This window comes from Grampus griseus (genome assembly GCF_964374135.1).
Source record: "Grampus griseus genome assembly, chromosome: 7".
In the NCBI taxonomy this organism is placed as follows: Eukaryota; Metazoa; Chordata; class Mammalia; order Artiodactyla; family Delphinidae; genus Grampus; species Grampus griseus.
This window is the reverse complement of record NC_139001.1, coordinates 72,913,514-73,419,720: the sequence shown is the minus strand read 5'-3', so window position 1 is coordinate 73,419,720 and position 506,207 is coordinate 72,913,514. Positions and strand designations below refer to the sequence as shown.

At 40.2% G+C, this 506,207-nt stretch overlaps 2 protein-coding genes, 1 long non-coding RNA gene and 1 pseudogene across 11 annotated transcripts; 1 reads left to right on the top strand and 3 right to left on the bottom strand.

The window, feature by feature from the left end:
• Positions 1-47,939: 47,939 nt before the first annotated feature.
• On the bottom strand, positions 47,940-49,358 carry LOC309825324 (hsc70-interacting protein-like; annotated as a pseudogene). Its single transcript, XR_014298538.1, has 2 exons — positions 48,379-49,358; positions 47,940-48,149 (listed from the first exon to the last, which is right to left on the bottom strand). The product of XR_014298538.1 is annotated as a hsc70-interacting protein-like (transcript).
• Positions 49,359-161,377: 112,019 nt separating this feature from the next.
• Positions 161,378-288,170, bottom strand: ACVR1 (activin A receptor type 1). Of its 3 annotated transcripts, XM_082658548.1 has the most exons (12): positions 288,127-288,170; positions 236,549-236,719; positions 228,860-229,014; positions 217,814-217,887; positions 198,762-199,025; positions 196,363-196,574; positions 192,745-192,844; positions 188,747-188,893; positions 178,151-178,426; positions 173,299-173,496; positions 163,329-163,459; positions 161,378-162,587 (listed from the first exon to the last, which is right to left on the bottom strand). In XM_082658548.1, exons 4-12 carry the CDS (start codon positions 217,878-217,880, stop codon positions 162,453-162,455), a joined length of 1,530 nt encoding a protein of 509 aa, XP_082514674.1. In that variant the 5' UTR covers positions 217,881-217,887; positions 228,860-229,014; positions 236,549-236,719; positions 288,127-288,170; the 3' UTR covers positions 161,378-162,452. The 3 variants fall into 3 exon arrangements, with proteins under 3 accessions (XP_082514674.1, XP_082514673.1, XP_082514672.1); XM_082658547.1 differs by lacking the exon at positions 228,860-229,014; XM_082658546.1 differs by lacking the exons at positions 228,860-229,014; positions 236,549-236,719; positions 288,127-288,170 and adding an exon at positions 225,247-225,357.
• Positions 288,171-291,292: 3,122 nt separating this feature from the next.
• On the bottom strand, positions 291,293-392,277 carry LOC309824675. 2 transcript variants are annotated; one of them, XR_014296956.1, is made up of 5 exons: positions 392,140-392,277; positions 371,243-371,390; positions 369,388-369,443; positions 293,169-293,323; positions 291,293-291,531 (listed from the first exon to the last, which is right to left on the bottom strand). It is a non-coding gene; the product is annotated as an uncharacterized lncRNA (long non-coding RNA). The 2 variants fall into 2 exon arrangements; XR_014296957.1 differs by lacking the exon at positions 371,243-371,390 and having other exon boundaries at positions 392,140-392,262.
• Positions 392,278-453,630: 61,353 nt separating this feature from the next.
• Positions 453,631-497,751, top strand: UPP2 (uridine phosphorylase 2). Of its 5 annotated transcripts, XR_014297039.1 has the most exons (9): positions 453,631-453,942; positions 458,757-458,874; positions 471,235-471,393; positions 478,270-478,384; positions 481,559-481,768; positions 484,111-484,257; positions 485,120-485,265; positions 495,367-495,409; positions 496,249-496,339. XR_014297039.1 is itself a non-coding variant. In XM_082659039.1 (8 exons), the coding sequence occupies exons 1-8, from the start codon at positions 453,881-453,883 to the stop codon at positions 496,283-496,285; spliced, it is 891 nt and encodes a 296-aa protein (XP_082515165.1). In that variant the 5' UTR covers positions 453,631-453,880; the 3' UTR covers positions 496,286-497,751. The 5 variants fall into 5 exon arrangements, 3 of the variants coding, with proteins under 3 accessions (XP_082515165.1, XP_082515163.1, XP_082515164.1); XR_014297038.1 differs by lacking the exon at positions 495,367-495,409 and having other exon boundaries at positions 496,249-496,384; XM_082659039.1 differs by lacking the exon at positions 485,120-485,265 and having other exon boundaries at positions 496,249-497,751.
• The last annotated feature ends 8,456 nt before the right edge of the window (positions 497,752-506,207 follow it).

The following is a 506,207-nucleotide window of genomic DNA, read 5'->3' as shown; positions in this document are numbered from 1 at the left end:
TAGGGTGCTTATCTTGTGATAGGACCCCACATGTGTCCTGCTCTTAGAGGTTCATAATAAGTCATTATCAACCCACTCATTTCCTTTAAGGTGACTCCTACATTAGGATTATCAAACATACAGCAAACCATGACATTTTGGAAGATGAGGTACATTATTTTCTTGGTGTGCCCCTTCTCCTTATCTATTGTATAGAGATGTAAAATACACTGATACTTCTATTTATGAATTCTCTGGAAACCAGATTCTTAAGAAACTGCTGTGGTTGAGGGAAAAAGTCATCCAATACTTGGTCCATCACTGAAAAACAAGTTGGCTCACAGCTTATCTCTTCCCACTCTGGGCAAAAGGACTCCACCAGTTGAAAGTAAATTAGCCTCACTCCAAGAAAAGAGGCAAAGTAAGCCCAGCTGGTCTTTGCTATTTCTAGCCTCTCTTATTCCTCTTTTGCCCCCTCTGTCCTACACAAAGGGCTCCTAATCTCCCACCCATTCCTCCCATTCAAACAAGAAACGTTCTGAAATTGTATGGTTATTGGTTGATAAATTATATTTCAGAATGAACAAAATTCTATCAGGCTAGTATATAGCTGTGTATTTGTATATTGTGCCTTTAAGTGTTTTTTTTTTTTTTTGAAGAAAAATTTTTTCTTACATGACTTTCAGAAAACAGCAATTATTAGCGGGAAATCTGAGGGCTATGGAGAAACTTACGAGAAAGAAGAATCTGAAGATATTCCTCTAAAGAGTCCAGAACCTTGCTCAATAACTCAAGTCTAATACCTTCTGAGGTTTCAATGGAGAGAATATTGTCATGTAGGCAAGAGGTTGACGGATAAACAACTCAGTAATCAACTCTGCCACCACCACGTGGGCCCAGAGAGTGGGGACATGGGGACATAAATAGAAGAAAAATTCACGTGTAATACTACAGCTTGATGTGGAACACAACTGCTCTCTAAATTCCTAGTCCTGGAGTTGATGCAAGGCTGGAGGAGTGAAACAAACTCCACTTGAAGCTCAGATATAATAACAAGGGAAACCAAACCAGATAGGAACATACAACCAGGCAACATAGTTCATAAAGGATTATTTGTTCATGTTCTTTCCTGTGGTCTCCTAGAGAGGCGTTTCCCCCCTCAGCTCCAGACTCATTTCCCTGTGGCCTGTTCGGCAGAGGCCATCTTATTTAGGGGGAGGCTGACCCCAGAGAGCAACAGACATTCCCTCTTGCCTTTCTAAAGCCCACCTTCTAAATGTTCATTCTTTTCTGAGAATCCTCCTCTTCATCACATCATTGACTCCAGTAATATCCAACTCTTTAAAGTGAGACCACTTACTCTCCTTCCACCCACATAGGTGTGACCTTACCACTTCACAGGAGAACCATATCAGAATCCAAAGCACCAAAAGCACCAAAAGAGATACACATTCATGTGCACACACATGTGCACATTCAGGTGCACACACATGTGCACACACACAGAGTAGCAAGGACCCAATTCACTGCAGCACCATACGTATCTCTTTGTGGATCACTAACAGTCAAGTCTGCAATCAAAAGCACCAAATATGAATTTCATTTCGCTGAAGAGGGTGGCCTGTCCCATTACCCTGCTGCAGCTATCTATTAAGAGATCAAGCTCAGACTATACCAGAGAGGCAGAGAAGTGGACAACAGGCTGTCATCTGTTTCTTCAAGGTCCTGGAAGACCTTGAAGCCATGATGTCCTTAGGATAAACAAACTGGAGAACAGGATTTTGTCGTACTCTTTCATAAATCTCAAAGGTCAAAGTATCTGATAGCACATGGCATAGAAGCAGATGGAAAACTTGCTATGCTGTATCTTGATTTAATTTAGATGGCTCCTACAGAGCCCCAAAGTTTCACTTTAGTTTTAAGTTTTATGGGCAATTAATACATCTTCAGCGTGTATATCAAAGCACTACTGCTAAGAGCCTTTTCTTCGTTCATTCCATAGATGGAGTGACAGTTATGTGATGGAAATGGTTTCTTGACACTTGAGTCAAATACACCTAGATCCCAGCATCTCCTTTGTTAACAAGTGTTAATACACCAGAAGATACATTTGGTCCTGTTATTTCCCAAAAGTGGACTTATTTTGTTGAAACCTTTGAATTATTGCCATCTCTGTCATTTGATAACTGTGTAACTATGGTCAAGTTATCCTTTGGGTCTCTGTTCTTTTCTCATGAATTCTCACTGAGCAATTGTGAGAATTACACTAGAATTAGTATCGCTTGATGATCTAAAGCCGTTCTACACTGTAAGCACTCAGTCAATGTATATGTCCATCCTCTTCTTTCCTAGTTTTTACTAAAAATTGTGTTTAAAATTGACTTCTTCCCAAAGGAAATAGGAATAGTTAGTAGCATTAATGTTTAATAATTTCCACAAGGTAAAAATCATATAACTATTTAGAGTGGCATTTTGTACCTAACTCACAAGGTGGTTCACCAATTGTTACTTAATTCACCCAATACCTGCTTTGTGCAAGGCACTAATTTCAGACACTGGGTATATAGTGTAAAAAAAAAATGTCATCTACTTTTTTGAAATTTATGTCAAACAAAAGAAAAAGATATTAAAAACTAGTTACAGAATTAATTAAATTGTGATAAGTATCAGAAAGGGCAAATATAGGGTACTCTAAAAATTACAGTGGGTTGAATCTGTCAGAAGTAGCAAGGAAAGTTTCTGTTAGGATGTGTGTTGAGCAGAGTTTGAAAGTAGAATAGAAATTAGTTAGGGGTTGAGTGCTTGCGTGTGTGTGTGTGTGTGTGTGTGTGTGTGTGTGTGTGTATGAAAGACTCAAGGCAAGTAGGCACTTGGTTTTAGAGGAATCCGAATGCTAGAGATGAGTCTGAAGATGTATTCAGATCAGGTGGGCACCTTTTAGGCAACATTAAGGATTTGGATCCTAATTTTTAAAGTAATGGGGAGTCACTGGAAGTTTTCAATAAAGGGAATGGCATGATCAGATTGAAATGTTAAAATACCACTCCAGCTTCTAATGCAGAGAATGGGCTGTGCCTAGGCAAGAGTGAAATCTAGGTCACTAGCCAGGAGGATTGCTCAGTCATCTGGCTGAAAAAAGACTCTTGGCAGGAACAAATTTTGACAAAGGAAATAGAAAAAAGAGCAGTTTGTTGAAAGAGGAGGGGGAGACAGGAAAGGAGAGGAGTGATTCAAGTATCCCTCAGCGTTCTGATGCCTGCCCTGGGTGGGCCATTCACTCAGAGAGGGAACACTGAGAAGAGTCAGGTTGGATTTACATATATACACTACTATATATTAAATAGATAACCAACAAGAACCTGCTGTATAGCACAAGGACTATACTCAATATTTTGTAATAACCTATGAGGGAAAAGAATCAGAAAAAGTATATTTTATATATATATATGCATAACTGAATCACTTTGTTGTACATCTAAAACTAACACAACATTGTAAATCAACTATACTTAAAAAAAAGAGTCAGGTTGGATGTGTATGAACTCCACTTCAGATACTGAGTTCGAAATGATGAGACATGCGTTAGAGCTGAGGAACCAGTAGTGAGATATGTAAGTGTAGGGTTTATAAGACTGATCTTGGTGAGAAGCAAAAATTTGAGAGTTCTCTTGGTATGCAAGGCAGTGGAAAAGATTTTCTGTATACATTTTTTTCAGAACAGACACCCACTGTAGCTGTCTTAAAGTTTTTCCTGATTTTTTAGTTTCCCAGCAGAGTTCATAATTGGTTCAACCTGACCTAAAATGTTTTCAAGAATCATGCTCTATGGCACCAAGGTTTAGACTCTTAACCAATTACTTGTTTTAACTGATTAAGAAAATTCAAAGTTCTTTCTTGAGCCAAATGTTAATTCTATGCATAAATACCAGCATATTAGCTAACGCCTGAGCTGGTGTGTTGATCTTTTCACTGGGCTAGACTTCACATTCAGGTACTCAAGTATACACAACCGGAAGAGAACTTTGCCCCTTCAAATCTGGGTTTAAACCATGTGGCTTTATTAGATTCACAACACAAAATAGCTACAATACAGCTACTTCTCAGAAAATCCAGTCGTGAATGAAAGAAATCCATTTTTGCCTGAGAAAATATTTGTAGGGGAGGAGGGAAGCAAGATATGGTCCTCTGCTAAGTTAATCAGTAAGAAAAGTGTTTGTCATTGAAGGCATTTGTATTATTTTAATCTGCTATTTTGCCCTAACTGGGGATCATTTCCTTGAAAATGATCTTTGTCGGTTAAGGCATTAAAGAACAAACATTTGCAAGGTCTTAAAGCTCTGCCTCTTTTTAGGCGTGAAGTGATAAAAAAGGAAGAAGGAGGAAAACTTATATTTTTAATTTATATTCCTCAGTGTTCCATAAAGAATTTCAGACGCTTTACAAGAATTCATGGAATGGAGACACTGCTTTAGGAAAGATCCCTTGTGTTCTCCCTACTTGCTGCAAGTAATAAATCCTTCTCCCGCCAAAAACAAAAATTCATGGAATGAAATATATATATTTATTTACACACACACACAAAACAAGGGAAAATACAAATCAGAGTAGATGACTATAACTGAGGGTGAGATAAAATTCAAGTATGCAAGCCAAAGACCCCTCCAAAAGTACTAAAGTTGGATTGCAGATTCGAGTCTGAAATTTTGGCTTTTGCGTAAAGGGATACATCATTACTTTCTTTATTATGCATAAGGAAGGTATATTCTCTCTTCTAAAAGTAATTTGTTGGTTGAGGTTTCGTTTAGAAGACACTGGAGGTATTTTTAAACATTTTAAATATTTAAAATATTTGAGTATATTTAAAATATACTCAAAAATATTCCTAAAGCAAATGCAGTCGTAGATTTTATACATCTATTTCTGGCAGTATTCTTCAATTCAAGACTAGGGCATTATTCCAAAAACAACTCAATAACAGCAATTCTGTGAGATGACAGAAGTGGAGAGAAGACGGTCAATGTGGCTCAAATATGTGGCTCTATGATGGCCTAACTTACTCCACAGCTAAAATCTGACAGAGCTAGATGACTGACTCTTTACTGTTTTAGATGAGGTATCCTAAGGGAATCCGCTTAAAGCTATCGATCTCCAGAAAAACAAACATTGCACACACACACACACAATGTATAAATTCAGAAGGTTCACTAATCTTTTAGAACCCAGGTTGGAATATGGAATCTTAAGTGCCTATAAAAAAATTCTATAAAAAAATTAGAGGTATTATGAAGGAGTGTTTAAGATTATATGCACTGGCACCACACGGACCTCAGTTTGATTCCAGGCTCTGCCACTTGCTAGCCGTAGAGCTTTAAGCAAGCTATTTAAGTTCTCTAAGCCTCAGTTTTCTCATCTATAAAATGGGGTCCATAATATTACTTAATTCATAGGGTAAATGTGAGGATATAATGAGGTAATGCATATAAAGGGCTTAGCACAATGTCCTTACCACAGTAAGGACTTAATTAATGGTAACTATTAGTTATTATTAGCTTAATTAATAATTGAAGGTATTATTACTTGTTACATTGTTTATATTTCCCTAGACGACCAAGAACATTAGAGAAGTGGCGATCAAACAACAAAAAACTATGCTTATATGTAAATGTAAACAATTTCTCTAGGAAGGGTATATAAAATCTTTTGTCAGATTTTCAGTGAAGTCCATGGGTGGAAAACGTAAAGACCACGGAAAAAAAACAAACACGTGTTGGCTCTGTTCTCTGTGAAAGTACTGATTCACAGCCATGGTTCCGCACTCAACATTTTGAGAGGACACTCACCAGCTCAGGGCAAATATTTATCTCATATGTTGATTCTCTGTGAGACAATAGTGGCCTCATGGGTCACTAAATGTCACTAAGCTCTTTTAGTGATCTGATTCTATTTCGGGACACTCCATCATTGACCTTAACTCTCCTGACCCATCTCTTAGATTCTTGGATGTATCAAAGATACATTAACCTAAGAAGCGAGAGAAAACCTCCCAAGTAAGTTACTGAGCTATGCAAAATTACTTTAAAATCTCTCCCAAAATGCCAGCAGTCATCACTGCTTCCCTGTTTTTGGCTGTTTCCTCCTTTTCCATTTTCTCAGTTATTTCACCCAATGCCGCTACTGTTCTTTTTTTTTTTGCCTAACCCAGACCCCCCATTTTTATCCTTTTTAAAGCTAACGTTTCCAATAAGAATATTCTTTTTTGGTTGACCAAACAATCGGGGTACATCTCTAAATCTTAACTCTTCTCCACAGTGTTTATTGCATCATGCTCAAAGGTTTGTTGCTAGACATAAAACATGATTTATATTATCCTTTTCCCAATTCAGAACCATTCTGAACACTTGTGTCTCCTTTCACACAACCAAGAATTCACTATATTGACATGAAAATTTAAAAGCTTTAAGAATTGGAAACCTTCCAGAAGCCTTGCAAAATTAAGGTTAAAGATGAGACCTGTGCATCTGGGGAGCAATGAGCTTTGTTTTCTGAAGCTCTGCCGTGATAATATGTTTATACATTATGTGACTCAAATAAAAGCCATCTGTAGCTCTTGCCTTTGCTATTTTATCTTGGTTTTAGTATCACGATTTCTGTTTTCTGAATTTTTTATCTCAAGGAATTATTTAATATTAGGACAATATCCTCACTGCAAACAAATCAGGCCCCTTATTAGTATCTACGATAAAGAAAAGATGCATGTAGTGCTTACTATATGCTAGGGGCATGCTCTGAGCCTGTCATACATTATATCATATTATTTTTATCACACTCTTGTGAGGACAACTGCCCTTCACATTCTATAGGTGAGAGGGACTAAGACACAGTGTTTAAGTGACTTCCTTGCTCATTGAATGTAAAGTTTTGATTTTTTAACTCAAGTTTGTCTGACTCTAAAGCCCTTGTTTCTCTGACTAATCAAGAGGGATCCAATTAATTTCATCAGAAACAACAAAAGGACTTTATGAAATTACGTATTTTTGAGCCCCTGAAGCTTCTAATTCAGTAGATCTAGGTAGAACTTGGAAAACTGGTAAGGACTTGATCAATCGTATCTGTTTTTAGTTATTAGTTATGCTGTTTCGGTTTTTCTAATAAGACCAAGAACATTAGAGAAGGGAGTATTAATATTCAAAGCACTGTGTGAATATGCAAATGTGCATCTCTCTGGGAAGTGTTCCATAACCTTGATCAGATTCTCAATGAGGCCCTTGAACCAAGAAAGTTAAGAACCACTGGATAGAGGCAAACACAAGCGAGTTTGTTCCATTTTTTTAAATGAGGGTTTCTATTCACACCTGAGTACGTTTTATTCACCTTTTAAGAATACCAGCGTGCTCAGGGCGGCGTGTTTATTTCATACGGTGTTACTCTAAACTCTATAGTCACAAAATATCTCAAAGCTTTTTTATTGCTCAAATTAAAAATACGTTGGACCATTCCACCTTTCATACTAACACCTCTTCATCTATCCCACAAGTCCTTGGAATTTCTCAAGTCCATGTGATTCAGCTTCATAGCCAGGTTTGGGAACAACTATTATTTCCTGAGACTCTTGGTGTAACACTAATCCTATTTATTAACTAAAACCTCTTATTAACTAGCACCAGTTGGTGGCCTGAAATAATAAAAGTTTCCCTAAATACGTATCATAGTTGCATAGATACTAGAGCAGTTTTTAAATGGTATGTATCTTATTACCACGGCTAAATTCATGCTAGTTATTACTTCTGCACACCTTTATCCTCCAAGCTGTTTACGAACATGAATGCCTGATCGTTAGGAATGCCATCGTGGTGTGAGGAAACACTCATCATCCTAGCACTAGGATCTATTCTTCGAATTGATTTCTAGAGGTGATGCAGCACACACCTTTGGTTACTGCCCCATTGCTCATTATCCCCTTCCTTCTGATTTGTTGGTTGCAATGTGTCCAGCCCTGTGGACTAAATTATCATTGGCCTAAGTCACTCCTCTTTGTCCTGTGGTAGGAATATGACACAGTTCTTACTCATTAACAAAAGAATTGGAGGTGGGCAGTCTCAGCATTGGTTTGGTAGATCACATTGTCATAAAGAACCAACGTACCATGCCAGCCTCAACTCTGCACAGGTAACATATATCCCTTTTTTTAAAGGATTTAGGTTCCTACGATATACTGATCTAAATCTATAGTTAAGCATTATTGTTTTCAATAAAAACACAATGATTTCTGTCAACTTCAATATTGGGATTATCAAAAACCTTTTGATGCTATATATTAAAACAGATTAATTTTACAATAATATATATTAAAAACATATCCATTAAAACCATCTGTTAAAAACTGATTATTTGATTATATATATGATCAAACTAATCAGTTTCCAGTGAGCATGGCTAACATTAAATAATGTCTTGAAGCCTTGATAGAGGATATTGTAGGCAAGGCAAGAAAATGGATGCCAGACATTACATTGAATAGAACATTCTATACAAAGCTGAACTGATGAGCAATTGGTTGTCCCACTGCAATGGTAAAATATTTTTGGTTTCTTTAGATTAGTGAGAATCCTGTAGAATTGATTTAAAAACAAGAACTTGAACATTATGTAATGCTACAGACAATGTTTAAAAGAATAATTTATTGACACTATTCACTATGATTATGGCTCAAATGATTGTCATGATTTTATCAAGGACTCCCAAATGCTCACCATTTTACAAGCACGTTGTCATTGAGAGGACACAGCCAGACATGTTTCCCTCCAACTCACCTTGGATGATTTTTTTTAAACCACCGAAGCAAACTTGACTTGAAATGTATTCAGTGGCTTATCTAAATGTTTTGCAGAATGTATTACATGTGAGAAAAAGAATTTGTCTATTCATCTAGTCCAAATTTCTGTCATTGTTCTCATTTTGTTTTGTTTTTGCTTAAGAATGCTTTCCCTTTACCTTGCACGCACTTTTAAAGGCTCCAGCAAAAAGCCCTCATTGCTTAGCCCTCTTGCTAAGTATTAGGTGTTTGGGGGGCAAGGCCAGTGCTAAAACTGGTAAACATGTAGTCTGCCATAGTAGAGGATTAATTAAACTGTTAACGTAACTGGAATGAAAGTCAGAAAACTTGGGTTCTTCTTCTGGTTCTTTCACTAACTACTATGTATTTTAGGGGCAAACTACAACAAGTAACATGCAGTTAGTGCTTGAAACATGATAAGAATTTTACCAAGCGTAAGAAAAGGGGTTTTCTCATTGAAACAACATATTATCCCTCTTAAGGACTTAATATTATTGGCCTCATCCTCGCAACAAAAAAAGTGAAGCTCAGAATTTACAGTTAAGTTCCCATAGCTAGGAAGTGGTGAACCAGGATTTGAACCCTGACAGTATGATTCCAGAAATTAAGCTTAACCACATAGGCTTCTCTCCTCTCCTAACCTCATTTTCCTCTTGTGTATAATTACAAGAGAAATACATTAATAAGATAATTTCTAAGGCGCTTCTACGCTTCAACATTTTTTAACATCTATGTTTAAGCAAGATAAGATTCAGCAAGAAAGATAAGTCTCCAATATATATAATATAAGGCTATCCATAATAAAAATGGGTAAGTTCAATTTAATAAATATTAATTCAGCACTACAGATATATCAGATGTAGTTTAGTTATATAATTGATGATACATTGTGTGTTTATACATATATGAATAAAATATTCAAGATGGGAAAGCTTCAAGTTTGGGAAAGAAATGTCAAGTGTAAGCTGATGGTTTTAATAATATGAAACAAATACTATGATGGAGATATTCTTAGGACACTCATATGAGGAAGCACAAGGCACTTAACCCATCCTGAAATAAAGAGGGAGGGAGAAGAAGTCAGAAAAATCCTCCTCTGGAAGAAGATGTCCAAGCTGAGCCCTACCCAGGGAGTAGAGTCAGCCAGAAAGGGAGGGCGTAAGGGATGGAAAGTGCAGGAGCAAAGCCACAGAGCAGTGAAACAGAACGACACATATGGGAAGCAACAAATACTTTGTTACTGGAGATTCACATATGAGGCAGGATATAGTAGATGATGAGACCAGAGAAGAAGGTGAGGCCACATCATGGAGCTATTTAAATATTATTTTTAAAAGCACAGATCCTCACCAATTGGTCATGGTCAGCAAAGAAACTGCACATGTACCGCATTTCTCCCTGTCTATGCCCAAGGTAGACATCACTAACAGATCATCAATCTCCCCACTGAACCTGGTCACACTCAGACAGTTCTCCTCAAATCAGTGCCCTGGGCAACTACCATTAATAGATTGCGATTTGCATTCAAGATGGGTTTCATCTGCTATTCCAATTGTAGCTGATAGGCAGCTATTCAAAAGCTCTTGTTGGGCAAGCTGTATACAGTTAATAGAGGAACTTGTTAAAAATGTAATTACAAGTTTAGTACACTGAATGGGGCCTGATAGTCTGGACTTTTAATAACTTCCATAGAGAATCCTTTTGCACTGCCATGTTTGGGAACCCATGATGCAGAGCATTCAGGACAAAAAGAATGACATGAATCCAGAGTTGCAAAGTGGTGGCCCACAAGCTAAATTTGGTTTTCATATGTTTTACAGGGCTGGCTAAGTGATTTTTACACATTATATTTTGTATTTATAGTTTATATTTCGCAATATTTAATAACCACATAAACTCAGAATTTTTTTTTTTTTTTGGCTTCTCCTTAAAAACTAGAAAATCTGCAGCACTGGACTTCCATTCCAACATGATAACAACCAGCTGGAACTGAACGAAGCTGCCTCTTTGGATGGGGCATGCACTTACTATTTTGTCACAGTCCTCTTCATTCCCTGCTGCTACAGATGAATATCACTGCTGTTTACCATGGTGTTTTCACTCTTGCTTTGCTTATGCAGATAGTGTGTACAGACAAGAGGAAAGTGAAATATTTTTTGGACCTCTGTCTTTGTCAAAAGCAGGAAAACAAATGACAGACCAAAAAGGCCATTCTTAGAGGGAGAAAATTCATGAATATGAGGGCATCAAGCTTTTTCTCATGAAATTTCAAGAAAAATTATGTTCTTATGCAATGGCTTTGCCAAACAACTGTAAGTCAGTTTCACAATTTTAATGATACCAGGGAAATTTCATCCTGCCACCGTTTTTCTTATATGTTAAAGAGCAAAAGTTCAGTAGGATTGCAGCAGAGAAAGAAAGCCCATCCCAGAATGTGACACTACTTGCTGCAGTGCAGAATTTAGTATGATGGGGCTGGGTTCAGTTTGTCAGCAAAATCACCTCATTATAACCGGCACCAGCTCTAAAAAGGACTTCGGCCTTATCTTAAAACATGTGCTGCTGGCAAACCAGTCCTAAATTTAGTGGTTTGTGAGCAATCCTGCTATACACCCTGATTATTTGTGATCTCATAATTGGTTTTCCAACTGTATTCTGAAACTATAAATCATCTTAGGTGAGATTTTAGAAGAAACTATTCCATTAAACTTTGCAGCAAGCAGTACTGTATAAGGATAACCATGATGTGATTTTTGTTAAGTTTCAGATACACAAGTACTTGAATACATTCTAGTCATAAACCTTTAAACCACAGAGAGATATAGAGAGTAAAAAGTGAAAATCTCCCATACTCTCTCCCCTACCTCTCCACCTCCCTCTCCTCAGAGGATCCCACTTTCCTTAACAGAAGCACTCTAAACTAACCTTTACCTATGACTTTTCCAGACATTCTTCTACGTAGCTATATATACTATATATACTTTTGTCTGGAGGATTTCTTATCACTTCTGGAATCACACTATACATTTTGTTCTGCAACTTGCATTTTCATACAGCAGTATGTTTGGGAAACCGTTCCTTATTAGAATTTACCACATGATTTTTAACCATTGTATAGCATTCCATATCAACCATTCTTCTGTTGATGGATATTTAAATTGTTTCTATATTTTTTATGATGTGGCAATTAATTCTCTTAATCCTATATCTTAGTGCACACATGTATGTACAAAAGATGCCTAGAAGTGGCATTTGCCAATTCAAAGTGAATGTATAATTTTTTAGGTACTCCCAAACTATATTCTACCTGCAATATACCTATATGCTCTTGGCTATTACAAATATTTTAAATGTTTGTCTAGCTAAGGGCAAAAATATATCTCTGTTTGAATTTGCATTTGAACATTTTTCACATGTTTATTAATCATTTGTAATTTCTTGAATTTCTATTAGGTTGTTTTTTCCCATCTTAATTGGCATGAAATTTTTAGATATTAAGGCTGATATCATTTTATGCCCATATGTTGCAAAAAATTTTTGTCAGGTTGACAATTGTCTTTTGACTTTAATTTTGACATCTATTGCACAGAAATTCTGAACTTTTAAATACTAAAATCAGTTGATGCTTTCCTTTATAACTTCTGAATTTTGTGAATCCCAGGAAAGTTTTACCTCTTTCAGGGTTATAAATATACTATTCTTCTCTATTTTCTCTTTTTTTTTTGGTTGCCCTGGGTCTTCATTGTGACATGCGGGCTTCTGTCTAGTTTCAGCATGAGGGCTTCTCTAGTTGTGGTGCACGGGCTCAGTAGTTGTGGCGCGTGGGCTTCTCTCTAGTTGCAGTGTGCAGGCTTAGTTGCCCCGCTGCATGTGGGATCTTAGTTCCCTGACCAGGAGTCGAACCCATGTCCCCTGCATTGGAGGGTGATTCTTAACCACTGGACCAGCAGGGAAGTCCCTCTGCTCTATTTTCTATACCGGTTACTCACCAGGCCTACTGGCCTGGGTTTGAATCTCATAATTAGATGAATGTGGGTCTTCAGCCTTCTTGAAAAGCTTGGTAGGCAGGCCAGGTTCTTCAGGGCCCATGTGGCAATGTGCAGTCAACAATTTTCCATATAATCCAGCTCTAAAATCGTGTGGCTCTGGGAGTGTGGCATGTTTAGAGACACTACCTTAAACAATGACATTCCCACTATGTTTACCTTTGGCATCACTTGGGCTCTCTCTAGATCAGCAGAGGAAGCTATCACAATTGGGGTTCTATCCAGCAAACTGACTTTAATGATAATAACAATAATAACATTATTATTAATTATTAATAATCACATTAATATGTTGATGATGATAATCATTCCAAATATTGCCAGTTAGGTTTATCAGGATGACATGTATCATCTCATTTAATATTCCCAGTAATCTTATGATGTAAGTCTTATTACTGCTATGACATTCAGCAACTACTCACATTTTCTGAAGATGCCACAGCTAGTAAATAGCAGAACCAGATTTCAAATCAAAACCTGTCTGATTTCAGAAGCTATAATTATAGCCAAGAAATTATCCTGCCTCATATCAGATGTTTCATGAAATAACCCCTATGAGAATATCCAGAAAACAACTGAAGGACACTAACACAGTGGCTGAGGTCCTCAAATCTAGTTAAGTAGGGGTTTGTGTCATGTACGTTGGGCATTAAATCAGTATGAGTAAATTTGAAACTTGATATGGATTTCTGGATGGACATAAGATCTAAATGTGAAAAAATATTAATCTGTAGAAGTGCTAAAAAGATCAAGTGATTTTGTTAAACAACTTGGAACATGACATGAACTTTCTAATTATCAAACAAACTCAGGCAGTCACTGTGCAGTCTCTCGGGCCATAGGGGCAGGAACATGTCTCCACCCTGGCTGACCAAAGACGGACAACGGGAGTGGCTGGGAAGTCCAAGATCAAGGTGCTGGCAGATGGCAGATTTGGTGTCTGGCCGCGCCATGCAGCATGCGGGATCTTAGTTCCCCAACCAGGGATCGAATCCGTGCCCCCTGCACTGGGAGCACCCAGTCTTAACCACTGGACTGCCAGGGAAGTCCCTATTTTAGCTTATTAAAAAATATATCTTGGATGCTGCACCAGCTCGCCAGACGCACGAAATTCGAATTTCGGCATGCTGTGCTGCCAGCCGCAGGTGAAGGGCCGTATGCCTGTTAGGCTGGAAATACGCTACAGGATTTGTGGACTTCTACAAAGGCACTCTCATCCTTCGGTCTAACTTTGTGTTCTCCAGGGACTCCCAGACCACGCTGAAGGATGAGAGCCAGTTTACCAGGCACTGCAGGGTCCACAGCCAGGACCAAGGACAGAAAGGCTGGAGAAAAGAAAGATTCCCAAAGATATCCATCCTCTGTGTCCTCTGTTAGGTCTGAGATATGTTCCTTTCAGTCAACACCAGTGTGGATGTATCTTGTCACTATAGAAACCATCTGCTTTCAGATATTAGTTCCCTAATGGGGGATTGAACCTGGACCATGGTGGTGAAAGAGCTGAGTCTTGACCACCAGACTAACATGAAGTTCCCAAGCTGTGTGGCTGATAGGGACTTAGTGCTCTGGGCAGGTGTCACGCCAGTGCCTCTGAGGTGGGAGAGCCAAGTTTAGGACGTTGGTCCACCAGAGACCTCGTGACTCAACATAATATCAAACAGTAAAAGCTCTCCCAGAGATCTCCATCTCAACACTAAGACCCAGCTCCACTCAACGACCAACAAGCTACAGTGCTGGACACCCTATGCTAAACAACTAGCAAAACAGGAACACAGCCCCACCCATTAGCAGAGAGGCTGCCTGAAATCATAAAAAGGTCACAGACACCCCAAAACACACCACAGGATTCAGTCCTGGCCACCAGAAAAACAAGATCCAACGTCATCCACCAGAACACAGGCATTAGTCCCCTCCAACAGGAAGCTTACACAACCCACTGAACCAAACTTAGCCACTAGAGACAGACACCAAAACAATGGGAATTACGAACCTGCAGCCAGCGAAAAGGAGACCCCCAAACACAGTAAGTTAAGCAAAATGAGAAGACAGAGAAGCACACAGCAGATGAAGGAGCAAGGTAAAAACCCACCAGACCAAACAAATGAAGAGGAAATAGGCAGTCTACCTGAAAAAGAATTCAGAGTAATGATAGTAAAGATGATCCACAATCTTGGAAATAGAACAGACAAAATGCAAGAAATGATTAACAAGGGCCTAGAAGAACTAAAGAGCAAACAAACAATGATGAATAACACAATAAATGAAATTTAAAATTCTCTACAAGGAATCAATAGCAGAATAATTGAGAAAGAAGAATGGATAAGTGACTTGCAAGATAAAATAGTAGAAATAACTACTACAGAGCAGAATAAAGAAAAAAGAATGAAAAGAACTGAGGACAGTCTCAGAGACCTCTGGGACAACATTAAATGCCCAAACATTCGAATTATAGGGGTCCCAGAAGAGAAAGAGAAACGAAAAGGGAGTAAGAAAATATTTGAAGAGATTATACTTGAAAACTTCCCTAATATGGGAAAGGAAACAGTTAATCAAGTCCAGGAGGCGCAGAGAGTCCCATACAGGATAAATCCAAAGAGAAACATACCAAGACACATATTAATCAAACTACCAAAAATTAAATACAAAGAAAAAATATTAAAAGCAGCAACAGAAAAACAACAAATAACACACAAGGGAATCCCCATAAGGTTAACAGCTGATCTTTCAGCAGAAACTCTGCAGGCCAGAAGGAAGTGACAGGACATATTTAAAATGATGAAAGGGAAAAACCTACAATGAAGATTACTCTACCCAGCAAGGATCTCATTCAGATTCAATGGAGAAATTAAAACCTTTACAGAGAAGCAAAACCTAAAAGAATTCAGCACCACCAAACCAGCTTTACAACAAATGCTAAAGGAACTTCTCTAGGCAGCAAACACAAGAGATGGAAAAGACCTACAATAACAAACCCAAAACAATTAAGAAAATGGTAATAGGAACATATATATCAATAACTATCTTATATATAAATGGATTAAGTGCTCTAACCAAAAGACATAGACTGGCTGAATGGATACAAAAACAAGACACGTATATATGCTGTCTACAAGACACCCACTTCAGACCTAGGGACATATACAGACTGAAAGTGAGGGGATGGAAAAAGATATTCCATGCAAATGGAAATCAAAAAAAAGCTGGAGTAGCAATTCTCATATCAGACACAATAGACTTTAAAATAAAGACTGTTACAAGAGACACAGAAGGACACTACATAATGATCAAGACATCAATCCAAGAGGAAGATATAACAATTGTAAATATTTATGTACCTATAGGAGCACCTCAATACATAAAGCAAATGCTAACAGCAATAAGAGGGGAAATTGACAGTAACACAATCATAGAAGGGGACTTTAACACCCCACTTTCACCAATGGACAGATCATCCAAAATGAAAATAAATAAGGAAACACACACCTTAAATGATACATTAAACAAGATGGACTTAATTGATATTTATAGGACATTCCAACCAAAAACGACAGAATACAATTTCTTCTCAAGTGCTCATGGAACATTCTCCAGGATAGATCATATCTTGGGTCACAAATCAATCCTTAGCAAATTTAAGAAAATTGAAATCATATCAAGTATCTTTTCTGAACACAACGCTATGAGACTATATATCAATTACAGGAAAAAATCTGTACAAAACACAACCATATGGAGGCTAAACAATACACTACTAAAAAACTAAGAGATCACTGAAGAAATAGAAGAGGAAATCAAAAAATACCTAGAAACAAAGGACAATGAAAACACACGACCCAAAACCTATAGGATGCAGCAAAAGCAGTTCTAAGAGGGAAGTTTATAGCAATACAATCTTACCTCAAGACACAAGAAACATCTCAAATAAACAACCTAACCTTACACTTAAAGCAATTAGAGAATGAAGAACAATAAAAGCCAAAGTTAGCAGAAGGAAAGAAATCATAATGATCAGATGAGAAATAAATGGAAAAGAAATGAAGGAAACAATACCAAAGGTCAATAAAACTAAAAGTTGGTTCTTTGAGAAGACAAAAAAATTGACAAACCATTAGCCAGACTCATCAAGAAAAAAAGGGAGAAGACTCAAATCAACAGAATTAGAAATGAAAAAGGAAATGTAACAACTGACACTGCAGAAATACAAGGATCATGAGAGATTACTACGAGCAACTATATGCCAATAAAATGGACAACCTGGAAGAAATGGACAAATTCTTAGAAATGCACAACCTTCCGAGACTGAACCAGGAAGAAATAGAAAATATGAACAGACCAATCACAAGCACTGAAATTGAAACTGTGATTAAAAATCTTTCAACAAACAAAAGCCCAGGACCAGATGGCTTCACAGGCAAATTCTACCAAACATTTAGAGAAGAGCTAGCACCTATCCTTCTCAAACTCTTCCAAAATATAGCAGACGAAGTACCACTCCCAAACTCATTCTACGAGGCCACCACCACCCTGATACCAAAACCAGACAAAGATGTCACAAAGAAAGAAAACTACAGGCCAATATCACTTATGAACATAGACGTAAAAATCCTCAACAAAATACTAGCTAACAGAATCCAACAGCACATTAAAAGGATCATACACTATGATCAAGTGGGGTTTATCCCAGGAATGCAAGGATTTTTCAATATATGCAGATCAATCAATTTGATACACCATATTAATAAATTGAAGGAAAAAAACTATATGATTCTCTCAATAGATGTAGAAAAAGCTTTCAACAAAATTCAACACCCATTTATGATAAAAACTCTCCAGAAAGTAAGCATAGAGGGAACTTACCTCAACATAATAAAGGCCATATATGACAAACCCACAGCCAACATCGTTCTCAATGGTGAAAAACTGAAATCATTTTCACTAAGATCAGGAACAAGACAAGGTTGCCCACTCTCACCACTATTATTCAACAATTCAACATAGTTTTGGAATTTTTAACCACAGCCATCAAAGAAGAAAAAGAAATAAAAGGAATCCAAATTGGAAAAGAAGTAGTAAAGCTGTCACTGTTTGCAGATGACATGATACTATATATACAGAGTCCTAAAGATGTTACCAGGAAACTACTAGAGCTAATCAATGAATTTGGTAAAGTAGCAGGATACAAAATTAATGCACAGAAATCTCTTGCATTCCTATAACTAATGTTGAAAAATCTGAAAGAGAAATTAAGGAAACACTCCCATTTACCACTGCAACAAAAGGAATAAAATACCTAGGAATAAACCTAGGACACAAAAGACCTGTATGCAGAAAACTATAAGTCACTGATGAAAGAAATGAAAGATGAAACAAACAGATGGAGAGATATACCACATTCTTGGATTGGAAGAATCAACATTGTGAAAATGATTATACTACCCAAAGCAATCTACAGATTCAGTGCAATCCCTATCAAACTACCAATGGCATTTTTCACAGAACTAGAACAAAAAATTTCACAATTTGTATGGAAACACAAAATACCCCGAATAGCCAAAGCCATCTTGAGAAAGAAAAACGGAGCTGGAGGAATCAGGCTCCCTGACTTCAGACTATATTACAAAGCTATAGTAATCAAGACAGTATGGTACTGGCACAAAAACAGAAATATAGATCAATGGAACAGGATAGAAAGCCCAGAGATAAACCCACACACATATGGTCACCTTATTTTTGATAAAGGAAGCAAGAATATACAATGGAAAAAGACAGCCTCTTCAATAAGTGATGCTAGGAAAACTGGACAGCTACATGTAAAAGAATGAAATTAGAACATTCCCTAACACCATATACAAAAATAGACTCAAAACGGATTGAAGACCTAAATGTTAGGCCAGACACTATAAAACTCTTAGAGGAAAACAAAGGCAGAACACTCCATGACATAAATCACAGCAAGATCCTTTTTGACCCACCTCCCTAGAGAAATGGAAATAAAAACAAAAATAAACAAATGGGACCTAGTGAAACTTAAAAGCTTTGCACAGCAAAGGAAACCATAAACAAGACGAAAAGACAACCCTCAGAATGGGAGAAAATATTTGCAGATGAAGCAACTGACAAAGAATTAATCTCCAAACTTTACAAGCAGCTCATGCAGCTCAATATCAAAAAGACAAAACAACCCAATCCAAAAACGGGCAGAAGACCTAAATAGACATTTTGCCAAAGAAGATATACAAATTGCCAACAAACACGTGAAAGGATGCTCAACATCACTAACCATTAGAGAAATACAAATCAAAACTACAATGAGGTATCACCTCATACCAGTCAGAATGGCCATCACCAAAAAATTTACAACCAATAAATGCTGGAGAGGGTGTGGAGCAAAGGGAACCCTCTTGCACTGTTGGTAGGAATGTAAATTGATACAGTCACTATGGAGAACAGTATGGAAATTCCTTAGAAAACTAAAAATAGAACTACCATATGACCCAGCAATCCCACTACTGGGCATATACCCTGAGAAAAACATAGAAAGAGTCATGTACCAAAATGTTCATTGCAGCCCTATTTACAATAGCCAGGACATGGAAGCAACCTAAGTGTCCTCTGACAGATGAATGGATAAAGAAGATGTGGCACATATATACAAGGGAATATTACTCATCCATAAAAAGAAACAAATTGAGTTATTTGTAGTGAGGTGAATCGACCTAGAGTCTGTCATACAGAGTGATGTAAGTCAGAAAGAGAAAAACAAACGCTGTGTGCTAACACATATACATGGAATCTAAAAAAATGGTTTGGACGAAACTAGGGGCAGGACGGGAATAAAGACGCAGACATAGAGAATGGACTTGAGGACAGGGGGAGGGGAAAGGGTAAGCTGGGGCGAAGTGAGAGAGTGGCATGGACTTACATATACTACCAAATGTAAAATAGATAGCTAGTGGGAAGCAGCCGCATAGCGTAGGGAGATCAGCTCAGTGTTTTGTGACCACCTAGAGGGGTGGGATAGGGAGGGTGGGAGGGAGACGCAAGAGGGAGGAGATATGGGGATATATGTATATGTATAGCTTATTCACTTTGTTATAAAGCAGAAACTGGCACACCATTGTAAAGCAATTATTCTCCAAAAAAGATGTTAAAAAAAAAACCACTCAGAAACCACTAAAAATAGATGATAAATTCTACTACATAAAAATAAAAACTTTCTGCATTGCAATAATGACCAAAAGTCAAATGACAAATGATAATTTTGGGGAGGAGAGGGTGGGAACAATAGCCTTAAATGTAACGAGTTCACGTAACTCAATAAGAAAAATCTAAGAATCAGATTGGGGGAAATGGAAGATAAATATTAATAGAAAAGATAATACAAATGATTATTAAATATATGAATTATTGTTCACCCTCACTGATACTTTTTAAAAATAGTAAACAGGGAATTCCCTGGTAGTCCAGTGGTTAGGACTCTGCGCTCTCATTACCACCGGCCCAAGTTTGATCCCTGGTCAGGGAACTAAAATCCCACAAGCTGCATGGCTGGCAAAAAAAAAAAAAGTAGTAAACAAAATCATAATGAGGTTACATTTTCATCTACCATTTTGGCCGTGATGAGAGAGAAAGAGAAACTATGTTGGACAGAGTTGAAGGGAAAATACATTATGTAAAATGTTGGCAAAATATCTTTATATGTATACAATTTTCACCCAGGTGATTGTATATCTGTACCATCATACTTAAGTGCGGAATTGTTGGATCAAAGAATATGAGCAATTTTATTTTGAAAAAGTTAAAATTGCAAGCCTCCTTTGTAGAGAGATTATATCAACATACTTTTCAACCAACAATGTTTATTTTTTACTTAATATATGCAATATATGCAAACCTTAGGAAGAGTATGTAAAATAAATATTTACTTGTTTACCATATGTTAAGGCTTATATGCTGAAATTAACCTACAGTCAACATTTAGACCTCAATGAAAAGGAAAAGTACTTGATTAGGTTAAAAACAGCAACAACTGGGATTTCACATTAAGAAAACAGCCTCAATTCTAACTCTGAATTTTTTACTGTTTATTTATTCCTTTGAAGCTCTGTGTCAGGCCAATTTACAGATGGTCTGGTGAGCCATAGGAAAATAACCCCGCTTAGCTCATGAATCATAAACAGTTACTGCAAATAGTTATTAATGCAGCTTCTGAAGGCATCTGCTTTACCCCAAGGGAATATTTTACCCATAAGTTTCAGTCTTGCTCAAAAGCAAAATAGGTAGATTGATGTCCTGCTTATAAATGAAGCTGCCTCATAATGAAGTCCTTTGGGTACTTCATAATCCAAATTCCTTACCACAAAGAAGGTTTAAAATTAATTCAATTTCATACAGAAATATGTTCTGTAATTAATATAGTTTATAAGAAGAATCATGTTCTATAGTTTTCATAATTAAATACAATTGAGTACCCCAAAATACTAGAAGACCTTCACTTTCAGATTTTTTAGAATGCCAGCTATTAATTGGCAGAAAGCATGCTTTCCATTTTTCTTCGGTGTATTTGAATCTTTAGTTGTATTTAACAGATACTAACCAACAATGAGTTTTGCATTTTCAGAAGAAGTCACTTATCTTGCATATGCCTAAAGAACTACTCCTGGATAGTTATGAAATTCTCCTAGGACAGAAGAAGGCAAATCAAATCCCGTTCAAACCTACTCAAGTATTGTTCAACTTTATTCTAGGGATGTGGTTATTTAACTTCATTGTTTTAGATATGAGAAATGTATACTATGTGTTTTTACGATATAACTCAACGTGACTCATTTGTGAATGATATTACAGAGAAGGGGTATAAGAAAACTGGACTTTACAACCCTTCATAATTAAGGACACTGGTGATAAAAATCGCTTCCCTAAAAGGCTAAAGATGGTTAATATTCTATGCCTTCCATGAAATATCCAGGTTACCAGGACCTCACAGGTAGCAATGAGTATAAAAATATTCCAAGAATCCTATTTTAATCAATAGACTAAGTCTCCATTCCTACCAAACATTTTATTTATGGAAGAGCAAAGTGCTTTTGTTTCTATATTTTTCCCCTTATGAAGTGGACATTCTGGTGAAGATTGTAGTACCTCGAAGATAAGGGCAAAGTACAGCATTAGAAAGATCCCTGTACCGGAAATCAGGAAATGTGAGTACTAATCAAAGCTCTGCCAAGAATTGCCCAAAGGAAAGTCAGTTCACAGTGGTCCTTAGCTTCTCAGTTTGCAAAATAAGGGGCTAAATTAAAATTTCCCTAAGGTCTCACTAGGCCTAAAGCATTATAGAATAACGTTTAAAAGACTGTCCTCAATGATATATACTAGTTGTATAAATTTGGGCCAATTACTTTTTGTGCCTTGGAAATCAGGAGAGTAATAATATCTACTTCATTGGATTAGTGGGAGATATCAATGAGTTAATATGTGTCAAGAGCTTAACATCTTCTCAATAATAATAAGGGCAGTGATGAAGATGCTGATGGTGGTGGTGGTGGTGGTGGTGATGATGATTTTATGAACTGAACATTATGAAAGAAAAAGGTAAGGGAAAAATATTTGGATCATCGTAAACTGTATAAAATTCTAGAAAATACAAATGTGATTATACAGAGTGGTCAAAGAGAAATTCAGCTGAGGAACTTTGTAATGTAAGTCTCATCTATGTTTATCACTTTTAAGGCCACTTGTGTCTTAGACACTTAATCACTGGATAAATAAACCCCCAATTCTATTAATTGTTTTAAATACAAAATTACATTAAATTTAAATATCTGATTTCAAGAAGAAGCACTGAAAAAGAATCAAATATAAGTTTTTTCATTAGACATAGAGATTCTTTGAGAGTGATACCAAGTCTATTATTCCTTGCCTTGTTCTTATCTAGTGGTATCCCTCATACTGTGCTTCTCTTACCATCCTGACTCAGAGACAGATGTTTCTCAGTCATTTGGTCATAAAATGTTAACCTTTAAAGAGTGGGCAACTTATCAAAATGAGTTATAAAACCATGAGACTAGCCTGTAGAACATGTAAACACAAGTCAAGAGATCTGCGTTGTATTTCTGGCTCTTCCCATTTTTGTCTTACTCTGCTACCCTTGGTCAAGATTCTGCATTGCTCTGTGTTCAGCTACGTAATTCTTAAAAGTGACAAGAACACTACACACCCCTTTCCTACACTATTCAAAGAAAAACAAGAATTTATATTTGATATCTCACCTTCAGTTTCAAAGATCCACTTTTCCTTAGGTAACTAACATATTATAATTCTTCAAAATGACAAAATGAAGTCCTCCTGGTACTCTTTTTCACTTCTCCTTTTTCCCTCTCAAGAACAGAGTCATCATCAGATACTATTTATAAATCCACTCTCAGAAATATTTAGCCACATACTCAAAAAAAAAAAAAAGACTTCACAAGTCAACAAAGTAACTCATGTACCACCTGGAAATGGAAGTTCTTAAGCCAACATCCATAATCACATTGCCAAGATGGCTAGCAATTTTGTCCCTGAACGTAGTGTGGCCATTGGTTTCCTTTTGCCTCGTAGGGCCTCCTTTCTTATTAGAGTAGCTGTTCCCTGGAGAAGCCTAGTCTAGTGACTGACAACATGAAGCAACTTAGGCAAGACTCCAGGAAATGCTGTTTTGCCAAAAGATGGTGAAACTCTAGCTTGATGTTTTCCACTTCAAGTCCATGGGAAACTGTGTGGGGGTGTAAGACTAAAAGCCACTCTCATTGAGTTTGCAGAAACTCGGCAGTTAATGATTGACTGGGGCTATCAACACACAAGAGCCATGCACACCAACCAATGAAAAATGAGAGGGAATGGAGCAAAAGGGTAAAGGATGAAGTTACTCTCAGTAAAAGGTATGGTGGTTTTGAAAACAGACAAACTCAGTCATGTGCTTCATGGGAAAGCCAAATCAAATGTGTTTGTTTTAAACTCTTTTAAATACATTTTCTGCACTATCTCCCGGTTCCAGTGGATAAAATCAGCCTTCAGCAAAATTATTAATACGATTTTGGGGGTAATCTAATCTCTTCTTTTGTTCAGCCAATGCCCAAAGATAAACAAGTTTCTTTTTTAATGTACTATAAGCTGCAAACAGATATCCAATTGTGTTAAAATTCTGTGTGAGATAAGAATAAACTGGTTGAAAGTGAGGGCCTGGATTGTTTTCTTGCAAATAAAGCACATGAGCTTTAGTAAATAGACTTGGTGGCTTCTATTTTGGATACTCAAAGGTTTATTTTATGTATGGGATAAATGGTATTTTGCAAAATTTGAGATTCTTCAGTTAGCTGTCGTTGCTAATGAGCACATTTGTCATTGCCTTACAGTTGTGCAGCCATCTCCATGTCTATTATGTCTGTCATGAGGTGTAAACATTCAGGGCAAAGGCTCTGCCTAAGCCAGTTCACACAGGTCCTACTCAGCACGAGCCATATAGCAACTACACTCTTAAAGCCAAGCAAAAGCAATAAAAGAGATTCAAAACAACAAAAACAACAACTCAAATTTGTTGAAAAATGAAATCCATATCTTCCCATTCGGTATGGGTCCCCTCGAGGGCAAAAACAGTGACTCATTTACCTTTGTATCGCCGACACTGCGTACAGTGCCTAGCACATTGTATATTAGTCACCTTAGTCATTATTTATGGACAATGAATTAATAAAGGAGGACTTTTTACCCGCTTATAACCCAATGCAGCATGGTGCAGTGGTTAGGATACTCACCCTCTGAGACTCTGTTTCCTCATCAGTAAATGGAGTAAATATATTTCATCCCACAAGGTAACTGGAAGGAGTAACTGAAAAAACATGTGCTGACGTAGGACCTGGCCCAGAGCAGGTACCATTTGCTGAACTAGAACCTTAGAAACTTTTAAAATCAATTGATAAACAAGGAAAGACATGAATTCTACTTATTCAAAGAGTCTATTTGGATCAGAACAGCCTGTCTCAAGAAGAGGAGGTGGGCTTTCCCTTGACATGGGGAATATTTAGTCCTCATTCCCTAGATATGGAGACTGCATTTATAACAGCAAAGGATTTGATGAGAAAAACTTGCCATAGTTCAGAATCTTAAATCCATTTGTATGGTCTCTGGGCTCCAGGGTCACTGAGTCTTTCAAGGGTACTGGGAGCACAACTGACATTTAGGTCTGTAAACCCTCTTGGACCAGCATCCTCAACCCTGCCCAGCTGAAAGCCTGCTTCAATGAATCCATACAACCAGCAATATTGGAGTATCCAAATCTCTTCTGTTTCTCTTTTTTTCTTTTAGACACAATTTTTGTTTTAACTGACTCATTTGAATCTGCATCAGGGAAATGGTAAAGTCAGATAAAGAAAACAATATCAAAATCAATCAAATTTATTAATGACTAGCTATCGAAATGAGTGCAGTAAGGTCAGAAATAGATGACGTTAAAAGCATGGTTTCTAAACCAACCCTGTCCCATGCTACAGTGCTGAATTGAGAGTGATTAGGACTATTCTTCTCAGATTCCAAAATATACAAAGTGTACTTTTTCCAAATTAATCAGCTAATAAATTTAGAGTGTTCTTTTCTCTTCGACCAAAGGATCTGAATCCAAGGTTAGTGAAATAAAAATCTTGGGCAAAGCAACAGCCACAAAAACAGGCAAACCAAACAAACTTCTTGTGTGTTCCTCACTGTGACAAAATGTTACACTGATGAAGTTGATGAAGAGATTTATTAAATTTCCCAGGTTGACACTAGAACCGCCCAGTTACCACAACAAAAGAGCACTCTCTGTCCGTGACTCCAGATTTTATTTTGAATTGTCTGGGGAGGGAAAACACATCTTTTGCTCTAAAGAGGAACACCATGTGCTATTGGAGACATTCATTGCCTTGCCACTAAATAACTCACAGAATATTCTACAGCTTTCACTGGTATTCACATAAAAGCATTGTTTGATAGCAATCAACCTATTTCTCTTGTTGGAACAGGCACTGCCACGCTGTCTCACAGCTCAATATGATTCTTACAGGGTTCCAGGAATTATCCCCAGCGTGAGGTCTCAAGAGCAACAGAAAAATAGCCGTTTTTCACGTGACATTTTTTTTCATTTTAGAGCCACCAAAACACATTTTGGATAACAAATAACTTAAAAAAAAATTCACCTTGCCTCTCTCCCTCAAAGCTATTAGTACCAACTACAGACACGGGGGAAAAGAAATCAGAAACAGTGAGAGAGACGTAGAGAGAGTGGGTATTTTTGTCATTGCAATAAAATGGAGCACTGAGGCGTGTAATAAAACAGCAGCTGCTTCTCACCAGCACCACTAATCCCCCAGAGCCGCTCTTGGATTCAAAAAATGCTCAGGGTTGGCCTCCTTCAAAGTCAAAATACGTGGCTACTGAATAGTGTGACTTGAGAAGTGCTTGGAGTTTCTCTGGCTCCAAAATATTCACCTTATCAGTTTCCATAGTTTTAAGATTCCATTGTTGAGGTTTTATTCCTTGAGGTTCTGAAGTACGGCATGTTAGCGTAAGGATACTCCTGAAACCTGTAAACGTTAGGCCACCATCTAAACTTTCTGCATATCTTAGAGGCAATGTCTTCTCAAGAGTGAGTTCTTTGAGGGTTCTCCTCAGTCTCCAGAGGAACCTAGATAAGTGCTCACCAAATCTGATGTACACATAAATCACCTGGAAATCATGTTAAAATACAGTTTCTGATTCAATGGGTCAGGGGTTGGGCCCAAGATTTCTATATTCATAGTAAGTTTTTGGATGCAATTGTCTCTGATTCACAGACCACACTTGGAAGTAGCAAGCTCCCAGAATCTTCCCAAGGTGTCCCAGATTGGGGCACAAGGCCAGGGGTCAGCAAGGTTTTACTGTAAAGGGCCAAATTGTAAATATTTTAAGTTTTGTGGGCTACAGGGTCTTTGTTGGAACCATTCAAGTCTGCCATCATAGCAAGAAAGTATCCACAGACAGAATTTAAGTGAATAGGCATGACTGTGTTCCAATAAAACTTTATTTACAAAAACAGGCAGCAGGCCAGATTTGGCCTACTGGCCGTGGTTTCCAGACCCCTGCTCTACCCATGCTTAATCAAGGAAAAGAAAAATGTGTTCAGAATACAACCAAGAGAGCAAACAGTTAGCAAAACTCTGAATATCTTCATGGAAAATTTAGAATCCCTTTCAGAAGCTTAGCCTCGTGCCCTAGATGGACAGGACCTGAGAAGCAGATGTGCAAGAACACCAAGTCACCTACCACTTTACAATTGTACATAAAACATGCCTTGTGCTCATTTTGAGTTTTCCCTAGCAGAATAAGGGACCTAGGTGTGGAAAAGGAGCAAGGCAAGTTTATATCCTGTGAGCTCATGCCTCAACCACCAGTCTTTTGTTGACACAGGTGAAATCACACTTAAATTTTTTTTGGCAGCCAGAAAGAGAAAAAATATTCCTGAAGGGCACTGTGAAGTCCATTGTACCTCACTTCACAGTGACACAGATGGCCCTGCCCCTTGTTTTGCTGACTATTAAACCCCTTATACATCCCCAGTCCACACTTGAGAGCCTAGATGTGTTGATTCTCTCCTAGGCATTCTCATATATCCAAATTCACTCATTTACTCATCAAATATTTACAAGGCATCTATTTTGTAAATGGGATAGCTGTAACTCCTGAGGAAAACGTGAACAAAACAGACATGATCCCCACCATAGAGTTTATGGTATAGTGGTGGCTTCGGACATATATATACATAATTGAGCTTCAATGTGCTAAGGACCATGAGGGCAAGAATACTGGTGCTCCGAGTGATAGCAAGACAGACATGCAACTGAACTAAGCTGCAACCTAAAGAATGAACAGTGTTGAAAGAAGATGAAAAGGGGCCCAGGAGAAGAGAAGTATGGGCAATAGTCTGGAAGATAAAGAGTGTGTGTCAGGAGAATGGAAAGGCATTTAATGAGACAGACGGAGAATTTAAGGAGGAAATGGTGAGAGATAAGACTAGAGATATATGCAAAACCCAAATAATGAAAAGTCTTATAAATAGGATGAACTTACAATCTATCAACCAACCAGGACACATTTGTGAGTGAAAGACTGTTAATAATTATGCTGAAATAGCAAGCGAAAACTGAAGCTATTCCAGGAAAGTGGGTCATATGGTCAGCCTACTTATAAACCATATGAAGGAGATAGATGTGTATACAGAAGGCAATGAGAAGCTGTTAAATATTTAGGGCAAGTGGTGATATGACCAGATTTGTGTCTCACAACAATCGTTCTGGCTGCATTATAGCAAGGAGAGTGGAGCCTGGCACTGAAAGTGATTGGATTAATTTTAATGCACCCTTGTGTTAGGAGAACATTCTAAGATTCCAGAATCTCAGTCCTGACTAAGAGAGAGCTACCACTTTGTAAAGATCAGTCCTGACACTCAGATGCAGGAGTCTCCAACAGACTTGTATTTTAGTCCCATTTTTGCTAATTACTAACTATGGTATGGTTCATCAATTACATTCAGATGTGTGGGGTTTTTTCCCCATCACCAAGCAATTCCAAACACCAGCTGGGTGTCCTACAATTCAACTCAATTCTGACACTATCTACTGGAGATAGCATCAGATCCCACAGGTTAAGGGCTCAGTCCTACAAGACTGCCACCCCTCTTCAAATGTCAATCCTAAATCCAGGTTGTCACCTGTGCTTCTGACCCACTGGCTGTAGATTGGTGGTTCCAATGATCCCTACCTTGGGTTTGATTAATTTGCTACGAAGGCTCACAGAACTCAGAAAAACATTTTACTCACTAGATTACTGGCTTATTATAAAAGGATATACATCAGGACAGCCATATGGAAGACAAGGTACAAGGAAAAGGTGTAGAGATTCCATGCTCTCTCTGGGCCTGCATCTTCATGTCTTCCCCCACTCAGAAGCTCTCCAAACCTGTACTTTTGGGTTTTTATGGAAGCTTCACTACATACGCATGATTGATTAAATCACTGTACATTGGTGATAGAATTCAATCTCCAGCCCCTCTCTCCTTCCAGGTGACAGAACGTGTGTGGGCAGGTGGGAGGTGGACTGAAATTTTCAAACTTCTAACCACATGGTTAACTCCACTGGCAACCTGCCCCATCCTCAAGTGCTTTCCAAAAGTCACCACTTTCACATAACAAAAGTCACTTTTATTGCTCTCATCACAGGAAATTCAAAAGATTTTGGGAGCTCTGTATCAGGAGTGGGGATGAAGACCAAATATATATTTCTTATTGTAAATCACAATATAACACTGTGCGTGACCTCAAGAAAGTTGATTAACTTAATTGCGCCATTTGTTAAATGGGTATAATAGGACCTATCTTCTAGGATTGTGTGAACATTAGAAATTGTTCATATAAAGTGCTTAACACAAAGACACACTATACGATGGTAACAGTAGTTGTAGGAGTAGTAATACTTGTTGTAGTGGTACTTGTAGTGTACTGTAGTGGTTACTGCTAATGGTAGTAGTCGTAGCAGAAATAGAAATAGTTGTGAAGCATTAGAAAGGAGCACCAGAGTAACAGAGAACACTGGCATCTGTGGGAGCTCCATAAGGGAAAAGCAATACTGGAATGAGGGAACAAGGTAGCTGAACACAAACTCTACTTATTTGTCAGTGGTGTCAAAGATGTGGTTGATTGACAACTCCTTAAAGGTGGTATTTGGCTTTGTCGCATTTGTATATCTACCCTTTTCATGGTGCTTAGCTCAGAGCCTTGCATACGGTGAATGCTTGGTAAATGTGCCTGTTGAATTCAATTGAGCTATATTTGCCCTTGGAAAACCACACTTTAACTTCTACACCAGCACTTCTGGAAATGGAGCAAAGGTAGGGCAGCTAGAAAGAATATCATGGGCTTTCTGATGCAGACCTCTGTCCTACAGTTCAGGGAAGAATGGCAAGCCGGCAGGCATAGGCTGATGGTTCACAGATGTGTCTTATTTGGTTGTCAACGTGAAAAGAATGAACTCGTATTTAAAAATGGAAAGGCTTTACATAAAAATACAAATTTCCAACTTTGCTTGAAAAATTGGAAGATGTGGCATCACTGAACCATCACATGGTTACATACCTGGGAAAAAGTAGCAGCTGCCTCACTTTACGGGATCTTTACATCCCTCACCGCAGGGCTCTAGGCTCCGGGCCAGGCGTTTGCAAACTGAGGTGCCTTGAGGAAGCAGGCAGGTACAGAAATGAGAGAAGTGAGCCAAAATGGAGCCCTGGTGCCTAGTGGAATGAAGGGAGGGTGCCCCACCCAAACCCGGCAGCCTATACTCAGATCCAGTCAATTAATGTCATCTGAGAATAAGGGCCCAGAGTATCAATATTCTGTTTTCCAAGAGAAGTTTAAAATCCAAATTTTATATTGAAATCTTCACAGTTTTAATTTTAATTGTTTTTTATTTGCTACTACCACCAAGATCTGCACCTGCGGTGGCTCCGCCTGTGGCCCATGCCCCAGGCTTCAAGGCTCACTGCCGCAGCCCTCCTACTAGTGGCAGCCTAGCGTCCGTGGGTCTTCCGGCAGCAGCGGCGGCGGTGGGAGGGGCACGCAGCGAGGAGCACGCACGCACGAGGACGCCTACGCCCCGCGCGCCTTAAGTGCGTCGCAGCCCGCGACCCACTCCTGCACTCTCGGACTGCCAGCAATGGTGAATGTGGGTCCGACGCTCCAGCGCCATCCAATTTCAGGGCTACTTCATTCAGCAGGTGAGTTGTTACACACCTTTGGCGGATTCTGACTTCCGTGGCCACCGTCCTGCCACGTTTTTAAAATATGGTGATCACGTTTTTTGAAAAATGCTGTGCGGGTGAAATAAAACACATGTGAGAGTCAGTTCTAACTTATTGCTGACCGGATTGCAACCTCCGAGTGGTCCCGCTGTTAATTACTACCTAGTGGAATGGGCAGGAGACATTTTGATGCAGCCGTTTTAACAGTGTGGCGTTTTGTATGTTCACATCTACCTATTTTGTAGTCCTCCAAACGAAAAACTGCATTTCCAGCTTTTAAAAAATGATGAGGGGCTTCCCTGGTGGCGCAGTGGTTGAGAGTCCGCCTGCCGATGCCGGGGACACGGGTTCGTGCCCCGGTCCGGGAAGATCCCACATGCCGCGGAGCGGCTGGGCCCGTGAGCCATGGCCGCTGAGCCTGGGCATCCAGAGCCTGTGCTCCGCGGCGGGAGAGGCCACAGCGGTGAGAGGCCCGCGCAACGCAAAAAAAAAAAAAAAAAAAAAAGAGAAATGTACTCCACAGCCCATCCTATCCCGTCCCTCAGTCTTGCACCATCCTAGCCCCAGCCCATCCTGGACTGCTGTAACCCCATCATTTCTTCCATCCCGTCCTTGAGGCCCATCACAGGCAATGCACAAGCACTGGATGCAGTTGTGATAGATCTCTCCCTAAATACATTTTATTTTAAAAAATTGTCTTGGTTGGTATTTCTCAGATGGACTGTTTTTAATAGAAAATTTTCAAAAATTTGCATAAACTGTTAAATCTTATGTCAATTAAGTAACATAGCTCATTGTTTTTCTTTCTATTTTTCATCTTGATGAACAAACAAAAGAAAATATGTGAGTTTTACCTGTAGTGGAAAAATAGGTCATTGACTTATTTTATAACCTGTCTGCAATTTTTTTAATTGACGTATAGTTAATTTACAATATTATATTAAGTTCAGGTGTACAGCATACTGATTCAATATTTTTATAGATTATACTCCATTTAAAGTTATTACAAAATAATGGCTATATTTCCCTGTACTGTACAATATATCCTGTTGCTTATTTATTTTATATATAGTAGTTTGTGTCTCTTAATCCCATACCACTATCTTGCCCCTCCCCCTTCCCTCTTCACCCTGGTAACTACTAGTTTTTTCTCTATAGCTGTGAGTCTTCTGTTTTGTTATGTACATTTTTTGTTTTATTTTTTGATTCCATGTATGTAATAATATACAGTATTTGTCTTTCTCTAATTCCACTAAGCATAGTGATCCCTAGGTCCATCTACATTGTTGAAAAGGGCAGAATTTCATTCCTTTTATGGCTGAGTAATATTCCATTGTATATATATCCATCGGCATTTAAAGTAATTATTGATAGTGATGTACTTATTACCATTTTATTATTTGGTTTCTGGGGGGTTTTTTTGGTTCTTCTCTGTTATTCTTCTTTTTGTTTCCTACCTTGTGGTTTGATGATTTTCTTTAGTGGTATGCTTGTATTCCTTTCTGTCTAGTTTTTGTGTATCTATTGTAGGTTTTTCATTTGTGGTTACCAGTTTATATATATTGACCATAACTATATCTACTTGTTTTAAACAGGTAGTCCTTTAAATTCAGACATTCTAAAATTTCTACAATTTTTTCTGCCCTCTCCCACATTTGTGTTTTTAACATCATATTTTCTATGTTTATCCCTTTACTAATTATTATAGTCATAGCTGATTTTACAATTTTTTGTCTTTTAATCTTCGTACTAGCTTATTTAAAGGGTTGATTCTCAGCCTTTACTATATATTTGCCGTTACTAATGGGATTTTTCCTTTCCTATAAATTCTTCTTGTTATAGTCTTTTCTTTTCCACTTAGAAAAGACCCTTTAACATTTCCTTTAGGGTAGGTTTAATATTGATGAACACTTAATTTTTGCCTGTCTGAGAAGTTCTCTCTCCTTCAATTCTATTTTTTATTTTTTTATTGAAGTATAGTTGATATATTGTGTTAGTTTCAGGGGTACAGCAAAGTGATTCAGTTATATATTTTTTCAGATTATTTTCCATTATAGGTTATTGCAAGGTATTGAATATAATTCCCTGTCCTATACAGTAAATCCTTGTTGCTTATTTATTTTATGAATAGTCCTTTGTATCTGTTAATCCCATATTCCTAATTTATCCCTCCCCCCTTTCCCCTTTGGTAACCATAAGTTTGTTTTCTGTGTCTGAGAATCTGTTTCTGTTTTGTATATAGATTCATTTGTATTATATTTTAGATTCCACATATAAGTGATATCGTATAATAGTTGTCTTTCTCTGTCTGACTTACTTCACTTAGTAGGATAGTCTCTAGGTCCATCCATGTTGCTGCAAATGGCAATATTTCATTCTTTTTTATGGCTGAGTAATATTGCATTGTGTATCTATCACATCTTCTTAAATCAGTTGTCTGTTGATGGACACTTGGGTTGTTTCCAAGTGTAGCTGTTGTAAATAGTGGTGCTATGAACACTGAGGTGCATATATCTTTTCAAATTAGAGTTTTCATCTTTTCTGGATATATGCCAAGGAGTGGGATTGCTGGATCATGTGGTAGTTTTCTTTCAATTCTAAATGGTACTCTTGCTGGGTAGAGTATCCTAGGTTGCAGGATTTTCCCTTTCAGCACTTTGGATATATTCATGCCACTCTCTTCTGGCCTACAGTTTCTGCAGAGAAATAGCTGATAGCCTTATGGGAATTTCCTTGTATATGCCTCTTTGTTTTTCTCTTGCTGCCTTTAGACTTCTCTCTTTCCTTTGACTAAATTTTGCCATTTTAATTATGATATGTCTTGGTGTGAGTCTGTTTGGATTCATCTTGTTTGGGATCCTCTGTGTTTCCTGTACCTGGATATCTGTTTCCCTTTTTAGGTTTGGGAAGTTTTCAACCATAATTTTATCAAATATATTTTTGATTGCCTTCTCTCTCTCTTCTCTTTCTGGGACCCCCTTTAGTGTGAATATTGGTATAGTTGCTGTTGTCCCATATATCCCTTAAACTATTTTCATTTTTTAAATTTGTTTTTCTTTTGGCTGTTCTGATTGGTTGATTTCCATCATTCTTTCTTCCAGATCACTTATGAGTTCTTCTGTATCCCCTAGTCTGCTGTTAATTCCTTCCAGTGTGTTTTTCATTTCAGTTATTGTATTCTTCAGTTCTAACTGGTTCGTTTTTATATTTTCTAGTTCTTTGTCAAAATTCTCACTATATTAAGCTATTATTTTCCCTAATTAAGTTAGCATTCTTATTACAAATGTTCTGAATTTTTTATCTGGTAAATTGTTTATTTCTGTTTCATTATTTGTTCTTTCAGGGTTTTTTGCCCTTTTGCTTTTTCAGTTGAGACAAACTCCTCATTCTTCTCATTTTGCTTAACTTTCCCTGTCTCCATGAAATTAGGTGAAACAGTTACCATTGCAGTGTTGAAGTTGTGTCCTTATGTGAATGTGTCCCTATTCAGTCTGTGTGTGCCCAGTGACTTTGGTAGGAGAGTTGGATTTGACACAAGTCATATCTTTCCTCAGGGTGTGCTGGCATCTATCACCTTGGTAGGAGGTAGGGCTGGAGATGGAGGGACTAAGGCCAGAACCAGGTGTGAGGTGAGGCTTCCCCTCTGCTCAGTGGCCGTCACTGCCCTACTGAGGGTGGGATTGGGTCCCAGGTTGCTGGAGCAGAAGCCCTGAGGGTCAGTTCTGAACTGGCTCAGTTCCCTTTAAATGTGTGTTGTCCTCACTCCCAGCACCGACACCATCGCCCCAGAGCAAGAGGGGCCAGTGTGTGTGCTTAGCATGGGTTGGGGTGCAGACTGATGGTCCAGCTGGGGTCAGAGACCCACAGTGGTTCTAATGTGCTGCCTGTGTAAGCACCAGTAAAGGCCGCCCCTTCCTTGCTCAGACGTTGCTTTGGGTCCAAGCCTTCTTTGTCACTCACAGCTGAGCTCTCCTTTCAGCCTCTGCCACCCCTGCCCTGGTTTGGAGCTGCACTATAGGGCAGGCAAGGCCTGTGTGGGCTCTCAGGGTAAGCTGGAGTGCAAGCTGTGGTGGTCTGGCCACAGACGGAGATCGGGGCTGCTTCTGGCCTGCTGCCTGTGTAAGCACCAGTAAAGACTGCCTCTCCCTACTCAGACACTGCTTTGGGGTTGAACTGCCTCTGAGGCTCACAGCTGAGCCTTCACACCAGTGTGGAGCTGCATCGTGAAGCAAGTGAGGCTGGAGCACTTGCTCGGCTCAGGCTGGCGTGCACACCAGGGCAGTCCCAGGAAAGTGGCCAGCCTCCCGGGCAGTCTTCAATCCGTCCTCTCTGCCCTGCTTCGGGAGCAAGTAAGTGTGCTCCTCAGGAGTGGAGTCCAGGTTTCCCACAGCCTGCTGTTAGTCCCACCAGCCAAGGGGGCTTGTCTTCCCTGTGTCAGACCCCAGGACTGGGATGCCCAGTATGTGGCTTGAACCACTCACTCCTCAGGGAGGATCTCCACCTGTGTAATTTCCCTTTTCCTCGGAGTCTCCACCCAGGGTCACAGGTCCTGCCTGACCTGATCACTTCTCTTCCCTTCCTCCCAGATCGCATGTGGATCTTTCTCACAACCTTGGTTGTACAGGAATCTATCTGCCAATTTCCAGTCAGTTTTCAGTAAGAATTGTTCCATATGTAGATGTAATTTTTAGGTGCTTGTCGGGGGAGGTCAGGTCCACGTCTTCCTGCTCCAGCATCTTGATCTTCTCTCTGTATGCAATTTCTTATATTCTGCTGGGCTCTATTATGTTTCTGTCAGCCACACGTTTTTTCCTTTTGAGATTTTTGGGGAGAAGAGAGAAAGTGGTCATAGCAGAGGAGGATAAGGTAGTGTTAGGGATGAGGTGAGGGAATCTAGTATACAATGCTTTATAGCGTTTTTTTAAGCAAAAATATCAAAAGATTGCTTCATCTGGGAATAGACTTCTCAATTTGATATGATTTCCCTTACTCTCATACAGTGTGGGAATTCGAACAGTGATTTTTTGTGAAGTCTTCTGATATTTTTCAATGTTTGCAAATAACTTTTATTTTGATAAAATTTCTCTTTTACAATAATTTCTTTGAAACCTCATCACTGATTTCTTTCTACGGTTCTCTCATTCTTTCTTCTTCCTAAATGGAATTACTGTGGCATCGTCTCTTAATTTTTCTCTCAACCAATGTTGGCTTACTTCTGTCTGTTAGACTCATTTTTTTTTTTACTGGTTTTGTAAGCTAGTTCAAAGCCATGTAAATCCTCTATCCCCAAACTGGACAACTTAGAACTTTCTTTTTGTTGGAATGATGAGTTTGGTTACAGGAACTCCAGGAGTTCCCTAGGTGGTTCTTTATTCTAAAGAAAAAGCTTCTATCCTCTGTTTCTAAATTGTGGAAATAGCCGTTAGGTATAACACTTTGGTAGCAAGTATGAAAAATTATTGAAAGAGCTAAATTTAAAAGTTGTACTTATTATCACTATAAAAGAATGTCTCAGGCATCCAATACAGAAAGGCTACTGGGCCTCAGGAGAAGACAAGAATGAGATACTGAAGATCTTTCAGTCCTCTCTGTCTCTTATCTCACCATCTCTATGTATCTGCTTCCTTCTTACTTCTCTTTGTGGCCAGCTTCCTTTGCCTCTCCAGACCACAGAACAGACAACAGCCACCCCCAGCTCCTGGGTTTACAGATTCTCATTCAGTGTATCCACAGAAACTAGCTTGCTGTCATTATCATAAATCTGAATTCCAGAAGAGAGCATCTCATTGGTTCCTTCCTGGTCCCGTTTGCCATACCCAGGTGACTGAGTCACACTGAATAAGCATGGCTGCAGTTCAAGTAAAGGAAATTTCCCAAGACAGTGTGGGATGATTTAGCTTATGTGCTGGTTGTATACCCCAAAGTATGACTCACTCCAAAAAAACCTCACTTAACCAGTGAGGCTTATCAAACTGGCAGTGTAATATAGTCTATTTTCCTCAAACTTTAGTGTCTGAATACCGCTATCACATTTTTTTTTCCATTTCCAAGTACCAACTATCCCATTATTTACTAAATCTATTTCTTAGATCAAACTTAAGGTACTATATTTCTCTGTTCCTAGCAATTTTCTGAAGTCACAGGGTTGGTGTGTTTTATTTTTTCTAGTATTCGTAAGTTTACATCTATAACTACTAAATTAAGCTGTTAAAATAGCAAAAAAATTTCATGGACGGTCCACTAATGACTCTCTTGTCTGCACTACCTATTTAGCCTCCTATCTAGGTGCCTCAGATCCACCCTTGGTCATCTCCAACCCATTCTCTGTACTGCAGCCTGAGTGATCTTTGGGACCCACAGGTGTGATCAGGCTGTTCCCCCCTCCCCAACTTAAAATGCCTGGTGGCCTCTCCTTCTTCAGTGAATGGCAACTCCATTCAGCCTGTGGTTCAGGTCAAGCCCTTGGAGTTATCCTTGACTCATTTTCTTTGTCTAACACCCTTCATCCAATTTACTTGTATATCACGTAGTCTCCATCTTTGAAACACATCCAGAATCTGACCTCTCCTCGCCATTCCTACTACCACCCCCATCAAAGCCACCATCATGTTTAACCTGGATTATTAATCTAGATTCCCAACTGTTCTCTCTCTTTTTTACCCTTACACTCTTACAGTCTATGTCCACAGAGCTGCCAGGGTGATCCTTCTAAAACATAAGTCGTATCATATTATTATGTTCAAAATGCTCCAAGGACTTCCCATTCCATTTAGAGTCAAAGTCAAGCAGTTTACTTCAGTTCCAAGACCCTATAACCTGCTCCTCTAAGATCTCTTCTCAGATCCTCACTCTTCCCTTTCCTGTCTGTGTTCCAGGAACACTGGCTTCTCTGCTGTTTTAAATATTCTAAGTATGTTCTCACCTCAGGACCTTTGCCTGAGCCATTTCCTCTACTTGGAACACTCTTTCTTCTTAGAGCTAAATGGTTCTCTCCTTTACTTCTACCTTTTGCTAAAAATTTATCTTAACAAAAAAAGAAATCTTCCCTTGTCACCATTTGTAAAATAGCACTTCACACCACCATTATTTGTTCCCTGCTTCATTTATTCTCATGGCACCTGTTACCACCTGACACATTATATTTTAATTAATTTATTATCTTTGTCTCTCTCCCCATGTAACCCACATGATGGCAGGGACTTTATTATGTTCATTGTTCAAACTTCGGTGCTCAGGACAATACTTGTTTCTTGATGGATGCTCAAAAATATTGTTGAATGAATAAATCAGTGATATAAGAATGAATAAGTAAATGAATGAATAAATGAACATGCCCTTCCTAGCTTCATGGTCTACCTCCAAAGTCCCCCTCCAGTCTTCTCTCTTGCCATCCTTCCCACCCTTCTCTGTGCTTCAGCTTTTTGTTTTTCTAAACTTCTAAAGCATGCCATGTTTCCTTCTGCACCAGGGCCTTTTATTCATGCTATTGTGTCTATTAGGAATACCCTTTCCTTTCCTCCCTCTTTGCCTGCTTAAACCTCAAAGAAGAGTTTCTTGGGTCTGTGGACAGGCCAGATTCTATTATATGTTCTCATAGCATTGTGTGCCTCATTTTGGGTCACTTGTCACAGTTCTAATCCTACATTTATGTATGAGATTTTTGATTGCCTCCCCACAAGAGTGGGATAGGGTCTTTCCCATCTAGGGGCCAATAAATATTTGTTGAATAAATAAATGAATGTAGATTCATGTCCTAGTAATAGACCTGTAGCTAATTTTCTGCATAAATCTGGACAAGTCACTTTCTCTCTCTGGCCATCAATTTCCCTAACAGTAAAATGGGGAAGCTGGTCTATAGAAGACCCGGTCCAGTTTTCCCTTTTATCCCTTTAATTTTCTTTGGAGTTGAAGGTAGCCATGCTCTATACATTCCTTCTGTTTAGGTGAACGAAACCTAGTGAATTCAAAATACATCCTACACACTTATTGAAGCAAACACTTTTTTCTTTGTTCTTGAGCTCAAATCATTTTATAGGCAAAATTTACTCCCTAAGAGTTCTTTTTTTCCTTCTTTCTTCTTGTTCTCTGATCCTTTCTACTGGGAGGACACAGTTATCGTGAAGCCTGTCTAACAATGAGGAAGGTAAGATAAGTTATGGCAGAGCTCTGCTAGAATGCTCTACCAATTCTCACTCTTCCCACAAATCATGCTGCTTCTTGACAATGTGTTGACTCCTCTATAGGGCTTGTCTGTTACCTCATTTATCTCAACATAAGAATGTTGAGGACTCTGTTTGCTTTAAGAGGCTTATTGTGGGGTAAAAGAAGGGACTGTGCCCCTGTAGTTATGAAGCGAGCCCCAGATAAATGTTTTATGGAAGGACAGTTTTCCAATTAAAGCCTTTTAGCTCCTATACTCAAGCCTTCTTTAAGTTCCCTGTTTGATCTCTGAGAATTGCAGAATTAACAATTATTCAATCCAAGCCCCAAAGTCTGTGGATGAAGGAATTGAAACCCAAAAACCTGAGTGAGTTGTCTAAGGTCACAGAACTACTTAAATGCAGAACTAGGAATAAAATCTAAGTCTGATTTCTGGTCTAGTGTGTTCCTAGGAACCTAAGCGTTCCTAGGAAACTCTAGGGACCTAACATCAGTTACCTAAGTTGATGAGGTGGGCATGACTAAGTTAATGCAAATCAGCACTCCCACCACTGAATTCAGCACTGAATTTAAAGGCCTCACATCACAGTGTGGGGCGTTCAATTATCTCTATTTTTAAGTATTCAAGAGTCAGATTGTATTGCAGACCAATCTGGGCCTGGTGGAGGCAGAGTATCAGCACCCAAAACCCCTTCATTTCAAATTAAAAGTAAATTCACTCTGGTTTTCCTCAAGGTGGCTCTTTGCTTTAGTTAGAACTTTTCCCTCACTTTTGAAAGCCTTTCTGTAGGAGGCTCCTGTGTGCAAAGATGTTGGCTTCAAGGCCAAGTGGCTCAGAGCCAATTGCCTGAGGAGAAAGATGTATTTAATTAGAAGGTTCTTGTTTCAGATGGAAGAGCAACCTGAGGCTATCGATAAGAGGCTTTTCTTTGAGGAGCTGTGAGACTCCAGGTAGCACTTGATCAAGTATATCTAGAGTATGTTGCTGAAAAGGGCTGGGTGTCTTTTTGACGCTGGGAGAGCACAGTCTGAGGACAGACTATGGAACCCTGTCCTCGTATCTCTACTTTCTACTGTATAGCCTGAGACTAGACACTAAATCTCTCTCTGCCTCAGTTTTTAAATATCAAGTGGAGATTAAAAATGGTATGTACCTGGGAGGGTTGTTGTGAGATTTAAATGAGTTAAAACATGCTTTGGACCATGCCTAGCACATAAAACATATTCACTACTGTTTTTGTTATTATAGTCATTAATATAATTCCTTTTACCTTCCTTTCTTGTCTTGGAATCACTTCAGTGAAAGGTCGGTGTCCTCCCACAGACCTGCATGACAGCAAACGCCACATGGCAGACTCTGAGGGTCCATATACTCTTCAGTGTTCCCCCAGTGCTGGCAGAGGCTTTGTTGAGCCTGCACTATAGTTTGACTTCTCCCTCTGCCCAGTCCTACTTCTTCCTCTTGCCTCTCACAGAGGATGATCCCTGATAAATACTCTGTATGCAAACTCCATCTCGGCATCTGGAGAATCCACCCAATGAAAACTGACTTCCAGAGGATGTTAGTAACATACAGTAGACACAGTTTGGGAGCCAATGTGAAAATATGGAAAAACATTTGAACTATCAGGGTCTCAGTTTCCATATCAATGAAATGAGGGTAATTATCTTTAACATGCAAGGTGTTATGAGGATTTAGGGAAAGAGTAAAGGGCCAAGCCCATAGAAGTGAATGCTATAAGAGTTAATTTGAGACCGCCTCCATTTTACCCCTTTGTTTTCTTCAATTTACTTTTTCCTCTTCCTTTTCCTAACCCAGTCATATTTTTTCCTCTTATTTCACACATTGCTTTTCATCTTCCTTTTCTGTCTCTCCACTTGTCACACCCTTTCAATTTTAACTTAGTCCTTTAATCAATGTTGTTGAGGTCCATTTTACATACAATGAAATGCATACATTTTAACTGTGCTGGTGATGAGTTTTGAAAAGTGTATATACATGTGGATCCACCATCACAGTGAAGTTATAGAGCATTTCCATCATCAGAAAAGGTAGCCTTGTACCTTTTCCTAGTCAACCCTCACCTCACAATCCCAGCATAGGTAACCATTGATCTACTTTCTGTCACCATAGATTGGATTTGTCTTTTCTGGAGTTTCATATGAATGTAATCCTACAGTGTGTATTCTTTTCTGGTTTTTTTTTTCCTCTCAACATAATGTCTCTGAGACTATCCATGTTGTGTGTGCACCATAGTTTCATCCTTTTCATTGCTGTGCAGTAGTCTATTTATGAAGGTATTACAATTTGTTTCTCCATTTACCAGATGTTGGGCATTTGGTTGTTGGCCATTATGAATAAATCTACCGTAAACACTTATGTACAAGTCTTTGTGTGGATATATGTCATCATTTCTTCTGCAGTAGAATTGCTGAATCATGTTAAGTGTATCATATGTTAAGTGTACCTTTATAAGAAAATGCCAATATCATGTTGCATTCCACCTAAAAAAAGTATGCAAGTTTCAGTTGCCCCACATTCTCTCCAGCACTTGCCATTCTCAGTCTTTTTTAATTTACCTATCCTAGTAGGTGTGAAGTGAAAGTGTCTTGTTGTGATTTAATTTGCATTTCCCTGGTGACTAATAATGTTTCACCCTTTAATGGCTCTTGTATGTTTTTTGTGATGGTTTTGTTAAAGTATTTTGCCAGTTTTAATTGGTTTTTTCTTATTACTGAGTTTTATAATTTTGGCATGTATTTTCAATGTAAATTATTTCTTAGATATATGTATTGTGAATATTTTCTCCCAATTTTTGTCATCTTATCATTTTTCTTTAGATCATTTTTTCAAAGAGAAGTTTTAAATTTGATGAAGACCAATTTATTAATTTTTTTATCATGCTTTTTGTGGCCGAGTTATAAAATCTTTGTTTACTTCAAGATGGCAAAGACTTTCTCATATATATTCCCCTAGAAGTGGTATAGGTTTTACATTTTTTAGGTTTCACATTTAGGCCGATAGTCCATTTCAATTTACTTTATTTTACTGTGATATAAGGTACAAGTCTCATTTTTTTTTTGCATATAGATACCCAGATCTAGTACCATTTGTTGAAACTTTTTTCTCCATTGAATTACTTGTCACCTTTGTCCAAAATTGTATGACTGTATATATATATACACATATATATATATACACACACACACATATATATATAAATATAGTCTATTTCTGTAGTCTATTTCTGTTCCATAATCTATATGTCTATCTGTATGCCAGCAGCAAACTCTCTTATCATGGCTTTTTAATGTCTTAAAATAAGATGTGTGTATGACCTCAAACTGTTTTCCTTTTTACAGTATAGTCTTTTGGCTACTTTAGGTCCCTCACATTTCCACGTGAGTTTTAGAATCTGCTTGTCAGTGTCTACAAAAATGCCTGCTCTGATTTTCACTGGGATTTCATTGAATCTATTTTGGGAAAACTGGCAGCTTAAAAATACTGTCTTCCTATCAGTGCATAATGTATCTGTTCATTTAGTTAGATCTTATTAATTTCTTTTAGTGAGATAATTTAGTTTTTAGTTTAGATATCTTGCATATCTTTTGAAAAATTTACTCCTCAATGTTTTGTATGTTATTTTAAATGTTTAATTTTTTTTAGAATTTCACATCCTAATTGTTTATTGCTAGAATAAAGAAATATAGTTGATTTTGTATATTAATACTGTTTCCTGAGACCTTGCTAAACTCACTTATTACTTGTAGGAGATTTTTTTTATGTGGATTTCTTAGTATGTGTACATAGACAATGATATTATCTGTAAATAAAGACAGTTTTACTTTTTCTTTTCTTATATGTATGCTCTTGTTTATTTGTTTGTTTTATTGCACTGGCTAGGACCTCTCATACAACAATTGAAGAGAACTGGTAAGAGTGATATCCTGTCCTATTCCCCATCTTAGGGGAAAAACAGTTAATCTCTTACCATTAAGTTAGCTGTAGGTTGTTTGCAAATGCCTTTCATTTGGCTTAAAAGTTTCTATTCCTAGATTGCTGAATTTTTATTGGTATTAATATTTTTCAAATGCTTGTTTTTACATCTACTGATACGATTATGTGGTTTTTTTCTTTTATTCTGTTAATATGATTTATATCAATTGATGTTTAAAATGTTATGCATTTCTAAAATGAGTTTGCGCAATAATACCACTTGGTCATGGTATGTTACCCCATTGATATATTGCTGGATTCAATTTGATAATATTTTCTGTTTGGAGAGGTTTTAAATTGGAATTCAATTTTTTAAACTGATATAAGGCTATTTAAAGTTTTTTCTATTTCTTCTTGAGTTGGTTTTGGAAATTTGTGCCTTTCAAGGAATTTTTTCATTTCCTCTAATTTGTCAAATCTATTGGCATAAATTTGTTCATAATGTTCCCTTTTAAAGAATCTATAGTAAAATCCCCTTTCATTTCTGATGTTGGTAAGCTGTGTCTGCTCTCCTTTTACTTGTTCTGTTTACCCTCAAGTTTATCAATTTTATTGATTATTTCAAAGTACCAGCTTTTCATTTCATTGAGATTTTTTGTTGTTTGTTTTCTATTTCATTGATTTCCACTCTATTATTTCCTTCTTTCTGCTTACCTTGGGTTTCCTTTGCTGTACTTTTTCTAGTTTCTTAAAGGATAAGTTTAGATAATTGATTTCAGACATTTTTTCCTCCAAAATAATCGTTTAATGATTGATTATTTTCTCTAAGACAGTGCTGGCCAATAGACATTTCTGTGTTGGTGGTACTGTTCTCTGTACTATTTAATAAGATGGTCACTAGCCTCATGTGGTTATTTAGTGCTTGAAATGTGGCTAGTGTGACCAAGAAAATGAATTTTTATTTTATTGATTTTAAATAATTAAAATTAAAATGTAACTGGTTATATGTAGCCAGTGGCAACCATATTGGACAGCATACCTCTAAATACTACTGCATCCCACAAATATTGATATGTGTATCTTTATTCATTCAAAATATTTTCTAATTTCTCTTATGATTTCTCCTTAAACTTATAAATGGATTGTGTGATTTCCAAATATTTGGGAATTTTAATGATTTCTAATTTAATACCATTTTGTTCAGAGAACATACGTTGTATGATTTCAATCATTTTTAAATGTATTGAAATTCATTTTATTGCCCAGCATATGGTCTACAATGGTGAATCAACTATGTGCACATAAGAAGAATGTGTATTCTGTAGTTTTTGGTAAAGTGTTTTATTCATGTCAATTGGTTAATTTGCTTGATGGTGTTTTTGAAATATTTTATATCTGCATATTCTCAGTTACTGAGAGAGGAGTTTTTAGTTTCTAATTGTAATTGTGAGTTTTTTAATTTCTCCTTTCATTTCTTTCAGTTTTTGCTTCATATATTCTGAAGCTTTGTGTATGCACATTTAAGATTATTCTATATCCTTGAAATATTGATCCCTTTATCATTATGAAAGAAACCTCTTTACCCTTTGCAATGATCCTTGTCTTGAAGTCTACATTGTCTGGTTTTAATTTAGCCATTCCAGCTTTGTTTTGGTTACTATTTGCAATATATACCTTTTCCATGCTTTTTTTTTTAAACCCACTGATGTCTTTATATTTAAGATAATTTGTTGAGAACTGCCTATAGTTGAATATTGCTTTATTTTATCCAGCCCAACAATCTCTGACATTTAATCGTAGAGTTTAAACTATTTACATTTAGTGTATTTATTGATACATTTGAGGTTAAATCTAATATTTTGCAATTTGATTTTTTGTCCTCTCTGTTCTTTATTTCTCATTTTCTACCTTCTTTTCAATTAATTCCTTATTATTTGTCTTTCATCTTATTTCCCACTACTGATTAATTAGCTATACCCATGTGTTTTGTCTCTTAAAGTGTTTGCTCTAAGCTTTACAATACGCATTTTAAACTTAACACAGCCTGTCTTCAAACTAAATCACAAAACTTCACATATGACATAAGAACTTTAGAACTGTATAACTTATCTCCTTTCTTCTCTCTTTTGTGGCATAATTGTTAAACATTTTTCATTGTAAGCCTTCAAATGCATTGTTTTCATCATTACTTTAAACAGTTAGCTATCTTTAAAACTTTTTTAGTGAGAAAATAATATTTTTTCTATTTATCCATTTACCATTTTTGGTCCTCCTTATTTAAGTTGTCAGCTGATATAATTTTTTTCTTGTTCTTCTGGAATGCCTTCACACAGCTTTTTCTTATATGAAAGTGTTTCATTTTTGAAAGATACTTTCTGTGCGTATAGAAGTTTAGATTGACATTTTCCCCCAGAACTTAAATATTGTTATATTGTTTTCTCAATTTCATAGGTTTTGATAAAAAACTTGCTGTAATTTTTATCTTTGTTCCTCTTTACATAATCACTTTTTTTCTCTGGGTAATGGTTTCCCCTTTATCACTGTTCTTTTTTAAGCAATTTGATTATGATGTGCTGTGGTTTTCCTTATACTTGTCCTGCTTGGGGATCATCAAGCTTCTTGAGTCTTGGTTTATAGTCTTCTTCACATTTGGAAAAACGTTTGGCCATTACATATTCACATGTCTCTGCCCCCACCCCACCCCTTTATTTTTGTTTTTGTTTTTTTTGCGGTACGTGGGCCTCTCACCGTTGTGGCCTCTCCTGTTGCGGAGCACAGGCTCTGGACGCACAGGCTCAGCAGCCACGGCCCACGTGCCCAGCCGCTCCACGGCACGTGGGATCCTCCCGGACCGGGGCATGAACCCGCGTTCCCTGCATCGGCAGGCGGACTCTTAACCACTGTGCCACCAGGGAAGCCCCACCCCCTTGTTTTTTGTTTTCTCTCTTCCTGGGATTCCAATCACATGTATGTCATGTTAGACCCTTCTTCTTCTTCTTCTTGTCTTCCTCTCTATGCTTCATTTTGGAGAATTTATATTGCATTTTCTTTAAGTCCACTATATTTTCTTTTTTTTTCCAGTTTCTAATCTGCCATTAATTCTATCCAGCAAAGTTTTTATTTTAGATGTTATAGTGTGTGTTTTTTTTTAGCAGTAAAAACGTCCTTTACTTTTCCTTTTTGTAGCATTATTGGCACAAGAAAAGAACATGTCTGGTTTAGAAATGATGTTAAGTTTCTACAAAAATGAAGATGTACTTTGTATTTGTATTAACTTAAAAGTATAAAAAGCACAGGATACATTTTCAGACCAGTTTTACTTTTACCTACTTACGGTAATATGTGCAGTGTTAGAACGTACTTAGGTAATGTGTAAATCAAATGAAAAATCCAGAAGCAGCTGGTTCTGAATTACAGCACACACTGAAAATTTTGAGAAAGGAGAACACATATTAACAAAAAGAACACCAGCAAGCTCAAACTCAAGTTTATATGCTGAGTATTTTTAAAGGGTTTAAAAAGCATGCTCAATCAGCATACAGCTTTTTCTCACTTAACAGATGCATTTCTATCTGCTTGTGTACAGCAAAGGGTAAAAACTTGAATCAACTTACTTATGATTTCAGAAATGTATTCCATGGAATTTATTTCACTGCTCCTACCATTGATTCTTCAAATAAGCAAAGTACAGAGGGTCTCATCCCTTGAAATTGCTTTTAAACTAGCACTTTACATTGAAAGATAATAAGTAGAAACCTAGCAATTCCTGGTACAGTGCCTAGACTTAGCCTCGTTTAATAGAAGAATTGGATGTACAACAGAAAATTTATCATTTTCTTTATCCTTGGAGGAGAGGGAAGGAATGACGAGAGGTGGGGACATGGCTGCAGTATTTAAGAGCTGAATGGAACAATGCATCTTTCACAATGCTGACAACTCCACAATGAAGAACCACCATGAATCTCATCAATTTTTTTAGTTCATGCTGGATTAGGAATTTAGGTTCCCCTCTTTGTGTATCAATTAATTCAAACTTCTCCAAAAATTAATACTACAAGATAAACTCTAACTGCAATAGGTATTTCCTAAGTAGGAGACCAAACACCAAAGGGAATCCCTTCTTCCAACATCTATTGGTATGTTTTAAGATTTCACCAAAGAGGAAATCTAACACTTAAATATGAAGTCTCTTGGCCAAGTAAGAAACTACAGCTATTATGGGTATTACCCTACATAGCCACTATTTGTATTACATATTAAATTAAGCCCATCATTAAATATGCTTGCATAATTATGCTGTGAGTGATGATAGCAGTGATGATGCTAGTGAAAAAGCTCTTCTTTAGCCCAAGAAGAGTAAGAGGGAAAAAATGTGAAAACAAGTAGAAAGATAAAGAGTTGGGCATTTTCTGATCTGAAAAGAACATTTTAAACATAGAAATACAAAAAGAAAAGTATTCCCTTATTTCCCCTATGTGGAAATATGAAACATTTATTTTAGATATCGGACAAAAACAGAGCTAAATAATCCAATTTTACTGCAGCAGTATAAAAATCATCCCGTCACCACAGTGTAAGATTTAAATGCATCTGCACAAGGGTACACATTATATAAAATGTAGTTAAGATTACTGCAGCCCTGACAAGTATTTCCAGTCCCTAACCCAGATCCTACTGCAATACTGGTGGTTCCAGTAGTTTCATGGAAGTAAATCATTAATAACAATAAAGCAATTAAAAAGACAAATCAAAATACCTCAGTGACCATATATTCAACTCAAACTTTATTTAAATGTTACATTTGCCTCCGACTAATAAATCTTTATTTCACTCAAACTTGAACAGTAAATCTTCCATACTGAAGTATCTTCCTTGCCTAATTAATTCAAAGGAAGAAACCAAAATGATTAGTAAAGAAAAATGTAGGGATTAACACACCCTTTTAATTTGTTTTAAATATTTTTAAGGTTTAAAAATTGTTTAAAATTTTTAATTTCTAGTAAGAAAACATTATCTGAATGAATACCCTAATGGCAAACCACTGTAAAATGTTTCAGCTGCATCTGGGGCAGAGGGGTAGGGTTTATCTTCATAGCACCCCCGCTTTCTTCATGACAAAGTCAGAGGTACACTGGTTTGTATTGCGACATCCATTAGGTGATCTAAGTTGCGTTTCCTTCAGCAGGGGCTTTATTTGTCAGAAGGGCATTATGCTTGACCTCCAAATTTGGCCGACAATTTACTGATGAGATTCATAACCTTTGGGTTGCTCTGATGTTTTGACATACTTGCTGGGTTCTGAGCCACATCCTGGAAGGCCACCATAACTTCTGGATCCTGCATGGCTGTAAGAACCTCTGGATCGGGCTTCCCTGGTGGCGCATAGGTTGAGAGTCTGCCTGCTGATGCAGGGGACACGGGTTCGTGCCCCGGTCCGGGAAGATCCCACATGCCGTGGAAAGGCTGGGCCTATGAGCCATGGCCACTGGGCCTGCGCGTTCGGAGCCTGTGCTCCGCAACGGGAGAGGCCACAGCGGTGAGAGGCCCGCGTACCACAAAAACAAACAAACAAACAAAAAAGAACCTCTGGATCACTAAGAATTTCACTGAGCCCAGGCATTCCTGCCATTCCAGGCATGCCCCCTCCCATTCCAAGCATTGCTCCAGGAAAATTACCAGGCATTCCGCCAGGAAAGCCACCTGGAAAAGAGCCATACTGAGCCCCTGTCTGTCTGGCTGCTTCTTCCTTCTGGGCTCTCGCATGTTCTTCCTGAGCCTTCTTGACCCTTTCTGTTCTTTCTTTGATCTCTCTCTCTCTCCACGTTTTCGCTCATACTTTCTCCGAAATTCAGCAATTTTCTGGGCCCTTGGTTGAACTTCTTTCGGCATTGCACTAGCATCTTCATCATAATCCAGCTTACAGGCAAGGGCAAGATCATGGGCAGCTTCTTCCCAATGGCCCAAAAGTCTGTGTGCTTTCCTTTGCTACTCGTATGGCTGAGCAGAATCGGGATCTATTTCAGTAGCTCTGTCACAGTCTCGGATGGCACCATTTGGCGTCTGTAATTTGAGGAAGACACTTGCTCTCTTGGCATACAGAATGGCCAAACGAGGATTTAACTTGATGGCATCTGTGAACAAGTCAGTGGCTTTCTGTAGTTCACCATCATTTAGGGCATCAATGGCAGCCACTTTTTTATCATTTGCCTGATCAGTCATCTCCTCAGTTATCTCTACATTTTCATCTCCCATTTCTTGAGGGGCATCAGTGTCCGGTTCAATCACACCTTCATTGTCAATTTCTAGATCACTTTCCTCACTTGATGGTTCCTCTGTCTTTATGTTTTCCTCCGCCTTCTTACTATCTGTTTTTTCTTCCTTGGTATTTTTTTCCAATTTAGTTTTAGGAGTAGCAGGTGGTATTTTACCCCCCATGCTCACCACCCACTCCTTCAGGAAGCCCATTTCTTCGGTATGCAGAACGCTTGGGTCCTGCTTGCACATTTTCACGAAGGCTCGAAGCTCGCTCACTTTGCGGGGGTCCATGGTCCGGAGGCGGCGGGCGGCAGCGGAGGCTGTGGCCGGATCCCTGGCCCCGGCACTAGCTTAGTGTGACCACGTAAGGGAGGCGGGTACTGTGAGGCAGAACAGACTAGAACCTCCTATAGTTTTCATTTTTTGAAGTTCCTTTTTTTTTAAAAAAAATATCTTCTATTTCCCTCCTCTTTGTATTCATTTTTCTCTGAATTCTCAAGCATAATGATCATAGTTGTCTTAAAGGTTTCTGCCTACTAATTCCACATCTCTGTAATTTCTAGATTTGTTACTATAGACTGATTTTCCTCCTGGTTATTGGTTATATTTCCTCTTCTTTATACGTGTGTAGTGATTTTTTTTTTTTGGATTCTGAACATTGTAAATTTTATGTTATTTGAGTGCTGAATTTTGTTGTAGTCCTTCAAAACATGTTTATTGAGCTTTGTTCTGGTAATCATTTAGGTTATTGGTAGATAAATTTCTTTCAAGGATTATTTTTTAAAGACTTTATTAAGGCATGTCTAGAGTAGTCTTCACTTGATGGCTAGCTAAGACCACACCTGAGGGTTGAGTCTTCCGTGGTCTCTACTGAATGCTTTTTCTGTTCACTAAGGACTTTTTACCCTGACTATTGTGAACTCAAAATATTTCCAGTGATGTGTGAACTCTGGAGTTGTTCTGCTTGCAGCTCCCTGGCAGTTGTTCTCCCCTAAGAAGCTGTTCTTTGCACACCTGTAGAATTTCACCCTATGAATGTACAGACTGATATTTAGCCAAACGATAAAGGGGACCCTGTGAATATTTCCGAAGCCTTTTGTCTTTCTGTCTCCATTACTCTTGCCCGCATGCTCAGGCTCCCTCAGACTCCAGTGGTCTCCTCTACCCAGTGAGATTGCTAGAGTCTTTGGGGCTCCCTCTTTCTGCATTGAGTTTGGGAAATTACCTCCAGGCAGAACTCCTAGGACTCATAGGATTCACCTTTATTAGTTTCCCATACCTCAGCTGTCACAGTCCTGTGCTTCCTGTTGTTTAATATCTGAGTATTGTTTTATATATTTTGCTCAACTATCTAGTTGATTATGGCCTGACAGTAAGTCCAAACTTTGTTTCTTCCTAATGGCTAAAAACAGAAGTCCAAATTTTCATGTTTATCCAAGGTTATACACACACAGAGATTAAAGAGTCAATTTTCCAATGTTTTTATAGAGCAGAACAAAACAATAGCCGTCCCCTGTCCTTGACCCCAGTGCTCACTCCCAAAGGCAATCACTTCCAAATCTTTCTGTTGATTGTTTTCATATTTACTTCCATTTTGCTTATGTTGCTGTTTCTTGAGACTTTTTTTTATGTTGAATTTTTACTGGAGAATACAGAGATTGGCTCTTTATTACATTCTTCAGCTTTACTCCATACATAAAACTTTCCCATCTTCCCAAGATCATTATACCATAATTTTGGTTGGATAAATATTGTGTTTATACTACTTTGGCTTGTGAGTGTTTTTTATAGCTGGACCATATAACATATAACATACTATGATTATTTTTATTTATTGCACACATTTTTGGTTCCCTGGAGTTGATAACTTACTTGTTTTTTTATCTCCAAAACCTCCTTTAGTTGTATATTTACACTCTTATTATGTTTGAACACTTTAGGTATTCTAGCTCTATCTTATTGAAGAAGTTTCTAGACCCTAGAGCCTTGTGACCTGCTTTTACTTGGTCTTGTTGTCATCTGAGTCCTTTGTACATTTTTCCTGACATCTCCCTTTACCATCATCCTAGAGATTACATTTCCCTGTCTATTGGTTTAGATTCCCTCTTTCCTGTATCCCGTGTTCTCTTTCTTCTTGGTTTACTACCTCATTTTTGGTGGATCAAATCCTCTGGTAACTACTTGAGAAAAGATATGTGAGAAATTTTCTTGTTTTGTTTTGTTATATGTTCGCTTTTTGTGAAGATGTATGCCCTTATTTTACCTGCGTATTTGATCAGTAGTTTTGCAGGTTATATTTTTATAAATACTTTTTATTTGACTAAGAATATTTCTTCACTTCCTTGTTTGTTAAGAATTTTTTCATAAATAGGTATTGAATTTTATCAAATGCCTTTTCTGCTTCTGGTTATAGGAAATTTTTTTCCTCAGAACTTGGAAAGTTTTGCTTCATTTTCTTCTAGCTTTCTAGTGTTGTTGTGATATTTGATCTTCTGCATGTGATCTAACTCTTTTTCTCTCCAGAAGCTTTTAGGATTTTTTCAAATCCCTAATGTTCTAAAATTTCATGATGATATATCTTCATATGTTTTAGCACTGGTTTTCCAGGTAAGAAAAAGTTGAGGTTGTGTGAGCTTCAAACAGGGTTCTGGAACATCCCACTCTTTAGTGCAAATAGAAAAGCCTCAGCGAAGAAGTCAAGAGGCATGCAGTACTGGCTTGAGGTGAACCACATGTGAACCTTGTTGGAGCCTGGCATATCTGGTTGCCATAACAGTAATTGAAACAAGAGGCCAGGAGGATCTGATGTGTTACGTAAGAGGTATCTGATACAGTGTGGGTCTTTTTGCTTCCATCATGCTGAGCTTTTCATGAGCCCTTTTAGTCTAGAAAATGATGCTGAGTTTAGGAGAAATTTCTCAGATTACTTCTTGACGATTCCCTCTCCTCGTTTTCTCTGTTCTCCCTTTTCTGTAACACCTGTTCAGCAGATTTTGGATTATCCGGATTCTTCCTGAAGTCTCATGTTTTCTCCGTTATTTCCATACAGTGTCGTATTGCCTGACTTTTTGGAGAGATTTTCTCAGCCCCACCTTCTGAGTCTTTCTATTTCTCCATTTCTACTCGCATCTAAATTTCCAAAGAAATTTTATTGTTGTTGTTTCTGAATATATGTATGTATGTATGTATACATACACACACACACACACACACACACACATTCATGATCTTATTCAATGCTCGCAGCATTTGTCTTCAAATCCTCTGGATATCAATTATAGCTCGTGGTGTTTTCTAGGTTTTCTTCTTCATAAAAATAGTCTTTGTTTCCTCTATGTTTATCCTTTTCTTGTTAGTTTTGACCTCTGTATTTGTATTGGCATTGCTCTCCAGCTGTTTGCTAATTATATGTAAGAATGGTACTCTGAAAAGCTGATTGAAAGCTCTCTGCGCATGGGTGAAATATTTAATTAAAAGAGCTTTCAACATCATCTCAAAGACTTTTCTTCTTGGCTGGTCAGATTCCTTAGAGAAAACTCTTAATCTTTGACCTGAAGGGTATATGACAGGCTGCCAGTGCTCAGGAATCCAAATGGGACAAAAGGCTGAGAGCAGGACATTTAATATGCAGACTTTTACACATCTTTTTTTTTGGGTTAAGTACAAAGTAGAAGAGTACGTGCCATGTTAGTGATGGGGATGTTGTTGGCTTTAGACATAAAGGAGGTAGGAAGGCTTCATTCAAGAGGCAGGTGGATCTACCTTACCAGAATAGGAATTAATTAAGGTGGTTCTTGCTTTTGCTTCTTAGCTCATCTTTAGGTCTTTGGTGGTAGGAACTCTGGGGAGTTGTTTAGACGCAGTAAGTTGGAATATAGCGGCAGCTCCAATGAGCATATTTTAGGGTATAACTTGGGTTTCCCAAATTTCAAGATCATATTTCATACATAATATATATTTCAAATATGTGTATATATTAATCAGGTTTCTTGTGACAGAAACACATTGCAAACTACTTTAAGCCAAAAAAATTCTATTGACCAATGTAATTGATAGATGGATCAGGTATGATAAGATCTAGATGCTCAGGTAATGTCATCAGGAATTTCTTTATCTCTTGGTTCTGCTTTACTCTGTATATTGGTTTGATTTTTTGGTGGGTTTCTCCACATGGTGGACATTATGAGCATCAATTCAAGTTTTATGTGGCTGGTACAACTTTCCATATCAGATTAGAGAAACTTCCTTCTTAGCACCCATGTTTAGGAAGTGTCTGGGAGGAACTCTGCTGGCCTGCTTTGCGGGCCAGTCATGATGGACAGAGAATGATTGACTGCATGTTAATCACAAGGGAAGAAAGGCTTGAGTCTGGTGCCTTAGATCACTCAGTCAATCTGATACGCTTAATCACCTGGGATAAGAGAAGAGCAGTTTCTCAGTGAAAAGGAGCACTGGGAAGGGAGAGTCAAGAAGTGTTATTACAGTCCTGAAATTACTCATTTTAGCTTAATTCATGCCAGTCAGCAGTTAAACATGGCTATTCCTTGAGTTTCAGGTTGTACATAGAGTCACCACAGACTTTAGATATAGGTAAAAGAATGGAGAGTTGCAGTTGGGGATGTTACACATCACATCTTAAGATATGAGTTAGTCCATCTTTTAGGTATTTTCCATCATCAGAGACCCCACTCTTGAGAATACTTTATTTCCTTGGGGACCCAGCTCCTATCATGACCACCAACAAATCTGGAACTCATAATAATAATGTGCTAATGAAGAGGGTGATTCTTTCTAGGTACTTCTGTTAATGGTTCCTAAGGAGTCTTCACAATTTTTTTTTTTTTTTTTTTTTGCTATAGATTCAGAAGCATAGGGAATTGTACTTACTAACGTTCAATCTGTAAGACCTAGGTAGCCTGAGAGGAAGAACCAAATCTTCTGAATCCTGTGTCATGTTGGGAGGTAAATATAATACTCAGGGAGAGAGGAATGCAAGTGGCCCAAAGTCCAGGCAAAAGACCGAGGCCTTGAGACCTCTAAGAGTTGAAAGGGTAGGGAAAACTTCAAGGCCCCAGGACAATGAAAACCTTGATAACTGTTGTAGCTTTTCAGATTGAGGGTTTTTAGGTGGTTCAGGTACATGTGAAAGAATGAAAGTGAGAGAGAGAGAGAGGCGCAGTGGTTGTGAAAACATGGCTTGGAAGGTAGCCCAGTGGTATGGACAGTTAAATCTTGGGTATTTAAGTGGGTATTGAACACTGCCTAGGCGTCATCTGTTTATTTAGTAGTGACCGTCTTGAGCAATGTGTTGAAAAAGGATTCAGAAGCTTCAGGAAAGAGGGCTGTAATTAGTTCAAAAGATCAGCCAGTGGTTTGAGAATGGTAGCAGATGTACAAGCCCAGTAATTCTTTCAATGGCATTTGGTAGAATGGTCTAAGGAAATGTCCAGAACTCAAACCTAAACACAAATATTTAGACTGATGCATGGAACAGGAAATCAGAATTATAAAATGCTTTAATCTGTCAAGTACTATAGGAATTAAACTGAGAAACACATTGGTGGATTCCTCATGACTGTTGGTGGAGGTGGAGTTTGGGGGAATCCATGGATAAATACATTGAAAAAATTATGTCGATGACTTCAAAAATCACTTGTGAGTTTTTTGGGGAGGAATTTGTGCTTAGTAACCAAACAAATGCAAGGACTATTAGAGCAGACTGCTAATTAGCAATCAGCCATTGCCTAATCTTAGTGTACTTGTCAGTTTCCGTTGCCACTCAATCAATTTAAGGATGCTACTTTGTATACAAAATAACACAAAGTTTCCAAGCGCCTCTGAAAGTGTTTTCCTTCATTCAGAAATCAAATATTTATTGAGCATCCACTACATGCCAGATGTGCTAGGCTCTGGGATATGACTGGTTATGATACACTTCCTCTCTATATGGAGTTACAAATGTAATAAATGCCAACATAAGTCAGTAGCCACAGAGCTAAAAGAACAGAGAGGAAGGAGAGATTCATCCTGCCTAAAGATTTGGGGAATACTTCACAAAGGAGGTAACATTTGAGATAGGCTTTTAAGGGCTGACTAAACGCTGTTGGCTCCGTAATTCCCCAGATTCACCTGTGTGCTTTAGTTTTAAATTTTTTTCTAAAAATTTGAGATCCTTTATAGATAAGGTATAACAAGGAGCTAAACAAAGGAAGACTGGGATAAAAAAAAGAGAGAGAGAGAGAGAGAGAATTTCCCTATTGTAGTTGAGAGGAATGTTGAACATCAAAGGAAGAGCTATAAAGCTTTGAGTAAATGGAATGATCTAATTATATATTGAGTAGTGACAGATCCTCTTTTTTTTTATTATTGTAGTAAGAACACAATATGAGATCTACCCTCTTGACACATTTTTAAGTGTACAGTACAGTTTTGTTACCTATAAGCACAATGTTGTACAGCAGATCTCTAGAATTTACTCATTTGGCATATCTAAAACTTTATATCCTTTGTAAAGCAACTCTCCCTTTTCCCCTCCCACCACCCAGACCTTGGCAACCACCATTCTACTCTCTGTTTCTATGAGTTTAACTATTTTTAGGTACCTCATAAAAGGGGAATCATGTGATATTTGTTTTTCTGTGACTGATTTATTTCACTTAACATACTGTCCTCCAGGTTCACCCATGTTGTTGCATATGGCTTGACTGCCTTCTTTTTTTTAAGGCTGAATGATATTCTATTTTACAAATATACCACATTTCCTTTATCCATTCACCCATTAATGAACTTTTAAGATGTTTTCATAGCTTGGCTATTGTGACTAATGGGACAACAAACATGGAGTATATATATCTCTTAGAGATCCTGATTTCAATTCTTTAGAATATGTACTCAGAAATGAGATTGCTGGATCACATGATTGTTCTATTCTTAATATCTTGAGAAACCTCCATACTACTTTCCAAAGTGGCTGCACCATTTTGCCTTCCCACCAACAATGTACAAGGGTTTCAATTTTTCCACATCGTCACCAACACTTATCTTTTTTTTTTTATAATGGCCATCCTAATGGGTGTTAAGTGATATCTCATTATGGTTTTGATCTTCATTTCTCTGTTGATTAGTGGTGCTGAGAATCTTTTCATATCCCTGTTGGCCATTTATATGTCTTCTTTGGAGAAATGTCTATTTAAGTTTTTTGCCTATTTTTTGATTGGGATATTTGTTTTTTGTTTTTTTGTTTTGCTCTTGAGGTATAGGAGTTCCTTATAAATCTTGGATATTAACTCTTTATGAAATATATGGTTTGCAAATATTTTCTCCCATTCTATCAGTTGCCTTTTCACTCTGTTGATTATTTCCTTTAATTACAAAGGCTTTTTAATTTAATGTAGCCCCACCTGTCATTTTTATGTTTGTTGCTTGCGCTTTTGATGTCACGTCCTACATGCGCTTTAATTTAATTGCCAAATATTTATTGCATATTTACTAAGTACAATCCAGAGACCAAATGAAGACCTGGAGGTGGTAGAAGCAAACCCATGTTTCTCAATAAAAAGATAATCTTATAGTCCTTATGTAAATTTGGATTCCAAAGGAAATGACCATTTTTGTTGAGAGGCTATATAGCAAAGTGATAAAAAGTGCAATTCTGGAGCCAATATGCCTAGATTTAGTATATCTTAGACAATTTACTGTCTCAATTTTTTCATCTATAATATGGGATAATAATAGTATCTATATTCCAGGGTTATTGTGAGGATGAAATGAGTTAATGCATGCTAAATTCTATATTCCTGGGCACATAACTTAATAAATGTTGGCTAATATTATTCTTTTTTGAAGACCAATAACTAAACTGTATTAATATATTTATTCAGGCTCTGTTTATCAGGTGTGATAAATTGCAGACCCTTGTAACTTCAGGCATTCTGGTTAATGGGGTGTGAGGCCTGAGTGGGGGCATATGGTATCTCACAGATGATGAGGCTTGCTTAGTTATCAGTAAAGAAAATCTAACTTAAATGTTTTCTTAATGCACCAGATGCTTTCTTTGACCACCAATGGCAATCTTCTTTCATTTGTATTCTTTTTTTAAAAAAAAATATTGAGGTCTAGTTAACATATAGCAAAATGCACAGCTCTTAAGTATACAGCTTAACGATTGGTTTTTCTAACATATATGTATATATATATATATACCCATGTAACCATCATCCAGGTCAAGATACAGAATATTTCTATAACCCTAGAAGGTTCCAAGGCCATGCTTAACTCATGTTTTTATAAACACTGATTGTTGGGCCACCAAGGAGCTTGCTTTCTCTTGGTTTTCATCTCAAGACTCACACCATGCTGCTTTAGATGACATCCCCTGTCCCACCAAAACTTTCCATCTCATGGCCCATTCACTTAGGACATACCTGCCTCTTGGTTAATAAATTAATTAATTAAGTTTATTTCATAGAATGTTAAAAACTAACACTGAAGTTACTATTTTCCCTAGATAATATTTTAAATAAAACCTTCCATGCTTTAATTCCCAGAAGTGATTGATGGTAGGAATTTTAGCTATTACTGTGGTATTGTTTTGGTATTGTTTTTACACCAGAGGTCTGTAATACTCCTAAAATTATGTCAAGTTTGTGGTCCTCTACACTACTGGCATCAATCAGACTGACTCAGCTGGCACAGTGGGATCTGGGATCTAAAGGTGGGGGTCAGCAGATTTTCCTGTGAAGGGCCAGATTGCAGAGCTTTTTTTGGTTTTGTGTGCTATACAGTTCCTGTCAAGACTTCTCTGTCATAACTAATCAACTGCTGTTATAGGGCAAAAAGGAACCACAGGCAAGAGTATAGAGTTGGGAATGGCTGTGTTCCAATAAAACTTTATTCAACAAAACAGACAGTAGGCCATATTGGGCCTGAAGACTGTAGTTTGCCCACTCCTTGTCTGAGCATGGCTTCATACCAGGTCTGTGACTTAAACTTTGTTTTTTTCATCAGTAAATAAGGATACTGCTGCCATCTCAACTAACTTGTAAATATCAGAAGAAAGGATCAAATTAGATAATTTTCATAAAACTGCCTAGTACCAGAGTAATTGGTTAATAATAATACACAAACGTTGAGGCTTAACCAACTAATACTGGGCCTCCTGGAAAACTATCACCTTTGTTTCTTCTATCCTCCACCCCATTCCCTACATGTTAATCCCTGTTCACAATCCTTCCCCCAACGCACACAAATACCACATCCTTGGGACTCTATTTTTACCTGCTCCAGCTACACCCTAGGGCCCCCTTTTCCCATGCACACCCAACTGGCTTAATTTTTGCATGCTCTCTCTCAGCTGTTCCTCTTCAGATTAGACCACTAGTGGCAGAAAAAAATAACATGACTGGCCCAACTTTCTTTCCAAAAGGAGTAATTTGTAGATAAATGACTTGTTCCAAGATGCCTTGGAGCATCTCACAAGAAAAGTCTAAAAAAAAAAAGTCTAAAAATTCAAGTGAAGTTTGTGATTCTAAGTATGTTAAATTACTTCTAAGAAATTCACTTCTAGCCCAAATAACAACTCAGCTCTGGGAAACTAGGAGAAGTTTGGACTTAGAGGATGCCATGTGAAGCTACTTGCACACATAGAGTTGCATTTACAGTGCACACAGGCAGGTAGACTAGGGAGAAAGGCTAAGTCTAGACCCAATGTATCACCTGCCATTGCTAAAATGTACAAATTAAAAGAAATAGTGGGTTTGTGGCAGTGGTATGCTGGTAAACCAGCTCCCTTCGGGAAAGCAAGAAAGCAAGCCAGCACTGTTTGTAGCACTTATCAATTTCCATGGTGTAAATACTCCCACCAGGCATCCATCTACCAATCTATCAAGCTACCAGTGGATTCACAACCAGCTCACAAAATTGCTGACTATTTCACAATCAGTTGTTCCTGCCAGTGCTGGCACATCACTGGCTCCACGGCTTCAAATATCAGGCAGGTTAGGTAAGATAAAAGTGTTTACCTCTAATAGCCTTTAGAGGAATGAAATCTTCCCAGTTTTCTAACTCAGATGAGGTAAGTTCACAGGAAGAAACTTTTCTCCATTTTTTGATCCTTGGTCCTCAGAAACTGCATGGATATTAAGCTCTTCCTCCGAATGAAATAGTATAACTAGTTTACGATTTATTTCATCTACACACAAACACACACACCTTACTGTATTCCTCATGAGCTAATGACTGTTTTCTCTCCCAAGTTATGAACTCCACACTCTTTGTGCATGTTAGGAGGATTTTTGACAGAAATCTCAGTCCTTGCTTTTTTCAAAGTGTAGTCCTCAGAGAAGCAGCATCACATCACCTGAGAGCATAATGGAAAGCAAAATTTCAAGTTGCACTCCTGATATAATGAATCAGCTTTTAAACGAGATTTGAAAATGCATTAAAGTTTGGAAAGTGCTCTGTGCTATATTCAGTTTACACTTAGGAGCTAGACAAAAACCCTGATGAAATTTGCTGTTTACCAGACCACAACAATTAGGCTTGTTTCTTTGTAGTGATGATTTGAAAAATTCTATATAGATTTATTTTCATTTAAGATATAAAAATATTCAGAATAGGTCTGATTTAAAACATGAAAGGAAACTGTCCTTTGCAGAATCATGGCAGTGTACTCTTAGGTAACTACCAAAAATAAGGCAAATTGGAGAGATGGTCTTGTCTTGGTTCAACCTTCCCTGTCAGCCTTTTGTTCATCACTTAATTACATGCTGTGATAGAAAGTATAGTGCCCCTCCCCCAAGATGGCCGTGAACTAATCCCCAAAACCTGTGAGTATGTAACCTTGCATGGCAAAGGAACTTTACAGGTGGAATTAATAAAGGATTTTGAGACACAAGAGTATCCAGGTGTGCCCAGTGAGGTCACAAGGTTCTTAAAAGGGAAAGAGGAAGGCAGGAGAGTCAGAAGAGCTGTGACCACGGAAGCAGAGGTCAGAGTTGCCCAACCACAAACCAAGGAATGTAGTCTCTAGAAGTTGGACAATGGAAAAATAATAACAGTTCTCCCCTAGAAGCTCCAGAACGTCCATGAGCCTGCCAACATCTTGATTTCAGCCCAGTTAAATCCATTTCAGAGTTCCGACCTCCAGGACGGTAAGACAACAAATTATGTTAAATCCTAAATGTGTGGTAATTTTTTACAGCTGCAATAAAACCCCCAAACCCATGCCCGTCTCCCCAGTTAGACTGTGAGCATTTCAAGAGCATGATTATATTCTCTACATTTTGGTTAACTGCAGTACCTAACCAGTAGGTTCTTCATAATGGATTGGAGAAAATGAGTGAACGGGGTAGTAATGAGTCTCCTATAGTGCAGCTAAACCTAATCTCACTCTTTCACTACTTTCAGTGGTTTTCCACTACTCTTAGGATAAACAAAACCCTTACCATGACTGCAAGGCCTGCATGCCCACTGGGCTAGCCTGGTCCCGGTCCCAGCACTCATTCCCAGCTACGCTGGCTATTTTTCACGCTTAAATCCCTCCCCTCCCCCTCCAACTCCCCATGTATGTGATTAAACCCTATTTCTTCAGAACTCCCTCAAACATCACTTCCTCCAGGGAGCTCATCCTTTACTTTATATATTGAATTCCTTTTTTTTTTTTTTTTAGCACTTCCATTTGTAAATATAAAAAGGTATCTTTCCAACACGAGATTCTAAGCTCTATGAGAGCAGAGACCATTTCCATTGTATACTTCAGTGCCTGGCATAGAGCAGGGACCCAGTAATTATATGTTGAGTGAAATTTTTGAATAAAAATTAGTCACTGCATGTGTAAAAGAGAAAATGCTGTAGTGATGAGTCTCTCACTGTGTTAAGAAAAACAAATTCCGAAGTCTCTATACTACACAGCACTGTTGTTAGATTTCAGTCTCTGACCCCAATTTAGAATCTTCTACATTGAGCTGCCCACATTTAATGGTAGTTGATATTTGTCTGATAGAGATGTTAAATCACCACCACCACCACCCGCCTCCGTGCCCTTCCTCCCCTCCGTCTCCTGCTTGCCCCTCCTCCCCTGTACCTATACCTACACACCACTACCTGGAGTCTTTTCTTTCAGAGGCTTATCAAGGGTACCGAGCCTGATATATACCTTGAGACATTACCAGGAAGTTCTACCATGGGGGCATGAACTCTAAAGTCACTGTGTCAGGTGAGGCACTGAGAAAGTCATGTTCCCTCAAACTTCAGTCTATCAAGGAGCTCTAACTTCTCAGTCAAAATCAATTATGTTGGAGTGACCTTCAGTTCCCCTTAATATTAAGTGTTCTTCAAATTCAAATGTAGCGCTTTTCCTTGAGGAAGCTGGATATCAGGTCCTCCTGGGCTGTCAGGAGGAAGAAAGGGTATGCAAAGACTTACACAGGTTGTGAACATAAAGTAGTATTTCCATCATTTAATGCTGTAATCTAATAGATGCATGAGTATGGGCTCAAGGAGTTTAGACTATATAATAAAAACTGTGCTTGAGTATCCCAACCTACATTCCAAGCAGCCTTATGGCTTTGGTCAAGCAAAAGCAAATATTCATCTGCTACCCCATAAAGGTCTTGAACCCTCAAAAGAAGATAGACAAGACTCCTGCATTGACCACCTGCTGAGCAATAGCTTTAAGTAGTTACCTTCTCTTAAGGTGAAAGAGCTCATGTAAGTGATTTTTTTTTTATGTAGGGCTTCAGTCTACTAAAGATTCTGATCTCATTTACCAAATGCTTAATTGGGTGATAAAGTACACAGTCTGTTTAAAGTCTATCAGTGTTCTGCACACAGTAGGGAAATGGAGAGTGGTTTTAACCAATTTCTTATCATTATAAGTGCCCATTAGCACCCATTAATACAAGTTAATTTGTTTTTATACCATTCCCACCTGGTTGAAAATCTTACTCTTCCAGCCAGGATCTTTTGAATGGTGCTTTAGCTCTTAGCAGTGGTTAGATATAGAAAAGAGAATTCCATTCTTAGTGAACTAAGTGCATAAAGGAAAGATTGCACTAGTCTGAAGTTAAGAGAACAAATCTTAAACAATAAGGATAAAATTAAAATCAAGAAAATGAATTCTTCTAGTCTTAAACTTGAATTTCACCTTTAAAAGAATGGGCCCCCAGGTGTTTCTGAATATTTGGAACAAGAAATGCTCAATAAGTAACACCTACAAATGATATTTAGTTTTCTAAGACTGGGATCTTGAACTTGAAGCTTCAAAGAAGCTGATTGTGTGTGCCATTAGCCTTCCCGAACTAACCCAGCTGTAAGCAAAAGAGAGAAACTTTCTCAAAGTTGAGCAGTGAAGAAAAATAAATACATTTGCTTGTGCATTATAATAATGCTATTCATAGGTGTGTACTTAGCAAAATATTGAAGGGCAATTTGCCAGTAGCTATTAGAATTTAAAGTTTCTAAGATATCTAAAGAATGATTTGCACAACTATATAAAAATATACAAGCATGTTTGGCTTTGTAAAACACTAATAACCTAATTGTCTAATAAGAAATCTGTTAACTGCTCAACATCACTAATCATCAGGGAAATGCAAATCAAAACCACAATGAGGGCTTCCCTGGTGGCGCAGTGGTTGAGAGTCCGCCTGCCGATGCAGGGGACACAGGTTCGTGCCCTGGTCTGGGAAGATCCCACATGCCGCGGAGCGGCTGGGCCCGTGAGCCATGGCCGTTGAGCCTGCGCGTCCAGAGCCTGTGCTCCGCAGCGGGAGAGGCCACAACAGTGAGAGGCTGGCGTACCGCAAAAAAAAAAAAAAAAAAAAAAAAAAAAACACAATGAGATGTCACCTCACACCTGTCAGAATGGCTATCATCAAAAAGAAAACAACAAATAACAAATGTCGGTGAGGGTGTGGAGAAAAGGAAAATAGAAACCCTTGTACACTGCTGGTGGGAATGTAAATGGGTGCACAGCCACTGTGAAAAACAGTACAGAGTTTTCTCAAACTAAAAATAGAACTACCATGTGACCAGCAGTTCCACTCCTAGGTATATATCCACAAGTAACAAAAACACTAATTCAAAAAGATACATGCACCCCAGTGTTCACAGCAGCACTATTTACAATTCCCAAGATATGGAATCAAACTGTCCATCAACAGATGAATGGATAAAGAACATGTGGTTTATATACACACATTGTATGTAATATACGTACACACAATAGATTACTACTCAGCCATAAAAAAGAACAAAATTCTACCATTTGCAGCAACATGGATGGACTTGGAGGGCATTATGTCAAGTGAAATAAGTCAGACGTAGAAAGACAAATACTGTGTGATGTCACTTATGTGCGGAATCTGAAAGATACAACAAACTACTGAATATAACAAAAAAAAGCGGACACAGATATAGAGAACAAACTAGTGGTTACCAGTGGGGAGAGAGGGGAGGGGCAATATATGAGTCGGGGAGTAGGAGATACAAAATACTGGATGTAAGATAGGCTCAAGGATGTATTGTATTACACAACACAGGGAATATAGTCAATAATTTGGAAATGACTGTAAATGGAAAGTAATCTTTAAAAATTATATAAAAAATAGCTACTGTTAAAAATTTTGGCATCTATCCTTCCAGCAAATTATATATATAGCATCATATTACATACATATGCAAATTATATATATAACATTTGAAAAAAATTTTTGAATCTATTAAGTAAATTGCAGTACATCAAGAGCTGTTTGGAAAGAAAGTTATTAACACAAATAATATCCATGCTGTATTGTGCTCTGATAAAACAGGTTATATAACAGTATTATGTATGTGTTTATGCATTAAAGTCTAGAATGACTTTTCTAGATATACCCACTGGATATATCTAGAAAATGAAATTGGGGAGAGAAGCAATATTTTCACTTTCTATTTTTATATACTTCTATATCCCTTAGGTTTATTTTTAATTTTATTTTACTGCCAGTATAAGTATAAATACCTTTCACACTATTTGCATATGGGCATATGTTTTCAATTCTTTTGTGCAGATACCTGGGAGTAGAATTGGGGGGTATTACATTCCCATCAGTAATATTCAAATGTGATGCTATTTGATGCTATTGCTAGTGGTACATACTGTTTTTTCACTTCTATGTCCAACTGTGGGCTGCTAGTATGTAAAAATACAATTGATTATTGTAAATTGGTCTGGCTAAACTCATTTATTATAGTGGCTATTTGTATGTTCCTTAGAATTTTCTGTCTACATGATCGTGTTGTCTAGGAATAAATACAGTTTTACTACTTCCTTTCTAATCTCTGTGCCTTTTATTTTTTCTTGCCTTATTGCCTGGCTGGGACCATTTATACAATGTTAAATATAAGAGATAGAAAGGTATGTTCCTGTCTGGTTTCCAGTCGTAGGGGGAAAGCAACTTAGTATTTTGCCATTAAGTATGATATTAACTGTAGGCTCTTTATGGATGCTATTTATCAGGTTGAGGAAATTCCCTTCTATTCCCACCTCTGAGAGTTTTTATTATGCGTGGGTGTTAAGTTTGGTCGAATATGTTTTCCATACCTACTAAAATTATCATATGGTGTTTTATTACCCTTTTAATATAACGAAATGCATTGATTTTTGAATGATAAACCAAACTTGCATTCTTGAAATGCACCTTAATTTTTATATATTGCTGGATTCAGAACATATGTTGCTGGATTCAAGCTTTTTATCTCCCCCCCAAGTTTCATTAAAATATAATTGACATATAACACCATATTTAAGGTATACAAAATGATATGTACATATTATGAAATGGTTACCACAATTTAGTTAAAATCCGTCATCTCACATTTTTATATTTTTTTGGTGATGAGAACTTTTAAGATTTACTCTCCTAGCAACTTTCAAATATATGATACAGTACTGGTTACTAGTCATCATGCTGCACATTACATCCCCAGAACTTGTTTTTCTGATTATACTCCATTATAGATTATTACAAGATACTGAATATAAATCCTTGTGCTATACAGTAAATCCTTGTTGCTTATCTATTTGATGTATGGTAGTTTGTGTCTGTTAATACCATACTCCACCCCTCTCTCACCCCTTTGGTAACCACAGGGTTCTTTTTTATATCTGTGTGTCTGTTTCTGTTTATTTGTATAGATTCATTTGTATTTTTTAGATTCCACCTTTAAGTGATATCATATAATATTTGTCTTTCCTGTCTGAATTACTTCACTTCTTATGATATTCTCTAGTCCATCCATGTTGCTGCAAATGGCAATATTTCATTCCTTTTTATGGCTGGGGAATATTCTATTGTGTGTGTGGAATCTTCTTAAGGAAATTGTCTGTTGATGGGCACTTGGGTTGTTTCCATGTCTTGGCTATTGTAAATAGTGATGCTGTGAACATTGGGGTGCATCTTTTCGAATTAGAGTTTTAATTTTTTTCTGGATATGTACCCAGGAGTGGGATTGTTGGATCATATGGTAGCTCTAGTTTTTTAAGGGACCTCCATACTGTTTTCCATAGTGACTGCACCAATTTACATTCCCACCAACAGTGTAGGAGGGTTCCCTTTCCTCCATGCCCTCTCTAGCATTTATTATTTATAGACTTTTTGATAATCATTCTGACAGGTGTGAAGTGAGAATTCATTGTGGTTTTGATTGGCATTTCTCGAATAATTAGTGATGGTTCACATCTTTTCATATGCCTGTTGGCCATCTGTAGGTCTTCTATGGAAAAAATGTTTATTTAGGGCTTCTGCCCATCTTTTGATTGGGTTGTTTGTTTTTTCAATATTGAGCTATATGAGCTGTTTTCCTATTTTGGAGATTAATCCCTTGTCGCATCATTTGCAAATATTTTCTCCCATTTAATAATAAGTCGTCTTTTCATTTTGTTGATGGTTTCCTTCGCTGTGCAAAAGCTTTTAAGTTTGATTAGGGCACAATTTATTTATTTTTGCTTTTATTTCTTATACCTTGGGAGACTGATCTAAGAAAATATTGGTATGAATTATGTCAGAATGTTTTGCCTATGTTCTAGGAGTTTTAGGCTATCATATCTTATATGTCTTATATTTAGGTCTTTAAACCATGTTGAGTTTATTTTTGTATATGGTGTGAGCATATGAGGGAATATTCTACTTTTACTGATTTAAATGTAGCTGTCCAGCTTTCCCAGCACCACTTGTTGAAGAGACTGTCTTTTCTCCTTGTATTTTCTTGCCTCCCTTGTCATAGATTAATTGACTGTAGGTACGTGGGTTTATTTCTGGGCTCTCTATTCTGTTCCGTTGATCTATATAACTGTTTTGCGCCAATATTGCACTGTTTTGATTAATTTCCTTCATCAGTGTTCAATAGTTTTCAGAGAATAGGTCTTTCACCTACTTGGTTAAGGTTATTCCTAGGCATTTTATCTTTTTTAATGCAATTTAAACAGGATTTTTTTTTTTACTTTCATTATTTTTTACTTTTCATTATTAGTGTAAAGAAATGCAACAGATTTCTGTATATTAATCTTGTACCCTGCTACCTTGCTGATCATTTATTAGTTCTAATAGCTTTTATGTGGAGACTTTAGGGTTCTCTATATACAGTATCATGTCATTTTCAAACAGTGACAGTTTTACTTCTTCCTTTCCAATTGGGATTCCTTTATTTCTTGTCTGATTGCTGTGGCTAGGACTTCCAATAGTATGTTGAATAGAAATGGTGAGTGGACATCCTTGTTCCTGAATTTAGCAGGAAGGCTTTCAGCTTTTCACCATTGAGTATTATATTGGCTATAGATCTGTCATAAATGGTTTTTATTATGTTGAGATATGTTCCCCTATACCCATTTTTATCATGAATGGTTGTTGAATTTTGTCAAATGCCTTTTCTGCATTGAGATGATCATGTGGTTTTTGTCTTTCCTATTGTTAATGTGGTGTTATCACATTGATTTTTTATTGCATATATTGAGCCATACTGGTCACTGTGGAATGAATCCAACTTGGTCATGGTGTACGATCCTTTTTATGTACTGTTGGATTTGGTTTGCTAATATTTTGTTGAGGATTTTTACATCCATATTCATCAAAGATATTGGCCTGTAATTTTCTTTTTTTGTAGTGTCTTTGTCTGCTTTTGGTATCAGGGTGATGGTGGCCTCACACAATGAGTTTAGCACTGTTTCTCCTCTTCAATCACTTGGAATAATTTGAGAAGAATAGGTATAATTTCTTCTTTGTATGTTCGGTAAATTCCCCAGTGAAACCATCTAGTTCTGGACTTTTGTTCGCAGGGAGCTCTTTAATTACAGATTTTTTCACTTCTAGGGATCAGTCTGTGCAAATTGTCTGTTTCTTCTTGACCCAGTCTTGACAGGCTGTATGTTTCTAGAAGGTTGTCCATTTCTTCTAGGTTGTCCAATTTGTTGGCATATAACTGTTCATAATATTCTCACAATTTTTCTGTGGTATCTGTTTTAACTTCTCTTTTATTTCTCATTTTGTTTATTTGTGTCCTCTCTCCTTTCTTGGTGAGCCTGGCTAGAGATCTGTCAATTTTATTTATCTTTTCAGAAAACCGGCTCTTGGTTTTTATTGATCTTTTCTATTGGTTTTTATCTCTATTTTACTTATTTCCTCTCTGATCATTATTTCCTTACTTCTACTGACTTTTGGTTTTGGTTGTTATTCTTTTTCTGATTCTTTTAGATGGCAGGTTAGATTATTTGTAATTTTTCTTGCTTCTTGAGGAAGGCATGTATCACTATGAACCTCCTTCTTAGAATTGCTTTTGCTGCATCCCATAGATTTTGGAAATTTGTGTTTTCATTTTCATTCGTCTTTTTTTTTCTTTCTTTTTTTTTTTTTTTGGCGATACTTGGGCCTCTCACTGTTGTGGCCTCTCCTGTTGCGGAGCACAGGCTCTGGACGCACAGGCCCAGCATCCATGGCCCACGGGCCCAGCCACTCCGCGGCATGTGGGATCCTCCCAGACCGGGGCACAAACCCGTGTCCCCTGCATCGGCAGGCAGACTCTCAACCACTGTGCCACTAGGGAGGCCCTTGTCTTTATTTTCTGATTTCTTCTTTGGCTTCGTCATTTCTAGTAGCATGTTGTTTAGTCTCCATGTGTTCTTATTTTTCTTTGGTTAATTTCTAGTTTCAAACCATTGTGGTCAGAAAAGATGCTTGAAATAATTTTTATCCTCTTAAATTTCTTGAGGTTTGTTTTGTCACCTAGTACGTGATCTATTCTAATGAATGTTCCAATGCGCGCTTGAAAAGAATTTGTATTCTTTGGGGGTGGGGAGGAATGTACTGTCCTATAGATGTCAATTAAGTCCAACTAGTCTCATGTGTTATTGAAGATTTCTGTTGACTTATTGATTTTCTGTCTTGATAATCTGTCCATTGTTGTCAGTGGGATGTTAAAGTGTCCTATTATTATATCAATAGTATTGTTAATTTTTCCCTTTATGTCTGTTAGTATTTTATGTATTTAGATGTTCCTATCATGGGTGCATGTGTTAATAACTGTAATCCTTTTATCACTATATAATGCCCTTCTTTATCTGTCTTTATGGCCTTTGTTTTAAAGTCTATTTTGTCTGAGATAAGTAAGCTATCCCTGCTTTCCTTGTCATTTCCGTTTGCATGAAATATCATTTTCCATGCCCTCAATTTCAGGTTGTGTCTTTCACCCTGAAGGGAGTCACCTGTAGGCAGCATATTGCAGGCTTTTGGTTTTTGAATCCAGTATGCCACTCTGTTCTTTTTTTTTTTTTTTTTTTTTTGCGATACGTGGGCCTCTCACCACCGTGGCCTCTCCCGTTGCGGAGCACAGGCTCCAGACGCGCAGGCCCAGCGGCCATGGCCCACCAGCCCAGCCGCTCCGCAGCATGCAGGATCCTCCCAGACCGGGGCACGAACCCGTGTCCCCTGCACCGGCAGGTGGACCCCCAACCACTGCGCCACCAGGGAAGCCCGCCACTCTGTCTTTTGATCAGAGCATTTAGTCCATTGACATTTAAAGTAATTATTTATAGGTTTGTACTTATTGCCATTTTAATCCTTGTTTTCTAGTTGTTTTTGTAGTTCATTGTTCATTACTCTTTATGTTTTTCCCATTATGGTTTGATTTTCTTTTGTAGTATGCTTGGGTGCCTTTCTTTTTGATTTTTGTGAATCTATTGTATGTTTTTGATTTGTGGTTACCATGTAGGTCAAGTATGTTAACCCATAACTATACCTACTTGCTTTAAACTGATAGTCATACAAGTTCAAACACATTCTAAAAGATCTACATTCTTATATCCCCTTTCCCCACATTTTGTGATTTTGATATCTTATTTTGCAACTTCATGTTTACCTTTTTACTGTTTATTGTAGTTATAGTTATTTATACAATTTGTAAAATCTATGTACTGGCTTATTCACGTGATCTTCAATCCTCTCTTATATTTTCCTTTGCTGTTGTGTTTTTCTCTTTCCTATAGATTCTTGCCTCTTTTCCATTTAGAGAAGACCCTTCAATATTTCTTTTAGGGTAGGTGTAGTGTTGCTGAATTCTTTCAGTTTTTGCTTGTATGAGAAGTTCTTTCTCTCCTAAGTGATAATCTTGCTGGGTAGAGTATGCTAGGTTGCAGGTTTTCTTTTTCAGAACTGTGCATATATCATGCCACTCCCTTCTGACCTGCAAGGTTTCTGCAGAGAAATCAGCTGATAATCTTACGGAAGTTCCCTTGTAACTGACTCTGTTTATCTCCTGCTGCCATTAGAATCCTTTGTCTTAAAATTTTTCCATTACAATTATGATATGACTTGGTATTGGTCTGTTTGGGTCCATCATGTTTGGGACCCTCTGTGCTTCCTGTATCTGGATATCTGTTTCCTTCTTTAGGTTTGGGAAGTTTTCAGCCATAATTTCTTGAAATACATTTTTTGATCCCCCTCCTCCTCCCTTCAGAAACCCTGTTATGGGCAGGTTGGTGCTTTTTATGTTATCCCATAGATCTTGTATGTTGCTTTCATTATTTTAATTTGTTCTTCTGTCTGCTGTTCTGATTAGATGATTTCCACTATCCTGTCTTCCAGATCACTTATTCTTCTGTGTCATTTATTCTGTTATAATTGAATTATCTATTTTTGAGTTCATCTTTATGGTTTCTAGTTCCTTGTTACAGTGATCTGCATTTATATTGATAATCTTAATTCAGTTAGTGTTTTTAATACCTCCTTTTTGAACTCATGGTCTAGTAGACTGGTGAGCTATGTTTCATTATTTTTTCTTTTAGGAGATTTCTCTTGTTCTCTTAATTGGGAGTAGGTCCTCTGCCTTTTCATTTCACTTAAGTTTCTCTGTCTCTGTAAACTTTAGGAGAAACAGTTATCTATTGTGGTTTTGAAGGGGTGTTTTTTATGTGGGAGTATACCTGTGTAGACTGTGCATGTCCAATGTTTTTGGTGTGAGGGCTGGTTTTGGCATGAATGCCAGCCACTGCTTTCCTCAGGGTGTGCTGGCTGTTATCCCCTTGATAGGGAGTGTAGTTTGTGTTGTACTATCTAGAGCCTGTGCAGGATGTGAGGTGGGGCTTCCTCTCCTCTGTTGCTATCACTGTCCTGTCATGGGTGGGATCTGCTCCCCAATTATTGGATTAGAAGCCCTCATGGTCAGATTCAATCATGCTCCATTGCCCTTGAGTGTGTGCCCTGGCCCAAAGGAGGTGATTGCTGAAGCAAGTGAGGCCCATGTGTTCACAGAGGACCTGTGTGCCACCTGTGTATACATGTGTGGTTCTGCTCAGAAGCAGCCCAAGGTCATGTCCTTTTCTCTGTGTGTGACCCATATCTAGGGCAAGGCTGCTGTGAAGTAGGCTGTGACTGGGGGTTAGGGCGTTGTGGGTGGAGGTATTGTTATAGCTGTGCTGCCACCTGAGTCTTCTCCCAGGATCTGCCTGCACCAGATCTAGCACTAAGCTGCTGTGTGTAATGGGCAGGGCCAGGGTGCTCTTGCTGGGAGAGTAACTGCTGTATACTTTTTGTTGTTGTTGTTGAATGTCTTTTTTTATTGAAGTGTAGTTGCTGTACAATATTATATAAGTTACAGGTATATAACATAGTGATCCATAATTTTTAAAGGTTGTATGCCATTTAGTTATTATAAAATATTGGCTATATTCCCTGTGTTGTACAATATATACTTGTAGCTTATTTTATAACTAGTAGTTTGTACCTCTCACTTTCCTACCCCTATATTTCCCCTCCCCCTATATTTCCCCTCCCCCTTCCCTCTTCCCACTGGCAACCACTAGTTTGTTCTCTGTATCTGTGAGTCTGCTTCTTTTTTGTTATATTCACTAGTTTGTTGTATGTTTTAGATTCCACATATAAGTGATATCATATAGTATCCTGAATGGGAGAAAATATTTGTAAATGATTAGACAGATAAGGGATTAATAGCCAACATATATGAACAGCTCATAAAACTCAAAAAATCAAACAACCAATTAAAAATGGTCAGAAGAACTGAATAGACAATTCCCCAGAAAGAAAATGCAGATAGCCAACAGGCACATGAGAAGATACTCAACATCACTAATCATCAGGGAAATGCAAATTAAAACCACAATGAGATATTACCTCACACGTGTCAGAATGGCTATCATCAAAAAACACAAATAACAAATGTTGGTGAGGTTGTGGAAAAAGGAAAAAAATCCTTGTACACTGCTGCTGAGAATGTAAACTGGTGCACAGCCACGGTAGAAAACAGTATGGAGATTGCTCAAAAAACTAAAAATAGAAGTACTGTGTGACCCAGCAATTCCACCCCTGGGTACATATCAAAAAAACACAAAAACACTATTCAAAAAGATACATGCACCCCAATGTTTATAGCAGCATAATTTACAGTTGCCAAGATATGGAAGCAACCTAAGTGTCTATCAACAGATGAGTAGATAAAGAAGATGTGGTATGTGTATACATACACAATGGAATGCTGGTCAGCTTTAAAGTGAAATTTTGCCATTTGCAGCAGCATGGATGGACTTGGAAGCGTTAAGTGAAATAAGTCTGACAGAGAAAGACCGCTGTGTACTTCTGAGTGCACTGACAATGGCCCCACCCAGACCACACCCCAGTCCCTCCCGGCTATCTCTGAATAGATAGATGAGTCCTCCTCCAGGACCTGTCTGCTTGAGATTCGGTGCTTAGCTGCTGTGCACATTTTTGGTGCTGCCCATGCATGCGTTGACAGTGGTTGCTATGGCCCCATCCATCACGTGGTTTGTGCTGACAGTGGCCTCAATGGCTCCACCTGGTTCACGTCCCAGGTGCCCCAGTCTGTCTCTGTGTTGCTAAACCAAGTCTTTGCCCATATATTACATTTCGCTCTGGTGTGGAGTGAGCAGGGCCAGGGTGTTTGCCCCTCTGGATTGGGAAGTGTGGCAAGGTGGCAGTTGCCAGTGCAAGGTGCTCTCTGCCCTGATTGTCAGGAAGCCAGCATGCATACACTCTTTGTGAGTAGAGTCCTGGCTTTTCCTGCCCTTCTTTCTGTCTCAGTGGGTTTCCCAGTAGGCAAGGGGGCTTGGCTCCTCCACACAGGACCTCAGGACTGGGATGCCCAGATTGTGGCTCAGTCTGCTCACTCCCCAGGGAAAGGGTCCACCAGTGAGGACCTTCTCTTCCTACAGATCACTCCCTGGAGTATAGGTTCTGACCTGATGCCCTTTTTTTCTGTCCTACTTGCAGAACTTTCTTGCAGCTTTAGTTGTATAGGATCTCTTCGGCCAATTTCCAATTTTCCATGAGAATTGTTCCATATGTAGATGTATTTCTGATGCTTTTTTTGGGGGAGGTGGGCTCCATGTCCTCCTACTCTGCCATCTTGATTATTGCCTTGCATTCCCAGAGCTTATTAATCTTATAACTGGAAGTTTGTACCTTTTGACCACCTTCATCCAATTTCCCCACCTCTGGCAACCACAAATCTGATACCTGTTCGTATGACTTTGGTTTTTTTAAGACTCAATATATCAGATCATACTATATTTGTTTTTCTTTCTCTGACTTATTTCACTTATCATAATGCCCTTGAGAACCATTCATGTTGTTGAAAATGGCAGGATTCCCTTCTTTTATGGCTGAATAGTACTCCATTGTCTATACATGCTGCATTTTCTGTACCTTTTCATCTGTTGATAGCCATTTATGTTGTTGCTGTATCTTGGCTATTGTAAGTAATGCTGCAGTGAACATGGGGATGCAGATATCTCTCTGGGACGGTGATTTTGTTTCCTTCATATGTTTACCCAGAAGGGGAATTTCTGGATCATATGGTACCTCTATTTTTAATTTTTTTGGGAAATCTCTATACAGATTTTTATAGTGGCTGTACCAATTTACATTTCCACAAAGAGTGCACAAGTGTTCCCTTTTCACATCCTCACCAACACTTGTTGTTTCTTGTCTTTTTGATAATACCCATCCTAATAAGTGTGATGATTTCTCATTGTTTTGATTAGCATTTCTCTGATTAATGATGTTGAACACCTTTTCAAGTACCAGTTAGCCATTCATATATCTTTGGGAAAATGTCTATTCAGATCCTCTGCCCTTTCTTTTTTTACTCAGATTGTTTCTTTGCTATTAAGTTGTGAGTTCTTTATATATTTGGGATATTAACCCCTCTTCAGCTTTCAAAATATTTTCTCCCATTTCATAGATCTTATTTTCATTTTGTTGATGATTTCCTTTGCTGTGCAGAAGATTTTAGTTTGATGTAGTCCCACTCACTTTTGCTTTTGTTGCCTTTGTTTTGGGTGTCAAACCAGATCATTACCAAGACTGATGTCAAAGAGCTGACTCCTGTTTTATCTTCTAGGAGTTTTATGGTTTCATTTGTTACATTCAGGTGTTTAATCTATTTAATGATTTTGTGTGTATGGTGTAAGATAAGGGTCCAGCTTTATTTATTTTTTGCATGTAGCTGTCCAGTGTTCCAAGAATCATTTATTGAAAAGACGATCCTGTCCGCATTGTATATTCTTGGCTCCTTTGTACATTAATTGACCATATATATATATGTTTGGTTTTGAGCTCTCTGTTCCATTGCTGTGTCTGTTTTTGTACCAATACCATACTACTTTGATTATTATAGTTTGGTAATATACTTTGAGATCGGGAATTGTGATGCTTCCAGCTTTGGTATTCTTTCTGAATATTGATTTGTCTATTCGGGGTCTCTTGTGGTTCCATACAAATCTTAGAATTGTGTGTTCTGTTTCTGTGAGAAATACTATTGGAATTTTGATAGTGACTGATTAAATCTCTAGATGGTGTCAGGTAGTATGCACATTGGAAGAATTATTATTGTTAAAATCTATGAGCACAGAATAAATATTCCATTTATTTCTATCTTCAATTTTATTCATCAGTGTCTTATAGTTATCAGTGTACAGGTCTCGCACCTCCTTGGTTAAATTTATTCCTAGATATTTGCTTCCTTTTGATGCAACTGTAAATAGGATTATTTCAGCTTCTTGCAGCTTATTGTTAGCATATAGAAAATCAGCTGACATTTGTACATCTTTTCTTGAACCCTCCAACTTTAGTGAATTCATTGATTAGCTATAGCAGTTTCTTTGTTTTTGTTTTTGTTTTTGGAATCTTTAGGGTTTTCTAAATATATCTTCTGCAAATAAAGATTATCTTTTTTTCAGTTTGGATGCCAATGATAAACCAAACCTGCATTCTTGGAATGTACCCCACTTTTTATATATAGCTTGATTCAAAATATGTTTTTCAAACCCATTTCTGTTATCACAAGTATTTTTATCTCCACAAAACATTTTGGTTTATAGTTTATTTGTAATGTCTTTGGTTATGGTAACAGGATAATGTTGGCATCACAAAATAGATGGACAATCTTCCTTTATTTTGAAACAGTTTGTGTAGGCATGGTATTTCTTCCTTAAATACCTGATAAAATTTACCAGTGATAACATCTGTGCCCAGATTTTCTTCACAGCAAGCTTTTAAAATGTACTTTCAACTTATTTAATTGATATAAGGTTGTTTAGGTTTTATGTCTTCTTGAGGCAGTTTTCATAATTAGTTTTTCAAATAATTTGTTCATTTCACCCACCCTGATCATCAATTTTATTGGCATAACTTTGTCCATAATATTTTCTTATTATCTTTTGAATGTATGTAGGGTATCTTGTGATATTTCCTTTTATGGTTTTTATACTGATAATTTGTTCCTTTCCCCTTTTTTCTTGACAAGTTGTTTTATACAATTTATTGACCTTTTCAAAGAACTCAAGAAGAGTGAATGAACACAGAAGTTTAACAAAGAATTAGAAAATGTAGGGCTTCCCTGGTGGCGCAGTGGTTGGGGGTCCGCCTGCCGATGCAGGGGGCACGGGTTCGTGCCCCTGTCCGGGAGGGTCCTGCGTGCTGCGGAGCGGCTGGGGCCGTGGCCGCTGGGCCTGCGCGTCCGGAGCCTTTGCTCCGCGGCGGGAGAGGCCACAACGGTGAGAGGCCCGTGTACCGCAAAAAAAAAAAAAAAAAAAAAGAATTAGAAAATATAAACAACTAAATAGAGCTGAAAAATATAATAACTGAAATAATACACTACAAGGAATCAGTAGTAGAATAGATGATACAGAGGAGCAAATCAATGAACTGAAAGACAGAGTAGTGGAAATCACTGAACAGAAAAAAGAAATAATGAGGACAGTTTGAGAGCTCTGGGAAAACATATAGCATATTAACTTTCACATTACAGGGATACAGGAATGAGAAGGTTGAGAGGAAGGGACAGTAAACTTACTGGAAGAAATAATAGCTGAAAACTTCCCTAACCTAGGAAAGAAAACAGACATCCAGGTCCAGGAAGCACAGAAAGACCCAAACAAGATCAACCCAAAGAGGTCTACAACAAAATACATTGTAATTAAAATGGCAAAAATTAAAGATAAAGAGAGAATCTTGAAAGCAGCAAGGGAAAAGCAACTAGTTATATATAAGGGAATGCCCATAAGAGTGTAAGCTAACTTTTCAGCAGAAACTGCAGGCCAGAGGTTAGTGACATTATATATTCTGAGTTACTAAAGGAAAAATACTTATAACAAAGAACACTCTACCTGACAAGTCTTTCATTCAGATTTGAGGGAGAGATAAAGAGTTCTACAGACAGGCAAAAGCTAAAAGAGTTAAGCAGCATTAAACATGCTCTACAAGTAATGTTAAAAGAACTTCTAAGTGTAAAAGAACAGACCGCAAGTAGAAATATGAAAATTATGAAAGAATATCATTGGTAAAGGCAAATATACATAAAAGGCAGTAGATCAACCATGTATAATGCTAGTAGGAAGGTTAAAAAACAAAAGTATATCAACAACGAGTAGTTAATGGATACACAAAACAAAAAGATGTAAAATATAATGTCAAAACCAGTAAATGTGGAGGAAGGAGTAAAACACAAGGTTTCTAGAATGCATTAGAATTTAAGAGATTATCAGCTTAAAATAATCATATATATGTTGCTGTGTATGAACCTGGTAAGCTCAAACCAAAAATCCATAATAGATACAAAAAAAAGAGAAAGGAATCAAACATAACACTAAAGATTGTCATCAAATCATGACAGAAGAGAGCAAAGAAAGAAAGGGGGAAAAACTATTTAAAACAATGATAAAAAACAACCCCCTAAACATTTATCAAAATGGCAGTGTGTACTTACCTACCAATAACTATTCTAAATGTAATCATTTAGAATTAATTGTGTAATTTATCAGAATAAATGCTCCAATCAGAAGACAGTGGCTGACTGAATACAAAAACAAGACTCATACACTGCCTGCAACAAATAGATACACTTCAGATCTAAAGACACACACAAACTGAACTTGGGGAGATGGAAAAGGGTATTCCATGTAACTGGAAATGATAAGACACCTGGAGAAGTAATATTTTATTGGACAAAATTGACTCTAAAGCAAAGACTTAAAAAAAGACAAAGGACATTACATAATGATAAAGGGAATAATCCAAAGAGAAATAACAATTGTAAATGTACCCAACATAGGAGAACCTAAATACATAAAATAAACAAACATAAGAGGAGAAATTGATAGTAACATGATAATACTAGGGGACTTTGACACCCCACTTACATCAATGGACAGATCATCCAAACAAAAGATCAATAAGGAAACACTGGGTTTAAATGACATATTAGACTGCATGAATTTCTTAAAATTTTATATTAGAGTATATTTGATTTACAATGTTGTGTTAGTTTCAGGTGTACAGCAGAGTGATTTAGTTATGTAATACATATACATATATCTTTTTTTCAGATTCTTTTCCCACATAGGTTATTACAGAGTATTGAATAGAGTTCCTTGTGCTATACAGTAGGTTCTTATTGATTATCTGTTTTATATATAGTAGTGTGTATATGTTAATCCCAACCTTCTAATTTATCCCTCCCCAATCACCTTTCCCCTTTGGTAACCATAAGTTTGTTTTTTAAGTCTGTGAGTCTGTTTCTGTTTTGTAAATAAGTTCCTTTGTATCAGTTTTTTTAGAATCCACATATAAATGATATTTGTCTTTCTCTGTCTGGCTTACTTCACTTAGTATGATAATCTATAGATCTATTCATGTTGCTGCAAATGGCATGATTTCATTCTTTTTTATGGCTGAGTAATATTCCATTGAATATATATACCACTTCTTTTTTATCCATTCCCCTGTCGATGGACATTTAGGTTGCTTCCATATCTTGGCTATTGTAAATAGTGCTGCAGTGAACATTGTGGTGCATGTATCTTTTTGAAGTATGGTTTTCTCTGGATATATGCCCAGGAGGGGGATTGCTGGATCATATGGTAAAATAGTTCTATTTTTAGTTTTTTAGGGAACCGCCATACTGTTCTCCATAGTGGCTGTATCAATTTACATTCCCACCAACAGTGCAAGAGGGTTCCCTTTTCTCCACACCCTCTCCAGCATTTATTGTTTGTAGATTTTCTGATGATGCCCATTCTAACTGGTGTGAGGTGATACCTCATTGTAGTTTTGATTTGCATTTCTCTAATAATTAGTGATGTTGAGCAGCTTTTCAATTGCTTCTTGGCCATCTGTATGTCGTCTTTGGAGAAATGTCAATTTAAGTCTTGTGCCCATTTTTTGATTGGGTTATATTTTTTGATATTGAGCTGCATGAGCTGTTTGTATATTTTGGAGATTAATCCCTCATCGGTTGCCTCATTTCCCATTCTGTGTGTTGTCTTTTCATTTTGTTTATGGTTTCCTTTGGTGTGCAAAAGCTTTTAAGTTTAATCAGGTTCCATTTATTATTTTTTTTAATTTTCATAACTCTTTGAGTTGAATCCAAAAAGATATTGCTGCAATTTTTGTCACAGTTCTGCTTATGTTTTCCTCTTACGAGTTTTATAGTATCCAGTCTTACATTTAGGTCTGTAATCCATTTTGAGTTTATTTTTGTGTATGGTGTTAATGCTCTAATTTCATTCTTTTACATGTATCTGTCCAGTTTTCCCAAAACCACTTATTGAAGAGACTGTCTTTTCTTCATTGTATATTCTTGCCTCCTTTGTCATAGATTAATTGACCATAGGTGCATGGGTGTATTTCTGGGCTTTCTATCCTGTTCCATTGACCCATAATTCTGTCTTTGTACCATACTGTTTTGATTACTGTGGCTTTTAGTATAGTCTGAAGTCAGGGAGCCTGATTCCTCCAGCTTTGTTTTAATTTCTCAAGATTGCTTTGGGCATTTGGGGTCTTTTGTGTTTATATACAAATTTTAAGATTTTTTGTCTTAGATCTGAAAAGAATGCCATTGGTAATTTGATAGGGATTGCATTGACTCTGTAGATTACCTTGGGTAGTATAGTCATTTTGACAATATTGATTCTTCCAATCCAAGAACATGGTATACCTTTCCATCTGTTTGTCATCTTCAATTTCTTTCATCAGCTAGACCACATGAACTTGATATATATATAAAACAATCCATCCAAAAGCAGCAAAACACTCATTCTTTTCAAGTGTGCATAGAACATTCTCCAGGATAGATCACATGGTAGGCCACAAAAAGAATCTCATTACATTTTAAAAGATTGAAATCATATCAAGCATCATTTCTGACACCTTCCTTTCCATGAGACTGGAAACCAATAACAGGAAAAAAATGCAAAAAAATACAAACAAGGGGGTACTTAAAACTATGCTACTAAACAAGCAACAGACCACTAAGGACATTTTTAAAATACATCAGAAATAATGTAGAAAGAAAAGAAAGTGGAACACAACAATTCAAAATCTAAGGCACATAGCAAAAGCACTTCTAAGAGGGAAGTTTATAACCATCTAAGCCTACTGCAAGAAAAAAGAAAAATTCTCAAAAAACCTAACGTTATACCAAAAAGGAACTAGAAGAGAAACAAAAAAATCCCAAAGTTAGTAGAAGGAAAGAAATGATAAAAATCAGAGCAGAAACAAATGAAATAGAGAATTTAAAAAATAGACAAGATCAATTAAACTAAATATAAACAAAATAAATAAACCTATAACCAGACTTCTCAAGAAAAAGACCTAAATCAATAAAATCAGAAATTAAAAAGTAACCACACAAATACAGTAACCACATAAATACAAAGGATCTTAAGACATGACAACAAACAATTATATACCAATAAAATTGAAATCCTAGAAGAAATCCTCAAATTCCTAGAAATGTATTATCACCCAGGACTGGATCAGGAAGAAATACAAAATATGAACAGACCAATTACCAGTAATGAAATTGAATCAGTAATTTAAAAATTATCAAACAAAAATCCAAGACCAGATCCTTTCACAGGTGAATTCTACCAACATGTACAGAATAGGTAGTGCCTATTCTTCTCAAACTATTCCAAAAAAGTGAAGAGGAATGAATGAAAACTTCAAAACTTATTCAGCAAGGCATGATATCAAAACCAGACAAAGACAGCACAAAGAAAATTACCAAAATCACTGATTATAAATGCAAAAATCCATAACAAAGTAATAGCAAACCAAATTCAACAGTACAATAAAAGGATCTAATGCCATGATCAAGTAGGATTATCCTGGGGATGCGAGAATGGTTCAATTTCTGTAAATCAACATGATACACCCTACTAATAAACTGAAGAATAAAAATCATGATTATCTCAGCAGATGCATAGAAAGATTTTGACAAAATTCAACATCCATTTATGATAAACTGTCAACAAAAGAGATGTAGAGGAAATGTACCATGGAGGTCAACATGATAAAGGCCATATATGTCAAACCTACAGCCAACAGAATACTTGATGGTGAAAAGTTAAGCATTTTCTCTAAGATAAGGAAAGAGACAAGGATGCACAGCAGCGACACCCTTACTGTGCTCAAAAGCCACTGCAGGGCTTCCCTGGTGGCGCAGTGGTTGAGAGCCCGCCTGCCGATGAGGGGACACGGGTTCGTGCCCCGGTCCGGGAAGATCCCACATGCCGTGGAGCGGCTGGGCGCGTGAGCCATGGCCGCTGAGCCTGTGCATCTGGAGCCTGTGCTCCGCAGCGGGAGAGGCCGCAGCAGTGAGAGGCCCATGTACCGCAAAAACAAAACAAAACAAAAAGCAAAACAAAACAAACAAAAAAAAAGCCACTGCAAACATAGCAATAAAAACATGTCATTTTCAAAAAAAAACACACTTTTATTCAACATTATTTGAAGTCCTATCCACAGCAATCACACAAGTAAAAGAAATAAAAGGAATCCAAATTGGAAAAGAAGAAGTAAAACCATCTGTGTTTGCAGATAAGATGCTATACATAGAAGATCCTAAAGACATCACCAAAACCTATTAGAGCTAATAATTCATTAAGTTGCAGGATATAAAATCAATATAGAAATTTGTATTTCTATACATAAATAACAAGTGTCCAAAAGGGAAATTAAGAAAACAATCCCATTTACAATTGAGTCAAAAATGAAACAACTAGAAATAAATATCTGAAGAGTGAAAGACCTCAACTAAGAAAACCATAAGACACTGATGAAAGAAAAGGTGATAGAAATAGATGGAAAGATGGTATTCATGGATTGGAATAACTAATGTTGTTAAAATGACCATACTACACATGGCAATCTACAGATTCACTGCAATCCCCATCAAAATGCCAATGGCAAATACCAGTGTTTTAGTCCTGTTTTTTCACAGGACTAAAATAATTCTAAAATTCGTATGGAAACAAAAACCCGAATATCCAAAACATTCTTGAGGAAGAACAAAGTTGGCAGTATGATGCTCCCTAACTTCAACCTATACTACAAAGCTATAGTCATCAATTCAGTTTGGTGCAGACACAGAAAACAGACACATAAGTGAATGGAATAGGATAGAGAGCCCAGAAATTAACCACTCATAAGCTCATAAGTGGTCAGTCTTAAGCAAGGGATGAAAAAATATACAGTGGGAGAAAAGATAGCCTCTTCAAAAAGTGGTGTTGGGAAAACTGGACAGCTACATGCAAAAGAATCAAACTAGACTACTTTCTCCACCAGACACAAAAATAAACTCAAAATGAATTAAAGACTTAAATGTAAAAATTGAAACCTTAAAACTTCTATAAGAAAATACATGCAGTATGTCCTTTGACATCTGCCTTGGAAATATTTTTTCGATATGTCTCCTCAGTGAAGAGAAACAAAAGCAAAAATAAACAAATGGGTGTACATCAAACTAAATCTTTTTGCTTAGCAAAAGAAACTATCTAAAAAAACTAGAAGGCTGCCTACTGAATGGAAGAAGATATTTGCTAAAGATATATCTGATTGGGGGTCAATATTCAAAATATACGAAGAACTCATACAACTCAATGTCAAAAAACACACAACCAGATTAAAAAATGAGCAGAGGATCTGAATAGATGTTTGTCTGAAGAAGACATATAGATGGCCAACAGGCACATGGAAATATGCTCAACATCACTATCAGGGAAATGCAAATCAAAACCACAATGAGATATCACCTCACGCCTCTCAGAATGGCTTTATCAAAAATACAACAAATAAGTGTAGGCAAGGATGTGGAGAATAAGGAACACTTGAGCACTGCTGGTGGAAATGTAAATTGGTGTAGCCACTATGGAAAACACGACAGAAGTTCCTTAAAAAATTAAAACTAACATATAATCCAGCAATTCCATTTCTGGGTATTTTTCTGAGGTAAACAAAAACTAATTAGAAAAGGTATCTGCACCTCCATGTTCACTGCAGCATTATTTACAATAGCCATTGCATAGAGGCAACCTAACTGTCCATTGATAGAATACTGGACAAAAAAGATACGATATGTGTACACACACATTTATATACATACACAATGGAATATCACTCAGCCTTAAAAAATAATGAAATCTTGACATTGGCAACAACATGGTATTATCCTAAATGAAATAATTTTGACAGAGAAAGACAAATACCTTATGACTTCATGTGGAATCTAAAAAACAAATGCATAGAAAGAGATTGGGTTTCCAGTTGCCATATCTGGGGGTCAGGGCCAGGGGTAATTGGATGAAGGTAGTCAAAAGGTATGAACTTCCAATTGTAAAATAAATAAGTACTAGGGATGTAATATACACATGATAAATATAATTAACACTTTTCTATGTTATATATCTGAAAAGAAGAGAGTAAATCCTGAGAGTTCTCATCACAAGAAAAAGTGTTTTTATTTTATTTTGTGTCTGTATGAGATGATGGATGTTCACTAAACTTACTGTGGTAATCACACCATGATGTAAGTCAAGTCATTATGCATATATATGCAATGTACACATTACATACATATATATATGTATATAGTGCTGTATGTCAATCATCTCTCAATAAAACTAGAAGAATGTTTCTTGTAGTCAGTTTAGTTTGGTGTGTTATTTAATTGGGATATTTAGGTCATTTGTTTTAAAGTAGCTATTGATATGATTTGATTTAAATCTACTATATTACTACTTCCTATTTTTCTCCTCTATTTTGCATCTCCTTTTCGGACTGATATTTTTGTAGAGGGAATATTTTTTAAATTTCATGTTAGCTTTACAATTGACTTATAAGCTATACGTGTGTGTGTGTTCAGTGGTTACTCTAGAGTTTAGAGGCAAACGTTCAAACAATACTAATCTCTCCATGTATAGTAAGAACACCTGTAAAAGTTTACTTTTACTTCTCTCCTGGTGTTTGCATACATTTTATCTCTACATATTATAAGTTATGATGTACATTGGTTTAAATGGTCAATTGCTTTTATGTGTGTATTTCTACAAAACTTTATGGACCTGAAACTAACACAACATTGCTAACCAACTATACTCCAATATAAAATAAAAATTAAAAAAAAAAAATTCATGGTGGGATCTTCAAGATGGCAGAGGAGGAAGATGTGGAAATCACCTTCCTCCCCACAAACACATCAAAAATACATCTACATGTGGAACAACTCCTACAGAACACCTACTGAACACTGGCAGAACACCTCAGACTTCGCAAAAGGCAGAAAACACCCATGAACCTAGGTAGGGCAAAAGAAAAAACAGAGACAAAAGAGTAGGGACAAGACCTGCACCTCTCGGAGGGAGCTGTGAAGGAGGAAAAGTTTCTACACACTAGGAAGCCCCTTTGCTGGCAGAGACGGGGATTAGGCAGGGAGGAAGCTTCAGAGCCACAGAGGAGACCACAGCAACAGGGATTCATAAGGCAAAGCGGAGAGATTCCTGCACAGAGGATCAGTGCCAACCAGACTCACCAGCCTGAGAGGCTTGTGTGCCCAACCTCCAGGGCGGGTAGGGGTTGGGAGCTGAGGCTTGGGCTTTGGAGGTTAGATCCCAGAGAGAGGACTGGGGTTGGCTGCATGAGGACAACCTGAAGCGGGCTAGTGTGCCACAGTTAGCTGGGAGGGAGTCAGAGAAAAAGTCTGGAACTGCCTAAGAGGCAAGAGGCCATTGTTTTGGGGTGTGCGAGGAGAGGGGATTCCTTCCTGTCTGCCCACAGAAGGCAGAACACTGCCTAAATGAACTTCAGAGACGAGCACAAGCCATGGCTTTCAGCTCAGACCACAGAGACAGGCATGAAATGCTAACGCTCCTATTGCAGCCACCAAGAATCCTGTGTGCAAGCACAGGTCACTATCCACACCCCACTCACCTGGGAGCCTGTGCAGCCCGCCACTGCCAGGGTCCCATGATCCAGGGACAACTTCCCCAGGACAACACATGGTGCAACTCAGGCTATTGCAATGTCACATCAGCCCACTGCTGCAGGCTCGCCCCACATTCTAACCATGACTACTGTACCACTTCGTACCCCCGGCCTGAATGACCAAGAGCCCCCTAATCAGCCTCTGCTTTAACCCCCACCTGTCTGGGTGGGAAACAGATGCCTGAGGGCGACCTACACGAAGAAGTGGGGCCAAAACAAAAGCTGAACCCCAGGAGCTGTGTGAACAAAGAAGAAAAAGGGAAATTTTTCCCAGCAGCCTCAGGAGCAGTGGATTAAATCCCCACAATCAACTTAAGGTACCCTGCATCTGTAGAATACCTGAATACACAATGAGTTGTCCCAAAACTGAGGCAGTGGATTTGGGGATCAACTGTAGGCTTGGGGTTTGCTGTCTGTGACTGATTTATTTCTGATTTTTATGTTTACCTTAGTTTAGTTTTTAGCATGTGTTATCATTAGTGGATTTGTTTATTGGTTTGGTTGCTCTCTTCTTTTTTTATTATTTTTCTTATCTTTTATTTTAATAATTGTTTTTTTCCTTTTCTTCTGAGCTGTGTGGCTGACAGGGTCTCAGTGCTCTGGCCTAGTGGCAGGCCTGAGTCTCTGAGGTGGGAGGGGCAAATTCAGGACACTGGACCACCAGAGAACTCCCAGCCCCAGGTAATATCAGTCAGCAAGAGCTCTCCCAGAGATCCCCATCTCAATGCTAAGACCCAGCTCCATCCAAAGGCCAGCAAACTCCAGTGCTGGATGCCCCATGACAAACAATTAGCAAGACAGGAACACAAACCCACCCATTAGCAGAGAGGCTGCCTAAAATCATAATAAGTTCAGACACCCCAAAACACACCACTGGACATGGTTCTGCCCACCAGAAAGAAATACCCCATGCAGCAGAACATAGGCACCAGTCCCCTCCACCAGGAAGCCTACACAGCCACTAAACCAACCTTAGCCACTGGGAGCAGACACCAAAAACAATGGGAACTAAGAACCTGCAGCCTGCAAAAAAGGAGCCCCAAACACAGTAAGTTAAACAAAATGAGAAGACAGAAAAATATGCAGCTGATGAAAGAGCCAGGTAAAAACCCACCAGACCAAACAAAGGAAGAGGAAGTAGGCAGTCGACCTGAAAAAGATTCAGAGTAGTGATAGTTAAGATGATCCAAAATCTTGGAAATAGAATGGAGAAAAAACAAGAAATGTTTAACAAGAACCTAGAAAAATGAAAGAGTAAACAAACAATGATGAACAACACAAATGAAATTAAAAATTCTCTAGAAGAAATCAATAGCAGAATAACTGAGGCAGAAGAACGGATAAATGACCTGGAAGATAAAATAGTGGCAATAACTACTGCAGAGCAGAATAAAGAAAAAATAATGAAAAGAATTGAGGACACTCTCAGAGACCTCTGGGACAACATTAAATGCACCAATATTCGAATTATAGGGGTCTCAGAAGAAGAGAAAAAGAAAGTCTCTGAGAAAATATTTGAACAGATTATAGTTGAATACTTCCTTAACATGGGAAAGGAAATGGTCAATCAAGTCCAGGAAGCGCAGGGATTCCCACACAGGATAAATCTAAGGAGAAACACACCGAGACACATATTAATTAAACTATCAAAAATTAAATACAAAGAAAAAATATTAAAAGCAGCAGGGGAAAAACAACAAATAACATACAAGGGAACCCCCCTATAAGGTTAACAGCTGATCTTTCAGCAGAAACTCTGCAAGCCAGAAGGGAGTGGCAGGACATATTTAAAGTGATGAAAGGGAAAAACCTACAACCAAGATTACTCTACCCAGAAAGAATCTCATTCAGATTTGACGGAGAAATTAAAACCTTTACAGATAAGCAAAAGTTAAGGGAATTCAGCACCACCAAACCAGCTTCGACAAAAATGCTAAAGGAACTTCTCTAGGCAAAAAACACAAGAGAAGGAAAAGCCCTACGAAAACAAACCCAAACAATTAAGAAAATGGTAATAGGAACATCCATATCGATAATTACCTTAATTGTAAATGGATTAACTGCTCCAACCAAAAGACATAGACTAGCTGAACGGATACAAAAACAAGACCCATATATATGCTGTCTACAAGAGATGCACTTCAGACCTAGGGACACATACAGACTGAAAGTGAGGGGATGGAAAAAGATATTCCATGCAAATGGAAATCAAAAGAAAACTGGAGTAGCAATTCTCATATCAGACAAAATAGACTTTAAAATAAAGATTATTAGAAGAGACAAAGAAGGACACTACATAATGATCAAGGGATCAATCCAAGAGCAAGATATAACAATTGTAAATATTTATGCACCCACAAAGGAGCACCTCAATGCATAAGGCAAATGCTAACAGCCATAAAAGTGGAAATCGACAGTAACACAGTCATAGTAGAGGACTTTAACACCCCACTTTCACCAATGGACAGATCATCAAAATTGAAAGTAAATAAGGAAACAAAACCTTTAAATGATACACTAAACAAGATGGACTTAATTGATATATATAGGACATTCTGTCCAAAAACAGCAGAATACACCTTCTTTTCAAGTGCTCATGGAACATTCTCCAGGATACATCATATCCTGGGACACAAATCAAGCCTTGGTAAAATTAAGAAAATTGAAATCGTATCAAGCATCTTTTTCCAACAGTAACGCCTATGAGACTAGATATCAATTACAGTAAGAAATCTGTATAAAATAGAAACACGTGGAGGCTAATCAATACACTACTAAATAACCAAGAGATCACTGAATAAATCAAAGAGGAAATCAAAAAAATACCTAGAAACAAATGACAATGAAAACACAACCCAAACAAAACCTACGCGGCACAGCAAAAGCATTTCTAAGAGGGAAGTTTATAGCAATACAGTCCTACATCAAGAAACAAGAAACATCTCAAGTAAACATCCTAACCTTACACCTAAAGCAATTAGAGAAAGAAGAAGAAAAAAAAAAAAACCAAAATTACAGAAGGAAAGAAATCATAAAGATCAGATCAGAAATAAATGAACAAGAAATGAAGGAAACAATAGCAAAGATCAATAAAACTACAAGCTCGTTCTTTGTGAAGATAAACAAAATTGATAAACCATTAGCCAGACCATCAAGAAAAAAAGGGAGAAGACTCAAATCAATAGAATTAGAACTGAAAAAGGAGAAGTAACAGCTAGCACTGCAGAAATCCAAAGGATCATGAGAGATTACTATAAGCAAGTATATGCCAATAAAGTGGACAACCTGGAAGAAATGGACAAATTCTTAGAAATGCACAACCTTCCAAGACTGAACCAGGAAGAAATAGAAAATATGAACAGACCAATCACAAACACTGAAATTGAGACTGTGATTAAAAGTCTTCCAACAAACAGAAGCCCAGGACCAGATGGCTTCACAGACGAATTCTATCAAACATTTAGAGAAGAGCTAACACCTACTTTCTCAAACTCTTCCAAACTATAGCAGAGGGAAGAACACTCCCAAACTCATTTTACGAGACCACCGTCACCCTGATACCAAAACCAGACACAGATGTCACAAAGAAAGGAAACTACAGGCCAGTATTACTGATGAACATAGATGCAAAAATTCTCAACAAAATAATAGCAAACAGAATCCAACAGCACCTGAAAAGTATCATATAACATCATCACGTAGGGTTTATCCCAGAAATGCAAGCATTTTTCAATATATGCAAATCAGTCAATGAGATACACCATATTACCAAATTGAAGAATTGAAACCATATGATCATCTCAATAGATGCAGAAAAACTTTGGACAGAATTCAACACTCATTTAGGATAAAAACCCTCCAGAAAGTAGGCATAGACGGAACTTACCTCAACATAATAAAAGCCATATATGACAAACCCACAGCCAACATAGTTCTCAATGGTGAAAAACTGAAACCATTTTCACTAAGATCAAGAACAAGACAAGGTTGCCCACTCTCACCACTTTTATTCGATTTAGTTTTGGAAGTTTTAGCCATGCCAATCAGGGAAGAAAAAGAAATAAAAGGAATCCGAATTGGAAAAGAAAAAGTAAGGCTGTCACTGTTTGCAGATGACATGATACTATACATAGAGAATCCTACAGATGCTACCAGAAAACTACTAGAGCCAATTAATGAATTTGGTAAAGTAGCAGGATACAAAATTAATGCACAGAAATCTCTTGCATTCTTATACACTAATGAAAAACCTGAAAGGGAAATTAAGGAAACACTCCCATTTACCATTGCAACAAAAAGATAAAATACATAGGAATAAACGTACCTAAGGAGACAAAAGACCTGTAGACAAAATACTGTAAGACACTGATGAAAGAAATTAAAGACAATACAAGCAAATGGAGAGAGAAACCATGTTCTTGGATTGGAGGATTCAACATTGTGAAAATGACTATACTACCCAAAGCAATCTACAGATTCAGTGCAATCCCTATCAAACTACCAATGGCATTTTTCACAGAACTAGAACAGAAAATTTCACAATTTGTATTGAAATACAAAAGACCCCGAATAGCCAAAGCAATCTTGAGAAAGAAAAACACAGCTGGAGGAATCGGGCTCCCTGACTTCAGACAATACTACAAAGCTACAGTAATCAAGACACTATGATACTGGCACAAAAACAGAAATATAGATCAATGGAGCAGGATAGAAAGCCCAGAGATAACCCATGCGCATTTCATCACCTTATTTTTGATAAAGGAGGAAAGAATATACAATGGAGAAAAGACGGCTTCTTCAATAAGTGGAAAACTGGACAGCTACATATAAAAGAATGAAAGTAGAACACTCCCTAACACCGAACGCAAAAATAAAATGGGTTAAAGACCTAAATGTAAGGCCAGACACTATAAAACTCTTAGAGGAAAACATAGGCAGAACACTCTGTGACATAAATCTTAGCAAGAACATCTTTGACCCACCTCCTAGAGAAATGGAAATAAAAACAAAAATAAACAAATGGGACCTAATGAAACTTAAAAGCTTTTGCACAGCAAGGAAACCATAAACAGGATGAAAAGACAACACTCAGAATGAGAGAAAATGTTTACAAATGAAACAACTGACAAAGGATTAATCTCCAAAATTTACAAGTAGCTCAATATCAAAAAAACAAAAACTCAATGCGAAACTGGGCAGAAGACCTAAATAGACATTTCTCCAAATAAGATATACAGACTGCCAACAAACACATGAAAGAATGCTCAACATCATAATCATTAGAGAAATGCAAATCAAAACTACAATGAGGTATCACCTCACACCAGTCAGAATGGCCATCATCAAAAAATCTACAAACAGTAAATGCTGGAAAGGGTGTGGAGGAAAAGGAACCCTCTTGCACCATTGGTGAGAATGTAAATTGATACAGCCACTATGGAGAACAGTATGGCCGTTCCTTAAAAAACTAAAAAAGAACTACCATACGACCCAGCAATCCCACTACTGGGCATATACCCTGAGAAAACCATAATTCCAAAAGAGTCATGTACCACAATGTTCATTGCAGCTCTATTTACAATAGCCAGGACATGGAAGCAACCTAAGTGTCCATTGACCGATGAATGGATAAAGAAGATGTGGCACATATATACAATGGAATATTACTCAGCCATAAATAGAAATGAAATTGAGTTATTTGTAGAGAGGTGGATGGACCTAGAGTCTGTCATGCAGAGTGAAGTAAGTCAGAAAGAGAAAAACAAATACTGTATGCTAACATATATATATGGAATCTAGAAAAGAAAAAGGTTCTGATGAACCTAGGGGCAGGATGGGAATAAAGACAACATTATAAACACACCATTGTAAAGCAATTATACTCCAAAAAAGATGTTACAAAAAAAAAAAGACACACACACAGATTGGGAGCACCATTGTAAAGACGGAAGTGGAGACTGTATGGTATAAATGCCAGTTAAGGGATGTCCAGAATTGCCAGCAACCACCAGAAGGCAGGAGAGAAGCATAGAACAGACCCTTCCTCAAAGCTCCCCAGAAGAAACCAACCTTACCGACATCTTGATTTCAGACTTCTGGCTTCCAGGTTTGTGAGAGAATAAATTTCTATTGTTTTGAGCCATCCCAAAAAAATAAAAAATAAATAAATTTAGCTGAATAGTAACCTTAATTCAATATGTGCCCTTTATTCCCCTTTGCCAGGTGTCCTAACGTATTCACAGTTTTGGAGACTAGGATGAGGACGTAGTTAGGGGGCTATTAGTCAGCTTACCTCAAAGGACAAATAAACAATCTACAGTAACATCTTCCACTTTTGACAATGGATTTGGCTTAAAACCTAAATCAAAAACCTAAATCAAAAGTTGCATAACTTCTCATGCAACTTCAAAACCCTCTACCATTTACAGTCTTAAAAATGCCATTGACAGTAGACTTTAAAAAGTATTAATTTCCATTTATATTTTTGTGAACCAGAGTATAGATGTGAAAACAAAGAAAATTTTGATTTATAGATTTCTATATTTACTATATTATTTTTCTTATAGTCACACTATATTAACTACATAAATAGATGTAGAGATAATGTCACTATAGTACACCTCATATATAGCACTTGCAAATCTTATATAAAGCCCTGGGCTTATATCAAAGCACAGTTCCTTTTCCTAAGAATGGAATCTTTCTCTGTGTTTATTTCCTGTTTTTATTAATATGTAATTTACATACAGCATTGTGTAAGTTTAAGGTGTACAACATAATGATTTGACTTACATACATTGTGAAAGGATTACAACAATAATTTTAGTGAACATCCATCATCTTATATAGATACAAAAAAAGAAAAAGTTGTTTTTCCTGTGATGAGAACTCTTGGGATCTACTCTCTTACCAACTTTCTAATATACCTATAGCAGTGTTAACTATAATCACTAAGGTTGTACATTACTTAGAGTATCTTATAACTGGAAGTTTCTACCATTTGATCACCTTCATTCAGTTACCCCTCCCTCCACCCTCTGCCTCTTGTAACCATAAATCTGATCTCCTTTTCATGGATAGTGGTTGTGGTAGTGGTGGTGATGGTGCGGTTTTTTAGATTCCACACTGAAGTGAGATCATACTGTATTTGCCTTTCTCTGGCTAATTTCACTTAGCATAATGCTCTCAAGGTCCATTCATGTCACAAATGTCAACGTTTCATTTTATGGGTGAATAGTAATTCGGTTTGTGTCTGTGTATCATATTTATTCATTCATTGTTCAGTGGACACTTATACTGTTTCCACATTTTGGCTATTACAAATAATGCTGCAGTGAAAATGCAGGTACAGATATCTCTTCAATTTAGTGTTTTCATTTTCTTCAGATAAATGCACAGAAATAAAATTGCTGGATTCTATGGTAGTTCCTTTTTGAATTTTTTAAGGAAACTTCATACTCTTTTCCATAATTATTTTTCCAGTTGACATTCCTACCAACAGTATGCAAGGATCCCCTTTCTCCACATGCTCGCCAACACTTCTTTTTTTTTAAACATCTTTATTGGAGGATAATTGCTTTACAATGGTGTGTTTCTGCTTTATAACAAAGCGAATCAGTTATACATGTACATATGTCCTTCTATCTCTTCCCTCTTGCGTCTCCCTCCCTCCCACCCTCCCTATCCCACCCCTCTAGGTGGTCACAAAGTGCTGAGCTGATCTCCCTGTGCTATGCGGCTGCTTCCCACTAGCTATCGGTTTTACATTTGTTAGTATATATATGTCCATGCCACTCTTTCTTTGTCCCAGGTTACCCTTCCCCCTCCCCGTATCCTCAAGTCCATTCTCTAGTAGGTCTGAGTCTTTATTCCTGTCTTGCCCCTAGGTTCTTCATGACCTTTTTTTTTTAATATTCCATATATATGTGTTAGCATACAGTATTTGTTTTTCTCTTCCTGACTTGCTTCACTTTGTATGCCAGACTCTAGGTCCATCCACCTCACTACAAATAACTCAATTTCGTTTCTTATTATGGCTGAGTAATATTCCATTGTATATATGTGCCATATCTTCTTTATCCATTCATCTGTTGACACTTAGGTTGCTTCCATGTCCTGGCTATTGTAAATAGAGCTGCAATGAACATTGTGGTACATGACTCTTTTGGAATTATGGTTTTCTCAGGGTATATGCCCAGTAGTGGGATTGCTGAGTCGTATGGTAGATCTATTTTTTGTTTTTTAAGGAACCTCCACACTGTTCTCCATAGTGGCTGGATAAGTTTACATTCCCACCAACAGTGCAAGAGGGTTTCCTTTTCTCCACACCCTCTCCAGCATTTATTGTTTGTAGATTTTTTGATGATGGCCATTCTGACTGGTGTGAGGTGATATTTCATTGTAGTTTTGATTTGCATTTCTCTAATGATTAATGATGTTGAGCATTCTTTCATGTGTTTGTTGGCAGTCTGTATATCTTCTTTGGAGAAATGTCTATTTAGGTCTTCTGCCCATTTTTGGATTGGGTTGTTTGTTTTCCTGATATTGAGCTGCATGAGCTGCTTGTAAAGTTTGGAGATAAATCCTTTGTCAGTTGTTTCATTTGCAAATATTTTCTCCCATTCTGAGGGTTGTCTTTTGGTCTTGTTTATGGTTTCCTTTGCTGTGCAAAAGCTTTTAAGTTTCATTAGGTCCCATTTGTTTATTTTTGTTTTTATTTCCATTACTCTAGAAGGTGGATCAAAAAAGATCTTGCTGTGATTTATATCAAAGAGTGTTCTTCCTATGTTTTCCTCTAAGAGTTTTATAGTGTCTGGTCTTACATTTAGATCTCTAATCCATTTTGAGTTTATTTTTGAGTATGGTGTTAGGGAGTGTTCTAATTTCATTCTTTTATGTGTAGCTGTCCAGTTTTCCCAGCACCACTTATTGAAGAAGCCGTCTTTTCTGCATTGTATATTCTTGCCTCCTTTATCAAAAATAAGGTGATGATATGCGCATTGGTTATCTCTGGGCTTTCTATCCTGTTCCATTGATCTATATTTCTGTTTCTGTGCCAGTACCACAGTGTCCTGATTACTGTAGCTATGTAGTATAGTCTGAAGTCAGGGAGCCTGATTCCTCCAGCTCCATTTTTTTCCCTCAAGAATGCTTTGGCTATTTGGGGTCTTTTGTGTCTCCATACAAATTTTAAGATTTTTTTGTTCTAGTTCCATAAAAAATGGCATTGGTAATTTGATAGGGATTGCATTGAATGTGTAGATTGCTTTGGGTAATATAGTCATTTTCAGAATATTAATCCTTCCATTCCAAGAACATGGTATATCTGTCCATCTGTTGGTATCATCTTTAATTTTTTTCATCAGTGTCTTATATTTTTCTGCACACAGGTCTTTTTTCTCCCTTGGTAGCTTTATTCCTAGGTATTTTATTCTTTTTGTTGCAGTGGTAAATGGGAGTGTTTCCTTAATTTCTCTTTCAGATTTTTCATCATTAATATACAGGAATGCTGGAGATTTCTGTGCATTAATTTTGTATCCCGCAACTTTACCAAATTCATTGATTAGCTCTAGTAGTTTTCTGGTGGCATCTTTAGGATTCTCTATGTATAGTACCTTGTCATCTGCAAAGAGTGACAGTTTTACTTCTTCATTTCCAATTTGGATTCCTTTTATTTCCTTTTCTTCTCTGATTGCTGTGGCTAGGACTTCCAAAACTATGTTGAATAATGGTGGTGAGAGTGGACATCCTTGTCTTGTTCCTGATCTTAGAGGAGATGCTTTCAGTTTTTCACCATTGAGAATGATGTTTGCTGTGGGTTTGTCGTATATGGCCTTTATTATGTTGAGGTAGGTTCCCTCTGTGCCCACTTTCTGGAGAGTTTTTATCATAAATAGTGTTGAATTTTGTCAAAAGCTTTTTCTGCATCTATTGAGGTGATCAAATGGTTTTTATTCTTCGGTTTGTTAATATGGTGTATCACATTGATTGATTTGCGTATGTTGAAGAATCCTTGCATCCCTGGGATAAATCCCACTTGATCATGGTGTATGATCCTTTTAATGTGTTGTTGGATTCTGTTTGCTAGTATTTTGTTGACAATTTTTGCATCTATATTCATCAGTGGTATTGGTCTGTAATTTTCTTTTTTTGAGATATCTTTTTCTGGTTTTGGTATCAGGGTGATGGTGGCCTCGTAGAATGAGTTTGGGAGTGTTCCTTCCTCTGCAATTTTTTGGAAGTGTTTGAGGAGGATGGATGTTAGCTCTTTTCTAAATGTTTGATAGAATTCACCTGTGAAGCCATCTGGTCCTGGACTTTTGTTGGAAGATTTTTAATGGCAGTTTCAATTTCATTACTTGTGATTGGTCTGTTCATATTTTCTATTTCTTCCTGGTTCAGTCTTGGAAGGTTATACCTGCCTAAGAATTTGTCCATTTCTTCCAGGTTGTCCATTTTATTGGCATTGAGTTGCTTGTAGTAGTCTCTTAGGATGCTTTGTATTTCTGCAGTGTATGTTGTAATTTCTCCTTTTTCATTTCTAATTTTATTGATTTGAGTACTCTTTCTCTTTTTCTTGATTAGTCTTGCTAATGGTTTTTCAACTTTGTTTATCTTCTCAAAGAACCAGCTTTTAGTTTTGTTGATCCTTGCTATTGTTTTCTTTCTATTTCACTTATTTCTGCTCTGATCTTTATGATTTCTTTCCTTCTGCTAGGTTTCGGTTTTGTTTGTTTGTCTTTCTCTAGTTCCTTTAGGTGTATGGTTAGATGGTTTGTTTGAGATTTTTCTAGTTTCTTGAGCTAGGGTTGTATGGCTATAAACTTCACTCTTAGAACTGCTTTTGCTGCATCCCATAAGTTTTGGATCATTATATTTTCATTTTCATCTGTCTGTAAGTAGTTTTTGATTTCTTCAGTGATCTCTTGGTTATTTAGTAATGTATTGTTTAGCCTCCATATGTTTGTGTTTTTCACGTTTTTCTTCCCTGTAATTGATTTCTAATCTCATAGCATTGTGGTCAGAATAGATGCTTGATATGATTTCAATTTTCTTAAATTTACTGAGGCTTGATTTGTGACCCAAGATGTGATCTATCCTGGAGAATGTTCTGTGCACACTTGAGAAGAAAGTGTAATCTGCTGTTTTCCAGTGGAATGTCCTGTAAATATCAATTAAAGCTATCTGGTCTATTGTGTCATTTAAAGCTTGTGTTTCCTTATCAGTTTTCTGTTTGGATGATCTGTCCATTGGTGTAAGTGAGGTGTTAATGTCCCCCACTATTGTGTTACTATTTTCTCTTTTATAGCTGTTAGCAGTTGCCTTATGTATTGAGGTGCTCCTATGTTCGGTGCATATATAGTTATAATTGTTATATCTTCTTCTTGGATTGATCCCTTGATCGTTATGTAGTGTCCATCCTTGTCTCTTGTAACATTCTTTATTTTAAAGTGTATTTTTTCTGATATGAGTATTGCTAGTCCAGCTTTCTTTTAATTTCCATTTTCATGGAATATCTTTTTTCCATCCCCTCACTTTCAGTCTGTATGTGTCCCTAGGTCTGAAGTGCATCTCTTGTCGACAGCATATATATGAGTCTTGTTTTTGTATCCATTTAGCAAGCCTGTGTCTGTTGGTTGGAGCATTTAATCCATTCACGTTTAAGGTAATTGTTGATATGTATGTTCCTATTACCATTTTCTTAATTGTTTTGGGTTTGTTTTTGTAGGACCGTCTCTTCTCTTGTGTTTCCCACTGAGAGAAGTTACTTTAGGGTTTGTTGTAAAGCTGATTTGGTGGTGCTGAATTCTCTTAGCTTTTGCTTGTCTGTAAAACTTTTGATTTCTCCATCAAATCTGAATGAGATCCTTGCTGCGTAGAGTAGTCTTGGTTGTAGATTCTTTCCTTTCATCACTTTAAGTATATCATGCCACTCCGTTGTGCCTTCTAGAGTTTCTGGTGAGAAATCACCTGTTAACTTTATGGGAGTTCCCTTGTATGTTATTTGTCCTTTTTCCCTTGCTGCTTTCAATAATTTTTCTTTGCCTTTAATTTTTGCCAATTTGATTACTGTGTGCCTCAGCGTGTTTCTCCTTGGGTTTATTCTGTATGGGACACTGCACTTCCTCGACTTGGGTGGCTATTTTGTTTCCCATGTTAGGGAAGTTTTTGACTATAATCTCTTCAAATATTTTCTCAGGTCCTTTCTCTCGGTCTTCTCTTTCTGGGACCCCTATAAAGCTAATGTTGTTGTGTTCAATGTTCCCAGAGTTCTCTTAGGCTGTCTTCATTTCTTTTCATTCTTTTTTCCTTATTCTGTTCTGCAACAGTGAATTCCACCATTCTGTCTTCCAGGTAACTTATCCGTTCTTCTGCCTCAGTTATTCTGCTATTGATTCCTTCTAGTGTATTTTTCATTTCAGTTATTGTATTGTTCATCTCTGTTTGTTTGTTCTTTAACTCTTCTAGGTCTCTGTTAAACATTTCTTGCATCTTCTTGATCTTTGCCTCTATTCTCTTTCCAAGGTCCTGGATCATCTTCGCTATCATTTTTCTGAATTCTTCTTCTGGAAGGTTGCGTATCTCCACTTCATTTAGTTGTTTTTCTGGGGTTTTATCTTGTTCCTTCATCTGGTACACAGCCCTCTGCCTTTCGTCTTTTCTCTTTCTGTGAATGTGGTTTTTCTTCCACAGGTTGCAGGATTGTAGTTCTTCTTGCAAAAGATTTCTGTGCATTAATTTTGTATCCTGCTACTTTACCAAATTCATTGATTAGCTCTAGTAGTTTTCTGGTAAGAGTCTTTAGGATTCTCTATGTATAGTATCATGTCATCTGCAAACAGTGACAGCTTTACTTCTTCTTTTCCAATTTGGATTCCTTTTATTTCTTTTTCTTCTCTGATTGCTGTCGCTAAAACTTCCAAAACTATGTTGAATAATAGTGGTGAGAGTGGGTAGCCTTGTCTTGTTCCTGATCTTAGTGGAAATGGTTTCAGTTTTTCACCATTGAGAATGATGTTGGCTATGGGTTTGTCATATATGGCTTTTATTATGTTGAGGTAAGTTCCCTCTATGCCTACTTTCTGGAGGGTTTTTTTCGTAAATGGGTGTCGAATTTTGTTGAATGCTTTTTCTGCATCTATGGAGATGATCATATGGTTTGTTTCCTTCAATTTGTTAATATGGTGTATCACATTGATTGATTTGCATATATTGAAGAATCTTTGCATTCCTGGGATAAACCCCACTTGATCATGGTGTATGATTCTTTTAATGTGCTGTTGGCTTCTGTTTGCTAGTATTTTGTTGAGGATTTTTGCATCTATGTTCATCGATGATATTGGCCTGTAGTTTTCTTTCTTTGCGACATCTCTGTCTGGTTTTGGTATCAGGGTGATGGTGACCTTGTAGAATGAGTTTGGGAATGTTCTTCCCTCTGCTATAGTTTGGAAGAGAGAAGGATAGATGTTAGCTCTTCTCTAAATGTTTGATAGAATTCGCCTGTGAAGACATCTGGTTCTGGGCTTTTGTTTGTTGGAAGACTTTTAATTACAGTCTCAATTTCAGTGTTTGTGATTGGTCTGTTTATATTTTCTATTTCTTCCTGGTTCAGTCTCAGAACGTTGTGGTTTTCTAAGAATTTGTCCGTTTCTTGTAGCTTGTCCATTTTATTGGCATATAGTTGCCTGTAGTAATGTCTAATGATTGTTTGTATTTCTGCAGTGTCAGTTGTTACTTCTTTTTCATTTCTAATTCTATTGATTTGAGTCTTCTCCCTTTTCTTCTTGATGAGTCTGGCTAGTCGTTTATCAATTTTGTTTGTCTTCTCAAAGAAGCAGCTTTTAGTTTTATTGAGTTTTGCTATTGTTTCCTTCATTTCTTTTTCATTTATTACTGATGTGATCTTTATGATTTCTTTCCTTGTGCTAACTTTGGGTTTTTTTTTCTTCTTTCTGTAATTACTTTAGTTGTAACGTTAGGTTTTTTATTTGAGATGTTTCTTGTTTCTTGAGGTAGGATTGTATTGCTATAAACTTCCCTCTTAGAACTGCTTTTGCTGCTTCCCATAGTTTTTGTGTCATCATGTTTTCATTGTCATTTGTTTCCAGGTATTTTTTTATTTTCTCTTTGATTTCTTCAGTGATCTCTTGGTTATTTAGTAGTGTACTGTTTAGCCTCCATGTGTTTGTGTTTTTTATAGATTTTTTCATGTAATTGGTATCAGTCTCATAGTGTTATGTTCGGAAAAGATACTTGATACAATTTCAATTTTCTTGAATTTACTAAGGTTTGATTTGTGACCCAAGATATGATCTATCCTGGAGAATGTTCCATGAGCACTTGAGAAGAATGTGTATTCTGTTGTTTTTGGATGGAATGGCCTATAAATATCAATTAAGTCCATCTTGTTTAATGTATCATTTAAAGCTTGTGTTTCCTTATTTATTTTCATTTTGGATGATCTGTCCATTGGTGAAAGTTGGGTGTTAAAGTCCCCTACTATGATTGTGTTACTGTCGATTTCCCCTTTTATGGCTGTTAGCATTTGCCTTATGTAGTGAGGTGCTCTTATGTTGGGTGCATAAATATTTACAATTGTTATATCTTCTTCTTGGATTGATCCCTTGATCATTATGTAGTGTCCTTCTTCGTCTCTTGTAATAGTCTTTATTTTAAAGTCTATTTTGTCTGATATGAGAATTGCTACTCCAGCTTGTTTTGATTTCAATTTGCATGGAATATATTTTTCCATCCCCTCACTTTCAGTCTGTATGTGTCCCTAGGTCTGAATATGTATATCGTTGCTCCTAATGTCCACCGCCTCAATTTTGGGATGATTCATTGTCTATTCATGTATTCCACAGATGCTGGGTACATCAAGGTGATTGTGCAGATTTAATCCGCTGCTCCTGAGGCTCCTGGGAGAGATTTCCCTTTCTCTTCTTTGTTCACACAGCTCCTGGGGTTCAACTTTGGATTTGGCCCTGCCTCTGCATGTAGGTTGCCTGAGGGCGTCTGTTCTTTGCCCAGACAAAGGACTGGCTGATTAGGGGGCCCTGGCTCACTCAGACCAGGGGGAGGGAGGGGTATGGAATGCGGGGAGAGCCTGCGGCGCCTGAGGCTGGCATGGTGTTTCAACAGCCTGAGGCGTGCCATGTGTTCTCCCGGGCAAGTTGTCCCTGGATCGAGGGAGCCTGGCAGCGGCGGGCTGCACAGGCTCCCGGGAGTGGAGGCGTGGATAGTGACCTGCGCTTGCACACAGGCTTCTTGGTGGCTGCAGCAGCAGTCTTAGCGTTTCATGCCAATCTCTGATGTCTGCACTGATAGCCGCGGCTGGCACCCATCTCTGGAGCTCGTTTAAACGGCGCTCTGAATCTCCTCTCCTCATGTACCCCAAAACAATGGTCTCTTGCCTCTTTGGAAGCTCCAGACCTTTTTCCCGACTCCCTCCCAGCTAGCTGTGGCGCACTAGCCCCTTCAGGCTTTCACGCAGCCAATCCCAGTCCTCTACCTGGGGTCTGACCTCCGAAGCCCGAGCCTTAGCTCCCAGCCCCTGCCCACCCCAGCGGGTGAGCAGACAAGCCTCTCGGGCTGGTGAGTGCTGGTCGGCACCGATCCTCTGTGCGAGAGTCTCTCTGCTTTGCCCTCTGTACCCCTGTTGCTGTGCTCTCCTCCGTGGCTCCAAAGCTTCTCCTCCAGCCACCCCCCGTCTCCACCAGTGAAGGAGCTTCCTAGTGTGTGGAAACTTTTCCTCCTTCACAGCTCCCTCACAGTGGTGCCGGTTCTGTCCCTATTCTTTTGTCTCTGTTTTTTCTTTTGTCCTACCCAGGCACGTGCGGAGTTTCTTGCCTTTGGGGAAGTCTGAGGTCTTCTATCAGCATTCAGTAGGTGTTCTGTAGGAGCTGTTCCACATGTAGATGTATTTCTGATGTATTTGTTGGGAGGAAGGTGATCTCCACGTCTTAATCCTCTGCCCTCTTGAAGGTCTCTCCTAGTAATTGGCCTTCTCTCCAGTTTTCTATTTCTTCCTAATTAATCTTGGTTGGTTGTATGTTTATAAGAATTTTTCCATTTTTTTGTAGGTTGTCTAGTTTGTTTCCATATAGTTGTTCATAGTAGCTTCTTATCCTTTGTATTTTTGTGGTGGTGTAATATCCCCTAATTGACTTATAATTTGTTGGGTTTTGTCCTTTTCTTTATTCTTTCATTAGTATAGTTTGCCAATTTTATCTTTTCATAGAAGCAGCCCTTAGCTTTATTAATCTTTTCTATTTTCCTATTCTCTATTTCATTTATATCTGCTGTAATCTTTATTTCCTTTTTCCTGCTAACTTTGGGCTCAGTTTATTGTTCTTTTTCTGGGTCCTTGAGGCAAGGTTATTTGAGATTTTGTTTTGTTTCTTACTGTAGGAGTGTATTGCTTCGTGTGTAAGGACAAATTGGCAAAGAGATTCTCAGTCAAAAGTCAGAATGCATATTTCCTTCTCTGATTTTTCTCCTTTCCTCATTCTTATTTTGCAACTTCCTTGAACGTACTCCTCTACAGATGGCTCCATTTTCTTCCCACCCTAGCCAGTTGTACATTTCTGAAAAGATAGACATCACAGCTTTTATTTCTTGTTACCCACCATTGCTCAGTGAAAGTTGCTCACAACCATACGTGGTGCATAATAGGTGTTGAAGAAATATTCACAAAAATTAGCAAATGCTTCTCCATTTCCTGAAGATGGTACCATCTTTCAAGAAATTCTCAACACGTTCCATATGAATCTACGGTATTCTAAAATCATCTTTTTGTGAAAAAGTCATCCTCTCAAGCCCTGTTTCCCATGAGCAGGGCCCAAACACACACATTAATGAAGATTGTGGGTATGGTTGCAGGCAAAAGGAGTTTCTGGAAAACACTTCCATAAAGCAGGGGGTTCCCAAGTAAGCAACCCAGCAAAACATCCCCCCAAACTCCAAAACAGGTGAAGTTGCCACCCTGTCATTTTAACACCACAATAGCAAGGCATTACAACTCCTTAGCTATAGTCTATGAGCTATAGTCTATGAGCTATTATTGAGAGAAGAGATTTAATAAATGCCCTATTAGAGCTAGCAGTTAGATTTTCTTCCCTTTCCCCTTTATCCCAGATCTGTTCTCATTGGTCTTTCCCCAACTTTATTCTCTCTCCTTTTGAAATCTTTGCTTCTATATACTAGCCTCATGATTGATTCATTTGCCCTGGCTCTGTTAGTTCATATTATCATAAACACTATTTTTTGAGTGTTCGTATGTGTGTCTATGTCTCTACGTCTAAACAAATCATCTAAAAAACAACTATTAGCTCTTTAAAAATATGTAGAATGCATATAGAAAATTTGGACTTTAGATTTCCTTGGTTTGGCAATGTTTTTAAGTCTGGAAGATTTTATGTAACAATCCATAGTTCTGAATTATCTTGAAAATTTCGCAGCATGGAGTCATCATTTTTGTAGGGCAGTAATCAGCTGGAAATGAGTAACAGCTGCCTCCTTAAATTGGACACTTTTCAGTATGCCTCATTCCCCACTACTGCCTCTTACACTACCCTCAGTCTAGCTGATTTATTTAAGTGTAAGAGCCCTAGATTAGATAAAGCTGCCAAGTAAGGCAGGTACTACAAGAAGGTCCAGCAGCATTTAAGATACATCCATTCAGCATCTACTACAAAGGGAGGAAAAAATATTTATTAGATATCAAGTATGTGCCAAGTGATCCCTGCTACCGAATAGTTCACAGTCTAGAAGGAGAGACAGCCAAGGAAACAAATAAGCCAAAATACAATAAGATGCACACTAAGACCCAGGTAAGAAACAGGTTCTTGTTTGCAACCAGAATTCCTCTAGGCAGGCACTGGCAGAGTGATTCCAGAATCAGATATAAACTCAGGCATGGGACTCTGTATTCAGGACAGAGCTCCAAAAACTAGATAAGATTGTCATTGCAAGGCAGGAATGAGGATTATTACCTCATTCCTCCATATCTCAATTTTTTCATCTGTAAGTGGGGATAATAGCCTAACAGCCTCTCATTAAGTTGCTCTAAAAATTAAATGAGGTGATGTATTAGATAATGTTAAGCCTTTAGAGAATGTTTGCATGTATTAAATGGCTTATAAATGCTAGTTATTATAATTAAATAAAGGCTCTAAAGTAGGAACTTGATTATGATGGCAGTGGTGAGGTGAGAGAGTGTGGGTATAGGAGACCAACATTTAGTTACAGGGAACATGCGCAGAGCTCAGTGACTGTATCCAGACAAAAGAGACTATATAAACCTTGCAGCAATAAAGAGCTCCTGGCCCAGGACTCCTATTACCCTGAGAGTACCCTTTGCAATTTTGTATGGCTCTATTCTGTAAAAGCAGGATGGCACTTCCTTTTTGATGTTTTCTAGCACCTGGTACAAGCTTGGCTTTTAGTAAATCACTAGTAAATGGTTATTGAGGAAAGTAATGAACATGTGAGGAAACTTGAAACTAGATTAAGATCAGAATTTTGGGAATGGCAGAGCTGAGCATAGAGATGAGGTTAAAGGGCCCCAGCTGGGTGACCTAACAGTTCTATGGGCAAAGAATATGTAATACAATTCCTGAGTACTCAAAATTTGGGGGCACTTGTATCACCTGTGTGTACTGTCCAGCAATTAGCAAAGTCAACCCTGTCTTTCATACTGTCTAAGATGTTCCTCAGACTACCAATCTTTCCTTTTCAAATTAGGGTCTATTTAGGAAGAACCTGGTTATTTAAATATGAATAAATTTACTGTTTGGCAAAGAAGAAGCAAACCACTAAAATAAATAGAGCAGCAGCTTCTGTCTCTTCTCTGGCCTTCTTGTCCCATTTTTGACTGGCAGAGAGGAGAGGCAGGGCCATCATGTGGCCAAGAGAGACAGAGTAAGACCTTTTGGACAAACAAACCTTGCCTGCCTGGGAAATTGGCCCACTGCTCTTGAAAGGCCAATTTTTTCATGATAAGTGCTTTTACCCAACATTGTTGCAACCCTTGTCCAATGTACATTGCCCTATGGCATGAACTCCTGTCCCGTTTCTTGCTGCTGCCAACTTCCCCTCTGGAGTCAACAGCCTGTTTACCAGACATGGGATTAGGGACTGAGAAATTCCAAAAGCTGGAGACATGGTCCCTGAGCACAGTCCCTTAGCTCATTTCCCTTGAAAGCCTTGGGTACATAATAAGATTAGTTACTGCAGTGCCCAACTCTCTACAACCCTCTCATCTCCCAAACTCCCTATGCTATAAGAGAAGAGGAAATTTGGAAAGAATTGTTTTAACCAAGAAACTTTCCAAGAAGAAAAACTTTTCTGCTTCTTATATTCTCTTTATCTTGAGTAACTCCTGTCATCTTTAACTCTTTACCTGATTAAGGCCAAATTGTTTGCAAGTGAGACTGGCAGCTGCACAATTATGAGGATTCAATGGCACTTGAGATATTACCTAAGACTCCTTCCCTCTTTACTCAAACTCTGGGTTGTAAGGCATTGGTTCTCAAATTTAGCACCAATCAGAATTGTATGGAGGGCTTGTTAAAACCCAGGTTGCTGGCTCCACAAAATGCCTCCCCATCCAGAATTTCCAATTCTATATGTCTGAGATGCAACCTAATAATCTTCATTTTTGATAAGTTGCCAGGTGATACTGATTATCATTGATCTAGGGGCCACATGTTGAGAACCACTGCCCCAAGGTATGACTCAGTCTAAAAATTTAATCACTAAGCACCAGAGAAAATTCATGCTGTGTAAAAGAGTATAAAGATTCCAGATGAAATCTTCTGGAAGCAAAGACCTATGTTATATGAAGAGTATTCAGCTGGATACTGATCAGTGCATGTATGTGAGGAAACTACCCAAAGCTGGAGAAAGAACAACCTGAAAGGATGAGAGGCAGCTGCTCTTGGTCTTCATACAGGGCCAGAAATAATGCCTATTTCTAAGGTTGAAAACTGGTAATTCATGGGGCATTGGGTAAAGTACATAGAAGAGTCTTGCCTCAGTATTGGGGAATAATGATCCCCAGGCAGAGCATAGCTCCAGGCCCACCTAACAAATTTTAGCAAGAACCAAAAGGACTAAAGTGTTTCCAAGTAACAACTGCAACCTAGAACCAAGTTTAGAAATATTTTAAAGAATACAACAATATCTGGCATTCACTAAGGTAAAATTCAGTGTGTGACATCCAATAAAAAAATTACCAGAATTATAAAGAAGCAAGAAAATATGACCTATAATGAGAAGAAAAATCAGTGAATTGAAACTATCCCAGAATTGACACATATATTTGAATTAGCAGACAATGACATTGAAGCAGTTATTTTAACTGTATTCCATATGGACAAAACCTTGAGACATGGAAGATTTTTGTAAAAAAATATATATACATACTGGTTTTGAACTAAAATTCTGGAGGTAAAGAAATCTACATGTGAGATGAAAAATACGTTAAATGGGGATAATGGCAGATTGGACATTGCAGAAGAAAAGATTAGTGAACATGAAATAGAAACCCTCGAAAATGTAGAATGAAAAGAGAATTATAAAAAAAATACACAGAGCATCAAGGAACTGTGGGACATCAGGTGGCCTAATGTATGTGTAATTGAAATCTCCAAAGGAAAGGAGAAGAGCATAGAAAACTAAAAAATTGAAGAAGTAATAAAAAAAAATCTGAATTTGATGAAAATATTATATTCACAGATTCAAGAGCTCAGCAAATCCCAAGAAAAACAACAACAAAATACATCAAGGTGCATCATAATCAAATGCTTAAAAGCAGTGATAAAAACAGAATCTTAAAACCAACCAGAAGGGTAAAAAAAAAAAAAAATCATTCTAGACAGAACAAAGGTAAGGATAGCATCAGATTACTCACAGGAAAAATGCAAACAAGATAGTGGAGCAAGAAAAATGTCAACTTAGAATTCTATACTTGGTGAAAACATCTTTCAAAACTGAAGACAAAATACTTTTTCAGACATCGAAAAGCTGAGAGAATTTATCACCAGCAGACCCACAGTAAAAGAATTGTTAAAGAAAGGAAAAAATGTTAAAAGACAGAAGGAAAATAATATCAGATGAAAGTTTGGCTCTACATGATGGAAAGCAAAGCACTGGAAATGGTAACTGCATAGGTAAGTATATAATAGTTTTCAACTATTATTTTCAAATTATAAACTTACCAGCTAGGTTTCTTTGGGTAGCCAGGAATTACCTAGATCAGTTCTTTTTCCTCAATTTCTCACACCAACACAGAAGAAAATAAAGGAGAGGAAGAGGCTGGGGAAGACTCATATGGAACATGAAGCCAACTAGCCCATATATTTTTACTGAGATATAATTGATATAAAATATTAATTTCAGGTATACAACAAAATGATTCCATATCTGTATAACTGGGAAATGATCACCACAGTAAGTCTAGTCAGCATCTATCACTGTACATATTTACAATTTTTTTCTTGAGATGAAAATTTTTAAGATCTACTTGCTTAGCAACTTTCAATTATACGACACAGTATTATTAACTATAGTCACCATATTGTACCTACATCCCCAGGACTTGTTTGTCTTATAACTGGAAGTTTGTACCTTTTGACCACTTTCACTGATTTTGCCCACCCACTGCCTCTTGCGACGACCAGTCTCTCTGTACATATGAATCTGAGCTTTTTTTGTTTGTTTTTTAGATTCCACATGTGAGGTCATATGGTATTTGTCTTTCTCTGACTTATGTCACCTAGCATCAGTGCCCTCATCCATGTTGTCACAAATGGCAAGATTTCACTCTTTTTTATGGCTGAATAGAATTCCTGTGTGTTGGGTGCATGTGCCTATGTGTGTGTGTATAATCACATCTTCTATATATTACATTCATTGGTCAATGGATGCATTACATTATAAGTATATTAGTATAAGTAATGCTGCAATGAACGTGGAGTTGCAGAATGAACCTTTTTCAAATTAGTGTTTTCATTTTCTTCAGATAAATACCCAGAAGTGGATAAATACCCAGATAAGTACCAGAAGTGGAATAAATACCCCGAAGTGGACTTGCTGAATCCTATGGTAGTTCTATTTTTCATTTTTTGAGGAACCTCCATACTGTTCTCCATAGAGGCTGCACCAGTTTACATTCCCACCAACAGTCAACAAAGGCTCCCTTTTCTCCACATCCTCACCAACACTTATCTCTTGGCTTTTAATAATAGCCATTCTTAAAAGTGTAAGATGATTTCATTGTAGTTTTGATTTCATTTCCCTAATGATTAGTGATATTAAGCACCTGTGCCTGTTGGTCATCTGTATGACTTTTTTGGAAAAATGTCTATTCAGGTTCTCTGCCCATTTTTTACTCAGATTGCTTTTTTGCTATTGAGTTGTATGAGTTCTTTACACATTTTAGATTTCAACCTCTTATCAGATGTAGGATTTGCAAATATTTTCTCCCATTCATTTGGTTGCCTTTTCAGTTTGTTAATGGTTTCCTTTACTGTGCAGAAGCTGTTTAGGTTGATATAGTCCCACTTGTTTATTTTTCTTTTATTGCCTTTTGCTTTTGGAGTCAGATCCAAAAAATCATTACCAAGACCTATGTCAGGGAGCTTACTGCCTATGTTTTCTTCTAGAGTTTTACAGTTTCTGGTCTTACATTCACAACTTTAATCCATTTTGAGTTTATTTTTGTGTATAGTGTAAGATAGGGGTCTAGACCCATTCTCATGCATGTAGCTGTCCAGTTTTCCCAGCCACATTTGTTGATGAGACTGTACTTTTTGTATATTCTGTCCCCATTATATATTCTTGACTCCTTTGTCATAGATTAATTCCCCGTGAATGCATGGGTTTATTTCTGGGCTCTCTATTCTGTTGCATTGATCTGTGTACCTGTGTTTATGCCAATACCATAATGTTTTGATTACTAAAGCTTTGTGATATACTTTGAAATTGAGAAGCATGATGTCTTTGTTCTTTTCCAAGATTTCATTGGCTATTCAGGGTTTTTGTGGTTTCATACAAATTTTAGAATTGTATATTTATGTGAAAAATGCCATTGCAATTTTGATATGGATTGCATGGATTGAATTTGTAGATTGCTTTTGGTAGTGTGGACATTTTTAAAAATAAGTCTTTCAACATATGAACATGATACCTTTCCATTTATTTGTGTTTCCAATTATTTTCATCAATGAATTATAGTTTTCAGTATAGGTCATTCACTTTCTTGTTAGATTTATTCCTAGGTACTTAATTCTTTTTGATTGTAAATGGGATTGTTTTCTTAATTTTTCCTTCTGATAGTTTGTTAATGTATATAAATGCAAATGAATTCAGTATTTTGGTGGAGTTCTTAGAGTTTTCTATATATAATATGTTATCTGCAAATAGTGACAGTTTTGTTTCTTCCTCTCCAATTCAAATGCCTTTTTTAAAAATTGAAATATAGTTGATGTACAATATTATATGTTAGTGTACAGTAGTGATTCACAATTTTTAAAAGTTATACTCTATTTATAGTTATTATAAAATATTGGCTATATTCCCTGTACAATACATCCTTGTAGCTTATTTTATACATAATAGTTTATACCCCATTATCCCCTAACCTATATTGCCCCTCACTTCTTCCCTCTCTCCACAGATAACCACTAGTTTGTTCTCTATATCTTTTGGTCTGTTACTTTTTTGTTATATCCACTAGTTGGTTGTATTTTTTAGATTCCGCATATAAGTGATACCATACAGTATTTGTCTTTCTCTGATTTATTTCACTTAGCATAGTACCCTCCAAGTCCATCCTGTTGTTGCAAATGGCAATATTTCATTCTTTTCTATGGCTGAGTAGTATGCCATTGTATACATATACCACATTTTCTTTATCCATTCATCTGTTGACGGGAACTTAGGTTGCATCCATATATTGGCTATTGTAAATAATGCTGCTATGACATTGGGGCACATGTATTTTTTCAAATTAGTGTTTCTGTATTTTTGGACATATACCCAGGATTTGGATTGCTGGGTCATATGGTAGTTCTATTTTTAGCTTTTTGAGAAATCTCCATACAGTTTTCCACAGTGGCTGCACCAATTTACATTCCCACCAACAGTGTACAAGGGTAATAGTTTCTCCTCAGGCTTACCAACATTTGTTATTTGTGTTCTTTTTGATGATATCCATTCTGACAGGTGTGAGATGATCTGTCATTGTGGTTTTTATTTCATTTCTCTGATTAGCGATGAGCATCTTTTCATGTGCCTGTTGGCCATCTGCATGTTCTCTTTGGAAAAAATGTCTCTTCAGATCTTCTGCCCATTTTTTAATCAAGTTTGTTTTTTACTGTTGAGCTCTATGAGCTGTTTATATATCTTGGATATTAACTCCTTACCGGCCATATCACTTGAGAACATTTTCTCCCATTAAGTAGGTTATCTTTTCATTTGGTCAGTGATTTCCTTTGCTGTGCAAAAGTTTTTAAGTTTGATTAAGTCCCGTTTGTTTGTTTTCACTTTTATTTCCTTTGCTTTAGGAGACAGATCCAGAAAATATTGCTATGATTTATATCAAAGAGTGTTCTGTCTACATTTTCCTCTGGGAATTTTATGGTTTCTGGTCTTACATTTAGGTCTTTCTTTAATCAATGTTTAGTTTATTTCTGTAAATGGTGTTACAGAATGTTCTAATTTCATTTTTTTACATGTAGCTGTCCAGTTTTCCCAGCACCACTTATTGAAGAGACTGTCTTTTCTCCATTGTATATCTTGCCTCCTTTGTCATAGATTAATTGACCATAAGTGTGTGAGTTTATTTCTGGGCTCTCTATTCTGTTCCATTGATCTATGTGTCTGTTTTTGTCCCAGTACCACACTGTTTTGATTACTGTAGCTTTGTAGTGTAGTCTGAAGTCAGGGATCATGATTTCTCCAGCTCTGTTGTTTCTCAAGATTGTTTTTGCTATTTGGGGTCTCTTGTATTTCCATACAAACTTTAAAACTGTTTTTTTCTAGTTCTGTGAAAAGTGCCATTGGTGTGTTGATAGAGGTTGCACTAAACCTGTAGATTGTCTTGGGTAGCATGGTCATATTAACAATATTAATTTTTCCAATCAAAGAACACAGTATACTTTTCCATCTTTTTTTTTACCATCTTCAATTTCTTTCGTCTTAGTTTTTCCAAGTACAGGTCATTTACCTCCTTAGGTGGGCTTATTCCAAGGTATATTATTGTTTTTGATGCAATGGTAAGTGGGATTGTTTCCTTAATTTCCCTTTCTCATATTTCATTGTTAGATTATAGAACTGAAACAGATTTCTATATATTTTGTATCCTGCAACTTTAACAAATTCATTGAGTTTTAGTAGTCTTTTGGTAACATCTTTAGGATTTTCAATGTATAGTATCATGTCATCTGCAAACAGTGACAGTTTTACTTATTCCTTCCTTTTATTTTTTTTTTCTTCTATGATTGCTGTGGCTAGGACTTCCAGAACTACTTTGAATAAAAGTGGCAAGAGTGGGCATCCTTGTCTTGTTCCTGATCTGAGAGGACATGCTTTCAGCTTTTCACCATTGAGAATGATATTAGCTCTGGGTTTGTCATATATGGACTTCATCATGTTGAGGTATGTTCCCTCTATGCTGACTTTCTGGAGAGTTTTCATCATAAATGGATGTGGAATTTTGTCAAAAGTTTTTCTGCATACATTGAGATGATCGTATGGTTTTTGTTCTTCAATTTGTTAATGTGGTGTATCACACTGATCTGTGGATATTGAAAAATCCTTGCATCCCTGGGATAAACCCCACTTGATCCCTTTAATATACTGTTGGATTTGATTTGTTAATATTTTGTTGAGGATTTTTGAATATATGTTTATCAGTGATGTTGGACTATAATTTTCTTTTTTGCATGATATCTTTGTCTGGTTTTGATATTAAGTTGATGCTGGCCTCATAGAATGAGTAGGGAAGCGTTCCTTCCTCTGCAATTTTTTGTAATAGTTGGAGGACGATAGGTGTTAACTCTTCTCTAAATATTTGGTAAAATTCACCTGTGAAGCCATCTGGTCCTGGACTTTTGTTTGTTGGGAGTTTAATTACTGATTCAATTTCATTACTGGTAATTGGTCCATTCATATTTTCTGTTTCTTCCTGGTTCACTCTTGGGAGATTGTATATTTATAGATATTTGTCCATTTCTTCTAGGTTGTCCATTTTATCGGCATATAGTTGTTCATAATAGTCTCTTATGAGTTTTTGTGTTTCTGTGGTGTTGGTTGTAACTTCTCTTTTTTTCATTTCTGATTTTATTGATTTGGGCCCTCTCTTTTTTTTTCTCTTGATGAGTCTGGCTAAAGGTTTATTAATTTTATTTAATTTTTCCAAGAACCAGCTTTTAGTTTCATTCATTTTTTCTGGTTTGTTTTTAGTCTCTATTTCATTTATTTTGGCTCTGACATTTATGATTTCTTTCGTTCTACTATCTTTAGGATTTGATTGTTCTTTTCCTAGCTCCTTTAGACATAAGATTAGATTGTTTATTTGAGATATTCCTTGTTTCCTGAGGCAAGCTTGTATCATTATAAACTTCCCTCATAGAAGTATTTTTGCTGCAGCCCATAGATTTTGGATCATTGTGTTCTCATTTTCATTTACATCTTGGTTTTTTTAATATCTTCTTTGATTTCTTCAGTGGTTCATTGATTGTTTAGTAGCATATTGTTTAGCCTCCAGGTGTTTGTGTGTTTTTGCAATTTTTTCCAAGAGTTTATTTCTAGTCTCACAATTATTGTCAGAAAAGATGCTTGATATGATTTCAGTTTTCTTAAATTTACCAAGGCTTGTTTTGTAGCCTAGCATGTTATTTATCCTAGAGAATGTTCCATGTGCACTTGAAGAGAATGTGTATTCTTCTGCTTTCAGATGGCAATTAAGTCTATCTGGTCTAATGTGTTATTTAAGGCCAGTGTTTCCTTGTTGATTTTCTTTCTGGGTGATCTGTACATTGATGCAAGTGGGGTGTTAAATTCCCCTACTATTATTGTGTTACTATCAGTTTCTCCCTTTATGTCCATTAATGTTTGCTTTATGTATTGAGGTGCTCCAATGTTGGGTGCATATATATTTACAATTGAAATCTTTTTCTTGGATTGATCCCTTGATCATTATGTAATATCTTTTTAGCTCTTGTAACAGTATTTTAAAGTCTATTTTATCTAACATAGGTATTCATATCCTGGATTATTTGCGATTTCCTTTTGCATGGAATACTTTTTTCCATCCCCTCACTTTCAGTCTTTGTGTCTTTAGATCTGAAGTGAGTCTCTTATAGGCAGCGCGTATATGGGTCTTGTTTTTGTATGCATTCAGCCACTCTGTGTCTTTTGATTGGGATATTTAGTCCATTTAAATTTAAGATAATTACTGATAGTATGTTTTTATTGCCATTTTGTTCGTTGTTTGGGGGTTGTTTTGCAGGTCTGGTTTTCTGTTTTTTGCCTTCTTTTGTTCTCTTGTGATTTGATGACTATCTTTAGTGATATGTTTGGATTCCTTTTTCTTTTTTGTGTGTATATCTATTATAGATTTCTGGTTTGTGGTTACAATGAGGTTTTTGTATAGCAATCTATATACATATGTGATAATTCTAAGTTGCTAATATCTTAATTTCAAATGCATTTTAACAGCACTGTATTTGTACTCTTCTCCCCTCATGATTACTGTTTTTGATGTTATATCTTAACATCTAATTGTTTTACGTATCCCTTAACTGCTTATGTGGATATAGATGATTTTACTATTTGTCTTTTAACCTCCATAATAGCTTTGTGTGAGGATGATTTCCTACCTTTATGGTATGTTTACCTTTACTATTGGGTGTTTTCATTTTGTAATATTCGTGTTACCTGTTGTGGAGTTTTCTTTTTCGCTTAGAGAAGATCCTTTAACATTTCTTGTTAAGCTGGTTTAGTGGTGCTAAAGTGTTTAGCTTTTGCTTGTCTGTAAACCTTTTGATCTCTCCATCAGGTCTAATTAGGACCCTTACTGGATAAAGTATCCTTGGTTGTAGACTTTTTCCTTTTATTACTTTAAATACATCATGCCACTCTCATCTGGCCTGCAGATTTTCTGCTGAAAAGTCAGCTGATAACCTTATGGGAGTGCCTTTGTATGTCATTTGTTGTGTTTCCCTTGCTGCTTTTAATATTCTCTCTTTATCTTTAATTTTTGCCATGTTAATTAAAATCTGTCTTGGTGTGTTCTTCTTTGGGTTAATCTTGTATGGGACTATCTACACTTTCTGGGCTTGGATCACTGTTTCCTTTACTAGGTTAGGGGAGTTTTCAGCTATTATGTCTTCAAATATGTTCTCAGCCCCTTTCTTTCTCTCTCTTCTTCTGGGACCCCTATAATGCAAATATCAGTGTGCTTGATGTTGTCACAAAGGTCCCTTAAACTGTCCTCATTTCTTTTCATTCTTTTTTCTTTTCTCTGTTCAGCATCAGCGATTTCCACTACTCTGTCTTCTAGCTCACTGATCCATTCCTCCGTATCATTTAGTCTACTATTGATTCCTTCTAGTGTATTTTTCATTTCAGTTATTGTATGCTTCATTGCTGTTTGGTTGTTCTTTATATTTTTAACTCTTTGTTAAAAACTTCAAACTTTTCATTCTGTGCATCCAATCTTCTCCTGAGTAGAATATGTATGCTAAATTGCTGTACTATGTGTATGAGAGGTTGGGTTCTTTTTTTTTCCCCCAACAAATGATCTTACATAGTTTCGACATTTTTAGATATGAATATAGGACACAAATGTACTTGCCAGATATGAACTCGCTTGTTGAAAAAATGCCTAAAAAAACTCAGATTATACTAAAATATTTAACTATTATCTTTGAGTGGTGCTACTCCAGGTTATTTCTTCATATTTGCTCTATTTTCCATCTTTCTATAATGAAAAATGTATTATAGAATGTTGGAATGGCAATTTTCTGCTGGTTTGGGAAGTCAGGTCAGTCTGCTAATTACCAAGAGACTTAGTGGGTGACTAATAATTCTTTTAGTGAATTCATAATTTCATTTTTTCTAGATTATACATATCATTGTTTAAAAAGATTAATATAATAGTTCTACAAGGTTTATAGTAAAAAGTAGCAGTCCAGAGTACATCACCAAGATGGTGACATAAAACATTCCTGACTTTGCTCCCCTCCCCAGCCAAGAACAATAACTAACAGCTCTTCATGGACAAAACACCACTGAGAAAATCCTAGAACATGGGGTGAGGCTGACACGCCCCTGCAACACAGAGACTGAGACAGATTGCATTAGAAGGGTAAGAGGAGTGGCTTATCCTGACTGCATTACCCATCCCCCAGGCTGATGCAGGATCACACAGAGAGGTCTCTCCTGAGCCTACAGTTGCAGCAGGGGGAAAAGAAAGCCCAAGATGGTTATCCAGTGCCCCCAGTGTTGTGGGTTCCTTTTTGGGAGCCCCCACTCTGGTCTCACCCCATGGGAACTGCAGGAGAATCTGAGGGATCTGAACACTGGGAATCTGATTATGATGGAGAAAGGGAAGGAGCTTGCAACAACCAGCAACTGGACCTTGGCAGACTAAATTCCTACCTGCAGCACCCAAGTAGTAGTCCCAACCAGAGGCTTTTTGCTCCTCTTCAGAACCAAGTCATTGGCACAGTCTGACCAGGGTACTTGATGAGGTGCAAGTCTGTTAGATTTGGGTCCTCAAACAAAGACTTGCCAACCCTCAAGCCTGGTCTGCCCCCACTCAGGCAGGGAGGCTGAGTCATAGCCTGGCCCACTGCTGAATATATCTCCTGACACTGTATCAACGGAAAGGCGGCCAAGAGCACCTGGAAGCTGTGTAGCTCAGCAATGTTTGAGCAGAGAGTACAGCAGGCAGAGCCGATAGGCTGCAGAGCCAAGGCAGTGACCCTATTTGGGCAAGGAGCTTGGGGCATGGGTCAGCTTGAGTCAAGACCACAAAGAGCCTTACCAACCTTGGAGTTGGTTCTCTCACTCTGCCCAGGCAGGTAAATGATTCAGAGCCCTGTCCACTGTTGAAGGCATCCTGCAGTCTGCCCAACCAGGAAACCTAACCAGATCACACAGAAAGCTGCATAGCTCATCTAACAGCCTTGCTTATAGTGGTACTTGTACAGGGAGCAAAGCCTGTGGCTTTTCCCATCAGCAAAGAAAAACCAGTGGTCCTATGTGGCCAGGATTCAGTGCATAGTCTTGCCTGATTTAGGTCCCCCAAACAAGCTGTGTAGGCCCTGGGACACATCTTGATGCTCTGTCAAGGCAGGGAAGTTAATCCATAGCCCCAGTTACTGCTGAGGATAATCTAGGAAGTCTGATCAATGAACCCAGGCAATGATGGAGCCCACCCTAAAGCCTTTGCTTGGGCAGGGAACAAAGCCAGCAGTCCTATCCAACTGTTCTTAGTCAGTGGCAGTCCCCCAACCCCCGACCTCAGAGCCTAAGCTATGGGCGAGGCCACTGATAGTGAGCCCTAGGACATTACCAGCAGTAATGTCCAGAAACCCATGTTGAGCTGTAGTGAATAACTGTCTCTGCCAAAGTGAACCTGTAAAGTCTGGAAGCAGAAATTGCTTACTCAAATGCACAGATACCAACGTAAGGAATCAAGGATCATGGAAAATCAGGTAAACATGACACCAAAGAAATTAATAAAGCTCTAATAACTGACCCTAAAGAAATGGAGATTTATGAACTGTCAGACAAAAAGTTCAGAATAATCATTTTAAAGTAGTGAAGTACAAGAACACACAGACAACTAAACAAAATAAGGAACACAATGCGTTAGCAAAACAAGAAGTTCAAAGAATAGAAACCATCAAAACAAATCTTAGAGCTGAAATACGCAATGACTAAACTGAAGAACTCAATAGAGAGCTTCAAGAGCAGACTCAACCATGCAGAAGAAAGAACTAGTGACCTAGAACATAGGACATCTGAAATTATATTGTAATAGAAGAAAAAAGTATGAAAAAGAATGAAGAAGGCTACAGGACTTATAAGACACAATCAAAAAATGTCCACATTATGAAAGTTCTAGAAAGAGAAAAGAGAAAGGGCTAGAAAGCATATTTAAGATAATAATGGCTGAAAATTTCCCAAGCCTGAGGAGAGAAATAGACATCCAGATCCATAAAGCTGAAAGAATCCCAAATAGGTTAAACCTGAATAGAGCCCACCAAAACACATAATAATTACATTGTCAAAAGTCAAAGACCAAAAAATTTAAGAACAGCAAGAGAAAAAATAGGAATTATACAAGAACCCCCATAAGACTGTCATCAGACTTTCTCAACATAAAGTTTTCAGGCCAGCAGAGAATGTTATGATTTATTTAAAAATATTGAAAGAATGAAAAAAATCAACCACAATTTACCAGTATTAAAATTCAATCAGTAACTTAAAAACTCCCAACAAACAAAAGTCCAGGGCCAGAAGGCTTTACAGGTGAATTCTACTGAACATTTAGTGAAGAGTTTTGACACCTATCCTTCTCAACCTATTACAAAAAAATTGCAGAGGAAGGAATGCATTTGAACTCATTCTATGAGCCCAACATCACCCTCATAACAAAACCAAAGATATCACAATAAAATTACAGGCCAATATCACTGATGAACATAGATGCAAAAATCCTCAATAAGATATTAGCAAATCAAGTCCAATAATACATCAAAAGATTTATAAACCATGATCAAGTGGCCTTTATCCCAGGGATGCAAAGATTTTTTTGTTAATATTTGCAGATCAATCAACGTGACACACCACATTTACAAATTGAAGAATAAAAACTGTATGATCATCTCAATAGATGCAGGAAAAGCTTTTGACAAAATTCAACATGAATTTATGATAAAAAAAAAATTCTCCAGAAAATGGGCAAAGAGGGAATATACTGGGTGGGCCAAAAAGTGCCTTCAGTTTTTTAAGTAAAAATAAAAGATACATTTTTCATTTTCACCAAGAACTTTACTGAACAACATACCGCCCTTTTGTTCCACTAACTTCTGCCATTTTTCAGGCAACTTCGTAATTCCATCTTCCCAAAACTTTTATCTTTTTGAGCAAAGAATTGTTCCAGGTGCCTTTTACAGTCTTCCAGAGAATTGAAAATTTTTCCATTAAGAGAATTTTGTAAAGACTGAAATAAATGGAAATCCGAAGGTGCAATGTTTGATGGATACGGTGGATGAATCAGAACTTCCCAGCCAAGCTGTAACAGTTTTTACCTGGTCATCAAAGAAACATTCTGTCTTGCGTTATCCTGATGGAAGGTTGTGCGTTTTCTGTTTACTAATTCTGGATGGTTTTTGTCGAGTGCTGCTTTCAGTTGGTCTAATTGGGAGCAGTACTTGTTGGAATTAATTGTTTGGTTTTCCAGAAGGAGCTCATAATAGAGGACTCCCTTCCAATCACACCATATACACATCACCCTCTTTGGTTGAAGACCGGCGTTTGGTGTCGTTGGTGGTGTTTCATCTCACTTCCCCCATGATCTCTTCCATTCCACATTGTTGTACAGTATCTGCTTTTCATTACCATCAAAATTTGGTTTAAAATTAGAACATTTTCATTACATTTCAGTAGAGAATTGCACGTGGAAACATGGTCAAGAAGGGTTTTTTCACTTAACTTCTGTGGAACCCAAACATCAAAGCGATTCACATAACCAAGCTGGTTATGCACTTGATTTGTATATTTTGAGTATGTCAGCTACCTTCTGCATGTTCAGAAGCTACCTTCTGCATAACATTGATTGTTCTCAATTATTATTTTGATTTGATCGCTATCAACTTCAACTAATCTACCCTACAGTGGAGCATTGTCCAGTGAGAAATCTCCAGCATGAAACTTTGCAAACCACTTTTGACACATTCGATCAGTGACAGCACCTTCTCCATACACTGCACAAAACTTTTTTTTTTTTTTGCATTTCAGTTGCGTTTTTACTTTTCTTGAAATAATTAAGCATAATATGCTGAAAATGTTGCTTTTTCTCTTCCATCTTCAATATTAAAATGGCTACACAAAAACTCACCAATTTTGATGTCTTTTTTTAAATGCATGCTGATATGACAGCTGTCAAATACAAACTAACAAAATTGTTTCAAATGAAGTTAAAGACAACTAAGTGCTACTAGAGCCATCTTATGGAAAAAACCAAACTAACCTTTTGGCCTACCTAATACCTCAACATAATGAAAGCCATACATGACAGAACTACAGCTAACATCATAATTGTGAAAAGCTGAAAGCATTTCCTCTAAGATCAGGAACAAGACAAGGATACCCACTCTTGCCACTTTTATTCAAAGTAGTTTTGGAAGTCCTAGCCACAGCAATCAGAGAAGAAAAAGAAATAAAAGGAATCCAAATTGGGAGAGAAGAAGTAAAACTGTCACTGTTTGCATATGATAATATACATTGAAAATCCTAAAGATGCCACCAGAAAACTGCTAGAGTTCATCCATGAATTTGATAAAACTTCAGGATACAAAATTAATGCACAGAAATCTGTTGCATTTCTATACACTAACAACAAAAGATCAGAAAGAGAAATTAAGGAAATAATCCCATTTACCACTGCATCAAAAAGAATAAAATACTCAGGAAAAAACCTACCTAAGGAGGCAAAAGATCTGTACTCCAAAAACTATAAGACACTGATGAAAAAAATTCAAGACATCACAAATAGATGGAAAGATATAGACTGTGTTCTTGGATTGGAAGAATCAATATTGTTTAAAGGACCATACTACCCAAGGCAATCTACAGATTCAATGCCATCCCTATCAAAATACCAATGGCCTTTTCTCACAGAGCTGGACCAAATAATCTTAAAATTTGTATGGAAACACAAAAGACACCAAATAGCTAAAACAATTTTGAGAAAGAAGAATGAGGAATGGTAGAGGAATGATGCTTCCTGACTTCAGACTATACGACAGACCTACAGTAATCAAAACAGTATGGTACTGGGACAAAAACAGTCACATAGATCAATGGAACAGGATAGAGAGCCCAGAAATAAACCTATTCACTTATTGGCAATTAATCTACAACAAAGGAGGCAAGAATATACACTGGAGAAAAGACAGTCTCTTCAACAAGTGGTGCTGGGAAAACTGGACAGCTACATGTAAAAGAATGAAGTAATGACATTCTGTAACACCATTTACAGAAACAAACTCAAAATAGATTAAAGACCTAAATGTAAGATGAGATACTATAAAACTCCTAGAGAAAAGCACAGGCATATGCTCTTTGATATAAATCACAGCAATATTTTTTTGGATCCATCTCCTGAAGTAAAGGAAATAAAAACAAAAATAAACAAATAGACCTAATTAAAATTAAAAGCTTCTGCACAGTAAAGAAAGCCACTGACGATAAAAAGACAACCTACTGGATGGGAGAATACACTTTTAAATGATATGACTGATAAGGAATAAAAACCCAACATACATAAACAGCTCATACAACTCAACATCAAAAAAACAACGCAATCAAAAAAATGGACAGAAGACCTAATAGACATTTTTCCAAAGAAGACATACTATACAAACGGCAAACAGACACAAGAAAAAATGTTCAACGTCATCAATCATCAGGGAAATGCAAATAAAAACCACAGTGAGATATCACCTCACACCTGTCAGAATGGCTATCAAAAAGAACACAACAAATGTTGGCAAGGATGTGGAGAAAAGGGATCCTGTCTACACTCTTGGCTGGAATGTAAATTGGTGTAGCCACTGTGGAAAACAGTATGGAGATTCCTCAGAAAACTAGACGTAGAACTTCCATATGTTACAGCAATTCCACTCTTGGGTATATATCTGAAAAAATAAGAAGACACTAATTTGAAAAGATACATGTACCTCAATGTTCATAGCAATATTATTTATAATTGCCAAGATATAGAAGCAACTTAAGTGTCCTTCGACAGATGAATGGGTAAAGATGTGGTATGTGTATATATATATATAATATATATATATATTATATATATATGCAATGGAATATTACTTAACCACGAAAAATGAAATCCTGCCATTTGTAACAACATGGATGGACTTGGAGGGTTTTATGTAAGTGAAATAAATCTGAGAGAGACAAATACAGTATGATATCACTTATATTTATGTGGAATCTAAGAAATACAACAAACTAGTGAATATAACAAAAAAGAAATAGACTCACAGTTATAGAGAATGACTTAGTGGTTACCAGTGGGGAAAGGGAAGTGGGGTGGGGCATGATAGGGGAAAGGTATTAAGAGGCACAAACTACCATGTATAAAATCAACAAGGACTCATTGTACAGCACAAAAAACATAGCCAATATTTTATAATAACTGTATGTGGAATATAACCTTTAAAAATTGTGAACCATTATGTTGTATACATGAAACTAATATAATATTGTACATCAACTATACCTCAATTAAAAACATGCAAAAAAAATCAAGTTGGTTGCTCATTGCCCCCCACACCCGCAAAAGAATAGGAGAAGTGTGATCTTTGCCATGTTTTTGTTCAGTTTTGCTTGCATTATTAGTATTACATTTTACCTGAAAGTTTCTTGTATGAATCCTTTCAAGTTAATTGTTATTTTATAACAGTTAATTTGCATAGAAGTAGATACCTAATTAATAAATCCACTTAACTGAATAAACCTTAAGAACAAGTCATTTCGATACATTGAAAACAAGCAAATGCTTGGGGGAAGGGGTGCTCTGTCAGCCCTTCTACATTGGGGATCTTCCAGGCTTCTCTGTATTATTTGTAACACAAGTAATGCTGTCAGTGTCCACTCCTCGGTTAGTATTAGTAATGCTTAAAATCATTTTCTAGGTGTAAAATAAATATATATACATAGAAATTTCTTCCTACATTTCAGTGGATCATCTTATGCATCTCTGCAATATATGGACCCCATAGTCTGCTCTTTTGGAAACCTCCTTTTCTCACCATCACTGGGCTAACTCAGATCCCAAGCAGCAGGAGGCAGTAATTAGAAATCTAGCTGCATATCAGGCAGTAATTAGAAATCTAGCTGCATATCAGGCATCTTGGGTGCTAAAAATTAAAAACATGGACTCTCTGATTATAACACCAGATATGTCATCCTGGCTAGACTCCAGGAGTTTGCATTTTTAACATCACCTTAGTGATTCAAAGACAGTTATTGTCATCCCCATTCACTATGGAACCACTGGTAGGGGAAACACGCTAAACAGGAAATCAGGAGTTCTAAGTTCAGATATCTCCCTGCCAGGCTACTGGGTACTGGGTAAGGCTACTGGGTAAGGCACTTGACTTTTCCCCATGCCTATTCAGTAAAACTGAAAGATTGGATGAGAGATGACCTACTTTAAGGTCTTCCTTAGTGCTAACATTCTAATGTTAATCACCTGCAGGGCAGACGTTTTTTCTTTTTCCCTCAAGGGTGGGTTGAAAATTCTTTCAGAATTAGCATTAACATTTCCATCGCCCAAGATGTTTGTAGGAGCAGCTTATCTCAATTCTTATAGAAACTTAAAAATTGAGGTCCAGAGAAAATAATCCTTAAGAGTTAACCATTGTATCAATCCATAGTCAGAAATTGAACCTAAATTAAGTGACATCAAACTTTTATCACCCCATGGTAGACTTAAAAAAAATTTTTTTTTTTAATTTCAAACAGATATTTTATTGACTTTTGAACGGGGCGCTAAATGAGCCACTACATAGCAGAACCCAAAAAGGGGAAAGTGCAAATAAATGTAGAGACTCAGAGTAACAGAAATGAGGGTGGTGGCTTTGGTGAGTTTGAAATGCGTATGAGGTGGAGTTAGGAAGAGCCCAGTCTGCAATGGCAGGGAGTTTATGCCTAATGACTGGAAATAAGCTAATTCCTTCTGGGAGGAGGAACTGGGTATGCCCAACTGGGTATTGATATAGTTTTCTGAAGTTCATTTCCGGGCCTATCCTGCAGAAAAGGCCATTTGAGTCTTCATGTGTAGGAAGGGGTCTAAAAATATAGACATCTAACACACAATCTTTGAGTCTAAAGGATTCTTAACTGCCATGCTTCCCAATGGTAGATTTTTAAATCAAACAGCCATGCAGCAAGATATAATGTCTCTGTAACTAATCCTTCTGGTGACTACTGTGGTTGGCAAAGAGCATCTAAAGAGAAGAACTATACTCTTTGAGGACCATCACGACTCTCAAAATCCTATTTTTTCTACTCTCTACCTTGTATTTTTCTTATAGTGTGGCAGTTTTATGAATTTTTGGTTTGGTTCTTAGAAGAACAGTGATTGCCCATGGATCTAGGACTCAGTGGTACTTGTTTGGGTCATCAGGGTCAGAGACACTCAGGGGCTATCTCTGCAGGCAACTGCCTTCAGGAAAGCGGCTCCCTTCTTGGGGTTTGCTGATCATTTTGACCATCTTTTAAATTTTTCTCAGGCTTTGACTTTTCAGCTGTTGCATCTACAGGGGATGAGATCTACTTAATTAACAGGAAAGAAGAGGTTCCATTTCAAGATAGCAGTATAGGAAGATCCTAAATTCACCTCCTCCCACAAGACAACAAATATACAGCTACATATGGAACAAGTTCCTCTGAAAAAAAACCTAAAAACTGGCCCAGCAACCCCTTCACATCAGGCAAGGAGAGAAAAACCACACTGAAGCAGGCAGGAAAACCTGAAACACAATCTTGCCATAAACTCCACCTCTTGCATGGTAACCCAGAATTGGGAGGAAATTCAAAACCCAGAACTTCTCCCTGAGGAATGAATGTTTTGTAAGCCACATTGGGCACCCCAACTTTGAAGACCTCCACCTGAGAGATGAACTCCCAAAACATCTGGCTTTGAAGACCAAGTAGGCTCCCATTCATGAGACCCATGGGGCTGTGGAAAACTCTGAAACAGCTCTAAAATAGTTCATGGGCAAACTCACCCATCCCAGGGCCCAGACAGAAGCTGCTCTCTGAAAAATGCCCAGATTTTGTGAAAAAGACTCATTTACTCATTTTAAAGTGTTGGTCTGAGGGGCCAGAACCTACTGGGATACTCTCTGGGGACAGAGGCTGGTGGGTGCCGTCTTCCTGCTCTCCCTCTGCCTTCTAAAGCTGGCGGGTGCCATCCTTTTATTCCCCCTCTTATTTCTCTTTTGAAATTTCTTCCTGTTTTTTCCTTTTCTCCTATTCCATTTTTCTTTCTCAGTGGATGCCGTCTTTGTACTCCCCCCTCTGCCTTGCTTCAGTTAATGCGTACCATCTTTGCACTCTCCCTCTGCTGTGCTCTAGAGTGCCAATATCTCCTAGGAGGAGCCCCATCTGGTGCCCTGGTTTTTATGTCTAAGGACCCTGTCTTTATGGCTGCCACCCAGGGGATCCCCCTTGGGGTCCCCCTTGTTGCCTGGAGGTCAGGGGGACTTGCATTCCTGGGTCTCAAGGGACTGTAACAGTTGGAAAGACAGTTTTTGGTGGACTATTACTCCCAGGCACTGCACAGACAGTAGACTTAAACTTACCTTCAGTGTTTCTGAGAAAGAGGCCTATTTGCTTGTCCAGCAGCTTTGGGCAGAGGGACAGGCTTCTGGTTTGACTCACTTATAGAGGCCTACAGATGCTCTCAGGGAATAAAGGTAATTACAAATTTTGTACTCTACCTCTTCCTTGCTCGAGATCATTGATATATTCAAGAAAGGAGGTTATATCTTGCCTGGTGCCATGAATTTTTGTAGCTGCTTCCAAGAGGCACCTCTACATTGCCTGGCTCTGGTGACCAGTGAAGTGAGGCTTGTGCTCATGAATCTCACAGGACTGTAACCAATGGAAAAAGTGTACTTTTTTAATTGAAGTACAGTTGATTTACAATATTATGTTAGTTTCAAGTCTACAGCATAGTGATTGATTATACTCCATGATACATTATTACAAAATACTGAGTGTAATTCCCTGTGCTATACAGTATATCCTTGTTACTTATTTTATATGTAGATATATGTGCCTGTTAGCCAACTGCTTATATCTTCTTCGAAAAAATGTCTGTTCAGGTCCTCTGCTCATTTTTTGATTGGGTTGTTTTTTTGATATCGAGTTGTATGAGCTGTGTGTATATTTTGGATATTAACACCTTGTCAGCTGCATCCTTTGCAAATGTTGTCTCCCATTCAATAGGTTTTCTTTTCATTTTGTTGATGGTTTCCTTTGTTGTGCAAGAGCTTTTAAGTTTAGTTAGGTCCCATTTGCTTACTTTTGCTTTTATTTCTTTTGCATTGGAGTCTGATGTATGAAAATATTGTTACAATTTGTGTCAGAGTGTTTGCTTTGTGTTCTCTTCTAGGAGTTTCATGGTTTCAGGTCTTACATTTAGGTCTTTAAACTATTTTGAGTTTTTTTGCATATGGTGTGAAGGAATGTTCTAATCTCATTGTTTTACATGTGGCTGTTTCATTTATCCCAGCACCACTTGTTGAAGAGACTGTCTTTTCTCCACTGTATATTTTTGCTTCCTTTGTTGTAGATTGACCATAGGTGCGTGAGTTTATTTCTGGGCTCTTTATTATGTTCCATTGATCTATGTGTCTGTTTTTGTGCCAGTACCTCACTGTTTTTTGATTACTGTAGTTTTGTAGTATAGTCTGAAGTTTGGGAGGGTTATACTTCCAGCTTTATTCTTTTTTCTCAGGATTGCTTTAGCAATTCACGGTCTTCTGTGGTTCCATATGAATTTTAGGATTATTTGTTCTAGTTCTGTGAAAAATGGCATGGATATTTTGACAGTGATTGCATTAAAATTGTAGATTGCTTTGAGTAGTATGGCCATTTTAACTATTAATTCTTCCAAACCAAAACACAGGATATATTTCCATTTCTTTGAATCAATTTCCTTTATTAATGTTTTATAGTTTTTAGTGTACACGTCTTTCACCTTCTTAGTTAAACTTATTCCTACTTTTTTTGGTTTTTTTTTAAACTTTTCTCATTCTGATATTTCATTAGTGTATAGAAATGCAATAAATTTCTGTGTATTAATCTTGTATCCTGAAACCTTGATGAATTCATTTATTAGTTTTAATAGTTTTGGGGTGGTAACTTTAGGGTTCTCTATATAAAGTAACATGTCATCTGAAAATAGTAATAATTTTACCTCTTCCTTTCCAATTTGAATACATTTTATTTATTTTTTTCTTGTTTGACTGCTGTGGCTAGGACTGCCAATACTATGTCAAATAGAAGTGGCAAAAGTGAGCCTCCTTGGGTTGTTCCTGAATTTAGTGGGAACACTTTCAGCTTTTCACCATTGAGTATTATGTTGACTGTAAGTTTGTCATAAATTGCTTTTATTATGGTGAGATATGTTCCCTCAATACCCACTTCGGTGAGAGTTTTTGTTTTTTTAATCATGAATGGATGGTGAATTTTGTCAAATATTTTTTCTGTGTCAATTGATATTATCATGTGGTTTTTTTCATTACTTTTATGTGGTGGATAACATTGCGTGATTTGCGAATGTTGAACCATTCTTGTGACCCTGGAATGAATCCAAGTAGATCATGGTGTATGATCCTTTATATATACTGTTGGATTCAGTTTGCTAATATTTTGTTGAGGATTTTTGCGTCTGTATTCAAAGATATTGGCCTGTAATTTTCTCATTTTTTGTGGTATCCTTGGCTGGTTATGGTGTCAGGGTGAGGGTGGCCTCAGAGAATCAGTTTGGGAGTGTTCCCTCCTCTTCAATTTTTGGAATAGTTTGAAAAGTATAGGTATTAGTTCTTCTTTATATGTTTGGTAGAAATCCCCTGTGAAGCTGTCTGGTTTTGGACTTTTGTTTGCTAGGCATTTATTTTACTACAAATTCAGTTTCACTTCTAGTGATCATTCTGTTCAAATTGTCTGTGTCTTCATCTTGACTCAGTCTTGGCAGGCTCTGTGTTTCTAGAAATTTGTCCATTTCTCCTGAGTTGTCGAATTTGTTGGCATGTAACTCCAGTTATCTCTGTTTATAGTATGATTTTTTTGTGTCTCTGTTGTATCAGTTTTCTTTCTCCTCTTTCATTTCCTATTTTATTTGGGTCCTCTGTCTTTAATTCTTGGTGAGCATGGTTAAATGTTTATCAATTTTTTTATCTTTTCAAAAAACCAACTCAAGCCTTCATTGATCTTTTCTATTGATTTTTAAATCTCTATTTCATTTATTTCCTTTCTGATCTTTATTATTTCATTCCTTCTCACTTTGGGCTTTTTCTTTTTCTAATTCTTTTAGGTGATAGGTTAGTTTGAGGTTTTTCTTATTTTTTGAGGAAGGACTGTATCACTGTGAACTTCCACTCAGAACTGCTTTTGTTGAATCCCATAGATTTTGGAGAGTTGTGTTTATTTTCATTTGTCTAGAGATAATTTCTGATTTCCCCTTTGATTTCATTGTTGACCCATTTTTGTTTCTCTGTTTTTTAGTTTTTTATTTGGTAACATGTTATTTAGTCTCCCATGTGTTTGTTCTTTTCTCATTTTTCTTTCTGTGGTTGATTTCTAGTTTCTTATCATTGTGGGCAGAGAAAATGCTTGATATAATTTCTGTTCTCTTAAATTTGTTAAGGCTTGATTTGTGATCTAGTATGTGATGGAGAAAATCCATGTGCACTTGAAATGAATGTGTATTCTGATGCTGTTTATAATGTCCTGTAGATATCAATTAAATCCACTGGTCTATTGTGTCATTTAAGACCACAGTTGCCTTACTGCCTATCTGGATGATCTGTCCATTGATGTCGGTGGAGTGTTAAAGTCTCCTACTGTTAATGTATATTGTCAATTTCTCCATTTATGTCTGTTAGTATTTGCTTTATATATTTAGCTGCTCCTGCACTGGATGCATATATGTTAAGGAGTGTAATATTCTCTTCTTGTATTGATCCCTTTACCATTACATAATGCCCTTCTTTGTCATTTTGTTATAGCCTTTGTTTTAAAAATAAATTTTGTCTGATATTAATATTGCTATCCCTGCTTTCTTGTTGTTTCCACTTGCACAAAATATCTTTTTCCATTTTGTCACTTTAAGTCTGTGTGTGTTTTTGCTCTAAAGTGCATCTCTTGTAGGCAGCATTTTGAAGGGTCTTGTTTTTCAATCCAATCAGCCACTCTATCTTTTGACTGGAGCATTTAGTCCACTGACATTTAAAATAATTTCTAGTTATGTACTTAAGGCCATTTTTATTGTTTCCTGGTTGTTTTTGAAGTTTTCTGTTCATTTCTTCTTTTTATTTCTCTCATTGTGGTTTGATGATTTTCTTTTGTAGTATGTTTGGGTTCCTTTCTTTTTGGTTTTGGTGTATCTTTTGTAGGTTTTTGATTTGTGGTTACCATGGGGTTCATATGTTGACCCATAATTATATCTACTTGATTTAAACTGATACTCATTTAAGTTCTAAAAGATATACACTTTTACACTCCTCCCCAACATTTTGTGTTTTTGATGTCATATTTTACATCTTCTTATCTCTTTACTGTTTATTGTAGTTATAGTTGCTTTTACAAATTTTTGTCTCTTAATCTATGTACTCACTTATTTAAGTGATCTTCAATCCTTACTATATGTTTCCTTTCCTACTGGAATCCCCTTTCCTACAGATTCTTACCTCTTTTCCATCTAGAGAAGGCTTTAACATTTCTTTTAGGGTAAGTGTAGTATTGCTAAATTCTTTTAATTTTTGCTTGTCTGAGTTCTTTATCTCTATTCTAAATGATAATCTTCCTGGGTAGAATATTCTAGGTTGCAGGTTTTTCCCTTTCATTACTTTGAATAAATTATGCCACTCCCTTCTGGCCTGCAGAATTTCTGCTGAGAAATTAGCTGATGGCCTTATGTGGGTTCCCTTGTATATGACTTCTTTCTCTTCCTGCCTTTAGAATTTTCTATTTACCTTTCATGTTGGCCATTTTAATTATGATATGTCTTGGTGTGCAAGTCTGTTTGGGTTCATCTCATTTGGAACCCTCTGTGCTTCCTGTATCTTGAAATCTGTTTCCTTATTCAGGTTTGTGAAATTTTCAGCCATAATTTCTTCAGATACATTTTTGAGAGCCTGGAGAAGAGTTCTTAAACAGGTACCACCACCAGGATACAGCAAGAAGCTACAGACCCAGGAGTTCAGTCTCTGTAAAAAAAGGCCTATTAACTAGTAATCATAACTGCAGCCTGACAGTAGGCTTCTAATTAAAACACATATAAGGGATGACTATAAACCTTTCAAAACTTCAGAGGGCAGGCACTGTCTTCACACTCACTCCGCCATGCTTTAGAGTGCCAAATCTCCTGGAGGCGATTTTCTATATGTGTCCAGTGACCCAGTTTTACATCTGATGTCGTTTTTTGCGGCTGCCACTCAGGGATTCTCCTTAATTGCCTGGCTCTGGTGGCCAGGGTAGGTTTGCATTCCAGGGTCCCACAGGATTATAACAATCAGAGAAACAGTTCTTGGCAGGTACTGCACAGACAGCAGACTGAAACCACCAGTCTTTCTGTGAAAGAGGCCTACTAGCTTGTCCTGGAACTTCAGCCTTGTGTGCCAAACTGAAGGCTGCCCCTAACTAGAGGCTATGGAAATTCTCTTAGGGAATATAGGCCAGGAGGCACCATCATTGCATTCTCCTTCTACCTTGCTACAGCTCACCAGAATCTCCCAGAAAGGAGCTTGTACACTCACTTGGACTCCAATTATTCTGACAGCTACTCAGGAGACATCTCCAGATCACCTGGCTCTGGTGGCCAGTGGGGCTTACACTTGGGTCCCACAAAACTGTATATATTTGCACACTTTATGAACCTCTGCCTGAGGACCTGAGTTCTAATCAGCCTGAATCTAGTGGCTGACTGAGATCCTCTCCTTTAAGACACTGACGGTTCTAAGCATACCTGCAACTACTGGGAGCTATTAAAAGTAAAATAGACTGCTTAAAGAATCACAAAGGTTTGAGAGATAGTCATGAGCTAGGGCAGGGTTGAACAATAAGTTTTATGTCATACACAGGACCAACCATTTAAGACTAGGAAAGGTGGCAGTTTCATCTAATGCATAGAAAACAACACAGGGAGTCAAGCAAAATGAAGAAACAGAGGACTATGTTTCAAACAAAAGAACAAAACGAAACCTCAGAAAAAACAACTCAATGAGATGGAGATAAGTAACTTACCTAATAAAAGAGTTCTAAGTAATGGTCATAAAGATGCTCACTGGGTACGTCCTTGGTGGTCCGTGGTAAAGTATCCACCTTCCAATGCAGGGGATGCAGTTCAATTTTGGGTCAGGGGAACTAAGCCTGCATGCCACAACTACTGAGCTGCGCGCCTCAACGAGAGAGCCCACGTGCCGCAAAATACATAGCCCGCACACCCTGCAGCCCGCATGCCAAAACTAGAGAGAGAAAACCAGCATGCCACAACTAGAGAGAAGCCCACATGCCACAACTAGAAACCCAAGCAGACTGTGCGCTGTAACAAAAAGATCTCACATGCCTCAAAGATCCCATGTGCCACAACTAAGACGCGATGCAGCCAAAAAAAAAATAAGGAAAATAAATAAATATTTTTTAAAAAGATGTTCACTGAACTTGGGAGAAGAATGGATGAACACAGTGAGAACTTCAGAAAAGAGACAGAAAATGTAAGGAAGGACCAAAGGGAAGTCACAGAGCTGAAGAATCATAACTGAACTAAAAGATACACAAAAGGGATTCAATAGCTGTTCCTAAAGAGATCCACACCAAGACATATTACAATTAAAATGTCAAAAGTTAAAGGATTAAATCCTAAAAGTGGCAAGAGGAAGCAACTCGTTACATGCAAGGGAGCTCCCAAAAGACTATCAGCTGATTTTTCATCAGAAACATTGCATACCAGAATGCAGTGGCACGATATATTCAAAATGCTGAAAGAAAAGAAATCTCCAACCAAAATACTATGCCCAGCAAAGTTATCATTCAGAAATGAAGGAGAAATAAAGAGATAAAGAGTTTTCTAGACAAGCAAAAGCTAAAGGGCTCATTACCATTAAACTGGTTTTGTAAGAACTGTTAAAAAGACATCTTTAAGTTGACAAAAAAGGGTGCTAATTAGTAACAAAAAATGAAAGCATACATCTCACTGGTAAAGGTAAATACACAGTAAAGGTAGTAGATTAATTACTTTTAAAGCTAGTATGAAGGTTAAAAGACAAAATAAAATAACTGAAACTGCAATAATTAGTTAAGTGATGCCCAAGATAAAAAGATGTAAAATGTGACATCAAAACCTGAATGTGGGTGGAAAAAGTTAAAATGCAGAGCTTTAGAATTCCTTCAAACTTAAGTTATCAACTTAAAATAGACAATTATACATGTAAGTTGCTATATGTAAGCCTCATGGTAACCACAAAGCAAAAACCTACAGGAGATATATTCCTTTCTAATTATCTTTTGTCTAAGTATGTCACTAAAGAAAGTAAAAAATCAGGGAAAAAAAGAGCAGCAGAAGAAGAAAGAACAGAGGAACTATAAAACAGCCAGAAAACAATTAACAAAATGGCAATAAATACATACCTATCAAAATTTACTGTAATGTAAATGGATTAAATTCTCCAATCAAAAGACAGAGTGGCTGAGTGGATTAAAAACAAAAAAGACCCATCTATATGCTACCTACAAGAGATTCACTTCAGATGTAAGGACACACACACTGAAAATGAAGTGATGAAAAAAGATATTCTAGGCAAATGGAAACCAAAAGTAAGCTGTGGTAGCTATATTTAATCCCACAAAATACACTTTATTTTTTAAAAAATTTTAAATTATTTTATTTACTTATTTTTGGCTGCATTGGGTCTTCATTGCTGCCCGCGGGCTTTCTCTAGTTGCAGCAAGTGGGGGCTACTCTTCATTGTGGTGCACAGGCTTCTCATTGCAGTAGCTTCTTTTGTTGTGGAGCATGGGCTCTAGGCATGTGGGCTTCAGTAGTTGTGGCATGCGGGCTCAGTAGTTGTGGCTCATGGGCTCTAGAGCACAGGCTTAGTAGTTGTGGCGCATGGGCTTAATTGCTCCTTGGCATGTGGGATCTTCCTGGGCCAGGGCTCGAACCCGTGTCCCCTGCATTGGCAGGAGGATTCTTAACCACTGCACCACCAGGGAAGCCCCCAAAATACACTTTAAAACAAAGACTATAATAAGAGACAAGGAAGGATATTACATAATGAAAAAGGAGTCAGTCAACCAGAGGATATAACATTTGTAAATACTTTATGCATCCCAACATAGGAGCACTTAAATATACAAAGAAACTATTAACAGACCTAAAGGGAGAAATAGATAGCAGTTCAATAATAGTAGAGAACTTTAACACCCCACTTACATCAATGGATAGATCATCCAATCAGAAAATCAGTAAGGAAATATCAGTCTTAAAAGACATGTTAGGCCAAATGGCTTTAAAGATACAGACAGAATATTTCATCCAAAAGCAAGAAAATACACATTCTTCTCAAGTACGCATAGAACATTCTCCAGGATTGCATCACATGTTAAGCCACAAAACAAGTCTTAACATTTAAGAAGACTGAAATTATATCAAGCATCTTTTCTGATCAAAATGCTACAAAACTAGAAAAACAGAAAATTCACAAATATGTAAAGATTAAACAACATACTACTGAACAACCAATGGATCAAAGACACCAAAAAGAAATTTTAAAAAAGACCTAGAGACAAATGAAAATAGAAATACAACATATCAAAACTTACGGGATGCAGTAAAAATAATTTTAAGAGGGAAGTTTTAAGCCTTAAATGCTTACCTCAAGAAACAAGGAAAATATCAGATGAACAATCTAAAATTACACCTCAAGAAACTAGAAAAAGAACAAATAAAGCCCAGAGCAAAAGGAAGGAAAAAAAGATCAGAGCAGAAACAAATGAAATAGAGAATAAAAACATAATTGAAAAGATCATTGAAACAAAGAGGTGGTTCTTTGACCAAGATGAAATTGACAAACCTTTAGCTAGACTCACTATGAAAAACAGAATTCAAATTAGTAAAATCATAAATGAAAGAGGAGACATTACAACTGATACCACAGAAATATGAAGGATCATAGGAGACTACTACAAACAATTGTATGCAAACAAATTGGACAAATTAGAAGAAACGGATAAACTCCTAGAAACATACAACCTTCTAAGACTGAATCATGAAGAAATAAAAAATCTGAATAGACCAATTACATGTAAGGAAGTTGAATCAGTAATCAAAAACTTCCCAATGAAATAAAGTCCAGGACCAGATGGCTTCACTGATGAATTCTACCAACATACAAAGAAGTAATACCAATCCTTCTCAAACTCTTCCAAGAAATATAAGGGAGGGAAAACTTCCAAACTCATTTTAGGAGGCCAGCATTACCCTGATACCAAAATCAGATAAACACCACAAGGAAAGAAAATTACAGACCAATATACCTGATGAACGTAGTTGCAGAAATACTCATGAAACATTGACAAACCAAATTCAACAATATATTAAAGAGATCATACACCATGATCAAGTGGGATTTATTCCAGGGATGCAAGGATGATTCAACATCCTCTCCTCTCACAAGCACATCAAAATCTCAACTACTTGCAGAACAACCATTGATGAAAAAGACAGGAACCAATCAGAAAACATCTTCTATAACTAAAGATATAAAGAAGGAACCACAATGTGACAGGTAGGAGAGGTGGCCTCATGACTTACTCAAGTTCCATACCCAAGGGTAGGTGACCCACAAACTAGAGAATAATTATATTGTAGAGGTTCTCCCACAAGAGTGAGATTTCGGAGCTCCATGTCTGTCTCCCCAGCCTGGGGGTCCTGCACTGGGGAAGATGAGCCCCCAGAACATTTAGCTTCAAAGGCCAGCAGGGCTTACTTTTAGGAGTCCCAGAGGGATGGGGGAAATAGAGACTTCACTCTTAAAGGGTACACACAAAATCTCACACACTCCAGGACCTAGGGCAAAAGCAGTAATTTGATAGGAGCCTGGGCCAGACCTACCTGCTGGTCTTGGTGACTCTCCTGGGGAGGTGCAGGTGCAGCTATGGCTTACCATAGGGATGTGGACAATGCCAGCAGCTGTGTTGGGGTCTCCTTCTACCGTGTGGATTCTGGTGCTGGTGCTGGTGCTGGTGAGTGCCGTTGTGGAGTCGTCCCTTTAGCTGCTTAGTGCCAAGACCTGGCTCTACCCAACAGCCTGTAAGCACCAGTGCTGAGACACCTCAGGCCAAGGTACTAACTAGACAGGAACATAGCCCTGCGTATCAGCAGACAGGGTGCCTAAAGACCACCTGAGCCCACAGCCACCTCTAGAAATTGCCCTGCCTACCAAAGGGCCCAGGCAGGACCCAACTCTACCCCCCAGTGGGCATGCACTAGCCCCCAAATCCCCTGGGCCCCAGCCCTGCCCTGTAGGAAGTCCGCTCTAGTCCCTGGACCAACCTCATCCACCAGGAGCAGACCAGATGCAAGAAAACTGCAGTCCCCAGCCTGCAGGCCAGCCTGCCCACAGTAGGCCAAACCCTGCCTGTGGACCAGCTGGGCCCCAGCCTTGCCCACTAGTAGGCCAACACAAGCTTTAGGACACCTCAAACTCCATACCCAACTGTGTCAGGGACTCTCCACCCCCACCCCCCCCAGCCAGTGATCTGATGCCAGCTCTGTGATCCCTGGGCCCTGCAACCAGACTCCAGGAGAGGGCTCTGCTTCCCAGTAGTCCGGCACTAACCCCAGAACCTGGCTTCTCCCTCCAGGGGGTGGGCAACAGCCTTGGACTCTTCTGGATCCTGACTCCACCCACCAGTGACCAGCACTAGCCCTAGGGCCCCATGGGGTTCTGCAGTCAGCTGCCTCTTGACCCATTCCCACCAACCAGTGGCTGGTAGCCTCTGCACAAGGCAGGGCCTGGCAACTAATCACATCGGGGTCCAACCAAGCCTGCAAGATCACCCACATAGTCCACCACGACAGATGGATCCATGCAGCCCTCAGAGGGGGAATCCCTGAAGCATATAACTTGGATGATGAGAGGGGAGTACACTGTTGGTATGCATAGGACATCTGCTACAAAAGGCTAGTTCTCCCAGGTTGGGAAACATAATTAACCTACCAGATACATGAAAATACAAACAGCAACTTAGGCAAAATGAGGCAACAGAGGAACATGTTTCAGATGAAGGGAAAAGAATGCCAAAAGAAGAACTAAGTCAAGTGAAGATAGGCAGTCTACCTGAGAAAGAGTTCATTCAGGGTAGTGATTGTAAAGCTGATCAAAGTTGAGTATTATGTTGTCTGTGGGTTTGCTATAAATGGCTTTTATTATGTTGAGATATGTTCCCTCCAGACCCATTTTGGTGAGAGTTTTTATCATGAGTGAATGTTGAATTTTGTCAAATACTGTTTCTGTGTCGATTGAGATGATCATGTGGTTTTTGTCTTTCCTTTTGTTAATGTGGTGTATCATGCTGATTATGTTGAATCACCCTTCCAACCCTGGAATGAATCCGACGTGATCCTGATGTATGATTCTTTTTATGTATTGCTGGATTTGGTTTGCTAATATTTTATTGACGATTTTGCATCTATATTCATCATAGATATTGGCCTTTATTTATTTTTTGTAGTGATTTTATCTGGTTTTGTTATCAGGGTGATGAATGCTCCATAGAATGACTTTGGGACTGTTCCCTCTTCTTCAGTCTTTTGGAATAGTTTGAGAAGATTAGGTATAAGTTCTTCTTGCATGTCTGTTAAAATCCCCCAGTGAAGCCATCAGTTCTGTACTGTTTATTTGCAGGGAACTTTATTATTACAAATTCTATTTCACTTCTAGTGATCAGTCTGTTCAAATTATCTGTTTCTTCTTGATTCTGTCTTGGCGGGCTGTATGTTTCTAGAAACTTGTCCATTGCTTCTAGGTTGTCCAATTCGTTGGCATATAACTGTTCATAGTATTCTCTTATGATTTTTTTGTATTTCTGTGTATCAGTTGTTATTTTTCCTCTTTCATTTCTTATTTTATTTGGGTCCTCTCTCTTTTCTTCTTGGTGAGCCTGGCTAGAGGTTTGTTGATATTGTTTTGCTTTTGAAAAAGCCAACTCTTGATTTTATTGATCTTTTCTATTTTTTTAATCTCTATTTTATTTGTTTCCTCTGATAGTTATTATTTCTTTTTTTAACATCTTTATTGGAGTATAATTGCTTTACAATGTTGTGTTAGTTTCTGCTGTACAACAAAGTGAATCAGCTATATGTAGACATATATCCCCATATCCCTTCCCTCTTGCGTCTCCCTCCCACCCTCCCTATCCCACCCCTCTTGATCATCACAAAGCATCAAGCGGATCTCCCTGTGCTATGCAGCAGCTTCCCATTAGCCATCCATTTTACATTTGTTATGTATATATATCAATGCTATGCTCTCACTTCATCCCAGGTTCCCCTTCCCCCACCGTGTCCTCAAGTCAGATCTCTACATCTGCGTCTTTATTCCTGCCCTGCCACTAGGTTCATTAATACCATTTTTCTATATTCCATATATGTGCGTTAGCATACAGTATTTCTTTTTCTCTTTCTGACATACTTCACACTGTATGACAGACTCTAGTTCCACCTACCTCATTACAAATAACTCAGTTTTGTTCCTTTTATGACTGAGTAATATTCCATTGTATATGTGTGCCACATCTTCTTTATCCATTCATCTGCCAATAGACATTTAGGTTGCTTCCATGTCCTGGCTTTAGTAAATAGTGCTGCAATGAACATTGTGGTACATCTGTCCTTTTGAATTCATGGTTTTCTCTGGGTATATGCCCAGTAGTGGGATTGCTGGGTTATATGGTAGTTCTGTTTTTCGTTTTTTAAGTAATCTCCATACTGTTCTCCATCGTGGCTGTATCAAGTTACATCCCACCAACAGTGCAGGAGGGTTCCCTTTTCTCTACACCCTCTCCAGCATTTATTATTTGTAGATTTTTTGATGATGGCCATGCTGACCGGTGAGAGGTGTTACCTCATTGTAGTTTGATTTGTATTTCTCTAATGATTAGTGATGTTGAGCATCTTCTCATGTGTTTGTTGGCAATCTGTATGTCTACTTTGGAGAAACGTCTATTTAGGTGTTCCACCCATTTTTGGATTGGGTTGTTTGTTTTCTTGATGTTGAGCTGCATGACCTGCTTGTATGTTTTGGAGATCATCCCTTTGTCAGTTGCTTCATTTGCAAATATTTTCTCCCTTTCTGAGAGTTGTCTTTTCGTCTTCTTTATGGTTTCCTTTGCCGTGCAAAAGCTTGTTTCATTAGGTCCCATTTGTTTCTTTTTGTTTTTATTTCCATTTCTCTAGGGAGGTGGGTCAATAAGGATCTTGCTGTGGTTTATGTCATAGAGTGATCTGCCTATGTTTTCCTCTAAGAGTTTTATAGTGTCTGGCCTTACATTTAGGTCTTTAATCCATTTTTGAGTTTATTTTTGTGTATGGTGTTAGGAAGTGTTCTAATTTCATTCTTTTACATGTAGCTGTCCAGTTTTCCCAGCACCACTTATTGAAGAGGCTGTCTTTTCTGCATTGTATATTCTTGCCTCCTTTATCAAAAACAAGGTGACCATAAGTGCGTGGGTTTATCTCTGGGCTTTCTATCCTGTTCCATTGATCTATATATCTGTTTTTGTGCCAGTACCATTGTCTTGATTAGTGTAGCTTTGTAGTAGAGTCTGAAGTCAGGCAGCCTGATTCCCCAGCTCTGTTTTTCTTTCTCAAGATTGCTTTGGCTATTTGGGGTCTTTTGTGTTTCCATACAAATTGTAAAATCTTTTGTTCTAGTTCTGTGAAAAATGCCATTGATAACTTGATAGGGATTGCATTGAATCAGTAGATTGCTTTGGGTAGTATAGTCATTTTCACAATGTTGATTCTTCCAATCCAAGAACATGGTATATCTCTCCATCAGTTTGTATCGTCTTTGATTTCTCTCATCAGTGTCTTATAGTTTTCTGCATATAGGTCTTTTGCCTCCTTAGGTAGGTTTATTCCTAGGTATTTTATTCTTTTTGTTGCATTGGGAAATGGAACTGTTTCCTTAATTTCTCTTTCTGATTTTTCATTGTTAGTGTATGAGAATGTAAGAGATTTCTGTGCATTAATTTTGTATCTTGCAACTTTACCAAATTCATTGATTAGCTCTAGTAGTTTTCTGGTGTCATCTTTAGGATTTTCTATGTATAGTATCATGTCGTCTGCAAACAATGACAGTTTTACTTCTTCTTCTCCAATTTGGATTCCTTTCATTTCTTTTTCTTCCCTGATTGGCGTGGCTAGGACTTCCAAAACTATGTTGAATAATAGTGATGAGAGTGGGTACCCTTGTCTTCTTCCTAATCTTAGATGAAATGATTACAGTTTTTCACCATTGAGAATGATGTTTGCTGTGGGTTTGTCATATATGGCTTTTATTATATTGAAGTAAGTTCCCTCTATGCCCACTTTCTGGAGAGTTTTTATCATAAATGGGTGTTGAATTTTGTCAAAAGCTTTTTCTGCATCTATTTAAACAATCATATGGTTTTTATCCTTCAGTTTGTTAATGTGGTGTATCACATTGATTGATTTGTGTATAGGGAAGAATCCTTGCATTCCTAAGATAAACCCCACTTGATTGTGGTGTATTATTCTTTTAATGTGCTGTTGGATTCTGTTTGCTAGTATTTTGTTGAGGATTTTTACATCTATGTTCATCAGTGATATTGGCCTGTAATTTTCTTTTTTTGTGACATCTTTTGTCTATTTTTGATATCAGGGTGATGGTGGCCTCGTAGAATGAGTTTGGGAGTTTTCCTCCCTCTGCTATATTTTGGAAGAATTTGAGAAGGATAGGTGTTAACTCTTCTCTACATGTTTGATAGAATTCACCTGTGAAGCCATCTAGCCCTAGGCTTTTGTTTTTTGGAAGTTTTTTAATCACAGTTTCAATTCCAGTGCTTGTGATTGGTGTTTATATTTTCTGTTTCTTCCTGGTTCCGTTTTGGAAGGTTGTACTTTTCTAAGAATTGGTCCATTTCTTCCAGGTTGTCCATTTTATTGGCATATAGTTGCTGGTAGTAATCTCTCATGATCCTTTGTATTTCTGTAGCATCAGTTGTTACTTCTCCTTTTTCATTTCTAATTCTATTGATTTGAGTCTTCTCCCTTTTTCTCTGCTGGGTCTGGCTAATGGTTTATCAGTTTTGTTTATCTTCTCAAAGAATTAGCTTTTAGTTTTATTGATCTGTGCTATTGTTTTGTTCATTTCTTTTTCATTTATTTCTGGTCTGATCTTTATGGTTTCTTTCCTTCTGCTAACTTTGGGTTTTATTGTTCTTCTTTCTCTAATTGCTTTAGATATAAGGTTAGGTTGTTTATTTGAGATTTTTCTTGTTTCTTGAGGTAGGTTTGTATTGCTATAAACTTCCCTCTTAGAACTGCTTTTGCTGCTTCCCATAGGTTTTGGGTCGTTGTGTTTTCATTGTCATTTTTTTCTAGGTATTTTTTTTATTTCCTCTTTGATTTCTTCAGTGATCTGTTGGATGTTTAGTCGTGCATTGTTTAGTCTCCACGTATTTGTATATTTACAGTTTTTTTCTCCAGTAATTGATATCTAGTCTCATAGCACTGTGGTTGGAAAAGATGCTTGATACGATTTCAGTTTTTTAAAATTTACCAAGTCTTGATTTGTGACACAAGATGTGATCTATCCTGGAGAATGTTCCATGTGCACTTGAGAAGAAAGTGTGTTCCGTTGGTTTTGGATGGAATGTCCTCTAAATATCAATTAAGTCAATCTTGTTTAATGTGTCATTTAAAGCTTGTGTTTCCTTATTTATTTTCTGTTTGGATGATCTGTCCATTTATGTAAGTGGGGTGTTAAAGTTGCCTAGTATTATTGTGTTACTGTCGATTTTCCCTTTTGTGGCTGTTAGCATTTGCCTTATATATTGAGGGGCTCCTATGTTGGGTACATAGATATTTATAATTGTTATATCTTCTTCTTGGATTGATCCCTTGATCCTTATATAGTGTCCTTCCTTGTCTTGTAATGGTCTTTATTTTATTTTATTTTTAATTAATTAGTTTATTTTTTTGGCTGTGTCAAGTCTTCGTTGCTGTGCACAGGCTCCCTCCAGCCGCGGTGAGTGTTGCGGTGCACACGGGCTTCTCACTGCGGCGGCCCCTCCCGTTGCGGAACACGGGCTCCAGGCATGCAGGCCTCAGTAGTTGAGGCACGCAGGCTTCAGTAGTTGTGGAGCACGGGCTCAGTTTCTCCGTGGCATGTGAGATCCTCCTGGAGCAGGGCCCAAACCCGTGTCTCCTGCATCAGCAGGTGGACCCTCAACCACCGTGCCACCAGGGAAGTCACTAGTCTTTATTTTAAAGTCTATTTTGTCTGATATGAGTATTGTTACTCCAGCTTTCTTTTGATTTCCATTTGCATGGAATATCTTCTTCCATTCCCTCACTTTCATTCTGTATGAGTCCCTAGGTCTGAAGTGGGTCTCTTGTAGACAGCATATATATGGGTCTTATTTTTGTATCCATTCAGCCAGTCTGTGTCTTTTGGTTGGGGCATTCAATCCATTTACATTTAAGGTAATTATTGATACGTATGTGCCTATTACCATTTTCTTAATTGTTTTGTGTTTGTTTTTGTAAGTCTCTTGTGTTCCTGCCTAGAGAAGTTTCTTTAGCATTTGTTGTAAAGCTGGTTTGATTTGCTGAGTTCTCTTAGCTTTTGCTTGTCTGTAAAGCTTTTGATTTCTCTGGCGAATCTGAATGAGATCCTTCTGGGTAGAGTAATCTTGGTTGTAGGTTTTTCCGTTTCATCACTTTAAATATATTTTGCCACTCTCTTCTGGCTTGCAGAGTTTCTGCTGAAAGATGAGCTGTTAACCTTATGGGTATTCCCTTGTATATTATTTGTTGCTTTTCCCATGCTGCTTTTAATATTTTTTCTTTTTGTTAATTTGATTAATATGTGGTTCAGCGTGTTTTTCCTTGGGTTTATCCTGAATGGGACTCTCTGGGAATCCTGGACTTGATTGACTCTTTCCCATGTTGGGAAATTTTTGACTATAATCTCTTCAAATATTTTCTCAGACTCTTTCTTTTTTTCTTCTTCTGGGACGCCTATAATTTGAATGTTGGTGCACTTAATGTTGTCCCAGAGGTCTCTGAGACTGTCCTCCATTCTTTACCTTGTTTTTTCTTTATTCTGCTCCTCAGCAGTTTTTTCCACCATTTTATCTTCCAGCTCACTTATCCATTCTTCTGCCTCAGTTATTCTGCTATTGATTCCTTCTAGAGTATTTTTAATTTCAGTTATTGTGTTGTTCATTACTGTTTGTTTGCTCTTTAGTTCTTCTAGGTCCTTGTTAAACATTTCTTATATTTTCTCTAGTCTATTTCTAAGATTTTGGTTCATCTTTACTATCATTACTCTGAATTCTTTTTCAGGTCATTTGCCTATTTCCTCTTCATTTATTTGGTCCTGTGGGTTTTTATCCTTTGCCTGTAAGATATCTCTCCATCTTCTCATTCTGTCTTATTTACAGTATTTGAGGTCTCCTTTCCCTAGGCTGCAGGGTCGTAATTCCTCTTGCTTCTGTTCTCTGCCCCAGTGGTGAGGTTTGTCCAGTGGCTTGTGTTGGCTTCCTGATGGGAGTGACTGGGCCTGCATTCTGGTCAGTGGAGCTGTGTCTTTTCCCTCTGATGAGTAGGACCGTGTCAGATGGTGTGTTTTGGGGTGTCTCTGAGCTTAGTATAACTTCAGGTAGTCTTTGTGCTGATGGGTGGGTTTCATTCCTGTCTTCTTTGTTGTTTAGTGTGAGGCGTCCAGTGCTGGGAGCTGCTGGAAGTTGGTTGGAGCTGGGTCTTGGATTCAAATAGAGGCCTCCGTGAGAGCTCTCAGTGATTAATCTTCCCTGAGGCCAGGAATTCTCTAGTGATCCAGCACCCTGGACTTGATATTCCCACCCCAGAGCCTCAGGCCCGACTTCTGGTCAAGTGACCAAGACCCCACAAGTCACTCATCCCAGCAATAAAGGGGATTTTTAAAAAAAGACTACCAAAACCCCAGAGAAATGGAAAAAATAAAATCAAACAAAAGAATCAGAAAGAAGGAAACACGCACACACACAAAAGAAACAAAAACAGAACCAAATAAATCAAGAAGCAAGAGAACAACCAGACAAACGAACCCAAGAACGAAATCAAACATTTAAAAAGAAAGCTGACAAAAACGCAAAACCAAAGAAGAAAACCAGAGTGCCAACTGAAGAATGAAGTAAAGAAACAAAAGAAACTGACAAAAATGATAAAAAATAAATAAATTTTAAAAAAGAGAAAGAGGAAAGAAGACAGAACAACAGAAAAGCAACATAGAAATAAAAACGAAAAATAGAAAATAAAAGAAAAAAAAGACAAAACCCCAGAGAAATGGTAAAAACAAATCAAACAAACAAAAGAAAAAAACAGAAACAAGGAAACACACACACACGTAAAAGAAACAAAAACAGAGCCAAATAAAACAAAAAGCAAGAGAACAACAGACAAACAAAAGAACCCAAGAATGAAATCAATTTTGATTAAAACTAGCAAAATAACCTAAAAACAAAACCAAAGCAGTGTGCCAACTGAAGAATAAAGCAAGGAAACAGAACAAACCGATAAAAATGATTTTAAAAATCATAAAGTAAAATAAAATAAAATGAAATAAAAAGGGAAAAAACACAGGACAACAGAAAAGCAAAGCAGAAATGGAGATATTAAGAAAAGTATAATAAAGAAAAAGGAGAAGAAAAATAAGGAAGAGAACACAGAACAACAGAAAAGCAAAGTAAACATAGAAACATAAAGAAAAAATTAAAAATATGTTATAAAACATGGAGATCCCAAAAGACTAAATAAAATAAAAACTAGGGGCTTCCCTGGTGGCACAGTGGTTGAGAGTCCACCTACCGATGCAGGGGACACGGGTTTGTGCCCCGGTCCGGGAAGATCCCACATGCTGCAGAGCCTGCGTGTCCGGAGCCTGTGCTCTGCAACGGGAGAGACCACAACAATGAGAGGCCCGCATACCACAAAAAACAAAACAACAACAACAACAAAAAACTAAAGCAACTACAAACGAACAACAAATAAAGAAAAAGAAACCAAAAAAAAAAAAAAGCCAGAACCAACAACAGAATGAATCAAAACATGATAAAGTTAATAGTAATAATTATGTTTCCCTGGGGTTTCTGCTGTAAGTGTCCTTGCACACGCCATGAGCCACAGCCCACCTCTGCTTCCCCAAGAGGCTCTCCTCTGCCTCTGGGCTGGCCTCTGGACCTGCTGTGCGCCCTGTGGGAGGCACTCAGAATCTGATCTGGCCCAATTTCTGTGTGTGCTGCTCCCAAAGTCCACAGCTGCCTGAGCTAAACTGTTTTCATTTGTGGGAACACTCATTGTCTACTCAGATATTCCATAGACATAGGGTCTACCTAGCAGATCATGGGGGGTTAATCTGCAGCTTGTACAGCTGATGGAAGGATTTTCAATCTTCTTCCGTTGTCACCCCGTCCCTGGGGTTCAGCTTTGGTTTTATCCCCACGTCTGCACGTTGTCCACTCACAGGAGTTTGGTCCTGAAGCTGCCTTGGATCTCTTGGGTCTCCCCCTGTGTGGACCAGGCACAGAGGTGGTATTACTGCTTGGATGATAGGAGCCCTGGCAGCACCAAATGCACAGGGAAGCCAGCGGCCATGGGCACAAAAGATATGGCCCTAGTGAGTGCCTTTTCTGGTACATGAGGGCCAGACCTGGCTGGGGTTTTTCTGGTGCCTGGCAGCAGGCGCGTGAGGGCCAGCCCTGAGAGGGCTTTTTTTTTTTTTTTTTGCCCTGTAAGCAACGCATGAGGGCCACCTCTGAGGGGTTTTTTTTTTATTGCTTGGCAGCGGCATGCAAGAGCCAGTCCTGAGTGGGCTTCTTTTATTGTCATCGGCAGGTGCCGGCATGTGGGGAGAGAGAGGCTACAATAGTGGCTCCTCCTCCTGCGTGTGACTCAGCAATAATGCCCTGCTTCCATAGCAGTCCCATCTTCCTCCAGAGGCATTCCCTGCTGTGGATTTCCTCCCTCCCATCCCCTCGGTCCATCTCCCCACAGCCAACAGCAGTTCTCGCTCTGGGCCTGTTCTCCAATCCCCACACACGAGCTCCCAGCCCCTTGCACACCTGTGAACACGTCCCAGTCCAGAGCACGTAGGGCCGAGGTACAGACTGTCTGTGTATTTCTCACTCTGTCCCGTCTGCCACAGATCAGCTGCTTCACCCTCTTCTGATAGCCTCAAATGCTTCTCTCTGTCCCAATCAATTTCTCTGTTGGAGAGGGGGTTTCCCTGAATTCGGGAATCTCTCTGCTTCAGCTCCCCCGGCCCAGGGTGCAGGTCCCATCCCTCTGTCCTACCCAGTTATGCAGGGATCTTTATAGCACTTTCCAGTGTCCAAGGTCTTCTGCTAGTTTTCAGCCTGTGTTCTGTGAGAATTGATTCATCTATAGATTTATTCCTGCTGCACTCTTGGAGAGAGATGAACTTCACCTCCACCTACTCCACTGCCATCTTCTGATCATTATTATTTCATTCCTTCTGTTGACTTTGGGGTTTTTCTGTGGAGGGGGATTCTTCTCTTTCTAGTTATTTTAGATGGTATGTTAACTTGTTTGAGATTTTTTTGTTTTTTGAGGAAGTCCTGTATCACTTAAGAACTTCCTCTTAGAATTACTTTTGCTGCATCACACAGAGTTTGTAAGGTTGTGTTTTCATCTTTGTTCATCTCAGGGTATTTTCTGACTTCTTCTTTGACTTCACCATTGACCCTTTGGGTTTTTAATAGCATGTTGTTTAGTCTCCATGTGTTTGTTCTTTTCCCATTTTTCTTTTCGTTACTGACTTCTAGTTTCATACAGTTGTGATCAGAAAAGATGCTTGAAATAATTTCTATCCTCTTAAATTAGTTGAGGTGTGTTTTGTGACCTAGCATGTTGTCTATCCTAGAGAACATTCCATGTGCACTTGAAAAGAATGTGTATTCTGGTTTGGGGGAGATGTAGTGTCTTTTAGATATCAGTTAATTCCAGCTGGTCTGTTGTGTCATTTAAGACCTCTGTTGCCTTACTGACTTTCTGTCTGGATAATCTGTCCACTGATGTCAGCAGAGGGTTAAAATCTCCTACTATTATTGTATTATTGTCAATTTCTCCCTTTATGCCTGGTAGTATTTGTTTTATATATTTATGTTCTCCTATATTGGATGCATATATATTGATGAGTGTAATATCCTCTTCTGTATTGATCCTTTTATTATTATATAATGCTCCTTCTTTTTCTTTGTGGCCTTTGTTTTATAGTCTATTTTGTTTGAGTATTGCTACCCGTTTTCTTGTTGTTTCCATTTGCATGAAATATCGTTTTCCATCACCTCCGTTCAGTCTCTGTGTGTCTTTCTCCCTGAGGTGAGTCTCTTGTAGGCAGCATATAGTAGATTCTTGTATTTTTATCCAGTCTGCCATTCTGCATCTTTTGATTGGAGGATTTAGTCCATTGACATTTAAAGTAATTATTGAAAAGTATGTATTGCCATTTTAAACTTTGTTTTCCAGTTGTTTTTGTAGTTCTTTTTTTAAAATTTCTTTTTCTTTTTGTTCTTCCTTTTGTGGTTTGATGACTTTCTTTTGTATAATGCTTGAGCTCCTTTCTTTTTGGTTTTCGTGACCCTATTGTTCATTTTTGATTTATGGTTACCATGGAAATCAAGTATGTTGACCCATGACTACATCTGCTTGCTTTAAAGTGAGTCATTCAAATTCAAACACCTTCTAGAAGATCTACATTTTTATACTCTCCTCTCCCACATTTTGTGAGTTTTGATGTCCTATTTTCATCTTCATGCTTATCCTTTTACTGTTTATTGTAGTTATCACTTCTATAACTTTTTGATTGCTTTTAATCTATGTTCTGGCTTATTTAAGTGATCTTCAATCTCTTTATATAGTTGCCTTTCCTATTGTGATTTTTCCCTTTTCTATGGAGTCTTGCTTCTTTTCTATTTAGAGACCCTTCAGTATTTCTTTTAGGGTAGGTTTGGAATTGCTGAATTCATTTAGTTAACTTGACTGAAAAATTATTTATCTCCCCTTCTATTCTAAATGATAATCTTGATGGGTAGAGTATCCTAGGTTGTAGAGTTTTCCCTTTCAGTACTTTGAATATATTATGCCACTCTCTTCTGGCCTGCAAGGTTTCTGTAGAGAAGTCAGCTGATAGCTTGATGGGGGTTCCCTTGTAACTGACTCTTTGTTTTTCTCTTGCTGTCTTTAGAATCTTCTCTTTAACTTTTTTCATGTGTTTGGTGTGAGTCTGTTTGGAGTCACCTTTTTGGGACCCTCTGTTCTTCCTGTACCTGGATATCTGTTTCCTTCTGTAGGTTTGAGAAGTTTTCAGCCATAATTCCTTCAAATACATTTTCAATTCCCTTCACACTCTGTCTTCTCCTTCTGGGACCTCTATTATGCATTGATTGGTACGTTTTATATTATCTCATATGTTGTTATCTTTTTTTTCATTTGTCTTCCTATCAGCTATTCTGATTGGGTTATTTCCATTACTCTATCTTCCAGATCACTTATTTGTTTTTCTATGTCATTTAGTCTGCTATTCATTGCTTCTAGATTGGTTTTTATCATGACAATTGAGTTACCTAATTTCGATTGGTTCCTCTTCATAGTTTCTAGTTCCTCATTACAGTGATCTGCATTTTTATCAATAATCTTTCTTAATTCCTTTAGCATTTTCATTACCTCCTTTTTGAACTCAGGGTCTAGTAGATTGGTGAGGTCTGTTTCATTATTCTTTTGGGAGATTTCACTTGTTCTTTTTTGATTGAAAATAGTTCCTCTGCTTTTTCATTTTACTTAACGTTCTCCTAAATTCATAGAGACAGAGATAGTTATCTACTGTGGTCTTGAAGGGGTGTTTTTATGTGGGAGAGTCCTTGTATAGATTATATATGTCCAATATTTGTGATACAGGGCTGGTTTCGTTATGGATGCCAGCCATGTCTTTCCTCAGAGTGTGCTGGCCATTATCTCTTTGATAGGGGGTGTGATTTGTGTTGTAGTATCTAGAGCCTGTGCAGGATGTGACGTGGGGCTTACTCTTTGCTCTGTGGCTGTCACTGCCCTGTTGGGGGCGGGGTTTGCTCCCTAGTTGTTGGAGTAGAAGCACTGAGGCTCAGGTTCAGTCAGGCTCCATTGCCCTCGAGTGTGTGCCCTACCTCAAAGGAGGTTATTGCTGAAGCAAGTCAGGCCTGTTCGGTCACAGACGACCTATGCACCGCCTGTATAGATGTCCATAGTTCTGCTCAGAACAGCCCAGGGTTGCATCTCTTTCTCTGTTTGGTTTGTCCCAAATCTAGTGCAAGATTGTGGTGTGGAATAGGCTGTGGTTGGGAGTTGGGGCATTGTGGCTTCAGGAATTGTTGGGGTGCCACTGCTGCCTGAGATCTAGGCTGCCTCTGGCAGACTTCTCCCAATCGATCTGCCCCAGATCTACTGCTTAGCTGTGGTGTGGAGTGGGCGGAGCTGGGCATTCTCATGGGAAGCAAGCCACTGTGTACTCCTGCCCAGGACCTGTCTACCCAAGACTCAGCACTCAGTTGTTGCATGCTCTTGAGGAGCTGCCCACTGTGTGTGCTGTCAGTGTCCACTGCAGCCCCACCCACTACCCGATGTTTGCACTGACAGTGGGCTCTGGGCCTCGACGCAGATCACACCCCAGGTGCTCCAGTCTGTCTCTGCATAGCTAGACAAAATCTTTGCCCAGATCTTGTGCCAGGCTGTGGTGTGGAGTGAGCAGGGTTGGGGTGTTCACCCTTTCAGATTGGGATGTGCAGTGAGATTGCAGTTACCAGTGCAGGGCTTTTCTCTCCCTTGACTGTGCACTACTCGTGAGTAGAGTCTAGGCTTCTCCAGCCCTTCTATCTGCCTCAGCAGATTTCCCAGCAGGCAAGGGGGCTTATCTCCTCCATGCAGGACCCCAGGACTAGGATGCCCAGATTGTAGCTCACCCTGCTCATTCTTCAAGATGAGGGCCCACCTGTGTGGACCTTCTTTTTCTTATAGATCACTCCAATGCGTGCACGTCCCAAGCTAATGCCATTTTTCCCCCCATCCTACCCAGGTATATGGAGATCTTTTTCACAGGTTTGGTTGTATAGGATTTCCTCTGCCACTATCCAATTAGTGTTCTGTGAGAATTGTTCCACATGTAGATATATTTTTCATGTGTTTGTGGGGGGAGGTGAGTTCTACATCCTTCTAATCTGCTGTCTTGATATCCCCCTCATTTTTCCTTGGTAAATCTATTTTAATTTTTTTTGAGGAATCTCCATATTGTTTTCTGTGGTGGTTGAACAAATTTACATTCTCACCAACAGTGTGCAAGGGTTCTCTCTCCTCCACATCATCACCAGCCCTTATTTCTTGTGTTCTTGTTGATAACCATTGTAACAGGTGTGAGGCGATAGCTCGTGGTTTTGACTTTCATTTTCCTGATTAGTGATATTAAGCATTTTTCATGTACCTGTTGGCCATTTGGATGTCTTCTTTGGAAAACTACTTAGGTCTTCCAAAGTATTTTTAATTGGATTTTATTCTGTTATTGAGTTTTATGAGTTCTTTATATATTTTAGATATTAGCCTTTTGTCTAATGTATGGTTTGTAAAACTTTTCTCCCATTCTCTAGATTGCATTTTCATTTTTTTAATTGTTTCTTTTGCTGTGCAGAAGTTTTAAAGTTTGGTGTAGTCCCATTTGTTGATTTTTGCTTTAGTTGTTTGTGCTTTTTAGTGTCATATCCAAAAAATCATTGCTAAGATCAATGTTGAGGAGATTCTTCCTACATTTTTTCTAGGAGTTTTATAGTATCAGGTCTTAAGTTTAAGTCTTTGATCCATTTCAAGTTAATTTTTGTGAGTGGTATAAGAGAGGGGTCCACTTTTATTGTTCTGCATGTGTTTATCCAGTTTTCCCAACACCATTTGTTAAAGAGACTATCCTTTCCCCATTGGGTTTCTTGGCCTCTTTGTCAAGTTTTAATTGACCATATATCCAGGGGTTTAATTCTGGGCTTTCTGTTCTGTTCAATTGGTCTATGTCTATTTTTGTGCCAATACCATATTGTTTTTATTACTATAGCTTTGTGGTACAGTTTGAAATTAGGAAGTGTGATACCTCTGCCTTTGTTATTCAGTATTGCTTTGGCTATTTAAAGTCTTTTGTGGTTTCATACAAATCTTAGGATTGCTTTTCCTACTTCTGTGAAGAATGCCATTGGTATTTTGATGGGCTTTGCATTAAATCTATAAATGGCTTTGGATAGTGTGGACATTAGAACAATAACTCTTCCGATCCATGAACATAGGATGTCTTGCCATCTGTTTGTGTCCTCTTTGATTTCTTTCAGCAAAGTCTTATAATTTTATTATATAGATCTTTCACTTCCTTAATTAAATTTATTTCTAAGTATTGATTTTGGTGCCAGTGTGAATGAAATCATTTTATTTTTCAGATGCTTCATCATTACTGTATAGAAAAGCAATTGATTTCTGTATGTTGATTTTGTATCCTGCAACTTTAATAAAATTTTTGGTTATTTCCAACACTTTTTTGGTTGAGTCTTTGGCATTTTTATGTACAAAATCAAATAGCATCTGCAAATAGCACCAATTCTACTTATTCCTTTCCAATTTGTATGTCATTTATTTGTCTTACCTAATTGCTCTAGCTAGGACTTCCACTACTATATTGAATAAAAGTGGTGAGAGTGAGCATCCTTCTGCTGTTCCTGATCTTAGAGGGAAACTTTCAACCTTTCACCATTGAGTATGATTTAGCTTCGGGTTTGTTGAATATGGCCTTTATTATGTTGAGGTATATTCCTTCTATACCTCGTTTTTTGAGGGTTTTTACCATGGAATGTTGTTGTATTTTGTCAGACACTTTTTCTCTGCATACTAGATGATCATGCGATTTTTATCTTTCATTATGTTAATGTGATGTATTACATTTATTGATTTGTGTATGGCAAACCATCCTTGTATCCCTGGGATAAATCCTACTTGGTCATTGTATACAAACTTTTTAATGTGTTCTTGAAATAAGTTTGCTAATATTGAGAATTTTTGCATTTATATTTATCAGAAATAGTCTAGTTTTCTTGTGGTGTCCTTATCTTGCTTTTGTATCAGGGTAACACTGGCCTTGTAGAATACATTTGAAAGTGTTCCGTCTTTCCGACTTTTTTGGAAGCTTGAGGAGAATGGGTCTTAATTCTTTTTTAAATGTTTGGTAGAATTCACTAGTGAAACCATCTGATCCTGGGGTTTTCCGTGTTGGGAGGTTTCTTATTCAATCTCTTTATTGTTATTGCTTTGTTCCAATGTTCTGTTTCTTCCTGATTCAGTCTTGGTAGGTTGCGTGTTTCTAGAAATTTATCCATTTCTTCGAGTTTATCTAATTTTTTGGCACATTATTCATAATAGTCTTTTACGACCCTATTTATTTCTATAGTATCAGATGTAATGTCTCTTCTTTCAATTTTGATTTTACTTGAGTTTTCTCTTTTTTTTTAGTCTAGCTGAAAGTGTGTTTATTTTATCTTTTAGAAGAATTGGCTCTTAATTTCACTGATCTTTTGATTTTCTGGTCTCTATTTCATTTGTTTCTGTTCTGATCCTTATTTCCTTCCTTCTGCTAAATTTGGGCTTAATTTGTTCTTCTTTTTCTACTCCCTTGTGTAAATTTAGGTTATTTATTTCAGATCTAATTTTTTAATATATGCATTTTTTCATTATAAACTTTCTCTTATGAACCATTTTTGCTGCATCCCATGAGTTTTGATATGTTGTATTTACATTTTCATTTGTTTTGAGATAATTTATTTCCCCTTTGATTTCTTCTTGACCCATTGGTTGTTCAGAAGTGTGTTGTTTGATTCACATATATGTAGATTTTCCACCTTTCCCCTGTTTTCTAGTTTTATACTGTCGTGGTCAGAAAAGATAGCTGGTTTGATTTCAGTCTTCTTAAATTTGCTAAAATTTGTTTTGTGTCCTATTATATGATGTATTCTGGAGATTGTTTTGTGTGCATTCATGAAGAATGTGTATTCTGTTGCTGTTGGATGGAATATTCTATAAATGTCTGTTAAGCCCTTTTGTTCTAAAGTATGGTTCAATTCAAATGTTTCCTTGTTTTCTGTCTGGATGGCCTATACATTGCTAACAGTGCAGTATTGAAATCCCCTATTATTATATTGTTGTTTCTTTATCTGTTTAAATATGTTAATATTGATATTTGCTTAATATACTTCAGTACTCTTTTTTTTAATTTTTAAAAAACTTTTTGAAGTATAGTTGATTTCCAATGTTGTGTGTGTTTCAGGTGTACAGCAAAGCAATTCAGTTTTTTATATATATATATATATATATATATATATATATATATATACACACACACACACACACACACATACATATGTATACACAAACACACATATACATTTAGGTTGCTGCCATGTCTTGGCTATTGTAAATAGCAATGCAATGAACATTGGGGTATCTTTTCGAGTTATGGTTTTCTCCAGATATATGCACAGGAGTAGGATTGCAGGATCATATGTTAACTCTACTTTTAGTTTTTTAAGGAACCTCCATACTGTTCTCCATAGTGGCTGTACCAATTTACATTCCCACCAAGAGTGGAGGGAGGAGGGTTCCCGTTTCTCCACATGCTGTCCAGCATTTATTATTTGTAGATTTTTTGATGATGGCCATTCTGACTGGTGTGAGGTGATACCTCATTGTAGTTTTGATTTGCATTTCTCTAAGAATTACTGATGACAAGCATCTCTTCATGTGCCTTTTGGCCATCTGTATGCCCTCTTTTGAGAAATGTCTATTTAGATCTGTCCATTTTTTGATTGGGTTGTTAGTTTTTTTGAAATGGAGCTGTATGAGCTGTTTGTGTATTTTGGAGATTGATCCCTTGTTGGTTGCATAGTTTGCAAATATTTCCTCCCATTCCATAGGTTGTCTTTTTGTTTATGGTTTTCTTTGCTGTACAAAAAATTTTAAGTTTAATTAGATCCCATTTGTTTATTTTTGTTTTTATTTCCATTACTCTAGGAGACAGATCCAAAAAGATACTGCTGCAATTTATGTCAAATTGTGTCCTGCCTATGTTTTCCTCGAGGAGTTCTATTATCCAGTACTACATTTAGGTCTTTAATCCACTTCGAGTTTGGTTCTGTGCATGGTGTTAGAGAATGTTCTAATTTCATTCTTTTAGATGTAGCTGTCCAGTTTTCTAGCATCACTTATTGAAGAGACTGTCTTTTCTCCATTGTATATTCTTGCCTCCTTTGTTGTAGATTAATTGACCATAGGTGCGTGGGTTTATTACTGTGCTCTCTATCCTATTCCATTGATCTATATTTCTGTTTCTGTGCCAGTACCATACTGTTTTGATGATTGTAGCTTTGTAGTATAGTGTGAACTCAGAGAGCCTGATTCCACCAGCTCCTTTTTTTTTTTTTTCCCCTCAAGATTGCTTTGGCTATTGGGAGTCTTTTGTGTTTCTATACAAATTTTTAAAAATTTTGTTCTAATTCTGTGAAAAATGCCATCGGTAATTTGATAAGGATTGCGTTGAATCTGTATATTGCTTTGGCAGTATAGTCATTTTGGCAATATTGATTCTTCAAATCCCAGATCATGGTATATCTTTCCATGTATTTGTATCATCTTTGATTTCTTACATCAGTGTCTTATAGTTTTCTGAGTATAGGTCTTTACCTTCTTGGGTAGGTTTATTCCTAGGTATTTTATTCTTTTTGATGCAATGGTAAATGGGATTGTTTCCTTAATTTCCCTTTCTGATCTTTTGTTGTAGTGCATAGAAATCTAACAGATTTCTGTGTGTTAATTTTGTATCCTGAAACTTTACCAAATTCAATGATGAGCTCTCGTAGTTTTCTGGTGGCATCTTTAGGATTTTCTATGTATACTATCATGTCATCTGCAAACAGTGACAGTTTTACATCTTCTCTTCCAATTTGGATTCCTTTTATTTCTTTTTCTTCTGATTATTGACTTTGAATAAAAGTGGCATGAGTGGACATCCTTGTCTTGTTCCTGATCTTAGAGGAAATGCTTTCAGCTTTTCACTGTTGAGTATGATAGTAGCTGTCGGTTTGTCATATATGGCCTTTATTATATTGAGGTATGTTCCCTCTGTGCCCACTTTCTGGAGAGTTTTTTTCATAAATGGATGCTCAATTTTATCCAAAGCTTTTTCTTCATTTATTGAGATGATCATGTTTTTTATTCTTCAATTTGTTAATATGGTGTATCACACTGATTGATTTGCAGATATTGAAAAATCCTTGCATCCCTGGGATAAATCCCACTTGATCATGGTGTATGATTCTTTTAATGTATAGTTGGATTTGCTTTGCTAGTATTTTGATGAAAATTTTTACGTCTATGCTCATCAGTGATACTGGCCTGTAATTTTCTTTTTTTGTGTGGTATGTTTGCCTGGTTTTAGTATCATTGTGATTCTGGCTTAATAGAATGAGTCTGGAAGTATTCCTTCCTCTGTAATTTTTTGGAATAGTTTCAGAAGGATAGTTGTTAACTCTTCTCTAAATGTTTGGTAGAATTTGCCTGTGAAGCCATCTGATCCTGGACTTTTGTTTTCTGAAAGGTTTTTAATCACAGATTCAATTTCAGTACTTGAAATTGGTCTGTTCATATTTTATATTTCTTCCTGGTTCAGACTTGGGAGGCTGTACCTTTCTAAGAATTTGTCCATTTCTTCTACGTTGTCCATTTTATTGACGTATAGTTGCTCATAGTAGTCTCTTACAATCCTTTGTACAGTAAGTCCCCTACATACGAACCTTCAAGTTGTGAACTTTCAAAGATGCAAATATGCTTTCAGATGAGGAGTCCAAAGAGGTCTTCAGCAACTTAGTGACCCTCAGTGAGAAGCTGGAGATAGATGTGCAAGAGAACAACTTCATTGAACTCCTTGCTGTGCAACATAAGGAGCTTACTGACGAAGACCTGATGGAATTGGAGGCCCAAAGAAGGGATGAAGGAGAGACAAGAGGAAGAAGAAATAACTGAAGAACAAAGAGATTCATGAGGCAGGAAATGGCAAGGGGATTTTCTTTATTTGAGGAGGCACTGTTAGTTTTTGAGGCATAGGACCGTGATGTAGAACGGTACACGAAGGTTGCAGCAGCCATTCAGAATGCAATCCAGTGCTACCATGTCATCTATGACAAGAAAAAAAGAGCTACTACCCTGACATCACTGGATTGTTTTTTTCAAGAGGGTAGAGTTAAATCCAGCAAAGAATGAGAACCTGTGCCATCAACGTCAGGCATGAGTGTAACTGCAGCTTGCCCTCTGTCTCCTATTGCTGATGATCCTTCAGCTCTACCATCTCCCACTTCCTCTCCCTCCTCCAGTCAGTAACTCTTCTTGCCTGTTCACTTGATGCCAGCCCCTGTATGCCAGCTGTTGTACTGTGCTACTGTACTTTTCAAGGTACTGTACTGTAAGATTTAAAATGTTTTATTTTTGTTTGTTTTTTATGTATTATTTGTGTGAAAAGTATTATAAACCTATTACAGTACAGTACTCTATAGCCAATTGTGTTAGTTGGGTACCTAGGCTAGCTTTGTTGGACTTATGAACAAATTGGACTTACGGACACGCTCTCGGAACAGCACTCGTTCACATATAGGGGACTTACTGTATTTCTTTGATGTCAATTATAATTTTTCCTTTTTCACTTCTGATTTTATTGATTTGGGCCCTCTCCCTTTTTTTCTTGATGAGTCTGGCTAAACGTTTATCAATTTTGTTTATCTTTTCAAAGAACCAGGTTTTAATTTCATTGATCTTTTCTATTGTTTTCTTAGTCTCTGTTTCATTTATCTCTGCTCTGATCTTCATGATTTCTTTCCTTCTACTAACTTTGGGTTTTGTTTGTTTTTCTCTCTCTAGTTGCTTTAGTTGTAAGATTGAGTTGTTTGAGATTTTTCTTCTTTTTTAAGGTAAGCCTGTATCATTATAAATTTCCCTCTTAGAACTGCTTTTGCTGCATCCCATAGGTTTTGGATCATCGTGTTTTCATTTTCACTTGCCTCTAGGTATATTTTTTTTAATTTCCTCTTTGATTTCTTTAGTGATCCATTGGTTGTTTAGTAGAATATTGTTTAGCCTCCACATGTTTGCGTTTTTGCAGTTATTTTCTTGTAGGTGATTTCTAATCTCATAGTATTATGGCTGGAAAAGATGCTTGATATGATTTGAATTTTCTTAAATTTACCGAGGCTTTCTTTGTAGCCTGGCATTTGATCTATCCTGGAGAATGTTCCATGGGCACTTGAGAAGAATGCATATTCTGCTGCTTTAGGATGGAATGCTCTATAGATACCAATTAAGTCCATCTGGTCTAATATGTTACTTAAGGCCTGTGTTTCCTTATTGATTTTCTGTCTGGATGATCTGCCCATTGATGTAAGTGGGTTGTTAAAGTCCCCCACCATTATTGTGTTACTGTCAATTTCTCCTTTTACATCTGTTAACATTTGCCTTATAAATTGAGGTGCTCCTGTGTTGAGGCATATATTGATATATTTATAATTGTTGTGTCTTCTTCTTGGATTGGTCCCTTGATCATTATATAGTGTCCTTCTTTGTCTCTTGTAACAGTCTTTATGTTAAAGTCTATTTTGTCTGATATGAGTATTGCTACTCCAGGTTTCTTTTGATTTCCGTTTTCCATTTCAGTGTGTATATGTCCCTAGATCTGAAGTGGGTCTCTTGAGACAGCATATGTGTCTTATTTCTGTATCAATTCAGCCAGTTTGTGTCTTTTGGTTGGTGCATTTAATCCATTTACATTTAAGATAATTTTCAATATGTATGTTTTTATTGCCATTTTGTTAATTGTTTTGGATCTGATTTGTAGATCTTTTTTCTTCCCTTCCTCTTTTGTTCTCTTGTGATTTGATAACTATTTTTAGTGTTGTATTCAAATTCCTTTTTCTTTTTTTGTGTATATCTATTATAGATTTTTGGTTTGCAGTTACCATGAGGTTTTGATATAGCAGTCTATATAAATACATGATTGTTTTAAGTTGCTGATCTCTTAATTTCAAATGCATTTCAAATATCCTCCATTTGTATTCTCTTCTTCTCACGATTACTGGTTTTGATATATTTGTGGATGATTTCCCACCTTTACTATATGCCTTTAATGGTGAGCTTTTCCATTATGTAATTTTCTTGTTTCTAGTTGTGGCCTTTTCTTTTCCACCTAGAGAAGGTCCTTTAACATTTGTTATAAAGCTAGTTTGGTGGTGCTGAATTCTTTTAACTTTTGCTTGTCTGTAAAGCTTTTGATTTCTCCACTGAATCTGAACGACAGTCTTGCTGGGTTGAGTATTCTTGGTTGTAGGTTGTTTCTTCTCATCACTTTAAATATATTGTGCCACTCCCTTCTGGCCTGCAGAGTTTCTGCTGAAAACTCAGCTGATAACCTTATGGGGATTCCCTTGTATATTATTTGTTGCTTTTCCCTTGTTGCTTTTAATATTTTCTATTTTTCTTTAGTTTTTGTCAGTTTGATTAATATGTGTCTCAGTGTGTTCCTCCTTGGGTTAATCCTGCCTGGGACTCTGCTCTTCCTGGACTTGGGTGACTGTTTCCTTTCCCATGTTAGGAACGTTTTCAGCTATTATCTCTTCAAATATTTTCTCAGGCACTCTCTCTTCTCCTTCTCAGGTCCCTATAATGCGAATGTTTGTGTGTTTAATGTTGTCCCAGAGGTCTCTTAAACTGTTTTCATTTTTCATTCTTTTTTCTTTATTCTGTTCCGTGGTATTGATTTCTCCCATTCTGTCTTCCAGCTCACTTATCTGTTCTTCTGACTCATTTATTCTGCTACTATTGATTCCTTCTGGTGTATTTTTCATTTCAGTTATTGTATTCTTCAACACTGTTTGGTTGTTCTTTATATTTTCTAAATCTTTGTTAAAACCTTCTTGTAACTTCTCACACTGTGCATCCATTCTTTTTCCAAGATCTTGGATCATCTTTATGATCATTATTCCGAAGTTTTTCTCTGGTAGATTGCCTGTTTCCACTTCACTTAGTTGTTCTTCTGGGGTTTTATCTTGTTCCTTTGTCTTGAACATATTCCTCTCCCATCTCATTTTGTCTAAATTTCTGTGTTTGTGGACTCAGTTCTGCAGACTGCTCGACTGTAGTATTCTTGCTTCTGGGTCTGCCCCCCTGGTGGGTGATGCTGGTCTAGAGGCTTGTGCAGGCTTCCTGGTGGGAGGGGCCAGTGCCTGCCCACTGATGGGCAGGACTGTGTCAAGAGGTGGCCATGGGCTCAGGAAGTTTTCAGGCAGCCTGTCTGCTGATGGGTGGGACAGTGTTCCCACCCTCTTGGTTGTTTGGCTTGAGGTATCCCAGCACTGGAGCCTACAGGCTGTTGGGTGGGGCCAGGTCTTGGTGCTAATGACCCAAGCAAGATGTCTGGCTCCTCGAGAGTTCACATAGCTGAGCACTCCCCAAAATCTCCACCACCAGTGTCCATGTCCCCAGGAAAAGCCACAGCCACACCTCCGCTTCCCCAGGAGACCCTCCAAGACCAGCATGTAGGTCCAGCTAAGGCTCCTATGAAGTCACTGCCTTTGCCTTGAGACCTGTGAGACACAGGTGAGACCTGTGTGCACCCTCCTAGAGTGGAGTCTCCAGTTCCCCCAGTCCTGTGGAGCTCCTGCAATCAAGCCCTGCTGGCAATCAAAGCCAAATACTTTGGGGGCTCCTCCCCCCAATGCCAGACCCCATGCTGGGGAGCCTGACATGGGGCTCAGAACTTTCACTCCTGTGGGAGAACTTCTGTGATATAATTATTCTCCAGTTTGTGGATCGCTTATCCAGGAGGTATGGGATTTGATTATAATGCAAGTTCACCCCTCCTACTGTTTTGTGGTTTCTTCTTTACATCCTTGGATGTAGAATATCTTTTTTGGCAGGTTCCAGTCTTTTTTATCAATGGCTGTTCAGCAGTTAGTTGTGTTTCTGGTGTGCTCAAGAGAGGAGGTGAGCCCAAGGTCCTTCTACTTTGCCATCTTTTTCATCATCTGTTTATTTCAGCGTTCTGATGTTGGGTGCATGTATATTTGGTTGTTGTATCTTCTTGATGTATTATTGTCCCTTTTATCATTATATAATGATCTTTGTTTCTTGTTACCACTCTTGGCTTAAAGTGTGTTTTGTCTGACATAAGTATGGCTGCTTACTTTCTCTTGGTTTCCATTTACATGAACTATCCTCTTCCATCCTTTCACTTTGAGCCTTGTGTGTCTTCAGGGCTGAAATGAGTCTCCTTAGGCAGCATATTGTTGGGTCTTGGTTTTTTTTATCCACCCAGCCACTCTCTGCCTTTCAACTGGTGAATTCAGTCCATTTACATTTAGAGTGATTATGTAAGGACTTATCATTTGCCTTCTGGTTGTTTACTATCTCCCTTGGTTTTTTTCCTCTTCTTCTGCATACCTTAGCAAATTGGTGGTTTTCACTGGTGATTTGCTCAGTCTCCCCCCACCTTTTTTTTTTAATGTTTTATGACTCTATAATAGATTTTTGCTTTGTGGTTACCAGAAACAGAAAAGATCTTATAGATAAAACAGTCCTTTTTATTCTGATAGCAGCTTATCTTTGTTTACCTATAGAGGTTCCACTCTTTTATTCTTCCCCTATTATATTTTTGATATCACAGTTTACTTTTTTATGCCATAAATTCATTAATGTTATAGTAGCTATAGTTATTTTTTGTTTTATATAAACTTCATACTATAAGTGGTTAACAAACCATTCTAACGTAAAGTTACAGTTTTCTCATTCTAATTTTCACCTTTACCAGAGTATTTATGTACTTCTATATGTTTTTGTGTGACTAACTGGCATCTTTTCATTTCAGCTTGAAGAACTCTTTTAGCATTTCTTGCAAGGCAAGTCTATTTATGAACTCCCTCAGTTTTCATTTGGGAAAGTTTTTATTTCTCCTCATAACTGAAGGATAGCTTTGCTGTATATTTTTGGTTGGCAATTTTTATCCTTCAACACTGAATATGTCATTCCTCTCTCTTCTGGCCTGTAGAGTTTATACAGAGAAGTCCACTGATAGCTTATTTGGGGGTTCCTTTGTAGGTTACTTTTTTCCCCGGTTGCTTTTAAGATATTTTTTTAAATTAAATGATGCTTTTACATCTTTATTTGCTCCATTCTTTTTAATTGCCTTATTCTTCTCTTTTCTTTCTTTTTTTTTTTAATTGGGGTATAGTTGTTTTACAGTGTTGTGTCAGTTTCTACTATACAGTGAAGTGGAGTTCTCTGTGCTATACAGCAGGTTCTTATTAGTTATCTATTTTATACATATTAATGTATATATGTCCAATCCCAATCTCCCCATTCATCCCACCCCCCCCACCCTAAGATTGTTTATCATTTATTTTTGACAGTTTCATTAGACTGTGTCTTGGAGACAGTCTTTTTGCAGTGGGATAAGAGAGTTTTATTAGCTTCGTGGACCTGTATGTCCAATTCCTTCCCCAAGTTTGGGAAGTTCTCAGCTATTATTTCTTTAAATAAACTCTACCCCCTTCCCTTTCTCTTCTCTTTCAAATACAATTCATCTTGTATTTGCTTTTCTGATAGAATCTGATAGCTCTCAGAGTTTCTTCACTTTCTAAAAATCTTAGTTCTCTCTAACTGAATCATTTCTAAACTCCTATCCTTCAAGTCACTTATTCCTTCTTCCATCAGATCTATTACTTATGCTTGCTAATGCATTCTTCATCTCATTCACTGAATTCTTCTGCTATAGAATTTGATTCTTTTACAAAATTTCAGTCTCTTTGATAAAGAACTTATGGTCATTAAATTCATTCCTGCGTTCATTTATAGCATGTTGAATTTCTTCATAATAACTATTTTGCATTCTTTATCAGTTAGATCACAATATTTTATGCCTTTGAGTTCAGTTGCTGGAGAATTACCATTTTCTTTTTGTGATACCATATTTGCTTGATTTTTCATAGTGTTTGAGGTTATGCACCTCTCCTTTTGCTTTTGAAATTGCAGACACTTTTCTTAGTGAAGGATTTGTTTACTTTGGCTGTTACAGGTCAGCAGGCTGGCATTTAAAAATCTTCTTTTGTGTTCCAGAAGATGATGCTATAGCTCAAGTTTTTGATTTTTTCTTACCAGGGTTAGTTCTCAAGGCTGCACTCAGGAGTGCACAAAAAAAGCTGGGAAGTGTGGGCTTAGCACTTGGGGCTTTGGGGGGTGCCCATGACCTGACAGGGAGATCCACAAGTGGGATACTCTCAGAGATCCATGAGTGGACCTCTAAATGAAACCCCAAAGCAGACAGCAGGAAACACATTATTTCAATGCCCTTTGACATTCTTGTCTGCTTCCTTCCCCTTCCTCTCCTACCTTCCAGTCACAGAAATCCCTCCTCAGAAATGCAAGTGCTGCTGGAGACAAACAGGTACCTCCAGCTACTACCCATGCAGCCAGGCAGTCTGTCACTCACCATTTGTGCTTTCCACTTCCTCTGGAAAAGAGGTAGACACTGACCCCAACAAGAGTGTAGAGCACTGCAGTGTCACCCTGGGGGAAACAGGTGCCTCAGTGGGTTCCTTTCTCTCCTCTGCCTTCAAACTCATCTCTGTCCAGCTCTGATGGTGTCCTGGGATCTCCTGTCAGGTTGGCTGGACCTCCACAAATTCTCCATCTCCCATGAGCATCCACTCAGTTTTGTACTCTCCAGGTTCCCCTTTGCCCGATCATGGCAAGTGGGGGTGGGGCAGGCTCACTGACTCTCTTGTATCCACAGCCCCCTCTGAGGTCCTCTCCACCTACTTTCAGATGCAGAGGAGCATAGTAATCACCTGCTGTCCTGGTATAATGTGCAGAAGCACTTTTGTTCAGTTATGGACGTGTAATTAGTTATACACCAAAGAGGAGAGAAAAAAGGAACAACTCATGCTGCCATGGTCCTGACATCACTCCAGAGAAGTCAGTGTTCTGCTTCTTGATCTAGGTGCTGCTTCCATGGGTACAACCAATGTATAAAAATTTATAAGGGACTTCCCTGGTGGTGCAGTGGTTAAGAATCTGCCTGCCAATGCAGGGGACATGGGTTCGAGCCCTGGTCCAGGAAGATCCCACATGCCGCAGAGCAACTAAGCCTGTGTGCCACAACTACTGGGCCTGCACTCTAGAGCCCATGAGCCACAACTACTGAGCCTGCGCACCACAACAACTACTGAAGCCTGCACGCCTAGAGCCCATGCTCTGCAACAAGAGAAGCCACCGCAACGAGAAGCCCTTGCACCGCAATGAAGAGTAGATCCTGCTACCCACAACTAGAGAAAGCCCGTGCGCAGCAACGAAGACCCAATGTAGCCATAAATAAATAAATTTATAAAAAGAATTTTTTTATAAAAATGTATCAAGCTGTACAATTTTATATATGTATATAATACTTCAACAAACTTTAAATGTGACTCCACTCCACTTTTGGTGGGTATATAGCCAAAATAATTGAAAGGAAGGACAAAGAGAAATTTATACACCCAAGTTCATGGCAGCATTACTCACAATAGCCAAAAAGGGGAAGCAACCCAAGTGTCCATCAGCAGATGAATGGATAAACAGAATGTTGTATACACATACAGTGGAGTATTATCAACTATAAAAAGGAAGTAAATTCTGATATATGCTATAACAAAGATGAACCTTGAGGACATTATGCTAAGTGAAATAAGACAGTCTCACAAAAGGACAAATATGAGTGATTCCACTCCTATGAGGTACTTAGAGTAGACAAACTAAAAGGCCTAGAATGATGGTTGCCAGGGATTGAAAATAGTGAGAAATGAAGAGCTATTGTTTGATAGAGTTTCAGTTTTGCAAGATGAAAAGAGTTCTGTGGATGGATGGTGGCAATGGCAGCGTAACAGTGTGAATGTACTTGATAGAACTGAACTGTATACCTAAAAATGGGTAAGATGGTAAAATTTATGTGCATTTTACCACAATTTTTTAAAAGTTAAATGTGACTTTAATATATATTAGTAAATATACTAATGAAGTTATTAACTTACCTCTGGTGAAAATTCCAGAATTTTAACACCTCTACTCTTACTGAGATACTTGAAACTCTACATTTTCAATCCCGCTGAACACTTCAAGAAGTGAAAAAAGCCAACAGTGGACTCTCCCAAAGCAGCAAGGTGAGATGCGTAAGACCACTTTCCTCTCACACAGGACCTTATACTAAACAAAATGCTTTGACCTCCTTCCTCCACTTATCCCTTGTGAAGGAGGCAGCTCAAACAAGTCTGTTACCCTCACTTCAAAGCTGGGGAAACTGAACAAGAAAAAAATAAAATCACAGCCACCCCCCCAAAAAAAAACCCAAAATCTAAATTTTCTGATACCAAATTCAAACTGGAAGACATCGCCCTAGAACCCTCAGGCTCATTAATAGACTTAAAAAGCAAATTCGACTTACAAGTTAATTTTGTGCTTCTATTGTTCCCACAAGAAAATGCTTTATAATATGTAGATCTTTTTTACATGTTGAAAAAATTCACTTTGACTTGAAAACATTTTATTTAATTTATACAAATAACTACTAAATACAAAAAGTAGATTAAAACAAAATAGTTATTTTTTTCTGCCAGAGTTTAAATGCACATAATGGATAATTCTGAAGAAAATGCATTTTCCCCACAGCGTTCAGGACTAAAATTCTACTGAAATCTTTGCTTCTAAATCAGTAATATATTCGGTGGTGTCACATGGGTAATGGCTAAATACGTTCTGCATATGAACTGAAAAAAAAAGTTACAGTCTACACACATAAATGTGAAGCACTTAAAATGTGAATTTAACGGATAATAAAAGAAAATGTCCATTTCAGAGTATAGTGTTAAAAACATTTCAGTAATAAAATCATAAGACCACATAAAAATAAGCTTTAACATATGCATGAAGCAGTTTTGTAAAAACTGCTACTGCACAAGTAATAAATAATTTGCAAAGTTGTGTATAAACAATTCCTAATGTTCAGCGTCATTGTAAACATCAGCACATGTGTAAAATGCAGCAAAGTCTGACATTATATTTTGTTTTGCCAAATTGAATTCCTATTATCCAAAGACAGACCAGTGGAGTACGGAGCCAATGTTTCCGCAAGTTGGGTCTTTAAAATTAAGAGTAACAGTGCAAGTAAGGAATGCAAAGAATTCCTAGTGCAATAAAGAAGAGAAGCACAGGCAATATTGCTGATTAAAAATTCACCACCTCCTTGAGTTTCCCGTGGGGAGTGTCTAGGAGACCTGTGAAGATATGCAAAGCCACTGTCTTAATGCCCAGATCTCTTTTAGGATTTCTCTGTGTTCCTCCAGTTCCCTACCTTTGCAACAGTGTCTGTCCAACATGAGTCTCTGCAGCGTGAACAGTTTGTGAAATGCCCAGTTCACAGTCATTGAGCGAGGTTAGGGTGGTTTTGGTGTCTCCCCAGCACACAGCCGGGTAAGATGTCGGCCTTGTCAAAGCAGTCATTTGGGGAGGGAGACAGATGGATTCTGTTCTGACAACCAGTCAGGTCAGCATTAGGTCCCAGCTGGACAACGTCAGACCTTCCTTCTTGACACCATGAAAATGTCAACAGTCAGTTTTCAATTTGTCTAGGGAATTATCAATTTTGGTCAAAGTCTTTTTGATACGCAGGGCTGTGAGTCTGGCAGATGGATTTTGATACCAGCATTCTTTCATCAGCTTGGCCAGGGAGGTTAATGTCTGAGGAGAGAAAGAACCAACACCACAGTGAAAAAGTAGCTGGGCAGATGTTACGTCAACTGTTTCGCAGGGCTCTACAGGTCTTGTGAAGTTCAAGTGATGTTATTACCATTTTCCTTACACAAATAATCAAGGCCTTAGCCACTGATAAACCACTCTTGAGTTTCTTAAACTCTGCCCTTTGGACTCCTAATGCTACCAACTGACCATCAAGTCAGTTACACAACACAGGTTGATGGTTTGATGGCGCTAAAAGCCATAACAGTAACCCAGAGTTAAAACTGAAATATGCAAATAGGGTCATTTCTCAATGCCTTAGATTTGCTACTTACTACTTAACAGCAGCAATAAGGATTGTCAGCATTAAACAGCCTATGTTTGGAAGAGATGCAGAGATAGAAAAGAGGTTAAAAAGCATCACTCAGGTCTCTTGGTTTACATGTGAAATTGCAGTCCTAGGGCCAGTGGCATAGTAATGCGTCTCCCAATTCCTGGAGCTAATCAAGGGTAGAAAATCTTGTGAATGTTGTCATTCATTGGCAAGATCTATCAGAAATGGCTCTTTCAAGAATGAGACCATTTTGTGAACCTGCTCAACTAGGTCTAAAGCTCTTCTACATAAAATAGGGAGAGAAAGAAACAGGGCAGATCACTCAAGAACTCTACCAGCTGAAAAATCAAGAGAATGCAAATAGCAAACAGCTAAGTATAGCTCTAAAACTAAGAAAGCATTGCTCTTACCGGGTCTGAGAACCATCTGTTGGGTATGTTGGGCCTCTGTTGATCTACACAGACCACCTTCCTCATATCTTCAAAACTTGGGTCATTGGGAACCACATCATAGAACGGTGGCTTGTAATCCTCCACAATACCTACACACATGGACAAGAATTGTGTTGGGTTAGCAAAAGAGTAGAGGTTCCCAGGGTTGTACTGAGGGTTGCCGCAGGTTACAGCGTTGACAGAAAAAGTACTGATCACCTTCCTCAAACTTCAGGGTGATTCTGAAAGGTACAGGTAGGTCTTAAAATAAGTGGAAAACAAAGCACCAAATAGAAGCCCTGCAGAGAACTGGAGGAACAATAATTGTTAGAAGAAAACATGACTACCTCTCATGTAATTATAACAAAACGCTCCAAGAGTGCATACAAACAGCTCTGCGGTGCCCAACAGGGCACAGGAGACAGAACAAGAGTCCCTTCAGTGATTAAAAAGGACAAAATACCTAAAGAAGGTACACGAATCTAGTGTTTTCAAACCATAAACTGAAATAAAAAGTTGGCCACAACTAGAGCTGGAGGCAAACAAACAATCCAAGGCCATCATCAAAATACCCCTTTTTTTATGATTAGGGGTAAATGCATTGCTATAAAATAATCCCTCCAACTGGGAGGATGCAAGTAATGTAATATGAAATACTATTTCCTCACTCATTCATTCTGTATGTTCTGAGTACCCTCTGTCATTCACAGCTGTCTGTTTGATGGCTCTATTAATTCCTCTCAGATCAAAGGCACAAAGTAAAATGCAGAGGACAGTCTTTTGGAAAGGCAGAAGAATGGCTGAAAAGAATGAACTTTTCCCTTACTCCCAAGCAAATGTGAAAGTCGCTAATTTCAGCTTCTGCCCCTGCATGGTTTCCAATGCCTTAGAAACCTTTTTTCCCAGTAAAATTTCATCAGTTCCTTACTTTTCACAAAGAAAGTAGTTCCACAAAGAGAAAAATTTAAAGCAATAATTTAGAATTAGAAAGTTGATTCTTTCCTTTATAGAAATGAGACCCAGAAAATCCCTTATTTTTCTCTCATCATCAAAGGCCTCAACAGTGAGGACAGTGGATTAGTTTACTGCCCTCTCTCCTTCCTCCATGTAACTTTCTTCTGTTCCTAAATACCTACCAGAGTGATTGTTGGCACAGGTGGGAGGAGGCTGTCTTAATAATTTTTAAGTTTTTCTAGCTCCTATAAGCTACCCGAAAAGCTGCAATCGCCTTTTCATTTATCAAAGAAATTAACAGTGAGAAGTTGTTCTCACAAATCCCACTTAAAGACAAACCATTTATGAAAAAGATTAGTCATGATAAGGAACATCTGTTAAATACTACAGTTTTGTTAAACTACATAGATTCAAGAATTTATTTTAAAAATGGAATGTAGTCTAAATTTAAAAATTCTAGTTGATATTAAGACTTACCATTAACTTACCCACATTGCTTGACTGTGTTTGTAATGTGTATTAGTCAGTGGAGTAAAACCTTTCCTGACAAACGGTAAACAGTTCAGATTGGGCATAAACCACTGCTTTCAGAAGTCTTGAGATACCTCATCTCAGAGACCTTACCTACTTCTCTTGTAAGGACCCCAGGAAGCATTCAACAATATTTTAATTCTTTTCAGTACCTGTATTACTAGGAGACATCACATAAAATACAGCTGGACACAGACCAGCAAGATAATTTATACCTTTATCAGGGCCACATGCACTTATAAGAAACAGTAGGATTGTGCCCATCACCACCTCTCAACTTTTCTGAAGGAGAATACATTTAATAGCCTGGCTTCAGTCTTTAAAAATCTAGCATAACAGCCAGCTATTTGAAGTAATTTGCCTGGCTAGCTTGGGAAGGGTTATGGGAACATCAATTTTTCTATAAATGCAAAAGAAAAAAAGCATGGCTGGATTTTTAAAACATAGGATCTGGGGATACTCAACAATAAAATTCACTATACAAAGATGAAGTTTTCCCTTGGGTTTATATTTCCCATATTTTAATCTTATGAAATACTGCCATGTTTTAACAAAAGGAATCAAGTTTAAAAAGACCATTTAATGATCATGCCTGGAACTTAGTCATGCCTTTTTTGTCAACCATTGGTCAAATTGTTGACTGTTTCCATCTGATGTTGGTCATGCTTTCCCAGCATAAAATAAACCTGGTATTAAACTCCAGCAGTTATATGGAACACCCTCTGGTCAAGGAAAGCAATTATTTCAATCAATATAAAGTATATTACATACTGACCATGTGTGGAACACCATTCTAAATGTTGAGGATGATAAAAGTATAAGACATACTCTCAGTTTTCAAGGAACTCAAAGTCTAGTGGAAGATGAGAACAAGTCCCTCTCTTTTCTACTTTAGATAATGGAAATCTTGTTTAAAAAAAAAAAAAAAACCTCAAAAATGTTTTTCACCCCTTTGTATACTTTATATCTTGAAAGGCAAAGATAGATTGGAAATTCTCACTAAGTTTTACTTGCGAGTTCCTAAATTGGCTCATAAACCATTTTGGTCCCTTAAACTGTATGAGCCAGAGGTTGTCCTTGGCACTAGGGATATAAAAATAAAGATGTGATGTTGGTGATGAGACTAATGGGAAAGGAAGACACGAAAAAAAATTACAAAGTAGGACCAGGAAGAAGAGGTTGGGGGGGGGGCATGGTGTTCAATGGGTTTCAGAGAACTAAACACCTGTGTGGTTTAAATACCAGATATAAACCAGGTGCCATGGAAGCACAAGTAAGCTTTCTGGGAGCTAGGGCCTGGCTGAACACAGAAAGATGAGTTTTCAAGAAAGAGGAGAGGATGGGACAAGAATACGCCAAGGAGGGGGGCAATCCAGGTTGGGGGCCAGTGATATGGGACAAAGACAAGGGGTTACAAATGATCCTCCCGTGTTGGAGAGGAGGGAAATTCCCTGTAGCTGAAATCAGTGCACACGGTGGTGGAGAGGGTGAGCGGTCAGGGTCGGACTGTGAAATTACCTGTGTTGTCAAGGTAGGAAGTTACTTACAACTGTTCCTCACTCTGCCAGAGAAAAAGTGGACTCTCAGTCCTTTTACAACAGCACCCAACAACTGCCAAATCGTGAGCCAGCGAACAGAACAGCGTGAATTCAGGAAAAGCGCCTAAAAATACAAAGGACTTCGAGTGCCAAAGGAGTGGTACAAGCAACAGAGGATCCAGGAATGCAGTGGAAGAGGAGCTCTTAAACAGTGGTCAGGAAGGACGAACCGTGCCAGCCCTCGCTTTTCCACGGTAGGGGCTGCGACTCGAAGGGCCGCAGAAAGAATCAGAGAAACTATTCATAACCTCCTCCCCACAGCTTTGGGCATGTGTATCTGATTTATACAATTTTTTTTTTCCTGGACATGTGTCTAACTGAAAGTTTTCTCTTCTCTGGGGCAAATATATCTTTGCCAGCAATATCCCTATCATTAATTTGCTGCATGGTTCTGAGTAAACCCCTTAATTGCCAGGCCTTAGTTCCAACACCTTTAAAGTACACATCACAAAGCGAATGTGCAGATTAATAAGAACAACCTAGAAACAACCTTCAAACCCCATGAAATGCCAGAGGGGTCTTTCTAAAAATGCAAGTCTCTGGAAACAAGGCCTTCCTCATGACCCTCCCTACCCAAACCAGTAGCTTTGGGCTCTCAAAGCTTTGGGGATTTCTCAATTGCAGATAAGGGGCTGTGGACTTGGCCATCATTTGAATAATCTGAAGGTGAGGCAAAGACAGATGCAGGGGATGTCAGAATCATGCAGATCACAGCCTGCCTTTCCTTCAGAAAAAGAAGCTGAGGACCACCCAGGGGAAACGTACTTGTCCAAGTTCACAGCTACCTAATGACAAACATTAACCTGAATCCAATTCCCTGTTTGTATTCTAGAATTCTTCCCAACAAGCCCACAATGGGATAATGCATTGATCTCGTCACAAGGGCCTGCTCACTTCATGTCCGCGGTCTCTCTTCACTGCACTGCAGCTTGGGTGGACACCCAGGTAACAGGCAAGGGGGGCAGGATCCCCAGCATCCGCATCCCTGCAGAGAGCTGCTGTTAACAGTGAACTCCTACAGGAACTATGAAGCCCTTCAGACATTGGAACATTACGACTAAAGCCATTTTACAGAGAATGAGAGTGGTTCATGTTGGGCTTCTGATAGTACTCTAAGTTAAAACAGTGTTTCCCTCAGGGGTGGCCTGTGAGAAAATTAGATATGGTTCAAGGACAAAACTTTTTTGTCTTATTAAATAACTGCGTATGTATTATTAACGTTACCTTCCATTTAATGCCATGGGATAACTGGTTTTCCCACTTCCAGTAGTGACGTTAATTTCCTTTTAAAAAGAAATGTTTGAAAAAGTTAGCTGACTTAAATGATTAAGAAAATAATGGTACAAGGGACATTTGGATATGAAAAGAAATCATAAAGGTAGTACGTGTATGAGAGAATCTTGGGAAACACTGTTTTCAGAGAGGCATTTTTTTCCTGGTAGGAAGAGGATTCAAAAAGGTATATCAACTATTTGTGTCACTTTGCTTATTAACATTCCTCACAGAAGGATTTCAAACACAGTTTTCAAGCCATGGCCAACATCAAAAACGACTAATATATAAACGGATGGAGCTGTTCACAGCAGAGGGGACGACAGCCCAGGGGGTTCTGGTGGCCCTTGGTGCTGCCTTGCTGCTGGAGGTTTCAGAGAACCAGTACCTCAGGCACTCCTGTAACCAACAAGGCGCACTAGCTGGGAAGCCCTGCCTCTCCCCAAGGCAGGTACTCCTTTCAGAAACAGGAACAGAGCTGGCAGGACAGCTCTGTTCCCTGCTAAGTGAAGTATCTGTGTGGCAGTGATGACCTCATCCTGCTATCCCCCCTACAATTCATGGGCATATGGAACCATGCACATTATTCAAATCAAGACTAAACGCATTATCTGAAGTTTGTTAAAAGTAATTTCTGTTACTGGGATTCTCAGCAGTGTGGCATAGCCAAAATAAATGGTTCACAGATTGCTTCACAGGCCCTACTAAAAATATTTATGAATGTGACAGTTGTCAGAAGAAAGGTCAAAGGGCCTAGGTCAAAGGGCCTAGGAGAGATGCACAGCCATGCTCTGAGTTAAGCTTTGACAAGACGCCTTACATCTCACACACCCTCAGACCTAGAGGGAGAAGCTCCAGAAGACATCAAGCGTTTGCTATCTGTAGAGGTCTCATGAGAAGAAGAAGGTATCAATCACCGGATGCTGGGGCTGTTCCAAGGTTGGCACCACAGATACTTGTCCTGGTGGGGACACCTGCTGTTAAAGATGTGTCAGGGAAGCGAGACCAGTAAGCAGTGAACAATACCCAGTAAAGTTCTGCTGGCCTCTGCTTATTTTGTCGTGACGTCAGTTGACTGCCCTCCTTTGGTCTAGATCTTTAAACCAGGGACACAAAATTCCAGGAATCAGTGAGAGAAAAATCCCACCTCCATATTCCTGCCCCCAACCACTCACCTAAAAGCTCAAACGAAATAAAACAAACCTGAAAGAAATTGCTTGAATGAATACTAAAAATTTTCCCTAATATGAGTCTTCCCTTTGTTCAAACCTTAATATACACTAAGGTAGTGAAATGAAATCGTGAAACACACTAGATATTAAGTTGCTGAAGAAAATCAGAGTTGTCATGGTTTCCATATACAAGCCCATTGTGCTCAGGAACTTGAAGCACACGCCATTCCTTATTTAGCAAGCCCAAGGGCTTCTTAGAAGAGGTTTTCCAAAGTATGTGCGCCAAACATAAGCTTATTCTAACAAGTATTCCCTAGTCCCCACCCCATTAAGAGATGCAGCTCAGCCAGCAGGGTTTTTTCAACGAGATACAAGTGCTTTTTGACACATTTCAACACTGGATTCCATCACAAAATGGAATAACCAAAGCCAGTCACTGAAACAAAAATATGTCCACATAGCCCTCCTGTGGGCAGCGAAGAGGAGACACGTGAAGGGTATAGCAGAGGCTCATGCTGCCTGCATGATGCCACAGTCAAAGATGTGCTACAGGAGGATCAGGGAAGATCATTTTAGTTAGCTTTTAAATCCATGAGCAGCTGTGGCCACAGTATTAGTGCAAAACAACTCTGGCGTTTCTGCATACAGGGATCCAACCAAGGTGTGACACCGAAGGCTGAGGTTCCAGAGAGAGGACTTCTAATCTCAAGAGGGAACTGCGGCAGGATGCTTGGATGGGGCTACTAGAAGTTTCTGATCAGACCAAAGCTAAATGGCACACGTGAAGAGCCATGATGCACCCATTTATCTGTGGAATCCACGTGTCAATTTCTGTCTTCACACCACACTGAACCCAGGTAACCAGAAATCAGTGTGTCTGCAGAACTATAAAAGTATTTTTGCCAGAGAAGTAGCAAAAATCTTGAAAGAAAGGCCAAGGCCTAGCTACAAGACTCAAAGGAGAAAGGGACCCCTCTTCAGCTTGGAAGAGAGAGGAAGCTTCACCTGAAGCATAAGAACACAAATCAGGAAATCCTGCTCAGATGGGCTGTGTCAGCATCCCAGGGACAGTCTTTATTTCCTGGCCTGGGTGAGACCGATATATTCCATTTTAACCTGAGATCCCAAGAGTACGGTCGCTGACCTAGCAGCACAGCATCACCTGGGGCCCTGCTAGAAAGGGAGATCCTGGGTCCAGACCTAGACCTACTAAATCAGAAACTCTTGGGGACGGTTCAGTACTCTGTGTTTCTAGGTGATTCTGCTGCACACTCTCTGGCTTAAGAACTAGTGATTCAAGCAAACCCCTGCCTTAGATTCATATAGAAAATTCACCTGGAAATGGTGAGAAAATGGCTTTCCTTCTGACCAATTCCAAATTCAGTGTCAAACTAAACACAAACAGTAAATTCCAAAAGACACTACTGAGAAATTTTCAGATGTGAAAATGGACTTAACTCTCATTTCCTGTACAGAAAAGCAGGAAGTTTATTATTATTAGCAAAGAAATGTAAAATTCCTATGAAAACACAAAATGCGACATATTTTTATACTCATGGTTCACTTGAGGACTGTATTACTCCAAGAGAACTATCTGGTCATCAATTTTTATAATGGACTCAGAAACTCAAAGATGCATAATTATAATGACCTCCCTAAGATATTCATATATTTAAATGAGGTACATTTAGTATGCAATAATTTCAAATATATATATCCTTTAATGTCAGTTCTTAAAGCTAGTAAGAAAGTGAAATAGGTACATCACACCCTGGGGTGAGCGGGATATTATAAATTAGAACAACTCATATGGAAAGCAACTTGGCAGTTATGTGTGAAGCCATAAAAACATCCAAATTCTTTGACCAAATAGGTCTACTTTCCTTCAGATTAAGAAGAATTCCCCAAATGAAAAAGTTGTATGAACAAAGATGTCTACATGGAGGAAAGAGGATGTCTGACAACATAGAAATGGTTAAATTAATGAAATATCATGAGACCATCTAAAATAAAAACAGACTAACATTTAAAAAACAGAAATGAAAAAGATGATACAGAATTATATTTACACTATGATTACAACAAAGTAAAAAAATATGTACATGGTTGCATAGAGAAGAAGGGGAAAGAAACATGAATACTGGAAGGTAAAGGCAAATTTTTCTACTCATTTTTCTGTTTGGGGGTATAGTAATAATGAAAATATTAACAGGTATGCAAGCAGCACTGAACACTTTCAAGTTTGAGTTTGGATAAACTGATTTGTGTGTGTGTGTGCATGTGGATATTCATGGAAGAAGGAGGACTAGAGAAAGAGAAGGGGAAATATCAAATTAGTCATTGCCAAGGGACAGTAGCTGATTTAAAATGAGACATGACATACCCTTACCTCCCCCTAAAAATCAAACCACACCATAGAACAGAAGCGCAACCCACAAAATTTTAGGAACAATCTAAACCATGACGTAAGGGGGAGATCAGTAAATCAGAAAGCAACCAAAATAGTCTCTCTTCCTCTGCCCTTCACGATATTTTTTCCAAAAATAATGTTAAACACAGGATAGATCAAGAAAACTATTTGTTGAGCTATATTTTAAACTGACGGCTCTATTCTCCAACTGACTCCTATTAATCACAGCTGATCTTTGAAAGCCATTTGGGTTTAAGCCTGCGACACAGGGAACAAATTTGCAACATGAGTTCTTACAAAGCCCAAAGCCCAAGTTTCTGCCAAGTTTGCCTTTCATCACGCAGGCTTGCCTGGCATGGCTCCAGCACCCATAGCTGGACTGGACTATCCTGGCCTTGGAATATTAACTTCCTCTTCGTCTGGGGCAAGTTCCCCCACACACAGTTTATAATGACACCAGTCCTTCTCTAAAGTGTTTAAAATAAACTAATTAGAATCTGATTTTCAACTCTAAGGCACTCAAGAATTATAAGGGATGGGGATGGGGAAATGAAGTCGCTGTGCAATTTCAGGCAAAGTTCAGAACTCGATAAATCAGCAAAACAATCACTCTGTTGCAAACAATTCTCAAGGCACTTGAATGGCACAAAATGCAAGTCAGTAGCTCTCAACAATTGAGAAACAGTTACCAAGAAAATGTTCATGACTCCTTCCAAAAACAAAAAACAAAAAAAAACTTTAAAAGCACTGTCTGGTTACAATGCATGTATGTTTATGTTTAATTTAAAACACTGTCTTTGATACCCTTAAGAGTGTTAAAAGCAAACACACTCTGCTGCTGTTACGGAGGAAAAAAAACTACCACAAAGCCTTGCCAATTTAAATTATTGCACACTAAAACTATGTTACATTACCCCAATTTCACTTAGCTCACAGAACCAGAACTTCCACTCTCTGGCTATTATTCTTAAAAATTGTAAGTTACCCCCAAAATTTCAATCCTTACAAGAAACTATGAGTGGAAGGTGGGATGGAGCACATATGTCAGTGACTTCATGCACTATTTAATACTTCAAATCTAGGATTCCAGTGGGTCCCAGGAGGGTAAAATATCTCCTGAAAATGAATATTAATTTAAGTATATAGCATTTTCTTCTGTTTTCCTGGAACAATTTCAGACACATTCTTTTTGCAATAGGACTTCCAGTTGTGAAGGTATGAAGAGGTCAATTTAGTCGATTCGAGAGATTCTGCTATAATAACCACTTTGTGGGTAGATGGGGCATGTGCTATTTGAATGAGGATATGTAGTGCTTTCAGAATACAGTGAACTTAAAGTTCAACAATGTATTTGTGGCTGATTTGAAAGATGGAGGTGAAAGTTCACTGTAGGGAATATGGGTAAAAAATTATCAATAGACATATGCTTCCCTAGCTGCTAAGGCAACACCGTTTCGTAAAGCTTATTTATAAGAGGACCAGCACGAGCCTCCTATTCAGGGCTTCCTGAATGTAAACTTCACTTACTTTGCAGGTACAGCCTGCTTCTTACAAACGAGTGAATTCTGAGTGTGCAACCTGAATCTTTTCTCAGTAATCCAAACTTAAGAAGTAAAAATATCTATAATAGCAGAATTCACACTTAGATTTCCTTGAAGCTCTCACGATAAAACTCACTTGGGAAAAGAGCAAAGGAGGAGGAAGGGTGGGAAAAAAAGGCAGAATAAGGACGGAGGAAGGAAAAATAAAATACGGACTGATAAAAACAAACCAAGGAATAAGTAGTCTCTTGCAGAAATACTTTTTCCACCACGGTTTCCCCTCCTGCAGTTAAAACAGACTGCCATCATGCGCCTTCTACCTACCAGCCATAAAGCAAGTATAAATGCCAACAGCTTCACAAGCATGATTCACGCAACAGTGTGTACTTAAATATTTCCTTTGCCCTTTTAAAGGTAGCAGAACCAAGAGGACTCAGACAAGGGCAATATTATCTGAGATCAGATACCTACCATTGCTCACCATCCGCCGGGCCACTTCCCACAAGACAAGTCCAAAGGCCCAAATATCGACTCTCTTATAAGAATCGAAACAATCCACCTGGATGGTTTCATCTAGAACTTCGGGGGCCATGTAGCGTTTGGTGCCCACACGGGGGTTGTTCCCCACGTCGAGCTGATTGGTGCTCTGGGAATGCATGACTGCCAGGCCTGAAAGGAAGAAGACAACATTGTCAATCTGCTCCCTTCCTTTCTCACAGACGGCTGCTGAAGGATTTTAAACCAAACCCAACGAACAGCGCCCTCTTGTGGCATCCATGGTGGCTGCCGCATTACACCCAGAGTCATCTCTGGAGTACCCTTGTGATGACTTCCGTTGAGAGCAGGAAATAGGGCTGATGCCAGAAACATTCTGAGGCTCTTAGGTTAATAGATGAACCTCAGAGACAAAAAGTTTGGGGTAAATAATAAACTAATACACCAAACCAATAGGAGGCCAGTGTTCGAAATGCACAGGAAAACAGACTCACTTGTCAAATGGGAGCCTCCAAGTGGCTTAAATAACAAGGAGCAAATTAAGCTCTCAGGCTCCAGCACAGCTCCCACTAGACTGCAAACACAAACTTCAAACCATGTGAGGCAGGGACTTTGAGGTAATTTATCATTACATAAAGGGCCGACTGCCCCGGGCCCTGCTCCATCCCTGAAAAAGGGCCGCTCATCTGAACAGTAACGTGGACCAAACCCACAGGGCTTTCTCTGCAGCCACATGTACAGAGAACATTAAGCTGGCCCTCAATTCAAAGCACAACTATCACGTTAAATGATTTTGAAGCGCTATCTTAAACCATGACTCATGTCCGAATTCCTCAGCCAATTAGAGAGACCCAGCATTCCTCACAGACCAAGGGTAATAGACAGATTCGTGCATGGTTTATTTGAGAATGGAATTACTTTTTGATGCATGTGCAGACCAACTGAAAGTGATTCTTGTAACACTCAAAATAATGAAAATTGCCAAACTGGAGCAAGCAGACCATGTACACCTTTGTAACCCAGCGGGGATCCCTCAAGTCATCTATGGAGAATGCTTCTCCTCCCACTCCGTGGCTTTCCGTGGGTGAGATGATGACTCCATATAAAGCAAGGGAGATAGCACGTATGTTATCTCAGCCTCAATACCAAAGATACTGGCAACTGCGTTTGACTAAATCAGACTGGTTCCTCTTCTCATTTTTATAAGCAACCCTAAGATTCTATGGCCATTACGAACATTTCACAAACCATAATGCCCCTCCACCATTTCCAGAACCACAGAGTAAAGATAACAGAATACAAAAAAGGTGAAGTGTAAATAGAGAATAGAAATACTAGCTGTGGTGGTTTAAAAATACATCCACAAGTGTTTTGAAACTTCTCCCTTCACGAGGGGAAACTCAATTCCTCATGCCTTGAGCCTGGGCTGGACTACCAAACAGAATATGGCCGAAGAGTGTGTGTATCTTTAAGATTAGGGCATAGAAGGCATATGGCTTCCTGTTTGCTCTCTCTGGGCTCATTCGTAGTGTTATGAGGACACTCAAGCAGCCCAGTGGACAGGACCACATGACAAGGAACTGAGGCTTCCCATCAACAGCCATGTGAGTGAGCCATCCTAGAAGTTCCTCCAGGCCCGACCAAGCCTTCAGATGCCTGCAGCCCTGACTGATGGTATGACTGTTACCCCTGTCAGATCCTGAGCCAGAACCACAGACCTGAGTTGTTCCAAGACTGCTGACCGACTGTGTGAGATAATAAACTTGTGTTATTTTAAGCTGCTAAGTTTTAGAGGTAATTTGTTTCCCAGTAATCCATAATTATTACACTAACTAAAGAGACAAACCAACCAAATGCAACGTGCCTCAATTCTTGTTTGAAAAAACTGGAAAAATTTGAAAATGGCTATTAAATGATATTAAAGCATAATCAATAACTTTTAGGTGTGATAAACTGTGATTATGCAAGAGAAGTATATTTAGGGGATGCACTTTGAAGTATTTAGTAGTAAAGAGTTGTGACTTTGCAACTTTTCTTTTCTTTTTTTTTTTTTGCGGTACGCGGGCCTGTCACTGCTGTGGCCTCTCCCGTTGCGGAGCACAGGCTCCGGACGCGCAGGCCCAGCGGCCATGGCTCACGGGCCCAGCTGCTCCGCGGTATGTGGGATCTTCCCGGACCAGGGCATGAACCCGTGTCCCCTGCATTAGCAGGCGGACCCTCAACCACTATGCCACCAGGGGAGCCCTGCAACTTATTTTCAAATGAATTTGCAAACATATACACTCAGCCACATACAAATAAAGCAAATTTGGCAACATTTTAATAACTGTTGAATCTAGGTGTTGTGGATATGAATGACCATCATACTACTTTTTCAATCTTTCTTAATGCTTGAATTTTTCTGTGATCAAAAGTGAGGAAAATACAATACTGGTATTTTTGCTAAAATACTGGAAGTTTTACAGTATTAATAATAGAACATAATTTCTAACAAGTGATCCTTAATTTCTAGGTATAAAGTAAAAAATTAATATAAATTGCAGTCTTACAGGAGCTGTCTCCTGTACTACCAATCTACTTCCCTGAATAATGACCCCTTAACACAGATTTCTGTATGAAACCGTGAATACAGCTGGAAAGCTATAGGTCAAAATAAATGTAATTAAATAATTAATTAGTTGGATTTGCTAATTCCCCCCAAGTCCCATAAACCAAAACCAACAGCTGCCTCAATGTGTCTATCTTCCCTTGGCCTCAGGACTAGAACAGCAGCTACCATTTGAATGACTATTTGCCAAGCATTTATAAAATTTCTGAATCTCATAAGAATTGTGTGAGGTGGGCATAACTGACTTTTAGTAACATGAATAATACATAAACACACTATTATAAAAGTTTCAAACAACAGAGACATTCAAGGCACGGTGTCAAACACTGAAGTCCCCCTTGCTAAGCCCCCCACCCTTGCCCTGAGTGTAAGCAGGTCAGCACTTAGGGCAGGTAAATAGATAGATGAAAAAACCTGTACAAAAATACTGGATCAGGGCCTTCTCTGGTGGCGCAGTGGTTAAGAATCTGCCTGCCAATGCAGGGGACGTGGGTTCGAGCCCTGGTCTGGGAAGATCCCACATGCCGTGGAGCAACTAAGCCCATGCGCCACAACTACTGAGCCTGCGCTCTGGAGCCCGCGAGCCACAACTACTGAGCCCGCACGCCTAAAGCCCGTGCTCTGCAACAAGAGAAGCCACCACAATGAGAAGCCCGCGCACCGCAACGAAGAGTAGCCCCCGCTCGCCGCAACTAGAGAAAGCCCGCGTGCAGCAACGAAGACCCAATGCAGCCAAACATAAATTTATTAATTAAAAAAATACTGGGTCGGGCTTCCCTGGTGGCACAGTGGTTGAGAGTCCACCTGCCGATGCAGGGGACGTGGGTTCATGCCCCGGTCCGGGAAGATCCCACATGCTGCGGAGCGGCTGGGCCGGTGAGCCATGGCCGCTGGGCCTGCGCGTCCGGAGCCTGTGCTCCGCAACGGGAGAGGCCACGACAGTGAGAGGCCCGCATACCGCAAAAAAAAAAAAAAAAAAAAACTGGGTCAATAATTGGGAAACTCAAATCACCTTAGCTCCATGAGCCATGGCACAGCCATAAGTCTTCTACACCACAACAAAAACGTTAGGGTCATGCCTCCTTATACTTGGAAAACACCGTCAAATAATTTCTCAACATGAACACAAGGACTTTAAAGGGATAAAGAAAAATTTTATTTGAAAAAAATTTATTTGAAAGAAATTTTCCTATGTCAAATCCCTTGTGTTTAAAAACAATTTTATCATCTATGTAATTAGAGCTAACACTGCCTAAACGTTTATCCATGTAACAATAACTATAATGATACGAAAATAAGAGCGACCATTTTTTATTCAAGGAGAGTGAGTATCCTCAGTAGTCCACTGAAATGAATAACCAAAATTACAATTCAGTTCTCGTTAGCATAATTATTCAGCCAATATTCTAGGGGTCTAGGATGAATAGGCTTTATAGAGAATGCCACTATAAATGAAAATAATCTTATTTATAATGCAGTTAAAGCTACATTAAGCATCACCCTAACACCGTAAGAATGAGATATGCCAGCAGGGCAAATGGTAAATTAGTTTGGGGATTTTTTTTTTCCCCCTCTTTCTTTGATTGATAATTTTGCCTTGGTTACAGAACAACGTTATAAACCATTTTTAAGACAAATTCATTCCATAGGTTATTTCATTGTGTACCTACTTTGTGTAAGGCTTGTGAAATCAGAATGCAACAGTACTGGTTGCCTCTCAGGGTGGGCTGGGGCAGGAACGGACTGAACCAGCACGAGGTGACTTTCTAGAGTAATGGGAAGGTCTGTATCTTGACAGCGATTTGGATTTTACAGCATCTGTCAAAAATCTGAGAGTGTGTACTTAAGATCTGTGCATTTCATGTGAAATATAAATTTGACCTGAAAAGAGAAAAAAAGTAAAGAACTCCAGTGAATGATATATTGGTGTGTATGCTGAAGCCACTGGAGGGAAGGGCTCTTTTGTCTGCAGTTTACTTTGAAATGTATCAAAGATTAAGCTGTATTGATAAATGGAGGCTGGATATGTGATAACAGTAAAATGTTCATGGGAGAATCTAGGTGGTAAATATACAGGTGTTCACCGTGAAGCCCTTTCAATTTGCATGCTTGAAATTTTTCATAACAAAGTGTTTGGAGGGAAAAAGATGCAACCTGGCTAAACAAGAGAAGACAACAAAAGTTAAAACAGTAATTTAAAAATATTTTTAAAAAATTTACCCAAATCTGCTATGCAACACTGTCCATTCTTCTTAACCAGGATGTTTTTGCTTTTTAAATCTCGGTGAGCAATGGCTGGTTTCCCTTGGGTCCCAAAGATCTCTATGTGTAAATGTGCGAGACCACTAGCTATGGACAGCACTATTCGCAGGCAGCTCACTGTATCCAGAGTAGTAAGCTGAAGGTAGTCATACAGCGATCCCATTTCATGATAATGTGTGATTAACCACAACTGTGTACTGGAGTGTCTTGATGTCATGTCTGAAGCAATGAAACCTGGAGACAGCAAGAACAAAATTAATAGACATGTGAGAATTTCACATTACAGCTTAATTTTCTATACAGAAATAGTGACCCATACAGTAGAGATCACCTATAACAAAAAATATTAAACTTACCAACTGCCATAAAAGGAGGTTTACAGAGGCATCAACAGAGAAAAATAATGTACTTATACCTTAAGAGGACACTGCTAGTGAATAGGAAATTTTCATATTCATTTCCACTGTAAATAATCCTTTGAAATTTTTTTTACATTGCATTAAGATTCAGATAGAAGGGGCTTCCCTGGTGGCACAGTGGTTGAGAGTCCGCCTGCCGATGCAGGGGACGCGGGTTCGTGCCCCGGTCCGGGAAGATCCCACATGCCGCGGAGTGGCTGGGCCCGTGAGCCATGGCCGCTGAGCCTGCGTGTCCGGAGCCTGTGCTCCGCCACGGGAGAGGCCGCAACAGTGAGAGGCCCTCGTAAGGCAAAAAAAAAAAAAAAAAAAAAAAAAAAGATTCAGATAGAAATAATGTCTTTGTGTTTACCCATAATGAGAGTGTTAAACCCTTTATCATGTTGACATTCCAGGCACAGATCATTCATCAACCACCCAGAAAGAACACAAAGCCTGGAACCTAGACACCTGTGTTCTAGTCTTGATCTGCCTGTGATCTGCTTTAGAACATTAGGCAACTCATTTGGGCTCTTTGGATTGTCTCTGCTATAAAATCAAGGAGTGAGTTTATATTAAGTGTGACTGATTCATCGATTTAAAAAAGGAACCTATCAAATATAACAGGCACCTCGGATGCTCTTTGCCAGTCACACAGGAAAACCAAGATGATGGTGTTTGTTGGCTAGAAAAGAAGACAGAGTTAAAATGGAAAAAGTATGATATAATGTGAAAAGTCCTGTAATATATATGTGCAAAGGATAACAGGAGCCCAGAGCAGGGAATCATAATAATTCAGACTAGATGTTACAGTAGGCTTCCATCATGAAGTGACAACTGAAGTCGTCTTGAAAAGAAGTGAGATACTGATCCTGTGATAAACTGTAAACACGAAAAAGAATATATATGTATAACTGAGTCACTTTGCTGTACAGCAGAAATTAACACAACATTGTAAATCAACTATACTTCAATAAAATTTTTTTAAAAAGTGAGATATTGAAAGATGTAGATAAAGAGGAAGGAAGAAATTTTTCTAGACATTCTAAGGGGACTTTTCAGCACACTGAAAGAACTCGCAGTCGGAGGTACTTCCTAACCTATGAAGTAAATGGTGATGTGCGTGCCTGTCTTTCCTGCTACAGAGGTGCTTTCCTAGCGTTATAGATCTATACCTTATAGACACCCACATGGACAGTGAAATTTGGAACTTAGAAATACAAGGGGATTTTTTTTTTAAAGACAGATATGGCTTGAAGAATTAAATGACTTGTGAAAGTGTAAAGGAAAAGGAGAATACATAAACATGCCGTACTTTATATAAAGTACTTTATATAAAATTTATATCACTTGCACAGATATTTTCTCATGGAATTTTTCTCAGTAGACCAGAAAGATAAATATTATACTCATTTTACACATGATGAAGTTGCTGCTGGGAGGTGCCAAGGATCACACAGCTAATGATCATACAGCTATTAAGTTGCTACCAACTCCAAATTTGCTGCCAGCTGCTCTGATACACCATACCTTGCATAGGAAAGTTCTGGGGACAAAGAAACGTTTCCCTATTTGATCATCATCATCATCGACAACAGAAGCAGCTAATAATTAGTGAGAATCAGCAATGTGCCAGGCACAGTTCTAAAAATCCTACATGCAATCCTCCAACAACCACATGAAGGGGGCAGATTACATCACTGACATTAAGGTCACTAACCGTCCCCAGCAATCTAGCACCAGAACCCATACTCTTACCCACCATATCATCCTGCCCTCAAACAAGCTGGCTTCTACTCGAGAAAGACAATCTGACATTTGTACCTGTGGGATATCTGTAAAGTGAACCGAATAACACTTCCGCACTTTAATCCCCATCTCTTTCTCCCTCTTCCTCTAAGCTGGTCCCCACAGCCAGACTTAGTCTCTCACTCTTCCCTGTTATCCCACCTGCCTCTGTCTCCCCATAGCTGATTCTCTTAGAACCCTTAGCTGGCCATAATATCAAACAAAATGTGCACTTAGACATTTATTTATTCTTGCTAAAGAAACTCTTTCTGCTACAACAAGGTCCTACTGTATAGCACGGGGAATTACATTCAATATACTGAGATAAACCATAATGGAAAAGAATATAAAAAAGAAGGTCTGTATGTATATAATCAGTTATATCACTTTGCTGTACAGCAGAGATGGGCACAACACTGTAAATCAACTGTACTTCAATTAAAAAAAATGTTTCCGGGCTTCCCTGGTGGCGCAGTGGTTGAGAGTCCGCCTGCCGATGCAGGCGACACGGGTTCGTGCCCCGGTCCGGGAGGATCCCACATGCCGCGGACCGGCTGGGCCCATGAGCCATGGCCACTGAGCCTGCGCGTCCGGAGCCTGTGCTCCGCAACGGGAGAGGCCACAACAGTGAGAGGCCCACGTACCACACACACACACACAAAATGTTTCCGCTTTATCACTTTAAACCACATGATATTCATCTTAATTTTATTTTTATTTTTTTAACATCTTTATTGGAGTATAATTGCTTCACAATGTTGTGTTAGTTTCTGCTGTATAACAAAGTGAATCAGCTATAAGTATACATGTATCCCCATATCCCCTCCCTCTTGCATCTTCCTCCCACCCTCCCTATCCCACCCCTCTAGGTGGTCACAAAGCACCGAGCTGATCTCCCTGTGCTATGCGGCTGCTTCCCACTAGCTATCTTTTTTACATTTGGTAGTGTATATATGTCAATGCTACTCTCTCACTTCGTCCCAGCTTACCTTTCACCCTCCCCGTGTCCTCAAGTCCATTCTCTACATCTATGTAGGTCTTTATTCCTGTCCTGCCCCTAGGTTCATCAGAACCATTTTTTTTTAGATTCCATATATATGTGTTAGCATACGGTATTTATTTTTCTCTTTCTGACTTACTTCACTCTTTATAACAGACTCTAGGTCCATCCACCTCACTATAAATAACTCAATTTCGTTTCTTTTTATGGCATAATATTCCATTGTATATATGTGCCACATCTTCTTTATCCATTCATCTGTCGATGGACACTTAGGTTGCTTCCATGTCCTGGCTATTGTAAATAGTGCTGCAATGAACATTGTGGTACATGACTCTTTTGGAATTATGGTTTTCTCAGGGTATATGCCCAGTAGTGGGATTGCTGGGTCATATGGTAGTTCTATTTTTAGTTTCTTAAGGAACCACCATACTGTTCTCCATAGTGACAGTATCAATTTACATTCCCACCAATAGTGCAAGAGGGTCCCCTTTTCTCCACACCCTCTCCAGCATTTACTGTTTGCACTTTTTTTTTTTTTTTTTTTTTTTGCGGTACGTGAGCCTTTCACTGTTGTGGCCTCTCCCCTTGCGGAGGGCAGGCTCCGGACGCGCAGGCTCAGCGGGCATAGCTCACGGGCCCAGCCACTCCGCGGCATGTTGGATCTTCCCAGACTAGGGCACGAACCCGTGTCCCCTGCATCAGCAGGTGGACTCTCAACCACTGCGCCACCAGGGAAGCCCTGTTTGCACATTTTTTGATGGCCATTCTAACTGGTGTGAGGTGATACCTCATTGTAGTATTGATTTGCATTTCTCTAATAATTAGTGATGTTGAGCATCCTTTCATGTGTTTGTTGGCAATCTGTATATCTTCTTGGGAGAAATGTCTATTTAGGTCTTCTGCCCATTTTTGGATTGGGTTGTTTGTTTTCTTGATATTGAGCTGCATAAGCTGCTTGTATATTTTGGAGATTAATCCTTTGTCAGTTGCTTCGTTTGCAAATATTTTCTCCCATTCTGAGTGTTGTCTTTTCGTCTTGTTTATGGTTTCCTTTGCTTTTTATGGTGCAAAAGCTTGTTTCATTAGGTCCCATTTGTTTCTTTTTGTTTTTATTTCCATTCCTCTAGGAGGTGGGTCAAAAAGGATCTTGCTGTGGTTTTATGTCATAGAGTGTTCTGCCTATGTTTTCCTCTAAGAGTTTGATAGTGTCTGGCCTTACATTTAGGTCTTTAATCCATTTTGAGTTTTTGTATATGGTGTTAGGGACTGTTCTAATTTCATTCTTTGACATGTAGCTGTCCAGTTTTCCCAGCACCACTTACTGAACAGGCTGTCTTTTCTCCACTGTATATTCCTGCCTCCTTTATCAAAAATAAGGTGACCATATGTGCCTGGGTTTATCTCTGGGCTTTCTATCCTGTTCCATTGATCTGTATTTCTGTTTTTGTGCCAGAACCACACTGTTTTGATTACTGTACCTTTATAGTAGAGTCTGAAGTCAGGGAGCCTGATTCCTCCAGCTCCATTTTTCTTTCTCAAGATTGCTTTGGCTATTCAAGGTCTTTTGTGTTTCCACACAAATTGTGACTTTTTTTTGTTCTAGTTCTGTGAAAAATGCCAGTGGTAGTTTGATAGGGATTGCGCTGAATCTGTAGGCTGCTTTGCGTAGTATAGTCATTTTCACAATGTTGATTCTTCCAATCCAAGAACATGGTATATCTCTCCATCTGCTTGTATCATCTTTAATTTCTTTCATCAGTGTCTTATAGTTTTCTGCATACAGGTCTTTTGTGTGTCCTTAGGTAGGTTTATACCTAGGTATTTTACTCTTTTTGTTGCAGTGGTAAATGGGAGTGTTTCCTTAACTTCTCTTTCAGATTTTTCGTCATTAGTGTATAGGAATGCAAGAGATTTCTGTGCATTAATTTTGTATCCTGCTACTTTACCAAATTCATTGATTAGCTCTAGTAGTTTTCTCATAGCATCTTTAGGATTCTGTTTTGTATAGTATCATGTTATCTGCAAACAGTGACAGTTTTACTTCTTCTTTTCCGATCTGGATTCCTTTTACTTCTTTTTCTTCTCTCATGGCTGTGGCTAAAACTTCCAATACTATTTTGAATAATAGTGGTGAGAGTGGGCAACCTTGTCCTGTTCCTGACCTTAGAGGAAATGGCTTCAGTTTTTCACCACTGAGAACGATGTTGGCTGTGGGTTTGTCATATATGGCCTTTACTATGTTGAGGTAGGTTCCCTTTGTGCCTACTTTCTTGAGAGTTTTTATCACAAATTGGTGTTGAATTTTGTCGAAAGCTTTTTCTGCATCTATTGAGATGATCATATGTAAACCACATGATATTCATCTTTAATAACTTTCTCCAAAATGAATATCCCAAACTATAGAAGCACCACTCAAAAGAAACTAAATTACTGCTATGTATTTGCGTAGCCTTCACTGATTCCTCTGGCCAAGGGAGAGCAGCATCTGATTGACTGAGTGATTGATTAAATAAATAAATAAATACAATTTATTCTCTCACCTTCTCTAAGTCCCCAAGTTCTTAGAGAAGGATTTTTGTCTGTCCCGTTAGTTAGGCTCTAGACCTTCAAGAAAACTGACTTTTAAATAAGTAAGATTTTTTATAAAACTATTTACCACTCTAGTGTGAATTGTACAACTACATTTGCTTCAACATGCTAGACCATTTTTATGGGACTTTTGTATTTTGAGTCAAAGCACTCTACTGTTAGTGGAGACTGAACAGGTGCCCATACACTGGAAGCCTGGCCCAGCCATTGGACGTGTTCATAACACTGAGAGAACGTGATAAGGGCAAAAGCCTCTTACATAACAGCCAAAGTCATCCTTCCAGGTGCCTCATAAACTAAAATAAAACCCCAAATCTTAAGTGAGGTAAGCAGTGCCCTTGTAAGCCTCTCACTCCAGCTCTCGTGGGAACCAGGTGCTGGGCAGCTCTGATACCTGAGGAGTGAGGCCACCATGCTGGGGAGCACAGGGCTTGAGAGTGTTGAACCCCAGAGCCAGACTACTGGGCATCCACATGGCTCACCATCCTGAGCTGGGTGATCCCACGTGTGCCACATATCGTCACCTTGGTTTCCTCATTTATAAGATATGGATAGCACCGTCCTGTATCTCAAAGGGTTACTGTGAAAATGAAGAGTTATTGTAGGTAGAATGTTTCATATGATGCCTACCACACAGTAAGTGTTCGAGAGTAGCTGGTTACTATTATAGTTCAAAATCGTCCTGGGTTCAATTACAGCCCCAAAGTTTGTAATTTAATATCTTTTTCAGGTAGTTTCCTTCACTTCCAATTGGTCTCAAGGAATTCTGACTGATTAAATGGTTAAGCAGTACCTTTTAAGAGTATGTGGCAGTTCTGGAGATGGAGGGTGGTGACGGTTGCACAATATGACTGTACTTAAATCTCGCTTATATGATTAAAATGGTCAACTTAATGGATATTGCACCATTTCTTTTAGTGCTATAATCGCTCTTAAAAATTTATTTTATTGAAGTAGAGTTGATTTACAATGTGTTAATTTCTGCTGTACAGCACAGTGATTCAGTTATATATATATATATATATATATATATATATATTCTTTTTCATATTCTTTTCCATTACGGTTTATCACAGGATCTTGAATATTCCTGTGCAATACAGTAGGACCTTGTTGTTTATCCATCCTATATATATTAGTTTGCCTCTGCTAATTCTGAACTCCCCTACTCCCCTCTCCCTTGGCAACCACAAGTCTGTTCTCTATGTCTGTGAGTCTGCTCCTGTTTCATAGATAAGTTCATTTATGTCATATTTTAGATATAAGTGATATCATATGTACCATTTTTTTTTTTTTAAAGAGTGTAAGATGAGACTTTGGAGTGAAATTGTCATATTAACTGAAACTCCCTGGTTTCAGTCATGAGGAAAAGGATGCTCAGAAACATACAACTTTGGCCCAGAGTCACAGAGTGGGCCTGTAATGATGCTGAGAATAGAAACTGGCTTCCCAAACCCCCAGACACTGTTCCAACCACCAAACAGAGCCTCCCGTCATTCACTTCTCTGCTGACTTCTACACCAGACACAGCAGAAGGAACAGCTGAAATCCAAACTAGTCATTGGAAAGATATCATTTTGGGGGGGATAAACAATGAGGGCCCATAATTTTATACGTGTGTGTAATTTAATTATGTATTTCAAGGGGGCTAGAGTTAGCAATACTCAAGGGTGGGGGAAATCATGATCTGATATTCAAAACAATCTTCTGATAGAAAAGAAAATGTCACAGAAAACCTTAAAGTCTCTACATCCAAAAAAACTGCTAAGGCAGGGAAAGAAGTTTACCAAAAAAAAAGGTGGTACATTTCTACGAGCTGTCTCAACTAAGAGGACCGACTACACAGTAAAATTAATCCATACAGCTGTAATTATGATGAGAGTAACAAGATCTCATGAATTCACAGCTTCCATGGATCATTATGTAATAAGTGGACAATGTTTTGCCTTCTGTGATCACACTAAGGGAACCTAACTTCTCTCACATGAATCATACTGCAAAGGTGACTTTCAAATTTCCTGTGTGATTAAATCCAATTTAATCAATATTTACTAAGCACCTACCGCGTGCAGGGAACTGTCCTCAGGACTGGGTGTGAAAGCAAAAACAATGGAAATAATTCTTGTACTGGGTGTACAGTGGAGTGGTATCACAGGTCATTTAACTCAAGAGCATGGATAAAGTGACTACTTGCATAGCACGGCAACATCTAGAGCATTTTGATCAATGAGCCCATAAGCCCATGAGCCCATGAGAAGAGAGGGGCTGCCTGAACATGCCCTTCCTTCAGTGAGTCTCAGACCCCACGTGCTTCTCAGAGTACGTGCACCTGCCCGTTAAGAGTACTTCTACTAAGATGTGACACATATATACAATGGAATATTAATCAGCCATGAAAAGAAATGAAATTGAGCTATTTGTAATGAGGTGGATAGACCTAGAGTCTGTCATACAGAGTGAAGTAAGTCAGAAAGAGAGAGACAAATACCGTATGCTAACACATATACATACATGGAATTTAAGGAAAAAAATGTCATGAAGAACCTAGGGGTAAGACAGGAATAAAGACACAGACCTACTAGAGAACGGACTTGAGGATATGGGGAGGGGGAAGGGTAAGCTGTGACAAAGCGAGAGAGAGGCATGGACATATATACACTACCAAACGTAAGGTAGATAGCTAGTGGGAAGCAGCCGCATAGCACAGGGAGATCAGCTCCGTGCTTTGTGACCGCCTGGAGGGGTGGGATAGGGAGGGTGGGAGGGAGGGAGACGCAAGAGGGAAGAGATATGGGAACATATGTATATGTATAACTGATTCACTTCGTTATAAAGCAGAAACTAACACACCACTGTAAAGCAATTATACCCCAATAAAGATGTTAAAAAAAAAAAAGAGTACTTCTACTGTTTAAAGATAAGTACTTCTTGTACATCATGACTTTTTTTTTTTTTTCCATCATGACTTTTAATACAGCCAGTGGTTTATCTGTTACCCAACCTCAGTCTGTTCCAGTGTCAGAGGAAATACTGGGACATTTAAAGGTAATTTTGACTGTAGATGAATTTTCACCTCACACTATGACTCTAGAATCTAAGAAGCAATTCCATGAGCTAATAACTACCATGTGGTTAAGAGTCAGACCATCCGGTGTGATTCTCAGCTCCATTATTTAACCTGCTGGGTGATGTTAACCTCTCTGTACCTCCGTTACCTTATCAGTTACAACCAGGAAAATAAGGATATCTGCCCTCTTACAGTCACGGTGAAGATTAAATGAGAAAATGTGCATGACACAAAGCAGTGCTTACTGCATAGTAACTATAGTCGTTGTTGTTGTTAACACACATGCATCTAACTGCAATACAAGGCGGTCACGATAAGAGTTATATAGGAGGTAAAAAGTGCAGGAGTGCAGAAAAGCCCAAGTGAATCCCTTGGGAGAGTCTGGAAGGGAACTAAGAAGTTTTGATGAAGGAAGGAGTGGGTAGAGGGTGGAATGGGGATAGTGGGTGGCCAAGAGCAACATGAATGAAGACACAGACAGCTGAATGTTCAAGGGCAATCCCAAGGAGTGACAGATATTGGAACTGACTGCACGTGGGCATATTTGTACAGGAAGTAGCAGAGTCCTCTTGGGACCCCAAAATAGGGAGTCTGGAATGCCAGGCTCAGAAGTCATAAATGTTGCAAGTGATGTGGGAGTCATCAAAGACACTCTGAGCAGAAGTGTCTCAGCTCCCCAGTGGAAGATAATTCAGTGTGGCAAGATGGACTGGAGAGGGGAGACCCATAGCAACGATACTAGTGAGGAGGCCTAGGTGATGGTGAGGGCCCAAGGGGGAAGGGCAGGGGAGAAAATGACAACAGCAACCGAGACAAGTCTGAGATGGAACACACCGCCAAACTGTTAAAGCAAACCTTTGGACAACTGTCAAGCCATGATTTGTAGACAACCTGACTCAGGCTTAATACTAACCTGGCAGTACTGGAATAGAAATCAATTCTGGCAGTGGCCTTCCTATAAGCCAGACCTGATCCCGTAGCCATGCAGTGGCCAACACTATCCTATAAAGAGTCCAGTTCTATAGAAACTTTATAGCCACTATTAAAGAAGCACCCCAGGCAGCATTCATCATATATGTATTAGTATAAACACATGTAGAAAAACTTTTCAAAAACAAAGAAGTCAACAGGCTAAAGGAATATTCTAACCCTTTATACTTCCATAGCAGTATTTCAATGGGCTCTTCACATATTTCACAAATGTTTCCAAGCTTTAGTTTCCAAATTAAAATGTATGCTAAATCCTTCTCGAAATCTGGGCTTTAAAAACGATGCCTTGTTTGAAGGAATGTGCATTTAATTACGATATCCCTGGGAGCTATGAATCTCTAGGAAATCGTCCAAAGATCTTTCTTAGTTTGATTCAAGTAATAAATATTCAAAAAGGGTGGGGTAAGCAGAACTACAGAGGAAGCCTTGAAGTGAACAATATGGGGCAAGTTTTTGTTATTTAAGTAACAACCTGCAGAGGAAGACTTAGCAATAACAATTTCCTTTTCATCATCCAGAGAATCTTCAAACTTAGCTTCTTCGCAGACTTACACAAGCAATTCATGTGGAAAGAAAATTAAACAGCATATAAATGCTGATGGTCCCTATGTCACCATTTAGGAGAGACTTGCGAATTCAGACACACCAAATCTGAGAGGGCAAAGGCAGGCAATTATTTCTTCCTAGAAGAAAATTAATGAGGGGATAATTTTTGTACTTACCTAAAATATTTTCATGCCTCAGCATCACAGTGTTGTACAACTCTGTTTCCCTGAACCACGACTTCTCATCCCGGGAGGAGAAGATCTTCACAGCGACATTCTCCCCCTGCCAACTGCCCCTCCACACCTCACCATACCTGCCTTTCCCTGTGGAAAGCAACACAGAGGTGACATTGGACAGCAGAACAGGACAGGTAGCCAACGAACTTCATGCTAGCAACTCTTAACCCCTCCCATGGAAAAACACAACTCAGGGGTATAAATACCACTACTTTTTGCCTGTAAAGACGTCCAAAAATAAGGTGGAAACTGCCCCTCCCGGCCACCCTACTGTGCTATCAAATGAAACACTCTCAGAATCTGCATCTGTACAATAAGCTGCTAATTACAAAGTTTACCTTTACATTCCTCTGTGAAAAGGTATGAAATGCATATGGTTTGTAAAAGCACATGAAAGTTAGTGAAACTTAGAAATTTCAATGTTGATGAAAGCCAAAAAGCGTGTATGGGGCTTAACTGAGTGACTTACTTGATTCCTTCCCTTAATAAAGGATCAACATCGGCATTTTCTAAGAGTCCACATTTGTGAATTTACATATGCATTTATATTTTTCACCGAAGAGATCACTGAGTTTGAGATATGTGTTCTGAAGGATTAACACACACGCGCACACACACACAGAGCAATGCTGTGTAGGAGATCGACAGACAGCCACTGCCGTCCTTAAAGGATTTCTTGGCGGAGGATATATTTCAAAAGAGGATTTGCAAAGTCTTAAACACATAATCCCAGAACAGTCCCGATTTCTGACACTGGTCATGGGTGTTCGCCTGCAAGACAGTCCCTGTGATGCCACAAGTGGGTGACACTGAAAAGGACACTTGGAGAAAACATTTTCAAAAAACGGTGACGAGTTGTGATCTGACCTGAGGAGTTCGTGCCCCCTCCTGCAGCCCCAGCACAACTGTCAGCTTGTCAACTACATGCTCTTTTGCATTAGTCACTGGTATTTAGTAGGGACATTGCTTATCATAAGGGAATCTAGATTGAGCAGTTTTGATTATTTTATTTTATTTTATTTTTTTTGCAGTACGCGGGCCTCTCACTGCTGTGGCCTCTCCCGTTGCGGAGCACAGGCTCCGGACGCGCAGGCCCAGCGGCCATGGCTCACGAGCCCAGCCGCTCCGAGGCATGTGGGATCTTCCCGGACCAGGGCACGAACCCGTGTCCCCTGCATCGGCAGGCGGACTCTCAACCACTGAGCCACCAGGGAAGCCCTTGATTACGTTTTGATTATGTCTGCTCCCGTTTTTCTCCTTAATGACAGGTAGGTGATCAGGGAGGTTGGGAGGAGGAGGGAATTACCGCGAGACTGGGGGGATCAACACGGGGTATGATCAAGGTGAAGGCAGACGTGGCACCTGGAAAACGATGCAGCAGGATATACGAGGTGCAGGGCAGCGGGGCTTTCTACCAAGGCAAGTGGCTGCTGGGAATCCCAGCTGGTAATAAGCTGCTGCAGCACCACCTATATATACAGGAATGCAGCTCTTCGCTGGAAAACTAAGTCGCTGAGAACCCAAACACGGAGAGAGAAAGCATGTCTGTCCAGGAGATTATGTCTGGACATAATCAAAACATAATCAAAACTGCTCAATCTAGATTCCCTTACGATAAGCAATGTCCCTACTAAATACCAGTGACTAATCCAAAAGAGCGTTAAATGAAGCCAGTAAGTGGTCTTTTGTGGGCCACTGTCAAGTCACAAAAATAGTATTTAGTGCAAGATTAATTGGAATAAAGTCATAGCAATTGCCCAGCATTTGTAGTTTAAGATGAAGGCTAGTGCTAAGATCTACAAAATCGACTGCTACAAAAGAGAAGGCTCATCTATTCCTGCCTTTGGTTCCATTCTGTATCTTTATTTGCCCTTTGTCCTCATATTCTCATTAGGAAGGAGAGAAAAATATCCCAGAGCATTGTGGACATTACTATACAGTTGCCTTAAATCCTTTGTTTTAGAGCAAACAGAGATAGATGTCAGCATAAGTAGACAGAATTGAAACAGAAACCTACTTAAATGGTTTTCAAAGGCTGTTAAGTTGTCAAATGCTTTTTGCAAATGCAACCTTATGCAGAAGTCCCTGAAAACAGAAGCAGAGCTGCCCAAAAGTCCTGGCCATGGAGACCCAAAAGAGGGGGGGGGGGTCCCCTAAAGCACCTAAAATTTGGAGATTCATTGATCACCATCTGTAACAACGGATCTAGTCCAACTTCTCATGTTTTTCAACCAAAAATGGTAACATCCGAACAGTTCATTACATACATTTTTATTCAAGCCTGTACTACATGAACACCAACTAGATGCTACTGAAAGGCACGGCTCTTTAGCACTGAACCAATAAAATACTGTAACTGAACATAAACTATTTCAAAATATGCTGAAGAATATCTATACAACTGGAAACACTATGCATTTTTAAAGGTGCAGTATTATTTTGCCCTTTGGACTCTGGGGTCCATCTCTGAGGACCGGTCATGAGAGCTGCTGCTCTGTGAATGGTGAGTGGCCATGGGACAGGAGGATGGGGGGTAATGTCCCCCTTCACTTCTTACCCCTACCCAGGTACCCTTGTTCATAATCAAATAGGATGTTAGCTGGTACAAGAGGACAACTCTGGTTGTAAGCAGTGAGCACACTGGGGGCTTTTCCATTTTTAGTTTCTCTACACACAGTCCACCGTGGAGGAGAAGCATGAAGCTGGAGTTCAGAAACAGTTGCAGTAGCTACAGACGTAGAGAAAAGGCAACAGGCTCCTGCTGGCCACCTGTGTGCCTGAAGGTGGCAGTCACTTCTACTACCTCTGCCCGCCACCCCCTTCCACTACTGCATTTGGGGGTGTCCTGGTTTCCATGAAAACAGGAAGAAAAGTCAGAGTATAGCAGCCAAGTGGTGAAGGCAGCCTATGTTGGCCTGTCACCTCCCAAAAGCAAAAGATGATATACGGCAAGAGCTGCAAAGCCAGCCCCCCAAAACTGGGAGAACCAGGAGAGTATGGAGATGTTTCTAATCCATCATTGCTCCTGTGGCCATCCCTGCATGCCATCTAAAGGAGAAATTAATGAAAACTGTCATGTGACTTGCAAATGCCCACCTCATAAAACTAAAACTAATAAAAATCAGGACTTTAAAGAAAAAAGCATTTGCACCACCTTCCTAGAGGGCAATCTGGCAATATATAAGACAAGCCATAAAAAGTCACAAATTTTGACCCAGGAACCCCAATTCCTAGAAATTTATTCTGCGTACTCAAAAGAAGCAACATGTGCAAAACATTTTTCAAACAGTATTGTTAAAGTTATCACGCAATAGACAATTACATAATCTTTAAAATACCTGTGATGTGTACAAATACATGAAAATGTGTGTGAGCTTAAAACTGAAAACAGGGACAAATTATACACACACTATGATTATATCTCTATACAAGTATGTTCCAATATGGGAAAAAATGTGAGAGGCCACAGAGAAATGTACACAGCTCTTATTTAAATAAAGCAGTTATGAAGGGTAGCTTTGGTACATTTATTTCATTTTTTTTTAAGGCAGGGGAAGAGTGAGGAAGTATAAAATTGCAATAATCAAGTTTACTGTCCAAAAGCCGACTTACCTCAGATTCCCCAATGCCTATGGTCTGGAGCAGCCATGTTAGTTCATTTTCAAGCATTCCCATCATCCGGAAGGGTCTACTTAAAACTGAAATCTTTTGACTGGGCACTCTGTATCCTGCCTAGTGGATACTAGTTCTTTGACAAGAACTTCACCAAGTTCAAGTGCTCCAACACAAGTCACAGATTAGAGGCATACTACCACATGGCTACCTCACATCTCCTGACATTTAACAAGCAAGAGGCAACACGAAGCAGATTTTCCAAGGTCCATCCTACTTCTAGAACCACGGCACATAACCCGCAAAGAAAGGGAAAAAAGAATTACCAACACACTCCAGCAGTGTGATCTGACGGGCTACCGTTCTTTGTACCAGAAAAGGAAGACCAGAGCCGCTTCCCGACGTACACGAATGATCCAATAAATCCTGCGGTTCAAAACAAGGAGAAAGAGAAAGTATTGAGGAACTGCTCCCAGGTTAGAGTATGAGCGTGCACGTGGGTGTAACTGGCATGGAGGCAGTGGTCTTGGACACATGGCCCGTTCGTGTGCATGGAAAGCCCCACTGGAGGAAGGACTGGTTTCACTTCTTAGGAAAACCAGAAGCTAGCCCTTTCCCTAATATGGGATAGGTTTTCCTGAGAGATGAGTAGTCCTTTCTTGTATCCAGAGTTTTAGAAGAAAATATATAAAGAAAGAAGCTGAGTGGACAAAGTCAAAGATGTAAATTAAAAAGTCCAACATGCAGGGCTGAGCCCAAGGGGAAACAGTAGCTAGAAGAGAAAATGGAGCAAAAATCAAAGGCCTTCAAGTCCAAGAGCTGAGCAAAATTGACCATATTCGGCCCTGCTCAGAATACCTAACAAAGGATGCACTTTAGTTGACATGCCAAGGAACTCTAATAAGGAACAAACAAATTAGGAATAAGAACCAAATGACTCTAATGTTGTTTGTCTTGTAAAGACCCCAATGGCCATCTGAGTCCTCAGACTGGTACACTCAAGCAGAGAGGGCTACCTGGATGGAGGTTACTAGGTAGGTGGGGAACAAGAATCACAAAATTAACACCTCTATGTCATTTCTCTTTTTTTTGTTAACAGTTGTCTACTTTTTAAAAGAAAAAAAAAAATTTTTTTATTGAAAGACTCTTAAATTCTATAGTGCTTTACAATTTTCAAAAGTTTCTCACACGTGATTTCATATACTGTACGTCATTCTCAATGTCAGTTACCCACAAAGCAGAGAGAAAAAATATGACTTTCATTGAAACATAAAACCATGCCCCAAATCTACTTCTAAAAATGAACACACTGCAAAAAAGATTCCCAATTAGTTCATTCATAAATTTTCCCTTCTTACTCTCAGTGCAAGCCAAGAAGCAGAAGCATTTTTGAATCAGGAATGGATTATCTATAATAAACAATATTGTGCCCATGGTGATCGTGGGAAGGTTGCAGTAATGTTGATCTAACACTCCCCAAAGCTGTCCTTTCCCAAACATTTTAGCTGGCCTGTTACACGAATACATTGCCTTGTTTGAGTTTCATTGTCTTTTACTTACTCTGAGCACCACTGTGAAGTACCGTTGATCAGCAAAATTACCAAAACCTGAACATCTAAAGGAAGAAATTTAGAATCCTTAAAAGCCGCAAAATGGATATTCAACAAGAAACTGCATGTAGATGAAGTAGGGTTTCACATCTCCCTATCTCTTTTGCTGTTCGTTTTTCTCTTTATTCATTCAATTTTTTTGAGAGAATAATTCTGAAATTACTATAGAACGAATGTGTTGTTTTTTCATAATGTACAATCCTGGTTCTAAACCTAGTTCACAGACTTCAGGGCGGGCGGAATCGACCAAAGACTAACAAACATCTACTTCAACTCTTGGATCCCAAGACTTCTTTTTCAGCGTAGGAGAGCTGTTTAGTAAGGTACGCATTGCTGAGTCATATAAATGAGAATATCACTTAAATAAGCAAGTATGTAGACCAATAATGACAACTTGTTTTTAAACAGTGTTGTTTACTGTGTCATTATATCGTGATATACTGTCATCTAAAACGGTTGAGTTGAGAAGACTATTTTAGCATATTTGAAAGCATTCTGCTTTCAAAATTATAGAAGCCATTTAAATAATAATTTACACTAGAGATTCCTATCAGTGCCCAATGTGATTAGCTATGTTAGCAGTTCTGAGGAACAAAGTTCTGACTACTGCTAAAGTTTTGTCAAGATTCAGCGTTGTATCGTCCTTGCTCCAAACTCAATGAATTCATTTAATTTGCCTTAAAACTTGAAACAAACTTCTAAATACACTTCTGAAGAAAAACTATATTTTTCTACTTTTTGAATGAAATGTCCTTTTCTCCTCTTTTCCCAGTTTCACTGTAGCACAATTAAATAGGTAGGTAAAAGGAAGCTAAACAAGGTTCCTTCCCCTTTTTTTTTCATACAAAAAAAGTACACTTGACTGTGGTCCAGTCATGGGGAAGGCAGTAGGATGGGATATTTCCCAGCCTGTATCAGCCACCATCAAATGTTTTAATAACTCGCCAAGGGTAGTAGTCCAGGTGTAGCACCTGAGCTACAATGACTGGTGAGGGCAAGTCTTCTCCAGCAAAAAGGCTTAACTGCAGAACTCCCGGACACTTTTAAGTCTGTCGTCTAGCAGAACAAAGACTTAATACAGATGATCTTACGTGATGGCATTAAATAACACTGAATCACATTAAAAGCTACCACCTTGACCGTCTTTCAATTCATCAGCCAATGACAAGGAGAGTCTCGATTTAGTACTGGCATGACTTTAACATCTTTCTAACACAAATCTTCACCTTTTTTTAAAGGGGGCATCCTACTCAGCACAGTACCCCTGTAGAATGTTATTACTTCTCCTTTCGGCACTCGATGGTAACCTATTCGATAGCACGCAATCCCTTTTCTCACTTAAAGTTTAAAGGTGCTTTAAAATTAACACTTGACAAACAATTTTAAAGAGTGAAAAAAGGAAGACAGTTGCTTTCAATGTGATTTCATCATTTTAAAATGTGCAAAAGAGTAACTTTAAAACATACAAGTACAATGGTTCCAAACCCTGTGCTAGGGTAGCTGCTAGCCACACGTTGACACTGAGACAGTGAAATGTGGCTGATCTGAACCGATATGTGCTGTACGTATAAAATACACAGATTTTTAAAATTTAGTTTAAAAAAAAAGATGCAAAATATCTCATTAATAATTCTTTAATTATATGTTGAAATGATAATAATTATATATGTTAGGTTAAGTATATTCTTAAAATTAATATCACCTGTGAGGTTTTTTGAACTTTTTTTAAGATGGCTACTAGAACATTTTAAATTAACAGATGTGCCGCACGTATTGCTATTGGACAGCACTGGTTTAACCAAATGAGTGCAGTCCACAAGGGGGCGGCACAGGAGCACGAAAAATTTCATAGCTGCTTTTTTGGATGTCAGGTTTTAAAAGTCTTAAATTACAGGGCGCTGAAATAATCTAGAAGGGAAAGTGATTTTTAATATTAAGCAAAAGGTGCCTTTTTTTGAAAGCACTTTTACTGCTAAAAATAGAGGAACTGAGTACCATAAATTCCAAGCCCTCCCCCACCATCAAAATTATAGGCAACCATTGTCTGTCCCTGTCCCCTTACTCCCCAAAGAAAAATAACTACCAAGGATCGACTAAAATAAATCCACTCCCTCCTTTAATGTAAATGTCTGTCTAAAATAAATGTTCTCAGGTAGAGGAGACTGAACTCACATAGGGGTGCCGGCATATACTTGCTGAAGACATAAGTGACCAGGAGCATGTGTGCACTCACTGTCCAGTCACCAGTTACTGGTCAGCATTTCGTGCTTGAAATAAGAAAGCATCTTCAGCCATCTGCGTTATGCTCGGGGTCCCCTGGGGCCACAAACTCACTGCTAACGTGCTGTCTCCGACATTGGTGGTGATGAGCCCTTCGATGGCGCCATACTCCACATCTCTGGGGTTGAGGCGTTCTTGGTTGCGCCTTTTAAATTTTCGGAGAGCAACTCCCAGCAGGCAGGCTAGAAGGCAGACTGCAAACACTACAGACAGAATGATGAGGCCAACCTCCAAGTGGAAATTCTGGGTTCCAGGAAAGGATTTCCCTGGAGATGGGAGAGAGAAGGGTAACTGGCCGTAAGGCTCATTGTTTACGTATTATTTAGCATAACCAATGCCTGACAAGTAGCTCGCTCCTGACCCTGACCACACAGTCTCACAAGCCACAGAGTGTTGAAACTGAAAGACTTCCTAATACCTGGCCAACGGCCCAGTCATTTAACCATGATTCATTTAGACACAATAGGAGTTTGAAAAAATTCCACTGAGAACCAATTTATTAACGCATCTATGTGAAAAGTGTTTTTAAAATAGAAAGTACTACACAAATCTCTGATACTATCCTTATTGACCTGGATTTGATCTGTAAGGACGTTTTACCATCAAGCCCTTACGGACAGACACTGTGCTGTAATATTCCTATGAGAAAGTGCTATCTGAGTTAAGACCAAATGATCCAATCTGTGGTCTCTCTCTTCAATGTATCTCGGAGGTCTACTGCTGAATTCTCATTGCTATTACGTCATGATTTCTGCCTAGGAACCTATTCATTCACCTGTTCTCTAACTCGCTTATTCAACATTCATTCACTCACTCAAAACGTTCTATCCTTGATTCACTCATGCACCTAATCACTCATTCACTCTCTGGCTCAGACATTATTACATACCCATTCAAACATTTGTGCATTCACTCGAATACTCACATGTCACTCAAGCAAATATTCACTTTTGAGTTAAATCAAAGTTTCTCAGTTGCCTAGTGAAGGTCCATAATTAAAAGATCCCAAGGCGATAATCACCTCTGAATTTCAGACCCTTTCCTGACATCACGTCACCAAGCCCTGTTCCCCACGTATGCCTTACTCTTTCCACGTCCCTGGCCTCTTCAGCCATCCAATCTCAAGCCGAACTTCCTTTATAAATTTCTTTTAACTTCCCAAATCCAAATTAATCAACAACTTGGCACATGTCACTTGTATGATAAAGTGTAAAGCTAATTATGTACAGCATTAAGTTATGAATATTGCGCCTCCCTAATTAAATCAGAAATTCCTTAAGAAAATAAATTCTGTGTTACAACTCTAATCTGACAGACTGTTCTGCAGATTAGAAACTTTTCACCCTGCAGATATCATTTCTACATGAATGCAGACATTTCTTCATGGTCCATCCACTCTATTAATAACAAACTCACAAGGTTTAAGAATTTATCCCATCAAGTACCCTTTTAGGTTTAACCATTAAATACCTGACCTCGCTTATAAAAACATCTCTTTTTATTAAAAACTCTCTTTTATTATTGAACCCTATTTGCTTATCAGACTTTAACCTTTTCTATATGGCTTAAGGTCCTCACCATAACTTCAAAACTTATGAATTATGGAACATGATCTTGTATCAGTTTTTTACATTTTTCTGTCTCCTCCCTTTCTGGCTGACATTTCTCGCCGTGGATGCTCTTAGTAGCCTCTCCTACCGTTTATTTCTTCTTTTGTCAGTGCAAAATTGGTTAAGTATGTCTATTAAAAATGTACTATATATTAAGAGAGTAAATTTGGCTTGGAATGAGTCTACAAAGACCAAGGTACATTCATGTTTGTAGGGACTCTGAGAGAGCAATTTAGGGCTCATTTTATGAGGAAACAGTTTCAGAGGAGGACTGAAATCCATATTGACTATAATACGGAGAAGATTCCACATAAACTACAAGGTTGATGTGAAATCTCACCCAGCTTCAAGTTTCGGTGATAGATTGCTGGGCATCAGATGGGTGATAGATTGCAGGGCATAGAGGTTGTCTCCTTCCTCGTAAAGAAGGGAAGGTATTCCACTCAGACATCAGAGTCTTATGTTCCACTTTCCTCCCTACACACTCAACAGAGAGATGAGCATTTACAAAGCAGAACTGTCTCAGAAATTATGACATCATAGCTCCTTTCAGAAAAGGATGTCAGGAGCTGTTCACCTGCTCATGACCACCAAGAGAGATCTGGTCAGCCAAGCCATCCCCAAGGTAGACATCACCGTGCTCACTTTCCCAAAAACATCCATCCTCCTTGTAGATTCCAAAAGGCCATGCCTTTCTCCTCCTCACCAGAGGGACTTCCCTTGTCACCCACTGTTGGAAGAGCAGGAGGAAAGCCTTCTGGCTACTTACATCTTTAACCCACACAGAATCAGGACAATACTAACAAAAACCCTTGATATAGAAATAGAAAAGTCCATGGGAACCTTTAGTGGGCAGCTGGGCGGTGATGTTCCTGTTACACCAGTCCCCTTGGCAGCACTCCACAGCTTGGCCGGGTGACGGCGGGGTCTTACAGGTCATCTTCCCCTGCTCATAGACCTGGAAGCAGCCTTTCTGGTAGACGTGGAAGCCATCGTTTATGCTCAGTGAGGAAAAGCACTGCTGGCCTTCACAGTGGTCCTCATTTCCACAGGAGAGGCCTTCACACACACACATGTAAAGTCTAGGGTTAACCTTGGGCTTCTCATCTGCAAAGGGAAGAGAGGAAGGAAAACAAAAAAAAATCACTGCATGGGTTTTAACCCCATTGGGGGAACGATAGAGTCTCTCCAAGACCATTACAAACACGTTAACCAAAGTCAGGTGAAGTATCACCACTGGCCATGATTTCCATATTTCTGCTGTCTTGTAACTCTCAGCTGACCAACCACCAAATAATAATCACATCTCAAGATATGAATGTGCTGATATAAGCTGGGTACTCTTTTATATCCTATACTAGGCCAAAGAATGATTATGATCTGGCCACAGGTTTCTGAAAATGAACTTCTCCCACTGTGGTTTTCATGGTATCTTTGGTCTGATGGGCTCTCACATCCCGATTCTTGAACCAAAATAAAATGTTTTACCAGACCGTAATGCTCATCACCTTTATTTTGTGTTTTAAAACAAGGCTCCTAAATACATGGCGTCTGTCAATACCAGCTCCCGTTACCTCCACACGAGCCTCCATCAACTACTAATACAGGATTGCTGACATTGCTGCCGTCACCTGTCTGCTTCAGAAACACATCAGTACAGTAAGAGTCCCCAAGGATGCACGGTCTATACTTACATATCCATATTATCAACATTTTCAGCTAAATGTCTAGAGTACTTTTTCAGTAGTACAACACTGAAGTTTTCACATTAATTATGAGGCTAAACACTGCTTAAACCTTTTCAACTGGCAGAAAAAAGTTGGCACCAATTATTGAGGATGAGGGCACAAAAAGACAAAGGGAATAAAACAGTGTCTGAACAGTGAGGTAACAAGTGGGACCAAAGGCATAGCCCACACAGGTGGGTCCAAGGTGCAACATGGATCACCAGTGAATCACACTGAACCAGACCTCCTAATTGCCTCTTTCTGAAAACACTCATTGGCAGTTTCACCTTTCAAGTCACTCTTTCTTTTCCCCTCTTTTGTTAGAATAATTAGTTCCGACTTGCGGGTCCCAACAGTTTCCACCAGTGGGGAAGGAAAGTGAAGACAGAATGTAAACAGCCAAGTCCCAGAGGCCACTGATTAGCCTGATGAGACCACTTTCACCAAAGCACTGTTCACATAAAGAGAGTCAGCTCTCAAAACTCCCTCCGAAGGTCTACAGCACAGACAGGCTGCCTTCTAATCCCTGAACCCTCTGCAGCAGGTCTGTGAGAGAACTGCTGCTTTCTTAAAATATAACAGGTTGGATGGCTGTGCTTTCAAGAGGAGACCTTAAGGTAAGGTCTTTGAAAATGTCAAGTTCATTTACACAGATCTGTGTGGGTGTGTGTAGAGGTGTGTGGGTTATCTCAGAAAGAGAAAAAGCATTCTTCATCTTTCTTCTTCCCTCTTCAAAGGAGTGAAAAATAGTTCACTGCCCACTGTAATGTGGGTGCCTTGTCCCACAGAGTAAGGGCATGCAGACACACAGACACGAGCCTTCTATTTATAATTGACTTGCTAGGTCTTTTGAAAACCACAAGGGGCTCATCCAAGAGCAAAGACATGCCCGAAAGCAGAAAATCCAAAATAGCCGCTGACAGTATATGTGTGTCACCAGACTCACCCCCGAGGATCAAGAGCCCGCAGACATTTTTAATGAGGAATAACTTTAATGAGCCAAGGGACGGTCTTTACTTCTCCCTGCCTAGAGAAATCCAAGAGAAATTCCAGCACCAAGCTATTTCTATGAGGATGAGAAACATATATATCTGTTGACATAACCCAGCAAAAAGTTTACACTTGCCAAAAGCAAGTTGAAAGATAATATTTCTAGGGAGTCTAGACATGCTTGCCACTCTCAAATGGCACAAAGCTGGGCTGAGAGTTGCCAGCTATGCTGCCCAACAGGTGATGATTCTTTGGAGGGAAAGGGATGGGTGGGGTGAGGGGCAGAGTTAGTGGTGTCATATTGATTTGTGAGCACAGCAGAGAATTAAAAAGACGATATTCAAAAACTGGGCAATAAAGCAATTTATGTAAATTTGACACACAAACATGTATTTCAAAACCCTAAATAACTGTTAAAGGTCACTGATATCCAACAATACATACTTAACACATTAAGGAGGTTGTACCTATCGATGCTGGGTTGGGGAGGTGAGGTTAGTGTTAGGATGAAGGGGTAAAGTGAGAATAATAAAGGAGAGGAGCTGATCACAGGCTGATAATGAATTGAGGAGTATGAATCATTCACTCGCTGCACCTACGGTCCCCCAGGAACAACAGCAAACAATAACTGTAGACCATACAGGCTTCACTCATCACTGATCCTATGGGAATGGATGGTCCAGGGTACCAAAGAATTAATGACACTCTGTGGTTCAAATAAAAAACTGTCAATTAAAAAAAATAACAACAATAATAATTTCTCTGGTGTGCCCTCAGAGTGAACTCTGCTCTTAAAGTTCCAGCCCCAACTGAACTCTATGTGCACAGGTGCAAGAGGCCTACTGCCTTTCCAAGGTCTCTAGCTTTTGAAAGGATGTGGGGACTGTCTGACAGATGTTTAAACTGTAGCCTAGAGAATTTTGCCAGAATTGAGCAGCCTCAAGTAAATACCATCTTTAGTAAGATTCAACCCACTACAGGCAACTCTGCAGGGCATCCAGGCTTAATGAGGTATAGATCTTAATCAGATCTTATCCTGTGGGGTCATAAACTAAGTCGAAAACCAAGGTTTTCACATCTTCCCCACCACAATCAGGAAAAAGGGAAAAAGAGGAAGAAAGACAGCTCAGTAATATGTAGTAATTAACTCAATCCCTGCTATGGAGGGACCATAAGCCCAGTTCAGCAGGTAGCAAATGGGAAAGTACAAAACCAACAACTTCGCTTCCTATTTTGCTTTTCACCAACATTTAATCTTCTTAATTTGTATATTCCCATATAACTAATTAGCAGAGCCCTTCGTGAATCAATTCTTTTATATTCAGCCAGATATAAATGAAGACCCTAAATTCACGAGAACGACCCCATACACCCATGCACGTGTCTGCACGTACGCACACACTTCGGTTAAACGCCACTTTGGCAATTTCATCCGACAGAGTGGATTAGTCGAAGAGATGCCAAAAGGATTTTCTGAGCTAGGATTACTAATTCAACAAAGCAGGTTAAAAGCAAGGTAGTAACATTTTCAGATCTTAATATCCACAAGTCTAAGGAACACGGCAGGCCCCCCAAATGCCTATGACTCACTGTTTTGGTCTTGTTAAAATTTAGGAATAACCATAACATGTGTGGGCCTGTGATATCTTATTTGGGGTAGCAGTGGTGGGTCGGGGAGGTGTGAGAATTATCACAAAGCTTTTTTAGGGCCCCAAGCAAGGGTCTGTGGACCTCTAATCTCTCAGGCCAGGATATAAATACTCTGCACGTCAGGGAACGCCGAGGAAGGATAATCACCTTCTGTGACTGATTTTCAACAGTCCAGCCAGGAAGCACCACATCTGATATGAAGCATTTTACACCTGCCTGTGCTAATGACTAGGAGGTGCCCTGGCAGAAGGCAGCCAGTCTACGCTACCTAATTGACACTCATTTAAATAATGCAGTAATGGAAACGTCAAGCCAGAGGTATTCCCTGTGCGCGGTGCTCACCCACACTGTCTGTTCTAAAGGCACCTCCCGTCATTACTCAGTGTCATGGCTGGCACCCTGTGCCCTCTGTAGCCCCAGAACCAGGCCCGTGTGAACACACGTGCAGCCCGCGTCTGGCTGGGAGCAGCAGGGAGTCCTCGGCACCACCTAGAAGGAGCCAGGGCTGGCTCTGCCACCAGAGGTACAGGCTCGGAATCCCAGGGGTTCACCGCAGCCAAAACTTCTTAAAAGATTTTTCTTGTTCTGGGCGATACGCTCACCATCTGGACACACCTACTCTCACAGCCTAATCCTAAACTGGCAGAGGAAGAGGCAGAGCAAAGAGCATCGAGGACCTTTTTAAGACTGTCCACAGTTTGGGATAATCTCGTGCCTCGTAGTAAGAGTACCCGCATTTATGTCTTAAGTGGGACTGGAGCAATCTGGGCACAAGCTACAAACGGCTCTCCAGGCTCTCTCGCCCACCTGCCCAGTCACGCACTCCAGAATACGCTAAGGCATTTAAACCGATGATCATTCTAAATGGTGAACAAAACCCCATGTTTCCCACGAAAGTCCTTGACAGAAAAGACAAATGAGAAAATGGTCCAAGTCAACCAGCCTGTAGCCGTGATCCCAGGAGTCAGCAAAAGAAACAGGCTGAATCTCCTGTAGGCTCATCTCAAAGCAGCTCAAATAATAGGCAGTTATTAGACTACTGCTATAAAAGTCCAATAGCTCAGAACTTTATAGGCTAAAAAAGGAACCCCAAACATCCCTGGACTCTTTCCAACAGTATAAACGATTCATTCATTTGAAATGACAGCTTATATTAGGCTCATAGATATGGGAGTCCTTCCATCAGCTCCTAATCCGAGAGTGCAGCGTGGCACCTCTCCAGAATCTGAAAGCATCTGAGATCTCTGGCATTAAACAAAGGCTTACGGAAGGATTTTGCAATGCCAGGTATCACTGCCAGCAAGCCTGCTCCTAAGACGGAAACACAAAGGTCTGTCCGGAATGCCTAGTGAAGGGCATTTGATGGCCTGGCAAGAAGGCAGGCTATATGCCCAGAAATAAAAGACACCCAAGTACCTAAATGCTCTCATTATACTAAAACATCCACTTAGAGAAACCAAATCATATTTTTTTTTCCTGATCAGAAAAAATTGATACTTGGTAAAGCTGTAAAAGCCAAGAAGCAAATATGTTCCAGGAGTTGAGAGACAGAATAGAGGCGTTTGAATAGGATCACATACAAATTAGAATAATGACAACCAAAAACGATGGTAGGGTTTCCACGGTTTTGAACTCATCATGCCTCCACTCCAAATGTGTTCTTCCTCCAGTGTTCCCTCACTGAGCTGACCAGACTCACCCCCACTCAGATGAACAAGCTTGATTCCACGACCCTAAAAAAGGAGATGCAGGGAATTTCCTGACAGTCCAGTGGTTAGGACTCGGTGCTTTCACTGCCGTGGCCCAGGTTCAATCCCTGGTCAGGGAAGTAAGATCCCTCAAGCTGCACAAGCTGCCAAAAAAAAAAAAGGGAGACACAGTGGTCACCCTGGCCTACAAAAGCCCTGGTTGACCTGCTTTCTGCCTCAGATCCCCTCAGTTCTGGGAAGGGCTCCTCCTGCTTCAGGAGCTCAGGTCCGTTAGGTGTGGAATTCCCTCCACGTGGGATGCTCGGCTCTCTCCCTGCCGACGCCCCCATCCACCCAGTGTGTGCCCATCTTCCCCCAAGATCTCACCTCACCTGTTACCTCCTCAGAGAAGCATTTTTTCACACACCCACACACCTGTCTACACTCACATACGTGTGTCTGCATGGCTGCCGACCGTCCAGGTCTTCCCTGCAGACTGTGAGCCCCATGAGGGAAGGAACGGAGCCTGCTTTGCTCACTGCTACGCTCTCCGCAGCTGCCTCAGCACTTGGCAGGAGGACAAGCCTGATGAATGTTTGTTTCAGAATGAATTTTCTCTTCACAGACAGGATTTAGAGGTGGGAAGAGACATGATGCTGGTTTTCAGAGAAGACGGAGCCTATAAAGTCTTTAAATGTCAGCAGAGATCTTCAGGCAAGGCTTAGTCACCAAGCCAGCGTGTCTGTGCAAACCCCTTCTCCCTACAGGAGCTCTCCACAGCGTCACACCTGCTCACCTCCTCGGGCTTACAAGTGTGGAAAATTAGTACTTTCTGTGGTGCGGTAGGTTTTGTGTTTGCTTGTTTGTGTGTTGGAGGTACAATGCAAGAGTTCCAAAAACAAGGCATAATTTAACACATCAATAGAACAGCAAGGCTTTTATGGGAGGTCCTTCCTTGGATGACTGATTTGAGGACCTTTGGCTACGATGATGCTACGGTGATGAGGATGACCAAAACACAACGAGTGCCTTGGCTTCAGCCAGTTTAGGGACGTCCTGCAGGACTTGCCTGCTCAGCAGGGAAAAAAGATGCCCCTGGTCTCTGCTGCCCTTTTTCTCCTATCAGTGAAAACAATGGCATTTTCAGCAGGGAGTGAGGAAGAGTGAATTACATCATTTTCCCCTTCTTGCTTTGCTGAAGGTGATAAGGATTCCTAAGTCACCCTGCATTTGAACTGCTGAAGCTGGGGGGCGGGGGGGGAATAAAAAAGAATTCCATCTGTTTATTTTGTGGCTGGGCTGACTCCTGGTCTCTGAAATAATCCGTGTAAGGTAAGCCTATTGCAGCAGTCTCACCTTCTATTTCAAAGCCATAAACTCAGTCTGTGTTTAAATGACTAACAAGTTATAGAGCGCTGTGGCGTATGACCTAAGACGATACCGGTCTGTCTCTTCCATGCTTTTTATGACTCCCTGAACATAGCAAAGACTTAGCTTTAACACATATGCCATGTCTGTGAAGCGACTCCTTCACAAGGGGGGAAATAATGACCTCTTTCTTCATTTTGTCTCCAAACTTCTCGAATCGTCGCTTCAGAGAAACAGATGATCACGAGGCCTCATGAAAAGCACCCCCCCGCAGCCCACCCCACATAGTGTTGACAATGCTTGCATCTGAGTGAAGCTCTACTTGTCGGGAGAGTAACAGAGAGGACCACAGACTGAAGAAGGGGAAAAAAGCTGAGGAATTATAAACACTTCAGAGAAGTCATTCCTTGTTCAGATTCAGGAGAGCCAGTGATGTGGTACCATCTACAGCATGTCTTAGGCTAGAAGCTCCGATCACAGTGTGGGCAAAGGTGTTCCTGACTCTTTCTGGTTGTCTCCCCTTCCTCCCGGGATATCTGGGGAGTGCACGGCTGCTCCAGCAAGGTTTTCCTACCCAGGCTCTACACTGAAAATTCTGGTTTTACAGGACACCCTAAACGAGGGCTCTACACGGGAACGGACAGCAGAGAAGGCCCAGCTCCCACTTCTGTTTCTCCTCCACTGCCCTACGCGACCTTTTTCTCTGAGAATCAGGGACAGAGCCTCCAAGACTGCCAACCTTTGCTCTGCTTACCAGCCGCCAGCCGCCACCACATCCCCACACCCTTTCCGGAAGCTTTCAAATCACAGAGATAAACCCTTCAAAAGATGGGCACGGCTCCAATGTGTTAACAACAGTCTTAGAATGCCAGCCTCTAGGCATCGTGGCACCCAGAGCTAAAGGCGAAAATGTCTAGAATTAGTTAATTTCAGCTAAATTCTTCCTCTCTAGCTCCCTACCCTACCCCATCCCAGAGAAAAGCGCAGAGGGAACAAGGTAATTTCCAGACTATTTTCTTTCCAGCCCAAATGAAGCCAAAGAGATCAAGATATCCAAGGGTGAAAAACTGGGGCAGAGCCCAAGCCTCTGATATTGCTGCTTCCCTATCTCCCAATTTTCCAGTCATGTCCCAAGGCCCTACCAGGTCCAGATCTCCATGAAAGGTCAAAGAAAGAAGGAATCCCATGTCTTCAGTCCCATGAGTACATGCCCTGTGCATCTGTATTCCAGCCTTTATAACTTGATCTTTGTCTCGCCTATCTTCTTTACCCCATCAGTCTAACTAATATGGTTCACAAGAATTCATTAACTCCCAAGTTCAACACGCTTAAGATTGGCTTCCACATCAGAGACGAAAGATCCTACAGTCACCATAAGACAGTTGAGTGTAGGTCATTTTGAGCTTATTCTTTTTCACCCCAGAACCCACAGAAAGGCCCCAGGTGCCGACACTCAAGGTAGAAACAGAAAGACTTTCTTCAGAATACTGTGAACCAGAGCTGGCTTTTTAAACACACATGCCTTCCCCCCACACCCCAACCTCTGTGGCACAGCACACCGTTCCCAGCTTCCACAATAATCTTGGACCTTGGCAGAAGAAAGGCAGCTAAATCTGAGATGTGTCACGAGGCCACTGGCTGAGGAGCAACGATATCTAAACACAAACCAAGGCGAGAGCAACAGGCCAGAGTTTCCACAGACTCCCTTTTGGCTCCTGTGGCTGGAGAGCACTGACGGCCTAAAGATAACCCAAGACTCTAAGAAGGGTCACTTTTAAATAGCAGCTTGAGTACCACCAGTCATTTCAGAAGTATTTCCTTCCAGAGCCTGCTTCCATCCACATCGGCGTGCCAAGCCTGCCCCACGATGGCAAGCCCGCGGCAGAGATGAAAGCCCGGAAGGACATGGAAAGAGTCCCAAAGGGAAACAGACAGCTCCCGACATGCTGATTCTGTTCTGTGCCCACATTTGGACTGCTGAGAAAGAATCATCTCGCAGAGAGCCACCTTGTAGAAGTGATCTACTGACAATCACTGGGGATTAAAGAGCACGTAGAAAATCACACAAGATAGTTTTCACTCAGTGCCTCCCCTCTCTAAAACCGAGGCAGGGTTCTCCATGACGGCTACCGTCTAGGAGTGTTTTAGGAAAGCCTTTCCCTCCAGGAGAAAACATATACCTCTCAGTCTGTCTGTCGGACCCCAGTCTGGCTGAGCACGGAGAACTGGCATGGCATCTTCAGCACGTACTGCACGTATGCAAGCACTGCGGCCACCCACTAACCACACAAGTGCCCAGTGGAACTGCTCAGAGGAGCCTGCTGCTTTTTCGTTTCCTTTTAAGCCAGGGCCAAAGTTCCCAGGATCTTCCTAAGAACCCCTGAGATCCGCTCAGCCCCTCACCTATCCACCCAGGGAGCCCACACTGTCCTAAATGGCAGTCGGCCAGGGGCTGGTGTACAAGGGACAGGTGTGCAGTGGGCTATTTTCAGTTGCTATCTGCTCAAACGCGAGCTGCACATGCTCAGGAGGCAGGCAAGTTTGGGTTGCCTTTCAAACTCTGGGCAGCCAAGAGACATACACCTTTCACAGCTGCCCGGGGAACCAGCTGCTCGGTCCTCCTCCCAAGACGGGAGCAATGAAAACAGCGTAACCTGGCCAGCCACCATGCCAGCGAGCAAGCTGCACCTCTCATGTCACTGCCCGGGTTATTCTGAGCTGGGCTTATTGACACTCCATGGCAACACAGGAACAAAGGCCCAGCTAGAGGGATTTAAATGTCTTGCAAAAGTTGCTAAGAAAGTCAGCAGCTCAGCCTTCTGTTTTCATAACGGAAATTAGTGTTAGATTATTGTCGTTCGCTGCTGCTGTTATTATTTGTGAGCTACCTGCAACAGAGGTCTTCTCTTGGAACTAAGGGTTTTGTTTTTGTTTTGTTTTTGTTTTGTTGGCCACCATCAAGTTGCTATAGTTGGGATGCCTTTGAAAAGGCAGCACGTGGGCCTGTCTGCCCCGACCCTGCAGGGGGAGTAGTTTTTCCCGTCCCTTCACCTCTAATCCTGCTGTGCCTGTGATCCACTTCTACCAGAAAATTCTTTCAAAGCACACAAAGCGCATCTAATGAATCTTTCAATAGTTCTCGCTGCCCTCAGGATCGAAGACAAACGCCTCATGCACAAGGCCCTGCCAGGCTAGTAGGGCCTCAAATCTCAACCCAAACGCCTTCTGGGAGGCTGCTCTGGCCATGCTGGACCACCCGGGTGGTGACCTGTATCCCCCCACTTCTCTGGGCCTGGCCCTTCCCCTGCCTAAAAAGTCCTTCTCAGTCCTTCCTTTGCTGGTCTAATGCCTGTTCATCCTCCCAAACCCTGCCTGTCCCCAATCCCAGCCTGGTAATTTATCAACTGCAAGAATGTAAGATTGTCTTATCACTGATTCTCTTTTCCCAAACTTGGAATACATTCTTTGAAAGGATGATGTCCTTTCTTACCCTGTCCCCAGCCCAGATCAGTTCCTGGGTCTCTTATTACCTTTTCTGTATTATGATAATTATTTACTCATTCATTTGTCAGATATTCACTGAGCACCAAATACATGCCAGGAGCTGTTTTAGACACTAGTGAGAAAACACCACCACCAAGTCCTGGCCTCTCTCACCCTAGGCCTCACTTTGCATGGCTGACTTCTCACCACCACTCTGCTACTGCTAAGCATGGCTCTGCGGTAACGGCTCTTGAGAGCTCAGGTAACCCACGTACAGAAACACAGGAAGAAGGAAGAAGGAGGCTCACGATGGTGTCTGACTCTGCCTCTCTCCTGAGAAAGGCTTGACTCCTATGCATGGCCAAGAGCCTTCCCTTCAGAAGACACTCTGATGAGCAACACCACTGAATTATCAAAAATTACCCTAACCCTCTGCAAAACTGACAGCGTGAAGCATATGAACTAGGACATAATGTTAAAGATAAACACTGCGTAACTCTGCATGGCATCCTGCAGCATTATATACATCACAGAAGCCAAAGGTTAAACTGGACTGTTGGGTTTTTCTTCTTTTCTCTCTCTCTTCCTTATAGCTTTACTGAATGGGTGTGATTTTTTTTTCCATTTATATTGGCTTAGTGTAAATACCAGAATTCAGAAGGTAAACAAATGCAGCAAATAAATAAAAGAGGCTACTCCCTGCTCCAAATCACCGTTTGAATAAAAAATATAAGCAGAGTGGGCTTCCCTGGTGGCGCAGTGGTTGAGAGTCCGCCTGCCGATGCAGGGGACGCGGGTTCGTGCCCCGGTCCGGGAAGATTCCACATGCCGCGGAGCAGCGGGGCCCGTGAGCCATGGCCGCTGAGCCTGCGCGTCCGGAGCCTGTGCTCCGCAGCGGGAGAGGCCACAGCAGTGAGAGGCCCGCGTACCGCAAAAATAAAAATAAATAAATAAATATATATATATATATATATATATAAGCAGAGGTTTTTGTTCTTGCTTTAAGGTGAATTTTACCACCCCCTTCCAAGAGGAATTTCTCCTTCTGCCTCCTATCCCTTCTCTCCTTCCCACATGCCCCAAATACACATATCCTCAGAAAGTCCATGTTCCCCTCTAACCCATAACAAAGAATTAGATGCAGCATTACCGTGGATCTAGGAAACACCCAGCTCTGCAGAGCTCAGATTCAGCTGATTAGAATCAGGCAGCAGCTGTTCCAGTGTTATGACCACGGCTGAGAAGGCACATATGTAAACTTCCCTCTTCCTGTAAATCACTGGCTTGCAGAGAGAGGATGGTCAGGCTACATGAAGTCGTAAAAATAAATAAATAAATAAATTTTAAAAACGTCTGGGCCAGCTCTGCCGGAGACTATCTGGGTTAGCTGTCAGAGCTTTCACCTGAGGGCAGCCAGGACTTCCCGGCAGCGAGCTCTTGGGAGCAGACTGGAGGTGTCTTTCTTAAACTGTGGGTTATGACCCATTTGTGGGTAGCGAAATTGATTTAGTGGTTCAAGACAAGGTTTCTTTCTTTCTTTCTAAATGAAATAAAACTGAATAGAATAAAAAAGAGAAGAAGCAGGAGTACATTAGCATAGTAAGAGTAATCACTCTTTCATGAAATTTTCTTTTCAGATGCATGCGGGTCATACTCCAAAATGTTTCTAAATGTAGATGCACTGGGTCCAACTCTAAAATGTTTCTTACTGTGAGTCACAGTGAAAATTTTGAAGGCTTCCCTGCCCTGTGTCTTACACTATCTTGGAATCGACATGAGCTCTGAGTAATTATGACTATTTCATATAACCATTATCTATGGAAGCTTGCCTGAGGTCATGCTGGGCTACAGAGAGAAGTTCTGGAGGACAGTTGGTAATGTTTGGGAATTACAAATTAATTTTTAAAATTTTTTATTGAAGTATAGTTGATTTACAACGTTGTGTTAGTTTCCAGTACCCAGCAAAGTGATTCAGTTATACATACATTATATTCTTTTTCATATTCTTTTCCATTATGGTTTATTATAGGATATTGAATATATTTCCCTGTGCTATACAGTAGGACCTTGTTGTTTATCTATTTTATATATAGTAATTTGTATCTGCTAATCCCACACTCCTAATTTATCCCTCCCTCACCCCCTTTCCCCTTTGGTAACCATAAGTTTGTTTTCTACGTCCCGAGTCTACAAATTAATTTTTAAATGTTTTGTTTTCCTTGGTGTTTACTTTTCAAGAGCAAAAGTAGCACACATTCCATCCCTACAAATCTCCTGCTTCACCAGTTTTTCCATAAAGAGGAGATGGCATCCACCCTCTCCCCCTTGAGACCCATCTTTATAAAACAGAAGCTTAGAAGCTATTGCACTGCCCACTCACTGTTGACCACAAGGAAACCATTTAATGAGCTAGGGCCTTGGATTTGTTTTCCCATCCATTCAATATTTGACTCTGATTGAAATTTTTTTTTTTTTTTGCGGTACGCGGGCCTCTCACTGTTGTGGCCTCTCCCGCTGCGGAGCACAGGCTCCGGACGCGCAGGCTCAGTAGCCATGGCTCATGGGCCCAGCCGCTCCGCAGCATGTGCGATCTTCCCGGACCAGGGCACGAACCCGTGTCCCCTGCATCGGCAGGCAGACTCTCAACCACTGCGCCACCAGGGAAGCCCCTGATTGAATTTTCAGAGTCCTCTCCACACCCTACCACTAACTCCTCTCATATAAATGCATTGAATATGAACATTTTATAATGTTCACTGGGACAAAAAAAAATTGGATGTGGCTTTAGTTTAACTACCCACAGCTGAAACAAACATTCCCCAGAAAGGAAAAGCTGAAAAGAAGCTTTGTCACAGCTCACCTTGCATCAATAATATACTCATTCTGTTAGGTGAGAAAATGTGACAATAAAGAAGCAGTATCTTAAAAGTGTACAGCTTCACCTGATATTTACATTTTAGGTCCTCATAGTGGCCAATAGCTCAGTACATCTCATCTCTCTCCCCAACAAATCTCTCATATGATGATGTGTCAAAGAAAAAGATTTGATTCTGAACAAAAGGGATAAATTAGAGTCATGAGAAATGAGGGCAACAAATTTAATACTGAGACATTTCTCTTACATTCATTCACCCCTTCACGAACTTCCTGAATTCTCAATAATGAGAAATTCAAAGAAAGGCTTATTCTATTCTTCACCCCCAGTGGCAAAGAGGGGCACCTTTGTGGACCCTAACAAAAAGTCTATTGAAGTGATCTCCTTCCTTCTCTCATTGGGTAATTGGGCTGGAAAGTCTGAGTAGTGATGGCTTTGGAAATACTAAAATCAAGTCAACCCAGAAAATAATTTAGTACTTAGCAATCTTCTCTAAGACAGGCCGAAATCTCTTGCAACAAAACTCTGCAAAAGTCCAGCCTTCCTTGCTGCAATAAAATCTAACTACGGCTTGCAAATTTAATAAAATGTGGGTCATCTTAGCTTTGAAATATTTTTGAAGGAGCAGTATTCCACTTTAAGTTATTTGTGTCATGGTCGTCCCTGCAAATGCTCACAGGGACAAAGGTAAAACCAAACAAGCAGGTTCTGGAACAAAAATGGACTTCTCCCGGGTGGCATAATAGCAGTATTAGAGCATGATTAGTCTTATTAATGGGAAGGAAAAGGAAGGATATACGGGTAATTAGGGCTCAAGTGCTCTTCTCTGTGAGAGCAAATAAAAATCTTCCTGCAGCTGGAGTTGTATATATAATGAACATGAAAAATGAATATTGGTATGAGAGAGAAATAAAAAACACAAACCCAGGTAAAAGGGATTCATCATTTGTTACTGGAAGCTCTCACCTCAGCCTCTCAAATGGACTGGATTGAGCTGTATTCTAGCATGTACCAGATGTAATATGAATGTGGATGTAGCTAATTTAGGGTACCAAAAAATACAAAATTCTGAAGACGACCGATAACGACTGAAACTCTTGAATACCAATCCTCAAAGTATAACACACCTTTTGTTGGCTGTATAACCTTAAGCAAGAGTTTTAACCAATTAAAAAGCACATCCCCACTAACGTATCTCATTAGGGTAATGATGAGGATTATGGGAAATAACGAACATAAAACAACATTGGGCACATATTAACCACTCAATATTACCTATAAATCATCAAAGAGATAGTTCTAGCATGCAGTATTTTCCAAACTTACTGGGTCTTTTTGGCCCCAGAGCATTTAGAATTCCACAGAAATTGAGAAGTGTTCTAAAGTACACACACACTAGTCAAACTCTGCCAAAAGTACTCTTTGGGACTTCTTATTTGACATGTTGACACTGTATCTAATCAATATTTAAAAGACATCTGGGAGTAACTGGGGAGACGAAAGAAGCTTTCTGTTTTTTTGGTTTGTTTTTAATAGACTAAGAGGAGTACAATACCCAACAAAACATATTAGAACAAAATCTCTATTACTTTCTTATTTATGCACCAAGAATGCCATTAGCTCCACTGAAGCCCAATTAATAAGGTGCCGTAGCTGCTCTGCAAACATCAAACCTGGGTCTGTTTCCTTTTAAACTTGGTAGTCTAGGGCTTCCCTGGTGGCGCAGTGGTTAAGAATCCATCTGCCAATGCAGGGGACACGGGTTCAAGCCCTGGTCCAGGAAGATCCCACATGCCGTGCAACAACTAAACCCGTGCGCCCCAACTACTGAGCCTGAGCTCTAGAGCCCATGTGCCACAACTACTGAAGCCCGTGTACCTAGAGCCCGTGCTCCGCAACAAGAGAAGCCACCACAATGAGAAGCCCGCACACCTCAAGGAAGAGTAGCCCCTGCTCGCCACAACTAGAGAAAGCCTGTGCACAACGATGAAGACCCAACGCAGCCAAAATAATAAATTAATTAATTAAAACAAAAAAACAAACAAAAAACTTGGTAGTTTAAAGCCCTGCACTAGACAATCTATGAGGCTAACATAAAGTTTTTAGTTATTTGCCCTGTTATTTACCTCTTTCGGTTAAGTATTTTGTACTCGACATTTGCTTTATGACTAATGTTGAGTATATTACAATTAGTTCTCAGTGGTTTTTTTTAAAAAAAAATTTTCTAGTAAATATGCAAAAACAAAGAGTCTTTTCATAGAATATGCTATTGATAGTTAACTAGGAGTTGAGTCATTGAGGGAAGACAAGACTAAGGCCACCGCTATTAAGATCCGAGTACTCTAGGTTGTAGCACTCACTGGATATTGTTTTTTAAAAAAAAAAAAGCTATCGCAGCAAAAGGATGATGTGTTCTTTTCCATATCTGTAAACATCCTAGTGCTGGTGTTGTATTCAATAGCAAAACCTTAGTGGCATCCATTTCCATTTCAGCCAGACTAACTTGTTTCATTACAGATCTTCACTCTGGCATTAAGAGGTCATTTGCTGGATCCTTTGGGCAGCTTAAGAGCTTAAAGCAGGAAAAAACAACCAATGGCTGGGTTGCTAACACTGTTCCATAAATGCCCTTTTCACCTCCTCTTTCCCCATTCTTTCCCACTTCCCCTTCTCTATCCGTATTACATTTCCACCTCAATTTCTCTTCCACTTTTTTTTTTTTCTATCGTGCCCACACCAAGAGTCCACCAGGACAGCACATGAAACCTGAAGGATTGTCCGACCACACAGAACTGCTACTGTACCTAGGGGAGCACACAGAATTTGGAGGGACTTCATTTCACAACATTCTTTTTTTTTTTTTTTTTAACTGATCATATTATGTAGCAACTAAAAAGAGGAAAAATCCTAGCAACTTGCCTATTACGTCTCCAGACGTTGTCAAGTGTCCCTTGGGGGATAAAATTAACCCCTCAGATGAGAACTACTATTAACCCACCAAATATTCCCAGCCCATTTCTTCTTAGTAATTCTTTCAACCTAGGACCCAACTCTCTTCTGGTTAAACACCTCCTACTCCTTTAAACTTGCCACGCAGGATCCTTATTTCATATCTTTTTGGCACTAATTAAAATGATTGCAATATTATTGGACTGTATCAATCAACACTGCTTAGAGAAGAATATAGACTATGGATACCTAAAGTGGTTGACGATAGCGTTTTTTAACAGAAACTTAATGTAAGCTGCTTTATATAATTGTAAATTTTCATAGTAGTAAAAAGGAACAGATAAAATTCACATTTTTTATTGTCTTCAAAACCCAGTGTGTACTTTACACTTAAGGCATATCTCGGCTTGTATCAGCTGCACTTTGAGTGCTCAACATGTGGCTAGTGGCTCCCTGACTATAATACATGTCAATGAACATGGGAAGGAGGGAGAAACAGATCAAATATTATACACCTAATACATAACAAAATAGATTTCTAGTACATCAAGCACTGATTTTTCCACAGTGTTGGCTACATTAACCTATATTATATGCCTCCGCGGAAACTTATCAAGTGTATAAAACTGATCACTATACCCCCAAGAGCCTGTAAGAGGGGGATTAGTCTTACTGGCCCATCTGATCACAGCAAGGCTGAGATTCACACCGTAAGCACCACTCCTCATGGAGCAACTCTTATAAAATAAAGTGCAAACTGCTCAATGCGCAATAAAATAAGAGTTTGTTTACACATCTAGAAAGATTTACACCAACATGCTAAAAGCAATCACATGTAAGTGCAGGGAATTATAGGCAACTTTTTATTTTCTTTTTCTCTTGATTATCTCTTGTGGACTCCACAGAGGCAGTGCCATCCCTAAGTAGCTTTTTGCAGATGGGGAGAAAGGAGGATAGTGACAATGAGTTAGGCCCTAAAATGCCTGTGTGATCCCACACAACTGAGAGTTACCCTGTGCCCCTTCAGGTTCTCACTGGCCCCCCCACTAAGCATTCATTTACATGAAAACCGCTGTATAATTAATTGAACCTAATACCTAACTCTTTTATACATAAAAATACAAAGTATGTCTTATACTGTCTTAATGTTTACAAAATTTTCTCAAAATATAACCACTGTGTAAATCAAGGGACAAACAGTTCTCTGTTTTGTTGGGATTCTACCAAAATTTGTTCACCAAGTCAGAAAATTCAAGCACTGCAGGCAAGATCCCTTGTGATAATTAAGTCACCGATACAACACACTAGTACCAATGTTTTCTGTTTTCTAAGACATCAAAGATTATTATATGTATGTGTGTGTGTGTGTATAGGTATATATTTTTATACACACATTTGTTACTTCATTACATCTTCTAGTGTACTCATGCCCAACTACACTAGATTATATTACATTTGTCTATACGTACTATTTTAATTATATGACATATTTAATTACATATTATTTTCAGAGAATTTTCTCTTCATTTCAGATAGCAAATTATATTGAATTTTTTAAATTTATGTTTATAAGAAAGGTACGGTGTATATAGGTTGCACTCCAAGAAAATCAAGGGACATTATCAAATATGTATAAAAAGGGGATGTTCACATGCAAAACAAAAAGAAGTCTAGACACAGACCTTATACCCTTCATAAAAATTATTCAATTAACAGATCACAGACCTAAATGTACAACACAACACTATAAAACTCCTATTAGATAACATAGGAGAAAACCTACATTACCTCACTGAGTATGACAATAACTTTTTTTTTTTTGTCAATAACTTTTTAGAGGCATGATCCATGAAAAAAATAATTAATAAGCTGGACTCCATTAAAATTAAAACTTCTGCTCTGTGAAAGATAATGTCAAAAGAATGACAAGACAAACCACAGACTGGGAGAAAATATATGCAAAAGACATGTCTGATCAAGGACTGTTATCCAAAATATACCAAGAACTCTGAAAACTCAACAATAAGAAAACAAAGAGCCCAAGTAAAAAATGGGCCAAAGACCTTAAAGACACCTCAGTAAAGATATACAGATGGCAAATAAGCACACGAAAAGATGCCCCACATCATACATCATCAGGGAAATGCAAATTAAAACAATGAGACACCACCACATACCTATAAGAATGGCCAAAATCCAGAACACTGCTAACACCACATGCTAGTGAGGATGTGGAGCAACAGGAACTCTCAGATGTTGGTGGTGGGAATGCAAAACGGAACAGCCACTTTGGAAGACAGCTTAGCAGTTTCTAACAAAACTAAACATACTCTACCATACAATCCAGCAATCACAATCCTTGGTGTTTACCCAAAGGAGTTGAAAACTTATATCTACACAAAAACCTGCACATGGATGTTTATAGCAGCTTTATTCATAATTACCAAAACTTGGAAGCAATCAAGATTGCCTTCGGTAGGTGAATGGATAAACTGTGGTCCATCCAGACAATGAAACATTACTCAGCACTAAAAAGAAATGAACTACTGAGCCACGAAGAGACACGAAGGAACCTTAAATGTAAAATACTAAGTGAAAGAAGCCAATATGAAAAGGCTATATATACTGTATGAATCCAACTACATGACATTCTGGAAAAGGCAAAACTATGGAGGCAGTAAAAGAATCAGTGGTTGGCAGGGGTTGCAGAGGTGGAGAGAGAGGAATAGGTGGAGCTCAGAGGATTTTTAGGGCAGTGAAATACTCTGTATGATACTATAATGATGGATACATGTCATTATACATGTCATTATAACCCACAGAATGTACACCACCAAGAGTGAACCCTGATGTAAATTACGGACTGGGGTGATTATGACGTGTCAATGTAGGTTCATCAATTATAACAAATGTACCACTTTGGTTGGGGGGATGTTGATAATGGGGGAGGCTATACATGTGTCGGGGCAGGGGGTATATAAGAAATCTCTGTATCGTCCTCTCAATTTTGCTGTGAACCTAAAAAACAGCTTTAAAAAAATAAAGTCTTAAAAATGGGGGGAGGGGAGGATTGCTAAATCTGATAGGATTAAGAAGAAACTAGTTTACGGTAAGCCAAACAATACACAGTATACTGGTCCTGCCCCAAGTAGTTGAGCCACTTACCTTCCATACTAGGGGAAGGGAAAGCAATCATCATTAGCACAGGAAGAATCATCACTCCATCTACCATTGTACAACTGTGGAGGGAAAAAAAGAGATATCAGTGAAACAACAAAATTTAACTGCAGGATGACAAATTAAATTAAGCATACCATCTTCAAACTGCCGTTCAAGGCCTTTCTTACAAATCCCCCTCACATATGTTGCCTTATTTCTTAGTACATTTAAACATATACCCTTTACATGGATCTAAATAAATTATCTTAAAGAGTTAATCAGATTTACCTCCTCCTGGTGGCCACTCTGAGGCAAATTTCCCACTAACAAAGAACACAAAAGGGACATGAAAAATTCTCAGCTGTAAGGCCAGGCATTCCTAAAGGACTTTAGGTTTGAATTTTATTTTATGCCACGGAATGCAAGATTGGCACCAAGTTAAAAACTCTAAGAAGCACGAATAGACTGTTCTAACACGATGTTAAAGATTAAGTGACTGAATAATCCAAACCAAATTACCATGTTTGAGCCTTCGTTCAAAAGGATTAGAGGTGAAGCAACCTACATCATCATACAGCCCCGAAAAAGAAAACGAAGAAAACAAAACACAAAACTGTAACTTATCCCTCATCAATGGCAAAGTAATGTATTCTTACATTAACCTCAAATTTAACAAAGCACAGACACAATCAAGACATGAAGAAATCATATAAAATCTTAATATATGAAACTATAACAGAGAGAAAATAAGACACTTGATATAAATTTTAAGTTGATATTGCCCTAAAACTACACTGGCAGAAGCTCAATGTTCTGAGTCAAGGGGTTACAACAAAGAACTTTTCCATCTGAATAATTCCTATAAAATTTTGGAAATATGATGAGAGTTTGGCTATACTAATGCTTTATTACAAAAAATAATTTTAAAAAATTAAACCTTGAACTAGCTGCAATTTTCTGAGGGTAAAATAAAGAGAAAACCGGTGAAGTCCTTTAGTGAATAGGTTCATGTGCTATCTTACTCTTAAAGCTTCAAAGAAAAGAGCAAAAGCCCACTGCTATCTAAGCTGTTTGGAATGGACACCTTCTGACTCATCTTCTTAAAATCAGTTTTTTGGTTAGTAGTCTGACTGTTCATTCCCCACACCTCTATTCTATCTTACCATCCCTCACTTCAATTTGTCTACAACTGTATTTCAGACTAACCCTTCTCTAACAGCAAGGTGAGGGAAGGGAGTAAAGGAGAGTTTAATGGACCTTCCTTTTACATTTTTAAAAGCACGTGGACTCCCTTTCTACTGTTGACTCCCTTTCTACTGTTGCTGTTGTTATTATTGCTATTGCTATTGTTATTATTGCTATTGTTATTATTGCTATTATTTCCATGTTCACATAGATCTTTTCTAGAGCAAGCCCTTGTTTGATATAAATGCAAATGCCTCACTTCACCCTGGAACCCTCATAACCAGTACTGACCCCTCCATCACCATCTCATCTCTGTGCCTTTGAACAGAAACGCACTGTTGGTTCCCTCCACCCCAGATGCCTTGAGCCTCCCCCTCCACCTCTCTCCTACCCAACTCCCTCTTCCTGTCATCCACGATCTAGCTCAAAAGGCAAATGCTTGGTGCAACACCTCTCCATCAGCAGTGATTTCAACCCCCCAGCCCCAACACCACTCCAAATCAATCATTTGTCTAACACCACTCCAAATCAATCATCTGTCTATGTCAATCTCCAGCACTAGCTAGCCTACTTGCCCCCAAAAGGGGGTGCATGCATCCAAGGGCCACACAAGACAATGCATTAAATTATGGGATGAAAATACTAAAACTTGTATCTTATAAAAACTGATTTAATCTAACAGAGTGATAAATAACTTGATCCTTTATTTGGTCTCTGTCTCAGTCCCTTAGGACAGTCCACTACAAGAGGTATCTTGCAGAAGAAGTGGGAGTTACACAATGTGAAAGAGTGGACATTGTTTGCTTATAGAATACAGCCATGTGCTATACTCTTGAGAGTTTACTTAAGTGGAATTACAGGTTGTGATGGCTAGATATAATGAAATGAGCCCTCCCCAAATTGCAAGTGTTCTAAATCCATTAAAGAAACTACAGATTGAATATGTTGTTAATGAAAGTACCAGAGAAGACTAAGAAAATGGTGGAACTTATATGGCTATTCCTAGTGGTTCTTTGTTAATCATTTTAAAGAAAATCAATTAACATTCCAGTTCACTGTGACATGAAGCAGGCTCACCAAATTCAGAATTTAAAAATACATTAAAAACTGATTTGCATCCAGTATCATAAACAATAAACATTATCCTGAGTAGCCTGAGATTTTTGTCAATAATACAATGTCATTACCATTAGCCACACCTCAAATATTTCATCTTAAATCTTTTTAAAATTTCTATTTTATGTATGTCTTATAACACATAGTTTTACTTTATATAAAACTTATAAGCAACATACATATTGAGGGTACACACTCAAAAAACTTTTTTTTTTTTTTTTTTGCGGTACGCGGGCCTCTCACTGTTGTGGCCTCTGCTGTTGTGGAGCACAGGCTCCAGACGCACAGGCTCAGTGGCCATGGCTCACGGGCCCAGCTGCTCTGCGGCATGTGGGATCCTCCCGGACCGGGGCATGAACCTGTGTCCCCTGCATCGGAAGGCGGACTCTCAACCACTGCGCCACCAGGGAAGCCCTCAAAAAACTTTTTAACTGATGGGATATATCATTAAAAGCCTTTGAAAAGTATTGAACTATATCTCAGTCTTATCTTTGAATTCCCGGTCCTTCCTTCCTTCCTTCCTTCCTTCCTTCCTTCCTTCCTTCCTTCCTCCCTCCCTCCCTTCCTCCCTCCCTCCCTCCCTCCCTTCCTCCCTCCCTCCCTCCCTTCCTTCCCTCAACAACTATTGAGAGCCTGCTATGTACTAGAAATTAGAAACTTAGAATGATAAAGATATACAAACATGGTCCTTACTATTACAGAACTTACACAATCTATCTATGGTGGTAGTCAAATAATCATCCAAAAGACTGCACAATTAAAAACTGATTTAAGTGTTAGAAAGAAACATGGTTAAATAAGACTGCTAACAAAACAATTTAAGATTTTTTGGCGGGTGGAGGAGATTATATATAAACAGGGTAGATTATATATAAACAGGAACCAGAAAGGTGAGTAGAAGGTACTACAAAAAGGATAAGAGTATGTGAGCTCTTGTGTGTGTGTGTGTGTGTGTGTGTGTGTGTGTGTGTGTGTGTGTGTGTGTGTTGGGGTGGGGTGGGGAGCACTCTGTGGTGGAGACAGGAGGGCATTTAAGGAAAAAGGCACAGCTTCTCGGCTTCTACACGGGTCCTGTGGCCAGGGGAAGCTTGGTGTTTCCTGAGGACTTAAAACATATATCACATGTGAAAAAAAAACACCAGCCTAGGACATAGGGAGCCTAGAGAGAAGAGTGATAAGGAGAGAAAACCCAAGAAGGCTGGAGAGGTAGCCCCTAGCCAGAACCTGGGTAAAACATGGTAAGCCCTAGTAAGCTCCCTACATTCGTTGTTGTCAAGGCGCCTCTCCACCCCATTCTCCCAGGCACACCAACTAGCCATCTCCCTGCCTATCTCTGGACCTCTGTATATATGAAGCTCCCAGTGATTGAGCCCTTCTTTCAGGACCCAACCTGGCAAATTCCTATTCAACCTTCAAGCCTCAACTTAAATGTCACTTCCTTCTAGAAGCTTGCCTAAACCCTCATATGCTCTCATTACACTCTCATACACCACTGTGTTAATTTTTATTTATAGCACTTATCATAATTAATAATTACATATTCATATTTGAGTGTGTGCTTTTGAACATCTGTCTCCCTCACTGGACTGTAAACTTCATGGTAGTAAAATCTGTAGTCTGTTTTGTTCATCGCTACTAGAGCCAAGTAGGTGCACATTTAATACTCATTGAATTCAAATTCTCCCTGAACTAATCGGCTCAATTTAATTTTAATTTCCAAAGAATTAGAAATTACCCCCCCCCCGACCACCCGTTAACACAAAAGCACATACACACCTGCAAAGGAATAGCAGGATTAAGACATTTATCATCTCTGTTAACTCTAATCTCTAGAATTTAGTTCAGGTAATAATAAAAGTCAGCAGTTAACAAGTTTCAAGCTTCGAAATCAAGAATTCTTTCACTATTTTAAAAAAGAATTCTAAAACACCATCACCACTGACAATTTTTCCTTGTCACAAAGCCAACAAAAGCCCATGCCCTTAAACACCTTTTAACTGATTATTATTGTGCAAGCAAAATTAAAACAATAATTTAGGCTCCTAAACGGAAAACAGGGGAAAAAAGGAGGTATAAATTCAGTCTTCCAAACTAATCTGCTGTTTATAGACAGATAGCTCAAAATCTGCCAAAAATCTTTGGGAAAAAATGTCAGCAGCATTTACTGGTTGCCATTCTGTTCAGTGTCTGGAGTGTCTCTGCTGACCAGTTAATTCAGCTATTAAAAATGGAACTTTCGAAAGGAAAGGGAAAAGAAATGTAGGGAGGAGAATGTTCTGGAATAAATGTCCCGATCATGTTTTACATATAAAGAACATCAATATGCTGAAGTCCCAACTTGAAGCCCCAAGGATCTACTTCGAAGTTTTAAATATACTAAAAAGGAAACATTGTCTTTACAAGTGATGTTCAACTCCCTTGCACTCAAGTATTTTTGGCTAAGGAGTTTCAGATGTGGGCTGGCTGGTAGTGGGAAAAGAGAGTGGCAATAATTCAATAGTTCAGGGATGCTTTACTCCAACAGTTTTAAAAATTTTTGGTCTCAGAATCTCTTTATACTCTTGAAAATTACTGAGGACTCTAAGGAACTTGTCTATGTAAGTTATTTCTACCAATATTTACTCTATTAGAAATTAAAATGGAGAATGTTTTCAATACTCTATTTGTTTTAAAATAACAATAAACATATTACTCTATTTTTTCTAAATTAAAAAAAGAACTGTATTTTCCCCCACAGAAAGCTCTAATGAGGAAAAAGTGGCATTACTTTGCATTTTTGCAAATCTCTATAATGTCTGGCTTAGTAGAAGGCAACTGGATTCTCATGTATGATTCTGCATTCAATCTGGAATGACATGCTGTATCAGCTGAAGAAAAGAGAATCCAACTTCGTACATGAAGACGTACATGTGACTGGAAGAAGGAGGACCTTGTGGAACCCCTGAGGAAGTCTTGGAAACTCCAGAGGATCTCGGACCACGCTTTGAGAAGCACTGCCTTACTCTTAAATGATCAGTCCTTCTGCCATACCAGGTAACCAGATGGCAGCAGACATTTTAGGCTGGGCATTGGCTCGATACCTGACAAAAATGTTACTGCTCCACAGGTTTAGAAATCTCTTTAAACTCTCTAACCTCAAGGAAGTCAACAATAAGTCTAGTGGTCAAGGGAGAAGGCATCAGATTATCTATTTCATGTAGGAATAATACTTTATGTGCACAACGAAATACTTTTTAAATGAGACATAAAACTGTGATCAGAAGGTACTCCAGCGTCCATCTCCTTTTGGTCCAACCAAATCCTTATGCAATATTCTAAGGCTAAAATCCCTGACTGCGAAAACTCATAGGCTACTGGGGGTTACAGAATATTATCTGAAGGGTTTGGAGTATAAATTTTTGCCCCAGTATATACCACCTCCTTTCTGTTCCTGGATAAGGCCCTCTAGCCCTGGTAACTGATCTTAATATTTCAGACACATGGCAAAGAGCTATGCAGAAAAAGGTTAGGGACCTCGGGTCTTAAATCAGTGCCATCTTTTACAGTGTCTCAGGACTACTCCCTTGGGAGACAGGACAGTCCCATGATATTGTACTCAAAACAGGCAAACCACCAGGGCAAAACAGAGCTGCTTTCCAAATCCTATGGTACTTTTCAAACTCCATTTATAGATCAGACTGACATCCAGTTAGGGAGCTAGCGTTTAGCTCAATTTTTAACACATGTGGGCTTGAGACCAAGTTTGGTACTTCTTTCGCTCATCACAATTTTACAGCTGGATAAAGCCACAGACATACTGCAGTACATCCCCCCAAAAATCACAAAGCATTCTGATGTCAGTCACAGAATAACCAGGAGTATACTGCACTTCTATATTCAACCTTTAGAACTCATATTAAGCAATCTAGTTGATAATCTACTGTAAGAATAAAAGATATTTCTCAAACCTAAAGTTATGAACAGCAAACAACTTGTTATCTGTGTGCTGAGGATGAAAGCAAAGCTGTAAGATGAACCCTGAGATTCGTTCCCATCAGAAGATTCTACAAAATGTTCATTTGTCTGGCCTGGCGGCCTAGACTCATTTGGTTTGTCCATTTGTTCAACACATAATCTACTGAGCACCGACTCGTTCAATAGGGACTTCCTTGATGCTCTTCTCAATTCAATTTCTAACACTCTCCAAGTCAGAAAGAATCTTGAAAGATGGATTGTACATTCACCCATCCCTATTTTGAATGACTTTTTCACCATCCACGTGAAGTCGCTCACTCACCGTCGGTGAGGGCTATCACAACTGTTCCATGACAGTTTTTTCTTTACGTCTCTTTTATATGGCCTATGCTACGCCTTCCATAAGAAAAAACAAATCTTTCTCTTTAATATAAAAGGTAGAGGCAAAGCAGAAAAGAAGGAGAGTGACTCTGCTTTCCCTTAGTCATCTGTCAACAGCACATCATTATTACAGTAACAGCAGTGCCACTCACTAAGCAGCCAGGCGCCGTGCTTAGAGATCCTATGCGTTATCTCTTTCAACCTCTCCCCAAAACACTCTAAAAGAAATACTCCTATTAATCCCAGCTTACAGATAAGAAAATGGGTAGCTAGAAGTACCTTGCTCGAGCACACAAAGTCAAACCCAAAGCCACGTGACCAGAGTCCAGGTCCTAATTAACAAACGCTCACAACCTTCGTTAAACCAGCCAGCCATAGTTTAGCTTCCTAAACTATGGAACTAACCACAGTCCTCCTTAACATTTTATCCAAGCTTCAACACGTTGTGATCTTTACCCATCTTGATTTTCCTCTCAGAAAACAATGGTTATTTGGGCCACCTTTATCATGCCGTCTTTGCATTTCTCTAACCTCAAATTAATTTCATATACCCTGTAACCTCGGATTATCTCCCCTGCCCCTGGTGGGGGGGGGGGGAATCTTGATGTGAAAGGAAAGACAAGCCACGTTGCTAGTACACAAGTGGTTGCTACCTCCTCCCTCCCATCCCCATTCTTCAGTTCTCTTGTGACGCATCATAAAATAAAAACAGGCATTAGCGTTAGGTCGGGCACATTTGGGGGGCAAATTAGATCCAGCAAGGCAGACTCTAAATATACAATCTTGAGGGAAGGTATACTTACAACCACCACCTCCAAGGGGGACAAAAATCAGCCATTATGTGACAATAGTTATGTCTCTTCTATGGTCAACAAGCAGAGAGAGAACCCAAGGACAGCTTGCTCCAAACTACCTGGGACTTTGGAAAGGGTGGAGAGAGACATGGGCTGTCAGTTATAGCTGCAAAGAAAGGCTAAACCAAAGCATCATACCATATAAGTTAAGTCAGGGTCTTTTCTCCAGTTCACAAATGACCTGTGAAATATTTTTAACACCACACTCTGTCTGAACTGGCAATGTGCAAGTTGCCAGGGCTTGGTTTTATATAGACTTCACTGCTGCGGGGGGGTTTCTGGTGGGGTGTTACTTTCAGAATATTAGCATGTAATTTGATCTTTCAAGATAGATGAATACAAATAGCTTCTTGGACAAGTCCTATAGTACTGAAATCCAGCCCCTGGATCAGTTCATCCTGTAGTTAGAGGAAATAATTACAGATTATTTCAGGAAAGAAAGGGTTCTGACTGAAAGAGTTACACTACAAACATTCCAGCTGTGACAGATGGACCCAAGATATGGTTTGGAAAGGCCAGGAAAAGAATAATATAATCTGGTTTAAAAAAAAAAAAGGCAAGGGTAGGTAAATGAGGTTTAACTGAACGAAAATCAGTAAAAGGATAAGCTACCATGTTAGAACCGAAGAAACCCCATAGACTTACTTTCATTGTATACAGGACGAAACTGACTTTGCTACACCCCTACCAAATATAAAGATAATAACTAAGCTAAGCTTCTGAGATTCCAACGTTTTGATCACCCACGGCATGCCTTACTGGTATCTCAAGTCTCGGTTTTATTTTGACGCGCTTGACTACATGGAAACTGTCCCTCGTCTTCCACTTCATTCCCTCTGTATCAAATAGCCACGGCTCTCCGCTTTGTTTCAACTGATAGTACCCATCATCTCCCAGCTGTTTTGTTCTATTCTCTTAGGCAGCTCAGGGCTCCTCTCCCTCCAGTTTACAAACTGGGACTTTCTTTTATTTTATTTATGTATTTTTTTTACCTACCGGTAGAAAGGACCCTATTATTCCCCCTACCCTCACCCCCAACTCCACCAGTGAAACTCTTAGATGAGTAACTGTGAAGTCCATCTAAAATCCCACCTCCTCCCAAAGCCCTCAGTTAGATGCCTTCTCGGCCCTCTGCGGCATTTCTCACTGCCTGCAGTTTCCCCTTTAGCCTAAGAGTTCAGACCCTTCCTATCCCTCCTGTTACCAGACAAATGGTATCTCAGGCACTGCCATCTGACACAACTGTCCCAATTCTAAGGCTAACATGACCAACGCGTAATAATTTGAAGGGTCGGGGGAAATTAAATAAAAAAGACATCAGCACCAAGGAGGTCTATTTCTCTCTCTCTCTTTTTAAAATGGGAAGCACTAGAGCAGATTTCTGTGGAGGTGAGAAAAACCACCCTTTATACACCAGCCTGACCAGACCCCTTCTCCTCCGTACCCCACACACACTCAAGCCCATTCCTGCCTCAGACCTCCCCACACTCAGCCCACAGCGCCCTGCCGTCTTCTTCACAGCACTTAACGCTGCGTGACATCTGTCATGTATGTATTAGTTTATTGGTCTTTATTATGTCTCTCCCTCTCCCATCCGTCCTTACTCCACACACCAAAATTTAAGCAGCGTGAGAGTGAGGACTCTGCCTGGATCATGGCTACATCGCCATCCTGGCACATACGAGGCACTCTATGGAAATTAAAACACATTAATTCTAACATCTTAGTCTACGTTACACTTTGGTTTGGGTGGGGAGAGGAGAGGGAGGTTTAAGGAATGTTTTACAGGCTGGCCAGGAAATGACTGGGGGAGAGGGCTGCTCTTCATCCTCCATGTAATATAGCTGCAACCAGGTATTGGAGATAAATTAAAAGATATCATTTGTAACCTGGATTTCAGTTTTCAAGGGTGTCATCCAAGAGAAGCAGCCAAACAAAAAGACGGCTGGCAGACTCTGGGTAGAGCAGACAACTCCCTGGTGGACAGTATCCCATTTGGATAGGACTGCTTGGATCTCTAGTTGCAGACACCAGCTGATCTGCCCAGAGCCATCCCCAGTGACCTCTGAGACAGCTTCTGTAGCTTGAAAATACACCTCCTCCGAGTCAGGAATTGACATATCATCTCCCCCCACTCTGCCCCCCACTAGTCTCCTAACAGTTATTGACGCTATTTGGAAAGCCATGCTTCCATGCCTATTAATAACCTTCAGAAAACCATGAGGAAGTGTCAAGAGAAAAATAGATCTGGCTGATGGAAGCCAAAGACTCAATCAGAGGTTATAATTAGCAATTAATAGATTTGAAGAAAAAGAAAGTTGTAACGTTTTCTGTAATGTTATCTGTTCAGGAAGCTTAAAACAAAATATTTAGCCAATGAATTCAAGGAATGCTGAGTCAAGAACACCAGTCTTTACAGAAAGAAACTCTTTTAAAGACCGCTTATCTATTTAAATAAACCAGCTACTAAGTTTATCCCCACATCAACAATTCCAGAGAATTTAGCCTGTCTGATATCATTAAACCTTTACAGTTATTTACATCGTTATAAAGTTTCTTCAGGTGACACCTTAAATAGCAACCAAATCAATCTATTCTAAAATAACTGAACAACTAATTAACATTCATCTTTCAAAAGACTTTTCTTAGTGGTCTTTCTCCTCTCCCCTCCCCCAGTTAGAATGTGATTAACGGAATTCTCTCACAACTTAGCTTGAAATATGCTTTTGCCCCTGGAGCAGCTAAGGCAGAATCAGATAATTGTGGTATGACTCAACAAATGCACAGCTGTTCATTTAAATATATCCATCAAAAGTATAAATATGATCATGAGAAAGAAAACGAGCCGTGTACACAGGGTCAGTGTACAAGTGGAACAAGTTAGCATCGAAGTAACCACAACAGAAAACAAAGAGGAGGGGAAATAAGACAGGGAGAGGCTCTGATACCACACAGAAAGAGACCAGAAAACTTTCATAACCAAAAAACCACCCACTCAAACCAAAACGCTCGGACTTCCCTGGTGGCGCGGTAGTTAAGAATCCGCCTGCCAATGCAGGGGACACGGGTTCAAGTCCTGGTCCGGGAAGATCCCACATGCCGCGGAGCAGCTAAGCCCGTGTGCCACAACTACTGAGCCCGCGTGCCACAACTACTGAAGCCTGCGTGCCTAGAGCCCGTGCTCCGCAACAAGAGAAGCCACCGCGGTGAGAAGCCTGCGCACCGCAATGAAGAGTAGTCCCCGCTCGCCACAACTAGAGAAATCCCGCACGCAGCAACGAAGACCCAACACAGCCAAAAATATAAATAAATAAGATCAATAAATTTATTTTTAAAAAAAAATCAAAATGCTCAATTGACCTAAATTAGAAATTAATGGCATGTTAAAAGTAAAAATAAACGCACTCTACTAAGTGGGGAGAAAGAAACGAAATCTAGGAGACAGAAGATGCTCCCAAGTACACAGGGGTAGAAAGTCTACAGGGTAGAAATGATGAATCCAACCTATTATGAAGAACAAAGACATGGAGGCAGAGAAAAACAGGAGGAACAGGGTACTCACCTCAGTCCTCTCCCCACAACCTTCGAAGTCAGACATTAGGAAATCCAGAAAATGTAGGGATCCCTCCAACAGTCAGTCCCAAAGCAAATAACTGGAAAGCACCACCCTGTACCAGGCAACCCCTCTCGGAGGTTCTACGCGTATAAGAGTGTCACCTGAACACGAAGAAAAGGAAACCAAAAAAGAGAAAACAGAATGTGAAGAAGAGCAGGAGTGCTGAATAAGAAAACAGGGCCAACATCAGCCGTAAAAACCCCACTCCTTCCTTCTTCCTCGGGGAGGGGCCCAAAGGCCCAGTCAGAACTTGAGAAGCAGAGGTCCCTATGCAAAGACTTGAGTACCTCTCCTTTAATGTGTAATTCAAAACATTAACAAATAGAAAGAACATCTAATTCATGATGACCATTTTCAAGCTTTCCCCCCGAACCATCGAAACTCACGTGCTTGGCAAAAAAATAACCTATCGGGCTTCCCTGGTGGCGCAGTGGTTGAGAGTCTGCCTGCCGATGCAGGGGACACGGGTTCGTGCCCCGGTCCGGGAAGATCCCACATGCCGCGGAGGGGCTGGGCCCGTGGGCCATGGCCGCTGAGCCTGCGCGTCCGGAGCCTGTGCTCCGCAACGGGAGAGGCCACAGCAGTGAGAGGCCCGCGTACCACAAAAAAAAATAAATAAATAAAAATAAAAATAACCTATCTGGTACTGGGGTGGGGGGTGAGGGGGGGCGCCTAACCTCATGCTTGGCCTGACCACTCAGTCATCATCCTGCATAAGGAACCATTCACATCCTCCACATTTACAGGCAAACCTCTCTTACATTATTATAAGCAACAACTATTTCAGCAACCACCACCTCCCTCGGCCCCAAGTCCTCCCATATCTACCCTCTTCATACCCTCGCAGAAAACTTTCTAGAAAGAGCACTACACAAAGCTCCTTCCACATCTCCCCTCTCCACCCGGTCCATCACCAAAATGCCTCTGGCTAAGGTTCTAACTCTTTGTAACCTTACCTTATCCTTCAGATTCACCGGGGAGCTTCCTCAGAAGTCAGACTCTGAAGCCTCACCCACCGAGATCTGTATTTGATTGACCTGAGGCCTAGGAATCCCCCAGTCCTCCGGCAATTTGGGTGATGCTGAGAACGCTGAGGGTGGCATCAACTGGTCCATTCCCTGGTTCTTCCCTAGCTGGGATTCAGAGGCGCCATCTCTCTGCTATCTTTACTTTTATGGGTTGGATCTGCTCAGTTTCCTTGGATGGGAGTTTCCTCTTCTGCCACTCGTATCTTAAACGCTGGTTTCCCTTGAGGCCTCACATCTCAGCCCTCCCTTCTTCTCATTCAAGATGTTACCCAGCTTCAAGGCCACTGAGCCAAACGGAACCACCAGGTTAGGATTCTTTACTCATTTTCCCACTTCCCTGAATATTCCTTCCTTATCACCTTCCTTCCCTATCGTAGGCCCTTGTCTTTTCACTGTTTATAAGATTAATTTTAAAAAATTTTGCATAACAGGCATTTCAAGTTACATTGAGAAAAAGGATAATAAACCCTATTTTTGACCTCCCAGTTTCAAAAATAAGCCACATCCTACCACTCAGTTCCAAAAATAAGAAATCTTATTTCCTCTATTCTGCCCATTTTCTTCCTGATGTATTTTAATGAGAATCCCAGAACTCACATCATTTCACCCACAAATTCTTTAACAGATAAGGACTTATTCTAAACATAACTATAAAACCAACATCTCATGTAACAAAATTAAAAGTATTCCTCCTCCAAATATCATCTAAAAGCTAATCAGTGTTTAAATTTGCCCAGTTTTCAACAACTATAAACATCCCCCACTCCTCCCCCTGAAAATTGCGAGGAGAATGGGGATAAGCACACAAAAAGAGAACTGTTTTTCTCGCCTTTCAGTTATCATCACTCGTGGTGCGGTGTTGGGATTGTGGTGGTGTGGAGAATACTGTGTGTAATGTGTGGAAGACAGCAGATGCCTAACTATGGCCTATTCAAATACTATTGTTCCCTGCTGTTCTGGAGAACCTAAATTTTCTGCGTGGAATAAGGGAGTTAGAGATGTAATTCAGCTAAGGTTAAGTAAGAACCATATAAACTGAATTTGAATTGGAAGCAACAGTATGAACTCACTGAGTATTTTATACATACATATTTCCTCTGTCCACTAAAAAGGCCTAGAAACGATGACCTACCCAGTAGCAGTGAGCATTCCGGATACCCAGACTGTGGGGTTAAACTACCATTTCCCACTAAAAGAAAGAGAACAAGTTGAACTGAACCATGAGGATGCAATCACCAAATCCAGCCAGTTGGAAATTAGAGGTCAAGTGGCTGAGTTCTTCGACAGATAAACTGTAAGAAAAGGAAAGGGCTGGAGGGGGAACCTGAGCTTTAGACTTCAAAGACGTAAAAAGGTGTGCAAGACTAAACTACAGTGGCTAGACATGCACAGGCAGGTGATAAGACCATACAGAAAGGCAACGAAGCAATTACTATAGAAGTCAGGAGAGTGGTTACCTCTGGAGAGAGAGAGGGACCATGACAGTCATGGGACATGCCAAGGGGCTCTAGGGAGGCCGCTAATACTCTCTTGACCTGTGTGGTGGTCACAAAAAACATTTACCTTATAAAATTAACTAAGCTATGTATACTTTGTGTGATATCTGTGTTTCACTTTATAATAAAAAGGTAAAAAGGAGAAGACTGAAGAGGAATGTGTGTTGTTCAAAAAAAGATGCAGACTAACACACACACACACACACACTCGGAGGAAGTAACAGCACTGCATATCATACATATATGCAAAAAACCAGGTTTGTGTTACAAATAAGTTTATATAATAACCTCCTGAAATGTCAACTGTTTTTTACCTTCAGACAGGGAAATTGTTTTTTCAAGTTACAAGTTTATTAATTTTTAATAGAGAAATAGGCTTCACTTACCTAGTCATTATCAGAAATCAAGTATTAAACTAAAAAAGTAACACAGCATCTTATGATAAGTTGGTCCTTCCTCTCTCCCACTCCAATTACATAAATTTCATGGGTCAAGGATATCAAAAGACTGGAGAGTCCAGATCAATGTTTCCCAAACACTGTGCAACGTTATCACCAAATAAGAAAAATTAACACCATAAAATTGTGAAACCTCCCTCACAAAACTTATCTAGACATTTAACACAATCCCAATAATCATACTAACAGGTTTGCTTCTTAGCAGGGAGGGAGTGGTGACTACATATGATAATTTTAAAGTTCATATATTTTTTTACAAACCACACACACACAAATAAATATGAAAATTCTGTAACATGAAACTTTAAAGTTCTGTAAAAGGGAACTTAAAATAAATATGGAAATTCAATAAAATTCAGTAAAATTCAGTAATTCAGGAATTACCCCTACAAAAGAAAAAAAAAGTATTAAGCTCCAAGAGTTTAAGAAAAACAGTGTGATCCTACTACACACACAGGCAAAGAGCTCAATTAAACTAAATGGATATCCCAGAAATAGACCACAATGTACATGGGAATTTATAATACAAAAGAAATCAAAAGGGAAAATTTGGGACTATACAGTAAAATTGGAATGACTAGCCAATGGGACAGAGACTGCTTACTTTCCACTAAAATTCCTTCTTCACTTCTTCTTGGCCACATGCTGACCAGCACGGACTGCATTCCCCACACTCCCTCACAGCCAGGTGTGCCCACAAGACTATGTTCTCACCAATGGAAGCAGGAAGTGACATGTGATCACTTGCCCTGAACTTTCTCCTTCGTCCTTCACATGAAGGGAACCCAGCTATGGTAGCAACCCAGCTATGACCATGCAGATAAGTACAGTGACAATTCCTAGAGCCACAGGACAGAAGGAACCTGACTCTCAACGACCAGCGGATACGGGCAGTTCTGCTGACTTGCTTTGCTCACACTGGAACTGTAAAGTGAAGAAAAAAGTCAACTCCTCTGTTCTTTGAACCATAGCATATTTCAGTCCCTTGGTTGCAGCAACTCAGCCTTACCCTAATTAATAGAGCACCCAGAGAAAAATTAAGTTGGATTCATACCTAACATTCCAGATGGATCAAAGATTTAAGCCTAAAAAAAGAACCACAAGACACTACAAGGAAAGATAAGTTTTTAACTCTAAGAATGGAAAAGGTCTTTTAACTGTATTACAAAGTCCTGAAGCCACAAAAAGGCTAAATATATATTTATCTCTATAAATATTATGGGGAGGCGGTGGGAACCGGTGGGCAGGGGGTGGGGGGGTTGCCGCATGGCTTGTGGGATCTCAGTTCCCCGACCAGGGATCGAACCCGGGCCCCGGCAGTGACAGCGCCGAATCCTAACCACTGGACCATCAGGGAATTCCCTCTATAACTAATATTTTTAAACGTCTTTTATCTACTGTCTCTTTCACTAGGACGTAAGCTCCATGGAGCAAGAACTGGGATCTATTTTCTTCACTATTGTATAACCTACTGCCTAGAATAAGTGCTTAATGCATAAGAGGCATTCAATAAATATTTGTTGAATGAATTGGTAAATTTAAGTATACAAAATTTTAAATAATCCACACTGCAAAATAATTATTTTTACACAAATTACCAAGTAAAATATCACATATCACAAGGAGAGAAGGGGGGGCGGTGCTAATCTGTTAATGCATAGGAGCTCCTGTGAACTGATAATAAAAAGATCAATAACCCAATAGGAAAACAGACAAAGGACACTAACATGGAACAGAACAGGAAATACAAATGGCCTTTAAACTTATGAAAAGATGCTCAATGTCAATCAAAATAAGAAAAAATGCAAATTAAAGCTCCATTAAACTGTCATTTTTCACCTATAGATCTGGCAGAGAAGAAATGATCAGTTTGACAATTATACTGTGATTGGCAAGGGTATGAGGAAGCAGAGTTTTCATCCATTGCTGGTGGAATCTAAAACTTTGCAAGCTCTATGAACAGAGCAATTTGGCAGTATTTCTACCAAAATTAAAATGTGCCTATCTTTGACCCAGCAATTCCACTATTAGAAATGGATCCTATAGATACGTTCACAAACATGTTTAAAATGATATATGTACAAGGTTATCCCCTAAAGCCTTGTTTATGATAATAAAACTGGAAATGATCTATATGGTCATCAATATAGTACTGGTTAAATAAATTCCAGCCCATCTCTAAGTGGAATGCTTTTTCACTTGGGTTAAAAAAAAAAAAGAAAGAAATTGCAATAATCTTTAGATTATTGCTGGTATATGCCTGAAATCTCTGAAAGAATATATAAGAAATTGGTAACAATGGTTGTCTCCAGGAAGGGTAACTGGGAGAGAGGGAGGAGGGAGACTTATTTCTCACTCTTTTTGTACCTTTTAAACCTTATAAACATCGATTATATTATTACCTTCCTAGAAATAAATATTTTATAAAATAATAACAATACAAATATTCATATCGGCCCCAGATATCTAAAAACTTGTCTGGCGATTCTCGCTGTCAACCACGCTAGGAAGCTATTGAGCTGAACAATTTTAACCCTGTTTCATAATTAAGAATCACAGGGTTAGCAATTAACTAACACCATCATCTCCTCCTCCTCCCTCAAATAAATATATGTGCAAAATAAAGTCAGTCTCTTAATTCCACCCCTGTTATTCATTACTTTCTCTTAGAACTCATTGAACCTCATGCCACCTTAAATGGGCATGAAAATATCTCATAGTGCTCCAAGGATGGTAGCCAGAACTAACAACTATGCTAATACATGAACACAGCCTAGTGCCAAGGATGTTCCTTCCAGGCAACCAGAAGATAAAAACCTGACATAAGTGACACCTCGGCAACAGCCCAAAGCTGTGCATCATCTGCCTTGGAAAATAAAAACTCACATCCTCAGTGACTAAGAGTTCAAAGTCAACAGTCACGGCTTTTGTCTTTTCCCTAATGTGAAAGGTCTCCACCCCCCCCATATCCCCCTTTAAATTGTAGGCTAACCCCATCACTTGAGGACTGATTGTTATTATGTTACAGCCATATAAGGAACACTAAGAAGTCATTACTTATATTGAGATTCTGCTTAAAAGGGAAAATATCCAAAGCATATCAAGTGAAAGGAAAAAGCAAGTTGTAAAACCAAATGTATAGCCACGTTCCATCCATTTTTAAACATAATTAATACACATAATTTGTGTGTCTATGAAAAGTTTGTATGTGAAAAATTGTGTGTTCCAAATTATTACCTGTGGGTAAAAGAGAAAAGGAAGGGAGAAAATTTTATCTTTAGACTGTTTTGTACTACTTGAAATTAAATAATCAAAAATAAACTTTTACATAAAAGAATAAAATTTTTGAAAATAATAAATTAGACTTTCCTTAAAAAAGAGAGCACTTGGGCTTCCCTGGTGGTGCAGTGGTTGAGAGTCCGCCTGCCGATGCAGGGGACGTGGGTTCGTGCCCCGGTCCGGGAGGATCCCACATGCTGCGGAGCGGCTGGGCCCGTGAGCCATGACTGCTGAGCCTGCGCATCCGGAGCCTGTGCTCCGCAAAGGGAGAGGTCACAACAGTGAGAGGCCCGCGTACCGCAAAAAAAAAGAGAGAGCACTTGACAGCTACTAGAGACCTTCCTCCAAAGTTCTGAACCTAAAGAGGCTACAGAGACCTCATGCTTCTGTCTCTATGTACAAGTTTCAAACCATATCCAGGCAATCTCGACTTTTAACTCAGAGACACTCCCACATACAGTTAGCACTTCAGGCCTCCCCTCATAGAAACATCTGACAGACTATTCTAAAGTTGGTATTTGTGTTACCTCCGTAGCTTAACACAACCTTAATAGCACTTCATCCTGAGAGCGAGACTTCTTTACAGAGATTTCAAAGTACTCCAAGGAAGCATACTATGAAAATGTAGTTCTGGGAAAGGTAAAAGTATGGAGACAATAAAAAGATCAGTGGTGGTCAAGGAGTGGGTAGGGGGCAGGGACTAATAGAGCACAGGATTTTTAGGGCGGTAAAACTCTTCTGTAGGGTACTATAATGGGGGATCCATATTACTATACATGTGTCCAGACCCACAGAATGCACAAGAGCAGATCCTCATGTAAATCGTGGGCTCTGGGTGATAATGACGTGTTAGTGCGGATCAACTACTACAATAAATGGACCACTCTGCTGGGGAGACAGAGTCTGGGGAAGGCCGGGTGTGTGGGGGACAGGGCCGCCTATGAGAATTCTCTGTATTTTCTGCTCAGGTTTGCTGTGAACCTAAAACTGCTCTAAAACGTAGCCTATTTAGAAGGAAAGAAAAATTTTAAAAAGTGGTCCTATAAGGTGAAAAGAATGGCAGAAGCACTTTATACGTAGGGAAATGTTGGTGGTATTTGAACAACTTGGCCAGAGTTCAAAGATAACTGAGCAACTCCACCAAAAAAAGCCTACATTCAAGGTAATGCAAAAATAAAGAACCACTGGGTTTGGTCCTATCTCTCTTATGTTGGATTCATACAAAACAACGATATGATCATCGTGGCTAAGAATTGACCGTGTCAATTTGATCTCTGCCAAGGAACATTAAAAGAGGTGATTTGCTGAAATGTCTCTGCTGCTGGCCCTGGCAAGGCCACTGAGAGCTCCTAGGTAAAAAGCTAGCTTGGCTACCTTAGAGCCGGCTCCGGGGCATCTCCTCCCGCAGTCCTTCCAGCAGTGGCTCTTCCTCAGAGCTCCGCTCACTTGCTCCTGGAGCCTTGGAGGTGGGAGAGGCGCTCCCAGAGTCTCCTGGAATAATGAGAATTCTCCAGTAGCTCTGGCGCGCTCACAAGCGGCTCGGGGCTGTGGAGGGGAAGAAGAAAGAAAACCAGCTAAGCAGAAGAAAAGTCTGTAGTTGTGAATGTGCAGGCTAAAGGAAGTGCACACTTGACAAGCCTTTCAATTGAGACCACAAAACCAAGGCCGATTTACAATTGCAGCAAGGATGGAAAGGGTTGGAAAACAGACACGCGGTAAGTTGAGGTCATAGGTCCGTACCGATCTTAAATATTTTTCTAAATGACACAAAACCCAGTGGAACCTGCAGTTGGTAAACTTCAAAATCAAGCTCCTTTAAAGTCCATATACCACGTACTCTAGCCATTACAAAAACAAACAAAAAAACAAAGGCTTTGCATATATCAACTATGATATGTACCTGGGAAAAACAAAGTTCAAACCGTCCACAAGTATAGAATGAAAGTCTCTCTCCAGACCCCTGGCTGCTCCTAGAGACACCCCATGTACCACAGTAACCAGTTTCTCGTGTATCCACCCCAAAATAACCTGGTTTGGGTCCATTTTCAACCACCACTCTCAGCTGTAGACAGATCTAGTTCAAAGACCCATAAAACAATGGTGGGGTTAGGATCACACAGAGGAAAGGAAGGGGGCTCTAGATAACTATCAAAAAAAACAAAAAGCCACCCAAGCTCCTTTTTCCTTTAGGAAGACTTTAAAAACATCAACATTTGTCAAAGGAAGAGGAAATTTTTATTAGAACCAAACTTTCCCATTCAAATAGCTGAGCAACACAAAACACTGAAAAACGTACTCCTTTTGGAAAAGAGCACCTTTTTATTTTTTAACCTCAAGGGACACTTTGCCAAGAAAACTTTCATGTAAATAAATCAAAGCAGAAAAGAAATCCAAAATACAGCACTCCTCAATAATTATTTGGAAGTAAAATCACACAATTAAAAAAAAATTCACATCAACCTTGAAATTCAAGGGAAATGCTTTACAAATAATATCAAAACTTGCCTCGCTTCAGTTTAAATTGAGCCTCAGAATCAATTTGAAAAGAGAATCGCGAATGTAAAAATCAGACACACAAAAAATAAGACACTAAAATAAGACAGATAAAAATATCCCCCCGTAGAAAGGTCAACCAGAAGCTTGACATTTCCAGCAATCATTTAGTGAAGTTAAAGAGTAAAAAGCCATTTCTAGAGTGGACATCCTTCAAAACAAACTCTTCAGCTAAGCGGCACCCACAACCCTTGAGTTTCAGAGCAAACTGTGGAAATCCTGGTGTTTTCCTAGATGCCGGGACAGGGGAGTTTGGCAGATTCACGCGGAAGGTGCCTCCCCACCTGCCGAAGGCCAACTGTAATTTAGAAGGGGCGAGTGCAAAGGGGCCTTGGCGGTCGCTCTGCCTAGGGCCGGCCACGTCTTCAAGTTACAGGTACTATTTGGAGAGGAGCTTTAGATAAGCAAGAAAAGAAGGAAATACTGGTGCGTATTTTTCTGATTCTTTTTAAAAATCAGAGATTTTTTTTTTTAATTACAGAAGTACTTCTAATTTCCCTTCCAACTTCCCAGCTCTCTCACCTTCCTGCAGAGAATTCCTTCAAGAATGTGCTCAGGTTCTCCTGCCTCGCTCAGCCTTCCCTAATGATTCTCACGTTTTCCAGATCTTTCCATTCTAATTCCTCTTGTATTAATATTCTATAGGACTCAATTCTGTATGAGCTGGTACTTAATCCTCTTCCTTGAACTGGGTTTGTCTCAAAACAAACAAAAAATAGGCGAGGATCACATTTTCTTCTTCTTTGACTCGCATACAGTTGGTGCTCAAGAGTTACTGGATAAAAATCAAGTCTTCAAATTAAGCATAGTTAAATATTTGTCTTAAAATTATCAGCCTGTCAAATAACCCATGGATTGAAGTCAAAACTGTGGTGTAGGGCTTCCCTGGTGGCGCAGTGGTTGAGAGTCCACCTGCCGACGCAGGGGACACGGGCTCGTGCCCCAGTCCGGGAAGATCCCACATGCCGCGGAGTGGCTAGGCCCATGAGCCATGGCCACTGAGCCTGCGCGTCTGGAGCCTGTGCTCCGCAACAGGAGGGGCCACAACAGCGAGAGGCCCACGTACAGCAAAGAAAAAAAAAAAAAAATCAGTAAGATAAAATAAATATCTATACAGATATCCTTCGACTTACGATGTGGTTACATTCCAATAAACCCATTGTAAGTTGAAAATGCATTCACTATTTCTTACCTACCAATCCTCATAGTTGAGCCCAGCCTAATTTAAACTTGCTCAACACTTACATCAGCCTACGGTTGGGCAAATTCACCTAACACAAAGCCTATTTTATAATAAAGTGTTGAATACCTCATGTACTTTACTGAATACCGTACAGAAAGTGAAGAACAGAATGCCTCTAAGTGTATCAATTGTTTACCCTCGTGCTCACGTGACTGAGTAGGAGCCGCCGCTGCCCTGCCTCATAAGAGAGGGTCGTACTGCATGTCTCATGTCGTTGGCCCGGGAAAAGATCAAAATTCACAATTCAAAGTACACTTTCTACTGAATGCGTATCACTTTTGCACCATCTTAACACTGAAAAATTAAGTCAAACCATCGTAAGTCAGAGACCATGTGCATACAGCAAACTGCAGCAACTTGTCACAAAACTTTCATTGAGCTGAGTTTTTCCAAAACCTTGGCCAATTTATTTGTTTAGCTATGGAAGTTTAATTATTGGCAACTAACCATGCCATGTGAAAATCTGACCCATAAAGGTTAGAGGCACATTCCTGTGAAGTGGTGGAGGGTGGGAGTGAGGAAGGGGGAAAGGAGAAATACAAAAAAACATTCTAACTCCAGTGGCAGGCTTAACATAGTAGTACATTTTTCTTTCATCCAATTTAAGATAACATGCATAGTTTCTTAAAAGTCATGGTGATATGATGGGACTGATAACAGGCAAGCATAAAAGGTACTTAAAATCTAACATGTTCTTGGCAGTCAATACAGCAGCTAAGCGACAGGGAAATAGGGGCAAGTTTTCTCAACTTTTTAATTATAACTATATCCTTGGCTTCTAGAAACTGTGGCTTTCAAATACTACAAATTCTTGCTCTTTCAAGGCATCATCCCTTGTATGGTGATGGATGTTAATGAGACTTAATGTGGTGATCATTTTGCAATATACACAAGTATCGAATCACTGCAATGTATACCTGAAACTAACATAATGTTATATGTCAATTATGCCTCAATTTAAAAAAAAAAAAAAAAAAGACAAAAGGCATCATCTCATACCTTCCCCATCTATCCACCCAGCCTCATAAACCATGGTGTGTGTATCTTTGATATAGAATTACTGTTAACTGAAATTACTTTAAGCAGCGTATGGTAGCAAGAACATGGACTTAGGAAAGAGCCAAACCCAGTTTTCTAACCTAATAAATGTGATCTTATACATATCATTTAACCCGTTTGTTTCAGTTTCCTCTGCCACAAAACAAGGTTAATATCTCCCATCTTTAAGAGTCAGTAATAATGCCAATTATCATTTAGTTCTAGAACTGTGCTAACCACACAATTGCATTATCTGATTTAATCCTAACACCACAAAAATGGAGAGGAAGGTATTAGTATTCCTACTTGAAAGATAAGAAGCCAGTGATAGAGAGGTTAAGTAAAACTGTCCCAAGATCACGCTTTTGAAATATGTGGTAAAACAAATCAACTCAAGTTATGCTGAGTCCAAAATCTGTGTTCTTAATTGCCTGTAAGTTAAACTGTATCTTGACTATTTGTAAGAACTGAAATGAATTCTTGTAGTAAGTATTCTTAGGCCCCTTTACTGTTTTCTACCTCTTAAAATAATAAAAGTGCTAAAGCAGCATGGTAGAAAAGCATAAAGTATACCAATCCCAAACAATAACACAAATCATCCACATGATACTACAATGTCCTCTTGTTCTGGCTCTAAAATAACAACGCTACAACCAAGCATATAAACGTCAAGGATCCTTGAAGAATAATCTACTCCAGATACCTGAATACTGGGCAAGATAATACTGGGTATTATCTATCAGTAATTCTGAAGAAAGGCAACAGAGATATCAACCAGTTCCCAAGATTCCCAATCTCCCAGTGGGGAAAACAATAGGTCACACACCCTAGACAAGCTTGGGGGACACCACAGAGCTCAAAGAACAAGGAGAGCCACATAAGTTGAGGAAAGATAAATGCTGATTGAATCAGGAAGCAGAGAGGAGCACAAGGATACGGCAAATCTCGTTCTCCAGAAATTTTCCAATTCCCTGTAGACATTATGCTTTGGGATTTGGGAATGAGAAATGGGAATGTCCAGGAAGTTCCCCAGAATTCCCCAAGTTATAAGTTATTCAACAAACACTTCCAAACACCCTTTACTCATTATTATGGATATCTAAAAGAAAGGTTAAATAAATAAGAAATAAACTTAATAGTATTTCCAAAGAATCGTAGTCTATAACAAATGTTCAAATGCTAGAGAATGTCAGTGAGCATTATTGGAGCATTAATAGCATTCCAATAGCAAGCCAAATCCAGCCCTCAGTTTGTTTTGGTAAATAAAAGTTTTACTGGAACACAGCCCCACTTGTTCATTTCACGTATAGTCTGTGGCTGCTTTCACACGAAACAGCAGAGTTGATAGTTGTGACAGAGTCCATATGGCTTGCAAAGCCTAAAATATTTATGATCTGGCCCTTTAGAGAAAAGGTTTGTTGATCCCTGAAATAACCTTCCTCGCAGATCCAAATGCAGGTTAACAGCACTACACAGAATCACATGTTGAAACTGCCATCTTAAAGGCTTATTTTGCTTTGGAAACGTATTTCTTGGAATACCACTCACAGGATTTGTAAACAACACGCTGTGCATATAAATTTATATTTATTTTATTTGCAAGGATGACTCACCAGTAGCAGCAGACAGGGCCATGAATACCACTTATAACATAGCAACAGCTACAAGCAATCATGACCAATTCTCTCCTCTGCGCTCCTATCCTGACCTGGCTCTGGGAAATGTCAATCTTATCCTTCAGTTCCGTAGGCTAGCTTTCAACTTGACATCAGTGGATTCCTTTCATGTACTTATGTCTCTGTGTTGATTGTTTTAATTCTCACAGGAGAATGTCAACACTTTTTCCCATTTACCTTTTTTCTTAACGGATTTTTCTGGGGATTTGGAAGAATATAAACTTCCCAAGAAATCCTGGGAAGGAATTCTTCCATGAAAGCACTATTCTCTTCAGGTGTATATTTAGATGCTGAGTAGGAATCCAACTCACCAGAAAAAGAGTTGGGGAGAGGAGGCAAGCATGAGCATGAACCAAGTCTCCAGGATGTTTCAAGGGAAAGATTAAGGTCTGTCTCAAAGCCTAGGAAGAAGACCAACCAAAGTGGAGACAGGAAGAAAGCAAGATTTCCTAACGCTTTGGCCCCTGGGATGGATTTAAGGTCCAAATTTCAGAGCACCTTTCTCCTCCAGAATTTAAATTACAATTTGGCTAAGATGAGAGGCATCTACTGTGGACCATGACAGGAGTGAGTACAATTAAGTACCAGACTGTATTTCTGAAGATAACATGCTTATAAATTATAACTTCAAACATCCTCATCCAAAGTGGTTTGGAACCCTATCAAAATCCCATTTCTCTGTCCAGCCTTTTAAAGGCTCATTTATTTGTGCCAGAAATATAAAGCATGAGGATCATAATAAAACTCAAGGAAACAAAGGCAGTGGGATAGAGTAGCAGCAAGAGGGTTCCAGACTTGAACCACAGAGTCCTGGGCTGAATCCCAGCCCTGTCAGTCACTACACAGGTAGTCTTGGGCCAACTGAGCTGCCGTCTCTCCCAGGCAAAATGGGCATCAGGACGCCCTTGCAGAGTGGCCATATGTGAAGTACGCGGCATGCGGTGGGTGGTAATAGATGATAGCTATTAATAAAAATTTAATATTTAAGGAGCAGGTGTAAAGAAGAGGCAACAGTGAGGAAGAATGAGAATCACAAGGGTTGAATTAATAGGTTGAATCGTAGGAAACTGCCAAAATTTGACCACTTTGACTCATAAAACTAGTAATTTAAAAATAAATATTATAAAAGAAGCCTGAAAGGAGAGAACATGGAAGACTAATACCCCATACTCATTCCTCCACTGGTGGCACCTTAGAAGAAATCCAGACACCAGATGGGAAGGCTACAGACTAAAATAGAAAACACCTTCGTCAACTCCTCACCAGATAGGAGGTGTGACTTCAGGGAAGAGAAGATTCAACAGAGACAGACAGAAAGACAGAAACACACACACACACCCTCGCTCACACGTAGCCCATGTAATTCACTTGTTCTCTCTCTTCCTTCTCCATTCCTGCTCTCTCCTTTTCTTTCCTTATTTCTTTCCCCACACAAGGCCCAAAGGTGACTTTTGTTAACCATTTTGGGAAGGAAACACAGCATTTCTGGTCAGCTGATGTTACCAGCTGCATGGCAAGCCTTTCTGCAGGCCTTGTAGAGCAGCTGGTAGCTCGATAAAGAAATCCAATGGGGCTTCCCTGGTGGCGCAGTGGTTGAGAGTCCGCCTGCCGATGCAGGGGACACGGGTTCGTGCCCCGGTCCGGGAAGATCCCACATGCCGCGGAGCGGCTGGGCCCGTGAGCCATGGCCGCTGAGCCTGCGCGTCCGGAGCCTGTGCTCCGCAACGGGAGAGGCCACAATGGTGAGAGGCCCACTTACCACACACACACACAAAAAAAAACATATAAAGAATTATAGAAGTTACTATTTCATAAAAGCAGTCTTCATTTTAGAATGGCTGTAAGTTTTCCTAGTACATGTATTCACCAAACAACTACTACACATTAAGGTTAAGTTTTTCAGAACCATATCTACAGAAATTTCCAGAAACATTGAAGGGGGTTATTACAAAAGAGGGGCACCAAAATAAAGAACAGAGAACTAATGCTTTTAAAAACCATTCTTCCAATGCCCTCTTGCAAATATTTATGTCAATTACCAACCTAAATAAAATTTTCACCAGATCATTCTCCCTACTTAAGATTCAATGAGAATTTTTAAAAAAAGGCAATCAACATTCTTTTTCTAATTGTTTGGTTTAATTTTCATTTACCCATAGGCACTTCCAAGGCTAGGCAGGAAACCGCTTGCCCCCTGTTCTGTCTTGCGGACAGAACAAGGTAACAAACAGAAAAAGATCCAGTAAAGTTTAAAAAAATTAAGAGTGAACAATATCTTGTATGGCTGTGTTTTCTTGTCGTGTGCTACGTGTATGTACTAATACCCATAATTATGTCAGACAAGCTATGCATTTTACAAGCAGTTGCCAGACCTGCAGTGAGTTATCTGAAAAACTAACATGCAAGCTTCTTGAAGAGGAAAATAGCTTCTTATTTACTGTTTAGCTTTATAATAATTGGGTACCATCCCTTCAATACTAGACAATCAACAAATACTTGCTGACTGAAGAACAATGATGAGATTAATTTAAAATAAGATTAAAGTCAGGAATCCAGGGGACTCTGGGTCTATCACTCCCCGAGCAGCCTTGAACATTAGGTTTCTTCAAAGCCTGCTCTATCATCTCGATAGGACTATTGCAGGGGGTCATCGGGCACAGTGGAGAAAACATTACATTAATGAGCTAGACACACCCCTGCACCATAGCTGTGTGACACTGGTAAGTCACCTGTGTTCTCCGGCATCCATTTTTCCTACCTAGAAATTGAGAGTGGTGGCCCAAGTTGCTGAGTTTCCTCCTACCTAAAAGATTCTCTGTTTAGATATTTCTTTTACAATTGCTAGCAGGATTCCGTAAGAATTATGCTAACAGGAAAGGCTACCTCTTTAATTAAAGATGGTTTTCCAATCTACTCCTGTATTGAAATGAGAACCAACCCGCTCATTAAAAAATAATAACATTTTTCATTTAATTTAGCAATTTAGTTCTTAACTCACCGAGGTTTGCTTTTAATTTAATTTGCCTACCAATAATTTGTTTGCCAACTGAAGAATAACTGAGTAAGAAAATGCACAAAAGGGTGCAGAATAACAGTGGCGGGGTGCGGGGAGGGAGGCGGTGTCTATCACGGCCAGTCTCTCAAGGGGTATGGGAATATGTCCAGTTCCCAAGACAAGGAATCTGGATTAACGAAACTCAAGTCAGCGTGTCTACATCACCCACCACCCAAATTTGCTAACCTTCGTTTATGTCCTATCTCATGCAGTGGAACCACCCAGCCCTTCCTGTCTCACACCAGCAGCACTCCAACTCTTTCTCAGTGATTTCTTCTAAGAACCTGCCAACAGTGCCAACAATGGCTCTTCTGAGCATGTGCAAATTCCTGATTTCTAGGACCTGGCCTGAGACTTCTCCCACCTCATCCAGTTACCACTCCCCAGGCACTCTGACCCTAACTGCACCTTACAGCTCCCTGAGGACGCCTCTTTCTTGTTCGCCTTCTGCCTTTGTACTTGTCCGCCTGAAATGTTTTTTCCATCTGTCAATTCGTACACTTCAGGATCAGCTCAAGAATCACCTCCCTATGGAAATCTTCCCTGAAGCCCCCACGACCAACCACACCCTGTCTAAGATACATGCACCCTCATCTGTTGTTATCACGGCACCTAAAAAGTGCACTTCAATTTTATTTTTATTTCACTGCCTAATGAGCCTGTGAATTCCTCAAAGATAAGTAGTATTTTTTCATTTCTGAATCATCAGGGATAGTCTTATAAACAAAAGGTCCTTAATAAATGCTTATGAATGAATGGGTGAACCCTGATAATGGATTCAAAGCAGATGAGGAACACTCTAAGGGAAATATGAACAGTAAAAATTGAGAAATAATTATGCTAATGGATAAAAGGAGGTAGGCCTACCAGAATACACGTTTAGGGTTGTCATGGCTTTTCATTCAAAGCAAAAAAACTCCCCCAGATCCTAGGTTAAAGAGACTAAGAGAGAACTAAAGTGTTTATTTCATACAAAAAGACAGTACGTAAACTAAACGTATACACTAAACCATAGCTTCCTACTGACTTACATATGAAAACAAGGAAGTAGTCCCTACTCCAACAGTTTAGACCATAATCTTTTTCTAAATTACATATATACAGAAAAATAGCTTGAGAGCTACACTCAAATACCATGCTAACACTGTAACGTTACTGGAAATTCAGATGTCAATAAAATGTAAGAAGGGAAATGATTCATCTTACAAGAATAATGTTAATTTTTTTTCCGAGAAAATTATTCCCAAGGTGGTCATGTGGAGCCAGGCCTCCACACAATTCCCAAAGCTAGGCTCTCACTCACTGGCCTCCCTCCAGATGTCTTCAGTCAAGGTGCTGGGGGCCAGAGTGGGAAAAAGATGAGTCCTTCTTACCATGACAATGCTACCTTCTTAATGGTTCTCCCCAGCCAACCCATTTCCCCAACCTCAACCTTTTTACACCACACGGTGGGAAGAAAAGAATAAATACATAAATTGCTATATAATGCAACAGAACTTAGTAAGCATAAAGAAGGTAAGAGAAAGGAGCCCATGGCCAAAGCTGAATGCTAAGGAAAAGAGAAGGAAGATGTCGAGAACAAGCTTGCCTGTTATTAGCACTGGCTGCCTGGGATCACTTGAAGTTTACACATAAAATTGCTTAAGGCATGAGTCATTTCAAATCATGATGTATTGATTCATTTATGTGTTCAAGCAAACCTGCGATGAAGGTGACCTAGAAGTCCTGAGACGCAGATGATTAGCCAATCAAAATAAGGGGGGTGGCAGACATATTTTGAAAATCAAAACCATAAATAAATGTTCAGAAAATTTTTACATAAAAAAGAATGAAATAATGCCATTTGCAGCAACATGGATGCAACTAGAGATTATCATACTGAGTGAAGTCAGAAAGACAAATACCATATGATATCACTTACATGTGGAACCTAAAATATGGCACAAATGGACCTATCTACAAAACAGAAACAGACTCACAGACATAGAGAACAGACTTGTGGTTGTCAAGAGGGAAGGGGGAGGGGGAGGGATGGATTGGGAATTTGGGGTTGGTAGATGCAAACTATTACATTTAGAATGGATAAACAACAAGGTATACCACACGGGAACTACATTCAATATCCTGTGATAAACCATAATGGAAAAGAATATAAAAAAGAATGTCTATATGTGTGTAACTGAGTCACTTTGCTATACAGCAGAGATTGGCACTACACTGTAAATCAACTATAGGTCAATAAAAAAATGTGAATTAAAAAAAATTTTTTTTAATCTTGTTGCTTTCTCATTACAAACGGGCAGAAGAATTTGAGATCTCTTAGTTTATCAAAATTGAACATAGGTTTAAAAAACAAAAGATTGAGAATTTACTGTTCTAGAGGATTCTGTCAACAAAAACCGGTGTCAACCAGGGGGTTGTTCCAGGAACTTGGCTTCTACTCTCACTTAGTTCACAGGACGATTGGGAGTCCAAACTTCAACTTCTACTTCAATGATCTTAGCTTCAAAATCAGTCTTACATGCTGGTGGTTTCTTTTGGGGGATGATGAATATGTTCTAATATTAGATAGTGTTGACAGTTGCACAACTCTGAACACTAAAAGCCACTGAATTGTACATCACAAAAGAGTGAATGTTTTGGTATATGAACTAAGTCAATAAAACTGTTATTTTAAAAAATCACTCTTAAAGCTCTTACGCCTTTTTCTATATAACTTAGACCTTGCGTGTATGCTGTGCAGTGCCTGCTAACTGCATGGGCATACGCTGTCTCCCGATTCATTTTGTGGAAAGAGCCGAAACATTGGAATCACACAGCTTGGGAACTGAACCTAGCTCTGTCACTTCCCAGGCTCTGGGATCTTGAGCACATTACTGTCTGAGCCCCAGTCCCCAGCTATAAAACAAGCAGACACTACCTACCTATCAGATGAGAGGACTGTGAATCTGCAAATCACCACCAAGCTCAGACTGATGGTAACTGGCAGAAAATAAAATGGGATGGGCTCTAAGAAAAGATGTATGGCGGGGATGAGACAAAAGGGTAGATGCAAAAGCCGGAAGGATGTGGCAAATGCAGAGTCAGGACCAAAGCCAGCCTTGCCTAGAATTAGGGCAAACCCTTCTGGAATCTTCCTTTTGGTTCCAATGATGCTATGGGGTGGTGGTGATGTGAAGTGGGAGGGTGAGGATAGGGCTGTTTGCAGAGCAAGCGCTATTATCAAGACTACCTTATCTATGGATACTTAAATCTCAGGATTCTTACTCAAGTAATTTTATATGAGTAACCACAAAGCAGAGACATTTTCTATACTTTTCATCTCCTCACGTGTCATTAAGCATTCAGTCCACTAATGGAATTATAGCCTCTTGATTTGGGTTGCTATTAATCAGAACACATAGCTTTCCACCAGGATTCATTTTTTATAGATTAATTCTATACAATAAAACATGTCTGAAGTTGAGTGTATTAGCAGTCTTTTCATTGCAAGCCTCAAGATTCCACACCTGTGATTAACTTACATCAGCACAAGCTGAAACTTCAGCTTTTCCATCATTTGTGGTATTGCAACTCTTAAGAAGCAACTTACCTGACAATTAATACAAACAATCTATATTTACCATCAATAACACAAATTCCCAACTGGGCCAGAATTTCTAATGTGAAAGTCTTTAGAGTGGTTTTAATAACATCATTCTCATTTAAAATGTGCACTATTTGCCAAGCAGCAATTAAAAGAAAAAATTATATGTATACATATATATATAGTGTGTATATATGTCCATGTGTATGTACACATACACATATATATATTTTAAAAACATATAAACTTTATGCCACACGTTTCTACCATCGAAAAGCAATTCCAGAAGAGGTAAAAAGATGAGCAAGTTGTCCTGTCCTCCCTGCAAGTAGCGCCTACACCACAGCCAACTAAATTCTCTCACTCCAAGTTGCTCGAGAGACCAACAGGTTAACAAACTAGTCTTCCTCAGCAGCACTTTAAGGCGCCAGGAGATTAGTATGAAAAAAAAACAACCAAACATTAGCAATTGTCTCTGTTTGCCATCCACACTGTCAACAATTCTGAGAAACATTCCACTGAGCTTTTTCAGGTCACTAAACCCTTGTCCGTTTCATAAATATTTGTCTCCTGATTTTGCTTTTTTACTTTTTAAATCCCAGAGGGAAATGATAATGTTCTATAAGTGTTAGAATGGCTTCGTTTCTAAAATTGGAAGGAAGGAAAGGCTAGCTTCTGTTAGTTCTAATTTTGAAAGTGTTAAGTATTAGGGGAGGGACCTCTCAGATAATAACTTTTTTTTTTTTTTACATTTTAGTTGTCTCAGGTGCATTTTTGTTGCTTCTGCTAGCATTGCTGTGCAGTCAGGTTTATCTTAAGACAACACATTCTAGCATACATTCAACTGAGTCTCTTAGATTTATAGCCAAATTTAGACTGGCTTAACACAACCGGAAGGTGTCCTTCCACAGTTTTTCACGTTGGACATATGAAGAGTAGGTCAGATACATGTCTAGAAGCTATTTTATTTCAAACATAATTTTGTATGGTGAACTTTCCTACACACACACACACACACACACACACACACACACACACCATGCTTTAACTGCTACTTCAGAGTTGCAGTCAACTCCTCATGCCATTAGCAAAGACAAGATCCAATATGTAAGATAATTTAGGGGAAAAAAAGGCAAATAAATATAAATATTCCATAGAAATAGGGGCCTGTCAGGTTGGGAAAAGCTTCCATAGCTTCTATATGTGAATATATTCTCTCTCTAAAGAGAGGTAAGTGGTTCCCAACTCTGAAGTTTATTGTACATCAAACATCAAGAATGTTAAGGAGGGATTCCCTGGTGGCGCTGTGGTTGGGAGTCCGCCTGCCGATGCAGGGGACACGGGTTTGTGCCCCGGTCCGTGAAGATCCCACATGCCGCGGAGCGGCTGGGCCCGTGAGCCATGGCCGCTGAGCCTGCGCGTCCGGAGCCTGTGCTCCGCAACGGGAGAGGCCACAACAGTGAGAGGCCCGCATACGGTGTAAAAAAAGAAAATAAAAAAGACTGTTAAGGAAACTTAGTATCTCATACACATTTACTGTCATTTCTCAAAGAACTATGAATTCATGGATATGTATATATATCCACATTTAATACATACCATATGAATATATAATCAATCCATATATAATAAAAATGCAACAACCTTTACTGAAGGCTCTAATTTTTTTTTTAAGGAAATTACCAGCACTCCATGCCCTACCCCATTCTCAGGTGTCCTCCATCATAATGTTTTTTTCTCTCCTACACTGTGGGTAAAACCTGGAACGGAGGCCGCACTGCCTGAGCTAGATTTCAGGCCCTGCCATTTGCTACGTTTAGCACCTTAGGCCCATAACTCATTTCCTTCATCTGTAAAATTAAGATAAAAAGAATTGGACCTGCTTCACAGAGTGATAATCGTTAAGGGCTAAATGAATGAATATATGCAAAGCACTCAGGGCAGAACCTCAACCAGGAGCACCGTGAAAGGGTAAGCCATCACTATTATTGATGCTGTTCTTATTATTAGAACCAGAATCTTGACTTTTGTGATATTCACGTCCTTGTTTTTCTCAATAGTTCTTACCTTTTAAGGACTAAAAAATAGTGTTACTCTGACTTGGCTGGTAAAGACGTTGACTTGTCTTTGAATTCCCGTCTTCTCTCACCGTGCAAGACATTAATAGAATGCACGGGAGAGGGTGGTACTGAAATGGCTCTAACGGACATCAGAACTTCCTGACCTCAAGAACAATCCTGCAATACTCACAGTGAACTGCAGTGTAGCTCTGCTGCAAGGCAGGACTGAAAACGAATGGTAAGTCCAAGGATCCCTCAAACTCTAAAAACAGAGTTTATTGGTAGACTAAAGGGAAACCTTCACACTGATAAAGAGTATGCAGATTCCATCCCCCAAGGGTTATCTAGTGAGGAGATCACTAAAAGCAAGTCACCACCAACCAACTAGCCAACTGACATCTTTAATTTAGTACACGTACTACTCAATAGGGGTGCATAGGTGAACATCTATCAAGAACACCATGGAGCCATTTATACTATGAAATCTAAAAATGAAAAGAAAAGTGTCACATCTGGAACTCACCCAAGTCCATCAAACATATAAAATTAACACAGTGATGCCCCGACATTTAGAAAAACACAAGCTGGCACAGTAGTGGAAGCATGACATGTTAAATAAAGGCCATTCAATATCTAGCATTAATCACTGAGGAATCATATTTCCTCAAAATGGTCTCTCTAGTTTGCCAGCTAAATAAAAACTATACTAGGAAAGACCACACACTTTTTTTTAAAAAAATGCCTAACATGAAGGCTTACCTAAAAGAACATAGTCTGCCCGTGGATCTTACTTTAGTCACAGGAGAAGAAACCATACTTGAGATACTATGGCCACCGCCACTTGGTGTGGCCTGGAAGTGGCCTGGACGGAGAGGTCTACAGCCAGGAACCTTGAGACCTCTCACAATCCACATGGAGTTTCCAAAAGGGGAACACAGGTGGCACCTAAAGCCATGACTTACTGCTCTTCCCTTTACATTTTACCCAACGTCTTCACTCTGCGATCAAAGCCCTCCATTTCAGGAGGGTAACCTGGGCAAGCTTCACTCCCAGCCAAGCCACCACCAGGTATTTTTGTCAAGGTTCAGTCCCCCCAAGGTGCTTGGACACACGTGCCCTGCCCTGGCTTTGCCCACCAGGAAGCAACAGCCACCCTCTGCCAGCAGGACTTTGCCTTCTTCAGCTCTGAGTCCCCAGGCCCTGGCATGGTGCCTGGCACAGGGCATGCACTCAAGGAAGTGTGCTAAAAAATAACTGACTGTCTCTCCTCCTCCACGGAGCTTTCCTGGATTTAAAAGCACTGTATACCCCTACCCTCCCCCATTCTGACAGGTCTAGATAAAGAACACCCCAGCTCCTCTTCTGGATGCCCACTGCAATACACAATAAATACCAAATCACTGGTTCTTTACAATTTGTTTCATTCCAGCTGCACCAAAGAACAGGAGCAGCCTTAAGGAAGTTAATTCCTCAAGCTTTATGTTTCTTTCACCTGTAAAATGAGGCTACAGGGCTTCCCTGGTGGCGCAGTGGTTGAGAGTCCGCCTGCCGATGCAGGGGACACGGGTTCGTGCCCCGGTCCGGGAAGATCCCACATGCTGCGGAGCGGCTGGGCCCGTGAGCCATGGCCGCTGAGCCTGCGCGTCCCGAGCCTGTGTTCCGCAACGGGAGAGGCCACAACAGTGAGAGGCCCGCGTACCACAAAAAAAAAAAAAAAAAAATGAGGCTACAGATACCAACTTCCTAACATATGTAAAGTCTGTGGCATAAGACTTGGCACAAAAGTAAACACCCAAATATCTGTTCCCTAACCATCATACACCATACATTAAAGAGTCAGAGTAACTTAGATTTCAAACTCACAGGAAACAGAGACAGGACTAGGGCATCGGAACCTTTCTTTTGAATTTTCAGAGCTGCTCTCTACACCACTCACATAGCACTTCTTTCCTTCGCTTCTCTGGAGACCCCAGGGCTTACATGGCTGCGGGATAAAGTGCCCAAAGTCAGGTCTCCCGCTCGCAGCCTTGCCTGGCCCAGGGTCCAAGCAGAGGGCGTGACTCAGAGAATGGGCTCAGAAAGTACACAGAGAATGAATGTAAGTAAACCAAGCCTTTGCCACTCTCCAAAATGAGATTTTTTTTTTTACTTTAATTTTTTGCTAAGTTTGAGCATGGAAATTCAAAGATACTTGTGGGGAAACTAGAGCATTACATCTGTGACCAAGGACTTCTCCTGGTTCTTAAGTAGAACTCTCAAACTTTAAGGATCATAACACTTAGATGCATTTTATATAAATTAACAAGTTTCTATTGTCACAAACCCAAACTAGCCCAGACAAACAGGCCTGGAAACTACCAGCCAACTTCATTCTGTGAGTAACCATTAAGTTTTAATCAGGTTGCAGTTCAATTTCTGCAACAGCGAGCATTAAGAAGGGCTCCTCAAAGAAAGCGGGCAAAAGTGGGAAGAAAAGGAGGAGGGGTGGGGGGATGGGGGAGGAGGAGGAGGGGGAGGAAGAGGAGGGGGAGGAGGAGGGGGAGGGGGAGGGGAGGGGAGGGGAGGGGAGGGGGAGGGGAGGGGAGGGGAGGGGAGGGGAGGGGAGGGGGAGGAGGGGGAGGGGAGGAGGGGAGGAGGGGGAGGAGGGGGCAGGGGGAGGAGGGGGAGGGGAGGAGGGGAGGAGGGGGAGGAGGGGAGGAGGGGGAGGGGAGGAGGAGGGGGAGAGGGAGGAGGGGGAGGGGAGGAGGAGGGGGAGAGGGAGGAGGGGAGGAGGGGGGAGGAGGGGGAGGAGGAGGGGGAGGAGGAGGGGGGAGGAGGAGGGGGAGGAGGAGGGGGGAGGAGGAGGGGGAGGAGGAGGGGGGAGGAGGAGGGGGGAGGAGGAGGGGGAGGAGGAGGGGGAGGAGGAGGGGGAGGAGGAGGGGGAGGAGGAGGAGGGGGAGGGGGAGGAGGGGGAGGAGGAGGAGGGGGAGGGGGAGGAACAGAACAAAAGAACTGCCCCCAAGCCAGCCCTGTTACACAGACTCCTGACTGAACACTTCTGCCCCTCTTTGCAGCTGTTGTCTCCCGCAGTTGGCATGAAGTGCTGCCAGTCTGGGACCAGCTTCCAGTGAGGACAGCATTGTTTTATTGGCTACTTAGGCAGTGCACACACCATTAATGGAGTTTTTATCTCTCCATTTTCCTGTCAGTACAGTACCAGCCAGTCTGACTCTGTTATTATCATTAAGAAAGCTTTTTTTTTTTCCTTCTCCACACACACTCTTTAATCCAAACAACATCTGGGAACTCTAGCCTCTATCACATAAAAGGGAAACAGATTTAGAGGGAAAGGGCGGGGGGCAGTACAGTTCCAGCCACACTGAACAACAACCAAATTCCAACAGCCAAGCTTATCTGGAGACACCTATTATCACTGAAACACTGTTCACTTCAAAAGGGAAGGTACTTTCCACCACATTGCTTTAAACCTCCTCTTGACCTGCACTATATGGAAAATATCCCATTTTGACATGTAGCTTTTTAAATTAAAAAAATTTTTTTTTGCCTGCACCTCGCGAGGCTTGCAGGATCTTAATTCCCCGACTGGGGACTGAACCCGGACCAAGGCAGTGAAAGTGTCGAGTCCTAACCACTGGACCGCCAGGGAATTCCCAACATGTAGCTTTGAAAAAAAAAAGGAAAAAGAACATTTTATTGCTGCTTTCCTCAAGTTCACTTGTGAAATAAAGAATCACATTTAGAACATAATTTTTTAAAGAATGAACCTTTTTCCAAAAAGGAAGAAAAAATAAAGACCCTTTTTGAGACATTACTGGTGAGTACATCTCTAGTATACAAACTAATAGGAAAAAACTGGAGCCACTAAAGCCAGAAAACATGTCCTCCTGTAACAGACAGCTGTCTCCTCTGTCCTTTAAGTGCGTTTTTTGCTTAGATCATGCTCCGTGCGTCGTGGAATCAATACAGGAAAATGCACAGAGCCAGCCACACTGCAGATTCACACAATAGAGCAGGTTCAAGCCCCCGCAGCTCCTCTGTCCCTTTCCTGTCCCTGGCACATGCATCTGGGGAAAATGCACACCCGCTTTCTACCTCACGCATGAACATGCCTCGTGGGGTCTCCAGTGGTGGTCCTTCCAGCATTGCTTCTACATAACCACAACCTAAAAGTTACAGACCTAAATATGCAGATGTCTAGCAACCCGTCATGCACCTCACCCCTACTCCTTTCTGAGTTTCCTAGAATGCACCAAGAACAACTCTACTTAGGTTAGAAGGGATTTACTTCCCCAGACTTGCTTATCGCCAAGGAGAAGACACAATCAGAACAGAACATTTAAGGAAAACCAAAATTTGAGTGTCAGCAAAGGTTAATAGTTCATTTTTAATTTATCTTTTCATTCCATTCAGCAAAAAGAGGAGGAAATCACTAAACTGTCTGAGCCGCAGGCTCCCGCTCACTGGAAGCTTTGCCTTAGAGCCCCTGGCAGTCTGCTGTTAATGACAGTCTCAGTAACCTGATCCTCTCACAGTGGGAGACTTGAGTAAGCACTGGCCTCTCTGGGGTCTCGCCTTTCCATTGTCCCACCCTGCAGGGCCAGCTGTTTCTGACAGCCAAATTGCTGCGTGCTAAGCAGTGAATGCTGTCAGAGAAGGAATTTTCATTTCTATAATGCATAGGCCTCTGTGGACAAATTATCCAGCTTATGGTGCTGGCTGCAGGACGCTGCTCCGGGCTTGAAGCACTGCCAAAACGCAGCCTCTCCTCACTTCTCCCCAGCTCTGAGCTGACAAGGCCGTCACCCAAAATGAATGGGAATGGCCAGAGAGAAACAGGACACGTGCTTTCAGGGACAAACAAAACGTATGTCAAGACTGGCTGTCCAGCTACAATCTTTGATGTAATGGCATACAGGGAAAGCTAATTGTGCTAATGTCACACCATAGAGCTACCAAGTGTGGCATCCATTAAGACCTACTGTAATTCGATACCCTGCAGTGAGCATCCCTGGGGCATCAGCAAAATTACTGGCCCTGTGCTTCCAGGGGATGTCAGAGACTTACCTAGAAAACACACCCAGAACTTAGAAGGTGGTAACCATCAAGTAACAATCCAGGAGATGGAAAAATAATACTCTTCCGTGAGGCCCCCAATATGTGATTTATAGAAGCATTTTGTAGGAACCGTTTGCCTCCCCAGTTTCTGTCCACACCACCTCCCGCCTTCTGGCAACAACCCCTGACTTTGGGCTGGGGATATAGCTCCTCCTATTTTGAGAGGATGGTAGAGTAGGGCGACTAGACCGACCAGCACACTGCATTCTACTGAGGGGTGGGATGTGGCTTATGCTGGTCCAATCAGAGTGACTCTTGGGATTTTACGGGAACTGCTGGAAAAGAAAGTTTGATTTTCCCATTACACTTGAACCTCGGAGAATATGCCATAGTCATTTTGCTACCAAGAAGGGAGAGCCTGCCTGAGAATGGAACTGACGAAGAAGAATTAGGGGGCAAATAACAGCGTCCCAGGGACACTGCTGGAGTCCTGGGTCAACCCAGATCTAAAACCTGCCCTACCCTAGACTCCCCAGGATGGCGACCATTAGATTTTCATCTTACTAAGGCTAAACCTCGGTTGTTTTCTGCCCCTTGCAAATGCAAACTAATAGATGAACCACAATGCCATCCTAAGAACACCCACGAGTGAACACAAAAGCTTATGCTATACCTTACCACATAAACAAGAAAAAAATTTGCATTTTTGGTCATTTCCTATGAGAACTTACTCTTTCACGTCTCCCTTCTAGTCCTTATACCCTAATGTGAGCTAACACATGCAAAGCATCACCTGATTCTGGCCTCCTCTGCAAGGCAAGTCTAAATATCTGACCTGAATTCAAGGAGAGATGAGGAAGATAAAATCATGATCCGCAATTTCTTTTGGTGTCATAAATCTTTACACAACCTGGCCCGTGTGGCATAGAGAAAGTGGACTCTAGTTAGTGAATGGTCGCATCAGTGCCACGTCAATGAAGCCAACTCAGGGAAAGGCCAGGAACCCCTCGCAGCCCTGACCAGAAGGGGGAGGGGGACACCAGCTCTGCCGCTAAGGGTTCAGGTCGGTCAAAGCACCAGCACCTGCAGGCTGTAAGCCGCCCAGGTCATCCTGCGCGCCACATCCTGCAGCCGTCCGTTTTATCATTAACCACTGTCTGGCCAACAAGGGCAGGGTTCAGCTCAAGAACACCGGGAACTTTAAGGCAGGAGGCGTATCCAGAACCATGGTGGGTCCACAGCCACTCACTGTGACTATAAATATCCTCCTGGCTGTCCGCCCGACAGCAACCACAATGCCTGCTCCCTGTTGGTAAAAGAACTGCAGGCCTTTCCCCCCAAGAAATTCAGCACAACCAACCAGGTATGGCAAAAACGATGAAACGTGCATACGAGCTTACTCAGTGCCCTGGGCAAGCCTTGTTTCCCATCCTGCTCTTGTCCATACTTGGCTTCTGATCCCCAGAGATCAAAAAAGGAGACTTTAAAGCTGAAAATCATGTAAGATCTCAGCCTGGTGCTTAGAAAAAACTGTAGAACACACAGGCTCAAAATTGTGATGGGAGGGAGGGAGGGAGGGAGGGAGGGCGGGCATAAGAAGGCCAACTCACTCTCAATCCCTTTTCATCGTAAGCTCATTAAGGAATTCCAGACCCTTACATTCATTCTTTTATCTGAGGATCTAAGGGGGCGGGATAGGGGTGAGGGATGAACCTGCTCTGACTCCCCACCTGGGGCAGGCAGGGGACCGGGGCGGTGGGGGGGGGGGCGGGCAGAAAGAAGCACAGAAGGCCACTAAGACAGGGAAATCATGTAAATAAATGACCACAATTACCCAGCTGCTTCTCAGGGACCAAAATTCTCAGGACTGACTTACGCTCAATGGTTAAAGATCTGTCCAATCTCCTGAACCCAGACATCACCCCAGTGCTTTAGGGGCGGTCATTCTAGGGAAATATCTCTTGTTACCTCCACTGCTGTGAAACAGAAACCATAACTATGATGCAAATCCTGAAGAAGATCCTGATAAGGTCTTCTGAACCATTTCCTCCCCAGCTCTGGCACACAGTTGGTGTCCCAACATGTAACTGCCCCCAGCATGGAGGGATTTCTCTTCCAAACAACTTCTTGACCCCTAGGAAAGGCCAATTTAGAAATAAACTGCACAGAGTAAAAAGGGCATTCTGAACCCTACCAAGTTCACTGCCTTTCCTCCCCGTAGCCATTCGTCTACTTAACCAGCAGGTACTGAGCACCTACAAGGAGCCAGGCACGGTTTTAGGCACTGGAGGTATGACAGCAAATGTAACCAAGTTCCTACCCTCGTGCAGTTTACATTGAGGCAGAAAACTCCACGTAGAAGTTCTTTCATGCATGTAACCATGTATCTCCTGCTATAAGGCCCTAAATCCAAGAAGATTCCCTCCATTATAGGAACACATGCCCCCGGCTTCCCTGGTGGCGCAGTGGTTGAGAGTCCACCTGCCGATGAAGGGGACACGGGTTCGTGCCCCGGTCCGGGAAGATCCCACATGCCACGGAGCGGCTGGGCCCGTGAGCCATGGCCGCTGAGCCTGCGCGTCTGGAGCCTGTGCTCCTCAACGGAAGAGGCCACAGCAGTGAGAGGCCCGCATACCGCAAAAAAAAAAAAAAAAAAAAAAAAAGAACACATGCCCCTATATAAGCAGTACTTTAACTCATGAGCCAAATAACTCTGGCAAAAGTCTTTGACCTCTAGTCACAAAACCAATATTCAATGTCAGCTGATGGCCCAATTTACTCTATTTGTAGCACTCTGTGCCCTATCTTCCCCCCACCACCCACCAGCCCTGAAATTATCTGATACACTGAAGGGCTTAGAGGAAGGAATTTTAATCCAAAATATTGCCTCTGGGCAGGAAACTGTTCTAAGGCTCATCTACTATGATTTCTTTTCTTCAGTCTGGAAACCAGCAAGGCAGCAGATGAATTCAAGGTTTCCTAGTACAAAGAACAATGTATTGTAATCTCTATGATAAAGTGATACGGAATAAACTTCTCAGACCTTAACAGTCACAAAATTATTGCTAAAAATACAAATGTAATACTAATTAAACCATACTCTAAACTCTATCCTCCTATTGAGTTTGGAGGTAGGAGCCTTAAACTAATGAGAGGTGTAGCTTTACAGAGCAAACATGATCAAAGTGTCAGCTCAGGAATACAGCCACTAAGTGTGTTTTTATTCCTGTCATTTTTCTTTCCACAAACCAGCCAAATCAATACCATACAGATTGCAATGACTGACGTATTCAATGGTACACTACCCCCCACTACATGCTGGACTGTTTACTAAATCCTGCGAGTTAGAATCTGACTGTGGGTAACATGGAAACATTCCTCAATACCACTAGTGTCCTGATTTTCCTTGCAAAGTAAATAATAACAGCAGCCACAATTTTCTGAACACTTCTCGGGTACCAGACACTGCTCTGCTAGACATCTGCATGCATATTACCACACTTAATCCTCCCAGCATGCATAACCATACAAAGAGGAACTACTATCTCCATTTTGCAGAGGATAAGACTGAAGCTCAGAGAGGTTAAGTAACTTCCTGAATGTCACAAAGCTGGAAAAGTGGCAGAATGAAATTGAAACCCACACCCGCCTGACACCACCAGCCATTCTTAACCACTACCTTAAAGTCTCTGCGTTCCTTTCCAGGCAGGATATCATGGGAGAAGATTAACATGCACCTTATGAGCAATCCTGCTATGTAACGCTATCACTAAAAGCAATGGCTACATTTCACAGACTCAAGCAGTTTTATTAGGATTCGTGGATATAATAAAACTCCAGATGAAGGTATCACCAGCTTGAAAATACCAAAAAGGCGAAAAGCAGTCACCTTCAAATGTTTAGTACAAAAAACGTCAGAGCGCCACTCAAACTTTAATAGGGTTAGACTGCCAGCATCCATTCAAGGTAAGACTGAGACTAAAGAGAAAGAAAAAAGAAGATTATTATCAGATAACCTTGAAATTAAGCCAAATGAAGAAAACAGTTGGGAAAACAGCCTAAGACCTGTGCTCACTGCTAAGCTTTAAAACGCAGCTATGCTTACAGGGCAAGGCCAGGGAGGAATGAGCCTGTAGGGCCGATGACCCTGTGAAGGCATCTCCTCAGGGAAAGCAAGGCTGGGGGCTGCCCTCGGCATGGCCCTCCACTGTGCCGAGGAAGATCAAGTTCAGGTGCCTATAAGAACTGTCTTCTAGGCTTATAAAATCCACTGGACAGGATTCCGGTGGAGAGCAACACTTCCAAGAGACCAGGCAGACCCAACCAACAGAGACATATCTGCCACCATCAGCCTCAAAGCTTTCCCTGGCCGACCTCCAAACCCACTGTTGCCCACTAGGTTTGCCCTTGCGTTTCTCTGTTCTGTTTCAGCTCTGCAATTCCACTATCAGCTCTGCTCTCTCCCAGCTACTCACTTAAGGTTCCTGAGAAATAAAAAGCTCCCCCAAAAAGAGTACCAGAAATTAAGAAAAAACTTGAGGTGAGAAAGCACTTTCAAAACAGCATCCCGATAATCACTATGCCAACATTTTTACATGCCGCTTTTTATTTAAAAAAAAAAAATCTTTATATCAGTTTCTTAAGCACCCTGCCAGTACCTAAGGGTTGCAGAGCAAAAGAGCATTCTTGCCCTCAAGCGCTTAGAGTCTGGCTGTGCAAAATAAGAGAACAGAGATGAGGGGTTCCAAATTATGTAATTATGACAGTGATGTCACAAGGTCAAAGACATAAACCATGACTGATGACTGAGGTGCTGTACTGGGTTGAATGATACTCCCTCCCCACCCACGAGAGATACTTCCACATCCTAACTCCTAGAACCTGTGAATGTGACTTTATTTGGGAAAAGGATCTCTGCAGATATAATTAAATTAAGGATCTCGAGATGCCGCTGTCCTAGATTATCCCGGTAGCCCCTAAATACAATGACAGGTGTCCCTATAGGAGACACACAAAGGAATCACAGAAAGAAGAGGGAAAGACCATGTGAAGATGGAGGCAGAGACTGGAGTAATACAGGCACAAGCTGGGAAATGCCTGCAGCCAGCAGACTCTGGACCAGAGAGGTAAGGCAGGGCCCTCCCCCAGAGCGCTCAGAGAGGGCCTGGCCAGGCCCGACACCTTGATTTCAGACTCTGGTCCTCACAACCATGAAAGAACACATTTCTGTTGGTTTAAGCCACCATGTTTGTGGTGATTTGTTATGGAAGCCCTAGGAATATAATACAGATGGTGAGGGGAATGCCGCTGGGAAGGCCTTAAAGGGCAGGGGCAAGGAACTACAGGCAGGCAGGCAGGAGGGAGAGACCATACACGGCAAGAGAGACAAGCTGCGGGTGGAGGAACAATGTGAGAGAGGAGCCTGAAACGTACTTGGATGAAACAGCAACTTGAATGCCTATCTAGGTCATATTAATTTTATTAGCTAATAGCGGAGTCACCGAAGACGTCTGAGCAAGGGAATAAAATGTACAACGTGGTGTTTTAGGAAAATTAATCTAATATTGAAAAGCAGGCTGAACTAGAAACAAATATCCAGCAGAGTATCCTTTTGTGAAGAAAGATTCCTGAAGAACAGAAACCAAATACCCACGTTCTAATCCTCAGAATCTATGAATGCTACCTTATATGACAAAGGAACTTCCGCAGATGTGATTAAATTAAAGCTCTTGAGATGGGGAGATTATCCCGGATTATCGGGGGGGGGGGGGCGCGGGTAGGATGTAATCACGAGGGTCCTTTTAAGAAGAGGGCAAAGGGAGGTTTACTGCAGAAAGAAGACAGTGTGAGACAAGGCAATGAAGCCATGTGCTTTGAATCTGGAGGAAGGAGCTACAAGCCAAAGGAAACAGATTCTCCTCAGTGCCTCCAGAACTATGAGGATAAATTTACGTTGTTTCAAGATATTAAAAGTGTATCATGCCTTGTCACAGTGGCAACAGCAAACTAAGCTTTATGTTCCCTCCCATGAAATTCAGATAAACCTTTCTTCCCCTGAGCTCTTCCCCTTTCTTGCTTCTCCCCCCGGCTCACCCAAGCTGGTTTCATTTTATTCTTCCGAAGTTCACGTTCAGCATCCTCTGTTTTAACACCTCCTGAGCTGCTTTAGACTTCTGGTTACTTCAAAGCTCAACATTATTACCAGTATATGCCCTACAAGGGAGGTAGAGAGAACCTAGTAATTTACTTACCCACCCATCTTGTTCCAGAAGGAATTTAAGAATAAGCTGGTTCCTTCTGGGGCAATGAAAATGCTTTCTATCTTCATCCGCGTGATGCTAATATGGATGAACACAGATGAAAAAATGCATTGAGTTGTAGGCTTAGATTTGTGTATTTTACTATATGTGTGCTATACCTCAATAAAAACATAAAAGAGAAAAAAAAAAAAAAAAAGCTGATTCCACCTCTTCTCCTCTTGAGGGCAGGAGAGTAAGCTTAAAGTCTCCAAATAAGAAGAGGGAAAGTAACATTTATCACACAGAGCCACTGAGGTTTATTTTAAAAAGAGGCTGGATGGGTGAAGAAAAAGTTGAGCATAAAAGAAAGTGTATATATGGTCCCCAGAAGGGACCTACAGATTAGCCCTTAGAAAGGACATCAAAAGGAATAAACTAAAAATATAGAAACAAAAGAAATGAACTAGAAATACCAAGCATTTAGAAAGAAACTACATAGAAGTACCTTCCAAAAATTTTTGACCCCCAACTGTAGTAAAAAATGTTACATTTCAACTCATTGCACCCATACATATATAAAACTGAAATTAAAATTTCATGAAGTACTTCTTACCATTGCAACACATGAGTTTTTATTTAAAACTTTTATTTCTAACGCTGAGTCTGACTCATTAAATTGATCCAGTAATAGACTGCAACCCAGTTTGCAAAAACAATAAGGCCCAGGTAGCAGGAGTTCAACTGGAGAGGAAGATGATAACATCAAAAGGCAACTCTCCTCTAATTTTATGGCTACAGGGGAGAAAAGTTTAAAAGTTTTACTTTACAACAGAGAGCCAATTTAAAAAAAAAAAGCTTTGAAACAATTTGTATTAAAAGGAAACAACCTGGGAGTTCCCTGGTGGTCCAGTGGTTAGGATTCGGCACTTCCACTGTGGCCCAGGTTCAATTCCTAGTCAAGGAACTGAGATCCCACAAGCTGCATGGTGTGGCCAAATATAAATAAATAAATAGGGTTGATCCAGGTAAAGAAAAGGGAGGTCAGCTTTAAAAAAAAAAAAAAAAAAAAGGAAACAATCTGTATTAAAAGGAAAGTTTTTAATACGCTCATTAAAATTTTCTTCTTGGGCTTCCCTGGTGGCGCAGTGGTTAAGAATCTGCCTGACAGTGCAGGCGACATGGGTTCAAGCCCTGGTCCGGGAAGATCCCACATGCCGTGCAGCAACTAAGCCTGTGTGCCACAACTACTGAAGGCCACGTGCCTAGAGCCCTTGCTCCACTACAAGAGAAGCCACCGCAATGAGAAGCCCAAGCACCACAACGAAGACAACAGCAACTAGAGAAAAGTCCACACACAGCAACGAAGACCCAATGCAGCCAAAAAAAATAAAATTAAAAAAAATAATAATTTTCTTCTTAACCACTGCCAAGTCCCAGCCATAAGCATCCCAATTTTGAGACAATTCGATATTGAATCTTCAATTCAATGAACCTATATGTTATGAGATATGAAAAGGTAAACAAGATATAATCCTTACCTTCAAAGAGTTTATAATCTACCAATAAAGAAAGAAAGTGAAAAATACAGAGCAATTACAAACAGTAATGTTGTGGGAACACTAAGGAAGGAGAAACTGTTTTTAGCCAGAAGATGAGGTATGACAAAGGCTGTATGGAGAAAGAAATGGCATTTGAACTGGCGAGAGGGTAGAGAGTAGAGGGGGAAAGCGGTTGACATATTGAGGCATTTAGACACAAAAATGTACAGAGGAAGCTGGCAAATAAATCGTTGGCTGTGGCAGATTCAAAACATGGCCCCCAAATTCTTTGGCTCTCTTGCCATTAAGAGGTGGAATCTATGCTAGTCATTAGAGAAATGCAAATCAAAACTACAATGAGGTATCACCTCACACTGGTCAGAATGGCCATCATCAAAAAGTCTACAAATAATAAATGCTGGAGAGGGTGTGGAAAAAAGGGAACCCTCCTGCACTGTTGGTGGGAATGCAAACTGGTGCAGCCACGTGGAGTTCAGTATGGAGGTTCCTTAAAAAACTAAAAATAGTTACCATATGATCCAGCAATCCTACTCCTGGGCATATATCCAGAAAAGATGAAAACTCTAATTCGGTAAGATACATGCACCCCAATGTTCATAGCAGCATTATTTACAATAGGCAAGACATGGAAGCAACCTAAGTGTCCACTGACAGATAAATGAATGGATAAAGAAGATGTGGCGTGCGCGCGCGCACACACACACACACACACACACACACACACACACACACTCACAATGGAATATTACTCAGCCCTAAAAAAGAAGGAAATAATGCCATTTGCAGCAACATGGATGGACCTAGAGATTATCATACAAAGTGAAGAAAGAGAAAGACAAATATCATATGATATCACTTAAATGTGGAATCTAAAAAAATGATACAAATCAACTTACTTACAAAACAGAAACAGACCCACAGACGTAGAAAACAAACTTATGGTTACCAAAGGGGAAAGTAGGGGAATGATAAATGAGAAGTTTGGGATTAACAGATACATACTACTATATAAAATAGAGAAACAACAAGGACCTACTGTATAGCACAGGGAACTATATTCAATATCTAGTAATAACCTATAATGGAAAAGAATCTGAAAAAGAATACACACACACATACACACACACACACACACACACATATATACTGAATCACTTTGCTGTACATCTGAAACTGACACAACATTGTAAATCAATTGTACTTCTATTTAAAAAGAAAAGAGGTGGGATCTGTGTGCCCCTCCCCCCCACCCTTGACTCTGGGCTCTGTGACCGCTTGACCAACAGACTGCAGTAGAAGTGGCACCGTACCAGTCTCCAGGACCAAACCTTAAGCAACTAGCAACTTCCATTTCCTGTCTCTTGCAACACTTGCTCTTGGAACTCAGCCGCCATGCTCTAAGGAAGCTCAGAATAGCCCATGTAGAGAGACCACATGTAGGTGTTTTAGCTGACAGCCAGCATCACAAGCCAGACATGTGACTGAATGAGCCTCCAGACGATTCCAGCCCCCAACCTTCAAGCATTCCCAGCTGAGGCCCCAGACATTGTGGAACAGAGACAAGCTGTCCTTGCTGTGCACTTTCCAAATCCCTGCTTTGCTAAACTGTGAGTAGAGTAAAATGGGTTTTGTTTTATGCCACTACATTTGAGGCGGTTTACCGTGCAGCAATAGATCGACTGGAACAGTACAGTCAAGGGTATAAGAGGACGTGGTCGAAGATAACCATGGAAAAGAGTCTGAAGGAAGATGCCACATATCTTAAAGTCAATCTAAACAGTTTAAAATTTCTTCTATATGCCTTGGTGAGCAGCTGAAGGGCTGAAGGTCAAGGGAATTATACGACTGGATTAGGAAGTTATATTAGCAGCAGTTTCTCCAGCAAGCTCAGAGAAACGCTTGACATAGATATGATAATCTTAAGTGTAGATCTCCTAATTGTCCCCATTTTACAAATGAAGTGCTTGAGAGGTGAAGATCATCTAGAATAATCTGACATCTAATTCAGTAGCAAAACCCACTGGCTCTGTCTTCAAAATATATCCTTATTCCAACCAACTTCCTCTCATAACTCCAAGCCTGGTCCAAGCCATCACTATCTCTCACCTAGACCAGTGATTATCCAACTAAATTTACCATCCACAATCAAAGAATAATTCTGTAAAACACCCTGTCCAGTGAGTTGGATCCACTGATCACATGTTAAATCATGGCAATGTCAAAGTGCCCTAACAGTTTCTGAACACATAAACCCAATTTCTGTACCTATCACATAATAGATCAGATACAAATACCTCTTGGGATAAGCACTATGGGCTATCATTTCCAAATTCCCTACAGATATCAATCTTTGGGATGTGGGAACAAGAAAATAAAATTCCTGAGAATTCTTGAAATCACAAATCATTTTTAAAATATTACCAACATTCTTCACTCTTTACTATTGTGAGTATCTTTTTAATATTGTTTAACTAAGAATGCTTAGTAGTATTTACAAAAACTGAAGCATAGAGAAAACATTCAGACACTGGATAATGGCGGCAAACATTATTGTATAGTATTTGAATAACCTAGCAAGGTTAGCAGCACTATGGAGAATCACATGTCAACATAGCCAATTTAAGGACTTATTTTGCTTCCAAAACGTGTTATCTCTTGGCACAGTACACACAGGATTTTATTTTAAAAAATACTCTACACAAAAATTTATTAACGTTTATTCGCAAAATGAATCTTTGTTTGCAGTCGTCGGGCCACGAACACACTATACAAGTGTAACCTGGCAATAGCAACACACATGTCCGACTGGTTAAATCGTGACCTCTTCTCTCCGTGTGCTCTTCCCTGGATTCCCAGAATAGTCAACCTTAACCTTCTACTCCATGTGTCAGCGTTTCCTGCTCTGGCTTTCAACTTGAAGTCAGTAGTTTTCTGAGAGCCAATAAAGTCTCTATGTAGATTGTGGCTAGTGGCTGCCTCCTGGGCAACGCAAGTATCAAGAACCTTAGAGGATGGAAATTGAAAAAGAGATAAACAAGCTATCTCAGAAAATTCCAAAACTGGGAGGAAAAGGAAAGGAAGTCAGCAAAAACCAAGTCAGAAAGGATTAACTGATCAATAGATGTTTTGGAAAAATAAAAGTGAGGGGAAAATGTCAAGGTCTACAGACAGAGACCAAAGTCCCAGGCAAATTTGAGAATGCATTTCAAACACTTAGCAAGAGATAATTCCTGGGGATCTCAATACTAAGAGCAAGTCATGCAAGATGAACCTAACTTCCTTTTTCAATAAGATTCCCAAACTAGAAGTGCAAGGAAACACAGATTTTAGCAAGGCAGCTGACAAAGTATCTCATGAAATATCTGTGGTCAAGATGGTCAAAAAGATAAGCAGATGTATCCATGAGTTACTGCATTCAAAGGGTACAGGAGAACTCATCTCTTCCCAACGTGATAGAAATGGAATCCAACATATTCAACAGGCTAGTGCTATGGGCGAGACCTGACAAACTAGAGATTAATCAAGGTAAATTTAAGGTCCTACATATAGTAAAGGAAATAAAAGACAAGGACACAAGTAGACAAGGAGAATGTGAGGAAAACAGCAGCATCTATGATATGAGATAGATATGATATGAGAAACTTTGAGATTTCTGTGGGTAGTCAACTCAGTAAGTAGGACAATGTGGTTCTCTGAAATACAGCAGTTTCCATGCGTACAAGCATGGAAGTCAAAAAAAAAATTAAGAGGAGAGAAAACCCACTCAAGAATACTGCAATCAGTTCTAAAAACCAATTTTTAAAGGCTTTCAACCAAACAGAAGCATGAGCAAAAAGGTGGGCAGGATGGCGGTGACCACTGGAAAGCTCTGGAGAGATTTTGCTCAGATAAAAGAATATCAGGATGAACGTGATAGGTCTAATCATGTAAATATAGTATTGTACTCTCTTACTTATAGCTGGAAAAAGAACTATGACCAAAGGATAAACAGACGCTGCACTTATTATAGACCAAAAAACCCAACCTTCTGATAGTCAGCGTTGTCCAAAGGTAGAATGAGCTCGTAGTAGAAACTGCATGCCTCAACTTTGCAGAATTTCTGCGAAGCCTGGGGGTTCACTCAGAGGGTACGATGCAGAGCACTGCAGACCCTGGATGGTTGGATTAAATAACTCCTCCCAACCTTGTGACTCTACCACTAAGAAGAGGCCACTGAGGAAAAGGATTAACACTCCTGAGACACTCACATCTCTTCAGAAACATCTAATGAATGGGAGCAACTTGAGAAGAATACAGAGAGAGAAAGGACATTATATTTCGGAGAAGACAGACAGAGGCTGAAGAGGGAGCAGCAGCAATGAATGCAGACTCGTTTTCTAAAATGCTTCCTCAGGAAACAGCTTATGAAAGTCATAGGGTTCAAAACATTTTGTTTAATGACAGGAAAGACGTAAGCCTATTTCTAAGCTCAAGGGAAAAAGCCAACAAAGAGGATAAATTGAAGGAGCTTGGGGGAAAAGGGCAGAGAAAAAATAAAGAGCAAGACCTTGGGAAAGGAGACTAGACTCAACCTGAAAATATCTGGCACAGAGTTAAGTGCTGGATAACATGTTTAAGACACATCCTCACACGTACAAACAAAAGTATTTAAAATTATTCTCTTTTAAATAGTTATGCAAACACACCCAAGATTGGTACCAGTTTTACAACAAATATCACAGTCTGCCATAGTTCCATGATCTTCTAAATGATAGAAGATCATGGAATCTTGCATGGAATTCCTAAAACCATACAAACATCAAGATTCCTTTAAAACAGTCTAAATGTCATAGTATCAAAATTAGATGAAGCAGGGGAGGACTGTCCAACAGACTTAACCCTGAGGCATTAGGTACTGATAACTGGGCTGTACCAATATGCAAAATAAAAGACAATTTAAAAAAAATTCGAGGCATGAGTGGATTACTTTAATAAAAGGTAGTATGTTGAGATGTTTAAGAAAATTCTCCCATAAGACTTATCACAGAAGTGATGTTCTAACAATAATATCTCAAAACTAGATTTTTTAAGTTTAACATGAATAGTTCCACAGTCGAATATTTTCCAAAACAGACTAAACCAAATGACTGTTACTTACTTGAATTATTGTAATATCCTTCCTGTTCCTAGTTTCACAATTACCCAAATACATAAAATAGATTGTATTAGTCTGCTCAGAATGTCATAACAAAATACCATATGCTGGCTGGTTTAGACAACAGAAATATATTTTCTCACAATTCTGGAGGCTGGGAAGTCCAAGACCAAGGTGCTGGCCAATTCAGTTCCTGAGGAGGACTCTCTTTCTGGCTTGCAGATGGTTGCCTTCTTGCTGTGTCCTCATGTGGCAAAGAGACAGCAAGCTCTCTGGTGTGCCTTCTTATAAGGGCACTAATCCCATCAGGAAGGCCCCACCCTCATAATCTTATCTAACCCTACTTATCTCCCAAAGACCCCATCTTCAAATACTATCACATTGGGAGTTGGAGCTTCCACATATGAATTTGGGGGAAACACACGTAATTCAGTCCAGAGCACAGATAGATAACATTTTTCAAGATCATCCTCAAAAACTGCTACCAGTGATTGCTCCAAAATCCAAATCTAACCAGATCCTTTCCTCCCTAAAATTCCCTAATACTTAGCATAGTTTGGGAGTAGGATCTGAATTGTTCAGCACAGAATAAGGAGTCCTCACGATGTAGTCTTCACCCACCTCTCCAGCTTTATGTCGTATCAATTCCCACATGTACCCTAAGCTATGGTTAAACTAAACTACCTGCCACTCCCAGCATGCACCACACTCTCCTTTTGCCTTCTACCTTTAGACTGAATGTCCCCTACACTAGAATATTCTGCCTCTACATTGCCGGGCTTAGTTGCACTTATTCTTAAAGTGTACACTTAATAACCTCCTTGAGTCAGAACCTTCCCTACACCCTTCCCCCCAAAGCAGGTTAGGTGTTCCTCCTCTGGACTCACTGCTGGATCTTCTGCCCACCTCTGTGACAGACAGCACTTGCCAAGCTGTACTTGAACCGCTGATTCATGTGTCTCCCTTACTAAGCTGTGAATTCTCCTGAGGCCAGGAATAGCACCTTTGGTCCCTGTGTCATCAGCACAAGGCCTAACACACAGTCAGTATTCCAAAAAAAAAAAAAAAAAAAAGAACAGATTAAAAACATGAATCAAATAGACCATAAAAGAGTTTGAAAAAAGAAAATGAAAGAAGATGGAAGCAATTTTTATTCCCAACATTTCACATTCATCTCCCATAGACATATTTCTAGTTAGTTAGAAATTTGCACAAAGTTTCGGTGATTATCTCAGTCACCAGCAAAATGGAACACAACATAGCAATCACTACAGAGTCAAGAGCAAAGAGACAGGAAGGGAATGAATAGAATAGGCAAACACAGAACACACAGCAGAGTGTTTATCTGTAAAACAAACTTTACACTCTCCCAATGTCACGGGTTAGTTTACTACCTTTTAACATTTTTCATAAATGCCAATGAACAACTGGTGGACCCCTCACCAGACAAAACATCTCATTCAGACTTGCAGAGGGCACTTTTAGGTATAAATTGATTAAAGCATCTTCCCTAGAAAAACAACTCACTTGAGCCTCCCTCATCAGAAATGCCAACTTTATATACAGGAGTCAGAGCAAAACTGTGCTTACAGCCCACTACAAAGGCCAGCGGTTGTTACCGTCTGAATTACCCTTGCGGGGTGATGGTCCTTCGGCAGGAGGGTGGCTTAATTAAGAGGAGGGAAATGACTTGATGCTGCATCTGACTCATATTTTGCCTTTTTCTCCTCTCAAGAGAAACAAGCTCTAATGATACATTTTCCGATGACCAAACATTAACTCATCCGCTGAAATCTGCTCAATGACTAAAAAGTTCCTTGCTTCATAATAAACCAGTAGCTTGAAATTGTAGTGTAAATACAAGAAAGGGAGCTCAAATTTTTATGCTTCTTCCTCAACCCACAACACCCTAAAAAATAATAAACTTTAATGTAATCGGAAGAGCAGATTTTTAGACATGACTCTACAAAAGAGATTATCCACTACTAGCCCTTAGAAGAGGTAAAAAAAAAAAGTGCTCTAATATGCTTTTGTCCTGTGGCTACAATTAAGGTTGAAAAGGCCTTCGGTTTTCCACTCTAGGACATCATCAGATTCGAATGACTCCTGTCTCGTTCTCATCTCCCCTGGGTGTGCTCTTTCAAAAGAGCCTCCACATCTGTCCAGTTGCCCCTGAGCGACTCCGTCCTGCTTTCAACTTTCACCACTCACTCAAAGCCTCTCCTCTCTTGTCCTAAAGCTTGCTGATTTTATTTCTTTACTCTCTTTCATCATTCCCCTTCGCCAAATCCTAATACCAGATCTTTAATGATTCATGGAAAAGATCATAAAAAAAAAAAAAAATTGACAGTGGTCCATTGTGATACAGTAGAGAATGCATAACACAAAATAACAGCTCCCTTGATTCAAAATAACAAGTATTTATTGAGGGCCCACTGTGTGCCCTGTAAGGGCTACCAAACAAGATCAGCTTTCAACAAAGCTGTGAGCTTTGTGAGAGGAGCTGATTCATCCCCGCGTCCCTCCACTCAGCTCATCAGAGCATCTCATACATAAAGGAGGGCCCCTCTGAAGTCCACAGAGGTTTGGGCCTCTTCCACTGTGATGACTTCTGGTATTATGTAAAGAAATGTCAAGACAGAGTGACAAAAACTGTGTATGTTTTAAATATTTACAAAACATGCCAGGCAATATTACTGGGCTGGTCTCAAGATAATTACACGGTCCAGTAATGAGACACAAGTCCAAAGCTGTATGATCCAGGATGCCTCCTCTCAATCCTGTCGGTATATTTCTGGGGCTCTATCATTCAAAAGTAATGTCAAGACCAATGTGAAGGCCCTTGAGAGTGGACGCTTGGACCAATGGGCGCTCGTGTCCACCACCGCCTCCCAAGGTCCCTACAAAGCAGTGAGTGGAAGAGTCAGTAAACAACTCAACAGTGAACATAAGGTCTCTGTCCTCAAGGAATTTACAAACTAGTTGGAAAAAAAAAAAAGAAGACACACTCTCCACTCCCATCCCTCTCCAAATATAATGGAAGAAGTATTGCACCAGGAGACCAGGATTCCATACAGCATCCGTCACTGACTGATCCCTCACCAAGTCTTTAATCTTGGGCAAGTTCTCTTCAATACATTTAAACTTCAGGGTTTTCTCTTTCTTTTTCCTGTAAAATGGAAAAATACTAATCTTGGCCCTGCCTTCTGTGCAAAGGTTATTTAGAGGCTCACATAAGATGTGGTGGTGTTTTGGTAAACTGCAAAGCCCTCCAGAAATGTGAGCTACGTAGGAACGAAGGTTGAATACTTCATCATATGCTGCCTTATCATCAACCATAAAAAAAAGTCAGTAACATTTATAAACATATAAATTCAGAACTTGATATTGTTGTGTCCAGGGAATAATAAGAAAAGGAGGGGAGAAAAGGTTTACGGCTATGACTTGAAACTAAAGCAGTTTCATGGGGCTCCGGAGAGTTCTGGCAATTTTCCTGTGAATATCTGAATATTCCTTGTAATCGTTATTCCTTGTTGAAGTCACATCCATGAGTAACCACAAAGATGGCTACTCCCCAAACAAACCCAGATTTACTCCCTAAGGCCCCATGCTATGCCAGGCTTTTTCTGCAGTTAGAACTTCTAGAGTCATTTGTTCTAGCAAGTCTTCTCCCTCTCAACCCACTCTAATCTCATTTCTTCCCTCATGCTAAACTTACACAAACAGGACTAATGCCACCCTAGATTACCAAGACAAACTGCCCTGGAGAACCCTTATCCGTTTGGGTCACAAGACTCCCTGGGAGAACAGAACCTCCCCTTCCTCCAGGTGGATGAAGAAGACACTCCCCTTGACGTCCCTCCCGCTCCCCCAGTTCCCAGACTCGGCCCTTCTCCCTGCACTCACCCCATGGACCCCGGGGCAGATCACCCCCTCAGCCCTTCTCCCCAGGCAGGTTGATCCCCACCTTGAACTTCATGCCCGGACCTGGAGAAGCTCTCAGTGGTCTCCAGCCCAGCCCTTTCTCCCGAGCTATGACCACTTTTCTTCTGACAGCTCCCCCTGGATGTCCCAGAGCCGCTCAAGCAGGACTTATCAAATTGAACCTGTCCCCTTATAGAATCCCCTGCGCCTCCCTATTCTGTTCTGTGATCGCTGCCCACCCCCGCTGCAAGCTGAGATTCTCCTCCTTCTACCTCACCGCAAAGAGCAGATCAGTCAGCTCAACTCCCTCAACAGCCCTGAAATCTCTACTGTCCTCTCCAGCCACATTTGTCACTGTTTCTTGACCAGACTGCTGTTCCCCTGCCTCCACATGAGTGTCCCCGAAGTGTGGGACATGTTCTACTGGTGGTTCCCCAACATGATGCTCCATGGTTCTTAATTTATTTTTCTTTCCAATGGTTAATGTTTTTCCTATTACATATTAAAATAAATTCTTAAGGTGCACATCGAGACATTTCCACAAGGACAGTTGCTTTGAACAGACTTTCATACACATTGGAAGAACCTGGGGACCTTTAAAAATACATCCCAGACCAATTAAATCCCCCTGGGCAGGGGGATGGGCATCAGGTTTGGAAATTCCCACATGCTTCCAATGTGCAGACGAATTTGGGAATGACTCCATTAGAATGAACCTGAAACAGGTATTTATGGAAAAAGGCTGTGCCCATTTAAAGAAAAATGAAGTGATTAGTCAAAGGTATGGTAAACAAATAGGAAGGGTGCCCAAGGGCACCCTTGTTTGCCCAGGATTCCAGCACTGAAAATCCTAGGATAGCTCTCTGTCCCAGGCAAACTAGGAGAGTTGGTCACGCTACTCAGATGAAGCAGCCTCTGAAGTTTGGGGAATGAGTGCTAGCATTTCCCAAAACATGTTCAGCAAAATACCATCCACTCTCCCTGGGGTGTGAACAGCTGTGTGGCTATAAAGGGTTCCACTGTGGAATAAACTTGAAAGACCCCAGGGATATCCCAGGATAGATGATTAAATTAATGGTTTTCCTCAACGCCAGCTTCTCGGAACTTCCAGTGCACTCTGGTCATTTACAGTGTCTGAGAGAAGGACATATCCTGCATTTCTCAAGCTCATATGAGGACCTTTTTTGTGGAGCACTATACGATTGAGGTTTCAAGAAACTTTTTGTTAAATGTTGCCTCACTTGAACTTCCAGGCAATTCTGGGAAAAAGTGAATCTGATAATGTCACTTCCTCATTATCAAGTTCATGCTTAAAAAAAAAAAAAAAGGCCAAACTCCTTGGCAGTGGTCTACTTTCCCAGCTCTCCCATCTTTTCCCTTCCTGTGTTCTAATGTTTTTCAAATTTTTAGAAGCACCCAAATCACTTGGAGATAGTGTTGCAGTGCTGATTCTGATTCAGTAGTACTGGGGTGGGCCTAAGACTCTGCATTTCTAGTGAGGCTAACTCCCAAATGATGCCATTACTGCTGATCCAAGGACCACATTTAAGTAGCATGGCTCTGGTCACACTCAGTTCTAAAGGATGCTATCTTCCCTACAAGCCTCTGTGCCTCGAAGGCCCTTTTCCCACCCGATGCCTTCCTACTCATCCCTCAAGATGCTTGAGAACATCATTATCCTGAGATGACGACCTTGCTGCCCTCTCAAACAGAACTGCACATTCCAACTTTATGTTTACAGCTCCATTCTGGTGCTTCACGCTGGTGTAGCTTGACTATTTTTCTGTCTCTCCCAAACGGAGCTCTCTCACAGCCTTTCTGTCTTTATATTCCCAGGGCCTAGCACACGGTAGCTAGTCAACAAATCTATACAGAAGGAAGGAGTGGCTACACAAAAGAAATGCATGAACTTGGTCTAGGGAAGACTTTTAGAAAATGAGGTTATTACACAGAATCCAATTTTCAGCTTGGAGTTTTGTGGTTGAGGATCTCCAGCAAGAGAAACAAGCAGAATTTTTATGCTATCATTGCACAGAGTCAAACCACAAAGGACTATCATCGCCTATTTTTTTATAGGATACAAAACAATAAAATTCCCAATTTTCTCAAAGTGAAAACGAAACCCAGATGATCTTCTGATTAACATTTAACAGACTAAAATCACCAGGCACAGTGGAAAATGCAACACCGTTGACCTCTAAATCTGCGTTCATCTACTTTACAGAGAATCCTTCTGACAATTCTAAGTTTAAACAAACCTTTGTGAAGAGTACTCGAGCAGGTTTAATGTAGTCACAGCTGTCAAAATCACGGGTAATGTATCACACTTAAGAAAGAGAGCATTCGAAAATGTGTCAATAATTATAATTAGACACTTGTACCAGATCTAATATACTTTCACTGCCCTTTACCTTCAACTGATGTGAAATTAAAACCGGTTTCTTGAAAGTCCAACTCTCAGAACATAATTTAATTCTAAAGTAGATATAAAACCTGTCACACTACTGAGATAAAGTACATTTTACTCAAGAGGAGAAAAGCCCACAGTATTGTAATACATCATTTTAGGTAAGGTGACCACCTTTAATGCTGAAAGGGTAAAATATATTATCAAGGTGACAAAAATCTTCCAATATTTACTTCACCTCTTTGTATTTAAAGATTTTCTCTTCAAAATTATGCATGACCCGCACAGCCCAGAAATAATAATAATAATAATAGTATAGTAGTTATATACTATATGGATATAGAGAAAAAAATACTAGTCTTTTTTTCTCTATATCCATATAGTATATAACTACAAACCTGAATTGTACTGTGGTTTATGTTTATGGAATTGTACATAATTTATGTATATGGAATTATACTGTTTTAGTGTCCTGCTTTTTCTACTTAATGTTGTTTTATATAACCTCCATGGTCATTCTACTCATTCCAAAATTTTCTTTGTGCCTACAATGGATAAGGCAGTAAACTAGGGACAGGATACACACACAGGGAGTAATAGATAGACATAGTCCCTGTTCTCAATATTTACCCCACAGATATACTAACAGTGTACATACACACACACACACACACACACACACACACACAGTCTTTGGGTATACATACTTAACCTTTACAGGTTATTGTAGAACATTTAAGTCATTTCCATTTTTTTCTTTTTCGCTACTCTACAGAGACTTGAATAAATTTGTATACTTAAAGAGCTGTAGTGCTTTTTTTTTTTTTTGATGAGTAACCAAGGGCTCAAAATCTTTTCCAGAAAAATTACATTTATATTAGCAGCCCAAAATTTCCAAGTCTTTCAAATGAAAAAATCCAAGCATGTTGCTTAATTTTAGGGGAACCAATTCCAAAGAAAAAATGCAGTACAGGGAATAAACATGAATTTTATATTACATTTTATTTACTTGGTTTTGAATTTTTAAATACATCTAATTTGGTAACCACCAGGAAATCCAATCATCTTATTAACCTATACCAGTTAAATACCTTAAAATATTAAATAATCCTCTATTTTACCTTCTTCATATTATAAAATACTTTGAAAGAGCTAAAGCAGTCTGCTCTGGTCTGTTCCAAAGTCATAAATAAAATGTTGCTGTTTCTTAAAGACTGTCTATTATAGGCCTATTGCTTTTTTAAGAAAGCTATTATAAAAATAAAATATTTTTCCCTAAGTCTAAAAATCCATTGCCTCTATTCTTGATCAATAATAGAAAGCTGACTATATGGGTTTCTTGGTCGCTAATGCCTACTTACCACTCACCGTATTTAAAAAAAAGAAAAGAAAGAAAAAGAGAGAGAGAGAGACAACCAACCATATAAGCTCTGCTTTTAACATAAAGCACAAACCAGACCCAGTGCTTTAAAACAATCAAAGTAAAGCTGTGGTTAGCAAGGCTCCCAAAGCCCAGGGTTCTTCATAGACTCAAACTTACACAGGAAAAAAAAAAAATCATCGAGCTCCACTTACTGGAAGGACCAAAACGGAGGAAGACTGAGAGAATCAACAAATTATCAAACTTTAGAAAGAGCTGAGTCTATGCCTTTCTGCACAGATGAGGAAAGAAAAGTACCACAAAGAGAAAGGTTGATAAAGTGACTTTCTTGGGCCACAAAATTGGTTTACACCAGAGGACAGACTAGTGCTTGAGTCTTATGGGTTACTTCCTCATTTCCACCATGCCATTTTGCTTCACTGACACAACCCAATATCCAATTCATAATACAACCTATACCGTAATTTCAAATGTAAATATCCTTTAATTCAGCAATTCCAATCCTAGATATTTACCCCCAGATATACAGGAGATAGACGGAAAGACAGATGCATCTACATATACTCTATATCTAAATCAATATGTAGATATAGTAGTAAATGTAAAGACAGTCACTGAAACATTGTAACACATAATGTTACCTAAAATAACAAGCGAAAGACTAGCTGAATACATTATGATACATCCACAAAACGAAATACCTTTCAAAAGAATGACAAAACTCCACGGTAGTGATAGCAAAACATTTCCAAAATAAATTAAATTTAAAAAGTCAGGTATAGAATTGAAATGTGCACATTATGATACAACGTATAGGAAAAACACATTAGTATTGTAAATGTAAAAGCTATCACTGGAAGGATACACAATTAGTTTTAATCATGGTTTTTCTCCAGGAAGGTAAAGTAGAAGGCTGGTGGACAAAAGTTACCTTTCACTATATACCCTTCCTATACTTCAAGTCTTGCCTTGAGCACATGTAACATAACATGAATTTCGTTTCTAGAACAGAAAATATTTTAATGAATAAAAATATATGGGGTTTCCCTGGTGGCGCAGTGGTTGAGAGTCCGCCTGCCGATGCAGGGGACATGGGTTCGTGCCCTGGTCCGGGAAGATCCCACATGCCACGGAGCGGCTGGACCCGTGAGCCATGGCCACTGAGCCTGCGCATCCGGAGCCTGTGCTCTGCAACAGGAGAGGCCACAACAGTGAGAGGCCCACGTACCACAAAATATATATATATATATATATATATGATTTTTAAGAAAAAACTTATAAGAACCCATATTAACATATATATGTAATGAAATAAAGCTATGTGTGTATTAGAAATAAAAACACCAATTTGAAAAAAAAAATTTTTAAGAGTAAGATGGCCCAAAAAGGAGACTGAAATGTCCAAGATAAAAGTCTTTATGAGAACAAAAGAAACGCCCTCCTGGAAGATTTCCATGTTCAATATGCACATCTGAAAAAGATTCACTCCACCAGTGCTTAGAATGTCCTAAAACAATAAGACCCTTAGGGATTAAAAGGGAACCAGGGGAGAAGGAGAGTAGCTGAGGTGGACCTAAACTGATTAAGTAACAATGAGTTGGAGGGAATCCTAAACAAACAAGCCAAGAGAAGGAAAAAAAAAAAAAAAACACCTCATCTGAATTTAAAAAGGACATTCCATTCTAAACTGAACCATTCTCTGACATTTTCCCCCCATCTCAGGAACATTTTCTATCACCTGTGTACCAAAAAGAAAAGAAAAGAAAAAGTCATTGCTTGAATCCTTTTCACCTAAATAAGGCTTAGCAAAATAGGCATAAACATAAGTTACAGGTGTCACTCATCAAAAAGCATATCTGCCTTTGATTCTATGAGCAGATGTTCATTAGTTCCCAAGTTTAAAAGTTGAAGATTGTTATTGTACTCCTTTGTCGGGATAAACATTTGGTTTATTTGCAAGACAGGGAACTTGACCCAAAAAAGTCAATAAGAGACTTTGAACTGTTTGTACCTGGTTCATTTTATCATTCAGACCTTAGCCCACTTCTTCCCATTTCCAAAAGGCATTTCCATCCTCTTCCACAGCTCCAAGCCCTTATCTCCAGGGTTCCAGTATCGTATTTGACAGGGCTCCTGTCAACTCACTAGACTCAGCTAAGCCCTCTTCTATGTCTGTGTCCCACCAGAACCTCAATGCTAGTGCCATGCCCCATCTCAAACCAGCCCCTCTTACCAACCTTCTGCTTTCTTTTAAGATCAACACCATTCTCCTAGTCACCCAGGTTCCAAAAGTCAGATACGTTTGTCCACCACCCGTCCCTCCCTCTCTTCACAAAAAATGATTCATTCACTCTACAGCTTCTCCAGCCCAAAACCCAATTCTACCTACTTTCATTTCCTCTTAGGTGCTGGCCATCTACCTTCACCACTAAACTAATCATTAGTTGCCAACGGAAGGCTATATAACAGGGGTCTCACACTCATACGCCTATAAGGGACAATGCAGTTAGCACACAGTAGTGAGGCAGGCAGGCTAGGAGTCTAAAGAAATAAAGAATAAACAGCAACTGATGCTGGGCCTCAGTACCCAGAGGAAAACAGGATGAGCCAGGACTGTGGTAAACACAGCACACACGTCCCCTCAGACAGACACAATCACAATCACAGGTTTCCTGCAGGAATATGGGCCTGCTGCTGCCAGAGCTTTCAATTTTACAGGAGTAGGTGGAAATTTGGACTTTTTGTGGGAAATTTCCCCATATTTAAATGTTGGCAACCATTTAAAAAAATGTTTTGAATGCAGTATCAAACAGGACACAACTCTGAGGTGTATTCAGCCCACGGGCCATCTAGTTTTCAACCTCTGCTATAAAGCATGGTGACTTGGGGATGGGTTAAAGCTCAGGCGTGGGACCTTAGACATCCTCCATCACCCCTCTGAGTCTCAGTCTCTCCTGCTGTAGAATGGGGATAATAAGATGAAGTATCTCACAGAGTTGTATGAGCCTTAAATGAGAGAATGCAAGTAGGGGCCTGATCAGGTCCTCCTTCACAGGTATTATTATCTTATTGCTGCTCTTTAAAAATCAAGTCTAAAACCTCTAGTCTGACATTCAAAGGAAACCATAATTTGGCTCTGAATCTCCCTAAGTTTTCTTCTAAAGTGCTCTCACCTTAAGGTACGCCAATCACATCACAAAGAGCTTTTAACTTTTATAACTTCCAGGAATTACCATATATGCTTGGCAAAAAATAAAAATAAATAAAAGTGAGACAGGGTATGCAATGTAACCATTTAAACAGCACTGGCCATTCTGCTCAGGACACTTTGGCCTGGAAATTAGTGCAAACTCAGAGACATGAATCTGCTGTTCCTTTGCGATGTCTCAGGTCTTAATGCCTCTTCAAGAAGCTACACCTCAAGGCACTGAGTCTGATTCTGGTGATTAAAAATATGTACAACTCTGGGACTTCCCTGGTGGCACAGTGGTTAGGAGTCCGCCTGCCAATGCAGGCGACACAGGTTCAAGCCCTGGTCCGGGAAGATCCCACATGCTGTGGAGCAACTAAGCCCGTGCACCACAACTACTGAGCCTGTGCTCTAAAGCAGGAGCCACAACTACTGAGCCTGCATGCCACAACTCCTGAAGCCCGCGCACCTAGAGCCCGTGCTCCGCAACAAGAGAAGCCACCGCAATGAAAAGCCCACGCACCACAACGAAGAGTAGCCCCCCGCTCACCACAACTAGAGAAAACCTGTGCTCAGCAACGAAGACCCAACACAGCCAAAAATAAAATAAATAAATAAATTTATTTTAAAAAATATATGTACAACTCTATTTTTTACAACTTGACTCAAACAAAAGCCAACTATCTTGTATTTACTTGCCCCATTCCCTGGTTTTGGAATGTTGCCTATTCCACAGTCTACACACATATAGATACCTCTCCAAATGATAACACCAAAATGGTACCTCTTTCCAAGGCCAGCCAAACAGCTACTTCCTCAAAGGTGTTGGCTGATCCTTATCCCCCTGTATCTTGTGACCAGGATACTCAGAGTTCTGCCCTTTATAGTTACATGCGTGATTCTTCAACCCCTTACTCAAGTGCACCTTAAGATCAACTTGGTTTTACTGAACTTGACAAATGCTTAATAAATGAAGGACAAAGAGGGGGAAAAGATGAAGCAGAAGCAGCAGCAGGGCAGGGAAATGTTAATGATAAGGACAATGACAACAGTGATGGTCGCCGCCATGGGACTGTGCTCTTACTTACATCGTTGAATGCAAAGAGCTGTACCCTACTAACCACGTGTTGCGTTTCTGAACAATAAGTGTACAGGGGTATCTTCCCCATCTCTCTCTCTCTCTCTCTCTCTCTCTCTCTGCATAGGCACTCCTGCTGTCCCCATATTATGTGAAAAGTCATCCTCCCATTCAAACATAATCTAAATAAACAGGGAGCTAAGTGGCTCCTGCCACCAGTTTAAATTAATTAGTCCCAACTTCGATGCTGATTGGGATCAAGATAATGATGCACGCTTGAAGCTGGTCCAAAACACATATTAGTCACTTTAATCTGATTTGGAGAAACAAGCAAAGACCCCTACACAGAGAGAAGAACACCAGGATTGGGGGGATGATGGGGGAGCAGCAGAGGGGCACGGACCATCTGCAAAGTGACTGAGACTCATACAAGAAGAAAACCAGAATTCCCACCCAGATTAGAATAAACAAATTAAGGCTGATTTTCACAATACCTAGAATACGTTTTTCTAAACAGCTGCTTACAACCCATTAGCAAGTTGTGAAATCAATTTGGTAGATAGAGACCAGAATTTTTTGTAACAAAAATTGAACAGAAATTAGAAAGCATTGCAATAGTGTTTTGTAAAATGTGTAATCCAGCTTTATCTTTAATATGCATGCGTATGTGTGTATGTGCACTCAGTCATGATATAAACTCAACTGCTGAGAGTCAAAAATGTTTTTAAAATACTCAAATAGAACGTTTGCGTTTATATAATCTCTGGGGACTAAGATTTTCCATTTTTTACTATGCCACACTCATAAAATAGGAGAATGTTTGTTCTTGCCACCTGTTGTGCACAATAGTTCAGTTCTTCAAGCTCAAAAAAGCCTATAAAAAATATCATTTGGGGCTTCCCTGGTGGCGCAGTGGTTGAGAGTCCGCCTGCCGATGCAGGGGACACGGGTTCGTGCTCCGGTCCGGGAAGATCCCACATGCCGCGGAGCGGCTGGGCCCGTGAGCCATGGCCGCTGAGCCTGCACATCCGGAGCCTGTGCTCCGCAACGGGAGAGGCCACAACAGTGAGAGGCCCACACACCGCAAAATATATATATATATATATGTATCATTCGGCACACTTTTCCCTTACCACTTTCCTATTCCCATAGAGGAAGGTGAGAGTCACTCTAGAAAACCACCTACACTTTTTCTTGCTACTGGTTGTCCCTCCATATATTTCTCTCTCTTGTCAGTCCCTGACCTCAAGTTACAAGTCCAAAAGCTCTGGCTCTCTTGGTGGTTATTTGCTTATAAGCACTGAACTATCACTTAAGGAGAGTGAACAAGCACACTGGATTTTCACCCAGAGTGTAACACCACTTATCAATCACAACAAAAGTGAAGATTCAGAACTTGGTTTAAAATAGCTCCTCAACCTATCCCCTCTAGACCAGAAATGCTTTTCCTCAAGTTCTTTTTACGGCACATTTTTCTCAGTACCTGCTCTCCAAACGCCAAGTATCATCCCACATCTAATATCTAGCTTTGTCTGAGATTACCCCTACCTTCCTTTATCCCCTCTGCACATTTCTCTTCAAACTCAAGGTTATTTTTTAGTTCAGTCAATAATTCTTCCATAAATGCCTAAAAAAGAAACAAAAACTAGAGCAATCTTATTTTCAATGGCATCCATGCTGTATGGTAGCCACAAAGGCCCATCCGGCTTTCATAGATGAGCAAGGCACCCAGCTGTCACACGTTCGAGTGGAAAAGGTCTACGTGGGACACCCACTCAAATCAGCCCTTAAAAACCTACCGAAAGAGGACTTTACTTTGGATTCTGTCCATTTTCCCAAGAGGTCATCCACCTCTCACATCAGCACTGTCTACCACACTATTTTCACTGTCAACTGTTTGAGAACATATGCAACAGGAGAAAGTTAGTGTCGAGGAGTCAATTCACCAGTGTTTGAGTCCCAGCCACACACATGGTACTGCAGGAGTCCTGGCTCTGCAGGCTAGGAAAAATTAGTTGAGATATTTTTCCCCAAAAAAAGAGGTGGCATCCTGAACTCCAAAAACAATCAAAAAAAGGAACCAGGGCTTCCCTGGTGGCGTAGTGGTTGAGAGTCCGCCTGCCGATGCAGGGGACACGGGTTCGTGCCCCGGTCCGGGAAGATCCCACATGCCGCGGAGCGGCTGGTCCCGTGAGCCATGGCCGCTGAGCCTGCGTGTCCGGAGCCTGTGCTCCGCAACGGGAGAGGCCACAACAGTGAGAGGCCCGCACACCGCTAAAAAAAAAAAAAAAAAAAAACAAACAGTTCGTTCAACCTAGAGTGTCTTTTGTCCCTGGTTCCCAAACACACTTAAGGACTTGTGTCTGGCATCATCTTCTCTTGCGACCACCTCCCTGACTGTCTACAGTACTGGCTTCCTTTGCTCCTTTCACGTGCAACCATCCAATCATTCTCTCAGCAATTAAAAAACAATTTACTGACTGTGTGGTCCGGGCCAGGTATTATATTAGGTGCAACAGATACACGGAAGACGAATACGACACAGTCCTTGCCCTCAAGGAGCCCAGTAAGAGAATTTGAGAAGTTTAAATTGGTGAAGAGAAAAGAATTGTGCAGAACTTTAAAAATGGAGGAATGAATAACTTGAAGTCCTTGCCCTCAAAGAGATCAATCAAGTCCCAGAATGAGTAGTGAAGATGACCAAACCCTAAAAGAATGTCAAAAGGCAAAATCCAGGAAGCATTCTTGCTTGCAGTGACCAACCATTCTGAGCCCTGAAGGATCTGACTGTCCTCAAAAGTGGGAGAAAGAGGGATAGGGCAGCCAAGGTTTAGCCTTATGATGAGAGAGCTGAACTCCTGCAAATCCATCAGGGCACCTGTGCTAAATCGGACCCTCTGACCTAGCCCATCCTCCAAAAACAAACTTCACCTGCTGCATGACCCTCCACAAAATTTGGAAAGGCTAAAATGTAAAGTCACTTTCCCAGTCACAGAAATAAAGGTCAAATACCCAGAGCAAACAATGAAGCAATTCCAATGGGCAAAGTGGAATGTTGGTCAAAGACTGAAACCCAAAAATCAAACAACTGAGTGGCGGTGGCTCCGGAGAAAAAAGCTCTCCTGGATCACAGGAGAGTCTTTTAGACATATAAACAAGCTCAGATTTCCAGAAACACATACAAGAGCACAAGAATATTATTCAACTGTGCAGTCGGTTTGAATACTGGGGGTAGGGGGAAATATTTGTTTCAACTTCAAAAAGGAAGCTGCTGGGTCTCCTATTAATTTTGAGAGCATAAGTTCAAGTAAAACTACCTTCTATCTGAACCAAAGGCTGTGATGTGCCGACCACACCAACTCTTGACGAAGCTCTTTCACAAGGGGTCTTTAATTTGGGTCTCTATTTGTCCCAATAGACAAATCCTGGTTTGTAATTTCTGATTCTTAAACTAGCATGGCAAGCAAGAGCAGTCTACGGCCAAGTAGTAAAAAAGAAGAGGTAAGTATTCCATTTGGTTCTTTTAAGAGCTGGAGTTGGCCACAGAAAGAAACACAAAGTTTTCACTCCAAGAGATCAAAGAAAGCATTTTGTACCAGGAAACCCAATTCAAATCCTCATTTCCAGGAATAAAGCCGCAGTGCCCAATATTTGCTTGGGAAAATAAAACAGGAGACTATGTGGACTCCAATTAAAATCTCTGATGGTTTCATTTCAGAGCCTCGCCAGTTTAATGCCGCGAACGTTTTAGCCAGGCACTGCTTTATCGTAAATAGCGGCTTCCCAGTCTGAACGGTCACACTTACACTGGGTAAAACCGAAAGCGTTTTAACACTTCATGACAGCGTTCTTTGCCCCATCCTGAGCACTAGATATATAAGACAAGGTGATGCTGAGAAATGCCAGCTTCAGCCCAGCCCATGTCTCCCATAACCGCAGTCAGGAGAGACCATGCAACAGTCCATGCTATTATTCTAGTCACGATATTGGAAATGAGAGTGGAAGCAGGAGAAAATGGGTAGGGGGCAGGGGAGACATACCGCAATCTTATTCAGGTATGACAACAATCAGCTTACTTTAAAATTATCACCTGCGGTCTTGTCAATCAGCCAACAGTTCTTGCGTGCCTACTTCACACGGGCACCAAGCTAAGTCTACGTAGTGCAGTGACATACTCCCCAAGTAATCATTATGTTAATGGTTATGTGTTTAATTTCCTTTATCTTTTTATAAAAAAGTATGCATCGTGTATGTAGGTTATAAAGTCTAAAAATAAAATCAGCACCCATGAACACATCACTTAATCCAAAAACCAGAATATCACCCAATACTGTATCATCTACCTACCTCCCCCACCCCACCCAAATCCCCAGGTCCCCGCAACACACACACACACACACACACACACACACACACACGGAATTCATTGTCCTGAACTTGGGTTTCAATCTAAGTACGAATGCATTGGGCTTCCCTGGTGGCGCAGTGGTTAAGAATCCACCTGCTAACGCAGGAGACACGGGTTCGAGCCCTGGTCCGGGAAGATCCCACGTGCCGCGAAGCAACTAAGCCCATGCACCACAACTACCGAGCCTGCAATCTAGAGCCCGCGAGCCACAACTACTGAGCCTGCACGCCACAACTAATGAAGCCCGCGCGCCTAGAGCCCGTGCTCCGCAACAAGAGAAGCCACCGCAATGAGAGGCCTGCGCACGGCAAGGAAGAGTAGCCCCCACTCGCCGCAACTAGAAAAAAGAAAGCCCGCGTGCAGCAACAAAGACCCAACGCAGCCAAAAATAACGAACTAAATAAATAATTTTTTAAGAAAAAGTATGAATGTATCTTTAGGATTATTTCCTAATCATAACCAGTGAGTTGGCTTTCCAAATACAGCAGTGTTATATTGTTTCTTCTTAAAAGATGATGTCTTTAAGGGTTTTTTTTTTAAGGTGAATCGTTGCTTTAAAGACAAATACTAACTAATTAATAGACTGAGACAGACTTATCTATGGTAAACTCATGAAGACAGTGTACAAACGAATGACCTTTGGCAAACACTGGCAAGAATGGCCGAGAACATGGGTTCCACAGTCCCACAAACTCCTGGTTCAAATTCCCCACTCCACCACTGACTAGCTCTACAGCTTAGGGCAACTTAATTTTGCCAAGCCTCTATTTCTTGTTGTAAAGGAATGAAATGATAATAAACCATATGGTTGTTGTGAAAATATAATGAAAAAGTGCGTGTAAAGAGCTGAGCACAGTGCCTGGCATGTTGTATCCAGTCCACCTCCTCCCCAAATCAACGTATCTCTCATTAAATTCACTCAAAACATATCAGAGGATTGTCCCACCATCAGTAGTTTACTTCTCCCTAATTTCTAACATGTAAAAATAAATCAAGAGTCAGGGATCCAACAGCAGAGCAAGCACAGAGGAGAGGTTCCAGTCCCAGCTCCTGTTTGCCTAAAGTACACTATTTACTCATCGATTCCATCTTCACCTCGTGACCTTGAATAGCAGGATCATTTTTCAAATCCATTTCTACCCCATCCCTCCCTCCCCCAGAAAGCTGGACTACTCAATCCAACCTTACCTAGAAGCCTATCACGATCATCACGGGACTAGTTCTGTGCAATCTAGGGTAAGATAGAGGCATAGTCTCTATTTACTGATTCAATCACTATTATCCGTTCTGACGACAAATGCACAAAATTTGGTAAATCACTGCTTTGGAAACAAAACATTACAGTACTATTAACGGAATTAAGTTCCTCACTTCTGAAATTAATTCGCCACATTCCTGAATATGGCATTCTCCTCCATCTTTACTCTGCATCCTTAGTATCCTTTTAAATTACTTAGAGGTAACAAGAAACTTATTCGGATTCAAATGATCACTCTCTTCCAAGGTACGAAAGTTGTAAAACTACTACCTATATCAAGTTTTATTTAAAACCACTCTCTCCATTTCAAGTAAAACTTACCCATACTTCTAGAAAAGGAGAGAATGAACCCATCCCAGCCCTTGATTTTTTTTTGCCATCTATGCAGAATTTATTGCAACATCATTCACCACCTTTGAGTATTTTCAGAAGGGGTGACGGTAGAAATGCGATTATCCAACACACAATGCAATCAGTCTAAGGCCTACACATCTCAGCCTCAAAAGACTTTTTTTTTAATCCCAGGACAGAAAACAAAAACAACTGAATCACAAGAAAGGAGACTTGGTCTTAGAAGCCAGGTGATCCAAGTCCTGACCAGGCCTAAGATAACCTCCCAACCCCTGTGTCCCCATCAGTGACATGGTGCAGATCCATAATTCATACTCAAGCACACTGTAAAACTGGGTGGTGAGGCCAGTGTCTGAGGTCAGCACAAGTCTAGTGTCTGCTGGCTGCCCGAGCCCGGGCCCCCTGCCAGCCACCCACCTCCAGAGACAAGTGCCAGGACATACTATAGTGTTTCCATTTAAGGCTCGCCACTTGGATCAGCCCAGCTCTTGAAATTTCTTACCACCACCTTTCCAGGAAGAATTTTTTGGGGGGAAAAGGGAGGTGGTGTCTATTTTTTGCCACCGCCTTTCCTTGGGCTGTCAGAGCAGTCTGCATCTGTGGGACAGGATTCTTTAAAACCACTGGGTTAAGTCCGTGTCTAAATGCCAGGGCCTCTTTTCAAAAATATACAAAGTACGTATGAGATCAGTCCCTTTTCTCATCATCATCGAACTCCCACCTCACACACTTCAAAAAAGAAAGAAAGCCCAATAAAATTTACAAACCCATTGTATTACTTTGCTACCTCTCTCCCAAAGCCACATTAAGCACAACTTTTTAACCAAGACTTTTCTTTTCCTACTAAGTGGAATGTTTTCTTCGCTAAGTAGCTTCTTCTACAGTTTCTCTCCCATGCAAGGAGCGTTCAAAACTCCCGGGGAAAAGAAGGGGAGTCTGGGGAGAGTGGGAGACTTATGTGGCACAAACTGGACAGAGCTGAGGCAGTCTAGAACCCGACGGAAGTTAGGGAGTCCGGCAGCCCCAGAGGCCCACATCTCTCCCCAGCGCACCCAAGGGTCTAGCCTCGCTGTTTTGGTGACCGTGTTGAAGGAAGGGTTTTAAACTTGGCAAAGTACCGTGCAACATCTGTAACCACATTTGCCTTCTGGGGATCGGAAGATGAATCCCACATTCCTGGCTTTCAAGCTTTTTGAAACTGCAGCTAGGAAGAACGGAGGGAGGGAGGGCGTTGAGCAGAGTTTATTGGCTGTCTTTCCAGCAGAAAATTCCTCTTGGAAGAGACGGATATTTTGAGGGTGGGGGTGATTCGCCCATCCCTTTACTCTCTACCAAGCTCAGCTAGGAAGGTGAGCCCCGTGGCCAGGCGGTCAGATCGATTTACAAGTCAGAGGCGCGCACCCTGAAGGAGTTCACTACATGCACACACGCGCGCACACACACACGCGCGCGCACACACACACACACACACACACACACACACACACACACACTGCAAACCAGAGACCACCGCACTCCGCGCCTCTGCCCTCTGCCACATCCCACCGGCAGTTCAGGCCCACAGCAAGACAGTTTTGTTCCGCGGCGGCTTCCCCCACCGAGAGTGAATCGGCTTGGGGGAGAAAGGAATGAAAGCGAGGGGGAGGCACCTCAGACGCCCACCCTCCCACCCCCAATTCCTGCCCCTTCTCCCGCTAGGCTCCCTCTTCCCTCGGTCCTCCCGGTTCCGGCAGACGCGGCCGACGACCTGCACTAACCTCTGGTCCCGCGGCGGCGGGGGGCCGAGCCGGGGGAGGCGGAGTGCGAGCCAGCCGGGCGCTGCAGGTCGGCGCGGCGCGGCGCGGGGCGGGGCGGTGCAGCCGGCGAGGGAGCCCGGAACTCCGCGGGGCCGAGGGCCGGCGGCCGGCCCAGAGCGGCAGCGGCGGCGGCTGCGGCGGGCGGCTGCGGCGAGCCGGTGCGGGGCGCCGGGGGCTTTCCAGCCCTGGGGCCGGCGCGGCTGGCCGAGGAGCAGCCTGGCAGCGGCGGCGGCAGCGGCAGCCACCCCGGGGAAAGAGCCGGAGGAGGGAGGGGAGGCGGGGTGAAGAGGAGGCGGAGAAGGAAGGGGAGGAGGGCGGGCGGAATAAACTTCCCGAGGCGCTGCGGCACGGGCTGGAAAGACGGCCGCGGGCGGGCCGGGTGGGGGCTGGCCCGGGGGGCGGCGGGGGCGGGGGGGGAGGACGGTCACTGGAGAGTAGAAAAGTTCCCCCAGCGCCGAGGGGGAGGCTGCGGCGGCGGCGGCGGCTGCAAAGAGCAGGAGCCGGAGCGGGAGGAGCGGGAGGAGGAGGAGAAGGAAGTGGCTGCGGAGCGCTCGGCCAATGAGTGTCTGGAGCTGTGATTAACCAGGCAGCAACACATCATTTCCTCCCGGCGCGGATCCAGGGAGCCGGGAGGGAGAGGGAAGGCGGCGGGGCGGGGCAGTCCCCGCGCCCCCTGCAGGCGCCTAGCCGGGGGCGAGCCCGCCGAGCCCCGCCGAGCCTGGCCGAGCCGCCCACGGCGCGCCTGGCGCTGTCTGGCCGGCAAGGAGGAGGCTGCGAGCGCGCCGCCCGCGGGGCTCCTCAGAGGCGGGGAGGCGGCGGGGCAGGCCCGAGCCAGGCTCCCGCGGCCAGGGTGGGAGGTGGAGAGGCTGCGCAGCGGGGTGAGTGCCCAGGTAGGCGCGGGCGGGGCCGTCTGGACAGCTCCCGGGGGCGCGCGGGGCGGGCGGGCCGGCGGGCCGGCGGGCTGCCTCCCGGGCCCGGGACTTCGGGCGGCGTGCGGCTGGAGTCCAGCTTGACAGACTTAGGCTGGATTCTCGGAGAGAAGCCTCGGGATTCTCATCCAGGCCATTTCTGACCTGTCTTCAGATCCCCTTCCACTTGGCTCATTTCCTCGTAAGGTCTGGGGTTATGCAAGAGCTTGCCATTTTTGCAGTCCGCCTCCTTAGTAATAAAAATATGCATTTGGGGCGGGGGGAGGGGGTTCTGCGGTAATCTGGCCCTGTCCTAGGCGCCATGAGAGCTTACAGTGGATAGGAAGGGACATTCCCCGCCACAGGGAGGCTGACAACCTCGGTCCTTAGATACACAAAACACACCAGTGTGCTAATATTATCCAGAGCATCAAAAAGGCATGTGAGGATCAAATTTTGCATGGTGCCTGCTGAGTGTAAGGAAAGCACCAAGCCATTTTCTCTGCCCTCTAGAAGTTTAGAATGCACAGTTCTATCACAAAGCCAAATAAAAGCGTGAAGCTAATAAATGGGAATACCATAAAGTATTTTTATCTCTACAGGTTCATTCATGCAGCAGGCATTTACAGGGTGACTGTCTGCAGTACTGCAAAAGGCTGCAAAGAAAATGGAAGATCTGGTCCCTGCAGGTCAGGAGTTTACAATCTAATTAGAAACACAAGGCAAATATACATGAAACCCCTAGAAAAGAATCCCCAGGTACTATACAAGCAAGAAGATGTAGAAGGCTGGGGGCATTTTTCCATAAGGGGAAGGGCTTTGTACCTGTATGACTGGTGGGAATCAGGAGAGGAAATTACAGGTCAGTCCAGCAAGAGTGCCTGTATGTATTCTGGCTCTGTAGAACAATGTGGCATGTACCTCAGTGTCACTTGGCTGAAGCATCAGCCCTGCCACTTACAAACTGTGTGACTTTGGGTCCATTTTGACCCTCTTTAAGAGGGAATATAGCCTGTCTCATGAAGTTTGTTGTGCGGTTCAAATGAGATTACACACATGTGGGAGCTTCTCAAGCTGCTGTGTGGAATATTCCTCAGTCGGGTCCATTTACAGCGTTCTCATGTTACTGACCTCTTCTTGGTAAGCTGCTTTGTAGTATCCTCTAGGCTGTAAGCTCCAGGAGGGCAGGAACCAAGTTTGGTTGTGTCCACCATGTATCATCATGCCTAGCAGAGTAGCACATGTGAGTACTCAATGAAGGTTTGCTGAGTAAGTCAATAAATGAACTAATGAATCCCGTTAAGCTTTTGACTGTTCCTTTTATCTCTAACTTCACAGTGGTCTTATTGTGTGGCTGGCTCAATGCAGAACCCTCTAACTCAATCCTCGTGTAAACTAAGTTGTATTCCAGGAGACTCTCTGGGAGGATTCTGGGTACTTCTTGCAGCCTTGTAACGTAGATAAATTGATAGTGTGTGTGTGTGTGTGTGTGTGTGTGTATAAAACAGGAGGATACACAAGGATACAGCCCTTCACACAAGGCCCACCAAGGATACAGCCCAAATACAGACCTTTGGCTTGGATACCTTAATCCAGGGTTTCTCAACCTTGGTGCTATAGACATCTTTGGTTGGATAATTATTGTGGGGTGCTGTCCTGTGCAGTGTAAGAGGTTTTGCAGCATCCTTGACCTCTATCCATTACATGTAAATAGGACTCCCTCCACAGTCATGACAACCAAAAATGTCTCCAGACATTGCCAAATGTCTAGGGAGGTGGGAGGAAGCAAAATCACTGCCCATTGAGAACCACGACTTACCCCAACATCTAACCCACTGATTTAACTCTGGTGGAAAATCACACTAGTAAAGTAACTTGGAGGAAATACATCTTCTGTTATTCTCAGATTCCCAGATCTCTTCCATCGTATGTTTCAAGGAGCAGGACTCTTGTTAATTAATTGCCGGCTGCATTGTGAATTGGCAACTCTTCTGTTTTCTGCATATCCTCCTCCTTTACACCCAGATCAACATGTTCATTTCTAAAAGTCAACAGCTTTCAAAAACTATTAGGAAACAGAGTCTTAAGCAACCTAAGAGTCCTGTACAATATTTTCCTATAAAATAGGGGAAATTTATTCCATAAAATTTTGCAGATTGTGATACAGAATATAAATTATAATTTTTAGAAATGATTTCATTTAAAATATCTAAGCAACTACAGTGAGTGATTTTCTCTCATCTTAAAGCCATTTCTTTTTGGCTCCCAGAGTGTTTTCCTTTCATAATCATATAAAGGAACATGGCTTATTAAAATCTATAAAGCAAAATTCAGCTTAGTTATATATATCAACTTTTACAAGCAAATTCTTTAGAAGAATATTGGTGGGATGTTTGAGAGCTGGTGTTGATGAGAATCATGATGGATTGATGTGCTGCAGTTCAATTTCTAGAGGTTTCTGGAAGAAAAATAAAGATTAGTGGTTGATTTGGGCATGTAGAACCAAAAAAAATCCCTGCTCCCAGCACGCAACAGTACCATGTTGACAATGCGAGCAGACGTTTTTGTTCAGCAAGACAATATCATCTGTCTTATTAAATAGTTATTTGAAGCATTGGTTTTATAGTTTTGTTCATATTTAGTTTTGGTTGTAAAGTTGTGTAATGGTTACAGGCATATGGAGATTAGTTTACATCTAGCTGAGGGGTCATTCACATTTAAGTTGAGCGTTGAAGGCTGGGTAGGCATCCAAACTGCTTAGAAAAAGCACACAGTTTGAGGGCTGGATGTGGTTTATGGTAAAGCAATTCTCCCATTTCTGTTTTGTTAGACTGGAACTAGGACACATACTCTTAGGGGATCTCCAAGTTCTCTGAAATTTGTTCTTTTGCTTCAGTTACAATATTTTTAAAAGGAATTAATACCATATTTTTTTTTTAAATGTTGAGCCTTCTTTTAATTTATTTATTTATTTTTTTAATTTTTGACTGTGTTGGGTCTTCGTTTCTGTGCGAGGGCTTTCTCTAGTTGTGGCAAGCGGGGGTCACTCTTCATCGCGGTGCGCGGGCCTCTCACTGTCGCGGCCTCTCCTGTTGCGGAGCACAGGCTCCAGACGCGCAGGCTCAGTAGTTGTGGCTCACGGGCCTAGTTGCTCCACGGCATGTGGGATCTTCCCAGACCAGGGCTCAAACCCGTGTCCCCTGCATTAGCAGGCAGATTCTCAACCACTGCGCCACCAGGGAAGCCCAATACCATATTAAAGTAATTAATATGATGCATATTCTGGATCATATAAATGTTTACCATGCAACCATGATTCCACTACCCTTTTTTTGCTATGTACCTATAAAGAACATGAAGTTTATTTAAATGAAATTTTATAAAAATTATTTAAGGCATCACTGAAGGTCCATGGAATTTTTTTCCTTTTGAAGGTGTCCATACATTACTCAAGTGTGAGAAATACTGACCAAGCTGCATCATAACTATTCCTGGCGAATGATGAATTAAAAGACGCTGAGATCTAGAATTTAGTCCTAATACTGAGGCCCATAAGAAACCAATATTATGTTCCAAAGATTGAAATGACTGGATCAGAACAGTAAGAGGTGGAAGGGAAATCATAACCTGAAAGGGTCACTAAAAATCCTATCAGGACTGGCACCCTTTTCCTCAAAAGGTAAACATTTAACCAGGTAGGACAGACACTTGTTTATCTTCCAGTTAAACTTTCCCAGGTGTGTGAATGACTCGTTAATTGTTCATTTCATACAAGACTTTATTGGACATCCACCGTATTCAAAGAACTGTGGGAGCTACAGCCACTTCCCACTTGGGAAAGTTCATCCAGTGATTCCTGGCACAGCGGGTTACACGCAAACCAGTGTGCGGCTATGAGCCAACCATGTGATAAAAGAGGCATTACAAAACCATTGCAGAAAGGAAAGATTATTCATTAAACAATGTTGAGGCACTTGGATAAAATCCTGTTATTGCATCTTCTCACACCATTCCTGAAAATATTTCCAGAAGGAATAAAGAGTTAAACATATTTTTTAAATTATAAATTAACTCAAAGCAAATATAGGTAGATACCTTTGGATGAGGAAAGGACTTTTTTTTTTTGGTTCCACCACAGGGCTTGCAGGATCCCAGACCAGGAATCGAATCCAGGCCCACAGCAGTGAAAATGCCAATTCTTAACCACTGGACTGCCAGGGAATTCCCAGAAAGGACTTTCTAAATAAAAGCTATGGAAGAAATAAAAAAGATTGGTTGGCTTGACTATGTAAATTTTTTTCCTTAAAATGTCTTAGGGAACAAGCAAACAGATAAAACGGGGTGGGGGGAGCCAAGGAGTGAAGCTCCTTACAACATATACTCAAAAGGGTTAAAATCTTTAATATATTAAAAAAAAACTTACCAATCAACAAAATGGACCTTTTAATAGAAAGTTGGGTAGACGTCATAACAGACAAGGAAAAATAAATTTTACATATGAACATTAGGAAAAAGTTTACTCTAAAAATTAAAAGGGTAGTGCAAACAAAACTGAGATAAAATGTTTTACACAATCTGCCAGCAAGTGAGCATCTTATCTGTTGGTAAGATTGACTTTTAAAGGACATTCAGTTGCTGTGGAGAGTGTAAACTGGAAAGCAGTTTCTTGAAGATAATTAAATGATATGTATCAAATACCTTAAAAATATTTATAACCTGATACTTTAATCCCATTTCAGGAATTTATTCTATGAAAATAATAATCACACAAAGATTTATATAAAAGAATGACCATCATCTAATAATTTTGGAAATGCCAACAATAAAGCATAAGTTGAAAAAATAGGATACCAAGATAATATTCCAATTCCATGACCCTTATAAACACACGAATCCCTCACACTCACATATACACAAAGATGAAAGACTAGAAGGAAATTATTTCAGATGTGTGGTAATTATCTTTGAATCATGGATAGGGTTAACGTATTTTCTTCTTTACACATGTCTGTGTGTTGTAAATTTTCTATATTACTTTCATAAGCAGAATAATCATTATAAAAATAGAAATGCATATATTTTTAAAGGGTCTGACGATCATGGAACAAACCTAACTGGTGAGGAATGTATATGGACTTATATGTGTGAAGCGGGAGTTAGGAATTAGAGAATAGAATTCAAATTAGGCATTTTTGTGCTCTGCTGGTAGGTCCATATCTTTCAGAAGAAAATTTCCCAGAGGCCTCAGAGCCTTGTCTCATTCTTTGCCTGCATCTCGGTCTCTTTGTGACTCATTTCCTTGCAACCTTGAGGGCTAGATGCCCATCAGCCCTGTCCTCGGTCTTGCACACATTCTGAAGCTGCTTGAGTCTCTAATTCGCTTAACTATGGTTAATTTTGCTACATTGTAGAGATGTGGATTTTTAAAAGCTACTCCCTGTTGGTGAATGCCCTCAGGACAACCAAATTAATTCCTTCCTCAAATTAAACAAATATATTTTGAATATAACTGTGTAGTTCTTGGTAGAATCCAGCCTTACAGTGGCTTTTTGTTTTTAAGGAACATTCCTTTGCCTGACTGGTCCCTCTGAACACTGGCATCATGAAGACATTTTCATGGATAAGAAATCAAATTAATTTTCCAAGTCCTAGTGTAGCCCTACTCTACCAATATCTAAAATCCAAAGGCTTCCTCTTTATTAACCTACTTTTGTTTAATGAAACTCCAGAGATCAGCTGCTAAGTAAGGTTAATTACATATAGCGGAGGACTAGCTATGTGACCTTAGGCAGGTAACTTCAGATTGCAGAGCCTAGCTTCAGCCTAGCTTCTCCTCAGGTGGAAAGTGAGGGGTGAATTGCATTTCAGAGGTCTCTTAGTTTCAAAATTCCACGACTCAAGTTAGAATTACTAAGAAGCTTATTATCTGCAATTGTTGATGCTGTGTTTGACATTTTGGGGGACGAAGAGCTTAAGATTCTCTAGGAACTAACAGAAGGCCAGTGGGACTGGAGTGAAAGGAGCATATGGTGAAGTGACCAGAGAAGACTGCGGTGGCCCAGCCCATTCATGCAGGTCTCACAAGAACAGAGCCAGGGAAGTGATTAAAGGGGTTTAAGCAAAGGAGTGAGTGACAATTTGCTCGATGTCATTTATCATTACACCCAAGACATCTGTACTCCTTTGTTAACAAGATTTTTCCCCTAATAATTATTTTGTTTAGGGCTTCCCTGGTGGCGCAGTGGTTGAGAGTCCGCCTGCCGATGCAGGGGACACGGATTCGTGCCCCGGTCCGGAAAGATCCCACATGCCGCGGAGCGGCTGGGCCCGTGAGCCATGGCCGCTGAGCCTGCGCGTCCGGAGCCTGTGCTCCGCAACGGGAGAGGCCACAACAGTGAGAGGCCCGCGGTACCAAAAAAAAAAAAAAAAAAAAAAAAATTATTTTGTTTTAAAAAAAAAAGATACAAATTATGCAAATACAAAAGGATATATTGTATAACAAAAAGTAAATTCCAGAATCACCATTTTCCCAGCCACCCACCCTCTTAATGCTTCCTTACAGAAACGTTGTAGACGTATGAAACTATACATGTGCACTCTTCTGTCCTTTGCTTCCTTTATCACCATATCAATAATACTAGGCCCTATTGTTAAATAGCCTTTGCTATCACAACGAAGTAATTACAAGTTTTACTACTATTATTGTTCCCCCCTTCAAGTAAGCATAGATTCACAGAAGTCTAAGACTGGAAGGGACCAAAATCTCATCTAGTCCCAGCTCTGTCTTTTACAAGGAAAAAGTTTATTGCTGAAAAGTCATGTGATTCCTCAAGGTCTCACAGCTCCTTAAGGTAAGGCTGGATTCGGAACTCTCGGCTGTCCTAATCACCTTTAGGTCCCTTTATACTTTCTGATTAGAAAGTTACACATGTTGTAATTAAAAATGCTTTTTAAATGATATGCATGGTATGATCTGATTTTTAATTTTTAAACAGATATGTGTGATGCACAGAAATGAGTTTGGAAGATATGGAATAAGATGCTGTCAGTGGTAATCTTGGCAATGTGGGTGATCTTTATACTTTTTTGGTTTTTATAGCAAGTTTATTGAGGTTAAAGTCACATACCGTATAATTGACCCATTTGAGTGTACAATTCAATGGTTTTTAGTATATTCACGGAGTTTTACAGCCATCACTACAATCAATTTTAAAACATTTTCATTACCTCCAAAAGATACCCTGTACACATTAGCTCACCATATTTACGCTTTTTATTCTTATGTTGTATTTCCTAAAAATTTTAAAGTAATTGGTACTGTTATAATAAAAACAAACAAATCTATTAGAAAGAAAATTAAAATAATGCAATATTCACTATGAAAATATACAGCGGAAATAGAGAAAAGTATTTCAAAGGAGATAAAATCACTTAATTTTACTATTTCTGATATAAATAGATATAAATTTGGGGAAATTTTCTCTTGGTCTTTTCTGTGCATATTTATATATTACAAGGAAATAAGCATAGTTTTCTCCTACTTGTCTTAGTTATATCATTAGCATTTTCCCAAGTCATTAGATATTCTCTGAGTATGATTTTTTTGCCTGATTTAAGCCTATGGATAGACCACAACCTTTTACAGCTTCTCATTATTTCCTTAGGATAGGTTCCTCAAAGTAGAAACCTAGATCATATTTCCAATTGCTAAGTAATTTGAACTGCTTCCAGTGGCTTGTCCATCTCACCATACCCTTTGCTGTCTTTGTCACCACACCCTCTATTATCCTTGCCAATTTGGAAATTTAAAAACTTCTATGTTTTAATTTGCATCCTCTTGATTGCTAATGAGGTTGTACCTTGCTCATAAATATATCAACTGTTTGTATTTTTCTAATTTTCTTTTCAGTTAATGCCCTTTACCTATTATTCCATTGGAATGTTAGTGTTATTTTTATTGATAAGAGTATAAAGAGCTTTCTATTTTTCTCTCCTGCTGAGCATCGACCAGGTAGAAATTCCAATCTATCAACAACTTTTAAAGATTGACTTGGTTTCCACTTATTATTTCTCACATTTTTGCAATGGGACTGGCTGCCTTTCTTTACGGGGACTCTTTCCTATTTTACTTAAGAAATTGCTAACTTCTTTGAAGTTCCTTGCAGTTTGATAAAACAGTTCAACAATTTCATTCTAAAGCTCCCAAAATCATACTGTATTTACTACCAATAATATAAAAAACTGTTTTAATAAGCTTTGATTTTCCTAAGTTGTCAGGTAACTTGTGTTCAGCCCACCCCTGTAAAAGGTAACATCAACACTGGGCCACATATACTAGGATATATAAAATGCACTCAAGTCGCACTCCATTTTTCTTTTTGACAAACATGAGTTTTAAAGCCAATGAACAGTCTGAATTTGTGTGTGTGTGATATTAACTTTCTTTTACTGTAGTAGAGTTGATTCACAATGTTGTGTTCATTAACAGCCTGAAGATTAACTCTGACTCAGTTCCTCCCAGTGCTTCACCACAGAATACAAAAGGTTCCCAAATCCTCCAGTTTCTAACACAGAGATCCAGTGTGGAATGAAGAAAGCAAACGTATCATTCTTTAGCAGCTAAAGATGTTATACTGATCACAGCTAAGAAACTGGAGTTTCAACATGTGGGATGTGAAAACATTTGAATCTCTTCAGGACCTTGGAAGGGAAAAGAAATACACAAACAGCAAGGAAAAAGTATGGATGACAGCGGTTATTCCTGGATAGAAAATGGCCACGTAACCCATTTGGTGAAGAGAGAGGAAAAAGGCAATTTATTGATCTGAGTGAACACACAGCAAAGGTCATTCCATGCAACCTCTCAAAGAGCTGAGATGAGCTTTCAATTTAGAAAAGCTTACTCTACTGCTGCTAAAGGTCGGGGTTCCCTGTTGACAAATCAAGCAAAGATTTGTTGACAAATCAAACGTTCATCAGAAGTTCTTCTATGTGAATTGTCTGCTTCTACTTGATTTTCAGTTAATTGTGTAATAGGTGTCAGTGAAACGTAATAATCAGAACACAGCCTTAATTAGATACTATTTGATTTTGAAAATCAAAACAAAAATTGCTTTATATTTTTACAGTGATCATTGTTCAGACTTTGAAATAGAATGATGGGGTTTTCTATTTTGAAAAGAATTTAGAAAAATTTAGTACAACTCCACTTTTCTTGTTCTTTTTCCTGTTTTTTTTTTGAGGATTTCATGATGTTATGGTTACTTTTTAATGAAAACTTTCAAACATAAACATAAAAGAAAAAAATAGAATAATGAGCCCCATATACCTATCACCAGGTCGAACAATGATCAAGATTAGGCCGACTTGATTCATCTATTTCCCATGCCCTCTTTCACACCCCTTTTTTTGGGGGGGGGGGATGGGGTCTTATTTAGAAGTAAACTTCAGCCGTCATGTCATTCCATTCCTACAGATTTCAGCAAGCATCTCTAAAACATATGGACATTTTCTTACCCAACCGTAATGCCACTAACATACCTAACAAAATTAATGATTACTTGGTACATCCCCAGTTCAGATTCTAATTGCCTAGATTTTCTCAGAAAGGTCTTTCATCAGATCAGGACCCAGACAATACCTGCTTGTATCATGTAGTTGTTTGGCCTTTTATTCAGTCTCTTTTAATTTTGAGAATATTTAGTCCTCCCTCCCTACCCCAACCCCACCCATTTTTGTTCTTGGTGGTGGTGGCGGTGGTGATGCTGATGCCATTGATCTGTTGAGGAGACCAGGTCAATGGGCTCCACCTCCATTTTAACTTTTTAACTGTAGAGGAAATAGAGGCTTAAAGAACTTGAGTGAATTCCCCCTGAAGAGGTAGTTAATCAATATACAGTAGATTCAGAGCTCCTAACCCCATTCTACCATGCCCTTTCCCATATATCATGTTGTCACGCTGTTTTACAGTATCTATGATTTCAGTGTTCTAGTGGTTCAGAAAATATTAGAAACATTCAAACTTTATTTCTTCTATGTTTATTCACATTTAAAATTCCTACTATTTTCTAAAAGTTAGTCAGGATTTAGAATTTGCAGCTCGCATTTCCCCAATGCCTGGCCCGTTGAAGTTGCTCTATAAATGTTACTTTCTGAAAATATACCAAAACTAATTGAAAGACTTAAGTTATCAAAAATCAAAATAAAATAAAAACTCATAGCAGATTAATAAAAAGTATTAGTGCTTTGAATTTGAAGCAAAACTAGTCAAACAAAAATGCACCAAAAATTAAGATCAGGCATTAAAAACTCAGAAAACCTCAAAAACAAATTGATTTACAAAAACCTATTTTAGTTAAGCAGGGCTTGTAATTTTCTACTGGTGATACAATTAGTACATGAGATAAAATGTGATCATTAGTAGTTCATATGTTCCCAGGAAGCACGAAGGTAGAGAGAACACAAGGGAAATGAGGGCCAAAAACATATCTTCCCTCATCCCTTTCTTGCAGTCTCCAGAGAAGATGGAGTGAAGAAACCAAAACTTAAATCCATTTTAATGGCTCCAGCTTTGTCCTTTTTAATAAGTCAACCAACAAATCATTTTTTAAAAACTAGTTTTAGCTAATAAAGACTTTTATTTGCATATGCTGTATGCAATCTTCCTGAGTTCAAGAACTCTGATTAGGAATTGTTACTTTCAAACACCACAGCTTCCTCACATAAAAACAAAAAATTCTTGGCCACATTTTCCCCTCAGTCCTTATAAGGCTGTTAAACCAGGGGTCACCTACCACTCACTGGAGTTTGTTTATTTCAGTCCTTAAATATATCTGAAGCAATTTAAAAATATGTGTTACAGTGGAATAGATTCTGCATGGCTGCTGCTGAATCTGTTTTTCTTTCTTTCATTTTTTTTTTTTTTTTGAGAAGGAAGGAGCAAAAACACATTGTTTTGAAAAACATGTTTTTAAAATAATTTTATACATTGCAGATTTTGTAAATGATCATGTTAATTGTTCGGAAGGGGTTCCCAACCTTGTTAATGTCCCCTTCGCATTAGGCTTTTGTTCCCCAGCATTGAATATGTCATTTTCTCCCACAGACTGCATTTCTAGGGGTATAATTGCTGTCTCCATGTAAAAGACAACTCATGTGCATAAATTTCCACTCACTGAAACAAGACTGCCTCCCCTAATTTTAATGCAGATGTGATCCAGGGGGTAGAGTTACACTTACTTCCCCAAGCAAAATGAAACAGATTACACATTAAATATTGTCTTTGGAACCAGGTGCATAGAAACAACCAATTACCTAGACAGCTCATCAAGTCCTGATATGTTTACCACATTGTTTTTTGTTTTCTCTTTAAACATTTGGCAAATTATTCTGAGGCTTTCATTTCTTTATAATGAACAGAATATGCTTATTAATAAAGGCCGCTTTTGTGTGATTCACTAACAGTTGACTCACAAAAGCCTTGAAAGCCACGTTTGAAAGTTTCTGAACTGAACTTGAGTTCCTGTGAAGACAAAGCCTTATTACTAAGAAGAGGAGCAGTTCTGGCTCTTCTGCTTCTGGTTCTTCTTCTTTGCTACATAATTGATATCTAAAAATAATTTAAAGGAAGACAAGGGATGTGAATTTATGAAGAAGAGAGATGGAGGAAGGTGCTTCTGCTTGTCCTTTAGATTTTTTTTTTTATTGTTCATACTTAAAGGTTACAGTATCCATATTAATTTACCAGGTTTTGGTCACTGCTCATTCTACCATCTTGAATTTTTATGCATATCATTACTTCTCTAAGGTTTTTAATTAATTGAAAATGCTGATGAATTCAGGAGGTCTTTCAAGGCTGGTTTCTATTATTCCAAGAGACTTTACCACTTCCTGAAGAGGGGCTGTTTTAGATTTCCACAGCCATTAACCTCCCAAAGAAATGTGAAGAAGAAATAGAGTGGCATGGCAGCAAAGACGGAATTGGTCCACTAGGAAGGCTGGAGTCAGGGGGCTTTGTGGTGGGCGTGCCTGACAGTGGACTGAGGGGAGGGATGGTTGGGGATATAGGGAGAAAGAAGATGTTACTGGAAACTCCCGGAAAGGCTTAGTGGTAAGTTGGGTGGTCCACCAGGACTAACTTGCTGAGAGTCACTCCTTAAACCGTGTAACCTCTGAGCTTCCTTTGGAAGTTAGGGGGAGCTCTAAGCACAGTAGGTGAAAACGTGCAACAGGAAAAATTCTGTATATGTGTGTATGTGACCAGGGAGCAGAAACCAAGTGTAAGCCTTATGTTTTTCTTTTTACTGAAATAATTTGAGACATTTTACAGAAGATGAAACTTACATAATGTGGGAGTAGAAAAAGAACGTGAAATTATCAAGAATACTATTATTTACCCTCATGCATTATGGTCAAATTGGAAGTTGGTACAAGGTCTGTGAAGGGCAATTTGACATTGTATTGCAAAATTACAAATGCCCACACCCTTTGACCCTGCAATTCCATTCTAGGACTATTTCCTGCACATATCCTCACCCAACTGTGAAGTGATGTATGTGCAAGGTTTTCGTTGCAGTGCTATATGTAAAAATGCAAGGTTGAAAACCACCTAAATATCTATCAATAGGATAGTGAGTCCCTAAATTATGATACATACTTATAATAAGCCACTATGAAGCTTTAAAAATAATAAGGAAATTCTTGATGTATTGCTATGAACTGAGCTCCTCAATATAGTGATAACTGGGGTGGGGGGGAGCAAATTTCAGGAAATTGGATCATATACTACCATTTGAGTTTAAAAAGGAGAGATATACATCTATATTGGCTAGTATAATTGGACAAAAATTCTTGGAGATGGCAGGATGGGGGAGGATGGAAACAATAGAAAGACAGGGACAGGATAAGATGTTTCACTACTTTGAAAAGGAAAAAGTTCAGAGTTTAGAAGAAAAAACTGCTAGGTCTGGAGGGAGGCAGTCCTGGTTCTGATTACTGGTTCTAGCACTTTCTGACTCTATAACCTCAGTTTCCTCATCTGTGAAATGGAGAAGATAATACCACCTGCCTCATGAGGGAGTTGAGGATATTAAATGAGGGACACATATAACCCGCAGTGCAGGAGGTACAGCGCCTGGGATATGTTCATGAAGTGCAGGTGGTCACCATTACTCTTCTCAGTAATATTACCACCAGCTTTCTCACTAATAACTGGATATTTGGAGAAGAGGGTGGAAAATGGGTTATGGGAGTAATTTACTAAAACAGAGCATTTTCAGCTCCAAAGGAGTTTGCTGAAGGCATCAATATCATCAAAAGCATTTACAGATCACCTCTCTGATACCTGGCATGCTTCTCTGCAGAATTAACAAATAAGGACCCTTTCCTGAGTTTCATATCATGCACCTCTCTTTCCAAGTTCTGATGGAAAATGGAAAAAGACACTGATTGGTCTGGCTTGGGGCAAACAACAACATGTCTCAACTATGGAACTTTCTGTATTATTTCTGATTTTTTTTAAAGTGGGGCGAGAGAGGCTATTTTCTGTACTATCTACACAACTGTAGGCAGCAGGCTGGCTGGCTTTGCCCTGGGCAGGCAGTGAAGGAAGATGGTGTTCCTTGCAGAAATATAGAAGGTGTGGCTTAAAGGCTCAACTGACCTGTGAACTTAAGAAAGCAGAGAATGAGGTTGTCAAGCAAGTGGACACAACCTTGAATTTATGTGCCCCCAATCTCCAAGAGTCCAAAGATGGACTCCAAGTGGTCTTGAAAACGGAGAAATTATATGCAGAAGTGTGTTTGTATATGGTAATACGCATGTTCAGGGGAAAGCCATAACTTTACTCAGATTCTCAAAGAGGGCTGATCTCAAAAGGATTAGAAGCCCCTGCTAGACTGATGATGATAGTGCGATTCATCCAACATTGGGAACCTGAGGCCCACACAATAAAGGTTTTCCTAAAATAAACGTAAAGGATAAAAGAACGACTGCTCTTCTATAGTTGCTTCCTAAGCCGCTAAGCTTGTACTTTTGTTTTTGTTTTGCCATATTCACTTTTATTATTATTTGCTGAATATTCTTCTTTAAATTTGTTCACTTTGAAAACTTAAATGCCTAGTTTAGCCTCATCCTATGCAAAAATATCTGTGAAATCATGGGTATATCGTGCCATGTGCAGTTTTTTTCCTAGTGTATGTCAGAAGAAATTTATTACTTTTAAAATTTAATGATGTTTGTATCATTTCCAAAATCATTTATTGCATGCACAGAGGTGGGCTTACAGCACTTTAGAAAACCCTGTCTCTAAGTATTCTAAAATTCACATCACGCATTCAATTTTATAGGGGAGGAACCTGAGGCATGAGGCAATTAACGCAAATTAGAGATTCTAAGCAAATGGGGGAAAACTTTAAGTCAGGTACTGGGCAATGCTGTATCTGCTAATGACTCGGCCATGCTGTCTATCTCATTGCTATGCAGACAGTTTAAAGAGATTTTTAAATGCTCTCACATTTCTCCACTACCACATAAAGAGAATCGACTAGAGGAAAACCTTGATCAATTTAATACTCTGGTAATGATCCCAGTAACTGAGGAGGGGGAGGGAGGAGCCAGTGAGTTTCTTTCTACTCAAATTCCATCTCATTTTTATTTTCTCTTAATGTTTTTTGAATCCCAAGTTCCAAAACCTGTCCCCTATTATGCAGTGCAAACGAGAACAGATGGGGAAAAGTTATGTTGGAAAGGGCTTTGGAGGGCCACAGAGAAGAGAAATATGACTACTCAATGTGTCACACACCAACTTGCAGCTGCCACCAGCCCTTCGACAAGACATGCTGCGTGTGGAACCAGCCCGTGGCACTTGGAGAAGCAGGCTGACTATGGGAAGGGAGCGCAGTGAAAGAACAGTCGCTTTACTCGTGTTTCCTTGAAAATATGAATAAAGAGCGTAGCAGCAGCACAGCCAACAAAGGAGAAATAAATCCAGAGGCCAGCCTGGTAAACAGTGAGATGTACCCCCAAGCTTCCCAAATGTTGACTGAGAACCGGCTTTATCCTGCCTTTTTATATCAAAGCGATGCCTCAGCATTTTTCAGAGTCACCATTCAAGTGTTTACTCTGTCTAGGAATTCTTCTTGCAGCGGATCATGCTAGCTCACATGCATGATGGGGCCTTCCAACAAGTATTTTGCAGTGCTCACACGGTGCTTTTGAGTTCACTAAATATTTCAAGGGTGAGGCAGCTAATCTGGTATCAATCGGCAGGTCTGCCAAGTACTAGCTGCAACACCTCAGGCAAGTCACCTTCTCCGAGCCAGGGGTCCATCATCTATAAAACAGCTAACACGACTTACTTCTGAGGGTGTTGGTATTCGAGGTAATGTAGATAAATGCCTGGCACAAGAGCACTGCTCAATGAATGGCAACTATTATTATCGTGATTATCAGAAAACATGGAACATGTTCTCTCTCTTCTTTGGATTCAGTATAAAGATAATGAGAATATATATATATATGTATATGTATATACACATATATGGCTGAGAATCTCTGAGAATCTCTGTTGAAAGTAATTATAAGGTTAACATAGTTTAAATTATTTGATCCAAATGGTGATCCACGTCAAACAGACGTTACCTGTGAACAAATCTTCATGTTGTAAATACCTGTGTTATTAAGTCCTGCAGGGAATTCCTCTGCCACCGTGCCCATCTTTGTAGAGTTAGTATGCAGAGACTTTATATCATAGAACACTGTTTTCCTCCCCAGGGTAGTTCATAAATTACCTAGATCAAAATCTCTATGGGGGCGGGGGGGGGGGATGTTAAAATGCAGTTTCCTGGGCCCACCTCAGACTACAGTTTCAACATCTCTAAGTTATGGAGTTCAGGGATCCCAATTTTAAATAAAAATGATGGTGATTCTTTTTTTTTTTTTTTTTTTCCGGTATGCAGGCCTCTCACTGTTGTGGCCTCTCCCGTTGCAGAGCACAGGCTCCAGACGCACAGGCTCAGCGGTCATGGCTCACGGGCCCAGCCGCTCCGTGGCATGTGGGATCCTCCCGGACAGGGGCACGAACCCGTGTCCCCTGCATCGGCAGGCGGACTCTCGACCACTGCGCCACCAGGGAAGCCCGATGGTGATTCTTAAGTACACTGAAATTGTAGAACCTCTTCCTAAAGCAACAGGAACAATGATCATTCTAATTTTGAGTCATTTCCAGCTACCTTCCCTGTCCCACCACACACAGCCAGGCCCAGAAGTGCAGTAACTGCTTGTGAGACAGAGCTTTGGGTCTGGTTGTTCCAGCTTCTCTTCCCCATGCCTCTGTTCTCTTGCTTTGCATAGCGTTTAGTTAAGGCTGGACCATCATCAATACTCTCTTTGTCCACGAGAGACACTCGCTTGGTTATAGTTTGTTGTAAGAGGGTGGCCATTCATTCCAGTTTGCCTGTGGCAGCCCCAGAGTGCCCAGCATAGTTATTAAAGCACATCTTTTCATTTTTAAAAGTGTCCCAGTTTGAATGATTAATTATATTATTAACTTAGGTCTAGAGGAACTTTGACTAGCACCTGTAGGACACGAAAGAGGACTGGCAAAATATCTTAGACATGTTATTCTCCCGTAAGAAGGATAACCTTAAATACCATCAGCAACAATGAGGAGGTGCTTTGGGCTGAACTAACATAGGAATGATCAAAGAAAATTGTTTTCTTTCAAGTTATTCTATAAATTAGCATCAAGAAAAGAAAGGCTTGGAAAAGCTAGCACTCTAGACTGGTTAATATCTCCCCTCTCAATGAAGCAGCTGAGCAAAAACTCACAGATCCTGGCACCATATACAGTTAGATATTATTTACCTTTCTGCTTACTGGCTGTGACCCTGGGCAAGTTATTCAATCTCTCCGAACCTCACTTTAATCATGTGTGTGAAAGATAATAAGGCTACTTCAATTGTGAGGATTTCATGAAATATGTGTATAAAGTACCTGGCACCATGATTAGGTGCTCAATAGGGGTAGCTCTGCTATTATTCTTTCCATCATGGCCACTCCACACTGTAATTCCACCAAAGAGACATGACTTTTAAAGTAACGAGTCCTTGCAAGAGGAGTCATGAGGGTGCTGTGGAAATGGGAATAGATTCTAGGATATGAAAACTTTCTTTCTTCCTCCTTCCGTCTTTCTTTCTTTCTTCCTTCCTTCCTTCCCTTCCTTCCTTCCTTCCTTTCTTTCCTGACAAACTCAAAGTCACAAATTTTTTTTTGGATGGAAAGAAAGTAAAGGGATAAAGGAATGAGTAGTGACAGAAGACTGATCAAGAAAGGCATATTTATAATCCTGGGTGAGGTGAAAACAAAGGAAGAAAGAAGAAAAGGAAGGAAGGGAGGGAGGGAGGGAGGGAGGGAAGAGAGGGAGGAGAGAAAGAAAAAGAAAAGAGGGTGATGAGATGCAATCACTAGTCAGCCAAAACCTGACTAGGATTTGGCCTGAGAACTTCTGTAAGGGGTGCTGCTAGATTTTTGCGGGGGCGTGGGTGGGGTGGGACATAGTCCATCCTATGGAAATGATGCTACTGTTCATCTAACTGTTGCCTCTCAGCTATCCAGACTGCTGTTTGGGTGGGCGGGTGGAGAAATACTATTCTGTTAAAACTAAGAGCTTTGAAGTGGAGACAAACACAATCTGGTAGTATTACAGAGGCATTATTCACCCTGATGACTCACTCTCTTTGGCTCCTGCACAGCAGAGAGAAGAAGTAAAATCAGTGACCTTGAAGATGTTGGCCAAGTATAGATCCAGCCTTAAGGCCTGATTTTTCAAATGATCACCTGTGTGCGTGTGTGTGTGTGTGTGTGTGTGTGTGTGTGTGTGGAGAGAGAGAGAGGGAGTGAGAGTAGGGAATACATGTTAAAGAGTAAGAATGTATCATGAGCAATTCTAAAAAGCTAATATAAAAACTCTTAATATTTAAACAGCTAACACAAGTAAATAACAAGTACTTACAAGGAAATAACCATTGTGTGAGTAGGTCTCAGCTCAAAGCATTGAAATGGTAGTTCAGTGTAAGAACATTTAAAATAATCTTTCTTAGCTAGGAGTTGAATATGGAATCCAGTCCCAGTCCTGGATTCAAATCTCTCTCATCATTTCCATTCATCATGACTCCATGAATCCAGTTTGCTGAAGGTAATGTTTTCTGTTTTCCAAGCCACACACTGCTCAATGCTCAGAGCCCTACAGACAAAATTCAAACAGATTCAGTCCCCAGGCCTTTGACAACATGCAATGGAAAGCAGAAAATAATAAAAGGATTCATCAGAACATACAGATGTGCAGGCAGCTGCACAAATGGCAAACAGAGTCAGGGCATTAGACCAGACGGTCCCTGTGGGCTAGTGAAAAATTATTGACATGGAACCCAGCAATAGTTTCAGGTTGATAAAGGTAGGTAGTCTTGGAACGGTACATTGAATCCTCAAAGAAAAATAAAAGGAAAACCATGAAGTTATTTGAAGCTAATCCAAAAAAGGAGAACTGCAGGAGTTAAGTACTGAACAGCTAGAATAGAAAGGGTTTCAGTTACAGAGTGTGCTACATGGGAAAACCAGGGCATGTAGTGGATCACAGCATTGTAAATAAACCTTGAAGAATCTCAGACTGGTCACCATGTCTGTATAGACAAAGAGAGTTGGAATGAGAGGGTTACAAAAGATGGCTTAAAGGTAGACTTGAGACAACTAGCCTCATATAGCTCGTTCTTGGTGTAAGTTTCCCAAAGTTTACAGTTATGTTTTGGGTTATATTTGTCCTTCAGTGTTTCTACTTTATATAACATTTTTACTTCTCTTGGGTGCATATAAGTTATAGGAAGTAAGGTGCTGTTTGCTCAGAATTCGTAACTATACTTAAATAAAACACTCTTAGGGTTTCTTCTCTGCAATTAGCAGGAACCCAACTCAAAACAGCCCAACGAAAAGGGAGACTTTATTAAGAGAAAATTCATGCTTTTCCCAGATCCCAAGAACTGAAATGTAGGTGGGTCTCAAAAACAACTGGAACTACACAAATACCATGAGTGTTCTCTATCTTCTGTCTTTGTTTTTCCATCAATCTGCTTCACTCCATCCTCTTGCTGACTGCTAACCTGCTGATAGCGCTCACCATTGAGTTAACTCAGGAAATACAATTGCCAACACCTTTCTTTCATTTTAAAAAGCAGCAAGACTGAACTTGAATCTCTCAGTCTAATTCCAAACTCCTGGGGAAGGACTATGATTGGCCCATTTTGGGTTTTAAGTACCCCCCCACCCCAAATGAACTAACTGTGCCCAGGGAGTCACATTATATTAACTTAGCTATCATCATAACAATCTTTGTTTAGGTATAAGGGACAGTTATACCTAGAAAAGAATGTTGTTGTCTAGACAATGATATCTGTATATCAAGATGCTTTCAGCTAGAAGTAAGAGGATATTTACTATCTTACATAACAAAACAACTTGTCTGAAATTTGGTGAGTCTGAGATTCAAGTCAATTCAATTCAACCAATATTTATTGATCATCTTCTATGTGCCAGTATTTCTTTATGTGCTGGAGATGTTTGAGTGAATACAGCAGACAAAAATCCCTGTGGTTGGTTAATTCAGGGACTCAACAACATTAACAAGTTACCAGGGTTTTTGTTTTTTGGGTTTTTTTGTTTCTTTTTTTTTTTTTGGTTCTCAGGCCTCTCACTGTTGTGGCCTCTCCCATTGCGGAGCACAGGCTCCGGACACGCAGGCTCAGGGGCCATGGCTTACGGGCCCAGCCGCTCCGCGGCATGTGGGATCTTCCCGGACCGGGGCACGAACCCGTGTCCCCTGCATCGGCAGGCGGACTCCCAACCACTGCGCCACCAGGGAAGCCCCTGTTTTTTTGGTTTTTTAACTCTGCCAAACCCAGCATGTCAGCTACAACAATCTCTGACAAGAGAAGTAGAACTGAGACACACAAGTTGTAGTCATTTACCTAGAGCCACACAATTACTAATGGAGGAATCATGAGCCTAGATTCTTAGCTGGTGTGTAGTGCCGCTTCTTGCCCTAGGGCTGGAGGGGTCCAACCTCCCTGATGCATGTGGTTGCCTGATACCCAAACAAAATCAGGGGTCTATGAGCCAGAAGTAGGCGGGGGATGCTTCTAGAGAGGAACTACCGTGACTTCTACAGCCTGCTGCATTGAGATTTCTTGGGACAAATGTATCTCTGGGTCTTAAAATTGACACTCTAATTATAATCCAATTATTTATTGGTTAGACGCTCTCCTAGAGGTCATGGTTAGGAGATCAGGAGAGAACCTGGGGTAGCACACACAGAATCAAGGCGTCCGTAATCAAGGTTTCTATTTGCAAAGGCACTGACCAACACGGAAGGGGTGATGGCCAAGTCAACAGGCAGTTTTCCTAAAAAACAGAAGTTTGATATGGCAGAAAGCATGCAAAGGCTGGAATTTAGAGGCTCTGGGTATAAGTCCCTACGATGGAACTGTCAGAAAGTTCTTCAGGTATGTTGGGGCACCATTTTGGCAGAGATTGAGGAAAACTGTCTTCATTTGTCTTTAACCAAGAAAGGTGCTTTTGAGTCTCAAGTTCCCAACCTTGATTTAGGTGACTATTATTCAGGGGTGGAACCTAGGAACTTCTGGGAAAAACATAAATTTAAACAGAATTTAGATAAACTTTAATAATGTAGGAGGAAGAGGAATCATAGGTAATTACTTCTATGAAATACAAACTGGAGGCATAGCATCCTATATAAAGAACAATAATAACCTTTGTATTAAGAGACAAGGAAGTCATCACAAAAGCTGATAAACACACAGAGAAGACTCAATCATATTTGCAATGTTTTATTTAATACACTGAGTAGTGGGCACATGAGTGTGTGTTGTATTATTCTCTATGCCTTCTTTTATTATTTTCTGAAATATTTCATTAACAAAAATAAGTTTGGTATCATTTTGCTTGTTTGGAATCTGTTGTTTGTAATTTGTTGAGTTATCATTAGTGAGCAGAGAGGCGGAGAAGAGGATTTGAGGTCTGATGCCTCTCATCTGCAAGAAGAAAGGACAAGGGCTTCCCGGGTGGCGCAGTGGTTGAGAATCTGCCTGCCAATGCAGGGGACATGGGTTCGAGCCCTGGTCTGGGAAGATCCCACATGCCGCGGAGCAACTGGGCCCATGAGCCACAACTACTGAGCCTGCGCATCTGGAGCCTGTGCTCCGCAACAGGAGAGGCCGCGACAGTGAGAGGCCCGCGCACCGCGATGAAGAGTGGCCCCTGCTCGCCGCAACCAGAGAAAGCCCTCGCACAGAAACGAAGACCCAACGCAGACAAATAAATAAATAAATAAATAAAACGAATTTATTTAAAAAAAAAAAAAAGAAGAAAGGACAAGATCTTGAGTCCCTGATCTTAGATCATCATCGATATTCCTCATATCTTTGCAGTCATGGTGGCAGTCATGGTGCTGCCTTCCTCTCCCCTGTCCCCTACTCCCTTGCCATTTTTTTCCCTTTATATTTGGGAATTCGGTTGCATCCTACAATTTGCCACTGCCCAAACTGCACCAAGGAGTGGGTGTAGCAGAAATTCAATATCCACTGGTATGTGTCATTGTTCCTGAGTCAACTTTGCTTTTCAAAAACACAATATGTTATTAAACAAAATCTTTCTTCTGTTCTGAACAACAGACTAGTGGTTGGGTTTTATTTGATATAGATTTAAGAAAATAGTATACATGCCTAGTCCACTCAAAGGCTAATCACCTGCCAGAGTGTATTGAGAGCTGTTAGGGTGGGTTCCCCCCTACTCCCAATACCAGTTTTTGAGTCATATAATGGCAACGTTTTGCTATAAAAATGCTAACTTCTCTTCTGTTGTGCTTCTGCTGTTATTCAAAAACAGCCAAATGGATGTTATTGAAATCCGGTCCCAAAAAAGGTTGAAATTGCTCCCCAGCTGGGCCTGAGACCCTGTGTGCCAAATTTCAGCCTAAAGAGAATTCTTATATTTGAGTCACTGTGAGCAGCTGAAAATATGAGGTTTGGGGTGGAAATGCTAACAGATTCTTAACTATCATTTTGCAAACCATGTGATTATAACACAATGCAAGCCTCCTCTGGAGCAACTCTCTGGCAAAAGCAACAGAAACAAGACGTCTGGGCCCCAAAGTTCTGCCTTTACAAGCTTCTGCCAGGCTAGCAGCAGGCGGGGAAGGCCTGACGGTGACATTGCCAACATTTCCGTTCTTGCTGAGGTTAGAAGATGGGCCCCCTGGTGAATTTCTGTTAAATAACAGAAGTGTGTGCAGCTCATTCCTTTACAGTGCTCCTTGGAACACGGGTTTATGGTCATCCTTGCTTGTTCTGGAAGTGTTATCGCCAACACCACGGTGCTTGGTTCCAACCAGACACGAATTGTTTGCCACCTCTAGTCCCATTGGCTTAGTCACACTTGCTCCCATTCCAGCTTGGCAAAAATGCCTGCATGGCCTGGCCACTGCCTTCTATCATCTGGCATTTAAACATGGGCTGAATCTCTCCTTAGTAACGTCCAGGGCCACAAAGATGCTTTAGCTCCAAGGCTTCAAACACATGTTCCAGGTGATGAATGCCCAAATGTAGGTAGAGTCTCCAAAGGCTGATCCATTCATGGACGCGTCACATGATGGAGAGGCGATCAAAGCTTCTCAAGGGCAGCCCCCCAGAGTGCTGTTTCCAGAAGAGTCCCTCATCACACCTCCCATAACACTCAGCTCTCTCTAGGGAACGTGACAGAAAACTTTGCTCCCAAAGCCCAGTTAGAAGGTGGCTAATCTGTTTCTGCCACTTACCAGCCAGTCTACTTTGGGCAAGACATTTAACCACGCTGAGCCCCAGTTTCTTCACTATAGAATGGGGATAGCACCTGCCTTCTAACCAGTTGTAAGGATCAAAGAATGTGAGAGTATTTCCTAAATTGCAATGCACTGTACACACTTTTGGTAGTGTTACTATCTCCAGAATCTCATTATAATGTCAAAGTTCTAATCTGAGTTAAAACTATGTTTGAAGTCAATAGGACTGGATTGAAAAGATCTGCTCCCATTAGAAATAGCAGGCCACAGGTTCTAAGAATCAGTATTTATCAGATGCCTCACATAAGCTCAGTTCTCTGTTAGGGGCTACAGAGGATACACAGAAGTGAAGACATAATCACTCACTTTAAGAAGAATATAATTTAGCAGGAAACATAAGATATTTGATAAGTAGAGACAGATACTCTAGATATAGTATCAGTTCAGAAGTAGAGAGGAGTGAGGAGCGCTAGAGAAGTCGGGGTGGCTTCACCGGAGATTCTATTTGTATTTATCAAGATCCCTTCTTTAGTGGATTTGATCTTCTACCCTCCATGTAGTTTTAGCAGGTTTGCCAGTCACAATACCATTGTGGGATTATAACACAATGCAAACCTCAACTGGAGCAACTCCCTGGCTACAGATGAGGGCTTAGGCCCCAGGCTTGGCTACCACAGTAGACCACCCTTCTAGCTGGAATGACTGAACGTGGGAATGGCACGTGATCCAAATCAAGCCGATGAAAAATCCTTCCCAAGATATTATAGTCTATAGTGGAAGATGGTATTTAAGGTGAGGGCTTCAGCCATTTCGGCGAGTTACTCAGTTTTCCTGGGTCTCTCCTATGTATAAATGTTATTAACCTTCTGTTCGATTTCTCCTGTTTAAAAAAATCAGGTGGGCTTCCCTGGTGGCACAGTGGTTAAGAGTCCGCCTGCCAATGCAGGGGACACGGGTTCGTGCCCCGGTCCGGGAAGATCCCACACGCCGCAGAGCAGCTGGGCCTGTGAGCCACGGCCGCTGAGCCTGCGCATCCGGAGGCTGTGCTCCGCAGCGGGAGAGGCCACAGCGGTGAGAGGCCCGCGTACCGCAAAAAAATAAAAAATCAGGTGACTGAAGGACACATAGAGCAGGAGAACAAGTCAGTGGGGTGCTGGGACTGGCTCACATTTAGTGGGCTCATCTCCTCCCACTTCCTCATGCACTGATATCACGCAGTAGCTTGAAGTTGGCCAGCGTGGTAATGTTTACACCACGGAAATTGGCAGATGCTTTAAATCAGGTCTTTTTTTTTTTCCTCCTTGGAGAACCTCCCTAGTAAATGCTATTAAATATTTACCAGGATACTACTGGATAACATTCTTATAAATATTAAAATATTTAAAACACAATATACCATAGTAACCATATAAAGACAAGTATTTGGTGTGATAAACACATTCAGGATAATGAATACTTCTTGAGAGGTAGGAAAGGAATGTGACTAGGGAGGGATACACAAAGGCTTCAATTGATCTTAAAATGTTTATTTCTGAAGCAGGTATGTGAGTGTTAGTTATTTTATACTCTATGCTTTGCGCGTTTTTCTGAAACATTTAGTAAATCAGTGAGATATGGAAGCCAGTATTCCCATACGATACAGTTACATGGGTAAGGCAGGGGGAGGCACTACACTTAGTCTCTATCCTTGTGCCATCCCGCTAGCTTGGCAGTGATGGGGGGATCTGTGGCTCTCAGGTTTGGTGACTGGGTGGACCAAATGAATCTGCAGTATCTCTGGGGCTGCATGCAGGTGCCACATTTGATTTTGAGGTTTCAAAAGAAAGGAGGAGTAAATAACACAACAAAGAGATGGGATGATCTGAGGGGACTCTTTCAGGTGGTTAGCATGATCATTTCTGGATGACCCTTTAGCTCTTTCTAACTGACCGCTACAGGCCACGCAGCAGGCTGAGGGGTATATTTGGTTACAGGCAGCAGACAGAACTTATATTGTTTAGGTGCCTATTTCTAGTCAACTTGGGTCATAAAAGAACTCAGGTTCTTCTAGCAAGAGGCACGTGTAGAGAAGGTTAAGGCAGATTTACAGCAAACATAAGTCAGGAGAAGCTAGGAGGGGATGACTGTCACTGGGGGAAGATGTCTTATTGGATTTCTATTTGGATTTCTGGCATGTTTTCATTCCTAGGTGAGGTGGACGAAAGTGCCTATTTTAGTTCCATTCCCTTTGCTCTAGAAAGCAAGTTAATAAAGCATTTATAGGCTGATCTGGATTTTGTACTTCACCCTGACCTCCCTCCTCTCCTTCCCATTTAGTGACACTTACAGTTTGCTAAACACACCATGCTGTTTCTGCACACACTGTTCTGCCTGAAATCCACTACCCCACCCACAGTCCTTCTCTTTCTTTAAGCTCCTCCTGTGTGAAAACTTTCCTCCCACCCCTCCACATGAGTAGAGTCTGTCTCCTCTGGCCCTGCGCTTCCTAAGACGTGCCTTCATCATTGTTCTTTTCACACAGCATGGTAGTTACTGTTCATAGGTCCAGATCCCCTACTGTAGTATGGAGCTCCTTTGTGACAAGGATCCTGTGTTATTTAACTTTCTATCCCCAGGGCCTGGCATCATCTCTTTTACTCTATCTTTTCTCTCTAAAATGTCTGCTTACACCCATGCAGAATTCAGTTGTAGGCAAAGAAGCAAGTCAAGGGGGGTGGAATGTGCCAAAGACAAGGAAATGGACACTAGTCAGCACAGAATCCTAATTCCATTCATTTGCGGAACTTCACTTGACCTAGCGCAGTTTGTGGAAAATACACCACCCAAGACACAAAGGCCTGAGGCACAAAGAAGGCAGGGGTGCAGGGATAATAACAAAGCTCCTGGTACCTCTCTTTCCCCTTCCTCTGTGAACTTCTGCTTCTTTTCTATGTCTCCTGACCTGGTCTGGAATCTCCTGAATTGTTGTCAACAGCTAACTATTTCATGTGTGTTATGCTCTGAATTCTGTTCTTAACACAACACTAGTAGGTTCCACTAATTAATTAAATTGTACTTCACAGACTTGGAGTCAGGTCGCTTGAATACAAGATGCAAATTTATGCAACATATGCAAATCACTCATGTTCTCAAATTCCATGAACAAAATCTGGTAGCCTTGAGATAAAAAAGCCCCTGCCAAGCATCATCTCTTCTAATTATTGCTTAATTCCACCCCCCACCCCACCCCCCTTTAACATTGAACTAACACTTTCAGGCTTGGCAGAAACTGGTAGACATACAATGAGAGTCAGTTATAAACATGACGTTCCTTAAGGGCAAAGACCCTGTCATCTATTTATTTTATGTTCTCCAGTGGCTCCTAATGTACTATCGAGCACACATAGTCTTGCACGTTACCACCAGTCCTGACTACTAAATTAGTGATGATGCAGATAAACAAAAGTCAGGAGCCCTGTAAGCTCTGCAATGCATGGCAGTTAAGTCTAGGAATAAGGAGACGGTGACCTGCCCTGTTGAATACATGTGGCTATAGAAATTCAAGTTAATTAAACTTAAATAAAATGTTCAAGTTCCATTCTCAGAATAGCCACATTTCGAGGGTCTGGTAGCTACGTGTGGCCAGTGACTTTCTTATTGGGCAGCACAGAGAGAGATCATTTCCATCATCACAGAAAGTTCTGTTAGACAAAACTGATCAAGATCCTTGCTCCTCAAAGTGTGGTCCTCTGGCCAGCGGTATGGTATTGCCTGGAAGCTTATTGGAAATGCAGAGTCTCAGGCCCTAGCCCAGGTTCACTGCATCAGAATCTGCATTTAAACAAAATCCCCAATTCATTCACATGCATATTTGAGTGCAAGGCATTGGTCTACATCTAGAATAGAAATCAGGGGTTCTCACATTTTAGTGTGCATCAGAATCATCTAGAGGGCTGATTAAACACAGATTGCTGGGCATCAATATGAGAGTTTCTGAATCACTTGGTGTATTAGTTTCCTAGGGAGGCCATAATAAATTACTATAAATCAGATGGTTTAAAACAAGAGAAATGTATTCTCTTAGTTCTGGAGGCTAGAAGCCTGAAATTAGTGTTGGCAGGGCTATGCTCCCTCTGAAACCTTCCTTGGGTAGGAAAGAATCCTTCCTTGCCTCTTCCTAGCTTCCAGTGGTTTGCTGGCCATCTTTGACGATTCTCGGCTTGAAGCTGCATAACTCCAATCCCCACCTCCATCATCATATGGCATTCTCCTCTCACGTATCTGTGCCTCTGTGTCTGTCTCTTCTTTTAAGGACACCAGTCATATTGCATTAAGGGCCCATCCTACTCCAGTATGACCTCATCTTAACTTAGCTAATTTACATCTGCAGTGACCCTATTTTACATTCTGATGTACTAGGGGGGTTAAGACTTCAACATATCTTTTTTGGGGGACACAATCCAACCCATAACAGGGGTCTAGGGTGAAACCTGATAGTGTGCATTTCTAACAACTTCCCAGGTCATGCTGACGCTGCTCAGGGACCACACTTTGAAAACCACAGGTCTAAAATATCCACAGAGCAGAACTACACAGAACTAAAAGTTGGATTCTATTATAGAAACAACTGTGTTCAACTTCCCAAATGTGCAGAATTCCATTTTAAAGCACACTTGAAAGATTGCCATCCAGCCTGTGTGTGAATACTTCCAATGACAGGGTTCTCATTACTAGCAGAACAGCCTTCTCCACAGCTATGCCTGTGAAAATTCACACCCTTTGAACTTTCTGAATATCTAGATATATCTAGATATCTGATGGCAGCTGAATGTCTCAATATTGAACTCTACATTTCCTCTGTGTGACAGAGTTCTCAGAATCCTCTAGATTCTGGCTTGCTCCTGAGGGCGCACTTGTTGAAGTTTTTAGGGGTGATAATCATACCTCCTATTGGTTATGAATTCATTAGAAATAGACACAGGAATCCAACAGATGAAGATCAAATGGTCAGCTTTATTTCCAGTAAATACACAGTGAGAGTAGAACCTAGACCTTGACCATAATCACCCTTCCTACTAAGCCCCACCTAACTGAATTAATCTGACACAGTCAGATGCAGAGAAGCAGGACAACAGAATCTACACTATTGGGCAGGGCTTTAAGGGTAAGAGTTATAGCTGTTACTACATAAAGAAAGGTATCACCGTCAGGAGAGGACAGGTTTTCCTGAAAGAGAAGAAAGGAAAGCTACGTAGCTTCTCTTCCCCCAAACCCACACATCCAATAAGACTTTCCTTCTCCTCTGACCAGATTTAGTATCTGTTTAGCATTCATCTCCACTATTTTCCTCCTTTCAAAAAGAACCCCGATGTTACTTACATAAGCCCTTCTCTTTCACGTTGCCTAAATGTCTCAGGAAGCTGATCCTATTCTCAACTCAAGCCAGTAAGAGTAACTCTAATCCCCTTGGCAAGTGATTGGTTCCAGAATGTAAGCTTAAGCCAATCAGTTCATGGCATTATCCTAGAGCCTGCTGTTGGACCAGGGATGGGTGCATGATACAAACTAGCTTAATTAGACTGAGGGTGAGAACTTTTATTCACTGGTTGGAAGAGAGATTTTCTAATGAGGAAGCATTCTGTCCCAGGACTGATGGTAGCCATCTTCTAAGCACAAGAGGAGACGGTCTGAAGAAAAAGCCTCTACCCAGAGGCTGGAAGAGTTCAAAGTAGAGCAGAGATATAGATCTCTGGCTCCAATTATAACATGTTTGTGCTACCTTTGAATTTATTATTAGTATTATTCTGAAAGACACTAATTTCCTTATCGTTTAAGCTAGTTATGTCAGTGTTTCTGTCATCTCCAGGTAAAATATTTCTTAACAATAAAATGCTCAAGTGTTATTCCCACGGGTTAGAAGTTGCCTCATGGAAACCTAAAGCAATAGAATTAAGTCTCCACCTACCAATGCTCCACTTTAATTCATTAATGCTGCTCTTAAAGTTATGTGCCCTTCACTGGACAGATTACTCCAGACACTGTGCTACATCAGCTCCTAGGACCCAGCATGGTACCTGCCACAGAATACACTCTAAGCAATCATTTATTGAACATATGCAGCTGGAGACTGCATTAACATTTTTAGCAGACACATAATAGTTGTCATATTAAGTTCAGATGAAATAAAACTCCAGAACATTTTTTATATAAATTTATGTCAAAGCTGTCTGTCTCTACCCTGTATCTGAGCAGCTGCATTGTGTATGGAGTTTTTTTTGAAAAATTGTTCACCTAAATAAAAACCTTGATATTTATTGCTATTCAAATGTTTCTAAGAGTCCAGCCTGGGTCACACTCAGTTGAGATGATTTTTAATTGGGGCTCCATCGTTTATCATGTCAGCTACTCTTCCTATTTTGGTAACAACTTCAAAAGAGATATGCATTCCTTCTGCATCTTCATATGAATCAAATAGCAAAATGTGGACTGAAACAGCAGCAAGAAGAGAGGACGGACTCGAAGTTCCTCATTGTTTGCCAGAAGTAACCACTCTGTTTCTCTCCTTGCATTCCTAACTTGGCTGGTAAAATAAGAACTTCTGCCCTTCCAGAAATGTCAGGATCATAATAGCTACCACTTCTAGTCCACTCCATCTACCTCCAACCACGCTTGCTGAATTTTGGAGAAGGCAATGAAATGCCTGCCCAAGGCCTCTGAGTTCTTTGCAGTCTCTCTCAATCTCTCCGCTCAGGACTCATAAAATCTCCTCCTCCACCAAGCTCTGAGCTTCCCCCTAGGGGGAAGCCCGCAGTGGTCCAGCTAAGCCTATGACTGGACAGGGATATCTAACTGTGTGAGCACTGGAATATTAGGAATGATTAGGGGATAGCTTGTGGGCACATAACCAGCCATATTCTCCCATCAGTTTTACCGAAAACATAGCTGAGGGTTTTTTCTCTATCAGGTTGATATCTGCATTTATTTATCTGTTGCTTCAGAATTTATACAGGTAAGAACAATTTATTATTAATAAACTGTTTCCAAACCTCAATCTTAAACAATGCTCTACGTTTGATTGTTCAACGGATTCAAATCCACCAAAATATATAGCTATTGAGGTCTTCAACCTAATCAAGATTAAAGCAGGTCTACGATACTCCCCTAATCTGACAATAGTCCACCTCAAAAGGGAAAAGATATGAATTCGGTATGGCTTATTTTGAGTAAACTCATCATAATTTGAAATGATTACTTTATTAGTTTGGACTGCTATAACAAATTACCATAGGCCGGCTGGCTTAAACAACAGAAATGTATTCCTCGTAGTTCTAGAGGCTGGGAAGTCTAAGATTACAGTGCCAGCATGGTCAGGTTCTGGTGACAGCTCTCCTCCTGGTTTGCTATCTTCTCCTTATGACTTCACGTGGTGGGGGGAGGGGGGAGGGAAGAGAGAGAGAGGAAGATCTCTGATGTTTCTTCTTACAAGGGCATTAATCCCATCATGATGGCTGCACTGTCATGACCTAATTACCACCCAAAGGCCCCATCTCCAAATACTATCTCATTGGAGATTAGGGTTTCAACATATGAATTTGGGGGGGGGCGGGGACACATTCAGTGTATAGCAATTATTATGTTCTTTTAAAAAGTTATGAATCACCTGTTGATTAGTAAAATCTAAATGAGTATTAAAACAAATCAGCCTCCAAGTTACACATTCGTAGTTGCCATGATTCCCACTTTTCCCCCTTTCTGAAAAATCAGACTCCTTCTCCCATACCTTGTCTTTTAAAGCCACTCCCATGAAGCACAATTCCTCTGCGATTTCTGTGGCTGTGGAATAGCACTTGAATTCCCTTCAGTCCCATGGAATGGAATTCTCAAGGAGACACAGACTTGGACTCATAAAACCACCAGATGAACTCCTACCAAGTCTTGTCTCTTAGGAAAATTAAAACAAACTATGGCAGTTATCACTTCGCCATTTTCAACTCTCTATGAGAGACTCAGAGATCCATGGTCAGGAATTTGCTACTCTGCTGAGGCCCCTGGCTCTGGCTCACTCTCATGATGGTGAGTGGCGTCGGCGTGCCTAGCTAGTGACGGCCTCACCAACTGCCGCATATCCCCATCTCGTTTGTGTGTTTTGTGTTCTTACTCTTTACCCCATCACGGTGATTATAACTTCTCCATCTTTATGAAAATGATGCTGAACAAAAAGCTATCACCTATTGTTGTGATGGAAGTAAAAAAGGCTAAAAAAAAGAAAAAAAAAAGATGACATTCTTGAACTTGGAGGTCTTGAGTCAGATGCCTCACGAATGCCAGGGGCTCACGCACTTTGTGGCATGCTGATTTATGGAAATACAGATCTGTGTTGTGCTCTCTGTATTTTTCTCCTCCCTTCATACTAAAAAGGTGGTTCGGTTACTGGGTCTTTCGTTGGCTGAACCTAAAGCTGTTTCAGGATAATTTTCCTTCTTATCTTCCGTGAAAGGCTGAGCATGTTGAAGAGGCGGTACTAGGAGTTCTACAGGAAGATCAGAGAGAAGGAGAAATAGATTTCCTTAGAGAGAGAAGGGTTATTAGAATTGGATGGGTCCATGATGCCCCTTACCAGGAGAAGTGGCAAGACCACGAAGGGTATGGCTTCCAGCCTCATTAAATCCCACTGCTGCGACTTTATTGAAATCAAAATATTATAAAAATACATGTTTGTTGTAAAGATAATTCAAACAATCCACAAACATAGAAGTAAATATGAAAAAACCCCAGGGGGTCCCTGGCGGTCCAGTGGTTAGGACTCCACTGCAGGGGGTGAGGGTCTGATCCCTGGTTGGGGAACAAAGATCCCCCATGCTGCATGGCCCAAAAAAGAAAATTTCTTGAACTGAATAAAAATGAAAATACAACATATCAACTTTAAAAAATTATATGGGAAAAGTAGCAAAAAAACAAAAAACAAAAAAATCCCACTGCAACAGAGAGCACCAGCCTTCTTTGGACCACGTGGGGATAAACAGAGAGAATAACAGAAAGAACCATATGGCCTGAAAATTAGATATTTTGGTTGAGATTCCTAAGTTTCATCAGAATCTACTTTGCCCCTCCTTCCCAGGCACACGGGTCAACTCTATTTCTCTGCCAGCCCCCTTGCATCTAATAGGAGCCAAGTGACAAAGTCTGGCTAATGCAATGGGGACTGAAGTAATGTACACCGCTTTTAGGCCTGGCCCTTAAAGATGTCCTTATGATCTCTCCATTGCCACCTCCAACGCCCTTCTGGTCTGAGTGGCAGAAAACAAAGGACTGTGAAGCCTAGACAATGACTGGAAGAGCCCATGATGGAAGGGAGCCCAGACCCCTGAGGTACCGCCTAAGGAGAGCTGCCCAGGATGGCTTCCTGATCGAGAACCATCCACGTTAGACTGGGTAAGAAATAAACTTCTTATCGTAAGACAGTGTGACTTGAAGTCTTTTGCCTAATGACTAGCTTTAATTACACCACCTGATTCAGATGTCTTACCCCTCTTGCTCATGCAACACATATGCCTCCCAGATGCTTATAACTGAAGTTACAAATAATAGCTGAGATTGAATTTCTCACCGGCTCAATGGGATCCTGAAAGCTGCATTTCATTTGACTTAAAGAAAATACATTACTTAGAAACAAGACTTGACATTGTAGACTAAGAGTTTTACCTCATTTCTCCATCTGAACTCCTTTTTCTTTCTGGAAAAGACATAATTGAGGAATCTGGCCTTTCTGGCCAACAAGATTCCCCATCACACACCTAACAGTAGTTCTTCCCACCAAGGTAGGCATCAGCTTCCTCAACTCCCATTCCCATCCTTTTATTTTCAGCCCTTCTCAGTCCTTCCAGGGTATGGACACGAGCCTTAGAGGCTTGGGTAGCAAAGAGTTAAACCTTGCCTTCAGGTCTTTTGCTTCTTCAGCCAATTAATTAGATTGAAATTTCAGCTTCAGGCTGCTTGGCTGGTCTCTAGCTAGTGCTGTCACCTAAAATACTGCCCACCACACACGGGCTTTTGACAGCAAGAGCTGCTCGAAAGCCTCTCTACGCCTCTATTCCAGGAATAATCCAAGGTAAGGGTTGGTACCTGTGAAAGCTGAGTGCTGAGGTCCTCCTCTCTGTCCACCACTTCAAAAGAATAACTACCCTCAGCCTGCCTTTATTTTGTGCTATAGCTCTTCTTCTTCAATGAAAAGTCCCTGCTCTCTATTCATTATAAAGAATAAAGAGCTTTTCAAGTGTGAGTTGCTAAACCCAGAAGGGAACAGCTATTTTTAAGAGGGTTTCAACTCTGAGCTGTTACACCAGGCCAGCCTGCCAGCGCGGAGGTCTTCCAGGGAGGCCGAAGGCAATCACAGCCTCTCTTCAGGAGGGGATAATCAGGAAGGAAGCTCCTGGGGCAGAAACATTCTAGCTCTCTGGCCCACAGACAGCCTGGTGCCTTCATACCTGGCTCCTCCAGGCAAAACCTCGCAAGGGGGTCATGGGAGTATTTTTTATTCTCACTCGTCTGAGGTTTGCCTGCTGCCTTAGGTTTCTCACATCCACTTCCTCCAAATAGGAAACAATCTGCTCGATTCTCATCCGGGAGCACAGGGAGGAGGGGGGCCGCCTTTATGTCCTCTCCTATCTTCGTCAAGCCATATGCAACTGGCAGCCACCACGCTTCTCTCTGTGGGAAGAGGATAATCAGAGCTGGATTCCGAATAAAAGGAGGAACACGCAGAGTCGCCTGCCTCCCGTCCAACAGTAGTGGAATCCTTGTGGTCCGGGCCAGGCCAGAGCTCTTCTGAAGTCAGTGTGCTTCAGGGGCGGCGCTGGGCTCTCAGATTCAGAGTTAGAGGACCTGGGTTCAAGTCTCACCTCTGGGAGCCTCTATTCCCTTAGGGTAAGATGAGGACAATACTACCATCCTCTCAGAGGTGCTGCAGAGAGGATTATCCATCCTCTTGTGGGTATGGAAAGGTTTGTCAACCCTGCCGTGGCATACGCATGTTAATCACTGCTCTGAAGGCTGGTGAGATATGCATTCTAAGCTCTTTCAAGAGCAGAAAATGGTGCTGGATGACAGAGGAGATAGTGTGAATTTGATAGAAGCTATTAATGATTCAGTAGGATTGAGATTATGTTTTCTATCTTCCCATTCCATTAAGCTTCTCCACCAGAGAAAAGGGGCAGGGAATTGAAACTATTCCATTATTCTGGTAGCTTTTGAGAGTAAAAAACTTGAATGTATATTAAATGGCGAGAGGGAACAAAAGTGATCAACTAATTTCATACAAAGAATGGCTAAAGGAAATAGAGAAACTTATTTGATTATGATACACCTTGTACCGTAGAGGTACAGAGGTTACAGAGATATATACTTCAGTTAAAAAAATTTTTTTTAAGGAAAAATAACAGCCAGGAAAAATACAGGCAAAATAGGATGATTAGACCAAAGGGAAAAGAGCGCACATATATGGAGGTGATAAGGTCATACTGTTACAAAGATGGGACAACCAATAAGGCTCTGAGCTTCCAGGAGGCCACAGCAAGAAGGGAAATATGATGTTACCAAATTTATATCCTATATGAGGAACCCCCTACTGCTACCAATTCCTTATCCTTTTTTATCATAAGACTCATAAGCATGGATATTTATCTTCAGGAAGAGAATACTTACGGAGTTTCATTATGGTCTTCTTCGTGTATTTGATGGGCTGCCAAGTACAAAAAGGAAAGATTGCTTTGGGTAATTCCAGACCACAAAACTAGAATCAATGAGTGTAAGTTAAGGAGAACAGATTTTGGTTAAAAATAAAGAACTTTCTAACAATTAGAGTTGTCCATAAATGGAATGAGCTGTCTGGCAAAGAAGTGAGCTCCCTGTTACTGGAAGTGATCAAACAGAGGCTGGCTAACCATCTGTTAAGGATAAAAAGGATTTGTGCATAATGAGAGAATTATGCAACAACATAATACAAGATTCTTCATGACAGTTTTATTTATAATAGTAGGAAAGAAAATAGGATCAACCTACATGTCCAACAATAGGGGATTAGTTAGATTATTTATGGTACTCTCCCATGATTTATTTTTTACAGATTTTACAGATCAATAAAATAATGATGTTAGAAATGCTTATAATCTATCACTAAGTGAAAAAAACAGGCTACTAAAATAGCATATATATTGTGTTACCATTTTGTAAAGAAAATTTATGTACAGAAAAATAACACTAAAGAGTACATATAAGGATGAGTACATATAAGAAAACATTAATAGTGATTACCATGAGTGTTTGAATTATGGGTAATTTCCTCTGCTGGGCTTCTCAGGGTTTTCCAAGTTTTCTACTTCAAACATTTACCACTTATGTTATTAGGGAAAAAAATGTAAAAAGAAAAAAAAAAACTCCCAAAGAGTCTCTTATTAGCTAGTAGTTTGAAATAGATGATCCCTATAGTTTTTCAAACCTAGTATTTTATAATCTTAAACTTAGGTTGATTTTTTTTCTTATAAAATAACTTCTCTTTTAAAAAGATTTTAATCAAATATAAACACCTCCCTACCAAAAAGTATCAGCTTAAATTATGAGGTTTTGGTATAAAATCGAATGCATTTCTGATTGCTATGGCCATTTTCATCTGAACTCTCTTTTGGAAATTTGTGGGATACAAATTTAAAAGTCTGCACATTAGAGTAGAAAGAGGTTAAGAATTGGAGTCAGACACCCCAGGGCCTCAGATTTTGACTCTGCTGCATACCAACTCAGTTTCTTCAATTTTAGTCTGGGATAATAACAGCCAAGATTTGTAGAAGATTCTCTATGTGTCAGGGACTATTTAAGTGCTTTATGTGCAATGGAATCCTCAAAACAATCCTCTGAGGTGAATTCTATCCTTATTTTTCAGAGGATAAAACTAAAGCACAGAAAATTTCAATATCTTATCAAGTCAGGGCTTCCCTGGTGGCGCAGTGGTTGAGAGTCCGCCTGCCGATGCAGGGGACACGGGTTCATGCCCCGGTCCAGGAAGATCCCACATGCCGCGGAGCGGCTGGGCCCGTGAGCCATGGCCGCTGAGCCTGCGCGTCCGGAGCCTGTGCTCCACAAGGGGAGAGGCCACAACAGTGAGAGGCCCGCGTACCGCAAAAAAAAAAATCTTACCAAGTCAGAAAGCTAGAAACTGATGGAGTGAAAATGCAACATCAGGCAGTTCAACCTTAGAATCCATGGTGTTAACCACTACCCTTTACTGCCTTACAGAGTTGTGAAAGGATTGATTAAATTAATATACGTAAAGTACCTAGCAGAAAAGTGGGCAGTCAGTATGTTAAGTTTCTCCCTAAACTTCTCCATAGCTCTTTGGCCCCAGAAAGGCTTAGTTATCTTCCCCAAGACTGCATTCAATCAACACATTGGGGGAAGTGTGGCTCTGTGGTAGGTAGTCTTACGAGCTCGCTATCAATGGCACTCACGTCAAACTCAGGGATATTAGAAACCATATCCCACAGGACCCTATTCTGGGACTGATTCTTTAATATTTCATCAATGATTTACATGGATAGAACAGAAAATAAGCTCCTAGAGCTGACAGATGATACATGCTGTTAGCAGATGACACCCATCGTCAGTTAGGAAGGCGGGCATCCAGGACAGGATTAGAATTCCAAATGGTCTGGCAAGATGGAGAAGAGGTGGAGTCAGAGAGAATGAACGTCATTAGCAACTAGCACAGAGTAATATGTTTATTAAGAGGGAAAACATTATATACCAGCATAACAAGGGCAGTGGCTAACAATGAATGATTGTTGCTGGAAAGAGTTAATGGTTAAAGTTACTCATAAGCTGCTGGAAATGAGACAGAAAATCGAGTATGTTTCTGGAAATATATGAAAAAATAAGACTAGGTTGGGGTAAATCATTTTTCCCATTATATGCCATATTTTAAAAAACTCTTTTTTCAAGTGCTCTTTTTTTTTTCTTCAATATTGTTCTGGACATCTTAGAAAAGGTACATGATTGCAAAATACAACCTGAGGGGGATAGTGAAGGAACGGAGACCTTTTCAATGAAGAAGACAAGAATTGCTGACAATTCATGTAAGAATTCTTGACAGAGCAGCATCTATGTGTCAGTCTTTGTGCTGGGTGCTGGGAGACAAAGAAAATCAGACCTGGTTTCTGCCCTTGAGAAGCTCAGAGATAAGAGGATAATCACTTTTAAGTTTATGAAGACTGTTATTTTGCACTCTGATATTTGTGCCATTCCTGGCTAACTCCTACACCTCTCTTTCCTGTATATCCTCTTCCTTCCCTTCTTTTCTCATTTCCTCTTCTTTTCTCTTTTCCTTCCCTTCCCTAGACTTTAGGTCTGTAATTGGAGCCCACCAGCATGCCAGGGTAGCTGGGTGTATTCAGTGGAGCCCCATTTGAGACTCTGCCAGAATACCAAGCCCCTCTCTTCTTACACTTCAAGGTATTTCTATAAATTTATCTTTCACTCTCTGTGAACTCCAATAAAACTGCAAGCAATAAAGCAAGGCTGGGAGAGAGAAAAATAGGTTCCCAGATGGTAAATAGATCGGTTTGGCTGGAGAGAATGCTAGAGTAGATATATTATGAATTTTATAATATTAAGGAATTTGAACTTTCTCTTGTTGATGACAGAAAGTCAATCAAAAGTTGTGAGAAAGGGAGTGAAAAGATCAGTTTAGGGTTTTTGGAAGAGTAACCTTATTGTGGTAGACAGAATGGGTTGTTAGGAAACATTCTGGAGGCAAGGGTCTCATCAAAAGGTGGGTATTATGCTATAAAAAATAAGGACCAGGCAATTAGGCAATTTAAAGAGTTAGAAGAGGCAGAAGACATGTGGACATGAGAGACACTGTAAAAGAAAAATCAGTACAATTTGGTGCCTAAATAAATATGAGCATCAGAGGAGACAGGAATTGAAAACAACCCACAGGTAGTAGACAAGGGAGTCTAGGAGATGAAAACATCATTAACCAACATGGGGCAGTGGGAAGGTGAAAGTGGCTTGTGGCGAATGAATCATGATGGGTTCAGCACTATACAGGTCGTCTCTGTGTTGATGGAACATATAAATAAAAGCCATATATCCAACAGGGAGCCAGGAATAGATTTCCTAGGCGATCATCCTCACAGAGGTAATAGGGTGTTTCGGACACCTCCACCTGTATATCTCACCGACACATCACACTCTACATGGCTAAAACTGAGCTTGACTGTCATTCACAAGCCCAAAGCTTAATTTGCATTTCTCCTCAAGGCAAGGCATGCTTCTAAACACCCAGGCTACTAAACTCAGTCATCTCTGGCACCTTCATCTCCCACCCTTTCTGCTCCCACGAGCAACTAGTCACTCAAACAATCGATTCTAAGAGTTCAATATGTTGTGTATCAATTCCTATTGCCATAATCAATGCTTGCATGATTTGTCCCCTTAACTATCACACAGTTTTATAACAGGTTTTCTTGCCACATAAGTCTGTATTTTTCCACTACTTACAGATTGAAATTCAAAGTCTTCCAGGAATGAACATACGTAACCAGCCTGATCCCTGAGAATATCTATACATACCCATCCTGAAAGCCCCACCATCCTCCTTGCCTTTCTTTAATGATGCCAGGCATTTCTGTGCCTGGGGTGCCTCTATTGATGCTGTTCCATTATTCTGGAATAACTTTTTCCACTTAAGGAGAAAACCTTTCAAGTTCTGAGTCACATGCTAGTCCCATTGTGAGGGCTTCCTGACCTCCCGTTGCTCGTCTCTCTTCACTCACATTGCTTTTTGCGAAAGCAAAAGCCTGAACCAGGAGCTGGGAGTAGACATGGGAAAAAGCAAAGGATGTCATAAAAATCTAAGCAAAGCATTGTGGGGAAGAGGGGCACAGAGAAGGGAGACGTTAAAGATAAATGACAGTCTTGGCCAGCCCTGGTTTACTGGGGAGAATTATGGTGTGGGGAAAAAAAAAAAAAGATTAATTTGGCTTTCAGTTTGTTTGGGTTGAGATACCAGCAATGAACCCAAATTGACCTGATAATTTTAAAACCTTTATAGAAACAAAAAAGGGTGGTTTGGCTAGAGAAAAATATTTGGAATTTATATGCAAAGAGATAGTACTAGATACATGGGGAATCGAGGAATGGAGGAGATCTCTAGAGAAAAGTCCGTTAGAGAGTCGGTTGGTCTGAAGACAGAGCTATAAACATGTTACCATTTCTAAAATGAGAGGAAGAAGTCTGACTAGCAAAAGAGCCAGACAAAGACTGGCCACTGAGGTGAAATTACATATTTCAGTTTTCCTAAAAGGTAAATTTTGTCTTAATCTTTTATGGGAAACTTTTTTTTTTTTTTTGACCCTGCTGCGCTGCTTGCAGGATCGTAGTTCCCAGACCAGGGACAGAACCCAGGCCACACCAGTGAAAGCACCAAATCCCAACCACTAGACCACCAGGGAACTCTATGGGAAACTTTTAATTTAAGAGATGTTGTGCTTCTGATTTGAGGAAATTGCTGATTCTCTGCTCTAATTGGATCCCTTTGGATTATAAATGTTGGTATTCAGTGGTATGAAAATCAGTATTACAATCTTACATGAGGGTATCTAACTAAATATCTATCTATAGATATTTAGATATCTAATAAAACCAACAACAACCAAATATCAGGCTGTAGAATTTAAAGAGAAGCAGGGGAGTAGGGGCTGGTTTTCACATGGTCTGATAACATATTGGGGGTGGGGTAGGGGTCTAGAATAAGATGTGTTAAAATGGATTCAATTTGTCCAAATCATAGCTTTTGAAAGAACTTCTGTTTAGCACAGGGGTTCTTTGTTGCTTTTGAGGAATTTATTGAAATAGAAGTGTTATAAAAATACACGTTTGTTGTAAAAATCATTCAAACAATCCACAAACATAGAAGTAAATATGAAAACCCTCCCTGGGGAATTCCCTGGCAGTCCAGGGGTTAGGATTCTGCACTCTCACTGCCGAGGGCCCAGGTTCGATTCCTAGTGGGGAAACTAAGATCCCACAAGCTGCATGGCCAAAAGAAAAAAAAAAAAAAAGAAAACCCCATCACAATAAACAATTTGACATATGCCCTTCTAGGCTTTTCAGAATACACACACAATCATATATGCATGTACCTTTTCTATATGTAACTTGTCCAACTCCCACCATCTCATTTCCCCTAAAAATAACAAGCTATAGCAATGAACAATTACATTAATAAAGGTTACATCTGTATCACACATCCACACACATTGTAGTTCACATGCGTTATCTCTTGGATCCTCACTCTGATGTTCAGAAGTAGGCAGGGTGGGATTATTGGTGTCATTTTATAGACAATGTCATTTGTCTGAAGTCTCAAAGCTGTTGTGCCAAACAATTTGCAGGTGGACTTGGTTCCTCCATCCCAAACAACATGTTTATTTCTTACATCATGTGTTTCCCACAAGGGGATTTCCACATCCAGGGCTCCCCAGCCTCAGCCAAAGTGCCCTACAGAGTTTATCAGTTTAAAACTTGGATTAGGATACACTTTTGTACATCACCACAAAGTTGCCTAGTAGTTTTCCTGAGATAGGAAAAATGTGGCCTTGCCAGCCTGATCTGCCATGTATCTGGATCACATCTTAAAAGTGATAACAATGGGGCTTCCCTGGTGGCGCAGTGGTTGAGAGTTGGCCTGCCGATGCAGGGGACGCGGGTTCGTGCCCCGGTCCGGGAAGATCCCACATGCCACGGAGCGGCTGGGCCCGTGGGCCATGGCCGCTGAGCCTGCGCATCCAGAGCCTGTGCTCCGCAACGGGAGAGGCCACAGCAGTGAGGGGCCCGCGTACCGCAAAAAAAAAAAAAAAAAAAAAGTGATAACAATGGAGGGTACAATGAGAACTCTACAGGACCCCACACTGATGTCCCTATATGTAACACTGATGTCTCTGTATGCAATCCAGCTAATAAATAATGCCGGAAATGGGCGCATATACTATTGAACAATGTGCTATTTAAAAAAAGAACAAGACTAATGGCCCAAAATGGAGTCACTTAGGCTAAGCCCCACGTCACCCAACTGAGACTTAACTGAATTACAGTTTCTGCTCTACCAGAAATGGAATTTTAAACCAATCAGGAATCTCTGATCGTCGCTAGTTAGGTAATCTGCTTTATAGATCCCTGCCGTCCCCTAAAGAAAGTAACCTTGCGATAACCAACCCACTTTTTTGCCTAATAAAAAAGGCCCGCTCCTTTCTGCCTAAAAAAGTCTTTTTCATTTGGTACAGCTCCTTGGAGCTCCTTTCTATCTGCTAGATTGGATGCTGCCAGATGCAAATCAATTTTTGCTCAAATAAACTCTTAAAAATTTTAATATATCTCAGCTTAACTTTTAACAGTTTTAATGGAGAGAAATTGGGGGGAGAGATGCAAGATGTAGTGTGGTGGAAAGAGCACTACCATATTTCATTTCTGAGAAACATATTTTTCCCCACATTTTAATACTTGGAAATAGGCATTCATCTTACAAACCCATGGGTCTTTGATTTGGTAAAGAGCAGTGAATGGAGACTTGTTAAAACTAGGTTCTTGTCTAAACTGCATTTCCCCATCTCGGGCAGGTCATTTAACCTCCCAGTGTTGTGAACATGAGGTGACGTATATAAGGCACAATATAGGCTATACAGGACGTGCTCTTCATGATAACTACAATTTATTGAGGGTTTACCCTATTCCAATTACTATTCTTTGCACATTGAGAGGATTTTCTCATTTAATCCTCACAGTGAACCTCTAAGGAAAGTCCTATAAATATCCCAGTTTTACAGATGAGCAAAGTGAAATTTTAAAAGTTCAAATGAATATAGTTATAGGTTAAAAACTGGTAAGTGGCAAGGCTGGGGGCTGAACAAGGTAGTACAAGGCCAGGGACTCCCCAACTAACCCCAGTACTATTGACCTACTTGTGACCTATGATTTCACATCAGTGTCCTTTTATTTTCCTTCTTCCTTTTCCATTTCTCTGAAGATTTACTAGCTGATTTTGACTTATGATAAACTCAGATGTCTTCAGGATTATAAACATGGAGCTGGTGAGGGATGGCAGACGTTAGGGATGGTAAACAATATGATTCACAGCCTGTACACACACACACACACACACACACACACACACGCATGCATACACATACCACACCACATACCACACACCAGACTGACCTTTGGATTACCTTTTGCACAGTGGCAAAAAAATTAAACAACACATGAAATTAAACAAGCCCCAACAGAAAACAATAGCAACAACTACCTTGGACTGGCTCTTTAAAAAGTAAAACAAATTAAACTTGTTAGAAATCCTTGCGATCTCCAAAATAATGTATTGACTTCAGCTACCAGTTTGGGAACTTCTGCTAAGTCTCAAACTAATAATATATATTCTAGGTGGATTACAATAATACCTGAAAAAACTTCAGTAAAGCTAAAGGAGACAAGGAAGAGGAGAAGCTAGCCCAGAACGGATCCATAACTTCCCAGAGAGGAGGTCTCCAAAATGGCATTTTAATTAAGTACCTCCAATCAAACACTAGGTATACTTTCTTTTCTCTCATGTGTCTTTCCCGCCCGTCAATTCTATATATAGAGGGTCCCATTTTACAGATTACCCAATTAAGGTTCTAGGGAGGGAATAACTTGTCCAAGGGCTTGCAAGCCTCAGCTTTTCTAGTATACTTTGCTAGGGGGCAGAAGCAGAGGTCCTGTAAGCAGAAAGAGTAGAGAGGGTCCCTGGAGAAAGAGAACCAGGCAGTTTTCTTGACATAAGAGAAGCCATTTTTGGCCTAAGCCATTTTGTTTTCCAAGCCTGACCACAATGCTTGCCTTTGAACAGGTCTCAGCAATTAATGATGGGAAGGGAAGTGAGGGAATACAGGAACAAAGGAAAAGCAGTCAGGAAACAATAGTTCAGCAATAAAAGAGTCCTAGTTACTCCTCAAGGGATATACATCACAATCTGATGCATAGTTTTGAGTTCTGCAGGAACTAAGGCTCCCACCCAGGTAGAGGATGGTAACTACATGCTGAGACCCCAGGCTCGTCAGAACCTAAGATATGATGACACTGACCTTTTCTGACCCTTGTGACTTCAATCAACTAAAGCCTGGATTCTGCCGACCTTTGCCCCAATTCTAAGCTGAATTCTCAAGCCCTTTATGAATATACCTAAACCTCCCCAACCCTCTTCATGGATACGCATGTACCCTTAGCTTAAAACTCCCCCAACTTTGCAGTTGAGGGAGACATTGCTTTGGGAAAGGTCTCCAGTGTCCTCCTTACTTGCTGCAAGAAATAAGCCCTTCCTTCTGATCTTTGGCTTCGCTGTGTCTTTTGGCTCGACACCCAACAGGAGGCGAACCCTGTTTTGGGGTAACGGTATCACGAAGCCAATGATGACCCTCAGTTGTTCTTTTCAAAGCCTCAAATCTAACTGTATTCATAGTTTTGTGTTCTTTCTTAAAGAGAGCCCTCCAAGTTGTATAAACACTGTGCTCCCCCAAGCCCCAGATCCACACCTGTATGGGAGTTAAAAGGCTGTGATAACAGCCAACCTCTGATTCCAGCTCCCTCTGGAAGAGAATGCCACGGATGCCAGGATCTCTAGCCAGATCCAGGACAGTGGGACTGTATACATCCTGCATTTCTCCTGGAGGCCTTCCCTGTCACTTTAGTGATTAACTCTCCTACGCCTGCTCACCACACAGAGATGCTTGGAGGGCAATATTGACTATTACGGCTTTCGTTTTTCTATTAATTGTGAAGTTGTCCCTAGCCTCGAGGAAATAAGATGCCAAAAGGAAGGGGGGTGGATCCCTTCCAGACCTCTACAAGGCTCAGATTATACTAAACCAGGAGCAAAAACCCTTTTTAGCATTTGAAAGGGAAGGCAATTGTATTACTAAGCCTCACTCAACCGCCTCCAGACTTTTCTTAGCCAGAGAACAAAGGGAAAAAAGCAAACACCACTTCACACCCTTATTCACTGGAGGTTAAAAGAGACCTCCCACTATACAAAAGTCCTTCCAAAGGTCAGCTTCGGAGTGTATTGAGGTGGAGGGTACTGGCCAGGGAACAAACTGTTTACCATCACTCTGAGGCGAGCTGCTTCTGTTTTCTTTTCAGCACGTGCACAGGGTACATCTGTCAGAATTGGACATTTTCATCCTAATTTGCTTGCTGGTGGCCAAATTATACTCCCTTGGCCCTCCTCAGTCTTTTTCAGATTCTTGATTCCTGTTGAACTAAGAAAGCAAGGCCACCCTGAGCCAGGACAGCTCCCTGGGGATGATTATTCATTCATATTCATCAAGTCAACAGCTACTCATTGATGTGTAACATGTATCAAGCACTGTGCTAGGCGCTGGAAGGATGTAACAATGCAAGAGCTGTGGCAGTCCCTGAGCGCTTCAATTCAATGGAGGCAGACTGCTATTAAACAATGAAACACACACGCTCTATTATTTAAGTACAACTATGATAAACTTTTGAAGGAGCACAGTGTGCAAAGAGAGCTTAGCACGAGAGTGGCTGACCTCACACGGGCTGTAAGAGAGGGGGCTTCTCTGAGGAGGTGAAGGGGTAGGAGTTAGCTATGCACCAAGGAGCAGGTAAAAAGTCCCTGAGGGGAAAAATGAGGCCTGGCACAGGAACTGGAAGAATACAAATGTGGCTGAAGCCCAGAGAGCAAACCAGAACTAGGCAGGAGGGGAACTTCGGTAGGGCTTTGTATTCTATGAGCTTTTGTCTTCTATCTGCAAAGCAATGGGGAGCTAGTTATGGAATTCAATGAGGGAAGTGACTTATGCAGTTTGCAGTACAGAGAGAGAATTTTAGGGGGCAAGAGACTGATGCAGCGAGACCAGATATTGTCTTGTCAAAAGTCAAGATGAGAATTTCTCAAATTGGAACGAATTCCCTGGGGACCTTGATAACAAGCAGATTCTGATTCAGGAGGTCTAGGGTAGGGCTTAAGATCGGCATTTACAAGGCAGATGCCCACGCTTCTGGTCCGTACAACAAACACTGTAGCAACAGAGTTTCAGATCAAGGTGTTTGCAGTGGAGATGAAGAAAAGCAGACAAATTTGAGAGCTCTCGTGTGGGAAGTCTCAAAGAGCTCTGACTTGAGCAACCTGGTGAAAGGGGGTGGTATTCACTTAGATAGGATGCACCAGAAGAAAGAGCGAGTTTGGGTGGGAGATGAAAAGCTCAGTTTTGGACATGTTGAGTTTGATGAGTCTTAGGAATATCTAAGTAGGTACATATGGATCTGAAGCTCAGGAATGAGGAGGAAGATACAAATTTAGGAGTTATCAATATGTAACTGGTAATTGAAGCTATGAAGATGGATGCTCTCAGCATAGGGAGAAAGTATACGGTTGGGGTCACAAACTCAAATTTGGCCCGCTGGCCATTTGTTGGTCTTCTTGTAAGTATGTTGGGAAGAGAAAAGATCCAAGACAAAGCAAGGATTTAACATCTGAGTGATCAGGAGAAGCCAGCAAAAAAGTCTGAAGGAAGAAAAAGGCCAGAGAGATGGAAGAAAAACCAAGTTGCTACCTAACAGTCACTGCCTTTCTTTCTTGCTGACAGAACAGATTTCAGACATGGAGATGATTTGAAATCCAGGAAGGTAAACGCTCCCTGTAGCCTCAGTGGCTAAGTCATGGTTGATCTAAACTAGACATAATAATCTCATTCCATTTTGCCTGAAGGTTGGTCCAACAGTAGGCTCTGATCAATGAGACAAAAAAGGAAGTAGATTGGGGTGAGTGGGGATTCAAGGAAGGCATTTTTCTTTCTTAGAAAAAGGATAAGAACAAGAACAGAGCTTCATAGTGCCATTGTTTCCCTCTTTTTCCTGCTCTGAACTCAGCAGTGATGTCAGCAATGTCAGCCATCCTAGGGCTGAGAGGAGACAGAATAAGGGTGAAAATTCAACAGCTAAGAATGGTGAAATTAAAAAGGTGTCCATCTTGCTGATGATACAGCTGAGCTGCTCTGGAACTACCTCCCTCTAATATCTTTGTTAAGTGAGATGATAAATGCCCATATTACTTAAGCCACTGTTAGGGGGTTCTGTCACTTGCATTTCCAACTGTTATTTAGTGTATATTGTATAGTGTAGTTCTGGAACTAGACAGACATAGTTCAGATAGATACAGTGCTTAACTTTGGACATTTTGTATGTTTCCTCATCTGCAAAATGGAGATAATAATAGTATCTATTCCAAGTACTTTCATATACTGTTGGTGGGAGTGTAAATTAGTAAAGCTATTTTGTAAAGTAATTTGGCAGGATTTACTAAAACTGAAAATACATGAAGCTTAAAGTGCAGCAATTCCACTTCTAGGTAAATCCTAGAGAGACTCCTGCACAATGCATTGAGAGATGTGTACAAGCTTATTCATTGAGGCACTTTGTACAACAGGAATTAGCAACAGTCTAGATATCCATTAGGAAAAAATTCATAGGTAAGGTATAGTATATCATTATGATAGTATACAATGGAGCAGTTTAAACAGATGAACTAGCTCTATCTATATATATCAACATGGATGGATCTCAGAAACTTAATGCTGTATAAAAAAAGCAAATTGCAGAGTGAGACGTGCAGTATGATCCATTTATATACATTTTAAAAGCAGACACTACGCTACATATTTTTGTGGATCTGTAAGTCTATGGAAAATAGATTGGAAGGACACACATGAGATACACTCAAGGATGAGGGATAAAAAAGATAAGAAAAAAGAGGGGTCATGTCTAGACAGATGATTATATCACGTCAGTAACGGAAGAGCGACTGATTGAATCAATTCAATTCTGGGCATCTGCAGCTCAACCTTAGAAACAAAACAAAACAAAACAGTATCAGTCTCCTAGGATTAAATGACATAAAACCCAGTGTCTAGCACATAGTACGGACTTAACAAATGGTGGCCATCATCGTAATTATGATGTTCACCTGTTGTGCTCTGCCTTTTTGCTTTCCATAGGCTCTTTCTAGTAATCTTAGAAAGATGGGGAGTTTGGTTGGGTACTTCTCTCTGTACCTACATTTCTGTTCTCATTTATTGGTTTGGGGGCTATAAAAGCAAAATGCTTGGTTTGGGCCAGGGCTTGCTGTGCACAGAGCCTACTCTAATGGGTTAAAAAAAAGTGCTACCAGGCATACCCAGTGGCAGCCCCAGCCCTCCAATCCCCCAAATAATGACAAAGAAGAACATCTTACTAGTGTAACTCCTTGCATCTCGAATAAGTAGTTTATATTAATCAGAACTAGATTGAGCAAAAGGAAAATTTATTGGTGCATGTGACAGCTGGGAATTTCAAGAAAAAGAACTGGCTCAACCTTCTCAACTGAATCGGGGAATTCCTACTGCCTTGCACCTACCTACTTCTGCTATTTCCACAGCTAAAAGCCTGTTCTTGCTGTGTCCACTTCCCGGTACCAATTTTTGAGCCACTTATGCAAGCAACTGAAAGAAGGTCTGACTCACCAAGTGGAAAATAGAATTTGTTGGAAGCAGACTTTATAGTTCATATAATTAAAGGAAATGCTGAGAGCCAGGGCTTGGGAAGAAAGGAAAGCAGGGAGCAACATGATCTTAGTAAGGAGTACATGCTGTTTCTTTAGGTTGCGCCACGGGAACAATCCAACCCACCAATCTAGATTCCCACTGTCATTCTCCCTGAAGAAAGAGTCTGATTGGCTTAGTTTGGGTCATGGGGGGGGGGCCCTGTGATTGACAGTCCTAGTAAGACTCCATAGAATTGAGAAGTTGTAATCCCCCCAAAAGACAAGCTTCTTCCAAAACAAGGGTAGGGATGCTGGCCCAGCAAAAACAAGAGACTTCTACTACACAGCTAAAAGTAGTTTGCATCTTACTAGAGGGTTCCAAAGGTCACAGACAGAAAGATATGATATTATAACTTCACTATCAGCTCACTTATGACATGGCAGTTTACCTTCACAATTCTATCCCTTCCCTCTCCCGTACCTGTAAAATGAGGTTCATGACACATTCCATTCTTGTATCACCAGATGTAAGTCTCCATAAATTAATAATAACTCAGAGCTGGAAAGGGTCTCAGATCTCTAAAGGGAGTAATTCTCAACCTTGCCTTGGTTGAACAGTAAAATCACCTGGGACACTATCTAAAAATGCACACACCTAGAGATCCTGATTTAATTGGCCTGGGAGGGAGAGCTTGGGCATCAGTATTGTTTTTAAAGTTCCCCAGGTGATTCTAATGTGCAGCCACGGTTGAGAAGCCCTGGGATAGGCTTTTAGGGATCGTTTGCTCTCATGCACTGTCCTCCTGCAGAAAGTTCCTGTCTATCTCTGAGAGGTGACTGTCAGCTTGTTTTAATGATTCCAGTGAGGGGAGAATCTTAGTTTGCTTCAGCTGCAATAATAAAATACCATAGGCCGAGTGGCTTAAACAACAGCAATTTATTTTCTCATAGCTGTGGAAGCTGAAAGTCCAAGATCAAGGTTCCGGCAGGAATCAGTTCCTGCTGACGGCTCTCTTTGCTGCGTCCTCACATGGTGGAGAGAGAACGAGTTCTCTGGTATCTGTTCTTTTAAGGTCACTAATCCTATTGGATCAGGGTTCCAGCTTTATAACCTCATTTCACCTTAATTACCTCCATGAGGGCCATATCTGCAAATACAGTCACATTGGGGGTCGGGGTTCCAACATATGAACCCTTTCTCATATTTGTTAGGCCAACTGGCCCAAGGCAGGGGAACACAATCAGATTCACAGGTTGCATCAGAAGGAAATTCTCCCGACCACCCAGTTCCAGAAACTGCCCTGGGGACTTTGAAACCAGCCCAGCCTTCCGGCCTTTCGAGGGGCGGGACTAACGGTCCCCCAGGATACCCGAAAAGACCACCAAATAAGGAATACCCTGCGCCCTCCCAGATTCACCACACCCCTTTCCCTTCTTCCCGTATAAAATCTTGCCCAACCCTCGCCCGGGCGCGACTTCTCTGGCCCCCTTTCTCTCGGACCAGTGAACCTGGCCCGGGAGCGCTCCCTAATAAAGCTCACTTGAAGCTTTCCTCTGTTTCGCGGTGCCGTTTGTTAAGATCCGACCTTACAATATTGAGTCCCAATCTGTCTCTTTCCAAATTCTTTCCACCTCTTAGTCTTAGTTCTGCAGAGAGGGTTAAGAGAAACAGGAGGCAACTAACACAATAAACAACCATTTTGCTGGGTATTTTTTTACATACATTTTCTCTCTCAAGCCTCTGGGAGGATACTGTGAGGAAAGTATTATGCTCAATTTACAGATCAGAAGATTGATATCAGAGAGGGTGAGTAATCTGCCTAAATTCATAAGGCTGATCAGTGGTAAAATGAGAATTCACACCCAGGCCTCCTTTCTGCCTCCTAAGCCCATGCTCTTTCCACTCTTGTGCTGCAGAGTCCTCACTTCTACACAAAACCCTCAGATACCTGAGGGTAAAGTAGCCCATAGGCTTGAAAGCTATGTCTGACTCCTGAGAACATGCCTTGTCCATCCAAATGCTGCTTCTACTTCTGTGGATGTCTTTGCTTTTCTTCCTCTCCCTTTCTCCCCTTTATTTCATACTTTTATTTTTTGTGTTTCATCCTAGTTTTGATTTACTTCTCTCCCACATGATCTTACTTTTCCCCAGTGTCTTCTGGAACTTTCATTTTGCAGACTCCAGTATAGACCAGGCATTAGTGTAAGAATCATATAGAAGTAATTCCGATTGATGAGGTGAGGTAGGGATGAAGGACCTGCATTTCAAACAAGTTCTCAGGTGATGGTGTTGCCACTGGTTGGTAGATTCCACTTTGAACGCACTGGTATAGGTTTGTTTTTCACCCTTTCTAACTAGCTGATCTGCAGAAAGGGTTTCATATACTTTTTTACTTTCCCCTGCAGAGGGAAGATCAGCTTGTACTTCCAGTGCCTATGATTATGACGGGCAGAGACAGAAAAAGCTTTGAGAAGGTAGAGTTTCTAGGTCACGAGAGCAGGGAGTCATGGTTTGTACATAATGTGATATTTTTTCTGCCTGCCATCCCTTCCCCCCTTTTCTACAACGGCACCTCTCTTTTATTTGGGCGGAGTGCTTTTATCCTACTCTGCGTGATCCTGGTGAGTCTGTCAATCATGTGGTCCCACAAATTCCACCGTGGAAATGGACCCAGGAGTCAGAAGAGCAGGTCAGAATGTGTCCACCATTTACCTGGTCAGAGTGATTGCAATCTAAGTTGTTGTTCAGCACATGATCCACGAGGGGCCAGTCAGATTTTTTTTCAGAATTGCCATAAATGCTGGGAGAAAAGAGGTTTTCTTCCCTTGCTTTTGCTGACGGTCGGGATGGTGCAGACCTGCTGATGCTGGTGGCTATCTTTGCCTTCAATGGAGAGGGAGAGAGAAGCCCCGATGGCACTGCATCTAGCTTTGCTGAAGCCTGTTTCTCCCTTAGATTGCCCATTCCCTTGAGTCAATAAATACTGTTCGGATTAATTTTGTTTGAGTTGAGTTTTTGCCTTTTGCAACCAGACTTAAGCTATGAAATGTGCCCACCTTGTTTAACATTGCATTCCCAATGCTTAGCAATCAACATGTGCTCACACAGTACTCGCCAAATGAATGAACAGAGAGAGATCTCACTGTACAAAACACCTTCCTGGGTCTCAACATTCACAAAAGTACCACAAATCTTCCAGGTAACGTCACATGGAAACTGCTTCAGAATCTGTTTTGATTCCTGGGCTGTGGCAGATTTGGGGATGAGAATAGTGGTTAAGAAACGAGACTCTGGATTGGGCAGAATTGGGTTCAGATTACGGCTTTACAACTTGCTACTAAATTTAAAGTCTCTGAGGCGTGGTTTTTCCCCATCTGTAAAATGAAGGTAACATTATTTATGAAGCAATTATCACTTTGGTCTGGTCCATTCTTCCTCTTAATTCTTTTTTCATAACTGAACCCGCTCTTCTGGCAAGGTGGGCTTTGGCCCAGACAGGGGCCAATGACAGTGGCTTTGTCCCAGCAACGTCAGATTAACTCTGCTTGGAATTCAAATTGCAAGTGAAAACCCACAGAAGTGGAAGGCAGCTTAGATAGTTATCTGACGACAGCACCATAGACTGAGGAAAGCACTAAGGGCTGAGACTGAGTTCCTCAGAGCTGTTGTCACTTCTCTTTCCTAACCCTACTTGTGCAGCTCTTCTGGTTGTGAGCCAGTCCAGAGGCCTTCCGATAAATCTTTTTTCTTGGTTTACCTAGGATACAACCCAGGAGCCTTAGCAAAATCAATCTACCTCCCAAGTCAGCTCTGAGAATTAAACAAGATACACGTGAGGTAATTTGCTCAGTACTAGGGATATAATAAATGCTTAATAAATGTTAGCTACACTTTCTACTTCAATTTGACTTATTTGGTGGATCCTACATGGTAAACAAATTAATCTCTGCTAATTATCCAGAAGTCAGCTATATGGAGTTGCCCATGTGAGACACAGTTTGACTGTGAACTGGAGCCTATACACTAGTGTCTACTGTTATGTCTTTAGTGAGGGTGAGAATCAGATGGAGAGATTCTGATTCAGTACGTCAGGGGTGGGGAGGGGGTGTTTAGAGCTCAAGTTTGAAACCACTGATTACTTTCTCTATCCATGATGTCTTAACCCCTTCTGATTGGCAGATATATGAAACTCACATTTTCTCAGTCTGAGGCTCTAGAAGCAGATTGCTCTTCAAAAAGCCAGAGTCCCCAAAGCTGATTTCACATGTATTATGTATTTTAAATCAGTCTATCTGTAGTAGGCTGAATAATGACCCCCATAGATGCTAGGTCCTAATCCTTGAAACCTGTAAATGTTAACTTGTAAGGAAACCAGGGTTTTGCAGATGTGATTAAGTGAAGGATCTTGAGATGAGGAGATTATCCTGGGTGGGCCCTAATTATTATCATCTGGGTGGGCCCCAAATGCCTCACATGTCCTCATAAGAGAAAGGCAGAGAGAGATTATACCCACACACAGAGGAGAAGGCAATGTAAAGACAGAGGGCGATCAGCGTGAGGCAGCCACAAGCCGAGAAGTATTGACAGCCACCTGAAACCGGAAGAGTCAAGGAAAGGATTCTCCCCTAGAGCCTCCAGAGGGAGCTTGGCCCTACCAATGCCTTGATTTCTGCTTAGTGAAACTAACTTTTGATGTCTGGCCTGCAGAACTGTGAGAGAATAAATTTCTGTTGTGAGAAGCCACCAAGTTCGTGGTAATTTGTTACAGCAGCTGCAGGAAACTAATACACCACCTTAAATACATTTGTCAAATGTATTGAAAATCTGTCTAACCAAAAGTTGTAAGAAACAGAAACTTCGTTCTATTTATATAGATTTTTTTTGGCCCTTTTCTATCCTGCTAACTTGCCAAAAAGCTCAGAAGAGTTGTTAATGCACAGATTCAACCGCTCCTGTGGTATCACTCACAGACCACCCCCAGCTGAATCACCCTTCTGTAACAGGCACCCAGGTTGATCTACTTCTGATGCAGTTTCTGTGCCCCTGGATCTGAGTTGCCACTTGAAAGCCCTTAGGCTCCTTCTGAAGGAGGAATGAGAGTGTGGCTGATCACAGATAATAACCTTCTCCAGGAGCAGGAGACTGGTTCACTGCACGTGGCCTTTACCCATACCTTCCTCCTCCTTGGGATGGGGTCAAGCGAGGTCAAATCTCTTGGGGGGAATTCAGGAACATTGCTAAAGCCTTCTTTCAGTTCTCTCCCCCAAAGGCAATGATCACTTAAATTTTTCTAATACAAATGTCTGTAAAAAAAATTCAGACAACACGAAAGACTATGTAGTAAATAGTTCAAGTTCCTCTCTCCACATCTCCCCATTTTACTCCCTTCCATATGTTTAACCACTGTTAAAAGTTTGATATTTTCCTCCAGAAATTTCTTTAAATGCTCGCAAAGTCCATTGGCATGTACATGTCTGTGTGTCCAGTTGTACATGTATAGACACAGAGGCTTTTTGTTTTAAATTGACAGCAATAATGGGAAAAGGTTAAATGCTGAATCAAAGCAACTCTGTTATGCTAAGATCAGGGCCATGATTAGGAAAAAAAAGAAAACTACACTCGAGCTGGGGACATGTGGGTAAATGTTATTTAAGATTTTGAACCCCAGACCTCTCTGAATCCTCCTGGCCTACAGAAGTGACCACCCCTCTCCATTAAGAGCTAGCACTTATTCTTTGTTTGAAAACCAGGAAGGAAGGCATGATACACCTTCTCTATGATCTGCCCCCATTTCCCTTCCTGGCCACTAGGCCTATAAGTAGGATTAAGTTCCAACATAACATAGCTGGAGACATGCTGGGACTGATAAGGAATGAAAGGGACCCTACCCAAAGGAGTTGCAAGACCTACCTAGAATGTATCTGTAGGAGCTGGGACTGGATCCCGAGGCTGCTCCACCAAGCAGCTGGAACAATATATTGGATAGGGGAGAGTTTATTGATTTGTGGGCACTCTCTCTAAATATAAGATTTAGCACCCTGTCAAGGACCTGAGGAGATGGTGTGAACTCACCATTAGCATGGGTCTTAGAAGCATGGAAAAAATGATGTCTCATGCTAAATGAAGCTGAAATGCCAGAATTACTATGGTAGACAGTGGAGAAAGGGATTAAAAGGTGAAGGGAAATGGGCATGTGAAGTAGGTATCTCCGTAAGGCTGGAAGGGACACCGGATGATATGTACCATGGGAAGGACTATCGTATTCATCATTGCCAAGGCCATAGGTAATGCACTGGTGAGAGGAGTACCAGCCTCATTCAGAAGTTTATAAGACAGGGTTAACAGTAGAAGAGGCCATTACAGAATTAGGCTCAATGATAGCAATGGGGACATTAGGACTCCAAAACAATAGAGAGTAAGTAGTGGCACTTAACTGCCAAAAGCAACGTGGATGTAATTTTCTTAATAAGTGGCAGAGTCACAGGGTAGCCAATGGGGGCTGACATGCAGAGGGTAATGGAAATGGTTAAGAGAAGACAGTATTCCTTGGGGCAAAATAGATGGGCACCCAACAAGGGTACAATGCAGCTTGTACTGTCAGAATAAATAAAAGAAGGATGCCCACTAGACTGAGGACAATTAAATGTTATGATCGCTTGCTCAGCTCCTGGATCTGAGTTACTTTTTAGGTACAAAACCCATTGACTGAGTAGTCATTTATAGTTAGGTATCCCAATCATTCTGGAGACTGTGGGAAACAAAGGACTAAATTGATATTGATATTCGGAGACCCAAAGTATCATCGCCGTCTCCCTGTTAGAATGGAGGCTTATGGAGTCTTGACCAAGGTCCTGCTTACAGTGACTCTACAGGATCTGCTGATCCACCCAGCAGTCATTTTCATGATCCCCAAATGTATATTTGGGATCGACCTATGTAGTAGTTGATAAGAGCTCCAACTTTGGGTTCTTTGCCTTTTGGGGATAAGAACTCTCAGAATAGGGAATTCCAAGTAGAAGCCTCTGAAAATACTCAATCATCCCCCCAATCACATCCAAGGACCCAAACCAATATCACAACCCCAGGGTAGGGGGATAGCAAAAATCAGTGCTATCTTTAAGGATATAAAAAAAAATGCAGGGATGGTGGACACTAGCATATATCCATTGAATTTGCCAATCTGGCTCCCAGAAGAAACCAGATGGATCTTGGAAAATGATCGTTAACCATAAATTTAAACAAATTATTCCCCTAATTGCAGTCGCAGTACTAAATATGATTAATATCTTTACTAGAGCAGATTAACATGGGTTCAGGTATGTATTATGTGGCCACTGGCTTGGCAAATGCATTCTTTTACATTTTGATCAAAAAATAGCATCAGGAATAGTCTTCATTTACATAGAGTGGATAATAATACATATTTACACTTTATTCCCAAAGCTATGTTAATTCTCTGCTTTCTATAAGAATACAGTCCAAAGAGACCTGGACCAACTGGACATCCTATAGAACTTCACGTTGATCCATTACATCAATGATATTACGCTAAGTGGGGCTAAGGAATAAGACATGGTCAGCACACTGGAGGACTTGGTAAAACATACATGCTCCATGTGAGATAAACCCTGTAAAGAATCGTATCCGTGATGCATGAGTAAAATTTTGTAGTCTTGGAGTCAGGGGTGTGCCAGGGCATACCTTCCAAAGTTAAAGACAAATCATTACATATCGTACCTCCCATACAAAGAAGGAACTCCTATGCCTGATAGGTTGATCTCAGTTCTAGGGAGAGCATATTCCACACCAGAGAATAATTCTCCACCCCACATACCAGGTGACAAGAAATGTTGCCAGCTTTGAGTAGGTCCTAGTCAAAAAAGAATTCTGCAGCAAATCCAAGCAGCAGGGCAAGCAGCCCTTCTGCTTGGGCCACAAAACCCTGCAGGTCCTGTAGTATTAGATATATCAGTGGCAGGAAAAGATGCATTGTGGCAGCAGGGCTTATGGCAAGCTCCAGTAACAGTGCGACTCCTGAGATTCTGGCGCAAGGAGAATTATATACTTAAAAAAAAATCCTAACTTCTGCATGCTATTGGGCATTGATGCAGATGGAATGGCCGATCATGAGACACCAAATGGCTATGCCTCCAGAACTGCCCATTAAGAGCTGGGTTGACCTAGAGCCCTCAAGTCAAAGCCAGGTTCGCTTAAGGGTCCATAAGTCAAACCACTTGAGCCCTGTAGCAGTTTGTTGGAAAATGAGCATGAGTCCCAAGCATGAGAAGGACTAGAGAGCAAAAACAAGATGCATAAGCATGTAGCCCAGACCCCCATGGCCTTCACCACTGTGCACCAGCACCTCTCCCTCACCTCACTCTGATCATATCGGGAATCCCTTATCACCTGCTGATGGGAGAGCAAAAACTCCAAGCTTGGTTTACAAATAGAACAGCTTAGTATGTGGGTGCTTAAAAATGGGAGCAGCTGCACTGCAGCCTCATTCTGAAGTGGCTTTGAAAGACAGTAGTGAGGGAAAATTCTGCTAATGGGCAGAGTTTTGGGTAATGCACCTGTTTATCCACTTTATGTGAAAGAGGTGGCCTGAGATTACACTATATTCAGACTCATGGGCAGGTGCCCATGAAAGACTAAGATTGAAAGAATGGAACAAAGAGGCGGATGAACATATGGGAGTGGGAACAAAGTGTGAAAATCTTTGTATTGTATGTTAAAGCCCACGAGAGAGCATCAGAGAGAGCATCAACTATGGAGGAGGGTCTAAATAGCTAAATAGACAAGATTATTCCACCAGGCCTGTTATCAGCTACTTCAGTGCTAGCTCAGCGGATACATGAATATCGTGGCCATGGTAAGGAGAGAGGAACGCTGTGCGTGGGTCCAACAGCGTGGGCTCCCACTTAGCAAGGCTGGTTTAATTGCAGCTGCCGTCAAATGCCCAACGTGCCAGTGGCAGACACCAAGGCTGAGTCCCTGATATAATGCTCTCCTCAAGAAGGCCACTGGTGTCAAGATAACTACACTGAGTCTCTTCTATCCTGGAAAGGCCAGAGGCTTGTTCAAACAAGAAGAAACACATATTCTGGGAATGGGTTTGCTTTTCCTGCCTACAAGTCTTCAGCCACCATAACCATCCAAGAACTTTTAGGATATTTTTTCTCTGGGGAAATATCCTATATAACATTGTGTCAGAGAGGGGAGCCCACTTGACTGCAAAGGAGGTATGGGAGTGGGTCTATGACTACTGGATCCACTGGTCATATCACATACCATACCGCTCAGAAGCTACCTGCCTGATAGAGCATTGAAAAGACCTGCTGAGGACACAGTTAAAATGCTAGCTTAGAGGCAACCCTTCACAGGAAAAGCCATCCATCTTCCAGAAGACTGAATCAAAAAATTTATATAACACTGTATCCCTAAGTAAGATTAATACATAGGTCTAGGAATCAAGGGATGGAAGCAGGAATGATTCCAATTATCACCTCACCCAAGGACCCACTGAGGACTTTGTCCTTTCTGTCCCCACAATTCTAGACTCTGTAGGGTTAGAGTTTCTGGTTTCCAAAGGAGGCACTTTTCCTGGGGGACCCAGCAAGTGTCCCATTGAAATACAGACTACCACCACCACCTAGGCACTCCAGGGTCCTTGTGTCCAGGGACTGGCAGACAAGGAGAGGAGCTACCATCTTGGCAGGGACCCTGCCAGGACCCTGGACCCTGATTATCAGGAGGCAGTAGAGCTGCTCTTACACTACGGGGGCAGTGATAAGTATGTATGACATCCAGATAATATACTTGAGTGCTTCATTCTATCCCTTTGCTCAACTGTAATGATAAAGGGACATGTCAGCAACCCTGGCCTCAGGAAAGCATGGTGTCCAGGGGCTCATACCCCTCAGATATGAGGTTCTGGGTAATTCCATCAGATAAGTCACCACAACCAGCAGAAGTTGTGCTGAGGCAGCAGTAATCTAGAATGGATATTAGAGGAGAAAGATGGTAAGTATCAGTTATGGTCCTAAGACCAGCTCTAGTGGTAGGGGCTGTAATTTGTCCCACTGACTTTTCCCTTCTAAGTTTCTTTTGGGAAGAGAGGTACATCAGAATCCTGGAAGAACAGCTCTCCAAATCTATATGTATATACCTGAAGAAATGTATCTGAGTGGCACATAGCGTGGACTGTAATGGATATGGACATGAGCTACAAGGATCCCTCAGCTCCTTCAGAGTTAATCCCAGCTGCAGACAATTGCCTTGCTCAAGAACACATCCTGTTCAGCGTACCTACATCCAATGATTTGTCACGTGGTGGTATAAAAGCCTAGCCATTTGGGGTTACTGTGGGACAACTGTGATTGTCTATATTCCAGAGCACCCAGTGAGGCTGTTAAGATTCTGCCAGAATTACACTGTAGTTCAACTTCTTCCTCTGACAATCATACTTCCTTCGCCTTCTTTCCATGAGTGTTGATTTCTAATAGCTGATTCACATTAAACTCTATCTCAAGGTGTGCTTCTGGAGAACTCAACCTATAATATCTATAATACCACCCTTACCCCCCTGCTCTGAAAATGTGAGGAGGGTATCCATCCAGTGTGGAATGGAGAGTAAGAGCTAATCAGGGTGACGAAACCATATATGTGGAAGAAAGAATGACAGCAGAGTTGGGAGATTTACTATACAGGAAAATTAATCAAACAAGTAAATATTCCAAAGATAGTGGAAGCCAGTTTTTCCCTTGTTGGAGAAGGGAAGTATAAACACAGGAAAAGAAAAAATTAGAATAAACTCTTGATCTTGGGTTATTGGAAGCGTTGGTGTGAACTCTTGGTTTTTAATAGATTTAGACAGAGATAGAAATAAAAAATAGATGCACCTCTGTGTGTCCACTGAAAGGGACTGGGAACAGTGGCATGCAAATAGTAAGGAGCACATTTAGCACTCACATGTGGCTTTTAAACACCATTTTCCACTCAAAGAGAACTAGGATTCATTGAAGCAGTGGCTGATTCCAGAGCTGGGGCAGGAAAAGTACAGGATGATCATAAAACATCTTGTTTTTCTGGAAAGCATGTGTTTGTTAAGAATTGTGAAGGGTCAGAGAGTTGACCCTGCTTGCAAACTAACAAGTTAGCCTGCCATGGTTTCATCAATGCTCACAGAAAGTTCTTTATATCTAACAGCAAGCAGCATGAACTTCACACTTGTGCCAGTGCCCCTGACCTCCCAACCCCTGTGGGACCTGACACAGGCAGTGAGTCTGTGTCACAGCTGAGGAACGCTGAGTTTAGGGAACCTGAACTTTTATAACAGGCCGTATGCAACCTGACTGACCTTCGTGCTGAAGGGAGACATTATTTTGATAACATTAGATGGTAAGCAAGCTGACCTCTGCTCTGGAGGAAGTTACTGTATCTACCTTCCAAGGTCTTTGCTATATAAACATCCTTGAAAAGATGATCCACAACAAAAGCACAGTTAGAGTTTCTGCTCACAAGATGTACAGAAATATGAAAGACCCATGGAAGATTATCTTCCAACTATGCTCAAAGAATGGTAAAGACATATCAAAAGGAGGTTTCTCAATAAACTAAAAATAGAACTACCATATAGTTCTATTTTCTACCAAAAATAGAACTACCACAATAGACCCAGCAATTCCACTCCTGGGTATATATCCACAAAAAAACAAAAACACTAATTTGAAAAGATACATGCACCCCAATGTTCATAGCAGTGCTTTTTACAAGAGTCAAGACATGGAAGAAACCTAAGTGTCCCTCCACAGTTAAATGGATATAAAATAAATAAGTGAATAAATTTTTTTTATATATAAAAAAGAATGAAAATTTGCCATTGGCAGCATCATGGATGGACTTGGAGGGCATTATACTAAGTGAAATAAGGCAGACAGAGAAAGACAAATACTGTACGGTATCACTTATATGTGGAATCTAAAAACTACAACAGACTAGTGAATATAACAAAAAAGAAGCAGACTCACAGATATAGAAAACAAACCAGTGCTTACCAGTGGAGAAGGGTGGGAGGGGCAAGATAGGGGTGGGGGAGTGGGAGGTACAAACTATTGGCTGTAAGATAGGCTCAAGGATGTCCTTTTTTTTTTAAATTTATTTTTTATTTTTATTTTTGGCTGCGTTGGGTCTCTGTTGCTGTGCGCGGGCTTTCTCTGGTTGCGGCGAGCGTGGGCTACTCTTTGTTGTGGTGTGCGGGCTTCTCACTGCAGTGGTTTCTCTTGTTGTGGAGCACGGGCTCTAGGGTGTGCAGGCTTCAGTAGTTGTCGCACGCAGGCTCAGTAGTTGTGGCTCACGGGCTCTAGAGGGCAGGCTCAGTAGTTGTGGCGCACAGGCTTAGCTGCTCCGTGGCATATGCAATCTTCCCAGGCCAGGGCTCAAAACCGTGTCCCGTGAATTGGCAGGCGGATTCTTAACCACTGTGCCACCAGGGAAGCCCCTCAAGGATGTCGTGTACAACATGGGGAATGTAATCAATATTTTGTAGTAACTGTAAATGGAAAGTAACCTTTCAAAATTGTATAAAAAAATAAAGAGCAGACCAAAAAAACAAAACAAAACAGGGAAACAGAAACCAGCTTGAAGGGATGTTCACTGGCTAAATTAGGAAAAAATCTGAGCATGAGAATAATTTATGCGTGTAAAGGACTCTAATCCATTGAATAAAATAGAAAACTATGACTCTACATATGTGTAAATAAATAGCCTCTCTTTCTCTCCCTCTATTTTTTTCTTTACTTGCCCTTCCCTCATTCCTGTTCTGTGGGATTGAACTCCTTAATAATATAGTACACATAAACCTTGGCCTCAGACTTTGTTTTGGGGGAAACCCATGCTATAATGATACCCATTGTCCCATTTTCCCCTGAGCTTGCTGTATTTTCATTTTGATTTGTAGTTGATCTTTTTTTTTTTTCTTTAACATCTTTATTGGGGTATAATTGCTTTACAATGGTGTGTTAGTTTCTGCTTTATAACAAAGTGAATCAGTTATACATATACATATGTTCCCATATCTCTTTCCTCTTGCGTCTCCCTCCCTCCCACCCTCCCTATCCCACCCCTCCAGGCGGTCACAAAGCACCGAGCTGATCTCCCTGTGCTATGCGGCTGCTTCCCACTAGCTATCTACCTTACGTTTGGTAGTGTATATATGTCCATGCCTCTTTCTCGCTTTGTCACAGCTCACCCTGTAGTTGATCTTTATCTACTAGATATACTAGATATTAATTTCTTATAATCTTTAGACTTTCTACTTGGTCATCTATGTACTAACTTGTCCAAGGTATTCTTTGTTCAATAGAAAGCCTCAAATTAAATATAATCAAAATCATTTCCTTTTTTTTTTTGCTTTATGATTTGTGCTTCTGAAGTTTTGTATAAGCAATCTGTCCTCATACCTAAGCCACAAAGATGCTCTCTTATGTTTTATTCTATTAATTTATAGTTATACCTTTCATATTTATTCTTAAATCTACCTGGACTCCATCCTTTTTGTTGTGTTACATAAAGATACAGTTTTATCTGTGTGCCTACTGCCATTGTTCTTTAGTGTCTACTGAGTTCCCTCATCAATATGTCCCTGGCACTCACTTCTGCTCCTTCTTGTCTCTGTTTGTTCTTGAACCAAACCACCATTACTGTGGTGGTGGCTTTGTACTGTGTCACATTAGCTATGCTTGAAGTACATTTCCTATAATTCTCTCTTCTGTATGGTTCTGACTTAGTGTTGGCCACGAGAGACATTTTGTGTAATATTTGAAAAGTAAAAAATGAAAGGGCAGGGTTTCCCTGGTGGCACGCAGGTTGAGAGTCCGCCTGCTGATGCACGGGACACGGGTTCGTGCCCCGGCCCGGGAAGATCCCACATACCGCGGAGGGGCTGGGTCCGTAAGCCATGGCCGCTGAGCCTGCGCGTCCGGAGTCTGTGCTCCGCAGCGGGAGAGGCCATAACAGTGAGAGGCCCACGTACCACACACACACAAAAAAAGAAAGGGCAGCTTTTCTTTTTTTTTTCTTTCTTTTTAATGCTCTGAAGGTCAATGGTACAGTGACATCTTGCACATGCTGTCACTCATCTGCTAGCTCACCTTGTTAAATCAACCCAGACATCAGCTCCTCCAGCTCCTGTCACATCTTCTCCAAGTTCTGCCCCAAGTGCATGGTCAACTCCATGGTGAAATGTGCTTCCTTCTTTTGCTGATCACTCACAGCATTGAGATTGAAGGTGATGAGAGACAGATGCTGGTTCTCCTTTGTCCTGTGGGTCTCAGTGTGTCCTCACCGGTTCCAGTTTGTCTGCTCTCATCCACATCTAGCTTTCTTTTTCAGATGCTGGTTGATCAGACCAGTAAAGACTTCAGGCTCAACACCAGATGCAGATGCAACAGCTGTACAGAGTCTTCTACCAGCTCCCATAACTGCATGGAGTCTAACACTATGATAAATCATTATTGTATACCACTAGCAGAGTTTCTGCATTTCTTTTCCATTCCTCATTCATGTAAATATCAGCCTGTTCTTTATTGTTATTGTTTTAAAATTATAAAGTTTTATTCTATTTTTATAAAGGCAATATAGGTATCTGAGGACATTACTTGTCCATATAAACTTAAGAGTATAAATTTTCTCACAAAATCTAACTGGAGTTTTGACGAACTGCATTAAATCTGTTGATTAATTGGGGGAGACATTGCATCTTTAAAATACAAAGGTTGAGAGCATGAAGTCTTTTCATGTATTAAAGTCATATCTACGCCTTTTATTAAGATTTCAAAATTTCTTCCATGGATGTCTTGTGTATTCTTGGTCAACTGGTTAATTTTAACAAAATATCTTGATTTCTTTTAAGATAATTTCCTTATGTTGCAAAAAAAAATGGAATTATTTTAAAAAAATTTTTAATTTAGTTACTGAGAGTAAAGGTCATCGATTTTTAGTACAGTCATGTTTCTGTCAACCTTGTTAAAATTCCTTATTAGTTCTGATAGTTTGTTGAATCTGTGTTGTGAGTATGTGTGTGTGTATGTGTGTTTTAAATAGATGATCACATCATCTACAAAAATGACAGATATTTTTTTCTTCTTTCAAATCTTTATCTCTTACCTTTTTGTTATTGTTGTTCTTTATAGAGCTAGCTAGTACCTGCAGTACAATATGAAAGAATAATGGCGATAGCCTGTCTTATATTATGTACCTTTGGGAACTGTTTTGTAAGACAGGTATTACTAGAGTTTCAGTGAAGTTGGTATGACTAGGGCCCAACCTAGTGAGGCAGGCTCTCACCACTACTGTTTAACATAACCATATGCTATGCTCTTTCAAGTCTCACATCTTTGAACACACTGTGTTTTCTGTCTAGAATTCCTGTTCACTTTTCTTGATTTGACAGATATGGACTCACCTTCAAGACTCAGCTGAGATGTAAATTCCCAGTTTGGACTAAATGCCCATAATATCATGTACCTCTATCTTAGTACTTAGTTATTTAAGGATATGTCTTCCCTCCTAGACTGTAAGCTATTTAATGTCAGGGATTTATATTACTAATCTTTGTACTCCTCATGTTAAGTCCCGTACCTGGAACAGAGTAGTTACTCATTTAATGTATCTTGAATACATATGAATTGAAATGAATCAAATAAAAGAATCACAGTTGGTATGAAACATCTTTTAATTACCCAGCTTATCCTGGAGTCAGGACCAGGGGAGGGAGGTTTAAAAAGGACATGGTAACACAAATGTCCACCATTTAGAGAATGACTACATAAGTAATGGCACATTCATACTATGGAATACTCTGCAGTAGTTTTAAAAAGAGATGACTCTATATGTACTAAGATAGAAACAAAAATTTATGAAGTATATTAAGATTTTTTAAAAAGAACATTGAGATTGAGGCTAATATATAAAATAAGTATTAGTATACCTTTATTTGCAAGTCTGTGCACGTGTATACTTGTATTTGTATATGTATGCATGTGTGTGTGTTTAATTATGTGACAGACTCTGATGTTTGCCTACCCATTGGCTCTTTTACCTTCTCTTTTGCAGTAATATGTCTAATCCCAGGACAAGGATTATGATTGGTTTATCTAGAGATTTAAAGCAATCCCTATCAAATTACCCATGACATTTTTCACAGAACTAGAACAAATAATCCTAAAATTTATATGAAACCATAAAAGACCCAGAATTGCCAAAGCAATCCTGAGGAAAAAGAACAAAGCTGGAGGCAGAACCTCCCAGACTTCGGACAATACTACAAAGCTACAGTAATCAAAACAGCATGGTACTGGCACAACAACAGATATATGGATCAAAGGAACAGAATAGAGAACCCAGAAATAAACCCACACACCTATGGTCAATTAATCTTTGACAAAGGAAGCAAGAATATACAAAGGAGAAAAGACAGTCTCTTCAGCAAGTGGTGTTGGTAAACTTGGACAGCTGCATGTAAACCAGTGAAGTTAGAACACTCCCTCACACCTGACACAAGATAAACTGAAAATGGCTTAAGGACTTAAATATGAGACATGACACCATAAAACTCCTAGAAGAGAACATAGGCAAAACATTCTCTGACGTAAATCATAGTAACATTTTCTTAGACTAGTCTCCCAAGGCAATAGAAATAAAAGCAAAAATAAACAAATGGGACCTAATCAAACTTATAAGCTTTTGCACAGCAAAGGAAACCATAAACAAAACGAAAAGACAACCTACATACAGGAGAAAATATTTGCAAATGATGCAACTGACAAGGGCTTAATTTCTGAAACATACAAACAGCTTATACAACTCAATAACAAAAAAAACCAAACAACCCAATCAAAAAATGGGCAGAAGATCTAAATAGACATTTCTCCAAAGAAGACATACAGATGGCCAATAGGCACATGACAAGATGCTCAACATTGTTAATTATAGAGAAATGCAAATCAAAACTACAATGATGTATCACCACACATAGGTCAGAATGGCCACCATTAAAAAGTCTACAGGTAATAAATGCTGGAGAGGGTGTGGAGAAATAGGAACCCTCCTACATTGTTAGTGGGAATGTAAATCAGTGCAGCTACTATGGAAAAGTGTATGGAGGTTTCTTAAAAAACTAAAAATAGAATTACCATATGACCTAGCAATCCCACTCCTGGGCATATACCCTGAGAAAACCATAATTCAAAAAGACACATGCACCCCCACATTCACAGAAGCACTGTTCACAATAGCCAGGACATGGAAGCAACCTAAGTGTCCATCAACAGACGAATAGATAAAGAAGATGTGGTGTATATACACAATGGAATATTACTCAGCCATAAAAAAAGAATGAAATAATGCCATTTGTAGCAACATGGATGGACCTAGAGATTATCATACTAAATGAAGTCTGAAAGAGGAAGACAAATATCATATGATACCACTTATATGTGGAATCTAAACTATGATACAAATGAACTTACTTACAAAACAGAAACAGACTCACAGACATAGAAAACAAACTTATGGTTATCAAAGGGGTAGGGTGGGGGGAGGGATAAATTAGGAGTTTGGGATTAACAGATACAAACTACTATATATAACATAGATAAACAAGGTCCTACTGTATAGCACAGGGAACCATATTCAATATCCTATAATAAACCATAATGGAAAAGAATATGAAAAAGAAAAAAATATATATATATATATCTGAATCACTTTGCTGTACACCAGAAACTAACACAACATTGTAAATTAACTATACTTCAATTTAAAAAAAAGAATTATGATTGGTTTAAGCCATTATGGCAATCCCATTTCTCTCTCTCTGATTGGTCTAGGGGCATGTCACTCTGCTCTGCTGAGAACTTTAGGAAAAGACTATTCTCTCAGATAAGAGAAAGGCATGAAAAGAAAGTCTCCTTTCGCTCACTCCTACTTCCTTCCTGTTTAGGTATTGATCAAAGCTGCTATATGAGATTTTGTGCTTGGTGTTCCAGCAGTCTCTATATGACCACAATGGGGGACTTCGTCAACAGGCTGAGGATGGCCCAGAAGAAAGATTGGGAAAGCCTGGACCCCTGACTACACCATGAGCTTTCAGACCAACTGGGGATCACCTGCCTCCAGATTGCTGTCAGTTGAGGAATAGTCTTAATGGTTAAGTCACCATTGGTTGAGTTTTCTGTCATTTACAGCCAAAATGATCCCATTTGCTAAAGTGTCAGTATAGTTTCATAGCGATACTATTTGAGCACTCGTCTTTACATTCTTAATTACAAAATGTAAAAAATATCTTTTTTTTTTTTTTTGACTACACCATGCCCAGCATGCAGGATCTTAGTACCCTGACCAGGGATCGAACCAGTGCCCCTTGCAGTGGAAGCTTGGAGTCTTAACCACGGGACCACGAGGAAAGTCCAATATATATATTCTTCTTCTTTTCCATTCTATACTTTTCTGCCTTGTATTTCACCCCTATACCCTTCACGAGTTTTTGTACTTTAGTTTTGGACTATTTTCAGAGGCAAAACAGGAAAGAGTCCACAATGCCAAAACCCTGTTAGATTCCCAGTAGAACCAGATACATCTCATTTCCCTTTATCTTCCACCTAAAATAGCTTTATGGGCTCCATTAATACCTGGGATATTATAATCTTCTAGTGGGTATTTATAAAGCACAAATAATCACATATATGAAGCTATGATGAACTGGAGTCTGGGGAGTTTTAGACACTTGCCCAAGACTTAGGCTAGTCCAAGTGTCACACTGTGTTTCAAATTTCTCATCTGATTTTGCTAATTCTCTGAAACAAAATGTGTCTGGTAGAGCCAAGTGGAAAGATTCCAGTAAAAGAGGGAAGAAACCTTCATGTACCCAGTAAGAGAGATGAGGGTGAACTAGTGGGGGCTGGTGATGAAAGAACGGGGGACTGGTGTAATTGGCTAATGACAGCATTTTAAAGCCCTGATAAGAGGTGAATATCAACTTCCCTTACTGTATTAAAGAAGTCTGCCTAGAATGTCAGGGAGCTTGATCCCCACCTTGTCAATTAATATTCCTGTGACCTAGAGATTTTCCTTTTTTTTCACTCTCCTCACTTACTTAGAAAAAGAAAAGGGTCAACAGGAGGTGTTCATATGGAAGTGAGAGCCACCTTTTTTTGTTTATTTGCGGTACGCAGGCCTCTCACTGCTGTGGCCTCTCCCATTGCGGAGCACAGGCTCCGGATGTGCAGGCTCAGCGGCCACGGCTCACGGGCCCAGCCGCTCTGTGGCATGTGGGATGCTCCCGGACCGGGGCACAAACCCGCATCCCCCACATCGGCAGGCGGACCCCCAACCACTGCGCCACCAGGGAAGCCCGCCACCTTTTTAAAGTTATTAACCTCAAAGAGGAAAGAGCTCTTCCTGAACATTCATAGATATTCTCATCTTCTTCTCTATCCCCCCAACGTTTTTTCCCAACATGTGAAACATATACTAGTTGATTAAAATTTATTTAGCCTCAGGAGTATGAAAATTTGGATTTGCATCCTAGCTCTTAACACTCACTACCTTCTACATGACCTTAGCCAAGTCACACTTCTCCTGTCATTCTTTCTCTAAGTCAGTAGGTCCTCCTTGTGTTCCCCCTTCAAAGGAAAGATGCCCCACTTCAAGAGAAGTAAAGCCAAATTCTTGGAAAGATGATTTCACACCATCCCCAGCAGGTACCAGGAATGGGGGCAGTTGGTAGAGGGGCAGGAACTTCTGTGATCTGAGTCAAACAGCCATAGGGTATAAACTCACATACTTAAAATCTACAAGCAGGAAATCCTTGCTGAGGGTCAAGTTTTCCAAACAACCAGGAGTTTTGTCTTTAGACATTTTCTTGTCATCTTAATAAGAAATACTAAACGCTATTTAACAATTTCTTAAAGATATGGAATTACCATTAAAACGAGTAATTCTTAACTCTCTCAAAGCCCAACTCCCCTTTTGATGATAGATATTTTATAAGACCTGCTTACAATTCTGAGATTAAATTGCTAGATTAAATTAATAATTAATTTAATATAACTTACATATAAACATGATTTCAAAAAAGAAACACAATGTCTATAAAGGAGTAATAAATGCGAAGTTGTTTATAATAAAATAATATGTATTTCAATCTGAAAATGTGTAGGTGTGACTGGTAGACATAATAACACAGTCAGATGCTTGTACCTATATGTAGAATGAGTACAAATGAGAACGCTATAAATGCAGACTGATGCAGGTGTGTTATAATGGAGACTCAAAAGCCATATGCAGCATTGCTGCTTGTGAGGTTGAATAACCTGCGGTAAATTTCTAACAAAATATTCCTAGAAAGTTTGGATCTATTAAGCATGTGCAGAAAATATTTGGTATTTGTTTGTAAAATGGAGTTAGGTTCTAAGTTCAGATAATTAAAACCTCCATTTTTACCTAAATGTATGTCTTTGTGGGTGTCGAAAAGTATGCAGGATATGGGACAATTCTCACTGCATGAGCCTGTCCCATGCATTTTAAGAAATATTGTATTCCGCCCGGAGATGGAAACAACCTAAGTGCCCATCATCGGATGAATGGATAAAGAAGATGTGGCACATGTATACAATGGAATGTTACTCAGCCATAAAAAGAAACAAAATTGAGCTATTTGTAATGAGGTGGATAGAACTAGAGTCTGTCATACAGAGTGAAGTAAGTCAGAAAGAGAAAGACAAATACCGTATGCTAACACATATATATGGAATTTAAGGGAAAAAAATGTCATGAAGAACCTAGGGGTAAGACAGGAATAAAGACACAGACCTACTGGAGAACGGACTTGAGGATATGGGGAGGGGGAAGGGTGAGCTGTGACAGGGCGAGAGAGAGGCATGGACATATACACACTAACAAACGTAAGGTAGATAGTGGGAAGCAGCCGCATGGCACAGGGATATCGGCTCTGTGCTTTGTGACCGCCTGGAGGGGTGGGATAGGGAGGGTGGGAGGGAGGGAGACGCAAGAGGGAAGAGATATGGGAATATATGTATATGTATAACTGATTCACTTTGTTATAAAGCAGAAACGAACACACCATTGTAAAGCAATTATACCCCAATAAAGATGTTAAAAAAAAAAAGAAATATTGTATTCCAAGTATCAACCCATTAAATGGTAGTAGCCCCAAGTTATCGTAACACTATAGAAACCTTCCCACAAATGTTTAAAATGCTCTCAAATTATCATATGTATTGACAAATTCTGCTATAAGCAGTGCCTGGCACTCAGTATGTGTTTAATACATGCTTATTGATTGGATGGATGAATGAATGTATAAGTATTGTATTTCTAAAAATGACTAACTTTTGATGGCAAGTAACAGAAAACCCAACTAACTAATTGTAGTTTAGACAAATTAGGGTTTATAACATTTTTTTCTAACTAAGACGTTTAGAGTAATACATCCAGGGTTGGTGCCACAGCTCATGATGTTGTTATTGTTTATGGTTCCTATTTTCCTTCCATTTTGCCATTCTTGGCAAATCTGTTATTTTATCACTTCATGAATTAAAAATCATGTCAGCATCTCTGGGTCTTACATCTGTATTCAAAGCAGAAGGAAGAAGGAAGGATCACTGTCAGCAGACTTCCTCTTCTATCTTATTGGCCAGAACTGTATCACATGGCTAGAGCTGGCTGCAAGGGAAATTGTGATCCTCCAACTGAAAGCAATAATACTGCCATAGAACACGTAAAAAACAAATGAAGAAACAAACAAAAACGTTCAAACACATCACTGAGCTGCCAAGAAAGCAAAGATTCTAAGGCGGCAAAAATTGAAGTGAACATTGAACTCCTGGGAGGTGAGGAAATACCAGGGATGGCTTCTGCCATAGGCATATGTGTCAACTTCTGGTGATATTGATATTTCATTTTTAATGGTTTCACAGGAAGTAGGGGTTGGGGACAGATGATAAAGCTTAAGGCCTGCCCAATGTATGGAGTCTAATAGTAGAGCCCGATGTATGGAGTCTAATAAAATCTTGTATGTCCATACAATGAAATATTATTCAGCCATAAAAAAAGGAATGTGCTGATACATGCCACAACATGGATGAATGTTGAAAACACTATGCTACATGAAAGAGGTCAGACACAAAACATGATGTCATGTATGATATTATTTATATGGTATATGTCCAGAATAGGCAAATCCATACAAACAGAAATTAGATGAGTTGTTGTCAGCGGTTGGGCGAGGGGGAAGTGGGGAGTGACTGCCAATGGGTATAAGGTTTCTTTTTGGAGTAATGAAAATGTTCTGGAATTGGACAGAGGTGATGACTGCATAAGTACACTAAAAACCATTGAACTGTACACTTAATAAGTGGAGTATGTGGTATGTGAGTTACATCTCAATAATGTTGTTATAAAAACAGAACCAAAAACAAACAAACAAAACGTATGTAAAGATCACCACCATTGCCACCATTCCAAGATTACCACTGCCAGCCTCTTGGTGTACAGACTTCCAAACTCATTTCTGTGCATCATATGTACTTATTTAAAGAATAAAAACTGGATCATACCATTCAAAAAGTACTTTTAGCTATCACACATATAACTTTAAAATTATAAAGTAATATCAGATTGGAGTGTGATTGTCTTGTACCTGATCTTAGGGGGGAAACTTCTCATCTTTCATTGTTACGTTAGCTGTGGAGTTCTGTTGAGTGGTTGTTGGTTGGTTGGTTTGTTAGCTTGTTTTTTATCATGAAAGGCTGTTGGATTTTTTTTTAAATTTTTATGTATTTATTGATTGATTTTTGGCTGCGTTGGGTCTTCATTGCTGCATGCGAGCGGGGGCTACACTTCATTGTGGTGCACGGGCTTCTTATTGCTGTGGCTTCTCTTGTTGCAGAGCACGGGCTCTAGGGGCGCGGGCTTCAGTAGTTGCAGCACGTGGGCTCAGTAGTTGTGGCTTGCAGGCTCTAGAGGGCAGGCTCGATAGTTGCGGCGCACAGGCTTAGTTGCTCCGCGGCATGTGGGATCTTCCTGGACCAGGGCTCGAACCCGTGTCCCCTGCATTAGCAGGCGGATTCTTAACCACTGCACCACCAGGGAAGTCCCAGCTGTTGGATTTCGTCAAATGCTTTTTCTGCATCTATTGACATGATCATGTGGGTTTTTTCCCTTTATCCTATTAATTTGGTATATTAAGCTGATTTTCATATGGTGCACCAAGTATAAATCCCACCTTGCAATGTTATAAAATTCTTTTATATGTTTTGCTGGATTTAGTTTGTTAGTATGTATTTGGTTGAGGAATTCTGTTTCTATATTTATAAGGATATTGGTCTGTAGTTTTCTTTTCTTGTGATGCCTTTGTCTTGCTTTGATACCAGGGAACACTGTACTCAAAAAATGAATTAGAAACTGTTCCCTCTTATTATTTGTAAAAGTTTATGAAGAATTGGTGTTAATTCTTCTTTAAATGTTTGGTAGAATTCACCAGTGAGGGCATACAGTCCTGGGCTTTTCTTTGCTGGAACTTTTTTGATTACTAACCTAAGCTATTTATTTGTTATATATCTTTTCAGATTTTTCTATTTCTTTGTTAATCAACTTTGGTAGTTTCTGTTTCTAGGAATTTATCCATTTCATCTAGGTTATCTTCTTTGTTGACTTAGTCATCTCAGGCTGCCATAAAAAATAACCTAGACTGAGTAGCTTAAACAGTAGAAATATATTTTTCACAGTTCTGGAGGTTGGGAGGTCCAAGACCAAGATGCCAGCCAATTTGATCTGGTTCCTGGTGAAAGCTCTCTTCCTGGTTTACGGACAACCACATTTTCACTATGTCCTCACATGGCCTTTCCTTGCATGTACCAGGGCTGGGAGTGGGGGAGGAGTAGAAGGGAGGGTAGAAGGGAGGGAAGGAGGGAGGGAAGGAGGAAGGGAGAGAGCTTTCTCTTCTCCTAAAGCCACTAGTCTCATCATGAGAGCCCCACCCTCATGACTTAGTCTATCCCTAATTACTTCCCAAAGGCCCTATCTCCAAACACCATCACACTGGGTGTTAGGACTTCAATATATGAATTTTGAGGAATACAAACATTCAGTCCATAACACCTTATAATCTTTCTGTGTATGTGAGGTTGGCAGTAATAGCCCCTCTTTTATTGCTGATTTTAGTAAGTTTAGTCTTCTCTCTTTTTTTGCTTAATTAGGCCAGCTAAAGATTTGTCAATTTTGTGATCATTTCAATGAACCAACTTCTGGTTTTGTTGACTTTATTGTTTTTCTATTCTTTACCCCACTTATTTTCACTGCAACCTATATTATTTTCTTCTTCCTGCTTGCTTTAGATTTAGTTTGCTCTTGTTTTTCACGTTCCTTAAGGTGGCGTGTTAGGTTAGTGATTTGCAGTCTTTCTTCTTTTTAAATATAGGCAAATACAGCTATAAGTTTCCCTCTAGGCACTATTTGCATTGCATCCCATAATATTTGGTATGTTGTGTTTTCATTTTCATTCATCTCAAAGTATTTTCTAGTTTCCTTTGTTTTTTCCTTTTTGACCCTCTGATTATTTATGATTGGGTTTAATTTCCGCATATTTGTGAATGTGCCAAATTTCCTTGTTATTAATTCCTAATTTCATTTCACTGTGGTTGGAGAGCACATACTTCATGTGATTTCAATCTTTTAAAATTTATTTACACTTGTTTCATGGCCTAACATATAGTCTATCCTGGTAAATGTTCCACGTGTGTACTTGAGAAGAATGTGTATTCTGTAGTTGTTGAATGGAGTGTTCTATAGGTCTCTGTTAATAGAATTATAATGTTGTTCAAGTCTTCTATTGATGATTTTCTGTCTAGGTGTTCTACCCATTATTGAAAGTGAGATGTAGAAATCTCCAACTGTTATTATTGAATTGCCCATTTTCCCCTTCAATTCTGTTAGTTTTTGATTCCTGAGTTTGGGGTTGTCAGGTGTAAATATGTTTATAATTGTTTTATCTTCTTGATGGATTAACTCTGTTATTATCATATGTTCTTTTTAGTCTGTAGTAATAATTTTTGTCCTAAAGTCTACTTTGTCTGATATTAGTATAGCCGTTCTAGGTCTTTCAGTTATTGTTCACCTAGTATGTCATTTCCCGTACTTCAACTTCTTTGTGTCTCTGAATCTAAAGTGTGCCTCTTATAGGCAGTATATAGTTGGATTTTGTATTTTTAACCCATTCTGCTAATCTCTGCATTTCAATTCAATCCCTTCTCATTTAATGAAATTACTGATAAAGTCATGTTTATATTTGCTATTTTCTACTTGTTTTCTATATGCCTTATGCGTTTTGGGGGGGTTCCAGCCTCTATTGTTGACTACTTTTGTGTTAAAAGGATATTTTCTATTTTATTCCCCTTATTGATTCTCTTACTATATTTTCTGAGTTATTTCCTTAGAAGTTGCTATAAGGATTACAATTAATAATTTATAAGAATCTAGTTCAGATTAATACCAATTTAATTACAATTGTATACAAAAACTTTGCTCTTACATGGCTTTATCTTCTCTCTCCCTTCATTTGTGCTGTTATTGTCATGCAAATTACACCTTTATAGATTGTGTGTCCAACAACAAAGAAAAAAATAAAGAATGCTTTAGAAATCTGTCATTCTTGCACAGGGGCCATGCTAGTCTCGTCTGTATTGTTCCAATTTCAGTATATATGCTGTCAAATTGAGCACAACAGGATGGAATATTGCCATTAAAAACTACTCTGGGGGCTTCCCTGGTGGCGCAGTGGTTGAGAGTCCGCCTGGCGATGCAGGGGACACAGGTTCATGCCCTGGTCCGGGAAGAGCCCACGTGCCGCGGAGTGGCTGGGCCCGTGAGCCATGGCCACTGAGCCTGCGCATCCGGAGCCTGTGCTCCGCAACGGGAGAGGCCACAACAGTGAGAGGCCCGCGTATGGCAAAAAAAACCAAAAAGACAAAAAAAAACTACTCTGGTTTCAGTGTAGAAAATTAATTAAAGAGGAGGCCAATCTGATGTGAGAAGGCTGGGTAAAAGATGCTGAAATATATCAGGTAAAAGATGATAGTGGTCTGAACTAGAGTTCAGTACTACAGTACTGGAGAAGAGATGCAGGCAACTTAACAAATTTGAAAGATATTAAAGAGATAATATTAACTACCTTTCGTGACTCGATATAGGGTTGAGCAAAAGAAAGGAGCCAAAAATGATTAATTCTCTGCATTATGTAACTGAGGGAATTATGGTGCTATTCACAGAGAGAGATTACACTGAAATTGAAGCTTTGGGTGAAAATATGATGAGCTCAATTTTGGACATTTTGTATTTATGATTATTATAAGATACTTAAATGGAAATAGGAAATGTTCAGTGAAGATGGGATACCTAGGTTGGAACTTAAGTGAGCAGTAGGAGCTATGAGTAAAGACTCGAGAATAATTAATATGTATACAGTAATGGAAGTCTTGAGAGTTTATTAGAATGTCCAATAAGATAAATAGAAAAATATAAAGTGATAACGGAAGAGGACCAAGGATGGAATCCTAAGAAATAATATTTTGAGTGTGAGGAAAAGAAGAGGATTCTTCACAAGAAGGTGAGAGTAGCTCCAGAGGTACCAAGAAAACCAGAAGAGTGTGCTGTCATGGAAGCTGAAAGAACGAAATATTGCAGTAATTGAGATGCCACATAAAATAAAAACCGTATTATTTTCACTGAAATTAGGAATAAGGAAGACCATTAATACCAGTTATATATTAAGGTTGGCTGCAAATTCTTTCCTATTCCTCCCACAAGAGGTGAAATCTATTTCCCTCCCCTTGACTCTGGACTGAATTGTGTTTGCATTGACCAGTAAAATGGGGCAGAAGTGAGATCTTTAACTTCTCAGACTGGGCAGCTTCTACTTTCACAGGCTTGAAACACTCCCCCTAAAAACCCAGCGTTCATGCTGTGGGAACCCCACATATGGAGGTGCCATGAGGAGAAGGACTCATGCTCCCGGCCAAGTGCCAACACCACCCACCAGCCCTGTGAATGAGCCACAGTAGAGGTCCTAGTCCAGTCAAGCCTCCAGATGACCACAGCTCCAGACAACACACTGCAGGACAGAATTATCCACTTGTGCCTAGTCAGTCTGCAGAGTCATGAAAAACGATAAACGATGGCTGCTGTTTTTTTTTTGAACAAATAGAAAATTTTCATTTTCAGTCACAAAGCCACAACAGACAAAAATGATACAGACAACAAGTGCTACGGTCATTCAAAGAAGGCATAGAATAGATACAACAAGGATCTCCTCTATGGCACAGGGAACTATACTCAATATTTTGTAATAACTTATAAGGGAAAAGAATCTGAAAAAGGAATCACTGTGCTGTACACCTGAAAGTAACACGACATTGTAAATCAACTATACTTCAATTAAAAAACAAACAAACAACAACAAAAAAAAAACCCAAAGAGGTCATAGAAGTTCTTATGAGATTCCGTAAGAGAAGCCAAATGAGGACGGGAGAGATGGCTTTTGAACCAATTCAGAGGAGACGTCACAGAGAAACTAGTTTCCATTAAGATTGCAACGCAGGGATATTACAGATGAAGGTAATCACATAAACTTACTATACTGGAACTTGCAGAGGTTATGAGTGTTGTTCAAGATCCCAAAGCAAGTGCACTGTGGAATCAGAATTTTAAGTGAGGCCTAATGAACTAAAAACAAACAATAAAACAAGCCCTTCCTGTGATATCACGTTGCCTTTGAAGTCATTTTTTTGGTGGGTTGGTAGAAACTGGTCCCAGTGTTTCTTGCAGGAATGACTAGTTCTGTCCTGCCGCGGCCCCCCACTCCCAAGTTGATCCTCAAAGTTTCCATTAGAATGGACTTGCTAAAATGCAGACACACAAGTATTCATGACGCCTGTGTCCAATCATTTCTCCTGCCATTGCCTACTTCACTTCTGGATTATATGAACAATTCACTGTTTTCAATTATGCTTTTCCCTCCTCCAAGAATTCCTTTCTCCCTATGGGGCACCTGGGAAACCCACTTCATTTTTCAAAACTCAATTTACATATTATGTCTTTTGTGCAGTCTTCCTTTTTAGTGTTGTGATCCTTTTTGCTACCCCTGCACTTCTGCATGCCTGACTGTTGCACTTGCAATACTGTATTGTAATTGTATTTTTTACATATCTCTGTCTTCTCCTGGGCAACATTGCTTGGGGCCAGGGACTACCTTTTTTCATCTACTGATGTTGCCTTAGCATGTTACTTGTTGTGAAGTAGTTAGTTATAAAAATGAGATTTGAGTAAATTAAAAATTGTTATGTACATATTACTTATTATCACTTTACAGATACAACAGGAAAACATATTAATATTGGTGCTGAAAGTTCACTTCTAGTAAATGGTGGTGGTACTTGACTCCACTTATAATATCTTTCCCACTATTTTATATCTTTCTACCTGATATCTCTTCTTTATTTCCATCTATGTTTCTTTATTAGTAAACCAAGAAAAACAGGTACGAGGGTAGGGCTAGGCCATACTTGGCTGGAATAGTAAAGGAATTGTGTGGGTTTTTGGTGGGAAGATCCTGAAACATACACGTCTGCATCTTCCCTTTGAGGCATGTGGAGGGGTTTGCTTCTAAAGAGTTTTTTGTTTGTTTGCTTTTGTTTACCGTTTTTTGAAGTTTTATTTTAGTACTCTCCATTTTTCATCTTTCCTTCTCTCTTTTTCTTCTCACTCCATCCCTCTCTGCCTGCCTCCCTCCATTCCTTCTTTCCATTCATCATCCATCTGCTGAGCATCTACTGAGTGCTTGGAACTAGTACCCATACTGGGAATGCAGTGATGAACAGGACAAATAATATCTGTGCTCTTAAGGAGTTGCTATTCCCGTGTGGGGCTGGTAGTCATAGACAATGAAAGAAAAATAAAGAAGAATGTATCAGGTGGCTAGCAACTGTTGTGATCAGAGTGAAATAAATAAAATGATAGGCTGTGACTTTGTAGTAGAATTCTTATGGCCACCATGTAAGTTGGTATTCTCCTCATTTTATATTTGAATAAACAAAAACATAGAGAACTTAAGAAACCCATTCATTGTTACTTAAGGAATCTAGGATTACCAGTTCAGGTCTGTTTGACTTTGTAACTCATTTTTGCTCTTAACTACTGTGCTATACTATCTGTCATATGTTTACAGAGCAATTTTTTCTTAAATTTTAAAAAGTAGACCTCAGGTGGCTGCTGTTTTAAATGACTACGTTTTTGGTCTGTCTGTTACTCAGTTGATAACCTATTTTATGACCATCCTGTAACATCCGTAAGAGATGATGTCCTGTTGGAGCGCTGCAGGTGTCAACTGCCGTGGGTTGAAGAGTGACTTGAAGGGTAGGAACTGGAGACAACTAAGTTGATTGTGAAAGAAAGAAGCTAGTTAGAGTGTTATATGTAAGAGAGTCAATATTTGATAGAGGTGTTATGTTAGTTTTTTTACTATGAACAATTCAAATGGTATTTAAGAATGTGCTAGTATAAGCAGAAAACATTGACGATACAGAAGAGTGATGGAGGGAAGTTCCTGAGGAGGTGGGAGAAAATGCTATTCAGGCTCCCCCAGAAAGGGTCTGATTGGTCTCATTAGGTGTGATCCAGCAAAGAGGTCCTGATGGCTGGACTCTCATATCCTGACTCCTTGGCAGTTACCCTATGGTTAGCTGCTTTTGGCTCAGGCACTAATCATTTTTCTAAATAATTATGGCTAGGGTCTTAGGTTGTATTAGTTAGGATTTGGGAAGCTGGTGCTACAGGTAACAGAAGATATGTTTCAAAGAGGCTGAAACATAAATCTGAAGTTTGAGGGGTGGTTAATTCAGAGCTCCATAGCATCATCAAGATCCCAGGTTCTTTGCATCATTCTACTCTGTCACCCTCAGACTTCTGTCTTACTCTCTTAGGTTGGCTCCTGTAATTGTCTCAAGATCAGTGCTGCAGTCCAAGGGGTCATATTCAAAAGGTCATGTCAAGGGACAGAAATGGGAGGTTTCTACTTGCATGTCCCTTTCCCAGAAGTCCCACAGCAGACGTCTCTAATGGTTAGAATCTCATCATAAGCTCAGTCAATAGCAAGGGTGATTTTAGGTAGGTTGTTTAAACTTTCTGAGCTTCAGTTTTCTCATCTGTAAAATGGGTAGCATAGTACCTACCTCAAGATTATAATAAGGAATAAAAGAGAATATTCTATTAAGTGCATAGCACAGTGCTTGACTCACAGAGCCTCTTTTCATCTACTCTATCCTCCACACTGTGTCTAGAGTTCATTTTCTAAGAAGCAAACTTGAGGTTCTTCTCCCATTTTTAAATGGGAGACCACAATCGGCCTAAAATAAACTTGATTCATCTTCTGGTGCTGGGGACTACTTTCCTGAAAGCACTCAGAAGAGAGAAAAGATACTTAGATGTCTGTTATAACGGAAAAAGCATGCATGGGAAACTTACAGTATCTACTACCTAGGACCAGCCATGTGTAAGAAACTGATCTGGTTGCTTTGACTCTGGGGATGTGAGGATTCCTGTGTGCTGGGCAGGAACCACAGTGTCAGAGTGTCCTGTCTCAGGTAAAGGGGAATCCAGTGCCCAGGGTGGGAATCCAGGCATAGATAGAGTACAGGTGCTGATGTCTGTGTTTGGGTGGTAAAGTGGGTGAACATTCAGAGTGATTTACTCTTTTTTTTTTTTTTTTTTGAAGTATGCGGGCCTCTCACTGCTGTGGCCTCTCCCATTGCAGAGCACAGGCTCCAGACGCACAGGCCCAGCGTCCATGGCCCACGGGCCCAGCCGCTCCGCGGCATGTGGGATCTTCCCGGACCGGGGCACGAACCCATGTCCCCTGCATCGGCAGGCGGACTCTCAACCACTGCGCCACCAGGGAAGCCCCAGAGTGATTTACTCTTATCCCAACTATATCCCTCATAGAATGGCCCTGGGCTCCACCACAGCCCTGAGTCTGAGCCAGAATAATAAATCATAAAGTTCCTTGAGCTCCAAAAGAGAGTGCTAACATGAATACTAAATAGTATTTGTGTTATCATGTTACTCAGTAAAAAAATATATACCATGCATTATTTTCAAATGCAGTATGCTTTCTCCAGAAACAATTATATTTCCTATCTAGACTCTCTTTTTGCTTATCTCAATAGACACAGTGCCATCTACTGAAAATAAAGCACCAATAACCATGGTACCCCCAGGGATTCCCAGGAGAGCCTCCCTCTCGGTGGGCTCCCTGTCTCACCCACCTCCCAGATGGACTGGAGGGAGTAGGCGGAATCCACAGGCTGTTCTCCTGTCACAAACTGTAATGCATCTGTTCCCTGGTGCTTTCCGTGAGCAGCAAGAGTAAGACGGTCCTGTAGCGACCTAAGGAGCTTGGCCAGAGATTTTAAATGTCTGTGAAAGCCCTTTTAGGCTATCCTTTTGCCTTCAACGGGGTATACACTTCTACTATCCTACATAGGCAAGGCACGTTTTTATATTAAAACGTAAAAGGATTATTGACACGTCTTCCTTTAGGCAATTATGATGTTTCTTTCCATGTAATAGTGTAGCGATGTATTAAATTTCTTTTACCTTTCTGTGAGATTTTTAGTAGGTAGAAGAGCTAAGAGGTGAATAACAGAATCCTGGAACATTATCAAGACTGCTATGTCTTTGGGACTTGTGGATAACGTAGGTTGCTAACGAAGTTCATGTATGCCAAATTCCACAGTCTAGTTAAGTGTGTCCTCTCCAGGTCACAGTGTCTCTTGGTTTCGTAAATGGAGAAACAAGAGGAAGATTGTTGCTGACATTTAGTCACCACAGTCAGCAATAAAACAGAAAACTGAAGCTCTTTAAAATACACAGCCTCCTGCAGGATGTACTCAACTCCTGCCCTCTCCACCTCTCATTTTACCATTCTTCCTCCCGAGGAATCTTGGCTCCGCCTGGCGGGTAGCCCTTCAGGGACCATTTATAATTTAAAGCTCTGGTTTGAATTGATGCTGATCTGGCTTTTGGTAGTCAGGCCTGGCTTCCCTTCCATTTGCCTCTCCAAATCTGGCCCCATTTTCTCTAGCGCATTTGCTGCTCATTCTTTCTGCTTTCTTTTTATTAGATTTTCCAAAGCAAAATTTCCCACAGTTAAGTTTGTGGTCTGGTAATTTATCATGAATATTCTTGAAATTGCCTCATTAAAAGGGGCATTTGAAGCTGAAACCTAGGCATCTGTTACCACGGTAACCAACAACAACTATTTAGAACCGCCTGCTTAAACCAGAGAGGTAAGGGTCGCTGTTGGCAGGAGAATATTGAAGGCAGGCAACAAGAGACTACTGGGGGGAGTAAAAGGCCCACAGAGCCTGATGTGGAATTCTCAACCTTGAGTTGGAGAGCCTTCCATGTTGGTGCCATGCTCCTGAATTCTCTGCATGTTCTTGAGCCAGTCATTCACCTGTCTGTGCCTCAAGTTATCAATTTAAAAAATGGGCGAAACATTCCCCATGTCACCGGGGTATATGAATATCAGTGAGGTGATAAAAGTGAAACCTTTTTGTACACAGGGTGCTGCACCCACGCAGGCTAAAATCCGTGCTCTGAGTCTACAGCTGCTCTCTGGAACCCCTTCTGGTTGCCATCAGTCAACCTTCTCTCTCAAAGAAAAGACAATTCCTTCAATAGAGAGTAGTGTCAAACTAACCTCATTGATTGCCTTTCCGAGCCAGGATTCTCTCGGAGTTCCATTATCCACTGGGCCTGTAAAAGTGAACACTGGCAGTTAGGCATGTCTTGAAGTGCTACAAAGATGGTTATAAAAAAAAAAAAGTGTATTTGATAAATAATGAAGGTTACAAGAAGTGCAAATTACCTTCCTTCACCTTCTTTTCTTTGCCTTTCCAGCTGCAATTTTGGATAGAATGTTAAAGAGGTAATCATGAGTGGCAAGTTTTTTATTAAAAAAAAAAGAAATGTCAAGTCAGGCAATGTATATGGGAAAGGCAGGAAAAGATATATACACACATAAGTGTGTATATACGTGGCAGTACTTTGTATGGGTCAAACTACATATTTTGTTAGTACTGCTTTCCTGGTAGAAATATGATGCATTGAATCAATAGGATTAAACAAACATGACGAGAGAAAAACACATCTTGGTGAGCAAAGCATGAAGGGATATAGACGTGATAAAGAAGAAAATACTGCATAGCACTGACATTCTTAAGACCACAAGAGAGCGGGGTGAACTGGGGTGGAGTCTTGGTGGGAATTCTTATGGAACACAATAACCAGGATCGTATGGAGGAGGGGTTGAGTTATAGATATAAGTGGATGCATTAAATCTGCCAGATCTACAAATTCTTGGGCACTGCACCCTTTTGTCATTTTTCTTATTAGCACAACTGCCATCAGCATAAATAACTGAAGTGTTAGTGAATTTTTGATGACTCATTCATGTACCTGCATGAAGGGACTAGGTAGGCAGAGCTCATTCCTCAGGAGGTCATAAGTAGGCAGTCTGCTACCTCAAATGTTCTAAATTCCTTTCTTGTCACCAAGTGGGTAGGGAATCAAACCTTCCCAGAGATAGGCAGGGTGTGGAGGAGTTCCCAGAATGTTGAAAATAGTCGGATGTTGGAATCAGAATGGGTTCACCATCAAAGAAATGTCTTGCATGTGTTTTGAGGAAGGATAGACAACATAATTCCTCACAAAATTGCTAGTTTTGTGGTTGCTAATGAGAAATCTCCAAATACCTTTTACTGTTTACCTTTCAGACCCTGTAAATCATGAGATGTAGTTTCAGTTCGTAGTGTAAGACCTATACAGTAACATGGTTATTGCTGTTAGCTGTAAATACAGTTCTTTGTTATGGTTGCAGCTTGCTCTTCCTAAAATAAAATTCAGCATTTGCTGAATTTAAGTTTAGCTTGGCTTACTTTTCTGCCAAATAGAATATAAGTATACTGGATATAATACTGTGTTAGCTTTCTTTTCAACCTAAAATTTGAATGTTCTTATCGTTTATTATGAAACTTACACGCAAAAACAAAATGGGAAATTTTAAGAGCATAATCTTCGGCATTAGATAGACCTAGTTCAGATCTTGACTACGCCACTTACTTGATCGGTATTCCTCACTTATCTGTAAAAAAACTGGATGAGAAAAATGCTTATCTCATATGGTAGTTATGAGACTAAAAGGAGCTCATAGATGTAGATTGTATTGGGGTATTTGCATAGCTTTTATAAATACCCATTCTCCTCACCCAAGTCCTGAACCAATTAAGAAATAGGCAAAGAGTAAGGCAGACAGCAGACAATATCATCAATAACGCTGACACTGGAGAGTATAGGCTTCCTGACCTGGAACACCAGAAATAGATTTACCACCTGGTCACAGTCCTAGGCAATAGGTCTCCCACTGGGCAAAGGTTTTTGCTACTAAGCTTACAGTTTCCCTGAGATCAATTGGGAGCACATGCTCCCTGTGGGAGGATTTGCTACAGAGAAAGGAAGAGGCTAGATTATAAATACCCAGTTTCTTCCAAGCTCACCAATGAGGTAAATCACTCTTCCCAGGGAAGGTAAGTGAGGAGGTGGACGTATCCAGGAGGGTTACAGCTCATGGAGCTCCCTCTCATGGGAGACAACATCAGCAGCGGACAATGAGTCTTCCTTCCAGCAGAATGTTTAGCACAGCGCCTGGCACAAAGAAACATTTATTATATGTGCCAGAAAACAAATTGAGATATATTAAAAATTTTAAGAGTTTATTTGAGCAAGAATCGGTTTGAATTGGGCAGCATCCAATCTAGCAGACAGAAAGGAGCTCCAAGGAGCTGTATACCAAATGAAAGATTTTTATAGGCAGAAAGGAGCAGGCTTTTTTTTACTAGGCAAAAAAGTAGGCTGGTTATTGCAAAGGTATTTTCCTTTAGGGGATGAAAGGAGTCTATCGAGCAGATTACCTAACTAGTGATGATCAGGAGATTCCTGATTGACTGGTTTAAGAGTCCATTTCTGGGAGACTGGAAACTGTAATTAACTCTCGGTTTGGTGACCTGGGACTTAGCATAAGTGACCCCATTTTGGGCTTGCTGTCTTGTTAACATATGTCACCTATGTTTATTATAATTACTGACCCTTAAGGAAAAGTGAAAATGCTCACAAATTATATTTTGGACCTTGATACACGTGTGAGAGTGGTAGGTAGCAAGTCTAGAAAAGTGGATGAAACCCGAACAGCGAAGGTGTTCATTGTCTATAATATGCATTTCCATTTTGTTTCGTAGACAAGGGGTAACTAAAAATAGTTTTTAGTTTTAAGTCGGGGAGAGACCCTCAAGGTTACATTTTAGAACTCTAACTGTAGTATGTAGGACAAAAAAAGACAGAGTGTCCACAAGCCAGGCACTATGCTATACACTTAGTATAATGTTCTCTCTTAATCACCACAATACTCTTGAGAATGATACATAATCATTATTCCTATTTTACAGAGGAGAAAACTGAAGCTTTAAAAGTTTAAATAACTTACTCAAGACACTCAGCTTGTAAATGAAAAACCTAGAATTTGATGTCATGTCTACCTGACTCTAAGCCTCAGGACTGGCTTCATGGGCATGTGACCTGTGCATTCATACCGGGCTCTGGGCTTGGTATAGTGCTCTGCTGTCACCATCTTAAAATTCTTAGTAATTTTAGAACAAGAGGTCCCACATTTTTATTTTACACTGGGTTTCATAAATTAGGTAACCAGTCCTGCCAAGACTTCTTTCATTACCCCAGTCACCACTTTCACCAAATCTGGAGGATTCTGCACAAATAAAACTCTCCTTTTAATCAAAGAACTATGGGAAATCAACTACTGTATGTGAAATATAAATATGTGGACAATTATATATGGATGCTTTTGCGTTTCTACATACAAATAGCTACAATTCAGAGCCAAATCTCCATCACCAGACAATCCTTGCTCAGATTTTCTTTGGTTCCTGGGACCTCCCCAGTGCTGTAAGTGGGAGCCAAGCCAAGAAGTGGTGAGGAAAGGGTATGAGGTTTAGTGGGGGGTAAATACATTCATGTGTAAACACATGTGTCTGGTCGTGTTCCAAGACCAAGAACAAATTAATTTAGGATTATCTTTCTGATGCTTTCCATATTTCAGCCCCCATCAGTTGGCACAAATAATTAAGGGATGATGGAACACACATTGGCACAGTTTCACAACTTTTTTGAGGCTACAGGCCACTGAAAGGCAGGCAGCTATTATAGAAGATGGGGGAGGGTATTTTGGAAGAACATGCTATGTGAGCAGTACTGCACTGGTGCCTTGTTTTTAATCAGCTTCTTTAATCATGAATTCATAATACTCTGAGGTAGGTGGCTACTCTGAATCTTTTTAACAAAAATTTTTTTTTTCATTCCAGAAAAATTTTTAAACACAAAAACTCTAGAAAAATTATTCTAAGACCTTCCTGAGCATTAATAATTTTAAAAAACCTTTAACAGTTTTCTTGGGCATTTCCTTTCTTTCTTTCTTCCTTCCTTCCTTCCTCCCTCCCTTCCTCCCTTTCTTTCTTTCCTATGAAGACCATTGTAAAAAAAAACTTATTTTCTTAGGCTAAAGTGAAATACCCTATTCAAAGGACATGCATACTTTTAAGGCCCTTGATATATTTGCTAAACTGCCTTACAGATTGGTTTTACCAATATATAATCCCAGTTCAGTGCGAGAATGCCTGTTTGCATGAATCTTTTTTTAAAGTTTGTATCTAAATCTATTTAGTTTTTAACTGCTTGTCAAACCGAGGTGCACCTTGTGAACCTTGGGTGAGCAGGAGATGCCTGACCATAGCACCACACCCATTATGTCCACACGATTGTGGAGGCAATAATTCTCTCTCCTTTGAAGAGAAGAGCTTTCCTTCGTGGCTTGCCATAGCTTTGGCTATACCTTTATTTACCATAGCTCTGGTTAAGAGACATGACTACTCCCTGAACATACTTTTTAAAAATATCTAGGTTCAAATTTTCTCTGAGCCTTTCTTTTCTTGCTAAATGATTTTATGATTAATTTATTCACTCACCTATTGCCCACAGAACTCGTTTACTCTTTACCAAATAAATGAATGGTTTCCAATATGAAGTCAGAGTTAGTCACATTGTTGCCTAAGTTTGAACCCCTAAAAATGACTTGTAAATAAGAAATAGATCCTAAAGAAAATAATTCTTTCAATTAATTCTAAACCTTTGAAAGCCATTTTTATGGTTTAGTGGTGTTCTTTGAGGATTTGCATGGCTATCAAATCCTTCTCGAGCTTTCTAGAATTCAAAATAGAAGAAGCAGCCTGAAAATCAATGTTTTGGGTAAGTTCAGCTAGTACTCATAGGGGTTCACTTTTCCAAGTCCTAGATTTGCTTTGCTGGAGGCCATACTGATCAGGGCCCATATCAATGAGAAGTTTAATAAGGAATTATTATAATGAAGCCCTTTCTGGCCAGAAAGTGACTAAGTAACTTTAAGGCAATATGATATGCTTTGAGTGATAAACTGCATTCTGAAGAGACATTTGTTCAGTCATATTAATAAAGTAACCATAATTCTTTTCATTAATTGCTTGCATCTCAGCAAACATTTTTAGTCAACTAAAGGACCAAGAGAATAGTATCAACTTGACCTTTAACTTTTAACCTCAGCAGTGTGTCTTCACACCACTGTAGTAGCAGAGTGCTGCAGGCTTTATAAAGAAGGGCTACATGCAGAGACCCTTCCCTATTGTTTTCTCATAACATTTCTTTGGAATACTGCCCTAAACACTAAGGGTAGTTTGTCTGCCTATAACATCAGGAGGACTGCTTCTCTGTTTGATTAGTAGATCAAATAGGAGGATGAACTGGAGAACTTACTAGGGAACTAATAAAACATATTCGGGATGCCACGTAATATTTTGTTTCTGGCTCTCCTATTTTTTGTTTTGCTTCCAGGTACTCGACTGCTCATTTTGGGCATCTTTGCTCATTTCTCTTATTATAAGGTAATCATTTTACAATATACAACATTGAATATGTATAAAGATCCCCCACATTTTTAGGTAGCTAAAGTTGGAGTTCAATGTTTTTTAGAACACTGTTTCTTAGTAGTAATGGAGAGAAGGCTATTAGCTATTTTAAAAATAGTAGCAAATTCTGTTTTCTCTAGAGATAAATTTTTGAATTCCCTTTTCAGGATCGATTGTTCCTTTATTCCTGCTCCTTAGGTTTCAGATCTATGTATATTGGCTATGGGGGAGATGCCATCATTTAATGGTCGCCGATTCAAAGCACATACAGAACACCTTTGCAGGCTGTTGTCTCTCAACTGCCACCATACGTGAGTCTTTGGTAAGCCATTCTAGCTTTCAATAGCCCAGCCTTTTCTAAGTAATGGGTCTGTGGTAAGGCCATGTATTTCCATGAGCTTTTAGTCCATTGTTATACTTCTTTTGCTAGGAAAACCCTGTGATAATTTTCTCTGGGGCAAATGCCTTGAAAGGGGATGTCCATTCTCTGCAAAACTTACCCAAACCCTCCCCTCTTACCACTGAACCTGTGGACTGGGTCAAATCCAGCACGTTCCAGGGAATGGGTACGCGCTATGATCTAGGAGAAAATAACTTATACCCCCAAGGACTTTCAAGGCCTTGCTAATTATGTGTATCAACAGAAACATGGGGAACATTTGTAGCGGTGCATTTTAAGGGCATTTGTCCAAAGAAGATATAACAGTAGATTGGGTTGAACTCATTGATATAAGAGCACTTCCCTAGAGATTTTAGATTTAATGTGTTAGCTTGTGCAGCTGAAGGTGACTCTAACATCTTCCTTGGTTGACTGACTAAAACTTGGACTTGGTGGTGGCCTACATTTAATGAGATGACAGGCCAGAGCTTCCTTGGCATGATGTGGAGGAGGGAATCCACAGGCTGAGGGAGATAAGACTACTAGACTGAATTTACCATGTGCAACTTACATATCCATCCCTCCACTTCTGTTCCACTAGATGGCCCAAAATTCATTCCTTTCATTAAGCCACTGAGTGATAAACTAGTGATATTAAGAATATCTGGCGGGCTTCCCTGGTGGTGCAGTGGTTGAGGGTCCGCCTGCCGATGCAGGGGACACGGGTTCGTGCCCCGGTCCGGGAAGATCCCACATGCCGCTGAGCGGCTGGGCCCGTGAGCCATGGCCACTGAGCCTGCGCATCCGGAGCCTGTGCTCCGCAACGGGAGAGGCCACAACAGTGAGAGGCCTGTGTACCGCAAAAAAACAAAACAAAACAAAACAAAATAAAAACAACTAAAAAAAGAATATCTGCATCTTTAAAACACTCTGTGGTTGCCCTCATTGGAAGGCCAGGTATGACTGTCAGGAGTGCTGCCACTGAGACAGGCTCCCTGATCTGATTATGATATGCTTTGGTATGGGTTCTCCATGCTTCTTTCCGTTAGGGTTTACTGAGTTTCTTAGATCTGGATGTTTACATTTTTCAACGAATTTGGAAAAATTTCAGCCATTATTTCTTCAAATCCTTTTTTTGTCCCCTATTCTCTCTCTTTTCCTTTGGGGACTATAATTACATGTATAGGAGGCTGCTTGGGCTGGTCCCACAACTCACTGATGCTCTACTGATTTTTTTTAGTCATTTTCTCTCTGGGTTTTATTCTGAATAGTCTCTATTGACATATCTTTGAATTCACTAATGCTTTATCCTTCAGTGTCTGATCTGCACTTAATTGCATTCAGTATATTTTTCATTTTAGACTTGTATTTTTCAACTCTAGGAGTTTGATCTGGGTCATTTTCATGCCATCATCTGTTTTTTTCCCCTAACACATTTATGCCTTCCTCTACTTTCTTGAACACATGGTTACCACACCCCTGACTACTTAGTTCTATTATCTGTGTCATTCTGGGTTAGTTTTAATTGGTTTTTCTCCATCATATGGGTTATATTTTCCTACTTCTTTGCATGCCTGGTAATTTTTGATTGGATACCAGCAAGTGTGACCTTTACATTTTTAGATGCTGCATATTCTTGTATTTCTGTATGTATTCTTGAGCTTTGTTCTAGGATATAGTTAAGTTACTTAGAAACAGTTTGATTCTTTTAACGCTTGCGTTTAAGGTTTGTTATGCAGGACTAAACACGGTTGAGGACTGATGTTTTTCCCTACTAACCATGTAATACATTTCTGAGTACTCTACATGGTGTCCCATGTATCAGAAAGTTTTTTCATTCTGGCTTGTGGGATCACCAACTATTTCTGAATCTATGTGGGCTCTGAGGATGGTTCCACCTGCTCCATTTGAGTGTCTTTCCCCAACCTTGGGTGGTTTCCTCACACACGTCTTGATCACTGCTCAGCTGAAGGATCTCTAAGTAAACCTCAATATATTTATAGGATTTTTTTTTTTTTTTTTGGCGGTACGCGGGCCTCTCACTGTTGTGGCCTCTCCCGTTGCGGAGCACAGGCTCCGGACGCGCAGGCTCAGCGGCCATGGCTCACGGGCCCAGCTGCTCCGCGGCATGTGGGATCTTCCCGGACCGGGGCACGAGCCCCTGTCCCCTGCATCGGCAGGCGGACTCTCAACCACTGTGCCACCAGGGAAGCCCTATAGGATATTTTTGATGATAAATAACAGAAACTCAGCTGACATTAAGTAAAAAAAAAATATATTTTTTGGCTCATAAGAAAAACCTAGGGATGGAAGCTACTTGACGACAGTGGATGCAGGAGGAAATGAGGTCATCTCTCCTGGGCTTGCTCTTGGCTTTCTCCACCTATCTCTTCTCGCTGGTTCTCTTTGCATAATACTGTATGATTTCTTACTGGAGATGGCTTCCTCCAAGCCTAGGGAAAGGTGGCCACCAGAAGTGGCAGCTAACATCATTATCCTTCTAGCTCTTTCCCTAAGTTCATATATCAAAACTCAAGGAAGGGGACTTCCCTGGCAGCACAGTGGTTAAGAATCCACCTGCCAATGCAGGAGACACAGGTTTGAACCCCGGTCCGGGAAGATCCCACATGCCGCGGAGCAACTAAGCCCATGTGCCACAGCTACTGAGCCTGCTCTCTAGAGCCCGCGAGCCACAACTACTGAAGCCCATGCGCCTAGAGCCCATGCTCCACAACAAGAGAGGCCACCACAGTGAGAAGCCCATGCACCGCAACGAAGAGTAGCCCCCGCTCTCCGCAACTAGAGAAAGCCTGTGCACAGCAATGAAGACACAAAGCAGCCAAAAATAAATAAGTAAATAAATTTGTAAAACAAACAAAAAAAACCAAAAACAACTCAAGGAGGATTTACTGGTCTGTCTGGGTTACATGTTCATCACTGAACCAAATATTGCACATGGGGGGTGCACTCTGGCAAGGCCAAAGTTAGCCCTACCTAAAACATGTAAAATGAGGTCCTTGCAGAAAACAGTTTTGTTACTGGAAGATGTTGAGGGAGGGATGCTGGGTAGACAAAACAGCAATGATCAATGCACCCAGTTTTCTCACCCAGTAAAGTGGGTGAAATAATCTAATATGTAATAATGTATTAAGAGCATAGCACAATGTCTGGCCTATGATAAAAGCACAGTAAATCTTACATTATTATCAATAATCTGAGCTTGGTACCTCCAGGTGTCAGTAAATTTATTCACTTCTCTGCATCACTAATTTTCAATAAAGAAGTTTCTCCTTTGTCCCTCTGTGTCAAGAGTAACTTAAATTCCTACCTGTGGGGCCTCAATTTCCAGGTAGCTGGGTCCTGATCATCTCCCATTACAATTTTCCAAAATACCTGTTTCTGCCTTGCCTAAGCAGAGATCTTGTGTAAGCATCAAATTAGTAGCAGGAAACAGATGGTCCACTTGAGTTGGGTAGTTTGACAAGAGTTTAATAAAGGAATTATTAACAAAGGTGTTGGCAGGTTATAGGGAAATCTCAAGGGGTAGTGCAGTAACCTGGGCTAATAGAAGGGTACTATTATTCTCCAAGGCCTGAAGCGACAAAGGACAGAATGGTGACTGAAACCAGAGAAAGAAGACACATGACAGGAGCTGGAATATTCAGCCAGTCTGTGACCCCATGGAGAGGGAGCCAGTGAATAAATACCCGGACCTCTACCTCTTCCTGATCTCCTGTGTTTCCCACTGGATGAATCTAACAGGAAGCCAAAGGGCACAGGAGCCTGTCATTCCAGTCCAAGGCCAGCCTGCTGCCTGGGACACGGAGAAGGGTGGCGAAGAGTAGACTAGAGAAACAAGTGGAGAATGTCCAGCATGCCCTAGGTCGCCTTAGTTTGGATGGTTCTCTCTGGGTGTTGTGTATCACACCTATTTGACCCTATTGGTTGATTTCCCAGTCCCTTTGGACTCATCATTTTGTCTCTGTTCTAAGAATAATCTATTCCTGGTCATGATCACAAAACCTATGTCTTTTCAGGATTTCCCTGGTCCTAAGGTAGGGAACACTGAACTTCTATAACCTGGAATGGGGTAGAAGACTGCTAGATACAGTCCGTATTTATGACAGTGAGGTCACAAGTGCCTGGAAATTTGCAGTCTCATAACAGGAGGTTTTGTTCGTTAGTTGTGAACCTTGAGTGCATCCTCAGTCAAGCCATTTCTTGAAAGGGGCAGCTTTACTGGTGGACTGGAAAGAATTCGCATCAAGAAAGGAGAGCTGTCACCTTATGTGGACTCAAGTGGGAGGAGAAAACTGGGGTTAGGTTTAAAGATCTGCCTCTCAGCCTCTTCCACAGACACAAAATTTACCTGGTTTTCCAAAGTCCTTAGAGAGGAAGCCAGGGATGTGGGCAGAGGTAATAAAAAATAATGATACAAGTAAAAGAGAGGGAGATGAGGTAAAAACACGTTGTTGGAAAAATATATGGATAAAAATGAAGTCAAGGGAATGAGCAAAGTAACAACAAAACGGGGAGGGAGTAGAACTAAAGATAAACTTTCAACTCAGGAACCACAGGCAATCCTGCAATTACAGAGAAAGAGCAGGACTTAGCCTGGCTTTGGCTGCGGCAGATGAACCAGAGGCCAAGCAGCTGCCTGTTAACGCAGTTAGAGGAAAATGCAGGCCTGGCCCGGGTGTCTGCTCTTTTTTGCATCTGGCATGTTGCTCTCTGAAACACCTTGGAAGCAACTCAGCCAAAGCAAGTGAAGAAAAGAGGAAGCCCAGCTGTCTGGCTGACCACAAGCTTTGCTGAGCCATTTGAGATTGGTGGGTGATCTCAGACTGGTACCTCAAGAGATGGTCCCAGGTTGGTTTGAATAGTTTAGATATATTACCTAATATTTCAAAAGAAAATTCATAACCTAAGTGCCCCCTGGCTCAAGTGCATGTTTATTTTCACAGCCTTTGTCTTTCGGAGATCAGCACTCTGTTGCTGTGTTGCTATTGTAAGGATGGAAGAAAATAGAACCATTTTAATGTTGTGCTGTTTGCATTTCCCGACAGTTAAGAAGCAGCCCATTATTAGCTGGCAATACTGTTGTGACATCAGTGGTGACTTGGCTGCTTGCGATTCAGCTCAGGAAATATTTTCCTCGCTGATACAATTTTTTTTTCCTTTCTTTTTCCTTCTTCTTCTTTCACCTTCCATGCTTCATCCTCATGCACATGACTGGCTAAATGGCCATCCATGCTTCTGTTTTTTTCAAAAATGGGCCACCAAGATGCTAACACATGTTAAGCTTGACCCAGTTTCAAAACTTTGGATCCCCAGGAGCACTTTCTTATGGCTACCCCTGAATGGGCAAAAGGGAGCTGTCCCTGCTGTGTTGGGGTTGGCTGGGGGCATGGAGTGTCACATTCTAAGTGGAGTAGGGAGAGCCGGGCACAGAGGAAGGAGGGTCTCAGAGTTTTGTGCTGGTAGGGGTGGTGGAGCCTGGGTGGGAAGGAAAGGGGGTACAGGAGGGGCTGCTGTGGGGTGTGGGAGACTGGTGAAAGAGAAAGACATCCTTGCCAGGGATGGGGACAGTAGAAGTGACAGGAGGTTGGTTATATGCAGGGGATCAATTTAATAAGAAGTATATTGAGGGGTTTCCCAGGTGGCGCAGTGGTTAAGAATCCGCCTGCCAATGCAGGGGACCCGGGTACAAGCCCTGGTCCGGGAAGATCCCACAAGACGCGGACCAACTAAGCACGGCCTGTGGCGATCCCACACGCCACGCCACAACCACTGAGCCTGTGCTCTAGAGCGCGCATGCCACAACTACTGAAGCCCGTGCACCTAGAGCCTGTGCTCCGCAACAAGAGAAGCCACCACAATGAGAAGCCCACGCACCCCAACAAAGAGTAGCCCCTGCTCACCACAACTAGAGAAGGCCCGCGTGCAGCAATGAAGACCCAACGCAGCCAAAAATAAATTTAAAAATTTTTTTAAAAGTTAAGAGCTAGTAATAACCAATTAGTAAAAAAAAAAAATAAAAGTACACTGAGGACAATTGAAGTTAGGATTCTTATTATTGGAAAAGAGAAGTAGATATATAAAAGGAGAGAAAACTAAAACTTGATATAAGAATTGAATTATAGGGACTTCCCTGGTGGTCCAGTGGTTAAGAATCCGCCTGCCAATGCAGGGGACATGGGTTCGAGCCCTGGTCCGGGAAGATCCCACATGCCGCAGAGCAACTAAGCCCATGAGCCACAACTACTGAGCCTATACTCTAGCGCCCACGAGCCACAACTACTGAGCCTGCGTGCCACAACTACTGAAGCCTGCGCACCTAGATCCCATGCTCCGCAACAAGAGAAGCCACCACAATGAGAAGCCCGCACACCACAATGAAGAGTAGCCCCTGCTCACCACAACTAGAGAAAGCCCGCGCACAGCAACGAAGACCCAATGCAGCCAAAAATAAAAAAGTAAACAATAAAAATAAAATTCATTATAAAAAAAAGAATTGAATTATAGATATTCATATGATCTCATGGTTTTTAATATATGTAGATACAGGGTAAATATACGTAAAATGTACCTGTATGAGTTTGTGTATACTTTGCATGTTGCAACCTTTTTCTAAGTTTGGGCTTGTTTCAAAATAAAAACTAAAATAAAGAAAAGCACTCTTTAAAATGGAGGTATTGTACTAACAACATGATATTGTTAAACAAATTAAATGAGAGGGTATAATATAGTGCCTGGCACATAGTCAGCTCTCAGTAACTATTCTTATTATTATCCCCTGGGATAGAAGCATACCATGAACATTATTCTGTATCTTGGGGGTTTTTTTCCACTAAAAATATATCTTGGAAATCTTTTCATAACAGTTCATACCTTATTTTGTAAAGTTAATAAATCTAGCTTGTGTTCTTCATTATGTTATTGTTATAATTAGGAAAACAAAAAACAATAATTGTTGGGGGGATAATCTGCCTCAGTATGTCATCTGCTGATGACTCATAATTTAATTAATTCTCATTGCTAATGGAAACCTCTGGTTGAACAGGCATAGTTATATTTTAATAGCAGCTCTTGAGTGGAGAGTATAAGAAAAAATATCCAAAACCACATCTGTGGACACAAAGATATTCACAATAATTTTTCCTATTTTTGTAAAGCTCGGAATCGAATGCACTGAGTAATTAGAGCAGCTGTCAAAATTCATTCTTTCAATCATTTCTTCAGTCCGTGGACAAATCCCTATTTAAGGACTGCTGTGATCAGTCACTGTTGGATGTGCTAGGAAGGCAGCCGTGAAGTAAACAGTGCCCCTGCCCTCACGGGGCTCTCTCATTCTAGTGAGAGACTGATAAGAAACAAACGCTCAGTCTTATATGATACATTATTTGGTGATAAGTTAAACACGAGATCAGTCCCTTCCCTTCTTACCTTAAGAAAGGTAATTTGGTAATTTTTTAAAGTGTGTGCCTTATCAATCATTTAACTTTTAGTAAACTTTTGAGCCTGGGTTTCCACATATGAAGGTCCAAGAGGGAGGGGACATATGTATACATATAGCTGATTCACTTCACTGTACAGCAGAAACTAACACAACATTGTAAAAGCAGTTACACTCCAACAAAAAAAAATTTTTAAATGGAGATAACAATAATTATGTTTGCTGTAATCAAATACGTTAAGTGCCCAGCATAAAGACAGCCCCCTAACAGGTACTTGAGAAACAGAAGCCATTATTAGGTATACGTTGTACAATTTTGGGATCTCGAATTTGAGACTAAGAGAAAGGGGGTGGGTTTGATTTACAGGGAAGCTGTTTCCTACCCCAGGTTGGGTGTATCACCAATATGTCCCCAGACCTCAATAACCTGTTCCCACGACATTAGTCACGTTTTCTTTACTGTCCTATCATACCTCCCACCCACAGGAATGGGGAGTCCATTCTTCTACTGGGTCGCCTTCCAGAAGGAATCCCAAGAAGCCTGTCATGGTCTCTTGTCACCTGCCCAGCAGCCCACACTTTGAACAGTCACCTTGCACTGCCCTGTAATTGGGTCCCAGGTCACTCTTCTCAGAGGCCACCGCTCGCACTAACCTCTCCAAAGCATGTCAAGTCCAGACCTAGCCTGGCAGAATATGCTGAATCTTTGGGTCTTTATCCCGAAAGCACTGAGGAAACTGAAAAGTTTTAAGAAGGGAATGACTTGGCCTCAGTTATACTGTAAAAAGAATTCTCAGGTTGCTGTGTAAAGAATGGGGATTAAGAGTCAAGAGAAGAAGTAGGGGGGAGTGGTGGTGATGCTCCTGCTGTAACCCGGGTGGGAAATAGTGGATGCGGGGTCAGGAGGGCCGACAGGAAAGGGAAGCAGCACAGGTTTGAGATTTGGCTGTTTTGGAGGCAGAACTGATAGTACTGCTGATGGATTTGATGCTGGAGTGGGAAGGAGTAGGGAAGTTGCCAGCTTGAACATGTGGGTGAATTTATATGGCTGTGCCATTTATTAAAAATGGGAAAAACCATGATGTTTAATAAAAACTTGACTAAGTGCTAAAGGAATCTCAAGTTGAGTGCTTGACATTGCAGGGACCAATGGGTACTTTTGGGGCTTACAGCTGGCCTAAGACAAACCTCAGGGTCCCAGGCTAGCCCCTGGAGACTTCTGCGTGGCCAGAACCGGCTCAAACTCACCTGTAAAATGTCCTCAGTTCCATCCCTAAGCCATCAGTCCCCTTGAAGCAAAGCAGTTTCTCTCTTCTATCCTGAGGCATGTGCATTTCCATCTCAGGATGGTTAAGGGTGGGAAAAATCATTCCCCACAGAGGATGGCCTCAGCTACACTGCCCAGCTAAGGCAATCAGCAAAACGGCCCCAAGTACATTTTACAAAGTCTGGGCTCTCCACTTTGAAACTACAGCAAGTGGAGGCTAGTCCAGGTTACAAACATTTTATGGCCACAAAAAGTGCTCTGGAGCACAGTCCAGTTAAAAATGCCCATAATTCCCATTACAAAGCAGAACATTTCACATCTCACAAACTGTGGCATCTGTCTTCAGATGTGTGGAAACCTTACCACCTTCTCTAAGAATAAGAGAGAGGGACTTGCTTCACATTTTGGCAAATAAAGGGGCCATTTACATAAATAAAAAATAAAAGTAACTTCCGAGTATCAGTTGTTTGGATAAACAAGCTAACAATCTCCAGTCAATGCCCTACCATGTGTACCTAAGGAAGCCTTTCTATGGAATTAACTTTTCACTCTCATTCTTATTTAATAAATGCACTTGTCAGATAGCTGGGTCTTAATCAGAACTTCTGCTTTCCAAAGCAGCTGCTACCAATGACTGGGCTCAGAAGGTATCTCTAAGACAGGGTGGGGATGGGTGGACATCCCTAGAGGAAAGATTTAAGTGTCCAAATAAGCCATCAGCACAACTCAAGCGTAGTGAGGGGAGTCCTCACCATCCTGGCTCCCTTTGCCTTGCTTCCTTCTCCTCTCTGACTTCAAGGTACCCGTTTATTTCCTTCTCTGAGGCAGGCACTCAGCTCCACGTTGCCAGCTTCTCTGGCCTCAGCAGCAGTAAATAATAATAATAGCTCACAATATCTGTTAAGCCCCTTCCATACACTGGTAGGCAACGTGGTAAGCACTTTACAGGCATCGTCTTATAATCCTGTATCAATTCCGGGAAACAGTAATATAGATCACTGTACTCATTTTATACACAGAAAGCACCAACCATGAAATGAAGCCCTTTGCCTGATGTGACACACTTCGTGTCAGAAGTCAGGTTTTTGTGACTTCAAGGCCCAAGCTCTTTCCTCTTTGCATTCAGCCATTTCTTGTTGCTTTCCCTTGTTTCTCCTGGCCAGTGCTTCCGGTTACCAGCCTCTCCATTCAGCTAATTTCCTCACAACAGATTGATCTTGCCCCGTTCCCCAGTGCCCTGAGGGTTCCCTGGCAACCACCAGGCCTTGAGGTTCTCAGCTAACCCGTGCTTTGCAAGTGCTCTCTGCCGCCCTCACCTGGCAAGTCTTAACAAGGATTAGCTCCTTGGTCAACACACATTTGCTAAGAGTAGCGTGACTTTTCCGTATACTTCTGTTTCTATGAATCACACGCTTATGTATTACTGTTTAAATTAAAATAATAATGATAAATTGTCAAGACCAGAATCTTAAGAATATACTTAAGGCCTCGAAAATGGATTAAAGAGAATGTAAATTTAACTTGTAATTGGATACATGGATCCTCAAGAAAAGTTAATGGGAAGTAAGAATATTTCAAATTCAGAATCCTTTGAGGCTTTTCCTAGAGATGAGAAATTATAATTTTTTTTAGAGAAATTATAATTTTTAAAAGGACCGTATCTCTTTATCCTGCTTATACAGTAGTCCCCCCTTATTTGCAGGGAAAACGTTTCAAGCCCCCCAGTGGATGCCTGAAACCCTATATTATATTTTTTCATACACATGCATACCTATGATAAAGTTTAATTTGTAAATTAGACACAGTGAGAGATTAGCAACAACAACTAATAATAAAATAGAACAATTATAATAGTATACTGTAATAAAAGTTAAGTGAACGTGGTCTCTCTCTCAAAATATCTTGTACAAACGCAATGCCTTTCCCAACTTAACTAAGCACTTACCATGAACTGTGGCGATAACTTTTGCAGTTTGAGGTGCGTCAGCAAAACCAGCACGAGTTTATTTTTCCTTCTTCACAATTTCACAGAGAAGATTCCGTCTCACCACAGGCCTTAGCTACCTCAGCACACGGTATTTTCCCTTTCCTCATTAAGCTGAGGACTTTCACCTTTTCAGTTAAAGGAAGCACTTTACAGCTTCCCTTTCGCATAACTTAATTGCCAGCATCACTACTCTTGCGTTTTGGGGTCATTATTAAGTAAAATAAGGGTTACTTGAACCCAAGCACTGCAATACCCTGACACTTGAACTGACAACCGAGAGGTTAACCCAATTACCAACAGGTGATACGCGGGCAAATTAAGAGTCAAGTCCCGGGCAGGATATCGCGAGATTTAACCACTACTCAGAACATCGCGAGATTTCATTATGCTACTCAGGATGGCCTGCAATTTAAAACTAATTGTTCACTTAACGGAATTTTCCTCTTACTATTTTCAGACCACAGTTGACTTTGACTAACTGAACGCATAGGAAGCAAAACCGCGAATAAGAGAGGACAATTGTACATATGTCTGTTCATGACGCTTTGCCAAAGTGTTTCAGGAAAGCCAGTCTAAAGTGTAAATTTACTATTATGAGAAGATCATTACTTCTTAAGCTTATTAGAAATAAGCCAATGCGAGATAAGTAATTATCTTTCGGAATGCTAAATTACTTGTTTGATTCTGTTGGTGCCAGGCATACAGTAGGTGTTCAGTCAGTGTTTGATGAATTATAAAGAGTACCTAAATAGCTTTTACAAATTCCGGAGAAGTGGAAAGGAATGTTGTTTGACTTGGGTTAACACTGGAAGTTTTCCTAAACACACAGTTGTTTGAAGGCTTTACTCAATAAAATACTGTACTAGTACAATGAAGTAGTGGGTATCCTGTTTCCCCAAAGTTAATGACTTTCTCAAGCATTTGGCCTTCTTACCATATGATTAGCACCATTATTTCTAGGCCAATCAATAGGCACAGTTCCAAGATTAAGAGCAATTTGGACCATTATTCTCCTTTCATCACATATTCATTATTTTCCATTTGAATAAGACCTGTAATCAGTGTTATTTACCAATCTTTATGGTGAAACTTTAAACCACTGATTATTCCTGGCTTTGCAGGTATTAAACGCCATTTCAAATATCCTTTCAATAATTTTTCAGTAGCTAATGAAGTCCATTTTTCCAGATTTTTCAGTCCACAGAAGGCACATTGAACCCCCAAGAGTCTTTAAAAAGTATGTGTTGTTTAATTGGTGGCAGCTGTTCCTTAGAAAGTTACCTAAGTATATAAAAGTGTTTTTTTTCCCGTTTAACAGCTCTTTAAAAAAATCAGTTTAAGTTATCCTTGACATATATATGGAGTACATATAAAGGCCCCCTGAAGTTCTTTGATATTGAAAATTTCAAATATTATAACTCAAACCTAGGCAAGAAATTATAGGCCAGTATCCTGTAATTTTGGATTTACTTACTAAAAATTTAAAAATATATATTCTTTTGGTACTCTGGATAGAGTTCTTAAAGAGAAGTTACTAATTTATTGTAGTTAATTCTAAAGCATGTACATTCTCTATTACTTGAATGCAACATTTTCCTGCTCTGTCCTTGAATTCTTTCCAAAAATCATTAAGTACTGGATACATACAGTAATAGCAGACATGCTTAAATGTCACTATTAATCCAGTTTATAACCTCTAACATTTTATGGCAGAAATTTCAAAATGAAACCCTTACACAGACGTCTAATGTCCAAAATATAATGATTTTACAGTTGAAGGATAGCCAAGATGCAGATTTTCTGAGTGTGGTTTCACGGCGAGTCTGCACGCAGATGAAATATGGCTTTTAAGAACATAATCTTCATGGAAAAGGTCTTTCTTGTCATAGCACTGGGCTGACTTTCAAGCCAAGGTCAAAGTCCTTTCTGCAGATCTATTTTTAGGTTTCCCATTTCTCACCAGGACGTTCCGGGTTTTGAGTTAGTGCGACACAGACTGCATCGTGCTGTAGAGAGAGGAGGGAAGCCTCCTCTCTGCGGTTTTCCTACTTCTGTCCGTAGACTCCCTGCTTCGTGCACCCCAGGGGTGGATTGGCACCATCCAGCTAGGCGCCCCCCTGTGGTCACCTTGCCCTATTAAGGAGGATGGTCCCTGCGATAGCAAAGGCATACTCGGGGCTCTCCCTCCTTTTGTCTATTTTGGATTTTCTGAGACAGTGGCAACCTTCTGTTATCGTTATTAATCAAGAATTGTCTAGATCTTCAAACTGTAAACCTGAAGGAAAAAGTAGTGAGGTCAAAGTGATTTAAATTAGGTCGAGATGGAAGAGACCCGGAAACGAGAGCATGCTGATAGAAAATGTCGAATGTCATTCATTTATTTTTGAAACCGAATACAGAGCACATAGAAATCTGTAACAGAAAAATAAATCAATGCATTTCCGTTTCAAATTATGGTCTTTCACTGATAGAGACAGAGGAATGAAGATGAAACCAGGAAGAAAGCCAAGCAAGCAACCTTGATGTGGGCAGAATCTCCGAGGGGAAAATATCTAATGTAATAAGCATGTATTTTTTTTTCTAAAAAAGAATCACTTGGTTTTTAAAAGGAGTGTTTTCTAAATTTGTTATAAGCAGTGCTTTGATTTTATAAAAAGTTTAGAAGCATATGCATCCATAAAATAATTTTTCCTTAGTTTTTAGTGAGGAAAGATTTAAATATTCGGTTCTGGAAGTTGGACGATATTGCATCGTCTCCTCGCACCCCATAAAATTTTACTTTCATTGTGCAGCAGCCCCATCTGGTGGTTATTTGTAAACTTTCCACTAAAGATACGTTGCATTTTCACAGTTACGGGCAGAAGTGGGATCCTCTCTTTTCATTTTCGCTGTAGGCTGGATGAAGTTAAGCAGGAAAGAAGAAAGAGCATGCATCAATTCAGTTTAAAAGGTCACAGGCAGGAGAGGGGAGTACATGGAAGGGATTCACTAAATGCGGGTTGAATTGATGATGGGTGAAGGGAGAGGTGTGTTAAAAGCTGAGAGGGAGTGCGATAAGGTCCCTCAGAGGGAGCACCGTCAGCTCCCTCATTAACCTGCGAAAGCATTTGACCTTGTGCCTGTCTGCTTCACTAGACTGGGGAGACTTTCTTATCCATCTCTGTATCCTTACCTCTTAACACAGAGCTTTGCAGTGCCAGGCCCCTGCCCTGGGGAGAACTCTGATTTCACATGGCTGAAACACAACTGGAACTAGCAGCCGAAGAACAGGAAGGTAACAAAACAGCCAGAGGGACAGAAGAAGTGGTCAACTCAGGGAGAGCTGAAGCGAGGATTTGAATGCCAGCAGAACTCGTTTTCCATCTGGTGTGTCTGAGTATCCTTGCTTGTTGCCTCATTTTCTCCTCTGCTTCTTAACTGGCTCTTTGCTGCTTTTGGGCTCACATCGTCACAGCTCTCTAACTGCTCGCAACAGGCACTCAATAATATTAGTTCTTTTTCCTGAGGAGACGGGTGCTTACCTATTGGTCTCCTAGGCACCTTTGTATTTGGACAAAAACAGCTTTAAGCAGCAGCCAAGGGAGCTGTGAAGGACGAACAGCAGAAGAGCACACGCACGGGAAGGAAAGTTTTGTACCGCTTGTTTGTATGGAAGGCAAGCCCAGGGTTTTTCTGGTTTTTTGCTAATAAATTTATTTTATTTATTTATTTTTGGCTGCGTTGGGTCTTCGTTGCTGTGCGCGGGCTTTCTCTAGTTGTGGCAAGCGGGGGCTACTTTCCGTTGTGGCACGTGGGCTTCTCATTGCTGTGGCTTCTCTTGTTGCGGAGTACGGGCTCTAGCCGCGGGCTTCAGTAGTTGTGGCTCGTGGGCTCTAGAGCGCAGGCTCAGTAGTTGTGGCAAACGAGCTTATTTGCTCCGTGGCACGTGGGATCCTCCCGGACCAGGGCTCGAACCCGTGTCCCCTGCACTGGCATTCTTACCACTGCGCCACCAGGGAAGCCCAAGCCCAGAGGTTTTATTTTATGTTGTTTACGTAGGAAAGTCACAGATGGGGGCTTCCCTAGAGACTGTCTTCTGTAGCCACTGTGTGCTCCCAGCAGTTCCCAGAGCTCTCTCTTACTCCCACAGCTGGCAGAAGTGTGCTTCTGCAGGGTCCCTGATGCGGAAGAACTGAGCTATTTTCGGAATGAACAGCCCACCTACTGTTAAGTAATGTTCTGTCTCTGATGCAGGCTTTCCACAGCGGAAAATGTGCTGTGCACTTGGCTGCAGCCTCTACTACGCATCTGCTCGTCAAGGCTGAACCGCAGCTCTGAGATCCAGCTCTGAACCAGCAAGTGGTCTCAGAAGACTCTGCCGGCATTAAGAGGCAGACTACGGCTGGAGACGGGTTGGGGTGACAGCTAGTCTACTAGGAGGGTCTGGTGGAATCAATTAAGAAAGTTAAGCAGGGGAGCCCATCAGCGGGCGACTGCCTCTCCTAGAACCCCATCTAGCAATCTTCCCCAGAGTTATTCAAGCAGTGGTGGGCCCTGGAGCAGAAGCTTTGCTGCAGTATTAAGCTGGAAGGCAGTAAAGTTTAGTAAAGTTATTTAGTATTTAGTTAGTAAAGTTTAGTAAAGTTTAGTAAAGTTATAGGCTTCCCAGAATCTAAGCTAAAGCCACAGTTTCCTGAACAGTTTTCCAATAGCACTCCATCTCCTATTAAAAGTATAGTTAATCTGGACCTTTTTTTCCCCTTCATGTCAGAAAAGAAATGTGTTTCTGATAATAAATGCTCCCTTTGCTGCATAGCTAAATTTCATCAGGACTGTGGTTGGCAAATTGCTGCCGTATAGTATAAAACTAAGCAATGAAACGTAAGACATGTGCCTCGTATAATTTGCTACAGGTGGATACAGCTATTCTCTATTATCAAAGCACAGAAGCAGCCCCCCAAGCAGGACCAGATCAAATTCTATCATACCTTCCACCCCGACACAACAAAACAACCAAACCATTGAGTTTCCTAGGGAAATTTGGTTTCCAGGTAACTGCTGGGTCACAAACTCTTTTGAAAATGATGCTTATATTCCAAAAGAATCCTTGGGTTATATGGTGATAGAGTATCTTGGAATGCTTAGCTAAGTTGATTTGTAGGAGGCAGAAAACCTGGTCTAGCGACAGTATGGATAATAAAATTATCCACATCGCTATCCCGTAGGGAATCTTTGGAGCATCGTCTAATTTATCTTGATTATGGTCATTAAAAAAAAACTGACAATTTTTTTTCAAATGAGAGATCCCTTTTTAAAAATGTCAATTGAGAAAAGATTTTTTATCAGTCCTTTCCATTAAAACCCTCTCTTAGTGTCCTTGGTATTTACTGAGTACCTCGTAGGGATCTCTTAAAAGGCTCCAGCTGTGCAGAAGTTGATGTGAGATCTGTGTAAGCAAAAAATATTCTAGTGAACTAGATAGTGCTGTGGAGTTCTACACTGTTTGTGTATTTCTGCCACTTCATTTTTTAAAACTGAGTTCGATAAACAAATGCTACGGGCCTAGGTCTCGATTACCCAGCCTATCCCCTCTTCCTGTGGAATTTGAACTTGAGATTAGCTCAGGCAACGTTGATGATTGCTAGCCTTCACCTCTAACCCTGGAGCAAGAGCAAGGATTTCTCAATAATTAAGTGTAGAGATGGTCCCCTTCCCTCCTCACCTCACAAGCTCAATCAGGTGGTCGATGTTTCAGGTAAAAGTCCAGTCCTCTCCAATTTTTCACTCGGCACAAAAAGGAGAGCCAAGGAGGAGTGACTAGACTTTGTAACTGCTCATTACGGGGACATTCATTACACTTTTTCGTATGCAATATGTTAATAGGCCGAGATATCATGGCAGAGGGTCCATAACTAATCTACCATAATAAATAAGAGTAACGGCAATGGCGCCAGTATACTCTACAACATAATGTGCTGCTGGCAAAGTGTGACATTTTGAATAAACTTTATTCTTGAGGTATTTAAAAAACATAAAGGCAGTAATGAAATAGAGAACACAACATCAGTTGACACAGCAATTCCTGCCTCCCAAGACCCTGCTAAATAACCACAGTTTAAATCTTCATCTTGAAATATACAGCTCTTCTATGATTTTAAGTGAGCTGTAAAACTTTTATGGAGTACGCCCTGACTTTATTTTTAAAATATTCTCCACTATTATAGTAAAGGTGACCCAGAAGTACCTTGTGAATTATAGAATAACATATTTAAGCTATTAAATTCACCCCTCTAGACAATACAGAAGCCTTCTTGGTACTCACATGTCTCCTGGAGGGAAGGAGGAATACGGAAGAATCTAGAATGGACCATTTACCCAAAACATACTGATTTTAACTCCAGAAGTGACTGAATTGTACTTCAAATGGGCAAACTTAAATTTTCTGCCACCAAGTTGAAACAAGGATTCAAAAGCTAACACCACTTATTATAGAAACTTAGAGAAAGTCAAATATTTGTATACCTGAGTGTTGAAACTGTGAAAAGTTCATACCCCCGACACCTGGTTTAGAGATGTTGTTTTTGGACATACAAAAGCTGATTTAGGCCTGTGGGATGAGTTTGTTCCCACATAAGGAGAACTAATTTTAAGTCCAAAAACTAATTAAGATACTCAAGTGCGGACTTCCCTGGTGGTGCAGTGGTTAAGAAACCGCCTGCCAATGCAGTGGAAATGGGTTCGATCCCTGGTCTGGGAAGATCCCACATGCCGCGGAGCAACTAAGCCAGCGCGCCACAACTACTGAGCCTCTGCTCTAGAGCCTGCAAGCAACACCTACTGAGCCCGCGTGCCTAGAGCCTATGCTCTGCAACAAGAGAAGCCGCAGCAATGAGAAGCCCGCGCACCGCAACAAAGAGTAGCCCCTGCCCGCCTCAGCTAGAGAAAGCCCGTGCCCAGCAATGGAGACCCAACGCAGCCAAAAATAATTAATTAATTAACTAATTTTAAAAAAAGATACTCAAATGCTTTTTATTTATTGCCAGTCTCATCACTGAGTTGTGGTTCTCCGATTATATCAAGCTCCTGTACATTTCTTAGTGAAGCACAATTTACTTTCTACCTTTGTTTCTTCTTTTTAAGCTTACCTTCTTTGAAAATAGTTGTAGTCTACTAAATATATCTATATTTATATATATATAAAGTACATACACACACAGTATGGCCTTCAGCTTAACGCAATATGTGTAATCTTGTTTGGATATAATGACAATAGTGTTTTAAAAATGAGAAAGTGATTCATCTATTTATTTCTTCTCTTTCCCACTGAAGTCACCTACTAGACTGTGTCATAACCAATGAAAGGTATTTAGTAAACAGTTTCGTTTACGTGGTGCTATATGAAGCATTATCCAAAGGACACTAGTCTAAGTCACTGACTGAAAGTTCTGTGAACTCTCATGAAAAATCTACTTCCAAAAACATTTAGTAAGAACGCAACTGTTTACTGAATTCAGGGGTCTGGTTAAGACTAATACCCTCTGGGGACTTCCCTGGTGGTCCAGTGGCTAAGACTTCGCACTCCCAATTCAGGGGACCCAGGTTCGGTCCCTGGTCAGGGGACTAGATCCCACATGCCGCAACTAAAAGATCCCGCATGCCACAACTAAGACCTGGCACAGCCAAATAAAATAAATAAATATTTAAAAAAAGACTAACACCCTCTGTTTCAGTATTTATAGAGGGCAAGGCACGTGGCACTGTCTTTTTTTCTCAGTAGGACTCTACTGTGTGAGCACTAGGTTCCTTTTTATCTGTACTCAGTTGCTCATCCCTTCTCTTTTCTCTCTTAACTTCCAGCCTCAGTTTCTTGCTAAGGGAAGAAGTCAAGGGGGGATGCAGCCAGATGAGTTTAGTGGCTGGAAGGCTGGAAGGTTTGGGTTTGGTTATTTTCCCTGTGGCTTCGGGGGAAGTGCGTGGCTTAGTCTCTCTGGCTGAAAAGCAGGTGGGCAGTGCAGACAGTTGCCCTTTATTTCAGGTAATGCTAGGTGAACAGGCAGTCTATATTAGGTACCGTTTTAGTGGGAGGAAAAAAGGAAATCCTTTCCATTTTGTCAATAGACTCTTCCGTTCCCATCCTACTCACCAGAGGAGTAGGAGATATAGAAAATCAGAGAAGAGTGGCAAAGGGAAGGAAGAGGCAAGTAGGTGGGGTTTACAAGGTGGCGGGGGAGAGGGGAGGGCGAAAGAGGAAGAGAGGAGCAAGTGGAGAGGCGCCAGGATCCTGCGCTGGGAGCGGGCTGGGGGCTGCAGCCCCGCAGGTGGGGCAGGAGGCAAGCCGCCCTTCGTGGGGACTGTAGGGGGGTGCTCACAGGCCTCCTTCCCGCGGCCACTTTAGGCCTCACCCCACAGTTCACAGGACTTCTCTAAGGTCTTCTGTCACAATTTGAAAATAGTCAAACCATCATTTTCCTTTAAAAAATTATTGAAAAAACTCTTCGACGATGGCCTGTGCCAGATATTTCTCAACAATTTAAAATCCTCCCAAGTGGAAGGAAATCAAATCCCTTAAGACACGTACACACACACACACACACAGAAATTCTGTCTTACAAGCAAAATTCATACTTTAGTTTACAAATATCCCTGTAGTGTCATTATTTTTGAAACCATTTCGAAGGGCTAGCGTTAAGCAGCTTTTTGGAGTGATGAATCTGTATCCTGAAGGTGGTTACACAGATCTATACATACATGAAAATTCATAGAGCTATATACCCAAAAAGTCAATTTCACTGTATTATAATTTTTAAAAGTACAATAAAATACAACATTTTACTGCGATAAGAAAAAAAAAAAAAAGCCCAGCTCCCTTGTAAGATCCAAGGTGTCTCTCCCCTCCTCCTCCGTAATTAGCATAAAGGCTAAGGTGGCTGTTTGGAAGAAAATAGATTTACTTGAAAGGTCCAGACTCTATTAAAACGTTAATGCACTCAGTTAAACAATACTTGTTAAACACTTGCTGTGGAATTCCCCAAAAGTCACTTTCCTTGAGGAGCCGGCGTTTTGTTTTTCCCTCAGGGTGTTCAGATAGACTCACATTCAGCAGGTCTGTGCTCTCCTTCTGACATTGCATCTCACTCTCCTTGGACGTCAGTGGTCCTCCTTTGCAAAGTGGGGGTCATTCCTTTTCTTTCCTCAGATGGGTTGGTATGAGGATCCCCTCAGGTGAGGTCTGGGGAGAGAGCTGTGTAAACCACTCTGTGGATGACAAGTGTGGATATTATTGGGACCAGCTCTGTGTTCCCTCAAGTCCAAAGACTGGATGGTAGGCTCGAGGTGGCATCTCTGCTCCTTTGCTGGAAAGGAGAAAACAGAAACGGAGTTGGTCTTCTCTGAGTTCCCCAGGAGACTGTAAGTGTTGACACTCCCAAGCAAGCTCTAAACAGCCCCATTGCTGACACCCTGATATCCCAGGAAGAAGGGAGGATGCAGCAGGGAGTGATGTCCGGAGAGCTAGGGAAGCCCAGTGCACCAGGGATGAGAAGGACTCCTGGCACAGGGCTGAAGTTTGGATGGCACGCACCAGAATTGTCTGTCTGCAATTGTCAGCCTGGTGCTCTACCAAAGTTCCATGGTGTTGAGTGTAACCCTTGTGGGCAGAGATCATTGAGGCAGCATAAATAAGTGGGACAGCCTAGTATAAGAATTCCAAGATCCTCTTGGTTCGTTTCTCTTTTTCCAACATTTGAAAAAGACACGATTACAGGGAGCTATTTCACGACTCTTGAAAAAGCGTCAGTGCAGTGGAAAATGGAAACAAATGCACAGCCTCAGAGCAAGTAAAGAATGACGTGAACGGTGGCCACTGATATAGGTAAAGGGGGCAGATGCTCTTTGGTTATAGACTTGGGGTTCTTAACATTTATTGGGCCCCTTTGGAAGCCGGGTGAAGCTTCTGGATCCCATCTCAGGATGATGTTTTTTAATGAAATAAAATATGTAAGATTACAAAGGAAATTAATTATATCAAAATACAGGAATCCCATAGATCTAGGTTAAGAACTATTGTCCCTGTGCAGCAATAAGGGCCTCGTAGTGCCAAATATTTTGATTTTCTTAAAGAAGCCAAGTTCTAAATTTTTAAATGAAGCTTTCTGAGTTTTTGAGTGTCAACTTTTTTTTTTTTTTTAAGCACTGAGCCAGTCTACCTAAGCACATGTCTGCTGGTCACCACTTCGAAACCTTCTTATAATATTAGAGATGGTAGGAGACTTTTTGTAAACAAGATCCTGTATGATTCAACAGATAATACTGGGGACAGTGTCTTGACCAAACCAGGGATAGGCTAACAAATGGCCATTTGTCCAATGGAAGAGGATAAAACATGGTGGAGAGGATGTATGTATCCTGTGTGCTTGGATTCAAGTTCATAGCAAGGTCAGTAACTATTTTCTCTCTTTTATGATTTTAATTTTAGCTTCTCAACTTCCCACTGTGATCTCCCACTGAGATATTTAGATAGATTTTTTTTAAAAAGTTTGGCTTTTGGATTTAAGGTTTTTAATTTGCTTTTATCATTTCTTTCTACTAACTCTTAGTAGAAATAGATTTTTCACCCCAATGGAAAAGAGGGGAGAGCTGGTATCATGCTATCATCATAGAAAGGTAATACATGGGTAGAAACCAAAGGAAAAACAAGGGTAAGGTCTCTTTCAGTAAAAATGTCTTACAATAATAATCTCTAGAAAGGATTTTTACCTGTTCTGGACATAATTGAAATAAGGTAAGATCAGATCATTATCATTTCTTATAATTAGAAAATATATTGATCTCCAAAGAGTCATGGGATCCGTGTACACTTACTTACAAAAAGGTCCCTGCAGAAGTAGCCGCATGGCGCAGGGAGATTGGCTCGGTGCTTTGTGACCGCCTGGAGGGGTGGGATAGAGAGGGTGGGAGGGAGGGAGACGCAAGAGGGAAGAGATATGGGAACATATGTATATGTATAACTGATTCACTTTGTTATAAAGCAGAAACTAACACACCATTGTAAAGCAATTATACCCCAATAAAGATGTTAAAAAAAAAAGGTCCCTGCATTCCAATAAATGGAAGCCACACCATAAGCCAGTAAGTTATTTTTTCAAATGGAGTCAGTGAAGTATAAAGAAATGACCTTTCCTAGATCAGTGCTTCTAAGTATTTTTGACCATCACGTGAATAGAAGTATATTTTGCATCATGATATATATAGGGTATATATATTTATATATGGTATTTTATATATATATATATATTCACTTATTTATAAAGACAAAAGTTCCATGAAGCAGTACTTGCTCATAAAGACAAAAGCTCCATGACAACAGTTTGCTCTTACTAAGAGATGTGTTTTCTAACTTTATTCTACTCTACTTCATTTTAAAATTTTGGTCTAAATCCACTAAACTTATGTCACAACCCTCTAATGGCCTGTGACTTGCACTTTGACAAACAGTGTTATGATGTCACCATGTTTCTTCAACCCTAGGCACAGTCCCCCACTCGCAGCTTCTCGCCAGAAACTGCAGGGCCCATCAAGTCTGGACCAGGTCCTTCTTTCTTCAACCAGGCTTGTTCGAAGAACAGGTGTGGAGGTTCCGTACTATAACCAGCCTCTATCCCCTTAATTCTTTAATTTCTTTTCTCACTCAATTTTTCATTCCTAGTTTCACTTATTCAATGAAATATTTATCAATATTCACTGTGTGGCAGACACAGGTCTTACATCCAGGGCTATGCGCATATAAACAGATGATGTCACCTGTTAAGAACTGAGCCAGGTATGCCCATGTAGCAATGGAGTCACAGAGGAGTGGCACCTGGTGGCAGTGAGCTTGAAAGACTAAGAAGGTTGGGCCGGATGAAGCCTCTGACTAGACAATCTCTTGCAGGGATCTGGTTGCCCTGCAAAATAGGCTCTTGGGTAGGAGGTGGGTCCACGGACCAGAGGCCTAGGGCTGCGGTGGGCATGTGAAGGGAGTCTGTGATGACAGGGTGAGCTGAAGTCTTTGGACAGTAGTGGCGGGGGAGGGGAGAGGAAGTGATGAAGTCATGGGGTTATGGGGCAATCTGAAGGGCTCTGGGCCCAGTGCTCAGTTTTTCTCCCACAGAGAGGTGACATTGCAAACGTGTGTTATTTTCATGTTGACAGATCTTGTCTTTGGTTGTGACACTTCCTAAGAATTAATTCTTTCAAACAGCAAAGACTTGATCCTGAGCTTGGAATGAATATAGGGCTCCTAAGATCACTCCTCAGGAAGAGTCTTCCAATGAAAGCTCAAAATTACGAGGTCACAGAATGCTAGAGTTGGGAAGAAAATCAGTAATGGTCATGCACGTGCTCTCATTTTACAGAAGAGGACGACCTGCCCAAGTCCACACGAGTGGTCAGTGGGAGTGATCAGTGGGAGAGTCGTCCCGGAAGCTGGTGTCCTGCCTCCGGCACCGGCCAGGGTGCAGCCCGGTGATTGCAGGACAAGGAGCTTCTGGAGGGGTGGGGAGCCTCTCCCTGGTCTCGCTGAGGTTTGCTGCTTCCTACGTTGGCCAGAGGGTGGCGCCCTCCACAAGTGGGCCACCCTTTCCGTAGGTGATGGCTTCTCAGAGGGTTCAGCGGAAGTCAGCGGGCCACTGCAGTCTCTAGGGGACTTTGTTCAAGCGGCAAACATTCGGGTTGGCAGGAGCTTCTGAAACTCACCGCATTGGTCCCTTGAGCTCTCCTCTGCTCCGGATGCCCCCCCCTCCCAGTGTCTGGGGAGACTCCTTAGGGTCAAACCCATTTAGTTTTTCAGTCCTCTAATTTCTTCCTTTGGTAGATTAAAATTCAGAATTGTTAGACGTTTAATGTGCAGAAAAATCACCTAAGGAGTTTTTTAAAAATGCAAATCCCAGAACCCATCCCTAGACGTTGCAATTCTCAGGTCTTCGGATAGGGGAGCCCTGAAACCTGGCTTTTTAATATCGTCCTCAAAGATGCTGATACATGTATCCAGAGCACATAAGGTTTGAGTAAAATAAAGACCTCGGCTCCCAGGAAGTTGTTTCCTCTCTTGACCAAAACAAGGTTTAGGGACTCAAAAGGCTTCCTTCAGCTAACCCACTGAAGCCACTTAGAATAGTCTCCTTCCCCCGAACTGCCAGGAAATCTCCACAAGTTGACCTGCGAAGGAGCAGGACTGGGATGTGAATTGTATGGGAAAAGATCATATTAGGAGTCCTTTAATTTAATTAGCAGTAGAAAAAACAGTACAAGTCCAAGTGGCAGATTCCATGGTGGCCACAAGGTGGCGATCTTCTGCGTCTATTTGAAACGGTCTGCCCATTATCATCCTGTTTTAGCTTATTTTCAATATTAAATACATCATTAATTTTAAAAGTGTGTATTATTTTAAAAAGATGCAAGGAAAAATGGTTTAACAGGCGAGCCTTCAAACTCGCATTTCAGTCAAATACTGACATACTCTAGATGGAGGAATTTAGTGAGATTTCCACATCAGACCCCAGAAAAAAGATAAAAATCTGTTTGAGAAAAGGCTGTGGTCTTTGCAAAATGAAAAATGTCACTCAAAGAAAGTGTCTTGAAAGCTTTCCGAGAAGTTGGTTTTTTCGAGAACTAGCAGATGCAATTTGGTCATTAAAAAATAAAAAAACATCATCTGGTAAAAATTTCCTTTTTATTGGTTTGTAGTCAGTATCAGAAAATGAAAGAGAGGGAGAGGGAGAGAGAGGGAGAGAGAGAGGAAGGAAGGAAGGAAGAAAGGAAGGAAGGAAGGAAGGAAGAAAGGAAGGAAGGGAGGGAGGGAGGGAGGGAGGGAGGGAGGAAGAAAGAAGAAAAAGGCTCTGGGTAAACATAATACCAGGGCTGTCCTGAACCGAAAATAAGAGCCAAGCTGTAGCGTGGCTTGTGTGGACCTGAGCCTTTCTCCCAGCCATTCCACTCAGCTCCCCAGGAGAGGCAGTGGCATATGAGGAAGCCAGTGGGCTGAGAGCAGAGAGAATAGGCCTTGAGGGTCACCACAGCACAACTTCAAGCTGAGCAGCACAGCCTTGGACCACTGGAAGGCCAAGCCATTGTCAAGGTCACTGGGGTCCTGGGACCTCAGGGACAGAGAGGCCAGTGGTTGGGCATACAGTGATGTCACGGCACCATTCCACAGGGACAGGCTGCAAAAGACAGCAAAGGCCTCAGGCCAGCAGAGAGTGCAGGGGACAGTGTTGCTGGTTACTCAGTGGTCTTTGGGCCGTATAGGTACACATCTGTATACAGTGCAGGGAGCAGCTGCTGGCCAGAGCCTGACACTGAGAATGTGGCTGACACATTTCAATGTAGAAACAATGTGTCTAAGAAGGTTACTGGGGGGAGGGGGGGTGTAGAGGGAAAAAAGAAATCACATCCTTACTTTCTAAGGGCACAGGGGAAAGTTGGCTTCACATCCTACCCTCACTTTTCCTTGTTTCTCCCATTGTGCCCTTGGTCAGGAAATGGAAGGAGGAAGAAAACTCTTTCAAAGAGAAAGAGGTGAGGAGGCCATTGTCTTAGAAGTTTGGAGAGTGCAGGAGATAAAAGAAATCTTTCTCTTTTCTCTTATCCTCACAGCCTGGGGTCAGGGCAAAGCCTCAAGGTCCTGGTTGTTTTGAGGGACAGCTGTCCTTTGGTTCAGGGGAAATCAGACAAGAGCTCTGGCAGAGAGGATTAGAGGTTCTCTACACAGAGCAAGTGTGTCCCCAGGACTGTAGCCCAAGAGAACTTTTCCTGTGCTGCTAGGCAGCCGGAGGAGACCCTTACATGGCTGAGGAAGGGGATACCTAAGAGACACCCCCCTGGCAAGACCCTCTTCCATTACATTATCCATGGATCCAGGGAGATGGGCTGCTCAAAGCTAGGCACAGAGAAAGAGCTCAGCTCTTGCCAGCTTTCGTGAGACTGCTGGGCCATGTTTAAAGTACAATACAGTAGGTGATATAAAGGCAAGCGGTTTATTTAATGGCCCCTTAAATTAAAACTATCCCACACCCAGTATGATAAATGCCTTATCTTTGGGGTACATGTCTCACTGACCTGGACTGATTTATTATACCCAGGCAGTCAACTCAGAGGCAGGAATGGAGAAACAGAGGAGGTTAGTTTTTTGTTTTTTGGGTTATTTTGTTGTTTTTTTTTTTAATTTATTTATTTTTATACATTTATTTATTTTATTTTATTTTATTTTTGGCTGCGTTGGGTCTTTGTTGCTTCACACAGGCTTTCTCTAGTTGTGGCGAGCGGGGGCTACTCCCCGTCGCAGTGCATGGGCTTCTCATTGCGGTGGCTTCTCTTTGTTTCGGAGCACAGGCTCTAGGCATGCGGGCTTCAGTAGTTGTGGCACGCAGGCTCAGTAGTTGTGGCTCGCGGGCTCTAGAGCACAGGCTCAGTAGTTGTGGTGCACGGGCTTAGTTGCTGTGTGGCATGTGGGATCTTCCCAGACCAGGGCTCGAACCCGGGTCCCCTGCATTGGCAGGCGAATTCTTAACCACTGCGCAACCAGGGAAGCCCTGTTTTTTGTTTTTAATGTTTATTTATTTATTTTTATTTTGGCTGCGGTGGGTCTTCATTGCTGCACATGGGCTTTCTCTAGTAGCGGCGAGCAGGGGCTACTCTTCGTTGCGGTGCACGGGCTTCTCATTGCGGTGGCTTCTCTTTTTGCAGAGCATGGGCTCTAGGCACGTGGGCTTCAGTAGTTGCAGCACGCAGCCTCAGCAGTTGCGGAACGCAGGTTCTAGGGCACGTGGGCTTCAGCAGTTGTGGCCTGCAGGCTCAGTAGCTGTGGCACACGGGCTTAGTTGCTCTGATCTGTGGGATCTTCCTGGACCAGGGATCGAACCCATGTCCCCTGCATTGGCAGGCGGATTCTTAACCACTGCGTCACCAGGGAAGTCACGAGGAGGTTAGTTTTAAGTAGCAAATTTTGGGTCTTTGTTGGTTTTTACCTTGAATGGTAGACTTCATGTTTGAAGATGAAGTTTCTGATCCATAAGGTGGGGGGTGGGGCGGGTGCGGAGCTCACAGTGATTTTCTGATGAGTGGGAGTGGATTTGCACGGATTTGTCCACTATTCTCAGATCAAAGCAGCCCTTCTTAACTAATTGTAATCAGATTTTTAAAAAAAGAATTATTTTAAAAAAATAGGGCTTCCCTGGTGGCACAGTGGTTGAGAGTCCGCCTGCCGATGCAGGGGACACGGGTTCGTGCCCCAGTCCGGGAAGATCCTACATGCCGCGGAGCGGCTGGGCCCATGAGCCATGGCCGCTGAGCCTGCGCGTCCGGAGCCTGTGCTCCGCAACGGGAGAGGCCACAACAGTGAGAGGCCCGCATACAGCAAAAAAAAAAAAAATAAAATAATAATAATAATGTTTCCTTTGGAAGCAGATGCTGTGTTGACTGTCAAATTACCAGAATCTTAGACATTTTAATATCATTTTAGATAATTAGCTGCATTGCTTCAATTTCCAACTACCGTGCCTTTGGTTCTGTCTGGCAGCCATGCAGATATTAGTCTCACAGGAAACTTGCTGAACAGCCAATATGTTGGATGCCTTGGCAAAGCCACAGAATTAGAATATAGAGCAATATACACTCCTTGTTATAAGTAGAATAACTGTATAATTTATTGTCCAAACTGGGACACTCTTGAGACTAAAAGGAGGCACTAGTAATAATTACCCCAGGAAAACCTATAAATTGGATCCTCCTTACTTTTAGGCAAGGTTTGCTCTTCAAAGCTATTTCACAGAAAGGAGGGAGATGCAAATATAAATATAGATATTATTCAAATTCTCATGAAGTTTTTCATATTCCAGGTCAAGATCCTTTTTATTTTAATGATAAAATATAATTTTAAAAAATCCTGAAACAATTCAGTCACTGCTAGTTTTGCATTTTTATAGAGGTCAGCTAACGGAAAGGAACTCCTTTTAAAAGGAAGCATAGACATTTGATGCAGATTTAGTAATTATTCCTGGGGGTAGTCCTCAAAATTTTAGTTGTTGAATTTTGCAAGCATTTAAAAAAGCAGAAATGTAAGTGGTTGTTCTGTCAACCTATAGGGTGAATGGAAGCTCCTATTGTTATGAAAGCTTATGGTTTGAAAGACATTTTTCAGCAACATCTTTAGACGTGATTTTTCAAAGTGCTGTCTGTCAAACAATGAAGCATGAAGGCATGTACTCTGGAAAACTTAGTAAAAGATAAAAAGAAAAAAATTGGCCATTGTGTTGAAGGAGATAATGAAGATGGAACATATAGGTGGAGATTGAATATGAGCAAATGACTCATATTCAAATGACTGAATATGAAAAAATTCTAAATTAAGCATTATTTTATCTAATGCATGCTTTTTAATATCAATATATAATTTAATTAACAAATTAAATATTATGAGTAGACACTTGGATATTTCATCCATATCCCTAAAAGTTGATACCTTTAAATTGGCCAAAAACTTTCCTTTGGCTTTTTTTTTTTTATAAGGAATCATTTTGTATTTGGGGTCAGCTTATACCCAGGCATATGTTGTGATCACCATATGGGTTTCTGTTCTGTGTAGTTTTGGAGTGACAGGCGCCTGGGATTAAGACTGGGAGAATGAGGGGTCCCCCTGGCTTCCTGTCTGGGCAGAAAACATATCAGAACTCCAGGTGAAAGAGCAGGCCATTAGCCTGTGAGCTACGTCTTCCTTATCCTAAGCCCAGCTGCTGTCTTTCAAAATACCACCATGCATGGGGTAAGAGATGATGAAGATAAGCAGATTCTAAAGATCAGTAGGTGACTACCAGGGAGGGTCTCTGCAACCAAAAGTCTCTCAGGGCTACACTGAACACCCAGGAGCACTTCCTTTCCATCACACATCTCTAAGCAGCCTCAGTCACAGATCCAAGCTCTAACCCAGTTTGGGGTTAAGGTGGCCTGGGGTACTTTTTTCCAAAGCCAGCCACTGGGTGGATCTGGAAAGAAGAATGTGCCAACCTGGTCTATTCTGACCTCTTGGGAGCTTAACGTCTGGTTGCGGGAGGAGAAGGCATGTTCCTGTACTAACCAGCTCTGCTGCTTTAGGCAAGTCCCTTAAACTTGCTGAGGGAGTTAGAAGAGTCTCCTTCCAGAGCTGATTAGTCCTTTTCTCTATGAAAATAAAAGTAAAAAGACAGTGAAAACGTATCATAAATGATACAGAAAATAAACACCTCAGAAGTAAAAAGAAACAAAGGTCAGTGTGGCTGAAGTGATTAGGAAAATCGTCTGATTTCTTAGGCTTTCCTGAAAAAAGGAAATTAGGCTTCCCCCCTCCATTAGCTGTAGACTTTTGGTTTTATAGATTTTGGAGTAGGAAGTAAACCGAAGGTCAGAGGAGGAAAATCCATTTATTTAAGGCCATAGAGATACACAAAAGGCCCTTAAGAACCAAAGAAAATCATCCGGTCTCCCAAGCCCTAAAGTAAGATATCACTTAGTATGTTGAGCATCTTGTGGAAAAGGAAATCATGTGTTCCTGGTGGCCATGCTCTTAAATTCGATGACTCTGTTCTCCCGATTTGGCGCTTTAAAGGAACCGCAGAGATTGTGAGGTGCTAGGAGCAGGCTTAGGGATGGGTGAGGAGTGCAGGAATGGGGACCTGGGGATGTGGAAGCACCTCCAGGACCACTGAGGCTACTTGGTTGACGCAGCTGTTTTCTAACAAGGATCTGAAGAGTCAGCCAGTGCCGGGTTGGGAGGTTTATAGCTTTGACACCCTTCATTCTCCAACTTGCTCTACTTACCTTTTGAGTTGGCCCATTTATGGCTGGAGAACCAGTTACATAATCTTCTTTGTAGAACTCACACGAACCACAATGATGCCATCAGAAAGCTATGAGATAAAATTGAGAAAATGGATTCCACGTCTGCCGCAATCCAGGTGGTTCTAATTCCTACACTTTTGGTTTTCTTTAAAACTGGAATCCCTTGGTTGGGTAAAATATTTGCTTTCTTTCTTTAAAGAGCATCTCCCTCTTGTTTTAAGCAAAGATCATTGGAATCCAGTCATGATCATTATCATCACAATAATCATCAAAACACCTCCCTTGTGTGCCTCCCCCCGTACTTTGTGCTCATTACCCAGAATGCATAGCGTCAACAGCTGAATATTGCAGTCAGTTCTGGGCAGCACATTTCATGAGGGATATTGGAAACCAGGAAGTTCCCAGGAGAAAGCTGCCAGGATGATGCAGGATCTGGAAACTACAATAAATGAAGAACAGGCAAAATTACTGCAGCTCTCTGGTCTGGAGAAGAGAATCCAAATTTAAATATTGAGAGCTCGCAACTGCTCATAATGCAGAATTGGGACCAGATATGGCCCATTTTGGCTTTGTGTAAAGAAGAACCTAATAAAACTTAGAGCTATTGGGTATTGGAATGGCCAGGGATGAAGTCATGAGCATCCTGCCACCAGAAATGTTCATGGAGAGACAGGTGAGCATCTTTCAGGGATGCTGTATCAGGGACTTCTCCCAGGGTAACTTGCAGTGAAAGGCTCTGTGTTTGAAGTACTGATACAGAAAGACACACAACAAAACACCCACTGTCTTCCACGAGAAAGGACACACCTAAGTAAATACATAAGTAACCATGTACATGAAACAGACGAGGGTGTGGGTGGGGAGTGAAGGAATAGATGCAGAAGGCTTCATTAGCACATGGGATGTGGGGTGCGTGCTGAAACGTGACCCGGACTCAGGTAAGCGGTGAGGGAGATTCCAGGGGTGCAGCTGGGGCTACAGGAACGAGACCGTGAACCAACGATTGTGCCAGCACAATGAGTCCGCCCAGGATAGAGAGGAGGGTTTGTGAGGAGAGGGCTCCTTGAGGATATTAGGGACCACTATGAAGACCAGATCCTGGGAACTCTTGAACTACAGGTCGTTGGAATAAATCCTCTGCCGGTCCTTGGATTGCTAAATAGCGATGCCTTTCATATCTGACAGGCAGTGCTGGCCTCTGTGCCTTACCTCAGGGAGGCCAAATGCTAGGGTAGACAGCAAGTAGTATCATGGTATTTTTCTGACCTCTTTCATCACTGGAGGATGTAGCCCTAACAGGCTTTTAAGGGAAATAGTACCTTCCTTTGGCATTTGCCAGTACGAGCCTACCCACCCCTAAACCCTCAAATCCCACTGTATAATTACCCCCAGAGTCCAGAGGTCACTTAGAACAACAAGTGTAGGCAACACCCAGCTATTAGAAGTCAAATTTCAGAGCTCTCCCTAGATTCTGGCCTGAAGCATTTTGGAGCTGGGATGGGGCCCCAAAGGCGGGGGGCCTTTGAGGTTGGTATTTCCTGCGCCCGGTTTGTGAGGTTGGCCTGGGCAGGCTGTGTGCCTGGTGGGAGGGGGTAGCTCTGCTCTCCGGGAGGCCCCCCTCCTCAGCACTGGCTGCAGGCCTGCTCCAGGCCTCCCTGCCTCCTCGGGAGCACCTACTCAGCTGGTCTCCCTCTTTCTGCACTGAGCTGGCATCTTGGGAGGGAAGCCCAGATGAGACTCAGGGGTAGATGAGATGCGGTAGATGAGACTACCCCAGATGGGAGGGGTGGTTCAGACAGGGAGCACTGGAAGGCAGCTTTTCCAGAAGGGGCCTCCCAGTGAGCCTGTGAGCAGCCAGCAGCCAGCTAGCACTTCTCCCATATCCTGAGAGAAGGGGAAGAAGCTGGGAAGTGGGCAGTCCAATAGGTGGTCTCCTTGTGGGGTGATTCCGTGGCCAAGATGGCAGTAATAACTGCTCTGCTCGGTACAGGAGCTGCCTGCCAACAGCTGCCCCACTTGGCTCATCTGAGGGGTCCCAGAAGCCCCACGTTAGCCTACACTGAGGTTTAAAATGCTACCATTAGGATGGAGGTACTGGATTTCAGCATAAATCTCACCCTGAGGTTCTCTTTAAAAATGCAATTTCACCAAGATGGAATAAATTAGTCTACTGGCTCATTCCTCCCTGACAGGAGGAGTGCACTGCCCTGAAAGCATCAGGGGTTGCAGCAGGCAGCCGGAGACCACGAAATGCTTTGAACTGAGAGAGCAGGTAGTACCGAGGGCCACATTTACTTCCTTCAGCATTTATCCTGGCCCAACACAGACCCAGTCAAGCAGCATCACCTGGCTCTGGAAACCCAGAGCCCAGGATAAGGCTCTATGCCCTGAAATTGATGCTTCTGAACACAGCTTTATGTCTGGTCTCTCCTGGAGGAAAACACACGGGAATCCAGACTTTGACCATGATCACCAATTCCAGCCCTCCAAACTTGCCCAACTCTGCCTTGCGTTCATTTTCACCATCCCAGCCTTTGTCTCTGAAGTTGGCTGGAGAGTCTCAAGTCTGTTCTCTGTGGGGAGGGGCCCCGTTTTCACTGAGCAGACACAGCACTCCGCAGGGCGTGGCAAGTTCTCCATTCCTATCCCAGTCCAGAAACCAACGTCCTGGGACCATCACATATAGAGCACAGGCTTCGGCTCAGATGTTTTCCAGAGACAGGGAAACTGTCCAGCAGATGTCAGTAAGTTCTAAGATGTTGTGGGGAGCCTGGCTTGACAGTCAAGTGCTCTCTTTTCCAAACCAGCTTATCACTCAAAGACCTCAGAGAGGATGTGACTGGGCAGAGGGCCTTTAGGAGGGGAGCTCCCGAAGACGAGAGCAAGGAGGGGAAATAGCGGTCCACGTCCTTGCAGAGAAGAACTGAGATTGGTCGTGTGTCTGAGGATTCCAGGAAGCCTGTGCTATAGAGCCCAGGCTGAGAAATGTCTGGTGATTGACGAGGTGGATATTGGGAGGCTCCAGACAGCAGTTCATTCTGCCTATTTCACTGCCACAGGGTAAAGTCTGGTTCTGGCCTCACCTAAGAGCAACCTGTTCAAACTAGCCCTAGGTTTCTCATTCAGATTGAATGAGGCCTTAACTGAGCTAACTGCGAAGAGCCCAGGCACGGTTCATCCAGCCCAGCGGACTCCATTCTACACTAAAGTGACCCTCCACCCCCATAAAGTTGTGCACATTGGAAGTCCTGGAGCCACTATAGCTTGGATTGGGGCCCAGTTTCTGGCTTGGCGTCAGACCAGGTTCTAGAAGAGGTGAGGCAGAGGTATGAAAAAGAGCTCTATACCTCACCGCATCCTCTTTGTTGTATCAGCATTTATTGAAAGACTGCTATTTTCAAGTGTAGTGCTAGAAACTCTGGAGGATACACAGAGATATAATAGGGGGTGCCTGAGTTTAAGGGGCTCATGATCTTGAAGTGGACTCTGGTATTCACAGTTGTTGATCAGAATGTTCTCCCGTCCCTGGTGTGCTGGTTCCAATCAGAGGAACTCTTCCCCCATTTTATAGGATCTTAATAGGGTTATCAGTCAAGCTCCACACCCTACTACCACAGAGGTGGGATTGTGACCTAGGCTGGCTAATCAGTCTACACTGGTATCCCTACATTCTCTGTTTCTTACAGCCAAAGAAGTGAAACCAATCCATAGACTGATGATATTTGATCTGCCAAACTATAAAAACCAGCATGAAATTCCCCAGGGAGGAGACTGACTGATTCAGAGATGGTCTTATTTTATATGGGATGCACTTGTTTAAATACACAGGTGTTGAAACTCGTTTTCCTCTGATTAGCACATATTATCCTTACAAGCTACTTGGATAGGGGATGTCTAGAAAGTTGATTTTCACAATAAACCTAGATTAATGTGTTCTGAAGAACAAAGATTGTGTCCAATAGTTGGCCGAGAGTTTCCAAGCACTTGGAGTTGCTGCTGCTGACATGTGAGTTGCTTAGGCAGTCGAAGGATACACTATCATTAGAGAAGGGCTGGGGAAAATGCTTGCTGAGCTTCTTAAGACATTCTCCAAGATTCCTCATTCTGTTAATTCACATTCTGTTATTAAAGTTATATTTTGTGTTTTGCATAGTGTTTTCACTTGAGTCTGAAGAGCAGGGGGAGGAAATACTCAGCCCATTCACTGCTGCTGTACCCCCATGTGCTAAGCAGAGACATCACATGCTCCTGCTGGGTCCAGGGGTGGTCTTATAATTGACTTCAATACAAAGCTCTCGGCCTTGGCATTCGTTACTAATCCATCAGTGTTGGCCTACTGTATGCCATGTGAGATGAAAGCTATTTTCCAGCATAAACTATAACCAGTGGTGCAGGTTTATGTAAAGACCCTGAGCAGGAATTTTGCTAGCTCTTGTCCGTTCGTATGTTCTTATCTGTTCGTAAGGCTTAGAGAAACACACAACTCCAAAATCAATCAACTATGGATTGTGACAGTGATGCTGTGAATATAAATGTTTATGGAAACTCAAACAAAGATAAGACCAGTTACTTCTAAGTACTCCACAGGTCAGTTTCCTGTCCCTGTGGGCAGAAGATAAATATTCATGGAATGAATAAAAGAGTGGTGATCCGTTGAAAGGGGTGCAGTGAAAATTTCACATTTCCAAATGTGTTTTGCTTCACACTGACAGCTCCCAGACAGTCAAGGAGACTCAAGGTCATTTCTATGTTCTTTAAAAAAAAGTGACACATCGCCAACAAAACACTGGCTCAGTCCAAAGCCTGCATTGGACTGGGAAAGTTTTCTATCTTCAAGCTCCCTGGAATCTCAGATTCATTCTCATCTCAGAGGGCCAACCCTCTGATGACTTGACATAGAGGATGGAAATGTAACAATCCCTATAAAAGGGATATATTCATTTCTTAGAACTATTATACTAAAGTATCACAAACCGAGTAGCTTAAAACAACAGAAATTTATTCTCTCACAGAATGAAGAGAAGGCTAGAGGTCCAAAATCAAGATGTCAGCAGGGTTGGTTCCTTCTGCGGGTCCTGGGAGAGAATCTGTTCACTACCTCTCTCCTAGCTTCTGTTGACTTTCAGGGATTGACGGCTGGCAATCTCTCCAGCCTCTGCTTCCATCTTCACATGTTCTGTCTGTGTCTGTCTTCATACTGCCGTCTTTTTATAAGGATACCAGTAATGTTGGTTTAGGGGCCCACCCTACTCCAGTGTGACCTTATCTTAATTAATTACATCTGCAATTATCCTATTTCCAAATAAGGTCACATTCGCCGGTACTGGGGTTAGGACTTTGACATTTTTTTTTCTGGGGGTGTGGGAACACAATCCAATCCGTAACAGGGGATGAGAAATGATCAGACTCTATCAAATAATTAATGTTGCCAAAGCATGTAAGGTAACGTCTCAGACAGGTTTGATTTGTGATGGCAGGTTCACGGGGGCTTTTGAAAGAAACGAAGACATCGTATAATGTACCCACAAAGGATAGAAATGTTTCTATTCTGTTACTTTCCATCTCAACTCTGATTAGGATGTCACCAGTCACCTAAAAGATAAAGGTTCCACATCCCATCACCAACGTCCAGAACCACCTTAGTTTTAGTTTCCCAAATATGAAGATGTCAGGAACACACCGTTCAGTATTTGTATCCATAGCACCAGCTTTCTGTATCTTGTTAAGCTGACTTTTCTCCCCAAGGCGTTCTACCTACTGGATTTTCGACATGGTTTCAAGGCATGTAGAAGCAGAAAAAAATATTCCACATTGGTTAAAGTGATGTGAGGCTGAGTTGTTGAAAAGGTTGTGTATTTAGGATAAGTGGATACTAAAATAGTCGATTTCAAAGAACTAGATTGATTGCCCCCTTTTGGTTGCACTAATAATGAGAACAGGGCTTCCCTGGTGGCATAGTGGTTAAGAATCCGTCTGCCAATACAGGGGACCGGGTTTGAGCCCTGGTCCTGGAAGATCCCACATGCCGTGGAGCAACTAAGCCTGGGTGCCACGACTACTGAGCCCACATGCCACAACTACTGAAGCCCGTGCGTCTAGAGCCCATGCTCCACAACAAGATAAGCTACCGCAATGAGAAGCTCGCGCACCTCAAAGAAGAGTAGCCCCTGCTGGCCGCAACTAGATAAAGCCCGCACACAGCAACGAAGACCCAACGCAGCCAAAAATAAATAAATAAATTTATTAAAAAAAAATAATAAGGACAACCAAAGTGATGATACTTTTTGTCATGCATTTGCTAGTATGTTTGTAATTTTTTTAATTGTTTTTTTTAAGAATTTATTATTTATTTATTTATTGGCTGTTTTTGGGTCTTCAATGCTACACGTGGGCTATTCTCTAGTTGCGGCGAGCGGGGTCTACTCTTCATTGCAGTGCGCAGGCTTCTTATTGCAGTGGCTTCTCTTGTTGTGGAGCATGGGCTCTAGGCACAGGGACTTCAGTAGTTGTGGCTCACGGGCTCAGTAGTTGTGGCACATGGGCTTAGTTGCACCGTGGCATGTGGGATCTGCCCAGACCAGGGCTCGAACCTATGTCCCCTGCATTGGCAGGCGGATTCTTAACCACTGTGCCACCAGGGAAGCCCCTGTGTTTGTAAATTTTCACTGGGCAGATGCTGGAATGATATATTTTGTATTATGTAGCAACACTAGACAGACAGCTAATATTTTTTCCAGTTCAGTTATTCATAGCTCAGCACTGTAGAAAGAAGTCATTTCATTCCTTTTACTGCGGAGAAAGGAAAGAGTTTGTGTTACTGTTTGCCGTTGAGCTGGAACAGCCTGTGGCTAATGCCTATTTGCAAAACCACACAGGGAGAGAATTTTTACTCTCTCTGCTTTCTGACCTCCCCACAGACATCACTGTCAAGTGCGGGCATTAAAAACTCTTCTTGAGGGTTTCTATATAGATGCTAAGGGAAGAAGAGAGGGCTATAGGTGCCCAACACTTGGAGTAGATTTAACTTTATCCTTGTGGACCAGGTCACCAAGACTAATGTTATGTAGAGTTTATACCATAGGTTCTACTGGGGCATTCATAATTTTCCCCAAGGAGGAAATGAAATGCCTTTTCTTGAGAGCTGCAGTGTTCTGCATACTGCACTGAGAAGATCTAATCCATTTTGGCTGGTTGCACTGAGATACTCTCTGTTCTCAATTAAATCAATTATCTGAGTAATCTTCATAATTAACGGTAGAAGACTTGAGCCGTCAGGACCGGCTAAAGCAAAAATATTTGGGTGTGTGGGTTAAGCCACAGTTGCTCTGTGGGTGTGTGAGGCTGGGGCAGGGAAGGAGGCTGACTGCATGCTGTGGCCAACTTTCTCAATTAGCAATGGGCTCTAACTAGATGGCAGAGAGCGTTTTCGCCTAGAAGTCAGGAGATTGTGTTCCCGCTCAATCTCTGGCACTAGCAAGCTGCGTCACATTGGGCAAGATTCTTCACCTCAGAAAGACTCATCTTTACTTCCGCAAAATGAAGGAGTAAAGCCAGATGGCTTTTGTTAGTATATTTACAAAGCGAACACTGAATATCAGGCACTGATATTACTTACTAATGTAGTAAGCATTATTTCATTTAATCCCCATAACCAAACTTTTATGAAAAACAAGGCACAGAGGGGATAAGTAACTTACCCGAGGTCACACAGCTAGTAATTTTCAAAGACCAGTTAGTTCTAAGCTACCTCCTGACTGTGGTTCTAACGCCCATTGCTGAGAGTCAAGTGGAAATCTCTTTGTCCCGATTAAGGCTTAAGTGAATTTAGATTCTCGCTAGGCTAAGTCCGTGGATTAACAGCATGGGTATCGCCTGCAATCTTTTTGGAAATTTGCAATCTCAGATCCCACTTCAAATTTGTCAATCAGGACCGGCATTTTTAACTAGATGCTTATTAAATATTGAGAGGCACTGATCTAAGGCTGACTGTAGGTCAGTCAAATTGGAAGCACTGCAAGGAATTTCTGTTTTCTGTCACCTCTGGTAAGGTCTGAAGGCCCTAGACTGAGATGCCAGCAGAGGGGTGCCTTCTTTCCTGAAGTTAGTTCTAAGCCATTTGCCCAGTGCAAGAATTTGTGTTTCATCTTTTAATTTCTTACCCGCTCCTGACTCTCTGCTCCATTTCCAAAAAGAAGCGTCCAGTAGCCAGAAGAGATCTTTGTGGGTTGACCACAGAGGGGAGGCCATTATGAACGGATTAATGTATGTGCAGGATGAAATTCTCCAATGTCCTTATGCAGGCAGGAGAAATTGCTGTTCTAATGCTTCCACTCGCTCCCCTCATTTATATAACAATGTCTCTACACAAAAGCTTTCTATGGAAAGATAATTGGATTTCTAACTCTATTTGTTCAAAACTCACTTAACATTATAATGGCCCTAGTTATATTGTTTGTATAAACTCATCAATCGTACAGTACCGATTTCTGAATAAATATCTAGATTTTTGTACCTACATCTAGTGTTACCAAAGCAGGAAGGGAGAAAGAATCCAGAAATAGAAATCCATTAATAAAAACAGATACCACATATACCTTGCTGCACTAGGCTTACATGTGTTGGGTAAATTTAGTTTTTCAACATCTCAGTGCTATTTTTTATCTTACCTATGTATGTATTTGCTTAGTGTTTAATCACTGTAGTACTTTTGGCAAATGGGTCACTGAAGAAAAATATAGTCTGGTGTATTTATGACTGAAATGCCCATTTAACTCAATCTAAAATGAATTAAACATATACTTCAATCTAACAGTGATTATCCCTCCCTAGCAGTGGAGATTGCAACGGATCCTTGTTTCCTGAATACTCTAGAGGTTTCTGTTTGACATTTTTAGGGCAAAATTAGAAAGAGAGAGAGAATTTCTAAGGCTTTTTGTGCTTCCATTATGTATGGTGGAGATTTCTTTTACACCTTTTCCACTTTTTCAGATATATGATAACAATGGTTTCTTCCATGTTTTTCCTTCTCTGTTCTTTCCCCTGGACAAGGAAGAAGCTACCACTTAATATTTGAAACAAAGAGCCGGATGTATTATTCACTAAGTAACGGAGAGCTCTGTTTGTAAGACACAAAGTCTCTGAAGAAAGAGGATGACTGCTCTTAAATAGGGTTTGGGGAAGCACCAAGCTCTGATTGGTGGCCTTTCAGAAGTGGGCGTGGTCAGGTATTGGCTGACCTGCTGCCATGGAAAGAGCAGTCACTGAAGTGTGACTGCTGCTGACTGGCTGACCTTCAGAAGTGTATGGTTGTTGCTGATTGGCTGACTTTCAGAAGCATGGTTACCAATTCAAGGTTGTTAACTGATTGGCAAGGGTTTAAACCTGAATTTGGTAGTTACTTGTTATTATGATCAAAGCGCAGTCAGTCTTTCTTTCTTGAATTTAGAGTATTGGCACTTCTTATGTTCACCTCCCCCTGGCCACCCCCTGCCATCTCAGGCAGCCTCTGCACTCATCGTGCGTGGTGTGAAATATTAGGGAATATAATCTTCATGAGTCCCTTGAATCTTAAAGTGCCTATACCTTGGCACTCTCCCCTAGGGTAAAATAGGAAATATTGATACATGGCCCCTGCATGGGCCAAGCCCCCTTCCAGAGGCAGCTTTGTTCAAAGCTCATGCAATTCTTTGCCCAGGACCCCAGATTTGGCCTCAGGCTGCATTCTAGCAGTGACACCATCAGCAGTAAGCCCATCAGTAGTAAAGTATCAATATCTCACTTGGAAGAAGCCTATTTGCCATCTCTGCTCTCAAAGCATTCCAGTCAAATTTCACTATCCTGTGCCCCATTCTTTCAGGCTTCTCCTTGCTGTGCCGATAAACCAGGTGAAGAAAGAGCGTTCCTGGCAATATAATGTACTGAATATTTCACAATGCAAGGTTGTCCCATAACTGTTAAGGGAAAAGACCCTGATCTTTTCCCTTCCACAGTGTACTCTGTGGAATAGACCTATTCCTGAAAGGAGAAGCAGTAGTGTGTCAGTTAAGAGCACAAACACATGGATTCTAATTCTAGCTGTTGTGATTTACCAGCTGTATGACGCTGGGCAGTTAAACTCCCTGAGTCTCGATTGCCCCATTTGTAAAATGATAAAGGCTTAAAGCACAGTACTTGTCTCACAGGATTACTGTACGGATTAAATGAGAGGAACATATAAGACATTTAGGATGGTACCTGGTAGATACTAAGTGCTCAAAATGTTGGTTATATCATGATTTGCTATTTTTTTCTGTAAAAAATTCTGATGATACAGTAGGATAAGGCCTGATCTGGGAGTCAGAAGGCCTGGGTTCAAATATAACTAATATTCCTAGTCATGTGGCCCAGGCTTTAACTTCTTAGAGACATAACTTCCTCATTTACATAATAAGAATACTTGCACTGCCTACATAACTGAATCTAATATTTATTAACTTTGTGGTGCTATTTAAATCACCTTCCCAGGGATTCAATTTTCTTACCTGTAAAATGGTGCTAATAGCTGCTCAGTCTAAGAGATAGGGTGGCTGTGAGTATTAAATAAAATAATATAGATGAAATTATAAAGAACCACAGGTGTCCTCGTTACTTAAGGGTAATTGATATTTAATAATTGGTGTTTTAAAAATTAAAGGAGAAATCACTTAAAACAAGATCCAGAATTTCACCATATATGGCATTTTTTAATGTATTGATTGAATTTTATTGTTAGAAATGACACAAAACAAGTTAGTGTCTATCTTATGTTTACCAGAATCTTATCTTATAATTGTAATTATTTGCTAATTTTTAGAATCAGAAAATGAATCAAGTGTTGATTTTTTGGCTTAACGTGGCTGACAAATTTTTTTAATTAAAAATAAAATTTTCTTCCAGTTTTATTGAGATATAATCAAACATACAGCACTGTATAAGCTTAAGGTGTACAGAATAATGATTTGACTTATATAAATCATGAAATGATTACGACAGTAAGTTTAGTGAATATCCATCATCTTATTTAGATACAAAAGAAAAAAAAAAGAAAAAAATTTTTTTCTTTGTGATGAGAGCTCTTAGGATTTACTCTCTTAACTTTCAATATACAACATAACAGCAGTGTTAATTATATTTATCCTGTTGTACATTACATCCCTAGTACTTATTTATCTTATAACTAAAGTTTGTACCCTTTGGCTACCTTCATCCAATTCCCCCTCCCCTTACCCCGCACCTCTGGGAATCACAAAACTGCTCTCTTTTTCTGTGAGTGTTTTTATTTTTGAAGTATAATTGACCTACAACACTATGTTAGTTCCTGGTGCACAACATAGTGACTCACTATTTCTATACATTACAAAACGATCACTACGATAGGTCTTGTTACCATCTGTCCACCATGGAAAGTTATTACAATATTCTTGATTATATTCTCCATGCTGTACATTTCATCCTGTGACTTATTTATTTTGTGACTGGAAGCTTGTACCTCTTAATTTCCCTCATCCATTTCTTTCATTCCCCCACTTCCTTTCTCTCTGTCAATCACCTGTTTGTTCTCTGTATCTATGACTCTGTTTCTGTTTTGTTATGTTTGTTCATTTGTTTTGCTTTTTTAGATTCCATACATAAGTGAAAACATATGATATTTGTCTTTCTCTGACTTATTTCACTTAGCATAATACCCTCTATGTCCATCTATGTTGTTGCAAATGACAAGATTTCGTTTTTTTTATGGCTGAGTAGTATTCCATTGTCTATATATGCCACATCTTCTTTATCCATTCATCTACTGATGGTCACTTAGGTTGCTGCCATATCTTGGCTATAATGCTGCAATGAACATGTGGGTGCATATACCTTTTTGAATTAGTGGGGGTTTTTTTTTTCTTAGAAAAAATACTCAGAAGTGGAATCGCTGGATAATATGGTAGTTTTATTTTTAATTATTTGAGGAACCTCTATACTATTTTCCATAGCGGCTGCATTAATTTACATTCCCAGCAAAGTGCATGAGGATTCCCTTTTCTCCATATCCTCACCAACACTTATTTGTTTCTTTTTGATGACAGCCATTCTGACAGGTGTGAGGTGATATCTCATTGTTGTTTCAATTAGTGTTTCACTAATGATTAGTGATATTGAGCATCTTTTCATGTGCCCATTGCCATCTGTATGTCTTCAAAAAAATGTCTGTTCAGGTTCTCTGCCCATTTTTAAATCAGGTTGTTTGTTTTTTTGATATTGAATTGTATGAGTTCTTTGTATATTTTGGATATTAACCCCTTATCAGATACATTGTTTGCAAATATTTTCTCCCATTCGGTAGGTGGCCTTTTCATTTTGTTGGTAGTTTCCTTCACTGTATAAAAAGCTTTTTAGTTTGATGTAGTCCCATTTGCTTATTTTTGCTTTTGTTTCCCTTGCCTGAGGAGACAGATCCAAAAAAAATATTGCTAAGACCGATGTCAAAGGGTGTACTGCATACGTTTTCCTATAGAAGTTTTACAGTTTCAGGTCTTACATTTAAGTTAATACATTTTGAGTTTATTTTTGTATATGGTGTGAGAAAGTTTGACAAAATTTTAAGAGCCACTTCACTTCACATTTGACTTTTGCTACACAGTTATTGAACAGGTCATTTTTTTTTTTTGCAAAAATATTAAAGGACTTCACTTATTCTCCCAAGGGTCTTTTAATTCTCTGATATTTAAATCACTCTTTTATGAAGCTCAAGCTGTGTCCTCGTCCAAGTCAGATGAAAGCCTGCATCTTTTGCAGAATATGCAATTTCACTTTGTTGCAATCAATTTGCATTTGATTTGCATTGTATTATTGACCACATGGGAGTGTGCAACAAAGATCTTGCTAGCTTGTTTGAGGGTCGACACCAACATAATAGGAGGTTATTAAGTGGGAACTAATTACAAAAGTGGTCAGTTGATTAGTGAACCTTTTTCTGTCCCGAGAATTTTTGCTTCCCCACCTAATCTTGGGACTGCATAGATGTAGTTAATGAGTTCCCCTACTCCCATTAAAACTGTATATGATGCAATTCCCAAGAATTTGATTGGGATCAAATTTTTAAGAACCAGATTGTGTTTCAAATGCCCTTGGATGGGAGACACTATTTTGATGTTTCTCAAGTAAAATGAAAACCCTACCTAATCGCTGACTTAATCTTACTTTCATAAGTCTGGATTTCCAGGAATCAGATTTTCTTAGAGCAGGGTACATCCACTTTTCTTCGGTGAGTTGGGGCCAGTGATGTGGTCTCACTTTTTTCTCTGCAGGCAAGGGACCAGGTCCAAGACCATTTTGCAGTAGGCACAGGTAGAGCAGGCATAGAAATAAGTCCCCTACTTGCAGGGAAAGGGTGAATTCTTACGGGAAGCACCTCTCCCTTTCCGTGCTGCCTTGACTAATATAGGCCTGTGGAGTTCTTTTCCATCCTCTGCAGGCAAGAAGAGTTGATGATTAAAGACATAAGCAGGCCAGGAAAGAACAAGCTCATCTTTTCCTGAGCACCTCCCATAACCTGTAACATCCCCTGACATGTCTGGAAGGGGAAGTGTCTGATGTTTGTCATGATCACAAAAGCCACTCTTCCCCCACCTTGAACCAAACTCCACTTTCCTATCCTGTGGGATTACCAGTGAATACGGCTGAGATCAAACAGGATTTCATGGTGCTTTTGTTAGATTTCCTAAACAGGCAGCTGTGGGCAGAAATTTAAACAAACAACAGGCCTTTTAAGGGGATCCTGAAATAATCTTGTCATCCTTGACCTTGTTGCTCATTCCCACAGTCCGACCTTAGTATCACAAGAAGCTTGTGCTCTGAGGAACTGGGGAGACCCTTCTGAGTGTGCTTTGTTCTCCTCTTCCTCCCAAGGAGGACAGCAGGTGGGAAGGGGAAGGAGAGAGAGGCCGGGGCCTCTGAAGAGACTGCTGTGCTGGCTGGAGAGGAAGGGAGACTCCATACTGTTGGAAGGAGGCCTTCTGAGGAAATGAGCGCTTTCCACCCCTCCCCAACCCCAAGTCCTCTCACGACAAAGTGGCCGCTGCAGAACCTCCTGCCAGGTCTAGGCTTGCAGAAGCTCCTACACCCCGTCCACAAAGACCCAAACCAAATGCTGACTTCCTCAGAGCCTCATTTCTCTGCATCTTAAGGCAGTCCTAAGTGCTTGTAGCTTCTTATTTAGGAAAGGGAACAGAAACCCTCTGGGAAAAATCCCCTTTGAAACACTAAGCTCTAATGTTTAAAATCTGTTAGCAAACCACACACTTCTCCACTATTGCTGGGGCAGCTGTTTTCTCTCCAAATAAATCCCAGGGCTGCTGAGTATTTTAATGAGAGATCTTTGGGGTCTCCTTTAAACTCTGCTCTAAAAGCCCAGCCTCAGGGGGACTGGCCTGAGACCACCTCTTGCAGGCTACAATCCTGTTTATAAAATCCTTTGTGACTGGTGTGTCTGGAAGGTGGATTTAGGAACACTGGGTCACGCTGGCACTGCAAAAGGGCGTCAGGTGGTGGCCAGCGTCCTGGGATGTCAGAAGTCATGCCTGGCAGATGGGCGGAGAGAATTGGAGTCTCCACGGGGGCGTCAGATGCCGCCTACCTTTGGTGGTTGTCACCTTAGCCATGCAGGGGCTCCCAGAGCATTCATGGAAACAAAAGGGAGAGATGCAGTGCATAAACACGGCAGAGTCTGAGGACACCTTGAATGGAAAAGTCGTGTTGCTCTGTCTGAAAAATGATGATTCTATGGGAGAGGCCAGTAATGGGGAGATAAGAAGTATAATTCAAGGGTCTACTATGTGCTTGCTTAGGAAGACCCAGAGAGCACAGAAGTCGTGATCCTGCCCATAGAGGTGCTAGTCGTCTAGTTGGGGAGATACGATGAAGACACTTGAAGTTAGAAGGAGTAATTCTTTGGGGGTAAAATGCCATATTGGCTCAAAGTTTAGCCTCTGGCATTTGATTTCTTTGCACGAATTGTGTCTCCAACAATTTACCAGCTCTATAAGCTTGGGAAAGCTCCTGAATTGCCAGGAGACCCAGTTTCCTCACCTTCAAACGTGTGTATCATTGTACCCACCTCATAGGGTTGGTGTGGAGATTAAATGAGCTATGCCTGTGAAGCACCTAGCCCGTAAAAGGTACTCAATAAATATTAGCTATTGATATTATGTGTTATTCAAAGGGGGAATGTAATAAAGCTCTAAAGTAGTGTGGCATGGCCCAGAGTAACTAACAATTCCGAGAAATGGAAAATAAGTTGCATTTGGGATAGGCTTGGAAAAACAGGTTGGAATTAAATTATCAGTGGAGGGGGGCAAAAATCATTTCAAAGCGTGCAAAAATAAAAAAAGCGAGAGAAGGCACAGACAGCAATGTTTCTATTCTTGAGCCAGTTTGCACATCGGCCTGCCTAGAGCAGGGGAATGGTGAGCAAGGAGAGGTTCTGGATTAGTTTACAAGAGCAGAGCCTGAAAACTGGACTGAGGCAAATCCAAGTCGACGTGATAGGGAGGAGGGAGAAGTCGAACGTGTAAGTTTCTGAACAGGAGAGGATGTGGTGAAGGTGGAGATTCAGGAAGACTATAGGGGCAAGAATTTCAGAATAAGGGAGTAGAGAAACCGTAGTCAGCCCCGCCAGCTAGGGCGACATGGTGGTGATCTGGGAACGTGACAACTGGGATCTAGGGTAAGGTGGAGGGATTGCTTAGAAAGATTTTTCCAGGAAACGTGAAATAAGACTTGGTGACCCTCATGTGCACAATGTATACATTGTGGAATATGAAAGCCTTAACCGAAAGCTTTTGTTCTTTCAGATATTTTCGTTCTAAGGAACAGAAATGCACTCAAGTTAAATCAAGTAATTAAAGATTTGTACAGAAGCAAGGGGACCCAGGAAAAGCTCGACAAATAAACGAACAAAAGGAGTCCTCAAGGAGACAGTAGCTGGAGAGAGTCTTCTATAACCCAAATGGCTCTAGTAAGATGACTGTGGGTTTCATTTTACTGCTCTACCAATAACAGACTTAATTTTTCTCTATGTGTTGCATCTCAGTTTTCTCACTTCTGACCAACTCCCTCACCCTTTATAAATATATTTCCTATTCTCTATAGTGCAATAGGGACACTATTGCAAAATATTAAACTAATATGTTTTACCTTTCCCCTTAAGTCATACTTTTTTTTTTTCTTTTTTTTTTGGCTGCGTTGGGTCTTCGTTGCTGCGCATGGGCTTTCTCTAGTTGTGGCGAATGGCGCGCAGGCTTCTCATTGCGGTGGCTTCCCATGTTGCGGAGCATGGGCTCTAGGCACTTGGGCTTCAGTAGTTGTGGCTCGGTGGCTCTACAGCGCAGGCTCAGTAGTTGTGGCACACAGACTTAGTTGCTCCACGGTATGTGGGATCTTCCCAGACCAGGGCTCAAACCCGTGTCTCCAGTATTGGCAGGCGGATTCTTAACCACTGTGCCACCAGGGAAGTTCCAAGTCATATTCTTTGTACCCTTCCACCTCTGACACTTGCTCAGCCATAAAATCCCTTGTCTTGTGAGAAAGTAACAGGTTTGAAAACCAGTCTTGGATGAAAGAGAGGATTTTCTAAATCCCTTTAGAATTCTGGGAACTAACCTGGATGGATGAGATCATAGAATTCCTCCCAGTGAATGGAGATGACACCTTTTTCCATCTAACCTAGCTAAGCCCCAAGGCTTGACTAATAATGGTGGGAGGATAGTATGATGCAGGTGAAGTGATGGAAAACCCCACCCTTTTTAGCCTGAAGGATGGTGGGAGAAAGAAGGAGGCAGAGGTGGAGGAAAGGAGACATCAGACACCTAGTTTTCTCTTCTTCTTATCTCCTCCTGCCACCTCAAGGTTGAAGGTCAAGGGCAGTGGGTAGCATTAGGAACATCTAGATAACCTTGGGTACTTAAATAACATGAAGATTCTGCTGCACTTCACACCTGGAACTCCGGAAGGCAACGATTCCCATGTTGCCCTCTGCAGCTCTCTGCGACAGCCTCATCAAAGTAAACCTAGAGGTGCTGTGTGGCAGAAAAGATGAACTTTCTGATGTTTTACTGTTTTTGGCTTGCCTTTGGTGCTCCAGTGATGTGGATTCAACGTGGAGGAAACTGAGTGTTTGGGGAGCTCTCTTTCTTAGCAAGAGTGTTTTGATGCAGCAGCAGATGAATGGGAGAGAGTCATAGCCCTTTACCTTCAGCAAGAGCAGAGTGAGGCCACATGAGCCAAGGAGGGCCACCAGCCACGGTCCACACTGCAAGAGACCAGATCACAAGTGATGCCACCTGCCAATGGCTGTTGTGAGTGCCAGCAGGGCCAGCTGTGACCAGGTGTTCAAGGGTGATGGCTGTGGAGACTAGAGGAGACAGAGGATACTGAATGGCTTTAGGCTTCTTTCCATTCCAAGGTCACTTAAGCCCCACTCACCCCATAGACCCAGGTGCCATATTGAAATAGAGAAGGAAAGCAATAAAATTCTAAAAAATTGAGTAATACAAAAGAAATACCAAAATTATTACCTCAAGCTAAGAACTAAAGTATTTTGTTTTATTTTGCTTTGTTCCTTTTGTTACTCAGTGGATGGGGGTTCATGAAGAAGATGAAAGGAGTCAGCATTCAAATGAAGAAGCTATATTTTCTCTGCACAGTGGGACTGTAGTTTACATGAATTTATAAACCTACCACGAGAGCAAATGCTCGCTCATAGTTTGCACTCCCTCAAACCTCACTTGAAAATGGTCCACATGACTTCCCAGCCAACTCCTCAATCGCTCGCTAAATCATTACCTACAATTTCCTTTCCCACTGCTACGTGTCTGATTTGCACACAGTGTGTTAGTTCAGGGACTCTGCAGTCAGTGAATCTGTTGGGCCTAGATCGTGTTTTTTGAGCCAGGTTGTGAGGATTGGGATCTGACCTCTGCGTTAGGAAATAGGAGACAGAGCCATACACAGGGGAAGTTCCAGGAAAGTGTCTGAGGTAGATAAATTAATAGAACAGCCAGTTCTTTACTCTTCCACCTATGCTTAAAGTCATGACCAAAGTAAAACTGGGAAAAGTGCCCTGTGAAGGTATAAAAATGTTGAATCTTGACAACATGTTCTTTCCTCTGAGTCTCTCCAGTAGACTTACATAACTGTGACTGAGTTTCTCCACTACCATAAATAAGCTTGAGGAGTTCTGTAAATTTCACCTCCTTTTCCCCTATGGGGAATCAGGGATCCATCAATTCTTTCTTATGCAGCATTTCATTTACATATTCTAGTTACTCTGACATTACAGTTAATAAAATGTTGGCATTATATGTTATAGTGGAATATGATTTTTCATAGAATCCAAATATATTGAAACAGAAACTGAAATCACAGTACACACTATCCTCATTTTAAGATTCAAAAGAGAGTTCCGCATTTTGCAGTCTCTCTGGTTGTAATTATGAAAATCAGTTATCATTTTCTTTATGTGTGCATCTGAGAGAGTTATGGTTAATAGTCTAAGTCAGTTTATAATTCTATCTCACGTTGCATTTATTCCAAGTTTCATTCCATCCAAAAGCAACTTCGAGGTGTCCTGTGGTGTATCTCCTACCTCATAAACATCTTTGTCAGACTCTCCACATGTTCACCCAGCAGGGGTGTTGAGGTTCATTTAAAGGAAACCAATCGTAAAGCCCATGCCAGGTGATCCACACTGTAACATGAGTGTGGGACTGCTGAGCCAATGGGAAAGCCACATGATGACCTGAGGGGAGTTTGGACATGTAGGTGGCTGCTGGTTTACTCACTCGTCTAACATCAGCATAAGTTGAAACCTGCCCTTTTTTCAAATTTGTATGTCAGTGGCAAGAAGAACATGCTGATATGAGGATTTGGTAGCTGACATCAGCTTTAAACCTGGGTGTTAGTGTCTACTCAGAGAGATCACATGGGTTTGCCCAAGGCCAAACCAAGAGGCCAACAGAAATGGGAAAGCACAGAAAAGTTTCTTTTTTTCTAATTCAGTGCCACTCCTTAGTGTCACATGTGTAAACAACATTCACTTCAATATCAGCTGTAATTGTTGAAAAATAAATTGAGAGAGGCACATTATAAATGAATGTACCTTCGATTATATTTGCAGGCAGGGGACAGCTCATCATCCTTATCCCATCCCCCCGTGGCTCATCCGTCAGTACATTTTTATTCAACCAGTATTTAGTGAACATTTACTATATGCCAGACTCTTTGAAATTGCTGGGGCACAAATCTTCTGAGCTAGCTTTTCTCCCAACTCAGCCCTGATGTATGAGGATATTTGCTTGTTTTGCTGGATTTTTACTCTTAGCACAGCTCAAAATCTGAAGAGAGAAGAGGTATGTAGGGTGAAGAGTCTTGAGCAGCGTTCAGTGGTGGGTGGGCGAAAGGGTAGGGGCCTTTGAGAATCCACAGCTGGCTGTTCAACCAGAGATGGATGAAATGGTGGGATTGCTGGGCCTCTCCCCCCAAGCACCTAATCGAGTACACTAACCATTACTGGATGTGAAATGAGAAAGAACACAGGTTTTTGCAAGAACTCTTCTCATATTTTGTGCTGTGTGTGGTTGAAAGGGATACTTGGACAAGACAAGTGGGCTGGGGCAGTGTGAGACTGCCCACTCGGGAGGCTTTTGTAACAAGGAACGTTAAAGCGTATTTTTGTTTTGCTGCTCCTCCGTGTGGTCGTAGCCAGGGCTGAACTGAACTGCTCAGGAAAGCAAATGAAACTGAAGGCTCCCCACATACCCTCCCTGTCAGTTTCTCCCGATGTAGCACATAGTCTCTCCTCTAAGTCAAACAAACATTTAAAGAAGATTGGTTTAAAAATTGCAAATTATTAGCTATCCAATATTCCCCCTTCCATGTCTAACCATATTCTTCTTGTTTCTCTTGGACCTAGCATTTGAGTAGCTTGAACAGGAGGAAATCAGAAAGCCATATGAGGACCTGAGGGGTGTCTGGAAATAGAGGTGAAGACCCACTCAATTTCTACCTGTGCCCCTCTTGCTGCTAAACAGAGCAGGCTCTTGAAAGATGTGATGGGAGTGATTGTGTCCTTGGACTTCTCTCCTTTTCCACTGCAACATCTCCCCTCCTCCAGGGCTGAGCCCTGACACTTTAGGTCTCCCCAGTATGGTTCCAGACATTCTGCTTGCCCAGCCCCATCACAATTTAATTATTATGTGTCTGACCCCCTTAGGTTTCCACTAGGCGACTTTTACTAAAAAGTACCATATTCTAAAATAATGGTTGGCTATGGACCCATGTCTAACTTCTTCCCCATAGAAAGACAGAGATTAAAAGCAAAGGATGAGAAATAGATGGTTATTCTGAAGGTATGCAGCTGTCACAGTAGGCTCTGGGACAGATGGACAGTGATTTGGGGGCTTGTGCATCTGAGAGTGGCACACTCAAAATCACAGCACGTTGTGGGGGGTGGGGAATAAAAGCCTCCCCTTTCATGCCACAATCCTTCTCTCTTCTTTTAGCCTCATCAGTTAAGTTCCAAGTTGTTTTCAGGTGCAATGCAAACCAGAGGACGTCAGGTCTTGTCAAATGTTCTTTCCTGCATTTTCCCTTTTAAATTTCCTCATCTGTTTGTGGCCCAGCATTTCACAGCAGAGAATGGTTTTTCAGTCTCTTTCATTTGAGGGGGTCATACATTAGTGAGTCTTCTTCTTACTGTGAAAGATAGGTGCATGGAAATCGTAGTCTGGGAGAACAGGCTGTAGCCATCAGACTTTCACATACTCTGTGGGAAGTAGCAGCCCCGGCACTTTAACTGCCTCCTGAACTTGGGCTCTAAGACAGTTTCAAAGGTCTAAGTCTGCAGTAGAATAATTGTCAGCTTTCATCTGAAATTCTAAAATGAACTGGGGAATATTACCTGCAGAGAGGTTTGTAAATGTTTTCCCTTCATTTCTTATGATCATACATTAGAATTTGAACATATTTATTTAAGGCTTACACCCTGTTGACAGTTTTACCTTGGAAGAGACTTGAGCAGAATGGCTCTTAGGTGATATTCTTTATTTGGACCAACAAGCCCCATCACAACTTAAAATAAAAATCTCTTTGGCTCCAGGGTTCTTCTTTCACAGTGATGATTTGTTTTTTATTTCTAATAGTCAATCTTCTTGATTTCCTCAATTTTTTTTTTCTTTTGTTTTTTCCTGAGCGGAGAAGTGGAAATATTAAGAATAACAGGCAACAACGGGGAGTGGAGGGGTTTATGTTTTGTTCCTGACACAGAAATTTAGCAGAGAAGAGTTTGGCTAAAGAGATTCATAAGAAATAAGTAAGCACCTTTACGGGCTAAGGCTTTCCATGAGTGTATTCCAGAATAGACCATCTCCTGGAGACAGGTAACATATTATTTTCTTTATTTTGCGTTTTCAAGAACCTGTGAGAGCCGTTAGCAACTATCTGCTAAAAGCATAGAGGCAGAGACTCTAAGTGAAGACTGAGAAGTAAACAGTTTGGCTCCAACTTGTTCACATGGATTACTTGGCTTAGTTTCTTTTCTGTTTTTTTTCATGTACTACTTTATCCTGTCCTTGTTCCCTGATAAGGTAAGAGATGAAAAACTGCATTAACTCCAACTGTAAAATTCCAGCCTCTAAAAGAGACCTTAGAATAAGAAGGATCTGGCATTTACTGAGTGAACAAAGGGAACAAAAATTCTATGATTCAAGGAACTTTTTAAAATGAGTTTTTATTTTCTGCAATCAAATGTGAATATGGAATTTGAAACAGGATGACACTCAGAAGCAGATAATATAGCTGGTTGTGAGCTATTCAAATTCACTGAGGGACACTCTAAGGAATATATGTATGGAACATCCTTCATTTCATAATAACTGAATTTGTTTATTTTAATTTTTTCCTATGAAATTGATAATTTAAATTCCTCAGTCAGATGCTGAGAAAGGAAGGGGTTCGCGGGGACAAAATCCTACAGCACTGTGCTGAGAGCATACGGAGGAATATCTGTTTTTCAGAATCCAGACATCAGAAGGGATAATTAAAAAGAATTAACAAATTTTACTTGGATAGAAGACAACAGTTACTAGCTTGTACCAAGCACAGTGCTATTCACATACAACATTCCACTGAGTCTTCACAAAACCCAGCTAGTAGGATACTATTATTCCCATTTCATGGGGGTGAAATATAGGTATTTTGAAATGTAGGTAATTTTCCTAGCTGTCCTGGCACACACATCTTGTAACAACAAATCATGCGCTCTTCTTCCTAACCCAAAAGGTCTTCCAAGTAAATGTTCTCCACTCCATGGTGGATAATTAACCTTCCAGCTGTAAAAACACAGGGGGTTTGTTAACCCCCTTAACCTGGGGTTAAGGTTGCCAGATTTAGGAAATAAAAATGTAGAACACCCTGTATATGTCCCAAATATTGTATGGGACACACTCATACTAAGAGATTATTCACTGTTTATCTGAAATTCAAATTTAACTGCTGTCCTGCATTTTATCTGGCAATCCTAGGTGGGGGACTATGGGCACTTGCTGAAAAGGAGGAACCTGAAGAAAAAAGCAGGTAAGAAATTGGAACTCAACAATGAGTCTAGGGTCCAATAAACAGTGAGGGATCTTCCTAAGGAAAAAAAAGCTGTACCTTAACTAACTTAATTTTCACATGAAGCTGCAGGAGAAAGTGTGATGGTAGAGATACCAGGATGTGTGTGATGGTAGAGATACCAGGATGTGTGTAAACTGGAAGTACACTTGTGGTAAATGTTCAATAAACAGTGACCACATTGAGTTACTATCATCTGGAAAGGACTCATGTACTCGTAGATCCCTAATGGCTAATGCCCTGGACACCAAGAGTAGCCATTCGTTATTCCGGTCCTGAGTGACTGAATTAAAAGCACACAATTTGGAGTGATATTAACTACCAGGCATTAACTCTGTCACTTTGATCAGGTTACATATTGTCTTTGAGCTCCAATGCCTATATTTGCATAATAGAGTTTATATTACTCTAAGAACTATTTTACTCAATTAATGGCAGAAGTGGCTCATGTTCTTCCTTCTCCTCCTCCTCATAATCTAGAGTAGGAATTGGTAAACATTTTTTGTAAAGTCCCAAATAGCAAATATTTTAGGTTGATGGGCCATAATGGCTCTGTCACAGCTACTCAATTCTGCCATTCTAGTGAGAAAGTAGCCACAAACAACATACAGAAATGGCTGTGTTCAATAAAACTTCATTTACGAAAAGAGGTATTGGATTGGATTTGGCCTGAGGGCTGTAGTATGCTGATCCCTGATTTAAAGCAGGGCTCCCCAATCTCTTCCCAAATCTCATCATCACGGGGAAAGGATGGGGAAGGAAGGAAAGGGGTACTGCTGGACCTGGTGAACTAGCAGGAATTTATCTCTGACAGGGCACCAGTTGTATGTGGCGAATAGCAAACCGCTTCTTTTTTAATAGCCTTTCTATTTTTAGAGCAATTTAAGTTCACAGCAAAACTGAGAGGAAGGTGTAGAGATCTCTCGTATCCCCCCTGCCCTCACGCATGCACAGCCTCCCCATTACCAGCATTCCCCACCAGGGTGGTATGTTTGTTACAACTGATGAATCTGTACTGACACATCATCATCACCCAAAGTCCATAGTTTACCTTATGACTCACTCTTGTACATTCTATGAGTCTGGATATATATGTATATGTCATGGTATACTGACACGTATCCACCATTACAGTATCACAGAGTATTTTCACTGCCCTAAAAATCCTCTGTGCTCCAGTTATTTATCCTGCTCCCCTCCAACCCTTGGCAACCACTGATCTTTTTATTGTCTGCATAGTTTTTCCTTTTCCAGAATGTCACATCGTTGGAATCATACAGTATGTTGCCTTTTCAGATTGGCTGCTTTCTCTTAGTAATATGCTTTTAAGTTTCCTCCGTGTCTTTTCATGGCTTGACAGCTCATTTCTTTTCAACACTGAATAATATTCCATTGTCTGAATGTACCAGTTTACTTATCCATTCACCCACTGAAGGACATCCTTGTTGCTTCTAAGTTTTGGCAATTGTGAATAAACCTGCTATAAACATCTGTGTGCAGGTGTTTTTTTTTTTAATTTATTTTTAATTTACTTATTTTTGGCTGCGTTGGGTCTTCATTGCTGCATGCAGGCTTTCTCTAGTTGCAGTGAGTGGGGACTACTCTTTGTTGTGGTGCGCGGGCTTCTCATTGTGGTGGCTTCTCTTGTTGTGGAGCACGGGCTTTAGGGTGCATGGGCTTCAGTAGTTATGGCACGCGGGCTCACTAGTTGTGGCTCACGGGCTCTATAGCGCAGGCTCAGTAGTTGTGGCGCACGGGCTTAATTGCTCCGCAGCATGTGGGATCTTCCCAGACCAGGGCTCGAACCCGTGTCCCCTGCACTGGCAGGCGGATTCTTAACCACTGTGCCACCAGGGCAGTCCCTGTGTGCAGGTTTTTGAATGGACAGAAGTTTTCAACTTCTTTGGGTAAATACCAAGTAGCATGATTGCTGGATTGTATGGTAAAAATATGTTTTATAAGAAACCGCCAAACTGTCTTACAAAGTGCCTGTGCCATTTTGCATTCCCGCCGACAATGGAGGAGAGTTCCTGTGGTTCTACATCCTCGCCAGAATTTGGCAGTGTCTGTATTCTGCATTTTGGCCATTCTAATAGGAGTGAACTGGTATCTTGTTGTTTTAATTTCCATTTCCCTGGTGACATATGATGGGGAACATCTTTTCATATTTGCCATCTGTATATCTTCTTTGGCAAGGTGTCTGTTAAGGTCTTTGGTCCATTTCTTAATCGGTTGTTTAATTTCTTAATGTTGAGTTTTAAGGGTTCTTTGTATATTTTGGATAACAGCCCTTTATCAGATGTGTCTTTTGCAAATATTTTCTCTCAGTGCACCTGCCTTTTGAGAAGCCCTGATTGGAATGAGTAAGGAAGATATAGACTATCAAAATCCCAAGGGCAAGTGTTGACTTTTATGCACTTTTGTAATAAAATCTAACATATACTGGGTGCTTATTGTGTGTTGACCACTGTGATAAGCATTTTATATACATTATCTCATTCAGTGCAGTCCAGACTCTCAAAGAACAGGTACTATTACTATCCTCACTTTGCACATGGGGAAACTGGGGTTTGGGAAGACTCACATGATCACACAGATATCCAGAATTTAAATTCAAGCAGTCTGCCCCCAGCGTCTGGACGCTTGACTCCTATACCTATACCGTATTGCAGTGCCAGTGCTATTATATACAACACAGCTCCCTCAAAACAGAGGAAGAGAGAAGCCAGGTTTTCATGTGCTGAGGACAGAATGTTGGAAGGCACTGAGGCATGAAATAACATGGTGCCTTTCAGAAGTGGTAAAGGAGTTTGGCATAGCTGGTCTTATTCTAGGCTTCTCAGTTCTCTGTCTCAATGAGTGACATCCATCCAGTTGGTCAAGCCAGCAATCTAGAAGTCATCCTCAACTTTTTTCTTTTCCTTAGCTTCATGACCAAATTATCAAATCCCATTAATTTCATCTTCTATATCTTTCAAGTCTATCTACGCCTCCCCATCTCCTCTACCTCTACCACCACCCTGGTCTGTGCTGCCATCAGCCTCCACCTGGGTCTCTGCAGTAGCTGTCTAACTAGGATACTAGATCCACCCCATCCCTGCCAATCCATTCTCCTCACTGCAGCCAGAGTGATCTTTCAGAAATACAAATCTGATGATCATGTCATGTCTTCCTCCCCACAAACTCTTAATATCTCTAATAGTTTACCATTGCTATCAGGGAAAGACAAAACCCTTGACTTGGTTTCAAGGTCCTGTGGGGACTGGCCCCCCTGTTTCTCTTTCTAGCACCTTCCCACAATACTCACCCTCCCTCACTCAGCTCCAGAAACACTGGTAATTGTTCAGTCCCTCGTACTTCACACGCTCCCTCCTACCACCCTCTACTGGGGATCCCTACCCCCTCATTATTATATATTTTTTAAAATTTTATTTATTTTTGGCTGTGTTGGGTCTTTGTTGCTGTGCGCAGGCATTCTCTAGTTGTGGTGAGCAGGAGCTACTCTTCGTTGTCGTGAGTGTGCTTCTCATTGTGGTGGCTTCTCTTGTTGTGGCACACGGGCCCTAGAGCAAGCGGGCTTTGGTAGTTGTGGTGCGTGGGCTCAGTAGTTGTGGCGCACGGGCTTAGTTGCTCCACGGCATGTGGAATCTTCCTGGACCAGGGATTGAACCCGTGTCCCCTGCATTGGCAGGTGGATTCTTAACCGCTGCACCATCAGGGAAGTCCCTACCCCCTTGTTCTTTGCCTAGTCAATACACATTCTTCAAATCTCAGCTCAGATTTTACACCCTCAAAGCTGTCTTCCTTGACTTCCGTGACTAAGTGATATCCCTCTAAAAATGCTCTAATAAACTATGAATTTCTCTTTTACAGAACCTACAAAAGCTGTGATTTTAAGTTAAAATGGGTATTTAATGACCATATATCTACTAAGTCAAAGGAGAGCAGTGAGCTCAGGCATAACCAACTCCTGAGGGTCTAATAATGTCCAGGACCTCTTCTCTGCTCTCCCCTATGTTGGTTTCTTTCTCTGGCAAGCTCCCTGCCCATGTCAAAGTTTACATTGTCCTCACAGTTAATGATCCCAGTTTAAAAGCTCACAGGGCAATGTGACGTTTATTTGTGTGATTATGTTTGTGGTATCTGTCTTCTTCCCTGGATGGCAAGGGCACCCCATGTTCCTGGCACATGTCCTGGCACAGAATGAAGGGGTGGATGGATAACTAGACCGCAAATGGGGATGGGGAGAGAAGAAGATGGAGATAAAACTAACTCAGGAGCATGATGCCTTTAAGATAGCTTTCTGTGGGGCCATCTCTGATTCTTTAAAATTAGAAAGCAGTTGATACAAACAACATAGAAGCAGATGATTTCAAAACCAAAGCTTGGAGGAATTAAGAGGACTTATTTCAACAATTGCTGAAATATGAAAAGGATTTTTTAAAGTTATACTTTATTTTTAGAGTTTTACACTGCCACTATATGACATTATTCAACATTTTCCATTGTTGAATAATTGAGAAGATAGTACAGAGAATCCATATATCCACAATCAGTTTCTCCTTCTTATGACAGTATGGTATATTTGTTAGAATTAATGAACCAGTATCAATACATTAACTAATAATTAACACTTTATTCAGACTTAGTTTTTAACCTACTGTCCTTTTTTTTTTTTCTGTTCCAGGATACTGTATTAGTTCCACAAGGCTGCCATGAGAAAATTCCACAAACTGGGTGGCTTGAAATAACAGAAATTTATTGTCTCACAGTTCTGGAGGCTAGAAGTCTGAAATCAAGGTGTCAGCAGGGCCATGCTCCCTCTAAAACCTGAAGAGGAATTCTTCCCTGCCTCTTCCTAGCTTCTAGTGGTTTTCTGGCAATTTTGATGTTCCTTGACTTGCAGCTGCATACTCCAACCCTTGCCTTTGTCATCAAGTGGCCTTCTCCTGTGTCTCTCTCTTCATATGGCCATCTTTTTATATGGATGCCAGTAGTATTGGATTAGGGACATACCCTACTCCAGTATGTGCTCATCTTAACTAATTACATTGCAATGACCCTATTTCCAAATATAGTCACATTCTAAGATACTGGGGATTAGGACTTCAACATATCTTTTCTGGGGGGGGGGGACACAATTCAACCCATAACAGATTTCATCCAAGATACCACATTATGTTTAGTCATTGAGTCTCCTTAGGCTCCTCTTGGCCGTGACAGTTTCTTCAACTTTCCTTGGTTTCAATGACCTTGAGAGTTTTGATGAATACTGGTCAGGTATTTTGTAAGATGCCTCACTGTTGAAATGTGTCTGATGTTTTGCTCATGATAAGACCAGAATAATGTGTTACTCATAGTAGAAAATCCACAGAGGTAAAGAGATACTGTCATCGCATAATATCCAGGGTGCATACTATCAACACGATTTATCACTGTTGACGTTCACCTTGATCACCTGGCTGAGGTCGTGTTTAGCAGGTTTCCCCACTGGAAAGTTGCTCTTTCTTCCCCTTTCCATACTGTACATTTTGGAAGGAAGTCACTAAGCACAGCCGCTAAGGAGTGGGGAGTTATGCTCCTGCTCCTTTAGTGTGGAGTATATACATAAATTATTTGAAGTTTATCTGCATGGGAGAGTTGTCTCTTCTTGCCATTTATTAATTTATTCAATCATTTATTTATATCAGTATGAACTCATGGATATTTATTTTCTAATTTGTATCATAATTCAATACTACTTTATTTTGTTTCTCAAATTGCTTCAGCTTTGCCATTGGGAACTCTTTTAGTTGACTCCTGTGTCCCTCTGACATAATCCAATCAAAAATTTTTAAGCACTCCCTTATTTTCTGGCACTACAAGATAAGATGTGCCAGGCTCATTTTGTATATTTCTGCCCCAGGATCAGTCAATTCTCCAAGGAGCCCTGGTTCCTTTTATTGGAGAATGGTATTAGAAACCAATATTTGGGCAACGAAAAGGGTTTTGGATAAGGGGAGCGAATGAAAGCTGAGAGGGAGAAGAGAGTTGTAGGCACAAAACCCATGAAAAAGGGAGGAAGGGAATTGCCCAGGCTAAGCAAAGAGTTCCCGATTAGAGTTTAGAGCGGTTAAGGAGGAGAGAGATGAATAGAGGGACATAAGTGAAGAGGACAAGGACTGAGGGTCCCAAAGTCAACCAAGAGGCATCAAAGCAAATGACCTTGTTATTAGCTGAGCTGCTGATTATCAGTCATGGAGGAGATCTTCCATAATTGATTAAAGATAGCAATGTTCCATTCCTGTCCCACCCCAAAAAACAACTATCCACCTGGTTGTAACTTCAGGGTCTTGTAAGATCTTAGATCCCTTCAAAAAGCCAAGCAAGATGGGAAAACACATGGTAAGGAATCTCTGCACTTACAGACTTTGTTTCCTACCTCTAGCCATTTAGTGAACTTGACCATCAGCAAATCCAGCTGGTACTCTCAGCCACCTTCATATTGGACATGAATGCCTACCAGCCTTTTGCTTTTGAGGCTATCTGAAATGATGGTTAGATTAACTTGCTATTTATCCATTGTCACTGAACTGGACCACTGAACTTTTTGAGCCTCTCCTGAGTGTTGCCCCATGTGAAGTCACATTTTAACATAAGCCATATATCGCATCTGGATGGCAAGGCAAGATCAACCTTCAACATTTTGCTGGCACAAAGATAGGTTTTAGTGGCTGATGTTGGCTATGTTGGGCCAAAGGGCAGAAGTAAATGAACCATGTCCTCAGAAGGCTGTACACAGAGAACAGATTTTTTTAGTTCAAAGTTTGTCTATTTACCAGGTATGTAACTTTAGGTGTGTTTTTAATATCCCCAGGATTCAATAGCTACAAAATGGAAGTAGTAAAATCTACTTCCAAAGATTATTGTGGGGATAAATTAGAGAATACATTTGTAATGTCCTGAGAACAGTGTCTGGCACACAGAACTCTGGAGAGTGAGCACCCAGCTTTCTATACTCTCCTCCTCATTATGGTCTCCTTTTTCTCTCCCACCCTTTTCCTCTCTTCAAGCACTTAAGTCTTTGTCTCATACCTTAGTAGTTCATGGCTCCTAAATTCAGCCTTCTTTCCAGGCCTCTCATCCCTCAATTGCCCCAAACCATAATAGCTTCTTTCTCTTCACCACTCATCAAAACTCCCATATCCTGAAATTCTGATCTTAGCCAGATGTTAAGAAAAAGCATTTTGCTGAGTTGATTAAAGTCCATCATAAAGTATAAATAGCTTATAGGCATTAATATGTTAATTTGTTCAAGCACATCTGTGGGGTGTGTGTGTGTGTGTATGTGGACTCTCCCCATAATCTGTGTCCAGCCTGAGGCTCTAGAGCACGGTGATTAGGAGGACAGGCTCTGGAACTCGTCTGTGGGGTTTCATATCCAGACTCAGTCTCATATTAGCTATGGGACCTTATGTAAGTTCCTTAGGCTTTCCACATATTAGTGTCTTCATCTCTACGTAGGTCTAATAAGGTTGCTGTAGGGTGAAATGAGATGGTTCATATAATACACTTTGAAGAGTGCTTCGTGGAAATAAGCTACCCAGTAAATATTAGCTATCACGATAGCTGATAACCAAGGCAGTCATTTCCATATCCTACCTCTGCTTTGAACCTCAGAAAAGGTGAGACTCAATTTGATACTTCTTCCTCAAAAGTTTCCTACTGATGAGAAGAGCATCTCCTTTGGTTTTGTACATAACCAGAGAGCAAAATTCCAAGAACTCAGCATCCAAGCATAAAGTAATTTCAAGGTTTGTGCTATGGACTGAATTGAGTCCCTCTGCCAAGTTCATATGTTGAAGCTATAATCTCCAGTGTGATGGTGTTTGGAAATGGAGCCTTTGGAGGTAATTAGGTTTAGATGAGGTTATAAGCATGGGACCTCATGATGTAAGTGCCCTTATAAGGGGAGACACCAGAGAGCTCTCTTTCTCTCTGTGTATTTCTCTCTGCCATGTGAGGACACAGCAAGAAGGTGGCCATCTGCAACCAGGAAGAGGGTCCTCATCAGGAACTGACCATGCTGGTACCCTGATCTCAGACTTCTAGCCTCCAGAACTGTGAGGAAATAAATGTCTGTTGTTTAAGCCACCTGGCGTTTGGTATTTTGTTATGGCCACCCAAGCAGACTAATACAGTTTGAATGATAAGATGATTCCACAACCAACCAAATATAAAATGTCAGAACTTTTCAGTGAACTGAAAACTTACTAATAAAGCTAAGACTTTACTCATTAACACGTGATCTTGTTCACCATGTTAATTATAATCACAGGCTACAACCCCAGCCAAATGTCTTTTAGATGAATCATAAATTGTTATCTGAGCTGGATAAGAACTTAGGAATCATTTGATTCACATTCCTGTGTGGCAGATGAGGTCACTGAGGCCTAGAATGGTTAAGAGGTTCAGCAGAAGCTGCACAGCTGGAGCCCAGGTTCTCTCTCTCCGAGGCCCGTGTTCTCTTCACACAATGCCTCAGTGCAGATCATCAGTCACAGAGAGGCCCTGGAGGGGCTGTAGAGATGAATTAGCTCAAACCAGAGCTCCTAGAAAGAGTGCAAAGATTTTCTTTCCTAAGTTTCATGTGCATGTGAGAAAATATTGTGTAGCAGTATTAACCTTTTATTTACTCTAACTCAGAGATGCAAAGAAATTATGGCTTATTTGTTTTCTAGAATTGATCTAAAGTTCCTCCTGAGTTTCACCCTATTCCTTCAGTGTAGACTGAGGTGGTGGGTTTGGGATAGGGGGTGATGACATTTACATTTGCCAACAAATGGCATCACTGTCTGTTCCACTTAAACAGTCTCTTTTACATCATTTGGCTTATTTGAGGTTGGTCTTGTGGGTTTCTTCCTTCTCTCTCTGCTCCTTCTCAAGATGGCCTTGACTCTGTGTGTGCAAGTTTGTGTGCTGTTCTTCAATGCTAACTCTGGTCCTTGGTAGGCTGGGTCTGCTAAATTGCACCTGGACCTGCATTGTTTTGGGTGCAAAATCAGGTAATTTGGTCCTATCCTGGGACTCCACTAGTCCAAATCTTTCAGTGGCTCCTGTCCCTACACTGAAGCATGTGGGAACTTTCAGATCTTCTAGGCCAGAAGATCCAGCCCTTAGGCAAAAGTCTGTTTTTTGTAAATAAAGTTTTATTGGAACATGGCCATGCCTGCTTATTTACACATGGACTATGGCTGCTTTCATGCTACCAATACAGTACTGAGTAGTTGTGAAGGGAACTGGTCCTCAACTCCAAAAATATTTACTATCTGGCTCTTTAGAGAAAAAGTTTGTTGCTCACTGTGGCTCCAGACCACTGCTGTCCAATAGAACTTTCTGCTATGATGGAAGTGTTTCTTATTTGCCTTTCAATACAGTAGCCATCAGTCACATACTGTTATTGAGCACTGGAAATGTGGCTTAAGTGACTAAGGAACCAAATTTAAATTTCATTTAATGTGAATAACTTTAAAATTTATTACACATTTATAAAAACAACATCATACTCAACAGTAAAAAGCTGAAAGCATTCCCTCTAAGATCAGGAAAAAGACAAGAACACCCACTCTCACCAATTTTATTCAGCATAGTTTTGGAAGTCCTAGCGATAGCAATCAGAGAAGAAAAACAAATAAAAGCAATCCAAATAGGAAAGGAAGAAGTAAAACTCTCATCGTTTGTAGATGACATGATACTCTACATAGAAAATCCCAAAGACACCACCAGAAAACTATTAGAGCTCATCAATGAATTTGGTAAAGTTGTAGTATAAAAAATTAATATGGAGAAATGTGTTGCATTACTGTACACTAACAGTGAAATAGCAGAAAGAGAAATTAGGGAAACAATCTCATTTACCATTGCATCAAAAAGAATAAAATACCTAGGAATAAACCTACTTAAGGAGGCAAAAGTCCTATACTCCAAAAACTATAAGATGCTGATGAAAGTAATTGAAGATGACACAAACAGATGGAAAGATATACTGTGTTCTTGGATTGGAAGAATAAATATTGTTAAAATGGCCATACTACCCAGGGCAATCTACAGATTCAATGCAACCTCTATCAAATTACCAATAGCATTTTTCACAGGACGGGAAAAAATGTTTTTAAATGTGTATGGAAACACAAAAACCCCAAATAGCCAAAACAATCTTGAGAATGAAGAACAGAGCTGGAGAAATCATTCTCCCTGACTTCAGACTATACTACAAAGCTACAGTAATCAAAACAGTATAGTACCTGCACAAAAAACAGACACATAGACCAATGGAACAGGATAGAAAGCCCAGAAATAAACCCACATACTTATGGTCAATTAATCTGTGACAAAGGAGGAAAGAATATACAGTGGAGAAAAGCAATCTCTTCACTAAGTGGTGCTGGGAAAACTAGACAGCAATATGTGAAAGAATGAAATTAGAACATTCTCTAACACCATGCACAAAAATAAACTCCAAATGGATTAAAGACCTAAATGTAAGACCAGATACTGTAAAACTCCTAGAGGAAAACTTAGGCAGAACACTCTTTGACATAAATCGCAGGAAATTTTTTTTGGATCTGTCTCCCAGAGTAATGGAAACATAAGCAAAATTAAACAAATGGGACCTAATTAAACTTAAAAGCCTTTGCACAGCAAGGGAAACAATAAACAAAATGAAAAGACAACCTACAGAATGGAGAAAATATTTGCAAACTATGGGCAGAAGGGACTTCCCTGGTTGCACAGTGGTTAAGGATCCGCCTGCCAATGCAGGGGACATGGGTTCTAGCCCTGGTCTGGGAAGATCCCACATGCTGCAGAGCAACTAAGCCTGTGTGCCACAACTACTGAGCCTGAGTTCTAGAGCCCATGAGCCACAGCTACTGAAGCCCATGTACTCTAGGGCCCATGCTCCACAATAAGAGAAGCCACCGCAATGAGAAGCCCGCGCACTGCAACAAAGAGTAACTGCTGCTCGCCGCAACTAGAGAAAGCCCGCATGCAGCAATGAAGACCCAACACAGCCAAAAATAAATAAATAAATAAATTTATAAAAAAAAATTGGGCAGAAGATCTAAATAGACACTTCTCCAATGAAGACACAGATGGCCAAAAAGCACATGAAAAGATGCTCAACATTGCTAATTATTAGAGAAATGCAAATCAAAACTACAATGAGGTATCACCTCACACCAGTCAGAATGGCCATCATCAAAATGTCTACAAATAATAAATGCTGGAGTGGGTGTGGAGAAAAAGGAACCCTCCTGCACTGTTGGTAGGAATGCAAACTGGTGCAGCCACTGTGGAGAAAAGTATAGAGATTCCTTGAAAAACTAAAAATAGAGCTATCATATGATCCAGCAATCCCATTCCTGGGTACATATCCAGAAATAATTAAAACTCTAATTTGAAAAGATACATGCACCCTAGTTTCATAGCAGCATTATTTACAATAGCCAAGACATGGAAACAACCCAAGTGCCTATCAACAAACAATTTGCTTAAAAAGATGTGGTATACACACACACACACACACACACACACACACACACACAATGGAACATTACTCAGCCATAAAAAAGAATGATATAATGCCATTTGCAGGTACATGGATGGACCTAGAAATTATCCTACTGAGTAAAGTAAGTCAGACAGAGAAAGACAAATATCATATGATATGACTTATATGTGGAATCCAAAAAATGATACAAATGAACTTATTTACAAAACAGTAGTAGATTCAGACATAGAAAACAAATTTATGGTTACCAAGGGGGAAGGAGGGGAAAGGATAAATTGGAAGTTTGGGATTAACAGATATACAGATATACACTCATATATATAAAATATACTTGTCCCCCAGTCCCTTCCTTCACCCTAAGAAAGGAGAAAGATCAGGCTCTGCCTAAAAGGGAGGGGAGATGCCCAGTAACCCAGGTTATTTGTTAGAAAACCACACATTATGGCATATAAGAAGTATTCATTTAAAGGCATTTAAAATTTTTTTTCAAATCAAATTTACTATTAAAAATGTGGTGTGCCATGCCTCTGTCCTATTCTAAAGGTTGATTTGCTGTGTTGTTACAACTCAAATGAGTTACAGAATAGGAATCAAGTGTTACTAGGAAAAAAAAGGAATAGACATATTCTCATAAAGCAAATCACAGAATATAACAGAGTTATGAGAGATGCTTGGAAAAACATTATCATAAGTCCAAAACCTGCTTATGTCAATTCTTTAGTACTTAAAAGAGATAGAGGCTATTTTGAGTGCTTAACAAAAATAAAGGCTATTTTAAAAAAAATCCCAAAAAACAACTTTTGTCCTGAGCCATATTCTGTGGGGTTTTTTTGAATATTTGAATTTTCTTTATTTTTTTATACAGCAGGTTCTTATTAGTTACCTATTTTATACAAATTAGTGTATATATGTCAATCCCAATCTCCCAGTGCATCACACCGCCGCCCCGCCCCACACTTGCCCCCCTCGGTGTCCATATGTTTGTTCTCTACATCTGTGTCTCTATTTCTGCCCTGCAAACCGGTTCATCTGTACCATTTTTCTAGGTTCCACATATATGCATTAATATACGATATTTATTTTTCTCTTTCTGACTTACTTCACTCTGTATGACAGTCTCTAGATCCAGCCACGTCTCTACAAATGACCCAATTTCATTCCTTTTTATGGCTGAGTAATATTCCATTGTATATACCTGCCACATCTTCTTTATCCATTCATCCAATGATGGACACTTAGGTTGCTTCCATGACCTGGCTATTGTAAAGAGTGCTGCAATGAACATTTTGGTACATGACTCTTTTTGAATTATGATTTTCTCAGGGTATATGCCCAGTAGTGGGATTGCTGGGTCGTATGGTAGTTCTATTTTTAGTTTTTTAAGGAACCTCCATCCTATTCTCCATAGTGGCTGTATCAATTTACATTCCCACCAACAGTGCAAGAGGGTTCCCTTTTCTCCACACCCTCTCCAGCATTTATTGTTTGCAGATTTTCTGATGATGGCCATTCTGACCAGTGTGAGGTGATACCTCAATGTAGTTTTGATTTGCATTTCTCTGATGATTAGTGATGTTGAGCATTCTTTCATGCGTTTGTTGGCAATCTGTATATCTTCTTTGGAGAAATGTCTATTTAGGTCTTCTGCCCATTTTTGGATTGGGTTGTTTGTTTTTTTGTTATTGAGCTGCATGAGCTGCTTATAAATCTTGGAGATGAATCCTTTGTCAGTTGCTTCATTTGCAAATATTTTCTCCCATTCTGAGGGTTGTCTTTTGGTCTTGTTTATGGTTTCCTTTGCTGTGCAAAAGCTTTTAAGTTTCATTAGGTCCCATTTGTTTATTTTTATTTCCATTTCTCTAGGAGGTGGGTCAAAAAGGATCTTGCTGTGATTTATGTCATAAAGTGTTCTGGCTATGTTTTCCTCTAAGAGTTTGAAAGTGTCTGGCCTTACATTTAGGTCTTTAATCCATTTTGAGTTTATTTTTGTGTATGGTGTTAGGGAGTGTTCTAATTTCATACTTTTACATGTAGCTGTCCAGTTTTCCCAGCACCACTTATTGAAGAGACTGTCTTTTCTCCACTGTATATCCTTGCCTCCTTTGTCATAGATTAGTTGACCATAGGTGCGTGGGTTTATCTCTGGGCTTTCTATCCTGTTCCATTGATCTATGTTTCTGTTTTTGTGCCAGTACCATATTGTCTTGATTACTCAAGCTTTGTAGTATAGTTTGAAGTCAGGGAGTCTGACTCCTCCAGCTCCATTTTTTTCCCTCAGGACTGCCTTGGCTATTCGGGGTGTTTTGTGCCTCCATACAAATTTTAAGATTTTTTTGTTCTAGTTCCGTAAAAAATGCCACTGGTAATTTTATAGGGATTGCATCGAATCTCTAGGCTGCTTTGGGTAGTACAGCCATTTTCACAATATTGATTCTTCCGATCCAAGAACATGGTATAGCTCTCCATCTGTTTGTATCGTCTTTAATTTCTTTCATCACTGTCTTATAGTTTTCTTCATACAGGTCTTTTGTTTCCCTAGGTAGGTTTATTCCTAGGTATTCTATTCTTTTGGTTTCCATGGTAAATGGGAGTGTTTCCTTAATTTCTCTTTCAGATTTTTCATCATTGGTGTATAGGAATGCAAGAGGTTTTTGTGCATTAATTTTGTATCCTGCAACTTTACCACATTCATTGATTAGCTCTAGTAGTTTTCCAGTGGCATCTTTAGGACTCTCTATGTATAGTATCATGGCATCTGCAAACAGTGACAGTTTTACTTCTTCTTTTACAATTTGTATTCCTTTTATTTCTTTTTCTTCTCTGATAGCCCTGGCTAGGACTTCCAAACCTATGTTGAATAATAGTGGTGAGTGTGGACATCCTTGTCTTGTTCCTGATCTTAGTGTAAATGCTTTCAGTTTTTCACCACTGAGAATGATGTTTGCTGTGGGTTTGTCGTACACAGCCTTTATTATGTTGATGTAGGTTCCCTCTATGCCCACTTTCTGGAGAGTTTTTATCATAAATGGGTGTTGAATTTTGTCAAAACCTTTTTCTGCATCTATTGAGATGATCATATGGCTTTTATTCTTCAGTTTGTTAACTGAGCCATATTCCTTGTAATGAACCATGTTTTTCTTTTGCCTGAGGACTGGGTCAGTTCAAAAATATTCTCTAATTTTTACAAGCAATTGTCTGTGCTTACTAAACAAAGCATGTGCAAGCAACATGGAAAACTGAGCAACATGGACATTTCTCCTAAAGTAAATAAAAAGGAATACTGTGTAAAAGTCAATATTGGGTGAACTTTAAGGAACAAAGCTAATCCTGAATTTCAGAAATGAAGAGTGTCAGCTCACAAGCTGATGTCATCATGGCCCAGTGAAGATCTACCTTGGAGTAGACCCTCATGCCAAGGTGCTGGGGTTTTATGGGACACACACACATATGGTCCTGACCCATAGGAGGTGGAATTTGGACCTGAAACTTTTGCATTAGGCTGGGACCTTGGCAATTCTGTACCTTCAGTGAAAGAGGATTAAAGGTTCAGATGACCAGTCTTGAAATGTAAAGGAAGTTTGTCTCTGTCAGCAGATATGAATAGAAAAAGTTTCCAGTGAGAAACTGAAACAAAATATGATGTGTGGTCATAGAATAACAATTTATGCTAGCCACCTGGTGCTGAAATCCTCAGGACATGAAATTAATGTAAATCTGGTCCTGGACTGGGGATACACTTGGAGCTCCCAGCAGAAGCAAATACAAGACCACTGCCTAGGAACACTTTCCTAAATCTATCTATACTGAACACACATAGAAAAAACAAATATGGGCTCAAAAGTTAAAATTATACATAAAATGAGGAAACAATCCCTTATGAGAGAAGTCAGTGGACACAACAAACAGAAAGATGAGCACCCCAAGAACTTGAGATAATTTAACAGTCTGAAAGAAGTTATAAAATGGTTATGTTTAAAATGATTAAGTAGACAAAAGACAGAACAGAAACATATAGAAACAATAGGAATTACAAAGAATAGGCAAATTTGAAAAAGTAACAATTAGAATATCTACAAGTGAAAAACATTCATTGAAAAGAACCCCAGCGGGTGGTGTATCAGTTATCTATTGCCAGAGTAATGCTATTGCCCTGGACTTGAGAGCTGTGCAACAACAGGCATTTGTTCCTTACATTCCTAGGGTCAGCTGGGGCTAGGTGACTCTGCTGCCCTTGGCTGGGCTTGCTCACTTATGGGGGCGTGGTCAGCTGGCTATTGGCTGATCCAAGCTGTCTTCAGTTGGGGTGACAGGGGTGACCGGGCTCCGTTTTACATGTTTCTCATCCTCGAGCAGACTAGTGAGCATGTTCTTATGACAATGATAGGGTGAGGGCACAAACAAACGACACGCTGTCACTTCTGCCTCGTTTTCTTGATCAAAACAGTGAAATGATTAAGCCCCGAGTCAAGAGTGGGACAGGCACCCCCATTCATGGTGAGAGGACATTGCATTGCATAGGTACGTGGAATAGGGTATGGATACAGGAAGATGTGAAGAATTTAAGATGTTACTGCAACAGATTGCAGATGAATGAAACAGCAGGTTAAACACACCTAAAAAGAGAATAAGTGAAGAAGAAAAGCTTGAGAAAATTTCTCAGTTTGTAGCAGAGAAGCAAAGAAATAGGATAATATGAAAAAGTTAAGACATTAGGAGGACAGACTGACATGGCCTGGCATATATCTAACAGGAGTGCCAGAGAAGACAATATATCCAAGGAAGAAATAGTGGGAATTTTCCTGAGTTTATAACAGACCTATTTTCTCATAATTTGGAAGCACGACGAGCCCTGAGAAGAATTTTATTTTTTTAAAACTCACACCTAAATGCAAACTTGAGAATATGAAGAGAAAATTTCAAAGCCACAAGGAAGAACAGACAGATTACTTACTCTAATAAATAAGTAAATGAAAGCAAACTCTTCATCAGCAACAACAGGTACCATAAGACAATGAACTAATATCCTGTGGGGACTGAGGGAAAATAACCATCAATCTGGAATTCTATACCATACTAAAAATCACTGCAAAATGAGGGCAAAATAAAGGCATTTTTCAGACAAAAGCCCATGCTGAAGAACTATTACATAATGTGTTTTAGAAAGAAAGAAATTAAACACAGAAGGAAGGAGTAAGATATGAGAAGCAACAATGATCAAAGACATTGGCAGATGTGGATAATGGAAATTATTATTAACTGAAAATACCACAATAGCCATAATAATGACTAATGGGGGTGGGGGGACCTGAAAACAGGGTAGATTAAGCTGCTTCACATGGAAAACATGAAGTAATAGCTAGAGTTAAAGAATTCCAATTTCTTGTGTTATTCGGGAGAAGAGTCAAGGCATTAATTAACCAAAAATTTTGTTAAGTCAAGCATGCTTGTTAAAATGTAAGGGTAACTATTAGAAGAACAGAAATAGTATATATAACTTCAAAATCAACAGAGGGACATGGAGTCTACAGAGAACCTAATCATTCTATAGAAGGCAGGAAAGAAGTGAAAAGAAGTGCTCTCTATATCTCTCTATATCTCTCTATATAATTAGAAACACAAAATAAGATAGAAGAAATGAATAAAAATACATCAGTAGTCAAAATATTTGTAAATGTATTTAACTCAAAAAATGCTTGACCTTCCTAATAATCAGGGAAATGTAAAATGAAGCAAAGAGATACCATTTTATGACCATCACGTTGTCAAAAGAATTAAACAGCTAATAACACCAGATTTATTGCCAAGGATATGGGAAAATAAGGCATGTTATACACTGTTGGCATACGTATAACTTGGTACCTTGTAAGGCAGTGTAATAATACCTAGTAAAATTGAATACGTGCAAATATATGTCCAGACGTTAGAGAAACTCTCATTGCATACACAAGGAGATATATATATAAGGATGCTCACTGGGAAAAACTGGAAGCAACCTAAAAATGTAAGGTATAAGGCAACCTATAAAAAGGAAACTGCAAAGAATATATATGGTATTCTCCTGTCTCTCTCTCTCTCACCATATATATATATATATATATACCTTAAAGTATGTATTTATAAGTACATTATAACTACATGAGCAGGTTTTATGTATATACCTTAAATTTGCCCATGCTGTGCATGTATAGCATATATATATATACACACATATATACATATATACACTTACAAGTAGAAGTTACGAAACGTGCCCTAGGAAGATATCCATCAACCTCAGAGTAGTGGTTACCTCTGGGGAGAAAGCAGAAGTAATCCAAGGAGAAAGAAGGTGGAGAGGGTTTTAATGAATTCATTTAAAAAAAAAATTTTTTTGTATTAAATATGGCAAAATGTTAGAAATTGTAAAATGTGTGTGGCAACTTCACAGTCATCTGTTACAACTGCACATTTTTATATGTTTGAAATATTTCATAATTTAAAATGTAAAGAATACTAACATAAAATATTCAGAGAAGCACCAACAATCATCACAGCAGAGAATGAAACGCAAAGCTAAGGTGAAGTGTTCAAAGGAATCACACTTTTGGAAAGTCATGACATTCCTAAGGTGAGGCATTAACAGAAATTTAACTGTAATCATGATTATGTACTCAAGACTTCCTACTTCTTCAGCAAAATAATTAATGTTTAACTCAATGTATTGCACCTAGTAGTGTTAGCAGAGCACCATAAAACATGCCGTTCTCTGTGCCTCAGCTAAACCCAAATTAGAATCAGGCAGCTTTGACATTTCATGACTTTCGGGGCCTAGAATTTACCACCTCCATGAAGTATTAGCATTATTTTCCCATCTGAGCCCTTTTGGACTGCAGCAGTAATAACCTTGGTTTTTTGTGAGAGGTTAGAACTGAACCTTCCTTTTGTTCCAAGGAAAATAGCCCCCCTCTCATGTTGTGAGGTTTGTCAAACTCACAGAGCTTCCTTCCAAGTGTGAGTCTGATTTAAAATATTCTTCACCTTCCACTTGGGGCACTTTCATCTGGTGCTGAGAAACAAACACGGGCTTTAATCTCCAAGGTCCAAAGTCATCGGAATGATTAGGAGTCTCTCAGCTCTGTGCCTTTTAATTCCCTTTTCAGGGACAGCTCAGGAGCAAGACAGAACTTGCTGCAGGCAGGGTGTTGAACTGGACTCAGCTTTGGGGGTAAAACCATGGGAAGTAGTAAGCCTGAGATGAGCTAAACTGTAAGTTAAAGTGTGTTTGAGGCACATTTTAAAGGTCAACTTAAATTTTGGCAGTGAGATGATTTTTAAAATCTGCGTTAGGACTGGGCTACCATTTTACTGGGGCTATTTCACTTCAGCGTTTTCCACAGAGCTCACACCAGCTATGGCTTAACTATGCCTTCCTTTCCCAGAAATGCATGAAATCAACAACCCTTCAGACCAGCACGGTAAGGTATTGCAGAGATGCTCTTCACATCCCAGTCCTACACCACCTTTAAGATGCACATCAAATTCCCTTCTCTTGTTGATGCCATACTCCTTGGACGCTTGTCTTCTTTAAAGGACACCAAAATTTAAAAACAGTGGTGAAATAGAAAGAGTTCTCACAACTCTGTAGTTGGGCAGACCTAGGTGTGAATTCCAGTCTCAGGTTACTTATTGTAGGATCTTAGGCACCTCATTTAACCTCTTTGGGCTTCAACTGCCTCATCTGAAAATTGGGAAAATAATAAGACCCATTTCAGAGGCTTGTTGTGAGGACTGAAAGAGATAGTCCAGAATCTGGTCTGGCATAATGCTGAATTAATCACTATTGTTACAGACATTCTGCTTCTTATTCTTTGCATTATTTTTCCTTGTCCTCAGATTTCCATTCTGAGTCAAGAGTGATTATTTTGAACTTAGAGAAAGCATTTTAATTTTATTCCTGTCTGCTATTGATTCAAACTATCATGCTTCATTTCCAATAAAAGAGCTTTTCTTGAATTTTGTTTGGTATTCTGTCTCACGTTTCCTTTTCTCTAACATCATTAAGAACAGAAACATTCTAAAAATTGAAGTCAAGTATATTCAGAAGTCAAGTGGTTTCAGTCTTAAGCGCCTCTGTTGATCAAGCCACTCGGGGTGTACTGCTGACCTTTGCTGGCTTCTCAGAGTGGCTATTAAATCACTGATGGACTGGTGTTGGTTTTAAGATCAGCCATTGGGGAACAGGAAATGTAAGCTTTCATCACACTGTGGGAGTTGTATTCCCAGTAAGAAAGGCCACCAAAGCAGGCAGGGCAGTTGTAAGTTAAGTCCTTTCCATTTGAAGGACTTGCCTGCCGATGCAGGGGACACGGGTTCGTGCTCCGGTCTGGGAAGATCCCACATGCCGCGGAGCGGCTAGGCCCGTGAGCCATGGCCGCTGAGCCTGCGCGTCCGGAGCCTGTGCTCCGCGACGTGAGAGGCCACATGAGTGAGAGGCCCGCGTACCGCAAAAAAAAAAAAATCATAATGGAGATAGTACTTTTGAAACATATTACTAAGCTCCTTTTTCCTTTTTTGTACATGGCCATTTTCATAGTCCATTTTCCTACCTATCTGCCAGGGAATGGGAGTTGGAAATTGTTTTGTTTTGTTTTGTTTTCATTTTTTAAATTGAAGTATAGATTTACAATGTGTTAGTTTCTGACATACAGCAAAGTGATTCAGTTATATACACATATATATGAATATATATTCTTTTTCAGATTCTCTTCCATTATAGTTTATTACAAATATTGAATATAGTTCCCTGTGCTATACAGTAGGACCTTGTTGTTTATCTATGGAGTAGGGAATTCTGATGCTTTGAAAAGGAGTTTTGAGTCCCTAGTCAGGCAATGTGAAAAAAAAACAAGGATTTGAAAAATGTTTATGTTTCTATTAACATACTGAAAACTAGGTCTGCTAATCTTGAACATGGAGATTGCTAGAAGTCAGGGGCAATTCAGTATACAGGGGTATTTCACATCAGACAGGGAGAAAAGGTCCGAAGACGACATTACCTTCTAGTTATGGGAATGAGCAGGTAGGAGAAGTGGGGCAAGAAGGTCAGACAAGGGTCCTTGGTGACCATCCACCCTTGGGGATGAAATTCAAGGGAGAGAGTACTATATAAATATCCAACTAAGCACAGGTCAGCCTGAGAACATCGGAGCCAGAGGCCTGCATCCTTTGATGTTGCCTAGGGGAGGTTGCAAGTCTCTAGGAGAAGTTCCACATTCAGCCTGGGCCCACATCCACCATGGGGTGAGGGAATTAGTGCAGCCACGGTGGGGAGAGAAGAATCGGGAGAGACAGCCAGAGACACCAGTGGCTCCCCAAGCCTAGGTCTGGCAGGCAGGGGCCTGAAAGTTCTTGAGTCTCTCTCGAGGGACATAGAGGTTCTTGGATGCTAGTAGGCCGTCAGAGGCCAGAGGCCTGAACAGAGAGGCCACAAGGGAAGGGGGCTTTGGGGTTGGAGACAAATAGTAGGCCACAGACATCAGAGATGACTGCATGATGTTCCATTAGCACGAGATGGGATTGGCTGCATCTCAGTGGCCTCATTCAGGGACTCACAGACCAACCCAAGTAGCCACAGATTCCTCACAATGACACAGTGGAGACTGCCTGACCTGCCACCTGCCAAAGGACAAGGAACTGAGCTCATGGCTCCAGGAGCCCTCCTCTTCCTCACTGCCAAGAAATCCAGTAAGTCCCTCCCACCCACTCCATTCAGTAGGCGTCATTTCACATAGGAGCAGTGGACAGGGGCAGGAAATCGAAAAGACAGAGCATGCCTCTCAAACAGAACAGGTCATATAAATGAGACGATGTAACCAAAGATGTGAAGACGCTGTTGACTGGCAAGTTTAAAATCACTACCTTCTGCCCCAACTTCTAGGACAGTGGGCACCGTGAGAAAGACTGCATGGCTAATAGAAAATAAGGTACATTTTCTTTGCATATATGTGTGAAAATATCAAGCGGCAACACATCTACACTCTAAAGGAAACAGTTGTGTATTTTTTAATACCTCCTTTCTTCCAAAAAAGATTTCAGGCAATTACAATTTACGTATTAGAAAGTAAACACATGGGCTTCCCTGGTGGCGCAGTGGTTAAGAATCTGCCTGCCAATGCAGGGGACGCGGGTTCGTGCCCCGGTCCGGGAAGATCCCACATGCCACAGAGCAGCTGGGCCCGTAAGCCATGGCCGCTGAGCCTGTGCGTCCGGAGCCTGTGCTCCGCAACGGGAAAGGCCACAACAGTGAGAGGTCTGCGTACCGAAAAAAAAAAAAAAAAAAGAAAGTAAACACTTAAGGAAAGAGCCAAAGATTCAGTAAGTTTTAGTTATTAGGTCTAAGAATAGAATGATGCAGATACACTTAACACATGTGTTACAAACTATAGAAAGGTAGTATGAGATGGGTGATAACCTGCATCTCCTCTGTTCATGGAGTGTCAATCTGTTTGTGGAAGAAATCACAGAAGCCAAAACTATCCTACTCACACCGTTATCTCCAGCACTTCCTAGACTTCTTGGAGCATAGTGTATACTCAGTAAATATTTGCTGAATGAATAAAAGAAAAAAAAACTGCTTAGCATCCGAATGGATAACAAGTCATTTTTGAGCTCTTTCAAGCCATCGATGGTGCTATATGGGTCAAATGGTGGAGCTGGGGGTCTGCTGTGGCAGAGGTAGGGACTCTTTGTTACCCCATCCCCACCCTGAGAGACCTGCACAGAAAGAGGGAAAAAAGAAGGGAGTGCATGTGGGGACTTTGCTGTGCATTCTCACCCCTATCTCCACCAGGCTGTGAGGTTGGTGCTGGGGTGTGTGTGTGTGTGTGTGTGTGTGTGTGTGTGTGTGTGTGTGTGTGTGTGTGTGTGTGATTGTTTCTTGGGCGAGGGTGCTTGCTGCAGCCTCAAGTGGATGGATGTGACCTTCAATGGGTACCTCATGGAGAGGCTCCCTAAGAGCAGAGATTCTGGGCCACGGCAGAAGGGATTGTCTGGGAGGAGGGAACAGGGCACCACAGCATGGCCTCTGGGAGGCAGGCCCAGCCCCGTGGGTCCAGGGGGGCCTTCGGTCTAAAATTAGACTTTATATGCATATACCCATAATTCACTGATTACACTGAAAGAAAGGGAAGAACATAAGGTACTCTTAAACTGTGTTCCATTAAACTTATAGTGTGAGATGAATTAAGAAATGTTTTAATAGCCCTGCAATATCTTGTGAATAGCACAACTTGACTATCATTTATTAAAAGAGTTAAGATGCCAGTTCATTCAATGTCAACATTTAAAATATATTACAATTACTGTAAGTCTGTTTTGGCCTTTGTCTATTTTTCAAAATACCAGAATCTCAAAAACTGAAAGCCACCAAAGGCCCTGTCTGAGATGTTCTGGTGCAAATACACAGAAGTAAAGCCACACAGTGTTACTAATAGTTCTCTCAATGTGATGCTTGTTCTGTCACTTCTGTGCATTTTGCACACTGTTCCATGGGCAGGGAGCACAGGCTTCTCATATTCACCCTACCTCCACCTTCAGCAATATTTTTGGGGACCTCATCTTTCTTCAGGACTCAGCCTAGGCATCACATCCTCCTAGAAATGCCCCACCCCCCCCTTCCTCCAGCCTGGATTCAGGACCTCTCCTTTGAGTTCTCAAAGCACCCGTCATATTTACCACCCATCTCTCTTCCCCACTAGAGTGTAAATTCCTTTAGGGAAGACACCCATCCATTTCATCCTCTTTGTGTTCTCAGAATTTGGCTCAGTGGGGACTTCCCTGGTGGCACAGTGGTTAAGAATCTGCCTGCCAATGCAGGGGACATGGGTTAGAGCCCTGGTCTGGGAAGATCCCACATGCCGCGGAGCAACTAAGTCCCTGCACCACAACTACTGAGCCTGAGCTCTAGAGCCTGCGAGCCACAACTACTGAAGCCCGCGCACCTAGAGCCCATGCTCTGCAACAAGAAGCCACCGCAATGAGAAGCCCACACACTGCAACAAAGAGTAGCCCCCGCTCGCAGCAACAAAGACCTGACACAGCCAAAAATGAATGAATGAATGAATGAATAAATAAATAAATAATCTATTAAAAAAAAGAAAAAAAGAATTTGGCTCAGTGTCTGATACTCGGTAGATACCCAGGCTTTACAGCAAGGTTCTAAGAGCCCCAACTTCCTAGTTATGTCCCTCCCCAGCGTGATAGGAGCACTGTTTTAGGGGGAGGGTATGGTCCTAAGTCTACATGAGTAAACAGCACAGATTCAGCAGAAAATGTGTCAACTGGGGAGAGAGCCAAATGCTACCCAGTCGCACGCCAGGACTCTGATTTCTTTTCTCCAACATTAGAGGTTCAGGGGCAAAATTAAAGCACAGAGAAAATTTTCATGAGAGCGAGAATAAGAAATTGCTGGCACAATGGAGGACGACAGTGGGAAGAGAAATGTTTTGCCCCAGGCCAGACACTGTGGAGCATGGATCTGGTGGAATTGATACAGCCTCTGCTAATCTCAAAGCTGTGCTGCTGAGTCATGGGCTCTTCCTGGCACGTGGCCTTTGTTCACAAAACGCCCAGTGATGGCGTGAGTTTGCCTTGTGCATGCTTTCTAAAAATGAAAACTTTTCCCATTCTGTTCAGGTGACTAGCCTTTTGCAATATGGATAATTAAAAAAATTGTCGAGGAACAATCTATCATAAGAGTAGGATTGAGTCTTAAAAAGACTGAAAACTAGGGAAAAGAAGACTACTCAGAAAACATGAATTAATACTCTGCTTTCATAGATTGTACAAGACTATTCTGCATTTCACCCAGATGATGACCACTTACATAATGTCCCGGGGAGCTGTTATATGGGGTCCATAAATCTTTGCTGGCATTACCTGGCACTGTCAGTGATGAAGATCATTGGCTGACAGACACAGAAAACAAACTTACGGTTATCCCAGCAGAAAGGGGGTGGGAAAGGATAAATTAGGAGTTTGGCATTAGCGGATACAATCTACTGTATATAAAATAGATAGACAACAAAGTCCTACTGTACAGCACAAGGAACCTTGTAATAAACCATAACCCAAGAGAATATGAGAAAGAATATAAATATATACATATATATGTGTAACTGAATCGCTTTACTGTACACCAGAAACTAACACAACATTGTAAATCAACTATACTTCAATTAAAAAAAAAAGATCATTGGCTGACAGAATTTGTATTGGAAACCAACACGTTAATTAGTCTAATTAATTTGCTGGAGTAATTAATCATCTAGCACTTATCTAATTAGCTAATATTTTCACCTGTCAGAGCCAGAGGTAAATGCCAGACTGGAATTGGGTGGGGTTCGTCCTCATTATACCCAACAATAAATTGAAAGATAGAGCATGGAATACCAGATACAAGTGGGAAGGCCCCAGCAGTGGTAAGTGGGCATGCTGAGTCTGAAAACTCTCAGTGGGCGTTGGGAAAGAGCAGCAGGTACACCGCTCTGAGGTGGGTCATGAGGTCAGAGAAAATATGTATTATTATAAACTACAAACAGGAACTACCATCCCAAGTTACAAGCAACACACATGTGCAGGCTTATTTTGCCTCAAAGTTGTCATTACCTTCACTAAGATCAGTTTCCTTGGCGATTTTTGGATGCCTAGGGCAAAGTGACAAATGTCCATTTGGTGGTGGCAGTGGCAAGATTTAGGCTGCTACACTGGTTCCCTACTTATTCTCTTTCCTTCTCAATCTGTAAACTTTGCTAGCTGACCAAGATGGACCAAAGGAGGCCAGCATGGAATTCGAGGGGTCTGTCTACAACGACTATCACCAGGAAGAGGAGTATTTCTTAAGATGGAGCTCCCTAGTAAGATGTGGGCATTTGATTCTTCACTGTTACACACATTCTTACAGAGAAATCCATGCACGTTATGAAATGCCTTGTATCTGCTGCTGTTTGGGCATTTATGGACATTTTAAGCTCTGATGTGCTTGAAAGTCATGAGACTAATATTCCTAATGCTCTCACCATCATAGAACTTCAGCTGATTGACATCAGAGCGGAGCCAAAGGGAAACAGGATAAAGTTCCTCTAAAGTCTTTTAGATTTTCTGTCCCCAGAAGTATAAAGTGAGAAGCAGCAGCAAATATAGTAAATTCATGGATTTCTTAACAGAGGTACCCTGTTTTCTGAAAATACTAGTCTGTATTTTGTTATTCTACCTGTGTTGACTTCGGACAGCTGCTTCATTGGATTTTACAGGCAACCTCAGGTTTAGCTAAATAAAGAGGTCCTGGGAAACAGGCTTTGTTTACTTATCAGAACTTCTGTGTGAATTTGAATGGGCAAAGTTCAGATGAAGGGGTGTTCTGAGGTCCTGACTTTGTGTGTTTTTCTCACTTGTGATCACAAAGAATGAAAACAAGTTGATGAGAGGTAGGATGAGGTGAGAAAATGAAATGTTTGGGAACTGAAAGTTCCCACGTGTACTGGACACATTCTGAGACAACCTGGTGGATTTGTTACGGAAATCAATGGAGGACTTGCAACCATATACAGTTGTCTAAAAGTAAATAAGTCTGTGTGTTACCCCAGACCCATGCTGGACCAAGGCCAGATGTAAGGGAAAGGTGTGTTGGTCAACAGTTAACAAGCTAACAAACCTAACCTATTAAAGAGGTAGGATGCCACACCTTCAAAGGGAACCTATCTTCTTGGGGAAGTGTTGCTCTGAGAGCTGGGCTGTAGTTTAAAAGGCCATGTCAGGGAGAATATTTTTGAATTAACGAGGGAGTTTAGAATGCTAAGTGAAAAGTTCCATTAGCAATTTCGGAAGAAAACAAGTTTTAAGGGAGAGTGGCATTCTAAATTGTCATTCTACCATAATTTGATCTATAATTTAATAGTAAATCACAATATTTTTCTTTCCTGATATCAACTTAAGAGTGATTATCCTCATAATACAAAGTATGACTTCGAGTTTTCCTGCTTCCAATACATCCAAGAGATCTGAGAGGAATACATATGTTGGGTGAGTAATTTTGATCTTTTATTGGTTTTGATGAGATGGGAGGTTCTTTGGATTTTATATTAAATATTCAGAAGATGGATTTCTACAGTTATGTAAGTTTCTTAAGTTTAGAGATCATATAGTTGGAACACAGTTCAGAATACAAAACGAAATAAAAACAATGCCAATTTTCTCCTCAATGGCATTTTCATTTCTCAGTTCTTAGAAGGGGTTAGCTCATCTAAGAAAGTGAGGCAGGGCTTCCCTGGTGGCGCAGTGGTTGAGAGTCCACCTGCCGATACAGGGGACACGGGTTCGTGCCCCCGTCCGAGAAGATCCCACATGCCGCGGAGCGGCTGGGCCCGTGAGCCATGGCCGCTGAGCCTGTGCGTCTGGAGCCTATGCTCCGCAACGGGAGAGGCCACAACAGTGAGAGGCCTGAGTACCGCAAAAAAAAAAAAAAAAGTGGGGCAATATGTCAATCACATCTCAATTAAAGAAAAATGAAAGTGGGGCAAAACAAGTCACACAAAACATGCGTGAATGAACGAATTCACAGTTCAGCCTGGAATTCAGCCTGGAGTTCAGTCTTTAACCCCAGGACCGTGGGCTGTATCTGAGAAATAATTAAAGGGGCCTCCCAGTGTCTAAGGGAGATGTAACTGTGTTGCAGCTTATTATGAAGTGATTTCACGTGCTTTGCGGTGGACTTTACATAGAATGCACTTCTAAAATACCGTGTAGGTTATTCATCTCAGGGGTAGACATAAATCTGCCAAAGCTGTCTGCAAATTTAGCTCCAATTCCTGCCCCAGGTTCACAGAACATAATAGAGCATTAATCTTCATGAGGCTTAAGGAATTTTTGTAAGTTCCTTCTAAATGTCTGGCTTAAAGGCTCCATCAGGACAGCATTTCACAAAATGCTCCACGTACCCATTCCAAACAGAGGTAGCCTCCCACTGTGTTCATTTCTTCAGGGAAGCCAAGGAGAAGGAAAGGGAAACATTATGAAAATGAAGGTAATGGTAAAATGGAAAGACTGCTCACCCAGCACTTTACTTTGGTTACCAATATTTAATACTGACCATGCTATATAGCATGTCATAGTTTGCTAAAAGACTTTATTCCCAACTGCATCTTTGGCTTATGTTTTTGGGAAAAACTGAAAAAGAAGATAGAGGAGAAAACAGTAAATGCAAGTCTATTTAATAAAAATTATGTATCTTGGAAAGACTGAAGTATTGCAATTGTCTGATTCATACTGGGTTAAATTTGGCATGATACCCCAAATTGGTCCTTCCTTTGGTCACTGATAGAGTGAACATCTTAGAAGTGCTTCTTAATGAGCCTAATGGAATAAAAATCTTCTATAGATGTCTCCCTGTCCCAATTTTTGGACCAAGAGATCATTAGACATTGGGACAGACATCAAAGAAAACTAAAGAATGAATTAAGAGGAGTATTATAATTAACACAAGAGAATATAATGAATGGTTATCCCAGTCTGAGAATTTCTTCTTGAAGATAGGAGAGGTGGAGTAGATCAGTGATTTAAAAAATACAAAGTCCCAGAACTCCTCGACCAACTGAATCAGAATTTCTAGGAGTTGGGCCCAGGTATCAGTACTAAGCACAACGGGTGACTCTGATATGTAGTTAAGAGCTTGACTCACTGGAGTAGATGAATGACACTCTTTCATAGAGTGATGATTCATAGATTCAGCTGGGAATCCAAAGGAAAAATCTCCAGAGAGTGAAAGCAGTTTTGGGAGAGTAAAACCGAAAGCATAATAGAAACTGGAAGATAAAGTGTATGGCAGTGTTTCTCAAACTTTAATGTGCATGGGAATCACGTAAGAGTTAGTCAAAATTCAGATTGTAATTCAGTATGTCTAGGGTAGGGACTGAGATTTTGCATTTCTAACAAGCTGTCCAGGAGATGCTGCTGACGCTCCTGGTTCATTGACCACACTTTGTCTAGCAAGGGACAGTGGGTAAATATCTTCCTGCCCCTCAGCAAGAGAAGAAAGAAGGTGTCCTTCTGCTTTGAGGCTTTGATGCTTTTTCTGATGTAGGAAAGTGCATCATGGAATGCTTTCTGTTTGAAACCAGCTATCCACTAACTAATTAAGAATCTGTTGTCCTAAATGTTTTTGAAATTAATAGTATTGCTGTTCTACTTCCTGAACAGTTAATTTAACAAATAAAATTTTTAAATATTTAGGAATTTAAAAAGATACATGAGACAGCTTGCATGAGGGAATTCAGAATCTTTCTGGGAAGGCAGAAAATTAACACATGAAATGCCAAATAAATGCTTTAGGAGCACAGTGGGGGGGAATTCATACTGACCAGAGAGGAAAGATACTTGGAAAAGCCTTCACAGAGGAGGTGATATTTGAATTTGACCTTGAAGAATGAGTAGGATACTAATAGGTGAAAAACTGAGGGCAAGGAGAAGGATGTTTCAGGAACAAAGGTCTAAAGCAGGGGTTCTTAACTTTGGCTGCACATCAGATCATCCAGGAAGATTTAAAAAATAATTTCAGAGTCTAAATTAATTTGGGCCTGAGCAACAGTATTTTCTTCAAAACCCCCTGGTGATCTTAATGCACAGTCAGGTTGAGGACCATTGGAGATACAGAAACATACAAGGTTTTTGTTAAGATGTTTTAAAGTATTTGGAGGGAAATGGGAGGACCGTAGAGCAGAGAAGTTCCAGATGGTTCTTGGTAAAGATGGCTGGATCCACTGTGGTGTGAGGCAGTGTTCATGCAGTAGGGGAAAGGGCAGGAAGGCTGGCAGCCACGGCATCACCAGAATGGCTGATATGGCCAGGGTGGTGCTGGGATGTCACACCCAAGATGAGTGGGAGCAAACGGATAACCACTGAACTGCACTGGGTAATGAAGTGATGGGCTGACATCAAGAATGGCTTTAAGACAAATACCATATGATACCACTTATATGTGGAATCTAAAATATGACACAAATGAACTTATCTACGAAAAAGAAACAGACTCACAGACATAAAGAACAGATTTGTGGTTGCCAATGGGGAGAGGGGACGGGGGAGGGATGGATTATGAGTTTGGGATTAGCAGATGCAAACTAGTATATATAGAATGGATAAACAACAAGGTCCTACTGTACAGCACAGGGAACTATATTCAGGATCCCGGGATAAACCATAATGGAAAAGAATATGAAAAAGAATGTATGTATATGTATAAATGAATTACCTTGCTGTACAGCAGAAATTAACACAACATTGTAAATCAACTATACTACAACAAAATGAATTTTTTAAAAAAGAATGGCTTTAAGGCCTTCTAGTTGTAGTCCTTTCTTTCTGGTAAGCTTGTCTTTCCACTGGCTTCTTAGTAATATCTCCACATTCTCTTCTGGGCATCTGGTGGAAGGAGGCTGCTGGAAAATAGTTTCTACTTTGAAGTGTCCTCTTTCTTATCTTACCTTCTGTTTTTAAGTCTTACTTTCCTTATTACAATAATTTTGTACTCTTATGGTTTTGCATGATTACTAAAATTAGGTCTTTCACTTGATCACTTCCCTTTTCTCCAAGCTCTTTAGTCTCACTTCTTTTCCTTCACGCTTTTTCTTGAGCATTTCTTTTTTATAAGCTCTAAATCCTGTTGCTTTAGAACTCTGTGCCTGTTTAGTCTTCCTTTTTCTATTATACCTACATTCAGTCTCTCCAGGATCCTACTCAGCTTTCTGTTTTGACCCCATCATCCTGCTTCACTTACTTCTCATTTAGATCTTCTAATGAAAAAAGATCATTTTATAGTATGTTAACAAAGAACCTCTTATTGGTCAGCAGGCTAATGCTGCTTAAAATGTCAGTGGCTTCTTGCTCAATCCAAAACAGGCTGATGGAGTAAAGGACTGGTGTCTACTCTGCACATCCACTGAGAGAGAGAGGAAGAGAAACAAATTTGAGGGAGATACTAGTTTTTTGGGAGCCAGGCCTAGAAGTAGACACATCACTTCCACCCACATTCCAATGGCCAGAACTCAGTCATATGACCTCACTTTACTGTAAGAGAAGCTGGGAATGTGGTCTAGCAATGTGCCCAGGAGGAAAAAGAATTGGGGTTTGATGAACACATTGCATTCTTTGCCACACCCTACTTTTTCATGTCAGTCTTTCTAAAACTAGTACCTGTCAGGTCCTCCATGTTGGGAAGTATAAGAATGAGAGTTAGTTATTCTATGTTCACTGTACATCAGCTGTGTTACAAACATTATCTCATTCAGGCCTTAGGCAATCTTGCAAAGCAGTTATTATTTTCACTATACCAATCTTACAGATGAGGAAGCCAAACAACAAAGATAAAATAATATACCCAAGGTTGCATAATTAGTATATATATGGTTGAACTGGCAGGGGAATCCAGGCAGTCTGATTCCAGAGCCCAGTAGCTTATGTTACACAGCCTCTCTTTCGAAGAAAGAAAATAGCCACCAGGGCTGGACAGAATTGGGTAGAAATGACTGTTCTGTAATCTACTGGTTGTATAATCTTGCACAAGTTTCTCAACTTCTGTAAGGCTTGGCTTCTTATGAATTATTAGTATTACTTACCTAATAGAATGGTCATGGGATTAAACGAGGTAATGTGTTTATTATATGCAGTTTTCATGACATTGTAAAATTTTCATGCTTAATGCTATGCCTGGTACATAGTAAGTGCACAACAAATATTAGCCATATATATATTCATTATTATACCACATAGGTGTAGACTGATATTTCCCTTTTGTGTGGTATCCCTCCAAATTCCTTTACACCTTCTTTTATTATTTTTTTCAGAAAAGGTTTTGTTCATGTTAAAAATCCTTACCTGGACTCTATGGATGAAGATGTTCTCTATCACTTGGATTTAGGAACAAAAACACACAACCTACCAGAAATGTTTGGGGATGTAAAGGTAAAAGTATTTCTAACTTTAGGAAAAAAAATTGAGTTTCCCCTGGTGATATTTCTCCTTATTTTCCTAACATAAACTTTACACCTTTGGCTAGAGAAATGTCAGAGGTCCCCATAAGAACAAAAGCTGTGCTCGTTCTCTGAAACAATTTAGAATGTGTACATCATGAACAGTCATTTCCACCTTAACAAGATATAAAGGTTCCCAAACTAAATCTAATGCAAACATGGTTATTTGACTCTTCTGGTCCCTAAAGATAAATACAATTTTACTGACAATACTGCTGGGTGTTCAGAATTCATTACGATTCAGTTCACTATTTAACATCTTCAATTATAGGTGAACCTCACTAATTCTCATTTTATCAAATCATGAAATAACTCAACAAAACTAAAAATACTATCTTATACCACTTCTTGAAAACAACCATTATTCAATATTTCATATTATTAAGATTTTTGTTATTTCATAAAAAATATTATGAAATAATTGTTTCTGGAATGCTACTAGGAAAATTTTATGTCAGTATTATTTATCTTAATATATATGTTAATTATAAAAATGACTCATGTTCATTATTTAAAATTGGGAAAATATAAATAAGAACAAAGATTTTTATTTTTTAAATTAAATTTAATACAGCAGGTTCTTATTAGTTACCTATTTTATATATATTAGTGTATATATGTCAATCTCAATCTCCCGATTCATCCCACCACCACCACTCACCCCCTGACCCCAGCTGTCCCCCCTTGGTGTCCATATATTTGTTCTCTACATCTGTGTCTCTATTTCTGCCTTGCAAACTGGTTCATCTGTACCATTTTTCTAGATTCCACATATATGTGTTAATATACGATATTTGTTTTTCTCTTTCTGACTTACTTCACTCTGTATGACAGTCTCTAGATCCATCCATGTCTCTACAAATGACCCAATTTTGTTCCTTTTTATGGCTGAGTAACATTCCCTTGTACATATGTACCACATCTTCTTTATCCATTTGTCTGTCAATGGGCATTTAGGTTGCTTCCATGATGTGACTATTGTAAATAGTGCTGCAATGAACATTGGGGTGCATGTGTCTTTTTGAATTATGGCTTTCTCTGGATATATGCCCAGTAGTGGGATTGCTGGGTCATATGATAATTCTAGTTTTTAGTTTTTTAAGGAACCTCCACACTGTTCTCCATAGTGGCTGTATCAATTTACATTCCCACCGACAGGGCAAGAGGGTTCCCTTCTCTCGACACCCTCTCCAGCATTTGCTGTTTGTAGATTTTCTGATGATGCCCATTCTAACTGGTGTGAGCTGATACCTCATTGTAGTTTTGATTTGCATTTCTCTAATAATTAGTGATGTTGAGCAGATTTTCATGTGCCTCTTGGCCATCTGTATGTCTTCTTTGGAGAAGTGTCTCTTTAGGTCTTCTGCCCATTTGTGGATTGGGTTGTTTGTTTTTTTTAATATTGAGCTGCATGAGCTCTTTATATATTTTGGAGATTAATCCTTTGTCCATTGATTTGTCGGCAAATATTTTCTACCATTCTGAGGATTGTCTTTTCATCTTGTTTATGGCTTCCTTTGCTGTGCAAAAGCTTTTAAGTTTCATTACGTCCCATTTGTTTATTTTTGTTTTTATTTCCATTACTCTAGGAGGTGGATCAAAACATGTACTGCTGTGATTTATGTCAAAGAGTGTTCTTCCTATGTTTTCCTCTAAGAGTTTTATAGTGTCCAGTCCTACATTTAGGTCTTTAATTCATTTTGAGTTTAGTTTTGTGTATGGTGTTAGAGAGTGTTCTAATTTCATTCTTTTACATGAAGCTGTCCCATTTTCCCAGCACCACTTATTGAAGAGACTGTCTTTTCTCCATTGTATATCCTTGCCTCCTTTGTCATTGATTAGTTGACCATAGGTGCGTGGGTTTATCTCTGGGCTTTCTATTCTGTTCCATTGATCTATATTTCTGTTTTTGTGCCAGTACCATATTGTCTTGATTACTGAAGCTTTGTAGTATAGTCTGAAATCAGGGAGTCTGATTCCTCCAGCTCCGTTTTTTTTCCCTCAAGATTACTTTGGCTATTGGGGTCTTTGTGTCTCCACACAGATTTTAAGATTTTTTGTTCTAGTTCTGTAAAAAATGCCATTGGTAATTTGATAGGGATTGCACTGAATCTGTAGATTGCTTTGGAGGTAGAGTCATTTTCACAATATTGATTCTTCCAATCCAAGAACATGGTATATCTCTCTATCTGTTTGTATCATCTTTCATTTCTTTCATTAGTGTCTTACAGTTTCCTGCATACAGGTCTTTTGTTTCCCTAGGTATTTTATTCTTTTTGTTGCAATGGTGAATGGAATTGTTTCCTTAATTTCTCTGTCTGATCTTTTGTTGTTAGTGTATAGGAATGCAAGAGATTTCTGTGCATTAATTTTTATTTATTTATTTGGCTGCGATGGGGTCTTCGTTGCTTTGCGTGGGGTTTCTCTAGCTGTGGCGAGTGGGGGCTACTCTTTGCTGCGGGGCGTGGGCTTCTCATTGTGGTGGCTTCTCTTGTTGCAAAGCTCGGGCTCGAGGCACGTGGGCTTCACTAGTTGTGGCATGCGGGCTCAGTAGTTGTGGCTTGCAGGCTCTAGAGCGCATGCTCAGTATTTGTGGTACACGGGCTTAATTGCTCCGCGGCATGTGGGATCTTCCTGGACCAGGGCTTGAACCCATGTCCCCTGCATTGGCAGGCAGATTCTTAACCACTGCACCACCAGGGAAGTCCCTCTGTGCATTAATTTTGTATCCTGCAACTTTACCAAGTTCATCGATTACCTCTAGTAGTTTTCTGGTGGCATATTGAGGATTATCTATGTACAGTATCATGTCATCTGCAAACAGTGACAGTTTTACTTCTTTTCCAATTTGTATTCCTTTTATTTCTTTTTCTTCTCTGATTACCATGGCTAGGACTTCCAAACCTATGCTGAATAACAGTGGCAAGAGTGACATCCTTGTCTTTTTCCTGATCGTAGAGGAAATGCTTTCAGCTTTTCACCATTGAGAATGATGTTTGCTGTGGGTTTGTCGTATATGGCCTTTATTGTGTTGAGGTAGGTTCCCTCTATGCCCTCTTTCTGAAGAGTTTTTATCATAAATGGGTGTTGAATGTTGTCAAAATCTTTTTCTGCATCTACTGAGATGATCATGTGATTTTTAATTCTCCAATTTGTTAATATGGTGTATCACACTGATTGATTTTTTGTATATTGAAGAATCCTTGCATCCCTGGTATAAATCCCACTTGATCATGCTGCATGATCCTTTTAGTGTGTTGTTGGATTCCGTTTGCTAGCATTTTGTTGAGGATTTTTGCATCTATATCCATCAGTGATATTGGTCTGTAACTTTCTTTTTTTGTAGTATCTTTGTCTGGTTTTGGAATCAGGGTGATGGTGGCCTCGTAGAATGAGTTTGGGAGTGTTCCTTCCTCTGCAATTTTTTGGAAGAGTTTGAGAAAGATGGGTGTTAGCTCTTTTCTAAATGTTTGATAGAATTCACCTGTGAAGTCATCTGGTCCTGGACTTTTGTTTGTTGGAAGATTTTTCATCACAGTTTCAATTTGATTGAATTGTGATTGGTTTGTTCATATTTTCTTGTGATTGGTTTGTTCATATTTTCTGTTTCTTCCTGGTTCAGTCTTGGAAGGTTATACCTTCCTAAGAATTTGTCCATTTCTTCCAGGCTGTCCATTTTATTGGCATAGAGTTGCTTGTAGTAGTCTCTTATGATGCTTTGTATTTCTGCGGTGTCCGTTGTAACTTCTTTTTCATTGCTAACTTTATTGATTTAAGTCTTCCTATTTTTCTTGATGAGTCTAGCTAAAGGTTTATCAATTTTGTTTATCTTCTCAAAGAACCAGCTTTTAGTTTTATTGATCTTTGCTATTGTTTTCTTTGTTTCTATTTCATTTATTTCTGCTTTGACCTTTATGATTTCTTTCCATCTACTAACTTTGGGTTTTGTTTGTTCTTCTTTCTCTAGTTCCTTTAGATGTTAGGATAGATTATTTATTTGCGATTTTTCTTGTTTCTTGAGGTAGGATTGTGTTGCCATAAACTTCTCTCTTAGGACTGCTTTTGCTGCACCCCATAGGTTTTGGTTCGCCGTGTTTGCATTGTCACTTGTCTCTAGGTATTTTTTGATTTCCTCTTTGATTTCTTCAGTGATCTCTTGGTTATTTAGTAACGTATTGTTTAGCTTCCATGTGCTTGTGTTTTTTACGTTTCTTTCCCTGTAATTTATTTCTAATCTCATGGTGTTGTGGTCGGAAAACATGTTTGATATGATTTCAGTTTTCTTAAACTTCCCGAGGCTTGATTTGTGACCCAAGATGTGATCTATTCTGGAGAATGTTACCTGTGCACTTGAGAAGAAAGTGTAATCTGCTATTTTGGGATGGAATGTCTGATAATTATCAATTAAATCAATCTGGTCTTTTGTGTCTTTTAAAGCCTCTGTTTCCTTATTTTCTTTTTTTTTTAACATCTTTATTGGAGTATAATTGCCTCACAATGTTGTGTTAGTTTCTGCTGTATAACAAAGTGAATCAGCTATACGTACACATATATCCCCATATCCTCTCCCTCTTGCGTCTCCCTCCCACCCTCCCTATCCCACCCCTCTAGGGGGTCACAAAGCACTGAGCTGATCTCCTGTGCTATGTGGCTGCTTCCCACTAGCTATCTATTTTACATTTGGTAGTGTATATATGTCAATGCCCCTCTCTCACTTCGTCCCAGCTTACCCTTCCCCCTCCCCGTGTCCTCAAGTCCATGCTTATTAATTTTCTGTCTGCATGATATGTCCATTGGTGTAAGTGAGGTGTTAAAGTGCCCCACTATTATTGTGTTACTGTTGATTTCCTCTTTTACAGCTGTTAGCATTTGCCTTATGTATTGAGGTGCTCCTATGTTGGGTGCATATATATTTATAAATGTTATATCTTCTTCTTGGATTGATCCCTTGATCATTATGTAGTGTCCTTCCTTGTCTCTTGCAACATTCTTTATTTTAAAGTCTACTTTATCTGATATGAGTATTGCTACTCCAGCTTTTTTTTTTTTTTTTTTTTTTGCGGTACGCAGGCCTCTCACTGTTGTGGTCTCTCCTGTTGCAGAGCACAGGCTCCGGACGCACAGGCCCAGCAGCCATGGCTCACGGGCCTAGCCGCTCCGCAGCACGTGGGATCCTCCCAGACCGGGGCATGAACCCGCATCCCCTGCATTGTCAGGCGGACTCTCAACCACTGCCCCACCAGGGAAGCCCCAGCTTTCTTTTGATTTCCATTTGCATGGAATATCTTTTTCCATCCCCTCACTTTCAGTCTGTATGTATCCTTAGGTCTGAAGTGGTTGTCTCTAGACAGCATATATATGGGTCTTGTTTTTGTATCCATTCAGCGAGCCTGTGTCTTTTGGTTGGAGCATTTAATCCAGTGACATTTAAGTTAATTATCGATATGTATGTTCCTATTACCATTTTATTAATTGTTTTGGGTTTATTTTTGTAGGTCCTTTTCTTCTCTTGTGTTTCCCACTTAGAGAAGTTCCTTTAGCATTTGTTGTAGAGCTGGTTCAGTGGTGCTGAATTCTCTTAGCTTTTGCTTGTCTGTAAAGCTTTTGATTTCTCCGTCAAATCTGAATGAGATCCTTGCTGGGTAGAGTAATCTTGGTTGTAGGTTCTCTCCTTTCATCACTTTAAATATATCGTGCCACTCCCTTCTGGCTTGTAGAATTTCTGCTGAGAAGTCAGCTGTTAATCTTATGGGAGTTCCTTTATATGTTATTTGTCATTTTTCCCTTGTTGCTTTTAATAATTTTTCTTTGTCTTTAATTTTTGTCAATTTGATTACTATTGCCTCGGTGTGTTTATCCTTGGGTTTATCCTATATGGGACTCTCTGCTCTTCCTGGACTTGGGTGGCTATTTCCTTTCCCATGTGAGGGAAATTTTCTACTATAATCTCTTCAAATATTTTCTCAGGTCATTTCTGTCTGTCTTCTCCTTCTGAGACCCCTATAATGTGAATGTTGTTGTGTTTAATGTTGTCCCAGAGGTCTCTTAGGCTGTTTTCATTTTTTTTCATTCTTTTTTCTTTATTCTGTTCTGCAGCAGTGAATTCCACCACTCTGTCTTCCAGGTCACTTCTCAGTTATTCTGCTATTGATTCCTTCTAGTGTATTTTTCATTTAAGTTATTGTGTTGTTCATCTGTTTGTTTGTTCTTTAATTCTTCTAGGTCTTTGTTAAACATTTCTTGCATCTTCTCGATCTTTGCCTCCATTCTTTTTCCAAGGTCCTGGATCATCTTCACTATCATTATTCTGAATTCTTTTTCTGGAAGGTTGCCTATCTCCACTTCATTTAGTTGTTTTTCTGGGGTTTTACCATTTTCCTTCATCTGATACATAGTCCTCTGCCTTTTCATTTTTTCTATCATTCTGTGAATGTGGTTTTCGTTCCACAGGCTGCAGGATTGTATTTCTTCTTCCTTCTGCTGTCTGTCCTCTGGTGGATGAGGCTATCTAAGAGGCCTGTGCAAGCTTCCTGATGGGGGGCACTGGTGGTGGGCAGAGCTGGGTGTTGCTCTGGTGGGCAGTGTTCAGTACAACTTTAATCTGCTTGTCTGCTGATGGGTGGGGCTGAGTTCCCTCCCTGTTGGTTGTTTGGCCTGAAGCAGCCCAGCACTGGAGGCTATAGGCTGTTTGGTGGGGCTAATGGTGGACTCCGGGAGGGCTCATGCCAAGAAGTACTTCCCAGAACTTCTGCTTCCAGTGTCCTTGTCCCCACAGTGAGCCAGAGCCACCCCCCACCTCTGCAGGAGACCCTCTACACTAGCAGGTAAGTCTGGTTCAGTCTCCTATGGGGTCACTGTTCCTTCCCTCTGGGTCTTGATGTGCACACTACTTTGTGTGTACCCTCTAAGAGTGGAGTCTCTGTTTCCCCCAGTCCTGTCAAAGTCCTACAGTCAAATCCCACTAGCCTTCAAAGTCTGATTCTCTGGGAATTCCTCCTCCCACTGCTGGACCCCCAGGTTGGGAAGCCTGATGTGGGGCTCAGAACCTTCACTCCAGTGAGTGGACTTCTGTGGTATAATTGTTCTCTAGTTTGTGAGTCACCCACCTAGTGGTTATGGGATTTGATTTTATTGTGATTGCACCCCTACTGCCATCTCACTGAGGCTTCTCCTTTGTCTCTGGGTGTGGGGTATCTCTTTTGGTGAGTTCCAGTGTCATCCTGTCAATGATTGTTCAGCAGTTAGTTGTGATTCCAGTGCTCCTGCAAGAGGGAGTGAGTGCATGTCCTTCTACTCTGTCATCTTGAACCAATCTAGAACAATGATTTTTAAAAACACGTCTAAAAAAACCCCTACCAGCTAAACAACGATGCCATCAACCTATTTTCTTTTCTTTCAGTTCTTTTTAACAAATAGATTTTTAAATAGTTGGAATTACATAACTTTACAGTCTATGTTTTTCACTTAACTTTATGTCATTAACATTTCCCCATATTATAGTGTTCTCTTTGAAACACATGGTTTATGGATGCCAAGCGCCTGTGCCATACATTACATAGTCTACTATTGACTTTAATGTTGAAGTATTTTCTATCATAAACACACTCAAATGGATATTTTTGTACCTATAATTTTTTTTACATTTAAGTCTATTAAGATTTACAGAAATGGTTAAAGGGAATGAACTTAAAAAATTTTTTTTTTCTTTTCTAAAAGGCCTACACCTAATCACAGTCCCACCGCTAGAGAATTGTGCAGTTTTCATCTGACTTTTATTCACTCCTTTAGCAATTACAAGAACAAAAATAAAAGCTCTCAGACCCACTACCTCAAATCTTCACATTCCCTCTTTTAGGTGGGTGTAGCAGATATTCATTTCCTCCATAAAACAAGGAAATTGAATTCAGAGTGGTCAAAGGTGGTTAACAAATTACACCATATAGTGGCAGAGCTAGGACTTGGACCAAATTCTTCTAAGTCCAATTTCCAGGGTTCTTGCCCACTGCACTAGCTGGGCTTTTTGAGTCATCATAACTGAGAATAGTCTACTAATTGACAGGGGGCATTGAAGAAAGGGGAGGAAGAGGAGGAGGCGGTTAGCTAGACAAAGAAGGAGGAGGAGGAGAAGGAAGGAAGGGTGGCAGGGTGGGGAGGAGAAGAAATAAATCTATGATATTCATTAACAGTAGGGGCTACATTGCTCCCTCCCCCTCCCATCTTTCCTAGGGCACAGGTGTGATGGTGTGGGCTCATCTGATGTGACCCGCCCATTTCCCTACTCCTCTGCAGTCAGCGGCTCTTTGCTCTTTCATGGCCTTCCCTCAATCTTTTGCTTCATCTTTTCGTCTCTTCCTACTGCTGTTTCTGATGTTTATGCTCCAAGAGTAAATTGATCAAGGCTGTCTTTGATACTCATTAATTGGACTTTACCTGAATTCAAATGTTAGGTTTGAGGTTCATGCTTCACAATGACTTTTCCAGGACCCTTACATAAGGATAATTCTGATTAATTAAATGATCTATCATAATTAATAAACTAACATGAACATCTAATTAATAACTAAATAGACTGATGTTTTTGAGATAGAAAGTGATCTATAATTTACATATCTAGGTATCTGTCTCTCCTCTACCTGCTTAGATTTTTATCAGCACTATTCTCATACTTCATCATAACCACTATCCAACCTTATAAGCTCATAATCCACCTGGCTGTGGACAATTTCAATAGATTCTCTTTTGGATAAAAAGACATGCTCTGGTTTAGAACTCATTTTTTTCTACTAGAGAACAACTCTATTGATTGGGCCATTTTGATGGATAGGAGGCAAAAGTGTGTGTGTGTGTGGGGGGGTGTAGATTGGGGAGCAGGTAACGTAGTTCCAAATGATCAGAATTGGCTGTTTAACCTATTCTTTAGAGGCAACAGGTAAAGCCTGACTTATATTTATAGATGCTCTTCTCAGAAACTTGCCTCCTTCCAGTTACATTCTTATCTTTGAATAAGAACATGCTAGGTTCAATTTCTCAACTCCCTTAAATCCCAGGGTAGCAATTCTAGCTAATAAGAGAGGACATAATCCATCAGTACCTGAAAACTCAGCCTTGTCTTCACAGAGATGATAATCATTATTAACAGCACTATCTTCAAAGAAAAGGAGAACTCTGGGTGTGTAAAATTTTAAATCTTAAAGATTCTGACAACCATTCCTATTTTATTCATTTTCTTACTTACTGTACTTAAAAGGTTTTGTTAGTTGCTACTTCAAAATATCAGTGGCTTAACAAAATGTAAGTTTGTTTCTCACTCACACTGAGTACCAAGTGGGTGCTCCTGGTCAATCAGTGGCTTTCTTCCAACTGGTGATTAGGGACCCAGGCTCCTTCTATCTTGTTGCTCTGTCATCTTCAAGGAGTGCCTTGCAAAGTTTCACTGGGTGTCAGCGCCCATTCAGCAGACAAACAGAAGACAATCTATAGGATCACCAATGGGAGATTTCTATGTGTTAGAACTGGAAGCGACACCATTTCTGTTCACATTCTAGTAGCTGGAACTCAGGCATATGGTCTCATCTACCTGAAGAGGAGGCTGGGAAGTTGAGTTTAGTAGTGTGCCCAGAAAGAAGGGGGAAGAGTTTGGTAAACAGCTAATGTCTTTTGTCATATAGACTTGAATCAATCAATCAGTTGAAAAATATAGTGGAGTATCTTTAGAAGTTATCTACTCAAATTCAACCTCCAAATATATCTTTTATAAGATCACTAACTGGTACCCTCCAATCTCTCCCTAGAAATCTCAAGTAACATGGAAAAGCATTATCTTACAATACTATGTAATATGTATTTTAAGTCTCTATACTCCTTTATTAACAGACAAAATACATATACTGCAGTAGGACCAGATAAATACAACATGGCAAAGCTAAGTCTTTCAAGACACTAGGCATATTTGAAAGTGAGTTCATTCTGGCAGTCTTTAGGCAAAGTCCTTAACATAGTTTTGTAATGCTTCAGACTCCTTCCCAAGACATTTCTATCTTCTTTGATAAAACCAGGACAAATGATAATTTTTTGGGGGGGACATAAATCACAGAAAGTGTCACTTAAAGTCATTATTGGTTGGTGGTCTTCAGCCATATTTTACTCCTCGTCAAAGCAGCCAGACTGAAAATTGTGTCAATAGGTGATATTTAGTAAGTCTGATTTAGAAGTAAGTCTTCAAGAACAAAAACGCTTTTGTCTACACTTATCATCTTTATGTCTCCAGAAACATTCAGAAATTCCTGTTGATTACAGCAATATCTAAGTTCAAAGAAGAATTCAAACCACAAGCTATTCCAACATCTGTTTTGGTTTTATTGTCAATCTGAATAGTTGTAATTTACATTTACTGGCACCACACACTGAGGTTATTTTCAAACTACTGTATTTTGTGAAAAGGAAACAACAACAACAAAAATGACCTCCTTGTACTTGGATCTTGAGCCAAGTCTTAACTGTCCATACGAACAGAGGGGAATATTTCACAAATAATCAATGCTAATTTAAAAACTTACCTTAGACCATGGTCTTATCCTCTTTGCTACTCAGCCTTGATGGCTAACTTTCATTGCAGTTCATTACCAACTTTAGGCCCCAACAGAGAAACTCATAAGAAGACACAGAAAAGATAATAATGAGGGTAGAAGAGAGGCAGAGGGCCTGGATAAAAGGATAATTACATCCCACCATCGAGAATGAGGGTGGCATAGGAATTATTGCTAAATGGAAACAAAATGCATCATGTAATGAGACCACCCAATACTCACAGTAAATTGTGAATCGGGCACCTAATTCTACAACCTCAGTTAGTTATTTCCTTGGGCAGATACTCTTTATCCTTGTGAGGGGCCTCACTGGCAATCCTTCTGAAGCTCTGCCTAATGCTGCCCACATCAGTCAGGCACTACCAGCTGCCTTTTCCTTACTGGATTTGAACTAGTTTCATTTGCACTAAATTTCAAAAATACAGAAACAAATAAGCAAGCTCAAAAGCAGGGCCAGGAAATTGCTCTATGATATGAAAAACGGAAGTTGCCATTTGTTGACCACTCAGAAAGTGCCTGGCTTTGTCCCCTATCATGTTCAATCTCATCTTATCCTCACAAAAACCCTCTGAAGGATACTATGGTTTGTTTGTTTGTTTCTATTTTGGAGGTGATAATCTGAGGCACGTAGAGATTACACGTATAACACTGAACAAACTACTTAATCAGATACAGGGTTGGGGTGCAAAGCCAGGCTTCTCTAACCTCAAAGGTTAGTCCTTAAATCATTGTGTTGCCTTATCTCTCTGACTTGGAGCCTCTTCAGACTCTGTGCACCTCACTGCTCAGCTCAGATTCCAGAATGACTTTGCACCTGGCACCTTTCTGTGGGCTGTGCTTCCTCGGGTCTCTGACATCTGCTGCCACTCCTCCTCCCCACTGCTGAGCCCTGGTCCCCACCAGTCTGGCTGCTCATCCACGCTGCTCTTAGGCCATGTCCATCCTCTCTCTGATATCCACCTCTCCCATCCCTGGGACTGATGTACCCCTAAGAGGCTATTGCACAAGCAACCACCAGACAATTTTATTACCATATTTTATTAGATTTGACACCCTTGACTACAATCCATATTGTAATTTCAGAGATGTTAAAATGTGAATAAGACAAAAATAAAACCAAATTGTTGGAAATGAAGAAATACCGTAGTGAGATTTCTAGTCTACAATGATAAGGCTTGTTCCATGAAAATGTCTTCTGAATGAGAAGTTGGAAAGTCTTGATGTGTTTTCTTTAAAGCTTTAAATTAACATAGTATATTTTATAATAAAAACGTATGATTGGGAATGTGGAATCAGAAAACACATCTAAACTTATAGTTCTCATGTTATGTATTTCCATGTCCTCGGAATTGACACATTAAGCCTATAGCCCGCTAATGCCCAACAATAAGCTGCCTATGTCCACTTAAGATGCTTCTTGATGTTCACCATGACAAAAACACCAGGAAACACCCACCTGAACAAAATCAACACTTATTTTGATTTTGTGATTATCTTTTTCATTACTAATTATGTACATAAACTATGTTTCTGGTTGCCTTATTTACCGGGTAATGATGCCAATTAGTTAACTCATGAACATAACCCATAACATCTACATATACCCTTAAGAATATAATTGAAAAATAAAAACATTAAAGTTGAAAGCTGACCCTTGCTTTTTATCCCAGTTACTAAGGCAGGTTATTGTTTATTTTTATTAACAGTTTGTCTGCGTTGGTGGAAGCCCTAACAGAATGAAAGCATTTGCACTGTTTATGCACAAGGAACTCAGATTGGAAGACAGTGAAGAAGACGTTAAGGACATCTGTGCCGGGACTGACAGATATTGTATGTACAAAATTGGTCCCGTGCTCTCTATCAGTGTAAGTACTCAATGGCTGCACGTCACATAGTCATCACAAGCTAGCAAAAGAAAGTGGGAACTTCCAAATACAGGAGTTCTTTTTCCCCTCCTGCTTTGCATTTTCACACAATAAATTAAGTGTCCAGGTGTGACATTCATAGTTGGAAAAAGTCCTAGGGGCAGAAAATAACATTCAGTGCTACTTTGGTTTGCTTTATTAGTTACCACTTAGCTATGCAAGTTAGGAGAAAAAACCCTCAAAGCACATTTCCTCTCTTTAGCTTGTAACTGATTAATAAGCCACCAGCAATTTTTTCTCCTCTACCCTTTATCCAGCTTTGGGAATGTTGGGCTTTTAGTACACAGGGGCCAATTTTCAGGGTTACCCAAGTTGTGCCATTTAACACTGTAATAAGCTCACTGAAAAGCTGCTAATACATTTCCATGGAGCTCTTGCAAACTGCTCTCCTGTATTTAGAATATGTTAACAGCTCTGGACACACAGTGTCCTGAGACAATATGAAAGTGGAATGACTTGCAATTTTAGGGAACACAGAGACCGTTTCCCTCTTGGACTCAGGATAGCATACACTTAGCGGAACGTACATGCGTGTGCACCCAGCTTGCCTTCCAAGTGGGTCTCTCTGCCACAGGGCTGTATTCTGAAACAATAGCTCTGAGTCTGTACATATCTGTACACTGCAGCCCTCATAAGGGGCACAGCTAAGTATGCCAGGTGACAAGGGAAGAATCCACTGCAGAGATGTGATAATTCTAAGGAGCTGGATTATATGTGACTCCCGCACCGGGGAATAACTATCAATTGCTCTATAGTACGTGGAGATGGAAGGATGGATGATCATGGCTGGAAGACTAGACCGAAGAAGGGAAAATTATGCAACACCGGTGGGACAGCCAAGTTGGTCTCCCCTCTGGGACAAAATACATGAAACCTGCTTTGGGCTCACATGGGAGAATCCATTCGTTCATTTGTTCATTCAACAATTACAGAAAGCTACATTAGAAAGAAACTGAGTATCCCCAGATCTTGGCACATTTTGTCTTGCTAACTTTTGCTTGACTTTTAGACTACAACTCTTTGTCCTTTTCTTTGCACAATAAATGGGTAAGGACAGAAAAGTAAAATTTATAAAAATGTGAAACTATCATAAACAAGTAGTAAAACTTCAGAGTAAGATATAAAAATGGCAGTAGACTGATCCTGCTGTCCATCAGGGAAAAAGAACTGAAATATGCATCATGTCCAGAGGGGTCAGACAATTAGAAATGAGTCTCACTAGGCAGAAAGAGGATTTCCAGTTGAGACCACTTCTTTGAAAATTCTTCCTCTCCAGCAGCTGCTGAGGAGTGTGTGTGTGTGTGTGTGAGAGAGAGAGAGAGAGCGAGAGAGACAGAGAAAGAGAGAAAGAGAGAGAGTCTAGCAGAAACATACAAGCCCATTTGTCATTTTATCACCGTGACACATATTAAGTGATAATCATAAACCTATTAAATATCTGATTTAGGAGGAACCTAATAGATTAAATAATGGTTCATTTTCTTAATATACAATTGAGGAAATGAGATTTAGAGAGTTTATTCATTAGTGGTAGAGTCCAGTCTTGTTAATCTTGGATATACATTTTTTTTGATTAAGTAATGTTTTTAATTTTGATCAACTTAAAAAATACAGAAAAATGCGAATAAGGAACTGTAGCCATATTCAGAATTACTGATATACATGTTTCCATCTTTTGTGTATGTATCTACCCATCTATCTGATTTCTTTCTTTCTTTCTCTCTTTCTCTTCCTTTCTTCCTTCCTTCCTTTTTCTTTCTTTCTTTTCCTTCTTTCTCTTTTTTTCCTTCTTTCTTTATCCTTCCATCTATCATCTATACTTGTATGCATGTATGTGTGTATGTATGTATGTAACTCTCTAAAGTTTCCTTCAAATTTTCTCTATTCTTCAAATAGTCTGCTATAACAGCTGTTTTGTGTGTATTTCATGTATCAATTCAGATAATTTTTTTCTAATGTTTTGGTATTATTTTGTCAATGGGTGATAGAATATAAGTTTTATTTGTTTCTCTTTGTTGATATTGTACTTGCTTTTATTTAACTGATTAATTGCTGTCTTTATTAGGGGGGGTTTATCATTTTTACTTATTTTTTTTCCTTTAGCATTGTTCATTTTTTTTTGAATTTTATTTTTTTAAACAGCAGGTTCTTATTAGTTATCTATTTTATGCATATTAGTGTATATACGTCAATCCCAATCTCCCAATTCATCCCACCACCAACTCCACCCCCGGCCGCTTTCCCCCCTTGGTGTCCATACGTTTGTTCTCTACATCTGTGTCTCTATTTCTGCCTTGCAAACCGGTTCATCTGTACCATTTTTCTAGATTCCACATATATGTGTTAATATACAATAGTTGTTTTTCTCTTTCTGACATAGTTCACTCTGTATGACAGTCTCTAGATCCATCCACGTCTCTACAAATGACCCAATTTCATTCCTTTTAATGGCTGAGTAATATCTCCTTGTATATACGTACCACATCTTTATCCATTCATCTGTCAATGGGCATTTAGGTTGCTTCTATGACCTGGCTATAGTAAATAGTGCTGCAATGAACATATTGGTACATGACTCTTTTTGAATTATGGTTTTCTCTGGGTATATGCCCAGTAGTGGGATTGCTGGATCATATGGTAATTCTATTTTTAGTTTTTTAAGGAACCTCCATCCTATTCTCCATAGTGGCTGCATCAATTTACATTCCCACTAACAGTGCAAGAGGGTTCCCTTTTCTCCACACCCTCTCCAGAATTTGTTGTTTGTAGATTTTCTCATGATGGCCATTCTGACCGGTATGAGGTGATACCTCATTGTAGTTTTGATTTGCATTTCACTAATAATTAGTGATGTTGAGAAGATTTTCATGTGCCTCTTGGCCCTCTATATGTCTTCTTTGGAGAAATGTCTCTTTAGATCTTCTGCCCATTTTTGGATTGGGTTTGTTTTTTTAATATTGAGCTGCATGAGCTGTTTATATATTTTGGAGATTAATCCTTTGTCCATTGATTCATTTGCAAATATTTTCCCCTATTCTGAGGGTGGTCTTTTCGTCTTGTTTATAGTTTTCTTTGCTTTGCAAAAGCTTTTAAGTTTCATTAGGGCCCATTTGTTTATTTTTATTTCCATTACTCTAGGAGGTGGGTCAAAAAAGATCTTGCTGTGGTTTATGTCAAAGAGTGTTCTTCCTATGTTTTCCACTAAGAGGTTTATGGTGTCTGGTCTTATATTTAGGTCTTTAATCCATTTGGAGTTCATTTTTGTGTATGGTGTTAGGGAGTGTTCTAATTTCATTCTTTTACATGTAGCTGTCCAGTTTTTCCAGCACCACTTATTGAAGAGACTGTCTTTTCTCCATTGTATATCCTTGCCTCCTTTGTCACTGATTAGTTGACCATATGTGTGTGGGTTTATCTCTGGGCTTTCTATCCTGTTCCATTGATCTATATTTCTGTTTTTGTGCCAGTACCATACCGTCTTGATTACTGAAGCTTTGTAGTATAGTCTGAAGTCAGGGAGTCTGATTCCTCCAGCACCACTTTTTCCCTCAAGATTGCTTTGGCTATTCGGGGTCTTTTGTGTCCCCATATAAATTTTAAGATTTTTTGTTCTAGTTCTGTAAAAAGTGCCATTGGTAGTTTGATAGGGATTGCATTGAATCTGTAGATTGCTTTGGGTAGTAGAGTCATTTTCACAATATTGATTCTTCCAACCCAGGAACATGGTATATCTCTCCATCTGTTTGTGTCATCTTTGATTTCTTTCATCAGTGTCTTACAGTTTTCTGAGTACAGGTATTTTACCTACTTAGGTAGGTTTATTTCTAGGTATTTTATTCTTTTTGTTGCAATGGTGAATGGGATTGTTTCCTTAATTTCTCTGTCTGATCTTTTGTTGTTAATGCATAGGAATGCAAGAAATTTCTTGCATTAATTTTGTATCCTGCAACTTTACAAAATTCATCGATTACCTCTAGTAGTTTTCTGGTGGCATATTGAGGATTATCTATGTACAGTATCATGTCATCTGCAAACAGTGACAGTTTTACTTCTTCTTTTCCAGTCTGTATTCCTGTTATTTCTGTTTCTTCTCTGATTGCCATGGCTAGAACTTCCAAAACTATGTTGAATAATAGTGGCAAGAGTGGACATCCTTGTCTTGTTCCTGATCTTAGAGGAAATGGTTTCCATTTTTCACCATTGAGAATGATGTTTGCTGTGGGTTTGTCATATATGACCTTTATTATGTTGAGGTAGGTTCCCTCTATGCCCACTCTCTGGAGAGTTTTTATCATAAATGGGTGTTGAATGTTGTCAAAAGCTTTTTCTGCATCTACTGAGATGATCATATGGTTTTTATTCTTCAATTTGTTAATATGGTGTATCACATTGATTGATTTTTTGTATATTGAAGAATCCTTGCATCCCTAGGATAAATTCCACTTGATCATGATGTATGATCCTTTTAATGTGTTGTTGGATTCTGTTTGCTAGTATTTTGTTGAGGATTTTTGCATCTATATTCATCAGTGATATTGTTCTGTAACCTTCTTTTTTTGTAGTATCTTTGTCTGGTTTTGGTATGAGGGTGATGGTGGCCTCGTAGAGTGAGTTTGGGAGTGTTCCTTCTTCTGCAATTTCTTGGAAGAGTTTGAGAAAGATGGGTGTTAGCTCTTTTCTAAATGTTTGATAGAATTCACCTGTGAAGTCATCTGGTCCTGGACTTTTGTTTGTTGGAAGATTTTTCATCACAGTTTCAATTTGATTACTTGTGATTGGTTTGTTCATATTTTCTGTTTCTTCCTGGTTCAGTCTTTGAATGTTACACCTTTCTAAGTATTTGTCCATTTCTGTCCATGCCATTTTATTGGCCTAGAGTTGCTTGTAGTAGTCTCTTATGATGCTTTGTATTTCTGCGGTGTCCGTCCTAACTTCTCCTTTTTCATTGCTAACTTTATTGATTTAAGTCATCTCCCTATTTTTCTTGATGAGTCTAGCTAAAGGTTTATCAATTTTGTTTATCTTCTCAAAGACTTAGCTTTTAGTTTTATTGATCTTTGCTATTGTTTTGTTTCTATTTCATTTATTTCTGCTCTGACCTTTATGATTTCTTTCCCTCTGCTAACTTTGGGTTTTATTTTTTTCTTTCTCTAGTTCTTTCAGGTGTAAGGTTAGATTATTTATTTGTGATTTTTCTTGGCTCTTGAGGTCGGATTGTATTGCTATAAACTTTCCTCTTAGGGCTGCTTTTACTGCACCCCATAGGTTTTGGGCTGTCGTGTTTTCATTGTCACTTGTCTCTAGGTATCTTTTGATTTCCTCTTTGATTTCTTCAGTGATCTCTTGGTTATTTAGTAACGTATTGTTTAGCTTCCATGTGTTTGTGTTTTTTGCATTTCTTTCCCTGTAATTTATTTCTAATCTCATAGTGTTGTGGTCGGAAAAGATGCTTGATATTATTTGTTTTCTTAAATTTCCCGAGGCTTGATTTGTGACCCAAGATGTGATCTATCCTGGAGAATGTTACCAGTGCACTTGAGAAGATAGTGTAATCTGCTGTTTTCAGATGAAATGTCCTAGAAATATCAATTAAATCTATCTGGTCTATTGTGTCATTTAAATCTGTGTTGCCTTATTAATTTTCTGTCTTGATGATATGTCGATTGGTATAAGTGAGGTGTTAAAGTCCCGCAGTACTATTGTGTTACTGAATCTTGGACATACAACTAATACCGGTTTGATTGATAGCCTCTAGGAGACTTACAATGCATTTGGAAGTCAGAACATGTTCCATGGCAACCAAAAATGGGAAACCCAGAGGTTCAAAGTTTCCATAGTTTAATATTCTTGATAGTGAGAAGAAGGGAACTCAGGTGAAAATATTGTGGTCATGGCTGTAAGTTTTCTAGATTTGTTAATGAAGAATTAGTGTCAGCCATCACCTAACTGCCAAGATGCCCCTGGTGCTTTTCTGCACACAAAGTCTTTGTGCCCAAGAGTAGAATACTGAAGACCACATTTGACTCTCTCGTGTTATATTAAGAATGAAATAGACACCCATTCTAAACTTAGCTCTAGCTACTACAGATTCCAGCATGGAGGACCTTTCTGGAGCATTATTAGAACATATTGTAACCACCAGGAGTGGCCAAATCCTCTAACCTGTGTTGACCCTTATTCTGTGACATTGATTCTACTCTTCCAAATGCTGAGGAAGACTAGAGTTGCAGTCATGATCTATATACTGAATGTGTATCCATTATATACTCCAAATTGTTAGGTGTAGATGTAACCCACATCTCTACCCTTGTGCCTTTCAGAGCTCAACAGAATTATCAACAAATGAACAAGGACACATGAGAGTAATGAGATGGATTTACTCTTTCATTTAGTATAGTGGAAAAGGACTAAATACATGGTAGCCAAATCTATATTTCCTCAAAATCAAGTCAATCTTGCAAAGAGCTCTTTTTCAAAACTCACTGTGAAGAGCCCAGTGGGGAACTGAGAAATGGCACTGCCCTGACACACCAGTACACCACGCCACCCCCACCTTCTGCTCTTGACAATGAGGGCTGAACTCAGTTTAACTGACAGGGAGATGTCTCTCTTTCATCGTCACAGATGGACCCATCTATCAGCATGTCATGTGGGCATCGGTTAGAGCTGACTTACGTTTTCCTCAGCTATGGCAAAGTCATAATGATTATGTAAATTTACCTGAGGGCTGTTAACTTGTAATGAAGGAAGTAAATATGTCCTGTGTGTGTTATCATTCTGCAAGATGTATAATGACTTTCCCTTTTCTCTCCACAGCATGGCATGGGCATCCCCTCCATTTCTATTATGCTTCATGAACTCATTAAATTACTGTACCATGCCCGGTGCTGTGATGTTACCATTATCAGAATTGGTACATCAGGGGGAATAGGTGAGATGGATTGATTTATATACTATTAAATCCAAGTGGTTGTTCCATACAGGGTAAGCTATTGGTGTGGTAACACACCAACGTACTCAGAGCCCAGAAGAAACCCGGATGGGCTAAAAAGTGTCAGGGGGCTGGGCTTGAGGCAATTGAGAAATTTAAATTTAAAGAAAATTTTAAAAATTTAAGGAAATGCATGTGTATATAATCTTTCTCTTTTTCCCTGCATGGAAACCTGGAGTGAGACATCCCACAGCCCACTGCCCAGATGGACTTAGGTGTTCTTAAAGGGAGGAGTGGAAACTTGCTAGGAAATATGTTTTGAGGATAAGAGTAAGTTTTGAGGGTTCGAATAGATTTTGAAGCTTAGGAATTTTATAAGTGCTCTCAAGTAAAAGAAATAAATCACTAAGATTTGCCTTGTTTATCAGCTAAGTAAGCAGACATCAATAGCTCTTAGGAAAACATTGCTTTTAGCTCATGTCAGTGACTACCCTTTTCTTGGCTGGGTCTTTTCCTCACCAACACAGCAGAAGAGATCAGGCCAGGCTTTTAGGGAAGAGTTGGGTGATGCTTCCTAAGGTTTTCTCAGAGCCTCCTCTCCTCCCTTCTTCCTTGGCTGGTCAGGCAGCTAGTCAGGAGCCTTGTTTATACATCTACCCTGGGCTGAGGTAAAGTTCTGTGGAGACCTTCTTCTTTTTCAACCTCTTCTTCAGGAGCAGATCTTGTGAGGGGATGATTCTACTATGTCACCAAATGCAAATACAGACAGGGCATTGTAACTGGAAATGTTTGGTTGACAGAGTGACAGGACTGAATGGGAATTATAAAAAAAAAAAAAAAAGGCTGAGATTTTGGTCTTAGAATTACACAGGTGGCTAAGTCATGCTTCACTAGAAACAAACACGTTCAAAAATATCATGCCCTTTCCACAGCTGTGGTACAGGAATAAAGTCCAGCCAAGGCCCTCACAGATGGATTAAAGAAGGACATCTATGGATGTCCATCCAGAAAGAGAAGGAGAATGTTAGCAATCATTATTAGATCAGGCATCCTTCTGGACTGTTGTTTATCCAATATTATCCCAAATAAGCAATAGTAGGGAATGATGCATTTGGGGATGAAATGGATAACACTGTTATTAAGATTGCTCATAATTCTTGAGTTGTGGGATACAAGGATCTGTCTGCATAGCCCATGCCCATGCAATGTACCACCCTGACTGCTGTGGTTGCCCCTTGATATTAACAAGTGTCCAGTGTGGGCAAAGCAACCTGCTGACCATCCAGCTCATGGTCATGGATTCTAGGTCTTTTGTTTGATGGTAACATGATACATATAGCCCATGTAGCACAATGAAGGTCTATGAATTGTGGGAAATTAAAGCAATGTGCTGTTGTGGATTATCCATCATTTTGAAGTTCTGTTCTCATTAAGAACTCTTAGCTTATCAATAAGATGTGTTTGTTTTGTTTTAAAAACTTTGATTTGGAGATGAAGGAGGTGTAGCTTGTTGGGGTTTTTTTTGTTTGTTTTTTTTGCTGATGTTACCACTCTTTAGATGAGCCAACAAAACTTCATTATGATGAGGTACTCAAATAAACAGTGCCTTGGCCTTTAAGAGACTTTAACTGGGATATAAATGCTCTAATACATCTAAATATTAGGATGTCATGTGAATAACTTCATTTTTGATTTCCACATTTTCAACTTCCTTCTCAGTCACTTTCCTGTTTTTAGGACACTGTGAATAATTCAAGAAGATACTTGTTTGATTTCTTTAAAAAGTATCTGACTCACCGAGGCTCTATTATCAGAGCCTACCTTGGGGCTCTAGCTGGATCTTCTAAATTAACCCCATGTTGATCCACATTGGAATTTATTAAGAACCCAGAAGGATATGGCTACGTGCTATGGTAGGGGTTGGTAAAGTTTTTCTATACAAGGTCAGACAGTAAATATTTTAGGCTTTGCAGGCCATACGGTTTCTGTTGCAACTTCTCAACTCTGCCATTAGAGTGTGGAAGCAATCATAGAAAATATGCAAATGAATGAATGTGGCTGTGTTCCAATAAAGCTCTATTTACAAAGATGGGCTGGATCTGGCCTATGGATTGTAGTTTGCAGATCTCTGTCTATGGCATCTCTATGGAAACATTCACTCATTCAACAAATTTTTATTGGAATACCTATAATGTGATAGGCACAATGCTACTGGGGAGACAACAGTGGACAGACACTATTCTTGCCTTCATAGAGCCTATGTTTTATCAGGGCAATAGACAAACAAATGAGTAATTACAAAAAATATGATGACTATTAGGACAGAGAGAGAGTCTAGGGCCCTATCAATATATATCCCCTCATCCAGGCTCTAAACAGGAATCAGAACGGGTCAAAAACTAGGTCAAAAGCTGGACCTGGGAAAATTGAATGTAATGTATCTGTGTTGCCTTTTAATTTTTTCCCCCTCTGTGGATTCAGATCTTTTGAAGGAAGTGACTTAAGCTGACACCAGAAGAATGAGTTGAAGTTGGTCTGATGAAAGTGTGTGTGGGAGGATGAGGGAACACACCAGGCCAGGGGAATAACAGTTGGCAGAAAATGGTTTCTCAAGTCCCTGAGACTTGAGTTCCTGAGTCCCAGGAGCAAGCCAGACTTTGTAGCAATGGAAGGTCAGCCAAGAGGCCTAATTTACATGGGATGGGAGAGGGGAGGAGGGAATGGATGTAATGAGAATCAAAAGGAAGAGAGGACAGAGATACAAAGAAATTATAGTAATCAAGGAGTTGCAGAGAAGATTAAATATCAAGTAGTCACATCACTTTATGAAAACTACTTTCTGGCAGGCTCATTTAGTTTATTCCTGACCTACTTTATTCAAATTTGAACCTGAAGGCCAGTACTAATTTGCATGTCCAAGAGTCATGTTTGTCTTGAAATTTAAACCCAATCACATTGTAAATGTGAATCTGGAAAGAAAGCAAATGTAAATGCCTGTTCGGAATGTTATTATTTAATTGCATTTGGAAAAGAAAATAATTTTAAAGATGAAAATGGGGAGAATAATTAGCAACTAGCATTAATTAATGTTGGCAGAAGAGATTACATACTATGTGTCAAAAGTAAACCTAAGTGACATTCTTCTGTAACCACCTATTTATTCCCACACTGCAGGGATTGCACCAGGGTCTGTTGTAATAACAGATAGAGCCGTAGACTCCTTTTTTAAGCCCCGGTTTGAACAGGTAATCTTGGACAATGTTGTCACCAGAAGTACTGAACTTGACAAAGAACTGGCTGAGGAACTATTCAACTGTAGCAAAGAAATTCCTGACTTCCCAACCCTCATTGGACATACGATGTGTACCTATGATTTTTATGAAGGTGAGAAGAATTTATAAACTGTGAAAGCAGCAGAAAATTGCCAGCAATACTTTGTTATTCAAACCCACAATTTATATTAAAAACTCCACTTTAGAAATTCATAGTTGGGGATTAAAAAAGGAACTGAAACAGCCTTTTCAACTTACTAAAGCATAGGAACGTAAGGACATAATAAGCGGTGGAGACACACACATAATGAATTTATTTTGAGAGTAGGTTTAATCCTCCAACAAATTGGATACTCAAATGCAATTTGTGATGTTAGCAAAATCTTATCTCTGTTGATGCCTTTAATTTAAATTGGAAAAGGGGGATATGCTTCTATGTTTCTTCCATTTTGAGGTACAGTCACCTGTACCTTGGAAGAGATCTGGTACTCAGGAAAGAGTGGGAACCAGGAAATGGGAAGAGATATTTGGGGGAGGAAATCCCAAAGGGATGAGGTAGTCTCACAGCAGTTCTTTTTTCTCTTGGCCATGAGTAAAATGTCCCCAAATCAAGTTTAGGAACAAAATTGATGGTGACTCCCAAGTAGCAGCTCTTGCCACAAGCGGGGAGGGGCCAGGAGAAAACGCCCTCCAGGACAGACCTTGCTCATTCCACAAGAAAGAATCTAACCAGGCTTGGTACCATTCCTTGGAGGGCATTCTAGAAATCTTACAGTGTAGCTGCATTTGAGTGTGTTCATCAAACTACATATTACCCCATTTTTAATTACTTTTCTTTTCTTTTCCCTTTGGATCAAACTTAGACTATTACATTGAATTCTAAACAGTTATATATGGAGATATATTATCTATAAACATTACTTCAGGTTAGTAAAGGTGTTGTCACCACATATGTGTTATAAGATAGGGGCCACTTTGGGTGTGATAGGGTTGAGACTTTGTCTCAGGCCACTGGCTCCTTCTTGGGGAGGGTCACTGACGGGTTTAAGCCAGAACTTGCAAATGGTACCCACTGGAGTCAATGTTTTCTTTGGGCTGCACAGTATTTTTTAGAATATGAATTATTTTGCCAACATTTATAATTTCTGGAGATTTCATATGAAAATCCAGATTTTTGGCTTCTTGAAATAACATAACATTAAAAATATAAAATAATTTATTCATGGCAGCCCTGGCAAGCCTCGGCCCACATCTGGGGCTACATTCACTGAAGGTGAGGTGAGGCTGCTCCCTTCCAACAGGCAGACCTCGTTGACATTACCTGCTTAACTTGTGGGACATCTGAGTCTGAATCGGCTAAAATAGCACTGCATTAGAGGTGTTGGCAGGCAGCCTAAGAAGGAGGGCACAAGCAGAAGCAGACAGCAAGGATGGAAATAGCATGAAAGATACAGGAAAGGGAAAAAAGAGGGGCTTCCCTGGTCGCGCAGTGGTTGAGAGTCCGCCTGCCAATGCAGGGGGCACGGGTTCGTGCCCCGGTCCAGGAAGATCCCACATGCCGCGGAGTGGCTGGGCCCGTGAGCCATGGCTGCTGAGCCTGCGCGTCCGGGGCCTGTGCTCCGCAACGGGAGAGGCCACAACAGTGAGAGGCCCACGTACCGCAAAAAAATAAAAAAGAGGATTTTGCAATATAGATGGTGACAGAGTCTACTGGCCTCCCTACTTCAAGAGGACGCCCTTGGGGGTGGGATGCGGTGAAGCCTGTCCCCAGCGCAGCCACGGTGGAGGAGGAGTAACAGCATCAGGCTTTTCTCCACCTCCTTCTGGCCCCACTGGTTGGTACAGATGGAATTCAAGTGCTAAGTAAACACCGAGAGCAGCCTAGAAGGGAAAATGTGATCGCAAAAGAATGGCGTGCAGCCTGAGGTGTGTGGCAGGGAAAAGGTGGACAAATCGACCATCTGTGTATGGTTACCATGGTCATGATGCACAGATGGAGCTGCAATGTCCAAACCACCACCCTGATCCTCAAGTAGCTTAGGATCATCACTGGGGCTTGGAGCCTTTTCTTCTTCCCCAGCACCGGTCCCTGGGCCAGCCGCCAGTCGCAGGTGCAACCTGAGATTTTCCTCAAAGGGCAGATCTTCCAGAGACCCTCCAGGTCCTACTGTCTCTGGGCACAGTGCTGGCTGCTGCGGCCATTCAATGGTCACTTGTCCCAGAGCTGGGGGAGCTCAGTGCCATGGAGATTCCTGTGTGAGACTCTTGAGCTGCGCACAGCCTTGCCCCAGGTCCTTTGATAGGATGATTCAGATGGCCAGATTTATCCTACCTGGGGTGCAGGCCCATGAGTTAGAGTCAGCCACAGAGCACTTGGGCTGACAGCAAGCCTCTTAGTGATGCCACAGCCACCGTGGGACATCAAGTCGCTAAACATTCTCCATTCTCTTTCAGGCCAGGGTCGACTAGATGGAGCGCTGTGCTCCTTTTCCAGAGAAAAGGGGTTAGATTACTTGAAAAGAGCATATAATGCCGGCATCAGGAATATCGAAATGGAATCTACGGTGTTTGCGGCCATGTGTAGACTTTGTGGTCTAAAAGGTAAGACTTTCATGAATGCCTAAGGGTCAAATTCTCCTCTTTCATGAAGTTATTTTCACTCTCCAGGAGAAGAAAAAGGAATCCAGCTATAGATTACTTTGGGTTGAATGCACGGTTATCTCATAATATCTTGTGAGTGGGCAGGACATTATTTGTTATGCAAATGAGGAAACCAAGCCTCAAGGGTCAAAAGTTAAGTTGCCCAAGGTCACCAGCTAGTGGGTTACATAGCCAAGACTTCATAGATTGTTCTGCTTTCTTCATCCTGGTAGTGGAAGCTGTTTTCTACTACAACTGAATTTACTGAGACATGATACAAATAAAATATTCCTAAAATAGTCCATCAAAGGACAAAACATCAGTGGAGTAGTGTGTTTTTAGAGTTAATTTACATGCACTTTTGCTTTTCCCAACTTTTTTATTTTGAAAAAAAAATCAATAATACAGAAAAATTGAAAGAATACTGTGTATGTGTGTGTGTATATATATATACATACATATATATACACACATGTACACAAACACACCTATTTGCTTTTTTCTCCTGAATCATTGTATATAAATTATAAATATTATGTCACTTAACTCTTGTAACTTAGCATCATTTCCTAAGAATAAGGATGTCCTCCTAATGACCACAATACAATTATCAAACCAAAAAAAAAAATAAAGAAAAGTAAAAATCATTTCATAACATCATTTAACATCCATTCCATTTTTAAATTTTCTGATTTTCCTAAAAATATCTTTAAAGATTATTTTAATCTAATATTGAATTAACTTTATACACTGTATTGCTTAGTTATTGTATCTCTATACTTTTACATCTAGAATAGTTTCCCTACTTTTCTTTTTTCCCCAGGACAGAGGAATTTTTGAAAAGTTCAGGCAGTTATCTTGTAGAACATCCATGTTCTAGATTTGTCTGTACTCGTCGTCGTGGGATTTCACTTTATTTCCTGTAAAGCAGAAGTAAAGTCTAGTGGCTTGATTAGATTCAGCTATGTGGTAAGAACACTTCATAGTAATGTAAACTTTCCATTGCACCACATCAGGGAAAGGTAATGTGAAGATATTCCACTGTTAGTAATTTCAAGTTGGATCACTTGGCTCAAGGGGTAACTGCCCATCTCCCTCCTCTGAAAAATTAATGTTTTCTCTCTGAAAGTAGCAAGTAACTTCTGGGATGATAATCTGGCACTGTGTGAACGAATATCCTGTAACCCAATCATCTTTTCCCAGTGATTTTAGCATGGAATACAAATGATGCTTTTCTAATTCCATCATTCCTCCTACGTTTGTTAGCTAGCATTCTTTTAAGAAGAGACTTTCTTTCTCACGCTCTTCTCTCTCTTTTTTCTTTTTGGTGGCAGGGAGTCGTTATTGTTTGGTGGATTTTGTTCAAAGCAGTGTGTTATAAGCAGTTTCTGTCATTATTCTTTTTGATACTCAAATTATCCCAAATGTGGCCAGGAAGAGCCCCTTCTAGTGCACTCTTCTGTCCTTCTGACATAATTCTCTTAACTCTTGAGAATTTTCTTGCTTTCAGGCACAACGGGATTCTTAGGTACCACTTACACTTTCCTTGCCTCAGGTCTGGGATCAGCCATTTCTCCAAGAATCTCTGCTTCCTTTGGGTGGAGAGTGGCATTAAGAAACCAAATATGTGTGTGGCATGCATTTTTATTTTTGGTGAAATTATTCCAATAGAACCACTAATCTCTGACCAACACCAAGAAAACCTACTGAAGTAAAACATAATTTTCACAAGGACTAATCAATATAACTATTCTTTGTGATTTTAAATTATTTTCATAGTCATCCTCTAGATTAAAAAATCTACAAACAATAAATGCTGGAGAGGGTGTGGAGAAAAGGGAACCCTCTTGCACTGTTGGTGGGAATGTAAATTGATACAGCCACTATGGAGAACAGAATGGAGGTTCCTTAAAAAACTACAAATAGAACTACCATATGACCCAGCAATCCCACTACTGGGCATATACCCTGAGAAAACCATAATTCAAAAAGAGTCATGTACCAAAATGTTCATTGCAGCTCTATTTACAATAGCCAGGAGACAGAAGCAACCTAAGTGTCCATTATCAGATGAATGGATAAAGAAGATGTGGCACATATATACAATGGAATATTACTCGGCCATAAAAAGAAACGAAATTGAGCTATTTGTAGTGAGGTGGATGGACCTAAAGTCTGTCATACAGAGTGAAGTAAGTCAGAAAGAGAAAGACAAATACCGTATGCTAACACATATATATGGAATCTGAGAAAAAAAAATGTCATGAAGAACCTAGGGGTAAGACGGGAATAAAGACACAGACCTATTAGAGAATGGACTTGAGGATATGGGGAGGGGGAAGGGTAAGCTGTGACAAAGTGAGAGAGTGGCATGGACATATATACACTACCAAACGTAAAATAGATAGCTAGTGGGAAGCAGCCGCATAGCACAGGGAGATCAGCTCGGTGCTTTGTGACCACCTAGAGGGGTGGGATAGGGAGGGTGGGAGGGAGGGAGACTCAAGAGGGAAGAGATATGGGAACATATGTATATGTATAACTGATTCACTTTGTTATAAAGCAGAAACTAACAGACCATTGTAAAGCAATTATACTCCAATAAAGATGTTAAAAAAAAATTCAAGTTTTATGGATGGAAGAGGTAAACCTGAAAAGTTAATAAAATATTCTTTATTAAATTGGCTATGAAAGCCTCAGACCTAAAGCAAAATAGCACCATCTAAAATATTATTTTTGAGTGGGAAGCAGTCCCCAAATATGAACAATGATGTCTAAGAAAATGTTGGAGCAACTTTTTTTAGAATTCATAGTTTTTTTTTTTTTTCAGAAAAGAGCCCATAGAATATGTCACCTATCAAACGTGTTTTATAGTGTACCTACTGAGTGCATAGCACAATACAAGAAGCTTGATTTTTAAATCAAATCTTTGGCTGATAAGATTTGTCTCAATTATTATCTTCCTAAAGAAAGAAGGACTTCTGTGCATCAACCAGTGGCCTGAGCACCCAAGCAGTAGGGACACAGCAGAGGATGACACAGACAGAATCTCTGCCCTTGCGGAGTCTAGGAGGGAGACAAACAACAACAGAGAGCAATCTATAATAATATGGTAATATGTTAGATGCTGAGGAGCATGATGGTGAGAAATAAGGCAGGGAAAGGGCACAGGGACAGCCAAGGTAGGGAGGGAAACCATACATTAAAATAGGGAAGGGTACACAGAAAAGGTGCCATTTAGGAAAATGCCACGTGGGTGTCTGGGCAAAAGGAGTCCAGGAAATGCAAATCTAAGGTTACCAGGCAGGAGCATTCAGAGTGTGACAGAGAAACAGGGAGACCAGTGTGACTGGAGGGGAGTGACAGCAGTGGAGAGGGTAGGAGATGGAGGGAGTATGGACTGTGTGGTCCCTATGACAACTGTGACTTTCACTCTGAGAGATATGAGAAGTCATTGCTTTGAATAGAGAGGTGACGGGATCTGGCTTGCGTTTGAACAGGAGCACACTGGCTGCTGATCTGGGAAGATCCTACTGGGGTTAAGGGCAGAAGCAGGGAGAGAAGTAAGAGGGCTGATATAGTAGTCTAGGGAGAGATGATAGACCAGTACAACAACAGTGGAGGAGGTGAGAAGTAGTCATATGCTAGATACATCTTGAAGGCAAATCCAACAGGATTTGTCGACAATTTGATGGGAATTTGGAGCGAAATGCTAGTGAAAAATGATTTCCAGGTTTTTGGCCTGAACAGCTGGAAGGATGGAGTTATCACAGTTGGGATAGAAAAAATTGGGTGAGGATTTGGCGGTACTGTAGTAGACATCAAATGGAGGCTAAGTGAGCAGGTGGATTTATGAATCTGGAGTTTAGGTGAGAAATTTGGACTGGGGAAATAAAATTGGAAGTTGACAGCATATAGATGGCATTTAAAGCCATGTAACAAATGAGATGACAAAGTGCCTGAGTGTAGAAACAGATGAAAAAGTCAGGGAGGTGAGGGAGATCCAGCAGAAACTAAGGAAGAGTCGTCAGTGCAATTGGCAGTATACCTGGAGAGTCTAGTGTCCCAGCCCCAAAGAAATCTTCAAAGAAGTAAAGAATTACAGCTGAATAATGCCTTATTTGATCACAAGTGGAACTTTAATTCTAATACTTGTCCTTATTGTCAATCAATTTTAATATACAAAACTACAAACAAAATGTATGCGGTAACATTTTAGACAGGAGTTATAGGTCACAAGAAGAGATTAATTGTAGAACCACTACTCTCATCTCAGAATGAACGTACACACAAATCCTTGTAACATATGAGTAAAGGATGCAAGTGCATCCTTGTCCTCTTTAGAAGGCCATCATTAATACCTCCTTTCAGGGAAACAACAGCATCTGCTTTTCTCTCCACAAGTTAGTGGGAGTGGGAGCCCCAGCGGCGGGCAGCTTGCCCTTTCCTGAGCCGCAGCCTAACCAGCACATGACCTGCAGGAACACCTGGATTCAGATATTTCTGCTCCAGGAAATGCTTCCTCACATTTCTTTCTTATGGAAACAGCAAGAGGTCACTTGAGTCATGGCTCCACCTGATATGCAGATGGAGGAAAATTTGGTAACCAGTTTAGTCAAACATAAAATGCCACGTCACGAACTGCCGCCCTGATGTAAGTTTAGTGATGAGCATCAGTTCTTTCTTAAGAGGCAGCCAGAGAGTTCTAGGCTTGTGAACCCCGGACCCTAGTCTTTCTCTCTTTGAGGGTGTTGCCAAAGCTTCGGCGACGTTATTCTGTTATGAGGGATTTTTTTGTCCTTGCCACGAATCCTTGTGACCTTGCTTTCTCTGCCAGCTGCAGGTACCTTCCCGGACTCTGTCCTCTCTAGCTTGCCCCATGCTGCGCTTTCCTTTTTCTGCTGCTATTGGAGCTGTTGGTAGCTGATTTCAGCCTGCCAATAGCTCTCTTCCAGGCCACTGCTGCAGCCTTTCCATCGAGCAGACCCTTTCTGGGCTGCCAACATGCACACTAAAGGTTGTATCTGTAATTCTGCAGTTCTTGGGAGTATTTCTGTCCAAATTTCTTCATGGTGACAGGGACTCTTTATCTACCTCAGACACCACCGTTTCCAAAGGTGCACTCCTGGTACAGGAAGATCAACACCTGGAAGATCAACCACCAAGGAAACAGACCAAAACCCCATCAACCCCATATGATGCTACCATGTTCCTATCTTTCATCCCCACTTCATTATATCCTTCCGCAAAAGCAGTGAAGCTTGGAAAAGCTCTGTATGAGGTAGAAAAGCTTGCTTTGGGGAAGGGCTGAGAGAGACTTCACAAGCAGCTGTTTTAACATACTTATTAGGGAGGTTATATACCAATGCTAAGCGACACTGGAAAATGTGTTTCATCTGGCACCGAACGCTCAGGGCTCCCAGGTCTAGTGCCCCTCCCCCTCAATCCCTCTCCCACTGTCAGCAATGGCCCTTTCCACCCAGTCTCTCCAGACAGCCTTCTCTAATGGTCTTTTTATGTCCCTTTAATACTACCAGATGACTGGATAACCAATCTGACTTCACAGTAAGGCAATGATGGCTAATAAATAACAACTTTTTATTTAAACAAGAGTCTTCTAGAGGCTCACTGTCCTAACTCAGAGGAGTCAGTCATTGACTTTGGACCGGTGCAAAAACAGATCTTTCTGCATTCACCTGGGACCACATGGATTACCACTTCTTATCTTTATGATTAATATAAGATCTCACCTTAAGTCTCACTTCATCAGAGAAGTTTTGCATGACTACCTAAACTAAACTTACCCACATTCATTCTACTTACTCACTCATTCACTCATTCCACTTCATTTCTCTGCATCACATTTACCACTATACCAGACTCCATTTCTGTTTTCTTTATATATTAACTTACATATTATTTTACATGTATTAATGCATGGAGGTATGTATTTAGCATCTTTCTCCATTACAGTATAAGTAGCATGAGAACAGGGACCTTGTTTGTCATTTTTTTGGCTATATCTCTAGCACTTAGAATAATATCTGCCATATGGGCATTCAATAAATATTTACTAAATGAATGAACAAATGAGTGAACAGAATGACCACTCAACCCCTACTGACCGTGGAAGACGGCTATAACAAATTCAACTGGTTCCTTCATTACCCAGCTACATTTATGGCTTGGAATTTTCTAAAGGACTTCGGAGTGTCACAAAATTGTCCAACTAGGAAGAGGCAAAGCCTTAAAGTTAAGCCTCCCTTTGCTGTAAGTTTCATACAATACTTCTGCTATAGCTGTAGCCCGTGGATCTCCTGATATTTGATAGGTGGACAAACTGCTTGAAATGGGGCCACGGACACCCCTAAGTCACTACTGTTATCCTGATCTCATTATCCTGAAAAATAATAGTGGGAATCCATTGTTGCTTTAAGAAGGACTTGGGTGAGGGAAATAGTGGCCGTCACAAAATTATTCTACCTTGAAAGGCTAAACCTTCAGAACAAGGTAAACCCACTGTACAATGCTGTATGAATGCATTCATCTATGGTTTTATAATATGCATATATCTGTCCCTCTCTTAAAGCAAAATCTACTTTAATTAAACCCCTAACATTCTGATTAAAGATGTTAATCCTTTTGCACTGTGAACTTGTGATAAGTACGTTCAATTTTTACCCATCTTTAAAAGACAGTGCCTGCTGCCTTTTGACACAAGCTTGCTTGCATGACAATATACGAAACATAATATTTATCCAAGATTAGTTTCACTTAAATCTTTGTCTTTAGTTGTTGGCAGCACTCACAGTGGATTTTCTTTAAGGGTGATGGAAGAATTCAGTGTTATTTCTTTTGACAGATACTGGGAACTTTGGGAATGTATTCAGTCTTCATAATATTACAGCTCAGTGAAAGGGAGCAGAATCTGGCTTTAATTCCATTTTATATCCTTCTGCTGGTCCCAGAAATGAAGGCTATTGGGCTCTGGGAACTGCAGGATGATCACTGATAAAGTAAAGAAGATATTACAACAAGGATTAAAGATTATACTCAGTCTGGAACTGGACTTTTTCTTAATTCAAAAATGAGGAAAATTGGGGTTTTGAAATATTATTACACAAAGGCAAAAGGCAACCCACTGCAGCTCTTCACCCTCACAGTATCTCCTGAGAGATACTGTGGCTCAGAGAGGTTAAATAACTTTCCCAAGTTCTCACAGTAAATAAGAAGTAGCTGGACTGGAATTGGAACCGAGCTCTGTCTGACTTGAGGTCCCTTTGCACCATGCCCTGCTGAGTCTTCCTAGCAGCCTCCCATGGATGCACAAGGTTCAGATCTCTATTCAGAGGAACCAAAAAAACAAACAAACAAAAAACCCTGCAGGTTTTTCTATTTTAAAAGTTAGCTGTGCTACTTTAGAAAGAAAGCAAATCCCCTAAGGGCTAACCACATACCAAGATGGTTAGTGTTGGAATCAAATAAAGCATTACATTGATACTTATTCAGTAGTATGCACAGTTATTATTTTACCAAGAAAATAAGTCAGTGTGTCTGGGAAATCAAGCATAAATGGTAAGTAATTCATTTATTACGCTTATAAAGACAGGATTTTAAAAAATTGTTTCTTCTTGCTTTGCTGGTTTTTACATATTTTAAATCAAGGTCTGTGTCTAGAGTTTTGTTTGATTCATTTTAATTCTACTCTCCTGTCCTCTATCCTACTCCTGCCTTCCTGTACCAACACACTCACATGTTAGAGAATGATTTGGGGCCACAGATTCAACTTTTTGTGTGTTGGCATTACCTGTGACCTGCCTCTTCCCACCTGTGACCTCAGTGGGGCTCCCTGGGTTCTCCCTGTTGGAGCCTCTGCCCCTAGCACAGCAGGCACATCCTCTGCCCATCCTGACACATCTCTGGTTGGAGGTCCAGCACCCAGCAGAAGCGCAAGTCCCCAAGTTTGCAGCTGGACCTCCTGGAGATGACAGCATGGTCCTCATACCAAGATAATGTGAGGCACAGAAGCTGAGCAAGACCTTTGAGGTCCAACCTGCTCCTTTCTCAGAGAATGAAATAAGACCCAGAGAGTAAAAAGTGACCTGTCTAAGGAAACACAGCCAGATCAAAACGAAGATGGACTAGCCCTGTTATCTCCTGCCTCCTCACCCCCTTTCCTGGCACTATTCCATAGGTATAAAAGAGTATCATATTTATCTATCGACAGATTACTTATACTTTCTCCTTTTTCTAAAAGGCATTAGCAGCAGCTTTCAATAAAAGATGAATGTATAAATAATTTAAGCAAAGGTAAAGAGAATAAGAGGCATGTATTTAAGGGAGTGGATGGGGAGCTCTCAATATCAAAGAGCTACCTGGTAGGGCAATACTAAATCTAAATACTTAGATTTAGTTCTGACTTTCCTAGAGGCCAAGTTGAAAATGGAAACACTTTGAGTTACACAGCTCTCATTAGCTTATAAAGAAAGCATTTAAGGTTTGTCATAAAAACGTTATCCAAATGTTAAACTTAAGTGAAATTATCAGCTATATTACATTGACAGTGTCTTTAGTAACACTTTTATAAAAGATATGGGACAATTTTTGATAGAGTTAATGCTAAATCTTGGTTCTCTGGGAACCTAAAGTACTAGGGTGCAGGTATGAACATTTGCTTTAATTTAATTCAGGATAGAGTTTAAAGTCTTTAACGCAATAGCTGTCAAATATCAATGTGCAAATAATTTAACTGAGTTTCTTGTTTTAAGTACAGATTAACTGCCCTTTCTTATTCCTCACTCCTTTTTCTGTATGTCTGTGATAAAGCCTAAAAATCTGCATTATTAACAAGTTCTAGTTCTGACACAAGTGGCCAGTGGAGCACATTTTCAGAAATGCCAGTCTAGACGAACAACTTGTTCCTATGCTCCTTAGCTTTGATCAGATCCTTTGAATATAAATTTTCTCCACTTGGTTTTTGATTAGCAGTCAACAGCCTGAGATAGACGTCTCAGAGGAGACAGAGGAAGTGCAAAGGTTCTGGGTTGTTGAGGTTTCTGTGTTTTATATACCAGGCACCTGAGGAATAAAGATGGGGTCTGCCTAAAAAGCTCAAACCTTGAGAAGTGAAGGGCTCCCTGTAAAGGGCCGGGGAGAGGTGGGAGAGGGGCAGTCCTAAGGGCCAGGCTGGACACTCCAAAGCCAACCTTTGCTGCTTTGCCATTTTCTGAGACCCAGCCCTGTTTGGTTCTGCTGTGCACAGGGAGTTTCTGCCTCACATTGCTGCCTTTGCCTACAATTCATTGGAAAACCTTCCTGGAACTCCATTCTGAATCACAGAGGTGGAGCTAAAGCAGGGATCCATGGGGGACCATAGATTTCTAATAATTCAGGGTGGGCTTCAGGAGCCCTGAAACCCTTGAAATTATATACAATATTTTGTGTGTATGTGCATATGTGTATTTTTGTGAAAAGAGGTTGCAGTTAACAACTTTCATCAGATTTGCAAAGGGACCAAAAACAATCAAAGAGTTAGAATCACTGGGAGTTCCTGGTGTGGCCGAGGGTACATTGAGCTTCACGTTAACACTGGTGTGTTCCCATCCCATTGCAGCCTGAGGTCAGTTAGCTGACAACCTCCTTGGTGACAGCTAGGTCACTGAATGCCTCTCTGCAGGAGCCATACTCCCTGCCCAACCTGAGGATTATGGTAGCAAAGCTGTCAGGCTTAACTTTGACAAATTGTTTTGGGTAAATTAGTCCCTTTTAATTGCTTGTGGAAATAGTAATTTTAGACGACAAGATTATTACAGGCTGCTTGTTAATGGGTCCTCTAGCATCAAGAAAACACCACTGAGATCGCGACGACCTGTTCTTGTCCCTCTTTGGCCTCACCCTTGAAATAGCCGGAGAAGACGTTAAGTCAAGTCAGCTCCCGCTCCTTGACAAGTACAGAGCACGTGTTTCCTTTTATCCTTCTGCCAAGTGAAGGATTAGAGAAGGACTTTCATCTTTTCCCTGCTACCACCAGCTCATGTCAGCCATCACAGACTTGCTGATCATTAACTTGAAAAGCCAAGGAAGTTTCTAGCTCTTCCATTTACTTGTTTACCTGTTGGGCCAACTTGCTTTACAACTGAATGAGTTTTGAATAAACAGGGTACTAGGTGATGAAAATACTTGACTCAGCTCAAGTTGGATATTTTCAATTGCTTTTCAGTTCACTGAACAGGAGGGTCAGTTTGACTGATCTGTCTGCCTTATGGTTTGCCATGTGCAGAGGAGGAGGGATGGGAGGTAGAGTGTCTTCTCAGCAGTTTATGAAGCTGGGAATTGACTGGTTATTTACTAGCTGTGTCCTACTGGGCCATTTTACCTCCCTGAGCCCTCATTTCATCATTTGTCCAAAGGGGATAAAAATAAGAGCTAGCTCATGGCACAGCTATGAGGTCTAAATGGTATCATAAATACCCAGCATATAGCAAGAGCTAAACCAAACAAAAAAGAAAGCATCTATTATGATTACAGTCCATTTCGCCTTCTCAAATCCAGAAGTCTGAGATAGTGTAGAAGTCAAAGAAATAAATATCACACTCAAACCCAACTTTATCTTCATGACCTCAAAGCTTGTGACTGTAGCTACATCTAATCCCAGATCCACTGAAATCCTTTTTAAAATGATGCAGATGAACATAGAGATTGTGACACTGCTATCAATTCAAAGTGGTTGTCACTGATTTCAATGTGTATAACCACATTCCTTGAAATCAAAGATTTCATGTGAAACTGATGATAAAGAATTTGCAGGGGACCCAATGTCTCTTTCTTGTTCTTGCTGGAACAAACCAAAGACGCCGCTTTTATGGTGTGTTTTCAAAAATGAAAATTTCATTTTTTTTAAAAGAAAGATGTTTGCTCTTTCCCCCTAGTTTTGTAACTATCACAAGATTTTGTCCTCATTCTTTAGAAACTAAATGCTAATAAATGTGCTCCTTCATGGAGCTGATTCTTAAGCATATCATTTATGCATATCATTTCATTTAAGCATATCATTTCATTTTTTTTTCTCAGATTTCAAAAGAGTCAGTACTCGCCTTTATTGCTATTTCCCAAGGTTAGTGGCCATATCTCTTCTCTATTTACTTCCCTCTCCAGTAGGCAAACTCAAACACTGCACCAAGGAGTAAAATGTCATCTCAGGAAAAAAATGGCTAGCTCTCTAGTTATATCCTGAAGTAAGAAAAGTCTGCTTGACGTAGAGAATGGACTTGAGGACACGGGGAGGGGGAAGGGTAAGCTGGGATGAAGTGAGTGTGTGGCATGGACATATATACACTACCAAATGTAAAATAGATAGCTAGTGGGAAGCAGCTGCATAGCACAGGGAGATCAGCTCGGTGCTTTGTGACCGCCTAGAGGGGTGGAATAGGGAGGATGGGAGGGAGACGCAGAGGGAGGGGATATGGGGATATATGTATGTGTATAGCTGATTCACTTTGTTATAAAGCAGAAACTAACATACCATTGTAAAGCAGTTATACTCCAATAAAGATGTTTACAAAAAGAAAAAAGAAAAAGAAAAGCCTGCTCTAAGAATTGGAAATGGGATAGAAAGCTGGAGGTTTGTGTATCTTGGAATGGCAAAGATCCCTCCTTGTTATTATCTTGAACACAAATCTTTTCTAAGCCTTAAGGTAGCCAATTATAGGGGAAAGGAGAAGGGAGAGTGCTGAAAATTATTTCAATTAACTTATTTAGGTGGAGTGTTTGGTGGGAGTCCACAGAAATATGAATTATAATTCATATGGAAGTCTGGAAGGTTCAGTAGATTGCATTTATGGAAAAGGAAAACAACACAAAGTACATGTGCTAGGGACACGGGGGTGTCTGGTTAATGTTTCTATGCAAAAGATAAACCCATTTGTTTGGTAATGGTCTTATTTGCTCTTCTAGCTGCTGTGGTCTGTGTGACACTTCTCAACAGACTTGAATGCGACCAGATCAACTCTCCCCATGATGTTCTGGTGGAGTACCAGAAACGGCCTCAGCTCCTAATCTCCAGATTCATCAAACAGCGGCTTGGACTTCGTGACCAGACATCATAGCTGGGCAGCCCAATCCTTCCCTGCAAGTTTGTAGTTTCAGTCATAATGTTGAAGTCATATATTATTTGTGGCATTTTTATATAGTTCTCATCCACACGCTAAAATCATAATTGAATGATTTTATACAACCCTTTCTCTTAAAAAAAGAATTTATTGTAAAAGAGTTTAATAACTTACATTAAATTAAATTCAAATTTCATTTTAGAATGAGTTAGCTAAGTCAGTCTAATAATTAAAACTGTAAAACTCCTGTACTGTGACATTTGGAGTTTCATATGCAGCATTAATTAGGTTCACATCAAAATAGATCAACCACTTGTGGATACAGTTACCCGTCACTCTGTTTCTGAAACTAATCCAGAAATTCATGTTAGAACGTTGTCAGGCACTTCTAGATGTTGGACAAGTGACAGAAATTGATGATGCATATTCAAAATATTTACAGAAAAAAAGTGTCAGTGTAATGTAGGTCTATATGAAAAAGCTACACTTAGGGAAATGTGACCATACTTCTTTTTTTTCCCCTGCAGGATTTCAGTGCACCACGTAATAGGGTTAGAGCCTTAGGTTTGCCCATGTTTGTGATTTTATCACAAAAAGTAACAACTCTAGATCACACATTGATTTTCAAATGAAAACCCTTGGAAATGCAAAGAAAGATCTTCATTTTTCTTCAGAAATCACAAATGATTAAATCACCTTCTAGCAATTTTTTTTTCTTTTAAGAAAATGCATTTTGAAGAGGCTGTACTTTTTTTTTTTTTTTTTTTTGCGGTTTGTGGGCCTCTCACTGTTGTGGCCTCTCCCGTTGCGGAGCACAGGCTCCAGATGAGCAGGCTCAGCGGCCATGGCTCACAGGCCCAGCCGCTCCGCGGCATGTGGGATCTTCCCGGACCGGGGCACGAACCTGTGTCCCCTGCATCGGCAGGTGGACTCTCAACCACTGCGCCACCAGGGAAGCCCAAGGCTGTATTTTTAAAATTTCATTTCAATATTAACTTCATAGGCTGAGGAATTAATAACAAGTGAATTTAGACCTGCGTTTAAGATGTTAAAGTCATCCTTTCGTGTGACTTTGAAGCAGGTCTTGCCTGCACCCAACCTGTACCCCTGTTCAGTTTGACCCTCTGGCAGGCATGGTGTCACTTAGAGAATACACCTTGCTCTGTATGAGTTGATGCCTCCTGGGGGGTTCTTCTAAGGCTGATACACTTAAGAGTTGGGAAGCATGGATGGCGGAAGGGTGGAGGAGAGCTTACAATCTTGAATAGCATGTAACATTGTGTACATATATTTATATTGTTGTGGCTCAAATAAAATTTAATTCCAACCATGAGAGAGGCCTCTTTTGTCTCTTTGTAATCAAAGACAATAAACAATCTCCTGAGAGGAGCATCAGTTTGGGAACTTTTTTGGCAATAGATATGCTTGGAGTGCAATTTTTAAAGTATCCCAGTAATTCACCATCAAATACCAGCATCAGAACTAAAAGTAAGGTAGAATAACACTGAGGTCATTAGTGTGGTTTTCACTGTGTTTCACATATATTTTTAGACCAGGTGGAAACTACTTCAGACTGTTCTCCGTAAGCCTTCAATATGAACTTTTATTTACCTGTTCCTGGAAAATCTTATTTTCCTTTTTATTGAGAGAAGAGGAGAGGTTATGAGAGAGAGAAGAAAGAAATAATCGCAGTCAGTCCTCCCCTCAGCTCCTGTGGAAGGGTGTGTTTATGCGCACGCACCTGCCAGCAACCTGGGACACCTCTTTGACAAACCTGCCTTCCTCATTCCCACATCCAACCAATTGCCAAGTCCTATGAGTTGATTCTCCTAGATAGCTCTCCAACCTGTCCACCAGTGGACAGCCCTCCTGCTCCTCAAGCCAGCTTCCTCCCAGCCCCACCCACAGCCTCCCACAACGCCCTCTGCAGCCTCCTTAAATTACTCATCACCGCTTGCAATTATGTCATGATTTGTGTCTCTATAGAATTAATGTGCCTAGGCTATAAGGCTCATGAGGACAAAGACTGCATTTGTTTTATTTACTGCTGTACCCCAAGCACCCAAACAGTGCCTGTCTCATTCTAGGTGCTCAGTAAATGTTTGTTAAATGAAGAATGAATCCGCTTCATACATTTCCTTCATAAACTCTCACTAAAATGCCTCTAGTCTTTACGAGACTTATCCTTTCCTTATTCAGTCCCTTGTCATCTCAGCTCTCCTTGGCTGTCCCTCCCAGGACATCTCATTTTACGGGGTGGAAAGTCCTCTGTACCATCAGTGTAGAGTTGTGGTGATGTCTAGAACTTCTTGCTTTCTGCTATAGCACATGTCTTTCCCCTCTGTCAAAACCAAACCCTAGATTCACCTCCTTCAGGAAGGTCTCCAAGTTTAATTCCCCCTCAGTTCATCACATCTAGTTCCCTTAGAACTAGGGTTGCACTAGGAAGATATCAATGTGTCCTCGTTTGTAGGCTATGTGAGAACACTTGTCCTTTCTCATGAACTTGGATAATGGCTGCCCAGCTTGTCTTCATTTGGGAGGCTCATGCCTCCCTTCGACTGCCCTCCTTCTACCCTTCGACTGCCATGGAGTGCTGTCAGATGCAGGCATTCAGTCACTACTCACCTGTTCCTGCGCTAAGTCTGGGAGCCAGCTCTTCACCTCACCTCTAACCCCACCTTCTCCACTCATTCAGTCTCGCCCTCCTAGAAATCTATTCAAGAAACAGACAGGCTTGCAAAAACTCTTCTGGTGATTTCTGTGTATGGGTGTTGCATGTATTTTTGGTGTGTTTTTTCTTTGTTCATTCATTCATTATAAATCCATATCTCTCCCTCTTCCCCAAAAGAATCAGAGACAGTTTACAAGGATAAATAAAAGCACATCAAGATAGTACAAATTAGACCTAAGTGGGAAAGAAAAAGGAAAAGGGAAGGGAATGGGCATCATTGGCACAAAGCCTGAAGCTAATACCAAGATGCATCGCATACAGTCTATGCACCTGCCGACAGGAGGCGCTGAATTGGCTCTGGGCTGCCTAGCAGCTGCTTCATAAAGAGAAAAATTTTACAGCATCTCTAAGACAAAATGTGAACTAATCATCAGAAGAAGAACAACTAGCCGTGATTCCAAGAGGCCAGAGTGTAGTGTAGTGTAGTGGTGAGTGTGGGGTGTGGGGTGTGGAAGGGGTGTGTGTGTCAGTGCCTTTACTCCAGGTGGCTCTCAACACTGCTGCACGTTAGGGTCAGCAGGGAAGCCTTCAAAAACCACCATTTGGGGCCCCATCTCAGACCAGCTAAATGAGAATCTCTGGAAGTGGGACTGGGAAACCCTATTAAAAAAATTTCCCCTGGTGATGTGCAGCCTGGGTCAAAAGGCACTGATTTAAAAGAATGAAGAGTCTGGGAATCTGGCAGGCACTCCTCCAGCTGAACTTCTAGAAGTCTTTCAATGGTGCCTCCATGGGACTAGTTATATAAAGGTCAAGCTCTTTTACTTGACTCTTACTCCTCAACAAGAACAGTATCTTTTTTCTCTAACTGAGGTATAGTTGACAGCTAAAATGTATACATTTTCAAGTGTACAATATGATGACTTGATAATATATACACATTGTGGAATGATTACCACAATCAAGTTAATTAACACATCCATCACCTCACATAGTTACCTTTCATGCAATAGCCAAGCTATGGAAACAACATAAGTGTCTGTTGACTGATGAATGGATAAAGAAAATGTGTTATATATATGTGTGCGTTATATATGTGTATGTATGTGTGTATATATATATATATACACATACACACAATGCACTGTATCTATTTATAGATAGATAGATACACACAATGGAATATTATTTATCCATAAAAAAAAGGAAATCCTGCCATTTGTGACAACATGGATGAAACTGGAGGGCATTATACCAAGTAAAATAAACCAAAGACAAATACTGTATGGTATTACTTACATGTGGAATCCAAAAAAAAAGTCAGATTCATAGAAACAGAGAGTAGAATGGTGATTACCAAGGGCTGGGCGCAGGGAATGGGGAGATGTTGGTCTAAGTGGTCAAACGGTACAAATTTCTAGTTATAAGATGATAAGTTTTGAGGATCTGATGTACAGTACGGTGACTATAGTTTAACTCTGTGCTGTACACTTGAAATTTGCTAAGAGTAGATTTTTAGCATTCTCACCAAAAAGAGGAATATCTTAACCATTTTATATCTCCAGCAACGTGCACAGTGCCTGACACAGTAAAAGTGAATTAATTATACATATTAATATATTTATATATATTGTTATGGATTAAATTTTTGTGTTCCCCTCACCAAATTCTTATGTTGAAGATCTAACCCTCAGTGCTGCTATATTTGGAGATAGGGGTCTATAAGGAATTAGGTTAAATGAGGTCACATGATGGGGCCCTGATCTGATAGAATTAGTGTCCTTATCAGAAGGGACACCAGAGAGCTCACTCTCTTTCTCTCTCTGTACACATGTACTGAGAAAAGTCCATGTGAGGATGCAGTGAGAAGGTTGCCATCTGCAAACCAGGAAGAGAGCTCTCAACCGATATGGAATCAGCTGGAATCTTGGTCTGGGACCTGTAGCTTCCAGAACTGTGAGAAAATAAATTTCTGTTGTTTAAGCCACTCAGTCATTGTTATTTTGTTATGGTACCCACAGCTAAGACATATATCATATATATGAATTACACACGTGTGTGTGTACATATATAAACAAAACCCAAAAAACAAACAAAACCACAATCAATCAACCAATTAAAGCAAATACATAGCTGACTACCTGTCAAGTTAATTTTGCCCAAATGTTATCCCTTGACCAACCTTTCCAAGTAACATGTGTATATTATTCAGTGTAATTTGCTACGTGTAATTTGCTACAGCCAGACCAGTTCCTCTGCTCCATGTTTCACTCCCAAACACACTAGACCATTGACACACAACACAATCTTAGTAAAACACAATCTTTGGTCCAAAATACACTCAATAACTTCTCCTGGTTCATTTTTATCCAGTTATAGAATGTTATTTAGTGCTTTGCACCCTGTAGGTACTTAACAAGGACTACAAACTATCAACTTCAGAAATACAACAAAGTGAGTTTAAATTTTATATCCTTCTTTTAAAAACATAGCTCTTAACATTTGGGATTCATTTTGGAGACTGTTGATAAAAATCTATGGACCTGCTCAGCAGAAAAATGCACATTCACATGTATACCCCTGAGTTTGCATATAATTTCATGGGTTTGCACACTTTCCTTGGGCTGAGTCATGGCAGGATACCTGTGTGCCCTACCACAGGCCACAGTCCCTCTGGATGGCCCTAGTCATACTGCTGTCCTCTAGGTTCTGGTTATTGCTCCCTTCCAGACCCCTCACATCAGGGCTGGTAACAGCTGTTCCAGCTACACCACCCTTTGTTGTTCCCTAAATCCTGCCCACCCCTTTGTGGATAGTCCTTTCAGGAAATTCTCTCAGTTCCCCAGTTTAATTGTACCATCTGGTTCCTGCTGGGATCCATTAATACAGCCTCCAAAATACATCTGGGGACCAAAAACCATTCAGAAAAATGTAAGAAGCTAAAGTCATTCTATATGCAGATCTTTCAATTATAATTCTTTTACTGCAAAACAGAAGTTAGTATTTTTCTTCTTAACTGCTAGAGCACTTTAAAAAAAGATATAACCCTCTATTCAAGAATGTATGCTTGTATTTAAAATTCTCCTGGAACTCTCCAGGACTTGCAGCTTGAAAAACATGGTGTTCAACTTACACTTTCTTGGCTGGCTGCTGGGCATCCCATGTATGATAGAATTGAAAGCTTGAGTAAAAGACAGATAAATGGCCTCTATTGCTTGCCTCCAAGCTACATGTTCCATCACCCTGTCATGGAAGGAAATTAAAATTGTCTGACATACTGAGTTTCATAAAGCCACCCTGTTCCTCTCCAGGATCCTGTGTGCCTCTAGATGTCTATACCATAAGTAGATTTTTTGAGGATTTGATCTACAATCTTCATCTCAGGATCAGAGCTTAAGTAAATGCAATCCTTAGTCATTAGGGTCTCTCTTTGTTCTTTTTAAAAAATAAAGAAACTCTATAAACATTTCTTTCCTCAGTCCTCCTGGACTTTCTCTATCTCTTAAGAATTCTAAAATATTGGCCAGTGGGGGTCTACCATCCAATGTCTCCTAAGATGAAGAACTAAAAATACTTATAATTTGCAACCTGCTTCATTATTTACTCCTCAAGGGTTTTCCTCATTTCTTTCTTTCTTTTTTTTTTTTTATCGGTGCGTGGGCCTCTCACTGTTGTGGCCTCTCCCATTGTGGAGCACAGGCTCCGGACGCGCAGGCTCAGCAGCCATGGCTCATGGGCCCAGCCGCTCCGCGGCATGTGGGATCTTCCCGGACCGGGGCACGAACCCGTGCCCCCTGCATCGGCAGGCGGACTCTCAACTACTGCGCCACCAGGGAAGCCCATTCCTCATTTCTTATTTGCTTTTTCACTCCTCCTAAATAGGTGTTGCTCAGTCTGGAATCAACAACATTTATTTTTCTAAAAACTGAGCACAGCAATTTTAACTTGAGAATAAAAGCCCACCATTAAATCACCTTTTCCCCTGAAACCTTAAATATGATTTGGACATTATTTTTATAAGTATAACATAGTTTAAAAAATCATCAGGCAAACAATCTAGAAACCAGTATCATCTAGTTTGTACAGGATTAGTCAAAAATTACCCTCCAGAAGGTAGTAATTTAAGATTGTGTCTATTTATTTTCTAAATTTCTAAAATTTCTTAGAAAATCTGTTATTCTCTATAGTAACTTAATCATTAACATTGTGAAGCACTGGGGACATTTCAGAGTTACAGAAATCATCTGAGTAATCTGATTTTGCTCTCTCCTCTGTTAAAAAAGGAAGTACAAATCCTTAAAAATCTGGATTCTTCTTTTCACTTCCATATCACTTTCTTTCTTTCTTTCTTTCTTTTTTTTTGTGCGGTACGCGGGCCTCTCACTGCTGTGGAGCACAGGCTCCGGACGCGCAGGCCCAGCGGCCATGGCTCAAGGGCCCAGCCGCTCCGCAGCATGTGGGATCCTCCCGGACTGGGGCACGAACCCACGTCCCCTGCATCGGCAGGCAGACTCCCAACCACTGTGCCACCAGGGAAGCCCCAACTTTATTTCTTCATCTGAGTTTAAGGTCCTTTGCATTTGCACTTCCTCCCGACATTGTAACCAACAGGAACCAATGATGGGGTAAACAAAATGTTACCCATGTCCCACTTACTCTGGGTAAATAATCAGCAGTGGACACGCATCTACTAGCCAGATCTGCCTCCTACACTGCCTGGTCCTACCTTCTCCTTCCTTCCCCTTGGTCTCCAGAGGTCACACCTATTCTAGAACTGGTTCCATGATTGATTCAAGGTTGCAGTGCCATGGACATGCTCTAAGTTAACATGTAAATGATAGAACAAATATATTGATAAAGGACCTACTTTGCACAAGTCACAGTGCTAGGTGTTGTGGGAAAGCAAGACACAGTCACCTCCTTTAGACAATTCCCAGCCTACTAAGTTTGAGGCACTAAGGCAAATGTGTGGATAACTACAATTCAAGGATAATCTGATAAACTTGAAAAGAGAGGTGGAAATAAAAGTGTTCTAAGGACTTACCAGGGGAAATGATTGAATGGAGATGGAAAAATTTGAAAGGGTTCCTTGGACAAGGTGGATATTTGAGATGAACTTTATTTAAGGGCCATAATTTTGAAAGAAACTCTAAAGCAGGTGTTGCCATCAAAGGAAAAAGCATGAAATAAGACAAAGGAGGACAATACAGGACACATATAAGAATAGTAAAGAATCCTGTTTTGCTGGATCTGGAAAGGTGATTTGGGGTTCTATTATGTGAGGCCCTAAAAGTCAGAGTAAGGAGTGTGGACCTTATTCCCAGGCAAAGGGAAGTGGCTGAAACACATAGAGCGGGACTGATTGGCAGTCTGAAGGGGTAAGAGGAAGGAGGAGGAGTAAGGCTGAGATAATTACTGGTAACAAAAATCTGTACCTGGTGTAGGTGACCAGGACGTGACTAGCTCCCTCTCACAGTAGGAGGGCACATCTCACAGGGCAGAGATGGAGTAAAGATAAGCTGGGGCTGTCAAAGACATTGCTTTCTTGTTAGACTAGGCAGCTCCCCTACTGTGAAGGTCTGTGCCTTCAAATTTTCACCTAATAAGTTAAACAGCTTACGTACTTCAGAATAAAAATTCCCTTCTCATGTGAAGATAATGTGCTTCCAAAGTCTTTCTTTTGCTAAAAGGCTAAGGAAAGTTCAAACATGACAGAGCCAGAGCAGTAGCTGTGGGAGAGAGTGGCATTTAAAGGGCTGATGAGTGAGAGATGTCAGCAGTGATCTCAGTATCTATTTAGATAAAACTCCTTATGGCTTTGTGGCTAATAAAGAATCTTCTATCTCCCAGAGGATATATGTAAAGGCTCGACTCACAGATGTAGAGAATAAACTGGTGGTTGGGGGGAGGTGCAATATAAGGGTGGGGCAATGGGAGGTACAAACTGTTAAGTATAAAATAGGCTCAAGGATGTATTGTACAACACAGGAAATATAGCCAATGTTTTTTAATAACTGTAAATGGAAAGTAACCTTTAAAAATTAAAAAAAAATTTTACGTAAACCAAACAAAAATAAATAAATAAAATTTAAAAATAAAAGTAAAGGCTCAATGAAATCCTGTCACATGCTACAACATGAATGAACCTTGTGGACATTATGCTAAGTGAAATAAGGCAGACACAAAAGGACAATTATTGTATCTAGATAGTCAAATTCAAAGAGAAAGAAGTGGTTATGAGGGGCTGAGGGAAAGAGGAAGGGAGAGTTATTGTTTAATGGGTACAGAGTTTCAGTTTGGGATGGATAGTGGTGATGGTTACAAAACCATGTGAATGTATCTAATGCCACTGATTTGTACACTCAAAAGAAGGTTAAAATGGTAAATGTTATGATAAGTATATTTTACTACAATAAAAAGTAAAAGCTCAATGAGGTCTGTATTGTGGTTTTTATAATACCAAATTCTAATTTCCTAATTTTTGGAAAGAAAGTTCATGCGATATGGCCTGATGGAATCACGCCTGCTGGTTGGCAATCTACATGGGCTTCTGTGTTCTACAGAAGGAGTCACACTGGCTCTAAGAAGCTTGCTTGGTGAGTGAGAAATCAGAGCAAGGAGCTGGGTATGGTTATGATTACCAGTAGAGAGACTGTTTTGCCTAATATTCTCATCTTCAATATAGGAATATATCTACCAAAGAGGCCTGAATCTTTGTATCAGCCAGTCTGGGCACTCTTCCTCAAGATAGTATAATTAACCAAGGTTATTTTTCAAAGCACAGTTTATCAGAGTCAGGAATGCAGTAAGAGAATATGACTAACACATCAATAGCTATCAGAAACAATGATGAAATCTAAAACACTCAGTAGAGAGAAGAGAAGAAGAGCAAAATCAGGAAATATTCCTATAGGATCAAAGTCTGTGATGCTAAAATGACTGCCTGCAACAACCCAATATGCATTGCCCTTGGTACAAATACTTTGGCATCTCAATGACAGTAAAAGACCATTTAATAAGGCTATTTATCTTTTCAGGTTGTCATAGCACATATGGGACTCTCTAGGATCGAAATATACTACCAGGGAAGGAAAGAAACTGGTATGAAGTGGGGGAAGATAATAAGATGA

Bases quoted from the DNA above. Each gene is read 5' to 3' on its own strand.
- ACVR1 (XM_082658546.1), bottom strand. From the start codon at position 225,281: ATGGCTGATTTTTGTCCCCCTTGGAGGTGGTGGTT. The intron at 199,026-217,813 runs GTAAGTGGCTCA...TTCCCTTTGCAG, and splicing joins CCCTTCCCCTAGTATGGAAG to ATGAGAAGCCCAAGGTTAAC. The intron at 163,460-173,298 runs GTAGGTATCTGA...CCATGTGTGTAG, and splicing joins CCGGCGGATGGTGAGCAATG to GTATTGTGGAGGATTACAAG.
- UPP2 (XM_082659037.1), top strand. From the start codon at position 453,881: ATGACTTCGAGTTTTCCTGCTTCCAATACATCCAAGAGATCTGAGAGG. The intron at 458,875-471,234 runs GTAAAAGTATTT...TTTTATTAACAG, and splicing joins AAATGTTTGGGGATGTAAAG to TTTGTCTGCGTTGGTGGAAG. The intron at 478,385-481,558 runs GTGAGATGGATT...CCCACACTGCAG, and splicing joins TGGTACATCAGGGGGAATAG to GGATTGCACCAGGGTCTGTT.